This window comes from Zychaea mexicana (assembly GCF_025766255.1).
Source record: "Zychaea mexicana strain RSA 1403 chromosome Unknown BDB00scaffold_14, whole genome shotgun sequence".
NCBI lineage: Eukaryota > Fungi > Mucoromycota > Mucoromycetes > Mucorales > Lichtheimiaceae > Zychaea > Zychaea mexicana.
This window is the reverse complement of record NW_026516677.1, coordinates 74,904-592,221: the sequence shown is the minus strand read 5'-3', so window position 1 is coordinate 592,221 and position 517,318 is coordinate 74,904. Positions and strand designations below refer to the sequence as shown.

The 517,318-nt window shown below is 42.7% G+C and overlaps 175 protein-coding genes across 175 annotated transcripts in view; 86 read left to right on the top strand and 89 right to left on the bottom strand.

Moving 5' to 3' along the window:
- BDB00DRAFT_124698 (tubulin binding cofactor A) overlaps positions 1-972 on the top strand; it is a 1,025-nt gene extending 53 nt beyond the window's left edge. Inside the window, exons 1-5 of the mRNA XM_053116161.1 lie at positions 1-104; positions 198-303; positions 413-499; positions 586-836; positions 943-972. The exon at positions 1-104 is cut by the window's left edge and continues 53 nt beyond it. Coding sequence (XP_052982826.1) covers positions 61-104; positions 198-303; positions 413-499; positions 586-663 — 315 coding nt within the window. The 5' untranslated portion in view covers positions 1-60 and the 3' untranslated portion in view covers positions 664-836; positions 943-972. The remainder of the gene's footprint in view (positions 105-197; positions 304-412; positions 500-585; positions 837-942) is intronic.
- A 2,103-nt stretch (positions 973-3,075) lies between these two features.
- On the top strand, positions 3,076-5,573 carry BDB00DRAFT_926759 (uncharacterized protein; the record flags this gene model as incomplete). Its single annotated transcript, XM_053128853.1, has 5 exons — positions 3,076-3,488; positions 3,600-3,703; positions 3,780-4,062; positions 4,230-4,346; positions 4,448-5,573. The coding sequence occupies 5 exons, from the start codon at positions 3,076-3,078 to the stop codon at positions 5,487-5,489; spliced, it is 1,959 nt and encodes a 652-aa protein (XP_052982825.1). The 3' UTR covers positions 5,490-5,573.
- Positions 5,574-6,009: 436 nt separating this feature from the next.
- Positions 6,010-6,409, bottom strand: BDB00DRAFT_809374 (uncharacterized protein). The gene has a single exon (XM_053122478.1). It carries the CDS (start codon positions 6,181-6,183, stop codon positions 6,025-6,027), a length of 159 nt encoding a protein of 52 aa, XP_052982824.1. The 5' UTR covers positions 6,184-6,409; the 3' UTR covers positions 6,010-6,024.
- Positions 6,410-7,926: 1,517 nt separating this feature from the next.
- BDB00DRAFT_124335 (uncharacterized protein) lies at positions 7,927-11,532 on the bottom strand. The gene is made up of 7 exons (XM_053116159.1): positions 11,141-11,532; positions 10,708-11,019; positions 9,420-10,568; positions 9,096-9,333; positions 8,898-8,937; positions 8,571-8,814; positions 7,927-8,434 (listed from the first exon to the last, which is right to left on the bottom strand). Exons 1-7 carry the CDS (start codon positions 11,469-11,471, stop codon positions 8,088-8,090), a joined length of 2,661 nt encoding a protein of 886 aa, XP_052982823.1. The 5' UTR covers positions 11,472-11,532; the 3' UTR covers positions 7,927-8,087.
- Positions 11,533-12,223: 691 nt separating this feature from the next.
- BDB00DRAFT_758256 (kinase-like domain-containing protein) lies at positions 12,224-13,655 on the top strand (the record flags this gene model as incomplete). The annotated part of the gene is made up of 6 exons (XM_053119043.1): positions 12,224-12,268; positions 12,396-12,721; positions 12,878-13,011; positions 13,170-13,202; positions 13,329-13,466; positions 13,570-13,655. Coding segments are annotated over 6 exons (762 nt in total), but the record flags the coding sequence as incomplete, so codon positions are not given.
- A 2,457-nt stretch (positions 13,656-16,112) lies between these two features.
- BDB00DRAFT_124407 (uncharacterized protein) lies at positions 16,113-18,504 on the bottom strand. The gene is made up of 5 exons (XM_053116160.1): positions 18,093-18,504; positions 17,897-17,986; positions 17,598-17,801; positions 17,309-17,518; positions 16,113-17,231 (listed from the first exon to the last, which is right to left on the bottom strand). The coding sequence occupies exons 1-5, from the start codon at positions 18,429-18,431 to the stop codon at positions 16,416-16,418; spliced, it is 1,659 nt and encodes a 552-aa protein (XP_052982821.1). The 5' UTR covers positions 18,432-18,504; the 3' UTR covers positions 16,113-16,415.
- Positions 18,505-21,300: 2,796 nt separating this feature from the next.
- Positions 21,301-22,483, top strand: BDB00DRAFT_892593 (uncharacterized protein; the record flags this gene model as incomplete). The annotated part of the gene is made up of 1 exon (XM_053128491.1): positions 21,301-22,483. Exon 1 carries the CDS (start codon positions 21,398-21,400, stop codon positions 22,481-22,483), a length of 1,086 nt encoding a protein of 361 aa, XP_052982820.1. The 5' UTR covers positions 21,301-21,397.
- Positions 22,484-23,102: 619 nt separating this feature from the next.
- BDB00DRAFT_892591 (uncharacterized protein) lies at positions 23,103-25,784 on the top strand (the record flags this gene model as incomplete). The annotated part of the gene is made up of 4 exons (XM_053128490.1): positions 23,103-23,284; positions 23,364-23,836; positions 23,986-25,188; positions 25,366-25,784. The coding sequence occupies 4 exons, from the start codon at positions 23,103-23,105 to the stop codon at positions 25,782-25,784; spliced, it is 2,277 nt and encodes a 758-aa protein (XP_052982819.1).
- A 5,831-nt stretch (positions 25,785-31,615) lies between these two features.
- On the top strand, positions 31,616-31,898 carry BDB00DRAFT_809346 (uncharacterized protein). The gene has a single exon (XM_053122477.1). It carries the CDS (start codon positions 31,686-31,688, stop codon positions 31,857-31,859), a length of 174 nt encoding a protein of 57 aa, XP_052982818.1. The 5' UTR covers positions 31,616-31,685; the 3' UTR covers positions 31,860-31,898.
- A 2,620-nt stretch (positions 31,899-34,518) lies between these two features.
- Positions 34,519-35,509, bottom strand: BDB00DRAFT_937007 (uncharacterized protein; the record flags this gene model as incomplete). Its single annotated transcript, XM_053129240.1, has 3 exons — positions 34,519-34,801; positions 35,246-35,346; positions 35,416-35,509. The coding sequence occupies 3 exons, from the start codon at positions 35,507-35,509 to the stop codon at positions 34,649-34,651; spliced, it is 348 nt and encodes a 115-aa protein (XP_052982817.1). The 3' UTR covers positions 34,519-34,648.
- A 1,913-nt stretch (positions 35,510-37,422) lies between these two features.
- BDB00DRAFT_785622 (uncharacterized protein) lies at positions 37,423-39,740 on the bottom strand (the record flags this gene model as incomplete). The annotated part of the gene is made up of 6 exons (XM_053120550.1): positions 37,423-38,264; positions 38,327-38,378; positions 38,448-38,635; positions 38,713-39,133; positions 39,217-39,347; positions 39,419-39,740. The coding sequence occupies 6 exons, from the start codon at positions 39,738-39,740 to the stop codon at positions 37,423-37,425; spliced, it is 1,956 nt and encodes a 651-aa protein (XP_052982816.1).
- Positions 39,605-42,189, top strand: BDB00DRAFT_124087 (pre-mRNA processing factor 3-domain-containing protein). Its single transcript, XM_053116158.1, has 7 exons — positions 39,605-39,913; positions 39,993-40,310; positions 40,409-40,552; positions 40,644-40,919; positions 40,994-41,291; positions 41,387-41,600; positions 41,682-42,189. The coding sequence occupies exons 1-7, from the start codon at positions 39,830-39,832 to the stop codon at positions 42,118-42,120; spliced, it is 1,773 nt and encodes a 590-aa protein (XP_052982815.1). The 5' UTR covers positions 39,605-39,829; the 3' UTR covers positions 42,121-42,189.
- Positions 42,189-44,077, bottom strand: BDB00DRAFT_123948 (Alpha/Beta hydrolase protein). Its single transcript, XM_053116157.1, has 8 exons — positions 43,661-44,077; positions 43,573-43,580; positions 43,424-43,503; positions 43,182-43,347; positions 42,953-43,089; positions 42,734-42,868; positions 42,567-42,663; positions 42,189-42,478 (listed from the first exon to the last, which is right to left on the bottom strand). Exons 1-8 carry the CDS (start codon positions 43,786-43,788, stop codon positions 42,258-42,260), a joined length of 972 nt encoding a protein of 323 aa, XP_052982814.1. The 5' UTR covers positions 43,789-44,077; the 3' UTR covers positions 42,189-42,257.
- Positions 44,078-44,992: 915 nt separating this feature from the next.
- On the top strand, positions 44,993-46,098 carry BDB00DRAFT_809299 (uncharacterized protein). Its single transcript, XM_053122476.1, has one exon. It carries the CDS (start codon positions 45,364-45,366, stop codon positions 45,796-45,798), a length of 435 nt encoding a protein of 144 aa, XP_052982813.1. The 5' UTR covers positions 44,993-45,363; the 3' UTR covers positions 45,799-46,098.
- A 260-nt stretch (positions 46,099-46,358) lies between these two features.
- On the bottom strand, positions 46,359-49,662 carry BDB00DRAFT_758430 (uncharacterized protein; the record flags this gene model as incomplete). Its single annotated transcript, XM_053119056.1, has 6 exons — positions 46,359-47,086; positions 47,163-47,415; positions 47,480-48,465; positions 48,532-48,568; positions 48,639-48,960; positions 49,037-49,662. The coding sequence occupies 6 exons, from the start codon at positions 49,660-49,662 to the stop codon at positions 46,359-46,361; spliced, it is 2,952 nt and encodes a 983-aa protein (XP_052982812.1).
- A 240-nt stretch (positions 49,663-49,902) lies between these two features.
- Positions 49,903-51,322, bottom strand: BDB00DRAFT_809297 (ribosomal S3Ae family-domain-containing protein; the record flags this gene model as incomplete). Its single annotated transcript, XM_053122475.1, has 4 exons — positions 49,903-50,628; positions 50,720-50,823; positions 51,088-51,126; positions 51,264-51,322. 4 exons carry the CDS (start codon positions 51,320-51,322, stop codon positions 49,997-49,999), a joined length of 834 nt encoding a protein of 277 aa, XP_052982811.1. The 3' UTR covers positions 49,903-49,996.
- Positions 51,323-52,555: 1,233 nt separating this feature from the next.
- Positions 52,556-53,872, top strand: BDB00DRAFT_809295 (HSP20-like chaperone). The gene is made up of 3 exons (XM_053122474.1): positions 52,556-52,703; positions 52,908-53,018; positions 53,166-53,872. The coding sequence occupies exons 1-3, from the start codon at positions 52,626-52,628 to the stop codon at positions 53,433-53,435; spliced, it is 459 nt and encodes a 152-aa protein (XP_052982810.1). The 5' UTR covers positions 52,556-52,625; the 3' UTR covers positions 53,436-53,872.
- Positions 53,873-54,208: 336 nt separating this feature from the next.
- BDB00DRAFT_809287 (uncharacterized protein) lies at positions 54,209-56,749 on the top strand. Its single transcript, XM_053122473.1, has 6 exons — positions 54,209-54,433; positions 54,513-54,586; positions 54,666-54,792; positions 54,892-55,688; positions 55,816-56,010; positions 56,111-56,749. The coding sequence occupies exons 1-6, from the start codon at positions 54,295-54,297 to the stop codon at positions 56,387-56,389; spliced, it is 1,611 nt and encodes a 536-aa protein (XP_052982809.1). The 5' UTR covers positions 54,209-54,294; the 3' UTR covers positions 56,390-56,749.
- Positions 56,750-60,643: 3,894 nt separating this feature from the next.
- Positions 60,644-61,323, top strand: BDB00DRAFT_882064 (60S ribosomal protein L44; the record flags this gene model as incomplete). The annotated part of the gene is made up of 3 exons (XM_053128121.1): positions 60,644-60,646; positions 60,916-61,138; positions 61,229-61,323. The coding sequence occupies 3 exons, from the start codon at positions 60,644-60,646 to the stop codon at positions 61,321-61,323; spliced, it is 321 nt and encodes a 106-aa protein (XP_052982808.1).
- A 122-nt stretch (positions 61,324-61,445) lies between these two features.
- On the bottom strand, positions 61,446-63,505 carry BDB00DRAFT_869473 (carotene dioxygenase; the record flags this gene model as incomplete). Its single annotated transcript, XM_053126610.1, has 3 exons — positions 61,446-62,740; positions 62,830-63,264; positions 63,349-63,505. The coding sequence occupies 3 exons, from the start codon at positions 63,503-63,505 to the stop codon at positions 61,446-61,448; spliced, it is 1,887 nt and encodes a 628-aa protein (XP_052982807.1).
- A 146-nt stretch (positions 63,506-63,651) lies between these two features.
- BDB00DRAFT_809280 (ribonuclease H-like domain-containing protein) lies at positions 63,652-64,990 on the top strand. The gene is made up of 2 exons (XM_053122472.1): positions 63,652-63,719; positions 63,816-64,990. The coding sequence occupies exons 1-2, from the start codon at positions 63,670-63,672 to the stop codon at positions 64,645-64,647; spliced, it is 882 nt and encodes a 293-aa protein (XP_052982806.1). The 5' UTR covers positions 63,652-63,669; the 3' UTR covers positions 64,648-64,990.
- Positions 64,991-69,983: 4,993 nt separating this feature from the next.
- On the bottom strand, positions 69,984-71,759 carry BDB00DRAFT_785614 (eukaryotic translation initiation factor 2 subunit 3; the record flags this gene model as incomplete). Its single annotated transcript, XM_053120549.1, has 6 exons — positions 69,984-70,041; positions 70,116-70,455; positions 70,532-70,906; positions 70,989-71,430; positions 71,499-71,560; positions 71,660-71,759. The coding sequence occupies 6 exons, from the start codon at positions 71,757-71,759 to the stop codon at positions 69,984-69,986; spliced, it is 1,377 nt and encodes a 458-aa protein (XP_052982805.1).
- Positions 71,760-72,443: 684 nt separating this feature from the next.
- Positions 72,444-74,653, bottom strand: BDB00DRAFT_809266 (uncharacterized protein). Its single transcript, XM_053122471.1, has 2 exons — positions 73,819-74,653; positions 72,444-73,683 (listed from the first exon to the last, which is right to left on the bottom strand). The coding sequence occupies exons 1-2, from the start codon at positions 74,498-74,500 to the stop codon at positions 72,857-72,859; spliced, it is 1,509 nt and encodes a 502-aa protein (XP_052982804.1). The 5' UTR covers positions 74,501-74,653; the 3' UTR covers positions 72,444-72,856.
- Positions 74,654-75,477: 824 nt separating this feature from the next.
- On the top strand, positions 75,478-78,684 carry BDB00DRAFT_758226 (uncharacterized protein; the record flags this gene model as incomplete). The annotated part of the gene is made up of 9 exons (XM_053119041.1): positions 75,478-76,164; positions 76,280-76,372; positions 76,507-76,612; positions 76,693-76,755; positions 76,867-77,010; positions 77,052-77,638; positions 77,779-77,864; positions 77,982-78,294; positions 78,463-78,684. 9 exons carry the CDS (start codon positions 75,478-75,480, stop codon positions 78,682-78,684), a joined length of 2,301 nt encoding a protein of 766 aa, XP_052982803.1.
- A 1,029-nt stretch (positions 78,685-79,713) lies between these two features.
- Positions 79,714-83,469, top strand: BDB00DRAFT_758509 (chitin synthase-domain-containing protein; the record flags this gene model as incomplete). Its single annotated transcript, XM_053119061.1, has 5 exons — positions 79,714-80,293; positions 80,496-81,611; positions 81,703-81,935; positions 82,024-82,449; positions 82,540-83,469. 5 exons carry the CDS (start codon positions 79,714-79,716, stop codon positions 83,467-83,469), a joined length of 3,285 nt encoding a protein of 1,094 aa, XP_052982802.1.
- Positions 83,470-83,827: 358 nt separating this feature from the next.
- On the bottom strand, positions 83,828-85,448 carry BDB00DRAFT_953048 (uncharacterized protein; the record flags this gene model as incomplete). The annotated part of the gene is made up of 3 exons (XM_053129607.1): positions 84,746-85,448; positions 84,389-84,678; positions 83,828-84,312 (listed from the first exon to the last, which is right to left on the bottom strand). The coding sequence occupies exons 1-3, from the start codon at positions 85,365-85,367 to the stop codon at positions 83,830-83,832; spliced, it is 1,395 nt and encodes a 464-aa protein (XP_052982801.1). The 5' UTR covers positions 85,368-85,448.
- Positions 85,449-85,597: 149 nt separating this feature from the next.
- Positions 85,598-87,415, bottom strand: BDB00DRAFT_758380 (Alg9-like mannosyltransferase family-domain-containing protein; the record flags this gene model as incomplete). The annotated part of the gene is made up of 7 exons (XM_053119053.1): positions 85,598-85,790; positions 85,974-86,130; positions 86,392-86,497; positions 86,566-86,622; positions 86,704-86,843; positions 86,924-87,113; positions 87,182-87,415. The coding sequence occupies 7 exons, from the start codon at positions 87,413-87,415 to the stop codon at positions 85,598-85,600; spliced, it is 1,077 nt and encodes a 358-aa protein (XP_052982800.1).
- BDB00DRAFT_123241 (GPI mannosyltransferase) lies at positions 87,089-88,816 on the bottom strand. The gene is made up of 7 exons (XM_053116155.1): positions 88,557-88,816; positions 88,181-88,446; positions 88,027-88,100; positions 87,872-87,937; positions 87,625-87,797; positions 87,182-87,557; positions 87,089-87,113 (listed from the first exon to the last, which is right to left on the bottom strand). Exons 2-6 carry the CDS (start codon positions 88,372-88,374, stop codon positions 87,429-87,431), a joined length of 636 nt encoding a protein of 211 aa, XP_052982799.1. The 5' UTR covers positions 88,375-88,446; positions 88,557-88,816; the 3' UTR covers positions 87,089-87,113; positions 87,182-87,428.
- On the top strand, positions 88,451-89,954 carry BDB00DRAFT_809240 (ras family-domain-containing protein). Its single transcript, XM_053122470.1, has 4 exons — positions 88,451-88,615; positions 88,794-88,836; positions 88,925-89,101; positions 89,277-89,954. Exons 1-4 carry the CDS (start codon positions 88,577-88,579, stop codon positions 89,612-89,614), a joined length of 597 nt encoding a protein of 198 aa, XP_052982798.1. The 5' UTR covers positions 88,451-88,576; the 3' UTR covers positions 89,615-89,954.
- On the bottom strand, positions 89,783-91,788 carry BDB00DRAFT_123264 (major facilitator superfamily domain-containing protein). The gene is made up of 6 exons (XM_053116156.1): positions 91,455-91,788; positions 91,261-91,367; positions 90,859-91,149; positions 90,444-90,775; positions 90,231-90,314; positions 89,783-90,144 (listed from the first exon to the last, which is right to left on the bottom strand). The coding sequence occupies exons 1-6, from the start codon at positions 91,629-91,631 to the stop codon at positions 89,951-89,953; spliced, it is 1,185 nt and encodes a 394-aa protein (XP_052982797.1). The 5' UTR covers positions 91,632-91,788; the 3' UTR covers positions 89,783-89,950.
- A 1,444-nt stretch (positions 91,789-93,232) lies between these two features.
- Positions 93,233-96,316, bottom strand: BDB00DRAFT_809216 (nucleophile aminohydrolase). Its single transcript, XM_053122469.1, has 12 exons — positions 96,190-96,316; positions 96,055-96,112; positions 95,955-95,973; positions 95,819-95,839; positions 95,655-95,745; positions 95,189-95,389; positions 95,075-95,105; positions 94,874-94,989; positions 94,262-94,799; positions 94,146-94,169; positions 93,899-94,079; positions 93,233-93,812 (listed from the first exon to the last, which is right to left on the bottom strand). Exons 1-12 carry the CDS (start codon positions 96,267-96,269, stop codon positions 93,430-93,432), a joined length of 1,743 nt encoding a protein of 580 aa, XP_052982796.1. The 5' UTR covers positions 96,270-96,316; the 3' UTR covers positions 93,233-93,429.
- A 1,176-nt stretch (positions 96,317-97,492) lies between these two features.
- BDB00DRAFT_926734 (uncharacterized protein) lies at positions 97,493-99,090 on the bottom strand. The gene is made up of 2 exons (XM_053128852.1): positions 98,578-99,090; positions 97,493-98,496 (listed from the first exon to the last, which is right to left on the bottom strand). Exons 1-2 carry the CDS (start codon positions 98,938-98,940, stop codon positions 97,696-97,698), a joined length of 1,164 nt encoding a protein of 387 aa, XP_052982795.1. The 5' UTR covers positions 98,941-99,090; the 3' UTR covers positions 97,493-97,695.
- A 1,106-nt stretch (positions 99,091-100,196) lies between these two features.
- BDB00DRAFT_809207 (uncharacterized protein) lies at positions 100,197-101,606 on the top strand. The gene is made up of 3 exons (XM_053122468.1): positions 100,197-100,610; positions 100,709-100,790; positions 100,888-101,606. Exons 1-3 carry the CDS (start codon positions 100,296-100,298, stop codon positions 101,358-101,360), a joined length of 870 nt encoding a protein of 289 aa, XP_052982794.1. The 5' UTR covers positions 100,197-100,295; the 3' UTR covers positions 101,361-101,606.
- Positions 101,607-103,004: 1,398 nt separating this feature from the next.
- On the top strand, positions 103,005-104,280 carry BDB00DRAFT_758479 (uncharacterized protein; the record flags this gene model as incomplete). The annotated part of the gene is made up of 3 exons (XM_053119059.1): positions 103,005-103,125; positions 103,205-103,362; positions 103,480-104,280. 3 exons carry the CDS (start codon positions 103,005-103,007, stop codon positions 104,278-104,280), a joined length of 1,080 nt encoding a protein of 359 aa, XP_052982793.1.
- A 350-nt stretch (positions 104,281-104,630) lies between these two features.
- Positions 104,631-105,691, top strand: BDB00DRAFT_869459 (uncharacterized protein; the record flags this gene model as incomplete). The annotated part of the gene is made up of 5 exons (XM_053126609.1): positions 104,631-104,747; positions 104,838-104,868; positions 104,936-105,174; positions 105,260-105,325; positions 105,416-105,691. 5 exons carry the CDS (start codon positions 104,631-104,633, stop codon positions 105,689-105,691), a joined length of 729 nt encoding a protein of 242 aa, XP_052982792.1.
- A 59-nt stretch (positions 105,692-105,750) lies between these two features.
- On the bottom strand, positions 105,751-106,804 carry BDB00DRAFT_785602 (uncharacterized protein; the record flags this gene model as incomplete). Its single annotated transcript, XM_053120548.1, has 2 exons — positions 105,751-106,449; positions 106,544-106,804. 2 exons carry the CDS (start codon positions 106,802-106,804, stop codon positions 105,751-105,753), a joined length of 960 nt encoding a protein of 319 aa, XP_052982791.1.
- Positions 106,805-110,555: 3,751 nt separating this feature from the next.
- Positions 110,556-110,934, bottom strand: BDB00DRAFT_727376 (HSF-type DNA-binding-domain-containing protein; the record flags this gene model as incomplete). Its single annotated transcript, XM_053118262.1, has 2 exons — positions 110,556-110,700; positions 110,783-110,934. Coding segments are annotated over 2 exons (297 nt in total), but the record flags the coding sequence as incomplete, so codon positions are not given.
- A 919-nt stretch (positions 110,935-111,853) lies between these two features.
- BDB00DRAFT_809201 (uncharacterized protein) lies at positions 111,854-114,624 on the top strand. Its single transcript, XM_053122467.1, has 10 exons — positions 111,854-112,241; positions 112,353-112,430; positions 112,541-112,799; positions 112,909-113,030; positions 113,096-113,159; positions 113,268-113,433; positions 113,513-113,615; positions 113,717-114,144; positions 114,224-114,284; positions 114,361-114,624. Exons 1-10 carry the CDS (start codon positions 111,977-111,979, stop codon positions 114,525-114,527), a joined length of 1,713 nt encoding a protein of 570 aa, XP_052982789.1. The 5' UTR covers positions 111,854-111,976; the 3' UTR covers positions 114,528-114,624.
- Positions 114,625-115,894, bottom strand: BDB00DRAFT_971624 (uncharacterized protein). Its single transcript, XM_053129861.1, has 4 exons — positions 115,722-115,894; positions 115,495-115,647; positions 115,175-115,390; positions 114,625-115,087 (listed from the first exon to the last, which is right to left on the bottom strand). Exons 1-4 carry the CDS (start codon positions 115,834-115,836, stop codon positions 114,669-114,671), a joined length of 903 nt encoding a protein of 300 aa, XP_052982788.1. The 5' UTR covers positions 115,837-115,894; the 3' UTR covers positions 114,625-114,668.
- A 439-nt stretch (positions 115,895-116,333) lies between these two features.
- On the top strand, positions 116,334-117,362 carry BDB00DRAFT_785598 (HAD-like domain-containing protein; the record flags this gene model as incomplete). Its single annotated transcript, XM_053120547.1, has 4 exons — positions 116,334-116,366; positions 116,499-117,026; positions 117,104-117,205; positions 117,276-117,362. The coding sequence occupies 4 exons, from the start codon at positions 116,334-116,336 to the stop codon at positions 117,360-117,362; spliced, it is 750 nt and encodes a 249-aa protein (XP_052982787.1).
- On the bottom strand, positions 117,262-119,859 carry BDB00DRAFT_122813 (dihydrolipoyl dehydrogenase). The gene is made up of 6 exons (XM_053116154.1): positions 119,547-119,859; positions 119,348-119,435; positions 119,147-119,229; positions 118,947-119,082; positions 118,290-118,855; positions 117,262-118,210 (listed from the first exon to the last, which is right to left on the bottom strand). The coding sequence occupies exons 1-6, from the start codon at positions 119,583-119,585 to the stop codon at positions 117,590-117,592; spliced, it is 1,533 nt and encodes a 510-aa protein (XP_052982786.1). The 5' UTR covers positions 119,586-119,859; the 3' UTR covers positions 117,262-117,589.
- Positions 119,860-119,872: 13 nt separating this feature from the next.
- BDB00DRAFT_122514 (pyridoxamine 5'-phosphate oxidase-domain-containing protein) lies at positions 119,873-121,719 on the bottom strand. Its single transcript, XM_053116151.1, has 7 exons — positions 121,602-121,719; positions 120,929-121,424; positions 120,780-120,824; positions 120,607-120,695; positions 120,384-120,542; positions 120,252-120,299; positions 119,873-120,172 (listed from the first exon to the last, which is right to left on the bottom strand). The coding sequence occupies exons 2-7, from the start codon at positions 121,278-121,280 to the stop codon at positions 120,161-120,163; spliced, it is 705 nt and encodes a 234-aa protein (XP_052982785.1). The 5' UTR covers positions 121,281-121,424; positions 121,602-121,719; the 3' UTR covers positions 119,873-120,160.
- Positions 121,156-123,087, bottom strand: BDB00DRAFT_122650 (vesicle coat protein). Its single transcript, XM_053116153.1, has 4 exons — positions 122,260-123,087; positions 122,007-122,195; positions 121,547-121,850; positions 121,156-121,429 (listed from the first exon to the last, which is right to left on the bottom strand). The coding sequence occupies exons 1-4, from the start codon at positions 122,955-122,957 to the stop codon at positions 121,280-121,282; spliced, it is 1,341 nt and encodes a 446-aa protein (XP_052982784.1). The 5' UTR covers positions 122,958-123,087; the 3' UTR covers positions 121,156-121,279.
- Positions 123,088-127,644: 4,557 nt separating this feature from the next.
- On the top strand, positions 127,645-129,433 carry BDB00DRAFT_809176 (uncharacterized protein). The gene is made up of 5 exons (XM_053122466.1): positions 127,645-127,919; positions 127,989-128,138; positions 128,254-128,639; positions 128,767-129,109; positions 129,207-129,433. The coding sequence occupies exons 1-5, from the start codon at positions 127,712-127,714 to the stop codon at positions 129,260-129,262; spliced, it is 1,143 nt and encodes a 380-aa protein (XP_052982783.1). The 5' UTR covers positions 127,645-127,711; the 3' UTR covers positions 129,263-129,433.
- A 954-nt stretch (positions 129,434-130,387) lies between these two features.
- Positions 130,388-130,941, top strand: BDB00DRAFT_869449 (uncharacterized protein; the record flags this gene model as incomplete). The annotated part of the gene is made up of 3 exons (XM_053126608.1): positions 130,388-130,583; positions 130,666-130,786; positions 130,875-130,941. The coding sequence occupies 3 exons, from the start codon at positions 130,388-130,390 to the stop codon at positions 130,939-130,941; spliced, it is 384 nt and encodes a 127-aa protein (XP_052982782.1).
- Positions 130,942-132,247: 1,306 nt separating this feature from the next.
- On the bottom strand, positions 132,248-134,275 carry BDB00DRAFT_122383 (P-loop containing nucleoside triphosphate hydrolase protein). Its single transcript, XM_053116149.1, has 4 exons — positions 133,659-134,275; positions 133,374-133,572; positions 132,670-133,269; positions 132,248-132,542 (listed from the first exon to the last, which is right to left on the bottom strand). Exons 1-4 carry the CDS (start codon positions 134,101-134,103, stop codon positions 132,461-132,463), a joined length of 1,326 nt encoding a protein of 441 aa, XP_052982781.1. The 5' UTR covers positions 134,104-134,275; the 3' UTR covers positions 132,248-132,460.
- Positions 133,998-135,407, bottom strand: BDB00DRAFT_122409 (uncharacterized protein). Its single transcript, XM_053116150.1, has 7 exons — positions 135,286-135,407; positions 135,103-135,202; positions 134,908-135,009; positions 134,703-134,797; positions 134,473-134,605; positions 134,243-134,378; positions 133,998-134,045 (listed from the first exon to the last, which is right to left on the bottom strand). The coding sequence occupies exons 1-6, from the start codon at positions 135,320-135,322 to the stop codon at positions 134,345-134,347; spliced, it is 501 nt and encodes a 166-aa protein (XP_052982780.1). The 5' UTR covers positions 135,323-135,407; the 3' UTR covers positions 133,998-134,045; positions 134,243-134,344.
- Positions 135,408-135,415: 8 nt separating this feature from the next.
- On the bottom strand, positions 135,416-136,249 carry BDB00DRAFT_809164 (uncharacterized protein). The gene is made up of 2 exons (XM_053122465.1): positions 136,080-136,249; positions 135,416-135,973 (listed from the first exon to the last, which is right to left on the bottom strand). Exons 1-2 carry the CDS (start codon positions 136,213-136,215, stop codon positions 135,717-135,719), a joined length of 393 nt encoding a protein of 130 aa, XP_052982779.1. The 5' UTR covers positions 136,216-136,249; the 3' UTR covers positions 135,416-135,716.
- BDB00DRAFT_971612 (Ribophorin I) lies at positions 136,250-138,598 on the bottom strand. The gene is made up of 7 exons (XM_053129860.1): positions 138,154-138,598; positions 137,870-138,073; positions 137,544-137,786; positions 137,096-137,473; positions 136,832-136,970; positions 136,636-136,761; positions 136,250-136,554 (listed from the first exon to the last, which is right to left on the bottom strand). Exons 1-7 carry the CDS (start codon positions 138,507-138,509, stop codon positions 136,531-136,533), a joined length of 1,470 nt encoding a protein of 489 aa, XP_052982778.1. The 5' UTR covers positions 138,510-138,598; the 3' UTR covers positions 136,250-136,530.
- Positions 138,599-141,782: 3,184 nt separating this feature from the next.
- BDB00DRAFT_785592 (uncharacterized protein) lies at positions 141,783-143,046 on the bottom strand (the record flags this gene model as incomplete). The annotated part of the gene is made up of 4 exons (XM_053120546.1): positions 141,783-142,272; positions 142,339-142,481; positions 142,560-142,709; positions 142,978-143,046. 4 exons carry the CDS (start codon positions 143,044-143,046, stop codon positions 141,783-141,785), a joined length of 852 nt encoding a protein of 283 aa, XP_052982777.1.
- Positions 143,047-144,185: 1,139 nt separating this feature from the next.
- On the bottom strand, positions 144,186-145,986 carry BDB00DRAFT_122173 (uncharacterized protein). Its single transcript, XM_053116148.1, has 6 exons — positions 145,814-145,986; positions 145,613-145,722; positions 145,433-145,530; positions 145,254-145,340; positions 144,980-145,168; positions 144,186-144,899 (listed from the first exon to the last, which is right to left on the bottom strand). The coding sequence occupies exons 1-6, from the start codon at positions 145,904-145,906 to the stop codon at positions 144,373-144,375; spliced, it is 1,104 nt and encodes a 367-aa protein (XP_052982776.1). The 5' UTR covers positions 145,907-145,986; the 3' UTR covers positions 144,186-144,372.
- On the bottom strand, positions 145,987-146,783 carry BDB00DRAFT_122172 (uncharacterized protein). Its single transcript, XM_053116147.1, has 2 exons — positions 146,417-146,783; positions 145,987-146,304 (listed from the first exon to the last, which is right to left on the bottom strand). The coding sequence occupies exons 1-2, from the start codon at positions 146,609-146,611 to the stop codon at positions 146,068-146,070; spliced, it is 432 nt and encodes a 143-aa protein (XP_052982775.1). The 5' UTR covers positions 146,612-146,783; the 3' UTR covers positions 145,987-146,067.
- Positions 146,784-146,846: 63 nt separating this feature from the next.
- Positions 146,847-147,461, top strand: BDB00DRAFT_122046 (uncharacterized protein). Its single transcript, XM_053116146.1, has 4 exons — positions 146,847-146,934; positions 147,027-147,189; positions 147,254-147,353; positions 147,437-147,461. Exons 1-3 carry the CDS (start codon positions 146,879-146,881, stop codon positions 147,257-147,259), a joined length of 225 nt encoding a protein of 74 aa, XP_052982774.1. The 5' UTR covers positions 146,847-146,878; the 3' UTR covers positions 147,260-147,353; positions 147,437-147,461.
- Positions 147,462-150,842: 3,381 nt separating this feature from the next.
- On the top strand, positions 150,843-151,910 carry BDB00DRAFT_892523 (uncharacterized protein; the record flags this gene model as incomplete). The annotated part of the gene is made up of 2 exons (XM_053128489.1): positions 150,843-151,350; positions 151,462-151,910. 2 exons carry the CDS (start codon positions 150,843-150,845, stop codon positions 151,908-151,910), a joined length of 957 nt encoding a protein of 318 aa, XP_052982773.1.
- A 78-nt stretch (positions 151,911-151,988) lies between these two features.
- BDB00DRAFT_809120 (Endonuclease/exonuclease/phosphatase) lies at positions 151,989-153,586 on the bottom strand. Its single transcript, XM_053122464.1, has 4 exons — positions 153,104-153,586; positions 152,758-153,001; positions 152,598-152,654; positions 151,989-152,479 (listed from the first exon to the last, which is right to left on the bottom strand). Exons 1-4 carry the CDS (start codon positions 153,537-153,539, stop codon positions 152,098-152,100), a joined length of 1,119 nt encoding a protein of 372 aa, XP_052982772.1. The 5' UTR covers positions 153,540-153,586; the 3' UTR covers positions 151,989-152,097.
- On the top strand, positions 153,251-155,627 carry BDB00DRAFT_121938 (splicing factor, Prp19-binding domain-containing protein). The gene is made up of 6 exons (XM_053116145.1): positions 153,251-154,134; positions 154,217-154,296; positions 154,389-154,534; positions 154,619-154,748; positions 154,818-154,974; positions 155,097-155,627. The coding sequence occupies exons 1-6, from the start codon at positions 153,613-153,615 to the stop codon at positions 155,310-155,312; spliced, it is 1,251 nt and encodes a 416-aa protein (XP_052982771.1). The 5' UTR covers positions 153,251-153,612; the 3' UTR covers positions 155,313-155,627.
- A 7-nt stretch (positions 155,628-155,634) lies between these two features.
- Positions 155,635-159,511, bottom strand: BDB00DRAFT_809115 (UV radiation resistance protein and autophagy-related subunit 14-domain-containing protein). Its single transcript, XM_053122463.1, has 11 exons — positions 159,375-159,511; positions 158,320-159,252; positions 158,137-158,220; positions 157,934-158,029; positions 157,805-157,839; positions 157,619-157,724; positions 157,452-157,533; positions 157,173-157,390; positions 156,844-157,067; positions 156,694-156,772; positions 155,635-156,563 (listed from the first exon to the last, which is right to left on the bottom strand). The coding sequence occupies exons 1-11, from the start codon at positions 159,408-159,410 to the stop codon at positions 155,889-155,891; spliced, it is 2,568 nt and encodes an 855-aa protein (XP_052982770.1). The 5' UTR covers positions 159,411-159,511; the 3' UTR covers positions 155,635-155,888.
- Positions 159,512-161,608: 2,097 nt separating this feature from the next.
- BDB00DRAFT_809111 (armadillo-type protein) lies at positions 161,609-167,063 on the top strand. Its single transcript, XM_053122462.1, has 19 exons — positions 161,609-162,145; positions 162,249-162,403; positions 162,513-162,624; positions 162,751-162,846; positions 162,937-163,052; positions 163,131-163,226; positions 163,326-163,604; positions 163,695-163,814; positions 163,888-163,954; positions 164,051-164,178; positions 164,270-164,395; positions 164,477-164,671; positions 164,744-164,817; positions 164,884-164,964; positions 165,061-165,654; positions 165,732-165,891; positions 165,991-166,491; positions 166,570-166,638; positions 166,756-167,063. The coding sequence occupies exons 1-19, from the start codon at positions 161,794-161,796 to the stop codon at positions 166,996-166,998; spliced, it is 3,564 nt and encodes a 1,187-aa protein (XP_052982769.1). The 5' UTR covers positions 161,609-161,793; the 3' UTR covers positions 166,999-167,063.
- A 1,570-nt stretch (positions 167,064-168,633) lies between these two features.
- BDB00DRAFT_758404 (uncharacterized protein) lies at positions 168,634-171,651 on the bottom strand (the record flags this gene model as incomplete). Its single annotated transcript, XM_053119054.1, has 6 exons — positions 168,634-168,876; positions 169,046-169,786; positions 170,193-170,372; positions 170,440-170,589; positions 170,675-170,807; positions 171,461-171,651. Coding segments are annotated over 6 exons (1,638 nt in total), but the record flags the coding sequence as incomplete, so codon positions are not given.
- Positions 171,652-175,184: 3,533 nt separating this feature from the next.
- BDB00DRAFT_971599 (eukaryotic integral membrane protein-domain-containing protein) lies at positions 175,185-177,565 on the top strand. Its single transcript, XM_053129859.1, has 7 exons — positions 175,185-175,433; positions 175,530-175,590; positions 175,684-175,850; positions 175,928-176,048; positions 176,216-176,409; positions 176,492-176,659; positions 176,870-177,565. The coding sequence occupies exons 1-7, from the start codon at positions 175,246-175,248 to the stop codon at positions 177,180-177,182; spliced, it is 1,212 nt and encodes a 403-aa protein (XP_052982767.1). The 5' UTR covers positions 175,185-175,245; the 3' UTR covers positions 177,183-177,565.
- Positions 177,566-177,880: 315 nt separating this feature from the next.
- On the bottom strand, positions 177,881-179,761 carry BDB00DRAFT_869438 (glycoside hydrolase superfamily; the record flags this gene model as incomplete). Its single annotated transcript, XM_053126607.1, has 3 exons — positions 177,881-178,222; positions 178,307-178,477; positions 178,562-179,761. 3 exons carry the CDS (start codon positions 179,759-179,761, stop codon positions 177,881-177,883), a joined length of 1,713 nt encoding a protein of 570 aa, XP_052982766.1.
- A 2,107-nt stretch (positions 179,762-181,868) lies between these two features.
- On the bottom strand, positions 181,869-182,982 carry BDB00DRAFT_809100 (thaumatin). Its single transcript, XM_053122461.1, has one exon. The coding sequence runs from the start codon at positions 182,659-182,661 to the stop codon at positions 181,966-181,968; it is 696 nt and encodes a 231-aa protein (XP_052982765.1). The 5' UTR covers positions 182,662-182,982; the 3' UTR covers positions 181,869-181,965.
- Positions 182,983-183,909: 927 nt separating this feature from the next.
- On the bottom strand, positions 183,910-185,655 carry BDB00DRAFT_809098 (phytanoyl-CoA dioxygenase family protein-like protein). Its single transcript, XM_053122460.1, has 6 exons — positions 185,186-185,655; positions 184,984-185,102; positions 184,813-184,834; positions 184,577-184,702; positions 184,240-184,480; positions 183,910-184,121 (listed from the first exon to the last, which is right to left on the bottom strand). Exons 1-6 carry the CDS (start codon positions 185,370-185,372, stop codon positions 184,082-184,084), a joined length of 735 nt encoding a protein of 244 aa, XP_052982764.1. The 5' UTR covers positions 185,373-185,655; the 3' UTR covers positions 183,910-184,081.
- Positions 185,656-186,484: 829 nt separating this feature from the next.
- Positions 186,485-186,634, bottom strand: BDB00DRAFT_725740 (uncharacterized protein; the record flags this gene model as incomplete). The annotated part of the gene is made up of 1 exon (XM_053118237.1): positions 186,485-186,634. A coding segment is annotated over one exon (150 nt), but the record flags the coding sequence as incomplete, so codon positions are not given.
- Positions 186,635-190,158: 3,524 nt separating this feature from the next.
- On the top strand, positions 190,159-190,645 carry BDB00DRAFT_869434 (uncharacterized protein; the record flags this gene model as incomplete). Its single annotated transcript, XM_053126606.1, has 2 exons — positions 190,159-190,300; positions 190,389-190,645. 2 exons carry the CDS (start codon positions 190,159-190,161, stop codon positions 190,643-190,645), a joined length of 399 nt encoding a protein of 132 aa, XP_052982762.1.
- Positions 190,646-191,869: 1,224 nt separating this feature from the next.
- BDB00DRAFT_809093 (uncharacterized protein) lies at positions 191,870-193,176 on the top strand. The gene is made up of 3 exons (XM_053122459.1): positions 191,870-192,095; positions 192,190-192,513; positions 192,588-193,176. Exons 1-3 carry the CDS (start codon positions 191,906-191,908, stop codon positions 193,013-193,015), a joined length of 942 nt encoding a protein of 313 aa, XP_052982761.1. The 5' UTR covers positions 191,870-191,905; the 3' UTR covers positions 193,016-193,176.
- A 747-nt stretch (positions 193,177-193,923) lies between these two features.
- Positions 193,924-198,286, top strand: BDB00DRAFT_758417 (exocyst complex component Sec3-domain-containing protein; the record flags this gene model as incomplete). The annotated part of the gene is made up of 14 exons (XM_053119055.1): positions 193,924-194,080; positions 194,156-194,265; positions 194,794-194,989; positions 195,138-195,215; positions 195,301-195,458; positions 195,531-195,656; positions 195,723-195,824; positions 195,914-196,166; positions 196,243-196,694; positions 196,771-196,970; positions 197,048-197,342; positions 197,448-197,634; positions 197,727-197,992; positions 198,056-198,286. 14 exons carry the CDS (start codon positions 193,924-193,926, stop codon positions 198,284-198,286), a joined length of 2,811 nt encoding a protein of 936 aa, XP_052982760.1.
- A 1,355-nt stretch (positions 198,287-199,641) lies between these two features.
- On the bottom strand, positions 199,642-201,718 carry BDB00DRAFT_809089 (Alpha/Beta hydrolase protein). The gene is made up of 4 exons (XM_053122458.1): positions 201,200-201,718; positions 200,994-201,118; positions 200,457-200,920; positions 199,642-200,160 (listed from the first exon to the last, which is right to left on the bottom strand). Exons 1-4 carry the CDS (start codon positions 201,365-201,367, stop codon positions 200,090-200,092), a joined length of 828 nt encoding a protein of 275 aa, XP_052982759.1. The 5' UTR covers positions 201,368-201,718; the 3' UTR covers positions 199,642-200,089.
- Positions 201,550-202,330, bottom strand: BDB00DRAFT_121550 (uncharacterized protein). The gene has a single exon (XM_053116144.1). It carries the CDS (start codon positions 202,227-202,229, stop codon positions 201,732-201,734), a length of 498 nt encoding a protein of 165 aa, XP_052982758.1. The 5' UTR covers positions 202,230-202,330; the 3' UTR covers positions 201,550-201,731.
- A 2,850-nt stretch (positions 202,331-205,180) lies between these two features.
- Positions 205,181-207,324, bottom strand: BDB00DRAFT_121530 (Lycopene beta-cyclase). The gene is made up of 2 exons (XM_053116143.1): positions 206,770-207,324; positions 205,181-206,652 (listed from the first exon to the last, which is right to left on the bottom strand). The coding sequence occupies exons 1-2, from the start codon at positions 207,166-207,168 to the stop codon at positions 205,270-205,272; spliced, it is 1,782 nt and encodes a 593-aa protein (XP_052982757.1). The 5' UTR covers positions 207,169-207,324; the 3' UTR covers positions 205,181-205,269.
- Positions 207,325-207,686: 362 nt separating this feature from the next.
- Positions 207,687-209,520, top strand: BDB00DRAFT_882037 (phytoene dehydrogenase; the record flags this gene model as incomplete). Its single annotated transcript, XM_053128120.1, has 2 exons — positions 207,687-208,285; positions 208,392-209,520. 2 exons carry the CDS (start codon positions 207,687-207,689, stop codon positions 209,518-209,520), a joined length of 1,728 nt encoding a protein of 575 aa, XP_052982756.1.
- Positions 209,521-209,702: 182 nt separating this feature from the next.
- On the top strand, positions 209,703-210,202 carry BDB00DRAFT_926705 (uncharacterized protein; the record flags this gene model as incomplete). Its single annotated transcript, XM_053128851.1, has 1 exon — positions 209,703-210,202. One exon carries the CDS (start codon positions 209,703-209,705, stop codon positions 210,162-210,164), a length of 462 nt encoding a protein of 153 aa, XP_052982755.1. The 3' UTR covers positions 210,165-210,202.
- Positions 210,203-210,919: 717 nt separating this feature from the next.
- BDB00DRAFT_121524 (uncharacterized protein) lies at positions 210,920-212,559 on the top strand (the record flags this gene model as incomplete). The annotated part of the gene is made up of 4 exons (XM_053116142.1): positions 210,920-211,152; positions 211,233-211,319; positions 211,422-211,980; positions 212,073-212,559. Coding segments are annotated over 4 exons (1,127 nt in total), but the record flags the coding sequence as incomplete, so codon positions are not given.
- Positions 212,560-213,563: 1,004 nt separating this feature from the next.
- BDB00DRAFT_809075 (nucleoside phosphorylase domain-containing protein) lies at positions 213,564-214,913 on the bottom strand. Its single transcript, XM_053122457.1, has 2 exons — positions 214,682-214,913; positions 213,564-214,559 (listed from the first exon to the last, which is right to left on the bottom strand). The coding sequence occupies exons 1-2, from the start codon at positions 214,778-214,780 to the stop codon at positions 213,762-213,764; spliced, it is 897 nt and encodes a 298-aa protein (XP_052982753.1). The 5' UTR covers positions 214,781-214,913; the 3' UTR covers positions 213,564-213,761.
- A 1,135-nt stretch (positions 214,914-216,048) lies between these two features.
- Positions 216,049-217,841, bottom strand: BDB00DRAFT_809072 (seryl-tRNA synthetase). The gene is made up of 3 exons (XM_053122456.1): positions 216,712-217,841; positions 216,542-216,635; positions 216,049-216,464 (listed from the first exon to the last, which is right to left on the bottom strand). Exons 1-3 carry the CDS (start codon positions 217,809-217,811, stop codon positions 216,183-216,185), a joined length of 1,476 nt encoding a protein of 491 aa, XP_052982752.1. The 5' UTR covers positions 217,812-217,841; the 3' UTR covers positions 216,049-216,182.
- A 2,604-nt stretch (positions 217,842-220,445) lies between these two features.
- Positions 220,446-222,445, top strand: BDB00DRAFT_945093 (uncharacterized protein). The gene is made up of 6 exons (XM_053129501.1): positions 220,446-220,630; positions 220,745-221,003; positions 221,141-221,355; positions 221,483-221,642; positions 221,718-221,996; positions 222,074-222,445. The coding sequence occupies exons 1-6, from the start codon at positions 220,605-220,607 to the stop codon at positions 222,293-222,295; spliced, it is 1,161 nt and encodes a 386-aa protein (XP_052982751.1). The 5' UTR covers positions 220,446-220,604; the 3' UTR covers positions 222,296-222,445.
- Positions 222,446-222,849: 404 nt separating this feature from the next.
- BDB00DRAFT_882033 (TB2/DP1, HVA22 family-domain-containing protein) lies at positions 222,850-223,835 on the bottom strand (the record flags this gene model as incomplete). The annotated part of the gene is made up of 3 exons (XM_053128119.1): positions 222,850-222,981; positions 223,145-223,332; positions 223,601-223,835. 3 exons carry the CDS (start codon positions 223,833-223,835, stop codon positions 222,850-222,852), a joined length of 555 nt encoding a protein of 184 aa, XP_052982750.1.
- An 833-nt stretch (positions 223,836-224,668) lies between these two features.
- BDB00DRAFT_758295 (kinase-like domain-containing protein) lies at positions 224,669-225,697 on the bottom strand (the record flags this gene model as incomplete). The annotated part of the gene is made up of 4 exons (XM_053119048.1): positions 224,669-225,137; positions 225,217-225,308; positions 225,402-225,524; positions 225,611-225,697. The coding sequence occupies 4 exons, from the start codon at positions 225,695-225,697 to the stop codon at positions 224,669-224,671; spliced, it is 771 nt and encodes a 256-aa protein (XP_052982749.1).
- Positions 225,698-227,600: 1,903 nt separating this feature from the next.
- Positions 227,601-230,198, bottom strand: BDB00DRAFT_971559 (KRI1-like family C-terminal-domain-containing protein). The gene is made up of 8 exons (XM_053129858.1): positions 230,085-230,198; positions 229,978-229,998; positions 229,311-229,852; positions 229,132-229,223; positions 228,917-229,060; positions 228,633-228,844; positions 228,047-228,551; positions 227,601-227,967 (listed from the first exon to the last, which is right to left on the bottom strand). The coding sequence occupies exons 1-8, from the start codon at positions 230,161-230,163 to the stop codon at positions 227,742-227,744; spliced, it is 1,821 nt and encodes a 606-aa protein (XP_052982748.1). The 5' UTR covers positions 230,164-230,198; the 3' UTR covers positions 227,601-227,741.
- A 1,505-nt stretch (positions 230,199-231,703) lies between these two features.
- On the top strand, positions 231,704-233,619 carry BDB00DRAFT_758514 (CTP synthase; the record flags this gene model as incomplete). Its single annotated transcript, XM_053119062.1, has 3 exons — positions 231,704-231,752; positions 231,880-231,999; positions 232,103-233,619. The coding sequence occupies 3 exons, from the start codon at positions 231,704-231,706 to the stop codon at positions 233,617-233,619; spliced, it is 1,686 nt and encodes a 561-aa protein (XP_052982747.1).
- A 1,026-nt stretch (positions 233,620-234,645) lies between these two features.
- BDB00DRAFT_945089 (ZIP zinc transporter-domain-containing protein) lies at positions 234,646-237,136 on the top strand (the record flags this gene model as incomplete). The annotated part of the gene is made up of 6 exons (XM_053129500.1): positions 234,646-234,679; positions 234,854-235,120; positions 235,410-235,463; positions 235,616-236,347; positions 236,428-236,726; positions 236,863-237,136. The coding sequence occupies 6 exons, from the start codon at positions 234,646-234,648 to the stop codon at positions 236,971-236,973; spliced, it is 1,497 nt and encodes a 498-aa protein (XP_052982746.1). The 3' UTR covers positions 236,974-237,136.
- A 98-nt stretch (positions 237,137-237,234) lies between these two features.
- On the top strand, positions 237,235-241,766 carry BDB00DRAFT_809035 (uncharacterized protein). Its single transcript, XM_053122455.1, has 12 exons — positions 237,235-237,678; positions 237,778-238,105; positions 238,293-238,412; positions 238,544-238,577; positions 238,729-238,947; positions 239,093-239,316; positions 239,392-239,985; positions 240,073-240,700; positions 240,780-240,851; positions 240,963-241,044; positions 241,148-241,327; positions 241,421-241,766. The coding sequence occupies exons 1-12, from the start codon at positions 237,510-237,512 to the stop codon at positions 241,525-241,527; spliced, it is 2,757 nt and encodes a 918-aa protein (XP_052982745.1). The 5' UTR covers positions 237,235-237,509; the 3' UTR covers positions 241,528-241,766.
- Positions 241,767-242,787: 1,021 nt separating this feature from the next.
- Positions 242,788-244,899, top strand: BDB00DRAFT_758201 (uncharacterized protein; the record flags this gene model as incomplete). The annotated part of the gene is made up of 5 exons (XM_053119038.1): positions 242,788-243,088; positions 243,280-243,592; positions 243,732-244,404; positions 244,477-244,583; positions 244,746-244,899. The coding sequence occupies 5 exons, from the start codon at positions 242,788-242,790 to the stop codon at positions 244,897-244,899; spliced, it is 1,548 nt and encodes a 515-aa protein (XP_052982744.1).
- BDB00DRAFT_809027 (Polyadenylate-binding protein/Hyperplastic disc protein) lies at positions 244,707-245,241 on the top strand. Its single transcript, XM_053122454.1, has one exon. It carries the CDS (start codon positions 244,961-244,963, stop codon positions 245,159-245,161), a length of 201 nt encoding a protein of 66 aa, XP_052982743.1. The 5' UTR covers positions 244,707-244,960; the 3' UTR covers positions 245,162-245,241.
- Positions 245,242-245,700: 459 nt separating this feature from the next.
- On the bottom strand, positions 245,701-246,496 carry BDB00DRAFT_809025 (uncharacterized protein). The gene has a single exon (XM_053122453.1). It carries the CDS (start codon positions 246,237-246,239, stop codon positions 245,895-245,897), a length of 345 nt encoding a protein of 114 aa, XP_052982742.1. The 5' UTR covers positions 246,240-246,496; the 3' UTR covers positions 245,701-245,894.
- On the bottom strand, positions 246,456-246,903 carry BDB00DRAFT_758269 (ribosomal protein L22e; the record flags this gene model as incomplete). The annotated part of the gene is made up of 2 exons (XM_053119045.1): positions 246,456-246,722; positions 246,805-246,903. 2 exons carry the CDS (start codon positions 246,901-246,903, stop codon positions 246,456-246,458), a joined length of 366 nt encoding a protein of 121 aa, XP_052982741.1.
- Positions 246,904-248,226: 1,323 nt separating this feature from the next.
- On the top strand, positions 248,227-250,084 carry BDB00DRAFT_869415 (Metallo-dependent phosphatase-like protein; the record flags this gene model as incomplete). The annotated part of the gene is made up of 3 exons (XM_053126605.1): positions 248,227-248,484; positions 248,580-248,836; positions 248,938-250,084. 3 exons carry the CDS (start codon positions 248,227-248,229, stop codon positions 250,082-250,084), a joined length of 1,662 nt encoding a protein of 553 aa, XP_052982740.1.
- A 317-nt stretch (positions 250,085-250,401) lies between these two features.
- Positions 250,402-252,503, bottom strand: BDB00DRAFT_809020 (uncharacterized protein). Its single transcript, XM_053122452.1, has 2 exons — positions 251,902-252,503; positions 250,402-251,782 (listed from the first exon to the last, which is right to left on the bottom strand). Exons 1-2 carry the CDS (start codon positions 252,178-252,180, stop codon positions 250,760-250,762), a joined length of 1,302 nt encoding a protein of 433 aa, XP_052982739.1. The 5' UTR covers positions 252,181-252,503; the 3' UTR covers positions 250,402-250,759.
- A 1,011-nt stretch (positions 252,504-253,514) lies between these two features.
- On the top strand, positions 253,515-254,556 carry BDB00DRAFT_869413 (uncharacterized protein; the record flags this gene model as incomplete). The annotated part of the gene is made up of 3 exons (XM_053126604.1): positions 253,515-253,665; positions 253,755-253,958; positions 254,399-254,556. The coding sequence occupies 3 exons, from the start codon at positions 253,515-253,517 to the stop codon at positions 254,554-254,556; spliced, it is 513 nt and encodes a 170-aa protein (XP_052982738.1).
- A 327-nt stretch (positions 254,557-254,883) lies between these two features.
- On the top strand, positions 254,884-256,583 carry BDB00DRAFT_758499 (ZPR1 zinc-finger domain-containing protein; the record flags this gene model as incomplete). The annotated part of the gene is made up of 5 exons (XM_053119060.1): positions 254,884-254,982; positions 255,073-255,113; positions 255,198-255,318; positions 255,399-256,061; positions 256,134-256,583. The coding sequence occupies 5 exons, from the start codon at positions 254,884-254,886 to the stop codon at positions 256,581-256,583; spliced, it is 1,374 nt and encodes a 457-aa protein (XP_052982737.1).
- On the bottom strand, positions 256,483-258,078 carry BDB00DRAFT_120823 (uncharacterized protein). Its single transcript, XM_053116140.1, has 4 exons — positions 257,380-258,078; positions 257,257-257,306; positions 257,131-257,182; positions 256,483-257,024 (listed from the first exon to the last, which is right to left on the bottom strand). The coding sequence occupies exons 1-4, from the start codon at positions 257,814-257,816 to the stop codon at positions 256,772-256,774; spliced, it is 792 nt and encodes a 263-aa protein (XP_052982736.1). The 5' UTR covers positions 257,817-258,078; the 3' UTR covers positions 256,483-256,771.
- A 432-nt stretch (positions 258,079-258,510) lies between these two features.
- Positions 258,511-259,020, bottom strand: BDB00DRAFT_751050 (uncharacterized protein; the record flags this gene model as incomplete). Its single annotated transcript, XM_053118617.1, has 3 exons — positions 258,511-258,659; positions 258,721-258,844; positions 258,910-259,020. Coding segments are annotated over 3 exons (384 nt in total), but the record flags the coding sequence as incomplete, so codon positions are not given.
- BDB00DRAFT_120933 (uncharacterized protein) lies at positions 258,786-261,080 on the bottom strand. The gene is made up of 4 exons (XM_053116141.1): positions 260,656-261,080; positions 259,920-260,576; positions 259,034-259,837; positions 258,786-258,844 (listed from the first exon to the last, which is right to left on the bottom strand). Exons 1-3 carry the CDS (start codon positions 260,827-260,829, stop codon positions 259,073-259,075), a joined length of 1,596 nt encoding a protein of 531 aa, XP_052982734.1. The 5' UTR covers positions 260,830-261,080; the 3' UTR covers positions 258,786-258,844; positions 259,034-259,072.
- A 6,873-nt stretch (positions 261,081-267,953) lies between these two features.
- Positions 267,954-268,491, bottom strand: BDB00DRAFT_869409 (uncharacterized protein; the record flags this gene model as incomplete). The annotated part of the gene is made up of 3 exons (XM_053126603.1): positions 267,954-268,040; positions 268,138-268,280; positions 268,359-268,491. The coding sequence occupies 3 exons, from the start codon at positions 268,489-268,491 to the stop codon at positions 267,954-267,956; spliced, it is 363 nt and encodes a 120-aa protein (XP_052982733.1).
- A 1,270-nt stretch (positions 268,492-269,761) lies between these two features.
- BDB00DRAFT_971534 (P-loop containing nucleoside triphosphate hydrolase protein) lies at positions 269,762-270,831 on the top strand. The gene is made up of 2 exons (XM_053129857.1): positions 269,762-269,909; positions 269,998-270,831. The coding sequence occupies exons 1-2, from the start codon at positions 269,833-269,835 to the stop codon at positions 270,788-270,790; spliced, it is 870 nt and encodes a 289-aa protein (XP_052982732.1). The 5' UTR covers positions 269,762-269,832; the 3' UTR covers positions 270,791-270,831.
- A 76-nt stretch (positions 270,832-270,907) lies between these two features.
- Positions 270,908-273,363, top strand: BDB00DRAFT_808981 (quinon protein alcohol dehydrogenase-like superfamily). The gene is made up of 9 exons (XM_053122451.1): positions 270,908-271,260; positions 271,366-271,470; positions 271,558-271,652; positions 271,725-271,782; positions 271,889-272,181; positions 272,272-272,418; positions 272,492-272,564; positions 272,682-272,817; positions 272,913-273,363. The coding sequence occupies exons 1-9, from the start codon at positions 271,126-271,128 to the stop codon at positions 273,224-273,226; spliced, it is 1,356 nt and encodes a 451-aa protein (XP_052982731.1). The 5' UTR covers positions 270,908-271,125; the 3' UTR covers positions 273,227-273,363.
- A 109-nt stretch (positions 273,364-273,472) lies between these two features.
- BDB00DRAFT_869406 (chromosome segregation protein Spc25-domain-containing protein) lies at positions 273,473-274,659 on the top strand (the record flags this gene model as incomplete). The annotated part of the gene is made up of 6 exons (XM_053126602.1): positions 273,473-273,632; positions 273,726-273,791; positions 273,880-273,993; positions 274,095-274,193; positions 274,286-274,384; positions 274,502-274,659. 6 exons carry the CDS (start codon positions 273,473-273,475, stop codon positions 274,657-274,659), a joined length of 696 nt encoding a protein of 231 aa, XP_052982730.1.
- A 59-nt stretch (positions 274,660-274,718) lies between these two features.
- Positions 274,719-275,914, bottom strand: BDB00DRAFT_869405 (Mob1/phocein; the record flags this gene model as incomplete). Its single annotated transcript, XM_053126601.1, has 6 exons — positions 274,719-274,928; positions 275,002-275,113; positions 275,206-275,285; positions 275,354-275,480; positions 275,602-275,765; positions 275,843-275,914. The coding sequence occupies 6 exons, from the start codon at positions 275,912-275,914 to the stop codon at positions 274,719-274,721; spliced, it is 765 nt and encodes a 254-aa protein (XP_052982729.1).
- Positions 275,915-277,453: 1,539 nt separating this feature from the next.
- BDB00DRAFT_869404 (60S ribosomal protein L18-B) lies at positions 277,454-278,266 on the top strand (the record flags this gene model as incomplete). Its single annotated transcript, XM_053126600.1, has 3 exons — positions 277,454-277,531; positions 277,600-277,686; positions 277,811-278,266. The coding sequence occupies 3 exons, from the start codon at positions 277,454-277,456 to the stop codon at positions 278,264-278,266; spliced, it is 621 nt and encodes a 206-aa protein (XP_052982728.1).
- A 309-nt stretch (positions 278,267-278,575) lies between these two features.
- BDB00DRAFT_758242 (uncharacterized protein) lies at positions 278,576-279,768 on the bottom strand (the record flags this gene model as incomplete). The annotated part of the gene is made up of 6 exons (XM_053119042.1): positions 278,576-278,741; positions 278,826-278,852; positions 278,934-279,031; positions 279,214-279,258; positions 279,364-279,483; positions 279,610-279,768. 6 exons carry the CDS (start codon positions 279,766-279,768, stop codon positions 278,576-278,578), a joined length of 615 nt encoding a protein of 204 aa, XP_052982727.1.
- Positions 279,769-279,965: 197 nt separating this feature from the next.
- On the bottom strand, positions 279,966-282,590 carry BDB00DRAFT_869402 (uncharacterized protein; the record flags this gene model as incomplete). The annotated part of the gene is made up of 11 exons (XM_053126599.1): positions 279,966-280,029; positions 280,114-280,282; positions 280,369-280,740; positions 280,842-280,849; positions 280,934-281,012; positions 281,085-281,381; positions 281,456-281,519; positions 281,666-281,775; positions 281,860-282,142; positions 282,241-282,299; positions 282,386-282,590. 11 exons carry the CDS (start codon positions 282,588-282,590, stop codon positions 279,966-279,968), a joined length of 1,710 nt encoding a protein of 569 aa, XP_052982726.1.
- A 116-nt stretch (positions 282,591-282,706) lies between these two features.
- BDB00DRAFT_808945 (vacuolar protein sorting 55-domain-containing protein) lies at positions 282,707-283,942 on the top strand. The gene is made up of 6 exons (XM_053122450.1): positions 282,707-282,916; positions 283,008-283,076; positions 283,143-283,165; positions 283,251-283,391; positions 283,518-283,549; positions 283,634-283,942. Exons 1-6 carry the CDS (start codon positions 282,900-282,902, stop codon positions 283,829-283,831), a joined length of 480 nt encoding a protein of 159 aa, XP_052982725.1. The 5' UTR covers positions 282,707-282,899; the 3' UTR covers positions 283,832-283,942.
- BDB00DRAFT_808944 (uncharacterized protein) lies at positions 283,943-285,517 on the bottom strand. Its single transcript, XM_053122449.1, has one exon. It carries the CDS (start codon positions 285,078-285,080, stop codon positions 284,115-284,117), a length of 966 nt encoding a protein of 321 aa, XP_052982724.1. The 5' UTR covers positions 285,081-285,517; the 3' UTR covers positions 283,943-284,114.
- Positions 285,518-286,252: 735 nt separating this feature from the next.
- Positions 286,253-289,883, bottom strand: BDB00DRAFT_926679 (cytochrome P450). The gene is made up of 6 exons (XM_053128850.1): positions 289,274-289,883; positions 287,586-288,094; positions 287,216-287,483; positions 287,088-287,140; positions 286,647-287,001; positions 286,253-286,587 (listed from the first exon to the last, which is right to left on the bottom strand). Exons 1-6 carry the CDS (start codon positions 289,414-289,416, stop codon positions 286,341-286,343), a joined length of 1,575 nt encoding a protein of 524 aa, XP_052982723.1. The 5' UTR covers positions 289,417-289,883; the 3' UTR covers positions 286,253-286,340.
- Positions 289,884-292,747: 2,864 nt separating this feature from the next.
- On the top strand, positions 292,748-295,270 carry BDB00DRAFT_808934 (uncharacterized protein). The gene is made up of 7 exons (XM_053122448.1): positions 292,748-293,095; positions 293,238-293,561; positions 293,702-293,869; positions 293,966-294,035; positions 294,130-294,203; positions 294,276-294,449; positions 294,528-295,270. Exons 1-7 carry the CDS (start codon positions 292,810-292,812, stop codon positions 295,070-295,072), a joined length of 1,641 nt encoding a protein of 546 aa, XP_052982722.1. The 5' UTR covers positions 292,748-292,809; the 3' UTR covers positions 295,073-295,270.
- An 899-nt stretch (positions 295,271-296,169) lies between these two features.
- Positions 296,170-298,613, top strand: BDB00DRAFT_119737 (mitochondrial carrier domain-containing protein). Its single transcript, XM_053116137.1, has 3 exons — positions 296,170-297,462; positions 297,551-297,685; positions 297,756-298,613. Exons 1-3 carry the CDS (start codon positions 296,263-296,265, stop codon positions 298,476-298,478), a joined length of 2,058 nt encoding a protein of 685 aa, XP_052982721.1. The 5' UTR covers positions 296,170-296,262; the 3' UTR covers positions 298,479-298,613.
- A 120-nt stretch (positions 298,614-298,733) lies between these two features.
- On the bottom strand, positions 298,734-301,058 carry BDB00DRAFT_808930 (phosphatidylinositol-glycan biosynthesis class S protein). Its single transcript, XM_053122447.1, has 9 exons — positions 300,889-301,058; positions 300,615-300,783; positions 300,340-300,498; positions 300,175-300,278; positions 299,958-300,078; positions 299,712-299,897; positions 299,562-299,648; positions 299,273-299,466; positions 298,734-299,204 (listed from the first exon to the last, which is right to left on the bottom strand). The coding sequence occupies exons 1-9, from the start codon at positions 301,021-301,023 to the stop codon at positions 298,749-298,751; spliced, it is 1,611 nt and encodes a 536-aa protein (XP_052982720.1). The 5' UTR covers positions 301,024-301,058; the 3' UTR covers positions 298,734-298,748.
- A 1,036-nt stretch (positions 301,059-302,094) lies between these two features.
- On the top strand, positions 302,095-303,114 carry BDB00DRAFT_758214 (uncharacterized protein; the record flags this gene model as incomplete). Its single annotated transcript, XM_053119040.1, has 5 exons — positions 302,095-302,215; positions 302,412-302,584; positions 302,651-302,693; positions 302,758-302,877; positions 302,957-303,114. 5 exons carry the CDS (start codon positions 302,095-302,097, stop codon positions 303,112-303,114), a joined length of 615 nt encoding a protein of 204 aa, XP_052982719.1.
- A 31-nt stretch (positions 303,115-303,145) lies between these two features.
- BDB00DRAFT_119644 (epoxide hydrolase) lies at positions 303,146-304,561 on the bottom strand. The gene is made up of 8 exons (XM_053116136.1): positions 304,484-304,561; positions 304,324-304,411; positions 304,207-304,237; positions 304,010-304,124; positions 303,789-303,905; positions 303,605-303,731; positions 303,344-303,471; positions 303,146-303,268 (listed from the first exon to the last, which is right to left on the bottom strand). Exons 1-8 carry the CDS (start codon positions 304,512-304,514, stop codon positions 303,177-303,179), a joined length of 729 nt encoding a protein of 242 aa, XP_052982718.1. The 5' UTR covers positions 304,515-304,561; the 3' UTR covers positions 303,146-303,176.
- A 457-nt stretch (positions 304,562-305,018) lies between these two features.
- Positions 305,019-307,269, top strand: BDB00DRAFT_808916 (kinase-like domain-containing protein). Its single transcript, XM_053122446.1, has 8 exons — positions 305,019-305,296; positions 305,401-305,503; positions 305,603-305,707; positions 305,800-305,941; positions 306,039-306,353; positions 306,432-306,492; positions 306,574-306,732; positions 306,830-307,269. The coding sequence occupies exons 1-8, from the start codon at positions 305,172-305,174 to the stop codon at positions 306,975-306,977; spliced, it is 1,158 nt and encodes a 385-aa protein (XP_052982717.1). The 5' UTR covers positions 305,019-305,171; the 3' UTR covers positions 306,978-307,269.
- An 834-nt stretch (positions 307,270-308,103) lies between these two features.
- BDB00DRAFT_808915 (uncharacterized protein) lies at positions 308,104-309,744 on the top strand. Its single transcript, XM_053122445.1, has one exon. It carries the CDS (start codon positions 308,209-308,211, stop codon positions 309,433-309,435), a length of 1,227 nt encoding a protein of 408 aa, XP_052982716.1. The 5' UTR covers positions 308,104-308,208; the 3' UTR covers positions 309,436-309,744.
- A 123-nt stretch (positions 309,745-309,867) lies between these two features.
- On the top strand, positions 309,868-312,393 carry BDB00DRAFT_119578 (threonine aspartase 1-like protein). Its single transcript, XM_053116135.1, has 10 exons — positions 309,868-310,101; positions 310,190-310,238; positions 310,302-310,383; positions 310,576-311,055; positions 311,149-311,224; positions 311,333-311,578; positions 311,681-311,718; positions 311,817-311,855; positions 311,956-312,231; positions 312,282-312,393. Exons 1-9 carry the CDS (start codon positions 310,068-310,070, stop codon positions 312,016-312,018), a joined length of 1,107 nt encoding a protein of 368 aa, XP_052982715.1. The 5' UTR covers positions 309,868-310,067; the 3' UTR covers positions 312,019-312,231; positions 312,282-312,393.
- A 1,673-nt stretch (positions 312,394-314,066) lies between these two features.
- On the bottom strand, positions 314,067-314,678 carry BDB00DRAFT_869390 (uncharacterized protein; the record flags this gene model as incomplete). The annotated part of the gene is made up of 1 exon (XM_053126598.1): positions 314,067-314,678. One exon carries the CDS (start codon positions 314,676-314,678, stop codon positions 314,067-314,069), a length of 612 nt encoding a protein of 203 aa, XP_052982714.1.
- Positions 314,679-317,460: 2,782 nt separating this feature from the next.
- BDB00DRAFT_758310 (sulfate transporter family-domain-containing protein) lies at positions 317,461-320,530 on the bottom strand (the record flags this gene model as incomplete). Its single annotated transcript, XM_053119049.1, has 8 exons — positions 317,461-317,674; positions 317,840-317,972; positions 318,164-318,284; positions 318,456-318,806; positions 318,998-319,769; positions 319,883-319,899; positions 320,052-320,308; positions 320,434-320,530. The coding sequence occupies 8 exons, from the start codon at positions 320,528-320,530 to the stop codon at positions 317,461-317,463; spliced, it is 1,962 nt and encodes a 653-aa protein (XP_052982713.1).
- A 760-nt stretch (positions 320,531-321,290) lies between these two features.
- Positions 321,291-324,197, top strand: BDB00DRAFT_119554 (WD40-repeat-containing domain protein). The gene is made up of 4 exons (XM_053116134.1): positions 321,291-321,562; positions 321,680-322,811; positions 322,974-323,575; positions 323,656-324,197. The coding sequence occupies exons 2-4, from the start codon at positions 321,685-321,687 to the stop codon at positions 323,844-323,846; spliced, it is 1,920 nt and encodes a 639-aa protein (XP_052982712.1). The 5' UTR covers positions 321,291-321,562; positions 321,680-321,684; the 3' UTR covers positions 323,847-324,197.
- Positions 324,198-324,402: 205 nt separating this feature from the next.
- BDB00DRAFT_119510 (uncharacterized protein) lies at positions 324,403-325,075 on the bottom strand. The gene is made up of 4 exons (XM_053116133.1): positions 324,989-325,075; positions 324,773-324,877; positions 324,617-324,700; positions 324,403-324,505 (listed from the first exon to the last, which is right to left on the bottom strand). The coding sequence occupies exons 1-4, from the start codon at positions 324,989-324,991 to the stop codon at positions 324,464-324,466; spliced, it is 234 nt and encodes a 77-aa protein (XP_052982711.1). The 5' UTR covers positions 324,992-325,075; the 3' UTR covers positions 324,403-324,463.
- Positions 325,076-325,096: 21 nt separating this feature from the next.
- BDB00DRAFT_119488 (acetylserotonin O-methyltransferase-like protein) lies at positions 325,097-326,535 on the top strand. Its single transcript, XM_053116132.1, has 5 exons — positions 325,097-325,280; positions 325,441-325,569; positions 325,696-325,978; positions 326,064-326,164; positions 326,253-326,535. Exons 1-5 carry the CDS (start codon positions 325,188-325,190, stop codon positions 326,328-326,330), a joined length of 684 nt encoding a protein of 227 aa, XP_052982710.1. The 5' UTR covers positions 325,097-325,187; the 3' UTR covers positions 326,331-326,535.
- Positions 326,536-326,891: 356 nt separating this feature from the next.
- On the top strand, positions 326,892-327,790 carry BDB00DRAFT_882009 (S-adenosyl-L-methionine-dependent methyltransferase; the record flags this gene model as incomplete). The annotated part of the gene is made up of 2 exons (XM_053128118.1): positions 326,892-327,104; positions 327,218-327,790. 2 exons carry the CDS (start codon positions 326,892-326,894, stop codon positions 327,788-327,790), a joined length of 786 nt encoding a protein of 261 aa, XP_052982709.1.
- Positions 327,791-328,048: 258 nt separating this feature from the next.
- On the top strand, positions 328,049-329,942 carry BDB00DRAFT_808903 (ATP-dependent RNA helicase eIF4A). The gene is made up of 5 exons (XM_053122444.1): positions 328,049-328,097; positions 328,322-328,361; positions 328,469-328,548; positions 328,656-329,540; positions 329,621-329,942. Exons 1-5 carry the CDS (start codon positions 328,093-328,095, stop codon positions 329,802-329,804), a joined length of 1,194 nt encoding a protein of 397 aa, XP_052982708.1. The 5' UTR covers positions 328,049-328,092; the 3' UTR covers positions 329,805-329,942.
- Positions 329,943-331,607, bottom strand: BDB00DRAFT_808900 (histone-fold-containing protein). Its single transcript, XM_053122443.1, has 8 exons — positions 331,243-331,607; positions 331,134-331,148; positions 331,002-331,063; positions 330,782-330,902; positions 330,586-330,666; positions 330,464-330,505; positions 330,263-330,398; positions 329,943-330,189 (listed from the first exon to the last, which is right to left on the bottom strand). The coding sequence occupies exons 1-8, from the start codon at positions 331,435-331,437 to the stop codon at positions 330,128-330,130; spliced, it is 714 nt and encodes a 237-aa protein (XP_052982707.1). The 5' UTR covers positions 331,438-331,607; the 3' UTR covers positions 329,943-330,127.
- Positions 331,608-332,248: 641 nt separating this feature from the next.
- Positions 332,249-333,661, top strand: BDB00DRAFT_119482 (methyltransferase domain-containing protein). Its single transcript, XM_053116131.1, has 3 exons — positions 332,249-332,376; positions 332,441-333,100; positions 333,186-333,661. Exons 1-3 carry the CDS (start codon positions 332,341-332,343, stop codon positions 333,618-333,620), a joined length of 1,131 nt encoding a protein of 376 aa, XP_052982706.1. The 5' UTR covers positions 332,249-332,340; the 3' UTR covers positions 333,621-333,661.
- A 1,317-nt stretch (positions 333,662-334,978) lies between these two features.
- BDB00DRAFT_808894 (P-loop containing nucleoside triphosphate hydrolase protein) lies at positions 334,979-337,794 on the bottom strand. Its single transcript, XM_053122442.1, has 12 exons — positions 337,501-337,794; positions 337,352-337,405; positions 337,077-337,280; positions 336,871-336,996; positions 336,604-336,815; positions 336,303-336,521; positions 335,983-336,169; positions 335,814-335,879; positions 335,653-335,741; positions 335,472-335,571; positions 335,311-335,381; positions 334,979-335,236 (listed from the first exon to the last, which is right to left on the bottom strand). The coding sequence occupies exons 1-12, from the start codon at positions 337,715-337,717 to the stop codon at positions 335,180-335,182; spliced, it is 1,602 nt and encodes a 533-aa protein (XP_052982705.1). The 5' UTR covers positions 337,718-337,794; the 3' UTR covers positions 334,979-335,179.
- Positions 337,795-338,532: 738 nt separating this feature from the next.
- BDB00DRAFT_119338 (uncharacterized protein) lies at positions 338,533-339,832 on the bottom strand. Its single transcript, XM_053116130.1, has 3 exons — positions 339,645-339,832; positions 338,924-339,571; positions 338,533-338,833 (listed from the first exon to the last, which is right to left on the bottom strand). Exons 2-3 carry the CDS (start codon positions 339,500-339,502, stop codon positions 338,582-338,584), a joined length of 831 nt encoding a protein of 276 aa, XP_052982704.1. The 5' UTR covers positions 339,503-339,571; positions 339,645-339,832; the 3' UTR covers positions 338,533-338,581.
- A 1,167-nt stretch (positions 339,833-340,999) lies between these two features.
- BDB00DRAFT_808888 (ribosome biogenesis protein Nop16) lies at positions 341,000-342,094 on the bottom strand. Its single transcript, XM_053122441.1, has 3 exons — positions 341,923-342,094; positions 341,765-341,817; positions 341,000-341,695 (listed from the first exon to the last, which is right to left on the bottom strand). The coding sequence occupies exons 1-3, from the start codon at positions 342,010-342,012 to the stop codon at positions 341,170-341,172; spliced, it is 669 nt and encodes a 222-aa protein (XP_052982703.1). The 5' UTR covers positions 342,013-342,094; the 3' UTR covers positions 341,000-341,169.
- A 337-nt stretch (positions 342,095-342,431) lies between these two features.
- Positions 342,432-343,209, top strand: BDB00DRAFT_808885 (uncharacterized protein). Its single transcript, XM_053122440.1, has 3 exons — positions 342,432-342,613; positions 342,699-343,043; positions 343,111-343,209. Exons 2-3 carry the CDS (start codon positions 342,907-342,909, stop codon positions 343,127-343,129), a joined length of 156 nt encoding a protein of 51 aa, XP_052982702.1. The 5' UTR covers positions 342,432-342,613; positions 342,699-342,906; the 3' UTR covers positions 343,130-343,209.
- Positions 343,210-345,355, bottom strand: BDB00DRAFT_808883 (Bystin-domain-containing protein). Its single transcript, XM_053122439.1, has 5 exons — positions 345,176-345,355; positions 344,787-345,079; positions 344,302-344,675; positions 343,616-344,218; positions 343,210-343,540 (listed from the first exon to the last, which is right to left on the bottom strand). The coding sequence occupies exons 2-5, from the start codon at positions 344,931-344,933 to the stop codon at positions 343,378-343,380; spliced, it is 1,287 nt and encodes a 428-aa protein (XP_052982701.1). The 5' UTR covers positions 344,934-345,079; positions 345,176-345,355; the 3' UTR covers positions 343,210-343,377.
- An 11,425-nt stretch (positions 345,356-356,780) lies between these two features.
- BDB00DRAFT_750654 (uncharacterized protein) lies at positions 356,781-357,803 on the top strand (the record flags this gene model as incomplete). The annotated part of the gene is made up of 1 exon (XM_053118609.1): positions 356,781-357,803. A coding segment is annotated over one exon (1,023 nt), but the record flags the coding sequence as incomplete, so codon positions are not given.
- Positions 357,804-359,106: 1,303 nt separating this feature from the next.
- BDB00DRAFT_869374 (uncharacterized protein) lies at positions 359,107-363,198 on the top strand (the record flags this gene model as incomplete). The annotated part of the gene is made up of 12 exons (XM_053126597.1): positions 359,107-359,406; positions 359,471-359,538; positions 359,621-359,712; positions 359,791-359,847; positions 359,936-360,024; positions 360,121-360,208; positions 360,285-360,498; positions 360,649-361,412; positions 361,497-361,585; positions 361,660-361,848; positions 361,913-362,309; positions 362,396-363,198. 12 exons carry the CDS (start codon positions 359,107-359,109, stop codon positions 363,196-363,198), a joined length of 3,150 nt encoding a protein of 1,049 aa, XP_052982699.1.
- Positions 363,199-367,108: 3,910 nt separating this feature from the next.
- BDB00DRAFT_869372 (uncharacterized protein) lies at positions 367,109-367,606 on the top strand (the record flags this gene model as incomplete). Its single annotated transcript, XM_053126596.1, has 1 exon — positions 367,109-367,606. The coding sequence occupies one exon, from the start codon at positions 367,109-367,111 to the stop codon at positions 367,604-367,606; it is 498 nt and encodes a 165-aa protein (XP_052982698.1).
- A 1,237-nt stretch (positions 367,607-368,843) lies between these two features.
- Positions 368,844-370,036, top strand: BDB00DRAFT_869371 (uncharacterized protein; the record flags this gene model as incomplete). The annotated part of the gene is made up of 6 exons (XM_053126595.1): positions 368,844-369,032; positions 369,110-369,241; positions 369,354-369,404; positions 369,498-369,587; positions 369,734-369,837; positions 369,898-370,036. 6 exons carry the CDS (start codon positions 368,844-368,846, stop codon positions 370,034-370,036), a joined length of 705 nt encoding a protein of 234 aa, XP_052982697.1.
- A 1,749-nt stretch (positions 370,037-371,785) lies between these two features.
- Positions 371,786-372,698, top strand: BDB00DRAFT_892354 (uncharacterized protein; the record flags this gene model as incomplete). Its single annotated transcript, XM_053128488.1, has 4 exons — positions 371,786-371,899; positions 371,976-372,095; positions 372,169-372,404; positions 372,466-372,698. Exons 1-4 carry the CDS (start codon positions 371,811-371,813, stop codon positions 372,696-372,698), a joined length of 678 nt encoding a protein of 225 aa, XP_052982696.1. The 5' UTR covers positions 371,786-371,810.
- A 2,751-nt stretch (positions 372,699-375,449) lies between these two features.
- BDB00DRAFT_758438 (uncharacterized protein) lies at positions 375,450-375,764 on the bottom strand (the record flags this gene model as incomplete). Its single annotated transcript, XM_053119057.1, has 1 exon — positions 375,450-375,764. A coding segment is annotated over one exon (315 nt), but the record flags the coding sequence as incomplete, so codon positions are not given.
- A 4,915-nt stretch (positions 375,765-380,679) lies between these two features.
- Positions 380,680-381,944, top strand: BDB00DRAFT_808857 (uncharacterized protein). Its single transcript, XM_053122438.1, has one exon. It carries the CDS (start codon positions 380,805-380,807, stop codon positions 381,573-381,575), a length of 771 nt encoding a protein of 256 aa, XP_052982694.1. The 5' UTR covers positions 380,680-380,804; the 3' UTR covers positions 381,576-381,944.
- Positions 381,627-382,608, bottom strand: BDB00DRAFT_869368 (uncharacterized protein; the record flags this gene model as incomplete). The annotated part of the gene is made up of 4 exons (XM_053126594.1): positions 381,627-381,787; positions 381,923-382,352; positions 382,445-382,489; positions 382,582-382,608. The coding sequence occupies 4 exons, from the start codon at positions 382,606-382,608 to the stop codon at positions 381,627-381,629; spliced, it is 663 nt and encodes a 220-aa protein (XP_052982693.1).
- Positions 382,609-388,505: 5,897 nt separating this feature from the next.
- BDB00DRAFT_808849 (uncharacterized protein) lies at positions 388,506-389,202 on the top strand. The gene is made up of 2 exons (XM_053122437.1): positions 388,506-388,866; positions 388,956-389,202. Exons 1-2 carry the CDS (start codon positions 388,617-388,619, stop codon positions 388,964-388,966), a joined length of 261 nt encoding a protein of 86 aa, XP_052982692.1. The 5' UTR covers positions 388,506-388,616; the 3' UTR covers positions 388,967-389,202.
- Positions 389,203-389,264: 62 nt separating this feature from the next.
- Positions 389,265-395,060, bottom strand: BDB00DRAFT_118551 (uncharacterized protein). The gene is made up of 12 exons (XM_053116129.1): positions 394,514-395,060; positions 394,362-394,417; positions 394,099-394,278; positions 393,719-393,983; positions 393,323-393,637; positions 393,112-393,258; positions 392,913-393,032; positions 392,145-392,847; positions 391,691-391,972; positions 391,468-391,614; positions 391,198-391,379; positions 389,265-391,089 (listed from the first exon to the last, which is right to left on the bottom strand). Exons 1-12 carry the CDS (start codon positions 394,622-394,624, stop codon positions 389,656-389,658), a joined length of 3,942 nt encoding a protein of 1,313 aa, XP_052982691.1. The 5' UTR covers positions 394,625-395,060; the 3' UTR covers positions 389,265-389,655.
- A 1,052-nt stretch (positions 395,061-396,112) lies between these two features.
- On the bottom strand, positions 396,113-399,542 carry BDB00DRAFT_118512 (uncharacterized protein). Its single transcript, XM_053116128.1, has 6 exons — positions 399,144-399,542; positions 398,957-399,034; positions 398,217-398,865; positions 398,075-398,129; positions 396,671-397,938; positions 396,113-396,556 (listed from the first exon to the last, which is right to left on the bottom strand). The coding sequence occupies exons 1-6, from the start codon at positions 399,409-399,411 to the stop codon at positions 396,226-396,228; spliced, it is 2,649 nt and encodes an 882-aa protein (XP_052982690.1). The 5' UTR covers positions 399,412-399,542; the 3' UTR covers positions 396,113-396,225.
- Positions 399,543-401,587: 2,045 nt separating this feature from the next.
- BDB00DRAFT_758270 (Tetraspanin family-domain-containing protein) lies at positions 401,588-402,346 on the top strand (the record flags this gene model as incomplete). Its single annotated transcript, XM_053119046.1, has 2 exons — positions 401,588-401,824; positions 401,921-402,346. Coding segments are annotated over 2 exons (663 nt in total), but the record flags the coding sequence as incomplete, so codon positions are not given.
- Positions 402,347-407,091: 4,745 nt separating this feature from the next.
- Positions 407,092-410,387, top strand: BDB00DRAFT_808837 (uncharacterized protein). The gene is made up of 8 exons (XM_053122436.1): positions 407,092-407,886; positions 407,954-408,057; positions 408,157-408,252; positions 408,324-408,543; positions 408,646-409,035; positions 409,114-409,206; positions 409,275-409,490; positions 409,573-410,387. The coding sequence occupies exons 1-8, from the start codon at positions 407,196-407,198 to the stop codon at positions 410,328-410,330; spliced, it is 2,568 nt and encodes an 855-aa protein (XP_052982688.1). The 5' UTR covers positions 407,092-407,195; the 3' UTR covers positions 410,331-410,387.
- Positions 410,388-410,396: 9 nt separating this feature from the next.
- Positions 410,397-411,744, top strand: BDB00DRAFT_971465 (uncharacterized protein). The gene is made up of 3 exons (XM_053129856.1): positions 410,397-410,631; positions 410,708-411,184; positions 411,254-411,744. Exons 1-3 carry the CDS (start codon positions 410,422-410,424, stop codon positions 411,374-411,376), a joined length of 810 nt encoding a protein of 269 aa, XP_052982687.1. The 5' UTR covers positions 410,397-410,421; the 3' UTR covers positions 411,377-411,744.
- A 181-nt stretch (positions 411,745-411,925) lies between these two features.
- BDB00DRAFT_945062 (glycerol-3-phosphate dehydrogenase [NAD+]) lies at positions 411,926-413,814 on the top strand (the record flags this gene model as incomplete). Its single annotated transcript, XM_053129499.1, has 11 exons — positions 411,926-411,972; positions 412,061-412,207; positions 412,293-412,395; positions 412,459-412,530; positions 412,603-412,782; positions 412,882-412,997; positions 413,080-413,183; positions 413,265-413,310; positions 413,392-413,431; positions 413,535-413,641; positions 413,728-413,814. 11 exons carry the CDS (start codon positions 411,926-411,928, stop codon positions 413,807-413,809), a joined length of 1,044 nt encoding a protein of 347 aa, XP_052982686.1. The 3' UTR covers positions 413,810-413,814.
- An 824-nt stretch (positions 413,815-414,638) lies between these two features.
- On the top strand, positions 414,639-417,151 carry BDB00DRAFT_118136 (uncharacterized protein). Its single transcript, XM_053116126.1, has 6 exons — positions 414,639-414,950; positions 415,056-415,488; positions 415,585-415,777; positions 415,881-416,112; positions 416,179-416,244; positions 416,307-417,151. Exons 1-6 carry the CDS (start codon positions 414,819-414,821, stop codon positions 416,895-416,897), a joined length of 1,647 nt encoding a protein of 548 aa, XP_052982685.1. The 5' UTR covers positions 414,639-414,818; the 3' UTR covers positions 416,898-417,151.
- A 640-nt stretch (positions 417,152-417,791) lies between these two features.
- BDB00DRAFT_808832 (VTC domain-containing protein) lies at positions 417,792-420,536 on the top strand. The gene is made up of 2 exons (XM_053122435.1): positions 417,792-418,088; positions 418,331-420,536. Exons 1-2 carry the CDS (start codon positions 417,921-417,923, stop codon positions 420,428-420,430), a joined length of 2,268 nt encoding a protein of 755 aa, XP_052982684.1. The 5' UTR covers positions 417,792-417,920; the 3' UTR covers positions 420,431-420,536.
- Positions 420,537-420,666: 130 nt separating this feature from the next.
- Positions 420,667-421,851, bottom strand: BDB00DRAFT_785509 (uncharacterized protein; the record flags this gene model as incomplete). Its single annotated transcript, XM_053120545.1, has 2 exons — positions 420,667-421,048; positions 421,112-421,851. The coding sequence occupies 2 exons, from the start codon at positions 421,849-421,851 to the stop codon at positions 420,667-420,669; spliced, it is 1,122 nt and encodes a 373-aa protein (XP_052982683.1).
- Positions 421,852-422,262: 411 nt separating this feature from the next.
- On the bottom strand, positions 422,263-424,145 carry BDB00DRAFT_869356 (BRO1 domain-containing protein; the record flags this gene model as incomplete). The annotated part of the gene is made up of 8 exons (XM_053126593.1): positions 422,263-422,427; positions 422,510-422,684; positions 422,809-422,822; positions 422,893-423,097; positions 423,175-423,305; positions 423,391-423,587; positions 423,685-423,766; positions 423,963-424,145. The coding sequence occupies 8 exons, from the start codon at positions 424,143-424,145 to the stop codon at positions 422,263-422,265; spliced, it is 1,152 nt and encodes a 383-aa protein (XP_052982682.1).
- A 452-nt stretch (positions 424,146-424,597) lies between these two features.
- BDB00DRAFT_118395 (magnesium transporter NIPA-domain-containing protein) lies at positions 424,598-427,440 on the bottom strand. Its single transcript, XM_053116127.1, has 7 exons — positions 427,168-427,440; positions 427,014-427,079; positions 426,843-426,908; positions 426,680-426,770; positions 426,439-426,602; positions 425,405-426,343; positions 424,598-425,334 (listed from the first exon to the last, which is right to left on the bottom strand). The coding sequence occupies exons 1-7, from the start codon at positions 427,280-427,282 to the stop codon at positions 425,051-425,053; spliced, it is 1,725 nt and encodes a 574-aa protein (XP_052982681.1). The 5' UTR covers positions 427,283-427,440; the 3' UTR covers positions 424,598-425,050.
- Positions 427,441-427,503: 63 nt separating this feature from the next.
- BDB00DRAFT_808776 (uncharacterized protein) lies at positions 427,504-428,854 on the top strand. Its single transcript, XM_053122434.1, has 2 exons — positions 427,504-427,981; positions 428,076-428,854. Exons 1-2 carry the CDS (start codon positions 427,697-427,699, stop codon positions 428,787-428,789), a joined length of 999 nt encoding a protein of 332 aa, XP_052982680.1. The 5' UTR covers positions 427,504-427,696; the 3' UTR covers positions 428,790-428,854.
- BDB00DRAFT_808773 (uncharacterized protein) lies at positions 428,836-432,694 on the top strand. The gene is made up of 11 exons (XM_053122433.1): positions 428,836-429,016; positions 429,112-429,761; positions 429,841-430,119; positions 430,207-430,435; positions 430,521-430,649; positions 430,755-431,009; positions 431,111-431,210; positions 431,293-431,498; positions 431,619-431,815; positions 431,903-431,998; positions 432,073-432,694. The coding sequence occupies exons 1-11, from the start codon at positions 428,878-428,880 to the stop codon at positions 432,616-432,618; spliced, it is 2,826 nt and encodes a 941-aa protein (XP_052982679.1). The 5' UTR covers positions 428,836-428,877; the 3' UTR covers positions 432,619-432,694.
- A 2,755-nt stretch (positions 432,695-435,449) lies between these two features.
- Positions 435,450-439,828, bottom strand: BDB00DRAFT_758325 (P-loop containing nucleoside triphosphate hydrolase protein; the record flags this gene model as incomplete). The annotated part of the gene is made up of 20 exons (XM_053119050.1): positions 435,450-435,587; positions 435,678-435,892; positions 436,195-436,387; positions 436,505-436,596; positions 436,664-436,756; positions 436,869-436,993; positions 437,102-437,182; positions 437,321-437,492; positions 437,596-437,664; positions 437,754-437,822; positions 437,921-437,964; positions 438,094-438,176; positions 438,275-438,323; positions 438,404-438,512; positions 438,635-438,719; positions 438,807-438,875; positions 438,974-439,058; positions 439,154-439,217; positions 439,304-439,504; positions 439,765-439,828. Coding segments are annotated over 20 exons (2,100 nt in total), but the record flags the coding sequence as incomplete, so codon positions are not given.
- Positions 439,829-442,286: 2,458 nt separating this feature from the next.
- BDB00DRAFT_952854 (acyl-CoA N-acyltransferase) lies at positions 442,287-443,071 on the top strand. The gene is made up of 2 exons (XM_053129606.1): positions 442,287-442,451; positions 442,566-443,071. The coding sequence occupies exons 1-2, from the start codon at positions 442,315-442,317 to the stop codon at positions 442,909-442,911; spliced, it is 483 nt and encodes a 160-aa protein (XP_052982677.1). The 5' UTR covers positions 442,287-442,314; the 3' UTR covers positions 442,912-443,071.
- Positions 443,072-443,339: 268 nt separating this feature from the next.
- Positions 443,340-445,893, top strand: BDB00DRAFT_808771 (uncharacterized protein). Its single transcript, XM_053122432.1, has one exon. The coding sequence runs from the start codon at positions 443,650-443,652 to the stop codon at positions 445,738-445,740; it is 2,091 nt and encodes a 696-aa protein (XP_052982676.1). The 5' UTR covers positions 443,340-443,649; the 3' UTR covers positions 445,741-445,893.
- A 2,692-nt stretch (positions 445,894-448,585) lies between these two features.
- On the top strand, positions 448,586-449,574 carry BDB00DRAFT_869349 (uncharacterized protein; the record flags this gene model as incomplete). Its single annotated transcript, XM_053126592.1, has 3 exons — positions 448,586-448,649; positions 448,735-449,086; positions 449,178-449,574. The coding sequence occupies 3 exons, from the start codon at positions 448,586-448,588 to the stop codon at positions 449,572-449,574; spliced, it is 813 nt and encodes a 270-aa protein (XP_052982675.1).
- A 1,535-nt stretch (positions 449,575-451,109) lies between these two features.
- Positions 451,110-451,776, top strand: BDB00DRAFT_731213 (GrpE nucleotide exchange factor; the record flags this gene model as incomplete). The annotated part of the gene is made up of 2 exons (XM_053118317.1): positions 451,110-451,151; positions 451,318-451,776. Coding segments are annotated over 2 exons (501 nt in total), but the record flags the coding sequence as incomplete, so codon positions are not given.
- Positions 451,777-452,185: 409 nt separating this feature from the next.
- BDB00DRAFT_869347 (Metallo-peptidase family M12-domain-containing protein) lies at positions 452,186-455,654 on the bottom strand (the record flags this gene model as incomplete). Its single annotated transcript, XM_053126591.1, has 11 exons — positions 452,186-452,637; positions 452,702-453,093; positions 453,186-453,327; positions 453,405-453,605; positions 453,676-453,723; positions 453,839-453,954; positions 454,037-454,334; positions 454,415-454,432; positions 454,519-454,946; positions 455,053-455,491; positions 455,576-455,654. The coding sequence occupies 11 exons, from the start codon at positions 455,652-455,654 to the stop codon at positions 452,186-452,188; spliced, it is 2,613 nt and encodes an 870-aa protein (XP_052982673.1).
- Positions 455,655-456,751: 1,097 nt separating this feature from the next.
- On the bottom strand, positions 456,752-458,638 carry BDB00DRAFT_808762 (uncharacterized protein). Its single transcript, XM_053122431.1, has 7 exons — positions 458,426-458,638; positions 458,256-458,350; positions 458,109-458,147; positions 457,882-457,981; positions 457,744-457,797; positions 457,363-457,648; positions 456,752-457,242 (listed from the first exon to the last, which is right to left on the bottom strand). Exons 1-7 carry the CDS (start codon positions 458,582-458,584, stop codon positions 456,959-456,961), a joined length of 1,017 nt encoding a protein of 338 aa, XP_052982672.1. The 5' UTR covers positions 458,585-458,638; the 3' UTR covers positions 456,752-456,958.
- A 586-nt stretch (positions 458,639-459,224) lies between these two features.
- BDB00DRAFT_117772 (uncharacterized protein) lies at positions 459,225-459,920 on the bottom strand. Its single transcript, XM_053116125.1, has 3 exons — positions 459,791-459,920; positions 459,567-459,711; positions 459,225-459,499 (listed from the first exon to the last, which is right to left on the bottom strand). Exons 1-3 carry the CDS (start codon positions 459,828-459,830, stop codon positions 459,313-459,315), a joined length of 372 nt encoding a protein of 123 aa, XP_052982671.1. The 5' UTR covers positions 459,831-459,920; the 3' UTR covers positions 459,225-459,312.
- Positions 459,921-460,733: 813 nt separating this feature from the next.
- BDB00DRAFT_892270 (kinase-like domain-containing protein) lies at positions 460,734-461,918 on the bottom strand. The gene is made up of 4 exons (XM_053128487.1): positions 461,867-461,918; positions 461,716-461,792; positions 461,482-461,631; positions 460,734-461,409 (listed from the first exon to the last, which is right to left on the bottom strand). Exons 1-4 carry the CDS (start codon positions 461,880-461,882, stop codon positions 460,921-460,923), a joined length of 732 nt encoding a protein of 243 aa, XP_052982670.1. The 5' UTR covers positions 461,883-461,918; the 3' UTR covers positions 460,734-460,920.
- An 892-nt stretch (positions 461,919-462,810) lies between these two features.
- BDB00DRAFT_808745 (uncharacterized protein) lies at positions 462,811-463,095 on the top strand (the record flags this gene model as incomplete). The annotated part of the gene is made up of 2 exons (XM_053122430.1): positions 462,811-462,842; positions 462,863-463,095. Coding segments are annotated over 2 exons (265 nt in total), but the record flags the coding sequence as incomplete, so codon positions are not given.
- Positions 463,096-467,967: 4,872 nt separating this feature from the next.
- BDB00DRAFT_945056 (transmembrane amino acid transporter protein-domain-containing protein) lies at positions 467,968-470,297 on the bottom strand (the record flags this gene model as incomplete). Its single annotated transcript, XM_053129498.1, has 4 exons — positions 467,968-468,854; positions 468,979-469,177; positions 469,264-469,472; positions 470,285-470,297. The coding sequence occupies 4 exons, from the start codon at positions 470,295-470,297 to the stop codon at positions 467,968-467,970; spliced, it is 1,308 nt and encodes a 435-aa protein (XP_052982668.1).
- A 956-nt stretch (positions 470,298-471,253) lies between these two features.
- Positions 471,254-472,558, top strand: BDB00DRAFT_785494 (uncharacterized protein; the record flags this gene model as incomplete). The annotated part of the gene is made up of 5 exons (XM_053120544.1): positions 471,254-471,292; positions 471,403-471,550; positions 471,640-471,933; positions 472,148-472,286; positions 472,537-472,558. 5 exons carry the CDS (start codon positions 471,254-471,256, stop codon positions 472,556-472,558), a joined length of 642 nt encoding a protein of 213 aa, XP_052982667.1.
- A 149-nt stretch (positions 472,559-472,707) lies between these two features.
- Positions 472,708-473,256, bottom strand: BDB00DRAFT_869343 (uncharacterized protein; the record flags this gene model as incomplete). The annotated part of the gene is made up of 3 exons (XM_053126590.1): positions 472,708-472,883; positions 472,989-473,068; positions 473,156-473,256. The coding sequence occupies 3 exons, from the start codon at positions 473,254-473,256 to the stop codon at positions 472,708-472,710; spliced, it is 357 nt and encodes a 118-aa protein (XP_052982666.1).
- A 691-nt stretch (positions 473,257-473,947) lies between these two features.
- Positions 473,948-477,586, top strand: BDB00DRAFT_117680 (uncharacterized protein). Its single transcript, XM_053116124.1, has 10 exons — positions 473,948-474,120; positions 474,191-474,298; positions 474,389-474,586; positions 474,674-474,760; positions 474,862-475,209; positions 475,286-475,334; positions 475,422-476,180; positions 476,260-476,741; positions 476,844-477,038; positions 477,116-477,586. Exons 1-10 carry the CDS (start codon positions 474,118-474,120, stop codon positions 477,476-477,478), a joined length of 2,592 nt encoding a protein of 863 aa, XP_052982665.1. The 5' UTR covers positions 473,948-474,117; the 3' UTR covers positions 477,479-477,586.
- A 4,028-nt stretch (positions 477,587-481,614) lies between these two features.
- On the bottom strand, positions 481,615-481,933 carry BDB00DRAFT_808713 (uncharacterized protein; the record flags this gene model as incomplete). Its single annotated transcript, XM_053122429.1, has 1 exon — positions 481,615-481,933. The coding sequence occupies one exon, from the start codon at positions 481,928-481,930 to the stop codon at positions 481,730-481,732; it is 201 nt and encodes a 66-aa protein (XP_052982664.1). The 3' UTR covers positions 481,615-481,729.
- Positions 481,934-482,328: 395 nt separating this feature from the next.
- On the top strand, positions 482,329-483,145 carry BDB00DRAFT_808706 (uncharacterized protein; the record flags this gene model as incomplete). The annotated part of the gene is made up of 3 exons (XM_053122428.1): positions 482,329-482,483; positions 482,560-482,902; positions 482,979-483,145. Coding segments are annotated over exons 1-2 (228 nt in total), but the record flags the coding sequence as incomplete, so codon positions are not given.
- A 2,718-nt stretch (positions 483,146-485,863) lies between these two features.
- Positions 485,864-487,929, top strand: BDB00DRAFT_936890 (NADP-dependent oxidoreductase domain-containing protein; the record flags this gene model as incomplete). The annotated part of the gene is made up of 7 exons (XM_053129239.1): positions 485,864-486,113; positions 486,326-486,360; positions 486,928-487,004; positions 487,109-487,342; positions 487,541-487,640; positions 487,666-487,806; positions 487,918-487,929. The coding sequence occupies 7 exons, from the start codon at positions 485,864-485,866 to the stop codon at positions 487,927-487,929; spliced, it is 849 nt and encodes a 282-aa protein (XP_052982662.1).
- Positions 487,930-488,920: 991 nt separating this feature from the next.
- On the bottom strand, positions 488,921-490,509 carry BDB00DRAFT_808702 (aldo/keto reductase). The gene is made up of 4 exons (XM_053122427.1): positions 490,424-490,509; positions 489,935-490,264; positions 489,598-489,831; positions 488,921-489,499 (listed from the first exon to the last, which is right to left on the bottom strand). The coding sequence occupies exons 1-4, from the start codon at positions 490,492-490,494 to the stop codon at positions 489,118-489,120; spliced, it is 1,017 nt and encodes a 338-aa protein (XP_052982661.1). The 5' UTR covers positions 490,495-490,509; the 3' UTR covers positions 488,921-489,117.
- Positions 490,510-492,264: 1,755 nt separating this feature from the next.
- On the bottom strand, positions 492,265-495,159 carry BDB00DRAFT_808693 (major facilitator superfamily domain-containing protein). The gene is made up of 9 exons (XM_053122426.1): positions 494,667-495,159; positions 494,557-494,581; positions 494,361-494,424; positions 494,252-494,283; positions 494,015-494,173; positions 493,819-493,925; positions 493,406-493,702; positions 492,969-493,300; positions 492,265-492,858 (listed from the first exon to the last, which is right to left on the bottom strand). The coding sequence occupies exons 1-9, from the start codon at positions 494,990-494,992 to the stop codon at positions 492,581-492,583; spliced, it is 1,620 nt and encodes a 539-aa protein (XP_052982660.1). The 5' UTR covers positions 494,993-495,159; the 3' UTR covers positions 492,265-492,580.
- A 76-nt stretch (positions 495,160-495,235) lies between these two features.
- On the bottom strand, positions 495,236-496,237 carry BDB00DRAFT_869337 (uncharacterized protein; the record flags this gene model as incomplete). The annotated part of the gene is made up of 3 exons (XM_053126589.1): positions 495,236-495,301; positions 495,396-495,488; positions 495,572-496,237. 3 exons carry the CDS (start codon positions 496,235-496,237, stop codon positions 495,236-495,238), a joined length of 825 nt encoding a protein of 274 aa, XP_052982659.1.
- A 986-nt stretch (positions 496,238-497,223) lies between these two features.
- Positions 497,224-499,403, top strand: BDB00DRAFT_892196 (ankyrin repeat-containing domain protein). Its single transcript, XM_053128486.1, has 3 exons — positions 497,224-497,443; positions 497,518-497,602; positions 497,856-499,403. Exons 1-3 carry the CDS (start codon positions 497,378-497,380, stop codon positions 499,286-499,288), a joined length of 1,584 nt encoding a protein of 527 aa, XP_052982658.1. The 5' UTR covers positions 497,224-497,377; the 3' UTR covers positions 499,289-499,403.
- A 115-nt stretch (positions 499,404-499,518) lies between these two features.
- Positions 499,519-500,124, top strand: BDB00DRAFT_869335 (uncharacterized protein; the record flags this gene model as incomplete). Its single annotated transcript, XM_053126588.1, has 1 exon — positions 499,519-500,124. One exon carries the CDS (start codon positions 499,519-499,521, stop codon positions 500,122-500,124), a length of 606 nt encoding a protein of 201 aa, XP_052982657.1.
- Positions 500,125-501,094: 970 nt separating this feature from the next.
- On the top strand, positions 501,095-504,869 carry BDB00DRAFT_808678 (Sec1-like protein). The gene is made up of 13 exons (XM_053122425.1): positions 501,095-501,328; positions 501,406-501,486; positions 501,569-501,680; positions 501,781-501,995; positions 502,089-502,193; positions 502,273-502,489; positions 502,583-502,839; positions 502,912-503,002; positions 503,087-503,161; positions 503,251-503,417; positions 503,517-504,075; positions 504,161-504,262; positions 504,339-504,869. The coding sequence occupies exons 1-13, from the start codon at positions 501,227-501,229 to the stop codon at positions 504,485-504,487; spliced, it is 2,232 nt and encodes a 743-aa protein (XP_052982656.1). The 5' UTR covers positions 501,095-501,226; the 3' UTR covers positions 504,488-504,869.
- A 4,082-nt stretch (positions 504,870-508,951) lies between these two features.
- Positions 508,952-510,269, bottom strand: BDB00DRAFT_881992 (uncharacterized protein; the record flags this gene model as incomplete). The annotated part of the gene is given in 5 exon segments (XM_053128117.1): positions 508,952-509,149; positions 509,224-509,326; positions 509,345-509,369; positions 509,445-509,684; positions 510,263-510,269. 5 exon segments carry the CDS (start codon positions 510,267-510,269, stop codon positions 508,952-508,954), a joined length of 573 nt encoding a protein of 190 aa, XP_052982655.1.
- Positions 510,270-514,781: 4,512 nt separating this feature from the next.
- Positions 514,782-514,937, bottom strand: BDB00DRAFT_758468 (uncharacterized protein; the record flags this gene model as incomplete). The annotated part of the gene is made up of 1 exon (XM_053119058.1): positions 514,782-514,937. A coding segment is annotated over one exon (156 nt), but the record flags the coding sequence as incomplete, so codon positions are not given.
- A 75-nt stretch (positions 514,938-515,012) lies between these two features.
- BDB00DRAFT_758338 (uncharacterized protein) lies at positions 515,013-515,330 on the bottom strand (the record flags this gene model as incomplete). The annotated part of the gene is made up of 1 exon (XM_053119052.1): positions 515,013-515,330. A coding segment is annotated over one exon (318 nt), but the record flags the coding sequence as incomplete, so codon positions are not given.
- A 698-nt stretch (positions 515,331-516,028) lies between these two features.
- Positions 516,029-516,885, bottom strand: BDB00DRAFT_117337 (uncharacterized protein). The gene is made up of 4 exons (XM_053116123.1): positions 516,768-516,885; positions 516,493-516,686; positions 516,331-516,420; positions 516,029-516,264 (listed from the first exon to the last, which is right to left on the bottom strand). The coding sequence occupies exons 1-4, from the start codon at positions 516,838-516,840 to the stop codon at positions 516,157-516,159; spliced, it is 465 nt and encodes a 154-aa protein (XP_052982652.1). The 5' UTR covers positions 516,841-516,885; the 3' UTR covers positions 516,029-516,156.
- Positions 516,886-517,318: the final 433 nt, after the last annotated feature.

The following is a 517,318-nucleotide window of genomic DNA, read 5'->3' as shown; positions in this document are numbered from 1 at the left end:
CTTCTGTGCGCGTAATATTTCCCAGCCCGAGTTCTGCTTTATTGCGCGAAATTTCCAAACATGACACTCAAAGAATTGAAAATTAAGACCAACGTTGTCAAACGGTAGAGTTCACCGCTTTTAATTCCATTTCTCTCGAGTTCAAGTGCTATGCAATTTACTCGGGCGAAAAATTAATTACTGTTGGGTAAAAACAGCATTTACAAAGAACATCTCGCGTACGGCAAGGAAGCCCAAGACCAGCAAAAGAGAATTGACAAGCTCATTGAGGAGAATGCGGATGAAGCCGATGTGCGAAAGCAGGTCAGAATCAACATCATATACACATGAACGCTGTTTAAGTCTCTTTTTTGAGAGTGCGTATAGTGCTAAAATCGAAAGGCGGGGAACGCGCGTTTTTGTATACTCTTAGAAAGAAGTACTCGAAGAAACTTTTCAAATGATACCCGACGTCAAGCAGCGTTTTGCAAAAGCATACAAGGATCTTGAAGACAAAGTGGTATGTGCCTCTTTATAAATTGTAAAGGAGGGTGGTAGCAGAAGGTGAAAAGCAAGTGTGTGTGCCTAACATATTGTGTTATGTAGGAGGATCCTCAATATGAAGGAAGTGACGAGTTGCAAGAAGCCCGCACTGTGCTTGCTGAATATACCATCGAGGAATAAAAAGGAACGACACACCAAGTGTTGTTTTGTTGCTTTCTAGGAAAACACTGAGGATCTTCCATTTGCATATGCTGCTTATATTTGAATGCTGGTTTGATGTCCACTCATGTTGTAGCATACATGCAGGGGTAGAGAGATAGAGTGTTGATGCCTCAAAACAAATCTAAAACAAGGTATGAGTTGTCTTGATATGTGAAACATCATTTAATTATTGACCGCTATTCCTGTGCCTTTTGCCTCTGTGATTCCGTGATACTGATGTATGAAGCGACTTTTTAGCCATTGGATGAAATCCGGTTCATGTCCAACGGTAGACGGAAACATTCCTTAATTCACGAACCTTACTACGATGGGAAGAGCTATCGATCCTACGTATGCTAACTGAATCAAATTCATCATTGTCTTGGAATAAGTAAACATAGTGAATATGTTTAAAGTCATCTAGCAGTACATGCTATATACGATATATCGTAATATGATAGTAATGATCACATTTTGCTGCTTGGCGTTTCTACACCTGAAATTTTCTACTAAGTATAGAGTGAGAGATGTTCTGATTCAAAGACATTCTGTGGTCACGTGTCTTCCCCGAAATTATTTTTAAAGCATTCTTTGAAAAGACAAAAAAATGGAACTAAACAAGTATAAGCGAAGCACTGTTGGTTCCGAAGTGATGTACATAGCACTTTGTTTCTGAATGAGCGCCAAGTACACATTAAACCAGTTTCAATATTTCGGTATTCCGCAATAAGCGTGCTCCAAAAGAATACTATATGTATGCAAGATTCAAAAGGCAGTAGATAGCATCTAATAAGTTGTACCGATAGTAGCAATCAACCGCATTAAATTTCTTAAAATGACACGTACACAATCAGGTTTTTTTCCTACGATTGTATGGCCTCTCATCGTTGTTCTGGGTACAGAGCAACAATATTTGTTTTGTTTGGCGATCAGACTCTCTTGCGCTAGCGAGCACATGCATTTCATTTTCCACTATGCATCACTTTTGAGAGACAGCGAAAAGAAACAATACAAACTAAGGCTAAACATATCGTACATGCAGCCTCTTATATATCACGCGCCGTACACAACTTCATCTTCAGATCGGCTAACTATACTATCTTGAGATTCCGTGCTTGTTGTGAAATGTTAGTCCACATACACAGTAAGTATAGTAGAATGCAATGTTCTAGACACACCGGTCACTCTCGGAAGGACTGTATGTGACACTCAAACACTTGAGGGATTGTGGCTAAAAAAGAACAACAACGAGATGGGTGTACATTTTATGTACCGCATTTACAGAAAAGAGAGTGAGCAGAAGCAGTACCACAAGAGAACCAATGAGGGATGATGACAATTTTCCATTTTCTATGGAGGAGTAGTGGATAAAAGTAGGATAGCAAAAGCGTACTATATGTGATACGCGTTAGCAATGATTCCAAAGAAGAAAACACAAAGTGAGATTAAGTTTAAAAGCATATCATAAATCCAGTATATATAAAAAATAATATCTCCTATTATGTGCTTTATACCCTTTCCCGAGCCGAGAATAAAGAGAGAGAGAGATTACTTTCAGGGCCAAAGGGAAGAAGAAAAAAAAAATTGTATGCAGATTACCTACTACTAGCTCGTCGCACGCGCCATCCGTTGCTTCTTTAGGAAGCTTACCTACCTATTTGTCTCATAACGTTCCCCGTTCCCCCGGAAAGAAATAACCCCTCGCGCAAGGAAAAAAAAACTTAACGCCTCCCTAATTTTCTTGCAAATGTGATCATCAACAAAGCTATAGATGAGGCTCAAGTTTCTTTGTGAATAGCAGTGAACGGCTGTCTTCTACTTACAACAGCAACTGCAATAAGTAGAACTATCAAGTAAAACGTAACTAGTCCATCACTCACGGAGAGACGAAAGTTATGGATAGTCTATACAAGAACTGAAATCATAGCAGATATTAGTGGCTGCAATTCATTAATGCGTTAGCTAATGTTTCGTTAGAGAAAGTAAACCTGCATTTCTATATACCTCAAAACAAAACCGATGGTGCTTTTTTAACTATTCCAGTATATCCTCAGAGTTTTTTCCCCGTGTATTATCAGACGCGCGTGGTGCGTTGGGTATCTATTGCGAGCTTTCTCTCAATGCTCGCCTCCTCTTGCTTCTCCTCGCTTTAGCTTGGTGATCTGGAAGAGCCTATTGGATTATTGTTAGTGAAAAAGACATAGAGAGAAATCTCATTGCTATTATTATAATCATAGATCTTCTTTTTCTTCTCTGTTTCTCTCTTTCTGTCCCTTCTTCCCTTTTCTACTTCTACAACACACATCGTTTCCATATTCACTTAATAGCTGTCGTCGATCCTCCCACAGCAGCAGTAAACGATAATAACAATATCTATCTACAAAAGAAAACATGGCTACGCTATCCAGTAACGCAGCGATGCCGGATGGAGTGCCAGACCTACGCTTTTCAGAGCCTGGGCAAAAGGACACACTACAACAGATCAACATTATTGCAAACAGCATATCAATCGCTTCAGCATCCACTGTTCTCATTATACTACTTGCGATGCGAATTTACGACTACCGCCTTGTCGACCGTGTCTCGTTACGTTTGACAGCCGCTACATCATTAACTGATCTGATTTCATCTGTGTCGTTGCTACTCTACTGTTATACAGACAGCAATGGATCAGCATGTCACATAGCAGCCTTCCTCATCATCTGGTTGACCAACCAATACATGTTCTTGACCACCGCCATCGCATTCAATCTTCAATGGCTGTTTTTGCAAAGCCGATATTATAATCCAGTATTTGAGAAATGGTTAGCCCTTATCAATAATATAAACAATAATTTACTGTTTATAGTACATTAAGATGTGGCAGATGCTAAAAAAAGATGTTCTCTTTTATTTCATTTCTTGCTCGCATATAGGTATTACATTGTTTCGGTTGCACTATCTCTTCTCACTGCCGTCTTGCCGCTTTCGAGTAATGTTCTGGGCTTCGATGTAGCTCAAGGTGTCTGTTGGTATACGGGTAAGTTGTACATAATAATACCCTTTGCCCTAATTTACTTCCTAGTGAATAATACGAACGTATTGAATCACAATAGATTCATATACTTTGCCTTCTCAGATCTGGGAATACGGCACATACATTGGTCCACAAATCGTATGTCTTACCTATTGTACGACCGTCGTGGTCTTGGTCGTTGTCAAGTTATTGCGCGATGCTAAAAGTGATCTCGTCGATGATGACGAAGTAAACGCGATGCCATCAACGTCGCAAACGGTCGTCAGTCGTGTAGTTCGCCGAATTCTCCTTTATCCAACAACCCCACTTTTAACGCAACTCGGCTTTATTGTCTCTGAGATTTACATGTTTAGTACCCTCCGGTATGTGTCTTTAAGGGTGACAAAAAAATGCAGAAGCATGAACATGTTCTTTTTTTGCGGGTCTCAGGGATTTTTTAGGCATGCAGTGATTATAAGGAACAAAGTAATGGTTCTCTTAAAAACTAACAAACCACATGTGGCCTTTTCCTTTTCGTTGTTCTTGTTAGGGTGAGCTATGAGCTTAATGTATGGGGAGTCCTTACCAAAGCGCTTCCGGGATTCTTTAATTTGGTAGGGTTCCTCATGGATCCTGCGTTTATGGGTGCGCTCAGGCTTTTGAAACGGTAAATACTTATTTGTAATTTTACGATGCAACGACAATCGCCCTTGACAACAAAAGACAAAAGTAAATTAACCAAAATGCTGTATAATATAAAACTTATAGCGACCTGATCCGTCGGTACGGTGATACTCAAACAGATCTGCATCGATCAAGCTCACATCGAAGTATTGATAAGCGCTCTTACAAAATCTATGCAGATCACGGTGCACTTGACTTTGTCATGCCCCGTGATACGACCTGCGCATCCCTTGCGCCCTTGGCCAAAGAACAACCACAAAAGACATCCAATAACCGATGCATGCGATGGCTCGTGAAGCGCTTCTGCAAACCTGCTGCTGGTCCTGATGCTGATGCTGGTGCTTCCGGTGCTGGCTGCTCTTCTTTGCCTACCTGCGTTACTATCACTGAAATACACACGGAAAAGACGCCTTCCTCTGAGAACCTCCCGACATTTCTAAACTCCCCAACCGCCTATCTAATAGGGGAAGATATCAGACGAGACTTTATCGGAAATCCTACTGCTGCTGCTGCTGCTGCCACGCCTAGCAGTAGCACTGCTTTGAGCTCCACAACTACTGTTAATGCAGCTGGATCGCCGCCGCGCCGACAACGAGAGCAACAAGAAAATAACAGTACCACTGGATGCTTTTCTGTGCCAGTGTTTCTGGAAGATCAGCTCGATGAAGCCGTACCATGGCGAGTTTTGGAAGCGACAGATGAACAATACTACAGTCAGCATGATCAACAGCAGCAGCAACAACAACAGCAATATCAGCAACAACAGCAACCTCGAGGGAGCTGTAGTAACGGAACATACAGCGATCGAGAGGTTGACAGCTGGCTCGAGCTCAGCGAACCCATCTCTCCTTCACGCATGTCCCAATGGCTAAACAAACGTGGCGATTCGTTTGAGCTTGTACGAGAACGAGTAGCCCGAAGCTCAAAAAGTATACGCCGATGGTGTCGCCAACAGCAACAACTCCATCAAGACGATCAACTTGACAAAGTAGAAGAGCCTGATCTTCTTGACACATCACGTTGGTCACGAACTCTATCTGGATCCTATTTTGATCATACGTTGCTGCAATCTGTCCCCGAATCACATTTGGAATCTGTTGAAGAGGCATCACGCAGACACTACTGATGATCATGGTGTGTGTATACTGTGTACATACATCATCGATTGATACATACATGATCGATACGTCATATACATACATTTTTAAAGGACCAATAGTAGTACTAGTAGTAGTAGTAGTAGTCGTCGATAGCAGATGTGCTGAAGTTGTAAATAATCATGTACAAATAAATAAATACGAAAAGGAACGCATCTTCTCTATCATTCTTCCAATCAATGCACATCCTCTTTCCCTGCAGACGTCTTCTCATTATCATGTGAAACATGACAAGACAAGTCCCCCAGCACCCGCCTGTAGTTATAGTAGATACGTCACGTTGTATACAGAAAGCACTGAGATGACAAAATATACATTATTACCATTTTTACTGTTTTTATAAATTGACGCGCAACACAAGAAAGGAAAACAAAAGTAATAAACAACAAAAAAAATAATAAAAATAATAATAAAAATGCATAAATATGCATTAAAATGAGTTGCGCCGGTTCCGTCGCATACAGGTAGGTGATGTTGTTGACAACGACGGTGAGTGTGATGCTGTTATCGCTGTCTGCGGTGCATAATAATGATAGCTGCTGCTGCTGCTGCTGCTGCTGTTGTTGTTGTAGCCAGGCTGGGTCCTTGATCGAGTGATAGCAAGTGCAGCATGATGGTCCAAGCTGCCTTGGGCACCACTACTACTTGAACGCATTGCATCATGCAAGAGCGGAGCAGGTCTCTGTTGGATCTTCCTGTATATTGATGCCCGGCGAGGAAGGATGATGCGTCGGCTGCTCCGTCGTTGGAAGCAAAAATTCGGTTGCTGTTGTTGCTCGCGTACTGGAAATGCAGAGGATGTAGAGGAGGAGGAGGAGGAGGAGGAGGTGTCGTCGCTGTTGTTATACGCACCAGGCACAGATAATCGGCGTGTCAGCCATTGGACCGGTTTGGTAGTCGTTGTTGAGACTACAACCTTGTCAACCATGACATTTGCAAATGCAAAAAAGAACGCCCATGCAATCATGCCGGTCACGTTATGCGGTTCGGCCGTTGACAGGGAATCAAATACCATCGAGATAAGCGTATGGGGTATATGTAAAAGTGGTAGCACCAGCAAAGCAGACAGTCGTGGATCTACCATCGACGCTGACGACGACGACAATCCATTCAGTAGTCGTTGTTGTTGTTGTTGTTGTTGTTGTTGCTGACTTTTGCCAATAGTACTACGCTGATGTATCAGAGCACTACTGCCACTACTGTCACTACCACTGCCACCACCAGCAGCAGTGAATCCTTCTTCCTGATCCGTAAAGGCAAGGTCACGCGACAGGGACTCGACAAGTGCCATCGACGAGTCTAGTCTTTTGTATGATTCAATCAGTGGATCACGTAGCAGTATCTGGGCCGAAGAAGCGCGTCGACTGCTGGGCCGAGGTGTTGCAGATCGTCGTATGGTCAGCACAGGACAGGAGAGAGGACGTGGGGCCGACCGCCGACATGCCTTTCTGGCGATCACTGCAGGCGATGGCTGCTTGGGAGACAGGGGTGATGATGGGCCTATGGATGCTGTAGGTGAAGTTGCAGTAGAAGACGGCGAAACCGGTGAGAACAGTTGTTGGTGGCTATGGGTACTATCGATGGTGGTGGTGGTCGTTGACGAAGACGAAGTCGTCGACGATGAGGAGGACGACGATGACAATGATGACGATATGCTCAGGTCACGGATATGACGACGGCCCAGTGAAGTTGATGATAGCCGTGGTAATCTCGAAGGCGGTGTTTGTTTCGTGTGCGGAGACGGAGGAAGAGGTGGTGGCGGCTGTTGCTGCATTTCGTTGTTATCTTGCTGCTCTATAGTTCGGTGATGATTTCTTTTTACAGCATCGTTCGCCTCCTGTAAAAGGTTGTTTAGGATGCCGGATATCCGATCGAACGTCTCTTCGTTGCCACTTTCGTGATCGCTGTTTCCATTGTAGCTGTCGTCACCTTCCCCGTCGTTGTCATCGTCGAAATCAGACAGCAGCGCCAGGGCAGAGTCTGGACGTGTGATGGTATGACGACGCCTGGTGCTAGGATGCTGGGGTGGCACGGTATAGGATGGTGTTGACACGGACGGAAAGGGTTCCGGCTTTTGCAACAGTTCTTCTGGCGGAGGAGTGTCCTGCAAGGGAAAACATAAAAGTGGTCGGGTGGAAGAAGATCAGCCAGACAGACCAACGACGTTGGGTGGACGCACACGGTTTTATGTCTTTGAATGCCTTTAGGTGGGAGGGCGATTCTTTATGTTTTAATATATTACCATGATTGATTATTGAACGATGTATGTAGGGGTGTATATGTACGATGAAACGGATGTGAGGATACGGGAGACAGTCAAAAAAAAAAAACCGAAGAAGAAGAGGAAACAGGAAAGACGAAAGGAGGTATGAAAGATCGAACAAAGAAAAGAAAGAAGGAAAAATCTAAGAGGGGGAGGAGGGTCTAAAAAATATATGAAAGAACGCGTTCCGTTCCCCCCGTGCCCCACTCTGCTCTGCGAACTGCACATGACTGTTGGACTTGGGATTGGAGCAAGAAGAAGAAGAAGGACTACGTCGTCGTCGTCGTCGTCGTCATCTACTACACTAGTGCGAGAATCCAATCGACTGTTGCTTGCGCTTGGTGCCTCCATCGCCGTACTGGGACGCCCATTTCCGGATTTCTTTGATCGAATCCATCTCTTCACTCGAGCTCGGCCGCACCAGTTTCAGCGCTTCGTCGAAATGTGCCTGCCCCAGTGTTTGCTTCTTTTGCGTCGCTGCTTCCTTTTGTGCTGCCTTCAGCGCAGCTGTCACACAGAGGTTTTTCAGGTCCGAACCAGAGTAGTGTTCCGTGGCCCGCGCCAGCTCCGCCACAGACACCAGATGTCCCTCCTCGTCACGAAGAAGCATGTTCAGGATCTCTGCACGGTCTTCCTCTTTCGGCAAGTCCACTATAGCAATTCAAGTCAAGGTTTGGATCCCATTTAGCTGTCTAACGTCACCGATGTATCGTGGTGCAAACGAAAGGGGTCCTCTCTCTCTCTCTCTCTCTCTCTCTCTCTCTCTTTTCGTGTTTGTTATTGTTACCTAAGATCCGTCTGGGCATTCTTCTCAGGATAGCATCGTCAAGATCCGCAGGTCTGTTCGTAGCTGCCATCACAATCACTCCCTGGTTGTCGCTCGCTAGGCCTTCCCATTCGACCATGAACTGGTTGATGATTTCTCGGTGTGCGTTCGTCGTCGAGTCAGATCGGCGTCGGCTCATGATGCTGTCTACTTCGTCAATAAAGATAACTGCAGGGCTTATTTTCCGGGCCAGCGAAAACAGAGCCTGATGGTGTTTAAATTATTGAGGGAGTCAGTACGTGCACGTCGTTTATTCCCCTTTGCGGAATTCCGGTAAACAATAGTTACCTTGACATTCTTTTCACCTTCTCCGAGATACATTTCGTAACTAAATAGCAACGAGTCGATTAAATGGCAAGAAAACGAGTCAATGTTTGTTGTCATTTCCACTCTCGCACACACACCCGTAAACACACACACACACACACACAGCGCATTGATTAGCACACTACTCTCTCGAACTCATGATCTAAGCCCCGTGCTTACATGTCACTCGCTTGCACTTCCAGCATCCGACTGCCACCTGCTTTGCATACAGCCTTGGCAAGCATCGTTTTGCCCGTGCCTGGAGGACCAAACAATAATACGCCTGGAATAAAGTTGTTTTTCAAAATGCCCCGTCGAAACAGATCCGGCCGAACCAGCGGCAGGGTTATCAACGTTTGCAACGTCTCGATTGTGGCTGACGGGGCTCTAATTTCTGCAAAGGAGACCTGCACCTTGGCTTTTTTGTGCATAAATGCAACAATTCATCGCCTGATTAGAGTGGCACAAAACAGAGAAAAGTACATTACGCAACACACAACTCACATGGATCAACGATACGACTTAGGAACCGCTGCTCGTATTCATCGCAATGTTTCTTGAGCTCCGCCATATCTAGATCAGCACCACCGTCATTACTGCCAGAGCTTCCTGCTGCAACTAGCCGCACCCTTTGTAACTCCAGTGTTTTATCCAGCTGCCGCCGTGCCGATACACTCTTTCGTACAACACTGTTCGCAGCAACCATGTCTTCCAAATCCACCGCTGACTTTTTATGTCTGAGCGCATGTCCAATCGCGAATGTAACGTGCCGTTCAATTTCGATGCCAGTCCAAACCGACTCTTGGATGCCTTCCAATTTCGACAGTTCTGTCACTAATGCAGCTGTGTTGTTGTTGTTGTTGTTGTTGCTGTTGCCCTGCAGCATGTTCTTTATCCCCGTCACATTCTTTTGTTGAAGAATAGCGAGGATCTGTTTGGCATTGATTTCACCCATCCTTCGTGCCGTATCCATCCTCATTTGAGATTCCCACGCGTCTAGCAAGACCCTGTCATTGAGTGGCGGTGGAATGCTGATGCATTTCATGCTTGACAGGAGGGGTATTTCGTGTTCTTCGAGTGCTAGCTTGTAGTTGACATGCGTCGATGCGAGTGTTGGCGAGTATCCGGCAAGAACGACGAGTCGATGGCCCTTTTGCTTCAAGTGCTCGATGGCCATCATGAGTGCTTTGAGCATCAACGAAGAAGGCAAGTCATGCATATCGCCATAATCGCGCAAGTAGATCAGTTTAGGTGTTTGGCTAGGTGTTGTTGCTGTTGCTGCTGCAGATGCCGTCGAGGAACTGCTGCCTTTTTCTTTGCCCGTCTGTAACATACGTTCAAATGCCGCGCTGTATCGAGCAGTCATTTCAGCCATAGCTTTGGGTGCAATTGCTTGTGGATCGGATGATGTCTTATTATCGTCCGACTTTTCCTCTTCCGAAGTTCTGTTACCGAATCGTTCGAGGATGCCTATGAGAGCATCCTGCTCCGAGTCGTACTCGAACATTGCCGGCTGCTCTTCTGCTTTGCTAGAATCCGCGGTGGCAGCAGCAGCAGCGCTGTTGGAGTTGGATGCCGTATTGTTGGGTCGAATTGCAAGTACCGCAGATGCTCCTGTATCTGAACTAGACATCGATGGCAGTAATGTCATTACTAATTTTACACAAATTATACATCCAACAAGTCAGTTCAACAATATCATCGAAAAAAAATCCAAATTCACCCCTCCCCCTTCCCCCACCCCCTCGGGAGCCACACCACTTGTGCTAATACATGTGTGCTTTTTTTTTACCGTTGCTATCCCCGCTTTGTGCCAAAGCGATGAAATCCTGTGCATCAAACACCACGAGATCTGCACCCACATCCACCGCTAATTGCTTAGCGATTGCGTCTTGCAAATAAGTGGCTCCTCGACCAGGCACATTCAGCACAATGTGATCCGAATGGTTGAATGCAGCCAATGTGCCTTTGGGTGCAAGACCTGCCTCCACCACAAGTCGGAGCTCCTCCCACAGATAGTCCGGAATCGGCTCTGAATAACTCGAAGGGATCGTTGGTGTTCGAAGCGTTTGATGGCGCAGGTAATTGGAGTCAAGAAACGATTCTATGTTGTTATAAGTTTTTTGAATTAAAAAAGGAAGGGTTCGTAAGTATTTTTGGTAAGATCAACGTGAATGGGCGAAAACATTTACAAAATACGCCAATCAAATAAAATGGAATCGTACTTGGAATAACGTGTTGCGATCGTCTGCTTTTTCGTGTGATCTTGCGGCCTTTGGTCGGATTTCCAGCAGTGCTCGAATCAGTTGGATTGTCAATCGATCCTCCTTTTGCAGGTATTTCGGGATCGTCGGATCCACGGTTCGATGCCGGTAACGGAGCAGCAGCAGCAGCTGCTGCTGCACTGCTGCTGTTGTTATTGTTGCCTAATGCTGGAGCCGCTGCCGCCGTTGACGCTTTAGCTGAAGACAATAAATAGGAGGTGGTTGCAATCCAACGCGGCCGGGACTGTTGCAATGTCACTTTCGCCAGACGGGAAATCAAGGCAGTTGACATTGGAGGACGACAACAAATAATAATAATAAAACAGAGCTTTTTTGACACACTCAAAAAAAATGAAAGAGCATGGTTGCTGCTGCTGGGCCTTAATTCCGCCCTTATTTAGTTTGAAGATCCTTTTTCCATGTCAACCTTTTCATTCTTTCTTTCTTCTTTCCTCTCTCCTCTCTTTCCACCTTCAATGCACTCGTTCTACAATAAATGACGCGATTGTAAACTTCCCTCCAACATACCGACCTCACATTCATTCATTCATTCACTCACTCACTCACTCTTTACAACACCCACACTGTATTACGCAAACAACAACATCATAAATACCATCCTCTTTTTTATTGTCCCCACTCGGTTCCGCACTTTTTTCCCGTTCCGTTCCTTCTCGACACCACAGCATACCCACCAACACCTTAGAACCTTGTCAACAGTTCTCGAACAACTTGTTTTCAAACCAACGATTATTTTCAAGTACAATATACCCAGAACATGTCTCCTTCAGTTACGCGTAACCAAAAGGCCAAGGTACAAACAACGACGACAACAGCTATTCTTAATATGCATGTCTGTTGCTGCGGGGGTGGGTGGTGTTATGGAGAAGAGGAGGGGAGGAAGGTGGATGGGCTTCATTATTTTATTGTAATTGCCATTATTCATGAACTCACATAACAGGTGCCCTTGTTCTATTTTTTTTGGATCTGGTTTAGCTTGCGGCTGATTTTAATGACCTGCTTAAGGAGCTGTCCTCTCGTGAAATGACGTCCATTGGGCTCTACTCGATAGGAGAGACGATTGGCAAAGTAAGTAAGCTTATTAGCGTGAGGAATTTGATAGAGAAATGCTCAGGCTTTTTCCCTTATCTTTCTTGTTATGTGGGAGGAGGATGCAGTGTTGATTATATTCCATTCTTTGCTCCGGGCATTATAGGGATCCTATGGTAAAGTTAAATTAGGGACGCACAAACTGACAGGAAAACAAGTAGCCATCAAAGAGATCAGCAAAGAACATGCACCCATGGTTGCTCGAGAGATTCATCTCCATCGTCAGCTTAAACACCCCAATATTGTCATGCTATACGAAGTCATCATCACCGAATCTTCCATCCATGTCATATCCGAATACTGTCCTCACGGGGAACTGTTTGACGCACTGACCGAGCGTGGCTACTGCTATTCTGAGCGAGATGCTGTCAGATGGTTCGTCCAATTGGTCGATGCGCTCAAGTATTGCCACTCGCAAGACATTGTTCATAGGTAAATCCTTGTTAAAACAGGAGATTGTGTGTATTCTTGTGCTGCAGCTACATTTGCAGCAGGGCCACGCATGCAAGAATCACCAGATCCTTTTTTTCGGCACTCTAAACTTAGATGATATATAAATATATATTATATATATACACTCCTTTATAGAGATCTGAAGCTGGAGAACATCCTGCTCGATGACAATGACAATGCAAAGCTATGCGACTTTGGATTTGCCCGACATGCTGAAAGCAGACAAATGCTCCAAACGTTTTGCGGCAGTTTAGCATATTCGGCGCCAGGTAATAAAGGGAATGCCTCCCTCCCCTCCTCCTCCTCCCTCCCCATTAAGAGCTAGCATACCACGAGGATACACATTGACATTGGCACTAAAACCTTCTCAACTCCCACAACATTTTCCATTACCACAATAATATCAACACTATTGAAACGCATGTAGAGGTGATCCTGCGCCAGAAATACACTGGACCTGGTAAGCCTCTTTTGATTGAATGCACAATGATTTTGTTTTGTTTTTTTTGACATGCGTCACATTTGTGTTACTCAACCTTAATTCTCTTTTGTATCATTGCCACTCACCTACTCTAAACTATTATAGAAACCGACATTTGGTCGTTAGGAGTCATTTTGTACACCCTGTTGGCAGGCGGATTGCCGTTTGATGATGATTCAGAGGTGGTTACACAACGAAAAATTGTCAAGGGAGACTATGATATTCCATCACACTTTTCGCCAGGTATGCTTGAGTGTGTGTGTGTGTGTGTGCGGGGTCTGGAGTCAACAAAGCTGTGCATTAATCACCCAACATGCTGCTTCTTCTATACTTCCAAAATCAACAGAGGTTTCCGATCTGATCACGCGGATGCTCAAGTTGAATCCCTCCGAACGTGTAACAATAGACCAAATTGCCGGACACCCATGGATACGCATGGCAGCGGCAGCTCATAGTAATGACGACGAGGATGACGCTGATTGTATTAACCATTGTATCAGCAGCAACAACAGCACGCCCTCGACACGAAACTCTAGCCATTCGGACTTGGACTCAATTTTTTCGACAAAACCTTTCACACCTGATATGATGGAGGATGATGTGGGTCCGGAAAAGTCGAGCTATGTTGGTTTTAGCAGCATGCCCGACCCAAACAATGTGGTGTCCAAATCCGACCGACGACTAAGCCCGACAGACACTGCAAAGTTCTCGCCTCAGGTGCGCTACAGACTTGGCATGATCAGCCAAGAGGAAATGCGTCGCCATCACCCTACCACTATCACTACTAGTCCTGTTCCACAACCGCGCACATCTCGCTTCTCTGCACCCTCAGTCAGTAATAGAAGCATGATGTTCCCATCATCACCGCCTCCTTCAGCAACATCAACAGCAACATCACCTTATAGATCATCGTTGCCGAGCATGCTGCCGTCACATGTCAACCCATTCCGTGATAATGGCAGCAGCATTCGACACCACCAAGTCCCAATGACGGCCAATGAGCAACAGTTAGCAACAGCTCTCGCGGCTGCAGGGCTGGATGAAAACATCATTAGAAACATGCGCATGGGCATGTGTGATTCGCTTAACGGTCTTTGGAACATCCTACTCGAACAAAGCCATAGTAGCAATAGCCACAACTGTGGTTCTCCTGACATGAACAAACGTGTCACTAAAGGATTTATATCGGCAATGCACCAACAACAGCAAATTAGAACAGCTCGAATGCCGATTCAACTTCCAGCAAAATATGCCACTGCCAAGCCGACGACCCCAGGAGATACAAAAGAAACTGCTACTGCTACACAGCACCGCCATGCCTCCGCCGCCGCCGCCGTCACCGTCAGCGTCGATGTAGCAACTCAAACATCGATGTCATCTGCAATGCCAACTCAAACAAAAGCAATGTCCAGTACAAGTTCTTCCTCATCTTTTGCTGCACTTGGTTCTCCATTAGCAGCAACAGCAGGAGAGAAGCAAGCAGGATGGCTTAATTCCATGAAGACCTGGTTTGGTTCTTCTTCAAAAACTGGACCAGATACAGCACAACATGTGAGACGAAGTGCACGACGTACATCGCAATCCTATCGTAACGTAGATGCACCCTTGCAACAACGTGGCGACGGACCACGACGCTATTGGGACAATAACGTAGAGGAATCTGCTACTACTACTACTGCAGCACCAGCTGTATCCCAGCAAGCCATGTATCGATCGTCATCCAATCAGAAACAACGACGACGCGTACTGCAACTCTCTGATCCACCTGTCAACGAGCTGGATCAACTTGATTATAGATCGACGACAGCTATTGCTCGTTATCAAAATACCCGTTGGCAAGAACATCAAATGCCCGGCTGCCGTGCTGGAAAATCTTCATTGGAAGCTGCTCAACAACCCATGGCGAATCTGCTCGTTACACCTCCCACAGCAGCAGCATCCACGCCACGAGGATCAACGACGCACACACTGTCCATTGTGACTGCAGACACGATCCCTAGTCAGACCAAAGAAGTGGATATCTGTGAAAAGCGTTACTCAATGATGATCATGGCGTCGCCTCCTCCTCAGTGCTCTTCATTATCTACTGTAGTTCAGCAACAGCAACACCCCAAGCCCTCGTCTGACACGCTTGTCAGTATACCGCCAGTGGCAGCTTCTGCATCAGTGACACAACAACAGCATACATCATGTACTCTCTCATCATCACGACAGCAAAAACAACAACAACGTCATTGCGACAAACAAAAAACAAGTAGCATCGCATCAGCATCAGCATCTCCAACATTACCATTAAAGTCATCATCATCATCTCCAACATCAACTACATCGCATCCTATCATAATTAGTGCAACTACTACTACTACTACCACGCCAACACCATCGTCCCCGGTCTTTTCACATTCAACTCCTGCTTCCTCCTCAGACGAATCTTCATCCAGTAGTAGTGATGATGACGAAGAGGAAGAAGATCCAACATCGCCTGCCTTATCTCTCCCGACTCCCCGACTGGACACAATGAAGCAAGCAGTGCCTCGTTCACAAAGCCTCGACGTGCGACCTTCCCCATCCTCTGTAAGTATATAAAATTGCTGTTTGTGATCAGAGGAGTAAATGTACTAACTCTATTCTGATTCGGCTATCTTGAAGAAAATGACAGGCCGCACTGACTTTGTGCCGCGATCCCGACTAAGTGTCTATGGGATGAATTCCAATCCCAGCAACCATCGGTTTGCTCCCAAGGCTATCATAGAAGAAGAGGAAGAAGAGGAGGAATAGGCCGAGCTTTGCCTTTTACTCTTTACCTCCTCCTATTGACACTCCTATATCTCTATCCCTAACCCTCCTTTCTTCCTCTCGATACGTCCATACTTGCATACCCCTCACCTCCGCCCCCCGCCCCGTATTTCATGATTCTATTTTATCATATTACATTTCACGGACAAACTTATTTCTTCTTTTTCCCTTATTCTATATCCATCCCGTAACCCCTACTTCTTCATACTGTGTTTGTTCTCTTATATCATTATTCATATCTTTACTTTAGTATCAGAATAGTATCAGTATATACATTCTATATTCATTCCTTCATTGGAAACAGCAAAGGAAATGACCCTCATATTTTCTACAAGTCACAATCATTGTCGTTATATCGTTACTACTAGTGTTGCTTTCCGTAAGGAAACAGAGATATCAGAGCCACCACGATCGACGGACAAGAGTGTATAAATCGCTATTCACAATGTCTTGAATTCCTATTGCCCGGGATTCGGGACGGACAGTCTGGTCCTGCTGGTGTCGACCCGTTCGGGAAGTAGGTTCGTTAGAGTCGTTGTTGGTGGTGCCTTGATTATAAAGAGCTGCAGGAGCCTCAACAGCTGCTGCTGTAGATTGGCTGCTATCGTCAGCATTATTATTATAAGATGGGTGCTCACTACCATGCGGTGCCCACAATTGTTGCACTGCCGTGTAGAACGCAGACCGACGTTTTTGTAGTTTTTGCTGCTGCTGTTGATGTTGTTGTCGTTGTCGTCGCTGACCCGCAGGACTTCTAGTGTCGTCGTCATCATCCCTTTTTTCTTCGTGAGGAAAATACAACGAGATGAAATTATCGAGTGCCACATTTACAGCACAATCCTTCAGGGTGAAAGGTGAACGACACAAAGGGCAACTGTGATGTTTGGGGAGTGGGATGCTACTACTTTCGTCGTTGTAGCATTGACATGCTGGTAGCTTTTGCCTCTTCTTGCTGCTTGAGGTGGACGGATGTTTATAGCGGTGTTGTTGTTGGCGTCGTTGTCGTCGTTGCGAAAGCGACTTTTGGCGACGTGTAGCTCGATGACAAGGACTGGAGCAGGACGCTAGTGTACATGTGCAGTAGATTTGTTGGATGCATGATCTGCAAAATGTATGAAGACAGGTGCCGATAGTGACAGGCTCGGAAAGGACAGCTAAGCAAATGGCACAGGTGAAATCATCGCGAGATGGAGAGCTTTGTTCCAGCAAAGTCTAATAGATCGGTTGTTGTTAACCCAATTGATTTAATCTTCTTGGTCTTCCTTTTTCTCCCCTTTTAATTCACTAACTTTCATTCTGTCTTCGAGCGCCTGTGATGTGCTCATACACTGATTATATCGCCGATCCCATCTTGTCTGTAATAAGTACTGCGCCGCTTCATAGGAGTGACTAGCATCTTTGAGAATCGTCATTTGACTTTCAAAGTACTGTTTGTAAAGGAATAGGTCGTGCTCCCACTGACATATTCGCTGGATACACTGAGAAAGCCCTGTATCTTCCTGCATTTCCATACGCACAACAACAATGAGTGTTAATTCTTCGTATCATACGTTTTTGTTTGCTTGCTTGTCATCATACCGTTGCCAAGACCTTGGAATGTAAACTCTCAAAATAGGCATCAAAGGATGTTTTCATCAGCTCGGACAGCTCCTTCGTGGAAGCAGCGTCATGTCGTAGCTGCTCCTGCTGCTGTAGATGGTCCTGCCATTCTTTAAGATAACTTGAAATGAATTGACGTGCATGGTGAACAGATTGACAATCCGTATTTTGAAGTGGGGACGCCTATCAATAATGCAAACAACAAAGCAAATAAATGTGTTAAATTCATTATTACGGAGCGTAGTACGCATACATGCATGCATGGGACGATACTGTACAATGGTGCAGATCTCGTGGGATAGTTCGTCGATTGTGCATGTCAAAGAATCAAGCGCCCAGCGACATTTCTCAAAGATCCGTTCAAGCTCCTATTCAATGTGTATTTCGCATAAGAAAATCCCAAAAATATGTCAGAGCTTATTTGCATCCCAGAACCCCCTCCCTCTCTCCCTCCTCCCCCCTTTAATTATGTACCTCATTCCATGTCCAAAAAAACGTCTCCATTTTAGCACTCTGTGCAAAGTGAAGAGCTTCCACCTTGACCAAGTCTTCCCTATAGACTTCAGACTCGGTCAGACATGACGACGAGGAGTAGCTTAGCGAGGGGACTGCATCCTCAGCATTGCCACTGCTGCTACAAAGGGGCGCCTGTTGTTGCCTGGTTGCACCAATGACGATGGTAGTACCATCACCGGCAACAGCATGACTTTTGCTGTTGTCAGTAGTAGCATCGTTAAGCTTCTTATAATTCTGATGCTGATCAATATGGTGGTGACGAAACGGATGAAGTACTCGCGACCAAAAACGAGGCATAACTGGAATACGAGACAGAAATGAAAAAAAAAGAAGAAAAAAGAGTGGAAAGAGACCCCCAGTATAACACACTTCAAGATGCACCTTTTATAACAGAAAATTCATGCATATACGCAATTAAACTCGGCTCATGCAAAAACACAACCGCTCTTTTTTTTTGTTTTCTTCACGGAAGGACGCGATTACGATTTAACTAATAAATCTCTACATTGCCAGTTCAAATCTTGGCCATGGCATTTAAATCGTTACGGTTGCCACGACGACAAAGATTCCAGTTTGCTTGTGTCTTAACTTTCGCTCTTGCCCTCCTCGAAAGTACAAGCTTGTAAATAGAGGTGCAACGATGGTAGTCAGTGGATAGTTGCTTGACCCCAATAAGGATACCTTTGCATTCGATGCAGAAAAGCATAGATTTGTATGTGGAAAGACAAAGAAAAGGGTGGTGTGAAAACAACACATACGCACCCAATTCCACTAGTTTTAATCCAAGGGTTCAAAACAGTCAGGGCCAGTTAACAGGCTCTATATATCAGAACTGTGGGGAAGAAACAGACTGTCACCACCACCAGCAGAAGCATTGGGAAAGTCGGCATATTCAGTGCCAGTCGTGGTGACACCGTGTTTTTGTGAGCTGTCCCTTCTAGACACACACACACACACACACACACACACAAATCAACTGGATCTATGTAACACGTACTTGGACAGATATGGCATCGATAAATTCCCGGCACTGACAACCTGAATACATGTGGCTTTACTGTATCGGTTGTTTCATTATTGTCAGCACCAGTGTTTGGGGGAGTCATGGGAGAGGGGTAGCAACTTTTTACAAAAAAAGCAAGAAGAAGATGTATCTGTAGGTGTTGAACTGACACCGCCAAGACCTTCATATCCATTTCTTTGTTCTTGTGATAAATGCTCTTGGCTAACCTTTGCTGATGGTCAAAAGTATTGCCAAACTTCGCATACTAGCCGTTTGTAGACTCTGGTCCAATCGTTGTAGTCTTCGATTTTAACATACCTACTAAAAATCTCCCGGCCGACTCCATTAAACATCAATCCTAACAAAATAACACTAGTCAGCATCAATGTACAGTGTAGTCATACAAGAACCCCCTTTCCAAGTAAAGTATGTCTTTGATTGAACGACTTGGGTTTCGTTCCGTCTTTTCCAATACGACACTCTTGAAAGGATTGTGATGATGATTGTTATTAAAGAAGGGGGTGGGGGATTGGTTTCAATTGCAAAAGTTCCGACTTTCGCTTTGTACCGTTTGATGCTGTTGTTTGCACCTGAAACGGACCTCCAAGACTCTGTAAGATACCAAGAGGCCCAAAAAAAAAAGGTGTAATATGAGATTCAGGAGGGCACCCACATCAACGTTAATCATTAGAAATTAGGGTGATGAAAAAGTGATAAGCTGTTTTCTTATACTTAAACAGGTTGAGTGCTGCTGCGCTTGCCAAACGCCATTATATTTGCAAATAGGTTGATTGAGTTGGGATCAACGACGAACAAGAGAGCTGTGGTCCAGTCTTTGCTCTTTTTGGCCCTGATTTAACTGTCACCTGTGTAGCAGGCTTGTAATCTGGTAATGTTATGCTTGAGGCACAAATGTAGAAAGTACTAGAAAGAGGAGGAGGCAGTCTATAAGGTGTGGGTGTCAGCTAAGGAAAAATGAGGTTGGATCACAGATAGTACCGAGTGTCAAAGTAAAGAAGATGTGAGTTATTGTCAAATGTAGTTCATAAGCTGATCCCATTTTACTGCTGCATTACCAAAGACGTGAATGTGTGTAACCTTTACGTTTATAAGCACCAAAATACTGCAAATATACAGTATGCTGAAGAGATGATGATGGTAGCATCCTCGGCATTTACCCCCTCTCGCTCGCCTGATAGATGGGGCCTTAGTATGGTATCGCGGGTCCTTTTCAATTACGATGATCGTGCTTCTCATGTGAGCTATACAAAGCTTAATACTTGGCCATGTGGTGTGCTGTCGATTATAAAGACGATGATGATGACCTTGAGCTACACTCTCACTTGTTTCGCTTTTTCTTCCCGGTCCAATATTACCCGATACTGTTATTTACTGACCGCTACACACACGCACACACACACACACACTCTCTCTTTACTAGCCTACTCCAAGAATAAATAAAAGAGAGCACTACAATAACTTCGATATATTCCCATAAGTTTTTTTTATTGCGGCTCAAATCTACTTAACACCGCGCGTTTTTGTTTCTCTTCTTTTCCGTGTTAAGTTGGAAACGAGATCGTCCCCCATCCCACCCGGCCAAGGGTCATTTATCATACTAGAAAAGAAATTATCCTGTTTACTTTTATAGATTTTCCTATCGTCCATATCATCGGTGCAACAACAACAAATGATAAAAAAAACTTTTGAAGGCTGCAAACGGCGGGTCGATGCTGTTAGAGCTGGTTACACAACCAGATGTGGCAAGAATTATCATCAAGGAAAGCAATAACATGCGATTTATATGTATCATATATCGGTAGTTTGTCGGATTAGAGCGATGCTATTGTCCTTTTACTAGTTCCATTTGATAGCTGGGTGGATGCAATGAAGCTACCTTGTTGAAATAAGTAAATGGGTGTGGGCTTGTTGTAGATGGAAATGATCCTAAAGACGACGATAATGGCGATGGCAGTAGGAAAAGGCTATAAGCCTTTGCGTTACGAAATGTCCCTTCATCGACCTATTGGTTGGGAAAATTCGTTGGCGGGGGAAAAGCTGCATTTTTCACTTTGTGTAGCCATTAAACTAAACGTGTGGGGAAAGGAACCCAGTCACTCATATTGGAACCTATTTTTTCATCTTTGTCCCTTTTACCCCGCACTTTTTCGGTTTTGTTTGTCTTTTCATTGTGCGTTCTAGACAACAAAGGGAGAGAAGAACACAAAACCTCACTGGTTAAGCCCAACGCTGTTAAAAGATGACGATCGCGTCGTCTCCATCTCCTCATGATGATGCTACTGTTTCTTCCATCATCCATACTCAGCATCATCATCATCCTCCCCATCACCCTCAACAATTAAGACAACGCCACCAGCAACTGCAACAGCAGCAATCGACCTCATCTCCATTCACTGCACCGCCAGCAAACTATCCTGCCAGGCACGATGACAATCTACTGTCCTCTGCTTTCCAAATCCCTTGGTCTCCTACGATGATGAGCCCAAATGAATCATCGTTCTTGTCAACAACTTCGTCTTCCGATCCAAAAACTACCAATGATCAAGCCCGCCCGCAAAAGGTAATGGCGCCGGCTGAATCTTTGTCGACTAAGTCTTCGATACTCCAGCAAGAGTTCTCACGCCAGCCGCACGTCCTTCTATCTCAGCGTGAAACTGTACAACGGCACAATAGTTCTCCTTCTCATTCGCAACACCAGCAACAGCAACAACAACAACAGCAACAGCAGCAACACACAGAAATGCTGAATATGCTACCGTTATCCTCAAATGCTTCTGATGTGGGGAGTCGTAGCAGTACGATTAATGATCGGCGGCAGCAGCATCGACAGGATTACAATAATATCGACGTTATGAATTATCCTAATTCCTCTTCTGTTGCCTCATGGGAACAGCAGCAGCAGCAGGCTACTCCTCCTCCTCTTCCAAATACTACTACTTCTACTTCCACTCACACTTCATCTATTAATACAAACAACGACACTCATTACCGTTATGATCAAACCAATCACCAAAACAGCAAAGCGCCAATGGAGCAGCAGTCATCGCAGCACAACAATAATGAATCGTCAAATCATATCACACCTAATTCATCCATGTTTGCCAGTTTCGGAAATGGCGGACAACCATATAGCAGTCAAATGGAAACGTCTGCCACAACAACAGCTGCGCCTTGGGCAACAGCGACAACCTTGTGGTCCGGTGGTGGCACAACTGACTCTCCTTATTCTTCTTCTTCCTCTTCACATCAAACACTGCCACCATCACAGCAGCAGCAGGTTCGTCATTACTACCCACTTATCCAACAAGAGCAATACCTATATTAGAAAACGATTGATACTAATTTATATCTACAGCAACATTCTAGTACGCGACAGTCAAATCATAATACCAGCACCATGAATCAAATCACTGACGATGGCTTCTCACTTGATTTTCTTGCACCGCCACCACCTCTTGATCCACTACAACAGACAAGAAAGCATTCACATTCATCGACAATACTGGTGAGTCAATCATCAGATTTTGCAAATTAACTGTGGAAAATTCTCGCGCTTTTCACATGAACCAACATGATGGCATTAATTATAGAACAGCAGCTACAGCAGCAACTCCTCTCCTACAACAGCATCTGCCAGCACAACGACGACCGAGCACAGAAACGTACCGACTGTGTCGTCTAGCAACCATGTGAATACGTCGTCATCGTTTGAGATTTTTGATTCATCATTCCTCAACACTGGTAGCAACAACAGCAACAACAGCATTCATGCTGACGATCACAACGACAACAGCAACAACAGTAGCAGTAACGGCAGTATCAACAGTGGGAACAGAAAAAGTCACAATTATCATCAGATCAATAGCAGAGGTAACGGCAGCCAATTTAGCGACAACAACAGCAACAACGTCAGCGACCTACTACAACCTGTTCGAGCGATTCCAATGTCGAATATGAAAGCTGGTGTCCGCACCGCTCGCATGTTGGTAGACGCAGCCATGTCGACCAAGACTCGCCCTCATATCCAAAGCTACCTTTTGGCCACAGATCCCGTGGCCATGGGAGAACGCACAGTTGTCATTTTGACGGGCAAAGTAGCACAAAAGAGCTATGGAACTGAAAAAAGGTAAAAAAAGCGGATTAGCTTTGCTAATAAACAATTGTCCCGTTATACTAAATACACACGCCTCCCTCCTTTCCCCCAGATTCTTGTGTCCCCCACCCACGGTAATTTTAGATGGCGCATCCTGGTGGACTAAAAAGCATGATGATCCATCCAACGCGGCAGCACCAGCAGCTGCTGCTGCTGCTGCTACCGCACCGCCTCAGTTGATGGTGTCCATGTCAGGCGAGACGTCTGAGACGCAAGAAGGCCAGGTCGATTGGTTTTCCATGTCTGGTACAACCGTGGGACAAACAGGATACGGGAGCGGCAACATCAACTCGAGCAACAGCAGCGGACGTATACGAAACAGTTTTGACAGAGGCAGTAGTAGTGATCGTGATTGGTATCGTATTCAGCCTCGAGACCCTTTGGCAGGTGGCAAATGCGTTCTACGTCAGTTGTATATCAACGATGCGGACGATAAGCGAAAACGTGTTGAGTGTGTTGCTCGTTTACAATTGGCGGATGGCACGCCTATCGGGACATTGGGTAGCAAACCCGTCAAGGTTATTAGTAAGCCAAGCAAAAAGCGTCTCAGCGTTAAAAACATGGACTGTACGATATATACTTCATTTTTCTCTTTTTTGCTTGGCTCCGTTACTATCAATATCTCTTACTGAACTGTCGTGTGGTACATACCACCCTTTATCTATCTTGTTTAGCCTGCATCCATCATGGTACAACCGTTTCGCTATTCAACCGTATTCGTTCACAGACCGTGTCAACAAAGTATCTGGGCGTATCAGCATCTGCTGGAGCGACATCGTCGACACAGCCGTTTATGTACCCAGGTCAGTCCAAAGCCAACCACAATCTCGACGGTCCTGCATCGACCAGCAGCCCAGACGGTACATGCTTTATCGCACGGACAGGAAGCTGGGATCCCTTTATTATTTGGCTTGTGGATACCACGTGGGTGCCCCACCATCACGAGCGAGAAAGTACCAGTCCAGACGAGTATATTGGCACTGGTGCCTCAACTCTACGTAACGATATACCCTATCCACCACCACCTGCCATTGCTGCCAAAAACAAAACCGGTCAGCCACTCGCTGTCCATTATAACCAGCACATTGTACTCCAGTGTCTCACAACTGGTCTGGTGAGCCCTGTTATGATTGTACGCAAGATAGACCGCGCATCGACGGTTGTAGGCGGCGCAAATAGTAAACACTACTCGCACTATAATAGAGGTGCAGAAATGTCGACTCCATCGGGAACAAGCGGCGGCGAGTACGGAGACGAAATCCTGGGTGATCCAGTTTCGCAGCTCCACAAAGTGGCGCTTCAAATCGTACAAGATCCTTCAGCACGTCTGCAAGAAAACGACATCCCGCTTCAGAACGAAACGTTACCACGCATTAATCGTCCAGTAACTTATTTGGCCTGTCTTAATGACATGGTCGGTATGCATCGATCTGCACATGATCGTAAACCAATACGTCCTGATCCACCTGCTGCTTCTGCGGTAACAACAGCAACGACAACGACGACGACGGCAAATCCTTCGCTTGACATGGATGCCGCTGCTTCGAATAGAGCCGCCGCGCGGCGCAGAATTGCTTCCACTGGCAATGTAGCCGACTATTACTATGGAATCAACACGCAGCCACAACACCCGCTCCATCACCATGCTGCACCACATCAGCAAAGTATGTATTCAACGATCAATTTTCAAGGAGCTACGGAAGAGTATCATCAGCAGCATCCACAGCAGCAAATTGCGGGCAAACGCAGCCGGTCTGTATCCGCCATTGATCAAACAAGTGACGATATGAATGCCATGACTGCGTCATGGGCTGAACTAGGTGCATTTTGGTCTGAAGATGTTTCAGATTCAGCAGTTTGGACTATTGTAGGCACAGGTAAGAAGAGGGGAAAATATACTGCTATTACTATCATTGTTCATCCGATCCAACCAAGGAGATCTATATTCTCAGCGCGCAAAAGGCTAACCAAATCTTCAATTTCATCCGAATTGCCACCGTTTCCCATATCAAACGTCACAATCAACACCTGTATACTATTACTATTACTACTAGATTGTGCAAAATATACATTTTGGGAGATACCACCGATTCCACAAGACGACGAGTTCGTGGACGAACGATTCTTGGACATGTCACTAAAGTTTAATCAGCCACGTACGGTCACAATTGCTCCGGTACCAACGCTTTCACGGTTCTCACGATCCAAGGGCGACGGTGATGGACTGTTTTTAAGCATGCACGGTGAAAGTTTCACGCGCGACCTGGAAGTATGGTTTGGTGATTGCCGTTCTCCGCGCACGGAATATCGTGGCAGGGAACATCTGGTATGTGAAGTGCCTATCGCGTCTGAACTGGCGCATTCGGTAGGCGCAGAGTGGAAAAATGGCGGTTCATGCAGTGTACCTCTTTTGCTGGTCAGAAGGAATGGCTATGCCGTGTACAAGACGAATAAGTACTACACATTTTGTTAATGTAATATCTTCACTTTTCTTTATTGTTTCTCCTTACCCTCCCTACCTAACCCCTCATTTTCCCCAAAAAGTCTCGTCGCCCCAGCCTCTGTATCTTCATTTATATACATTTAATTTTCAGTGCTATAATTCCTCTTGATGAGAAGGTTATATTTTTGAACTATGTATTCGGAGCCACATTGAAGACAAACTTTTTGGGTTAAAAATATATTATGCTTTTCTTTGTTTCTACGTATTAACATGCCCACCGAATCAACAGCTGTCTCTTCATTGTGCTACTACTAAACTTTGTTCATATGTGTTTTTAACCGGCATGTAATTGACCATTCTTTTGCAACGCTATTTTCATGTTATGATCTAGCAATTATGTACGTTTGTGAGCATCATGTGACAAAAAAAAGTACAGGGAATACATGGATCACCGATGAATGAAACCAAACACAAATGGATACCTTGTAGTTCCTTTTTATTTACTTTTGTGTCTATGTCACACAAGACTTTTCAAATGGCGGCAATTGTGTCGCTACTATCTTCTTAATACCCACGCTTGTACAAAATCCTAGATTCCCATATGACAGCGAAATGCAAAGAGAGAAAGGGAAAGAGAGGAGAAACATGACATTGAAACACAATCTCTCTCTTGGGTTACAAACAGACTAAACTTGATTTCTTTTCAATCGGTCATCGTTGCGGAATATATTACTTTAGTGACAGTAATACATCATGTACCTTCTAGTAAACAAAGCCAAAACTTAATTGGGTAAATTTTCTGGAATTATGTAATCTGGTTAATGGGGAGAACGTAATCATCTTCTCACTCTCTTTTCGCGCGAACGCGCTTAAAACGTCTAACTGAGTGGAGTTGGTGAGGAACTATGACGGGAAAAGGACTAAGTAGAAGGTTTAAGAGATGAATAAAAATCAATGAAGCGGAGACCTTCACCGTTATCTCTGCAGCACTCTATATTTGACGTACATAGTCAACTTGACTTACTATACTACTGTATGACTAACTTTCGTTGCTCTCCATTAATACTGGTAAGACATATCAGTTATAAACTGTGTGTCGAAAGCACTATTAATTTTTATCTGTACCACAACACGTTGGTTTCGTTTATTACTATACTCTACATGTGAGCGAGGGGAAAAGAAAAGGAAAAGAAGAGAAGCAGACTAGATAAAAGAATAGCGTTTAATAAACGAGCCTGGAAGGAATAGAAAGCGTAGGCAGCGTGCATGCCAGTCCACCGCCTTTACATGCAGAGACTCCTTGCATATTACGTGTATTTAATACTTTTGGAGAAATTTCTTTCGTTACAGCAGCAACAGCAACCTATCAAACAATATGTACACTTGTACAGTCCAATTGTCAACTCTACACCTCGCACATTCAGTGTTGTAAGATCGCCTTTACTGTTTTTCATGGGGGTTGCCTGTCCAAAACAAAGAGGTATCCACCACCGTGCTTCTTTGTTGAATAGTAAGGAAAACCGAGACCAAAGAAGGAATGGCTTTATTTATGATACATAATACTTGGCAGCAGTTGATGCACACTCACAGCCACATGACCTTTCTCTCTTAGCTAAACAAGGTTTCTCTTTATTATATGTTGCATGCACGATCGATCAAATTCTTTTTTATTTTTCTTCATTGCATCATCTGCACGTTTTTACATCAGCATTGTCGTCCACAATTGTCGTTTTTACGATCTTGTATACATCCACTGCCAACAACAATTAGACAAGTCTTGATTATATATACCAAGTGACACACATACAAAGCGCATCCAAGCTATACACAAAAGGCAATCCTTGTTTTTGTTGGCGTCAAATACGCGCAGCAGAGTTGATGCGTTTTTCTCTCTTGACTTGATCACCACTATGTTCCATACAATATCAACAACCAAAGTGGGAGGTATATAGTGTACACGAACCAACAAGAATATCGATCAAAAGGGGTGGTTCGATAATCCGCATCAACTAGATGATGACATAAATACAGGGGAACTGTAGAAGCAGCAATCAAAGAATTAAACCACTTGTATAACAATATAAAAGAACAACAACAATAATACACAAATCCGTAACCTGCAATCCTGAAACGCGGATCAGCATCAGCTTCGGGTGAATAAAACTGGCAATCAAGCTTGAGCTGCACTGGTCTGCTTGCTGTTGAAAAAACGGAGGGCATACAAGGGATTTAATAACAACCTTATGTCGTGTAATGTATAGAGCTTCATATTCGTTGGGTTCAAATGATAAAAGCCAGCAGAGCCAAGTTCACTTTTTCCGCCATAGGATATGTTAACGACCTGGAGAGCCGCGGCCGAAGCAAGACTGCTACTAACTACGGAATGATATACAAAAAAGAGCAAAAGAGCTTTTTAAACTAGCTGACATGGACAGTACGATATTGAGCATGATTTACTGTGCAGCTGCTACATTAGGGCTATGATCAGTGTATATAGACATCTAAGGAATGTTTTCTCTACAAGGAAAAGATAAAATAAGACGGTATATACAGGTCATCTATTCACTAATTCAGCAATAGGTTCGCATTTTATATTTGATAACAATACACAAAGTTGTGATTAAATAAAAGCAGATACATATGTGTGGGAATTATCTTAGGGGATGTGATGTTGAGCGTGTATTTGATATTTGCTTCTAGCTACTACTACTACTACTACTACTACTATCACATGCAAGGAATTCAGCAGAATGTTAAAGCCTTGCTATATACATATAGTATTATCACATCATATTTGCAAAAATAGCAAAGCATAATTGATACACCTCGTCATCATATCTATTAAGACATGTATATGCAGTGTGTATGTAGATCTTCAATCGTAGCAAACCATTTATATGCACTGTTAATAATTCAGCTGCTCTTATTGAAGCGATCATCCGAATATGTACATATTCTTAATGATGCGTTTGTAGGTTAGATTGATGATCATCTGTACGATAAAGGCAACACTTATCTGATTTTGAGTCACTGTGATATCAAATAAACTTAAAGAGATAGAATACGTCAACGAGACCCGGAAGGAATTACAAACTTGTTCATTATGATAACATTAGTTCTCACTACTGAATAAATAGATTATGGTGTATTTCATCTATAACCGCCAATGTTTCAATTTTGAGATTTCAAATGCCGCTTCTTTATTTGGTAATATTCAAATAATAGTAGGGAAATCGTCACGACGGTGTGAGCTGTAAGTTCGGGAAGTATATCTTTCCACAAGAGTGATAGCTTCGGGAGTTGGTAGTTCTTGGGAATAAGCGTCTATAAAACGCCACACCCTTCCATAAAATCGTCTAATTAGTGTAGGTACTTCGTCTGGGGGCGAAACAGTATCCAGGAACTTTGGTAAGTTTTCTTTCAAAGCTTTAAAACTGTAATCACAATTGATTCGTGCATGGTACTTTGCTTGGCCCCAATATCGTTCGATCCAATTGCACTCGCAATGGAATTTTGGATATAGCTCAAAAATGTGACCCGCGTTCTCCACAGCTTCACAAAGGGCTGTCTTTTGATCTCGAAAGTCGGGCTGAGCACCAAGAAAATGTCTAGCACAACACTTGCTATCGTCCACTTCTTCTTTTTTGCAATCCATTCGCCAAACTTTTCCAGGTCTATACGGGTCTTCATCAAACCAAAGTCCACGCTCATTCAAAATGATTTTTATCCCCTTGAAATGGCATACTTGCTGTTTGTCGGCCGTGACTATCGTGACACCTCGCTTGCATTTCTTAATGTTTTCTTCGATATTCATGTACATCCTTTGTGTTTTCTTTTCTTTGGTTGCTTCATCGATAAAGTAGCTGTCCCGATACACGTGCATGCTGCAGTCATGCTCTGCGTTATCCACTCCACACCGCTTTGGATCCTTGCACATAGTTCTCGCCAGTAATGCATCACTTGGGTAAGCGTTATGATTACTACTTTGATCGAATATAAATAATGCTTGACAACCAGGGTGCAAAAGGTCAAATAGTGGGATCGCATCTTCTTCTAACTGCTTAACCATGTCTTTGCTGGTCCAATACTGTTCTCAGTTAGCCCCTGCATAGAAGTATGTACGCGAGGTCCATATTCCAGATCGCATTGTGCCATGACACGCGCATTGGAACTCGGATATCATAATGGATTGTCCAGGGCTTTTGTTGTGTAGGATACTCTCGCCGTCTGCCAGCCATAGCTTTTGTTTACCGTCGTTTGCATAGAAGGTTGACTCATCATAGGTAACCATAACAAGTTTCTTTTGATCAGGCGCTAAAGATGGCTCAATGATGATTTCTGCACGTTGTCCTTCGTACGAGTCCATCCGCTTCTTGTACTCCACCATTCGTTTAGCCCATTTTAATCGGTATGCTACCACGTCATCTCGTTCGTGCCCGTCGTAATATATATCCTTGCTGTTTTTGCGGTATCGATAACCCCACTCAGACATATATCGCCATAATGTCGTCTGTGATACTGAGCCTGGAACACCAAGTATCTCAGGGATGATACTTTTATTGATAACTTTAACAAAAGCAGGGAGGTTACGCAGCTCGAATTTTTGACCGCCTATCAATAGACGGATTCGTTCTTCCACGGACTCGTCACTGAGGAGTGATTCTCTTTTTACATGCTTCCCTTGTTGATGTGTTGAGATGGACCCAGAATCACGGAATTCGCGCGCCCAGTAGCGAATGGCCTTTGCCCTGTACTCTTTTGATGGGGTGGTCCAGATATCGACAGCAGCTCTTTGAGAACTATCAATACTTTTCAATCCCTGTGACCGATAGTGATAGTACCGGTATACAGCTTGTGTTTTTGCCATTTGAAAAGCACCCATAGTATTGAGCGTGCTTCCTTTGTTCGCTACCGGCTTTATAAGTGCTTTTAAAGATGCTAAAAGCTGTGAGAGTTGCTCCTCACCATCAATATTGGCGACGCTGTAGTTTTTGTGGAGAGCTTTAGAAGAGTTCTCTGAATGTATACACGGCGTTTGCGTCACCTTCGTGAAATAATCATCGACCTTTTTGCAACCTTCTGCAGCAGCTCTTGCTTCTGTTCGTCTTCGCCAGTTGGTCGTACGGGAGTCTTTGTTATATACTACACGCATGGATTTATCTGCATCGTCTTTCCAAGCCAGCGATAGTTTTGCAGCCTGTTGTAATATATTGTGCGTCAGGTCAAGGAGTTCCCAATCGTTGATATTATCGTCGTCGTTGTTGTCACTTAGTTCAGATCCTGCATCGACATATGTAATAGTCGCTGGACTTTCCGAAGCTATGAATCTTCCATATTCAACTATTGTTTTCTCTTTGCGTTCTCTCTAGCGCTCTTCTGGCGCTTCCTAAGTGGTGGCATCTGGTAGAAGGAACAGGGTGTGGCCACATCTCAGCTCTTGCGAATAATAGTGTAAGGCATTAGATACTAACCAAATTAGGAAATTTCACGTGAGTATTATTTACCCGAATATGCATGAGTGCGTTTCAATTTTCCCCTTCGCCTGCAAAATTTTCCTAAACCAGCAGACTTTGACGACTATCCTCTCCTTCCCAAAACATTTTTTTAAGACGTTAGCCAAATAGAAATAGACTAAAGATGCTTAAGAAACAATTGATTTGGTTGCTTTTGTGGTAAACTTGTTTTTGGGGGTGCTGATAGCTTTCAATTTTGGGGAAAATTTTAGCGGTTATAGATGGAATACACCATATATATTCCACGAGAATGGCTATATGTACATTCCCTTGTCTTGAGCAATTTCCTCTAGCAAAAGTAAGCGTTATTCTGAGCTGATAAGAAAGATATGTTTATTCTACCAAATGTTAGTAAGTTTACGTCCGTGGTAATGATAGCCCCTTATTCTTTTGCTTCTAGTCTAAGTTTCTGCTTTTAATGCCAAGGCTGTGCTGCAGTTGCTGTTACACTGACTCGTTGTACTTTATGATTATCCGTGATCGTTTTTTTTGGCTTTTGCACAACGGTATTGTTGTTGTATCACTCATCAGCTACATCCGTTGTATGATGATCTCGTCACCTCTTCTTGTGGGTCACGGACGTTGTTTTTGAATAGAGATCTGGATAGAGTTGTTTGCGATTACAAAACTCGAGAATCTTGATTTCGTTACTGTTGTTTGGAATATTGAAAACATAACATGGATTTTGTGACGTTAGCTATCGATAAAATTGATGGCAAAATATTAGCATGTGTTTTGTACTTACAGTTAAAACTACTTTTCCATAATTGGTCCACTTGTATAGGTAATGCCTATCGTTGTTTTGATGTTTGTCTTGAATGCAATTGTTTGTCTTCAGCCCGGAATTGATACAAGTGCATTCGTATCTTAAGAAACGTATTGCCCTTGTACCATAATTTTCCATAAGCTTGCTCTAAGTGCTGCTTTTTGTCGTGCCTCGAGTTGTCTTTTCTTGCACCATTTGCCTTGTATCTTGTGTCTTGTATATAACTTTTTTTTCTTTTTTTTTTTTTCTTTTTCTTTTTCTTTTTTCTTTTTTCTTTTCTTTCTTTTCTTTTTTCTTTTTTCTTTTCCTTATTTACGGGGTCTATCATTACCTGGACATTAACTTACCAAACATCTGTAGTGGGAATATATTCGTGAGAGATATCGTTGACTGGTATATAGGAACATGCAGGGCTCTACGACAAAGCAATGTGAGCACAATTGCGTAACATTACAAGGTGGATCAATTGCTTTTTGTTACTAATTCTTACCGTTATGCTTTTCTAAATGCCTATTGCCCCTGGTATATCTTGCTGTCTGTAGCTGATTTTCTTGAAGCATGTGTCTGCATCTCTTGAGGATGCATTAAATAGCAATATCGTTCGGCCGCCACTTTTGCTAATGGATGTTTTGAAGTTTTGATGAATATATGTGGTATGCTCCAATGACGTTTGTTGTAATCCTTTTAGAGCACTGCACAATTACCCTTTTTCGTTTTTCTCCACAAATGATCTTATTGTCGTCGCATAGTAATTGAGCGAGCAATATGGATGCTCGGTGGACAATCACGTGCGTTTCATTGATGTGCCTTGAGTGTGTATGTGCACATGTGTCTTCCATCTTGACTTTGAAAAATGTATTGACTGCTTCCGCTTGCCACCGATCAGGTTTGTAGGATCGTCTCTATCACCAATGTATCGTAGACTGTATACTGGTAGTAGGCTCTTCTTGATTTCCGCTTTGTTGGTATACAGTGCCGTCGTGTGGATCTGAATATGATGGCCACTTGATGATGACGCCTTCAAAGCCAATGTCGTGTTTGATGCGCCTTATGAGCGAGACCTTGTATTGTTTGAAATAGCTGTGTCCTGTGTTTGATTTGCGGTTACTACAGCTGCGTTTTCATTCACCACGCGTTAACTGCCTCACAACCATAGCAAGAATGAAACCGCCACATATGATGTGATGCTAGTTTGTTCACTTACTTGTTCGCATTGGTGTCCTTGACCTTTCCTGTCGTCCAAACCCGTGATGCTTAGTTGTATGGAGGTCATCGCCAAGGTTTTGAATCGCCTTTACGATTCCTAAGAAGAGATAATAGATATGAGCATACCATTGTTTTTGACTTGATATCGGTGTCATCAGATAATCATGCGCACTTACTTTCAATTCATAAAGTAGCAAGTAAAATGACTAATTGTGCTGCCTACGTCGTTTCTTGTCGCTCTTGTTGCCTCTGATGTGTGGTTGTCATTACGCTGCATACTATAGTATCGCCAGATTATGTAGGTTTGACAAAAAAGCGTTCCCATGGCTTCTTGTTCTCTTCAACGATAAACGATCAGAACGGACGAAACTTGTCATGTAATTGAAATGTTGTTGACCGCTTGACTGTTCGATAAGTGCCAGATTCCAGGGTTTAGTTGCCACCTTCCTGCCTTGGTTGATGTTGTCGTCCGGAGCTCTTGATCTGCTGTTGTGCCATGATGAAGATCCGCTCGAAAGCTTGTTCTGTTCCCGCTGTTGTCAATTGTTACCGGAAATGCTGTTTGCCTGAGTTGTTGCCACCAAGTTGGATGTCATCAACGCCGATGACGACTATTTTGTTGCGTCGATGTTGTCGCATGAATAAATCTTGCTGTTTGTTGTCATAAGCAGAGGTGACTCATCATCTCGATTCGAACTGTAGCAATTGTCATTTGCAATGTTGTCAATTCTTCTTGCTCTTGTGCTTTTTGGTTTGATGTCTACAACGTGCCATACCGCTCTTTTTGATGTGTTGTTCCGACAGTTCCTTTCCGTCTTAACGTAACTTGTTGGAATATTCGAGTTGAACCGTCAGCCATGCTGATGTCTCTTCGTTGCTACAACCTCTTGCTTGTTATCCGTACCACTGAGTTGCGCTACTTCTTGATGTGATGATAAAATTGCTGCGCTGAAACATGTGATTCACTGTTGCACGCTTTTTCGTGATGGGGCATGCATTTTGACAAGAGAAAATCAAGCCAAAGACGGGATTCTCCGAATCCTCGATTCGACACAAGGGTGCTTTTGTACTCGGCTAGTCTGAAATTTGGCGCCACCCCACCATGACGGCATGTGAGGCACATGCATACTAACCACACGCAACGACGACGTAATCAAGCCAAAGACGGGATTCTGCTAATCCGCGATCAGCGCCAAGTTTTTTTACTCGGCTAGCCTGGAGTGCTGGCGCTCTCCCAACATGGCAGCGTACTACCACCGCACCGCTCTCGCCAGGACAACCCCAGCCCGGACACCCCAGCTTCAGGCACCCGAAGCAGAGGGTAAGGGTTATGAGACAGAAGGATACTCACTTCCATAGCAGAGGGACAGCTAACTGCTACCCAGGCCCCCTGAGGGATCAGACGCGGTTTAGGCGTAAACACATTCCAGAGGACGACCGAGAACCGTGCTGTGGGGTCGGTGAGGTGGTAATGCTTGTGGAACAATGCTTTGTGGTATTGTCGACGCAGGAGTACCACGGGGTGTCTTTTGAGCCAGTGTGAACCAATGGAGCAACCACGACTAAATAAATGCCACAATGCAAAGACGGCTTTAGGTCCTACATGGAGCTGCTCCCCTCCCTTGTATTAGCAATCATCAAAACGATTGACTGCTACAAGAAAGGGGGATGGACGACTAGCAAAAATACTTCAAATTAGTTAGTACATCATGCTCACTTTGTTTTCCTTTATTACGTGAAAGTAAAGATGATCAATACGTGCCTGCAAACAGAGCCATGGTCTACCGGGCCGCTCCATTGTACATTCCTGCTATGCAAGGTGTCACCCTCGTCCTCCAAAACCGACAAACGACAATGCAATGTTCCTAGCATCACCATACAGCACACCGGTGGTGCCACAGCCATCTAGTCCAAAGTCATCGTGAAACATGCGCAGAGGCCCCCTATATCTCCCTATACAGGCGATAGCACAGTGCCTTGCCACAGCCTTCCATCTCAGCCCTTACCTTACTCCGGGTACCCTCCACTGCACCCCATCGCCTGACGTAGGCGGAAGCCGCCAGACCAAACACCAGAAGCATCGCAGCCGAAACGACCACGCAAAGACCTAAAGAACATGGATCCAATCAGTAAATATATGCCTTCAATCTGAGACAGCCTTCTTTGAGCTACATACCAAAACAGCCCACGCAAAAGAGCCGACCAAAGACGGCCCAAACGAACCACCCCAGAAGCCATGCGGAGAAGGCACCACCGAGGAACCGACACATCACCACGACGCCGACGCGCCAACAAACCAACGCCAACAAGCGGGAAGAAGAGGATAAAGCAGGAGCCGGTAAAAAAGAACGGAAGCAGGAAAAGGAGGGCCTATTAAATCGACCAGCCAGCAATGTTAGTTTTCATCTTTATCAGGCAGCAATGTGTTTGAAGCAGGCTTAGTAAAACGAGAGTTGACTTTGTTACCAATAGCTATACGGAATACGGAATACTGAATACTGAATACTGAATACTGAATACTGAATACTGAATACTGAATACTGAATACTGAATGTTTTTTGGAGGGTTTTGACTTTTGAATTGTTTTTTGGGTGCTATTAGAATTTGTACGAAAAAGAAGAAGCCGGTATCAATGAGCGCGTTTATGATAAGAAAGAAGCAGAAGCACACGACAGCAGAAACATTATACTTACCTTTTGTGGTGTTTTTTGCTTTTTTTGTTGGGATCTATCATAACAGAAAGAATAGACGTGTCCAAGTCAGTGAACGTGCTCAATAAAAAGGTCAATGTAGAGTAGCTTACTTTATGGATGTTTTTAGTACCACCAGGGGTACGAAGGAGGAACCCAGTCTACGTGCATCAGATTGCTCTGATCGTCGTCAATATCCATGTCGTCGCTGTCAATGTCCATCATATCACCAGCATATGGGATCTCTTCATCCTCTTCTGGCACTGGCGCCTCTTCAGCCTCTTCGTCATCGGCAACCTCAACCATCGGAGGAGCGAGAGCGGGGAAGAGGACAGGGAAAGCGGGAGCAGGCGCCTCCTCAGCCTCTTCGTCATCGGCAACCTCAACCATCGGAGGAGCGAGAGCGAGGAAGAGGACAGGGGAAGCGGGAGCAGAATGGTGAGGAAGAGGGGACGGCGGCAAGACGGGAGAATGCAAAGGACTGAACTGCGGTGATGGCGGTGGGGACGAACCCGCACGCGACAGAGCACTGGACGCATCATCATTGTTGCCGAGGTCAATGATGAGGGAGGAGTCGGAAGAGAAGACGGTGACGAAGGAGTGGTGTGAGGCCGTGCTGGCGTTGTCGAAGCTGAAGGTGGGTGTAAGGACGGGCGAGAATTGGGGTGGCGCGGAGGAGATGGTGGAACGGGAATGGTATGAAAGCTGTGATGCCGCGTCAGGGTCGTAGGGGATGGTGGACGCATCGTCGTGGTCAAAGTTGTAGTAGCCTGTGGCTTGGTCGTAGGTGTTTTCAGCGTGAGTGCTCATCGTAAAAGTACGGAAGAATAGAAAAACTGGTAAAGAAGGAAAAAAAAAGGAAAACGCGTTTTTTTGTATCCTGCTTCCTTATCTATACTTGCTCTGATCTGATTTGATTTGATATGCACAAATAATTTCCTTTTTTGGGTTGCCTTGCCGAATGATCTCTTACCACTCACATTAAAGATCCTTCTTTATGACTTATGGGACCTTTGAAGCAGACAACTGGAAGCTTGTTTTCGAAGAGCTATACAGCAGAAAAAGACTTTTTTGTTGCCATGGCATTCAGGGGTTGTGACATTTCCTGTTCCTGAAAGCTGCTTGTTGCCATGTCAAGCATGTCAAAAATTTATTTTATTGTATTCGTCGCGTCACGCATTTTGGCCAATTCCGAGCGGAATGGCGGCTGTTCTCGCGAAGAGTTTATATCATACATAATTCTATTGTTTTAGTGTAGCAAAAACGGCACCCAATCGAGCTTTAGCTCCCAAGCCTTCAAGCCGCTTTTGATCTGTGGCCGTCCATGGTGGTATAGGATCATCATTTGGTGGATCTTCCAAACCTTGGCACATTCGGTATCTTTTGTATAGCCTGCAACAAAAAAAACAAATAGTCATTTGAGTTCACAGTTATCTAATCAGCTTCCGTTATATCTTTGTTCCGACATCGAAATCACAAAGCGAGAGCGAAGCTTACTCATGATAGCGAGGCTCATTGCCCAAACCGCCCAGTACTAGGACCAATGTTCCGGATGGGAAACCTTTATACATTTGCTGAAAGTAGCTGTCGAACCGTGTCATTCTTGCCGCTTCATCGTAGTTGCCACTAGCTATCTCTGTGGAAATCACAGTGGGTGCTGCTTCTGGCATATCAGCTGGGCCTTGCTTCTTCTTGTTTTTTGGACGCAGCGTATCGAATTGAGAAAACACAAAATCATGGGTACTTGCAGCCTTGATTGTGCTTTCAATCAAATTATCTTCAGAGTCGTAGTGCTTGTAATTCAAAGAAGTGCTGGAAGCAAAGACGCCATTGGGCGTTTCAGATGCTTCAAGCAGCGCGCTTGATTTGGGTGGCGTGTGCTTGTGTAATCGATCAGAGATGAGCTCAGAGCCATTACCGAATCGGCCAAAGTCAGGCCCGCGTTTCACTTTGAGCTTGAATAGGTCGAGTGCGGCACGCGCATCTTCGGCTGAATCGTGACCCACTTTGGATTGGTGCTGGATAACACGTTTAAGGAGATTACGTGACAAGTGACGCAAGGCTGGTTTGAAGGGTTTGCCTTTGAAACTATCGTAAAGAATCGATGTATCGGCACAGTAAGGGTGTGACAGCTTGAGTGCATGTAAATCGTTTTCTAAGCCGTGGCCGATCAAGATTACGTTGTGATCAACGTATTTGCGCACGTGTTTCTGTGCTCGACGCAGTGAGCATGTCGTCTTTTTCATGATCTCCGGTGTGATACCACTGTATTGCGTCAAATAATCCAAAATGGGTTCGCTAGGTTTGACGTATTCGTCTAGTAATGTATTTCCATCTAACAGAGCATGAACACTTATTAGCAGTCAGCCGCTTGCTTTCGATAAGAAAAGTCTTTACCTTCGTTAACCAAGGTGACACGAGCTAATGCCTTGCCTTCTGCGGTCTCAACCTGTGTATGATGAATAATTATATTGTTATTATCAGGTTCAAAACAGAGATAAGTACTGAGCCGTCTTACCATCTCACAATCAATGGCAATCAGTTTTTTCTTGGGAATAGGTTCTTTTACGGCCCGTGTTTCCTTCCAGTCATCGTCAATCGCTGCTTGTGGATCCAGGAACGTTGGGATAGGGTATCCTGATGCCTTCATATCATCGAGTGTCAGTATATAGTATTCGTTCAAATTATCTTCGTATTTCTTCAAACCTATAAATAGCAGACAAAACAAACTCAATAAATTTGTGTTTTAAAATATTATCTTGAGGAAAGAGAACAATAATTACGTTCGTTCGACGCCTTCTTTTGACGTTCATGCTCATTGTTTCCGACTGGGCATTGGAGCAATTCAGAGACGGGCGAGAACACCTTTCCACTTCCACCGGTCAGCTTACTGACAAACATATGCGAAAAGCAGCTGGTAAAAAAGGGCATCGCAGCCCTGCCGGTTGACGATGCCGTATCCAAAGCGCTAGTATCAATGGAATGGGGAACGTTGTTACGATGGGTAGGTGCGCCAAATGATATGATGTCCAAACCGTGAACAAAAATAACGACAGTGTGCTTGATGGATGCCCTGTGTGTAATAGTGGCCCATGAAGGAGGGTTCGCCTGGGTAACGCTGTACAAGATGAGATCACGTATACTCGACAGTGATATCTTTTGCTTCACAGAGTCAGGCTTCAGACGAAGAGTGGGTACGTCAACCTATTATTATATTTTTTTGGTACTCGCAAGTCAGCAGGGTGTGAATTGGACGATTTTCCCCCTATAAGAGTCTTTGAGTTTACCTTGACGCCATCGACAACTTTCTTAGCAAGTTGACGTTGTCGCTTCTTTTCACGAATCTTTCTCACTTTCTCCTTGACTTCTTCTTCAGTAAGCTTCTTTTTTTCACTGCCTCGATACTTTGCTTTTGCATCTGCGTAAAACAAACAGTGACCTCCACTTAGTATCGATCTTCCAAGTGGCTTCTTTGGCAGTATTACTTACCTTTTTTTGTTTTGCCGTTCTGCGTCTTTTTGGCATCTTGACCGGGTATCTGGATGGCTGTTGATCCATTTTTCGCTTTCTTAGAAGACGGGAACGAAGAGCTCTTTCCTGCTTTTCGTTTCTTGTTGCTGTCGTCTTTGTTACTGTTATCTTTACTGTCGATCTCGGCTTGATCGGAAGATCGTTTCTTGGTGGCCACCTGAATGACAGTTGTTGGGACACTGACTGCTACGTTCGAATCGCCGTCAAATTTCACGTGGACTTTGGCATTTGTATCGAACAACTTCGGCCTTTTTGGATCGATCGACGGTGTAAACTTCATTTTTTCTGTTGATCGATCAGTTCGTCGTTAAAGCACAGAAAAAAGAGACAAGCTGTAAATTTCGGATACAGTCGTGCGAGTCACGGATAATGTTCGTCGCGCTCGAAAGGACACCACCACTGCTGCGACTTCGTCTCTCACCCTCTTTTTTTTGCACAATGTCCGATCAACAGGTGTGTACATTTGTTATTTTTATACTCAAATGCATTGTCTCTCTAATCTTATATTTGCTTCGAATGTGTGTGTATATAGACTGCCGCAATTATTGCAGCACGACAAGCTGAAATACGAGCCAAGTTGGCTAAATTCCAACAGCAACAGAAAGGTGCACCTCCACCGTCAGCCGCACCACCACCGAGTCGACCACCATCACAAGCTCCTTCATCGTCTACATTTTCTGCATCACCGCTTACAAACAGACGTCCTGAGAGTAGTAGCGCCAGCCCCAGTTCATTACCGAGCCGTGGGAGTCCCGCCGGAGGTAGTGGTGGTTCTGCAGACCTCGATCTGATTCAACGGAAAATCGCAGAAGCCAAAGCACGATTAGCGGGAAACAATACCTTGGTAGCGGTAAGAAGAAGAGCAGAACCTCCCTTTTTGATGATTAAATAATAATAATTTAAACGACGGGTGCAAGTTATGCTGATCCCACATGTATGATCGGTTAGCCTCGAGCAACAGCGAAAGGTATCTATGTGCCCGATGATAAAGGAAGAGTTGGAACGCCTCAAGTTGGCCTAGACGCGACCGGAAGCATTGATCTTCAAGCAATGCTGAGCAGTATACCCAAGCGAGAAGTTGCTACAGCAAAGGTAAAACGTGTATTTTATAAATATGAGCTAGTCGAAACGTACTTTGAAAGTTTGATATTCACACAACATGTCTGTTTCCTTATTATGACAGGCTAATCAGCGCTCTGCACAAAAGAAGGAAGGGCCGGGTATAGGCATTGGAAGCAAAGCTAAAAACCCGTACCTGGAATATCCGACCGAAGCCACCACAATACCTACCAAACGCAAAGCGAGACCGCTCAAGTTTGTTCAGCCGGGAAAGTACATTGAGAAGGCGGATAAAGAACGAAAGCATGCACAACTCGAAAGATTGAAGCAGGAGATTGCGCAAAATGTCAAAAAAGCGGGCATGGAAGTCGAATTGGACATTTCTGATAAAGCATTAAAGGTAAGAAGGCGGTGCTTCTACATTTACGTATGTGAAATTTTAAATGATTAAGTAACTGTATTGTTCACTTGTAGAAAGAGCCCGGACCACCTGCCGAATGGTGGGATGCACCTTTTCTTCCTAATAAAGCATACACAGACATGGATGAAACACCTGTCAAACCGGAAGAACTTGACCAGCTCGTGACGCTGTATGTCCATCATCCGATCCCTATCAAACCACCAAGCGAACAAAACAGCACACCTGTGGTGCGATCACTGATGCTTACTAAAAAGGAACGCAAGAAACTTCGACGACAACGACGACAAGAAACACAAAAAGAAAAACAGGACAAGATTCGTCTTGGCTTGCTACCACCCGACCCACCCAAAGGTAAAGATGCTTGGTGAAATCTTTCAGAAGATCTTATTAGACTTATCTTAATAATGTGGTGACAAATATTTGTCTTTTCATCTGTTTGTATACAGTCAAAATTAGCAATTTGATGCAAGTTCTAGGACAGGAAGCTATCCAAGATCCTACAAAGATTGAAGCTCGTGTCCGAAAAGAAATGGCGCAACGACAGCAACAGCATGAATTAACCAACGAGCAACGTAAACTGACTCCAGAAGAACGAAGGGCAAAGATTATGAACAAGCTTGCCGAAGACAAGAAACAGAGCAATGAAGTGGCAGTTTTCAAGTAAGTGTAACCTTTGAACTACTTAAAGTTATAAATGTATATTTCGATACTGAATTTTTCCTCCTTGACAACTTTAAATAGAATAAAAAATTGTGCACACCCCAAACATCGATACAAGATCGAAAAGAATGCACAGCAATATCAGTTAACTGGAATAGTGGTTGTTCATCCAAAGTGCCATTTGGTTATTGTTGAAGGAGGACCAAAAGGTATTAAGGCGTACAGAAAGCTAATGCTCCGACGTATCGATTGGAACGACATGCCTCCTCCCAAGAATACTGATGGATCGTCGGACATGATGGATATCGATCGATTCAACACAGAAGGCGAGGATAACAAGTGCTATTTGGTATGGGAAGGTCAAGTGAAGAACAAGGCATTCCGTAAATTTACGTGGAGATCATTTGAGAGTGAAAAGATGGCTAGAGAAGAGTTATCCAAATGGAACGTAGAACACTACTGGGATGCGGCTGTCATGGCATCGGATGAAGACCTTGCTGCACGGCAACCAGAATTGTAGTCAGCGTAATAACAAGAAGAAACAGCACGATAAAAAATATTATAAAAAGACGATTATACGTTAAACCATAAATCAGAACAAATCGTGTTTAGTTTGAAGAAAGAGGAAGGATACAAAATACAGAGGAAGTTTTTGTTTTAGAGCTTTTGGGCAGGATAAATCTTGGAGAGCCATTGCTTCAGGTATGAGTTGCATTCCTCCGGTTGCTCCCACAACACCCAGTGACCAGCGTTCTTGACATTGAAGACTTCAACGTTAGGAACGGATTTTTCCATTCCTTTGGCCATAGAGGGTGGCAAAGCAACGTCGCCGTCAGCCGTCACCATCATGGCAGGCTTGTGAATGATAGGTTCCAAATCTGAAAGAAAGGTGATACGTTTGTTAAATTAAACACTAGAAAGGTAGATAATTACAGATCAAGTTGGGCTTTGAGGACGACTACTAACCTTTGCATTCTTCAAAGTTGACCTTGCGACGCTTGTAATAGTTGAGACAACCAGCAGCACCACGCTTTTGGTACTTCTCAACGTAGTAATCGAGCACCTAGAAAGACATTCGATTAAAGCCTGCCACAAATGCACTGCACTGCATTAAATTGCTGCTGTTGTGTTACCTTTTGAGGGAGTTTGTCGCTCTTTGGAACGGGTGGTCGGCCAGCAATAAGTGTTTTAGTTTGCTCATCAATAATGCCGCCACCGCCTACTTGCTCGGAAATAGGTCTGAACATCCGCTTGAAAAAGGCTTCGGTCTAAACAGCAAATGATAGCCAGGTCAATTTCTTTGCTTTTATAGTTTTTAATAAGGGAGGCACAACAGCGAATTTCATACTGACATTTTCATCTATTTCGGCTGCAGCTGAGGGTGTTGTCAGGTACAATTGATAGGTAAAGTTAGGCACCAGTTTGACAAGCTCTTCGAGAGGAAGGTATTGCTGCTCTGGACGCGAGTAGGGCGTACAGAAACTGGCGACTAGAGGAGCATATGATAGATTAATGGAACGTAAGTGTAATATTTAGCTTGCGCAGTAGCTACGTGAACAATATGTAGACGAATTTACATACCTGCCACTACACGATTGGGATAGAACTGAGTGAAGCGCCAGGCGCAGACACCTCCCCAGTCGTGACCGACGACGACAACGGTTGGGATTTGGAGGTAGTCAAGCAAACCAGCAAAGTCGTTTGACAACGTTTGCTCACCGTACTGTACATGGTCTGCAGGGGCATCCTATTACACGTGAATAAATTAGCTTCGTATTTTAATTTCGCCTACACGCTCATCTTTGATGAAAATTTATGCGTACACTTTCACCAAAGCCGCGCAAAGTAGGTACAACGACACGATAGCCTAGCTTGACCAGGAAGGGAATCTGCTCGCGCCAACCTATATTGTATCATGTTTATATAAACTTGCTCGAGTTGTTTCTGGCTGTACCTATTACAAATCACATACCACACCAACTAATGGAGGGTTTTTTGTGTTACTTTAATTAGGCATGACCAAGCAAGAAAATTTCCAGAGAGCGAAAAGGAAGACATACAGGTCGGGCCAGCCGTGAATAAGCAAAAGAGCCTTCTTAGACGACTGGTTCTCGTCAATATAGTGCATGCGAATGCCATTAACATTGCAATACTGGTGGTTAAACGTGGTGGGATCGCTTGGGTCCATGCTTTTTAAACGATGTCTGTGGATATACAAAAAAGAAAAAGAATAGAAGGAAGAAAGAAAGCAACCATTTTCCCTCCCAGAATATGCTATTTTAACGATTTTCAAAAGCCGAAAACGTGTTTTGTCACTGCCTCGTTGCTTTTGCAAGGATAGTTAAGTGTGTTCACCCAATGACAGCGTCGAGCACCCGTCCAGCAGAGCTTCCAAGAGAAAAGCTTTTCTGAAAATGTCCAATATATGCCGAGACGTGTCCTAGTTATCAGTCTTACAGATGCCGCCACCATTTGCAAGTCGATTGTTCCTGTTTCTTTTCATCAAACATTGATAAGCAGATTAGTCTCCGGTACCATCGAAACATATTGACAAAAACTAAAGGGCAGTGTTGCCGTATCATTTAGGATGAAGAAGGAACATGGGGTTGGTGGAATCACATTTAAGCAAGCCACCATGCTGAATTACTCAGCAATCCAGCATATTTTGGAAGGTGTTATATGTCTATGATGCTTGTATCAAGTTCAGAGAGCGTCGCTCGTTGCGCACGCATGAGCATATGAAAGAAGATATCGTCAATCACAACTATGAGCACAGAGCACTACACAGTGACAACAGCAGGGAAACTTTTGAGCGGGCGCTGGTTTACCCGTGTGCATAAACGTGCAACTTTGTGCGTTCTGTACGTTCTATTGAGACATAATAAAAAAAATGGGATTACGACATTACCTGAAGGTACTGGGCGAAAGAAAAAAGAAACGAGGAACACAGAGAATGTGGCTTCAATAGTCATTTTAAGAATCTTACAGAAAACAAAATGCATGCTTTGCCATTGGAGACACCAGTCCACGCCGTAGTAAAAGGCTTGCAGGTAATAGCTCCTTTTTTTTGGGACAGATAGTAAGTCCCATGCCCTAGAGGTAATCCTCTCCCGTTCAATACGCCGTTCACTATCGCGACGAACGCGGAGGGCCCTTTTTGCTAGCGCTACTAAGTAATCAGTAAGGGGTGACACTTGAAAGACTCTAGTAATGCTGTTAACTCAGCTAAACTCCCTGGAGGTCTGTCCTTGGGGAATCACACCCTTCATACCTCTACTATAAGGCTTTGACTACGCGGTGCTGGAGTCTAATTCACCCTTCATTTCAAGAGAACTTACCTGGTTGCACCAGAGATAGTTCAGGCGGATGGGCTTCTTCTACGGCCGATGGAGCTTCTGGTTCCTTTTAGTTCCCTCTCCAGAATTCAACTATAACGATAACAATAGCAAGAGCCTATAGTAGCAGACTTTGATACCCGTGAATATAACGCTGAGCATCACCATAGTCAAACGCCAGAAGCAGTGAGAGTAGGCGAAGACATGAAGGATGACAAATCGAAAGATCGCGTCATTATCCATCAAACAACAAATACTCGTGGATCGAATTGATAAGGCGGCACAAATAGCTCGCTACCAAGAGACACGCGCCATTGACAGAATCGATTCTCTTATACTTAAAACGTATCTCCAGCGCAAAACGCAACAGTTGGCAAAACAATTACAGCATTGCAAGAACGCGGTTGAACGAGCACGTCAGAAGCAAAATGGCGACATGGCGCATATTGAAGCAGGGCCTTTTTTTTCAGATAAATTGGTGCACAACGATTTTCCATAAATATATCAGCAAAAGACGGCTAACATCTTGTTTTCTTTTCCTTCTGGTCAGGGTGAATACTGGACTCGCAGACACAAAGGGGTCCTACAAGCCCGTTTTTGTCGTCTACGTCCAGTCTGTCAATATTGAGTGTGAGTTGGTCTCCGGGGAGGTAAAACCTTCAAACGTTAGCGTCGACCAAGCAGAGTCCGACCTAGTGATGACAGGGAAAGAGATGAATCAGTTGTACAATCGTCTCTTCATGCTTGGTGTACAAAAACCTTCCGTCTGTGGTGTGCTTGTTGAAGGTTATACGATGAAAACCTCTAAGATCGACGTTCTTGCACCAAATATTTACGATCAACAATACTCACCGAAACAGTAATTTTTAAAACACGGAAGCAATTTACCAGTATCCCGAACCTTATCGCTGCTTTCGTGCAAGTCAAGGTTATTAGAGACCTCTATACAAACATGCATGTGTATTGCGCGCAGTGAGAAGTGTGCTCTGAAGATATTTCAAATTAAGTGTTTGTGAAGTAAGAATAATACTGAACAAGTGTTAAAATATGGTATCGCTGTTATTACAGTGACTTGCTGCATGCCTCTGCCACCCAACGTACAGCAGAGTTGTATATAGGTGCTCCAAGCGCCACTGGATATCTAGTTACCAAGCAGAAAGCACTGTTCTTATTCTTTAGTATATGTATTATGCTAGTGCCATAGGTAACTTTCCTATCAGTCTTATATAATAAATGTAAAATTTAGCCTAATCACAAAACCGACACCCTCGCATCGCAATCCATCCCGCTATCCTTTTTCGCCCTTTCACTGTATACATGAACATCCATCATCATAGCTATATCTTAAAAGAAAATTAAAGCACTTTGTATATAATTTACACATAGATGATGACCTTTTACTTTATTGGTTTGAATATTCTGGTTATGCTACAATTTGCATACCAGCTTGCTTGGAATGGAACACAAGGGGTCGGCTATGCAGTTCCAATGGATTGCCCGACCATACAGCAAACTCATCGATAGCCTCCACAGTCTTGACACCTTCCTCTCGTTTAGAAAGTCCAAAGATTTCTTGCAAATTTGTCGTAACAAAGCGAATCGCTTCAGCTTCTGTAATCGTGCCTTCGACAGTAGGTGAAGTAGCAGAAAGCCATCCAGCATCCCAAGCAAGGTTTCGTGCCAATCCATCATCTGAAACGCCCAATCCAATCTTGACACCGTGCTGGTGAAGAACATGTGCTGCAGTACCGTTGGTCAAAGGTGCACCGGATAAGCAATGGAGAGAATCAAATCGCTCTGGTGTACATAGGGTCGGTCGAAGGATAACAGGAATATTTGCTTCTGCCAAATGGCGAGCAACCAAATGTGATTCAGCACCACCCATGACAACAAAGCGGGCTGTGGGGAACGACTTTTTCTTCAACATAATTATAGATGCAATCTCGTCCTTGTTGTGCACGGAAATAATGGTGGAAATTTCACCCCGAGCTGCTTGTCCATAGTAGTTAGGCTTGTCCAGGTTCTCGGATAGGATTTGACGAATAAACGAAATTTGTGACGAGACCGTAGGAAAACTGTCTGATTTTGCGCTGTCACCAATTTGCAGATGGAGAGCAACATACGGTGCCACTACTGCACCGTCTGAGAGAACTATTGTAATCATGTTAAGTCTTATATCGCATGTGTCATAATTTATAGATCATAATGATAATGGAGTTTCTTTTACTTGAGTCAGCTCCTGTCTTGAATGCAGCACTGATACCAACAACGACATTTTTTGACACAGGGGAGCTGATGGCCGTGAGAACACCTCCCTTATAAGCTTCCTCAAGATGGCGCGTGCTCAATTTAATACCATCGATAGCGCTTACGATATCCTTGGGGTTGTGCGATGATGAAGGCTTCACAATTCCATCACCGGTCGAGCTTTCTGATGGAATTTCTGTTAAACCCAACTTGGATCCTACCGCGACCAATCCCTAGTATTGGCAGTTCTATTTAAGCGAAAGCATGCTTCGATTTATCATGGAACAGCAAACTTACAGGGATAACGTAGCCGCCCTTAACGTCAACATGAGCCAAGGGTTCGTCATTAACGTTGTTTATCATAGCAATAGTACCGGAACAATCTTGAGCAGCACAGGCAACTTTGCCATCATGAACAAGAATTTGAACAGGGCCTTCCATGTCGATGTCATCACCGAGAATAGCACGACCAACGCTTGTAAACATTACCGACTTTCTTGAACCGATACTGGTGATATCGATTGTGTTGGTCTTTCGATCTGTAGCGGTTACGTCTGTGGAAGCCTGTTTAGCTGCAGGCGGGATAGTGCGCTCTTCAAACAATGGCATGCCATCGATAAATACTTGCAAAGGCGTAGCACCAAGTGCCAGCGGTTCGCGATCCCAAATGACAACGTCCGCATCATAACCAACCTTGAGAGATCCAATTCGGTGGTTTAAACCAATAGCTTTAGCTGGGTTAGACGTAACGGCTTTGAAAGCTTCCTGAGGTGGCAGACCGTAATGGCTGGATTTTGCTGCCTCGAAAACCAAATGTTGGGAATTCAATACGGGATGATCGCTCTTTAGTGCAACCGGTATCCCCGCCTCGTACAAAATCTTGGGGCTAAATGGTGAAGCCTGGAAAGCTTCCTTTTTATAACCCCAGTGATCAGCAAACGTAGCAATCGTGATGTTGTTTCGTGCACGCTTGATGATATCAGGCACAAGATATGCGTCGAGAGCATGATGAAAAGCGCTAATGGTAAAGTTGAATTCGATAGAGTGGCGGATCATGGCTTCAATATCATGCGTCTCGTAGCAATGAACGTTCAATAATACATCTCCACGGAGCAAGGCCACCAGCGATTCGAGGCTCAAGTCTTCAGGGAAACGTGATTCAAGTCGAGATTCTGGCTGGTTGATGTCAATGTCCTGAGCTGCGATGCACCAGTCATTTTGAGCATGCAATAATGTCCGTGCGTCGTCCAAACGTTGGCGGAATAGATAAGCTTCACCCATTCCTATGCAAATATCTTAGTAACAGCAGTTTCTATGCTTACATACATCAGCAATTAGTTGTTCCTTACTTGTTTTAGGCATACGACCGTTTTTACCATAGAAATTCTGCGAAATCCCTCATCACAATAAGTAAAGGCGTAGTGTGTTACATTGTTTAAACAATGGAATATCATACCTTTGGATTCTCGCCGCATGCCATTTTCATCCATCGCCATTTAGCGTCGATGCTTTCATCGATACCAGATTGAACCAACATATCCTCATTACTAGTTGTAGGTACTGGACGTAGCTTAAACACAAATGCTTCACCACCCATCAGGTTTGCTGATCCGGGTAAAACGAGAGCCGTTGTAACACCACCAGACGCAACAATTCGGATTGCTTTGTCAGATGGACTGAAAGCGTCGAGTGACCGAACGAACGGAGTAAGCGCTGACGTTGCTTCGTTGATATCCATCGCACCGTCAACATTTGGCCAGTTATACAGACCCAAATGACTAAATATGGTGATTTATCACACAAATGGTTCATTTTACTCGAGCTTCGGCACTAACTTTCTTTTCCAGTGCTTACCTGTGCATATCCACGATACCTGGACTAACAACATGTCCTGCAACATCAATCACTTTGATGTTTTCTGCTAGTGTCGTTGCGCTGATATCACGCTCAACCTTAGCAATGACGCCATCCTGCAGTAAAATGTCGACGTCTTTGAGTATGTGGCCTTCGCCATCCCATACCACCGCGTTCTTCAGTAAAACGGGTTGAGCATTTGCAGGGGCGCGAGGGTTTTTGCGAGCAATATTTGGTCGATTAATCGGTTTCGTCCGTTGGTAAGCTTCACACTTTGCCAAACCTTCTTGCAAAGCGCTTTCCGGGATGCCCGCCTTTATCGGTGCTTTGATATGGTTTCTGTTCGGAAGCGGAAGTTGGTCGCTGTAGTCATCGGGGAGGAGCAGTGCAACAAGAAAGCCAATTACAAGAGCTAGAATGACAAGGAAGCAGAGAATGTAGCCGAGATGCGCCTTGAAGAAACGCTTGTATTCAAAGTTCTTGATCTTGTCCCAACGTGTAGTTGCGTCGCCGTTCTGGCCCTGGTGACGTAACAGGTTGCTAGAGCTACTGGTTGCTTGCGCGGAATGCTCGTTGTCGTCGTCATTGACCGGAATCGCATCGTAGCCTTGCTTCCTTGCTGGCATGATGCTGGTGCACTGATATGGAAGAGCAACGGCGCGATAAAAAGAAACAAAAAGAGCAAAGAATTGGTGTCAAAGAAGCAGGAGCCGCGTCGTTTCATGTTCCGCCACACAACGTTACATGAACTCTCAGAGTACAGCATAAACTTTCGATGGCAACAACGACAGTAACATCAGCACACACATACATTCACCCCCACACAAAAAACGCATGACAATATTCAAGAAAGCAAGCATACGATATTACATTCATAACAACATCTCAAATGTTTATTATTACAGCACCTCTTGTTTAGAAAGGCAATTTTGCAAGATGAAGCAAAGGATGGAAAAAAATTTAGACGGATTCAAGGACAGGAGGCTCCTTGAAGTCCTTGACCTTAGCGCCGGAGTCTTCGGCGGCAGCAGAACCACCGTGAAGAGCCAACAAGGCCGAGACATCGAACTTGGGGGCCTTCAAGATCTTGACCTTGCGGATATAGGTGTTCTGGAGGGGATAGATGCTCTGACAGGCCTTCTCGATGCGGACAGCAATGGCATCCTGAGCAGAGGCAGAAGCCGAAGAGGTGACCTTGGCGACCAACTCCTTCAAGTCGCAGGCAACAGCTTCCTCAGACATGATGTCGAACATCTTCTTGCGGATCTGACGGACCTGGGCAGACTGGGCGTAGGTGGTCTTCTTGAGCTGGTTACGGCGACGAGCAGTGAACGAGATGGCGAAGAGACGAACGAGGTAACCGTCGGTGGTCTTGACATCAACGAAGGCCTCGATCAAAGTCTGCCACTTCTTGACCATAGAACGGAGCTTGTCCGAGGTCATGTCCATACCATAGAAGTTGGTGAGGCAGTTCTTGCCCTGGATTTCATCAACCTTGAGCTGAATCTTGCGGAAGGCACGGGCTTCGTCCTTGTTGAGGTCACCAAGGGAAGCTTCGACAACACGGCCATTCAACGAGTCGTTGGCGTTGCCTGTATGAATCCATCATCACAGCAGATTTATATACTTTAGCAAAATTTCTCCTCAAAACCGCCAAAAAAAATAAGGGTTCCTATCACTTACGCAAACCCTGGGTACGGTTGACCAAGGTCTTGCCGACCTGGCGAACCTCGAACATGGAGGGAGCCTTGATGTCGTACCAGTCTTTGCGGGTGAAGGGATCGACACTAATAACGATTGACGTATAGGTGAGCGTTATTGTTCTATGCGTGATTGCGATGTGCGTATTTCTTTTTTGCTTTTGTCGACAATAGTTGACTGGCCGAGTTCAAATCGTGTTGTGCGTGCGAATGCAGGTAATGTGTATTTTTCGGTCAGGTTGGGACAAAAAATGTTGACTGCCGGATCCCTTTTAATGCGCAATTGATTGACGTAGCAAAAAAAGAACTGCACAACAATGAATTTCCAGAAGCAAAAAAATGACTACTTACACCTTCTTCTTAAGACCCTTCTTTCCTTTGCTAAGGCGTCTATACAAGTTGAAGAAAAATAAGGGTTAGCAATTATCATAATTTTCTTTGCATGACTGCCATGCTGATCATTCTTAGAGACGGTAGGGCTCGTGTGTGAAAATGACCGATTCTTACTTATTCTTGCCAACAGCTACAAAAATTCACGAATGGATGGATTTAGCAATAGATTCATGGGTGTGATGGATGGATGCATGGTGATCGTGGATTGTTCAGTCGTTCTTCATGTACATACCCATTGTGGATGGAGTTCTGAAAAGGAAGTTCTATGAGGCCACGGCTCTCGAGTCTACTTGACCCGGCCAACAAATTTTCCAACACCGATGAATGTGTTCTCTCCGCTTTCGCTAGTCCAAGTTGCGACACACTAGGCAACGCGTAGCTCAACTTAAGCTATTATCCCTCACTAATCTGTCGAAAATTACCTTTGTTCATCTTATATTGAGTTTGCGTACAGCACAGCACTCTGCGCTGATACTATTACACCATTTTTATTCATGCAGGCAACATTGTATTTGTGGTACAGCTTTATTAGACCTGGCAGACTCTTTTGCTGTACTTCTTTGACATTTTATCCATATTTCTGAAGATGAAGCATAACTTCTCACTGAGAAGAATAACGAATTACTTCGTCAGACATAAATTATATCCTGATCCTACTTGACAAGCCTTCTAAATCATCGCCATACACGGTTTGTTTGACAAAAAAGGAGACAAATGAAGTATTCACTTTGCGAAGGACTTTGTAAGGTAAGATTTTATAATGTGTTGCCATTCAATGAAGTTGTTTAGCTGCTCTTTTTGTTTGCTACCTATTCCACTATGGTGATACAACAGACGCTCACCTTTAAGCGATGACTTCTTGTTGCGCTCAAAAGTTGCTCGCGACCACCTTCTTTATACTTGAGGCCTGAAAGAATTTGCAGGACGACCGGATCAGGAATTGACTAGAAAGGGAGTACATACTGTAGCGCTTCATCGTATGAACAATGAGAACTCAATAGATTGATTGATACCTTTCGTTGCTATTAATTCTAGTCAGACTAGATGCATAGTTTTGCCTGGAGATAGAATTGCAATGCTGCTTTTTGAACACTAGTTATCGCTACTACGTTTGGATGTGCTATAGTAGCTAAGGTATCATTTTGATTTTATCATCAAACCTAATCAATGTTCTATACTTAGACGCCAGTCAAAAGAGCTGCCACTTGATTCACCATGAAGGATATATTGATATACAACTTGCGTAAATTATTACCATAGCCGCCACAAAGGTATAAACACGTTCACAAAGGCTACAGCCACAAAATATATGTGCTCTGTAGGGTAGCTACTTTGAAATACATTTTTTGTTGTAGGGCCACTTTGAAATACACCAAGGAAGCTACCAGAAAAAAAATAGTGGTAGTTTCATCTCCGAAATAAAAAAATGCCCACAGTAAAGCGAAACTGTTGGTGTTGCTGACGCAGACCATTGGTTCTTTTTCTACTAATTCGAAATGACTCTTCATCCTACCGTACTCTGGGCTCAGCGCAACGACCTTATTTATTTGACGGTCCAGCTTGTTGACATTACCGTAAGTTTACGCGACGTTTACTGAAAAGAACGCGCGAAAAGTGCTGACGCGGTACAAACCCCATTTATTCTGCTCCTCACGATCGCTATTCCCCTAGCTCCCCCACTCGCTCCTTCTTTCTTTTTCTTAACATATATACTACTGCTTTCAGCATAATTTGTAATGAAGAAGAAGTGAAGTCTTACGCTGCTTTACTTTGTTTAGAAACCTCAAATTGATGTAAAACCAGAGCGTTTCCATTTCAAGGGAAAAGGCGAGAAGGAACAGAATGAGTATGAAGCTGAAATCGAGTTCTATGGTCCTATCGATGTAGAGGTAAATCAACAAAGACTTATTTTCTGAAACTTCTTGCAACTTCGGGTGGCTTGTTGTTATTGTTGATTGTGGGTGTAAACGGTTACGTGGAAGAAGAAAATAAGCAATACTAACGAAAACATCGGGTCTACATGGAAACCAACCTAGAGATCCAAGCAACACTTGACTCCTCGCAACTTGACGATGCTTATTTATAAGAAGGATGAGGGCTACTGGCCGCGTCTGCAAAAGGGCTCCAAGCTCAACTATGTCAAGGTTGACTTCTCAAGATGGAGAGACGAGGATGAAGAAGAAGAGGAGGAAACACAACAAGACCCAATGGGTGGTATGGACTTCCAGAGCTTAATGTCTCAGGCTAGCGGTAACTTGCCTAACATGGAGGACTTGGTACGTAACGTCTTGGTCAATGTCGTGTAAAGAAGGGGGTAAAGGACTAGCCTTATTTTGATCTGATTGTTTTTTTTTTCTTGCGTTTCCTATACAAAATAGCCAGAGGATGATTCAAGCAGCGACGAAGAAGATGCAAAGGATAAGGCGCCCGAAAAGAAAGGTATTCTTTAGTTAATTTTTTTTTTAAAATCGATGATGTGTTCTTGTCTATCGGGCCTGAAGCTTACTTTCTTTTCTTTTGTTTGCAAAGATTAATCTTGACAATAAACACAAAATTGTGACAAACCGGTTAAACCGGCTAAAGAGTGCCATGTGTGTATTTGTATGTGTGTTGTGTTTGGGAGGACTGACTGTGATAAAAAAAATTGGGATACACTATGAGAGTCGTAGCATATTGTATACAAAGGGAATGTCAACTATGGTGCAATAAGTTTCAAGACAATCCTTTCTTGGCTCAATGAATGACGTATATGTTAATCTCCAGCTGACCACACTTTTGTCTTGTGCGTATGTATCTAGTCAGAGCTGCTATGATGTTTGCCCATCCATGGTCCATGGAACGTTAAAACCTTCTTTTAATCAGATCCAGCACAATGTTGGCACACATATACATAGTCAATCTTTACATTACTGACTTCAAACACAATAGCAAGCAAAAGCAGCTCCTTTAGAAACCGTTGTTATGATGTAATGAAGTTGTAGTTACTCGTTTCACTCCCTTCATTGTACTTCGCTTTCTCGTCATACATTTGGATACAGTATGTACCGCCAGATGTTTTACGCAAGGTTAAAAGACAGATGTAACACAATAACGCAAAATTGGCACTTGCATGTTAAGAAGAAAGGGTTCTTTCCTTTTTACTTGACTCTCGCTCTTTAAGAGAAAATGGAGAAGAGAAAAGAAGATCACACCTCGGTTCTCTTATTACCAGAAGCAAACTTACAATGCGACAAAAAAAAATTAGCAGCAACGAACGATTTCACCGGCACCAGTGATGAAAAGCAAAAACGTTCAAAGAAATCTCGTATGAAATATGCAGCATATGTAGAAAGATAACCCAAAAGCTGTCGTCGGTACTTACCTAGTGGCATCCGTATTTTTAGGTGTTTTTCGAATTATCATTGTTTGGGTTGTATGCTCCGTCCTGGGTTTGTTTAGCCTCAACAAAGCTCATCAGGTAGAAGACATGTGGTCGGTGATTTCGTAAACTGTCGTGTCCGCTTGTGTACTCAATGTAAGAAATGATTTTACTATAGCTATACGCGAACAAGTGTGTTGAAGATTGGGGTAAGGCTTTGGATTATCCCGATAGCTTTCCGAGACGAGATGAGCTCCTTGAGCTCGAAATGATGACTCAACGTCTTGCAATAAGGCATGGAAAAGGTGAGCGATCCTCAGTGATTGATTGATCCATTGGACGCAACAAGATTGTTAAAACCCATTGGAAACCACGTTGACCATTGACAATAATACAAAATGTAGAATTTCTGGGGAAATGCTATCAGACCATGATGCTTGTTCCGATTATCCGCAATTCAACTCTTCCGTTATGTGATGATGCAAACGCATCAGGTTCATATTCAGAAGCAGAAGCACCCTCTTCTGCCGAAGCTACAGTCTTTTCTGCACCCGCCGCTTACGATGATGGTCCTGTTCAACCCATTCCTACTAGCGCACCCAGCAGTGGCCACAGCAGTAATGCCCTTGATGATGCGTCAAAGAAGTCTATTGAATCTTTTTTACCCCCTGCAGCCCCTAGGAATAGCGCTCCTGTGACGCCATACGACCCTGAGGTTTATCATACAGTTTCAATTGAGAATGCCCAAGTTCTATCGCTAGCTAAACCACCTGTTATCCGCAACCTAAAAGTCTCGGTAGCCGATGGTATTGACGTATATGTGGACATTCTCACGGCGGCCCAAGCTGGCCAAAGTCCTACAGAGGCTGTAGACATTTATTTGAGACCTTGTTCCGATGATGGCGTCAACATCTTTCAACTAGTTGAGCTCCAGGCGCGCAGTTTCTTCGGCATAATATATGTGACTCTTGACCTAAAACCTGGTGTCCCTGCTGGCAGCACTGCTGTTAAATGTTTATTGCAGATTGTGATTCCGGATACTTTCAGCAGTAATGTAGGCAGCAGCTCCCTCTCGCAAAAATGCTTGCAGAACGGTTTACGACTTTTCGAACTTCGCGCTAAAGAAGGGCGTATCAAAGCTAGTCATATGGTTCTCAATTCCCTCAGCATCGAGCTTGGCCGCGGTGTCGTGGATATAGAAGTAAGTAGCCTGTTGGCGCGTTTTTACGCTAAATGTATTTGTTAATTATCATAACTACCATTGAAAGGAAGCATTACTCGTGTATATTAATTCAACGAAATTGGTACTCGATATATCGCTTCATTAGCACGTCGATATTGGCGATTTACGTGTAGCAGTTTTGGACGGAGATGTTTATCTGGGAGGAATCAGAACTAAAAGAAGCCTTGCTGCTGGTGTTTTACGAGGATCATCGACGGTTCTTGCCCAAATTCATCCGGAAGATAACACGTATGCTGTCATCAACATGTGTGCCGACGGATATACCTATACGAATGTCATGGTACGTTTGACTTGGCCTTTTTAAAGTCTCGATATAATATTAACGTAATTTAGTGTAAATCAATTACTAAAAGCAATCACCCTCTTTGTATATATATTAGACAACAGAAAAAGACCATGAAAAATTTGCAGCCAATCTACATATCTACAGAGAAACTGGAACACGTCTCCTAGAGCAACCCGCACCGGTAATGGCGCATCCCGGTCATGCGCATTTGGACACGAACAGCACAGACGTTCACAAGACTGGCTATATGGTCGCGCCAAACAGTGGTTCTGACATTCTTGTCTATGCTGGTGCAAAATCTGCAGCGAGTCGCATCACAAAGTCTCGGTTTCTGTATGGCTACTACAATGAAGAGGCGTCTCTGCCAACATAACAGCAACTCGTATACTAGAGATATGCGAATTTTCCTATGCAGTAGTATAATCAACCCGCAAAAGCCAGCCGGATATTTAAGCTTCCAGAAAGAATACTGTACAAATGATTTTTTCTTTCAATGACAATAACTTTGTGAGATGACATATGAAGTTTCTTCGTATACGTGCCAGATTACTTATTAAGGTTTTTCAAGATAAAAAAAGGCTCTAGGTATACCATCATTATGATTATCTCTAGTCGCACAAAAATGCTGTTCGGTTACTATAAAGAATGATGTATCATATGTACAGTAAAATGGATTGTATCCGATACTTTAAGTACATTCAAAACCCTATGATAAAACCCAAGAAGAGAGCTGGAAGCAAAGCAAATATTGAAGGAGCATCATGCACTGTTGATGCGTATCAGCCGGCGAAATCGGAAATAGTCTGCCGTAGAAAAAGAATTCGTTCTGCTTCAGGAGTACCGCACTGAGATCTGTATTGGCTTTGGTAATAACGCAACACGTCGCGAGCAAAATGATACAGCTTATATCGACTACAGCTATTGTCATCGTCAGCTCGTTCCGCCATCATTGGTGATGACAGTGACGGATTTGATGACGGTGTTGCTGATGCAAAAGATGTCGTCGGTGCTTTATGATGATAGTTGTTATTCAACGACGGCGATAGTAGCACAGTTTCCTTTTCTTCATTTTTTGCTTGTTGCGGTATAATCTGACTATTGCGCAAACGGCGGCAAAGAAGACGACGCATCGAAGGCTGACTTGGATAGAAGTCCAAGTAAAGCTCCATTGAAGTTTGATGCCGTTTCCAAAGCATAACAAGATTGCCGTTGAGGGTCCTTTGAAGAACGTCACCAATAATTATGTCCTTCCTAGGGGGCCAACAGCGTACGGGTCGTTTTTTATTGTAATAGTTGCTGCTATTACAGGATAGTTCTGAAGCAAAATTCGGCTCTGCTGTTGGTGGTAGCAGAATTTCGTTTCTCACGAGGGTCGTCGGTTCGCTTGCAGAACATTTGTTACTGTTGTCATTACATAAAGATTTATCCTCTACATGCTGGCTCCTCAGTAGTGTAAGGGTGTGTTTGGCTGGAGAGGTTGACGCATTTGGTATTCGATGCTGGTGGACTACATGTGACGACGGATTTCCTGGAGAACTTTCGTACATCGATGATTCTTCTTGCTGATGTAGTACACTGGCGCTGTCACTAGTTGATATAAGTCGAGATTTATTCTGAGGTTTGTGTATCAATTGCTGCTGTTGGTGTTTGCGCTTTAACGCGAGTGTGGTGTTAACAGTGGGCACACGTTTTGACCGCCGAAAATAAAGGGTCGCTATCCGAATAGCCAGATAAATTGTCAGATAAGTGATAGATGGCAATAATACATTGAGCATAAACTGATTATCGGCAGCATCCAAGCAAAGAGACTCGGCACCCGAAAGAAGTTGATGTGTCTGTTGACAGCGGTGCTGTATGCTCACTAGTAGGTGTAGCTGTCTCATATCAGTAGTAGTATTGGGAAAGTAGAATGTGAAGAGAAAAAGAAAAAGGAAAGGCGACCTATGATATAAGTTTAGACAACAAATGAAATTAAAAAAGACCCTGCACTTTTGTTGCATATGCATGGGAGCACCGTGTGGTTAATCGTGTCGCCTCTGCTTCTTTTGTTGGTCAAATTTGAGATCCTATCTTCTGCATGTGCTGTCGTGCATACTGTACATATGTGACATCATGCATAGGAGCATTATTATCATACATTAGCACGACAAACTCTGCTGCTTACTTTCTTATACTTTAAAAGTTTCTTTTTTTCTCAAACGATTGAGACCAGTAAAGATAAATATTGCATAAAACCGTACATTGGTATATATCGCTCACATTGTATATACAAAGTCTGAGAGCTCTCATTAACCTACTTCGTCCTGGTGGACTTATGGTAGTGTATGATAGAAAGAATAAAACGCTGGGAAATTGCCATCATTTAATGTGCATCAGCCATGACTTCCTTTTTGTGCTTTTGCTTTACTTCACAGTGGCAAAGTGTAAACGTTGGCATGGATCATAAGTAATACTACCTTAAGTCCATCATGAGGTATGAGCTCTAAAACTATCCGTGGATGCACTCTCGCTATTCCCTTTGCTCCTACTACTAGTTTCTATGAGTTACTTACGGTGTCCCTCATTGCTTGTATCCCTATCCGTTTCTATCACGATATGGTAAGCTGTGGTGTGATGCAGCATCGTCGAATGATCACATTTTGCTCTTTTAAAGAAACACATCCGTCGCTCCACGATTATCAGCCTCTTCCCTCATTTTGCTCCCTCAAAACACTTCCTTCCTTCTGATGTACCTTTTATTGTGTGCTAATATTACTCTTGAGCTCCATCTCCTTTTTTTGGCCTTGGTTTTTCGAAAACATGTTCTTCTTTTTGGATCAAAATTATAAGCATCATTTTGGCGTCCATATTTACATCGCTGTGCGCGTAGGCAAAGTACACACTGGTTTTTCTGCGTATGTTACTCTCTTAGGCAAGAGAAAAAAGGCAGTTTGTCCGTAAATGGGAAGCTATTGTTAGTTTGAACGGCTAAATTAATGTATTTCAACTGATAGGATACTAACTCAGTACTTTTCTTATAAACCGCTAAAAGTAACATACCAGTGTTTCTTGATTATAATCCATCAATCCGCCGGCCGATGATTCTTTGAGGCGCCGGGATTCATCCTGCTGGTTGACGCACGTTTCTTGACTTTCATGCAACTTTTCAAGACACTTTTATAATTCGTATCTTAGATACCCAATTTCTCCATTGCTCTCCTCGAGCTGATCTGTATAATTTTCGGCCTGTAATCCGGCATGAACTAGTTCCCGTTCTGCTGAACCCGCTTGATCTGCGAGTTCCTGCAATAGCTCTCTAAACATCCGGAGCCCGACCATGGAATGGAGCTGCTATTACTTTGAATAATAAACCCACAACCATTATTGATACAGTAGACTAATTTCAATAGCATTCCATGGAATGTTCTATAGACTACATATTTCGAACAATAATTCGCACATCTTTTTTGGACTTCCTTGGCCTTACTATCTATACATGCTTAGTTTAACCAAAAACCCAACGGTGAAATTATCTTGCTCGCAACCTTCGATTTACCTTTCAGCAACACATTCTACGCATACTTTTAACGGATCATATTTTCTGAAGAAGATACAGCGTCATGCTAGTTAAATAATTGTTGCTAGCTAAGTCACTGATAGCTTTTAGCACAGAAGATGCGGCCATTTGGACAAGCCTTTGTCAGCAAAAAACTTGACAAAGCTCAAAAATGGATGCTGAATCCAGGAAGTTTCTTTGGTTTAAAGCTGTTGTACATTTCCATCAGTGTTGCAAATCAACAAATAAAATTGACTAAAAACGTTTAAAATTATCCAAGACGAGGCTCCGCTAGCTGCTGCTTTAACGCCATGTGCAGAACAACTATTGCGTATACAGTAGCAGCATCGGATAAGATAATGGACAGAGCTACAATAATAGCATCCGAGACGTTTACTGTCAAAATATCTCTTGCGCATCACTATAGATGCCCAGGAATATCAGCCAATTACTACGTCATTGAATTGTGGAAGAAGGAATCCCAAACACCTTCTTGATGGCGTCATAAACGTGGAACGCCAAATATCTCGTTATCGAAATTGGCATCTTGCCGGCGAAAAAACACTGTGATTTAGAACACCTATGCTAAATTGATAATACCGGTAGAACATAAGAAAATTATTGCTTACAGAAGGTGCACGTCTTACAGAAAATCTGAACTATTTACTTGAACTGAGAAGATACAATACACATAGTGCATATCTTCACCCATCCCGCTGCCATCAGGCTTTCCAAAGATACGCATCTTCATGCTGAACATCCACCTTAAAATGTTCACTGGAAAGCCTCATTTATATATTTGCTATTCGTTTGTATCAAGAGTGCGCATTATTGTATATCGCCACGTTCCCTGGCTTCCATTCGCACCTTCGCAGTACACTTGCTCGCTTATAAACCATACCAAATCAATCATTCGCACCAGTTCCTGTTGGAAGAATAGGTTTACATCATTGAAGAATCCATCTGAAATGCGATTGGCCTGTACTGTAGGTACGAAATCGAATTTTAGGCTCAGCCTGTGGTCTGCGGGTGTGTGTAAGTTCAGCTCTGCTCCAGTATTATAGGACTCCTTCTCTTTTCTGGGTAATCGCCATGGTAAGCATCCATCCATTCATCCATCCATCCCAGACGATATATCGATTTATATGCAGCCGCACCCATCCGATACGCAAATTACCGAAACGACTTGGAAGCTTCGTCAATAAAAAAGATTCAGCATTGACCGAACGAAACAAAGGATTTCAGCGACGATTCGACCGATTGATGGGAAATTATTGCGGCTGCAGGAATCGACCCTTTCGAATTTTACCTCTGCATCCAAGAATGTCTTGAAGATTTTAATCTTATTCTGCATTACGACGTAGGTTAACATTCCCAAGACCAGAAACACTTTCTGCAAGGGCGCCAAGTGCCGCAAGCACACTCCCCACAAGGTGACCCAGTACAAGACCGGCAAGGCTTCCTTGGCCGCTCAGGGTAAGCGTCGTTACGATCGTAAGCAGTCCGGTTATGGTGGTCAGACCAAGCCCGTCTTCCACAAGAAGGCCAAGACCACCAAGAAGATTGTTCTTCGTCTTGAGTGCACTGGTAAGCATCTATTTCGAGTTTGAGAAACGCGCTAAGTTAAAAGGCGAAACGAAGAATTGTATATAAAACTAAATATTATTGTATGAATAGCATGCAAGTACAAGATGCAGCTCCCCATCAAGCGTTGCAAGCACTTCGAATTGGGTGGTGACAAGAAGACCAAGGGTGCTGCCCTCGTTTTCTAAGCGCGCAGTTTTATGTCTTTTCTTTTTATTTTTTAAATGATAAGGGGAATAAAAACATGCCGGATATCAAAAAAAACAAATTTCAAGTGCACCCAGCTATCCGATACAGTGTTGTTGTTGCTTTAATTGATAGCAATACCTACGCCACGCGAGTCAACAAACGAACCATGGAGTGTGAGAGCATTGAAGGACCCAAGTGTAGAGCGGCCAATTTCTTTCATGGATTGCGCGTCGAGAATAAGCAGGAAAAAGGTTTGGATGCCTTGGTCCGTCTCTGCGTTCACCACTGAAAGCACGACGCCATCGTCTTCGTCCGTTCCGTCAGGATTGGGTACAAAAATAGGTTCAGAGCAAGAGCAACCAGGCATGTCCCAGATCTTGGATGTGCTTGCTTGATCAGTGTTGGATCCAAGATAAGGCTGGTCTAGATCCACCTTGATCAATCCATTTACGACAGCGCCAGATGCATATGAAGGTGCAAAGCGCGACTCACATACACCATAGAGATAGCGATACTTTTTGAGGTTATATTGCTGGTTGAAACGAGGTAGCTCCACGTCCTGGGCTAAAACTGAGTAAGATGCGACACGACGCTTGTTGTATTCTCGCATACCGCTGAATAGGTATCCGCCTGTCAGGTTGGATGGAGACCATGGATACTCGTTGTCGCTGCTGCGAGGCACTTGACCTAATCTGTATCGCCGAACCTGAGAAGGTGCAATCTTGCTGCCAGGTTTGCCTTGAGCCTTTTTCTTGACTACAAATCGTGCTGGCTGCACACGATCCAAGTCCACCTTGCCACTCGGCGCCTTGCCAAGTTCGAAGCTTGCGTCCACAATATCAGTGTTTTCGTACATGCAATAATCGAGGTAGATCACACGCTCTGTGCCGCCGCCTGGGAGTGTCACTTCTTCGTCCCATGCGTTTGCTGAGTGGAATCCGAAGCACGGTTCGGCCTCGTAGGTGGCAACATGTCGCTTTGTATGGCGGTCAATCACATGGAAAAGAGTTCGTCGGCTTCCATCCCAATGGAATGTTTGATAGGCGTTAGAGTAATAAATAGCGGCGACACCGCCAAATGCATAGTAATAAGGGAAATTGGGAACGATGATGTAGTTCTTGGTCATATTAAACGAGTGGATATACGCTGGCTTCAAGGTCTCCATAGTGTTCCAAGAGCCCAAGTGGCGCCAGATGGGTTCGTGCACAGTGGTTTCTGGTGGAGGCATGTCTCCTTTCACATCCGGCTGTGGAGCATACGGTCCGATTGCAAACGTCTGGAAACTAGGAAACGGACCGAGTCTGACCATGAAGTTCACATACTCGTTTGTTTCCGCGTCATATTGATGATGTGATGAACATAGCATTCCCCACAACTTCTTGTCTACATGCGAATAAGTAAACATTTTTAAAGGCTCTAAAATAACAGCATAAATGATAAACATGTGAGTGCATAGATAGTGATTAACTGAGCAGTCGGAACTGAAGATCGTAAGAATTACTTACTTAAGGTTTTCTTGTCCACGAGCTGCAAAGTATCGGCATCGCGTTTTACGACCACCGCTTCACCACGCTTGACACCCGTCTCTTGCTCGAGTCTTTTACCAATAGGGAAGTTGGGTGTGATCGTCACGTTTACCATATCATATTCAGGATCTTCTTCTTGTTTAGCCATAGTATGGTTGAACTCTGTAATGTGGTGATAGAAGGTTTGCATACGACCAAAGATGGTTTTGCATGGGTCAGGACCAAATGTGAGCAAGGTCTTGTCACCATCGCGTATCCGCTGCTCGAGACCATGCGATGTGTGCCGTGAGTTGTACTTGACAGTTTGCGTTTTGCCGGAAACTTCGAACCGATGAAGCATTGCTAGGCCGTCAAATGGATGTCCGATATGGTGGGTATCGCCATTATCCATAAGGATGTTGTATCGTCCAGATCCTTTTTGGAAGAAGATATAATATGTTAATCAAGAAGCAAATGATAGTGACGCTCTGAGAAAGTCAACACGTCATGACTTTTTACCTGAACGATAAAGTACGCCATTCACCCAAGAAGGAATTCCGCCCTGTATCTTGACAGTAATAGATTCTTCACAGGCAGGAGCGTTGTCGAACCCGACAGGCGATGGTGCTGGTTCGCCTCTGTTCTTGTTTGGATTCAATTCGGCTGGAGTTCTCATACTAAGCAGATAATGGTTATGGAGGAAAGAAATTGAAGAAGTATCAAACAGTGTCAAAAGTTGGCATTTATATATGCTCGCATGCAGGGGCTTCCACTTTCATTGTCTTTAAATCCAAGGAGCAAAAAGGCTATCTGTCGGTGCTTTAAGTACATGCGTCCCCAATGTTTTCCAGGGCATCATCGCACGTCGTCCAAGATGCTGTGACCTCCAGGTAAAAAAATATGGTTTACAGCCAAAAATGCCAAGTTACGCACATATGCAACTTGTAAAAAAGCAAATAAAGCTCATGAAAATTTATACAAAACAGCTTAGCCAAACTAAAAGTTAACGATCTCAAGACCATTGCTGGACGATGTGGCATCACTGCTAGTGGAAAAAAAGCCGACCTTTGTTCACGTTTAGATAGCCACTTCGAAAGTATTGTTATTAATGGCACAGCACCAACCAGTAGCGGCGACGCTAAATTCGATCCAGAAAGCTCCATTCCAAAATCCATACTTTCATTCGACGTAGGGTATAAGAACCTAGCGCACGTAAAACTGGATTGCAACAATACTATCACTGAGTGGTGTCGAACGGACCTCCAACTCGAAAACTTTCACCCATCGGCGAGTGCACCTATCATGCGCAGCTATGTTCACGAACTTATATTACCTGCGCTTAAGGATGGAAGCGTAAAAGCGATTGTGATGGAGCAACAACGGTATCGTGAAAACGGCGGGCACAATGTGTTTGAACATACGATACGAGTGAATACGATCGAGGCTATGCTGTGGTATGCTTTGTATGAAGCTATTGGTGGACGGCAGTTGTCATCACCGTATGTTGTGTTGGAAGCTGTGTCCCGCCCTGCCGTTGATCGCATGTGGCGTGCGGATTGGGAACAAGTGACTCCACCGCCTCCTCCAGACTCTACCAAGGCAAAAATGAATCGCTACAAGAAGCTCGCGTGTGTCAAACTGGTCAAGCATTGGTTGGAGGAAGATAAAATGGTGCGCGTCGACCGGCAGGAACTCTGGGATAATTTTATACAGGAAAAGAAGCAGGATGATATGGCTGATTGTCTCTTACAGGCCATGTCATGGTATCGATGGCGCCACTCAGCATTAGAATATATGCAACAGTGCTTGGAAAAGTAGAAAAGCCCTATAGCTGTTTCATAGCATCTATTGAATGTATATTTGTCTTCTCTTCAATTGAATCATCATCTAAAGCTAGTCAATGAAGATGCAACGACCGACCACCTTCTCGTTTTTTAAGCCGGTAACTCGAAACTTGGATCCCTTATCAAAGCTGTACATCATATTAAACCGAAATTCCAATGCAAAAAGCCAAGAATCTTTATTAACTAAATGTCGCCAAGATATATTGATCCACATGTCTTTTCATGTAGAAACAGCTCTTTTCTTTTTAAAAAAAAAAGCTACGTCGATGATGAACATTTAGGGACTGAGAAGCAATACTGTATTTTAGAATAAAGTATAGGAACACATCGAAAACACCAAGGCTTCTCGGTAATGCTTGCAAGTTGTCTCAGCGAGAGGCTTATTCACTAATTTATTCAAGAAGCTTCATGATGAAGCAAACTGAAATAATCCTCTGTTTCATCTGAATACTTTTTGTATCATATAGTAACAGGATCGCTTGCAGGATCATTTTTAATAACGTGTTATTACCGTGCCCACGCGATAACTTGTTACTTTACAGCTTGATGATTCGCAATGAATTTGATCAAGTTTTTGCATCACCAAATCGGTGATATTGCTGTTATTCTATTCACTCTAACTAGATTATACGACAACTTGACCTCATCAGGACCCCACGGAGATCTTCCATCATTTATCGCGTATGGGCACTATTATAAAAGCCTTCAATTAAACTTAAAGATATGTATAAATGTATATGTATAAAGGGACCAAGGCACACCATTTTGGTACTATGTTCAAATCGATCTTAAGAGATGATGGCTATTCAAATTGCCATAGGGATTTCCTGGAAATTTATAAACTTCCACTGCAAGTTCAAGAAGAAAAACCTTTCTATTAAGCAGCAAAAAGAAAAACTACATGCGACCGTTCGCGCATGCTCATAAAGTCGCCTACCTTCTGGAATATGCGTTTACAGAAAATATGATCTGTTTGTTCTCTAAATATGTGATGACAAGATTTTTGATATGGTAATAACCCCTATCAGTGTCGCCTACCCATTAGATATTACGGTGAGTTTCAAATATACAAACTAATACAACATTATGCCATGGAAACGTACGTAGTAAAAATTTTGATAGCCAGCAGAGGACATGGACAATGAGAAGGAAGTTCCGTCTCTTGAGGAGTGAGTGCCACTAAGCTTGTCGCGTCATGGTTGCATTTATCAAGTGCTTGTTGGGTAATGACTGCAGCATGTCCTCCATCGGTAGCATTTACTACGAATCGTTTCTGCGAGCCCGCAGAGTTTAGCATTTGTTGATGTTCGCTTTTTTGACGCGCGTTTCGGTGGCATAATCAAAGAGACAAAGACAAACTGTTGGGTGACATTACAGATAGATGCAACGCTCATTTATTTCCGACATACATAGCAAGAGACTACTACCTAGTGATCATACAATAAAGATATCATCATCTATTGTGAATTCTTCGTGTGTATGCATTATCGTGCATTTCCAACTGCTAAAAAGACTGCTGCTGTTCTGACAAATTCTCACCACCTGTGGCTATCACCGCTATTATCAGCATAAAACGCTGTCATTCACTGTCAGATTGATCTGCAAACAACGCTACCAAGTGAATCGATCGCAATGTTGAAGCAAGGATGCAGGAAATTTTTTACAATAGAGCTCTGTTTTGTGTGCGAAACCACACTATTCCTTTCAGGTTAATCCGTACAACGCGACTTACGCTGTTGTCTTCGTAACTACAGGTTTTTTGCGTTCAATCATTGTTATTTTGGCGCAGATGATATTTAATCGCGACTTACACGAAAATGCGCGTCTTTCTTCAAACCACTTCATGTGCGAATAAGCGTAAGGCCGTCGTGTCAGGCTCGACCGAGATGTTGTTGTATGTGATAGTATGGGTTAGATGAATCATCCATAAATGTACTGTAGAGACTAAGCGATAATACGAAAGAAAGGGGAGATGATGTTTTCATTATAAGGAGTGACGAAGGAGATCACTATAATAAATAGATCATTATTCTCGGGTAAACGCTAACGAAAAGGAGCGCAAACTCACACGCCAACGACATTGTCGAGCCCACTTATGAATGACGAAAGAGCAAGAGCAAATATTCAAAATCGTCATAAAACCAGAGAATAAGTAGAAGATCATATGTGTAGTGCAGCGCGATAAAATGAAAGGGAGTACTTTATAAATCCTTGAGTCTTAGCAGCAAGTTTACAACGCATTACCATATGCGTCTTCGAAACGTGCTTTACCGCCGCGATTTTGTAGCCGACAGGCATTTTGACCCGAGATCAAGTGCGTCTCAATCGCTGCTGCTGCTGGCCATTCCTTTCAAACGGTCAAGCACCACAGAAAATTAAAGCGAATGCAACCTCATTTCTTCCTTTTAAGAAAGATAGCAGGTACCATGCGTAGTGAGCACGGTGTCAAGTAGTTGCCACCACTTTATATAAAATTGAAAGAGATCATAAACCTCAATCAGTACATTCACAAACAAAGTACAAAAGTACTTCACAAGGTCGATCAGTAAGCGAGAGATCTTCCTTTGTGAATTGGGATGTCATTACCCAACGAAAGATCAACTTTCCGTTATAATAATAATCAAACATAGAAAGCTTCTCTTGTTGATTATTATCTTTATGTCATTTTCTTATTGTATTTTAAAGAGAAACCCTCTTTTCTAGGAAGTTCCAATAGAAAAAGAGGGGAAAAACTCCTGCTGTCTCTTTTTTCCAGGAAGACAGCAAAACCTGATCGAAGACGCAGGTAGTGAATGGTCGCTACGAAATGAGAGACCTTCGCCATTCACTAGTGGCGCCCGTGCCGTGTGTGCCCACAACGTCAACTAAGCACAAAGATGCCTCAAGGTTGTTGTACTACGTTGGTGCAGCCCTAGGGCATGCTTCCAACAACCTTGCTACCGTTGAAGCATCTTTCGGGTGAAAATATCCACCTCGACTCGGCGGATAGCTTTCCAAGTCAAGGATTCACACAACACTTTGCGCTTCATAAAGTTTGTGTAAATGGAACTGGAGAAGAAAAGAAAATGGGAGGGGTGGGGGGTTTTTCTGGTATTCTTATCCAGACAATTTTTGCCGTCACGCTCGGGTCTTCAATGAAATCCATCATTTTGATTGGCTCTCACTTTTAAGGCTCTGGTTGGCTCAATTTATGGACCGCTTATATCATATGACGCAACTTAGCACAAAAGCAAAGGGAAGGGGAAGGAGATGTGTAAGTGATAGTCGTCGTGAAGAAGTCAAATACGCTATAGCAGTGATCGACATGCTATGTATGTTTCACCATGCCGGTGTACCCTCCGATACTGTCGCCGCTTGTTTTGGAAAGAAGTGTCTGTGCACGCGCCAAGCCACGCGTCACAAATAGTTACAAGAAGTTTCGAATGTTAACAGGCTCTTTGAGTACGTGAACTGCTAAAGATCCTGAAAGTTTTTAGGATGCGAATGAACGGCGCGATTAGAAGTGATGAGAAAGAAAGACAGACTGCTGGCACTTTTAAGGAACAACCGAACGAGGGCGTGAGTGCGATTTTCGAAGGAGTAACATAGACAGCAGTGCGTTTTCTCAATTTGAAGCGAGCTGGCATCAGAGCTCAGTGCGAAGTTGCGACCAAGAAGTCAAAAGGATCCAACCAATATATGCCATTCAATCCCCGATTACTCTGTCCTCCCTAATGCGCTCGGTCCAGTCCACGCATGCCACACCACCCTTTTCACGGTAGCAATTCTCTGCTGAGCATTATCAGAATCTAAGCCGCTCTCGTTTGAGGAGGTGATTTTTTCGGTACGGTTTTCTCCCTCAGCTAGCGACGGGAACGGTTGTTGAGACACATGAACCGCTAAGTCGGGATCTGTGTTCTATTACGACAACGAGCCGCTAGTCAAGTTCAAAGCGATGCATTCGTCAGTCACTCATCAAATTTTCTCAGGCAATCTTCCAATTGCCTCCGTGCTCTTTCACAGATTGTTGTGCTAAGAACTATAGTTGACTAATGTTGCCACGGAGACGTAGCCTTCGTAGTGCGTCCACAGACAACGAAGCGATTTGAGCCGCAGTGTTGGGTGACTGTACAACATATCGCAATCTTTGAAATATCGCTTAAAGACGTACTGCTGTGAAAGCCAGGTTTGCTTTAGCATGGCCCGCCGATATGCGATATTCAAAGTATGCGATGAAACGTCCAGCCGAGAAACACCACAAAAATAGCTTTGAAAACCGATGGTTTGTCAGGAGCGCGAATCATGACTCTGGCTATTTCGACCCAATGAATGTCCCAGTTAATACATGTGAGGCTTTCAACCATATTCCTACTGTCTTGATGTGTTTAACATTCAATGTTGCATTTCTTTAGTTCGAAATTTTTAGAGTTCGTATACACACTACTATTGGCACACTGGGAGTGACCGTGCTATTAGCAATACATCTGTTTCCCCACATTCTCGTCAGGCGTCGTGAGTACCCTTTTGACAGCACAGAAAAGTACAACATTACTTCTTGTAACTTTCGCCACTTGGTCTCACCAAGCTCCTACTACACAATAATGGAGGCATGCTTTCGCAAAAGCCTGGAAACATACCACAGTCAAGTCGGAGCATGTTAACAGCAGCACTCGCTAAACCGATCACTTCGCTCAAGAGCAGCTTGGTAAGCAGTGAAAGGATATATTGATTAACCTACTATGGATTGCTTACTTATTCCACAGCTGACCGGTAGTCATATATGTATATATAACTCTACTAGGCTCAATCCGCAAATCGTTGAAGGGTCAGCCATCGTAACTTTGGGCAATGAATGAATAATCCTCTCCTTGATGGATCGAAATCAATTTCTGTTTCATTGATAATCGCTCTCTCCTACACCAGCATAAATATCAACTCAAGCGCAGTTTGATACGGTGGATATTCTGAGCTATTAGTGTCGAGGAGCAAGGAAAGCAAATTTGCAAGAGAGATCCGTGAAGTTGTCCACCAGCGAACGTAATGGTTTAGTTTCGCGTTCGTCTTGATTCGATACACGCATCATTTTCTACATATCAGCATGATTACATGCGAATTCCCATGATATTTTTAGAAGTTATTCCGGGCAAATATGTGTACTAACGCTGCATGCGACACTTAGAGTATCTTTATCTCAATAGTTATCCACCTTTTAGCCTGCCCATCAAGATACCACATTAATAGTGATGATAAACAACAAAAAGAAACAAAGAACATGTTGAGGATTTTTTAAAGATGCATACAATTTTTTTTTTTTTCAAACTGAAAAAAGGCTTAATTTGCTTCGGCCTCCAGCACAGTACCACGCTTAATCTTACCCCAACCAATGAGACTAATAAAACACCCGGTTTAGCATAAATAGTTGCATGATATCCAATCATCGTAATCGATAGAAGAAAAACTTACCGCCAATGTCTCTCAATCTTTCTGGATAACGCGACCTTGTCACCAACTTCAGTACATGTTGGGCCAGTCAAGACAATCTTGGCCAAATCGGCCTTGACACCAACAACACGACCACCAGTAGAAACAGAACCAATGTTGACCAACAACAGTTCGCCCTTTGTCAGCTTTGCAACCTTAGCCTGCTTCTTATCGTCGGTCTTGACACCCAATAATCGGCGCAGCAAAAAGTAGGATATTTCTAATTCGGTGTAGATGGAAGGCAGGGTGCCGGGGTAGCCGAGCACTTGACCGACAAGACGATCACCACGGCAAAGAGTAGGATCCATTTGGGTACCAACACCTGAATACGGCCACGGATTACATGTGTCAATGTATAACGTCTCTCTATCTTCCATATATAAACGAGATATCCTTACCAATCAAACCACCAGGAACAGCAAAGTCCAACTTGTTGGTTTCGGCAGCTAATGTGAGAATCTTCGAAAGAATAGGTCTTGCGCGGATCTTGCCTTCTTGATCCTTGATAATGACACCAGGACGGACTTCAATCTCGTCGCCGACCTTCAACACACCCTTCAAAATAGAGCCACCAGCAACACCACCCTGCAACTGGGTAACATCGGCACCGGGTTTGTTGATATCAAATGAACGAATGACAATGAGTCGTGGATCAGCAGTGAAATCACGGACAGGGACTGGAATCTTCTTTGTAATATATTCGTTGATAGCATCAATGTTGTATTTCAATTGGGCGGAAATGGGGATAACGGGTGCTCCATCGGCAACGGTACCTATAACATCAACACGTTTAGCACTCCAGCCCTCTTTTTTGTCTTTAGCAGCAGCCAATCAACTGAGTAATAGATGCATTACCCTTTACAAATGCCAAAATATCGTCGTGTTGTTCCTGTGCAGCCTTCTCCTTTACGAGATCGACCTTGTTTTGCAAGATAATGACATGTTTCAGTTTCATGATTTCGATAGCGGCCAAATGTTCGGAGGTCTGAGGCTGTGGACAGGATTCGTTACCGGCAATCAGGAGCAAAGCAGCATCCATGACTGCGGCACCGGATAACATGGTTGTCATCAAGATGTCGTGACCTGGGCAATCGACAAACGAGACGTGTCGGACCAACTGCATCTTTCCACCGCATCCAGGGCGCTCGCAAGGTGGGTGATCTTCCTTTGATGAGCCGTATGATCGGTAGCAGCCTGGACGAGGGCATTCGGCATTCTCGCACTTATAGATCTTTGCGTTGGCGTAACCCAACTTGATAGTAATGTTTCTTTCCATTTCATTTTTGAAACGGACAGTCTATAAAAAACATCCCTCGTAGGGTAAGTAATCCTACTACAATTTTCATGCTTCTAATGTGTATATACCTGGACACCAGAAATGGCCTTGACGACAGTCGATTTACCGTGAGCTACGTGACCGATCGTACCTAGAAATCAGAATTATGATGTAATGTAAGCCTGACATGCTTTGTTTCGAAATGAGGTAATTAAATCAGGATAAACAGTCGTCGTATAGGTATTTTTACCGATATTGATTGTAGCCTGCTTTGAGATAACTTCTGGTGATAAAGCAGTGAGCTTTGTTACGTCGATTTGGACGGGCACGGTTTCTTCAGAAACAGCCATTATTAATGATTACTTTTTTTTGGCCTAATAATAGTGGCAAAGTCAGTTTTTTTTTCCTGATTCTCGAAATTCTGCCAAAATGTCTAGCCTTGATAACGTTCTTTTACAGGCGAGTGTCACGAATGATGCTTACTTTTTTAAAGAAAGAAAAAGAGAGTGTGAATCCGCAAACTGGAATCGAAAGCAACAAAAAAAAAACTCGCTATGACAGTAGAGGCCGTCGCAGCAGAATTGGAGAAAAAAATAGTCGCGGGCTTTAGTAGTGACGTGTCTTTTTTTGACAATCGATGGACTGACTGACTGACTGACTGACTCACCCTCACAGCTTTGACTATATCATGTGAGCAATTTTTTTTTTCTGTTTGACCAAGATAAGAGCAATTACACATATTGACTGAGCTCTCTCTATAAGGCTGGTCCAAAGGGGGCTCTGACGGGTGGCACCATTTCATGTTGCTGCTGCTATGTTATCCATGCGTATACAGTATTGAGAGGTAATATATGTGGTAGCATAGATAGCAACCATTACATAGCAGGCAAGACGGACATCAAAGACAAGAGGGATGATGATGCTCGAAAAACAACAACAACAGCAGCAATGCATAGCTTGTTGTGCAACGACCTGTGGAGTGGATCACCATGTGGATAAAAAAGTACAAAAGTCGAGATTGAAAGTGTGGGAGAATGATTAGGAGTAAGTGAGATTTGCATGATCAATAATTTTTATTTTTCCTCAATGTAATGAAAGGGGGGAGATAATAAATAATGCTAAAATATGAAACCGTTTTTCTTCTGTTGCTGAAATGCTGCTGCTGTATGCGGTATGTACATTTGCGATACACACAAACGACCGGATGGTTGGGTAAAAGAAGAAGGGGGAAAGGAGAAAGAAAAGTGATATGTACGATATGTAAAGAGAAAGAAAAAAGGCGTTGGTTATAAGAAGATGTCTCAAAAAGGATATGTATACGCTACGGGAGGAAATATGGACACGGTAAATCACAAAAAAGAAAAAGAAAAAAGACGAATTTGCACCAGGCAAAGACAATGAAAGATGTGTGCGTGTGTGTACTATGTGTGAACGTTGCGATGCTTTATCACAAAAAATTGACCTCCATGGACGGAGCAAATGATTGATGATGATGATGATGCTGTTGTGATTGCTGCTGCTGTTGAAGCATGTGCCAAGAGTTGTCCCAGGGCTGCTGCTGATGCTGCTGATGCAGCCAAGCATTTTCATCAATCGACTTGGGGAGATACGAGGAGGTAGAAGAAGAACAAGGAGGAGGAGCAGCGGCAGCCTCCTGAAGCATCCAATTGGGTGCGACAGCGCTGTTGGTGGTGGCGGCGGCGGCGGAAGTATTTGCGACTGCAGCATAAGCAGCAACAGCTGCTGTTGTCATGGCTGGTTCAGGGGTAGCCGAGGGCGATAAGGTGAAATCGCGACACAAGTCGAGCGGTGGCACCTCGGGCATGGCCATCGTACACTTTGAGAACATGTCAGGCGATTGGCTGAACATCTGCAGGAGCGCTTGGCGAAGCATGTCATAGTTGCCCTGCAACACATGGACAGCCTGGTAGGTGGCCTGCTTGTTTTCGGAAAAGTCGCCGCAACGGATCCAGTCGTGGTCAATACCGGCTCGCCACATGGAGAAGGTCAAGTCGCCAGCATGGTCCAGATGAATCTGAAGCTGGTCGGCCATGGTCATGTCTTCCTGCACTTCAGACGTGAGCACCAGCTGGCGGATAGCGCTAAAGTCGATTTGAATGCGGAACTGGTGGCCGTCATCTTGGATATGCCAGATCAACTGGCGTTGGTGTGCGTAACACACGAGATCCCATTGCTGATCGCGCATGCCTGCAAATCTTGCCCAGCTGCCGACGCGCAAGGCTGCCACTGGAAAATTGATTTCAGCGTTCGGTCCTATCAGATTAAAATGGACATTCATTACATGTAATTAGTATAGGCTTTTGCTTCTGCAGCTTAATAGACAGTGCTATGTAAATAGGGGAGAGAAGAAGATTGTGCGGAGTTCTGGAAAAGGCCCTCCCTGTTTACCTTGTTTAGGTATTATCCGATCCGTGCCTTCCGACATGGCACGAGGAATCGCATCATTTTCTTCCTCTTGCAACAACTGCACACAGGCTGTTTCAGGCTTGGAGTACGAACGGGGACGTTTGCGTTGCTGTTGTTGCTGTTGCGGCCAAGACGCGTTGTTATTGTTGTCCTGTTGCTGGTGTTCTAGATGTTGCTGCTGCTGTTGTTGCTGTTGCTGTTGCTGTTGCTGTTGTTGCTGTTGTTGTTGTTGCATTTCTTCAAACCGTTCAGGAGTCATCATTGTACGAAATGTGGCTTGGTATCGTTGGGGCGTGTTGCTACGTTGAGGTGGCTCAATCCAGCCGGTTCTGACATTTGGCATGAGCGAGGGGATTTTACCAGAGCCGCCGGGGCAGTTACTGGAGATGGCATCCAATTTACGAGCTTTGGCACGGCGGTTTTGGAACCAGATTTGAATGGTGCGCTCGGTGACACCAAGTTCCCGGGCCAGCCGGCTGCGCATGGGGGCCTCCGGAAGTGGGTTGGTGACAAAGGACTCCTGGAGCACGGCGACTTGGCTTGGCTTCAGATGGGTGCGTTTTCGAGTGGGTGCTGTTGGTGGTGCCATGACAGCCGGAGGGAACATGGTCGGGCAGGAAGGGACTGCGCCGGAATTGGTTCGGTGTCTGTACTTGTTGAGCATTATTGCTAGTGGTTGTTTATGTAAAGGTAGAAAAGAGTGTGTGTGGTTTTGGGTTGGATTGGAAGAAGAAGAGAGAAAGTGTGAGCCGGCACAAGAAAAAGAGGAAAAGAAAGGAAGTGCGTGAGTTGCTAAAAGTGAAGAGAAGTGAAGTGAAGAGAGAGGAAAGGGCAACGAAAACAAGTTGGCGTTTTATATGCACTGTCAGTAGTCACTAACAAAGCCTTGTCTCTTTGGCAATGACACACACACACATTGCCATATTCTGTCAGGAGTCCCCCTCGGTGCTCACTCGCTACTCACCACGCTTGTACACACACTTTGCACAATGCCTTCTTTTTGACTCCCTGGTTACACCTGCAACCCAAAGATCACGCTACCCAGGGCACCCTAACACTGTCGAACCAAAATTTACGGTCCGCCCCCTTACTACTGATTGCTGATTGCTTCTGCTGCTTTGCTGCTGCCTAACCGACAGTTCGTTCTGGACCTCCTGGAAATTTTTTTTTTGGTTGCTGGGCTTGAGCGAATCATGATCATTCCTCTCTCTCTCTCTCTATGTTGGTCCCAGTGGCAACTGAAACATCCGTTCCCGCTCCCAATATAAAAGTTAGTTTTGCTGGGTAAGCCGCGCAGGGCCTCTTTTTTCTCCTCCCGTTATTTTTGTTTCCGTCATCATGGGCAAGAAGTCTGTGCGCATTCATCCGGACGAGTCAAAGAGTTTGATGACAGGTAATAGTAATAAGCAACAGCAGGGAAGCGTAAACAAAACTACTGGATGGGGGCAGTGTGTTTGTGTTCCACCATCCGTTCTGTTGTCCTGCCCTCCCCCCCCTTTCCTCTCCCCCATCTCGTGTACAGTGTGTGTATGGTTGGTGTACAGTGTGCATTCATGTATGTACGTGTGTGGAACTCTAAAAAAGAAAAAATAAACTGCAGACCCGGCCCCGATGCCTGCCATAGATGATCACATTGTTGACATGCACAAAGGCAACGAGGATGATGATTATGATGATGTCCGGCTTGCAGATGATTCGGAGCTACGACAAAAAAGTCCTTTCTTCCACCATCGTCATCGTCTGCAGGAAGACGATCCATTACAAAGTTCCGAGAAGCAGCAACTGGAAAATAACTACCACCACCTTGACGACATTGACAACAACCATCATGATTCCCATCCCCATAGCCACAAAAACTATGACAACAATAACCACGACAACAACGACGACAAAAATGATAGTAACCATGGAAACAACGACGATGACGACGACGAGTTTGACTGGAACGACGATCCAGACCAGCCACGGCCAAAGCGTCGCAAAACCACCAAACAGAGAATCCAGGATGCAATGCGCCGACCATGCTGCTGGAGCTACCTTTCTCCTTTTGCAAAACGGTTCATCTTGGCGCTGGTTGGTTCGTGCGTCTTCATCACTCCCGCCGTGTGTGTGAACCAGCTGCTCCCCGTGCCTACAGACGACGAAAGGGCCGATCCGGATTTCAAAAACGTGCGTAGCAACCTGCAGCTCTGGCTCTACTGGGCTGCTTCTCTTCATTGCGCCGCCTGGATCTGTGCTGTCATTGTCGAGTCCGTCCCTGCCGTTGTGTCCTTGTGGACCAAAGTGTTTAAAGGAAGACGTTCGGAGAAAGTAAAATCGTCCATGGAGGTAAGGAAAAATACAATATAATGGGAAGGAGGGTGGATACACAAGATCGTCGGTACGACACATACACACTCACATACTCAAACTCTGTTTTTTCTTCTTTTTTAATACGGGACAGTATTACATGAGCTTAAAACGATATTTGATGATTCTTATCTTGGCCTCATGGAACTGGGGCTCTTGGGCATTCTTACTGGATTATCCGTATAACGTAAGTCAGCCACCAACTTTCTATAATCGGCCTAAACCGCAACGCTGCATCGTATCTCCCCGCTCCCCCCCCCCACATACACTCTGGAAACCTCGCTCTACTGGTATTAACACAATGAAACGATCTATAAATAGTCTGTCAAAGACCAAAGCTACTCGGCCGTCATTACCAAAGTGTTTGCCTGCATTTTTGTCGCTAGCTGCTGGCTGTTTGCTCAGAAGGTCGTTGTACAGGTTATCGGTAATAAGAACCTACACTTTCTTGGTTTTTTTTCTTGTCTACGTTGCATTATACTAAGCAAGCGATATATCACTTAATAGCAACCCGATTTCATCGCGAAGCATTCAGCGACCGACTTCGAGAGAATAAGCATGCCCTTAAAAGTAAGAGTTTCACAAAAAAAAGTGTGATGATGGAATTTCTGTACGCACCAACCCACTACTGCCTGCTTGGCTGGCTGGAATGTTTCTGCTGATCAAAAAATGTTATACCAGTACTTGATACCTTGAGCAAATCCGAAGCCCGCAAATCGAGGCCCGAAGCCAATGGTCGTTTACGAAGCCGTCGTCCCAACAGCGGTTCATCGGAAAAAAGCAGCGACAGTGCTGCCGACCATACCACTACTGCCGCTTCTGATGGTAATACTGGGTACAGCACAAGCGTGGACGGAAGACCCGAGTACAAACGACACAACACTGGTGCGGAGATTCTTGGGCAGTTCAGAACATTGTCCTGACCGACCAACCTCAAGTGCGGAGCCGGATCGACCGCAACAAGGTGGACATCAACTCAAACGAGTATGCAAAAAAAGTGGCCAAGAAGCTTTTTTATTCGCTCGCTTTCCCCCATGCTAGCTTCGTAGCTCCTTTGACGAACGAAGAAGAGTCCAAGACGTCGCTGGACATGCATCACTTTGAGCCGTATTTTCACAACCGGGAGGAGGCAGAAAAGGCCTTTGCTGTGTTTGACAGAGATGGCAATGGTAATTTAACGCGGCGCGAGTTCCGTGACACTGTACTACGGATCTACAAGGAGCGCAAGGCGCTGGCCCAGTCGATGCGGGATACCAGCCAGGCCTTGGGCAAAATCGATACCATGCTACTGATTATCAGTGTCGCTTCCACCGTCTTTATATCCCTTGCCATTTTTAATGTTGATCTTTGGCAAGCCCTGGTACCCCTCGGCTCGTTCTTGCTGGCACTGACGTTCATCTTTGGCAATTCGTGCAAAAATACCTTTGAAAGTGTCATGTTCCTTTTTGTAACGGTAAGAAGGCCCTTTTCTGTTTTTATTTTATTAATTAACTAGGGTTCCACATGGTTTTCAACGCAGTACACACATAATAATACTCGTTTTCTCTCTCTTACTAACTCTTTCTTTTTTCTCTCTCTCACTTATTTTTGCAGCATCCCTATGATGCAGGTGACTACCTCCTTATTGATGACCAGTTCTTGCTTGTCCATGAGCTTGGCTTGATGGGAACCGTGTTTATGTAAGTTATTATTTTCCCCCTCCTTTCACCCTATTACCTTATAAGCCTATATTGAACATCGCTTCTAACCAATTTTACCTCGACGCATGATATGCATCATGTATCGCAATCAATCAGTCGAGGCGATGGTCAGCAAGTCTATGCACCTACCACAGTGCTAATGACCAAACTCATTGTCAACGTGCGCCGCTCTGGCGATATGGGCGAATCGATCGTGATCAACATCGATTTCCGAACCCCTACGGACCGGTTGATGCTGTTGAGCAAACGCCTTACCGATTGGGTGAATGGCGAATCGCGCGACTATGCGCCAGGGTTTGATATGCGTGTCACTGATATCATCGATGTCAACCAAATCATTTTGACTATGTGGCTGCCACACAAAGGCAATTGGCAGGATCTCGGTAAAAGATTTCAGCGACGAACGAAGGTGAGGAATATTTGATCTGGCTTAAAGGAGGACCGGGGGTGCCACAAAACAAACAAGAACAGCAACATATTAGAAGAAAGCGCGGGATATACAATGGGGCCACATGTTTCTTACTCTCTCTCTTTGTCTGCTGCTGTTGTTGTTGTTGTTTTAAATGGCTTTGTATAGTTCTTGATCGCAGTCAAGGATATCTTGACGGAGCTCGGTATCCGATACGAGTTGCCTGCTCAGCGCTTCACCCAATCTGCTGTTGAGCAACCGTTCCTTGGCAGTAGCACTACTAATAACCAGCAGGCTGGCAATAGTAATGGGAGCAGCAGTATTATGTCTGTGACACCACAGTCTTTTGCACAAGGATCACAAGCAGTTTCTGCAACAACTGGACGATAAAACCTGAACGTGTTCTTCCAAGTTTTTCTTTCTGGGCTCAGATGTAGATAGTAGTAGCAGTAGTAGATTCTATAAATATTTCGCATTATCATATCCAACCCTGTAAATCTTTCTTTTTCTTTTGTACAATATATACACCAACTCTCTCTATATATATAGTCCCAAGGACCCACTGAGATGATGATGATGAAGTTTGTGCGATATGTGGTATGTAGCACACGCAAATCCTTTAGTTTTTCATTGTGAGTTGATTAACAACATATTTTATTGGCAAATGTATGACATGATGGGGGTCTCGCCCAGCTGATGAGAGAGAGCGAGGGGGGAGTGGAAGAAAACCCGATGTTCCAGGTCAATCCAGTATGAGGGCCGCCCTAATGAACAACATCTCTTGTATTTTGCGGAGCTTACCAGATTAAAAAAGTACGATGCCACTTTTTTGTTGTTTTACTTGTGGCCTTTTTCGTTGGGACGCATCAAAGAATGAAAGTCGTTTCTAGAGAGGGCGGTGGCTTAGTTCTCTTTCATTCTTGTGCAAGTGATCAAGTAAGGTAAAGGATTTCTTTGTGGCAGTGGGGCAATAAAGGCTTAGTAGATCTAGATCACGCTATCAAGTGGCTTTCCCATAACAACTTTGTTGATGGCAGGTGGGTGTATTGGTGATTGGGGATGGTAACACACAGGATAGAGTGGAGTGTGAAGCGGGGCGCAGAAGAGCACAGTCCGGGTGCACTAAAGAGGAAAGCTCATTTGCCGTCCGCAAATGAACAGGTATTCGTGCATGAGTTCTCGCTGTCAGTTGTGGCTATTTTTATATATCGAACCTTTCCTTGCTCTCCTTCCCTCCTCTTTCCTTTCCAAATCTTTTATATTTGGTAGTCCCTCGTGGCGCCCCCAGCTGTCCTTTTATATATATTGTATATATCATCGTTCTACCAGTCTACAGTCCCTCTTTTCTTTTCTTTTTATTATAACTTCCTTTCCTTTCTCTTGACCACTACCACTACCACTTATATATTATCCATTTAAATGCCACCAGGAGTGCACTACGAGGCTGCCGGCGGAGGCGACGGTGGTCCTCCTCCTCCTCAAGGACCACCACCACCGGGCCATAATAACGACTACGCGTACGGCGTCTCGACCACGACAAACTTTAACAACGCAGGCGCCGCCAATGTTGGACTCGGTCGCAAACAAACCACACTCGGCCGTGCACCCACTCGACGCATCGTACCCGGCGGCGCAAACGGCATTGCCAATGCGGGCCAGAATATCCAGCGTGGCCGCACGCTGATCCGACCTGAGCGGTATCAGGAACCACCACCGTTATTAACGGGCAAGAGCGAAAAGTCCCGCAGTGCATTTGATCCGTGGGTCTTGTTCTCGAGAATCGTCACGTTCTGGGCCTTGCCTTCCATGCTCAAGGCATGCAAGATGCCCGACAAGAGCATGCAGCAAGCCTGGCGCGAGAAAATCGCCTTGTGTTTTATTATTGCGTGCATGGGTGGTATCGTCGCTTTCATCGTTGTCGGTCTTGCTCGAGTCTTGTGCCCCCCCGAATCATCCAACAACATGGGAAACTTTGCTGCGTATAACGATACCGCAAGCAGTGGTAAGAAGAAGGGAGCAAACAGTAGCAGCCAATAGTAGCATTGGAGTTTGAAGAGGAAGAAAAGAAATCACTTGGGATAACGCAAAAAAAAAGAAGGGGGGTTCAGGAGGACGAAGAGAAGAGAAAAATGTGCTGTAATAATCTATGCAAATGGATGATGGATGCTGACTGTTACATTTACTCTTTACTACAACAACAGCTAGCTTGCTGGGCATCAACGGATGGCAGTTTAACATATCGACTGCAGAAGCTACTGGCAGCGTCAACCTTTACGACTACGCCTCGGTACCTGGCACGGATATCACCAACTATTTCACCCATGGAGCCTCTATACCATCCTGTCTAGACACTGGCAACCCTACCACCAACGCCTTCACCGCTGTCACCTTTGACCCATGCACTGCAGCCAACGGCAACGGCGGCTGCTCACTGGGCACAATGGACCAAACCACCTTTGACACCTTGAGCATCACCAACACCTCGCGCAAAGTCGGCTACGACTGGAACTTTTTGGCCAGTTCGAACTTGACCAACTATTTCGTCTTGGACGGCAATGTGCTCAACATGGGCCCGTACATGGCAGCCAACCCAACTGCCCTTGCCGGCGACCCTCTCGATGAACTCATCCGCGATGTTCTCAATCAGTCGTATGCCGAAGGTGGTCGCGATGCCACCAAAATGTTCCAACACCGAAGCGAATACGAAGCAGCCATGGGCTGTATGAAAGAAAAGTACCGTGCTGGCTTTATTGACAAGGACACGCCCGGCTGTTTCGCCTCGCAACTTGTCTTGTTCTTCGCCCTGGGCTCTGTGCTTGCGGTCGTTCTTGTTCGATTCGGTATGGCGCTGATCTTCGCCTGGTTTATTTCCCGCCGCTTGTCCAAGACTCCGCCTCCCCTTCCCAGTTCCGCAGCTGTGGTGCATCCAAACAACACGATGGAAATGTCCAGTATCAAGAGCTCGCCCGGCGCCATTGGAGGACCTATCGCCGGTGCTGTGCGCAAGAACATTGAGGTGGGCAACGATCTGTATTCCGTTGTGCTGGTCACCTGCTATTCCGAAAACACAGAAGGTATTCGTGCCACCGTCGAGTCGTTGTCTGCAACAGACTATCCCGACGATCGCAAGCTCTTGTTTTTGATTGCCGACGGTATCATCACTGGCCACGGTGAAACGATGACCACGCCTGACATGTGCTTGAGCTTAATGACCTTTGACGACGAGTCCATGAAGAACCCCGAGCCCAAATCCTACATTGCTGTTGCCAACGGCGCAAAGATGCACAACATGGCCAAGGTCTATGCTGGCTATTATGGTATGGTGACACCGCCCAGAAAACCTTTTTTATCGTAGCTCAAAACCTTAATACTAATTAACCCGCTCCTCTAATTATTATAATGTTATAGTGTGCAAAGGCCACAAGGTGCCTATGATTCTCGTTGTCAAATGCGGTGGTCCAGAAGAACAGGGCAAACCCAAGCCTGGTAACCGTGGCAAGCGTGACTCGCAGCTTATCCTGATGAACTTCTTCAGCCGCGTCACCTACAATGACCGTATGACGCCTCTCGACTACGACTTGTTCCAGAAGATCACGTACTTGATGGGAGCCACACCCGATTATTTCGAGTTGTGTTTGATGGTAATTAAAGCGGGGCTTAGGACGCTAGCTTATTTCTGCTCTCTCCTATTGCGGTCAGGGGCTAACCCTTTCCTCTCTTCCTTTACAGGTGGATGCTGATACAAAGGTTTATGAGACGTCGATGCGGTTGCTGGTCAACTGTATGGTCAACGACAACTTGATCATGGGTCTCTGTGGCGAAACCAAGATCGCCAACAAGCGCGATTCATGGGTGACCGCAATCCAGGTGTACGAGTACTTCATTTCCCATCATCTGGCCAAAGGTTTCGAAGCCGTCTTTGGTGGTGTCACATGTTTGCCTGGCTGTTTCTGTATGTACCGATTGAAGGCTCGCAAGGGTGATGGCGACTGGGTGCCTATCATTACAAAGCCCGAGATTGTCCAGGAATACTCCTCCAACGTCATTGAAACGCTCCATCAGAAGAACTTGCTTCTTCTCGGTGAAGATCGTTTCCTTACCACGCTCATGCTTCGAAACTTCCCCTACCGCAAGATGGTCTTTACTCCTCAAGCTGTAAGTCAACATTGTGCTCTTCCTATCGGGTAAACCTGTACTCTTCGTGACACTCACACTCAAATGCATGAAAAATGGTGGTATTTTTAGATCTGTAAAACAATTGTCCCTGACGAATTCAAGGTGTTGCTCTCGCAGCGTCGTCGTTGGATCAACTCGACCATCCACAACCTGTTTGAGCTTGTCCTTGTCCGAAACCTCTGCGGCACCTTCTGTTTCTCTATGCAGTTTGTCGTCATGATGGATTTGATCGGTACACTGACCCTTCCTATTGCCATCTGTTTGACCGTGGTTATGATTGTTTCGATCGCCAGTACGCAAATCACCAGTTTCCAAAACGCCATCCCGCTTTGTCTGCTGCTCATTGTGCTGTTCTCGCCTGCCGTTCTGATCGTGTTGACCACGCACAAATGGGTCTACCTCGGCTGGATGTTCGTGTATCTGTTGGCTCTTCCTATTTGGAACTTTGTCTTGCCCGTCTACTCCTTCTGGCACTTTGACGATTTCTCGTGGGGTGAAACTCGTAAGGTTGAAGGCGAAGGCAAGGACGACCATGCCAACAAGGACGGTGTATTTGATCCATCCTCGGTGCCATTGAAGCGTTGGGAGGATTATGAAAGAAAGCGTGTCCGCGCACACAAGCGCCGCGAGCGTAAGGAACGTCAATTACGCGAAATGGGTCCTGTCCACTTTATGCATTCTGTGGTACCGCCCGATGAAGACGAAAGCAAGCGCGGATTGTTGGCCGACCCTCAGTTTGATGACGATGCTTACAGCAGCCGTTCCGATATTTCTGGCCAAGATGTACATTACTTTGATCCTTCCAAGGAAGCCCCCGCCAGAGCCGGTGCTGGAGGATACTACCCGTCATTCCGTCCTGACCAACCTGGTACCCCACCTGCTCCTCCAGGAAACTCTGCGCCTGGTCCATGGGGCAACCAGCCTTCTTCATCTCCCGGTCAGTACGTTGGTGCACGACCACCTCCACCAAGCAATCAAGGATCCTACCAAGGATTCTAAGCCTTTCCACACATTTCCAATAACAACGTACATAATCTTTCACCTTTTCTTTCGCATTTTTTCAAAAAATCATCCTACCGCACCCAAACTCACTCACACTCACAAAAAAAAGAGAGGATAGAACAAAAAACCTCACCTTCTCACGTATATTATATATAGCTGTTGTATTTCTCCTTTTTTTTCTGTATGCTAATGTGTAAAGTGGAGATCAAAGACACACTGTAATATTGCTTCATCATCATCTTAGTCTCTTCTTTTCATAACACGCACCATATCCAACTACAACAATAAAACTACATGTCAATCAAAAGAGTATGGGTTTATTAATGAGAAAAAGAAGCAGTGGATTATATTAAGGGTTTAAGCGAATACAACAAAAAGAATTATGGTAGATAGTAAGAGTGTAAAGTCTATGGCATGGAAAGAAGGTGCAGCAGATGTAGGGAGTTTTTGATGATGATCTTTGGATAACGTCTTGTTAGAGCCTATGGCAATCTTGTTGTGAGGTAGCGAGTTGCTATTATCCTGCTTCTCTTGCTGTTGTTGACTAGAATCGTCGTGCTTTTCCGCTTGAGCCACATGCTTATCTGCTGCTGCTGCTGACTGGTTCTCCGATAAATCCTCCCAATATGGACTCTCGTCACCAATGCATTGATGAATAGGGACAACGTTGAAGTGCTTCTTTAGTTCAGGCAACCATTTTTCGGTAAGCATGATGGTTTCGTTGCTTGACTCGTGCTGAAGAGGAATATGTCCGTGCTCGTTATCTTTGTCGGCTACTCGGAGTTCTACCCATTCATTGAAATATCCATTTACTGTAGCAGCACTGATGCTTTGAGCCGCCTATGTGTACACATAAATCATTACTATCAGTTCTCGCCTCACTCTTATATCTGTCATATGCTGCCAGATGGCTTACCAAGGCCCAGTCATTGGAATCTCTGTCCCATAAAATGGCACGCATGCCCATAAGCCAAGCAATGGCTCGTACGCGATCATCGATATCTCCGAACGGTGGTCTCCAGCACTTGGGCGTAATACCAACGACCTCCTTGATGGCCTTTTGAGTAAAATAAAGCTCAGACACGATTTGTTCGTTGCTCAGTGTCGTCATTAATGGATGTGACCAGGTATGCGAGCAGATGGTGTGTCCGTCACTGAAGGCGCGCTGAGCTGCCTCGGGGAATGTCATGACATTGGAACCGATAACTACCATTTTTTTTGTATAAGAAAAACCATGCACAAGAATACAACAAGCAACGAGAAAAATACATACAGAACAAGGTTGCCTTTTGCTTGTCTTGTTCGATCAAAAAGTTGTATAGTCGTGGCTCTTCATACTTTTTTTCATCTTCGTCCTCGCTCCAGACACGATAGGGCCCATCGTCATAATTGAGACCCCAATCACCGGCATGTGGACAGTAGCTCACGTCTTCAGGAATATAATCCAACTTAGGTTTTTTGCAGAGTGTGCTTGACCACCAGCAGTGAGGATCGCTTTCTGTATCATAAGTAGTAAAATTCAAGTCGCCGTTTTTTGCTCGCCGGACAGGTGCATCTGGAACTTTGGACCAGTCGAGCTGCTTGATGACTGCCTGCACTTCTGGGTCGTCGACCGGCGGTGCTTTCATGGGAGGCGGATAGTTGCCGAGATTTAGGTTACTGACCTTGTCGAGCGGTCGCACCTTTATGCTATCCTCGTCTAGTGTAAGTGATGATCGAGCATTGTCAAGCGGTCCTTTGAAATCAGCGAGCCATACAGGTGAAGAAACGGCCAGATAAGGTGATGTTTGAGATTGTTCTTGCTCTTGCGCTGTCACAGCCACTGTAACCGCGGAAACAGTAAGTAGAGCCACTACTGCTGTTTTTGTTGTCACTGACGGTAATGTGTAGTGCATGATCTATAAAAGAAACATCAAGTTCTTGAATAAAGAAAGAAAAAAGAAATTATATGTCAGGGAGGGGCAGTCAGTGCTGTCAACTTTTAATCTTTGTCAAGTTTGCTTCTAGTTGGATTTGCAAACCGAAGGTGGGGACCATATAAGAACACATTATAATCAAACAAAGCAAAAAAAATCTATCATTATTGTCATTTCATCCGACAGCGTCTCAAAGAAGAAAATAATTCTTAATTTTCTTCAGTCAGGACCATGTAAATATTCAGGCTCATCAGTGCTCTTGAAAATTTTCCTTGAATCAACAGATCCATCAGCACTGGTATGTCATCAAAGTTCACGTGAGGCGTGAAGCTGGCAAGAAGCAAATAGCGACCGTCATCTAGCTTGGGCAGCATTGCCATACTCGGAGCAACCACAAGTGTTCTATATATATTATTATAATGAATTAGGTCAGTGTTTAGTTAGAAAGAAGCCTTCGCTTTAAGCGATCTTCCTAGAATCAACAGATCCCATCCCTACTCTCGGAGTCCCTCTTTCCTCCATTACGAAGCATCATATTTCCTTTCTTGATATTCATCTTTTCATGTCTTGGAAACATAATATTACCGTTCGTATTCACCTGCCACTTGTTTCGATGGCGCAAAGTTCATATGTGGGCTATGTGGAACAAACGGGATTCCAGCTCGTTCTTGCAGTGCTTCGTAGAGCGAGTCGAATTGCCCTCCGAAATCTTGTACTTTGACATTTGGTCTATCCGGATTACCTAATCATATCGAAAAGTTCAGTTCCTCTCGGGACTATGTTCTCATCAAATCAGAAACCGTACTACATACTCTCCCACGAATTTGGATAGCCCAGCAAATGTCTCGGTGGCATGTATGTCTTGTAGAACATCAAGTGCGTTGTTACATCATGATGACTTGTGATTGAATTATCTGGACGCAACATAAACAAGATTAGCTGAGCTTCTTTTGTAGTTTGGATCTAATGGGTGTAATAATATATTTTGATTTTAACAACGTACCGATTTCACCAAACGCACAGCCTAAACCACTGTTTTCCAACACATGACAGCCTTCCATGCCTAGCGACTGCTGCTGTAAGAATATCATTGCTGGAACCAAGCCTCCCTTTATAACATGTACATTAATACTTGCGATGAAAAAGACATTCTATAGATTCTTTCACAGTCATTTACCTGATGAAGGACGCCGAAAATAAACGTAGTAGCAACATTGGAAGCTAGCCAAAGAAACTGAACAAGAGATCGGAATAAGTTTGCTGTACTACCAACAGATCAATCTTCTGTTTTACGTTGTTGGTGCTATCAGCTTACCCAAAACACTCTGTTGATCTTGACGCGATTCCATGTGTATACCAACACAAGCGGGACCATCATAGGCGTTAAGAACCGGGCTTCTTGATGTGGCATGATGGATAAGCCTGTCATTGCCAAGATAATCACGCTGACGAGAACTGAGGTACACAAAATTATAACATTTTAAGCGTGGTTGCTATATACATGTTCATGCCGTTCCCGTGGAGACAACAATTACCATAGTAGAGCAATGGGCTTGTTCTTGGTCTCCATAGTAATGACACCAAGGCGCTTGTACTCAGTGGGCCATACAACAATGGGAAGTTAACCAGCAGATGCAAGTAGCGCGGATGCAGACCATGATCTTTAAGGTTCTCGACTTTGGCATTATACAGTATATTGTTTAATGGCGTCAGGACAACTGTACCCTAGAAGTATGTATGTCAGTGAAATCGCCACCACCTGCATAAAAAAAGCGGTACAACAGTTAGCTTACCGATATACGAACCCGCGACCACTTTCCTGGATCGCTGATGACATCCATTACATCCACAAAGGTTTCGATCGATTTTTCGGCCAATGTAATATGCAACGTTTGATAGAATAACGAATCGGCAAGGATGCATCCTGCAGCGACAATGGTTCCTCCGAGTAGGAATGGAAACACTGCGCCTACGAAGCGACGGCCACTAGATAAAATATCTGAATAACTGCTTATTAGAACGAGCATCCCCATCCTGTCTTTACCTTTTTTTATACGCATTCAAGAGGAAACCAAGACCAACAGGAAATCCATAAAGAATGAATGTAATCCGTGTAAAAATTCCCAGGCTTAATACGCTGCCTAGTGCAAATGATCGTATGGAAGTGATCTGTGCGCGCGCAAGCTAATTAGCAAACTTAATCCCCTGATTTTCCAAGTGATTTTCTATCACTTACCTTCTGTAGTGTTGTTGCGTAAATGGAAAAGGCCAAACAGAGTGCCACTGATTCAACTGAATTTGAAAAGGGACGCATGTAGTAGACAAGCATGACTTGGCTGGTAGAAACCAACAGGAACGGTAGTACTGGATCCTTTCCAATTTGCTTGCACATGCGATAGACGGCATAATCTAATTAATTGCATGCATTAATATTAAGCCCGCTCACTATTTTTTCCATTGTTCTTCTTTTGCAAACAACAAACCAATGATAAGAGAATAGAGAAAGCTTGATACGCGTTCTGCAAAGTACATGTCGATCGCGCGTGGCACTATTAGGTGTGACATTTTTGCACTAAATTGAGTGTAACGTTCTGAACATACAAAGTAGACACGACGACGTAAAAAAAGGTTTCTTTGCCTTGCTGCATCGTTCCTTCCGCCAGCTCCGCAACACGACGAACAATCCATAACGGCAAGCCTGTCGTTAAGAATCTAATAAAAAATGGCGATTAACGCGTTGATTCCTTGCTTCTTTCTACACCTCGTTTTTCATTGAATACATGTACACGTACGGGACTAGCACAGATCGAGCTGCGTGCTCTGGTTGATATTCCCATGGTGTGAAAGTCTTAATGTCGAAAACGGAGGCTGCTGTAACTTCGGGCGATTGGAAGTACTCATCAGGATGAATGTAACCAGGTAAACTTGAAATGGTCCAACGGACCCATAACAGCACGGTGTAGGAAATGACGCGCCGGTTTAACATTGCGCGCCCACGTATATTTTTTACACCCACAAGCGAAGGAATAATAAAAAAGAAGGCTCACGTAGGACAGACCTGCAAGAAAAAAAAAAGAATAAAGGGTTTGGTATGGCTGGTGGTCACACCAACTCTCTCTCTCTCTCTCTCTCTCTCTCTCTATCCTCCCGCTTGCCTTTTATTTTTACTTTATTGCTGCAATAAACACATGCATAAGGATATCCTGAAGGTTGTCATAGTGGTGACGGTGGCACAGGGAAGGTAACAGATCACAAAAAGGTTGATTTGTTTAATCGTCATAAGAAGCTCTAACCTGGATAATAATGAAAAAGACTAGTTTACGGAATCAGGTAAAATAGCCTTTTAGCGATTAGCGTTCATTCTTTTCTTGCTCAACCCGTTTTTTGTGTAAATCAAAAAATAAGTTTATCCACAAGCGGTTCACCAATGCCTACAAAGCGACAATTGGTATATATACACATTACTACGTTTATGCCAAAGGGGCATTTAAAAAAGTGGAACCTAGTTGGAGCTGATGTTTTACAAATTGGTTCAGGCGCGGATTTCATTACCAAGGAAGTTCGAACGGACGATGGCAAAAAGGTCATGTTGCAGATATGGGACACAGCAGGCCAAGAACGGTTCCAATCTCTTGGAGTAGCATACTATCGTGGTGCGGATGCTTGCATACTTGTGTATGATGTGAATAACTTTTTATCGTTTCAACATTTGGGTACAGAATTTGGGATCAAGGCATTTTGGAGCGGGGGCGGGTGGATGGATGGATGTGATCGGTGCGAGCGATAAGAGAAAAGAAAATAAGAGAGAGGATATGTTGACTATCGGAAAGAGTGGACGTGTCTATTCACGCTCGGTTTGTGTGTGTACATACGTACTTGTTTCGTTAGAGCGCTGGCGCGAAGACTTTCTAAAGCAATCCTCTTTACCAGCTGAAGAAGCACAACATTTTCCAATGTTGATTATCGGTAACAAAATCGATATCGACGATCGAGTGGTTTCTCGCCGACAGGCCCGGGCTTGGGCAGAGCAACGTTCCAGTGAGCGGATGAAGATACCGTGCTTTGAAACGAGTGCCAAGGACGGTACCAACGTTGAAGAAGCTTTCACGCATATCACCAAGATTGCCAAGGTCCCTCAGCTTGAATTGGATCTAAATGGAGCTGGCGATACCGTGACACTCTCCTCTGACACAAAGTCAACAAAACATGCTCGACCTTGTTGCTGAAGCAAATCCTTTTTTTTTCTTCCTACTCCTTCCGCACACTTATCCACATCCTACAACCATCCTATAAACCTCTAAAATACCTTCTTTCATCATTCATACCGAACGGTAGATTGCGTATAAACACTCTACTGCTTTTGTTTTGCGTAACTTCTTTATTCTTTAACTTAGATAGTGTATATGATACAAACATTTGACGCTTTTTTTTTATGTACAGTACGATTTGTCAATACACTCGCTACCATCCAATCCTTATTCTTTTGTGCCTTGCAAATCATTTAATTCTGACCACATAAAAGAATGGCGAAAACGTGGTGTATTTATTTGCATAGCGTAGCCCTATCCGTTAATTGACTCTCGTGCCCTTTTCCATTTTTCGCTATTACGCCGGATATAAGTGACAAATGGACTTGTCACAAGAAGAATGCTCCCGAGGATAGTATAAAGGACTCCACAACCGAGGACATCCTGCAAGTCAGTTCCCCACAGTATCCCAAGAGTCATCAGAATGCACTTGACAGTTTGGATGCATGCTATATTATATACATACGTGTGGATCATGAAAATTATCGTATCCGTTGAGCTGAAAGAAATACCGGATTGATCAATCATTGCTTACCTTGAGCAGAAGAACTGTGTTTAGGGAATGATTGTACAGCATATACGTTTAGGATACAGTTTACAAGTGTGACTCCAAACATCGCTGGTAAAACGTACAAGATTTGATGAGCAAATATTCGTTTATAATGTACACTTATACAAGCGTTTTAGGAACTCGAACGTGAAGTATTAGGATGTTGTGGTGGCTCTTGCACGAGCAGTCTATACATACCGAACGCTTGAAATACTATTCCTGCCGAGAAATGCACTAATTTCTGTATACACCATCCATATCCAGCAAACGATACAGCCGTTATCAAGGCTCCAACAAACAGCACTGGTTGATCTAGTCGCATTTCCGGATAAACATCGGCCTTGCTCAAGTTCGCCCTTTCGACTCGGCGTATATAGATGCGATCGGAGAATAGCCCTCCCAGATACGCGCCCGATGTGTTTCCTACGATCCCGGTAAGATAGAATAATCCAACCATCGTTGACGAAAATTGATACTGAATGCTGTAAGCCCAGGTGAAAGAAACAGCTGCCGCATTGTTTGTGAAAGACCTACACATCGGTATTTTTCCGTCATTAAAATATGTATATATACATATCCATTGCAAAGAAGAAGCGGTGATGACAAAGCTTACAATATCCCAATGTATAGGCAGCATAGCACCATGTTTGGGAACTTGAGCAACTTCAACGATGCAAACGGATTAACCATCTTGAGCCCTCGCCATAAACTTTTTTCTGAGCTTACGCCAGGGCCTATGTTGTCCACATCGTCACTAGATAGCTTTTGATGATGTCTAGCGCATGAATTTGTTTCGGGAAGAAAAAAGACAATCGCGAACCAGAAAAGGCTGTAAGCTATCACAAAAAGCCAAAAAATACTTCTCCATCCAAGAAACTGTGTCATTACACCGCCTATCAACGGTCTTGAATATACCATGTGTGGATTATTACCGTTAGTATACCAGATTTACATGATTTATCTTGTAGCTAATATCACTAGATAGCGTAAATGATGAATATTCCCTTATACTTACGCGATGGCCGTACAATACAAAGTAACAGACGCATACCAGGACAGCGCCTTGCCTTTTTGATTATCTGTAAATATGTCATTGATCAATCCGGCCCCAAGTGCATTACTCTATGAATTCAATATGGTACGTAAGTTATGAGCGTTGCTATATATTTATCTTAAAAGTTTATGTACAATAGTTGGACAAATACTCGCAGCAGCGGCACCAACAGCGGCTATCAAGCGAAGTGCGATTAGCATCCCGATGTTAAGTGCTAATGCGCATCCGATATTCCCTATGATGAGGAAGGAATTGGAAGCAATGAACACCCGTCTACGTCCTATCCAGAACGTAAAACAAACTTTATTAGTTATTAATGATATCATATACATTTATTATGTATATAACACTACCATACCATAGTGATCGGCAAATGATCCCCATACTGCAGACTGTAAAGTTTTGAATACGTAATTTAGTGATGATGGTTTTTCATTTAACCCAATGCAGTCATCAGTACAGTAGATCGTAATTATAGTATAAAAGAGCGACATAAAGCAACGGTATACCAGTAAACCAATCATGAGAACATATACCGCAGCTATATACATATATTAAAAAGTTAGCTTTTAAATATGCTGTTTTGATGATAGCTTTAATACGAACATATCATAACGTACCCAGCGTATTTACAACAATGGTAGTCGTATTAAACTCGTTCTTTATGATGGGTAGTGCCGGGTGCTAGAAATGTGGAAAAAGCAGGGGTACTTTAATCTTACCAGTATCGATTGACACTTGGCCGGTAGCTTCCTTACCAAGCCATTTAGAGACGATTGATTCCTTGTTGCAAGTAAGATGAAATTAATGAGCTACTATAGTAAATATAATTGCCTTTCGTAAGCATTGTTCGTCGTCTTTACATACAGTATCTGAGAAAAAAATGCAGAGGCAAAAATGGCACGCTTCATTGCTTTCGATAAACCTTCATTTTCAAGTGATGGCGACGTGCTTGAATCGATATTCTTTTTCGAAATTGGTTGCTGGGTATGACTCATACTGGCATCGTCTACTACAATTTCCGAGTCTTCAATGCTTGAAACGCTCTTCTTCTTTTCTTTTGTTTAAATAACATTTTATCAGCCATGTCAGTCAGAAATGACTGCTGCAACTAACACAGAAAAATGGGAGTGCTACCTTTGATCATATTGCTATCATGTTTGTGTGGATTGTTCGGCATAAAAGACATGTCCGTGCTGTATTTGACCTTGTCATCCTCATTTTTATACATATTGTCACGCATTATGTTTTTCTTGCTCATTGATATAAAAGTCGTATCGCAGTAACTTAAAAAATACTTCGTTGAGAAAGCGTGAAGATTCATACACTACTTGGGAACATATAATGAGAGAAAGATGTAACAAAAGAAAAAGAGCAGTTGATGTAAAACGGCGTCTCTCCCCTTATTATATACGGCATGCATGACACATGCATATTCTGGTTGCCGAAGCGCACAAAAACAGTGTCTGTTGAAGGTAAAGTGATTGCTCGTATAGTCCAGACACTCGCCCTCCCCACCTTCCAGAATAATTAACACACGCGAAACGACCAAATGAATAAAGTGTCACTAGTCCACCGGATATATGAAAACTAAACAGTTGTATTTGAAAAATCATTTGGCTGAGAAAGCACACTATGCTAAATATGTCATATGGATAATCTCATTTCTGCCGACAGGTTCTTGCCAACGTATATGCATATGTAAAAACACCTTGGACTATAATTAAGGATAGATAGGTTATGTGATTTATGTGGTCCATATGATAGCGATTTCTTCCTAAGAATTGAAAAATTATGTATCATTGATTTTGATTAGCTAGACGGTATGAATATTGCATCCTAAGGGTTATATGATACTTGCTCGTGTCAAATCTGGAAAAGTTTGTGACTCTAAAACAACCGTCGGAAACAACTGCTGCTGAAGTCGGTACGAGTCTGCTGTATATGTGTATATGTTTGTTTAACGATTATGTAGTCTGACCTAGTACTCATTAACATTTACAATCCCTATTTTCATGTCGAAAATCTATGTGTTAAACTATATGGAATCCACTGTATAAGGCTTTATTACATTTTATACAATTTCTTGTCCATATTCTCCAATTAGAGTGGATCCATCAACGAGGGAAATTACAACCATCCCGTAGCTTGGCCGTCAGCGCGAGGATCACTACCGGCAGCAAGGACGCGTTTTCCAGTACGTGCATCTGTTTTCGCAACAACGATTTGACCACGGCCAAATGTCAAACGAGCAGTACCTTTGGAGGGATAACACGTGTGACCCATTGCTTCTAATTTTTTAACAACTTCAGGCGCGATACCATCCTCCACGTATACTACAGAGTCAATGACATCTGTAAATCGACGTAAACTAGGCATCACGTATCCATCGGATTTGGCTGGAGCAACGCAAATTCGTGGTAGATCAATCGCGTGTTGAGGACTTGCGAGATAGCGCATTAAGTTCATAATAACCTGAACATGGCCCTGAGGCTGCATAAACGCTCCTACCACTACAGTATGGATGATAATATAGCAGAGGTCGCATCTAGTAAGTTTCAAGTTATCACGAATTTTTCTTTGATTGTGCAGTGTTCACCTCCTAAAGAAGCTTCGAATTCATGGTCTCCAGAGGACGATTTTCGCGTGATTATCGCTGGGATGAGGGTGAGGTACGGACGCTTCCTGGGACCAATACAATTAGGGTGATCCTCGATGAGTGTAAAGCTGTATCCCCGATTATGAAGTGGGAAACCACATTTGTCAGGAACAATGCAACTCTGCCAAGTAAAGGTACGCTGGCTTCAGCTTCAAGTGTATACTTCTTATGTTAACGGTACACTTACACCAAAATATCCAAAATTCGAGTTCTTGTCAAATCAATTGTTAGCGAGAAACAGTTGTTAAAAAACAGAGAAAAAACAGGAGCTCGCGCTTATTAAGCATACAGCATACTTCTTACAATAAAACTGCAGGCATTGCCTTCCTCATCAACGACGGATAAATAAACGGTATCGCAGGTTTTATCAGGATAACCTTTTACAATTTCGCCGTTTCGTTTTTCCAAGTTCACCAATTTGGCACGCTCAGAAAGGTAGGCTTTGCTTAACAATTTATCGGTCGGCACAGGGAATACTTGTGGATCCGCTACGTAGTAGCGCGTATCAGCAAATGCCAGCCGAAGTACTTCGATAATGATATGCAGATACTCCGCAGAGTTATGTTCCAGTTTTGAGAGATCTAAGCCATGTTCTTCTTCCAAAGCACGGATGATGCCAAGGGCAATAAGAGCAGTAATCCCCTGACTGCTGGGCGGAAGTTCCCATATGGTCCAGTCGTGATAGTCAAGCGATATAGGCTCAATGATTTCGGATGTGTGTGACGCAAGATCTTCGTGTGTCAGAACGCCTCCACGCGACTTGACTGCCTCAATAATCGCATCAGCAACACGTCCTTTGTAAAACCCATCTTTTCCTTTGTCAGCGATAGCTCGAAGTGTCCTGTAGAAGGATATCAGAAAAGTAGAGTATACGTTAAAATAGCATTTACTGCATATCATATCTGCCAAACATACTCTGCTAAATCAGGAAGGTGCACTATTTCGCCTTCAACTGGGGCACGAATACCATCGATGAGCAGGTTATTCTCAGCACTGTTGTTTTCTTTCAACATTTTTTCAGCCCTCTTCCACTATATACATGTTTTAGTTGAAGCAAGTATGTACCATTACAGTATGTGATCATTTACTGCCTATTTACCGCACGGAAACACTTACACCCTGTTCAGGAACGTAGGAAAGTGGGAACCTTATTTGTAATGGTGCGTATTAGTTTTTCTTGCCATGGCTCCCTTGATAATTTTTATAGTCCTATAATAGAAACATGTTTACCCGTTTTCGGCCAGTTCGATGGCTGGCTGCAAAATAGTGGCCATATCAAGGTTCCCTGAGCCAAAATGCTCAATCGTATCTGTCCATGTTGCTACTGCGCCGGGAACAGTAATGGAATGTGCGCTATAAGGGGAAACGCATGCGTGGCCGTCAAATTCTCCCTGTTGGCGAAGAAGATCAACCGTCAATGCTGCAGGAGTCCTATAATACGGTACAGCGGAAAAGGCGTTATATATTTCACATTTGTTGAATTAATTATATTCCCCATTTTTCAACGGTGTATTTAGTCTCGTCTTCATTCTCAATCTGCAAATACAAATTATGATCTAGTCATATGAAACATGAACTCCACTCAAAAAAGACAAGAGTTCAAGTCCCTTTTGACTAAGAAAAATACACTTCACCGTTTTGAAATGAAAACTCTTGTACATCATCATATGTATATGTATATAATAAAAATATTTACCTTCCAGAACCATTCAAACCAATAACTTTACGTTTTTTTGCATCATAAAATAAGCAACATCCGTCACCACCCACACCAGTACATGGTAATTCTATATGATCGTTTTGTAAACGCAATAAGCAACAAGAAAAATAGCTTACAACTGCTTTACTTTGCAATATTACCGTTAACACTTAATACAGCGGCTGGTAGTTGCAGTTGTTATAATCGTGTGTGAAAAGGTCATCATCAGTAACATATTTTCAGATCTGCTTTTGAAATGTGTATATACAGTATATATACACAGAATAAACGTTATACCAACTGCTACTGCTGCATCCTAGATAAACAAATGCATTTTTAGTAAGTTGCAGCTAATTCGAGAACTATATCGTGCTCTTGGCAGGCTCTTAGAACTTACAGCTGCATTGCCTCCTTTCTTCAGAATTTCAATACCCACCTGTGTTGCGAACGGCTGCCTATAAATGTCATCACAGTTGCGACCGATTACGTTAATATTTCGATATAGCTGACAACAATAAAAAAAGTAACATACGAGCTGGCAACCATTCCTTTAGTGCCATAGACTGTAGGTCGACGTGAATTAAAGATGAAAGGGTTCTCTGGCACTGTCATATAATCAGTATGTAAGATTGAAAGGAAGAAAATGAAATTGGCGCTCGGTAGTATTCGGATGACCCTTTTTATATGCGGTAAGCTAGATATGATGTTCACATTAGTTTCGCCACATGAGTGGAGCAGCATAATTGTTTGTTTTTCAGCAGCAATACCCCTGGGTTGGGTCATTAACCTCAATCATGTTACGATCGGCAAAATAATTTACACATTTTTTAATGGAATGTCGAACAAAGTGCTTTATGTTGGATGATAGTTTGACTTCTATAATTTGTTTAATTAGACTGTTGTAACTCTTATTGAATTAAATCACTGACAACCTGAATGATCAAATATTTGAACAATACACACAGACTCTACATATGGCTGACTCCCTTTCTTCTTTCTTTCAAATATTACGCCAGCTTTGGCTGCTAGTAGATGTGCAAGTCGGTATAAATGTAATCTACCACTTGTTTTACTAGTGAATTCTTCATCGTACCTTTCCCTGATTCAAGACAACCAAAAAGGAACAAGAAAAAACAAAATGCTGATCATTACGCCATTCCAGCGGCCTCTTCCGCCTTCTATAGCGTGTACGTCACACAATGTTGCTTTCAGATGATAAAACCAATTCTTTTGAAGGTGTATTGCTCCTAAAGATTGTGATATGTGTTACTCTCTAAATATAAGTTGCTGTTTGGGGAACGCTACTTTGGTCAAACGTGATTGCCGAAATGATGAGTTTCTACTCAAATTCAATATATTAGACTAGTGGAGTAGCAGAAGAGAGGGTTTTTTATAGAACTGTGTTGCCTCAACCTTGCCTTCGATATAAGTTGTTCCTGCTCTTACCCCAGGTAGCCCAAAACGGCGGGTGAATGTCGCTATCACTTCCTACTGTAGACAACAAAGAAGCAAAAGCAAAAAGATAAAATTGTTCGCTACTAGTTAATTTGCAGCAAAAAAAAATTGAGAGTAACTTCCCTGATCGCGAGGTTGTTAGATAAAAATGGGATAATTTGCTGCAGTTCACAAAGCTTTTTTTTCATAGGATGTATGCGCGTATGTTTAAATAGAGAAGGAAGTATGTATACAGCATATATGAGTAGAGGCATGCGGATCTTTCAACAACTAGAGGAATAGCGATGATATGTCGTATCATTATCTCGACATGAATACCTCCTCAACAGTGACTCTAAGCACATTATCCATAGACAAATCGAGCAAAAAAAAAAGAAGGGGGGTAATCAAGAGCATCGTGGACTTATACTTTGTTCAATTTCAAATATAGTACATGTGGTAGTTGAGGGTAATGAGGCTATACTAATTACGTGGTGTAAGAAACAGCTGCTAGTTTTGGGAGAAGCAGGTTGTATTCATAATGATGGTAAACGTTGAGCGGACGGCGACGCCAACAAAAATAGAAGCGTACTTGTTACAAATACTAGGATCGAGAATCATCATAATCAGTAAAGCTGAGCATGTCATAAGAAATGCTGCTTTCACCGCTAACCGAACTAGGACGTCCAACACTATTGCTGCTGCCGACACCACCATGATTTGAGGAGTGCATACTGAGCTGACTGAATTCATCTGACAAGTCGCTTTCAGCTCGAGATCGGTTACCAGAAACGGATGCAACGTCTGACCAATCGGCATCAGCAGATGTCAAATTGGTGGGTGCTTGGATAGTGTCAATGCGTGGGCCGAGTTGTGCTGTCGATGCGTCAAGACCGCCAGTCGATTGATACATGGATGGATGGGAGGACGAAGACGAGGAGGAAACTACACTGTTGTTGCTGCTAGATGATGCTGAGGAGCGGTGGTCATGATAGTCGTACACGACGCTACGTTCAGTATGCTGTTGCGAAGCAGTAGAAGCAGCAGAAGCAGGTCTTGGAGGTAACGGTAGTGGTGAGGCTACTTCCGTTAGCTGGGAAGGAGCAAAGAAGAAAGATGGAGGCATGCTCTCATCAAAGTTCGGACGTGGATGGTCTAGTTCCTGAACGACAGGCGGACGAAAAAATGGGTTGTTGTCATTACTGTTGGCCGATGTAGTGCTATTACTAACCATCGTAGTGTCCAAGCCGTTGACGCTGTTTACACGACTTGCCAAGAGTTCTCGGCGACGCTGCAGGTCACGCTCCGCTTCGTCAAGCATTGCTTGTTCCATTTGAAGCCGCTGTCGTCTGTCCAAAATACTCTTTTCCATTTCCGTCAACTCGTACGCAGAATGGTACAAATTCTACAACATATAAAATTTGGGCTCCGTCAGCATGATGATAATCAAAAGAGCTCCAAGTATCATTCCACCAAGTTAACTTACTCCTTCTTCGTGGTCTCCATGGTCATAGAACGATCGTCTGGTGCTGCTTTTAATACTGGACTTAGATGACGAGCCTGCTCGTCGCGCTCGCCTTTGTCGCAGGTTTTCGTATCCTCGATGCCACATGTTGAGCTTTTTAGTGTCACTATCGTTGTTGTCGTCATCGCTTAAAGTACTGGAGGCGTCATCGTCATCATCACCAGATATATTGCGTTTCTCAAAGTCTCGTTGGTATCTTCGGACATACTCACTGTATTGCCTGCGTTCTTCATGGTCTTCTAACAGTCGACGACCTACTTCGTATCCGCCCCAAAGGACAAATACGCCTCCAACCACGATAACCGCAACTACAGCAGGGTGCATTTTTTATATGTTGCTCTGCTGATGTTGAGGGGTGTTTAACAGAAAGAGTGCGAGGGGTGTGGAGAGAAAGAGGGAAAATAAACTGGAAAAGAAAGGAAGTGAAGATAAAAACTCCTCTGATTGTTTTGTTTGGCAGTGGGACATCATGACTGGTTGAATGAGTGTGAGATCATGTGCTATGCCGTGCTGCTGCTGTTGTTAATCATAGTTGCTTTCACCAAGGGATGCAAATATGAACCTATTTGGGGAAGAGGGGCCCAAATCATTTCTTTTTGTGCGACCAACCAGATTTATGCAGTTATTTTTCCATTGTCGCGGCCATACCTGTTGATAACACGTCTTCTGATTTACAGTTTCTAGGAAACGAGTCTATATAGAAATCTGGTAGCGATGAGAAGGGGGAGAACATCATGATCTGTTTTGCGGCGTATCACTACAGATCTAGCTAAGAACATACACCAATAATCGAAATTATAGTTTATGTGAGTACATGATTCTGAGTTTCACCATAACATTCGTTGTACTTGTTGCAAGATGTATGTATGCAAGTGTAGGGGCTCCTTTTGTTTAAACATGTTGATCAGTTGTATATACCGAGTACACTTTGGATTGGGCACGGCTTATCCATAGGGCTTGTACTAAAGTATTAGCACGGTTAACAAACAAAGGTCGTGCGTTGCAAACGACTGCCTTTTCTCTTCCACGCGTTTCTCAATGTGATGTCCTTATATGTCGCATGGTGCGTCTCTTTCCAAATAAGCAAAATCTTTTCAGGTCGCAACTGCAGGACTCGATAACACACCTATCATCAAAAGTACTTCGTACTATGCTGTAGTGCAGTTTTGTTTTGTTCGTTACATAGTATAAGATTTTTGTAAATTACCCTTCAAGCGTCAAAATCATTGCAACAATCTACTAGCACCATATAGCTAGGTCTCACTCATTTGCTTTCGTTTCTGCTGACGATTCCCAAGCGTATTCTACAATAGTATGTAGGTGACATTCAACTTTTGTAGCACGCTTACAGTAGAAACCATTGCCTTCATACAAATGCAGCAGGGAGAGCTGAATGGTTGAATGCATTACATACTCTTTTTCTGCATATGTATACTCAGGAAGAAGGCGTTCTTTGATGCTATACTATTTATTTAACACGGTATGCTCTGTGTGCGACAGAAAGTGTGTCGGAGCTCCGGATTGCTTATATAAAGAAGAGAGGGTAAAACTTTACTCTTGTTGTTTGTCTTTTCTGACCCTCTCAACCCAAATTGTTGCGTCTGCCTGTAACCTTGCGATATAAGTGAAGACAATCAACTCTTTGATGAAACGATTTCTGCTCGTACTTTTTTTTAATTATGATCACTATCAAAAGACAACCTTCTTCGAGTTACGTATCGTACCAACGCGGTGACATACCCCTCGTCCTCACGGTCCCACACGGCGGGTATACCGGTGGCAAGGAAATACCCGATCGTCCAGAAAAGGGCGGCAACGTATTAGTCAACGACGGATACACGGTTGACACGGCTCGATTACTTTCTGAATATATTACCGATTATTATGGTAGTCGGCCGTATATGGTGATATGTAATGTCCGTCGACGTAAAGTGGATGTCAATAGACCTTTGGATTTGTCGACGGAGTCTGCTGAAGGGCAAGCAGTATGGAAGGTACAATTCCGGCGCAGTCATCATTCGTCTCCCACAGCTAGTATACGACATAAAGCAAGTACATAGGTTGAGCAGTCACTCTTCTGTTATTAAAAAAGGAATATCATCAAACTGTGCAACGTGCAGTGAACGAAATCCGCGCTCGCCATAAACAACAAGGTCTACTACTGGACATCCATGGTATTAATCAATATGACACAGAGTAAAAGTAGTAAGAACATTAGCTATCAAGAAGGGGCATTTTATCTTACGTAATATGTAATTACCATTGTAACAGGACATTCGCGACACGATCTGGTTATGCTTGGTTATCTTTTGCACAAGAATGAGCTTATCCAGTTGCAAGACGATAGAAACCGCACGGATCAAGCTGTGCTCAAGAAATCATCCATCCAAACACTCGCAGCACGTATTTCTATACCAGAACATCCCAGTGAACTCTTACGAGGTGACGGCTCTTTTGGTGAGCTAATGGAATATTCAGAAGAAACTGTGAAGGCTGTTCCTTCTTCGAGTCACCCGGCGCCTTTGCAGGACGAATTTTACTACTCGGGCGGCTATACAACGCACGCATATCATAAAAATGATTCTAACCGTAATGGATTGGATGTTATCCAGATTGAATTGCCTCGGTATTTACGTTTAACGCCAGATCAGCGACAGGTTGCGGCAAGAGCTATCACAGGAGCTGTTACATACTGGCTCGATCAATACTATCAACCGGTCATACTTGACAAAGCCAAACTTTAAAAATGAAGTGGGAAGGGCTCTCGTAGACATATTATGTACTATACAAGGGAACATGAAAGATGTGCCTATTCTTACTGCTATTGCTCAGTTGATATATAAAATTATAATCTACACCACTAGCACTCATGGTGTATTATAAATGTGGGCTGTAGTAGTAGATCATACTAAGTTCAACCAGGAGGTAGAATGAGTCGGTGAAATGTTAATGTACATACCCCGCTAGTACTCGTTAAATCTTTTAAGCACGGAACAATGAGTAAGCTACCAAATAGTAAATGGATTCCTCCCCCAACGACAAAAATCACATGCAGATGCCAACCTGTTCATACATCATTGACTGGAAATACGGGCTCAAACTATACCACCGCTAACTTAGTAACAATGACATCCTCGTATTGATAAAATGAAAGGACTGTCTGTGTCTACATAATAATGCGATGCATATTCTTTGAAGCTAGGTTGAAAGTAAGTATAATCAGCTTGTGGCATATGTGCGCACAAGATGTCACGCTAGCCATTTCCGTTTCGCGCTATGCTAATAATAACATCGCCGATGTAGATGGAAGACAAAACCAGTAAGGCGCCGACGTAAAATAGCGTCGCTTCATCAATGCCCAATTACAGTAGTCGCTTGATTTTACGGTATTACTCTCGTGCCGTGGAAAAACGTTGTGCTCAATTAACTTCCCTTTTTTACTCGGGGTGAAAAAAATGATCGTCAAATGCTACACAGTAACATTTATTGTGCAACAGCGCTAAGCTTACCACCGTTTGTTTCAGACCGTCTATTACCAACTGCCTGTGGCAGGAGGTGTGGGGATCACAAGGTCTGCTGACAACGACACCTTGAAAACGTCATGTAGATATGCCTTTTGTCATTGTCTGAGCGCCATCGCCTCCATTAGCCCCTTTAGAAGAACCCTATTCATGAAAACTCCTGAAACGAAGATACGAAATTCATGGGCCATCATTAATGGTATGGCGGGCAACACAAGTTGTATTAATACAAAGAGGGAAGAAGTACAGTATATAGTTGTTCTCATGGTAAACGAGGGTTGTGATAAGAAGACAAATAAGGACAAGTCTTCTAAGCACACGAATCCCAGAGAAGCGCATCAGCTCACGCTATTCCTTTTTGCCTTTCCTATGTTCTTGGAGGCATTAATGAACGGACACGGTTTCTTCTTGGAAGAGTTCTTTTTTAAAGAGACTGAGTTTTTTTTTGTTACACCAACCTTCTCTTTTATTTCCCTTTGTGACGAAAGAATCCCTCTCTTTCATATATATATACTTCTCCCTTCCTTAATACTTTCCTTATTCTTCTTCTCCCCTCCCTTGCCTTGTAAAAACCCACCACTCATCGCAGAAACTATGCCAAGACTGCCCTACAAGAACTCATCTGGGCCTGAGATTGTCGAGCAGCTAAAGGTGTCTAGTGCCGACAGTTGGTTTATTCGCCGTGATCAAGATCAATGTGCCAAAGATCAACGGTCATCGAATGGTGTCGCTCGATTGAACCAGCGATCTTCACCGGGAGTACGGACGAAAGCAGATAAGCGAAATACCAGACGATATACGTTTCATTCGAGCAACCACCTGCGGTCAGAACGGACAGCGGGGCTAGTTCGGCGACTGTCGACGGATATGGACCCTTCAAAACGCCAAAAATATGTGCTGGTCACGGGTGGCGCTGGATATATTGGAAGCCATACTGTGGTGGAACTTTTGTCAGCTGGCTATGCAATTGTTGTAATGGATAATATGTGTAATTCGCACTTGGGCAAGTAGCATGGGTTAATGCGCTGGTGGTGATAGGAACTACGCAAAACGTTTTGAATTAACAGATCTGAACGACATAAATATAGAGGCTTTACGGCGGGTGGAGCGATTATCAGGACGACCTGTACAATTCTTTAAAGGCGATGTCACCTGTGTATCTGATCTGCAGCGAGTGTTCTCATTGTACAACTTTTGGGCTGTTATCCACTTTGCTGCCATCAAGGTAGGGTATATTCTTCAGTGGTTTTGTTTGGGGTGCACGATTAGGCAGGCGTTACATCGAGGTCCGAAGCTTAAAAGAAGAAGAACCTAACCAACCCAAATCTTCGCCTTATCCCAGGCAGTCGGACAGTCGACACGCATACCCTTGGATTACTACTACAACAACGTGACCGGCTCGCTGCTGTTACTGAGAGTGATGAAGGAATTTAATGTCAAGAACATAGTGTTTTCATCAAGCGCAACTGTATACGGCGAGCCGGACAAGTGTCCTGTCGATGAGACGGCACGCGTGGGCCCAGTGACGAACCCGTACGGACGGACCAAACTATTTGTGGAAGAGATGTTGCGCGATTTGTGTGCCTCTGACCCCGACTGGAACGCGTGTTTGTTACGATATTTTAATCCTGTGGGAGCTCATCCGTCGGGCCTGATAGGTGAGCATCCGCAGGGCATTCCGAACAACCTGATGCCGTATGTCATTCGTGTGCTGCAAGGCCGCTCTCCATATGTGCATATATATGGCAGTGACTACGATACGGTGGATGGCACGGGCGTGCGAGACTACATCCACGTGTGTGATTTGGCAACCGGCCACGTTGCTGCATTGAAAAAGCTGGATACCAAGCCTGGATGCGTCGCTTACAACTTGGGGACAGGCGTTGGCTTATCCGTCATGGAAATTGTCAAGACCATGGAAAAGGCCACACAGAAAAAGATACCCTACAAGATCGAAGACCGGCGGCCTGGCGACATTGCAACTTGTACTGCAGACGCATCCTTAGCAAACCGTGAGCTGGGCTGGTATCCAACGCGTGGCGTTGAAGAAATGTGCGAGGATATGTGGCGCTGGACACGCAAGAATCCTATGGGCTATGACGGCGAGATCCTTGTGTCGGATGAAGATGATGATAGTAGCTAGTGATGGCTGACGACGATGCTGACCCTGTACTCCTTGCCTTTTCTTTCGTTTGTGATCTGTTTTCCTTGTCCTCCTGCGCCGTTTCTCCATCCCGCATACATGTATATCCTCTCTCTCTTTCCTTCTCCTTCAAACAACCTCCTTAAACTCCTTTCGATTATCTCATTCTCTATTAATTATTGGCCTCCGTTTAGTACATCCTAATACTTTGCATAAAAATTACACGACTGCATTTTCTGTTTTTACCTTTCCAAATCAGTCTTTGAGCATAAATGATTGCGGAGTAAATCACACTTGCTGTGGTCCATGTAGTTGCGCTTATACTTCTCCTTAATACCATCGTGAAAAGCATGACAGACACAGATGCTCTTAAACGGTTTTGGGAATTAGCCAATGAATTGACAACTCGACACGATGCAAATAACGAGCTTACGGCAGACATTTTTAAACAGATTGCTGATCTAAAAGTATAGCCACTCGACAAAAGAAAAATAAGAAACCCGTGTTCCTGATCTGCTTTAATCTTATTTTGGTTGTTCGACTATACTGCTTCTTAGCAACGAACAGAAGGCAAATCTCAGGATCAAGGTAACTCAACTGTTATACTTAGAATTAGGTGGCAATTGGCTAAATATATGTCTGTACAACAAAAAAGAGCAGGGATTCCTGTCAGCGATCGATTCTTCTACTACGGATGCACAACCTTTGAACCAATTTGAAGTAGACAATGCGACTGCGACGCTCGGCTCTCAATACAACACTTTACTTCAAAAATATCAGCGAACTATCAGTCGAAACCAGCAGTTGGAAAAGGATTGTGGTGAGCTACAGGCGCTGGTGCAAGAATATGAGAGCAACTTGTCAAAAGTAGCAGAGAAATTACGGACGCATACGGTATGTTGAATCATTACCCAGCAAGGAGGATTATAAGGAGATATAGAGATAAACTTACACGCTCAATCATGTGTACAATCAAAAGGTGTCTACGACAGAAGGGTATATTCGTTTACGGAAAGAATACGAGGCACTGTTGGATGCCGAAAAGGTAAATTGTGACCTAGAAAATTAGATATGGTTATTACCTAGCGATGAAGGGAAAATTGATAGAGGTTCTCACTATGACGGAAAAATAAAGGGAACGACAGCAGAACTGATGATAGAAAACATGACACTACGCCAACATCTTCACCAAATTGCATCCATGTTAAGGACAGCCTATGACTCGCCCGAAGGAGACGAACATGCAGCACAGTTCGCACAGCTCACCATAGAGAACCAAGGCTTGCGGGAAATGTTACAAATCTCACAAGTATCAAAGACAGGGGACAGTACAGCATCAACAGATCCAGCAGCGCCTGTTTCGATCAAACAAGAACAGCATGCAGATGACTATAGGACTTACTTTTATTAATAATCCTTAATTCTTATCCTTATTCTTACTGTTACTACCTACTACCACTACTACCACTACTATTCTTCCCATCTGAACTTTTCTCCTTCCTTGGCATGACATTCCCACCACCGAACGGCGCTCATCACACGCATCTTCCAATTCGCACTCCCGCTCACGATATCCTTGCCATTCAAACATTCCCTGATGGTATCCTCGGGCGCTTCTTCGCCTGCGTCATATTCGCTCTTGTATTTCGGCAATAAACCCTCTTTGACTTTGGTCAACTCGACGATTTCTTCATTTGTCATGGATTGTTCAAACATGCCAAACACCGTCCATATACGGCCTTTTTTCAGTAGCCATGGTTGCATCACGAATCTGTAGGGCCGGCCCACAAATAAAAGTCGTGCTTCGATGGATGGTAAACGATTGCCCAGACCCAGCCCGACGCGACACGATGAGTACACCTTGCGTTCGACTTTTTGTCGTTTAGTCGGGGATGGTTTCTTCTCTAGGTAAAATAGGCTTTTATCAGACCAGCATTGTCCAGACCATGGTGCTTTTGTGAGGCTTTTCAGATCCTTATGCTTGCAGACGCGAAGAATTTCGTCGACGAGTAAGCTCGGACCTTCTATCACGGAGCCAGTCGATTGATTGAGTACAGCTCGAATCAGCATCCCGCCGGCACTGTCATGGTCAGGGTTCCCAACCGTGATATCCACACCTTTGCGCGATCCTCCTCGAAACGAGTCAGACATGCCTGCCATATGAAAAAACTTTACAATTTTTTTGTGCAATATTTTTGTGTCAATAACAATAAGCAATTAACTAAGGAAGGGGATGAATTTATGCCCACGACAACATACATACCCAATAGCCAGCTCGTTTTTGGCGTGGATGACCGTGACAATAAGGGTCTGCGTGTCCATGGTTTGGTGCGGTCAAGTAAGCTTCGACTTCAAGCATTGTGTAGCGTTTACCGCCCATGACAAGATCGTAATCTTCCAACATTGATCGCGCTATTCGGCCCAAGTGGCCTTCATAATGAGTTCGTGTCACTTCTGCTGATGTGCTGTCACTAAGTGGAAGATCAAATAGTGTCGCAATCGGATTGCCTTCTTGCTTTACCATTAGGCACAGAGAGATGGAGTGGGATAACAAAAATGACAAGAAAAAAGAGAAGAGAAGTGAATAATGACAGTTATGGCGGTTGGTGGTATACCCATGTCTTCTTTTGATGTGCTGCGGTGGATAGAAGATCACTTTCAACCGCTGCGCCTCATTCTGTGAATTTTCTGTTTCGATATACTCTTACTATTGACATCTGCGATCCTAGCATTTTTTGACCAATAACTGCATATTTGTATCGTTTTCCTGTGTTATGCTCTAAAAAATACCTACTACAGCCTGCAAAAGGATGTGTCTGTGATCTCCTCGTTGATCATGCAACAACTAGTATTTGCTTGTCTATGACATGTTTATAGTTCTCTATACCGCAGACTCTTTTTTTATGACAAGCATCTGGTTTTAGTATAATTGCCTTTGTGCTAAAATGAGACAATATCAGGAAGCTCTTTTTCATTTTTAAAGAAGCAGGTCTACAACAACTATGAACGAACCCTGTGTAACAAAGCGTTAAAGCGGCGATGAAACGCCCAGTGCATGACCAGTGACCAAAGCTTTGACGGCAAACAGATATTTGACGTTCCACCACTGCCAATATGTAAAGGACGAAGCGATTTGTAATATAGTATAGTAGCGAAGAATGATGAAATGGTTTCATGGTTTCCTTGAAGTTTAGGCTATTGTCAGAACTCTGCTTAACCCGGTGTTATCAGCTCAGAACAATTAGTAATAGAATAAACACCTCTGTCAAATATTTTACCTGAAGTCATCTCGTTTACCATCGCTTGAGTTGGGCAGCCATCATGATTCGTATATGTAGTATAGCACAGCAGGTCAGTCATTATTGCTAACGTTATTAGAGCAAATTTAAAAAATGTGTAGTTTTATAACAAAGAGGTGTATAAATTACCATGATGAGCGGAAACAGTATGACGACAGTAAGTAATAAAAATATCACAACGGCAGTTAATGTAGCACGGTTATTCATCTTAATAAGCTCCCTTGCCATCATAGGATCGATAACCTATTACATGGTAGCCAAAAAACAGAAAGGCGACATAAACAATCCTAGCAGCACTCTTAAACAAATGCTGTTCGTGCAGTGTCTGATGGCAACAATGATCTCCAGTCGCCAATCAAGCAAGGAACTGAATTAGTTCAAGTAGATACACACACATGGATCCTTCTTTCTAAAAGACGGCTACAGAGACATAAATAACAGAAAATCGAGAAGACTTTCGCTACATAGGTCTTTTTAATACCATGGAATCGCAATTTCAAGTAGAACCAGCAAGCATATCTTTGAATGACATTGAGCAATGTGTTCTTGGCGATCCGTAACGAAATACCAGATCACGGTACATTCAAGCTGATACGTATTCCCGCCATATCCATTCAAGTATATAAATCACTAGCATCAAGTATCTTTGTAGGTGCTCTTACTTATGCCCAGTTTATTTTCAGGATACAGCTTAGCCGAAAGCCCAATGCTAATCACGCTTCTTCAATATTTGCAGGGCCCCTGCACAACTGAAATAACACTGGATGGCAAGCAACTATTTACAGTGAACATTAATTTCGTAGAGCCACAAGGAGACTTACTTGATCTATATGGTATGGCGGTTATACTAGAGTCACTGCTTCATCATCAAACAAAACTAGTCATCTGCCGTACTTTGGTTCTCTTGGCAACCTATGAGGTCTTCCTAAGTCTGATACCTCTTCGGTAAGCTATATCTCTACAGCCCTCATTAACCAGCTTCATGACATAAGGGAATATCTAAAACGGGTCTCCATACGTTGGCAGACACACAGGTAGCTACAACTTCAGTGGTCAGAAGGACAAACTCGATTACTATCTCGGCTCGCAGACCCTGCTTCAATTCTCAAAGCAGAACTACTCAAAGCGGCAGATAGTTAATAGTGTAATAATTACACTTTTTCAAGATACTTACAGCTTACTTTACCGTAGTGATCAATTCAGAAGAAACGAAAACTATCGTTGGCAATGGGACAGTAAAGTCCTTAGTCAATTCTGGTCATCCTGTGCCACCGTTCGTTATACGTACAGGGCGGCATCTGCAGGCACGTACAAATAAAAGTATCAGCCCTACATACGGATCTTTGGCGATCCGATTGTCGATCAAGACTGGAACAGCTGGACAGCACCCGAAGTTGCCACTCAGTAAGCTGTTTAAGGCATTATAGATTTTACGCTTTCCTGTTTAGATTTGTATCTACTTGAAATACATCCGGACATAATAAATTGTTTTAGCTATCAATCTTAGAATATTTATTACACGGACAGAGATTCACTCATCGTTTCGTTCCCTTTCACCTTTTTGGACAAGACAGCAAAAAACTTAGCTTTAGTCATGCCGTTATAGCCCACAAAGTCGGCAACATACACTGGGTTACTGAGCTAGACATTTAGAAGAAGTATACACGGTGCTGCAATTAAATTGGAAAGCAGGCTTACTAAAGCCGGACAACAAAATCCGAAATAAAAAAAGTTTTCGGATATATTACCCGTGTACAGGCCACACGGAAGAGATACCCGAAGACGCGGTTTTAGGCAAAACCAAGATCATGCCCAAAAAAAGCGGTTACAAAATGCATTAAGCTTCATTACCCCAGAAAGCGATCCATCAAATCAAAGGAAAAAACTCGGATCCACTTTCCAATTAAACACAAGCCAGACGGGCTGCTCTCAAGCCGTCCGTACATTCATTCTGACAGTCTAGATTACTTTTTAAATTGGGAAGATGGTGACTGAATGTGTTGTCACCTTTTTTCTCTACAGTAATTTACTTCTTCCATCTCTTCTCATAAAAAATCATGCAACAAATTCAAGCTTAACTTTCGGATACAACCATCTCTTCTTCCGAAAAAAAAAATTACATAGAAATGAATGCCCACTACAAGAATACGAGAATCCTTTCTTTATAATAAGAGGAATGTGTATTCGCATGGTAGTTTTGACAAACCTAAACTAAATAGCGAGAGAGTAACAAAGAGAGAGAGTGTGTATATGTGAAGGGTAGATGTGAGGTATAATTGTGCTGTCCAAGCACGATGTACATGATACGTGCTCTTTATTTGGCCGGATTGATTTTTCCGTAACGCCCGCTTGGTTTTGTGATGGATGTGATGGATGTGTATGCCGAGATAGGTGTTTTTTGATTTGACAGCTCGGAATATGCGGGATGCCAAATGTGCACCATGGTGAGCGACAATACTCGTAAAAGTAATTTTGGGATTGCTACTATGATACTACTACTACTTGCTAAGTTTCCCTGGATCAATAAATTCTGCCTCTTGCATTGGACTAGGCGGCAACGGTGACCTGAGTGCCTCTTCAATAAACTGTTTACTGTCTTCAGTAGGTCCAGGTGTAAGCGGGAACGGTGTAGCAAATGCATTGATGCTTTGCTGCTGTAGTTGCTGCTGCTGTTGTTGATAATGCTATGTATATAACCATGCATCTGCTGGTAAGTGCTGGAACTACCATTATTATTCTTGGTCATGAAAAAAAGACAACTGCCGCCAAAAACGGTACATCTACCTTATTCTGAACGTCTGTCAGTTTGTGGATTCCTTCTTGGAGCTCTTGCTGATTCTTTTTCAGGTCTTCATAACCTTGCCACAAGCTTGAAAAGTTGTCTTGTAGCACATGAAACTGGTCAAGCAGCTTTTGTTGATCCGCTTGTATTTTTTGGACGGAAACATGAATGTTACCCGTGTCCCGTCTGAGCATTTCCGAGTTGGCAGCTTTCCGTTTAATCTCGGATAATTTGCCCTGTCGATCGCGTAGAAATTGCGGATGCATGAACTCCCATATTTCGCTCTGGTCTGTTCCGTGTTTACCCCGGGATGCCTTGTTTATTTTCCGGAATCCGTACCTATTACATATCATTACGCGTGATACATATATCAGTACATGATAACACTTGTATATGATGTGTGATTTGTTTTTCTGCATACATATTTAGCTGACGGACAAAACTCGAAAAGTTCCCGTGCTTAAAATACTCGGGCAAAACTTGTTTTGAAAAGTTCTTGGAGCTGTAGATGAAGAAAGATTCACCAGTGGGGCTCCAGGATATCAAATCTTGGTGTGATTGATCATTGACCATACTATCATATGTTTATATGTGAATACATCTAAAGAAGACGCTTTCTTTTCCAAGTCCATGGCAAAAAGAAATATTTGTGTTTACCTATACAACTTTTTGATGAATGTACTGACGCCATTTTTCTTTGATTTTGTTCCTGACTTTGATTCTTGTGGCTGCGAAGTCATGTCACCAAACAAGGGTGGTGGCGTATCTGCCATGGTCGTGTCTTTCGGTGAAATCGAAATAAGTGCGGGTGTGATGGGCGAAGAGAGCGTTGGAGACAGTGGCGTTGAGGATTCAGCAGATGACCAGTTGTCGCCATAACAAGGCGGGTCGGCGATTGGAAACGGTTTACTGTTGTCACTGCTACTACCATGCGCGTCCATGATAGTAGGACCAGTTGCTGCTGATGGTGTTGTGGTATTTTGCATCCCGTATCAGACGTACAGATAACTTTTTGTGTGAGAAGGAAGGAAGAGACGATAAAAAGGTTCATCTGAAATTTTTCATGGCATCGTTTACATGGGGGTTGTTGTTATCGTCGGTTAGGTGATGTGGTCTGTGCAAAGGCATTGGCCCGATTTCGTGACCAACCACCCTAGTAAATCAGCGGGACAATGCATTAACACAGCTTTGAACAGCCTCCCATGATAGCAGTTCATAGAAATAAAGTAAAAAGGACCGTATTCACAGTTCAATGACGGTGAATAATTCATGCAACGAACCAAACCATAGTCTTCTCCGTCGTTGGAGGCAGTAGAACGGCTTATCCGTTCAATTGAGACGCTATGCGTTTTCATGCCGGTACTTCTACCACGGAATGTCAACGCTACGTAAGAAAGAGAGACTAAGCCCTGTCCATGTAGTGTAAAGCATGGTACCCCCACCCCCACAAATCTTATTCTTATCCTTTTGATCCAATCACCCAACATATGCAGATCATTTTTCGCTGCCAAGTTCAATTCCAGTTCCGCATACTTCGTTCTCGATAATTAATACAGCAGTTTGCCACCCAATATATACTTCTCTCTTATTTATCAACACCATAACACCTTGTAAGATGCAATGGCGCCCTATCACGCTACTATTATGCGGCACTGGTATCATTTATTTAGCCAGCCTAATTCAGGACAGTCCATACCCACACCCAGTCAAAACATACACAACCGATGCAACTCGATGGCGAGGGAAAGAAGCGCCCGATGACGTCGTACTTTCGACCATTGGTGATCATCTTTACCTCACTGCTCTTCGTTTTGAGATCGCACATTCAGGGCAGGAAGGTCTAACTCATGGGACTGGTGCTTTGAAAACAGGCATCATTGGTAAATAATAGGTTTTGGTCAGCCAAAGTTGGCATTAGACTCTCTAGTCAGAAGTATTCTGTTCCGCTACACGTTTATGCTGATTTTATTTTCGCGACGTAAATGTTTCAGGAAGTATCACTCAGTTACGAAGGCCACTTCGAGTATTCATGCAGGATCATGTAAACAAGTCAAAAGGGTCAGAAGATGGTATGTAGAACGTAAGGAAAGGAAAATTCGTGTATGTGCAAGAGAGAGGACTGTGTGTGTGTGTGTCAAAATAAAATAAAAAGAGCAAAACTGATACCGTTTATAATTAGGATGGGTACGGATGTTTGAACATAGACTACCCGGTGCAATATCCAAAGTGTCAATAGCGACACCAAGTGAGAGTGGACCTGATGACATACAGTTTGGTATCTTATATCATGTGATTGAGGATGAAACCAGCAAACACTATGTGCGGATATACTATGCAACGGATGACAACCCGGCATTTCAATACAAGGATATCTTAATGCCTGGTACAACCTGGATCAGTGCATTTAGTTTAGAGAGAAACGAGATTTTATATTCTCGGTAAGAAGTCATTTGGATGAAAAGGAAAGGAATCAAAGGGTGAACAGCGATACTAACATTTCTTGCCGTCTCGTCGTCATGCATGAATTTCGCTTTTCCCTTTTTTCAGCGACCCAGATACTTATAGATTCCGCACTGTTACATTACCACCAGATCTGACATCGCCACCTCATTCAAATGATGCACAAAAGATCGTAGTAACTGAAAGTATACCGGGCGATCCTATTCGAGGTAAGTATGATAAATTAGGGAAATTGAAAATTAAATAGCTATATCACTAATGCACCAAAACACAGAATTTCATCAGCCACGAAACACCGAAGATCATGAATTAGCACTATCTAGGATATATTCATCTTCGTAAGTCCTTTTTTTGATATTGTAAAGGAGGATAAGGATGGGTAAGGATAGAAGTTCGAGAAGATGGATATAAAAGTATTCTGAATGCTAACCGGGAAAAACACTTAGACCGGATACGTATCGCGTCGTAACAGTGGACATCCACAGAACAGATTATGCATTTCACTGCAATTTCACTTTGGTCGATAACGTAACTACTATTACACAATTATCTGAATTGCGTGGAGAACGTTCAGAACCTGAATGGACTATTTGGCAGCATCAGGGTTTTGAGGTAACTGGAATACGATGTGTATCAAACATTTATATTGTATATTAAAGGGAAGACTTAATGCGCATTATTTATTTGATAGCAACAAGTTTATGCCGAAGAACAAGTTGACTACATAGGATTTGCTGACATTTCCCAAATTCAGCAAGAGCGGACGCGACTCAGTATGCCACACCCTATGTTTGGTAATAACTCATGAAAGACACCCCCACCAACCTGTCGTTCAGGAAGTTTTTAAGAAATATGCACAAAGCAGAATCTTCTTACTGACAGCTGATTAATTTAGCACGATCCAACGATGGTAAAGCTATTGTTTTCCCATTTGTCCAAACGCGATTTCTGACACTCGATTTCCTCGATCAACGAGTTCATAACGAGAACGGCGAGTTTCCAGAACTCTATGACTGGCTACACAACGATGTGCAAGGCCCATACGATGCTACGATTGAGGGAATCCATATAAACGAAAAGGGAAATATGTTGGCTGTGTGGACCGATTATAAAACAATCTATATTTATAAACGCGGGTCAGCCAACACGCATCAAACGCCACGGAAAAAGCCGTCGCTGGTTGATAGGATTGATATCTGGCTGGATGTGGGGATTCCTGAAAGCGAGGATGAAATAAACCATGAACGTCATGATAAGGCATCGGCAATACCTTGGAAATTACGGATGGCAATCACACCTCAAGAGGGTGAAATTCATTCACGGGTATGAGGATATTTTCTTGTCGTGTTTTCCGTTGTAGGTGAAATTATAGAGGGCAGCTAACGTGTTTGTTTGTTTATAGCCGATAAGTAGCGTGAAATTTTGGAACGTAACAAGTAATGGCCGGCAGAACAACTATCTATGTACGTTGTTAGAGTATTGTAATGGCAGTAGCTTGGCATTGAAACTAACGACGTGTGCCATTCGTACTGTTACTAGTGGTGGCATTGAAAGGCGGTGGGGTGAACTCGTATCTGGTAGACGAAGCAGAAGAGTATCAAGAAGGCGACTTTGTGTCATATGTAAAAACAAGCTGGAACATGGTCACGGCCATGGTTATGATTATTGGAGCATTTGTACTTAATGAATATCGCAACCACGCATAGCAACATAGTATATACACTTTTTCTATACATTTTCCATACACACACACCACACGCACATAATAATACCATCCTTTCTATATACATTGCATCATCCATCCATCAAAGATCACGCATGTGTAATTTTATTGCATATTATCTTCTTTATAATCCACCACGTTTCTTTTGGTCTTCAGCCATCTTTCTGAACATCTCCATAGTGGCATTCTCTTTAGCCTTGTGTTGAGCCATTCGTTCTTGTATCGGACCATATCTTTCTTCTTGTCGTTGTTGACGGCGCTGCTGTCGTGCTTCTTCTCGACGCTTCTCGGCTGCCAACTTTGCTTTAAATTCATCACGACCACCTCCATATAAGTCAGAATCGTCCAGCTCTACATCTAAATCCCGTTCCCGTTTGTGATAGGCGTTCTGGGCACGCCTTTTAGCAAGTTGAGCTTCTCGACCCGTCTCCTTTGGCGCCACTTCATCGAGATGTTCTTCTCGTCTACTTTTTACGCGTTTGACTTCTGATTTTCTTTCAGCTCTGCGTTCATTGCGTTCTCGTTCGTGTCTTTCCTCGAAATCTAACGATAAAACAGTCTTTTCTAAGCGTCGCGTCTTCCTTCTTTTTTTCTTGAAAAAGGACGTGGTGATTTTTAATCATCACTTACCGACTTGGTCAAATCGTCGTGTCGAGGAAGAAGACGAGGATGGCATTGCAGGACCCACATTTCTCCGCTTTCCTTTTCCAGAATTGGTCAGTGTATCCACGTTGTCACGGATCCTATCTATTTCATGCTGATCCAGTTGTTTCGCGAAAGACCAACGATAACCAGTTGTCTCGCTTGATGATAATTGAGCAGAGTTGATTCCTTTATAATATTTTTCTATAGATAAATGTATTGGAAGAGATAAAGCACATGTGCATTATATGAGTCACTGTACAATTAAAAATGTAAGATACATAGTGCTACAACCACACTGTTTTTACCATCGAGATCGTGTCGATTCCAAGCCTTGACGAACTTTTTAAAATAATGACGCGCATCGTCTGCATCGAGATCACCAAAGTACCGATCCTTTTCTTCGCGTAGCCATAGACGGAATTCAGTAGCTTTTTCAAAATAATCGTCGCTTGAAATGGCTGTGGCAGAAAAATGAGTTTTGCTTGCAGTTGCATACAATGTAGGTTCTAGATTCATATATCTTTCTTCTTACGTTCAATCGTGTCTTTAATTGCGTCGCTCAAGTCATTGTTCTTCTGTTTTGACTTTTTGTGTTTACGTTTGGAATCATCGTCAGAATCTCTGCGGGAATGTTTTCTTGAGCTCATAGCTGGAAGATTGTTATATTTGTAAAGTTAAAGAGCGAAGCAGCGAGTCCCCCGATACCAAGAAAGATCATCTTTTATGCATAGCGAACACACTCAAAGAGATGCCCTTGATATTTTTTTTCAACAGATTGTTGTCCTTTCCCTTCCTTCTCGTGCATAGCTACACAATTTGTTGTGCTATGTGTGTTATATTTTCAATGCATTCATACAGGTTCTTCAGAAGTTCACTACTGGCACTATACTAGGAGTGAGAAAACTCAGTATACAATAAGAAGCAACATCATCTTTTCTACAGACAAGCATGTTTAAAAAACACTCGATATTGTTATAGACGGTAGAGTAACAGCCAGACTGATTGTTTATAGTCTTTCCGTTCGGATATGTTTTAACGCTACGTAAGCTTATTCCAAATCCCAAGTGTCACCCCAAACACAACCGAATTAAAAGGAACTGGAAAATTTTAAACAAGTTGACCGTTCTCTTTTCCCTATTACAGTATGCCTAAAATCACGCACTGCATTTTCGATATGGTACTGTTCTCTTCCATATAAATTCATATAAAATTGATACCAAAGAAAAAGAAAAAAAGGGAGTGGAGTAACTCGCCCTTTCTACCTTCGTATTCAAACCTTACGCGTTCTTTATGTAAAAAAAATATAAAGGACGGGCTCTTACTAGACACGGAACGTGTCTATACCGAAGTGACCCAAGAACTTCTCGACAAGTACGCCGACGGTGTCAAATTCACATGGGATGTGAAAAGCAAGCTCATGGGCCGTACAGGCACGGAATCCGCCAGCATGGTTGTCGATCACTACAAATTACCAATGTCTGTGCAGGAATACATGGACAAAAGCTCGGTCATGCACGAGGAACGGTTCCCGCTTGTGAAACCTTTGCCCGGTGTTGAACGATTAATTCGCCATTTGCACGCCAAGGGTGTTCCCATGGCCGTCGCCACATCGTCTACTCGTTCGAAATTCGAATTGAAAACGTCGCTTAATGATGAACTGTTTTCATTGTTTGATTATATCGTGTGTGGTGACGATGCAGGCATTGAACGTGGTAAACCAGCTCCTGATATCTTTTTGGCCGCACAGCAGCGACTTGGTAACCCGCCTGCAGAAAATTGTCTGGTGTTTGAGGATGCTACAAACGGTGTTCAGGCTGCCCTGAATGCTAAAATGCATGTATGTTTTTCTTTTATGATAACCTAGCATCCCCCAAGTAACTGATGGAACGATATACGCATATTCTACGCTGATAGGTTGTTTGGATCCCTGATGCCAACTTGTTGAAGATCTCGGGCGATCCAGATTCTCACGGCGCAGCTGCTGTGCTCGAGTCCATGACTGATTTTGAGCCCGAGGTAACCATGGGAACATTTGGATACGAGTAACAATAAGCTCACAACATCATGCTTAACACTATACTACTAGGCGTTTGAATTGCCTGTATTTGACACGACCGGACATCAAGAGACGATCAAGGACAAGGATATTACTGCACCACAAGATAGATACTAGGGGCACTTTTTATTTTTTAATGACTAGTCATATATTTATCTTTTTTTAAATCAAAAAGAGCGAAATAGGAAGAGAGGGTGAGAGAGAGAGATAGAGAGCATGATGAGGGAGAGAAAAGAGACAATAACAAAGTGGATGGAAAGAAATAAAGGCGTATGTGTGCGAGTCAGTGTGTTTCTGTTGAGTGTGTGGTTGTTGGTTGATTTGATTGCGGTTTAATAAATCGTCTAGAAGTTGATGGCAGTGCCGAAGCTGGCAAGCATACATGCCTCCTTGAAGGCTTCACTCAAGGTAGGATGGGCGTGGCAGGTACGGCCAACATCCTCACCAGAAGCACCATATTCCAGAGCGAGGCCAGCCTCAGCAATCATTTCACCAGCGTTGGGGCCAATGATGTGGACACCCAACATGCGGTCAGTCTCAGCATCGACAAGAACCTTGACCATACCATCGGTATCATCGTTGGTGCGTGCACGCGAGTTGGCGACGAAGGGGTAGCTGCCGACCTTGTACTTGATGCCAGCCTCCTTCAATTCCTGCTCGTTCTTGCCAACCCAGGCGACTTCAGGGTGGGTGTAGATGACGGAGGGAATGACATCGTAGTTGACGTGGCCGTGGCCGGTGGCGATCATTTCAGAGACGGCGAAACCTTCGTCTTCGGCCTTGTGGGCCAACATAGGGCCAAAGGTGGCATCACCAATGCAGCGGACGTTGGGGACGTTGGTCTTGAACTCGTTATCGATGACAACGCGGCCACGGTTGTCCAATTCGACGCCAATGTTCTCCAAGCCAAGGCCGGTGGTGTATGGGCGACGGCCGATGGAGACAAGAACGACATCGGCATCAAGCTATTTAATTTATAGATGAGTACAAAAAATATCTTAAAGGATGATATATTTTCCCACGGGTATTTTTGGAAATACTTACAGTCTCTTCCTTGCCACCCTTGGCAGCGTCAATCTCAACCTTGACGCCATCACCTTCAACGCGAGCACCGTTGACCTTGGTGCCCATCTTGAACTTAAGACCCTGCTTAGAAAGCAACTTGTGGAAGGTCTTGGCCAACTCAGCGTCCATACCGGCACCGATGGCGTTCAGGTATTCGACCACGGTGACCTCAGTACCAAGACGCGACCAGACCGAGCCCAACTCGAGACCAATGACACCAGCACCAATGACAACCATCTTCTTGGGAACCTGGGGAAGCTCAAGAGCACCGGTCGAAGAGACAATCTTCTTTTCGTCAAACTCAATGCCGGGGATGGGGGTGGCTTCCGAACCGGTGGCAATGATGACGTTCTTGGCCTTGACGGTCGACTGGTTGCCGTCCAAGCCGGCAACTTCAATTTCGTTGGCAGTCAAGAACTTGCCAGTGCCCTTGACGTAGTCGACACCATACTTCTTGAACAAGAACTCGACACCACGGGTAAGACCAGTGACGGCCTTAACACGGGCCTTGTGCATGCCGTCGATGTTAAGCTTGACATCGCCAACTAATCATACACACCGTTGCTTCGTCAGTAACCCTTCCTTCTTCCCCGCCTATGTCTTTACTTTTCTCTTTCTATATCATAGATGCGGTACCTTCGATACCACGGCTCTTAAGACCGTGCTTGGTTTCGTGGTAGATGTGCGAGTTGTTCAACATGGCCTTGGAGGGGATACAGCCAACATTCAAGCAGGTACCACCAAGCGAGCCACGCTTTTCGATACAGGCAACCTAATAAATCATAATTTAGTTATTAATTATGCGTCCTTCCCTTTCTATGCGCGCTTGATTTTACCTTGAGACCCTGCTGAGCAGCCTTGATGGCGGCAGGATAACCACCAGGACCACCACCAATGACAACGACATCATACTCGGTGTCTGAAGATTCATTTTGTTTCATTCGTAAGCTTTCGAAGAATAAAACCCCAACATTCCGTGCAGCATGCTATCCTCTATTCCTTTCGAGTAACACATATGAAACCAAAGCGCCCGTAACTCTTACCTGCGGGGGTGCTGTACATGCGGAAGAAGCTGGTTGCGACGGGAGCGCGAACAGTCTTGACAGCGGCATTGCGGACAGCAATCTATATATACACACAATTGCACGGTATACAGCATTTAAATATACATGATGTACAGGACGCGTCTTTTTTCTCAGACATATCAGAAACAAAGTATAGGGAGAGGTAATTTACGTTTGCCAATGGAGCCTTGGTAGTGACCAATCGGAACATGGTGGTTTATGAAGGTGGAAGGGGAGAAAGTGAAGTAAGAAGTGGAAGAAGAAAAAACAACCAACCGGGAAATCTTGGGAGAAGGCAGGCCGGAAACAAGGGTCAGTCAGACGGGCAATCTTTCCTCAACAAACGTCACACGGGGTATCTCCGCCACTGTCACCCCCAACCCTCATATATATTTCGACCCGGTTCGTTCCTTTTGGTAATGGTTTCGGATCATAGAAAAAAACGTTTTTTCAAAGAGCTTATAGCATATACTTCTTCACACACACACACACACGCGGATTTTCTGACGATGATAGGGCTATAAGCCCGCTCATTCCCGTTCATAACTATCTCCTGTTTATTGTCAATCATGGTGCTTCCCAACAACAATATGCGGATGTGTTCGGGTGACTCCGAATATCGTTTTCATTTATTCAACAAGTTGGCGATAAAAGTCAGGGCGACCTGCTTGCACTGTTGGTGTTGCTTGACGGTACTCTTCTATAGGGAGCCATCCGATATAATTCAAACCGCCAAAGCCGTTCACGGTATACACAGCTTTCACTCGCAATACATAGAAATTGAAATCATGGAAGCCCCTATCGTTCATGCGTTAGTTTTTATAAAGTCACTTGCACATACAACCCGACTTGGAGAAAATAACACGTACGACCATGCCTTTGTGTCTGGATGCTTGTCATAATAGCAGGTCATGGCATTTTGATGCTATCCATGTTTCATTTTCTCGTTAGGAAATCTATGCATTGTTATAGCGTGGTAATAGATTCTGCGAGAAAAGAATAAACTCACTTTGCGCCTCGGCAGCGGCTCGATAGAACCGAACAACGTGAGCCGAGGTAGCTCCACAAGCGACGAGCCATTTCCCATTTTCGGATTGTCGTACACTTTTAGTGAGCGTACAGTAAATGCGACGTGATCAGGATCATGGCGCATATTACGCACACTCATCTATTATGCAGATGAATATGAGCAATCACGCTTTTTTGTCCACTCTTGTTATTTACACACTTGCCTGCAGATCTGACATGTAAAGCAACAAGTCACCAGGTTGGTCGGTGCAGTCGCCACTATAGTATTCCATGATGCCGAAAGGATATCCCTCTTGTACACAAGATAGCATGAGCAACCATGTGCCCCAAGAAAGCGGTGTTCTTTTGGTTAGGTGTATCTACTACTAAGCACTACCTTCGAACATGGGTTCCTGCATTTTAGTGAGGAAGGTACCGACACCTATGATATAACAAACGAAGATACATGTCTTTATCTAGCACCATCCAATCACCCCTTTCTGTGCGTTCTTTGAAGCATAAAGAGATATGGAGGAGAGGCCGTACCGGCATCGCTTACGACTTGACGTGCAAAGCGAGCTGCTTCGCTTACAGTCTGGGATGCCATGGCAACAGGCGTCATTGTTGCTGCCAAGGAAACGAGCAGTAGCAGTAACATGGTGATTCGTGTCATGGTGACGAAAGATTTTTGCAAGCACACAGAAAAAAGGAGTGAAAGGGAAGAAAGAAAGAAAATGTGCGAAAGAAAGAAGCAAAGAAATAAGCGGGTGTAACGCGGCGGTGTGTGATTGTTATCAGATTTCTGCATTAAAATAATAATTGTGGGTTGGGTATCTAGAACATGGAGCGCAAGAGAGAGTGTGTGTATGGATTGTTGATGTTCGTCATTATACATCATCAAGTGTATTGCGATATCGGCGTTGGTAAAGCCGCTGCCTGCATAGTTCTTGCAGTAGCGGCAGTGGTTGTCGTCGTCACAGAAGCGTCCTTCTCCTCCTCTCTCGGCGCTGCTTTTCTATTGTTTCGTCGAAGCTGATATTCGTCACGCTAAGTTGTTTTTTTTTAAGTTCGGGTACGCATGTTAGTAAAGACAGTTCTACTGAACATCGGAAAACCCAATCCGATCCCTCTAATAAACAATCACCCAAAGAACGGCGGTATTACCATTTTGAGATAGGCCGCACTGGCACTCCTCCCAGGCGTGATCTTCTCCATCCGCCTCCGTGCCGACAACTTGAGGATGTAACTAAATTGAGCATGGATTTGAGGGTAAATGTTCTTGACCCCCAGCAGTTCGACGAGTGATCGCAATGCAGTGTTGCTTCGCCGTCGAAAAAATTGCTCTTGCGACATAGCCCCGACGCGTCGGCTGGTAGCGAACGGATGAAACTGGGGTCGGGTTTCCTTTTCGCGTTGAAACACAATGTCGGCGCGTTCCTGCAAGTTGATCGCCATGGATCGAAACGAACTAGTTCACCCACACCCCAAACCGCCAACCACGCGATAGAATGTTACGTTACCAATAGTTAAACAAAGAAGAGTTGTTTGTTTTTCCTTTGAGAGAGACGTTCTGGAACCTAGAGGAGAGAAAGAGAGAGAGGGTGGGGGGGGGGCTGCTGCTCACCTGACTAGAAAAGGCCAGCATGATATCAAAAAGACCCGGTCGGTCATGAGCATCATGAGCGAATAGAAGCGAGCCTCGCCCCTTGCTTGTGCATCGCGTAGCTTGAACATGTAGCTCATCACATAGCCGTTTTCATCGTCGCCAAACAACACTGGTCCTTCTCGGCCGGGACAAAATTCGGTCGTCAAACTGGGGAAACGTATTTCCATGTATTTTTAGATAGTCGTTTTTTGAAACAAGAGAGAATGCTTACCTGCGGACACATGCCAAACGAACTGCCTTGTACAAAGCAAGTTGCTGTGGTGCTCTGGTGCCAATGTATTCTACGGACGGATCTTCCTCGTCAATGGTCACCATACGTTTTGCTTCGACGACACCTCCTTCATCCTTGACAACAAAAGGCATTTGCGCAAGACAGGCGGGACAAGAGCTGGGCTGTGTAGTCGACGATGTTGATGCTGTATTGGATTGGTAGGATTTAGATATCGGAATAGTAGTAGTAGTAGGAGGAGGAGGAGGAGGAGGCGCGCATTTTCGTAATGACGCGCGCGGGGATGTTGTTGTCGTTGTTGCTGTCATGCTGGGATTATTACTAGCAGCGTTATTGTTGAAGGCACTATTATTGCTCGTTGGGGGTGGGGTCGGAGGATCTGCTGCAGAAGACGACGTGGAAAAAACCGAATCCGCTTTTTGTGCTGCTGCTGCTGCTGCTGGTACTGCTGGTACTGCTGGTGCCGTCTTTTCCGACGTGGACGGCGACACAATGTTCGTTGACTTGTAATCGTCGGTTGTTGTTGCACTACTGCCGTTACTGCCAACACCGCCGTTGCTACCGTTAGCGCTTATAACCGACGACGACGACGAATTTTTTTGGTGAATGGCCTGCGTACAGAACACGACACGGGGCCCATGAATCTCGCAAAAGTGTAAGAGCGCAATGAGGGCATTCATGAGGGGTTGTTGGGATTGAACTGTCTTTTGATAGGGCTGCGAGGAGGAAGAGGGTAGCAAACGAGATAAGTACAGGAAGAAGGGGAGAAAAGGTACGGAAGAAAAGAAAAAGTGAAGGGTCGCTTTTTGGGCTGGCACAGAGGAGCCTGCTTGAAAAAAAAGCGAAGCACTTTTCTTTTCCTTGCTCTTTGGCGTACCTAGCGTCAAGGCAAGAAAAAAAGAAAAGAAGTCAAAAAGAGAGAGCAGAAGGGTTTCGTGCGTTAAAAAGAGGGAGAATAAGGATATGCGATCACGCGCTTCCCAAAAAAGCCCGCTCCGTCAAACGTCGACTGTTGTTCCGTTGCATCAGTACTTCTTTGACGACCTATCCTCGGTATTTATTAGATATGCGTGGTGGGGTGCTGCTACGTCAAGCTGCATCAGCAGGGCGAGTGTTGTTTGACAAGCAGGTAATGCCCAGTATAATACTACCACTACGGTATAGCAGTGGACTGCGTTGTATGTATAGTAGCGACAGCTGCTCTGCTCTGGATGAAACGATGGTGATACTGCTGTTGTTAATGATGACGATGATGTGTGGTTTAGCACACGTTTGGGCAAAAAGGCAAAAGTAAGAAAACAAAATTGCTGAAAAAGGAACAGCGGTTCATCGTTCATTGGTTACTGTGTTTATATAGCATTCATCTTCGCGCATCGCACCCACAGCACGTAACAATATGCATATTGCTGTTTTTGTTACTTTTGTGCTGATCACCATCCTTGTTTGACAGTTGTTTGTAACAGTCAGTCAGAGAAGGGCCGCCCGGGGGGGAGTGTTGTGTCCTATTCAATACTGATACAATGCTGTCATTCTCATTTCAGGGCGAAACGACATGTGCTGTGTGTCAAACCCGGGTGACACTGTAGAACCAATCAATGGGCCGCACCCACCTGTCTCCATAAGCCATTGCTGTTGGTGTGTGTACACAGCCTTGGAAATAGAATTCCCCGCTTTGCGTATTCTTTTTCTACTATCTAAACATCCTCTACAACTGCTATGTACTGCTACTGTACTGATACTGTACATGTTAGCTCTGTAGTCGTATAAAAAGCAGTGACACAGCATCAACTGGAAAAAAAAAGTGGGCGAGACGCATCAACAAGAACGAGCACTCCTCTGCCAAACTGTTGGTAATACACAGTATCACCCAAACCTTATCGCGTGGAAGCAAATTAAAATTATCGTTACCTATTTCTGGACCCTCGAAAAAGACTTGGCACTCAAGATGTGCAGTAGTAGCTTAAACTCATAAAGCAGTAGCATGCTCAATAATGATTAGCAGTAATCCAATGGTGCTGTATAACACACCACGTAAAGAAACTATAGGATTGTCCTAGTTCTTGCTACGCCAAAAATATAATGTATAAAACATGTACGTCTACCTCATATGTGTTGTGCTGTAATACAATTACTCTTTTTTATAATGACGTAGTCTGAAAAAAGAACTCAATGCGCTTTAAAACCGCGTAGCGCATGATTTTTGGCTTCTGTGCTCAGAACGGCGAATACAAAAGTTTGTACCTGGGTGACATGATTCACGAGGCACAATTTGGTGCGAAGCAGTGCTAAATCAACATGTTTCTTTCTCCATGACGTGATTCAAAACGTCTTGCAGAGTAAGCAAGTAGCTTAGTAGTTATATCAGTAAAAGGTGCTGTTGGAAGTTCATATTTCTCAACTTTACGATTGTATGGACTATGTGGTATAGTAAGAAGATTGAGTTTCGCCTTCCGAGCATCCGCATTGTGGACGACTGGAGCTACGTTGCTGTCAAATCTTGAAAGCTACACAACATATGCAACGACCGTTTTGCTACATCCCCGAAACGAAAAATGTGTTCTGCTGTCTTTTAACAATCTTTGTCATCTTCTGATGACTTCTGACGTTTTAATGGACATTTTTACAGCTGCCTTTAAATAAGACATGTCTATCCAAATCGATATGGATAACGACCCAAAACCCTAGAACATGCGTTAGTTCCACATTTGGTTTGGATAACCCAAGAAAATTGGATCGGATACCACTATCAATGATTCATCCCAAGCATATTCTGCGAAACGAGGGAACTAGGATCGATCAAGTCCCAGTTGACATAATGTACGTGGAACGCATAATATCTCGTTATGGACTTGGATAATTTGTCAGCAAACAAATTCAAATAATTTTAAAGGAGAATCGAAGAACAAGATTTTCATCTTATTTCTGATATCCCATCATCTCTATTACTGTATATTGTATACAATATGATCATTAGCAGTGAATGTTTAGCCTGCTAACTGTCCTATTCAGTACAAATCGGTAATTTTCTGGTTATAATTTTTACAAAGTTGGAAATAGCAAATTCACCACCCAGATTGGCCAGTAATAACTCTTATAAAAGAGTCGTCGAATTCCACCATTCTTTGCTAATTGCTCACCAGAAGTAGCATATAACAGCCCATATTGTTGACAGCGTCATGTATAACTGATGAATATCTCCTCATGTAGATTCAATCTTACTCATATGTAAATTCGAAACTGACCCTGATCACTACTACATCTTTATCAGGGCATGTTACAGTAGCTCACAATGCTATATTCTACGAATGGCCAAAAATTACGGTCGTCAACACAAGGACAGACTTTGTGGTGCTGTAAGACGACCAGTTGCTGCTCTTTATACTCACATCAGCTATATCCGCGCTTGCAAAGGTATTGTTACTACTACTTGTATCATTGTGTTTCTGACACTTCCATGGAAACTCGGATGTATTTTAATAGTTTCATTATCATACAACAAACATCCCTGCTGTTCATAGTAATTATTGATAGCTTTGACACTTACATTACTGAAAAGGCCCACTACCTCCGGCTATATCATCACTAGGAGCAATCGTTTGAGCCACTGCCTATCCACAGCAACAGCGACCAAAGCAAACCTATTCGGCTATAAAAAAAACTTCAGCACTATTGCAAAGCTCGAGGAAAAACCTGTGCAGTTGTGGAACACCGCCTTGCGGCATCCAAAACTAAGCGCTAGAACATTGCAGAATGAGCTGATTGAGGAGGAGGAAATAATATGTTTGTCGATTATAGATTTGGACAAAAAGTAAGCACGGTGCAATAATAGCAACTGCAGTATCCAGATACTAATGGAAAAAAGGAACCAGGGGAGGACCACACTAGCCCAGGGGGCACGACTGAAAGATCTGCGGATCACAGTTGGAAATCTGTACCACGTAGCATACGGCAAGTATAGCAGTGGTACGAAGCATAGTGGTAAAGCTGCTATCTAGCGTATGGAGTATAGCTCACACGATCGAAAGTGTATACTATGTATATAAGCCAATCTTATCCAAGAAACAGACTGCGATGCATCCCTTCCCTGTGTAGCTCACGCATTTTTTACAGTACCCCAAGAAGATTATTTGTTTTGATTGATCTGACGAGAAAGCCGCTGGCTACTCGTATTTTGCTTGTTTTGGGATCGTTTCTCGTCTTGTATATGTCTTTCTCTGTATATTGCTAACATCACCTACCGCTAGCGAACATGTATTTGCTTTCCTTCTGTCTTCTACTTCAACGTGTCCTTCTCCCAATTCCGAAAACAGTATTCATGTTGTATTTTCTTTCTGTGGTGAACCACATTAATACACTGCTTAAGATATCAACAATATGATATTCGGTTAAACATTATAGCACACACGTATGAACACTACGGCATTTCGGCTAAACACTATTGAATAAAATCTCTCACTCAGATGATCCACCTTACGTGAACAGGACAATGAACCTATCAACAGGTACCTCGGCCATTACATCAGCTAACGCCGGTTTCAAAGATGTGCCCGATTAACATAGCGACTTCAATACATAGAAGCTCTGATACGTCCTTGATCCATCCTCTATCACATAGTTTATCCATTAGTCGGGTGAATTGATATCGCCGTCTTAATAGCTAGAATATAAAAGAGCTTTATCTTTTGTTGGAATAAAACATCATCTCAAAGATACTTAATCTTGTCCCTTATTATCTTTATTAAAGCTCTATCATCACACTTTCACTTATAAAGGCTGATGTAAAGACGGTCATAGAGCATATAGCATTTTTGTTTTATCAAGTTATGGCTTGAGCTATACCATCATATGACAAAAAAAACTTTTTAAGAGTTCATTATCTTATGATAGCATCTACAGATCGCTTAAAAAATGACTGCTGCCGCGATCCGTCCTCGATTCCTGTCTCCTCCCTACATCCCATACAGTAACAAAAACCTCTCCTTCAAAACTAGGATTGGCCTTCTTTCAGTATCAGGATCTCCATCTCCTCTAGATATATAATGAGATCCTCTTCCAGGCAACAACTGTACTTTTGACGTGATGTACACCAGCTGCCGCCGCTCGGACCGAATACAAAGGAGCGTTGCTAAGCGCGTTTTGTATATCTACTACCTACTGTCAGGAGCATTAGCCACATTCTGATACATTGTAAAGCACTCAACATGCTGTACTGAGCATCCAATAACATAAATATGTACATGCGAAGAAAAGAACAGAAAAAAAAGGGTGCATTATTAAGCTATACAGCATTCCGAAACCAAAATGAGCAGCTGCTCGTGAAAATCCGTCCAATAAGTGTGAGACAAGTTCACTACTCTGCATATGGAGCGTGCCTTGACCGTGTTCCCCTTTGCCACTTTAAAAGAAAAATAAACCACTTCTTTTTTATTGAACAATGCGCCAAATTGCCATTTGGCTTTTGCTCCTCGTTATATTACTGGTTGTAGAAGCTGGCAAAGATTACTATAACATTCTCGATGTGCCACGCGACGCGCCAAAAAACCAGATCAAAAAGCATTACAAAAAGTTGTCGCGAGTATATCATCCAGACAAGAATCCCGGAAACAAGGATGCAGAGGCTAAATTCATGGAGCTGTCTTCAGGTATTGTCATATATGAAAGAGGCATATAATGTACATCGCAGTCCAGATTAGCTTATACGTCAAAATTAGCTTATGAGGTCTTGATGGACGATGAGAAACGAGGCATCTACGATCGGTACGGCGAAGAAGGCCTTGAACAACACAAGAATGGTGGTGGTGGTGGCGGTTTTCATAATCCATTTGATATGTTTGCTCAATTCTTTGGTGGCGGTGGATTCGGTAGGAAAAATTCTACTCTACATATCTTTCTATGTCTTTCACTTTTGGATTACTTACCTAATTCATTTATGAAAATGACACATGACATACTTGTGACATATGAAATTATGATTAGGCGGAGGACGAGCTCAGGCACAAGAGCGAAGAGGACCAGATTTGCAGGTTGAACTGGAGGTATCTTTGGAGGATCTTTACAATGGCGCAACGATCGAAGTAGATATTTCCAAACAAACAGTATGCGATCATTGTCATGGTAGCGGCGCTCGTCGATCCGAGGATATTCAAACATGTCCTGCCTGTCAGGGACGGGGAGTGACCGTCACCCGAGTACAGCTGGGTCCTGGTATGGTACAACAATTCCAGCAGACATGTCATCAATGCGGTGGTAAGGGCAAAACGATCCGCGCTGTCTGCCCTGCTTGTAGCGGTCGTAAAGTACTGCGAGGCAACGAACAATACACGTTAACGATAGAAAAAGGCATGCGGGATGGTCAGACGACTGTAAGTGGTTTTTGTATATGTAATGTACACGTGGCGATATAAGAGCATCCACCGGATCGCAACCAGGATGTAGTGTGTTTTTCTAATCAAAACAACGACACCGGCAATTTATGTATCATAAACGTAGGTGTTGGAACAAGAGGCCGATGAATATCCAGATGCTATCCCAGGCGACGTCATCTTCACTATTTCGACAGTGCCACATCCAACTTTTGATCGACAGGGCAACAATTTATACACTACGCAACAAATAACGCTTATCGAGGCTCTTGTTGGATTTGAAAAGACGTTAAAGCAATTGGATGAGTCGGTGATCACGTTGAAGCGGGAAGGAATAACACAATATGGATTCGTGCAGACGGTCAAGGGTGCTGGAATGCCGCATTTCGACAACCCGAAACAGCATGGAGATCTCTTCGTAGAATACAAGGTTGTATTCCCGACTAGCATTGACAAGCAAACAGTAGAACGTAAGTGTGCATAGTCAAACCTGGAGGAGAGAGGTAGTGGAAAGATGAATTTAGCCTTCGGCCGCAGTTATTAACTTTCTATCCAAACAATACTTAGTACTGAAACAAGGTGCGCATTTTCCAGCTACCGGAGTGGTTCATGAAGAGTTGTAGATTGTGATGATTACATAGACATTTTTTACTTTTCGTTATTACATATACTCCTTTTTTTCATTGTTAGTCTTTGAGGGACAGCAATTGCATTCTGTACAATGACCTGAATAAAATAAAAAAAACCAAACGAAAACTCGGGCTGGCTGGATGGTTGCATACAAGGGGTGTTCATCTCCATGCTATGTGGCGGCTATAGCGTAATGATGTTTATGTCGGGATCGGTCACATTACTCTCTAGGCTTTTTTTGCATGACACGTGTGAGCTACTGCTGCTGTTGATGAATGCAAGAGGGCGGACAGAAAAAAGTGCCATTTGTGTATTAGGAAACTGATTTGTTTGGAAACTGAAATGGATATTGCCACCCTAGTGAATTTCCAACCTGAATAGCAATATTTTTATCACTTTTTTTCTGGATATGATATCGCACATGTCTCATAATATAAACACACTCAAATTAGATCAAACAGAAATGGTCCCTTTCCTGGAAAAAAAATGGCAGAAGGCAGTTCAGAGGTGGGTTGAAACTAGTGGCGTCGTCGTGTGGACGTGGTTGTCGGGAGCAATCCCGTCAGTCAGCAGTGTGCTTACACGCAGCAGCACAAATGTCATAGGAGCAACTGTTGCTTTTTCAATGTAACAATCAAGGTAACAACCTAAGTTCACACGTCTTTATTTACATACATGCTATCAGCAAGTGAAGACAGCGTCAGTTATTGGGCTTCATCATGTGGGTATCTCTTATATCTGAGCAATACTCTTATTGTACAAAAGCAGCCCTTGCTAGTGTAAGACGGGTGCCACTCGCATCATTGTCATCGTCACCAACCACGAGCCATAGTTACACACTCATCATCATGACAAATACTTAAAAGTCATTTACCTTTTTGAAAAAGCAGAGAGCACTTTTCCTCTTTGCGCGCGCGTGTGGTGCGTGCTTCAACTGCTATAAGGCTTAGTGTTAGATTGTAACAAGCTTCTAACCCCTCTCTAGTGATCGTCTGTTTTCTTTTTCCTCTTTTTACTTCTCTTATCGTCCCCGCTGTACTGCACTACTACATAAACGCATACACACTCAAACTAAAAACACTCATACAATAGGAGAAAGAGCAAAAAACTTTATAAAAATGGCATTCTATCAACCGGCGAATGTGTTTTCTACACCAGCGCCTATGTCAATGCTTCCTCCTCCGGCCGCAGTACAGCCATATACACCCACTCCACCCATGGGCATATCGGCATTTGCTCCCTCTTCTGTTGATCCATTAATGATGCAACAACCTGGTGGTTTTCCGCCACCACCACCACTCCCCCCACCAGGAGGTACCATCGAAAATCAGTCAACGAAAAGGAAAATGTTTCTTCTTGCCATATTGTGCTTTGTTTCTTACCGTCATTTTATCAGGCACGCCAATGGACATGATGATGGCACCACAGCCGCCACCACTGTACCCTTTACAACCACCACATTTTGTACCAGGCTTTATAGGGCAGCAACTAAGCTGTTGGCGGGAATGTGTCGGCTGGTAAGCCCTTAATAACTTCAGCACATATTCAAGTATTGTCTGGAGACAAAAAAGACAGTTGTAGCTAACAATACACGTTGTTTTCTAGCCTAGCAATAGCACTATGTTGGTGCTTTCTGTGTGACGATTACGAGCCTGAACAGGTGTACCAATAGCATGATGCAAATAGCGTACTTTTCATTGTATTATTATTTTGTTTAAATATCATTAGGTGTAGATTTAGTAGATCATAAGGTTTCCATATGTAAAAAGATTGTATACATAAACACATTTCATCATATCACACTCACATTAGGACGGGTATATTATGGGTGATGAAGAAATGTGGAAATACCCCGTGATCTGCAGCCGGGTAAATTTATTTACAAAATATGCATGATAAACAGGAGATCGACGTGCAGGTAGGAAAATGCCCGATGAAACGGTAGTAACAAGCAGGATGCCGATGACATCTGACATCTTTGATGTATTTTAATAAGTACGAGCTTTTCGTGCTCCATAATGTTCTTCTGAAATTCACTCTTCCAGTATGTAGCATTGCATAAATCAAAAGTTGAAGAAGACAGGAGAACTATACATCAACACTGCCAGATACACACCATCGATCAGAATTAAAGATTCGTTACTTTAAAAATGTTATTGTATATATTTTCCACTACTGCTATTCTTTGTATCGTCACAACTACTGCAGCTAATGCTCAAAAAAAATTGTACTGCCGCCCAATATTCAAGCAGTGTTACATACATACATCGTTATTATTTGTCTGTGGTTGATATGATTTGCTCTTACACGAATGGTGTGTAGAAATCAGGTACAATTTGTAGCCGTTGTTACGTCGTTGAAAAAAAAGCGGGAGCCATCGGGAACGACCATCGTTGTGTTCTTCCGAGTAATATAAAGAGAGGAGGGGAGCGTGCGCTGCTGTTACACTACAAACAAGAGCAATCGCATATTGGCATTAAATATACTAGTAATTCGAGTGTGGTGGCACAAGAGGAAACTTTAAGGATCTAGCACATTTTTTGCCAAACACGCTTCGGTCACTTTGTAAAGCTCTGCCACGCAATGAACAGCAGCTTTAGCAACGAGTAAGGGTAGTACTGTCGCCGACAACAGATGGTTAGTCACGTTGCTCTATTGCATCTGAAAGCATTGAATACTCAGCTTACACTAGTGGAAGGCATTTAGCCAACAGAGTTGCATCCGGTGAAGAGCTCAGGCCAAGGTAGGCTGCGTCATTATCAAAAACGAGCAGTTGGCACTGAATACATAGCTATATAAATATACAGCTGCATATTGCAAAATAAATGACGATGACATTATGTTTTGGTTGCTATTTATGTCCAACCCATTTGTGGTCATCAGCATATGTTATTATTAATATAATGATGCAAGTAACTAAAAGATTTGGGTATGAAGCAAAGAAGATTATGCTATGTAGTAACAATTCAACAGGAAGTGAATTTTGGTAATCAATGAATATGCACAAGTCTCTTTAAATGTTTTACAGATTATCGTGCTGATTACATTTTTTATTAAAGCATAACAAAATTCTGCTTGTGAATAGCGATTGACAAAACAAAAGTATTATACATAAAAATAGTTTCCGTTTTCTGGCGATATACTCATCCTTGTCGTTGAGCCAAAATGGAAAGAGATAGTGAGAATAACCGTTAGAACCAGCTCGTCTTACTCTGGTGCTTGCTTTGATAACCACCGCCGGCACTAGAAGAAGCATAGAATGAAGGTCCATAGCTACATACATAAATATCATTTGTTATGGGTAGACAGGCAGCGAAAAGCATGTGCACATCAGTATTTTTAATGTAAAAGGTTAGGCAGTATTATAAAAGTAAGCAAAAGAACAGTCAGCAATGCATACTCGTGATATTCATGTCGATTACGACCTTGTTGATAATAGTCATTGTTGTTTTTATATCGCCTGTAATCTCGAGACGCGCCACCACTACGCACACCACCGCGATTGCCATGACGACCATAGTTATTTGCTTCTCGCAGCATGCTTTCCAGCCATTGTGGAACTTCTTGCTTGGCTTCTTTGAGCAATTCCACAAGTTCTCGCGCAATGTTCTTGTTTCCTCGGTTGAAAAAAGCTGTTGCCAGGCCGACATTGCCTACACGACCCGTACGGCCAATCCGATGCACGTAGTCGTCAATATCTGTTGGCAGATCGAACGAAATGACATGTGTCACGTTTGGAATGTCAAGGCCTCGAGCCGCTACTGCAGTTGCTACCATGATCGGTGCTCGCCCTGTTCGAAAAGCGTTCAATGCCATTTCTCGCTCTCGTTGAGTACGATCGCCATGGATAGATGTAGTTGGAAAGTTGCTTCGTAACAAATAATCAGATAACGTATCTGCCATACGTTTCGTTTCAACGAAGATCAGTGTCAATCCGCGTGTGGAATCAGCAGTCAAAATATCGAGCAAAACTGATCGCTTCTCGTCGTCTTCGACGTATCTTTTTTGTATTTTTTTTTAGTTATAATATATAACAAAACATAGCAATTAACAACTAATAACATTCAAAAATTAAGCAAATATCTCTATATCAATAACACCTACTCAATGCGCTGGGTAATGTTTTCAGATGTTGCGCCAACTCGGCCGACCGATAGGAATATATAGTCATTCAGAAAATCTCGAGCAAGCATTTGGATATCGCGTGGGAACGTAGCAGAGAACATTAGTGTCTGGCGGTTTCCAGCTTCAGGCATGTCTTCTCCCTGAACTATTCTTCTGATCTGTGGTTCAAAGCCCATGTCTAACATTTTGGATGAATACGGTACACATTAGTGGGTACGCGAGAGCATTCGACTACTACCTTCAAAAGGATAATCAAATACGAACCTAGCATCCGATCAGCTTCATCCAAAACTAAAAAACGAATGTTCGCTAATGAGACACGTCCGCGTTCGATAAGATCAACAAGTCGACCAGGTGTTGCCACTAGCACATCACAACCACGATCAATCTCCCTGAGTTGATGCCCGATATCTGTGCCTCCATACACCACGCATGGCCGTACATAAGATCGATAGGTGAACTTGCGAGCCTCCGAATATATTTGTGATGTCAGCTCACGCGTTGGTGCAAGAATCAATGCTTCTGGATATGCTTTTGAAGCGCGATATCCTCCACGGAAGCTAGCTTGTGGAGGTAATGGTGGTAGAGACGGCCCATTACTAAATAGGTCTGATAAAATTGGGAGCAAAAACCCGGCCGTTTTACCAGATCCTACAGTATCATAAACATCCAATAAAACATCATCCCGTACATGTACAGAATACATCATACCATTTAATCAAAAGCCAAAGTTTTCTACTCGTAGTAGATACACATACACGTATATTCACAAGCTCTTTTCATGCCGCCCCTTCCCAGCTAAATCACGACTTTTCCCCCTCTGTTTTCCACAGCTATTATGATAATACCTGTCTGTGCGCAAGCCATCAAGTCACGGTGTGCCATTACGATGGGTATCGAGTACTTTTGTACTGGCGTTGGCGATGTGTAGCGCGCGAGTTCCACGTTGGTCACGAGATGGCTGTCAAGTGGCGGACTAGTAAACTACCAGTCCAATGTTCGTTCCAAATTAGTGTGATCTCTCTCGTACACATATACTATAGAGTCACCAAATTCTGGGTATAAACCAGTAGTGTACCTTTTCAATAAAGTCAGGCACGTCGTCACCGGACGCTTCGACAGGAATATTATCATATTTGTTGAAATTGATGCCTGTGTGTGCTTGGTCCATATCATCTGGCAAGCCGAATAGCTCTCTCTCCAACCGGATACTGCGTTGGCCAATATGATGTGTGTTATTTCTCCAATGTCCTCTTCCTTCTTCATATCGTCCACCACCACCCGCCCCTCTTCGTTTGTAGTATCCACCATATGACCCACGATCATCGAATGGTGATGCAGAGCGAAAATAGCTGTTGCTACGGCCCGAGCCACCAAAATCTGAGGACCCGTGCTCCTTCCACCTATACCATATACGCACATAGATATACAGTAGCAAATAAGTGAGTGCTATACGAAAAAAGGAAAATAAATCTGGTCATTTTTTCTCTGTTTCTCTCTGATATACTAGAACCTTGGTCTATAGGGTGGCTGTTGCTGTTGCTGGTCAAAATCATTATAGTTGCTTCTTCTTGTGGAGTTCCAGCCGTCGTTGTTCGTCGCAAACCCACCATCACTGTTTCTTGACGGTGTTGAGTTGGGTACTGCTAGACCACCAGCAGAGGTTGCTGTGGCTGCCGCCGTTGCACGCTGGTGTGGTGGAACATACCGTGCACTAGGCCGGAACTCTCTTGCTGTGTCTCGCCTATTGCTGCTGCTACTGTTGTTATTGCTGCTGTTGCCGCTTCTTTCTGCAAAGCTCATCCTGCCTAACATAAGTAGGGGTGACATATGTTTTTATGTATGTGAGTCTAACGATAGCGTTCCACCTCTTCACTCGCATATAACAAACTTTGGTAAGTTTTTGAATCGTTTCCGTCATTGCTCATTTCAAAGTGTAGTCAACTGTCACTATACAGGCTCGCGAGAAAGAGAAAATATAGAGGAGGGAAAGGAAAGAAAGACTACTGTGTCTCACGACTGGCATAATGGGAAAAAAAGACTTCTACTGCTGGTCTAGCTTATTCACTTGGTCATTTGACTCAGTAGTTCCATATGCATGAAATTTCTACGATGATAATCCGGACATCGGGCAAGTGTATGGCACCATGCTTTAAATAGTGCTTTCAAACATACACACACTCCAACATTCCAAGATGCGCCTATCGCCAATTAACTCGATTAAATGAGTAATAATATGGTAGTATAGTGATAGATTGGTTGTATTGCATTATATGTACATAGTGGTTGTTTACATGTCTTTGTACTTCATAAGAAAACAGGTTATTTTGGCATCCCATTTTCGGTACTTGCGATGAGTTGTGCCAGTTTTTCTCGTGATCCACTTATCGAGCTTAATGCCTCGTCGGCTCGTTCCAACAGGTCCGGAATATGTTTCGTTTCCGCCAGAAATGCGCGTATGCAACTGAGAGCCTTTTCCATATGTTCCTTTGATTCGACATTCGCACTGTTGTTTTTAAATATGGTCTTAAGCTCTTCCAGTTCAACTTTTTGGGATAACGGGGCAGCTGTCCATGACTCTAAGACGTTTGGAAAAAGAGAAGTGGAGAGTTTTACTTATTATTCTTTTCTGCCATTACCATGGATAAGTCACTCAGTGAAAATGCAAAAAGGTAAAATCGTTACCACGAATGTCGGGTGAGAGTTGAATGTTTTGTGAATTAATAAAGTCGTCTACATCAGGAAAGCTACTTTGTGTATCGTCATCTCGAATGCTTTTTGCAAGATCGCCGAAACCGAGTGCTGCATCATTTGCTGTCATGATATAAAGTATGAAGGAAAAAGAAAGAGTGCATGGCTCTTGCAGAATATCCGATCATTTGCCACAATGTATTTGAATGCCGCGATATCTCTGCCACTTTCTATTCATTATATAAGAAATTTGAGGGTACTGATTCATGGGAACATACAGTACACTAGTGGGAGATTTGTAAGATATAGATTGCATTTCTTCATTCTCTGTGCCTGTTTGCGATATATTTTTTCTTCAAAAGCAATTGTAAATATGGTACATTTTGGAGTGGAAAAGAAAAGGTTGGGCCATCAAACTACTATTTAGGTTGAACTGCCTTCGTTATTATTCTAACTTTTTGGAAGCGTCCTATATGCAATAAGCAACGAAAATCAGTACTCAACATTATTTGCTATGTTTTTCTCGTGGAGATATGGATGATATACATACCGATTTAGGTCCAATGGTAAAGCTCATCTTTGAAAAGATCATGCTTGTCAAAAACAGGACAAAAACAGCAGCCGTTGCAACCAAAGGTTTTTGGAATAAGCGCACAGTTGAATATTGGTATGTGATCTATATTGTTCCACTATATCAGCAACAGAGAAGATATAACGATGTTCAGCTCACATGGTAAAGTACAAACCTGGATGGGCTGCTCGTGTTCGCGAACGACATTGTGCTTTTCAAGAATGACAAGGTATCGGCCCGTTGAATCGAAGTTAGTGTAGTAAGTCTTGTGCTCAATCGAGTCGACATTAAAGGGTGTATGAACTTGAACATTACTGAACAAATTCAAAGAGTTTGTATTAGCACATATACACTTTCATCTTCATTGCTCATTCTCTCGATTTCCATAATAATTTGCTATCCATAACTATTTCAAAATGCAGAAAAAGTAACACTTTACGTTGCGCCTTCAGGTAATACAATGCGAACAACAGCCTTGTCAATGGACATGTCATAGACGTTATCAACGAAATTGACATTGAGGATATATTCATCCTTTTCCTGTGAATAGCGATCAAAGTTGGCGAGATCTACGTTGTATCCATGGAACCAGGTGTAGTTCCAGCCACCAAACAAGGGATATCGTGGCGTGATTTGCAGGACTGAAGACTCGATTTCGTTACGGAAGTGAGAGGTCGACACATTACCAATATCATCACGATAATAAACGTCGCGTGCTTGAGCAGGGAGACGGAAGGTCAGGTCTTTCAAAACATTGGTTTGACCATGGACCATTCGAGTAAGTTGATAGGTAGCACGGCTGAACTGAGCATCAAGCCTACAGAAAAATTTAAGTTTACTTGGCATAAACATGTAATTACAAGAAGAGATTCCCTAAAAACACTTACTCTGCTCCAGAATGATGCAGCTTGTAATTCTCTTCAACAGCCAAATTTCCTCCCCAGTGAGAGACTTGTAAATCACGTACAAGCTCAGTAACGGTCAAAAGAGGTTTGGTGTACTCATAATGAACGCGCAAGCGATCGTAGGTTTCGGGCATTACCGAGTGGAAAGGACCGTATACAATCTTGTTTCCGTTATGCTGAACGTGGTCGCCGCCTGTGTACGACTGTACCACTTGGGTGGGCAATCTACATGATCATCGTTTAAGGCTCGGTGTTCTTTCCCTTTCCACTTCATCTTTTTGACACTCTCGAACTGAAATAGAACATACTGTAAAGTGGTCTTGATTTCATCGCTGAAGTAAGGCGAGTACAGGTAAATATTGTCTTTGTAAACGACGAATTGACGAGCGACTTGTGGAATTTTAGCAGGCAAGGGAGTCAAAGCGTGGCTATACGCGATCTTGACGCCAAAGCGAACCTCAGCGTCTGGCTTAACAGGATCATCAAACGTAATCTTGTACAATTGCACTTCTCTATAGAAACGTGGATGAGTATTAAATCGCAATGCTGAAGCGACAAGCCAAACTCATCATAACATGTGTGTAGTACGTACTTTTCCGAGTCGAAGCCGGCTTGTTCAATGGTCAAGGCTGTCTTTGGCTCCTGACGCAAGAATGCCGTGATGCTAGCTACATGTTCTTCAGTCTGCCGAGGAACAGTGAAAATATATTCGCTTTTAGGTGTAGTATCAATGTTCTTGGCGCGAATGCCAATATCTTCTTGAACAACATTGGCACGAAGGTCGACGACACGAATAACTCGCGTGTTCCTGAATTCAGGTGCGATCGGAATCGCGGTTTTGGAAATTGTCTCGGTTTCTCTTGCACCAGTACCCCAAGCTACACTAACGCAGCTGATAATGATGGTGAGCAATGCGCATAAAGAGTTGATGCGCATTGACGTTTTCATGGTACGTGTGTGGTGCCACTCTTGTAATAAGTAAAGAAGAGAGCTTCAATGCAAAAATTGAGCTAATGTGGAAATATCGAAAAGCCGCCAATGAAAAATCACCAAGTCTAGAAGGGAGCGCTTGTGGAGCATGCCGAGCGGAACAAGAAATGCCATACACTGCTGTTAACTGAACGTAACACCCAGTGAATATTTTACTGCTTAGTTTACCGTCAAAACAATAGTAAATCTGCATAATATGCTGTCCATAAAGAGGGTATGGGGATCTGTACGAAAGTTATGTGAAGGATCCTCAATGTATTTTTCATATATAGGCAGAGCTCTGTTACATCAAGTGATATACCAGCTTAGCGTTTTGGATAAAAGACTCAAGAGTTATCAGATGAAGTTATAAGTGCGATATACGCGTTTTATTTTTTATTAAGGTATAAAAGGTGTCAGACATTTGCCACATATGATATCAATCTTTTGACATAAACTTTTCTTGTTTAGCTGTCGTTAATTGTCATTTGCCTTGAGAGTTTTCCAATATTAAAAGAATCCTCTCAAACAGCTATCTTTCCAACCCAAAATCATATGCTCTCATACAAAAACACGTATCACCACATCATTCTGATTAGAAGTCTTACTTGGCTTGACCTTTTTAAAGAGATAAAGTTACAGTATGCGGAAGAGCCTGAACAGAAAAGCGAAATTTAGGATAATCTTCGAAATTCATCGGACGCCGGCTAATGGAAAGGCGAACACTCAAATACTCTGACATAGTAATCATCGCAATCGGTTTTTGAAGAGTGCTAAAAACAAAATTCAATGTATTCGACAAGATGTTTACTTAACTATATCATGACTCATGTAATATTCGCTCACATTGATTTTATATCAGTAAACGCCGTTAAAATAATTATCACGGACCCTTTAAATATAATCATATTATAGAAACTGTTATACTTGCCATTTTTGCATGAACAAGATCGAATATTGTTTTGTTATTATTTTTATTTGCAACTAATAGCCGTCGTAGTCAGCATTGCTGCTATCGCTCTCGCTCTCCAGCTCCGAGTCGTTCGTGTCACTTTCTTCCTCGTCTTCCTCTTTATCATCATCCGTCAGTGCGTCGGAGCACGGCGACACGGCATCATCTTCATGGCGAACCCAATTCACCCTGCCAGATCACTTCGCACCACGTAAAATTGGAACGTTGGTTCCTAAAGCGAGCTTGTTTACTTTGTTGATTGCTGATTTGCAATCGTAAAACAAGGCTTGTTGTTCTGTTGCGGGCAACGCCACATAATCTCTGACAGCTGCACTCTCGAGTTTCAAGTCGTTGAGAGACATGTAGCTGCCTTGTCCAACGTCGATTTTAACTCGTGCTGCGTTGAAAAGGACAACAAAGAAACCAAACTTCCAAGCGCTCTTCTAAAGCTGGTCGAACTTATTGACCGCATGTTCTGGTTGGCGGCTAATCGTTTGATGGATGACCTTGATTGCCTTTCGGACTTGCACTTCAACGGCCTTACCATCCATTTTGAAGGCGTTTCGCCACTCCTTCGCCTTCTTAACCCAGTGGTTATGCTTCTTCCTGTTGTTTCTGTCGTCTTTTATTGGCATAGTAGTTGTCTCTTGCACGCATACGACGTTCTTCTTTTTCCTCCTCTTTTTCTTCCTCTGATTTTTCAGACTTGCGGCCCACCGTTAAACACAAGCAACAACTTTAAGTATGGTAGGAAGGGAATGTGAGGATGAGCTGGAGAGAAGTTGAGTGTCTGTTGGAGATGCTGATGTCATGACGTGTCAAAAGTAGCTGCATATTTAGAACAGCCTGCTCATGATCTTTCTTCTTTTCTTTCTACTTCAGGTTCCGCTTTATGCATCGTGTCCGGCGGGCAAGTAACAGATAGTAAGGATAAGCAAAAGGGGACTTGAACATTGGTAGGTGGGTAGGATGGCCTGGGTGCTTGGGATGACGTGCCAAGGGTGTGCAGTGTGCGCAGCAGCGTGACGGGAAAGGGTTCCTGACCATGACGTGTGCATTATGGCAGTCTCTTCTTTCTCTCCTCCTCTTTCTTCTCTTATTCTTCAGAATTGGTCGTGCCCTTCTTGCTTTTCCTCTCTCTAACTCAGGGCTCTCTTCCTCCAACTCAAGGATGTCATGATAGTAAGTATAGCTGGAAAGGATTTTGTGCTTGTGTTTGTCTTTGCGTGTTTGAAGAACCAGGAAGATGTCTGCCGTGACATGTCAAAAAGTGTATGCAGCTGCTCATAGATGTTTTCTTTTTTCTAATAGAGGATGGCTCTGCGGTGATGTGTTTGGACTTGGTATGGCTTAGACCCCATCTCTCCCTGTCTATAACTTTGCTGTAAAACGACAAAACAAATGTAAGTATAGCTGGATCCAGCTTGGGATGGAGGAGGATGATAGTGACGTGTCAAAAAATAAAGATAGCACAGTGTGTGCAACCCTCTATTGATCTTTTCTTTTTCCAGCTAGAAGAAGTGTTTCTGTCTTGGCTGCGATTCTCTGCTCTGCTCTGGCCGTGTGTTCGGTTCTCCTGTGTCTCATCGTAGAAGTATGGGTAAGTATAGCACGATAGAATTTTGTGTGTGTGTGTGGTTTAACAGTTTCCCATTAACTATTCGTCTCTTTTATTTCTTGGAATGGCGATAGTGCACAGACACATCCACGCTAGTCAAGATTGATGCTCTACTGCCATCTCGCTCCTAGAATCCAACCTGTCAAGTAGTCCATCGGCTGTGGTCAAGATCTATCCATTCATCTGGACGGTGGCGTGTGCGTTTTGCTTTGACTTGGACCTGAGGAAGTCTTTAAAAGCCTCATATTCTTATTGCTTCTTTGTATAATTTATCCCCCTACTCTCCCCTCCCCCTTTGCTTTTCTCTCGCAGTTCCTAGTAGCCTCTGTCTCGACCCATCTTCGGATGTTGCATCGTTTCACGCGAACGGCTGTTTTTTTTTGCTCAGGCTGCCTCCGGGCGTAAGTCCTGCTTCATTTTTAATCTCCCAGAGCCCACGGGTAAAAAGTGCGGCCGAGGTCCCCCATGAGTTTGGGGAATGCTTTGCGTAAGTATTTACTTTCTCTCTCTCACTCTCCGTGCGTAGGTGGAATTATATGAAAAGAGCGCAGGTTCCTTTTTTAGATTTTTCAGCTACCCTTTAAAAATTAGATATCTGACCAGTCAATTCCCTATTTCCATAATAAAAGTTGTTGGGAAATGATAGTGAGCGATGATATTATAAAAGAGGTTGTTATAGTGATTATCCATACATTAAGATCATTAACTTCGACTTCTGTTTCTCTAGCAGCGATGAATCAGCTAAGCTATACAATATGGTACCAATATTGGCTGTTCTTTGCTGAGTGTAAAAGTCAAGAGCAATAGTCAAGGTGAGTCTTCTGTTGAGAGACGACATGTAGCGTGTCATGGCAACAAATCCGTTGAGGAAAGACCAGAGCCGTTCAAGATGCTCACCATCCTGTATTCCCCACCCTTCCTTCAAGCGAGGACGGTAGTGGATCTGGTACCGTGGGGCATGTCCGGTGATGTGGAAAATACCGACAGCAATAGGGACATCCTTTATACAATCCAACGATTCCTGATAACGAGACATGAATATCTCAGCATTTGATCTAATACTAAAGTGATTTATTCGAATTTTGCAGCCGACGTCGTACATGATGCGAATGTTCGATCCGTATAATGGCATCTCAGTTACTTTTTTCAAGCAACTGAGGACGTAGGTGAATCTGACAATTAATAGATTAGAGAGCTGCACTCTGAATAATGTCGCCATAACATTAAGATTGACTTACTGTTCACCAGGCGTTGTAATGTCTGTAATGGCCAGAGGAAGGCCATGGCCACAAGTGCATGCAAATGCACCATTTTGATCTAGATGATCGGTACGCCCGCGTCCCTTTTCGAGAGCTTGCCACGTGCTACAGCCATCAGTTGCCTAAACACAGATAACAATACACTTTAAGCTGGAACTGAAAGAATGATGCTTCTTGTCATCTGATAAGTAAAAACTTACTGCGTTACGATTTTGGACGACTTGGTTATCTTTGACCCAATACCAATCCACTTCTTCTTCATCAGTAAATGCGACGTCTTTTGGGTCCTTCGTTTTCGCAAAGCGTCGTAGTTGCATGTTGCCGTCTGCAGCGACAATTTTGGGACCAGACTAGTAGAATGTATATGATTGCCAGCTCAATATATTGACACGACAGTACTACAGCTTCAACACAATACAAATTTACCATATACATGCATGCCGGACATGCTCTTTGTAGGTCAGATCCGTCTCTAAGGTCCTTTTCTAAGCTGAGCATTAGTCTCCCATACATTGGGAGTGCTTCACTAAGTCGCTGCTTAAAAGTGGCAGGTATCGGTAGCTTGATGGAAAACAGAATAAGTTTAAGTTGATTAATGTATCTTTCGTCTAAATATACCTTGTAGCGATACTCTGCGCGGGCCCAGTTGGCAATCGCATGAGCAGAAGCGCGACAAAGATAGTGCATGTTGTGCATACTACGCATTTGCTCGACATGTATGGCGTGATTCGGCTCAGATGGTGTCAGAGGGAAGGGGTAGCGACGCATCAAAACCACGGGCAATGAGTGGTCTAGGCACTCGCTGCAGTATTGGATTCTGGCAACTCGAATACCTGGATCAGATCACGTCTTTTAGCACATAATTCTGTTATCGTCATAGTTTATTCGTTGTATACCCACCACATTTGTAAATGCAAGTGAAAGCCTTCTCTTTTTTCTTTGTCTCAGGGCAAGGGCAAAGAAGAAGATCCTCGATAGGACCCAAAGCCTGAGGCTTCTTGGGTTCCTCGATGCCATAACTCTGCTTATATGCTGCAAGAAGGGAAGGGAGAATGGCTGCCCAGTTACGGTAGCGGTTGCCTGCTCTTCTTCTTTTATTAGCAGCAATAGTTTCCTGATCGCGCAAGATTAAACGTTTTGATGATGGCTGTCGAAGCGGTGGTGGGACATTCGGCGTGCCTCCAGGATTCAAGGCTGCGCCATTCTAACAGTTCTTTTCGCGCCAGTTCTGCTGTAGCTGGAAAAAGATACTTTTGGCTTGCTGCCGAAATCTGGTGCTCGTTTGGGTGGCATGTTTATTCGTAATTATGAGAATGGAGAAGAGGAGTGAAGACACGTTTTTACTGGAGCTACTGTTATGCGACTGCTACAATGGAAAGCAGGTCATGTATTTTTATGCTCCGAGGTTTTGCGGTTTTGCGGTTTTGCGGTTCGACTAAAAAAGACTGTCAACCGCAATCTATAGGGCGACTTTAAGCTCTGCTGAATCGGTATTACTAGGATGGTTCCTTGCCCCTTATTATGCAGATTCGCCCTCTGACATGTTGATCTGCCAGTTTACGTGCTACGTCTTGCCCTTTGCATCATTGGAGATACGTACAAGTGGAGAACGTGATGGTCCTGATGCAATGCATACCAATGAATACAATGAGCCACTTTGGAGCAGCCAAATAGTAGAAGGGGAGCCATCTAAATTTGAAAACGACAAAGTAAAAAAGAATACATGATAATTAATAAACTTCAGCATTTCAAAAGGCCCAGAAACGGCAAGCATCAACGTTCTCAGATTCAAGGATCTATCTTTTAATATCTATGCAAAACAGTAAGTAGCGCAACTATGCACATCCCAGTGCTAGGTGGAGCTTGCATAAGCCATAAGCAGAATTTATTGAATACAAGAAAAATGCAAAATGGAGAAAAAAACAAAAAGGGCGATAATTAAGAGTAGATGCTATATGTTGTACTATGTAAAAAAAAGAGGAGAAGAACAGAAGAAACGGATGAAAGTTGATGTTAGACTCGTTCGATCGGATTTGATAATGTGGGAGGAGGTCTTTCTGGAATATTTTTACAGTTGTCCATCGAGATGTTGTTGTTTGGTTTAGATATGGTTTCGTCGGTTTCAGATGCTGTTACTGATGGTAGAGGCGCTTCTTTCTTCAGGGCACCTGGAAGCCATCGTGGATTGGGCGTATGGGCGTTCTTTCGCATTCTGCGGATATAGAAAACAAGCGCACCAGCACACAAAAGGAACCCAGCAACTCCTAAACTGGCTCCAAGGGCAACGGCTGTCGTATTATCGTCAGACTGATTAGGATTGGAAATCACGGTAGGATCATATGGAAGCCCGCTGTTGTCACCTCCGCCACCATTATTGCCACCATCACCATCCGGCATATGTGGCATCGTAAATTTACAATTGGGTTGCTGTGCGTTGGCAAATTGCTGGATAACCGGTAAACTATCGATCCATTGCCATTTTGACATGTCCAAAACCCCGATATCGTCAGCAAACTCGCCTGTATGTTCGTCTTTATAACCTATTTATACACGACTCAGAGTCAGTTCTCTCTTTTGATACTATCCTTGTCATGTTTTCTTCTTTGTTATTGTTGTTTACCCATTAGAATAACCATATATTTATCGTAGGTTACAGCTTGATGACCGGACCGTGCTGAAGGCGGAACACCGGAAACGTCAGGATGGGACCACTGCAAAGTACATGTGTCTAGTAAAAAGACGTCTTGAGTGCTCTGACCCGTGAGCGCATCCTGTCCACCGAACACTATAATAGAGTGTCCATCTGGTGCTATTATCCTCGAGATATACGTGAGTTCATCATATACAGCTGGATGTGTATAAATTAACAAATCCAAAAGTCCGTATAGTAGTACCTAATGCAGCCGAGAATCCCACTCTTCCATCAGGTGTATCACCAATGGTGGCCATAGTAACTGCCTTTCGTTCATCCGTGTCGAAAACTAATAGCCATAGAAATTACATGTTAACAAAGTTCGGTTGCGAACACCTTGTCTCAATTGCCATAGCTTATTTTCTTCTTTTTTCACTTTACCAAGCACACTCTGAAAGTCAGCTGGATTGGTGACCCAGGTATCACCTGAAGCATTGACCACCGCCGTTTTCCCGCCGAGGATAAATAACTGGTTTTCGCTATTTGATACACATGCCGTTTAGTAAGATAATCTTAATATTTATACTTTTATAACAAGAGGGAAAAAAATCACTGCCTTACACTAAGCTCGAAGTATGACCGTAACGTGCGGGTCGTTGTCCCCAAGCATATCGTACCGGAGGCCAGTCCCATGTTTGCGTTCGTGCATCGTAACTGTAAAAATCATTGTACTAGAGATATGCACCCACGCACCCAGTGCAAACCCACATCAGTAAAGCTTGCATCATGAGGGACGTTGCTTCCCTATTTCCCATCACTCACATAAGCATGTTCTCCGGTCTCTTCCTTTGCTTTAGTGGCACGACCACCATAGAACCAAGCAATCCCAGACGTGGGGTCCACCGTAGCTGACATTTGTGCTCGGGATTCAGGAAGCGGCCCTGAAATATTTACAGCTATTGTTTTCAAACCATACAGTGTTTCATATCAATATACATGTCAGAGAGGGTGCGGAGAAGGAGGAAAACAGATGCTTGTTTTGGATATCACAACAAACACATTCATTGTGTTTACGCTTACGTACGGGCGTTGCTCCAGGTATTGGATGAAGTATTGTAAAATACCATGTTGTCCATATCCGCTGTGCCTCCATCACCAGCTTGGACATATATTTGGCCTTCAAGGCCAGCAAATGCTATTCCGTCAGCATACGGTTCGGTAGCAACCTCTGAGCTTGTCTCTTGTGGGTCCCAGGCCGGACATTGGATGTCCAAGCCCTGGGATAAATCCAGAGTCCATATAGTGGATTCATCCTGCAATATAAAAGATAATATGGTAAACGGAAACAAGCTCTCTCGTCGTTTTTGTTGCGGTCGATCTTTTATGGTGTATGTCTAGTGCGTTTACGTAGTATACGTTTCGTACCATATTGCCTCCCGTCAAGTATATTCGCTGTTGAATGAGGATTGCGGAGAAGTCAGAATAGTTGTTGGGAATGGACTCGGCTGGTGGATTGCATTGTTGCACATTACTGTCCTGAGCTCGACCGGGAGTTGCAATAATGAGGAATAAGAAACATAGCCATGCTAGATGACTCTGCCATGCATTGGGCAGGAGCATTAAGTCCCTTTGTTGTTGCAATGCTGCCAAAAAGAAACGGAAAAGCCGTATGTGTAGTTTTTTGTGCCTGCGTTATGTACTACTGTATGATATTTATAGGTTGGAAAATAAGGAGCTCGTTTTAGGCCAACAGTGGCTATTCAATGCCTTTAAAAGGATCGGAGGTTCCGGCATCCCGTTTTCCGTTGTGCCGTCTTCATCGGGTTGTTTGTTTCTCTCTCCCACAAAGATTACTGTTTGTTCACTGTACACCCTTTATACGTAACAATGTTCTCATCGCCCTTTGTGTCCTCTCATGTCTGTCTCTTTTTTCTCACACACATGTAACGTACGAATCACGACTTTCGACGTCACAAAAGCTAGGAATGAAGTTCGGGTTCTGTTTTCATAAATGTCTAATGCTGTTGTTGCGTAGATATAAAAATAGTGAATGCGACTTTTGCTATCCTCTGCTAAATCTTTTGTGTCTCTGGATAGTGTACCCCACAATTAACCGATATACAAAACTTGATAAAGAAAGACTAATGCTGTCCGCTGGAGCAAGACTGGCTGCACCACTGGAATGGACGGTATTAAAAGTATGCACTTTTCCTATTGAATTTACATTTGTGTAACACGCTCCGTCTTTACTATATTGTTTAGCCGTAATGGGAAAAGCTCATAGTTGCGTGTTTTGCATTAACCACCTGTGGCGAAAGTTTGTCACTTGTAATGTATTGTGTACAAGGCTTATGTTAGTATGGTAATTGTATGCTTTCATTCTCTTCCATACTATCTGTATGTTCAGCCTCTGTGCACGTTCTAATGACATATCCTGCTGAGCAGCAGATGGTGTATGATAACAACAAAAGTCAGTAGTCTCTTTGTGATTTTTTCTGCTCTTGTAAAGCACGTTTTGGTCGTCCAATGACTTTTTACCATAATGAGGCTCCGGTTATGGGGTTTTGTACACATTGGGCTGCTTTCTGCGCGACTTGGCCTCTTGCAATAGATCCTAAATGTCTTGCATCCGACAAGAAAGCCGTTCATCCTAAGTAAACCGGAATATATTATTCATATGAGCTTAGTTACGTCGCTTAGTGATATTATGGGCTTTGTTTTACACCTGGCTTGAATAGGGTCGTGGTAGTATATCATAATTGATTGTTTGGTTTATAATGTATGCAGTTGCTACTTACAAGATATCAAATGAGATGATTTATCACATAAAGCATCTCTCGTAGTAATCTGCAAATCTACAAGGCGACTTTTCAACTGCATCTTTGACTATTTATTACAGGAAGTAACAAAGATACTTAATGAGTAACGATCTCTGTCTGTAAGTATGATAGTGGTGAATTCTTGGTCGCCTCGGATAGCTTGCCATATGCAATTTGAATGTTCACTTGGGCATGCTTTCTGTATTGCGAGAATTTCTGACGTTTGTTATGCTTCTCCTTTTTTTCTTCTTCTAAAGCTTTTGTAAGCTCCTGGACCTCGGTATCTTGTATTTATCGATGTTGGTACAGTATTACTGTATTCTCTTGAGTTTCAGCATGGTCAGCCTGAACCACGTAAAGCAAAAAGAAGATTAACGCACTTTGATTTGACAACTGATTCTAAGGTACAATACAATGACCCCGTTTTCTATACCATATGGCTATGATAGAGTTAATCTAGTGACGATATACCTTAACGTTGGCCTTTTGTTGCTGCTGCTTCTGCTTAATCATCGGCGGTGTTCTGCTGCTGAATGTCAGGCGTTGCTGCCTGTTTATAATTATTTCTGCGTGTAACTTGTGGTTTCCATCTCCACACGCGTCGACCTCACTTTTCTTCGATATACAATATCTTTAGCTGCTGTTCCGTTTCTGTTTTTTCCATTCTTTCCTTTTCCAGCTCCTCTTCCAGCACATCGACGCGATTTCTGAAAGTAGAACTGTTGTCCATTTCCTTCGTAAAAAGATTGCTCGTCCTCGCCAATAACGCCTTGGCTCCCGCCAGTTGCTGCTTGCTATTGAGCGATTTCTGGGACGCCCCTTCACACTCCTGATATGCGCGTATTCAGACGAAGTGTTAGCTCTTGCTCGTCTAGTCCATTAGGTGACAAACCAATCGTTTGAGCAATAAGCGCTTTACAAATTACTGTTATCGCTGATGTTGTGTTCGGTAAACTTTTCTCTTTTTGCGTTTCTAATGTTGGCGGTTTTATTTTCGTCACTGACCAAAGTCGACGTTTCTGCCACAATATATTTTGGTTGTCTTGGATTAGTTTCGCGATCTCCTGTCGTGCGGTGTCAAGTTGCGTGGCCCTCAGCGAAATGGCGCTGTAACGTTTGGAGCTGTGAAATCACTATGCAGCTGCACTCTTTGAAGGATCTGTGCAGTATCACTTGACACCAAAAGTGGTGGCTATTGTTGTTGTTGGAGCCTGTCGTCACATTGTACGTTTTGCGTTGGATTTATGCTGTACTTATGCGTACTTGAGCCTATATGCATGAGTGTGTATAAAGAGAGAAAATAGGAGTGATGTGCAAAAAGGAAAGAGAGGAACACCTGGTCCGATCAGTAGTTTGACAGGTGCGCCGATAGAAAACGAAAAATACGACTGTGTACTGTGCATTTTCCCTCCCATTTATTTACCCAAGAAAAACTGTTCCTTCCCTTTTTCTAACCAACTTGAAGTGTAAAGAAGTGGGCTTCGTATAATCACATTTCTGGTACTTGTGGTTTATGTACATATCTTATTCTTGTCAAGAAGTACTGTTATTGTATGCCACACACGAGCAGGTTCAGCTAGGAAAGATTGATTCTCATTATTATATATAATGTTTACTTCCCTCTTTAACTACAAATGAATATGTAATGAAGTATAATAGTACACTGCAGGCTTTGGTGCTGCTGATGCTGATGCTGCTTGCGAGATAGCATGAATTACAGGAAATATAGCGTACTTTAGTTTTCAGAAAGCATACTGATTTAGAACTAGACTGTACGTTACATTGCATAGCCTAATGTACGGCTATCATATAAGCAACATAAAGTTTGTTAATTGCAACGAGTAAAGATTCGCAGAATGTCACTGGGCTGAGCGGAGCTTTGCCAGAATAAGCACGCTCGATAGCATTAGACAGTGGTTCGTTTAAAGCTAATCACGAATAAAGCTAACTATAACACAGGAGTGCTTTCGATCAATCCAGCTTTTGGTATGGCCTCAGAAAGATTTGATCTTTCTCAAAGTTCGCCCTTTACAATAATAGTACATAGGCTGCGCTATCACTAGTTGAGCGAATAAAGCGCATACAAACTAATCAAGACAAAAGAAGCATGATATTCCATGTCTAAATATGTGTCTCAAAAACGGAATTCATGTAGTGGTAAAGACATTTTTCTACTTGTGTTCTATCAACGTATACATGATAAAGAAATTGAAAATCTTCAGGTCGTTGTATGATACTTGAGGATCAAATATCAAAGTTTATAGCTTCTGAGAAGAGTTGCACATATGTGTCACGATCGCATTTTCCAGATCGCAGTCAATGTTGTATGATAGTAAATACATTGGTAAAAAGCATGCAGCGTGTCAATTTATTATTCTGACGTTGGTTGCTACTATATTAATAAATAATAGATAAAATAAGGAACACAAGGTCACCTCATATTTACCCTGCTTGTATCTCTCGGAAAGATCAAGGGTAAAAAGATGGAGGTATACGATCAATTGCCCTGAAAATGGCAAAGCTTCATATGATACGCCCACCTGGCAATATGAAACATACAGAAATTTGTATTAAAATTTTAGTGCATTAGCTCTTCTCTTCTTAAGTTTATGTAGTAGTAAGAGGATAAATGAAGCTCAATGAAGCACCACCATTCCATGTATTAGAAAAGTGAAATAAAAATGGTTAGAGCCATTTTTTTATCTCATATTTAATAACATAACAGAAATGATGTAGTGTGAAAAAAAGAAAAGGCAAACAATGGTGCCATCAGCATGTTGATATTGATGCAGCGAGGGCGATCTTCACCTTATATTGTGCTCTAGTAGTGAGGAGAAGGCGTTGATGAATGACTCTCGGCACCACACCAATAAAGTTGAGGCGGGTTGTTGTCCCCTTCTGGTCTGAAGAAAAGGGGTTGTAGATTACCATCCATCTTTTTCTTCTTTCTTTCTTTCTCTCCTTTCATCTATTTTTGCTTACGATTTTACTCTTTTCTTCTGTTTCAGGAGTGTAATTTAATAAATCAAGCTATGAAGTTATCGACCGTCTTACGCTATGCCATCACTATTTTCTTCATCCTACATTGTGTAGAAGCACAGTTATTAGGCATCGGTGGTGGAGGTAAAGAGCAGCACAGTAGCGATTCAGCATCACCTTCGCAACATCAACCGGCAACTTCATCGGCAGCTCCTGCACCTACTAATAGCGACAAGAATCCAGCACCCAGTATAAGCGCTACTCCTACCGCAAGTCAACAACCACATCAAAGCAATAAGCCAACGCCTCCCGCACAGCAAACAGACTCAGAATCATCACCTTCTGATGGAAGCACACCAACAAAGGGCAGTGGAAACGGAAGTGGTGATGGTACCGGAAGCAATGGACAGGCTGCAGAGGACACCAGTAATGGTACTACAGGGCCAAATTCATCATCATCATCATCTGGCCAAGAGCAACAGCAGCAATCTCCAGGAAGTGGAGATGGTAATAACATGAATAAAACTGCGGTTATTGCTGGATCCGTAGCAGGTGGCATCGGTAAGTGCTGGAATGTGTGAGTTGGTGAGTTGGCTGATCGGTGGGGTGATCTGATCATAACCCGCATATGTATTTCTACGCTAAATTCATTAATAAAATCTATGTATCAAGTTTGTATGGCTCTCTTGGCAGGGTGCATCGCCTGTATGTGTCGACGCGGAGGGTACACACGCCGAGAACGACGACGGAATAAGGATGAGTACACAGCACAGCCTGAAGACTTTTCAATGGACATGAGCGAAACTGGTGCTGGAGGAAGTGCTTATGCACGTCGGTTTGTACCTCCTACAGGTCCAACAAGTGGAGGTTACATGAATTTACAAGACCAATCACAACAACAGCAGCAACAACAACAACAACAGCAACACCACGATGTACAGTACTACCACGATCCACAGCAACACGATGTACAGTATTACCAAGACCCACAGCAGCAACAACAGCACCATCCTGGCGCACAATACTACCATGCCCAGCTCAGCCAACCGCCCCCTGCAACGGTCTGGACTTCAGGAGCAGCAAAACCAGATGCTGTCGAGTATAAACCTAACGAAGTTTAAAGAACTCCTTGTTCATTTTCTCATTCCGCCCGCTACCTATTTTTGTGTTTGCGTGTGCAATTTATTATTATATATACTCATATACTATTAGCAAACCAATCCCCCACTATTCATATTTACATAGCATCCATTTCATTTCTTTTGAATACGTGTCATCCATTGTCACCATCAATATTACTTTATTTCTCTACGTTGCATCGCTAGTTTCACTAGTATCATTGCTATCATTGTCTTCTTCTGGGCTGCTTGCATTCGCTGCATTACCCATATCTACATCCTTTAATACAAGTACGAGAGGGACATGATCACTAGCTCCATATGCTATTTGACGGATCTCACTTTCAACGACTTTGTCCATAAGATCAGGGGTCACCACAAAATAATCCAGTCGCCAACCGATCAACTTGCTGCGGCACTGGAATCGATACGAGTAATAAGTATAATGCCCTTCTGTTTCAGGATGAAAATGGCGCCAAGTGTCGATCAACCCGGGCAAATCGTTTCCGTCCGTAGATGTAGCAAGTACTCTGTCAAAGTCTGCACGCTCTTCCACTGTAAATCCTGCGGATCTACACACACGCACATGCACACCATGGATTTTGTATTGATCAATCATCGTCTTGTATTCACTTATCTTGAGAGACGGCAAAAGGAAAAAATAAGACCGGGTTACTACTGGATACTAACCTTGTATTGGTATCAGGCCGTGCAATATCTTTACGCGTATGTGCCACGTTCAAATCACTAATCGATGATCCATGAAAGTTGAGGTTATTCATTTGCACTTTCCATTTTTTAATATGATCAGCGTATGAGTGCGCATACCAACAATAGAAAAGAAGCTTACCCAGCCCAGATCACAGCACGCCCTTCTTTTTGAAGGGAGCGCAAGAATTTTTCCATGTGTTGATTAAATACTTTACGTCGCTCAAGATTTTTGAGTTTGTCACCAGAGTTAGGAACATAGCAAGCAACTAGCGTGAAAGCTGGGAAATACAAGGTAATAACGCGTCCACGCGAGCCTTCATCATAGTCTGGCAAGCCTCTTTCCACCTTTTCTGGCTTATACTTGGAGAACACAGCCACGCCAGCTATACGTGGAGATAAAGTGATATTTAGGAGGGAAGCGAAAAAAGAAGTCGAAAGAGATTAAACGCGTGTCTTACAAAGACCAAAAGAAACTATGGACTTACAATAACCCTTTTTATCATCAAAGGCCCAATAACGATACTTATAGACCTTGTCGTCGACAGCAGTTGACACAGGCTGATTCACCTTTGTTTCTTGTAAGAAGATAATATCCGCATTCTCGGCTGCAACGTAATTTTTAAAGCCTTTTTTGATACTGCTGTTCAAACCGCCGACATTGAACGATGCCAGCTTGATCGATCCTTCGGGTGCTTTTGGAAATGTCATGTCCTCAGGAAGCGTTACGTTTCTAGGAAGCGTGGGATCAAAAGGTTCCCAAGTTTTCTTCTTTTTTGCAGGCTTGACGGGTGCATTAGAATTCTTTCTCTTTGGTGGCATTGTGGTTATGGCAACGGTAGGAAGACGGAGAAAGTGTGGTTGTGATGGCTTTCGCACTAGGCGTGTCAAACTCCAATAAAGTAGCGGAGTCCTAGTGTACATCCTTTTTTATATTTTTTTGCCAGCAGAAAGAGAGAGGGAATTTACCTTTCCACTCTTTTGGCTTCCCTTAAATATGGCATCTCGTTCGAATCAGCACCGACCTACTGTACAAGCAAGACGTTATCGAGCTGGTCAAGTGCCAGAAAATTACGTCGATGACCTTTCAGACAGTGAAGAAGAGGAGGAACAACAACAACAGCTAGAACAAGAAAAGAAACGACAGCAAGAATTACAACGTGAATCCAAACGAAAGCACCAACAACAGCAACAACAATTACAGTTTGCACAAAAAGAAGTTGTTACTGGTCTCGAACAAGTTGAAATTTCAGAAAAAGATGCAGCATCCGATCGACGTTTACGACGATTACGGCAAGCACAGCAACAGGAATCGGTAGCAGTAGAACGAGACGATTCGGGTCGACGAAGGAGACGCTTTGTCCAAGAAGAAGAAACAGAAACACAGAAAGAAGAGGAAGAAGAGGTCGAGGAAGAAGAAAGAGCGAGAGAACGATTACGCATGAAGCAAAAGGCTTTACAGTTACAACAGCAACGAGAAGAGGAAGAGGAGGAGGAAGAAGAAGAAGAGGAAGAAGAGGTACCTCAATAATATATACGAAAGCTAACTCCTCTAGAATGTTAGATCGTCTAAACCTTTCAAATTTGAACGATTTTGTTAGAGCTCAAGCGAGTATGAAACAGATAGTGAAGAAAGCGAAGACGAAATCCAAAAAATGCCCAAACCTATGTTTATACCAAAGTATAAAGATTTTTTTCTCCCTTATTTAAATGTACTCTTTAGTATTCATTCGCAAGTGATTGACCTAGCGAATTTTCTTTCTAACTATCTAGAGCACATCGAGAAACAGTACTTCAGCAGGAACAGCGACAACGAGAAGAAGAAGAACGTGAACAAAAATACCAAGAAGAACTCGAAAAACGAAAATTACAGTCGCACAATATGCTTGCAGACGAATTAAAGCGCGAAAAGGAAGCAGGTAAGAGCCATTTGTCTCTCCCTTTTTTTAGTCATAATATCCTAAACACTCGACTCATTTTTTTGTCGTTTTTTATCATTGCAGCGTTGGAAAAGGACTTGTCTACTCAAGATGATACTGTGGATGATACGGATTATGGAGATCAGGCCGAATTCGATGCCTGGAAAGTCCGTGAACTCAAGCGTATCAAACGAGACCGAGAGAAGCGCATTGCGTATGTATTTTATACTGTGATCACATGTCTTAAAAAAAGCTCTTTATGCTAACAACCAACCTATTATAGTCGCGAACGTGAGCAGGAGGAGATTGAGCGTAGAAGAGAACTGCCAGAAGATGTACGGTTACAGATGGACATGGAGGAGGCCGAGAAGACACGACAGAAGGATCGTGGACAGCATACATACCTGCAAAAATATTATCATAAGGGTGCTTTCTATCAGGTATCGTATATTACTGAAAGATGAGAACGGGTGATCATCAGGGCATTATATACATATAACCCCCCCGCCCCCCAATAATGAACATGGATACTAAGCTTTTTTTTGGTTAATTTTTGTTATAGGATGAGGGAAGTGATGTCTTGAAACGCGATTATTCTGCACCTACAATAGATGAAGTACGAAACAAAGAAATATTACCCAAGGTTATGCAAGTCAAGAATTTTGGTTTGGCAGGTCGTACCAAATGGACCCATTTGACAGCCGAAGACACGTCTTCACGAGATGATCCTTGGAACAATCCAGGTGCATCAAAACGACGGAAACGAAACCATGAGTAAACTCGGAATAGTAGTAGCTCTTTTTTTTTTTGAAGAAAAAAAAAAGAATAAATAGTGTTGAGTGTGCGTGGGCTCGTGTAGCTCTGTTGAACACCAGTAGTTGTCGATTTGGGTGTGGCTGCCCATGTCATCTGTTGCGCACGCGGGTTCGTTTACTAACATTCATAGGAATACATGATTCATCTACATATTCTAGAACAGCATTTACCATTAAAAGCGTTATCCATCTATGCTATACTATTCTTTCAAGTGAAAAAAAGAGCTGTAACATACATCCAAAGAAACACTTTGTAAATCATACATTACAGTATACACCTAAAGTATACAAGTTATCAATCTTTGATTAAAGGCAAAATTGAGCTTAGTATGTGAGCTAAAATGTATGCAATTCATATATATTTTGCGGTGCTTCTTGTTTTGTGGCGTATACTATGTGCAGAAACTTCGTGTGTATGTGTGTGTGTGGTGGTAGGTAGGGAGAGGACCTTGTTGGATTTGGTATGTTGTATATAGATATATTTGTTTGGTGTGTGACGTATATATAGATAAAGTGAGTGTGGGAGATGGATAATATATCTACCAAAATGCTTGTTCTGCTGCGACCTCCTTCTGTTTACTAGTACTAGAATCATTATTGTTACTGTTGCAATTAGATATTGTCGTTACAGTATCCAATGTTGGCGGCGCTGCCATGGCTTGAGATGCCCCAACAAATGCAGCGGTGGGAGATGCACCATATTTTGGCGAATTGGATATATTTTTAGTAACAGAGGCGGTCGATGTGGATGGGGACGGAGCGACGGGTGGTGATGCGTTATTTACGATAGGTTGCAAAGTGAGATGGTTGCTTCCGTGTTGTTCATGTTCGTCGACTGAAACAGCAGCAGCAGCAGTGAGTGGACTTTTTATAGACCCATTGAGACTTGAAGTGCGTTGGTGGTTAGGACCCTTCGAATGATGACTCGTGGTTGAAGAAGTGGTACTAGCAGGAGCAGGCGCAGAAGACACAGTTTGTTGTTCAGGAGTGATACGGTGCCGTAATAGCCGCGATCTTCGTTTGCTCTTGTTGTTGCTGTTAGTCGCTTCTGTTGGATCGCCACCTGGTTGGTTTGCGTATGATGATATTGATAATACAGACATGGATGTTGGACCGGATGATATGGAGGTGGTAAGGATGGCTTGAATGAAATAGTGAATATTGGGAAGCGTGTAACGGAGATCAATGACAATTAAGCCGTAGGCATTCATTAACTAAAGATACATCAATTTGAAGGCCTACTTAGTATATTTTTCCTCCACACACATATATATATACACACACACACACACCAAAACATCTGTTACTATCAGTGCTAGCGCATTCAAGAACGACGGTTCTTACCTGTTCAATGTTCTTATTGAGTAAAAACACACCGAATTCGAATCGGTAGCGATCGACGCCTTTTGCATAAAGTGGAAACCTGGCGATCATTTTGTTGAGTAAGTATACACGCAAAACTGACAGATAATTGTGGATGATAGAGATACATACTCTGTGGGCCCGCTAATCGACGATACGGGATCCTTGATGGAAGCTCTGGAACCCATGGGCCGAATAGGATATCTCAAAGGAATATCAAGGTAAAATGCCAACATGGAAACAAGATGTGCCGTAAATCCTAATGCGGTTGCGATCGACTCGTCGTTACATCCGGTGTAAACGGAATTGGGTAGGTATATGTCCCGTATACAAAACTGATGCATATCATCGAACGACTTGTTTTTTTATATATAATCAACCAAGGAAATATATGCGATACCCAAAGAGGGAAATGGGAAATAGTAGCAGAATTCAAAAGAAAGGATTTGTTTTTTTCTTACCTGTTCAATGGGGTATATGGAAAATAAATCGGCTACAAGCTCCTTTTTGCGACGATTCAATTGATGGAAAAGGCGTTCGTGTGTTTGTATACTGCGTTCAAGTAATTGTTCATTATCCGCCAAGTCCTCTTTTTCGGCTTCAAGACACTCGTGGGACTTGCTTAGTTCAGATTTGCGCTTAGCTAGCAAATCTCGTAGATGGGCTATCCGTTGGCGTCCTAAAGATTATACGATAATTAACACCAAGAGGGTAATTTAGTATTGTTGTATTATATTTACCTTTGCGAATACCAATTTTTTCTTTGACAAGCTCAGCTTCTATCCCTTCCAATTTACATTGTCGTTGGTCACGTTCCCGTGCCTGTCATCAAGAATGAGTTAAGATCTGTTCACAAAGTAACGGATATATAATAGGACAATAGGGGTCCTTTCTATCAAGTTCTTACCAGACGAAACCGATTATCTTCTTTGATTAAAATATCACTTATATTTTGTCGTACTTGTTCGGCAGACTTTTGGGTATCGAATATACATTGTTTTAAGGTATTAACCCTAGAAGTTTGAAAAGTTAATGGCTTTTGTTATCATGCATCAGGTCTCCCTTTTACCCCGAGCATTCGATGAGAACATACTTGAGAAGGTTGTCTAGACTATACGATCGCTTAGACTAATAAAGAAATATATGTATCAATGAGATGTTCGACACACGTATCATATATACATAAGCCACTAATGTAAAAGAATTGCAGGAGGTCTTTTACTTTGTTGACCGAATGCTCAGTATCGATGCTTGCTTGATCATTCTCTCCGTATGGATCAATCAAACTCGATCTTTTGCTTTGTATAATTAGTTTTGACTAATGGGAAAAATAAAGAAGCAGTTTCAAGTCAGTGTAAGGCGAAACAAAAGAGACTGCATATACGTCTGCATCAAACATGCATAAGGAGAAAAAGACAACTTTACCACAATATCTGGCGCAGTGTAGAACCCATCCTCAAACTCGAGTAAAAGCGTGTTCTCCGTAAATGAAGAGGGTGGATCTTGCAGCTAGAACATTTTACAAGTTTATGCCAATTAACTTTACCTTTCCAGTAGAATAACAGCAGACGCAATAAATTTAAAAGAAATAAAAGATTTCATGTATACCGTCTTGCCAACAAATGCTAATGCATTTAAATCGACCTGCCACTCGAGCAAAAGCTGATACTCTTCAGTCGGTTGCGACGGTCGTCTCAGTTTCATCGCCGCCGTCGTTGAAGCTGAAGAAGTATGGTGATGATGATGATCTTCCGAAGCAGAAGGACGCACTGCTGTTGCTGATTCGGGAAACGAGTGGCGCGCCCACAAACGGATCACAATCTCTGTCTGTACGCCATCATACCACGACGACCATTGCGACGAGTCCAATGCCCGGAACGACGGGTTAACGGTATTGGGTATTGTCTCACTTTTGAAAAATGCAGCTTCGTCGGTACTCAAATGGAGCGTCAAGTTGACATCCAATAACCCACGCTCAACGTCCCGATCACGCGAATACTGGCGTTGTGGCTGCTTTAAAACGTGTTGTCGTGCTGCTGGTCGTTTTAAACGGGATGTTTTGTATGCACTTTTGGTGAGTGACGAATCTTCCACAGTCGTGCTGTTGGATGAGCGAAGTGATGACGCGCTTTCTGAGCGTCGCATATCCGCAGTGTGATGGTGGTGGTTGTGGTGCTGCTGCTGGTTTAAAAGTGTGCTGGAAACAGTCGTTACAGGATGCGGTGCTTCTAAACTAGGCGAGTGAGCTGCAGCCGGGTAATCTGTTGTAGGGGACGATCCCGTACGTCTGTGTAAAACAGTTGATTTAGACCGTTGTTGCTGAGGGGGGTGCTGATCCCATGGCTGCGATGGAGAAGGAGATGACGCTCGAGACGTTACTGCACTACTGCTTAAACTCGACCCTCGACTGTTGATATAAAAGCCCGAGAGACCCAGCATGTCGCCGTTTTCAGCCGTCGTTTTACTATTGACTTCATGGTCACCATTACCACACCATACGATGTTTCGGCCGACAATGGTCTGCATGTGTCGTATACGACGCTATCATTGGTATGATAGTAAGTAAACCCTTATGCTCTTTTTCAAATCGTTTTCCAAGTTATAGGAATCTTTTTTTTTTGCTACTTTATATTAAACTATATATATATCGTTCAATACGATACCTGTCTCGGACTAGCTATTGGCCTGCTTTCAGTCATTGGTATAACATGCGCCAGATCTTCTTTTAAATTTGTCAAAGGAAAAGTGTTAGAAAAAAAAAAGAAGGGCCAAGTGTCGATGCAGTAAAAGGAAAGGTTTCGGAACGCGAATACGGTCTGCGCTTTTCTTGTGTAATGTCAAGTATGAATTCGAGCATCGAGAAAGCAGCGGGGTGGGGTTTTGATTTTTTCATTTCACTGCTATGCAACTTGCTATTTTCATATACTGAAACGGTTGCCCTCCTCTTTGGGTTCTATGATAGGATTGAGGCGGTTGTATTACTTATTACTTATTGCAAGCAAGAAAGGGGCCACTGCTGATATCAATCATCATAGTACATAGTTATATTTGTTGCTAATAGTCACCAGCGGGACAACGACAAAAATCAGCGTGCTCTATGAAAGGTGCACATATCATAGGATACACTATACGAAAAAAAAGTAGCTTTGAAGGATATGTATGTGCGCTATCGTTGAAACCCGGGAGTTCAATTGTTTATGGAGAAGGAGACACGATAGGCGATGATACATTACTTGTAAGAAGACATCATGTTTCAGTTATTGTTGACAAGCAGTTGTTTATTGAACTTCACATTCTGTATATATCGCTTGTGATATAAATGGCAATCTCATTATATGCTTGAGACATAGGGGTACACTGATTAAACCATACACTAGCTCAAACTGCTATCCTACTCTGTATACAGTTAATGCCATAGGAAAAGAAAGACATGCAGTGATATATATTGGAGCTGTGTCATGCAGTCACATGCTTCTTGTATAGCTGTATCACTTTTACAAGTGCCTCAATGAACCTAGCAGAATGTCCGTGTATGTGCACTATTAGGAAATAAAGTGGAAATGCAAAAAAGATGTGCCCCAGACGAGTTTCACGATACAGAGTCGTACAGAAGAAGCACATGTCGTGGCTGCTGTTGCCACACAGTTTCTCGGATTTACCAGGTCAGGGAAACAGCGATTTTAGTGAAAGCTTTATACATACTTACATAAACCAGCAGTTACATATATATTACCAGAACGAAAGTTCCCGTTCTCATCTCCTCCTATAATAGATAAAGTAACTTCCTATCAAAGTTGCAGATCCTCTCTATAAACAGAATACATATGCAAAGATGTGGAGTGTATTGTAGCTTTGAATGAGAATGTGTGCATTTGTGTCATAGCACACGCATCGAACCCTTCCGTTGTGTTGTTATGCACTGTACAGCAGCAAAAAGAGCTAGAATTGCACCCAACAGAAAAAAGGATACTGTAGCAAATAGGAGGAGGAACGATAGAAAGAAATAAGGTTTAAATCGAGTCGACGTGAACATAGTATCCTCATTTTGATCAATGACCCGAGCCGTATTCCGCGCACACCCTTCATGCTGACGACCGAAGCGTTGTTAACGAATGCCTGGGGACGATAATGCGCACTAAGAACAACAACGATGTCCCGACGCCCACGGGTACATGTAAGAAAGCCTTGTTGATCCGGGTCCCTTTTGTTGCCTGTGAGTTTGTACGATGACTCGCGTGCGCAGAAAACGGCACCAATCCTATTTTCTTATTAGAGGTGCGTGATGTGGTTGTACCATGTCAAGTGGATCGTTCGATTAAAACAAAATCATTATAACTGAATGTACTACTACCAAGTTGCTGATAGATAGAAACAACATCTCCATCACCAAGAGCACGATAAGCTCGATTGTAGCTACTATTTCCTTAGCCATGAGCGTTGTATGGCGGTAATGGGAGGCAGGGAGAGGAAAGGGATGAGATAGCAGTGATACCTCTTCTGGAGATTTCTCGCACCATTCCGGGTTGTATGCAATGGCCTAATAGCGTAAGCGTGCTTGATCTGTTACCCAAAAAATGCCTTTTTGAGAGGACGCTACCGTGTACACGCGTAGTACGACCCAAAGAAAGAGAAAGAGCATGAAAACGCGATAAAATACCTGAGAAAGACAAATGAACGTAAAATAGCAAAATTGATATACGTGTTGACCCCGGATGCTGCACCATACACACACACACACACACACACAAAACAGACGTGCATGCTGTACGGCAGCAATTGACAAGCGACTGGCTTGACCGAAAGCCGAGAACAGAAAAGCGAGAGGGAGTGCGTGTGTGTGCAAATAAAAAAAGAAAAAGAAAAGGGCGGGTGATTGAAAATAATCGACACGCGCTCTCTCCAATCTGACCACTTTCTTTCGCTCTACCTCTCTCTCTCTCTCTCTCTGTGTGTGTGTCTATCGTACACTACGCACACTAAACCCACCCTTTTTATCTCTCTCGCTCACTCTCTCAGCCTTCTTTACCCCCTCAACAACAAGAAAAAGAAATCTCATTATACAACACACTCCAGCAAACAACAATGGCGCAAGACGAGAGGATCGCCTACTACGCAACGCTTTGTGAACAGCTTTACAACCCAAAGTCATCTGCTGAGCGTGACCAGGTCCAAAAGATGCTCGAATACAGCTTCCCCACATTTGCCGGCGAAGCAGGAAGTGGCATTGCTGCACCACAGCAACAGCCGCCTCCACCGGGCTTGGAGAACGCTCCCACGTTTGCCATTGTCACGCCTACCGACACGGCATCCGCCCTACGTGTCCTTTTAGAAAATTCACCCAATCCTCTTGTCCAGACATTCTGTCTTTCTCGTCTCAAGCAGCTCATCCTTGCTCAGTTTACCATATTCGAAAGCGGCACAAAACTCCAGCTTCGTAAGCTCTTTTTCTTCATTCTCTTTCATATAAAGACAAACCTTCCCAAAAAAAAAAAAAAAAACTTTGTTGTTTCGGGTTTGTATTACTAACTGAATGTCAGGTACGTTTCTATTGGAGTATTGCTTTATGCATCCCGATCTCCAACCATTTGTGATTGCGCAGCTGGCTGGCGTGTTGGCTTCACTGACGCGGTTAGGGTGGGCGGACATGGTGGAGTATCGCAACATCCACAAGGATATCCAACAATTCTTGCAGGTAAATGTTGGAACAAACATAACGGGTATCTTATTCCCAGGGTGTGAGGTGTGCTGTAATATGAGCTGACGTGGCAACAACAACTCTGTTTTCTTTTTCACCCATCCAGGCAACCATGGATCATCGGATTGTCGGCCTACAAATGCTTGCTGTTCTTATCCAGGATATTCAAACCTCGGGCACAAACACGCCAGTCAGATCAGCACAGTTCAGAAAGGCTGGTAAAGGATTTCCCCAATTTGCCTTTTCTTTTTTATTGTATAACTTGCTGTATACTCATCATTAGAAATATCTTTTTTATTTTTCGCGCGGGGGTTGTGGCCCGGTGGGGGATTGACGACTTGCAGCTGCGGCGTTTCGCGATTCGCAACTCTTTGACATCTTTGAAACATCCTTTGAGACGCTCTCTGGATTATTACAGCGAAATATACCATTCGATAAACGTCAGTTGAGCTCTTTTCTTCACTTATTATCCACATGGAATGTGTATACATATTTATTGACAATATCTCCATGCGAATTAACAATTATAGCTGGACAAGAAGAGCGACTAAAGGATGCAGTGATTGGTGTGCTTCTCAAATGTCTATCCTATGACTTTGCCGGTACAAATCTGGACGATGCTGGCGAAGACTTTGGCGTAGTGCAGGTAATAAGGATAACAATAGTAGTTGCAATGACTGTGTAAGTAAGAGCATGTTCTCTCATCATCCCTTTCTCTTTCCAGATTCCTGCTTCTTGGCGCTCAGTATTTGAAGATGAGAATTTTGTACCCACTCTGTTCAATGCGTATCGAGAATTACAGCCACCGCTATCATCAAAGGTAACATTACAAATTTGGGAGGGGAGATACCCAACACTTGTTTTCAAAGTAAAGAGATAAACGCTGGACTGACCGGAACTGCGTTGTAAACACAAAAAGGTGATGGAATGCTTAGTGTTGGTAGCATCCGTTCGAAAAGCATTATTCAGTGGTGACGCGGAACGATCCAAGTTTGTGCTGAGCATCATGCAGGGTGTGCGCGACATTATCTTTACGGGCCAGGGGATGAATGATACTAGCAATTACAACGAGTTCTGTCGTCTGTTGTACAGATTCCGAGCAACAGCACCATTGAATGAGATGGCTGAAAAACCAGGCTATGTCGACTGGATCTCTCTTATAGCCGACTTTTCGATCAAAGCAGTACAATCATGGAAGGTAAAGAAGAGAGAGAAAGGACGGAAATAGGTATTTGTAGTAGTGGTTGGTGGTAATAGTAACTTGCAATGCATTGTTTAAACGTTCTAGTGGGCTCCGGAAACAACACATTATTTACTCGCATTCTGGTCTCGAATCCTCCAAAGCATGACGCATTACCAGCAGCTCAATGACGTGCTGGTCCAAAAGATCAAAAGCATCACTGTAGAGGTATTCTATGGCTCTGTTAACCAAAGACAAACTATACTATAGATACTCACATCAACTTTTATGGATGAATTAGCTGTCACGTACTTATATTACCACAAATGTTGAGTCGGTACCAACACGGATGGAAGAGATGCTGGATGGTAAAGATCGACAAGGGAGTGGGAAAAAACAAAAGCTGCAGCGCAAGCTGTATAGAGTGGATTCAAGCGATTGACTTGAGCATTTATTCAATCTAGATCCGTTGGAGAGCGAAGAGGCACTGGTAGAAACATTGGTGATGCTCGGTCAGATTGCCCGTTGCAAGTATGAAGAATCAAGTACGGCGCTGGTTGCGATCTTTGATCCCATTGCAGTGCAATATCAGGTAAAAGATAGGGACCACTCATTGCTTTACGCGCTTTCTGTGCATGTAAGTTTTTTGCTAATATGTAACCTACTCTCAATTGGCGTCTTAGGAACTTATTACACAAGCAAGATCAGGCATGGCAGGCGGGGATTCGTTTAAAGAAGCACTCGAAGTGATTGAGACCAAGTTTGCGTGGCTAGTATACATATCTGCTGCTTTTATCGGCACTCGTCCGGTAAGAAAAATTAAGTGTGTGCGAAAGAGATACGTATCATGGTAGAGAGTATCTCTCCTTTGCTGATGACCGTCATTTTAGGCTTTCCTAAGCTCAGAAGAACTGGATGCGATCGACGGACAACTGACTACAAAGGTGCTTCAACTCATGGATGTAAACCAAGCCTTACAGAATCAGCATGGAAGTGCTTTCTTGAACCAAAAACTGGATATGGCCTTTGTTTACTTTTTCATGCAGTTCCGAAAAGCGTACATTGGCGAGACGAACGGCAAATCGGTAAGCTCCTTTTCTCTGGGGTTTGTTGTTACACTGCATCGTTCGAGTATGTATTAATGCTGATGTGCATAGGTATATACCAAACTAGCGGAACTGTTTGGAATCAGCGATCAAATCTTGATGCTTGATGTCATCATGCGAAAAATGTAAGGTGTCAAAAGTATCAGCTCTGCATACATTGGATAACCAAGTTGTTCATTGCTTTTATAAAGTGTAAGCAACCTGCAATGCTGGGGACATAGCGAGGTTGTAATAAGGAGAACATTAGAGCTGTTTAATGAGCTTGCAACCGGGTAAGAGTCATGAAAAAAGAAGGGGGGCACCACTAGAAGAAGCCATGTACTGTATACATGTCTATGCTCATTGATTACCAAAAAAAAAAAACCCAGGTACAGTGCAGTAAAGAACCTGCGCAAAATTGAAACCACGCGGCTGATTATGCAGAACCACATGTCGAGCGAATTTGCATTTTTCGAAAGTTCCAAGCACCAGCAGAACCGGATGCTGTACTACCAAGTGCTCTGCAAGGTGCTGTTCAGCGAAGACAACAACGAGCGGGAGTTCCATGCGTTCATGAAACCATTTGAGCTGCGACTGCAGCCGATCGAGACGTTGGACAGTGTGGAGGCGTTCCGGCAAGAGCCGGTCCGGCGGGCGCTTTCAGACATATTCCGTGATCTGCGCGGCTTCATCCAGCCTATCCAGAACCGCCGACACTATCTCATGTTCTTTGACTGGTTCTATCCTGACTACATGCCGATCCTGCTGCGCGCCCTCGAGGCTTGGTCGCCTGACCCGTCAGCCAACACGCTGCTCAAGTTCTTTGCCGACTTTTGCTTCAACCGCAGTCAGCGCCTCAACTTTCCGATCTCGTCGCCCAACAGCATCCTTGTCTTCCGCGACACAAGCCGAGTGATTTCCACGTATGGTAGACATATTTCTGAGCGGCAGGTGACGAATGAAAGTGACAAATACCCATTCAAGTAAGTCTTCATATCCGTGTGTCGAACTAGTGGTAGCAAAGGAGGGGGGCAGTTGCTAAGGTTGCACTCTTTTCCAGATACAAGGGCATATCCATCTGCTTCAACATCCTGTCGCGATGTCTCGGCGGGCGATACATCAACTTTGGCGTGTTTTGGCTATATCAAGATAAAGCGATCGACGAAGCGTTCCACATGATGTTCCAGCTGATGCTGAGCATCCCACTGAATGACCTCATGGTAATTGATCATAACAGTAACAGATTGTGGATGACTCCCCACCCCCACCCACACACCCAAAGCACACTCCCTCCGTATTCAACAGTGAGATTGCTCTAGGGATTCCCAAAATTGGCACGCGCCTTTGTCACCTTGCTGGACGACTTTACCCAAGAACAGCTTACAGCACTTCCTACGCTTGAGCCGAGCACGTTCCTATACCTCATGCAAGCATGTGAGCTTGCGGTCGAGTCCACCGAAAGCTTTATCCTGTCGCATGCCAGTGCGGCAATCAACAACATCTGTACATTTGTAGCTCAGGAGACGGAGAAAAACGAAATACGCAAATCGATCAACAGCGTCGTGGGCAGCGGTGGTGAAGAGTCACCCTCTGCTACTGCTGCTGCTGCTGCTGCCGGTGCCTCTTCTGAACGCCGACGCTCGTCCAACAGTTCAAAGCAAGCACCTGCAACACATTGGCTGATGACGTATTTGGCGCAATTCCCTAACATTCTTCCGTCGCTGCTCGTCACGATCCTCAACCTCGTGTTGTTTGATGATACGCAGGACCAATGGACGTTATCACGGCCTCTCTATGTGCTGATGCTATTACAAAAGGAGGTAAACAAAGAATCTTTGCTGAGTGTTCTGGAAGGTTGCTAAAGAATCAAGGTGTGTGTGTGTGTGTGTATTTGTTAGTATGCGGTTGAATACACGAGCCAGGTTATCAGTCAGCAATTACCGGAACGTCGGGAATTTGTTGCCAAGGTCAGAACTGTTTTGTGTGACGGAAGCAAGGGTGAATCCCAAAAAGAGAGAGGTGATTCCAATGGGTTGTTGTTGAAAGAGGGAGACAAACTTAAAAAAAGGTTTTTACAAATATAGGCACTGAATACCATGACCGAGGGCATCGATTGGACCCTTGCAGTCAAAGATCGTGAGCGATTTTCACAAAACGTCTCTGCATTCCGTCGGGAGTTGAACATGAGCAACGTTGTGCTGGTGCCAGTTCCCCTGAATCGATCCATGATCACGAGTCCAACAGCAGCACAAGTGGCAGCAGCAGCACAAGCAGCAGCAATGGCAGCAGGGAGTTCTGTTAATGCGCCTGTGATTGCCTCCTACTGAAAATATATAAGCGTGGGGAGTCTAAACCAAAAAGAATAAAAATCCAAAAACAAAAAAAAAAAAAAAGCACAATAAAGCTGCGTAACTACATTGAGTCGGAAGCAGTGTTCCGCTTATGTGGTTGTGTAACGTTACTTTTTTTTTTTTTTTTTGGCTTGGTTGCTAAGGGGGAGGGAGTTACATGCATATGTTCCCGAGTAACCAGTACCCTCCCCCCCCCCAAAGAAATTCTTTTCGTGCTAAGGTTTGTTTTTCCAAAGCAAAAACACACACTAGACTATTTTTGGTGATCACCGATAATTTGTGCTACTACGCATCCTTCAAGTAGGTGTACACTGATTACCACAACAGCAAAACATTAAAGTTACTACAAAATGATTATATATGTGCATGTTTATACAGAAAAAAATTAATTCTCTCTTCTCTCTCTCTTTCTTTTGGGGAAGAGCGTCATGTACAATTTAATAAAAAAAAAGGAGGGTAGAAGGGGTAGAAGGGGTGGTGGGGGGGGAGAGAAAGCAAACGGTTTTCTTCTTTTTGTTAAGCAGCTGATGGCGAGGATGTCTGCTGTTTGTGATCCACATCGTCAACAATGGGAGGAGGCCCACTGACTGCTTTGGGTGAATACGAGTCACGATGGATCGGCGATTTCTTGCCCACCGAATCGCTGCCACTGCTGCTACTACTGCTACTACTGCTACTGCTGCTGACACCGTTGGCTGCTGCTGCTGTTGCTGCTCCTCGTTGTGGGTCTTCGTTCGTTCCGCTACTGTGATGGTGATGGTGGTGTGCTGCTTGTGGATGGTGCTGATGGTGCTGATGATGATGTTGGTGAGGAAGAGGGGCAGCATGGTGCTGCTGCTGCTGCTGATGATGATGATGATGATGATGGTGATTTGAAAGAGGAGGAGGCGGAGGAGGTCCCCCACCAGCCTGTGGTGGAGGCGGAGGAAGCGTAGCAGCACCAGAAGATGGCGTCAGTGGTCCTTGTTGATGATGATGTTGATGATGATGTTGTTGTTGTGGTGGTGGTGGCAGTGATTGTTGATGATGATGATGATGTTGTTGTTGTTGTTGTTGTTGAGAAGTAGACGGGTGATGGTGATGGTGCGGATGAGGCGGTGATCGAGGTTCACTGGGTGATTGAGACGACTCATAATCCACAATCATTTGGGTGGACATCATGTTGGGCGAAGGCTGCTGACGACGCGGTCTTTTATCGGCTTCATGCGGATGCTGAAGATCCATGCTTGCCGACGCAGGACGCTTCTCTGGCACCTTTTGCGCAAGACTGATCAACGTACCTGCAGCATTCTCATCGCTTCTTCGGGCTGCTGGGTTTTCTGGAAAAGAAGGACGTCGCATAGGGTCACGCGGTGACGATGCTCTTAATGGTGGTGAATGTGTTGCTGCTGCTGCTGCTGCATGAGAAGGAGGAGGCGGCAACGTATGACCATTGCTACTAGGTCCAGGGGCAGCAGGATGGTTGTTGTTGTTGTTGTTGTTGTTGTTGTTATGCAACGGCTTTTTGTCTTCGGGATAGCCATAGTACGAAGACGAAGCATTGCTGCTACGCGACGGCGGGCGCATGGGTCTTGGCGATGGATGTGGCACTGGGGACCGAGCCATGGCAGGAGAAGCATCGTGTGGTGCTGCTGGTGGTTTCGATGGGCGCGAGGCATAGGGCGGTGGCGGGAGTGCAGGTCGATCTAAAATCGGCGGGTTCATTTGCACTCGCTCACCAGGCGTTGGTGCCCGTCCCAGTCCCCCAATGTCGGGAATCCGTACTTCTTCACCGCGTCCGTGTGATCCATGCGGCACAGGCGATCGTGCACGCTCGTTTGGCATTGGTAGATCCCGTGGAGGAGGCCATTGATCCTGGATAAAACATTGTTAGTAAAAAAGGAGTTTGTCCAGACTATGTAATTCCTCTAGTCATTACCACAGTGCTTCGTCGGTGCTGCTGCTCATAGGGTCTTGGCGTGCTTCCGGGATATCCAGTCGAAGGTGGAGGAGGAGGAGGACCGCCTTGGAGTGGAGCACCGACCAAAGGTGGCGGTGGAGGGTATTGGGCAGATTGGGATGGAGACGGAGGAGGAGGAGGATGATGGTGCGGGCCATTTTGGGAATATTGGTAAGGGTTGTTCACATCCTGAGGCACAGGGGTTGTAACAGATGCTCCATTGGCATTGCCGTTGCCTGCTGCTGCTGCTGCTGCTTGTGCTGAGCCTCCGTTGCCATTGCTAGTGCCGTTCGAGCTTGGTAGACCATGTGTCTTGCGCAACAGCTCCAGTCGCTGACGAATATGAGGGTTGTTTGGATCCAGCTCACTGGCACGCTGATACGCGTCCAATGCATCCTGGATCTGGTTGTTGCAGGACTCGTAGAGAGTGCCGAGATCGTACCACACTTCGCTGATGTAAGGGTTCAGACGGATGGCGCGGCTGTACGCATCCAATGCGTCGCGGTACTGGTTGATTTGGTAGTACAGGACACCGATCGAGCACCAGAAGGTCGGGTTGCGTGCATCGCGATAGACCGCCTGCTGATACGCTTCGTAGGCCTTGTTGTAGTTTTGTTCGGCCATGTAGCAGCGACCTAGCAGGTACCAGGACTGGGCGTCGTTGCTGTCGGCCTTGAGCGAGCGCGTCAGGTAGTTGACGGCCATGCTTTGGTTGGAGAAGGACGTGTTCTGTTGGTGGTACAGCCAGCCCAGTTGCTGCAGTACTTTGGCATGGTCGGGATTTTCACTCAGGACACGTTCATAGGCTTCCTTTGCGTTTTCGTACTAATGTGTTGAATACATCATTAGACATTCTATTTGTTGTTTGCAGTAAGCACTGCTACTACTACTACTACTACTACTAGTAGTACATCCTCCTCCCCCAAAAACCTCCTTTTTCCCCATGCATGTGCACTGGCCTGGACCTCTCGTTTTATCTTTTGAATTCAAAAAGAAGCTATTCTCTCTCTCTAGACAGTACATGCAATGCTTACCTCCTTTTGCTGCTCATACACATGGCCGGTTTGGAACCAAATGTCAATTTCGGTCAAAGGTCGAGGAGGATTTTGCAAAATGTACCGGAAACACTGCCACACAGAGCCCACCACAAGAATAATGAAAAAAAAAGAGTTTAGTATACATGTTCACGTTCAGTGATGAAGAAGAAGGACGATGATGACACTGTACACACCTGCAAACTGAGATCGTATTTCTGCTGCTGCTTGTAAATGATGCCCAAACGGAAATAGATTTCGTTTGCCTTTTCAAAATGCGGGTCCATTTTCATCACTGCCGAGAACGCCTCTTCTGCATGTTCAATGGAGCCATAGCGATCATACAGAATGCCGATGCCGTACCAAAGTTTTGGATCCTAGACATGCATGCTATTGTATGAGTAACCAACTATTGTGTGACGAAACCTACAAAACGACACCTACCTTTGGATTGGGCAGATGATAAAGCGCCTGCTGATATGCATGATATGCATCTTGTAAATTGTCCATCATCAGATAACAATGGCCCAATGCACTCCACGTTTCGCCATTATTTTCCTGAATCGCCAGTATGCGCTTAAAGTAATCTACAGCCTTAATAAAGACACAACACAGACAGACAGAGGGAGAAATCAGCACTGTTGCTCTTTGTCATTGTGACCACACGCATCAGAATTACCTTGCCAAACTGTTCACGGCCTCTGCAAAGAGATGCAATGTGGGAAAGGGCATTGATGGAGTAGGGATTGTGTCGCAGAGCATATTCGTAACAGCCCATGGCACGCTCCCAGTCTGACATCAACTCCGCCAAGCTGCCTATTAGACATAAGAAAAAAAAGAAATAAGTGTGGCGTCCCTTACACAAAGCAGCAGCACAAAGAGAGACTAAGCCAAATGCAGATTTTGGACACAAGATTAAAGTGTAATCCGGTCGTTACACATGCACTAACAACAGCAGCACCAGCAGCAGCAGCAGCAGCAACAACAGAAACAGTCCAAACAAAATAAAAGTGTTTGTGTGCTATGCCTTGGCTTGTCGTTGCTGCTGCTGCTGCTGCTGCTGTTGTTGTTAGCACATAGTAAGTAGTCAAATAGCAGTACTGCTAACTGGCTACTGACCACTTTCTTCTTCCTCCCCACCACCACCATCCCCCCCAAAAAAAAAACTTTTTTTTTTTCCTTCTCCTCCTCCCCCTTTCCCAGCCTTCGCCCTTGATCCTTCCAGCATACATAGTAGATGTGTATATACGCACATTGAGGGGGGGGAACATATCCTTTTTTCTACGCTATTTACAAGTCTAATCCCCACCCCCCCAACAAGCAGCAGACACACGCCCCCTTCTCTCTCTCTCTCTCTCTCTCTTCATCTCCCCCACCCCCCCCCCAATCTGAAAGGATAACGAAAATGATGATGACACGCCTCTCTTCTTCTGCTACAAGTTCTTATACGATCAGAATACAATACGCACCCAATGTAAGCCATGCCTGCTCGTTGACAGCCGTTAGCTTCTGGACAACTACGGGCTGCTGCTGCTGTTGCTGCTGATGTAGTTGTTGGGGTGTCGGTGGTTGTTGTTGTTGTTGTTGTTGTTGTTGCTGTTGTTGTTGTTGCGGTGTAGGTTGCGTGGTGGATGGAGGTGCTGGCGCTGCAGACATGTTGATTGCGACAGATGAATGAGATTCGAGATGACCCACTTGTTATACCTTTTGCTGAAGAGTGGAGGTGGTGGTGGTTATGGTAGCAGTAGAGTTGGAGAGAGACGAAGAAGAAGAAGAAGAAGAAGTGGTAGAAAGAGAGAAAGGCAAGCGGTGATGAAGTGAGAAAAAAAAAAAGTGGAAAAAGGAGAGAGAGAGAGAAAGAAGCAAAGAGAACGGGGAGAAAAGGGAAAAAAAAGAAAAAGAAACTGTTGAGTGAGTTCTTCTGTGTGTGTGTGTGATGTGGTCTTTGTTCGCCGCGCATTGGGGGTACACACACACACACACACACTGTGATTCTATGATGGTGGTGGTGATGATGAGTACGCTTATTATCACAGTCTCCATCCACAGGTATATAGTCTTTTTTTTCTTTTTCGGCTCAGTAACACTTGTGTAACCCGTCTTGGCTTGTTTTTTATTTTATTTTATGCAGGCTATTGTAAAAAAAAAAAATGATCAATCGTCATTGGAACACGTGAGATGCAAAGGGTAAACTAAAATACATACTTCGTTGGGTACATATTATTACATGAGCGCGGATTTCCGCTCTCCTCGTTTACTACTTTTTTACTTTGTGTGGCAGCACCATTCATTCCTTTTCCCGTTCTTCTTCTTCTTCTTCTTCAAAGCCGTCAATGATTCTTCATAAGAGCGAAAGAGAGAGAGAGAGAGAAGGAGAGGGGCCAGGTCCACGGCTTAGATGAGGAATGGGTGGGGGGAGCCTCGTTTTGAAAAAAAAAAAAAAAAAAAAACGCTATCTTCAACCGATCGCCGCAAAACAATATGTCATTTGGGAAGAAGGAAGAAAGAGAGAGCCCTTGTAATGATCTCTACAAACCCCTCTCCCCCCCCCATCATACTGCGTCTGTGGTTCTCCCTCCCCCCCCCGGGACATTCTCTCCCCCCAACAAAACTAGTTTTTTTTTTTTTTTTTGCGGACCATGCGTTCGCTCGCGGATATTGCCTAGTTTGGTTACACCGAGCCAAAAAAAAAAAAAAAGAAGGGGAGAGAAAAGGGGGGGACAGTTACACGCTGCAATCGGGGTGGGACGATCTTACGCAAGACTCACATCCAAACTGTTTTTTCTCACACACACACATACACACACACTTTTTGCTTGAGCCATGTCACTAGACCCCACGGTACAGACTTTTCTTCTTCTTGTTCTTCTTCCCTTCCCTTCCCTGGGCCCCCCCCGTCCCCCAAGCCCTCCAAAGTTGGGTTATCCCTATTTTAGTTTGGCTTTTGTGGCATTCAACTTCTCTTATCATCTATCCCCATTCAAAGAAACTTTTTAAATGCCAGTGCACGTTGTTGTTGTTTTCTTCTTCTTTTTGGTTGGTTTGTTTCGGAGCCGCTTCCGGATCACAAAAAAAAAAGAGCGATCAGGTGGGCAGATAGAGACAGGAAGAGGGGGGGAAAGGGGGAGTGAGCTAAATAAGCAACTCTTCCTCTCGAGTTGCTTAGCAACACATTTTGTTGTGTCTATGACAACAATTTATTTTTTTATTCTGTTCCTACGCTACTCGTATCGGCTTGTCAAAGAAAGAGGAAAAGGTTTACCCACCTTTGCGCTAATAACTGCCACATGAAAAAGAAGGTCTATATAACACTCAGAAACATCAGATCTCCCCAACTGGAAGCCCGCCCATTTTTTCTTTTTTTTTTTCAAGCGGCATATGATGATCCAACATGCAGCAGCAGCAGCAGCAGCACAGGTGTTTTTGCTTTCCATCCCCCCTCCCACCAATTGAATTCAGAACCTCTGTATAATATAACGTCGTATGTACAACAGTCAACCTACGTTTGTTTCCATGTAATCTATTGCGACCGAACCGTTGGATGGTACGCACTATGTACAATGTGCAACCAGAGAACATGAAAAGAAAGGGGGCCATCCTATTTATTAATAAAGGACAGTGTCAATGTTTGTGTAACAAGGGTCAGGTACGACATTCATCCACAATGAGAAAAGTAGTTTTTTTACAAGGGGAGAAAAGGGAGGACTTTTTATAATATGTGCGAGTATGCATGAACCTATTGCACCAACAACACGCACGAAAAGAAAAGGAACTGTAAATCATGTACCATCATCCAAGAAGATAATCTGGCTTTTTGTTATTACAATCATCATTACTCCCCATAGATGTCGTGGTTCTCTCCCTCTCCTAAGCACCCCATTCCTCCCCGCATAAATACATCAAACAACTTTCCCTCGACCCCTAGTAGTAGTAAAAAGAATAGGAACTCGGCGATTGTTTTTTTTTTTGAGTGAGTGCAGGCTGCCATGCACCTGAATACACTGTGCATGTAAAAAAAATTATATGCCTCCGTGCAGTGATGTTACACTGGGGGAGATCCAACCGTCAAAGTGAAAAAAAAGGGCCATTTTTTATGGGGTTAGGGGGGATAAAGTTGGTAATGAAAGGCGCAGGGTGGGGAGAGAGAGAGAGAGAGAGTATAATGGTTTAAACAGGGGATTCCTGTCTAACACTAATACAGAAAACAGCAAAGGCCGATCCTCCCTTATTTCTATTCAAGATTACATTTAATAATATGCCTATTATACATTTACTGTAGTACTTGTCTAAGAATAACGTTTAGATATAGTCAATCCACTACAATGATTCGACAAGCAGATAACGTTTTTGTAGAGATTAAGGTAACTTTTACCATCCTGCTACATCTATCAAGTTTACATTCCACCTGCTTGGGATCGCCCACATCACTGAGATAGATATCCTGAATTAAAAAGAGACTACATATCAGCAGTTCATCAACTAGGTGATTTTTTATATGCACAAAGACCAGTTGACGTTGTTTTTTTCGCTCTGGAAAAATGCTCAGGCACATACAACAAGGGGAAACAATAGGGACAGCATTGGAGAAAAGGAAATAACCAGTATCTATTAGGATCCAGGAACACACACAAAGGATTACATCATCACTATTTTTTAGTTTCTTCTTGTCGTGCAGCTCACATACAATGGTGTTGATGATGATGACGATGGTGAATTCATGCCAAGTCGTGAAAGTAACTGCAGGATGATGATGTAGACAAGAATAGAAAAAAAGTATCTTTACTATTGCTCATGCTTTAAAAGAGCGAGGACACGAACACTATTATAGTCAGCATCCTACTGCGTATGTGTCCACTCTTTTTTGTAAAAACGAACTGTACATACATCCATTTACTGTATACACAAAAGAGGATGATGGGTTATTCAATAGAGTATCTACTATGAAGCGTCGTCTCACTCCTGCTGCTGTATGTAGCACTGGTAAAAGCATATGCAATACCATCATACAGTCCTGACAGTTAGTCTTACTAATAACATATTGGCGATCTATCAACTCATCTTTCTTCCTTTCCAGCCAAACCCATTTTCGGATTCATCAAATTTAGCATATTCATAATCATATGGAGTTTGTTGTAGCCCAGCGATTTTAAATTGTCCCAAAATAAGACGTAAATGATTGCGGACCTTTTATTTCCTGGGTGCTGGGCTTCTGTTTTTAATAAACAAGTTGTATAGTTGGTTTTCAAAAGGATGGCCAGTTCAGCAACGATTAAATCGGCCTTTTCCAACATTCCACCTTTGACAAAGGCTTTGGTTACCACGCTTATTGTACTATCGTGTGTTAGTTACATTTACACGTATCGATTGCGACTTGATGCAGATGACCCTGACACCGTACCGTTCCTGGGATGTCCATTCATTGGCATTCTTCCTGGTTTGTAAGCATCAGAAATCACATGTTCTCTCTCTCTCTCTATTTCATAAAGTTTTCTTAAAGAGAAGAATCAACTTATTCTGTTTCAAACATTTTATAGAGCATTATACACACCTTGGACGTTTCTATCAGGCGCTTTTTATGAAGATAACGTCTTTTCGGTAAGAAAAAGGAATCTCTCAAGTAGCTCGCCCATACACACATGTTACAACTGAAACCATGACTAAACTACATTATATATTTTTATATACCAGCTTTTAGGAAGCTCAGCCGTATTATTATTCTGTGGAAAATATTTGGAACGCGCATGGGGTAGTCGTGAACTGTTCAAATATGTCCTTCTTACCGCCACTGTATCCAACATTGTCACATGGATTGGCATTATTGCGACGTTTTACATGTCTGGTGACAGCGACTTTCTGTAAGTTTTTCTTTCAAAGGAGGAGAACACATTTCGCACTATAATAATGATCTGATGCGGTGCAATAAATTGTACAGGTATCATATCCAGATCAATGGCATGGCTGGTGTATTTTCCGCATTTCTTGTTGCATTCAAGCACCTTATCCCAGAACACAGAGTTTCGCTTCTCGGCAATGTCGTGACGATTCGCGTCAAGGTATGGAAAAAGATCGGAGGGATTCCTGTAGCTGGATTAGTAGTAGTAGTAGTAGTAGTAGTAGTGGTAGTAGTGGTGGTGGTGGTGGTGGTGGTGGTGCATGAGACTGGATAGATGTAAAGCGAATGATAGGAGGTAGAGTCTAATACTATTGATCGGTATCGTAGAACTTGATTGGTGTAGCAACAGCAGCAAGTATAGCTTCCCTGGTCTTGTTCCAAGCTATTGTGTTTTACAATTTGGTGAACATCGGCTGGGTCATTGGATGGATCTACATACGATTCTTCAAGTATCAGGATGGTATCAAGGGTGATCACAGCGAGGCATTTGCACTGGTGACGTTTTTCCCCGAGTTTCTACAGTAAGTGATGCCCAACGTGTCGCTCCCTGCTAGGGATGAAGAAATACCCATGCTCATTCACAACTCTCTCTCTCTCTACTAGTCCTGTTATTGGATTTGTTGCCAACAATGTGTATGCCATCTTTGTCAAATTGGGTGTCTGCACACCAGCACCGCGCAACTATTCGTATGACCTTGAAAGCCAGACTGGCGTTCGATCCATGCCTTCGCCTTTACCAGGCAGTGCTCGTGCTGAAGCAGAAAGACGAAGGTACCTAATAGACATGAAAGAACTGTTGGAGGCAGATAAGAGAGAGAGAGAGAGAGAGAGAGAGACTTGCGCCGGCTCTCACTGTAATATGGGGCGGATGATCCGGTGTCTATGCAAGGACGGGAAAAGGAAGGGAAAAAGAGAGAATAGGAGTGTAGGTTTGTTTGTTTGCATGCAAGGTCTTGTAACGCTGTACAATCTATCAAACAGGGCACTTGCATTGAAGGCATTGGATATGCGACTCTCTACGAAGGCAGCTGCAGCTGCAACACCCTCGTCAAGCTCCTCCTCCTCCTCCTCCTCCCCTGCCAATATTAACAGCCCTGTCATTTCTACTGATAATGCAGCATCCAGTTCCACTGCAGCTCCACGAGCATCCGATAATACCACCGTTCTGTTTGAGGCCGAAGAAATGGCAACAGTTGCTGCTGCACCATCCACCACCTCACCTGCAGCTGCCGCTCCTTCTTCTTCGTCGTTGGCGGATGACAAGCTTCCAGCCGAAGAAGCAAAACGTGATTAAGTGTTTGGGGTTTAGTAAAACTTTGTAGATAATAAAAGGATATTTTCTGTCTTGCTGTACACACACACACACACACGCACATTCACTCACTCACACTCACTCACTCACTCACACTCACAGAGCCGACTAGACGAAAGACATGTGTTATTCTCTTCTTCTTTTTGTGCTCCCTGCACACCTCAGTTTCCTCCCTTCTTTTATGTCTTTGCCATCTCTCCAATTCTCAACCAACCTCCCCCCACAGCAAAAATGACGCGCAAGTTTTTTGGGCAACGTACAGAATCGAAAGTTTAAAGGCTGTTCATTAACCCCTCCTTATACCCGGGTCAACAAACCATATAATGTTTTAATACAACATTGAACTCTAAAAGAAAGGTTTCTCCAGTCTGCAGGAGGGAAAGGGCGAACGCCAATCGTCGTTTCTCCCCAAAATATTCCACCCCCACGCCCACCCCCCCACAAAAGGTAAGAGTCTCTCCAACAAAGGAAATGCCGATGTCTGTGCTACGGAAATACCAACTGCTCAGCAGGTCAAAAGTTTATTTTCTCTGTTTATGTCACAAAGAGCAAAGATACACACGCGTATATAAACAAATCAGAGTTACAAAAAAAGCGTGTTAAGAGAGAGAGAGAGAAAGAGAAAGAGGTACTGATGATAATTATAGTAGTAGTAGGGCTGTCAAGTAGTTTCAAAATTATCAATCCGACTCTGCAGGATCATTGAGGTCGCAGCGTTCTGGATGCTTCACGCACCACAGGGGCTGGAGAGGCTGAGCGTCAATACCACGAGCCACAAGACGATAGTTCCAATCCATGATACGAGGCTGCAAGTCACGAACGCTTCGACGATTGCCATCCTGATTGTAGCTGCCAGACCACCACACCTCAGCAGCGGCACTACTGCGAGGCCACAGCTTGCTGTCGAGCACAGTAGGACCGCCTTGTTCATTCCACATGGCAACCTCACCACCAATAATCTTGCCAGGAGAGTCGTCAGGGATACCGTAGGTCATATCAAACGAGTACATGCGTTGCCATGTCTATTGAAAAATTCAGGGAGTTGTCAATATGCCTTTTGCCCTTTGTCATGTCTCTGGGCGATAAATGAGAGAGACAAAACTTACGTGGTAAGGAGCACACCACGATCCACCAGTACCACCGTAGTTGAAAGTATCGTCAGGAGTTGCTTGCTGCGTGGGGCTAATGTAGCGAGGATCATTACCGACCCAGCCGCCATTGCCACAGTCCAAGTAAAAGTAATCCGAGTTGGAGACGATGACGTCGTGACCGATGCTCTATATTGTATAGGTTATGACGACTTTATATAAAAACGGCTGTTGTTCTTCTTGTTGTTTTTTTTACCCCATTCCTTGACTTACAGTATAGTTTTGCGGGGGTGCTGTCCAGACTTGAACGACCACATTCTCAGGCAGGCTGCCACCGTCACGAATCGGGTCTTCCCATACCACAGGTCGCTTACCGAGATCCTTGGCAACATAGTCCACCAGCTTATTTGTCCACTCAAACCAAAGTTCAAAGGTTGTCATGTTGTGTTCCTTGGTATAGTTGACAATATCCTCACTCAGCTCATAGCAAGCAGTGCTGATCTCATCACCGCCGGTGTGGTAAAATGAATCCGGGAATGCTTCGGTGCCTTCCTTGACCAAGTCCTTGACCAAGTTCCATGCATCCTCGTTGATCAGATCGATCTGGCCTGCTGGCGGTTGGGCGGCATACTTTGCCCAAAACTCTTCATAGCCAATAATGTAGTCCGGGTAAGTCTCAGCAATCACACCCGTGTGGGCAGGCATATCGATCTCCAGCACGACGCGAATACCGAGTGACTCGGCATGGTCAAGGACTCGTTGGACATCCCTGGGACCATAAATTTCAGAAGCACTGTAGGCGCCGTTCTTGGAGAGCTCCGGGTGTGACTTTGACACAAGAGGCCAGGATTGTGCGTCGGTGGCGTGCCAGTGGAACGCATTCATTTTGTTGTACGACATGGCATCCAAAAGACGCAACAGATCGTCCACTGGGAAATAATTGCGCGATGTGTCGAACGAAACACCACGGTGAGGGTATGAAGGAGCATCCGTGATTGACACCGTGTGTGCCACCAACTTATCGTCGTCCCCAGCTATCACCAGCTGTGAAAAGGTTTCAAGGCCACGTAGAGCACCTACCCAGGTTTCGGCCGTCAAGGTTGCCTTACCACCGCTTGCAGGCACGTCCAGGGAATAGGACTCATCCACGCCATAGTCCAGCTTGACCGAATTGTCCTTGACGGAAATGTCCAGACTCGTCAATGGGTTGTCCGACGATGCCAGCGTCTCCTCTTCATAGGGGACTTGGACAGGCACCCAGCGCTCCTTGAAAATCAGATCGGCATAGCGTCTGGCGGCGCTGCGCACATGCTTGTTGTCACCGCCAGCGCGGATGGTGAAGCGTTTGCTCAGGGGAGCAGCATGGCCGGTCCATTCTACAGACTGAGGAATAGGTAGAAGCCATGTCTTGGCCTGTGCAGTGGTGGCAGCCAGAAGCAAAGATGAAGCGGCAGCGAGTGAAGTGAACTTCATAATAGAGAGTAAGAAAGAAGAGAGAAAAGGGGGGAGGGTGTTTAGAGGAGTGGGCGAAGAAGATTCAAGTGAAGAAGAAGGGTTTATAAAGGCGAGGCGGAGTCGGTTATTGCGAACTTTTGTTAAAGGAAAATTTGGGCTTATATTTATACACGTACAAACACATACACTCACTCACTCACTCACTCACTCACTCACTCACAGGATACCCCACTCACGTAGAGTGAGAAAAAGGGTCGTCTTTGATAAGCAGCTGGCAAAAACCCTGAAAGGGTGCATCGCACTTTTTTTTTCCCTGGTGTTACATGGGTCTTGATGGTTGTACAAGGCCGGGCGCGCGCACTCTCACAAATACTGTTGTAGTCGATGCCTTTAGTTATTGCGCATTGTATTCGGGGCCGAATGGGCTTCTTGCTTGTTCCATTGTAGAACATTGCTATCTATTGCGCACTCGGATCAGTCAGTTCCCCGGACCACGCTTAAGTAACATTGATGATAAAGGGTCAAGAAGAGAAGATGGATCCCCGACTTGGGGACCCTTTTTTCCCTTGAGCAAAAGTATCTTATGTGAACCCTGATTTTTTCACACACACACACACACATACACACTCGAACCTTTTTGAAACCTTGTACTCTTCATTCCTACCTATCACTGATATATAATTATACTATCATTGTCTTTGGAAAACAGCAAAAAGGAAAGACGAGAAACGAAAAAGAGTGGTCATGCGGATTGTTTGTACGTATCACCTATGGGAAATTCGAACCCTGGAATAAGACCCTTTTCCCATCGCTCTATATCACACATGTAAATTTGCTACTCACATTCCTGTTTTTTTTTATTGATACATACTCCTCCGCTTATCCGGATAACCACATCAGGATCTTGTTACAGTGGTACATGAGGATATATGGTTTACTCGCCGCTGCCCCTGTGTTTACTCTTGTAAATCATAGGTTGTGTAATTTTACTGGTTCGTTTTCTTTCGATCATGTTGATTATGCGTGTAATAGAAATAATATGTGGCTGTAAAGCTCGAAAATGCCAAGATTGGGAGGAATGGGTGACAAGAAGAACGAGTTTTTTCTCTTTCTTGTTTTTCCACCTGTAGAACTGACATAATCAGCAATCAAAAGTGATCTCGGTGTATAACACATCGTTTTAAATTTACAACTAATTATCATTGTCACTTATTTTCCCACTTGAGGTTTGTGTATTATATTTTGGAAAGAACCCTGCTTAAAAACAACTATTCAACAAGCTTAATAATATCGCTGCCTGAATTATGATCCATTGCACATGTAAGAAGATGCTATCATCCTCAATACCGTCAAAAACCGTTAACTAAAACGCTTTTTTACTTGGCAGACAGCCCGAATTTGGGAGGGAATAAGTCAGCTGGAACTCTTACTGTTGTTTCTGCTTCTTTACCGGCACGCATTCGATCTATATGATCACAGCATACACGTAGTACCTCATCGATTCTGGTAATTATTCGCTCCGGTTGAGCACCTATCACAACACCAATGTGACACAACTTTGTGAAGGGTCAGATTTTCGGATTTGTCATCGTTTAGAGAACCCTTCTTTTTTATTGTCGATTCCCTATGCGGTATATACACACTAGTTCTTAATTCTTAGAGATCCTTTACCCACTAAACCCAAACGGGCCCACCACGTCATATCGTAGGTGTGAAATGCCTCACAGGGACGATTCATCACAGTAAAACACGATCCCTACAAACACCCCTTATTGCATGCCACTACCCGGGGGTGGGTCTGCTGCCGCTCATTGGCTAACTGTTGTGGTGGGACGCAGTAAAAAGCGGCTGATAAGAAGAAATCATGGAAACGATCATGATATACTCGAATGAAAATGGCATATTGTACTACCTGCATATGTTGAGCCGTCGCTTGCCGTCGTGTATATGTGTCCTAAGTGCCGCGGTTTTCCAGGTTCGGCTTGCCCTTTCGAATTTGCATCATTGCCAGTTTCTTTCATACATTGTAGCCAAGTCTACCATTTTTTCCCTTTGCGCTTGTCAACATCTCCAATAGAAGTAAAACAAGCTGAAATATGTAAATGGAATTAAAAAAAGACAAACGGTTTTAATGACGGTACGATTATAAAAGCAAACTAATTACATTAATATGAGAGTTATAGAGTGTATGTGCAGTATACAAGATTATCCATAAAAAATATTTAAGGGCAGAAGACAAGTTCGTAGGTATCGGCCTTGCACATGTAGGTCGAAGTAGTGTCATCGTAAGCATACGAGTAAGCATCGGGACAAGCGTCCTTGACAGCCTTGGAATATTGGTTAGGGCTGCAAGTGCTTGGCAGATTGTGTGCGCCAGCGCAGCAGAATTCATCGGTACCGTAAGCAGAGCATGCAGACTTGCAGCCAACGACCTGACCATCGCTACCGTAGACCTTCATTTCATCCTCGGGGCACGAAGGAACGGTACCACAGGCAGGAGCACCGCAACGGTATTGATCATCGCTGTCCTTGTTACCATTGACAGGGTAGAACTTGATGGGCAAGTTGAAGCCGTCGACAAAGGACAGATCGTAGTAGTCATAGCCAGCATGACCCTTGAAAGTAATCTCGGCCAAAGAAGCAGGAGCGGCAGCACCAGCAATAGCAGAGCAGGCATCACCATCACAGTCGGAACGAGCCCAGAAACGACCTTGCCAGTCACTGGGAAGATCGTAGTTCTTTTGAGTACCTTGGCTGATGACCTGGACGTTGGCTTGGCTTTCACCGTTGGTGAGTTGGCCAACGTGGAGATCGGAACCACATTGGTTCTTGACAGTGACTTGAGCACCACCGGAGGGAGCAGCTGCGGCAAGACCAGCAAGAGCAGCGAGAGAAAGAGCCTTGATAGAAGTGTACATGATGATGGCGTTGAATAAAGGAAAACGGAGGAAAGAGTTTTCTGTAAAGATCGTCAAAGAGATTGTTTACAGAATTCCCTATTTATACAGTTTTCATGGATGTGCCTGGATTTTTGTTTTGTGGGCCTTTCGTCGCATCCTCCGCTGGGCTTACGACAGAGTGTCGGTTGTTTCAATTTCATCATGTTTCATTGCTTTGTTTCATTTTCATACGTCTGTTATCAATAATTCAACAAAAATTCAAGGCACCAGGAACAAACGTAAAAGGAGCACTTGCATTTTCGTTCTTTCTTTAAGCTTTTTTTTTTCCAAGATCTGCAGAACTATGCTACATTGACGCTATTTTTGTTATGCCGACATGCATCAAAGTTCATGCTTTTTTGTTCTCTCTCATTGTTTGAATCACCACATTTAGCACCATTTTTTTGATATTCCGAAATGCCTGGGATCCTAAGTTACCCGATCAACGGATTCTCAAGTTGTGTTTGAAGCAAGAAGCAGCGCATCGTCTTACGCCAAGCTGTTGTTCTTCTCCGTAACCGGGGAGTTCGGAGCAAACAGTTCCTATACAAAGGCTTGTTTTTTCGTCAGTAGTAAGCTCCATATCAAACCAGTGTAGCTCGTATTACTTTTCATGAAACAATGTACATACCAGGTGCGTAATGTAATAGAAAAAAAATTAGTGGTATTAGACAATGATATTTTTGTTTTCGTTTACCACCCACGTTTTCAGGAGATCTACGTCATTTGTCTTGTATTGAAAAAATGAGCTGTCAAAAAGTCAGGTACACTAAATTTGTTTGACTGAGTAACAAAACTTTATTAACCCAAATATGGTGGTTTTGGTTTACGATGGCCGCTGGTTTTCCCCCATTACTAGAGCTCGCGGATGAGGGACTTTTATGAAAACGGCAGAATATGTACACCGATTGCCAAAGGTCTAGATTACAAAGTCGTTTTTAAGCAGCAGCAGTAGTAGTAGTAAAAAAGTGCAGATAAGCTTTTTTTGGGTTATACCTTTGAGTACAAGAGACTACAGCTTGATCAGAATTGGATGCAAAATAACCACAGTTTCAGCGCGGGACAACCTTCTGCCTAGGCCCTTGAATGAGGCAACCATGCAGTTGTGGCTCCTATAAATGTATTGCTGTGGCAACAATTGATTGACTGGTAGCAAAAGGCCATTATGCGTAGCAAAACGTGTATTGCTAAGCAGTAGAGAATAAAAAGAAAGGCTATGTCAAAAGCAGCATACTTTCGGCAATTAACTTATCCGTTAATCAGGTTTCCTTTTATTATGTTTTGTAAACCGTCTACGGTGTACAAGGCATAGTTTACACCCAAAGAATTAGGATGGAGAAGTATTAACCGATGCAACAGTAACAAAAGGCATGCTAAAGGAAAACAGCATCATTTGAATTCAAATAGCGGTGAAAGGCTTCCCTGGCGTAGGTTGCAACCTATAAGAATATTACAATAAAAGACGATAAGCAATCTATACAAAGTTTCGCATCCGATAAACCCTAGCCGGTACTTTTGTCATTCAAATTATCATGATTCAGTATATATGATACATACCAGTTATCTTTAGGGTAGTTTGCGGTGCCTTCGATCACGTGGTAAGTGTAAATGTAACGAGATTTCTCGGAAAAGTTGGGTGCTGACTTGTGCACCACGCTGCCATGGATCAAAACAAGTGTGCCAGCCTTGACTTCCTTTAAGACATACTTGGACTCATCGACGTTGAGTGTTTCATCACCAATGAAGGTTGTTCCCGTTCCTTTGGAATTGCGCACAAATCGACGAGTAATGGGTGTATCTAAGTATTTCCACACATATGACCAATAGCGTCATCATCATTTTAGGTTGGCAAGTATATTGTAATTAAGCTTCTCTTGGACTATTGCAGCCCTACCTTTGTGCGACCCCGGGATGAACCACAGACAACCGTTCTTCTCTGTGCAATCTTCCAAAGCAAACCAAAACCCAACAGCCGACAATGGCTCAGTGTACAGAAAGCTGGAGTCCTGATGGGAAGGAACTAAAATTTGTGTTGTGGGAAAGTGTGGAGGATAAAAACAAAATTGAGTTTCTGAGTATGTTTACAGAAGAAGAGAGATTTCCCACTTGGCATGGCTTATTCCTGTTTACCTGGACCACCAATATAAGGTTGCTGGAAAAGAAGAGGCAAGAAAACGATTTTTAGTACAATGCGACATTGATAGCGGCTTTGTGACATGTCTGTATCTTTCTTCCTTTGTAAAGATTGTCCTCTTAAATTATCTCCCGCCCGAGATATACAATAGAAGTAACGATGCTTGCCTTGAAAATTAACATGGATTGTAATACCCGCGGGTCCTTGAACTTTAAATCTCGTGTCATGCCCGACATCTTATCATTCAATGATATGGACCGGAAGCTTGGATCCAATTCGTGTAGTCCTAGCACGTAATAGTAGGGAATACACAACACGTTGAGCAGGTGGGTTCCATTAGAACGTATTATCATCGTCTATGCTGTATACCGTGGCCAATTTTGTTGATGGCGCGTTCCTTGGGAATCTTGAGGTTCCCTTCCGCATCAAAAGCGCCCTCCTCAAAGAAGTATCGAATTTTATCACCAGACGTGAGAAAGTAGTCGTCCCCGACATGCTCCTTGTCTTGACCTGTTCCCGTCGAGAAACGCGTAAGCGGGTGTCCTTCCAAAGACATTTCTTCTAACAGCGTCTCTGCCCGTGACTTGAGCTCGTCTGCCTTTTCCTTGGAAAAATAGTCCTCAATCACAAGGAATCTACATTTGACAAAGTGAAAGAGCGTTGGGAAAGAAGACAGTTACTGAATTCAACTTGCACACACGGAACCCGAAATGAGCTTACCCATCGCGATCAAACTATTAGAAACAGCAAGATTTAAAGTTCATAAGTTCTTCTGTGGTCTACTTGCTTTGAGCTACTGCCTTGATATTAACTTACTTGTTCGAGCTGCTCTGCGGTTAATACAGCCATAATAAATTTTATGCAAATAAGGGAAACTCTGCCTTTTCTCGTGCACACACACTTTTTTGAACAGTGGAAGCGAATGCAGACAAGGTTCAAACCCCGACAATGCTATCTCTTCCCGGCCTGCGGTGCACGGCTATTAACCAAGATAAAGCCCTGAGCTCAAGAAAAAAATTTTATGCAGTATATTCTTCTTTCTTGGTCGCACAAATTTCCCCGTGATCCATCATGAGCGAAAGCAACGAGTAACTATCATAGCTACACAATCAACAACAAACTCCGCATTTAATAACATCAAACCTGGTTTATGTATATTATACTCATAAAGAAGAAGAAACGTATCATAATCGTCATATTAACAAACGTGAGAGTTGAAGCGGTTGACAGAATAGGTACATATTAGCGCAAAAGAAACATCTAGAAGTGAGGCATACAATTGGAAAATAAAACATTATGTATATGACGTGTGAAAAAAGGGGTGATTACATGGAAAACATTTGTCTGCAAAATATGGAAGTATGTGAGTGTATGTATTGTGTGAGTGCGTGAGTTAATGTACTTAGTGAGAGGTGCAAAGGGGGGAGCGTAGAGAAAGGGAAAGCGAATCGAATGTAAGAACGAAAAAACACTATGTACAAAAGTGAACATGCTAACGGTGGTGGTGGTGGTGGCACAAGCAGGTTCGCCGATCACCCAAATCCCGAAAACTCCCGCCTCCATAGCCCCTCTTAGTCGTCATAGTCTGCGGTGATGCTTCTGATTCAAACTACTGACCTAGCGACGAGACTTGCGGCGTCTTGAAGACTTGATAACTGAGTGGCCACCCCTGTTACGCTTCTTGATCACATCTGTCTTGAGGCTCAGTGGACGCACAATGCCATGGAGTTTCAGGAACAGCCCACATGCATTGCAGAGAGGCTGGCCCTCTGGATTACGCCTCCACAATGGAGTGTTCGTGGTTTCGCAATTCGTGCATCGGACATCGCTATTATTGGTCAAGTCTGGCGTGCTTTGTGGTGAAAGTGACTTTTGCGACGCATGATTGGCTGAGCTTTTGCGTGCTGTCTTTTTGGTAGTTACAGTAGTAGACCTAGAGGACGATGATGGTTTGCTGATTTTACGCACGTGCCGCCGTGAAAGATGTTGTTGTGGTTGTTTGCCGAGCGACCAATCAGAATCGCTGTCGTTGTCATCCTCTTCCTCGTCTTCTTCCTCGCCCAAAATATCGTCTTTTTCGTCGTCATCGTCTACTTCATCATCATCGTCGTTGTCGTCGTCAAAGAGTGTTGTAGTGGTAATGGCAGTGTTATGCCGGTGTTGCTTTGGTATTTCAACGAGTTCGTGCTCTTCAAAGCTGCTATTAAGCGGGGTGGTGGGCTTGTTGTCGTCGATACTACTGGTAACAGACTCGGGTGGGGAAGACCATGATGGTGACATGGATGCGTCCATACTGTTGTGATGACTGCTGATAGGTAACATTTCGTGTGGCGCGATGGATGTCGGCTCTTCCATGAAAAATGTCGAGCTGGGCGTAGTAGTGCATGTAGTCATCAATGCATCGCATGCCAGGGGAGAAAGGGTCTGGAGCGGGTGGATGTGTGAGAAGTGGACTGCCTCTCGTTGGTGCTGGTGCTGGTGCTGATGCTGGTGCTGATGCTGCTCTTGGTGATGCTGATGTTGATGAAGTGGTTGTGGCTGTGGTTGTTGCTCTGGGTACAAGGGTGGAGAGTTTGAAAATAACGGTGGTGGTGACTGGTTGCTTGGCATCATCCAATCTTGTTCCTTTTGTAAACTCCAGCTATAAAGGGTGGCATCCAGCTGATAGTCCGGGGTGGTAGGAAAAGAAGTGCCATCAAAAGGACCCATCGTTGACAAATCCGCTGTACTCGTTGTCATCATGTCCAAAAGGGCCTGGTCGAACGATCCGTCGAGACAAAAGTCGAATGGAGAGACAGGAGCAGCAGCACCCGCCATTGCGATGGCAGTCTGTTGTAGTGGTTGGTTAGGCGCGCTACTAGGTGGGGCCATGAAAGGCTGGTGAGGATGTCGTTGGTATGAATACATTGTGCGTGCTGTACGTATGCGAGCTAGAATAGCAGACAGAAGCGGTTGGTTGAGAAGGATAGAGAGAGAGAGAGAGAGAGAGAAAGAAACGCGCAAGGGGGACAAGGGACCAGCCGGCTTTTAATCCTCTGCATCAACTGACGAGCGGATCATTGACAATCGTTACGAGAGGAAGGCTCTGTGTCACCTACAAGTCTTTTTTCTCTTTTTTTCCGGATGGGAGACGAGAAAACACCATTATAGCCAGTCTCTCCCTAGCCCATACTGCTTCTCATTTGAATCATGTCTATGGCGCCATCGCCACTAAGACTCTCGATTCTCAGTTTATGGGCTCATCTGTTACTGTGGCTACTGGTAAGAGAAACAAGGTGCAAAGGAAGCTAGGGGCTGGCGGCAGGAGGAATCATATGCTTTGGTACCGAGGGTAGTGATAATAGTACTTTTTTTTTATATTGTGGACTGCTTAGAGTACTGTTGAGGAGTGCAAGATAAGAAATGCACAACACATAATTTGTTGAATTGTATAACAACTTGTATCAGCGCCAGAAAAGCGTTTTGGTGGCTCGATAAGGCAATCGCTTATGATAGCAGCTTTTCCCTCACTTCATGCTCTTTTCTCCCGAGGACCGAAAGAGATACCCTTATCACTGGAAAAGTCATGCGCTGGTATCCAAAATAGTCACAGTAAAATAAACCTATTAGTATTGTGAGATACGACGATGCAGCCCTTTTCTCACTTGTTTGGCCTAGTACTCGCTCATAGCACGCGTAACGTCGGTCGATCATTTTCCTGTTAGTAGCATGTTGAAAAAGACAACAGCAACGATCCCCAATTCATAACTAAGCCGTTTTTGCCCCACGTGCGATCATAAGAATGATGTAACAACACCTTTGCCACAGGGTCCCCACGCTGTGGTTGAGTTGTATTCCATCCTTGTTGGATGATGAAGAAGAAGAAGATAGTCACGACTTCTTTACCTACCCAACCCTCACATGGCTCATACCCGCTCTTTTTTTTTACCACGACTGTCAAAGCGGATTGGTGTTTGTGTTTCGGGGCTGAAGCAACGTAGATTGGGCGGGCTAAAATTTGCAAGGTTTAAGAGAGATAGAAAATCCTAAAATGGAAAATCATTCGCCAATAAAGCCCTTTGATTGGCTAACATCGGGCTCCTCCGGGTTACAGTGAAGAAGAGATATGCGTGTGCTTAAGAACGACGTTGATCCGCTTTTTCGGGTTAATGCATGCTGGACGGCGATCTCTTTCTCTTTTTACTATAGTCTCTTTTATACTAATATAAAAAATATTACCACGGGTGATACGCAGGCGAATATTAAGAGTTTTACATAATCATCAACAACAATAGATTACAACCCGCTCATTTCTACAAAAGTTTGTCTATCGCTAATGACCATATCTAGGAGCACCAACCCTATTCATCAAGGGCGTCACAGTCGACACCTCTTTCGCACTTTTCATACTTTGCGAAGACTCTTTTTTCCTATTTCGCTTACAATATTGCCGCCGAATATGATGCGCTGTAGCCATCAACCAAGTGAATACCAGGGTAAGCACGTCATATGCTTTATTGATTTGCTCTTTTAGAGCTATTATATAAACAGAGGCAAAAAAAAAACAAACGAAAACGTACCTCATCTTCTTCTTCAGTATTGTTCGGTAAAGAGCTATACACGGATGCTTGATGCTGTATAGTAATGCGGGGTCATGCTCGTCAATACACGGATTACAACTATGCCTTCGATACCATAACAACGACCTCATATTTGCGCAGGAAGATAACGTCATTTCGGTTCCTGCTAGGCTGATGACGATGTCGATGATGATCAGCTATTGTTCCTGAGCTTCATTCTCTTGCGGTTATTGAATCGGAGAACGCTGGTGTTGCAAGTGAAGTGCTGCGCGAGCACACGCGTGAGTTTCGACAACAGCTTCCCGAGGCACATCATATTTCATAATGCTATGCTTAACTTGATTCAAAGACCAAGAAATGCTGTTATTCTCTGCTAATCGAAATTATCAATTAAGCAAAGCTATTCAAGCCTGAAATACAGTCTTCTTTTCCTGTTTTTCCGTACGCAGCTAGTGTTTTTTAAAGTAAATGGTTGTGTTTTGTGCAACCTCGTTCTTACAATTTCATGTTACATACGTAGATGCTGAGCAGTGCTCTGTGTGTGTAGTAGCGCTCTTGTATATGTATCTGTCACAAGCAAGGTTGTTTCCGATGTCACCTTCATTTCCTGGTTTTCTTCTTGCGTAGGGACTATAACAATGCTCAGCAGCAGTAATACAATACTATGTACGCGGATGTAGTACAAAGCGCACTGTCCGAAAGTTTAAAAGAAGCCCATGTCGCTTTTTTCTTTTTTAGTCATAGCCTCTTTCCACACACACGTATCCCCGAAAATTAAAGAAGATGGACCCAATCACTATTGCCGTGATCGTATTGATCGTATTTGCTTCCATAATCTTTGGGATCCTGAGACAACGTTCAAAGAATGCGGAAAAGAATCGAGAAAGGGAGCTACGGGAATCACAAGAACGCATAAGAAGAAATGGTAAGCAGATGTACTAATGTCTTTTGCATATACGTAAAGTGATTGTCCTTATGCTTAAGATTGATATTAATATATGCAAATCAAATAGCAAGCCAAAGACACAGAAATCATGAAGTGTCATCAACGTATCAATCCAATAGCGGGAATACCAATGGCAACCAAATAACAATAACAACAACAACAGGTCCAGAACATACAATTGTCCAAATTGAGGCACCACCGCCGGCATACGGTAGCAAAATTATTGGCCCTTCTCCACCCAATTATCCTCCTCCACCAACTTACCAAGACGGTTGGAGAGAGCCATCAACAACAGCAACATCATCAATGGCACCACAGCCTTAGTTCTCGTCACTACGATCTAGAGACAAGGCTCCTATAGACAATCAAGAAGCTGATGTACATAAATACCCATCTTACATATATTTTGATAGTATGACCCCTTACCCTCCAATATACAATTGTACATTATTAGCAGTAAACACAATTTAACACATGCACGAACGTCAAATTTATACTTTCTACGTTCTTCAGGAGCAGCAGACAAGTTTGTTTTTCTACATAGCAGCCATGATTTATTAGCACATCCCCTCTTATTAAAATGACTTGATTTCAATCACAATCATACCTTTCCATTTAAGAACGGCATAAAAGGGTAATTCATCCATGCCGGCCGACTTTGCAAAACGTTCGTTGCAATCAAAATCATTAGGTTTGGTCATTATCCAGTAGAAGCATTTTGGTATCACAAATTTGGTGCATAGAACAGTGTCCCAAAGTAGCAAAAGTGCCATTCCTTTTACACATTTTTTGGTGAAAAAAAAAAGAAGAACACTGCTCACAATAATTAATTTCCAAGTTCTAAACTGAATTCTGAACATCATGAAAGGTTGCCTTGCTTTTCTTAAAAAAAGGCCCAAATCAATGCAGAGTTGTGTAGGGTGGATCATACTACTTGCATTCCTTCTTCTCGGCTATTGATATCATGCATGTTCGCAAAGGTGATGATACACGGTACAAATGATATAGCACGGTGATTACCACAATTTTACTACTCATCGTCTACTTGCTTATCAGCAACAGCTGTAACACGTATTATGGCTTCATAAACAATCCTATAAACTACGCAATGGTACACACTTTATTAAAACAAGTTAAGTACAGTATAAAAAAAGCAAAAGTGGACAAATTTGGAATAATCTAGTTGAAAGCTTGCTGATTAGCTGTGGAATTATCGACAGACGTTTCGTAGAGAAAGGCTTTAGCTTTTCTTCAAATGTCAATTACCCTTTGTAGGACTCCTGCTGTGACTCTACACGAAGAAGGTCAGTTGGCTCATAAACACATAATGTAGTATCGAGTATTGTCCATGTGTGTGTTTAGATATGCTTATAGGGAACAAAATGCTCCAAGCGGAGACAGCGTGGATTAGGCAATCGAAACAAGCATAGTGTTTGTTGCACTAAATCACCTAACAGAATTACACATTCAACGGGGTCACGCGCACCATGCATGACATGCAAAAGCACAGAAAAAGGCGTACCTGACATCACAATTCTTCTTCTCTCTCTTTCCTTTTCATACTTTATCCTTCACCCACTTGCAATGACTTCACGAATGTCATCGCAAAGCCCTCTGCGGCTCTTATCCATAGGCTTTCTTATCGGTGTCCTTTGCACATTTCTCATGTCTTGTGCACTAACAGGCACCGATCACTCTGGCGCACATGCTCATTGGGGCTCCTTAGTCCGTCGTCAAGCTGCAGATACTGGCATTCTCAAGCTTGGCAATCCAGGTAAAAGCATATACAGTATGGGCGGATGCAAAATTGAATTCTGTACTCTTTGTTTAATGCGGTAAAACGGGGGGCGGATAAACTGGATTTGTAGGACCAGTTGTGGACTTGTTACAGCGTGAGGAGTATGTTGCTTCATACGATCGTCGCAATCGTCTTCCTCATTGGGTTGGTGAACATCTCACGGCGCAATCGCTTCAAGCGGGCGAGAACGTCGATCGCGACAGGTCCAATTTTAAGGAGGACAAGGATATTCCGGCCATTTTCCGAGCTCGCCTGAGCGACTATACTCGCAGCGGTTATGATCGTGGTCATATGGCGCCTGCAGCCGACGCTGTTTACTCTCAGGACGCCATGGACCAAACGTTTTTCTTAACTAACATGTCCCCTCAAGTCGGCATCGGGTTCAACCGCCATTGTAAGTGCTCTGTTGTCCTTTACTTTTGAAATATCACGTTTTGGTTCAATGACATTGACAAGAAAAAAACATAGACTGGGCGTACCTCGAAGGCTTTGTTCGCGATTTAACAAATAATTATACCGACGTTTATGTCTACACTGGACCTTTGTTCCTCCCTCGTAATAATGACACGGGCTATATTGACATTGATCAAGAAACCGCGCCCACCAACGCCAATAATCCAGGCTACTTCATGGAATACCCGCTTCTCGGCAAGATACCTAATGTAGCAGTTCCTACCCATTTCTTCAAGATCGTGCTTGTGTCTTCTGGTAGCGATTCCGACTATTTGTTGGGCGTGTTTGTATTGCCAAACCAATCCATCAATAGCAAGACCCCGTTGACCGACTTCCAAGTACAACTGAGCTCAGTCGAACGAGTATCTGGGCTACAGTTTTTCAGCGAAATGGATCGCAACTCTTTTGGAGAACTTTGTTCAAGTTACACTTGCGAGTTATAGATTTTTGCTGCTGTTTTTTTTTTGTCTATACCTTACTTTTTGCTTACCAAGCTAAACCCTTTTTTGAATTGACCTGGGCCCAGAATTAATAACATGATGGTGGTGGTTGCTGGAGTCTTCAACATTTTACGCCACTCCTGAATATAAATATTTATCACAGACATTTATGTTTAAAAAGACAATGCGTCATTCTACAGCAATTGTGCAGGTATGATGCCTCTCTCCTATTCTATGAGATCTTATAGAGAGCTGCAGCTTGTTTATTCCTTGGATTAAGAAAAAGTTGTGTTACTGTTCTAGTGTTTCTGAATAATCAACAATCCAACGGTACTTTCGGCGATTGTTATAGTTGATTTCTGCATGGACAGCCTGTTGGTAACTCGGTGCACATATATACATTATAACATAAGAAACAATAGCTTACATCCTGCTAAGTTTACTCACTGCTGCAATGGCTTTAACAACGGCAGTTTTGACATCTTATCAAACAAGATAATAGGGAACCGTACACTAATTGGGCTCATTGTGCATTCCAAAATCATTACCGCATATTCATTGAAGCCTTATTAGATATCATCAAGGACAAGCATCTAGTTGTAGTAACAACATAAAGCAAGTTTATCGTTACCATGGAATATGAATTACTTGTGATCGGTCCTTGTACTGAAGCGCATTAGCGATACAGGACAACTTGTGGAAACTCCGCAAAAAAATGAATTAAAGCTGGTTGGGTGCTATGTGTGCGCGGCGAAAAAGCACGTTCTTTACAACACCCCATTAAGGTTATGGCATCGGAGGCAGTTAGACAGGCCATCATTGACAGTTTGTTCTCGCCGGATTCCGGGGGTATGTGACCATATTGTCCGCAAGAACTCGAATAGTGTATGAGCGATTGCGCTGTTAACTGAATGCATACCTACACATATATTATTAAAGGCGCCGCTGAAAAGCTGCTCATCCATCTCAAAGTCTTTGAAGATGTAAAGCAAACCGACCCGAGTGCAAAAAACAACGGTGCCAAAGGACCTCAGATTGTCGGCAAACCTAGATATCTCTGCTTAACTCGTACGTTTTTGTCAGTTACTATATGTACCAAATTTGTAGTTGATATATGCTTCCTAACAATATGTTAATTAATAGAAAAACGTAACAAGATTCGCTTATACAAAACAAAGCGAAACCAGAACGGTGCTTTTACAATTGGCAAGTCATGGTCTCTTGATGATATCAAGCAGATCGAAGCAATTGATGTAAGAAGGGGAGGAAATGGCGGTTTAACCACAGATAATTTTATGCTCATATCTTTTAAACATGCAAACAGGCCAATCAATTTTCGATGATGCTGAACAAGACATACGTCTGGGCTGTTGAAAGACCACGAGACAAGCTTGTATTCATGGCTCACATTGTGGATGTATGTTAGTTTTCAAGTATGGATAGCTGAGAAGGTATATTCGAGCTAAATTAGGGGTAATTCAGGCCTGTCAACGCTTTCTCGGAAAATCACCCCGTCTTATTAACGTGGATGAAAGTTACTTACTACGATGTAAGAAATGCAATTTGCTTTTATGTTTTGCTCTCATCTTTCTGTCTACTGACACACTTGAAATCTATTTGATCATGGAAAAGATCTCGCCAACCCTATCGCAGTATCGCCCTCCACTAACTCACCACAATCAGCCGTCCCGCCATCACCTTCTACTGCAACACCGACCATGTCGACGACCTCCTCACCTCCCCTGCCACCATCCGCTACTTTATCACAAACTTTAACGCAGCCTGAAAGTGATCCTCGCTCTTATCCTTCTCCTCCACCCAACATGTCCCCTGAGCGACCCAAGCACTCGCCCCTGTCACAACCAGCACCAACTTTGCCTGTTGCAAGTCGCCCGGCACCATCGCCACCTGCAGCACCCGCACCAAGGACTCCTCAACGCGCCGTCGAAATATCCCCTTCAACGAACATACAACCTGGTACATACACCATCAAACTTATTACCATAACTTTGCACGCCACCCTATTAACTCGGGGTTCTTTTTCATTCAATGTACGTAGAGCAACACGTTCAGCCAATACAGCGCTACCCTCCACCCACTGATCCTAAAGAGAAAGAGCGAGAAGAACGCCGTGAGCGTGAGCGTGCCCGAGAAATAAAACGTGAACGGGAGAAAAGAGAAAAGCAAGCTCAACAAGAAAAGGGTAAAGACACGATTTCCTGCTAGCAAAGTCGATGATACAGATTGCCTTCTTACACTAAATTTGCTTCTATTGTATACGATATTAGAGAAAATGCGCAAAGTGGCAGAGATGCAGGAAAAAATGGCGGAAAAGGCTTCGTTGATGAATGTCGAAGAATTATTGGCCGATTTCAATTGGAAAACGAGTGGAAACGCAGCAGCACTCGAAAAAAGATTATTGGGCGAACTGCATGCTTTGGAAGCTGTAAGTTATTATATACCTCCAAAGGAAAAAGAGACTATGATTTAATAATTTTCGATTTCCTTTGCTGCATAGGCCAATGTGCATGCCATAATCCAGTCCGACGAACGCGTGCGCTCAGTTATTGATCAGATCGATGCTGCATTGCATGAACTTGATAGCATGGATAGCTGGTTACTGCTTTATAGCGCAGAACTTAATGTAAGCTAGTGCTTTCTATAGTTGCTGTTAAAAGGGTATCTAACCGCTTATGTGTGTTGTCAACAGAGTATGGGTGATGATATCCGAGAAATCGAATCACAGAACCGTGGCCTGCAGATTCTAGCACAGAACCAACATAGCCTTGTTCGTGAGCTCGATGATCTATTGGTAAGTTATCCTTTTTCTATAACGAAATAATTCCATGTTGAGTAATTTGCCAGTAGGAAAAAAAAAGCTAATATCTTGCCACTTTATAGAACGCTATTACAATACCCCGGTCATGCCTCGACAGTCTCAAATTCGATCCAATGGACACCGCAGAAAACGTCGAGCAGATCCAATCCTCCGCCGAAAAAGTACAGCAGGTCCTGAAAATCAAGCTGGGCGATGGAATGCAGAATATGAAAGCCGTTCAAGAGCGAATGGCAGTGTATAATTCGCATAGCAACAATTTTAGTGCGCGCATTTTTGATTTCATGAAAAGCCAGTTTGACAAGCAGGTAAAAAAGAGTCTTGATATGTCACGTATATCCCATAACCTACCATACTGAAAAAGAAGCATATCTTCTCATGGGTTATTAGGCAGAGAATCAGAAAGCTGTCAGTTCCCGCACACCATCAAACCCACGCAAGCCCCAACAGACATTGGTCGCAATGCCCCATACCGTTATTGAGAACAATCTTATCAAGTATCAAGGGTTTTCGCTATGGGAGAAGGAAATGGAGCCACGTATGTACAGCGAATTGCAACGATATTATGCTCAAACCATGGCGCCATTGTACGAGCAGGATACTCGCGAACTGATCGAGAGTGTGCGACCGCATTATACTACGCTGCGTAACCGTGGTCTGGACGAGCTAGAATATATTTTCAAGCCTGAAGAATCTCGACCCGTGCGAGCGTTAGCGTATGGTGCTAATTTACGGAGCGAAGACTCACGAACGAACCGATATCGTCAAATGCTGCGTGGATCAGTCGAAGGCGTTATTGGCGGCGGTGCCGCTAGTATCGATGGCGATGAACGTGCCGCAGATGATGTATGTTTGAAAAAAAATGTGGATCAAAATGTTTGAGACTGGGACTGTCCTAACGCTTTTATTCCTTGATTGACAGGCTTTCGCACAGTTGATGGCCCAAGGTACAATGCTAGTGACTCGGGAACAGAATTTTATGTGCGATCTATTCCAGTACTCTCAGGGCGCACCGAAATCATTTTTGGAACGAGGCCACGTTTATGCACAAGTGCCTAACACCAACGAATTATGCGGTCGTCGAGAAAAACCACGCGACATTAAAATGTCAAAGAAGATCATGTAAGCCACACACCTTACATCTCTCTGACTCTCTGTTTACGAAACGTAAAAAAAATAACCAATGTATTGCTCTATAGTGACTGGATGGAAATAATCTTTGAAACGCTCGAACCAAGTATTGTCAGTTTATTGGAATATGGTGTAAAGAGTGATCCTACACAAACGGCTAGTATGCTGGCATCGGTCGAGTTCCAAAACGACAAATGGTTGGGTTCCGATCAAGACTTTTTGTTACGATTATGCAGCTCGCTGATGCAGCGGCTGACTCGTATGTTTGAGCGGTTCGTATCTGATCAGCTCAAAATCATTGAAGATACCAAAGTGAGCACAAAGAAGCGTCGAGGCATTCTGCCCTTTTTCCGAACATTTCCGGTAAGCACTTTGCAAAAAGAACTTCTGATGGATGGGATGAGTAAGGGAGAAAAAGATAGAACGAGGTGCTAACGTACGCATGTCAAAACATGAAACAAAAATCAGTTATTTGCCTTGCGACTCGAAGTGGCCGCAGCCAATGTCGAACCTGACTCGCAGACTCGGCAAACGGTGAATGATGCTTATGAAAAGATCATTAACGCTATGATGTCCAGTTTGGACTCAATTGCTCGCGAAACGGATCAGACAGGTGACGATAAAGAGCAACTGAATGCGAATATTATGTATATCGGTAAGATTCATCATCCTTCCTTTTATCTCTGGCACGAGCTATCGCCTTTTCACTTTATAAAGATTAAACTAATCAGCAATAATGGTGCCTAGAAAATATGCATCACTTCCACCACGAACTTCGATCCAACAAACTTCATGTCCTGGAGAAATGGATCAAATACGCCAAAAGCCACTATGATACCAGTCTCAATGCATATATTAAGGTTGTAATCCGTCGCCCCTTAGGCAAGCTTCTAGAGTTCTTTGAGGGCGTAGATAACCTGATGCACACGAGTACACCCGAAGAAGTCCAGTTCCACATGAACTACAACAAGACTCAGCTGCGTAAAGTGATTGCCATGTATCCAGCCAAAGAGGTAATATACTGTACACTTTGCGATGCAACCCTTGTTTACTAACAGCAACAATTGTGTGTATAGATTAAGAAATCATTAGAGCAACTGTACAAGCGTGTCGACAAACACTTTTCTGAAGAAGAAGGCTTGCTGCAAGTCGTATGGCGTGGCATCCAGGAAGAATTCATACAGCAGCACGAAAAGATGGAGAACCTCATTCAAAAATGCTATCCAGACACTCGGCTCCATCTTGAATTCTCCATTGATGATCTTCTTTCGATGATGAGCGAGTTAGCTCGCAAGGTGCACTTGTAAAGAACAGAGAAGACGAGAACTATATCCCATATATAACAATAATAGTAGCATAAAAAATAGCGTTGATAACGTTTGGTTCATCAAGAAATCATTTGCAATACGCGGGACGAAGCAAACCATCCCACACAGTAGGATCCGCCTCCAGCAGTACCCTCTCATGCCCTTTTTTTTAACTTTGCTATATAGACTTATGAGGAATATTTTATCAACCGCAGCCCTCTTCATTGTGAACAGTAATTATTTACGTTACTGGTTTTATGTGACCGTGAGAATAATGCGTACACATGCCTCTGCGCCCGCTGACACACTATTTAGGTGTAGGCTTTATATATCATTTCGTTCAAAGCATACTGATAGCAAGTTTTATAAAAACAATGTTGAACCCGTATCTGTCCCTGTGCCTTACACTGCCGAGCACCAGGTCTACCGGAGTCCATTTTAATCTCGGTTTCCATTAGAAAAGAAAAATCCATCTCGGCTGGCAAAACATTAGCTCATCAACTTTTAGCATAATATCTTTGGCCGGGAAACCATCGGCAAAATCCAAACATAGGGAAGAAGAGAAAAAGAGTAGAAAATATAAAGAACGGTTTTCAACAATGATTGCAGAGAACCTGGTGTCTTGATAAACTCGCTCTCCTCAATCTCCCTTTTTTTGGAGATTGCCAAAAGTGAAGTAAAGAATCTTTGCCACTAGCGAAAAAAAACAACACTTAAAGGAAAAACGAGGCACCGCTCCAGACTGTTTTTGCCTTTTTGGGGAATTACCGAATTGCCGCAACTGAGTCGAAAGTAATATGTTTCACAAGGAACAAAAACGAATGTGGGAAGATGAAGATTAAAGAGAACCTTGATTTCCTAAAACCCCACCACCGCATGTTTGGAACTGTCAGAAACAAACGCTCGTTCCATCTTTCAGAATGTGAGCGTTACTTTCCTCATTGATCCGGCAATTCGGCCTGGCACGGTCGTTCGATTTTATTATTGATATCATCTTTCAGATGAAACAACGCGACTGTATCGATCATCAAAACGATAAGTCACGCATCCTGATCATTGACTGCATTCGAGGTTCTTTTTTGTATGCATAAACAGCTTTATGTTACATGCTCTAATTTTATCTTTAACAGAGCGAAAAAGGCAACACAAATGGGAGGAAAACATCAGAGTGCTTGTATGTACTATAACAATTATCGTTTACCGCGGACGCTTCATTCTGTTGTTGCTGCCGGCAGTTCAACGCAGCCGTGACACATGTGTCAATATAGTAATGTATTTTAGAGAAAGATATACAGACATGGATTACAGGATGAATAGGTAATAACTTGAACTTCTTTTTGATGAGTGACCTATGGAGTCATTTCACTTATTAAGAGATATAGCGTTATATACTTTGGCGATTACGCTCGAGGTATTCTTTCGCTCTTAATCGTCATTCATGTATTCAAGCGAGCGTAATTTTCGCTTTCGTTGCTGCTGATGTTATGCTGGTGGTGATAGCATAGCTGGCACTTCATGAGACTTTGCTTGTTCCTGTTGACGTTCTACGTGTGGATTTATGTTCAATTGGAGGCGTCACAAGTTCGTTCATAGCACAAGATGACGATGATGATGACAGCGCACGGGTGTAGGTTGATATGACATGGTAGCTGACTCCTTCTGTCTTGTTTGACTCGTAGTTGATCAAAGGATTGTGTGTATGTATTAAGTATTCGCTAATATTAGGCAAAATCAGAAAGCATAAAACATCATCAAGGTATTTTAACAGTACAGTTCGGATATGCGGCGGTAAAACTTTCCGCTTTAATGCGAACCAGATGGCATAAATGTCTTGATCATTAGCTTGACAAAAGCTTCAGGTTGATCGGCATGCACTATATAATTAATATACAGGTTAGAAAACATAGTGTCATAACGATCAGTTACATAATTTTTGGGCTCTCTGAGATCTTTATGTGCTGTTACTTGTTGAGAGAAATGGCCATTATTAATTAAATTGTCGGTGTGCTGTGAGGGCGGGAAAAGGAAGCGATAGATTGATTTCTTCTTCTCCCAATTCCATACACCTTATTAATATAGCCACTTTAAACTCAAAAATATAATTACGAACATGCACATACACACGCACACTCACATCGTTCCCAGTACGCAGAAATGAAAGAAAACTTACCCCAGTGACCGGCACCTTCGATTGTTTCCAATGTCGAATTAGGAAACATGGCACGAATGGTATCACGGTACACCAAAAATTTCTGTCGGTATGGACTGTCGCCACCTGCTATGAAAAGCGTGGGCTTTGCAAATGTGCCCTGTGTATCGAAGGCTGCAATATCATCCAATGACTTTCCAAGCGTTTCATAGTTGGCCTTGATGGAATAAGAGCCGGTCGCCTCGTTGCGTCGAAGATTCGTTAGCAAAAAAGATCGAACGCCTTGGTTTGGCTCATATTGCTCAAGGATTTTGCTGGCAGTAGCTAGTCGATCTGGACGTCGCTCTTTAATTGCTCTAAATGCTTCCACGTACTTGCCGAATCGCAAAACGTAAGAGAGAGGTACAGGAGGCATATCGATTACCACCAAATGAGAAATTGCTGTAGGTGACTGTAAGGCGCATGCCATAGAAGCTTTTCCACCCCTGAATTTAATTTGGTTACTACTTCTACAAGAGCCCTTTTCATTTTATGCAACCCTGTTATTCTTATATTTACATGGAATGGCCGACAAGAACAGGTTGTTCAAGACCTTGATCGGCAATGAACTGAGTTAAATCATTGGCCATGCTGTCAAAAGTGTGTACGTCGCTACGGCAACTGTCACCATGGTTACGCAGATCCTTTTACATTCCACACCAAAACCGGATTAGAAACGAGAAGATTGCAGTAACTCATAATCAACTGTAATCCAGTAAACTTACAACTGTGTAAACATCTCGGGACAGTCGCGTGCTGAATACTTTCGCTAGCGTCCTCCAGTTTTGCTTCGATCCAAACAGCCCATGCGAAATGATTAGTGGAGGGCCCGCGTGGGATTTAGCGGCAGTAGCATACTTCTCAAATGCAAGCGAGACAATTCTTTTGCTCATGATACAATCAAACAGAAACTTTATGTATAATATATATATATATATATATAGGGCAGAACGGAAAACGAAACGAAAACAAACTCATAATTTACAATGCGTGTTGCAGAGCGCGAGTGGGAGTGGGAGGAGATGGAAAAAATGACATATTGTGAAGGACGAGGGGGCGAAAAGAAAGAAACATATGTATATATAAAAGGTAATACTACTACAACACATGAAGGAAAAACGGCATATACAGACTGTTGCGACAACAATAACAACCAACCAACCAGCAACAAGAAGATGAGAACGTGAGAAGAAGAAGAGAGATAAGAGAAATGCGTGCAAACAAGATCGGAAAACAGGAAAAAGGGTATCCAGAACATTAAGCTTTTGGTTTCTTGACTACTTTCTTTGACGGTGATCGGGTGGATGGCAGTTCTTTCCACACAAAGCATGAGTTGCCAGCAAGCTGAGTTTTGGGTTTGCGGCCACGCTTCTTACGGGGCATCTGCAAGACGGTGTCCATGTTGGAGCTCGAAAAGGCCGCCATCATTTCATGCTGATCCGTCTTTGCTTCAGGCACTTGGTTTTGCTCGGGTGGTTGCTGAACAGTCCATGTGACCGGTGCTAAGAAGGTAAAGCCGCCATCGTTGACAGGCTCACGGTTGGTTGGGGGACGACCTCGACGGCGTTTTAATATGGGTTGGCCTGTCGTTGGCGAGATGAGGATCTGAGCAGTTGGCTGTTGCTGTTGCTGTTGCTGCTGCTGTTGCTGCTGCTGTTGCTGCTGCTGCTGCTCGGGCTGCTGTCGTTGTTGTTCGGCTGGTTGTTGATTTCGTTGCGACGGTAAAGGGTGTGGCTGTGGTCGATGTGGAGGCATTTGGTAAAATTGTGGTCGTTGTAGTTGTGGAGGAGATGGCTTTGGATACGCGTGAGACGGAGGTGGAGAGGGAATGGATGATGATGATGATCCGGGAGGAGACGGTGGCGTTGTCACATTGTTGTTGTCTGTGCTCCATGGCGCTACAATGGGTGTTCCCGACAATTTGCGCACGGGAGGATCAAATCCTTGGAGCGGCGGAAGCTCGTCCAAGCGTGGTGAAAGTGAGACACATGAGTTGGTTGGAGACAGTGCCGGCGTACAAGCGCTGGTGGGTGGAGAAGGCGGCGAAAACTGAAAAGAAGGTGGGCGCTGCGATGAGTGAAGCGTGTCGTCGTTGAGCAGATTCGAGATAGAAGGAAGCGTAGTCATAAGAAGTTGCTTGCTGCTGTATGATTGTGAGGAAAAGTAGAATGGGAAAAAGAAAGTTAAAAAAAGAAGCGAGCCAAGGGGAGGCAAAGGCCTATAAATTTATACCAAATATGACGAAAAATGCGTTTTCCAGGAAAGCGCTACGAAAGAACGTTAAGAAACAAATGAATTTCAGAACCCGTTTCTAACTTTTCCTGTGCTTCCTGAGTCCGGCTTTGGACATTCGAAGATCTGTAAGGAAAGAGTGGAAGTGGAGAGGGCACGTGTCCTGCGAAACCGATTTTGTTAATCAGCCATACCAGCAGATAGAGCTCCGCTGGCTAACCGGCCTTTATTGGAGCACAAATCGAACACTGCACAGGTTTCTAAATCCAATATGAGGCTCTATTGCGCGATCTCGCATTCTAATCCGAAACAAGCAAAAAAATACGGCCCGAACGGCTGCAACTTTCCGGTTTTTATTGATTTTTAGTTCTTTTTTAGACATCCGTTTTGCCTAAATCATCCATTATACTAAGCGCGCACACACGCACACACACGCACACACACCACACACTTGAAGCGTCCTATTGTTCTTTTTTACTTTGCATTGCATTATTGCGTAACGTATACCGCCAACACTTGTTATGCTACTTGGAGTCCGCGCTTCTGACTAAAATTATAGCATATGTCATAAAACAGTTCTTGAAGCGCTCGGTGGGACTTTGAATTCTACTTGATCCGTATCAGGAGCCAGTGATCAAGTATGCGATCCACACCGACGACCAGCTTATCTAATTACAGAGCCAAATACCAAGTGCCTTAGTGCTTATAGCCACCGTATCTAAAAGATAATAAAAAATCATGTGTATAAACGAGTGGCATCTTGCGATTATTGTACCACATATTAACATACGATATTTGAAAAAGTTTAGGTTAAAATAGCATCAAGTTTTATAGGTTTCTTTTAAGCATTAGTGACATATTATTTGGATTATCTACACATTTTTGATACTTTCAAAGAAAACTTCAAAGTGTTATTATTTTTACATCTATCGAAAGTAATAAGAAAGTAAAAGACGTCCATTCAAGAATCTTTAACGTTCGTAGCAATAGGAAAACCCAACAAACTGTTAGTGAAATGGTAACGATTTTGTGACCGGAGAATAGGGAGAGAACTTTATCAACATTGAGGAAAGGTGCTACTACCGAAAATCTGAAAGGGGTTGAGTTCTAGAATGTTGACTGGTCCTCTTCCGCCTCAATCGTTGAAATCAATGAAACGCGATGTTATATAACAAATCACTATACATAAGTTTTCAAAAAACTGAAAAAGCTTACAATATGGAATACTTCAAAACCTATGAGATGGAGTCAAAACCTATGAGATGGAGAACCACAGCACTAGAAAAAAGACCAAGTTCTTACAATGACAATTCACTTTGTTTTTGAACTCGACGTCTTAAATAAAATGGCATATCAACTCACTTGATGAGTTGCCCTCGAGACAACTATATGGATTTCCTAGAAGATTCATATGGTTTATGATGAGTCGTCATAGGTCGAACAATCTGGCGCGATGTTTGCAATAATGTCGCCGCAAGTGCAACAACAGCAAAGCTTTTTAGACGTTGCTCAAACGTACCAAGCGCATCTGTAATAAAAGTTGCTTTACAAAGCATTCAGCGTTTACATAACAATATGAACATTTTATATTCTAGTAAGAAATTGGAAAAAATTGATATACTATATGTCGAGAAAAGACAAGTCTGGCATCAGCTCACGACAATACAGCCTGTAACTCGCGGCGATGCTTCTGATCCTCTCTGGTGCTCGTCTCGATTTGCTTATGCCATATCTGCCGCGATGTGTGCCATTGAATGGAAACATCCTAGATGGAAGCTACATAGACTACTGCGAGCGTATTAAGTAAAGAATGAAAGTGCAGTTGCTTAACAATAGAGCATTCGCATGACATGCGAAGCGTGATGTCGCTGACGATGTATTGGAAACATGCAATAATTGAGCTAATCATACGCTTGCACGGCGTTCCATACAATCGGATAACGGACTTCTGGACCTTCCGGTCTAATTACTATCCTTTGCACAATCGCGAGGCTTTGTGATGTCGGACAGAAGTAATTGGACGGTTGGCTGAAGAAGCAACCGACACGTTTGAATAAATGGATGACCAAGAGCTCATATCGACTATAAACAACCATAGATTACTTCAATGCACAAATGACAATGTAGTTGATTATTCGGAAATTCGCGCAAGCTCTACATCTTCACGATTAGTCCCAAAATAACAATTACTGGTAGCAGCAACTTGCTTGCTTGGTTGTAAGCACTTTCCATTTATTCGCTTCTGTACTAAGCACAGCATCTTTTTCCATCCATCTATATACCATAAACGGGCACTAAACTCTTTCTTCACATTGCTTTTGTCAATTCTAAGAAGAGGAGGCAACGCTTTAGTTCTTCAATCAATCATATAGTTTCTTTCTTAAAAATCTGGATCTAAGTAGCAACAGACTGTGTGCTTATTTGACATTTAAACAATTAAAAAAAGTTTTTTATTTTGAAAGATTTGAAACAAAGCCAATCAAAAATATAACGCATATTGGAAAAAATTGCAACGCAAAGTAAAGAGCAATAGTGAAATCGTATGGACCGGAATATGTAACAATCACAGAAGAGAAAATGCACGCTGCTTTCCTTTTCGGGCTACCATGATCTCGCTACTGCCTTGCCACTGGTAAACATTCTTAAGCACGATCCACGCCCGTTTCGCTGTTGATACATGGGCCCGTCGAGGATATCCTTGTGCATTTATCAGTTCGTTGCCAATAGCAATATACACAGCACACGCCGCCCGCACACCGCCTTGACAGTCGAATGGTAAGCGATCGATGCCTCGTCGTGCTCGACCTGCCAACACCTCCGCGCGACGAATCAGTCTCAAAGCCAATGAACGCAATTTGGTTTGACCCAATGTGTCAGCACGCCCGGTCGTCATTGCCTTGCTTTCTGCTTCCGATAACCAATCGCGGGGCAAGTAGCATCGACGGAGCTGCTGGCTGTCCGTAACGATATCGCGTGCGATATTGATGTATTGCAACACCAGCCCCATGTCTCGAGCCCGCTCGATAGTCCATTGTTCCGGATATTCCAGCATGACTCGTGTGCACATTTCACCCACGCTGCTTGCGACACAGGCCGAGTAGTATTCCAAATCCGCAGCGTTTTTGACAGTTGCCCGATCCAGATCAAAAGCATAACCATCGAGCAATTCGTTGACAGCGTCGACTTGAAGCTTGGGTCGCAGTCTTGCAAATGCACGGAGCGAGGCAATACATGAGGCAGGCAAGTCATAGAGGGACCAGTCCATCGTGGGAGTCTTGGTAGCAAACATGTCATGTATGCAGCGGCGCACCGTAGCAAGCTGGGTCTTGCGCTGTTCGACGGAGGACACCTCGTCATCAGCGAGATCATCCGTGGCACGGCAAAAACCGTAGAGGACGCCAAGATCTTGACGAATATGTGTGGGAAATACGGCCGACGCAGTGTAGAATGAAAATGAAGCCTGCTTCAAGATGCGCCAAGTCGTATGCAAATCGCGGAAGGTTTCTGCATGTAGTGCCTGATCCGGCAGGCAAAAGGCGCGAGTCAAATTCAAGAGCAGCGTCAGATTTGAGGAGAAACCAGTTGCCATGCCACTGTCACTGTTGCTGTGGAGATGGAGAACGGCTTGTGCACGGTCGATAGCGCAGGTTGCAAATACAAGTACCACATTAATTATAAGAAAGAACATAAATTCCTCAACAGGGAGGCTCGGAACGACCATGACGCCGGTACTTGTTCGAAGAGAAATGTGCCATGTGCCAGCAGCGATGGCAACCTTATCAACCCAGCAAAGATAGATTGTGGGTACAGCGATGGAAAAGAGAACAGCCTTGTAGCGACGGCAGATGTATTCACCTCCACCGAACCACAAAAGTGCAAGAACAGGACATGCGTACCACAAGATGCAGGAACCATAGAACAGGCGAGTGTCCGGCACAGCCGTATTCTATATCGAACAAAGAAAAATGATGATCCCAATTAATACACGTTGTAAGATTATAAGTGAATTGGTGAGGCGGAAGGGGGGGAGTACAACTATAACAAAGTCGAGGGGCTGTCTTACCCATGCACGCAAACCAACTGACAAAAACGCAGCGACCGGCAAGTATCGGATACACATGGACTTGTAAACAGAGGCATCAGGCTTGATGAAGGTGCTTGGAAGGTGCCACCGCATAACCAGGTTGGTGAAGGCAACGGTCATCAAAGACATGATCAAAAAGAACATATATTCCTCCAAAGGAACATAGCCGATGACAGCAGTGACACAGGATGGGCAGTACCACCAGGCACGATGGTAGACAATGTAGTTATCCCAAAGCGATGCGGTTGTCAACGCCATGATGCAGAGAAAAGAATACTTGAAAGTGTCTTGCGGGGAGTGGAATGGGCGGAGAAGAGCAAACAGTATACCGAGAACCGGGAGTGTGTAGTAGAGATGAACTTCCATATAAGTGAGCATGATGGGCAATAACAGAAAATTTATAAATTAGAAAACTTTTAAGAACGAGGAATATAAGTGAGGTGAGAGAGTGGTTGTGCTTTGATGATGTCTTTTTTTTCTTTCATTGTATGGACCCGTTTTATATCTTTTTCGCATCTTCTGTGCTATCTCTTATTCTCGCTTCATCGTCAAGAAGCTCGTTTCGCACACTCTGTCTGTTATGCCCGACAACACTCTCCAAAGAAGGAGAAAGTGTGATCGTCCTTTTGCCTAAAATGGGTCAAAACCGAGCTAAGCGTAAAGGAGTACCCGTCGGCTGCATAATTCATAATGAATTTTGTTTTGTATCGTGCTTCATCACGCTGCACTGTGAGATACCCCTTACAGCTGCAAGAAGACGAACGGACGCGTCGACAACAGCACCTCTACGAAATATTTTTAAGGTCAGGATGTGTTCCGGGCGGTGGATGCTCTGGGTATATATTGACAACGTCCAAGCGAAATCAAAAAAACACTCCCCTTAAACTTCTTCCCACATGTCCCATCAAGAGAAGCAAAAACACATCATCGTTATCGGCGCTGGCGCAGGCGGTACTGCTGCTGCGGCTCGTCTGGCTCGCGAAGGCTTCAAGGTGACCGTGGTGGAAAAGAACGACTTTAATGGCGGTCGATGCTCGCTTATTCATCATGAAGGCTACCGCTTCGATCAAGGACCGTCGCTATATCTGATGCCCAAGCTATTCAAGGATACATTTGCCGACTTGGACGAGCGCATTCAAGACCATCTGAACTTATTGCGGTGCGAAAATAACTACAAGGTCCATTTTGACGATGGTGACAAGATCCACTTGAGCTCTGACTTGACACGGATGAAGCCCGAAATGGAGCGTATTGAAGGTGTCGACGGTTTTGGCCGGTTTCTTGACTTTTTGGGTGAGACGCACGAGCATTATGAACGCGGTACACTCATTGCCATCAAGCGCAACTTTGAGTCTATCTGGGATATGATCCGTATCAAGTATGCACCTGAAATCTTTAAGCTCCATCTATTTGACCGCATCTATGCACGCGCATCCAAGTATTTCAAAACCAAGAAAATGCGCATGGCCTTTACTTTCCAAACGATGTATATGGGGTAAGCTTACATCATGCATACTTTCATTGTTCTTGAAAATTTCCTCTCTTTATGGTTTTTCACTTGCTTACTAGCCAATGACGTTTGATCCCCCCCCCTTAAATAGAATGTCACCATATCACGCCCCTGCTGTATACAGTTTGCTCCAGTACACTGAGTTTGCGGAAGGCATATGGTATCCAGAAGGCGGTTTCAACATGGTCGTCCAAAAGTTGGAGAAGATTGCCAGAGACAAGTATGGCGCCACGTTCCGCTACGACTCCCCAGTGGCCAAGATCAACACCGAAAGCAATCAAGCAACGGGTGTTACCTTGGAATCCGGAGAAGTGATCCAAGCTGACGCAGTAGTATGTAATGCAGATCTGGTCTATGCGTACCACAAGCTCCTCCCGCCCTGTCGCTGGACACAAAACACTTTGGCTAGCAAGAAGCTCACATCGTCATCGATTTCGTTCTATTGGTCCATGGATCGCAAGGTTTCTGAGCTCGACGTGCACAATATCTTTTTAGCCGAAGCCTATCGTGAGAGCTTTGACGAGATCTTTGACGATCACACCTTGCCATCCGAGCCGTCGTTCTATGTCAATGTTCCCTCGCGCATTGATCCCAGTGCTGCACCAGAGGGCAAAGATTCTATTATTGTCCTGGTGCCTATCGGCCACATGCGCGGTATAAACCCAACGGAAGACTATGAAGCACTTGTTGACCGCGCGAGAACCATGGTGCTCGATGTGCTTCGCCGGCGACTTGGCCTTGACCACTTGCAAGACTGGATTGTCAACGAGATTGTCAACGACCCTGCAGTATGGCAGAAAAAGTTCAACTTGTGGCGCGGTTCCATCTTGGGCTTATCACACGATGTCCTCCAAGTGCTGTGGTTCCGTCCTTCTACAAAGGACTCGACTGGCCGGTTCAACAATTTGTTCTTTGTGGGTGCTTCGACGCATCCAGGCACAGGTGTTCCGATCGTACTTGCCGGCAGTAAATTGACATCGGACCAAGTATGCAAGCATTTCAACAAGACACCCAAGCCCTCGCAATTGAAGGAAGTGGCGCACGTGTATGAGCCTGAGCGTGTCGCTGCTGCATCGTACTGGTACTCTTTGCTCTCATTGTTCATTCTGGTGTTTGCGTTTTTCGTCAGCTTCCCGTCTGAGCAACTGGGGCACCCCACTGCGGCTGCGTTCATAAATTCATGCTTGCCGGTCCAATTCCGTGTAGCCGTCTACGAATAAACACCCGCCATGATCGTTTTGAAAACAACAAACTAATTTAGGATCACACAAAAACAATCGCGATCTAGCTATCTATTATTAAACAAAATAAAAGTCATCTTTATTTCTATTGCTTAAACTTTTCTCTTCTCGATTGTCTTTTTCTATTGTATCTACTGGAATATCTAAATTTGGCTTATAAAATGAACACTACTACTACTACTACTGCCGCCACCGCCACCCACAACACCTATTACATGTTGGATGATGATGAAACCTTGCTGATTCCAAGGACACCTCCTCCCCCGTATTCAAAGCGCGCGGCTACATTGCATGCAAAACCCACATTCTGGAGTCCTCGCACGCCCCCACAACAAGACGGCTGGCTGACAATGAGGGGTACCCGACTTGTAAAATCCATTGCAAGACAAGCCGCCTCCCGCCATACAACGAGTAGCACGACTGAATACAATGCTACGAGAACTACTGCACCCATGGATACGGAGCATATTGCGGGGACCATTACTATGGCTACGCGAACGACTACCACTACGGCACCCTCCTCGCAACAGCGACGAAGAGATTTTAGCATACTTACACCGCGGCTAGGCCATGTTACGCATCATCATCATCATCGCGATAATAGCAAGTGTACGATCATGTAATATTAGTAGTAAATGATATTATGTGTTGTTAATAAACGCTATGTACTTTCCATTAATTAAGTCCTGACATCGTCCGCTGTGTGTATAAACATGCGCGTGGTCGCTATTGCGTATGAGTATTATATGTGGTGTATGTATGTAGTATGCTCCATCCAAACACGGTGGACCCGAGGGTCTATGTATGGGCAGATAAAAAACGCAGAGTGCATGGGGCAAAATTTCCCATTCCTAAGAAGAAAAGGGGTGCCTATATCCTCCAATAATGGTTAATATCACCCAAATTTGACAGAGTTTGCTTCCCCCATTTTTTTATCCTAACGGTCCAATCCATAATGCGCGGGCTTGTACGCAAGCACGTATAAGCGCATATCAATATAAAACATAATCTATGTATTTTTTCTTCTTTTTCCCTTCTTTTCATTCACTAGTTAAAACCACCAACATACCTGTTTTCTTTTTCTTGTTTAAATCATGGATCCTATATACGAGCCAGGTAAGAAGACTTTAAAGAAGTTAATCTAATTAGGTTCATGTCTTGTACGGTGCTTCTCTTACACAAGTCATTCTTATAGCATTGACAGATTACATCCGCACTGCCGTTATTGGTGACGGCGAAGAACGCTTGTTTATAAACAGCCAGCCATCATCGCATAACAGCACAACTCCAGGAACACCCACAAGTGCCACATTTTTTAGCAACAGTCCAAACACCTGCAGACCTCAGCAGCTACAACAATCGCAAATAGCTCGCCCAATGATGACCCCGCCACTTGTTCAATATTCGCTTTTCCCAGCACCTTCTTCATGGGATTGCTTTGGTCCCCGTAAGTCGGTATCAAGCAGCGAAGCATCTTGGCGTCGTCGCTGTGCGTACTGCTCATCCAGCACGGACCACCTGCAGCCGTGCGGCCACGCAGTTTGCCAGATTTGTATCGCCTCCCTTCCTTTTGCACTACGATCCGCATGCTCCATGTGTACAGACCAGCAGGTATCGTAATGATGAAAGAAAGCTCAACATTTGTGCGTTATTGTAATATGTGATCAGCTGATCCTAACTGATATTCTTAGCCACACACTCCAACCATTCCAGAGGCACCACCAGCCCGCCATCTCCTGGCACCTCCTCCATATTATCCATGCGCCAAATTGACTAATGTAAATACAAACATAGCAAAAGATCATCTATAAAACACGTGCACACGCACACGTAGATGACTCACATTACAGCAAAACCGTTTTCGCTATCGTTTCGGTTAGATCCCTTGGGACGTATCTCAAAACGACGTACGAAATTTTTTCGGTCACTGTAGACTCCCTTCGTTGTCTGTACAAGCGCAATCGATTCATATCATGATGGATCGCACGACAGGCAAGACGCTATCTGACGCCTACGTTGAATTCGCAACACAATTAGATCTCATCCGTGCTATTGAAACACGTCATCAAAAGCCTCTCAAGGGCCGTGTCGTAACAGTTACCGAATGTACGCAAGAAGAACTACTCACTGTCGTGTTTCCTAAATGGCGCGGCCAATTCTGTGGTGTATCGGCGATCCCACCTCCTTCCCAGGTTGTCAAATCTATGTCGACCGCTGCCGGCGGCGGTGGCACCCAATGCCCTCCTTTTGTCACCCGCGAAGAAATTAACGCGCTACTTGTCGTGTGCAAAAACTATAAGCTTCACTTTTCTCGAAAATGCGCAGAGCGCCCGTTCGAGAATATTGTCAGCGTAATCACAAAGTATCCATGGCATCAAGTACATTTGATTTCCACAATGCACCGCGATCATATCTATGAAATGCTCAAGTTATCTATTGGTGAGAAACAAAAAAAAAAAAAATAGAAAGAAAGGCTTATAGTCGGATGAGCGTTATCTATTCACTAACAGTTTTGTGGCACTGTTTTACAGAATCCTTAAAAGCACACCTTTCAAAGGACTATGTTCAAATCGATTCTTCGCTGTTGGAACGTGTAACACGTGCAGGAATCATGTGTCCAGCATTCACTGAACGGCAGAAAATGACGTTGCTACAGACCGCCAGAATTGAATGCACACCAGATCTTTTCCAATATCTTTTGCCAGTTGGTCCACCATCTCCTGCAGGACCTGTTCCTGAGCCATACTATCAAAAGGAGAGCTTCTTACAAAAAGTATAAACGCAACGCTATTGCCTCTTACAGCTCTAATTGATAGAGAACATGCTTAACACATCCAACAACACCTACAACTACAGCAATACAGCACACGCATGCACTCAAATGAATACTGTATACACACCAACTAGCATTTGTCCAATTTCCTTCATACTCTTATAATTTCTTTCATTTATTGTTTATGACAGTTTATAATATCATTTACAACGAAATCATTGTTATTTAATTAATTTTATTCTTTCCTGTCACTAACGAATAAAGTAATAACAAATCGAGTAGTAGTGTGCTTTACATATAAACACTAAACTACAAGAAGAAAAACCTGCATAACAGAAGCGTACTACAGCACATCAATCATAAAGATCACCCTTTTTCACACAACGTATAAGCGCTCCTCATTGTAGACCATAACTTTATAAGTAGAGACGCATGTTATACTTGAAGTTGAATTCCTAGTACGAAGTATTACTGAATAACCTTTCTATTGTTATATAATTGTCGTCGTCTACTGCGGTTCTCGTTTGGCAATACTAGAGCTTGTAAACTACTATGCTGTAATAGTAAGTCTAGTACAGTCCGCAAAGGTCGCATTCCAGGTTTGATATTGACTAGCATTTTTCGTAGTAGTTTCATCACGAAGTTAGAGCTAAATACTACGATTGTCTACAAAATAATAGTTAATAGCTGGAATTGGTGATTTTTGTGCAACATATGCAGCAGCTATACACAGCTTCTCTTGTAGATAACATGATATATAGCAATTAAGATCCTCTTCTGTCAGGTACTATTCTTAATCTTGGAGGGGGGAGGGGTGTGTGGACAAGACTTTTTAACACTACAACTATAGCATTAAGTTTTTGCATTTTTAATACCGATCATTGATCGCTATGGGGTGATAATCAATGAAACAGGGGGAACAGTAAACAGCGCGAAATGAGATTCCGTGGGCAGACAACGATGTTACGGGCTTCTATTAGTTTGAAATGATTGAGCGTCAAGTATTTTTCGGTGCCCTATGCTTTCACCTGGATTCAGGAGAAGGAGATCGTAAATGTCCCTGAAATTCCAAAGTTAACGGTCCAATAAGTCCTATTTTGGAAACCGATGCTACTGGCCATCGCCGATACCCCGTCCTTATCAACTATTGCACACAATGGCGCATACAATTAGAGTATAAGGAAGTAGTAAAGTAAGGATGATCCGTGCTTAAATACCACAGTTCACAACGCCATTGTTACAGAAATGGCTTTAAGTGTCTGTGTAGGTATATATAAGAGGGGTTTGGGGTAAGCCAAAGATAGAGAAAAGAAGTGAAAACTGTGGGTCAAACACACAGACTCCGTCAAAATATATATTGTTCATCACAACTTGTCCTATATTTTTCGTCCATATAATACAAAGTAAATTTGAAGCACAAAGAAACAGTCTATTGCTGGAGATTAACTTAGAAGTAACCGGGCAAGATATAATCGAGCTTTTTGACGGTTTCGGGGTTCTTCTTCTCCTGTGCAGTCATGCCCGAGAATTTCATCGAGCCCTTTAAATCGGGCTTCAAGGTATTGGAACGAACAGAGTTGTCCAACTCAGGAAGAACAGCCATTAACAATGTCTTTGCATTCGTCGAGTTGTTGACCATGTTCTGCATCACCGTTTCCACGTTGACAGCCTCTTCTTCTACACGCCAGCAGTCATAATCCGTCGCCATGCACACCATCTGGTAAGCCATCTCGCACTCACGAGCCAACTTGGCTTCTGGCAGCGCTGACATGTTGATAATGTCACCGCCCCAGCTACGATACATATGTGATTCAGCACGCGTCGAGAATGCGGGACCTTCCATGCAAACAGCCGTCTTGTTGCGGTGAATCTTGGCGCCAAATTCAAGCACGTGGCTCTGCTTGTGCACCAAATCGGCAATGCCTTCGTGAAAGGGGTCGGCAAACATGGCATGTGCAACAACACCATCACCAAAATATGTCGAGGGACGGAGGCCGCGCGTACGATCAATCAACTGGTCGGGCAAGACAAAGTCGCAGGGCGGAATCTCTTCGCGGAGCGAACCGACAGCCGAAAAGGCAAGAATGGCTTCAACACCAAGATGCTTCAGTGCAGCCATATTGGCGCGCTGTGGGACTTCAGTGGGCGTAAGATAATGACCACGACCATGGCGAGCAAGGAAAGCAATCTTGGTACCGCTGGGAAGCTTGGCAATAATAATCTTGTCGCTTGGGAAGCCCCATGGCTACAATGTGAAGTAAGAAATTTGTCGTTAAGCTTTCTCTTTTTTTTTTCTTCCTTTCAATGCATGTGCGTGTCGTTTTGTCGTGTGTGAATTCTAGACGAAGCTCGAGTGGAATACTTTACAGTTTCGGGATTAACCTCTTCGACGATTTCGAGGTTATCCAAATTGTATAAGCCAGAGCCGCCGATCACGGCAATTTTGACATCGTGAGTGGTTGACATGACGCTAGGAGAGTAAGAACAGAGGACTTTAACAAGAAGACCAGTATCAAAACTTTTTATTTGCGGTGCGTACGCACTGCTGAGTTTCGCTATCAATTGGAGGTACGCGGACCAAAAGCGTACCGAAAGTGATGCGATTTGCAAGCGAAGAGTATGCCATATCAACAATGATCATGTGGTAATCCAAAGAAATGGGACTGGCAATAACTTATGTGGTTTACTTTCAGACGGAACCGTATCGTCGCTTGAGTTGATCAAAATTAGTGTGAGAATACCTCGTCTCAATAAGAAGAGAAAGGCTGGGCGAGGATCTGGAATTTTAAGCACTGGAACTGTTACAGGACACTCATTAGCTTTTTGAAGGAAATATTGAATGGAATGGATCAATATTCACTTATGAAAGGACATTATCCAATAAGTAATAACGCGCCTATACACACATCAACTGTATTGCAAGATATATTTAATATCGTGGATATCAACGTGCATATCTTCATATTCTCCTGAGCTCAATCCAATAGAACAATTTTGGTCTGTTGCAAAGAGCAAGGTTAAACGTTACAACAAGAGACCTTGCTACAAGAATTCGTGAGATGCAATAATGTAAAACTAACAGGTTTCATTGGATTCGTTTCTCATTCACATAAATGCTTAGATAAGTGTCGTAAGAAGACAACTTATAAAACTCATATGCAATGATCCGATGACGGCTGTTATTATAATATATACAATAGGTAAGAAATTAATTGTCAGTATAAAGATAAGTAAAGTCTCTTTTTTTCTTTTATATTTATAGTTAACCATCATAATTTTACTCAAAATGGTTTTTATTAAACAGCTTTATTCAACACTCGTGATGTTGCTACTAAAAACAAGGGACATCTATATCAAAAATACGACATTTACTATAAATAATACGACTTCAAGTTTCAAAATGTGCGACAATATTTTCAGAAAATGCGACATTTATTTTGCTTTCCAAGCTACTTTGATTCATAACAACATATAACATTAATTCTTTTCGGTTGCGACATGTCCTTATGTTTGGAAGCTCGAGCACGAACCTGTACAGAGAATCTGCACCTGTATCGGGTAATGAATGGGCAGATAAACTTTATCTTGTATTAATTCGTAACTTTATCCTGTTGAAATGCAGGTATATGTCTGCAAGTTTAAATACTGCGCTTGTGCGTTAAATTAGGAGTAATCTTAGGATACACGATAGCATATCTTTACTTGGATCAAAGTGTTCTAAATAAGTAGTCGATTGAATGAGAAGCTGGGTATCCCAAGATTTTATATTTTTTTGCTTATTCTTTTTGTGTTGCCTTACTAAGGTACTAATTACAAGTATGCTTTTATTAAAGTGGGGTTGGCCTGTTATTTTTGAGTTTGACATTTTCTATGATAATACTTTTGGTTGTCCAGGAATCCATTTACGTAGAACCTCCGGTATCTCCACCGTTCCATCCGGGCGTTGGAAAGTTTCCAAGAGTGCAATGATTACTCGCGGTACTGCAATCGCAGTGCCATTGAGTGTATGGCAGAAATTCACCCATTTCTCCTTGATATGCCAGGGTACACGTACGTCCTTTGGTCCAACTTGTTCCTTGAATTGTGATGAAAGATACCGGATGTCCAGTCGTCGCGTCTGATAATCCGTGCAATTGGATGTGGATGATATCTATAAGTTATAGTGCAAATGCAATCATTAATTGACTTAGTCGATTACTATCTTAAATGGCACAGAAGAGTAGTTACCTCGCCCCAGCTCCGTCGACCTGGCATCCATGCTTCTATATCATATTTACGGTAAGCACTTGCACCTAGCTCTTCAGTTGGCATGTCAAGGACCCTAATCAAAAGACGACATGAGCACTAGTATCGAGTAAAACACAAATGATCCCAGAGATAGACCACCACACACTAACCGGAAGCATAACCCGAGCTCAGTAAAGATATCCTCTTGCAACTTCCGTAGCTCCTCGAGTAAACCGTCACTTTGAGCCGGTGTAGTAACGGCAAAAAGTTCGACCTTGGAAAATTGATGTACGCGATACAATCCTCGCTCTTCTGCCGACCCATGGCCTGCTTCAGCACGGAACGCACGACCAAAACCAACAACCCGCTGCGGTAAAGACTCTTCTTTGAGCATTTTTTCAGCAAACATACCAGCAAGTGGGATTTCAGCGGTGCCTGTTAAACACAATTTGGGTGCCGAGGTATTGACCATACTGGCCGTAGTGACATCGTAAATCTGCGATGCTTCAGTCTTGCGTGGCTGAAAACCACATCCATATGCGATCGATGCGCGCACAACGTCCGGTGTAATTACTGCACCAAAGCCATGTTCCGTAGCCTTTTGCATGGCATACTGAATAAGCGCCATTTCAAGCCATGCACCGTTATTTTTCAGGTAGTAAAACTTGGATCCGCTCACTTTGGCTGCCTGGCCAAAGTCCACGAGATCAAGCTTTTCTGCCAAGGTAAGGTGATCCACAAGGCCATCCTCAAGGCGCTGTTTGCCTACAATCTTTAATACGTGTGCGTTTTCTTCTGGCCCTATTGGCGCGTCCGGATGGGTGTCGTTGGGAATCAATAGCGCGTGTGCAGACATGTCGGATTCAACATTCGAGAGTTCCTCTTCTAACGTACGGAGCTGTTCTTTGTACTGTCGTCCACGATCGATGAATTGTTGTCGTTCGTCTTTATTTTTTGCACTTCGAATTAGCTTGTTTGTTTCGTCGCGTTCCTGGGTCAATCGTTGCTTCTTGTCCAAGATCGTTTCGCGCACGCTATATAGTTGCTTCACTTTGTGAACAATGTCACTTTCGTACTTTCGCAACTGCATATTTTTTTCAATGGTCGCAGCATTGTCAACTAGGTGCCCGTAATTCAGTTGTGGTGGGATTTGGTGTGGTGCATCGTCTTCAATGTGGCCTGCTGTTTGAATCCATCGCACAGTCGTTGCTTTTTTAAGCGACTTTCTAATGGTAACAGGGGGTCGATACGATAAACAACGTCGAAGCATGGTTGAGATAGATAAAAAAGAGCAGCAATGACCGCCAGAAATAATGACAGTTTCTATCAGTCACCTCACTTTTCAAATTTTATTTTATGCCGCCTTCATGATCGACAGCAATTTTATATCAAGGCCGAAACAAGAACCTATTTTGGCTGCTTGAATATAAGTCTATGAAGAAATAGTAGTACATCGTATTTGAGAAAAAAAACTTAGTACACAGGTATATAGTTGCCTCTTGTCTGTCTGGAAAAATCTCCATCGTGCACAATGACCAAGTTGAACAAAACTTATTCGAGACCGAGCCAAAAAAGCAAAATTCTGCGTTGGTTGCCGAATAAAGTGTAGGATGAGAGTGAAAGGAGCGTAAAATAAGCGATTCAGATTCGGGATCATTTGAATAAAGTAATGGAAGTTACAGTGGATGATAACATACTAGAACTCCAACCTTGGGCAATTAGGTCACGCGGTGCTCGTCTGTTTTACCCGTAACTGATAACAATCGCGTATCATACAGAAGCAAGATCGCATTTACTGGAGGCTCAGCGAGCAGAAAAGCTCAAGATGACTACTTTTCAATAAAGGAAAAATCAAGATGTTGTACGCCACAAATGCTTTTGATCAAGGTGTCGAACGGTGATTTCAAAGAAGACAAGAGTGGTCATCGATGGCTGTTCGATAAAAGTACAGTACATGACTGATATCGGAACCTTTGGCAAGTAAGAGCCTTTTGAGTTAATATTCTGTCGTTGCTGTTGTTACTGATTGCTGTTAGCGTTGCTATTATTATTCGCTAGGTCGTCTTGCAGCCTGCATACATCATTAACAGTCATTTAAACAACAAACTGGCACTTCACATTATTCTTAAACTTTCGTGTCATAATTATATGTACAATACAGAAATATATTACGCAGAACACACCAACTTATATCCGCTCCGAGCTTCCTCGCGTACTAAGTAGAGTAAGTTTCCATGTTAATTCTTTACTAAAGGAGAAAATTTGATACTATCATTAAAGTTGGTGTAGCCGTTGTTGAATTATGCTTAGTAGATGGAGTAGTGTCTTGGGCATCATCTGATTCATGTAAGGCAACGGTCGACTGAAGATTTTCGTACAGCTTTGCACACTTTGCCATTTTGCCTATTTGCTTAAAGCATTAGCATCTCGCATGATTGCGACATACTGAAAATTTCGCCTCGTGCCATTTTTGGCTGTAACATCCGAAAGTACAGTACATACTACAACACTGCTACTCGTATTATCGTCGTCTGCGGCATTTTCCGCATCTTTATCACCCTTTTTGCCTGGAATGCACTTGGGGAGATACCTTCAAATGCGCCAGGCGCAATCTAGCAAAGAGCAGGTGCTGTTGCGTGGAATTAGCGTAAAGACTTCGTCAATGAGTCTTTAAATACTTGTTGATGAGGGCAGGTCGTTACATCGTGGACCACTTAGGGAAGCAATGGCTTCTTCATGGTCTCGTAGATAACTGAATCCATAAAAACACACTATAGCAGAAGGACACTAGTGCCTCGAGTGATCCGACCTATCAAAATACTTACGTCAAGCGAACAACATCACTGTTCGAAACGTTTGCCTTTTCTGCGCATACGTGTAAAAGACGCGACATGGGAAATCGCGAAGCTTTGAACTCGAGAGAATGTGACGATAAAGCGTAGAACATTAAGAGACTGCGACAACTGCATATATATACAAACTCTTTTGCTATGATATTGATATAACCAGTAGTGCCCCCGCTTTTTTCACTTATATAACATTTCCAACTAACAATAAAAATATGTATTTTTTATTCTTGAAACTTTTCAAATTGATGTGTATCATAGCAAGATAACCAGCAGTAGTGCACTTGAAATAGTTGAAATCTTATCATCTTTGTTATGATAAATATACATCTTATGCTTCTATGAAACAGCAAAGCAAGCACTTTTTTATCGACGGATGAGATACTGGTCAAATATAAGCGATAGGCAATAAATATCAACGGTCGCAAAAGTGTTCGTTTAAATTTTTCCATAATTATTTGACGTGAATGGCTTGTGTATGTATAGCAAAGTAGAAGAGAGTAAGTATACCAATAAACAATTCAGCGTGAAGAGGAAGCATAAGTACATCGGATGATGTTGTGGATGCCATTATTGCAGGTCTGCTATAACATTTTATTGTGTATACATTTTTAGTATCGTTCAACGACAACTACGAAAAATAGCAGTTGGCTGTTTTGAGCATTATTCATTATATCTGAATTTTGTTCTGGTTTTGCAACAGCTATATAGAAAAAAGTAATAAATTCCCTCATTCGCAGAGTATCGTTACGTGGTGGTTGCGCTTTATGTCGAAAGCTAGCACTTGCTTAGCATCACACATCTAATACCCAACACAACGCTTCATAGTCCTTCAAAGATGTGGTATGACAAAAACAACTATAAAAACCTGTAGAAAGATATAGTAGAAAGGTCGATTTTGCTGCTTGATTCTTGCTTATGCAGTTCAGTAAGTTTTTTTTTTTTTTGTAGGTGACCGTGGGTCAAGTGCAGTTCAGTAAGGCTATGTATAACGTCGAAAAAACATTGGGTGCCAGCTCCAGCATACACGGGAGGCGAGCCGCTTTAACCCCGCCAGACCTATGACGTACGCTCAGCGATTCGTAATTGAGCGAGAAATAGAGAGAGCGCGCGTCGCTTTGTTCAGCAAACCTCTATTGCGATCAGTTTGTCCTTTCCAACAAAACCTCAATCTCTTATACTTTTTTTCAGTTTTATAAACATAAAATCCGCTCAACATGTCACTGGAAGCGTCAATGATTGTGTAAGCTTCTTCTCAAATCACCATACAAAAACCAAAAGAAAAAGAAGGCCAGATATAAGCTTTCCTTCTCTCTTCCTTTCCTCAGTTTAACGTAACTCCACATTAAATTTATAGGATTGACAACTCAGAGTGGATGCGGAACGGCGATTATACGCCCAATCGACTCGCAGCGCAAAACGAAGCTGTCAATCTCATCTTTTCGTCAAAGACACAGGCCAACCGAGAAAGCACGGTCGGCTTGATGACCATGGCTGGCAAGAGCCCTGAAGTGTTGGTCACATTAACTTCGGATGTCGGTAAAATTCTGTCCGCACTACACGGCGTGAAAATCAGTAACAAGGCTGATTTCATGACGGGTATACAAATTGCACAGGTAATACTAATATTTTGTCGATGGTTTTGTCAGTTGCTTGGCTGGTAGAAACATATGTATTGATATGTCAAATTTATATAATGACCTCTAATTTGTACGCGTAATCTGCTTGATATTATGTTGTTGTATATGTGTAGCTTGCATTAAAACACAGACAAAACCGAAATCAACGTCAACGCATTGTGGTGTTTGTCGGTAGTCCAGTCGAGGCAGACGAAAGAACGCTTGTTAAATTGGCTAAGAAGATGAAGAAGAATAACGTTGCTGTAGACATTGTCAATTTCGGAGAGGAGGCAGAGAACACGGCCAAGTTGGAGGCATTTATTAACAATGTTAATAATAGTGATAACAGGTACTGCAAAGGCTATGGGTTGGGTTGGGTTGGGTGGAAAAAATAAGAAGGGAGGAGAATTTGTCACCGAAAGAAAGTAGTAGAATAGCTGAACCTTTCTTTCCATATTGCTTGACTTTCTGTTTAGTCACCTTGTCAGCATTCCTCCAGGACCTCATATTTTAAGCGACATGCTTATATCGACCCCGATTATAGCTGGTGAGGAAGGCGCACCCAGCGGATTTGGTGGTGGAGGCGGTGATTTCGAGTTTGGCGTTGATCCCAATTTGGACCCTGAACTTGCTTTGGTAAGGACATTTTAGAGAAAGCAAAGAAGTAGCCGGTTAACTAGTATGCTAAAAATCTCTTGTAATAAAATTTAGGCACTCCGTATTTCATTGGAAGAAGAAAAGGCCCGTCAAGAAGCCGAGGCAGCAAAGCAGGGTGGAGGCAGTAGTGGCAGTGGCGACAAATCAATGGGCGAATCTTCGTCATCACAAGCAGCACAAGTTAGCGGCGAAAGTATGGCCATTGACTCGAAAGCACCAGCAAGCGGAGAGCAGCAGAAGCATGAGGATATGAGCGCCGAGGATGCTGAATTGCAAGCTGCTCTTGCCATGTCGATGGGTGATAATAATAATGCCCAGGGTGGCGCTGTACCGGTATGTAGATGACCAGTCTCGTCAAATTTGTTCTAGTTATTATGTGATCTAATATGTATATTGCTCTTGACCTCTAGGACGAAGATGTAAACATGGACGATCTCAGTGAACAAGACCAGCTCCAGCGAGCATTGGAAATGTCAATGAACAATGATAGCGCTGAGGCAAACAACGAGATGCTGTCTGCAGTACTGAGCTCGTTACCCGGTGTGGACCAGAACGACGAGCGGATCCAGAAGGCATTGGAGGATCTTCAGGATAAGAAGGACAAGGAAGGCAAAAAGGATGACGATAAATAAAAGGAGAAATCTCATATCCATTTCCTTCTACCCTTTTCTTTATATACGACATGCGCATACTATATTACCCTCTACCTTCTTCACCTTCCAATCTCACGATCTAAATAAATAAAAAAAAAGAGAAAAAACGACATAGCAACTACTACTCTAAATAATTGTAATTTATCCTCTATATCGCAGTTTTTGCTTCGGGTAATTACGAGTCATACGGGCGGCAAAGGAAAATACTTGTAATACGGCAACAAAAACAAAAAAGCACGTGAATAGGATAACATCGCAGTGCCGCTGTGTTGCTTATATCGTTCAAAAGAATGCATACGAACCCCACGACTTATTGAAGCATGTACCAGCAACACTATGTGTACGACAGTCACCACATATACCACTTTTCCCAACAAAGATATCCAAGTCCAAGCACACAACAGCCAGTGTACCAAGCGCGCATTACGCGTCTAGTTTGTACAATATGAAAAAGGCGGGAATAATTTTTATTTTGGGTTTTTGGAAATAGTTTACTCGACAAACAAAAGAGAGCAGAACAGAGAGCAAATAATTTAATCCTTCTTGGAGAACTCGGAAGCGACGTCGCTGACCTTTTGGCGCAAGTCATCGGCCTTCTTGTCAATATCGCCTTGGGCCTTGAGCAAGTAAGGACGCAAGAAACGGGAGTACAAGACTTCGGCACCCTAATAATAACGACCAAAAAGTCAGACATAGCGTATAAACAAGGTTGTCGTGCATATGTGCAATGCGACCCCTCACGCAGCAGCAGTGCACATACGTTCAGTGCTGCTCGCTCACACGCACACACATATTGTGGTCAACATAAAAAAAGCACTGGGTACTTACTCGGAACTGAGGCAGTGCGAGCCAGAGGATGAAGACAGTCTTGAAGAGATAGTAGAAGGGGAACCAGTACAAGAGGACATCAGAGAAGAATTCAACGATCTGGACAAAGCCGATAACGGTCCAATAGGTCAACCATTGCTTGTCGTCGGCAACAGAGGCGGTTTCGATGGCCTTGAACGACGCGTAAGCTAGCCCACATGAAGGAGATTTTATCAGTTAAGTCTTATTTAATAAATGGCTCCTGAGACTGACTAGAGATACCATTTGATGTGCACCCCTTATCCTATTTCTTGCTTTAAAACGTAATACACGCAAAAGTCTCCCTTCTCTTGACCAACACGCACACAAAACGCCAAGTACAAAAAAAAAGATAATAAAAGGGGCAAAAGAGAACGAGAAACAAGAGCAGTAGAGAAGCAATGACGCGCCCTTATAAGAATAAGAAGACTACTGTACCTGGGTAAACCCACGAAATGGTGTTGGTCAAAAGCTGACCAGCCAAGTTGAAAAAGATCATGATGAAGACAAGAGCACCACCACCAAGAGCAACGTAGCTCTTGGGGACACCAGTTCGGCGTTCAATCTCGTTGGCGTACTTGTACTGACTAAGCTCGCCATCAAGACAAGCAAGACCGTCTCTGAACTTGGCTTGAATGCCTTCGACACTGTACAGATTGTTGGTGGTGGTCATTTTTCTGTCGTAGTAGAAAAAGTAAGGGAATAGGAGGAAGAAAAGAAAAGAAAAGAAAAAACAGGCTGTGTAGTGCGCACCGTAATCAACGCGGGAATAGTAGGTTGCACAGCACAAGTTTTAGTATTAAAAGTGCGTTCTATATACGCAGGCAGGTTGGTTTGTATTTTGGTAACGTCACCTTGAGTACTCTCCCTGATTTCCGCAAACGCGTAATTTTTCACTTGCTAGTGCATTTTAGGGTTACTTGTACCTTTTCTTTTACACACAGCACCGAGTGAATAAAACTTACTCAAGAATTATCACCGGCGACTTTACAGATGCCTTATCTGATAACGCAATAGCGGTCGTTTTGTCTCCAAGTTACCATCAATATCATGCACGTATGTTACTATCTCGGAGAGCGTGTCTTACTATTACTATTGCTGTTGTGGCTGGACGTGTCACTGTGTAACCGGAAAGAAGAAGAGTGCCGTGATAAAAGTCCCGCCGAGACAACAGGGTCTTTTTGTCACTCCAAAGCAATGCCATCACCACCCGCTTTAAACATTTGCATAGTTACTATGTATGACTTGTGCACATAGTAGATTAGCTGTGTTCATAAACAACGGCATGAAAAGAGAGGAAGATGAATCGGGGTTTCCGAAATAATGATTGAATATGTTTATAATTGTGTGAGCAAGCAAAGAGTATGGGAGATAAGTATTTACAGAAAGTTTACGAAGATGATGGCGTACGAAATGCAGATGGTCTTTTACTGTGAGGATGAGAGTGTGTGAAGGGGTAAGTGGTATATAGACAAAGCAAGGAAGAAACGGCGAATGCTCAAGGAATTAATGCAATAATGCGTTTTCGTCATCATCCAGCTCCCCGTCGTCGTCGTCGTCGTCGTCATCGTCGTCATCGTTTTCTGCAGCACCACCAAGCGCGTTATCGATTTTTGCTAGCGCTGCTAGCACGGGGGATGATGGAGATGATGCTGGAGATCTTGCTTGTTCAATTGACTTCACTTGTTGCACGTATTCAAAAAGAATACCCTTGTTGTTACTGCCCCTAATATCATCATCTTCTTCCTTTGCCACTCTGGATGCCAGCTCCGGGTGGGCTAATACTTGATCAATGGTAGGCCGCTCACGTGAGTTGATTTGCATTAGCCATTCAATAAAATCGCGCATTTTACGTGATGTTTTGGCCAATGCTTCTTCACAGCCCGAGAAATCTGCTAAGCGGAGCTCTTCCCAAGGTTCGCCAGTGTCGGGTAACACAATTCCAGTAGCCATCTCAAGTACAATCAGGCCAAGACTAATTTTACAACATGTTAGATATATCAATAATATTCCTTTCCTTTGTGTCATTTTGGCCGGACTCATTGCACATTTACCTGAATATATCAGCTGGTTTATGAAACTGATCTCGAAGTAAGTCCGGTGCCATGTATCGCCGATCGCCCTCACCCTTGACCCAATCGAGGTCCTAAAAATACGTTTTCATAGAACGGATTAGCTTATCAGCTACACGTATACATTATCTTACTAGACCTTAAACGAGAAAATGGCGAATGCTTACCACTGGTTCTCGCACAGATACGCCAAAGTCACCAATCTTAATTGATCCTGAGTCGCCAATCAATATATTAGATGGTTTGAGGTCCAAGTGTATAATGTTTGCATCGTGAATAGCTTTGACTCCCTAATATATAAGGTATCTTAAATACACGCTTGATCTTCCATAAAACTTCACCATACGAGAAGCAAAAAAAACTGTTCTTTTTTTACCTGCGCAATTTCACTCAAGATTGACCATACATCCAACTCGGGTATATGTCGATTGTTAAAGTCAATGTAATCTCCCAAACTAGACATATATTTCGATATTCTAGCTTTAATCAATTGAAAACTCCAAGCTTATCTCATATCTCATGATCAAAACTCGAAATTAACCTTACCTTCCATTTTCACAGAGCTCCATCTGTATGTAAAGGTTGCCTTCCTGCTCCCATGCATCCGTGAGTTCCACACAGTGTTTGCTACCGCTGACTGCTCGCATATGATCCACCTCGATAATCTGCTGCCATCTGATAGACGGATCAAACGGCAGTTGTTAGTGACACCATACAGTTTACTCGGCCGTTAAAAGAATATTAAACGCTACCTGTCATCATAACTACAGAACGCCAGCTTTGTCTTTTTAATAGCCCAGAGACGACCTGTGTCCATATGTTGTACTTTGAACACCTCCGCATATTCGCCCGATCCCATAATTTCCAATACAGTATATTTTGCTTCAAAGTAGGGCGTAATGGTCGTTTCATCGTCATACAACTCTTCCTCTTCTTCCTGCATGCAACTCGTCGCATTGTGCTCCTCGAAATACTCGCTTGTCAAGAACCGAGGTTGTGTGGTGAGATAAGCTGGCTTAATGCGCTGCCAACTGGATGGAGCATAGGTTCTGCGCAGCGACGAGGTAGGTAATGGCTCGGTTGTTTCATTATCTTCAACATTGCTGGTGGTAAAGAATTCGGTACATTCATCATCATATTGTTGTAATCGAGAAGGTGCATGATTCTTGTTCCTGAGAGGCGTGGCTGCTGCTGGTGGTTGTACTATCAATGCTTCTCCTACTGCTGCTGCTGCTTCTTCTAGCACTGGCGTTGCTTCCTCATCTCCCCATACGGCATCAAGCAAGCTTTTGCTGAACTGGAGCCGTTCCTCTTCATCAACTTCTGGCTCTTCAAACTGAGGAGCAATTTCACTGCTTTTAAGTTCGCTCAAAAGAGATCGTCGTGCATGCGTAAATACTTCTTCTTCGTCGTCATACCCGGGATAATCATTGTCATCATCGATACCATCGTCTAGCAAAAAGTTGTTCATGTTTCCTTCTACGAAGCCAGGATCATTATAGCCAGCGAGTGGAAAATCGTCCGAGTAGTCGTCAAGATTTTGCTCTTGCTCTTGCTGTTGTTGTTGTTTTTGTTTATGTCGTTGCTGCTGTGGCGATAGTAAAGATAACTGTTGATTATATAAATGGTGTCGTTGGGAAGGTGACGTTTTGTCGCGATCAACAACTTTGTAGTTGCGAGCACCTAAATGCCCACCACTTCCACTTCCAAGGGCAGGAGCCGGACTGCTGCTAAACACAAGGTCGCTGCTGTTACCAACGAAACTGCCAGTGCTTTTTATTCGTTCTTGCGTCATAATGTCGGGTTGGTCAAATAAGTTTGACGTTTCCAGCATGGCTGATCGTGAAGGTGTCAGCATTCTGCGCAGTAAATGAGGTGACGAAGGTGAAGCATTGTCGATGCGAGTTCGTTTGGCAGTAGAGCAATTATTGCTATCATGGTCATCGTCTATATCCTCCTGGCTTTGTAACGATCGCCTTGATGAAGTAGGTGTCATTGCAGCAGCAGAAGAAGAAAGTAGTTCGAACCGTAATGGTGATGATACATTGGTCATAGAGGACGTTGCCTTGTCGGCTTTCACCTGCGACATATTTTTGGGGGTTTTTCGTGTAATGAAGGTGAAGAGAGAGAAAGTGGAAGAAGGTTGGAAAAGCGTTACAACAAAGTTGACAGAGGCACAGGATAAACCTACCGGCATTTAAATCTCTTTGGACAGTTGAATCACCACCACCCAGTTGCCGCAGTAAGAACAGTAGTGTCAGTTCTCCACTTCCATCTTTCAATAATTTGAGTCTTAGAGTCTAGACTATGCTTATACGAAGCAATAAAAAATTATTGTGAAAGTAAAAGAGCCCACCATTATATAAAGGCGCTTAATGGTTAAAAAAAAAGATGCGTTTGTTTATAAAGTAAAAAGAAATTGTACATAAATAATGCAAATGTTACAGATTGCGTGCGAGTGTATATGCGTGTATATTGTTGTTGTGGTTTATCTGCTACCGATACGATTATGCTTCATCAGCTGTTTGTTTCTTCTTCTTGCCTCTTCGCTTTCGCAACTTTTTCACTTCTCCGTCGTTAGAATTCTTGTGATACTTCTTGGACGATGACGATGCCTCCGGGTCTACTTCCTGCAACTTGGCCTGTATGTGTTTGCTGAAATCCTTGTATTTCATATTTCGGTTTTTATTAAATATCCACCTCTCGTGCTGCAGTTTGCGTTCGTTGCGGTATCTACAATTTAGGTTCGATAAGACGTTAAGATACTCTTCTCGAAAATCCCCTACAGTCAGATATAACAGAGATCACTTACGGTGCCAGCATCTTCATGCCTACGTATTTGTTCAGCTCAACATCGTCAGCAAGCAAAATTTCCTCTGCAGACAAGCCAAAGTTCTCTGGTTCAGCTTTTCTGTATTTATAACGCGTGGGCAAATCACCACCAATGACATCTTCAAAATTAAGCGAGTAATATTCGTCCAGAAGCTCCTTGGTCTTTTGCTTCTTCTGTGCCTGTTCAACTTGGACATCGACACCGCGTTTCCGCTTGCTTCTGGTTGCTTCATATTCGTCACCACCAGGGAGGTAATCGGCATCCATCATGACGTCTTCATCCGACTGATGATCTTGAGCCTCATAAAATTGATCCCCTTCTTCATCTTCGTACATGGTCGTATCAATATCGTCGTTCCACGTTGGTTTGGCATCGTCTGCTAGTCCATTTTCATAGTAGTCTTCACCAAACATCTTTTCCATCTGCTCGTCGTATTTGGTCGGATCAAAGTCTCCTTCCAGATCCAAGTTATCCAGGCCCATGGCTATTTACACAGCATATAATATCATTTCGTAGTCAATAAAACAGCTACCTCAAACCATTTCCGGTAAATAGAAAAACATACCGTCGTTGCCAGTGATATCTCGAATTTCCTTCAATCGATCGTGGATTTCCTTCATCTTTTGATTACGAGCACGGCCAAGTTCTTCGTTCTTTTCACGGATCATGGTTTCTCTTTTGAGTTTCTTGCGCTCACGTTCTTTTTGACGCTTGTTCAGCTTCCTTCGTACAGATTCCTCAACGTTACGAGAGTGGGATACCAGTGATGCGCCTCCCCTAATGTGACAACAGTAAGCAAACATATCTTTCTTCCTAGTCCTTCCTGCTCTAGACAAAAGAGATATTTACTCTTCCTCAAAGCGAAAGTTATATTTGCTTTCGAAACGATCCACTTCATCGAGATGCTCTTCATCAACATCCTTGTCGAGACCGCCCTGTGTTCCTTGCTTTTTGTCACTCGGCTTTTCTACCCAACCACGGTTCAAAACATAGCTTTAAAGCCGAATTTAAGTTTAACATTAGGCAATCCATCTTTCTTTCTCGCAGCAAACTGTATCACTTACTCAATCAGAAATGCATCGTCTTTGCTGACGTTGGGGTTTTCCTTATAATTATCGTTCCAATCTTTGAAGGCTTTGGCAGTAGCTTCATCAGACTATAGTATAATAAGCGTGAGCCAACCATTTCGTGGTATAAAATCCACTCCCTTCGATACACCGCAACGTTTGGAAAAAAAACTTACCGCAATGTTCTGAAGCATGAAATTACGATACTTGGCATCTTCTTCCTCTTCTTCTTCTTTGGTCTTGATCCGCTTCTCTAACAAGCCGCCACCCAATCCTTCATCGTCATCATCAGACTCTTCTGAATCTACGGCCTTGACAGCGTTCAAGAACTCGTTCTTGATATCCCTCTGTTCTTGATAATGTGATCGAGGTCCATTATCTACTTGTTCTTCTTCTTCATTGACATAGCCACCATGTTCAAGCAATACTTCGCGCTCATAATCCTTGAGCGTATAGCTTTTCTTGTTGTCTCCTGCCTCCATTAGTTTTTTTTTTTTCAAGAAATTCTGTTTCGCAGTGGCCAAATCTTGTTCATTGAAAAACTTGTTGTTGGCATCGTACACACGGGGATCTTTGGTTTGAATAGCTGCAATTGTGCGTAGAATTTGAGAGTCGACGGCGGGTGTGAGCATAGCAGCGTTTTCGTCCTCCTCCTCGTCTTCACTTTCTTCTTCCTCTTCTTCGGATTCGGATTCGTCTCCGGATCCTTGGTCAGAACCTTATGGAATCAATAAAAAACCAAAGCGAACATTAGCAATTCTTCGGGACGTAGCATTTTATAATCTCGACTAGAGTTTTTTTGTCGTATATAAGAGAGTTTTTGTCTAGAATGTGATGTTGTACCTTCATGCTCACTCTCCTGCACTAAATTTATGTAAACAATAGTGATGAGTTAAACTGGCAAATCGTTGAGATACATGCTCTTTGTAAACAAGAGCTAAGCAACTTACGAATGGCAGGACGCTCATAGTCTGCGTCTTCGTCGGTTCTTTCGCGGATTTGCACCTGAATCTCTTCAGTATTCGACATGGTGTGTGCAGAAACTTTAAGTAAAAAAATCTTTTTTTAATGCACTTTTCCTTTCGGCCACGGCGTGGTGACTGTAGTACAGAAGATAAGGGCGCTAATCTATTGGCTACATGCAATATTTGTATTTCCGACGAGCACAGTGGTGATTTCCATCATTCCGGCCTCGGGCCTGAAGGCCTATGCCATTTGTCGATATGGCATTACTTATTTCTTTGGATCCAGTACATCAGGTTCAGCAGTAAGCGGTTAGCTTGCTCTATACATAATTTTTTTTTATATCTCCTTAACATCCGCCTTTTCCCCTCCCGCTTTCACACATCCGACGATAGAGCCACAATGCCAACAACCAGCAGCAACATTCTTGTTGTTTCATTGGTACCTGACTTATCAAAGCTTGTTTCCTGTTGCTTCAGCGACTTGTTTCCTTTCGCTAGAAACGGTATACTGATCAGCATCATTTGCTAGCCCATCTTCTCTACATGATGCAGCACCTGAGCTTGGACCTTGCAGGCGTCAATATATAACCTTGTTATTGATACCCACGACTTTTCAAATGCCTAAATAAGTGCGATTTCGCCGTCATTTTTTGTGGTAAAGAACACGCCAGTAGTGTCGCTTAATAAAGAAATAAAAGAAAAAATGATACATACTTGTTAAGCAAGGATATGCGCACTTAAATATCCATACAATGTTGCTACTGACTGTTAACCCCAAAGTCCTCCCATGGATATATGCTCCAACGTGTTGCCACATAGCGCACCAAATTTGTCGTCGGCACATCGTGAATCCTTCTCGAATACAGTAGTGTTTGCCTTGATAGCTTATGTTGACATTAATGACAACCGGCATCTGTCACAATTTTCATGGCAAGTACGTCAACTATCATCAACTTAGATCTACAGATTTGATAGCCCTAGACTAGATAGCTACCTTTTAAGCTCTACGGTCATTGAACATATACATGGCTAATCATGATAAGTCAGATAATTAAACCATAACGCCCCACCAATAAGTCTCCAACATCCTTTATCAAGCTTTATAGACATGACACTACTGCATTAAAAACCAATCTCAATAATCAGTCTTTTTTTTCTTTGCAACGATAAGCACGTTCATGCCGTCATATTTGTTTGTAAATATTAGAATTTCAGCATTGCGACGATGAGTTGTAGTAACAGAGAAGTTTCCACGCATCCTCATATTTACTCTTAGAAAACGGTGCCAGTGACATAACAATTGCAAATAAAACTATACCATAAAGAACATAGCAGATGCATATAATGCATGAGCGGACCAACCACATTCGAAGCCGAGAGCTAATTTGTTCCGAGGAACCAAAAGCGGGTGGGACTGTCGGACTCAGGGTCGAAACCAATGGACGACCTCCAAGCCTCCAAATCCTTCTTGACAAGTCACAACTGCCGAACTTTTTTTCTGAACTTTCGGCAGCCAGCAGTAGTATTCTTTCCTTGCTTCCACCAAGGCACCTTGTATTCCCCCTTTTCTATTATCTTGTATTAAAGAACCCTATTTTCTTATCATGACCAAGTACATTGTTGTTTCTGGGGGCGTAATCAGTGGTATTGGCAGTATGTATTATCTTTATCATTCTTTTGTATTTAGCTTGACTCCTTTTCAGTCTGTGTGTGTGTGTTATGAAAAGTGCAGTCTTTTGTTGTCAAGTTCTGTATTTAATTCCGGAATTACTTTAAACAGAGGGTGTCATTGCCTCGAGCACCGGTACCTTGCTTAAGAGCTTGGGTCTGCGTGTCACTGCCATCAAGATTGATCCCTACTTGAACATTGACGCCGGTCTTATGAGTCCTCTTGATCACGGTAAATTTTCTACCACCTTTTGTTTGTTGAGAACAATAGTTTCCATGACGATGTATTGTGTGTGTGTGTGTGTGTCTCATACATAAACTGTGATATCATCCAGGTGAGGTGTTCGTCTTGAACGATGGTGGTGAGGTCGATTTGGATTTGGGCAACTATGAACGTTTCTTGGACGTTGAGTTGAGCCGCATCAACAACATTACCACTGGCAAGATCTACAGCGAAGTGATTGAAAAGGAACGTCGTGGTGATTATTTGGGCAAGACCGTTCAAGTGGTTCCCCACGTGACCGATGCCATTCAAAACTGGGTTGAGCGCGTTGCTGCCATGCCCATCGATGACTCTGGCGAGCAGCCCGATGTGTGTATCATTGAATTGGGCGGTACTGTGGGTGACATTGAATCCGCTCCTTTCGTTGAGGCCATGCGTCAGTTCCAGTTCCGTGTCGGCCACGACAACTTTTGCTTGATTCACGTCTCGTTGGTGCCTGTCGTTGGCTCTGTCGGCGAACAGAAGACTAAGCCTACCCAGATGAGCGTCCGTGATCTTCGTGGCGCTGGTTTGTCGCCTGACTTGATTGCTTGCCGTTCCTCGACCCCGCTCGATGAAAGCGTTCGAGGCAAGATTTCCATGTTCTGTCATGTCGCTCCCGAGCAAGTCTTGGCCGTCCGCGATGTCTCATCTGTCTACCACGTCCCCGTGTTGCTCCGCGAGAACGGCGTCGTTGACTTTTTCCGCAAGCGTTTGAACTTGGACTCTATCAAGGTCTCTGACGACCGTCGTGCTGCTGGTGGAGAGCTCTGGAAGAAGTGGACCAACCTGACCGACAGCTACGAGCGTCTGTTCGATACCGTCAAGATTGCATTGGTAGGCAAGTATACCAACCTCCACGACTCGTACATTTCCGTGTACAAGGCTTTGGAGCACGCCAGTTTGTCATGCAACCGCAAGTTGGAGATCAAGTGGATTGAAGCCAGCGACTTGGAGGGAGAAACGCTAAAGACGAACCCTATCAAATACCACGAATCGTGGCAGAACTTGTGCTCTGCTGACGGCTTGATCGTTCCAGGTGGCTTCGGAAACCGCGGCATTGAAGGTATGGTGACAGCAGCCAAGTGGGCCCGTGAAAACAAGATCCCTTACTTGGGCATCTGCTTGGGCATGCAAATTTCCGTCATTGAATTTGCCAGACACGTGTGTGGCATGCATGAAGCCAACTCTGCCGAATTGGACCCCGACACCAAGACGCCCGTTGTCGTGTACATGCCTGAAATCTCCAAGACTCACATGGGCGGCACCATGCGTCTGGGCATTCGCCCCACCGTCTTCCAGCCCAACACTGAATCGTCCAAGGTTCGCAAGCTCTACAACGACCAACCTGCTGTCGACGAACGTCACCGTCACCGCTACGAAGTCAACCCTGAACACGTCTCCACTTTTGAATCGGCTGGTCTCAAGTTTATCGGTCGCGATGAGTCTGGTGAGCGTATGGAGATTGTCGAGTTGGATGACCATCCCTTCTTTGTTGGCTGCCAGTACCATCCCGAGTACTTGACCCGCCCTCTCAACCCCCATCCTCTTTTCCGTGGTCTTATTTCTGCTGCCATCGGTCAATTGTAAATACATATTATAATCAGGTTCTCTCTTCCCTAAAAGCGGTATTTCAGTACTAGTAGTAGGTTTTTTAATCATAGAAAAAGCATATTCTCTCTTTATCTTTTCATTTCCCTGCATTTCCTTTCCATCACACTCCCATTCTTCTCTTTGTTCATTTCTCTCCCACAGACAACAATCTCACAAAAGCTCTCTCTCTAATTCCAACACATTCTTAATAATGACTGCCTTATTAAAACAGAAAATATAATCATGCAAAGTCAACAGTGGAATGATAAGAGAGATACAGATATCGCTGCTGATGGGATGGTATCGATGAGGGTGCGTGTGTCTTATTTAATAAATGATCTGTCAAGGCTATTATTTCACAACGACTAAATGGATCCATGAAACCTAAATATCTACATAGAGTCTTATAGCACACATTGTTGAGCTTTAGCAATATCCAATACCCTCTGATTCACTTGGCCTTACGTTTGATTGCTTTTTAGTAGTGCGGGGTATAATTTAGGGCAACTGAATCTGAAAGACGAGGACACAGCCAAGTGAGGAGACAGCTGGACTTTTCTTGACAAGTCAACTCCAAAATAAATATGTGAGTACTTTTTTGAAACAAAGGATCGCACATTCAACTCTTTTTGTTGCCTTGCTCACATTGTTTAATTTACTAGGTCTGATTTCTGGGTCTCACAACAGCGACACTGGTGCAAATATTGTAAAAAGTTTATTGCGAACAACAAACCGGTAAAGAATCATTGATCCATTCACTGCACAAAAAGGTAGTTGCCGGTTTCTTACTAATGGTTCATGTTTTGGTTAGTCAATCGAAATCCACAATGGTGGTCGACAACACAAAGATGCAGTAGAGCGCTTCCTTCGAGACGTGTATAAGGATGGAAAGCAAAGGAAGGAAGACGAAGAGAAGAAGCTAAAGGAGCTCCAACGCATAGAAAAGGTCAGTTGTATGCTAATTAAGTTGCTGCTCAAAAGAAGTAACAACTTTGTAACGTCCTGAATGCATTATAGGCTGCTATGAGTTCTATGCAATCGCAAGGATTACCAAGCGGTAGCTATCAAGGATCAGACTTGTCAGCATCATCATCATCATCACAATATTCTGCAACACGCTACAAATCATCGCTATCACCATCCAAACCTTCCACGACATTCGTACCGCCACCGCCACCAGAATTAAAAGTGGATGAATCAAAACCTCCACCCAATCCGCATAATCTCCAAGGACGAGAAGAGTGGGCCATACCCAGTAACATTGCTACGCCCGGGCAATGGCAGACAGTGGCGCCAATAGAAGGGGAAAGAAAGAATGGATCCTTGGCAGACAAGGGCAACAGAGCAAACACGAAGAAGGCGACGATGACAACGCACGACAATGCACCTGAGTTCCAGGATGACGATGGCGCAGAGGACGATGAGGACTTGCGAAACTTTAAGATTCAAGAAAAGCAACTGCCGGTGGACGATGATGATGGTGGGGACAAAGAAACGAGCAACAAGAATGACGGTGGATCGCTGTTTAAAAAGCGTAAAGTGGGCGGCGGAGGACAAGGTGGTGGTAACAAAGCAAAGAGGAGAATCCGAACAAGGGAATGAAAATAGGAAAAGTGGCCGCGCTCTATTTTAGGTAGGCGATGAGGACCCGACTGGTTATCGTGCATTTGCTCTCCCTATTTTTTTTTTTTTTTTTGGTTTCCTTCTATTATCCACTGCGACCACCTACTTTTTTAATATCCCTTTTTCTTTTCTGTTCAAAACGACAATGGCCATCAGCAATGAAGATCTGCAAGGCTGGTTTCTAGTCATTGTTTCTTCTTTTGCTTGCATTTTGGGAGGTACTTCTGAGTTTAAGGAGCAACGCGATTAGGAGGAAAGAGAGAGAGAGAGAGAGAGAAAGAAAAAGAGATGGTGCTTCCAAAACGTAAATGACAGATTGAGTCCCATTGCAGGAAAAGTGAGTTTACTGAAAAACAAACAAAAACAACAGCTTCAGTTGTGTTTATAGACAAGTGCTGGTCGGCCACGGGACACCAATCTCCAATCCTTCAGAGCCGTGCGTTCCTATCGGCATCCATGGCTCTGGCGTCTGGCGTCTTGCTTTTTTCATCCCTTGCTGTGCTCCTGCCAGCATCACGCCAACGGCTAGGTTCTTCGTCATCGTATCTGGTGTATTTGTGTTTCTTTGGTGGAGCTCTTTTTACGTTGGCGTTAACAAAGTTGATACATGCTTTGACGCCCGATGCGATCCACGCATGCGGCGGGCCCCCGTCACCTGCTGCACCTGATGATGACGGCGAAAATGCGCACCTGCACCACGATTTGGAGCATGGTGACGATGGCGATAGCAATCAGCATGATATTGATCAGACAAGAAGGACTGCTTCCGGTTCCGCTGAAGAACACCATCGTCGTCATCCTGATGAAAATCAGCCTATCAAGTGCAATCTTCATCAGAACCAACACTATGGAACTACAACTACAGCCAATAATCATGGACATCGTCACCACGACCCTAATCAACACCACAGCGACACTCTTTTTAGAGAAGCACATTTTCGATTACATCCTCACCGTCATCAACAACAACATCACAATCACCACCACCACCACCACGATCAATACCATGAACATGATGACCAAACTAGTCGGGAAGACTACCAACATTTCTTACGCATGGGGATCCAGACTGCAGTTGCTATAGGCGTCCACAAGTTTCCAGGTAACAAGAAAATCAAGTAGTAATACCATTAGTAGTACTGTTGATATGATTGTTAAAATCCCGCGTTTCTCTCTATAAAGAGGGGTTGATCATGTTTGTATCCAACAGAGCATCGGCCAAGCTTGGATGGAGCATTACAGCGGCCATGTCGATCCATAACTTGACAGAAGGTTTCATGATTGCGTTACCTTTATACTTTGCACTTCGGTCACGCATGGCCGCATTCGGTTGGGCAGCGCTGCTAGGTGGACTGTCCCAGCCCATCGGTGCGGTGCTTGGACTTGTCCTAATGCGCAACATTGACCAGTCGCAAGAAGATGTTATGTTTGGCACCACGTTTGCGTTGGTCAGTGGCATGATGACACTCATTACTATACAGGTAATGATTTGCTTATATTTCTTTGTGATGATATCATGTATAATATATATATGTACATATAAAGTTGAGGGGGAGAGAGAGAGAGAGGCCCCCCTTTGAGAAAGTAGTGATAAAGTGCTCACCAGCGAAATGATAGAGCATGCTCCCTCAAGCCATCAAGGCGGATACCGATCATCGATATGTTCTTCCATTTTTCTTTCTTGGGATATTTTTTGTCGGTCTGACGGCCATCCTAAAGTCACTATAAACGAAGGCAGAACCACAATAAATCATTATGTATAAGAAATAAATGTAAGACCCGGTGCGTCGATGTGATGTTACCAGGAATGATAAGTGACCACACCACCACAGTTAGCGTACAATGGAATTTCTAGCTTCGGGTAACCGACAGCTGAGTGTGCATGTGACGCCACTGCTGGCTTGGCTAGGGTGTTTACTGGCACTGTGTACATTATGGCTGGTGGGTCTGTTTTGTTGCTATCGTCTGTCCAGTCTGTTCGCAGCCCCACCACGGATCGAGCGAAACTAAAAAAAAAATTGCTTGATTTCAATCCATTCAGTCTGTTTAATTGTTCCTTTTCTTAAGCCTTTTTCCTTTCCAATTTTATTTTCGTTTTGGCGTTTCTTTCCTCGGGTCAAACGCTCCTGTGCTCCCTTTTTTTTTTTACTATACATGCTTCAGTAAATTTTTACTTTACTTTTTTTCCCTCTCTTTCTCCCCGAAAACAAAAGAAGCCTGCACGCAGCAAGAACGAACGACGAACAGATACCACTACGTCCGCTATGCCACCTTTGATGGCTTATTTCACACGCAGGCAGCCTACTGCAAGCAGTAGTAGTAGTGGTAGTAGTAGGCAGCCGATGCCGCATACTAAACAACAACGACAACGACGACGACAACAGCAAGTGGGAGACTATGTGTTAATTCGGACGATCGGTCGCGGATCCTCTGGTACAGTACGCAATTGAAACCCAAACAACAGTAGTATACTACTCAACTACTCATAGCGCTGTCTCTATTACTGATAACCGCTGTATGACTGTCTTTTAGGACAAGTAAAACTTGCAAGACATATCATCACAGGCGAATACGTCGCCATCAAGATGATTGCACGCCGTCACCTGCTTTCATCGGTAGCCATTGCTCGAACTGTCGAACGCGAACTCGCCATCTTGCAGCTGATCCAACACCCGAACCTCATCATACTAAAGCACGTACTTCAGGATCCAACGTACGTCTACTTTATTACCGAATACGTGGATGGTGGAGAGCTGTATCATGTTCTCGCCGAACAAGGACGACTTGCCGAGACCGAGGCCCGAGGCCTCTTTATCCAGTTAGCAACGGCTGTCGCATGGTGTCACACTCACCACATCTGGTAATAAACGCAGCTTTACTAGTGGCAGTAGCCGTACCCCCAAAAGAAAATAACGTTCTTCCTTTCTCCTTCCACACACACACACTGCATAGTCACAGCCTTTCCTCACCCCTCCAGACCTCCACCTCCCTCCTTATTTTTTTATGAAGATACAAAGAACGAGCCGCTAATAGCGACTATTATGTAGCCATCGCGACCTGAAGCCTGAGAACATTCTGATTGATCGAGATAAAAAGAAGTTGAAGGTTGCTGATTTCGGCATGGCTACCATTCAACCCTCCGAGTGTTTACTCAAAACAAGCTGCGGGTATGTAGTGGCTTGTCCATGCTGCCATCACTATTCTTTGGGGGGGAGGGGAGGGGGAGGATGGGATGAGAGAAGAGAACTGAAGAGAACGAGAGACGTTATTGATTTCAATATGACCTTTTCATGCCTAGATCTCCGCACTACGCTAGTCCAGAGATAGTGACAGTACGTTTTTGTTGATGATCTCTCTCTCTCTCTCTCTGTTTTTAATTCAATCTCTACAAGCGTTTGTGTTTGTGCGTGTGTGTTTATGTTTGTGCGCCCCGTACTATGGTTTCTTTTTTGTTTAAACGAGTTGGCAAAATTTCCTTCTTAGGGCAAACCGTACTACGGACCACCGGTCGATGTCTGGTCGTGCGGCGTGATTCTGTACGTTCTGTTGACAGGCCGCTTTCCATTTGACGATGGCCATGTTCCTCGCTTACTTGCCAAGATTAAAGCCGGACGTCACCGAAAGCTGCCCGATTACTTGTCATCTTCTGTTAAAGACCTTATTCGATCCATGCTGACCGTTGATCCGAACAAACGAGTCACCGTAAGTGTTGCTTGTTTTTAAGGTGTTGTTGCCAGTAAACAGCACTTGATATGAAGAGACGATTAGGAGGAGCTCATGGATTCTAAATTGTCTTGCACATGAAATTACAATATCCCGCCCTGTTTATAAATGCTTTGCAATGTAGATGAACGATGTACTATGCCATCCATGGGTAACAACCTTAAGCAATGATAACGTCATACTACGGTGTCGTTACGATAGTGCTGCTCCTGCTGTCATGTTTCATCAACTAGAGAATCCGGTGATCACAAGCCCTGACAACCTTTACGGCACCGTTTGGGAAACACTCAAAGTGCTTTGGAGAAACATGCCGCGTGAAAATATTATTGCTGCACTCTTGTCTGACAAGTATGGATTACGTATATGCATGAAACAACGACCCGCATTTTGTGTGCTTATTATTTTTCCCTTGATGTACAATAGACCAAATGTTCAGAAGCTTACATTCTGGCTCCTGCAGAAACGTACAGAACGTTTGGCATGTGGCGAAGAATCGCAAGAGCAAGAACGACAGATTGTCGATCGGAACCATCAACAAATGCCGCGCGACAGCAACAGCAGCAGCAACAACAACAATATTACATTAGAGACAAACAAGGAGCTATTGAATCATCATTCCCTCCCTATACCTTTTCCGTCTTATCGCCGTATACCCTTATCGCTCTATGATAAGGTTAAATTGTGCTGCACGAATGATTACGATGGTTATGATGTCCTTTTCTTATGCCATTGCTTATCCAACTCGAGCACCATGTCATCATCGAATTACACCAGTGAAAAGAGCCAGAAGCAACACCAAAAACAGCAACAACAGAATCTAGTTCGCAGGTCAATGAATTTTTCTGCTTCCTATCATGATGAGGTCGAACTATCTCCTAGTACTGCGGTCGATTATCCACCGGATTTTGTAATGTTTGATGGTCAATCAACCAGGACAATGACAACAGACTCATCTTCCGTGTCGACACCTAGCGGCAATCACTGTTGCGACGAACTTGCTTCTGCTGTGTGTGGGTGGTTAGTAAACATGTTTCTGATATCGTGTCATGTAAAAGTTGAATCTCCTATCGCTTAATTAATGCATTTTGTATGTTCATTAAACAGTGACATTGATTCATATCAACAGCTACAGCAAAAAGAAGAACGATCAATTGCCAATGCCGCTCCTATCGGGAGCCATCATCTTCCCAGCAGCGCTATACGACAAAAGAGAGCATCAAGCATCATCAATAACACATTCTATGGCTCCAATATGTTCACCAATCACAGCACACGTCCCTCGCATCTCAAATCAACCACGGCAGAAGCGATTGTTTCGCATGTTATACCCGTTGCAGAACACCGTATGGCTATTACTAGCTTTCAATTGAAGAGTACACACCAGCAGCAGAAGCGGCAGCATAATAATACCGGACTATTCAAGCGACCTTTTCGACTAATTTGCAACTTGCATCAGGAATTGTTCCAGCCCTCATCACCATCATCATCATTTGAAAAAACGGTCGCCGCCGCTACTGCCACCACCATAGACGACCTCAAAACAACAGCAGCAACAATTAAATCCAAAAACATCTGCGCGCCACAAAGAGCGGAAAACAGATATTTGACGATGGTTAACAAGAAGCTTCATCGATGGCTTTTCTATACTCTAATGTGGTTAGATGAAAAAGTTCTATATGGGTGGGAAGTGTCGCAACAGAATCAGCAAAGCAACGAATATGATGTACACAAGGTATAGTATGATAAGCAATTCAAGAAGAAGCACACTTGCAGTAGTTGTCTTACTAATGATAAATACAATATTTCTCTAGATATACACCATAGACTGTGCTGCTGACCATGAAGGAGAAGCTGCGGGCAAGCTTCAGCAGTTGTTGAGCCAGGTATAAAAAATGACATATATAGTTACTACTCGGAAATGTCACACGCACATGCATACGCACAAAGAAGTGGTTGAATAAGTCAAAACTGATAAAGAATACACACACACACAGTATCTTGGTGGTGATTTAAACGGGCATCTATATCCTAGTGGACAAATAATATGGTCCGGATCTATGCTTGCCGCAAATCCAAGTAAGGACTATATAGTTTCTATTACTACCTTGTACACCAGTATATTAAGAAGCTTTCATTGTTAATCATACCCGGCTAACCACTTCATCATCGCCATCTGTAGCAGACTTTTTAACAAAGCAAGACCGACAACTTGAATTTCTCTGCAACATTACTATTCTAAAGAACACGTTTAATGACGACACTATTGCCACGACGGAAAGCAGCAGCCGCAGCACCAGCAACAACATGTACAGCTCCACTTTAAAAACCCTGGCACGGTTTCATTTCATTTTAATACAAGGTGTGTAGTCATTATGTGTCCTACACTCCTGAATCAACGGTGCAATTGGAAATAATCATTCATACCTCTTTTTTGGCGTTGTCTCACACATAGGAGAACCATACTTTATGAGATCTACTGTAAATACGCTTAACCAACTGTTTGAAAGCCACGAAACCCAAGCAAAACTCGTCTCTGAAGCAAATGGATGGCTGCTTTAAATTTCTTACATATAATATTCGTTTTTTCTTTCTATATTTCTGCTTCCTATCTCCACTTCATTTTCATTATCTGCTAACATATACTTACACAGCACTGGGGCGTACACATTATATATTCTACTTCCTTCTTATTTTCACATTTGTTAGCATATATACATATAGCATTCTCTTTAACTTCATCCATAATTCTCTGTCATAACTAATATAATAAGAAAACCCAGCAGAATATCACATACTGCAATTTCTGTCTTTCTTTTCATGCGTCGATAAATAACTGACTACATGTTGAATATTGCAAAGTATTGATCACATCAAGGCGTCGTGGAGGTATGTAATAAGGTTATCGCTTAGGCACTGTACTGCTTAAAATATATGTGCTCACAAGCAAGACCCACTGTCCGAAGTAATTGAATGGGCTGCAAAAAGCACATTCTGTAATAATGATGGCCGTATCTCAATATGCTTGCATGTGATACATAATTTGTTAGTCAAAGGTTTAGAGAATAACCTTGTATTATCTATCGTTATAAAGTATCCTTACAAGCAGACATCGCATATATAGTGAGTATTGGCTTTCTCTTTCTTCTTCATTTGGTCATGATCATCTTTAAATAGGGGCAGTCATACAAAAAAGCCACATGTGTGTATAATACGAACCATATTTGATATACTGTATGCAAAGTTGCATGAGAAAAACCACGACAGGAACATTGGCTTCTGTGTTCTGTATATCTACGACGGATAGAAAACCCAGTTTCTTGGTATATTTTGTGAAAGCCGTTGGCATCGTTGATAACTCAAATATTCGTATGAGGTGTGAGGAAGAACTATACGAAAAATAAGCAAAGCTCAAAATGACGATAACACGATAAGCCGTAGGTATTTAGTATATTATAGCAATTATATGCACACGACAATCATGCAGTTTCTCAATCCATCGCTACAAACCGCCGAGAATACCAGCACTGGCATGCATAGCGCGTAGTCCAACAGACAGACTCGTTGGCGTAAAACAGGAGTCATCCAAAACGATCAAGCTTCAATTTTTTGCATGACAGCTTTTTAGTCCAGCTTTCCAAGCCTATATCGGCATGACGTGTGTTTCCATTTTCAATCGCGGTAAACCAAAAGAGAAAAGTTTTTTTTTTGTTCTTCGATACATAATTTTTGTCTCTCTATCTTTTCAAATAGGGTCCTTTCCTCCTCTTTTCTCTCGCTTTTCTTTATTTTTGCTTTTTCTTCCACTCACTATAATACGAAATGGCCTCTCCTGCTGCTTCCCCCACTACATCTGCACCAAATAAGGATAATGGAGCACCCGTAGATACTCAGAATCCCGAACAGCAGCAGCAGCAGCAAGGAGGACAGTCTTCAACAACGACGCCACCCGTTCCCACCGGCTCGCTCTATGTTGGCGAATTAGATCCAACTGTAACAGAAGCCATGTTATTCGAAGTTTTCAACATGATTGGTCCCGTCGCTAGCATTCGAGTATGTCGCGACGCGATCACACGACGAAGCCTTGGCTATGCATATGTCAACTTTCACAGCAGCGACGATGGTAAACAAAGGGAGAAAAGTGATATGTTTGTTGTTTTCTGAAAGAAAAAGGTTCTTGCGCTTTTACGTGAAAGAGAGAAAGAGAAATGAGAGAACAAATTAAAGGACGGTCCATTGATAAAACGAATTTCGCTGTATCCTCCTCTCCCACTCCTTATATTTATGTACGAACGAACACGTCGAATCACGCAGCCGAACGTGCCATCGACTCGCTCAATTACAGCTTGATCAAGGGCCGACCTTGCCGTATCATGTGGTCCCAACGCGATCCTGCACTCCGTAAGACCGGCAATGGCAATATCTTTATCAAGAACCTCGATCCTACCATCGATAACAAGGCCCTTCACGATACTTTCTCGGCTTTCGGTCACATTTTGTCCTGCAAGATTGCTTTGGACGAGACCGGTCAGTCCAAGGGCTACGGCTTTGTACATTACGAAACAGAGGAAGCAGCTGATATGGCTATTCAAAAGGTCAACGGTATGCTTTTGAACGACAGAAAAGTGTAAGTGCTGGATGTGTGCTCGAGAGAGAGAATGTCTATTACGTGTAGGAAGGAAAAAAAAGTGGGTGCGGGGCGCCTGTGGCGCGTGCTAAAATGGGGATGGTTGGTAGTCTAACACTAACGTTTACATGAACACCAGTTTCGTTGGACACCACGTCTCTCGCAAGGAACGTCAAGCAAAGATGGACGAGATGAGAGCCAACTTCACCAACGTGTACGTCAAGAACATTGATGGTCTTGTCTCTGACGAAGAACTCGGTAGCCTTTTCCGCAAATACGGCACAGTTACCTCGGTTGCTATTGCCAAGGATGACCAAGGCGTGTCCCGCGGATTCGGTTTTGTCAACTTTGAGAACCACGAGGATGCCAGAAAGGCTGTGGAAGAACTGAACGATACCGACTTTAACGGCCGAACCCTGTATGTTTCGCGTGCCCAAAAGAAGAACGAGCGTGAGCAAGAGCTGCGACGACAGTACGAGCAAGCACGTATGGAGAAGCTCAGCAAATACCAAGGTGTTAACTTATACGTCAAGAACCTCGATGACGACATTGATGATGAGCGTCTCCGCCAAGAATTCGCCGTGTATGGTGTTATCACCAGCGCCAAGGTGATGCGTGACGACACCACCGGTGTCAGCCGTGGATTTGGCTTTGTATGCTTCTCGGAAGCTGATGAAGCAACCCGCGCTATTACTGAAGCAAACGGACGGATGTTGGGATCGAAGCCTATCTACGTGGCGCTCGCTCAGCGAAAGGATGTCCGTCGCGCACAGTTGGAGGCTCAAATGACCCACCGTAGCAACATGCGCATGGTAAGAATATTAATTTAGGCACCCGTCTATGTCTTGATGACTCACTCGCGCCAATCTCAAATAATACGTTAGGGTGTTCCTCCCGGCCCACCTCCAGCTGGTTATATGCAGCCTGGTATGTTCTATCCTCCTGGTCCTGGCGGCTTTGTCCCCGGTCCTGGCCAGGGCGGCCCACCCATGTTCCCTCAAGGCGGCATGATGCCTCCTCGTCCCCGCTGGCAGCAAGGACAGCCACCCATGCATCACCAAGGTGGTCGACCACAACACCAGCGTCCCCCACGCCAGCCCCGCAAGCACCACCACAACAACAATAATAACAACAACAACAACAGCAGCAGCAGCAATGTCAACAACAATAACAACACCAGTGCTCCTGCTGCCGCTGCTGCCGCACCCGAACAACAACCTGACGCCTTGACTGCCGAGACAATGGCTGCTGTCCCAGCCGAACAACAGAAACAGATGTTGGGAGAGCGCTTATACCCGCTCATGTAAGTTTTTGCTAACTGACCTAATTATTTACTACATGCATCGCCCAGAGGGAAAGAAATGATTAATGTGGGGTTTCTTTATCCATGATAGTCACCAAGCACAGCCCGAATACGCTGGCAAGATAACGGGTATGCTCCTGGAAATGGAAAATAATGAGCTTTTGCGTTTGTTGAACAACAAGGAAGCGTTGGATGAAAAAATCAGCGAAGCCATGGAGGTCCTCAAGCAGCACTTTGATAGTGCTCAAGAAGCCAGCGCTGCCTAGTGTATTAGCGCATCAATAAAACAAAAAGTATCCGATTTTAGCTGTAGTACCTGACGTATAAAGTTATGATTGCTGCTCTTTGTGTTCTCTTTATATTCGAGTTGGCTGCGTTATGTGCTGTCTCAAAAATGGCAAGAAAGGGTTGCTTCTGGAGACTATCATGGGTACATATGCTTACTACCTAGCGTTTGGTTTTTGTAACAGGTAATCTTAGGAGAAGAGTGATGTCGTGTTTTCTCAAGGACACTGATTTAGTTCGGTGTAGAGGAAGAGGTATATTAAAATCGTCATCTGTGATTATTCGTACCATTATTTGGTAGCGATGATTGGTGGCTGCGAAAAAAGGACAAACTACAGCAACAGCAACAACAGCGATAGTGATATTGATTCACCACAAACATATGACGGGGAAGAGCCTAGACAACGACGATGAAACGTAGGCGTAATCACTAGGCACGTGTTGGTGCCGTGGTGATGCACACATGTTGGCTTATTGTCCGATTTGAGGCGTGCATGATCTTATGTATTATCGCAGTAGAGTGGATATGTACGGCTAATAGTAAGAATGGAGATACAGTGACTGTCGGCCAACTGTTTGCGACTCATCGATCAAGTTTTACACGAATACTCCATTTAAAAGTTTTATCGATAGTAAGAAAAATTCTTGCTTAGCAACTTGCTTGGTGATCAAGTGCCCACAGTGCATTTGCTAAACACTAGAGGTACTTTTATCTTACGTGATGCTACGTAGTTTGACACTGATAGAAACACGTAGGCATGGAAGCTCATACCCTGACACAGCATTGTTGCGGAAGGATTGTATGTCGCTGATACTCAAGTTAACTTGTGACAAGGATGAAGGTTTTAAAAAAGGCGTACTCCAGCACTCATTCGATATAGGGTCCGCTAACTGTGTATTTGGTATTTTGAAGCATGTGATGGTAACTCTTGCTTTCACAACACGGTATGCGTTTGCTTGGACATGCATCAGGAAGAAAGGTCCAAGAAAAACGAGCAGAACGAAAAGCCGGCTCACGTAAATGTTCCTACTAGAATATACAACACACCTTGTTGCCATTTTAAACTTTCTTTCGTCACCTCGCGTCTGGGACCGTGGGATCAAAGCCACAGCAATCGGCAATAATGATGTATATACATAGTCCACAGAGATTGTGATTTGCGAGCATTCAAAAAAAAAGTCTTTTTTGTTTTTTTTTTGCCCGGCGGGTTCGTTCTCGTCTCACCCTTTTACTGGCCATTCTTTTTTATTTTTTTTTCTTTCCAGAGCAAAAGTTTACTCTTCATCATCTTCGGCTTCATCATTGGCAATGTTGAAGTAACGAAGCTCGAAGGTCTGCTTGTCAGTGGCAATGACGCGCAACCAGTCACGGATCTGGTTCTTCTTCAAGAACTTCTTGGTGAGGTACTTGAGGTAACGCTTGGAGAAAGCAATATTGGCCACAACGGTAATCTTGTTATCGGCGCTACGCGAGATCACGACGGATTCACCGAGGTTGTTGGTACGGCCCTCGACCTTGATGCGGTCATGGAGGAACTTTTCCTATTAAAGTGCACATACTTGTATTAGTTGCTCTGTGTTGCTTTCAACAAGGCAAATGTGATATTGAATTTCATGGACTTACAAAGGCAGCAGCATCAAAGATCTTGTCATTGGCGGGAGCCGAGCAGTCGATAACAAACTTGGACTTCTTTGTGACGGGAGTAGCCTTGACGGGAGCCATTTCGAATACACAACAAATATGGGGAGAGAGAGAGAGGGGGTGAGAAAAATTTTGTGGACGAGAAATTTTTTGTATCATTCATGACTGCTTTTCCCGGCTTTGGTGATGGCGACTTGCAGCAACCAATGAATGAAAAGGTGCTCTTCCAACAAGCTTGGACTATGTACACATCATCCAGCGTTCCTCACAGCAATTGACATATGCATTTTAGCGATAACCCGATGACTCCATTGACTATATCCACCAACTCCTTAAAGCTTATTACTGCTTGTGCAATAAGCACGAAACATGTCACTAAGCCAGAGCACGGAGGCGTCACTAATTTTTTCTGGACTCTAAATCTACGAAAAAGCTTAAAATCCTTGTACGATGCAACGTACCCGGAAGTACATTTGGAATAAGGAAAAAAAAAAAGGCAGGAACAGCAGCCACTCTTGCCTTGTGACGATCATTTCCTCCTCCACGGGATCTGACGGCTAGGCCACATGGATACGGAATGCACATACAACCATGCTGGATCTTTGGTAGTCTAGCAGCATCAGTATGACAAGTGAAATAGGACGACATGGTGTTTATTTGTATATGTTCTGGGACAACAGAAGATCTGTAAGCTAACGTCTACAGTAACGTGCATCAAAAGTCAAGTTATGCATTTGTGTGATCCGCTCAACCCAGCGAATGATAGAAAGGAGAGACACCCACGCGACCTTCTGCAGCAAGTAAGGATCCAGAAGGACGTTACACACGTAAAACAAATAATATAAAACTGACGGAACCCTATTCCTTTTGTAACAAAAAGGCTGCAGGCGTGCGGATCTGGTCATGGGGTGTGTATGTGATGGTGGGCACTCGTAGTATACACAGATCACCACGGCGTTCGCCTCCTTTTAGAGACCTTGCGCTGTCGAGCCTAAATAAGGTGGAGAACAAAAAGAGGGTTCATGCACTGACGGACTGACCGAATGACTGAAGGAAAGAAGGAAAGCATGACGTTTTCCCAATAAGACGGCAAGAAGCTCTGCACGCGCTTGTACGACTGGATGTATCGAAGCCAGGAATTAAAAGCTCGCATGCAAAAACGGACGTTCAAAAAGCCACTTTACTACTGTACTTGACTTGATAGCAACAGCAGTGATTATATAAAGGCAGCGAGGAGGGGGAACAGACAAACGACAACATCCCGGGTCATCAATTTCTCAGTTTTTTTTTTCTCCTCTTTCTTTCGTTTCGTTTCGCTTCGCTTCGCTACTTTTCTTCCTCGTTTTCAGCTTTCTCTACTGTATTTCTGTTTTTTTGGGATAAACAACAAACACAACGACAAGGATGGCTGGAAAAATCCATTGCTTGATCATTACTGGCATTCTGTTGCTGACCATGTGGTGCGTATTCCACAACGGTGCGGACTTGAGCGGCTGTAGTACGACAAGTACGGTTCAACGGATGCAGCAGCAACCGTCGCATGCTTGGCAAGGATGCTTGCGACTCGACAAACCACCTCTGAAACACGGCAATAAGGACAACGAGCACCCAGACAAAGAAGGAGAACAGTATCGCTACTTCTTGCACATCACTGATATGCACGTACGTTGTTGCTCTTCTTCACATATTTGTCACTTTTCCATTGGGAAGAAGAACCCAGCTGACATGTGTGTGTTAACATGCGCATATTCCCTTAGGTGGATCTGGGCTACACACCTGGAACTACGGTGAAGTCCGCATGTCATCGAAAGCGAGGCGAAACATTCCAACAGGAACAGCTACAAGAAACCCTTACAACAACAAGGCCAAGAAAACACCATCGCGTTGGACGGCTTGGCGCCCCATTCGAACACTGCGATGCGCCTCTTGAACTGGCACAGCAGACGATCGACTGGGTTGCACGACATTGGAAAGACAAGCTTGATTTCGTCATTTGGACAGGTGACAACTCGAGGTATGTTCAATAGCCTTTTATATCTAAGCTAGCATGGGACTACACGCACAACAGAGTGAGAGGCGTAATGTAACGTCATTTCACATTAAACTTATTCACAGACACGATTGGGATCGGAAAGAAAGCCGACGGCGGAACCAAATCCTCCAACTCAACCAGAAAGTGACCAGCCTCATAGCCGAGAGCTTGCCAAACACCCCCATCATTCCATGTCTGGGCAACAACGACGTCTATCCACACAACCGTATCGTTGATTACGACGAGATCCTGCCGTTCTTTGAAAACTTGTGGCGATCTTGGATCCCCAAATCGGAACGCAACAAATTCCTGCAAGGCGGTTATTTCATCACCGACATCGGAAAAAACATCCGCGTGGTCTCGCTCAACACCATGTTTTTCATCAAAAAGAACAAGTCAGTCAAGAGTTGTCGCAAGAACAATGGTCCTGCCAAAGACCACATACATTGGCTCGAACAAACGCTTGCCCAAGCTGAAAAGGATCACAAGCGCGTATTGATCATGGGCCATGTACCTCCCTCGCCTCGCGACTACCGGAATTCTTGTTTTACCGAGTACTTGCGTATCTCTGCCGACTACGGTCATGTCATTGCCGGTCATTTCTACGGCCATTTGAACATGGATCATTTCTTGCTCTATGACAGTCAACAGTTCATCGGCAACAGCAAGAAATCATCTCCAGCAACCACATTACTAGAAGCTGACGATGACGATGGCCAGTTGATCCATGTCACAAGGAACATTGAGCGATACGTCGACTGGCTCCGAGGCATGTATCAGTCCATTGAAGCCCCCAAAGACACTGAAGAAGAAGAAGATGAAGACACAACGCCGTCTCCAGGAGATAGTGACAACAACCTTGTGGCAATCCAGGTGTCGCCGTCTGTGCTACCGGTCTACTATCCAACTGTGCGCATTTATCGTTACACCGATTCATTTCAAAGTGGCAACTTGCTTGGTTATAGTCAATATTATGCAAACATCACCCGGTGGGAGCTTGAACATCCGCCCGAGGATCCTTTGGAATATGAACTCGAGTACACGACCGAAAATGATTACGACTTGGACAACTTGTCTCCTAAAAGCTTGTTCAAGTTTGCAAAATACATGATTGAAGGTGATAGCGATAATATGTGGAATGCTTACACCCGCAACATGTTCGTTCGAACGCAAAACGAAACGTTCCCAATCGACGACGACGACGACGACGATGACGATGATGACTACTAATGGACTGAGAAGATGTTTACACATGATTCATTTAACAAAAGTCTTCATATACCAGTACCACCAGCTTTGCTGTAAACTTATCAACACGCATTACTAAACGCTCAACAGACTTTTGCATACCCCACCTCACCCAACATCCATTTGTCCATTTTTACTCACATGCTTGTATATTACTTAGTGTATCTTATATTCTTTCCCTATCATCTACTAGAATCAGCCACCGCACCCAATATTATACACACTCTCGCTCACTGGCTAAACTAACTGCATGTACATGAATCTAGCAGCCACATCCCGAATACATATCATAATACAGATGCTATATTATAATCTTTTGTTCTTTTAAAGAGATGAATGAGATGTATAGGTGCGTGTATGTTGTGTGTCAAAGTGCAATGGTAATGAAGGGGAACTAGGCTTTGTGTGTGTTGTCAGGAATAAGGTTTAAGGTTATTTTTTTTTCTGCTGTCATGCCTTTTGCAGAACAAAGTTTAAAAGAGGCATGATCACGGAGGTAAGGGAAGAAGATGGTTGTCATTAGGGTGGGGACGAAATGTGGGGAAATAAGGGGGAAGTGGCTGGGGGTTAGGAAGGGAAGAGTCAAAGTGAGAGATCTTTAAAGCTCTGTATTCTGTAAAGCCGATATGAAATGTTTTTAAAAAAGATTGTAGTGAATTAGATATGTGTCTTCTCTAATTGTGAAACCAGCTCTTGTTCGGCCTTAGAATCGTCACCACGGGCCACTGGTTCCTTCTTTTCATTTGCCTCGGCCTTCTTGACCAGCTCGTCCTTGTCCTCTTCCTCATCCGACGACGTTTCATCCTCTTCATCCTCTTCCTCCTCGCTATCGACCTCCTCCATATCATCCAGATCGTCCAACGCATCCCCATGGGACCAAACGGCCAAAGCATCTATTAACGACTGAGCCTCGCGCATTTCAGGATCAAACTGGTTACCGTTCAGCTCCAAATGCTCCAAATCCTTCAAATGCGTTCGCACAGCTTCGGCCAATACCAAGATAGCATCGCCACGAATCTCATTGTACTGCAAGTTCAAACGCGTCAAGTTCTTGACGTGGCCATTGTTCAACGCACCGGCCAACGTAAGACCGCCTCTGTGCGACAATAAACAGTCGCCCACATTGAGCACCTGGAGCTTGGGCCAGCTGGAAATCGATTGTGACAAAGCCTTGGCTCCTTTGGCAGTGAATGTATTGTCTTGCAGATCGAGATGTTCCAAATGTTCACATGCGCGCAGTCCCGTAACGAGACGTTTGATACCCGTAGGACGGATGCCGTTCTGTGGCATGCGAACGACGCGTAGCGTTCCGTGTGCAGCAAATGCTGCGCCGAGCGAGGGTGCGCTGCCGTCTTCCAAACGGTTGCGGCCGCAAATAACTGTATGCAACGTCGATATACGGTTCTCGGCTTTGCACTTGTCAGCCCAAGCCTGCAATGCCTTGGCAATCATGGTACCACCACCAATACCAAGTCCATTGTTGTTCAGTCGTAAATGTTGAAGCGTTTTGGTGTTGGATAAAAAGTCAATCAATGGCTCGGCACCAGCAGGTCCAAAGGCATTGTCGCTCAGATCGAGTTCAATCAGTTGGGTTTCTTCAAAGGCATCGCATAGTGCCTTCAACGCCAAGGGAATCTCGGACAACAATCGACCCGTGAAAATGTCGGACAACAAAGCACGCTATACGTTATTTATTTTGGAGGAGATCAGTTTACGATTTTCTTGCTTTTTGCAACAACACAACAACATAAACACGCCAAGAAAGAAAATGAACAATTGTAAACGGATTAACTCAATACCTTGAGAGTGGGCCTGGTCTTGAGCGCAGCTGCCAACGATTGGGCAGCTTCAACACCGATCGTGTTACCGCTCAAGCAAATGACTTCGAGGGCGTCCATCTGGAGAATGGTGTCGACAAATTCTTGGACATCGTCCGAGGTGTTGAGCTTCAAACCTTTGCCAAAGATGGAGAACACAGTGTTGTTCTCGAAGGTGTATAGATTGATTGATTCGGCCATTGGCAAGGTGGGGAAAGAGATAAAACAAAAGTGGTGTGCGGGCGCTGTGTGCGTTAACATTCTGGGTTTCGATTTCCTGTACGCGTTAAACTAAAGCCTGACGAAGCCACACAAAAATTCATGTATAATTGACTTGGCAATAACTCGAAGGCCCCCGAGCACTGCTCTCTCTAGATGTAAAAAATCGTTCGTATGGCTCTATTACTATTCAAGAGTGAGGCAAAAAAAAGTAGGTGGGTATGACTCATAGCTACTAGGCGAATATGGATGTATATGGGCAATGCAAAAAATGTTGCTGTTGTTTTGTTGTCGTACACTTTTCATATACGAGGACGTAATGTATGTATAACTCAATACAAAAACAGCAGCAGCATATCGGTTACAGTAAAGATGATGTCTGGGCGCCGAGCCTTTACTGACTCAAACCTTCAAATCTCTCTTCTGCAATACATAAATGTCGCTTTCATGTCCTCCCTGATAATATCAGCATAAACCACTCGATCGATTGCCGGCTATTATTGGCATATATACAGGCAACAATCGACACGGATACGGATCATGTTTGGGCTTTGCCAAGGAGGCCCGATGATTTTCCTTATGCATCATGCTTTTAATTTCCAGCCTTCGGCTGTGGCGTAAGCTATATTATAATGCCGTTTTCTACCGAGCCTCCTACATGAGCTACTCATGTGTCGCACACGGCGTAATCAGTGGGAATACGCGTTGTATAAAAGGCTAAAATTCTCGCTTTAATACGTTTTGCTTCTTTCTTTTCCTCATCACACTTTCTCCGGCAATAATTCGACAGCGATACTACTACCATAAAACGGGAGAACGGCAAATACAACGAGTAATCTAAATAAGCAGGCCATCATAGCACAACATCGCACTATACTTCTTCTTCTCGAATCCCTGGACAAGCGCCAGCGGATCTTACAAAGCATACTGTATCTTGATCGACAAAAATCACAGCGAGCATGGTGTATTTTCTTCAACAACAAAGGCTTCCACAAGTAAGAAAAGAACCTCTGACGACAACCTGAAATGGTTACTGTTAGGGAGCTTTGATGAAATTGGATTATTGTCATACACATACAGTTTCCTGCATGGAGCTAATGCATGCAGGTGTAACGAATCAACTAGATAAATGCATTAACGACACCACTGTGTATACTCACTTAACCCATCATTATCTGACAGCCTATGCCTTGGGTGCCAGCGCAACACGGTTAAAAGAGATCTATGACATACATGCCTCATACGTGCGACCTTTACTTGCTCCCATCGACACAACAACGTTAACCCGAGAAACTTTTCAGCACGAGCTCGGTAATCTGAACGCCTACAAAACTATGTGATTAAACTTTTTCAAGGACGACATTGCAAACACTGGCATGATCGATACGATGCGGTATTGGGTGTTTGAGGACGAAATGTTATCAAGGACGGTTGGCGGTGCTTATCATCCATTGATCCATTTGGCCTATGAGGTCGAGTTTAATTTGCCTAACGTCGCTGCCGAACAAGCATTGGCAATGGCAGCTTGTACAGAAAACTTGCTTACACCATCGCTGACAGTAGCTCAGCAAGCTAAACAAGACGCGCCAGTGTCGCCATCGATATATCATCATCAGCCGCCACCATAGAGAAGAATAACAACAACGGGTCGAAGTGTATCGATGAAATTATTAACGCTATCCGTACAAACTTTTACTTTGACGATGCAATCGAATCTCCTGGCAAGAGAGATACAAACGAGGTATTTCGACGCAAAGTATTAGCAAACCCAGAGACTGTGACCAAACTACGAGAATATGCAACCCAGTGGCATTTTAAGGGTACTTGATCAACCAATGATCTGACAAATATGTGATATTTAACAAGACTTATAAACAACATATATAATAGGCGTTGAATCGAGTTAATAAGAACTGTATATCGCTTGCGTACTACTCCAGTCTGCCACGGGTGCTCGAAAACAAGACATCAAACTCGACTTTTTCGTGGCGCATGCGCTGACGTTTGCCCATGCAGCCTATACCATTATACCATACCTAAGCTCTAGCCAAGCAGAATCATAACTACAGGCACACTTTGCCGCAAGTCTGATGTACTATGTTGTACGCGGCCGTCCGGGTTTCCACAAGTTACAATCACAAGCAGTTACACCTGTTGCAGTAGCTAAATAATCCATAGCTTAATGTATTCAAACTTGCCCTTGCTGCTGATGTGGCGCACTGCATTAAGGTTGTTCGTGCAATTGCTTTGGCGCAAATAGTGTATGGAAGCCCACCATCATCATTGTCGCCGTTGGACGATGGTAGTTTGTTCCTCAAAGCAGCGCAGGTCACGGTGGATGTCACCGGTAAAAACCCAGTTGCTGCCTCGGCTTGGAACTTTCCGGGCGTTGGATTTGAAGAAACATGGGTCGATTAATAGAGTAATTACAGTGCTTACGCTTGTTACATAGCGAATTGAAGAAGTTACTGTATCTCTTTTTCTACACAAGGAGTTGCTTGTTGTAGTAGTTACAGAAACTTTTTTGGAGAAATTGATGTGGATATGACAAATCAATTAATCACCCAGTAGCCTATGGAAGATTCGAGAATTTGATTGGTAGACATGTAGAAGAAGCAAGCCTCGGGATTGGATCGGATGACTCGGCCGTGACGGCTAGCTCCTGTGGGTGGCGGGGCGAGGAAAGTTGCATTGACAAGTGATTTTATTTTTTTCCCTCCTAACACATACCACATCCCAACAACCATGACTGATCAAGCTGCTCCTGAACCTATCTTTGTCGATCTTCATGATAACTCCAAACCAGCCGAAATTGAGAGCTTATGCATGAAGTGCCATGAAATGGTAAGAGAGATTCTCTCTTCGCAATAACAGTTAAAGGAATGAAAACAAGTTCTTATATGTTTATAACGATTCGACGTACATACTATATAGGGCACAACACGCATGCTCTTTACCAAGATTCCCCATTTCAAGTAAGATAGTGTTGTCTTTCTTTTCAGTTGCACACTCCATGTCAAAACTTGACGTGAAACTAATCAAGAAAGTATTTTTAACAGGGAAATCATTATCATGGCATTCGAGTGTTCTCACTGTGGATTCCGTAACAATGAATTGCAAAGTGCAGGTGCATTCAACGAAAAGGGTCAGACAGTCAGCTGCCGTGTTGCTGGCAAAGAAGTAAGTTATAACTACCATTTCCCTTTTAAAAGAAAGAGGCGAGAAAGAAACTGACGAACTTGTGTAATTTGAAATATAAGGACTTGGACCGCCAACTTGTCAAATCCGACTTTGCATCTGTCAAGTTTGAAGAACTTGATCTCGAAATCCCACCTAGCCGACGACGCGGTCTATTGACGACGATCGAAGGTCTTATTGGCAATGCCATTGAAGATTTAGCCGCGGGCCAGCCCGTACGACAACACACGGATTCAGACGTTTACAACAAGATCGAAGCCATCATCCAGCAGTTGACAGCGTATCAAGAAGGCAAACAAGACTTTACATTGACCATTGATGATGCCTCGGGCAACTCGTATGTTGAAAACAAATGTCTTCCAGCACAAGATCCCAAACTCAACATTCGTTGGTACGCCCGAACGCCCGAACAAAACGAGTTTTTGGGTCTGTCTTCTGAACAACAACAACAACCAGAAGCTTCTGCTGCTGCTACAGGCGATGACGAAACACCCGAAGTGTTGTCATTTCCTGCTAATTGCTCCCACTGCAACGCTCCTAGTGAAACCAACATGCACGTCATGGATATTCCGCACTTTAAGGAGGTCGTCATTATGGCTACCAGCTGTCAACAATGTGGTTACAAGAGCAATGAAGTCAAGGCGGGTGGTCCTATCTCGGAACAGGGCAAGCGCATCACTCTTAAAATCACTGACTCTGAAGACTTGTCGCGTGATATCTTGAAGGTAAAAAAAAAAGCTGATTTTATCCCTCTGGAAATTGTGGGAAGAGTATTTTGTTAACTTTTCTGTTGATAGTCTGAAACCTGCGGTTTATCGATTCCTGAAATTGACTTGGAACTGACGCCAGGTACACTCGGTGGCCGATTTACCACAGTGGAAGGTCTGTTGAGACAAGTGCACGATGAATTACAAGAACGTGTTCCATTCATGCAAGGTGACTCGACTACGGACGAAAGCCGACGACGATGGAACGAATTCTTGGAGAAGTTGAGCGAGGTGGCAGATGGCAAGCGTATTCCGGTGACGTTGATTCTCAATGATCCCTTGTCCAACTCGTACCTCCAAAACTTGTACGCACCCGATGATGATCCGGAAATGACGATTGAAAGTTATGACCGTGATTGGGAGACCAATGAAGCCCTTGGCTTGAACGATATCAAGTTGGAGAATTATCAACAGCAAGAAGGAGAAGATCGTCAGCCGCATCAGGACGAGCAGGAGAGCAAAAAGAGAAGAGTTGATTAGTTGGATTGGTGGATTTTGTAATTAAAGAAAAAGTATTATTTAGAGTTTTTGCTAAACGTCACGAGCATAGGGTGTACACACTATAACATACACATGCTATTACTATACAACAGTAGCCAATACATATACATTCATTCATTTATTCTTTTTCTTGGCTTGTTTTAGAATTGCAATTGTTATTACTATCGTCATTGAAATACCATATCATTGTTGCTGCTGTCCCTGATACCATCATCATTGTCATAGTCGCTACCATCATCCATTATAAGCTGTTGCGCGAACGAAACACGTTGTTGAGGAGTGGCACGATGTCCGGCAATGCTCGCTGCATAAATGCGCATGTCTTGCCATGTTTGTTCCAACTGACTGCCACGCGCGGCCGTCGACTCGCGATATCCCTTCAAGCCATCAATCATGGATCGTGTGACGCCCTCTGCTTGGCTGTGTAATTTCGATATGGAAATTGATCGACGCAATGTTATTAACCCGATGCATGCAACCTGGAATATTTTCATGCGTGTGCAAACGTCAATGTGAAATACTATACCAAAGATCTTCAGTTGACTGCTGCATTGCATCTACAAGTGCTTGAACCAACTCTGTGATATCGATGCCATAATGAGAACTTTGAGGCCAAACGTTTGAATGATTTTCTTTTTCAAAGTGAACAAACCATTGACTTTGGTATTGATGGCTGGAACATCCATTGAAGATGGGTCGTCACTACAATTGATGATAGTAAACGAGCAACAGTTTTAATATAAACATTCATGTGTGGAGGCGTGGAGATCTTTACTCTTCAGGTGATGACGATGATCGGTCTTGATGAATGTGATCATCAACGTTGTTTGCGTCGCTGCCTTCTCCGTTCATGCAGTCAGTGTTGTTACTTTGATCTTGTACCACAGCTTTTATTGTATGCTGCTGCTGGAATAGACCAACAACGGTATTAGAAGTAGCAGTAGTTTTAATCGATGCCGACGATGAAGGCTGCGGTGGTGATGGTGGCATTGGTCTAAAAGAATCTGGGGAAGGTGATGACGATGACACTACTCCACCTACAACAGCAGCAGCAAGAATGGTATCTTCTTGGTCTTCAAGCATCTGCCATGCACGATCATCGTCCAGGACAAGTTGGTCATCACTGTCATCATGTGGTTGTTGTTGTTGTTGTTGCGCATTTTCTTCCTCAAAACAAGTGGTGGGCAATAACAAGGGTGGCGTCTTGGGCATGTTTTCTTTTGTATGTGCGGAAGGAAGAAGAGAAAAGCGGACAATTCGCTTCTTCTTTTTTTGTCTTCAAGTAATGACGACTGTACATTTCTCTGTAGTTTTTTAATGAAAAATATATATATAAAAGATTGAAGGGGTTAGAAACAAAAGGAAGGGGTATCTTTTTTTACTGCTATCTTGGATGGTGCTGTTTTCTTTTGTGTGTGATGTGTGCGTGTGTGTGGTATACAGAACAAAGGGAGGGATAAAGTATATATATGTGTGTAGATAGGATATATAAGAGAAGAAGAGAAGAGAGAGATATGTGCTATGTGATATATGATATATGATATACGATATATGGAAATGATATGAAATAGAAGGGGGACATGTTTGCTTAGTCTTGCTTTGCTTTGCTTTGCTTTGCTTTGCTTTGCTTGCTTGCATGTGTGTTTGTTTGCTTGCTTGTCTGTTTGCTGGTTTGTGTGTTTGTTGGGGCGTGGGTGGCTATAAAATGTTGGTGTTGTGTATAAGAAAGACTCTAGAATGATGTTGAGGAGGTGCCGCACCAGTCCAGTAGCGCCGTGTCACCCGACGGTGGCACAAAGTTGGTCGCAACAGGGTTGTTCGAGGCATGCGCTACACTTGTACCACCACTCTCTTGTTGCATGCTGCCGTCTTGTTGCTGTCCGAGGTCGTTGTTGTCGTAGCGGACTTCATGTGTACGCTCGTGCTTCCGCAGAGACCGCAGATGGTAGTATGCTTTGCCGCAGTTCTCGAAACCGCACAGGTAAGGTCGTACATTCGAATGGATCTTGCTATGTGTTGTAAGAGAGTCTGGCCGTGAAAATCGTTTGCCACAATCTTGTAAACGTCGTTAGATGATGATCGCAAATTGTGACACAGTGGAAGCTGATGAACTTACCAGGCTCTTTGCATTCAAAGGGCCGTTCTCCCGTATGTGTACGAAGATGATTATGCATCTTGTGTCGTTTGGTGAATGGCTTCTGGTTACGAGGACAGTTTTCCCAACCACAGTAATACAAGGCCTGAACGCACATACATGCATGGTTGTTAGTTTGGCTTGATGATATAGCAGCACACTATGTTTTACCTTGCCACTTCCAATGTGCTTATCCTTCACATGCACGATAAGTTCTTCCAGATTTCCCATCTCCAAATAACAGCTTTCCCATTTGCATTGATGGGTCTCTTCTTTTTCGTCTTGAGCTGCTCACATTTTAGTTTGTTGTTTAAGAATGACAGGACGCATTTCGTTAATTTAACAGTGAAAAAGAAAAGGCTAGGAAGTCATACTTACAGGTAGTAGCAGCAGTAGCGGAAGGAGGTTCATCAGCGCCAGGCTGCTGGTTCAATTTTTCCAAAAGAAGCATTTGTTGTTCTTGTTGGTGATGGTGGTGGTACTGGTGCTCAAGGAATACGACATCGCTATTGCTACCAGCAGATAGTATAGGACTGCACATGGACGACGAGGATGATATAGTGGTTGTCGTCGTTTCGGGCGAGCGCCATTTGCTTGTATCCAACACTGGACTTGCCGTCGATGAAGATGAGGGTGGTGTCATCTCGAGCTTACCCAACGATCGATGGCGTTTTGCTTTCAATAGTTTACGCACTTTGGCTTGCTCTTCGCTTGATTCTCGGCTACTACCGCCCATACTGCTTTTACCACCATTACCGCCGAAATTACTTGGTCTGCCACCAGATACAGTGTGTCGACGTGGCATGGTTCGGCGCGAAGGAGTGCTTGACTTTTTCGTAGCAGTGCTATTGCTAGTTTCTCGATGGCTATTGGGCTGGATTTCAGGGCTGCTCTTTGCAGTTATTGTGCTTCGTCGCCGAGAAACTGTTTTTATGTTGCTGCTGTGTTCTACAGCAGAAGTTGTTGCTGTTAAACAAGGAACGGCAACACCAGAGGTGGTGTGAAGGATCCCACTGTTGCTGTTATTGCTCTCGGCCATCATCAGCATGTCCATCATCGATTGTTGGTGTGACGCCGACTGTGGTGACACCATCGGCACCTGCTTTTATGTCAATGCCGAGAAAAAAAAAAGACCATGGTGAGTAGTCCAGTCAAACAAAAAATAAGAGAGGTAGCTATACCTTTGCGTTGGACGGCACGATAGGCGTATACGATGCAATCGTCCCTTGCGGTAACGCTGGTGCCTGTTGGTACATGGTATGCTGTTGTTGATGATGGTGGTACATGACTGGGATCATATTCGACCCGTCTTGTTGCTGGTGGTGGCTGTGAGGAGTCATTTGGAAACCTGGGTAATCCAACATCATGGGTGATGACAATGCCTCGGGCTGCTGCTGCTGCTGCTGTTGTTGTTGTTGTTGATGCAACATTGCAAATTGATCTCCAGCAGCAGTGGTGTTGGAGTACTGGAGCATAGAATAGTCCATAGGCGAGTTGGGTGAAGTGGCGGTTGTCGTTGTTTCACTCGGCGTGGTCGGGTTATACACGAAACCTTGCGTAAGTGGCGGAGCCACGCTTGTGGTAGAGGGCGTGGTCGTTGCTGTCGATGTAGAAGACATGAAAAACCCGCAGCTGTTATTGTTGGCTACTGTCGTTGCTGGATGGGCTTGGCTTTTAACAACAGGCGCAGGAGTGATATGCTCTGTCATATACCCGGAGGATGGCTGCTGCTGTTGCTTTAATGCGTTGTTGTGCAGAAAATGAGACGCGACACCTGCGTCCATGCCATGCGACGGCATGACGACTGGAGGAGGAGGAGGCTGTTGATGTTGTTGATGCTATGGTTGTTACATAGTAAAAGCATTAATATATTTCTCCCCTCTCCTTATTTCTTCTATGCAGTTATTACGGTTTTACCATGTGCGGATAATGATGATATTGTTGATGGAGTTGGTTGGTGGGAACGGGTGCTACGGACGATGCCATCATTTGATCGTGTTGCATTGGAAACGAGGCACTCGCATTGCTGCTGTCATCGCCAAGAGCATACATCATGGGCTCGTTCATCATGTCGCTGAAGCTGGTAGCCATGACAACTCTGATGTTACTATCGAGATAAACTTGTTGTTGGTGACGATGATGATGACCTTGTTGTTTCGGAGTCTCGGATCTATCGGAAGACGGAGAGGGAAGAGTTGAAGCCAAGGAAAGAGAGAGAGAGAGAGAGAGAGAGAGAGAAGAAAGAAAGAAAGAAAAAAGAAGGTTGTAAAAAAGAAAGAAAGGGGGTGGGGAGTACAAGCACGCGGAGTAAAAGAGAGAGATTCGAGGAAAAGAAAAAAGATAGCTCGAGTTATATGTCAACAAGGATCCGGAATTGACGCAAACTGAATGAGAGATTCGCAAATAAGTGAAGATCCGCCAAAAAAGAAAAGAGGGAGCGCGAGTGGATGTATGAGGAAAAAGAGACGAAGAGGACAGGGCAAGTAGTACGCGTTATTCTCGGCGTAAAAGTAAACAAAGAAAAAGAGAAGGAAAAGAGGAAAAGAGAAAAAGGCTTATTACAGTTGTGCGCAATTCACTGTTAGTAGCAGTATCAGCAAGCAAGCAGCCCCCAACTGTATGAATTGGATTCAATTATACAAGCAAGACACGCAGCAGTCCTTTTGTGTCGCTCCATTGCTCCATCGAGAACAAATTGCCTTTCCATTTTTGATGACAAAAGCAACCTACCCTCTCTCTCTCTCTCCCCCCCCCCTCTTCCGCCAGTTCGACTCTGTGATGTAATTATTGGTCACTTGTGCTGTCGTATGGCATATACGCCACCGTGTATTCCATCATCTTTAACACGTTTTTCTCCTTTTCTTATCAATGCCTTACTACATACACCCATCAAGCTTGTCGTTTTTCATACTGTACTTTCTCTTTTTCATGCCGATCCTTTTTTACAGCCACATCATGGTACTATTAGTGTTCCTCAACAGCCTCACTTTCAACAGCTACAGCTACAGCTACCCTTGATAGTGTCGGTGTATGTGTGTGTCACCCACACAAACACAAGTCCAGTTTGACAAATGCGGCAATTCGACTATTAACCATGATCAGAGAGGTAATTGTTTCTTCTTCCCCATCCCCCAAAATAAGAGGCCTGTGGCACTGTATCAAGTCCGCTTTTCTTCAGTTCACTCACTGTTGTTGCTGCATGTAGTACATACACAACATAAAGGGCACTGTAAAGTGGCATATATCATCATAAAATTAGATTAACTTTGATTATTTACAGTTGATTAAGTGATGCTCTATATAAGACCCTTCTTTCTCTTTTATCATCATCTCCTTCCAAAAATGCTCCTTTTCTTGCACAAGAATAGTTCTCCGGAGAAAATAATCACCATAATTAATCATAATTACTCAATAGTCCATGAATGAGCTAATTCCGTATCCACCCGTGCCTTCGCCGAACAACGTTTCACACAAACAGATCCCACATTGGGGAGGAATAACAAAAAAAATCGGTTGAAAATAATTCTAGAAGACCATGATCCTTATCATCTTTATGACTTGTGTCTTTCGTCCTCCCTCGTCGTTTTCGCTTGTTGCTTCCGAGGTTTAACAGATACCATGATCAATAGCTTTGATGGCGGTATGCGCTCATGATGACTTAATAAAGAGCCAACCATCATCATCTAAGTAATTTAATGGCTTTGGAACTACTATTAACAACGATAGCATCCTACTATTGCTCGCTACTGTATACTACATAAAATCCGTCAACGCAGCAGCAGATGCTGTAGCAATTATTCAGCCTATAGTCGACAGCCAGTGACTTATAATCTTTGTATCTTCTGCTGCGAGGAACAATGAGTTATTAATTTATCATTCATCTGTAAATGTGATATAGCATCTCGTCGTAACATGCAAAATAAGCTCAGCTCTTTCTCTACTAGTGCGGCTGATCTAACCTCCCTCACCTTTAATCCCATTATAATATTCACAATGAAAGTCTTTGTTCCTGCAGCGACCACTTACTTATAAGAGACTAGCAGTATTTCATGCGTAGTTATCATCATTACTGCTACCAACTTTCCTTTTCATGGATATAATGGAAGCACAAAATGTAAAGTTTTCTCCGAGTTTGGTAGATAAATGGTGGTTCAAGAAAAGGTTTGTTTTGTAGTAGTAGTAGTTCCTCTTATTTTTAGCTGCTTATTTTAGAACACAACAAGTATCGATATTTATACACATCTTCTCAGGGTATGATATACAATGATAGTGTGATGGCTTTTATAATGTTGATTTGTACATGTACATGTATATACAGTACCAGATTTTGTTTAAGAATAGATCTTTTAACCATGTAGTTTCACTTTTTAATTGGGTTTGCGATAATAGCTGTGTCCTGCAATCTTCTTTTCTCATGTTGCTTATTTTGAGTCGTGGATATCTGGTAACTGCTGGTACGCACCAGTAACACAAGATGAATATTCCATTAATATAGCATATACAAGGCAGCAGTCATCAACATTATCCAGACAAAAGCCGTCGTCAGCAATGCACTAAGCAATATCATACTCAATGGGATACTTAAAAAATGCATACTTTTTAGAGCAGTCCATGGATAGTAGTATAAATATTAACCCGACGAGAATGCGTTCGATCCGAAAGTTTTTAACCTGAAGGCCCTGATTATGATGCTTCATTGTGTAAGTACCTATAAACATGCCACATATGAGGACCCGCCGTCTACTTAAATGACGAATAACAGCAACATGAATCGTTCGTTCTGAAAAATATCTCATATACAGTAGTAGCATAGTAATCTTGCTAATTTATTACATTATTTGCCCGAAATTCATACTTGTTGACTTCACTCGTTTTAAGAATGTGAGCATGAAAGAATAAAGATACTTGAGGTATACAATAACAATTTACTAAAAGTACTTTTATTTGCTGGAAGACTTGGACTCGCAGATTCCAGTTTCAAAGACTTCCGGATAAAAGTTGCGCTATTCGTTTTCACAGCGATCTTGGTTTTGGTCGCAGATATTGCCCGAATGTTGACATGGCATAGCAGTCAGCAAACGTCTCGCATTGTATGCGAGACTCCTTGTCACTTGCACAGCCAACCCTTTTGACTCACTCGATCCATTCGCCTTGGACGGAAACGGCAATTGTGCCAAAATTGGACAAAGCAAAAAATGTCTACGGAGAAAGCTGAACCATGGCTATACTATGATAGCTGTACAAGCCAACAAAAAAATGCTATGACAATTTCAACTGACATCTGATGAATGCAAGCTAAATTAGAGAAAGGGTACTACCCTTTGGATCATTTTTTATATCTAACTAAAAACGTATTTCTTTGGAAGTCAAAACCGGGTATACTCTATAGCAGTAATACTTGAAGCGCAGAGAAAGCATAAATAAAGCTATAGGCATACGGAAAAAAGGGTTAAAAGAATGTGCCTATTTACCTTATAGCAATACTGTTTAATACTATATAAAGGAGAATGGCCGCTGTCACTACCGTTGTCGTCGTGCTGTAACGACATGTGTAACTCGAATGCAAAGCCCCCTCTGCCAGTGCGGCCGGATGTTGTTTGCTCCTTGCGCGAATATTATTAGGTGTGATCGATGATGAGGGGCTTGGGCTAATAAAGAGTTTGAAGTAGTGCTTATTACCATCCTTCCACTGGTAGTATGTCCGCGTCCAACATCTTATCAAAAGATTAACCACAACTTCATTACAACGCGACTCTGCTAGTGTTTCTTGAGCGAAAAAAAAGTGGCATGCTATTGAATGGAGAACGAAGAACTAAAATACTTTCATCCCTTTTGATGTGACATATACATACTGACAGTTATCAAATGGACTGAGTACTCCTATACACGCAAAGATTATACTACGACAATAATTCTGTATACATTTTGTGCTATGGATTTCTGTTCGTTCGTGATGTTTCCCCATAATATGTACTTCCAAGTTCTGTGAACACACGGCAGCGGACAATCTTTTTAAAGAGATACACTAAGCCTTGTCGGAAAAGACAAAACCAAGAACTCGTCATGTAAAGGTCTATACATATAAATCAATCTAGGTTTCTTTGTGAGCTCTACTGACCTTTAGAATTGATGTTGTTTGTATACACACAGAATGTGCTCATTATGTCATCAATGATATTAAATGCTATCAGTTACAATACTGTACCTCATCCATCGACTTTATACTACGTAAATTTATCTTTTCGCATATACTACTTATTAGCAGGGCCAAAAATAAAACAATTCATTTGCCCGTTTGGGGGAGAGGGGAGAATAATTTCTTTCCTTCAAGTCAAGCAGTAGTAATGTGATGATACATAACGATGACTGTATTGCGCCACATTATGCACATGCTTCCACAATGCTGACTGTGCTACGGGAATCTGATCGCAGTTTTACAACAAGCCTTATGTTTTAGTTGTGTCGTCACCTTTTTGGCGACGGGTTGGGACCTAATTTTATTAGGACCATTTTTCTAGACACAGGAACTTGATGTCACCTCTTCATCCAGATATAACTGATTAGAGTTGACTGTTGCACGACGGTACTAAACGATATACACACATGTGGATTTCTAGATTGTAATGTGTCGGCGCAGCATATTACTACCGTTATAATTATCATGCACAAAAAAAACCTTCGCGTGGACATACACCTGCTCTGTCACCAACTGACCATAAACGCTGCTATTGTTATTTTTATGCAAATCATGCAAATCGTTTGAGTCGCGTACATTTATGATAGAAGCAAAACCGCATCAATTATCTCGATGATCTTGCTGACTTTCTCTTCGTTTCTACGTTGTCACACTTTATAGAAGTGTTTTACACTTAATTTCTTTCCCTCTTCCACCCCACCACTCAAATCATCAATTGTCCGCAGTGGACGAGGCATACGACGGACTACATGTTTTATCTAGTGGGCCATCGTTGGGAGGAGAACAATATGAGCTCACATCTCGGTCAAATTTAATGGAACTGATCACCTTCTTACCCGCACAAAATATTGTCGTGATGAAGCGCAGCGGCAAAGTGTTCGCCGATGCTATATTATGTATTCTACTTGGGAAATAGAACTAGCGATGTCATTGTTATCACAAGAACAATTCAGTTGTATAACAAATCATTTGAAATTACTCCGGCACTTCTTCATCATGACTCCTTTTCTGTAGCGGGTTAAAATTGATACATAACACTGGTTGTTGGGTTGTATGTCTGTCGCAGACTGTATAATTTTCAAAAGTTAACAAGTCTTGCACACTACAAAGAAAGGTGAACGTACTGTATTTGAAATCTTCAAGCTTCATAGTCGCAGTGCCATTATCCAGAGATGACGCTTTGTTGGTGTGATGGCTCGCCATGCCTCCTATGTAATGCATATCCCATCAATATTCACTTTGATTCGCTGTGTTCGCGCGTCAACATGCATCTACATGTCTTTAAGGGGTTTGTCAACGGCAAACTGAGAAGCATACCGGAACAACGTGATGCATATGGCACGCTCAACATATGGCGTTTTTATCCGCTTTTACCGATCTTCAGCAAGTTGAATAAAAGATCTACAGTAAGGCAATAAATTTCATTGAAATTGAGTGTCAGACTGATTACTTTATAAACCGGACACTATGGTATAAAAGGCGCCAAAAAATATTATCTGCTTTTTTAGATAGACAAAAGCAAAGATCTGAACGTTCGAAAAACATTCCTCCATCTCAAAGTGTGCATCTTATTTTTGCATCATAATAGAAATGGCTGTGCAATTTACAAAAGAGGACAAGGAGTGGATGTATGATAAGGCTTTGGACATCATGCAAAAAAGCGATGGGTTTAATAGATCACCAGACAATAGATGATGATAATAGCTAAGAAAGATACACGACTATCAACGTTATTATTATACAAGGTGTTACTTGGTTTCTTTATCTGCTTTTTAAACTAGTACGTCAATGCTTCGTCTCGAGATCAAGTTCGGTTCTCTTCTTCATGCACATCGAAAAACAACGTCAGAAATCCAAGACTGTAATTAATTTAGTGCCTTCTGAAGCCTTTGAGAGCTTCTAAAGCAATAAATTACAAGCATGAATTTCTGATTAATAGTGTACTACTGAGTACTATGCGTTTCCCGCTTGATATTACACTTACATGTCAAAAGAAGCCGGTACATGATGAGGATAAGTTTGGGTAACTGTGAATACACCGCCACTGCGTAAACCCAACAGCTAATATAGCTTTTCTGAAAGATACGCATCTCATTGTATATTTAAGATCATATTTTGCGATAATGTTTCTTTTCTTTAACGCGTCAAAGATACTATAAATGCCCTGAATGCTATTAAAAGTTTTGTTCCAGCCGAATCTGCGCATCTTGTCAAGACAGCCATCACCCGCCCAACTACGTACCGACCAGATATCTATCAATATTTTAAAGCAAAAAGATAAAAAGTGATAAATATAGAAAGCACATAATATCGCCATTTGTTACTGTTACAAAAGCATGCTGCTGCTACATATTGATAGAATGCATAATACATAAGCATAACAACAAGGGCTCAATTAGTATAATCAAATGCTCCACGGATTCAGATTATGCTTTTCAGCAATCCAGTTCCAACTCTCCTTGTTCTGCTCCATGTAATCCTTCAATAGAAAAGTTCGTCTACAAACATCATCCCGGCTTCCCCACTCTTTTGCAACTAACAACAATTCAGTCATCAGAAAATACATCAAGGCCAAACTATTCATTAGCATATCATATGCAGTATGAACGTTAGTAAAAAAAATATTATGTGTGTATTGTACACATAAAAACATTTTTTTGTCTTGTCTCAATCACGCATACTCTGCCCTCTTGTGCCATAAGTCGCGTGTAAAAGTTTTGGAATTATCGGCCATGCTGAATCTCGAAATCGACTTTATTTGTTGCTGTATATCGTCCCGTGCGTTCCAGTGCTCTTTGCAGCCAGGAAACTCGAGATTCCTTCCCAACGCTCTATGTAGAGATCCATGTATTGCCAGCGTAACAGCAAAGTTCATGAAGCTGCCTATAGTAATGCCTGAGATAAAAAAAAAGGTTTATAACACTTTCTTGCTCGCTGCTAGGTACATACTTTTGCTGACGCCCATGATCATATTTGGACGTGAAATATCCCAACGCCAATTAGTATGCTCTAGACAAAACTATTTTGTCAGGTCTTCTTGTGGAAAGTGAGAGTTTGAGTCTTTATCCAAACGAGGCGCGTCGTCACCATGCTCAACAAATAGTGCCTAACCAAGAGACGAGGTCCATTCGCAGTACCATAGTACGTGTATCTGATTCTGTAGGACGAATGCTTGTAATGCAGGATAATGCAGGAGGGCTGACTGCAGCCACAGCTTCCAACGTTTTGGATAAAAGCTCCAAATTTACTTTCAGGAGTTTTTGTTCTGCAGGCTTGTCAAGATAGGTGTAATAGAACGCGTGGTACGCTTCTTTAACATCATGATCGATCACAATTTTGGCAAATTCTGTGACAGATCATTGAAGAGATAGATAGGTGAAAAGAAGACACGTGGGTCACTGAATTCTTTTGAGGTGAAGAGTACGGCGCGAGATGGCAATAATCTGACTCCATTCGCTTGTGCTGGTTTGAACAAATTGGGTTACCGAAGCAGTGCCGCTAATACCATTGGCACCAAACGCAAGTGCTGTTTCACCTCCTGTAGAAGTAGCTGACATATTTCTTGAAAGCATTATATTCTAATGTGATGTTTACATATACAAGTGACAAAGAAAGGAAGAAAAGAGTGTGCCATTCTTCCCAATACTGTATTGCTTACGAAAGGTTTTAAGGTTGCTGACATCAATAAATATGTATGTTAAAAGGAAATCAGCAATGCATTTTCCGCCCTACAATGATACTCTTCTCTATGTATGTAGGCTACTAATACCAAAGTATGATAAACCATAAGCAGGAGCGCAGCACTAATTCTGCATAAATCCGATTGCTTTTCCGAAAAGCATATGCCTTCATTTTTTCTTATGACATATCGCAGTTCATTTTCTGCCTTTTCATGCACCAGTAGCTGTTTTTAAGTCTAGTTATCCAGTTTGTTTAGTAACAGTAGTGCCGGTGGGTTTAGCTTTTGTATGTCACCGTTGTACCTTTTGGGGATTGAAATATGATAACATAAAAAAACCTCAGATCATCGTTTGGGTATTTTGAGACAATTACAGGGACTTGGGGAGGTCGTTTTAGGTGTCCAAGAGGCAACAAACGGCAATTTGTATCTTTCGGATGAACGATGTTTTAGGCAGCGACTGCTATGGTTGGAGAAGTAACAGAATTAATCAAGCGAAATTAAAGTGAGAGTGTGTGTAGCGTGTGCATAATACTCGCAAAAAAAAGAAGAGCAATATATTCACGCTGCATATAGTCTACAGTGGTGCAAAGAGTCGTCTAACGTTCAACAGCATCATAATTCATATTAGCATTCTGCTTCTTCGAGATAAAACTACAGATTAAGAAAATACGTAGATACAGAATGAAGCTCGCCGGCATTGATCGAGTCCCTCGGCTTAATATGCTTCTTCTGATTCTAATAGCCTTTCCAGAAGCTCATTTCAGAATTTAGTATTAAATTGAAGCGTATAACTTTTGTACCGTCTGAAAAACGTTTTAGGAAGACATGTTATTTCAAGAATAGACCTGCATTTTTTTAGAAAGATTCAGCCATTGCCTACTGCATGCATCACACATGAATACTCGTCCTTTTTCTTTAAAGCTTTTAGTCAGTGATCGCTCACAAGGAGTAACCTTATGTACTTTTGTCGTGGAAAATCGACACTTTTTCGCCGCCTCGTAATAGATCATTTTCTTCTGCACTGCGTAAAACTCTAATGCGTCATGCAAGGCGTAGAATGGAGTGGTACCGATACTGCACAATTATTGTGACCAAACTCAGCTATGGGTGCGAGGCGTTATATTTTTGTCCTTTTCATCCGCGAAATTTATTCTAGCGTGTCCTTCTTTTGCTTTACAATATCGCTTAAATCCACTCAAATTTTTTCACTACAACAATGCCACTCGAAGTGATTGGCGCTGGCTGTAGCCGAACCGGAACATATAGTCTATATTTGGCACTTGAAATACTGGGGTGAGTTGTATTTGGTAGTGTTAAAGTGAATTGAGACAAAAAATAACATCTTCCTTGAGTTTCTGCTTCATCCCTCTTCAACAACTAGATACAAAACACATCATGGATTTTCCTTGCTCACAGATCCATCCCAGGACCCAAATATATGGCTTGACGCTCACATGAACTCCACATCTCAAAACTGCTACAACAATAGCAATAAGGATGGCGATGACGAGGACAAATGGGAGAAAGTATATGGAAACTATACAGCTGCTTCAGATTGGCCGACAAGCTCGTTTTACAAACAACTGCTCAAGCAATACCCGGCAGCCAAAGTCATACTGACTGTACGACCAGCCGAAAGTTGGTATACATCCATTGAAAACACAGTGTTGAAATTGGTCCGTTGGAGGTTTATGCGCTATGTTTTGCCGCACCACCTGTGGCTCGTACAAGATTTATGGTGCAGAACATTTCTTAACGGTGCAGTAGCAGATTCAGAAGATAGTTCACCATTATTCGACCGTGACAATATGATTCGATGCTACAATCAACATATCGAAGAGGTGAAACAGACGATACCAGAGGATCAACTATTGATCATGTCTTTCGACGACGGTTGGGAGCCTCTTTGTAAATTCTTAGGGAAGGAGGTACCACCTAGCAATGTACCTTACCCCAATTCAAACGCGCGTCTCAATTTTTATGAGTTCTTTTGGCGTCCCATGCAAAAGGAATGGGGTAATACGCTTGGGATGCGCTGTTGGTGGGGACTGTGGCGCCTCTGCGAATACAAGAAGAGCAGGTTATCGTCGTCCTCACCCATCATTGTGTGTATTGTAGTAATTGTTGTATATGTTATCTCTCTGTTTTTGTATCATCAATTTTCAAGTCTCTAGGCTAAATTGCTACGGTTGCTACAGAGAGCATTAATTAAATTACATAGTAGATATTGTTAATATCATAACAGTAAAAACATAAATAACATCTTGTTAAGTGTATTAGATATTTCTCAAGTCGATTTGATGTAAATTAAATAGAGCAGACTTTGAATATGGCCCACCACGAATCAGCATCTCATGGACCCCTTGCACCAGTGTAATTTTATGCTTTGATTTGTGTTGCGGTTCGATTGGCGCTGAAGTTGTTATTCCCAAGCAGTAAAGTTTATACGCGTATCACACATCGACGCACCTTATTTTCCTCTTCTCGACTTTTACTTCTTGCTCTTCCAATGACACCACCTACTTGCTCGACATTCGCTGTACCCGTTGGCATACCCGTATATGGCGTTACGTTCACCCCAACTAACCAACTTCTTATTGGAGGCGGTGGTGGTCCAGGTCGCTCAGGTGTTCAGAACAAACTTGTAAGGATTCCTACTTGAGACCGAGAGAGAGAGAAAATAGTTTATTTGCTGTGGTCAAGTTACCTATTTCTCTTGCTTTACTAAATTTCGGTTAAATTAAATTAGGTGTCATATAAAGTTGAGCCACGCAGAAAAGATCTCGAAGAAGAAGCAGTGTACGATCTTTCTAACGATGAAGATGCGCCCATGTGTCTCGATGCTCATCCTACTGTAAGTTCATTATGTGTGTGTAATGAAAAAATTGCGCGTGTGTTTTGTCGTCTAAAAGGAACGCTCATGGTCATCATATTGTGACAGGAGAATGTGGTAGTGGCAGGCATCAATAGCACCGAGCAAAATATCAAGAAAGGCGAAAATAAAAACTGCCGAGTGTTTAAAGTTCTCGAGTCACAGTAAGTCAGTGATGAAGTAGCATTGTATGTATATTGTGCTTACCCAAGGATTATTATTATTATCGATATTAGGTTCGAATTGACGAAATCATTAGCTTCAATAACAAGCAAAAGTGCCGAGGACTATCAGGTAATAAAGGATCAGCTAATTACTAAATGATTTGAAAGTTGCTTTATGGGGAATCGGTAAGAAGGAAGTTTGCCTTCTACCAACATAGACTGACTGTATATGTTAGAAAGTAATCCGCTTCAATTCGGACGGCACCTTGTTTGCTACTGGCTCGTCCAATGGTCAAGTGCGTGTATACAGCTATCCAAGTTTGGAACCTGCTTGCGACGCAATCGAATCCTCGGGTGATGATGAGGTGATGGATGTGGATATTTCATTGGAAAAGGACAAGTTGACTTTTCTGTTGCGGGATGCTATCAAACTTGTCAATTTGCGCGGCCGCCATGCCGGCAAAGTCAAGCAAACGATCTCACCAGCAACGATTGACAACAAACAAAAATTCCAATTCCGTAGTTTCCGGTATAAAGAACTAATTAGGATTACATATTATGAATGCCATATTACTATGCATCAAATGTTGACATCCTTTTTTGCTTTTCGTTTTTTTAGATATGGTCGATTATACTGTAAAGATTTTGCCTATCTAGTGGCAAACAGTCCGAAGGGAGGATATGTTGTCAAGCTTGATGCATATACTCTGGAGCGTGTCCAGATGGTTAGAATCAGCAAAAAGCCAATCACAGCGTTCTGCATCAGGTAAGAAGAGGATGAGCCGATTAGTAGCATCCCCGAATAAATGAGTGATAATAATGGATTGCTGGAACAATAGTCAGGACGGTGGTGTCATTGCTGCAGCTTCATCCGATTACACTATTAGTTTATACGAGTCAAACTCTCTGCGCGTAAGGGACTTCAATGCATACATGAAATCTATGTCTTGTTCTTTATATTCCATCTGGCTCTTTAAAACAACGATGCAGTTCTATATTGATGATATCTTGTAATTGTTACCTGTATAGTTACTTTATCAGCTTAAGGAAGCCCATGGATTCGCGATAACCAGTATTGCCATCAGTCCTGATCGCCGTTTATTGGCAAGTGGCTCGGCCGACAACAGCTGTCGTATTATAACTTTACCAGAGCAGTTTTCAAACGGTAAGTCGATCTTTAAATAAGAGCAAATATGACATGTACAAGATGCCGCTTTTCTTCCCACTGATTCAAGTTATAACTTTTGATTACCTGTTTAGCTGTCGCAGCCATCAATCCCCTCAAGACTGTGTTATTAGCCGTTGTCACTGCTTTCTTGATTCTGCTCATCATACACTTCATCAGTTCTGGCACAAGCGAACAGACACTGTTGGATTCTATAAAGGGATCTCCGGCTATAACTACTACAACGGATATCCAAGCAACATCGACGATTTTGACTACTACTGCTGCTGCTAACATTGAGACAGGCACTATTACTGCAAGTGCAAATGATAACGACAATGGTGATAGCATCAATATGGATTCAACCACCCTTATTTACTCTGTTACTCATACAAAAGACGAACTTTAATAATCTCCCCCACTCACCTCAGCACGTTGTCCATTCTTTCCATCCCTCTTTTACCTAAAAGCAAGCAGCAGCCTACAATAGACGCTTTCTAATATTATTATTACTTTTGTCTAAAATAAAAAAAAGTTTACATCAAATAATGTATGATTGGAAGTCTTTACTATGCGCTGTGTGCATGTGTGTGGTACAAAAAGAAAATTCGCATGCATACAAACACCTCTTCTTTTCCTTTAAAATCAGACAACAATGAACAACACTCCCGCGGACACAGTGGAAGTACTAGACGACGAAAATCGATCAAAACTAGCGACACTAAAATCCATTGTGCAACAACAACAAACACTCATTCACGACAAGAAAGCAGCAGCACTACGCGACGCTGAAGTCAGTGTACGACAACGCGCAGGTACACACACACATCCTTTGATCCCTTAAAAATATCTGACCAAGCGATCGCATCTATAAAGTTTCTTATTTCAATTTTCCATCTGACGAAAAGATAATCAAAGAGCATTACGCGAGGAAATTGCGAAATATGAAAGTTACATTCACAAACATCAACAAAGTAAGAGAATAAGATCAAGCAGATCAACAGTTGGGACCATAACAAGATTCTTTCCAGAAACAAACCCTAACGTTGACTTGCTGAATAGAACAACCTAAAACGCGAGAACAAGTAAGACAACTCGAGCAGCAAGTTGAAGAATATCGAACCCAATACCAAAACAGTCAAGCAAAGAAAAGATCGATACAACAAACACGCGATCGTTTAGCAGCCACTGTTGAGCGGAAAAAAGCAGGCAAGCTCTTATTTTTGTAGATATGCATAAAAAGCATACACTAACTGTTTGATGGAACTCTGTAACAGATAAAGAAGCCCAGACAATAAAGGCGCGAAAACAGCTCGAGAAAGCTGAACTCCTAGCAAATACAGAAGCTCTACAGCTCAAAATTACTGGATTAGGTGGTAAGCTATTGTTGTTTTTCACCAATTGCTTTTTCTGGACCATTGCAACGTATCGAGCATTTTTACAAATAATGTTATGATCAACAATGTAGATTTTAAGAACAAGTTCGAGTTTAGATGTATCGATGAAAATCACCCAGAGAAAGAATATTCGTTTGTTCTCAGACTATCTGAGGATGGGATCTATTCAGGTAAAAAAAAAAAATTACGGTGTGACGAAAGGAAGGCAAGACGATTTCCCGGGGGGGGGGCGGGGGAAGGGGTGAAAGACGACTTGTGAAAAGATACTGATATATCCATCCGTAAAGTTACTGCTTGTGATCCACCAATCCGTAACCTCGACGAATTGGAGGCCCAGCTACGACAAGAAGGGGACCCATACTTGTTTCTGAAACGCATGCGGAATGCATTTAGTGAACATGCAGCGAGTAACGGTGATGCTGATACTATGAAGCTTTTATTATAATAGTAACGAGAGGAAAACAGTAGTATTAAAAGCAGTAGTAGTAGTTTTTATATATTAACTTAATCTCCATTGGCTGACACAACAGTTTCAGTATCATCGCTATTCAATTGCTGTTGTGGTTGGTCGCGACTATATTCATTGCACTCATCATCCTCATCCATATCGTCGTTGTTGCTACTGCTTTCATTTGGGATAGTGACAAGTTTTGGTGGGATCAGATTGTATGTTTGTGAAAGTAAGAGAAATCGAGCGTACAACGATGTTTCATTCTATAAGCATAAGAACCACCTCAATATCAGATAAGTGAACACGCAAACTTCTGTGGATCGAATACGAACTTACTTCAAACGATTGGTATATTTCGCGATGATGAAAATAAGCATGTGCAAATACTCGATAAAGACGTCGGGCGATAGATTGGAAATGTTTCAATGATGGTTCAGGGATCGATATCCTGACATGGCGAGGATGAGTATGAGTCCAGAAAAAAGAGACTTTCATAATATCGATTACTTTTAGCGACCAAAGTACTTAACTATTGCTCACCTGCTTGGAAAATATTTTGAGTTATTCAACAGCATAGCAGCGCCATCGAGAGTGTGTATAATATAATCAATCGCAGGGCACTAGAACAAGAAGCAAGTATGTTACATGCTACGCTCTTGCCAATCACCATTTAAATTTTAGTTGTTACCGATTGTGTGGATGGATGCGCGGCACAAAGATAGACCCAACCTTCAGCTTTCATTTCAGGGCAATTTTCCATAGTGCATTCGGGTTCCAAAGCAACCACTAAAAGTGACAGTTCTAAACACACTTGTCTAAACAACCAGTTTAGGAAGTTTCTAATGAGTAACAGTTCTACTAAATAAAACTTTGCATTCAAATCTGCTCTTCTAAGGCAGCGCTAATAAAAGGAATGAGAGACTATGGTTACAATACCTTAAATGTTCAAACTGCCAAACCTGGCTGTCAACAGTTTCAGGAAGGTCCACTATACGCTCGACATTACTTTTGTCTAATCGTATTGTCTGTTGAATATATTCGACAACGCCAAACGATGAGTCGAGTCCATCCAAGGATTCAACTGGCCATGCAAATGTAGACTAAAAATAAAAGTCCAAGTTACTTATATAGATCAATTGACAAGGGTGCTATAAAACGAGAGCAATCACTAACTTACTTCTAGACGAGTGCCTGGATACAGTCGGCGTAGGCTATTGTCCTGGGGAGCAGCTTGTAGTGTGTCACTCATATGATACGTGTATAAGGAAAAGAAAACCAAAAAGAAGGCGAAAGCAGTATAGGTAGTGGTTCGTCGTTGCACACAACGTAAACCTCCTTTCATGCAGTTCCGCCCCCCCTCCCAAGTTCGTCGTGACTCGTCGTGTCGCTTGATGTTTGGAGTTTATAATGATAAACCACCTCCTTTATTTACACTGATACGTAATGGATATTAAGTGCGACTTTCGTTTCTTAGGATACAGTATACAACGTATAGATCCATGAAAGTAACGATTGTGCTAACCTTTGACAGCAATAACTTCAGTGGTGTCTCTTCCGGAGGATAGCATGCTCCGAAGGGCTTGCTGAGACAAAAGAACGTTTTACATCTACGTTGCTCCGAAGTTGACGAATGCACGTAACCGTGATTTAATCGGACACTTCTCTGACCTGAACGCATCATTCTACAATATCTAAGCGCGATTAAACATAGAGGCTTGTCTTGCTATTTCTGCGGTTTAAGATCTCACGAACACCTACTACAATATCAAGTACATAATCCTCATAGATTTCACTACGAAATCTTCAATACATAAAGGCTTACATATAAGCACTATCAAACATCTACCGGGTTTAAACTATGTCTAGCTTTCCCTGGAGCCAGAGAAAAACAACCCTCATTTCATGGTAGAGCATATCATATAGCTTCCCTACTACTCATACACAAGTAGTGACTGTATATTAACCCGCTGAGATGTGGCATGGCTTCCATGTGGTCAACGATATCCACTATATCAATGTTTACCTTTATTTTCTAACGCGATTTCTAAGAATCTAAAGTTTATTGGAGTCATTCCTTTTTATCCGTTAATGCAACACCTTCAGTGAGATACAGCCATCATACTGCGCATCAAGTGCTCAACAAATGCAGCCTCATATCAGTAAGTTTTTTATTCTTGTCATCAATGCATAACTTAGCACCACAAATTTCATCAGATATGACGAGAAGAAAGAAGCAGTGATGACAATGAGGCAAAGTTTTTTATACATGTACGATCAATTACTAGAAATCTGATTTGTCTCTCTATAACAACTATTGCTCCGTAGTATAAGAGAGCCAGATAAAAAAAACATCATTCTTTTTAATCGATCATTGATACAGTAACGGGACAGGTTATATAAAAAGCAAGATACTAGGCTTATGTGAGGATGGCCTACCCACCTGCTGATTTTTTAAAGGTTACACAATTTCAACCTCCGGGCTGATGGCAGGCAGCACTTCAATCAATTTCGTCCCTGCCGCCTTTGGACCTTCCTTTCCGCCTCCAAAAAATGGTATGTGTCTATCATATCGTAGCTGAAGTTTGCAGGAAAGATATGGGGGTGGGAGCAATAAACGGTATCGAAACAACGACGACGAAAATACTGTACGATCAATGATTACGATATACGAATGGATGGATGGGATTGATGGATGGATGGATGCAAAAAAAAAAAACGATGTCGTCGACAAACCGGCCCGACCTTATTTTTTGCGACATTTCAGCCATTGCAGAAAATTGGCTTTTTCATGACACATCAACTCAACCTTCCACCTCAATTGAGCGAAGTTGCCGCCTTTCGTACCGTTCTTGCTCCTTCCTTGGCTGTTTTTCTCGGCACACTACTTTCGAGAAATTAGCGACCAAATGGCTAATATAAGTTATGACATTGTAGGGTATTGATCTTAAGCATCACCACGTCAAGAACACCAACCGGACGGCACCCAAGTCGGACAACGTCTACCAGCTTTTGTTGGTTAAGGTAATGAAGGAGAACAGCTGGATTGCGCATTTCCCTTGTTTTATAAGAGAATGTGTGCTCTACGGAGGAGGAAAGGCAAAAGAAGAATAAGAACTAAACGAAAGAATTGCCATGCTATCTTCAGTTGTACCGCTTCTTGGCTCGCCGTACCGATGCCAACTTCAACAAGGTTGTGTTGAAGCGTCTCTTTATGTCGCGTATGAACCGTCCTTCCGTCACTGTGTCGCGTTTGGTCAAGACTGCCCAGGAAGGCAAGACCACCGTTGTTGTCGGTACTGTCACTGACGACTCGCGTCTTCTTGAGGTCCCCAAGCTTTCGGTTGCTGCTCTCAAGTTCTCCAAGACTGCCAAGGCCCGCATCTTGAAGGCTGGTGGTGAAGTCTTGACTTTGGATCAGTTGGCTCTTCGTGCCCCTACTGGCTCCAACACCGTCTTGATCCGTGGTGCCAAGAACAGCCGTGAGTCTGTCAAGCACTTTGGTATGGGCCCCCACAAGAACAAGAAGCCCTTCGTCCGCTCCAAGGGTCGCAAGTTCGAGCGTGCTCGTGGCAAGCGTCAGAGCCGTGGTTTCAAGGTTTAAGCTTTCCCTTTTTCAACAAGCCCTTGTTTGGAAATCTCTTTCTTTACTGCCAATAAAAGAAAATGGGAAGACTCGACAAAAAAACTTTCGAATTGTGAATATCATTGTGTGCATGAGAGCAATGGGGATGTTTGACTTGATTATATAATTTATATTATAACATATACTTTGAGACTTTGTACACATCAACAGAAAGCAGCTACATGCTACTGCTAACAATCAATGATTCAATCAATCAATTAGAACAGAACAGAAGAAAAGTATGTTCAATAATCTATTTCTTGGACTTCTTCTTGGTGGGCTCGTCATCTAGTCTCCAGGAAAAGGAAGAGAATGATTCATTATCAGCATTTTATGAATGCCAAACAAAGACAGAAAGGACAACAACTTACCTTCTTCTTCTTCATCATCCTCAGAACCCAAGTCGATCTCGTCGGCATCCTCATCGTCTTCATCATCTTCACCTTGAAAGTATCTAAAATAAAATGAAAACGAGGGATCGCCCATTAGAATTCCCGAATTATCTCGTCATGTTGCACAAGAAGTAATGGTAGCTTACTCAAGAGCGCCAGGGAAAATGTCATCGCTGTAAAATGTACGCCACACAAGGAGAAAACAGTTTAGTTAGTAAGCCAAAAGCACACTATGCACCTCGATTTTTACTCACGCCAAAATACCGCCGATGGTGTTGTCGTTGCTGCCAAAGAACTCCAAGAACGACAAGTTGCTTTCATCATCCTCATCGGCCTTTCTCTTCTTGCTAGGCTCCTTGCCGGGATGGTATTCGATGGCGCTCTTGTTGATGACTTCATCCTCATCCTCATCATTGATCACGAATTCCTAAATATCACCCCGATTCTTCCGTGTTAATCATACTGTAAAAAAAAGCCATCTAGTCTTCCCAAAAACCCCATGTACAAGAAAAATTATGCCAGCATTGTTGTTACCTTGGTAAGGGTTTCGTTTTTGAAAACATCGTTCTTCTTGAAAGTCTATACCCATATAAAGAAAATTAAGCGTGTCAGAACCCAAATGTGATGTCCTCCTGCATAGTATTCGTTATTGGTAAAAAAGCAATAGTCAGGAAAACCACTTACAGCGACAACCTTGCGGTAGTCGGGACGAGCTTCATCGTATTCGACGTGGAAATCAGTCAAGTTCTCCACAGCTTCAATATCATTTTCGCTGGGGCTGAGGAACAGAGGGGTATTGCCAATCTGATATTTACAAAGGAAGAGAGATCGAGAAAGAGTTTGAGTGAGATTACGCGCTCTTTTATGGTTTCCTTTCAAAGATCCATTCGCGTTAATGAATAAAAAAGAGCGAGAGAGAGAAAAACTTACAGCCTGGGTCCAGAAGCCGGGGATCTTCTTAATAGTGTCGCGGCGCTTTTCCCAGATGGGGACCATAAGCTTACGAGTGTAAAGTTCGACTTGTCTGGCGGCCTTTTGGGCCTCCTCTTGAATGTTGGCAAATTCCTGGTTTATGACTTCTTCAGACATGATTTGAGAAAGGGTTTGTATGAGAAAGAGAGAAAAAACAATAAAGCTGGGTTCTTGAAGTAGCCGCGTTTTTATAACTTTCTTTTGTCGCGATTAAAAGCCTTCGTGACCGCGTAAAATGCATGATGGCGGGCTATTCTTTCGTGTACCCTTCTTTTTATTTCAGCTCCAACTTAATTATCTACTCTAAATTTCCATTAATGTCCTCCTCTCATTTTTGACAGGCTAGCTGCTGCTTGCTGTGGATAATCTTGCGCAAATCTAAAATTTTGTCTACACCATCAGTAATTTCCATCGACGCATCCTTCTGCTCGTAAAGCAAGTAAAGATGGAGCGTGGCTTTACCTGATTTGTGCTTTGGTTGCTTCAACGTAGGAAATAGCGTGCTCAATTTCAGTTTCCGTGCGCGCTAAATCGATCGCTGTTTCATAGTACTTTAATGCCTCTTCTGGTTTCCCTTGTTCCAGTAGGATTTGTGCCAAAGAAGCCACTGCAGCATCGCATGCAGGATCCACTAACAAAATAAAAAAAATTCTAAATATCGAGTATCATATCATCATCCATCATCAGATAACAACACAAAGTTATATCAATACCAACCTTGTAATGCGATTTTGCATAACCGAATAGCCTCATCTGGCTCACGCATGACTTGATATGTCAACATTGCCTTGTTGATATACGGTAAAGGACTGCTCTGATCCAGCGCAATTGCCTTTGTAAACATTTCCAATGCTTGTGGCAAGTTTTGCTGTTCTATCAAGAGTTCACCAAAGTAATTATGGACCTCGGACGATTGAGGAAATAGTTTTAATGCATCGTCTTGAAACGTGGACATGGCTGCTGCGATCCGTCCGAGCTTATATTGCGCTACACCAAGTTGGATATGTGCGTATACAAAGGAATCATCGAGGCTGATGCTTTTGCTGTAATCCTTGGCTGCATTCTCGTAGTTGCCGCTGATATAGTTGACTGATCATGTATAAGAAAAAAAAGTGTTGTGCCATGTTCACATCAAGCTCTCTGTATATTGCAATGGGAAACAGCAGTAGCTCTTGTGCTTATTCTATTACCTTGACCTCTAATATAATTGTACATGCGTAGAAACGGAACTCGGATTAATAAGGATGTAGGCATGATGTCTCTAATTACTGAAATTGCATACCGGTGATAGTAAATATCAGGATCAGTTGGATTAATAGCCAGAGCGTCTTCGAATTGCTTTATAGCAGCAGCCAGGTTACCTTAACCACATACATTAAAAAGATATTTATACGTACATATCGTTTTAAATAAATTGAAACCATTCGTTTTACCTTGCTCAATGTATATACTAGATCGTTTAATATAGCTCTGGATGTATTTGGGATCGATTTCGATTGATTTGTCAAAACATGCAAGTGCTTCTTTTGCATTGCCCATCAAAAACTTGAACGTGCCCTTGATATTCAATGCATGTGCTTGATAGGCAGGTGATAGACCAAGCTCAATAGCTTGATCACACGCTTTGTATGCTTTCTCATAGTTTCTGGATTTGATTGCTTCGCATGCCTCTACAAAACGGCTATCCCCTATGTTTTCACTAGACGCAACCGGTTCGGCTCGTGAAAGATCTAATGGAAAATATGGCCAGCATATACATTAATATAGCATAAAGCTATTGAATTGATGAATAACGAAAAAGTACCAGATCTATATGAGTCAAAATAAGCGCTGACAAAAGTGGATGATGGTAGCCGTGGTTGTTTGGTCTACGATCCAACATTTATACATTTGAGCATCTTTCTACAGTTATCCGACAAGTCATACTGCCTTTCTCTTTTCCCTGCCCTCTACAGCATTTTCTATTTATCCTGCCATAATACGTGGTGAATTGCTGCTCAAGTATATGTAGTACCTTCATTATTTCTGCAGCTTTCCTTTCAGAAACCTTTTTCATTAATCTTTCCATGGATCGTGCTGCTACCTCGTTGTTGAAGTTTTCCAGAATACAGACGCAAGTATAATCTAAACAACGGACAGCTCTTGAACACGATTTGCTGTGGATGTATTGTATGTTTGAACAAGGTGTAATCTGTGAGAAATATTTACCATAAAGAGCTGTTTCTAAATCCCCCCGCAGCTCCAGCGCATGTGCACGTCGATTCAATGCTTTAATATAGACCGGATTCAGTTGTAAGGCGCTATTACAGTCATCGAAAACCCGACCATTATCGCCAAGGTTTGCATAGCAAGCAGCTCGGTTTGAATAATAGATCGGGTCTGCTTTGAATTCGATGGCTTTGGTATAGAGCTGAGCTGCTTCTGTCCACTTCTTTTTGCCAAACATGCTATTCCCTCTGGACTTTAATGATTGTGCTGCTTCAGATCGTTGCTAGTAGTAAAAATCTTGGATTTAGTTTTTTTGTTGTGATGCATTGATATGATATTTCCACACCTACCGCTGCAACCCGCGTTTATTCAGACACTTACTGTGGGCGACAGTTTTGCAATGGTCTCGGCTGGCATATTCTCAAAATTACCCAGTACAGCTTAATGAGATAAAAGGCAACAACGTCTGTTAGAAAAAACTTACTACCACGATCTTGATTTCCATTGTCTTTTTCTTTTATTTTACCGGATTGGTTAATATCACTGCTTGTACCACGACCGCGTCTTCCGGAGGACTCCTCTTTGTCTGGTGTCTTTGGCGCCGAAGACGACGACGAAAGGTAATAAACGCCCGCGCCCGCAACAATTACGCTGGCACCAAGGACACAAAATAATTTCCAATCCTTGCTCTCAATGAAGCGCTTCACACGATCGCCTGCTGTTTCTCTCATATGCAAATAAAGAGCTCGCACGTTATGCAAAAAAAAAGAAGAGTAAGCTGGGTCTCTAACTCTTTTCCGGAGTTTTTGAGAATGGTACTTTGGTGCCGCCAAGAGAGAGCTTATAAAGAAAAAGGACCATTCTCTTTCTATTTAAAATTTCAAAACCACAAATGGCCGGTTTAAGAAGTAAGCGACTCGTTTTTCTGGATAAACAACAATTGCGAAGCTCGTTTATATGAGATTATTGCGAACTGCACTATCTTTCTTTTAAGCATAAAAGAGATAAACCTGGGATTAATGTCGTAATCTGTCTTTTACATGCTTTTTCTTACAGCGTAGGTTGTCACTTTCTTTGACTTTGATAAAGGACGAATTGGCTTCAGGAACTCACGGTTAATTATTATTGCTGTTATGGAAAAAACAAAGGATCATTGCCTTGGCATTTGTCTTGGCTATCGGCTTTTTGCTTGTGATATTATCCTGTGCTTTATACTAGTAAGTTTCTCAATAATAATAAACATGACTTTTCCCGAAATACTAAGATGCTTTCTCTTTTTCTAGCAATTGGTGGCCACTACTCGTAGGTAAGATATCTCTATAGCAAACGATACTCTATGTATAAAGAGAGATAGAGAGAGGATACGTTATTGATTTTGCGGGGAATGATAGTTGCGACCTACGTGCTTGCACCTTTACCAAACGCGCTATGCAGCCGGTGTGCTGGTCAAGACGATCTGATGTCCGAATATAACAGTGGCGTTATCGACGCTGGGCATTTTATTACCGGAATGTTTATAGTGACTGGATTCTGTAAGTTTGAATGGAAAGATAATAGAGACTGTGTACCTTGGGGTGGGTTTGGGAGGATTGTTCGGATCAAGTATGACACCCGAGGAAAAGAATCTCCTTTTTGATATTTAACGACATGCAATATAGGTCTTCCGTTCGTGCTTGCACATGCCGAAGTGGTAAAGTGCTCAATACTTGAGTTACATGCTTGGAGTATAAATCCAATACTAAACGATAATGTCGTATCCACGTAACTATATTAGATCACGATTCCAGCCATGGTGATGAGTATTTGTGGAGGTATCCTTGTATACGGCACAAGTAAGTTTTTTTCGTATAAAGAGCCTTATGTGTCTAGAGAAGGAAGTGGTGCACTAAGTCTACATGTGCAACCCTCTATTTTGTCTATAACAGTCATCACATACACCCACTTCTTTGCCGATCAAAGCGACGACTATTAAGATATCCAATCGATTTTTTGTACATAAAAGCTACTGTGTGCACCTCTCTCCTTCTTTTCTTGGCCGCACTTTTTCTTCACTAAATAGGTTACAAGTTAAGAGAAACGATTCTTTGGTTGTATGTGAGGATTATACCACACAGTTACTTTTTTATTGCTCTAGTAAAAACAACTATGAAGGAAGAGAACGGACATGATATTAAACTGATAAAAGTAAAGATAAAGAAACAGAGGAAAGATAATAGAGAGAGAGAGAGAAAGAACAGAAGGAACTGATTCAAGCGCTACTGTCGAGAACCAATACCAGCCAAAGATTGATGGGCCTGAGCCAATTGTGCTTCCAAGGCCTTGATACGATGCTCGTAGGATGCTTCTTTAGTGAGCAAGGTCGACTTTTCCGATTCCAGCACAGCCGCACGCAAGAGCAAGGTCGTGTTTGTCTTTTCCAGGTCGGCCACACGCTTCTCGAGTCCTTCCATTTTCATTGCCTTTCGCATCCGCGATCGTCGAGCTGCATCGGTGTTCTTCTGTCGTTTGACAGCAGCTTCATCCAAAGGAGACGACGATGACGAGTTAGCACTAAAATCCGAAGCCATATCAGCCGACTTGCGCTTGCGGGCAGAGAAGGTGGGCATGACAGAGATGACGGGGCTCGTTTGCTGCTGCTGCTGCTGCGGCGGCGAAGGGATGACTACAGGCTGTTGGTGTGCGAGAGCAGGTGCCTGGGTCACTGTCGCCAAGGCGGCCAGGGCAGTGTGCAGGTCGTCACCAGATGCAGTGGCTTCGGGCGCAGCAGTCATTGGGGCGGCAGTGTCTTGAGGCTGTTGCTGCTGCTGCTGATGCTGTTGCTGTTGAGGCACCTCAAACAAAGGAAAATTCAAGATGGCAGAGACATCCAAGTCGGCAAACCCGGTCTTCTCCAAGGCAACGTGTTCGGTGGTAGGCGAGGTCAAGAACATGTCTTGAGGTGTGGCGATTTCTGGGGTCGAGTGGACACTTTGCTGTCCGGTACCCATGGCAGCAGAGAACCATTCGGGAGAAGTAGCAAACCACTCTTGCTGTTGCTGCTGTTCTTGCTCCGTCATGGCTGTGGTCGGCTCAGCGCTGGTGAGCGACTGGAAAAATTGTTGGAAAAGCTGGTCGTTCATCTTTTGTTGTTCTGATTTTTGTTCTTGTTCTTGGGGGAGTAATACTGGTGACTTGGTAGTAGAAGTAGTAGTAGTAAAAGTAGAGATAACGGCTGTGGTCATGCTAGGATGATGCTTCTTGAGATCAACAAGGTTGCTGTTTTGGTTTTCGAGACTTATAAGTCTTTTTGGGAAGTTGACGAGTCGAGAGTTGACATTTCGGTAAACTGGAAAAGTAGGCCATGATGGGGGCAACTACACTAATGTGTTGGTGGGGGTAACGGATTGCTGGATAAATTGGTGGAAAACTATTGTTAAAATAATCGTACAGTTGTACGGTTGGCGCTTAAGCGGTGAAGGAGACCATGGTGGGATAATGGGGGAGAATACAGATATCACAACAGGGGTTCAGAAAAGAATAATATAGTAATAATAATAGAAGAGGTAGCGCGTATTTGGTTAATACAAATAGTTAATAGCGAGCAGGGTAATAGTTAATAGAATAGAGCAGGGAAGGTTTCCACCAAAAGAGTTAAGCAAAGAGAGAAAGAGAACAAAAATTTTTTTTTCGTGGGGTTCGATGCGAAATAACAAAGCGGCGACGGTACACAGAGATGACTCACTGACGGGGTATTACATCCAATCACATTGCAGGACGCGTTTTCCTCGCACACACACACACACACACACACACACACACACACATACGCATCTCCTTTTTCCCTTTCAGAAGAGGACTAACTCGTCAAACCTACATCGATGTCGTACTTGATCTTATCTTCTTCACATCCTCTCTTTTGCACCGGCAAATGTAACTTATGCACAGTCATCGCTGCTCAAGTGTGTTCCTGTGGATGTGCTGCTGCAGTGGAGTCTGGCTTAGTAAGTGGCTCAGAATGAAGTGGCGGCGACGGAACCGCTGAAGAGCACGTAACATCTCAGTCTGTAACAAGTACCGCGTTTTCGGCGTAACGCTATTTGGATGTTTTCAGGAACACAAAATACGATTACACAGGAAAGCGATCATCGATAACCCTTGCTTATCTTTGGTTCTTACATGCTCACTAGGCGTGCATTCGCTGCTACAGTAGTATCGATAAGGGCAAACGCTAACCCAAACTCACTGCTACGTCGAAGCTGATGTAATGATGGCCTTTGTTCTCGCCGCCGTGGAGTTTTGCCTGTAAGATTTCACACATTTCACAGCCTGTAAAACGATGGAGCCTATAGCCGCTGGTCTGTGCTACAACCGATCAACGCTGTCTGGCTTTTCTCTTTGATCATTATAATGTATTCTTGGCAGTATACGCATAATGGAAAACGATTTATTGTGGACTACATGCCAGCTAGAACAATAGGAGTGGTCGTGACAACAAGCCAAGATTAAATACGCTCGAAAATAAGAGGCTCTTTAGGGAAAAGTTTAAGTGAGCCCAACACACTGCGATCTTTGCCCCGGTCATAACCTGATTGTGTCGAGATGTTGTAACGCATCACAAGCTCTGCAATAAAAAGCTTGAATTCCATGATGACAAACTGGCGACCCCGGCAAGGATGCATAGCCCAGCCAAAGGAAAAATAGCCCTTCTGGGTGATCGTTTGGCTCGTCCATTGCTCGTTATTCTCATTGCTGCCCGCATAACGATACGGATCGTATTCGTCCAACAAGGAAGAAGAGGAAGGGAAGACAGTGTTTCCGGAGCAATAGAAGGATCCTTGTGGCCTTCTTCTTGAGCTACCGCGATCAAACTTCCTTTGGGAACGACCTTGCCGTTCGAAAACAGAACGTCTTGCACCACTCGATGGAAATTCATCAACGGATTACTGTGGTACCGGAGCGTTTCTCTTGCAAATGAGTCCAACAGACTAATTGAGCCAATGGTATCCGGAGTAATGTTATCCTCGCCCAACTTGAGTATTTCTTGGCGTAGTTCTTCGACAAGCCGAGGCCTGCATGCAAGCTCATGTAATGCAAAGCCGTTAAATTGTTTGCGAGCCAAGGACCCGCCAGTAAAAAGCTTGATAAACCGGAGCGCACAATCCACTGTGGACCGTTGTGAGCCGTCCGAATTGAGTTGATGCAAAAGTAGATTGAAATAGTTTCCTTCATTTGTTCTTCTTCTTGATTACTGCCGGACGAAAAACGTGTCTTGTCGATCTGAGGAACTATCATTGCCAATGCACTATATAGATCCGCTTCGGCTGATACAAAACGGCGAACTATTGAGTCAGCGATTCAGAACGGAAACGTGCGATACACTGCTGCCGCTCGCACAATCGTATTGTGTATATTCGAGAGAATCGGGCCGAGTTTCTTGTTATCGATGGATTGACTACCCACAAAGGCTGCACAGAAAGTACGGGCTTGCATCTTGCTGAGGAAGCTTTTAATGTCGACCTCTTTTCTAGCTCCACGTTCTTGCAACTGTAGTTCCTCATCCAAACATTGCTTGATCTCCTCTTTCACCCGAAGACTGAACTTCGTAACGCCTTTTTCGCAGTAGTTCTTTTGTGCAATCGTGTTGACTATACCCCCCGAAGAAAGCACGCTGTCAGTCCTTTCTGGCACGATATTAAAAGAGGGAGTAGGCTGTAAGATGAAAAGCATAGATCAATCTTGATACTTACAGGGAATCCGGTGGTGGCTAAGCTCGTCTGTTTTGCCATTATTATAATGGGACACGATGATACGTTGCATCGGAAACACATATTCCACCTCTTGATGAAGGCTGACGACATTCTCCGGCATCCGGAGAAGCTCAATAATCAGTTTACCGGTAACCACATAGATCTCTTGATTCACAGGCTGGCGAACGCGAAACAGGAGCCCATATTTGGCTTTGCATTGCCGTATGAAATGCAAAGAGTTTGACGCCATTTGCAAAGAATGCCCCAATAGTGGAAGTGCGCCGGGTACAACTGGCACAGTATCTTCTCGTTGCTCAGTAACAAAAACTGCTGCTCTTTTCCTCTTGCAGTCCTTGCTTTCATCACTCTCCATATCAGGAACCAAGCCAAGACTAGGATGCCAGACGATTGTAAAGCTAGTGCTGTATGGCTTGATAAAGCATTGGAATTGAACCCAAGAGGAGTAACCATGGTATCGGTCGTAGCATAATGTAGTGGCCGTTGAATTACTGAATTAATGAAGTCGATCATAATGTTTAGCGTCAGCAAGTACGACAGAAATAAGGAGAAAAGAAAAGATTACCAATTGATGTCAGCCTTAAAGACAGTATAAATAGCAAAACGGAGCAAAATCCTGCTCCTGGCATATATTTCGTTGAGAAAGGAGATACAGAAAAGCCAACTATTTGATGCATGATATGTGATGTGGAAGGTTACGTTTGATCGTACCGTATATCACATGCAGTTGCCCAATCTTCTGCATGAAAAATACTATCGCTCACCGGTACCAGAGTGTACAGAACAGCATTGCTGCATTTTGCCTTTTAGACACGATGTACGTAGTAAATAAGAATAGCGAAGTAGCAGGGCAAATACGAATAGGTACAGTCAGATGCTGCAATTATCTAGTTGATTTTGGATATAGTGGGATATATAGGTAGGGTCTTGCTGCATACCCGTCGTCCTGTTCTTGCGACCTGCATCATTAGATACTGTGATAGCTAGCTCTGCAAGAGTCGCTCAGCTAATCGGTAGCCATACTTCTGGTCGTTATTTTACAGTATTTCAATCCTTCATTCATCATTACTAATCCTCAGAAGCTACTCTACTATGTTCATGCCGGCGTCACAAAGTAGAAGGCAAGAAAATCATGTGTGCTCTTAAAAAGGTATCTTTCATGCACATGGCTTCGCCGCCTTTCAACATATAATATACAACGAATAGCCTTCTGCTTGCGTTCTGTCATAAGGAGGCGTCAAGTCTCACTAACTTATAATACAAAACACACATTATGTATATACCTTGAGTCAACAAGAGATATTCTATATAGCCGAGAATGGATGTGGAATTAATACTATATGTTTGATTGTGCCCCATCCAAACACGCTTGTAGATTACAACCTACTTTTGGATGAGCTTTTGGAGTGTTTGATTTTGTCATTCGCTACAAGAAAGTAGTAAGTTATTCTGCTTCAAAAATCTACTGGCCATGGTCAAAAAGTTGTGTTGCACATAAACGATTATATGTTCTCACGTTAATGATTTTTTGTGCGATTTTGTAAAGTCAGTGGGCTCAAGTCCATGTTTATGTGTTTTGCTAAAACAAGTGAAGGAAGCTGTCCCCAAGAAAAGAGCCAAAGCCCCGCTGTTGGACCAAATAAACCAGTCGCCACCTCAATATTAGATACACTGAACTGATGGGCGTCTTTGTGCGAGCGCCGAGCATCAGTGCTTTAACCAGCGAGCGTGCGTTGGGTTGAGCAATGGTGGATGCGACGCAGACGAGTGGCAGACTTAAACAGTGCAAACGCTTATTATCAATGTTTTCCATGGAAGTTTCAATGATAATTGAGTAGGTAAGCGCGGTGAATTAGGTCAACGTATGGCAACAGTAATCAGATAGCGAGTTTCATGCCATTGCTCACAACAGTGATGTATTAGAATGCCGTCAAAAGATACTGTTACAGCTTTGAACGAGCTCCCCTCTCCCACAACAAAGTGGGTCTGCGGGGAGACGAAGCTCCGTGGGGTTTGACACGCAGCGAAGCAGGGGTTCAAAAGACTGAAGGCGTGCAGGCGACAAAGGCGCAAAACTTTCGGAATCTCTCCTTGATGTGTAATCATATTACCATTTACTAGTTGAAGTGATAAGCTTACTACCGTTATAAAAAGTTATCAATGTATAAGTATCTCTTGAATTCAGGAGTAATACATATGCATTGCAAGATCATATCATGCATGCTGCTGCATTTCTGCTGTAGGATTGACTTACTGTAGTTACTGCTGAATATATTTATTTGGAGGGATGATGCAATATCTAAGTAGCACTGTCACAGAACTTCAATCCAATATGCAAAATGCGAACAGAGCACCAGGCGCATAATTTGTATCACCAACGGCGAATGCATCGAAGAAAAGCATAAATGCCGTTGATCATCAGGGTACATTTATAGCCACTTCCTTAATATACATACCTCCGTGACTGAGTCAGCCAGCCGCTTTAAAAAGTCGGCTTAATAAAATTTTGGAGATCGTCCCGAAGGAACATAGTGGCGTTCTGGACTTTGATGTCGTTGGTCGTTGGATGACTTTTTAAATAAACGCTCTAGACAGCTCCATGCATAATACAAATAAAACGTATACGTTTTTTACACCCTTTCTCTTTTAAATCGTTGTTTCTTTTCTGATTACAACGGACAAAAGCTTAAAACATAGTCATCAAGGCTGCACGAAAATTCACAACAGTGACAGAAGGAAAGATCGATCCTTTGATACTACTGCTAGTAAGCCATATGATCAGCTGATCTTGAAGCAGCTGGCGCGTAAAAAGGTCCATTACCTCGTTTTTTTCAGATGTCAAGGTATGAGTCCTTTTTACTGTTGACTTTCTCTTCTAAAAAAAGACCTCTTGTGATCGGGTGGGAAAAGATCAAAGAGGTGAAGACAATGATAAGCATGTGTTACATATAAGGAACGAAAAGGGTACGTAACATTCAAAAATGCATCAAATTTGCTTATAATTATACAGGTCCCGGAAATCGAAGAGTTCGAACATCATGGTCCCGGTCATCGAGCTGATCCCAAAAAGCGTTACTCTACAATAATGCCGAAAAGGTCGTTGAGCTGACACCACATATGGAAACTGAAGTGCATAAAGCCAATTACCTAAACTTACGAATCAGCAAAAGGACGGTTTGGCTCTTTTGATTACAGAACGTGGAGTGGTGTATTTTTTCTAAAGCAAGGTATCAATGTCTCCCAATTGATTGAGCTTGGAAAGCACCAGGGCAAGCAGCAGTACGCAACTTACAAGAGGGATACAAAACCGTCTATCACATACCTACTACTGCTGTTTCTACTTGTGACAAAACGAGTCTCTACATCATATTTTATAAAAAGTGTGCTCATAAAGTTGACGATCTATTGTTTCTATAAGCCCGTTGTAAGTAATATCACCGTGTAAATCACCCTACTTCAAGTGCTTTATATAGATTTTGACATTCTCATTATTTTGCTAAAAATTACAGTAACATCAAATGCTAATGTTTTTGTGTGTAAGCACATCAAGCTAACACAGGGTCTTCCTGAGGGTCTTCCTGAAGGTAACGAAAAATAATAATAATGTGCTCATTGTGATAGGGCATTGATTAATATTTGCCTTTTATAAATTCCAACGTACTTTAACCTTTGATAAGGCGCGTAAAAAAAGGGAGGGGGGATTGTCATGGCTATATACTTCTTGTCTTAATAGTAGTACTCACACGCAGCTTTAATATGTATCAAAATCAGCGCTTTACGAGACTTAGTCAACTTATTCTATGGTATGTTGTTGAGTATTATACAACATTTAATACTATAATAATAAACATGATCAGAAGCTACTAATGTTTGAAAGAAACTGCCCGCTAATTTAAAATAATTATTCATTCATCTGCTAATATACTACCCTTCCGCACTCGTATATGTACTATGAACAAGACTTTTGGCAGCATTCAGGGCATATATATTGTCTTTGACGCGTTGAAGGAAATGGCAATTTTCCCCAGAACATTAGTATAGTGAGACGTGTATTTTGCAGAAAAGCTACTTGACTGTAGTGTTTACGCAGTGGCGGTGCTCTCTAATACTCAAACGTATATCAATACTGTACCGGCTTCTTTGACATGCAAGTGTAATAGCAAATGAGTAATACATACTAGAAGTATACTGTTATTTTTTTAAGCGTGTTTGAAGAACGTCAACTCAATGGAATTTCTTGCTGCAGGGTCTTGGCTCCATTAAACCCAACTTACCCGTCGGAAATTGACGTTTGTATCTCAATGCTTTTTGAAACCTTCAAATGCTCTGGAATGCTCATAAACGCTTCCGAAGGCTTCCAAAGGCTTAAAAAGCATCAAGTCACATTATCAGATTTCCGATGCCCAAGCCATAATTAGTGAGTGGAGCAAGTTATTTGCACCAATTTACGCCATCGTCCTTCATCTGAATGCGATGGAGCATATGTCTTTTTTTTTATCCGGCTCAATATAGTTTATGGTCCTGTATAAAAATTCACCGAACACTTGATGCCTTCACCGGTGGGTCAAAAAACCCGCAACACGCGCTCCTTTACATCTATTTTGATAATACCTAGTAGACGACTGTAAATATACAACAAGTAGTGGGTAGCCTAGCTAGCTCTTTTACTACACACTAGAACAAAGCAAAAAGGCAACATAACGCGCTCGCTCATTTATACGGTGGTCTTTAACCGACGGTAAAAGATAACCCGAAATACGGATCGGAATGCAACCGCTGTCAAAAAGTTAAACACCGTCGTCGGCTTTGAACCAAAAGAAATAGATACCTAATACATATATCCCGGAGTAAACACCACAAAAGCAATGGACTATATGTGTTGCCGGGAGCGAAACAGATAGGCTATCATGGGGTATCTGTGAGTATAAAAAGTCTGTATAGTATGATGCGAACTGCTTAGTGCTCGCATGATTTATACATTCACCAAGAGGAAGCAGGACCCTTAAAGAGAAAGTATTACTATTCGCGGCAGGTGGGACAAAGCACTGTTCCCGTCCCTTTTCTCCAGCAGCTGGGAACAAACTGTTGACTGGTGCTAAATTATACAATCACCACTGGCAGTGTCGTTAAATATGACATACACCCTCTTTTTCTACCTTTTTCTTTCTATCTTTCCGTCTGTTCCCTGATTCATAGGAAAAACAAAATGGAATTGCCTCAGCTTAACATTTACACACAAAACGATCCCAAGCAGTTTCTTGCTTCAGAGGACTTGAAAGGCCAATATGACGGCACAATCGTCTTTTTCTCTGACAAGAAGGCTTTGACCACTGTCATTCCTGCCGCCCAAGTCTATGCTGATATGGACGAGCACTTTGGTGAATCCATTCAGCTCATTGTCGTTTCTGACAATCAAGGACCAAGCAAACGCGTTGTTGTTGCTCCTGTCGGTTCCATCAATAATGATTTCGACGATGTGCGTCGATTCAAAGGTATATATCCACATTCATGACTTTATGAAAAAAAAAAATATTGCATTTTTCTTTTGGGGGTTTGGTTCAGGAAATATACATACTAACATATACGTGTGTAAAACTTACGCTCGATGCCGTATGTGATTATACACGCGTTAAGATGCTGCTTTTGCTGCGGGTAAACGAGCATTGAAGGCTGGTGTGACAGCACCTATTGTTGTGTTTGCCGATACTCCTAAGGATTCGTCCAACTTGGGCTGGACGTTTGATGGCGAGGATGATTTCAAACATTATTTGGAAGTCACCATTCTTGGCTTGTTCGAGTCTGCATATGAACCCATCGATGTACGAGAACATGCTGAGCGTTCCAAGAAGCCCCTGCAGGTGTTCAAGCAGCTTGGATTCAGCACCCGTGACCAGGTCCAAGTGGAAAGCTTGATCCAAAAGGTTTCAGCCATCGAAATGGGACGTCGTGTCAGCAAAGGTGAGTTTGGGAACAGCCAAACCTATAATTAGGGCGTGATACTATGGGTTCACGCCGGTGTCTCTGTGTGATATTAGTGCGTGAGAAAGCAATGTTTAACGTGATCGACCTGACCTCTTGAATATGAATAAATTCTTCAGATATTGGCTCGCCGGATCCCGAACGCATGTCGCCTATTCAGGTTGTCAAGTATTTGCAGGACACCTTTGGCAAGGATCCCCGTATCAAGATGACCGTGATCGACGACATCGAAACAATCAAGAAAGAGTATCCTTTGGCTCATGCGGTCACCCGTGCTAGTTTGGCAGGTGCGTGGGAAAAATTATAGAGAAAATTTGCTGCTTATTGTATTTTATAATTCCCGCACTCACGCGTGCTGACTTGTATTAACTTCTCGGATACAGTATCGCGCCACCATCCGCGATTTGTCCTCTTTGAATATCAATCGCCCGATCAGAGCAAGGTCAAGGAAAAGTATGTTTGTGAATGAGAGTGGATGGCTCCTATGTCTTCCTGCTGCTGCTGCTGTTATGGTTTGTTGGTTTTAACATTTATTTTGTGTACATAGTCTTTACTTTGTTGGCAAGGGTGTGACCTATGATACGGGCGGTGCCGATATCAAGTGCAGTGGCCACATGCGAGGTAAACCATCGCGATAAGCGAACAAATTAAAGGAGGTGGCTAGATATAGAAATTGACTCCACGGAATGATAGGAATGTCGCGTGACAAGTGCGGTGCAGCAGCCGTGGCTGGATATTTCAAGACGATCAGCATGTTGCAGCCCGACAGAGTGAATGTCCGTGCTGGATTAGCCTTGGTTCGCAACTCTGTAGGATCCGATTCATATGTCAGTGATGAGGTTATCTATTCGCGTAATGGCACACGAGGTAAAGATATTACTAGATGCTTCTTAATCATTATGCCGCTGCCAAGCAAGTCATTCTTAAAATATTGCATATATCTAGTGCTGGTTGGAAACACAGACGCAGAAGGTCGCATGGTAATGACGGATTTGCTGTGCCAATTCAAGGAAGAAGCAGTAGCATCATCATCTAGCGCCCCTAACTTCCTGTTCACAGTGGCCACCTTGACGGGTCATGCGCTTCGTGCATACAACGGCTATGGTATTGCATTGGACAATGGGTTTGCACGACGACACAAGATGAGCCAGCGTATCTATGATGCGGGCCATGTGCTGGCGGATCCGTTTGAAATCTCAACCTTCCGTCGTGAAGATGTGGAGGTGGTCCAGCCAGGTCGGTCAAGCGAGGATGTGGTGCAGGCCAACGACCAACCAAGCACCATGACAAACCGTGGTCACCAGTACCCTGCTGGATTCATGTTGATTGCCTCGGGACTTGATAAGCATGGTCTCAAGGACAAGAAGCCGATCGGCTTTACGCATCTCGATGTTGCTGGCTCAGCTGAGGAAATGTCAGCAGTAGGATGGAGCATACCACGCGTTACAGGTTCGCCAGTGGCAGCTTTGACAGGTGCTTTTCTGCTCTAAGTGATTTATGATTTCTCTTTCTACCCCACACACATACGTACATAGTAGTAGTAGTAATTTCCATGTTTAAACGACACACAACAAAGCACGCTGGCTACTGTATGTCTATTGTCCGTTAGTCATGTATCAAACTTCCATCTGACATTGCTGGATATTCAGGGCTGACTAAAAACTCTCACGCTTTGTGGTTGGCATGTGCAACCTTTATTGTTGTTGGCTGTCACTTGGCAGTGCTATGGAGTTAAATTCTGTACTCTTCTACTTCTGTACGCAGTGCAGGGGAGTGGGGGGGAAAGAGAAAAGGGACTCTTCTTGTTATACACTAACGCGGTGTGCCCTTGATGAATAATCGTCGTCGCGGTCGTCGCGTGACTATCTGCCGTCTTGGATGACAATTGGGCCAGCCGGTAAGAAAGAAGCATTTATAAGAGCAACAAAAAAAAAAAGTTTTTATGGTAAAAACCCCGCAAAGCATACGACTCACAGTTAGCAAGGGCAGCTGTGATTGGCGGTGGTGGTGTCCATTCACATGAAACACGTGAAGGGGATCCCGGATATTTGCCTGTTTTGGCAAGTTTCAGGATTTGCCAGGCCGGCAGCTATTAGGTTTGCAGGAACAGGGAGCGAATAACTAACTGATCATCAAATCACTTGGGAGATGCCGCAACACTATCAGCTACAACAAGAGCCTTCTGCTACTAGGTGTACACGTTCACTGCCCTTGTTCCTGCCTCTTCTTCCTTGTCTTCCTCTTCTTCTTCTTCTTCTTCTTCTTCTAGATGGCGTCTCAACAACAGCTCGCATTGTTGCTGTTGGATTCTAAACTTTTTTATCTCTTCTTTTTCTACCCCCACCCCTGAACAGAGCCCTTTCTCCTCATATCCACACTCTAACCAGCCCTTCTTCTTGTCTCGTAGCAATCGGCTGTTTTTCAGCGAGGAGAGGATAAAAAATAAAGGCAAAGATAAAGTTGATGAACACCCGAGGTTGCGGAACTCGACCATTGGACAGTTCTCTCGGTCTCCGACACACTTCCGCCCATCTTTTACGCGACAACAAACCTCCACTTCTGTTTCCCCACCTGGCTTCTCTTTTTTCTTCTTTTTCTTTCTCCACTTTTTTCTTTCTTTCTCCTCTCCTCACCCTTTCCCTCGAACGAAAGCGCGTGCCATAGAAAATACAACTACGCCATGGCAACCAAAGAAGCACCCGCCTTGTCGGAACACTACCGCCAACTCTTTTACAAACATGCCTCGGTCGAAAAGGACAACGAACGTTACATGACACAGGACGACTTTCTCGCCGCCATTGCACCGGGCGAAGACTTTAAAAAGATCCAGAGGGAGCAGTATGGCTTGCTGTACAAGGTTGCAGACAAGTCCAACAAGGGCCTGGTCTCGTTCCAGGATTTCGTCATCTTTGAGAATCTCCTGTCCAAGCCCGATGCCGAGTACGAGATTGCGTTCCGACTGTTTGACGTGGATGGCACGGGCAAGATTACGTTTGATCAGTTCAAGGACGGGCTTTCGAGCAACATGCCCAAGGATGCGGTGGCGTTCGATTTCGACTGCGACTGGCTCAAGTTGTATATTGGAAAAAAGGAGGGGCATCATGAACTGAGCTACGAGGAGTTTTCCCAGTTGCTCAAGGGCTTGCAGGGAGAACGGCTGCGTCAAGAGTTCAAGCACTACGACACGCAGCAGTCCGGATACATTGAGCCAGAGCAGTTCCAGCGCATCATTCTGGACATCGCCAAGCACAAGCTGTCGGACCATGTCATTGACCATCTCCCCACACTCTGCAACCTGTATGCGGGAAGCGGCAACAAGATTACCTTTTCCAACGTCGTGGCGTTCCACAACGTCATCCGCAACATTGATATGGTTGAGGCCGTCATCAAGCGCGCTATCGACGAAAGCCCCACCAAGAAAATCACAAAGGCTGACTTTTTGAACCATGCCGCCCAGGCTTCGCGCTACACCGTCTTCACCCCCATGGAGGCTGACGTGATTTTCCATTTTGCGGGTGTGGATGGTGCCTCAGGCACATTGGGTCTTGAAGATTTCGGGAAAATCTTGGATCCCCGCTGGACGCATCCGGAACCCGAGCCTGCTGTTCCGGTCGCTGTCGCTGGTGCCTCCTCTAAAAAGAAGTCGAGTCTCATGTTTGAAATCATGGAGAACGCCTATGCGTTCGTCTTGGGCTCAATTGCCGGTGCTGTCGGTGCCACTGCTGTCTACCCCATCGATCTTGTCAAGACCCGCATGCAGAACCAGCGGTCCAAGGTCGTCGGTGAGTTGCTCTACAAGAACAGCTTCGATTGTTTCAAAAAAGTCATCAAGAACGAAGGCTTTGCCGGCTTGTATCGTGGTTTGGGTCCGCAGCTTGTGGTAAGTGCCCTGTCTTGTTGTTGGCGGTTCATGAAAGAAGCGATGACTATGTGGTAGACTAACTAGTAAGCTGATTGTATGCGTGTAGGGTGTCGCTCCCGAAAAAGCCATCAAGCTCACGGTCAATGACTTTGTGCGCAACAAACTGACGAACAAGGAAACGGGTGAAATCAAGTTCTATCACGAAATGATTGCTGGTGGTGCTGCTGGTGGTTCTCAAGTGGTAACGTATACAGGGGTGATACTCGCAGCCAACAAGAACTGGGTCAGCTGATGATGCTGGTTCTCTTTAGGTCTTTACCAATCCACTTGAAATCGTCAAGATCCGTCTCCAGATACAAGGCGAACAAGCCAAGAACAGCGGTGTCCCTCGCCGCTCTGCCATCTGGATCGTCAAGCACCTGGGCATTGTGGGTCTGTACAAGGGCGCCAGTGCATGTTTGCTTCGTGACGTCCCCTTTTCCGCCATCTATTTCCCTGCCTATGCTCACCTGAAGCGCGACATGTTCCACGAGGGCCCCAACCACAAACTGACCATTTCCGAACTACTGATGGCCGGTGCTATCGCCGGTATGCCTGCCGCCTACTTCACCACACCCGCCGATGTCATCAAGACGCGTTTGCAGGTCGAAGCACGGTCGGGTCAGACAACGTACACGGGTATTGCGGATGCTGCTAGCAAAATCTTCAAGGAAGAAGGCTTCAAGGCTTTCTTCAAGGGTGGCCCAGCCAGAATCTTCCGATCATCACCCCAGTTTGGTGTCACATTGACTGTATATGAAATCTTGCATCAGGCATTCCCTCTACCCGGTAGCCATGCCTCCACTACAACCACCACAGCTAGCAGCAGCAGCAGCAGCGGACCGGTGCCCGACCAGGAGAAGGGCTTTGGACCTCTTCGATCAAGAAACGCACTCAAGATGCTCTTAGACCTCGACTATAGATTTGGTGTGTACAAGGCTCCTCAACAGCAACAGCAACAACAACAACAACAACAACCTGCAAGCAAGGCGTAGATTACAATATATATTAGATATACCTGTTCATTCTTTTTTCTCTATTCTCTTTAACACTTTCATCCTCTCTTTTCTCCTCATTTTGGGTCTCGTTTCTCTTCTCCTTCTTCCTTTGCTATGTTGTAACTATTTCCTCTCTCTCTCTCTCCTGGATCTCCCTCTCTAACACTCAACCGTGCATGTATGCGTTTTTTTTTAAATTCAAAGCTTGTCAGATCTCTCGCGAAAACAACAACATCAATAATAGATTTTACACACAACACTTCTATTTTATTCAGTCTTTGCTTTTTCAGTCTTTTTGAATCCTTTCAATCCCTTGATCACTGCCATCAGCAACGGCACAGCAATGGGCACAAACAACGGCATGTATATGGCGTACTTGTGTTCGTCCGGGAAATAGAGCATCGACACCATGGTTGGGTTAAAGAAGGCCTCTTCTGCCAATTCAATCGCATGGATCGAATGCTGCAAGGCTGCATCATAGCCACCTGTCTGCAGCGCATGACAGCCAAGGTCAAGTGCATGCAGCGACTGCTGTACCTGCAGTGCGATATGATCCAGTACTACCATGTTGGGGATCTCGGATACGAGCTGTGCTAACGAACTCAATGTCGACGCGGCATTCACAATGTTTTCCACAGTCCGTCGGCGGATCACTGTATCTTTCTCCAACAATGTAATGCCCGTATGTGGCGAGGGCATAAATGTAACATTGAATTCTTGCGTCTACGAATATACGTTAGTAAGTTAGTTGCTCCACGCACATCCACCAAAAAAGTTAAATTAACACTTACTGTGGCAGAACTAAAGTCCTGGATGCCCAACAGCGTTCGTAGCTGTGAGACAAATATCCGCATCACAGGTTGCAGTCGTTTCTTATCCATCACATAATGGTGATCTTCTCCAAGGGTGTGTGGCGGTGGCGGATTCTTGATAACTACCCCACCCCAACCAGGGATCGAAAATGCATTACCTGGCAACGGTTGTCCTGCAGCAGAACCAAACCATAAGTTTTAGAGGAATTGCAGCTTGATAAAAGTAATACGATAAACGGACGAATAATGATAACCACACGGAACCAACCTTGTTTGTCATGGATCCATAAACGTTCGTCAGGAGACGGTACATACAAGATAAAGTTGATCGTCGCATGTGATGAGATAGTGGATGCTACAAATTTTCGAATTTTTAGCTTAACAATAATTCATATAACCTCTGTTCACATATACTTACCTAGATTCCAATCCGCTGAATTAATGAAATGTGGAAGGTTTTCAGGATTTAGATAATAGTAGCCTGCTTTGCCATCACGTTCCCGGAACTGCGGTTTCATGGATAGGGACGCGTAGTTCTGTACTTGGGAGTCAACCGTGAAGTTGGAAACCATTGAAAGCTCCCGAAGCAATGGATACACGTAACCTGGCGGATATTGTTAATACAAGGTATCCATAGCCGATTTACGAAAAGATCATCATTTACCTTTTACTGCTTCTTGAATATCCCAGTCCACAATTAACCGTGTTGGATCGTTATTCATCATGCTGAACGTTACTTGGTATCGAGGCGAATACTTTAGGGCACGCATGCTACTCATATCATTCTTTACATTGTACAGCGTTGATAAATACATAAGAGCATATACGTCTATTTCTACTTTTTACCATATAGGTTCTCTTTTATGATAATGTTTACTCACTCTGTCCCGAGTTTGATCTGCCCGACAAGCAATCCGATCCAACGTTTGATACTCGTCTCCAAATACCATCTTTGTCAATGTATATACAGCCTTTTCTACGTTGCCTATATAATTTCCTACATTTAGAACACCCCTATCAAATTAAAAGCAAAATATATACTTTACCAACTGACATATCTTCCATTTCAATCACACTGGTACGTGCATTGCCAACAGTAATATTGTAAGGGATGGATTGTTTTGTGGAGCTCATGGGTTGGTCAATAAAGATATGATAATGTCCAACAGGCGCGTCTCGGTCCTGTCTTGTCACCTCATTTTCTTCTGTTCCAGGAAATATATACGATTCTACGGTCAATATATGTATTCTTCTTCGTATATACTTCTTTATCTAATTGCCGGTACAAAGTATGGATCGTGTAGGTGCTGATGATATCTACCTTTATGCCACGACTGATATCGTACCTCAACAGGGAATTCTGCACATGACGATTGTTTGTTGAATTCTGTTGATAATCGACGCTGTAAGGCTTTGTTTGCTTTGTCGTTGTATTGTAAGGAATGGGGTATATGAAGTATAAATGTCGTAGGAAACACAAAACTGCAGCTCTAAATAAAGATGTACATGAGAATCAAATGTCAATTAGAATTTGTTTGCTTGTCATCCAGAAATCGTATTGATATATAGAATCAGCTTTTTTATTATTCGCGTACTTGACCTGTCCTCCAGGACTCAATATCAGCGAATGGAAGATTAGCTCTGTAAACCTCTGTTGTCTTCCACCAAAATGGTAGACCAATTAGAAAAAAGGCCCAGAATGATGCCACCACCAGACGCGTGTTGCTCATAAAACTGGCTTGCTGTCGTTTTATTTTAATTTGGCTGTAATAAAAGTAATTGGACAATGCGGTTTGCGATTAATTGGTTAGTCTCGGTCCGTCGGCCAATGAATTTTTGAAAAAAATAAAAGCAGCGCATGATGTAAGCTTAAAAGTGTGGGCTGCTATGTTACAGTTGCTAAAGATCATGAAAAGGCAGTGCCGGTAGCAGATGTTGTATTTGCAGGCGCTATGCATATATCAGAAGCAATTTAAAGCATTTGCCAGCAACATGGCTTACGAGAATGTATCAACTGAACAAGGTAATTCTGTAACGGTTGGTATTCCTACGGAAGGCGATTACAAGTTCGGTCCCGTACAATTAAATCACGTTCTCAGGCATCATCATTCAGGGCGGCAGAAGCTACTGCAGTTTGATGCTTGAGTTTGCTGCTCGGCACCAGATTCGACTTTGAACCGAAGAGTTTCCAATGGCATGTGAAAAATGAAATCTTTACGTCGTATCACCAATGCGTGAGAGAGAGAGACAAATAAAGCCTGCCATGCATTTTCAGTAAAAGCGTATTATGTCCTACGCTGCGAAACATTTGGAACAAGGGAAAGCGAGATATCCCGCCGTTTTAATTGCACCAGAAGACGGGAGGTTTTGAACGAAAGGGAAACTGATGATATGTGTATGCGCAAACCTTCTTGCCTCTTCCTTAAGCTATCTATAGTATATCTAGTATACTCCTGCCAAGTAGTTAACTGCGGTACAGTACTATAACTTTTACGATATCGAGTTTACGTGTCGATATATACTCTGTGGGAGGATGAGTTAGTTAACAGCGAGCTACTACTGTGGTTTACCCAGCATATCGAGCATTGTAGGCAGGTAATGTACTTTCGAGCAAAAAGAGAATCACCTATGCAATGCATAACATAAGCATCAATTGACGGGATTGTTTCAGAAAGCTGAGCAACAACCAGATCCTGAGTTTATCAGCATGACTCAATATTGCGTCAAAAAGTCGATTACTGCCACCTGTGGGGGGCTCCGACGAAAGTGCAGCAGTTTCCATTTTTCTAGAACGCTTTGCAATGAATTCGACATTACCTGCATTAGACAAGCCTGTTGCTCGAACCAAAGAAATTGATAGCGTTTGTGTGTTTTGCGGATCTGGCCCGGGCGGTAATCCCGAATACGTTGAACAAGCATCAAGTAATTCGCAGATTCAATCATTTTCTGTTCGTTTGCGTTTCTTGAACTCACAGTATGATAATATAGAACTTGGCAAGGCATTTGCAGAAAACAAATACACACTTGTTTATGGTAAACAGATTGAGCTGCTTTTTGTATTGCTTTCCTGAGCAAGCTACTAATACTAATTATATGGATATGGCATGGTAATTTGCAGGAGGTGGATCTGTCGGTGTAATGGGTGCTGTTGCTCGAGGAGTGATCGACAACGGTGGTAATGTGAAGGGTATCGTTCCCGAGCCGCTTTTTCGTCATGGAAGCAAGCAGATTGCCAGTGAAACGATCGTTGTTGCTGATATGCATACCCGCAAAAAGACGATGGGTGACCTTGTAAGTTTTATGACTATAATGGCTTTCTAACGATTGTTCATCAGACTTGCTCTAATTCGTCTTTAGAGTGATGCATTTGTAGTCCTTCCTGGGGGCTTCGGCACTGCTGGTGAGTATCAAACATCTGAAGCGAATGGATGAAACAGAAGCGCGCTAAAACTGATAATTATTAGAGGAAATGCTCGAAATGATTACATGGTCGCAACTAAACATCCATTCCAAGCCCATCTTGTTGTTAAACACCAATGGATTCTATGACTTGTTTGTAAAATGGATCGAGCATGCTGTTCAAGGTGAGTTTGCTACTGCTGTTAACGATTCATGCAATCATCGATAGCGGACCGACTGACGTTGCTTTTTGTTTCCTTTTAGAAAAATTCATCCACAGCAACAATGCACGCATTTTTGTCCTTTGCAACACGATTGAAGAACTTTTAGACGCATTGAAGAAATATGAGGCACCAACTGGTCGTTATGGTTTGGACTGGATAAAATCCAGCGATGGAGTCAGTGGACGCGACGTGACCTAGAAGAATCTCCTAGCCTTTCTTGCACTTTATTTATCATCTCATAGTAATAGAGTAATGTACTTTTACAGTTTGCTGGGAACACCCGTATGTAAATCCAAATTCACGAGACCCTCCAACTTTTTGATGGCTTCTTCGGAGCGACCCATTTGAACCTCTTTAAAAAACAGTTATTACATACACCCTCTGTCTTTTTCACCCTTGCCATTCAAAACCAGAACTTTAAACTTACGAATGGTTTCCATGCCCAACTTTTTGGCAGAACGAAGGTTCATGCCAATGTCATCGAGAAAGATGGCTTCGTGAGGTTCAACACCAATGATTTTGCAAGCATGCAAAAAGAAGTTGGGATCCGGTTTCCTAGTTGACACGATAAAAAAAAGAACAATTAACAACACTGTTTAAGACAAGGAAACGAGACACAACCGTACAAAAAATGGTTCGCCATGCAGTTGTTTCAGTCACCATCGACTTCAATTGACATAAAGCTTACCGCAGACCAACCACCTTTGACTCGACAAAGTAATCAAACGTTTCTCGCAAAGAATCCGAGGTCTTGTTCTGATCAGCTGCAGTCTCGCTGTTGTTGGTCAAGGCAGCCACCTTGAACTGACCGCTTTCTAGACACGTATGTAAGTATATGCGTTTTGGGGCTCTCTCTTTCCCCATACGCCTACCTTTGAGTTTGTTAATGGCATGGAACACCTTGACATCGACGTTATTGGTCTCATCCATCATGGTCGTCCACAGCGCCTTTCCGTCAACAGAAACATTGGGTATATTTTCAGGAACGGCTAGAAGGACCAAACAAACAAAGCGAGGATTTCGGATATATGATAAAAACAAAATTCAGCCATCCATCATCGACAAAGAAAAAAATGCGTCGACCGATACTAACGTCTGCCTGACTTTTGGAGGTATTCCTTGTAGTTTTGCTTATGACGAGGATCCGAGAGCTGCTCGCCGAATTGTTTGTAGAAATCATTGAGTCGAATCTCACCGCGCTCTAATTTCTATTTACAATAGTCATCAGTCAGTAGAGGAGCTTATATCCATGAGAATAACGATGAATTTCTATGTGTAAGCATCTATTACCTGGAAAGCACCGTCTTCACCTTGCTTGACACTGGAAGTGATGGTTGGCATACTTTATCCAACGATAGTATAATGGTATATACTATAGGCATGCAAACAGAGAGAAATAAAACTTACATTGCAACGTTGATGTAGTTTCTTGGTAATCCGTGTTCTTTTTCGTATCTATGGATTCCAGCCATAGGCGAGCCTACGCACACACCACCTTTCTTAAAGTTTTGAGCACTATTTTCTCTATGTGTTCTGTCCTTAGACCTCAAGTTCTTTGAACTCTCACCAATATCGAAGATCACGGCCTTGAAAGTCATAGTGATTCAGGAGAAGAAGAAGAGAAGAGAGACCCGCTGCAGCGATTGTCTCACACTGCATTTTTTGGTGACAAAGCCTAATATGCCTGACAAAGCAAAGTCGGTAATTGGAGCGGTTTTTGAAAGCCTCTTCTATAATCTCTGTCTTTTATTTAATCACTCTCTCACTGTTAGAATAAAAGGCCACCACTTTCCAGCATATGCATACCATTCTACGTAGATATCTTCTTGTAGTAACACATTACCATGTCGACATACAACAACTAAAGCTCAAGTGTCAAAAAAACACCTTTAGTAGCATATAGGAAATGGGAAAAGAAGATCCCGAGTAAAGCAATATCTGTCTTATATGAAAAGAGAAAAGCTCATGGCCTGTCATAGAAGTTCCAGTATGAACTTTGTTGCTGATATTATGTAGTTCCAGCAGAACTCTGAATGCGTGTGTGTATCATAGAGAGTGTGTGCCTGGATTGATTTGCATTTGGAGGCATCTTTTTTATAACTCAACATTGGTTTTTTCTAGAAAAGGCAATCTCTTCGAATCACTGCCAAAAAAACCCCCCAACACTTCACTCTACATTATCTGAATGAACGTATAAGAGTTGTATACACATAATCCCATTTTAAACCATTACAAACGCATATTACGACAACAAAATGATGGCCGATTACAAACTACGTCGTGATGCCTGTCGACCACGAGTTTTAGACAAGTATGAAATTATTGGCTTCATTAGCTCTGGCACCTATGGCAGAGTTTACAAGGCTAGATTTCGAAATAAGTAAGGCTTTTTGCTTTGTTTGGAATAAACAATTGTGATCGAGAGAGTTAAGGCGACAACAGCGAAAGCATAACTCAACTAATCTTGTATATATAATATATAAGGGAGGATCCACGCGAATTTGCCATTAAGAAATTCAAACCCGATCGTGAAGGCGATACTCATCACTATGTGGGCATTTCGCAATCAGCTTGTAGAGAAATAGCTGTAAGTTTGTTTATTCTCGCGTTTTCTCCTCTCTTGTAAAGCCGCTGTTGTCTTGATTATACTGAAGTATATACGCGGTTGTTTTTGTGAACTCTATAGCTATGCAGAGAGCTCAAACACATTAACATTGTCGGTCTGGAAGAAGTATTACTTGAGGATAAAGCAATCTTTATGGTATTCGAATTCGCTGAGCATGACTTTTTAGTAAGTATATCTGCAAAAGTGCTCGTGATATTGCTTCTCAACAGGGTCAATGCGGTTTGACTTGAACAACCCCCTCCATCTCATGTTATTAGCAAATCATCCATTATCATCTACACACCGAGAGAAAATCAATGCCAGAAGTCATTGTCAAATCGTTGCTGTGGCAGCTTATCAACAGTGTTGCATATCTCCATGCAAACTGGGTGCTTCATCGAGATCTAAAGCCTGCAAATGGTAAGTACTGTATATCACTCACGAGTGTTGTTGAGAGATGGTCATTATCCCACAAGAAATGGTTTGCGTTTCTAATGCTTCTCAAACAAATTAACAGTGCTCCTGACAAGTGAAGGAGTGGTCAAAACAGGAGATCTTGGTTTGGCACGTTTATTTAACCGGCCATTACAACCATTATTTAACGGTGACAAGGTTGTGGTGACGATCTGGTACAGAGCCCCCGAACTATTATTTGGATCACGGCATTATACAAAGGCAGTGGATATGTGGGCTGTGGGCTGTATCTTTGGGGAGTTACTTGCACTCAAACCGATATTCAAGGGAGAAGAGGCCAAGATGGACAGCAAAAAAAACGTGCCATTCCAACGAAGTCAGCTCACAAAGATATTTGAAGTGCTCGGAACGCCTACAAGTAAAATTATATCGCAGTTTTATCGAGTGGGATAGGGAATAAAAGGAAAGAAGCTCATATATTTCTTTTTGTCATTAGAGGAACGATGGCCAACTATAGATCAATTGCCAGATTACTCATACCTCAGCTCATTCCCTATGTAAGTGTTTTTTTCTGGTACTGCACTAGAGAATTGTTATATCCTCATATTAACTCTTTTTCTTTGTCGCGTATAAATAAGGTGTCAAAACAACCTCAAACACCTACATGGCTTACCAAAGAGTGAAGCCGGTTTCAATTTACTTGCATCGTTACTAGAATATGATCCTGCAAAACGAATTACAGCTGAGAAGGCATTAAATCATCCGTATTTTCAAGAAGAGCCTAGACCTGTGATGAAGTAAGGTTAATGTGTCTTGTCAGCATGGAAATTAAGGGGGGAAAAGGTTGAACATTAAGCTAACGCCATTTCTGTGATAATCTATCTATCATATTAGCGTTTTAGCACAACAAGGCACCGAGTATCCTCATCGACGAATTACACAAGATGATAATGATATTAAATCGAACAAAGCCGCTGTTCCTCAAGCAATGGCAAGGGATGATCATTCGTCTCGAATGGCAAAGAAAGCACGGCATGGATAATTGAGAGTCAAGATACTAATAGTAGTTTTTCCGTGCTCTGTTTTATAGTTGTTTAAAATCATGTACATCTCTTTTCTGCTTTATACCCCGCCTTCTTCTCTACTCCTCTTTTCTTTCCTTCAATCATGTAATGAAACAAAAAATGCATAATACTGTTCAAACAAATCAATGCTTACCGAGGGTAACTTATATGCGTGCGTATGTATACGATGACAGGCACGATTAAGCTTCACGCTGTCAAGCAGACTATTTAGAATGATGCGATCATCGATCAGCATGCAGGGAAAGAACAGAGCTATTATCATGTCAATCTAGTTTTTTTTGGCCTTGTAGATTTTAGACTAAAGGATTATGCCATGATTGATTATCCCTTTACTGCTGGTGCTATACATACTATCCTTGATTACACGTGTGTACAAATATTGCGTATATTAAGCATCTCAAAGAAAAGTGGGACCTAATCAACGTAAAGTAAGTGCTACGCGATGATGGTCTTGCATTTCCACTTGTGTAACATATTGTCGTCTCCAGAGCAATTCTGTCCATAGTCACCTATTTCATGATTGCCCCTCGTAATCTTACCTTTCTGTTTTGACGTTCTGGACGTTCGTGTTGGTTCTCGTTTTCCTTTCCAAAATGAATCATAGCAGATATACGAGCAAAGATAATGTTTTCGAAGCCCGTCACCGTTATGCTTTCTTTTAGCCATTGTCACCAGCTATGCCGTCACTGACAATCACACTCTGAGGATTGTTATCATGCAAACACCACGCACACGTGTCATCACGCATAGCAATAGCATTGTCCAATTGGAAAGAGCTACGATTTTCCATGTCAACAAAATAAACATTTCAAGTGGCCCCAGCAACGCAGACCCAACAAAAAGACATGCACACAATGCTGTTGATAGTAACCAGCTCATCCACACACAAACACACACACATCTGCGCAGTGACGACGGTGCTGAGCGAAAAAGCCGTGTGAAACCACATCTCTGTGCTCTCTTCCGTGTGAGAAGTCCGACAACTGCTTGTCTCTAACCATTTCGGCTCTAGTGACGAAGTTGCGAGATCGACACAGAAACACAAGGACCCACAATCTTGGCTTGGGTACTTATTCACTCTTTCTTTCCTCACACACACACACACACTCTCTCTCTCTTCCCCCCCTCCCCCCACACACACTCAACACTCACGCATAGCCCCCTTTTCTGACCTTCATCCCACAAGAAATGCAAAGATTACGAGATTTACTACGCATACCCATATCTTCACAAAACCAGCAACAACAATACACACGATTGCACGGCACAACGCCCACATTCGTACGCCACAAACTGTGGCGACCTTCGGCCATTATTAAATGGGCAATTATTTTGGCAGCCTCTGGCGTAATTACTTTTTTCGTCTTTTTCAATCTGCAACTCAACATTCGAGTGTATTTGCGCAACTGGATCACACATGCCGATGATGCCTATGCCACACCACTCCATGGTTGTTTTGACTCGATTCCAGACGATAGCCCATACAAAGGCGGTCCAGCCGAGTATGTGTACGACATTTCGCCTGGCGTGGCATTGCTCGACGGTTACGATTGCTACGACTATGCAGCGACTATCCAACCCCTATCGGAAGAAAAGCAACAACAACAGAATGTTGATGGGAAAAAGGTTGTTTACCATGCCTATTGGCGAGCCGATCTGGCACCTGTGGGACCCAAACAACTTGCAGTGATCCGTTCGTTCTTTGCCACGCAAAACGCAAACAGCACTGTTCTGTACTTGTGGTCCAACGGCGACTTGTCCACATCACCTATTATCCAAGATGTTAAGGCCCGTGTCGGAGACCGGTTACAGACTTTGATATACAATCCCAAGGAACTATCCAAAGGGACGCCAATGGAAAGCTCACCTCATCTCGACTTTAATGACGAACATGGGTACCTCGATGGCGACCTTATCCGCTTGCTAGTGATATATCGGTTTGGTGGAATGTGGTTTGATATGGATGCTTTATTGATCCGCGACATGTCGCCTCTGTTTGAACATGAATGGTTGTCCCACTGGGATTGTTTCCAGCCCAACTTGTTCCCGTTCAATGGCGCATTTATGCACTTCAAACAGCAGAGTCCGTACCTCTGCGAAATGCTGTCCGAAATGGCAAATGGACCTTTACCAAGACCAGGCACGATTGACTGGGGAGGCTACATGTATTATCGAGTGTATAGGCGGTTGTTGTATAACGGAATAAGACCTTGGTCAATCATCCCTTGGTGCTTTGCGGATTCCATGGAATGCAAGCCGAGCAACTCAATGCCTAACGCGTTTGAAGAGGTCGAGTTTCCAAAGGAGCGGCTGTCTCAAGTGTTTGCATATCATTGGCATAATCAGTGGAAAAAGACGCCCGGATCGTTGTTCAGATATCTAGAAGACCACCACAAGGATGTTACGGGATGGTAGATAGAAAAATGTGTGTGTGTGTGTCTAGAGAAAAAGAAACGTAGGCTTAAAAGACGAGATTATAGCTCCTCTTACTATTACTTTACTACTACTTCTACCATTACTGTTCTTACTACCCCTTATACCAACTCACTACCTCCACCCACCGCACCCATCCGTACTCGTACTCGAACTCCATCTTGACCGTTTGTTCTCTTTTGTTTGTAGATAGATTCTATACATCTTACTTGTTTAGCATACCTTAAAAGCACCATCCTTTTCTTGTGAAATAATAAATATTCTTTTTTGTTATTATTGCTTCATACCAACAAACTATATGCAAAGATCAGCTGTGCCTGTGTGTTACCCAGAACGGGCGCGGAATTGATTCCGAAAGGAAAGTTTCTGCAGCTTTCTGTTTTATGTGTACCACATGATCCCTTTTGATGGCATCATCATCAGCATCATTGTTGTTGCCACCACAACGTTCCCATAGTAACGTCTTGTACACCTGGCTATATATCACTGCTTAAAAGTGCTGCTAATTTTATAATTGACAATACTTTGATTTTTAGAGGCAGAGAGAACGAGTCTGAGATTTTTATTTCAACATACAACGCTTTTAGCCTCTCTTTTTGTCGCGTTATTTCGTTATGACCGTATTCATTGCAGTTCACGTAGGAGCAGGTTCGTCTTGCGTGTGGGGATTGAAAATAATAACAGCACAATTTACCCTAAAGGTCCACTTATGCAACAAATAATTACATGCGCGCAGGTCATTTATCGCGTTCAAAAGAATCAAAATATCGATCGGCTTGTGCGAGGTAAAATCAGCGAGATTTTTTATTGAGGAGTTAATCGGTGTTGTTATTGATTGATCGATCCAGAGCATGCGAAGAAGCAATAAGACAATTGAAGCAAGGCAAAAGTTCTTTGGAAGTTGTATCAAATGCGATTGCGATCCTGGAGGTAGTTCTTATTCTGTTTGGTTGTAAAGATTATTAATGATAGTAATAATAAAACTATGCCATACGTCATCACATCAATACTATGTATATGTGATTAAGGTCAGGAAGGAATGAGGGAAATGAAATTACACTGTGAAAAGAACAGTAAAATGTAATATAAGAAAACAAATTGTTTTTCCTTTGTGCAAACTAGAATGACCCTATCACCAATGCAGGCTATGGCTCGAATCTTACTCTAAATTGCACTGTTGAGTGTGATGCAAGTATCATGGATGGACGTAACGGTAGCTTTGGCGCCGTCGGTGCAGTGAGCGGGATTAAGAATCCTATCATGGCAGCGCAAAAGATGGCCGAGCAAACAACACTGTTACCCCTAGGTCGGATCCCACCTATGCTGCTTGTTGGTCCAGGTGCGAAAGCATGGGCAGACGAACAAGGGTTGACGTTAGTTGAAGATGATGCATTGCTTTCACAAAATGCCCTGCATACCTTTGGCAAACATATACGATTACTACATAACAGCAATGTCGATGATGGTGTCGATGACGACAAAGAAGATCGAGAAAAAATGGATGATACTGTGGGCGCCATCGCTATCGATACATGTGGAAACGTGGCTGCAGGTGTCAGTAGTGGTGGCATATCACTGAAATATCCCGGTAGAGTTGGCGAGGCAAGTTTGGACAATCACTATTAGCACCCACATACATGTTAACGACAAAAATAAGATTCTATTTAACTAATTTTTATTGCTGCTCTAATAAAGGCTGCCATGCATGGATGCGGATGCTGGGCGCAAAATGCCACTGATCGTGATCCAGCCATAGCATGTAGCACATCAGGTACCTTGATATATAAGCAGCATCAAAGGCAGTATTTCTTATTGAGCTTGGGCTTCTCATTACAGATTTAGTATAAACTAAATTACTCTCATGCGATCATTTCTTCAGGAACGGGCGAACAAATTATGCGAACAAAAATAACAACACGTTGTGCCGAACAACTTGTGAAAGAGGACGATATACCTTCCACTATGGCTAGTGTGCTACGTGAAAATTTCATAGAATCGCCATATCTACAAATGTATCATGAAAAATCTGTTGGTATGATCATATTGCGGGCAGTGAGATCGTCACAAGATAACAACAGCGTTGGCAGTGGTAGAGACGATGCTACCAAAAACAAAAGCAACCATCGTAAAGTATCTCCCACCATAAAAACAAACTGGTCTACTCTCTGACTTTTTGTGTGTATCATGAAGAACATACTTATTGAAATTACATTATAATATGTACTAGATGTCGAATTTTGTTATGCACATGTTACAGATAGTATGGTAACTTATTAATCTGTCTTTGTGGCGTAAAACGGTGTATTCTGTAAGTTGTAAAAAAGCATGTGCTTCCCTAACATCGGTCTTCCTTTCCACGTCAGGGTATCGGATGCATGTCAGACACTTGCCAAAAACCTAAAGTAAGCGCGAAATTCCCTCTATCTCTGTCTAGTTTTCTTCTTCTACATATGTTCTAGCTTAACAAGCCGACAAACTCATGTGTGACATTTTTTACAAAAGACATTTGTTTCACGCAAAGCAGCACACGAAAAAATGCGATGTTCTGGTTGGCTTGTACGATAAACATAGTTAGTCTCATTGATTGGTATTTATTATGCACAATTCTCATCGTAGCGAAAGAACAAAAAGTATCCAGTTGATTATATGTTTGTACGGCCCCTCTACACCTCTTTTCAAATGTAAAAGTTACACATATGAATTTTCTTTTGCTTGTATCATGTTGAGCACCATATTTGTCCACAATCTAGTAAACGCCAAGTATTACCCCGTGTTAAGGTACTGTAGGAAACAAAAACAAGGCCCAGGCACTTTGTTAAGAAGGACAGAACCCGTTTTTTTGTGTTTATGTACCTGTGCTTCTGTTGAATGGCTATACAATACTATCACAACATTATATTTCACCACATACGCGCACAACGGAAGTAAACATTTTCAGATCCATATACCACCTTCTGCAAATATACATTGCAAGGTAAACGTAACGTTATTATTGCTGTGATTAAGGAAAACCAAAAACGAAGAGTTGTTGAGATGGTGACGATGATTGAAGAAGTGGGGGCTCGTTAGTGAGTATTATTCTCATATACTCCAATTCTTTCATGATGTCGATGCTTAAAAAAGAATCTCGGGCAGGCCCGAAAGAAAAAAAAAGTCTGGGTGGTTAACAATCGCATATCCTTTTTTTAGCAGTTTAAGATGATGAAAGGCACGACAATAAGCTTTAATGGCAATCAAAGGTGGAGGTGAAAATACATAATTAGCAATTATAACTAATATACTCTGCTTTTCTGGTTGTTGTTGGTGGGAAGGAGCAACGCTAAGCAAAACTAGTATATCATAAAAGGTAGGTTATATTGTCCATGTTGAGGATTTCATGTTTGCTGTCCTCATTTGCGCTCTGTCAGCCCCGTGAGGTGATGACCCAGTTCCCGGATTTTTTGTCTTAACAATGACAAAGCTACTACTGCAAATGCAGGGACCTTATTTATAGTGCAGCAATGGCAATGATGATGATTATTGTAAAACCTTTCGCATTAGGAATTGATCTGCAAATGTCAAAAAGCTTATATGTGTTATAAAGCACATACGAGCAAGGTGGAGAGAGGTCAAAGCGCAAAAAGGAATTCATGTCGATCTTGCCTCGTTTCGTACGTGATGCCCTTTTTTCCCTTCTTCTTAGGTTGCTCGGGCCTCTTTCCATTCACCCCCTCCTTTCTCTCTCACCTTTTTCTACAGTACGTTAGCTTCTTTTGATTCTCCTCTCACCCCAAAAAGTATAAGTCGCCATACAGGAAAATCGGCATTCGCAAAAGGAAATAAAAATGACGCGTATTATTTGTTACTTCATCATATACATTCTCTGCGAACACTGTAATCAGCGGTTTGAATATTCAAGAGAATCCGAGCCGAGTAGTGTGCATCTGTGCGATGTTGCTTTATCAAGCATCATCAACCCTGAAGCTGTTCCGGACTTGAACTTCCAAAAGGTAAAAAAAAGTTGTTACCACAGCGGGTGTAGTACACGCGCAAGAGAGAAAAATTCCGTGTGGGTTCCACAAGTACCTGTGCTCTCGATGCCTGTGCACGCACACCCACGATTTGGAAACCTTTTTTTTGTACAACGTAAATATTCTTGCTCACACCAGGCTCTGATGCACAGCATCATACGATTCAAAAAGAAAAGAAATCTGTATAAAGGATGGTAACGAGAACGATATATGGAAAACGAAAAAAAGAGTATCGCATATACAAAAATTGGGGAGGAGGAGGAACAGGGTGAAACAGGGTACAAGGTCACAAATTTAGGATGAAAATAAGAGAGGGAACACGCAATAATATAAAGAAAAACATACATACAAAAAAAAAGAGATAGCAAAGAATGAAAATGAGGGCATAGGGAGCAAAAAAAAAGAAAAAGGGAAGTTGTGGTAGCTACACCATGTTAGCATATAAGATTTGTAGTGATGATGGGAAACCAAAACAGAAAGAGGCTCCTAGTTGCTTTTGACATGTTACACGATGCACGAACCGTAGGTTGCAAGTAGTACCGTGCACACAAAAGAGAAAAAGAAAAAAGAAGGAAAGAACAATATTTTTAACTATGCTGCTAGCTAATGCTGTTGATGCTGATGAGGCTCTTGCTGTTGCCGTTGATGATGATGGGTTGAAGTTCCTGTAGAAGAAGGAATACAAAACAGCAATCGCCGAAATTGTGACTTCAATGTGATGAAAAAAGCGAGAGGGGCTTTTCTTCTTGTTCGTCTTGATTGTGTTGGTGATGATGATAGTGAAGAAGACGGTGACGAAAGTAAGTTGGGGTCATTCGTGGTAAGATCCCTAGTTTCCGCCAAGATGACAGTTGTCCTCCCTATGGCACCGGGATCATCGTCTCCTGGAGTAGCAGCATGGTATTGGTCGCCGGTATCGTTATCGTGGTCGTTGCTATGGTAGCGCATGCTGTTACCGTGGTCACTGTTGCTATGACCACTACTATTACTGTTGCTGTTGCCATAGTTACCGCCATCATTGCCATGGTTATCACTATTGCCGGTATTCTCCTCGTCGCTACTATTATCGGGAATCGTGGTAGGCGATGGACTGGGTGGTGTTGGCCCTGGCGGTCGTGGGTTGTTTGGTCTCGGCTTTTTATAATCATACGGCTGCAAGCCGCCGCCGCCGCCGCCGCCGCCAGAAGGTGGGCGATTGTAGGCACCCTTAACCATGACGATGAATTCTGCTGCAAAGGGGCTGTCTAGGTGATCGAGCAGATCGCTGACGTGCTCTTTACTGATAGATTAAGCACCATGTTATTTAAAGACGACGCGTAAAATCAGTTAAAATTAAACAATAGAGCTTTATATAGCAATGACATGCCGAAAGTGAGCAAAATACGGGCTTACGTTAAACCAACAGTTAAGGAAATGTAATGCTCTTTTGTTGATTTCGGCAAAAGTAATTTGTCGTAATTGTCGTGGTGGTAGTGGTAACAGCGGCACCAATGGCTAGAAGTATAAGCAGTAGTAGTGAAGATGGGTGCTAATAATGGCGGCGGAATGTCGAAAATGGTGACAAAGTGTACAATGGTAATACTATTAATGTTAACAACAGCTGCTGCTGCCGGTGCTGTAGGCTATTAGTAGGATGATGATGCTGTCGTTCGCTGTTGCTGTTACGATGATATGCTGAGCTATTAATTGGCAGATGGTGATGTTGATGATGACACTATGAGCAAACGCACGCGCCTCGTATTAGCAGCGTGTTGTTGATCGGCAGTGCGCTTGCTTGAAATGTATACAATATTTTTGGTAAAATTTCTTGACGATCACTTTTGGGCTCTCCTCTATATATATAGAGCGAGAGAGAAAGACAGAGAGAGGGACTAAAAGAAATAAGAAAAGAAATTTGTGCAAATAGGGAAGTGAGCGAGACTGAGTAGAGAGGAACAAGAAGAAAAGAACAAAATAAGGTGTATTACAAGATTCTTCTCATTTGCAACTACCATACGCATCGGCATCCATCATCCCCAGAACCCACTTTGCATTTCTTTCTCTCTCTTTCTCACTCTTTGTCTCCCACGTACTAAAGCCTTCTTGCCTACCTCGTTCACTCAAAATACGCTTTGCTCTGTAGCTGTACCCGTGTAGGCAAGAGCAAGGGTGTGCCTCTGTGTGTGTGTAGCGGATACATCCATCACTCGCGAACACGCACACGCTCAAGAAATCACTCCCGGGTTCTAATTTTCGGCTTTGTAAAAGAGTTTCGCTCCGCAATTCTCTCTCTGCCCCCGCAACCTCCTCATCGTTCTTGTTCTTGTCCTTCTCACAGCCGCTCTTCTTTTTCTTTTGCGAATGTAAACTTTAAAGTTGTATTAGCAGCGTGTGCAAAAGAGGCAGCAAGAAAATGAAGCTGAATACTGTATTGAGAAACACGGGCATATGAGCCCAGTATGCCTTCCCGAATCAGCTGTGTATGTCTCATATGCGCCGTAAAAGATCAAAGTTTAAGGGGTGCAGATTTTGGTATCATTTATGATATGTGCGCGACCAAAAAAAAACTTTTTTTTCTATTGTTTCACGGATGCCCAAAATCAAGAAATAACGTTATCGACGACCCTAAACGCGTGTGTATGGTGTCTCATTCCCAAATAGGCAATACGCTATAACCCAAAATGAAAGAATAATAGAGTGGGCGTGAGCTGTACATTCTCGTAAATGACACTTTGCTCACTTTCTGTAGAAGTCATCATTATTAATCCACTCCATGTATCGTCGCGTGTTCTATATTATGCGTGTCATAGCACGCGGTCCTTAGTCCATAGTATAACAAGAAGCAATTATTGTACCATTGGGATATAATATGAAAAAGTCAAAGTGGTTGATGACGAGCAAGGAGCTAGGAGCTCATTTCTCTTTGGGGGTCGTGATCGAGATGCAAGTGTTAGGTAAGTTGGGGACGGATGTTAAAGAGATGCATTTCATCTGCTGAACATGGGTGCTTGCTGTTTGTACTGGTTTTGTTAGAATCAGTGATTAGGTACAACCAATGTGTAAAATAACAACGAGCTTTGAGGAGGCCAGGATACGAGAAATGAGAGAGGAGCAAAGAGAGGGGAATGAAGAATATACCTGAACGGGAAAAAGACCAACTGCACCATGTTCCATAAAGGTGCGAGAACAAGCATATGTACAAGAAAAAATAATGCTATTATCGCTAATCTCTATATGTATAATAGCTGGGAAGTATGTAGGTTTCATGTATCGTTATCGAATCAAGCGTTTTCCTGTCTTTTCTCTCGTTCTCTCTTTCACCTGTATTAATCTTATATACACTGCATGCATGCATACATCCTCCCTCTCTCTACTAGCTCCTCGAGTCATAAAACTTTATTTGCAGCCAATAGCAAAACAATACTGACATGTTTTCGCCCAAGGGGGTACGTCGCGTCCCTTATGTATGGCAATACTACATCGGCCTGAAAAGACCGAGATGATAAAGGGAAGAGTCATGAGAGGCGTTACTTAATATGGCTTATGTCCGAAATTTGCTTGATGCAGGGACTCTTTCGTTTTTACTTTTGCTGTGAATTATGTCATGTGTGTATGTTCCTAAAAATCCAAGAACCGTTCCTGAAATTACATATACGTTTCAACGGCAAGGGGCAATAAAACGAGAGAGAAATAAAGGGAAATGAGGGGTGCAAATGATATTTTTGACTCACACGTCTAAAATAAAGCGATGGAGTGTAAAAAAGATATAAGTGCATCTAGCATATTTTTAAACCATGGTGTAGCACGGGGACCTCTTGATCATTTTTGCTACAACATACAAATGAGGTATATTTTATACAGGCAGCGAATATATATGAACTAAGGAATGACCGTAATACTGTGTTTATACATAAGAGAGAAGGCGCGCATCAAATATGTGTCGTATGCGGTGAAAGATCATATAGAGTGGGGTAGTAGTACAAAGTGAACGGGTCGCGTATTATTTTCATTTCTCCTTTCATTGCGTGATCTCGATACCTCGTTTGGCCATGTCCTTCTCAATTACTTCGATAGCATGAGAAACTTTATAGAACACCCGGTCTTGGCCTATCATATCGAGCAATCCTGAACGTCTAAACATATCCATAGGCCGATCTCGAAGACGCACAAAGTAAACAGCAGCCTGTTGTGCGTGATAGGTTTCAACTATCTCGTACATAATTTGTACAGCACTATATGTCATATACATTATAGTAGTAGTTAGTTAGTATGTAGAAACTGTCTTTTCGGTCTTCTTAATATAGTTATAACAATAATAATAGTAGTAGCAGAAGCAGTAAATGCTTTCTTCTTCCCCTTCTAACCCTAACTCCTTCTCATTTTTCATTTAGATTTACCTGGCGTCAATATCCGGCATATTATCAACATCGAATATAATATATGAAGATGCATTTCGCCGTGGGCGTTCGGATGGATGCGTTGACATGTCTCCATAATGCTCAAGTCGGCGTAAGCGATCCTTGAGTTTTCCTAAAAATATTATCATAGTGTTAATATGTGGTTGGTAAGGAAAAAGAAGTTCAGGGAGGAAGAAAGAGCCAACTTTTCGGTTTTCTTTAGTAAGTTTGGAGTGAAGCATTCCAGTTGAGAGGTCATGCTTTGCAGGCTACCAGCACTTATTGTTTTGCTGCTACTATAAAGCATAATCTATTTTTTTTTACCTGTGTTGGCGAAAAAGAGGGGCTCCTCAATGCGCACGATTAGGACGTCTTCTAGGTGCTCGATCTCATCGGGATCATCGTGGATTGCTCTAAACTTGTTGTGTGTCCCTTTAACACGACCCTGCATAATGAGCACAACAGCAACAGCAGCAGCGATGATTAACAGTAGCCAATGTAAGCGCCCAATTAATAGCAAGCATTAGGATTATAATATTAACTTGCTTATCGAAACACGCACACACAGACACACACGCTTTTAGCATTCGTTATCCTACTTTTCTCTTCCTCTTACCATAATTGAAATACGGGGGTAGCTTGTCTCTTTGATAGTTAGGAGAAGAGACAATGTGATGGCTACAAGCGTACCAAATTCTAGCGAAATCACGACGGTGCCTAAAAAGGTAATCAAAAGCAAGACCAGATCTCGCCAAGCGCCAATCCTGAAAATGAAATGCATGTCTTCAGGTAGCTCGCCTAGCAATGACAAAACAGCTACGAAAATGATGGCTGATAAGACCGTCTTGGGTAGATAATAAAAGTATGGCAATAAAAAGAAAATAGCAACGAGTGCCAAAACTCCGGTGATCATGCACGCCATTTGTGTTCTTGCACCTGCACGATCGTTGATCTTGCTTCGAGCAACCTTATTTTATTTTGACAGATATTATTTATATTAGCTTGCAGTCTTTTTTAAGCGTTCACAAAGAACTCAAGAGCACCCCATCCGCTCTGTTATAACCATTCTCTTTTCGGGACCACTTTACTAGTAGTAGCATCACCCCTGTTTCAATGCTTCCGCTCTCCTATTTATGCTTAAAAAAATTTCCATCTTACCGAGCCAAATGCTGGGATCCCTTGAAAAAGTCCACTGACAGTATTGGCAACGCCTAGCGCGACCAGTTCACGATTAGCGCTAACTGAATAATTATGTCGACTCGAAAACGTTTTTGCAATGACAACAGATTCCACAAATCCAATGACTGAAATCAGTGCGGAAGTCACCAATAAGTCTTTGAGGTGCGTGTTATCGGGAAATGCAGGGATAGACGGTAGAGGAATGCCCGTGCTTTCGATTTCGCCCAAGATTTCAATTTGCCAATCATATTTCCACGTCAAGACAGTTGCTAGCACAACCACCAACAAGACTTCGGGGAAAAGTGCCAACCAGCGATATTTTGCTAGTTTGGATTTGAGCATACGGAAACCGAGCAAAACAGCAATGGATACAGCTGAGACAATCGTAGACAGTCTGTGTGCTTGATGGATATGATTGAACAGAAACGTAACGCGTGCAATGCTTGAAGACGCTTCTGTGATTCCGGCTTCTTCGCTAATGCCGACGAGGCCGAGCAAAATGATGCTTTGTTGTAGCATAACTACAACGGCAACGCCAGTGATGAAACCGCGCAAAAGTGCACGGCTCATTAAGCTGTCCAAGAACCCGAGGCGGACAATACCGAGCAAAAAGGTGAAAATGCCGACGAACAGTGTCATGAGACAGGCCCACGCTAATCGATCCAAGTGATCGTCGTCATATTGTTCTTGTTGCGCTATGGATGACCCCACGAGGAGCGACAAGGTGGCTTCAGGGCCCACACTCATTTGTCTAAGTACATACATTACGTTTGTTTGTTTGTTTGGTACCACAACATACGATAAATTAATATCGGACTTGACCATGCAACGATATAGATGTCAGAAATGCTCACTGAGCAATACCTTGACATGCCAAAGATCTATTTTTGTGATAAACATTTTGCAGATTGATTTGTTACTTCAACGCTTCATCATTGCGGCCCTTCTTTGTTGCGAACGTTTCAGTGTGGTAGTAGGCTACTACTACTATTACTACTACTACATGATGCTATACCACTCATAGAATACCTACCGCATAGGTAATAGCCGGGAAAGCAATGGCATACAAACCATGGATGGCTTCGAGTTTACAGAGAGCAGTTGCATAGGACAGAGCCTGCGGAACAAGCAGACATGCCAATGTGAGACCGGCAATTAGATCACCGAGAAACAGGTTGGCATTGTAGTGCGGCAACCATTGCAAAACAGGAAGGTAGTACCTTGACCGGACTTTGATTAGGCTCCAAGTATCCTTGGGTGCGTGATCAAGGATTATACGCGCCGAAGGAACTACAGATCAAATATACACAAGTCCAGCTCTTTTAACAGGTTTTTCTGTGGAATCCATTGTTGTGGGTAAATTGGAGGCTTTCAAGCAGCAGAGGGAGAGTAAAAGAAATGCTTTTTTTTTTTACTTGGAGAAGCAGTCATGTAGCGTGGGATATGTTCGTCACTCGGTAAAAGTAAGCGTGTTTCATCTGCAGCAGCTGAAGAAGAGTTTGGAGGAATCATCAACGTCCTGCGCACAAGCATGTCGGCACTATCTTCACTGCTAGTGCTGCCGCTGTGGTTACTCCTGATACTGCTGTCGGTTCCGTCAACAACATAGTCCGTCAACGATGCATGACCTGAATGAAACGTGCATATACACGTCAATAACAAATCAACACGAAAAAAAGGTATTGCAAGTGATACTGTGGGTGGCCGATGGAAGGAAAAAAAAAGCATGGATGCTTAACTGTTACTGTTGGATACGCCGGAAGATTGTTGCTGGCGATGGTGACGATGTTCTGCCATGTTATTGTTCGACTTGCTGAGCAGCCAGGGACGGTGGTAGTGGTACTTTTTGATGGAAACGCTCCAACGGAAAGAAAAAGGGGTGCTGGGGGAGAACAACGGATAGGAGAATATATAAGCTGTCCTCTGTGATATCTGTAATATGGGGAAGGCTGTTGGCTATATATGGAAAAGGTCGGAGCACACAAAACAGGCATAGACCGATCATCATGCCCTTCCTTGCTCTGTGCTATGCTTATGCTCTGCGTACAGTATGATATGTATGTAGCTTTTATACCCAGGATGAGTAAGTGGCATGTACTCATCATTTCTCCTGCCCAAGATAACCGTCTCGTGCACACATAATCATTGCCTCTGTTTAAGTCGATTTCATACTCATTCTCATCACTACAATGCATTGCAGCGTACTATTACAAAGTAGTACTTGATTTAATTTGTATGCACTGGTAAATAATTGACGGCCCTTCCTCTCTCTCTCTCTCTCTCTCTTTTCCCCTGTTAGGAAGCACCCCTGCACCAGGACGCATTCTGTTGCGTGGACGGTGTAAATGTAGAGTAGAGAGAGAGTGTGTGTGCCTCTTTTTCTTTTTAAATTGCTTTTGTTTCTATTTCCTCTCTTGCCTCTTTGTTTACATACCAGACTTACAAACATACACAACACAAACATACGGTAAAAGGAACAAAAACACTTCCACAACAAGGAAAAGTTTACTGGCCTAAGAAAAAAAGATTGGCCAGTTTAAGGAGGTGCACACCCACAAAAAGAGAGAAAAATTCGACTTTGACCTGCTCTTCCCTATTTTCTAAAGCTATTGCTCATACGCAAACCTTCTTTTTTTTTTTTTGCTTTTCTAACCGTTACAGATATCATGCACTCATTATACCCACACGATGATTTATCGCCACCTGCTACACCACCCAGCAGCAGTAGCAGTACCACCACCACCAGCAGCAGCAGCAGCAGTAGCAGCAATAGTAGCGGCAATAGTAGCAGTGACAGTAGTAGTACCAGCACCGGTACCACTGGCAACAAAACTAAAACTAGGAGCAGTTCTAACTGTTCTAACGACGACAACGAAGGCGAAAAGAGTAGCAACAACAAGCGACCTTTACAACGACTCCGCTCATCCTATGTCGACTTGAGCATGGGCGACAATCCCGCTCAGCTTTCATCTACATTGGCCAAAAGCCGACTGGATTACATTAGTCAGGTCAAGACCACATTTCAACAACTTTCAAATCGACAAAAACATGCGTTTCTGTCGGAATTGCTCAACTGTTGCGACAACCAACTCCTTGCGTTCGCGCATACACTTATTGCACCTCGGCTCAAGATTGACTTTCTGAAACAACTGCCTATTGAGCTAGCGCTGCACGTCTTGTCATTTATTGACGATCCCCAGACACTGGCTCGTGCATCACGAGTATCTCAGTTTTGGAATGACCTATCAAAAGATGAATCCACATGGAAGGCACTGTGTCTAAAACATTATCGCTTGGTGCGCCCGTTCCCTCTTGTTTCTTCTTCTGCGATAACAACAACAAAGATGACGACACAGCAGCAGCAACAACAGTTATTAGCATCAATACTATCCAGCAGTGGTAGTAGTAGTAGTAGTACGACGACAACGGTTTGCGGAGGCGTTAATGGTCAACAACAGCAACAACAACAACAACAACAGCAGCAGCAGCAGATCGTCTCTTACAAAGAATATTTCAGGCGCAAATACAATATTGCGCATGCATGGAAACAAGGAGGGAAAAAGACAACGTGTGTAAATAATATCGGCTCGGCCCTAGTCACAAGCTTACAGGTCCAAGACCCATATGTTGTCGTTGGCTGTGACAATCACAATATCGAGGTATTCGATAGCACAACAGGCAAGCATCTGCGTACACTATCTGGCCATGAAGGCGGCGTGTGGGCATTGCAGTTTGTAAAGGAAAGCAACGGTGATAACGACGAATACGTTTTGGTGTCAGGTGGTTGTGATCGGTAAGTACTGATAGTTTATTAATTTACTACTACTACTACTACTACTACTACTAGCATTACAATCTTCCCAACCATTGTTCATGTCTCTACATAGCAATAAACATTTCTTTCGGTTTCTAAGCATTATCTATATATATATATATATATTATTTTTACATATAGTGAAGCTCGTGTTTGGGATCTAAAGACGGGAGAGCAACGCCATGTGCTTCGAGGGCATTCATCTACCATCCGATGCCTCAAGATGCGTGACACTAAGCTTGCTGTGACGGGATCACGCGATGCTACGATGCGAGTCTACGACATTGAACGAGGCGTGCTACTCCATGTGTTGCTAGGACATCAAGCCAGTGTACGATGCTTAGATATCCATGGTAATAAGGTAGCATCCGGATCGTACGATTCTACAGCACGCCTATGGGATCTAGAGACGGGGCGATGTCTCCATGTGCTTGTGGGTCATCACTCACAAATCTATGCTATTGCATTTGACGGCCGACGAGTGATTACCGGATCTTTGGATTCCAACATACGCGTGTTTTGTCCAAACACAGGACAGTGTCTAGCCACATTGTATGGCCATACTTCGCTCGTAGGCCAACTTCAACTCCTGCCTTCGGATCCATCAATCCTTGTCAGCGGTGGAAGCGACGGCTGTTTGAGGGTTTGGGATCTGGAGCAATATGAGTGTCGACATAGAATCTCTGCACATGATAACTCGGTCACATGTTTGCAATTTGACGATCGACGGATTATTTCTGGAGGTAGGTATTATCAAATCGTTTTACACTATATAACTGGCTAAACAAGGGTTTTGGTGGATGGTCTTTTTTTTTTCGTTTAGGTGCTGACGGCAAGGTGAAGTTGTGGGATTTGGAAACTGGACGCCTTATCCGACTATTTTCGAACCCGGCTCGAACTATTTGGAAATTAACGTTTAATGAAACCAAGGCAATCGTCGTTATGCAGCGTCAAGAAGAACCAAGTCTTGTACAAACCACCATCGAGCTTCATGATTTTGACCTATCGCCGTGAAATCTCTTTCTCTCTCTCTCTCTCCACCAGTCAAATCCATCACTACAAACCTTCTTCCTCTCCCCGACATACTATCCCAAACCTCATTTTGTAGAAAACAACTGAAAAGTAGAAAATCCTTGTTTCCTAATCACCTCAATAACCATACCAAAACAATCCATACCATCATACTCACACACACATACACATACCACTATGTCGTCTTGTCTTGAACAAAATTAATTTTCTATTGATTGCCTTTTTTTGATATCATTGTTTCTTTCACTCTTCCCATTTGCACAGACGTCCATTTTCTTTACACGCGCACCCTTTTTTGCACATATTTCACTCTTCCTTTCTGTTTCTTTTGTCTTTTTGTTGGATTTTGTCTAAAAAAATTAAACATAAAAGTGTATTCAAGAGCAAAAGAATCGACTCTCTGATGTTGAGTTTTTTTTTTTGAAATGATGGTGTATTATGATTCGATGTTGCTTTTTTCTTGACGCTGCTATTCGACTAATTCTAAGTGTGTCTTGGGGCATCCGCGTACCATACACTATTTTAAAAATGATAAGTTTAGATAGATAAGCACATTAATAGCTAGCAAGCAACCCTGATAGTAGTAAAAAAATATCTTTTTACCTGTTGGTAGCAAATGCAGCAGGTGCAACAGGCTCTGTCTATATGTTCATACAATATACAAATAATAGATAATAATATAGTTAGTATATATTCACTCGTCCATTCTCGGTATATGAAGGATCATGATAATTAGATCTCGTCATATTTACCGATTGTCCACGGAGCGAGCCAGTAAGACGTCTATCGCGCTCCATCATGGCTTTATCAAAGACATCGACATTGAAGCGAGCGGGCTAAAAGTATTAAAATTAATGGAATCAGTAATGCTCGCTTGATAATTGAATTGGTGCGATTAGCTGACTCACCTTGTGGCCGTTCGCGAAGTATCTAACGGTACCCAAACCGGTACCAGTGACGGTGAACATAGCGGCAATAATGCCGAAAGGAATAAATGCTTCAAATGGGACAGGCTACACGAATAGATTTTAAACAGAGAGAAAGTTAAATGACATGTATTGCGTAAGATTTCAAAGCCGCGTTCCCGTTTATAGCGTTGCTTTTGTTAATGTCATTATAATTACCATTATTATTTATAGAGTGGGGAGGGGAGGGCACGCTGGAGGTTTAAAAGAGGACCAAAACAAGAAAACTTGCTGGGTTAAAATGAGAATGACGTGCCCAAGCGCCGAAGCTTCCTTCCTCTTTGCTGAGATATATCAGTCGCAGGTACCACCACTTCTACTTTTTTATATTACGAAAACAAAAAAGCTACGTAAAACAATGCCTGCAATGTCTTGGTTGCCTTGGATTTCGAAACAGAAAATTGTTCTGGCTTCAGCTTCGCCTCGCAGACACGAGATTTTGACAGACATGGTATATAAACACTGTGAACAGTTGCAACTGAGCGAGATCTTCGAAAAGAGTCGCGAACACGCTCTTTATCCCGGTCGAAACTTTCAGTTCGAAATGATAACTCACTATTTTGAACATATTATCTCTATTTGAATATACGCTACCGCGAAAAAAAATGCAGGGAGTTGATTTCCAAGTGGTTACTACGCTAAAAGACGACGCCAATGATCCTACTGCTTTCGAACTTAAAGAGGATTATGTCGAGTATACGGCGCGCATGAAAGCGGTTGAGGTGTTTGAACGATGCAGGGTAAACTCGCGTTATTATATGAAGCGCCATAGTGGATGAGTAGTTGCTTTTTATATCAAGAAAGAAGATGACGCTAGGATGAAGATGAGAGAAACAATCCTAAAGATACATGTATGATCACAACAGGACGATCCATCGTTGCCCGATGCTGATATTGTGATTGGCGCCGATACGGTCGTTGTGCTTGACGATAATTCAACGGTCTTGGAAAAACCACGCGATGCCGATGATGCAAAGCGCATGTTACGTACAATGAGTGGGAAACAGCATACAGCCATGACGGGCGTCGTCATTTTACGTAAATCATCAGCAGCAGGTGATGGTGGCGGCAAGCCATATCATGAAATTTCATTTGTTTCAAAGACGGATGTCGAGTTTTCTGATATCGATGATGGCCTTCTTGAAGCATGTGAGTACTTTTAAATTTTCAGACAGAAGGGTGAATTCACAATCGCTATTGATTGACTTGGATCTTTCCCGTGCATCTGTAAAAGACGTGGCTTCAGGTCAGGCATTTGGAAAGTCAGGTGCTTATGGACTCCAAGGCACTGCATCTCTATTTGTAAAAGGCATTCATGGTGATTATTGGAATGTGGTAAGCCATACTTTTTAATAATTGGATTTCATTTTCTTAATATTTGGAACACTATATGATTTGACATTTCTTTCTTATGCGGTATTAGGTTGGACTACCTAAAAATCGTCTGTATCAGGAGTTATTGACGTTGGAACGGTTGATGGAAAGAAAGGACATAATGTAGTAGCACCTTTGCTACCTTCAAATATTTTCGATAGAGGCACTCACACTACTTGTAAATTTATAACCGGAAGAATTCCAAGATGGTGCAATTATTTATTTTAGAGCTAGTACCGGTGTTATGTAGAGACCCTCTTATTATTAACTACTTTTTGCTAAATCGTTTGACATACAGATGGGTTAATACCTGCTGTAATATTGATTGTCGGTCAATGTGTCAGATTCTTCTTTACTGTTTGATGCTGGTAGTCATGCATACTATATAGACTGAATAAGGAAATCGAGTGTCAAAAAATAATAGCCCAGCAGCTTGATAACTGAGAACGGGGTCAGGGGGCGGTCTTATTGTCACTTTTACACACACAACGACAAACATACCATGGCGAAGAAAAAGTCCACGCCAAACTTTCGACCACGCGCCGCTCCATTAAAATACACCAAACTACCACCTAGTGCAAACCCTAATGTTGGCGCTGGTGGCAGTGCTAGTGGTCGACCCTCACCAAGACTGACACCCATTCTCATTGGTGGTGGCTTGCTCTATATCACCGCGACTTGTGTGAGCATGCTCGTATTTAAAAGCAAAAGTGACACCTCCAAAGACTGTACAGCAAACGATCAGGCAACTTTTCCGGAAGGTGCCGGCAGCAGTAGCAGAAACTTTGACACGTCTCCCGTCTGGGAGAAGATCGCCAAGAGTTACGACAAGGAGATTGATTGGGACGAACTGATCATGGGTATTGGTGTAATGCGACGATTTCTTGTTGGTCAAGCAAAGGTAGCGTACTTTCCATAGAATAAGAGGGCGTCATGAATGTGTCGAGCAAAGGCGGCTCAGACCAATTGTTTTAACGCTTTTATGCATAAATGGTGGTGATGATGATATTCTAGGGTGATGTATTAGAAGTATCGACGGGCACGGGACGAAACTTTGACTACTACAAAGCAGATCAAATGGATTCCGCAAGGTTTACGGACCGGAATGCAGGCATGCTGGCCGAAGCCGAAAGCAAATTTGACAAGTTCAAAGACCAGTTCCGGAAGACGTTTGTTGAATTTAGACAGGCCAATGTAAATGAGCAACCGGCGGGCCGGTTTGACACGGTGGTGGATACATTTGGATTGTGTTCCTGTGGTGATCCGGAAGAGGCTCTGATATCTTTGGCTGATGCATGTAAGCCTTCAGAAGACTCGCGGATCTTGCTCTTGGAACACGGCCGGTCTCATTATGACTGGCTGAATCGATTGCTCGACAGCAACGTGGACAAACATGTGATGAAGTGGGGCTGTTGGTGGAACCGCGACTTGATGGGATTGTTTGAGCAGGAAAAGGTCAAGGAAAAGCTCGAGATTGTCAAGGTGCATCGATTTCATCTTGGCACAACGTGCTATATCGTTGCAAAGCCAAAGTTACAAACAGTACCGTCACCAGAAGATGGCACTGTCCATAACAATAAAGAATAAAAGTTGTCGTTACGAAAATAAAAACAGAATGATGTGGTTGCCGCAGGCACACCTGGAAGAATATCGCCTGCTGCGTAACAGTAAAGGTCCATCACACAAACTAACATATTGGGAGCCACCCCAACTCGGTTTCGTTATTCCTCAGAGAAGTTTTCGACCGTGCTAGTGTAATCTAATAATTGGGCTTCGTGTGACTTGCTAGTAGCTTCCGCTACCGCGACCCAAAATTTTTTTACTTTGGCCAAAAGTGGCAGAAAAGTTTCTCTTTCCTTTCTACTAAAGTCTTATTCAGACCCATAATCATGAGGTATGTAATCTCTCTTAGTTCACTATCTTGCAATGCGTTTAGTTTGTACGAGTATGCGTGCTACATAAAGTGAATGCAATTCATTGCACGTTGCATTGTTGAGAAAGCCAAAAAAACAAAAAAAGTTGGGATTGGAAACGAAACGGAAGAACTGGCTTTCCCTGGGAATGCCATGTGTGTGCGAATAAAGACAGAGACTCACACTATTTCCATCTTGCAATTAGCAACGAACCTTTGCAAGAATTGAACGATCACGAGATCGAGGTGAGTAAAATTTAAATACCCTTTCTTGATTTACATGTGTTGTTGCATAGTTTGCTTTTTTATCACAGTAAAAACTGACATGGTCTTGATAATCTTTTTTTTTGTAGTCCAACTGGGAGGAAGTTGTCGACAACTTTGACAACATGAACCTCACGACTGAGCTTCTCCGTGGTGTCTACGCCTATGGGTAAGCAGTCAGGGAGAGTCAGGAGAAGGGTTCTTGCGTAGTATTGTAAGGGCAGTTTGTAAAGGGATGGGTTACTGATACGATTACTGCTGTCTTCTCTATCACAGTTTCGAACGTCCTTCGGCCATTCAACAGCGTGCCATCATGCCTGTTATCAAGGGTCACGACGTGATTGCCCAGGCCCAGTCCGGTACCGGTAAGACTGCCACCTTCTCAATCTCTATCTTGCAGTCGATCGACGTCAACATCAAGGAGACTCAGGCCTTGATCCTTGCCCCCACCCGTGAATTGGCCTTGCAGATTCAAAAGGTCGTGCTCGCTCTTGGTGACTTCATGGGCATTGAGTGCCACGCCTGCATTGGTGGTACCAACGTCCGTGAAGACATTGCCAAGCTCCAGTCCGGCTGCCACGTTGTTGTCGGTACCCCCGGTCGTGTCTTTGACATGATCAACAACCGTCGTGCCTTCAAGACCGACTCTGTCAAGATGTTCGTTCTTGATGAAGCCGATGAAATGTTGTCCCGTGGTTTCAAGGAACAGATCTATGACGTCTTCCAGTTGTTGCCCGGCAGCACCCAGGTCGTCCTCTTGTCCGCCACCATGCCCTCGGATGTCTTGGAAGTCACCACCAAGTTCATGCGCGAACCCGTTCGCATCTTGGTCAAGCGTGATGAATTGACCTTGGAAGGTATTAAGCAGTTCTACATTGCTGTCGACAAGGAAGAGTGGAAGCTCGATACCCTCTGTGATTTGTACGAAACCGTCACCATCACCCAGGCTGTCATTTTCTGTAACACCCGCAGAAAGGTCGACTGGCTCACCGATAAGCTCCACGCCCGTGAATTCACTGTCTCCGCCATGCACGGTGACATGGACCAGGCCCAGCGTGATGTTATCATGAAGGAGTTCCGTTCCGGCTCTTCGCGTGTCTTGATCACCACCGATTTGTTGGCCCGTGGTATCGATGTCCAGCAAGTCTCCTTGGTCATCAAGTAAGTTTTTATCGATTATTTATTGCACACGCTTCCACTAAACGGTTTGGTCATGTACTTACTCTATCCTCTTTCTTTAGCTATGATCTTCCCTCCAACCGTGAAAACTACATCCACAGAATCGGTCGTGGTGGTCGTTTCGGTCGTAAGGGTGTTGCCATCAACTTCGTTACCGGTGAAGACGTCCGCATGATGAGAGACATTGAACAGTTCTACAACACCCAGATCGAAGAGATGCCCATGAACGTTGCCGACCTTATCTAGATATGTAATAATGAAAAGCCCCCACCCACCTTTCCACAGTTGAAACCGTCATCCTTTCTCCCCGGTGGCTGTCTTGTGTAAAAAACATTAAGAAAAAAGTTTTAGTAAAGATTTAAAAAAGTTTTGAGTGCTCGTTGCTCATAAGTGATTTTTTTTAATAATGCACAATGGTTTTTTTGCTTTTTTTTTCGTTTGGTTTTGGGTTGAATATGTAAAGTAATTCTAGACAAGTCCAAAGTTCAGAGAGGAAGAGAGACAAGGTTTTATGATTCTTATAAGAACAGTAATAACAATGATAATAATAATAATAGTGACAGAAGAATCTAATGCTGCTGTTGTTGCTGTTGATTCGATTCTGATTTTACACCGTCTGAATTCGGTTGACCTACAGAGTGTAAATACAAGTACAAGGGTTAGTATCTTTCTAACGTGTCATTGCATTAAACATGATTGCTTACCTGGCGCAGGCTGTCCGCCAGTGGATGGCCCTGCTGCCCCTTGTCGTGCCATTTGCTGGGCTTGTTGAGCATACGGATGTTGAGTGGCAAATTGCTGCAACTGAAGCTGGTACTGTTGCATTTGCTCAGGTGTCAGCTACAAACAAATCCATCGGGTTAGCAGCTGTTGTTATGACGCCAAGATGCCCTATAATAACTTACCTGTGACAATTGTGTTTGGTAGTACGCAGATGGATCGATCTGCTAATTATATCCACGATCCAATGTCGTCAGTAAACAATTGCTGCAGTTTAATCGCTCCTCTCGTTTCTATTAAATAGTACCTGTGTTGAAGCATATTGTGGCACATTGGTGGGCTGATAGTAGTTTGTGTATGCGTGCTGATCGTACACTGCCGTGTTTGACTAAGGTAGATGAATGCAAATGCGCGTGAGAGCGTTCAAAGTATCACAGTGAGATCATTATTAGTGCATCTGATTTACCTGATCCCAAAGTATAATCTAGCCCACCGACACTAACCTTTGCAGCTTCTTCACGAGGTACAATATCAATCAAAAAGTCGCACATGTCAGTTTTTGAAATAGCGGTAGCAATATCTGAACGTTGCAATGTGCGACGCTTATTTTCTTCGGCGTGGACCCTTAGAGAGGAGAAAAAGGGAGATGCCCAATCAACTGTCTTGCATGATATAATATAGATGGTATCCATTCAACCTTCCCCATCCAAAATCCAACCTTACCACGCGCGTTTCGTCAATTCAGTGATGAATATCTCACATCCTTTTGCAAACAGAATAGGTGCCTATAACCGATCCGATGTTCATTAGGCCATTGTTTAGAAATAATAAGATTTTCTTAATATATGTAAATACCTCTGCACTGATCATCTATAATTAGAAACGTATATAGGATTTAGAATCAAACACCTTTTCTTATCTTAAATATCCACAAGTACATATAGCAAAAGGAAGAAAAGCTTACTTTAACATCTTGATCGGTCTTCATGACCTTTTTGATTCGTGCAAGCGGCAATGGGTGGTTTTTGAAATCGGATTCAAATGCTTCTGCCACACTTAACTGTTCTTGCCAGAATTTACCCAAGTCGAAAACAGGATGAGCACCGGGAGCAGTGCCTGTAGCTGCTGCTGCTGCTGCCGCGGCTGCAGCAGCCGCCATAGCAGCCGCCGATGTTTGTTGCTGGTGTTGTTGTGGTTGTTGCTGCTGCTGTTGTTGTTGTGGGTGGTGTTGTTGAATCAAGCCCGATGAATCACCAGCAGGTGGACCAGCCGCGTATTTTGATGGATCTCCGTGTGGATTCGTAGGTTGCTGTGGTTGTTGGTGAGACATTTGATTATAATTGTGCGAGAAAGCAGAATTGGAAAAAGGTAAAAAGTAGAGAGAAAGAGTGCGTGAGTGGGGGGGGCGCGCTGAGCCTGTTTGATGCTCATTTTCGCGACATGTGTATTTACCCAAATAATAAAAAATTCCGCTTCGAAAATTACACAGACATCTTCCATCGAAAAGTTTATACATATATTTTATGCTACTATTGCCTGAAAAAGAGATCAATCTACCTCCTGGATACAGTGATCCCATAGAGTATTTGACCGTGCTTGTCAATTTCGCAAAACAATATCGCTGGCTTCACGACCTCCATATTGTTGACTTTTTCACTCATGACCAATGGAGCTTACTTGATTCAGAATGGCAAAATGCTCTTCACCAACAAAAAGACGACGTCGACGACGACGAATGGTTCGACAATGTCGTCCAGCTCCCGTCTTTCAATCCTACCGTTGTAAGTAGTGGTAATACAAAGACTGACTATGTTTATGCATACACACTGTCAAACTAACAATATTTTGTCTTTGAGAGAACGCCTCGTGGCCCGATTCATTAAAGCATTATATCCAAGAGACGCATCAATTAGCTCTTTTAAGAACTCGTCCCAGTACGTCAATGTAGTGATTCTATATAAGCTGGTGTCCGTTGCTGAACTCGATCAAAAGAAGCGAAAAGAGACCTAATTTATGTGTCTACTATATAGACAAAGGAAAACACTCCGAATTCAAGAAACATATGTTGTTTGGCATGACAGGCAAAAAAATACATGAGGTAAAATCAAAAGTAAAAGCTGAAATGGTAAGAATCGAAATATATTTACAAGTACAGTACATAGGTTGAACGGATGAGCGATCTGATACATCGAGTGGCCGAGAACCATGGTATTTCATCTGTACTGGATCTTGGTTCAGGCCAAGGCTATCTTTCTCGGGCACTGGCATTCCATCACGACATGCGCGTGTTGGCTGTCGACATGTCTGAAATACAAACCAAAGGGGCCGAAAGGTTCGACCGTCGCGTGAAATTTCATGAAGAAAAGGCCACCGAGAGAAAGCAAGATGCTCGACTAACTCATATTACAGAGCTGATAACATCAGAAAACATTTCGAGCGTATTGACACGATGGGGAGGAGGAGTAGAAGGAAGCAATGATGATAATGATGGTGATAGGCAATGGTTAATTTGTGGTTTGCACGCGTGCGGCGACTTGTCCACATTGATCATGCGACTATTTGCAGAAAGCGACAAAGTCTCGTGCCTTGTTAATGTTGGATGCTGTTACCATTATTTGTCTGAAAAGCAAAGCGGAACATTTGCCGCTACTACTGGGTTCCCTCCTGCTGGGTTCCCAATGAGTGATGCACTTGCCAAAATGGACTACACCATGGGAACAACAGCTCGGGTGCTAGCGTGTCACTCACCCTGGCAATGGCCACATCAAAAGCAGACCAGCAAAAAATCATTCGAGCAACATTTTTTCCGTGCTCTATTACAGGTAAAACCGTACAAGAAAAGATAAACTATCTTCTATAAACACGAAGGTATTAAATCTCAGGTTGCTTATTATCATACTATTATAGAAAATCATGGTGGATAAAGGCTTGGCATCAGCTTCCAAAGCACCTGCTCTGGCACATCGGATTAACAAAAAGAACGGCTTTGCTGGCTATGTGCAGGCGGCACTGAAGAAATTCGGGAAACCAGTGGATGCTATTACACCTGAAGAAGCAGAACGATATCATCAAGAATACAAGTACGCCGAAAAACAGATTACAATACTATGGACGCTACGATCTTTGTTGGCACCAGTTTTGGAAAGTATTGTACTGCTAGATCGATGGCTCTATTTAAAACAAACGGTCCAACAACAACGAGACGATGGAGATCAAGCTGATAGCAATAATGTCACCGTCGTTGATCCATCAAACAGGGAGCGAAGCAAGGGTGTATGGATGTGGCCATTATTCGATCCGATGGAGTCACCTAGAAACATGGTTTTTGTAGCTTCCAAATAGATAGAACAAATGTAACATCACTTTTGTAACTCGTATATATATTCCCTGTAAAAATTGTAATAGACTTCCTCGTGCAGCAATTTTAGCTCCTTCTTGATAGTGTCAGTGTGTGTATTCGACGTACGGAATGTGGTTCTTTCAAAAAGAGTAGAACTTTTTTTTGTGTCTGCAGCACAAAGCTATTACATGATTCGAGAAGGAGAGCATGTAAATATAGTTTTTATATATGTGATTTGATACTGTATTGCATTTTTCGCTATGTAGTTATCCTTGACCTCCTTTAGCTTTTCAATCTGCAAAGAGCACATTTATATTCACCGTAATCGAGCTGCAGCCTGACCCTGCCAACATAGTCCAAAATCCGTCAGTATAAGCATGCTCGATAATCGCACTGTTGACATATAAATGTTTTGAGTGCTTCGCGAGGCATAACATACAGGTCTGTCGGTAAGTATGTTCATTTCAATACGTTTAGGATATGGGTTTCCGCCCATTGTTAGAATGAATTTGTGAGTATTTTAGAAATTTGAGCTGGACAAGCTGGCAAAAGCGGCATCTCTCAATTTCTCGTCGCTAATGTACGGAGGACAAGGCCAAAGTCTTCACACGAGCCTCGGAGCGGAATATTCGATAGGCATCGCTGAAGCAGATGTCGAGAGGTGTGCGTAGTATATGTTTAGAGACTGAAATAGAACAGTCAAGCTATTATAGATCGCTGATGTGTGTGTGTGGAGGTTGTGCGCAAATGATCCATAGTCTATGCTTTAAAGTGGTGTCATGTGCAGGATAGTATAAGCGCCGCGGTTTTCCACTCCATCAAGAAGGTTATTGCGACTGAGCCTGCTACAATATAGATGTGGCTGATCAAAGCGAGTAGGTGATCCTGAGCGCGACATGTACATGAATCACGCGAGTCCTTTGACAGCTTGAACCTTTTAAGACGAAGACAACGTTCTTAGGGTTTCGTCTATAGATTGCTTTAGTGGTGGGAGGAGATTCATAGGAGCCGTGTGGACTAAATAATGGCAAGGGTATATATGAATATGCAGCTTGTAATTTGGCTTTAGCTTAGTGCTACATATATAGTATGAGTCACCCAAACAGGATTCAATCTGGCTAATAATGATTGTTGTTTGTTGGATGCAATTGATATGTAGGATAGTGATTCTGCATGTACAAGGTTTGTCGCTATGGCAACGAATCGGTATTGCAAAAGTGCACACTGATATGTACAAAATGATGTTAAAGTTGAGTAGATCGAGCATAAAATACGTTCTGCTATGTAAAACATAGCTTACAGTATATGAATCATAGAAGACACCATACATATAGGATTTGCAAACGAAAGGTAAAAGGGATATTACCATAGAGCATGCAAAAGAGACAAGCTTACATAGTGTGCGGTACAACAACAATATAATAGACCATAGACAATTTAGCAGATAATTCTAATCCATTAATAATAAACAGTTTATGAACGATAGCTGTGGTGGCTTTAACGTCCACGCATACAGAGGTAGCTCGATAGTGTTCGGTTGATTAAAAAGGGATTGTTAACTTTATGAAACCAGGCTTTGTACAGAATCCCGTGCTTTCTGTATATGTGCTGATGTAATCTGTGATAAAATTGTTAATGTAAACAATTGAAACCCATGTTTTTAAATGTGGTACGTAGGACGGCAAAACTGACCTGGCTACTTTGAACACTTTCACGCAAACTAACCATGGCAGCTTCCCGAAACAAATTATCCAAAGAGGCACCTTTAATTTTGAAAAGAGTATCAGAGTACTAGTTAATTGAATATGTCTCTTTTGTACAACAATGATAAACTTTGCAAATCCAACTTTTACCTGTCCATCGATCTGTTTCCGTGGCTAAATGAATTCGTTCCTCCTCGGTTAAAACAGTTGGCATTTTCGCACAGAGACCTTCGATAATGGCTAGTCGTTGCTTTTTGGTGTGATAGTAAACAAGACATTAGTTGCTTGGTGCAAAAGAACTATTAAACTGTATCTTCCTGCTGCAAGTCACCTTTTGGTTTGGTCGTTGGACGTGTATATGTTCATCGAAACGACCAGGGCGCAGGACAGCTGGATCAATTGCCTCAATCCGATTCGTAGCTATCAAAGGTAGTCGAGTGTAAGTGTATGAACGTTCCTAGTTCAGCACTCAGAAGCTATTCTGTAAATTACCTCCAACCACGAGTACATCGATTTGTACATTGTTCGTGTTACTTTTGGTCAATAATCCATCCATTGCTACAATAAAATAATGTACAAACTCGTTATAACAAACTATGGCGAAAAACAAGAGACCTTTCATCGTCAAACCTCGAGGTAGTAGTTTTGTTCCCTTTCTCACCTGTCAAAAAGGATGTAACAATACGATCGCTTGTGTTTTCTGAACTGGAACTTGTTCCTCGCTTTGGCAACAACATGTCGATTTGGTCAATAAATAGAATACACGGTGCATTGGCTCTTGCATGCGCAAACAGTTTGGCGAGATTGCTCTCAGATTCACCTACGACTTTGGATCGTACTTGAGAGCTCTATACATACCATGTAGTTTGTCCAAATTAGAGAAATCAGTACGTTGAACGCTTTTCATTTCTTGGCCTGCCCGTCCCTTCTCTCTCCCTGTGCCATGTGCAATAGTGTCGATTATAAGAACACGAACAATACCTCGACAAACATGAAATTGACACCTGTCTCTGACGCTAGAGCGCAACACAACATGGTTTTGCCACACCCTGGAGGGCCATAGACCATGATGCCTCGCGGTGGTGCAATGCCCAAGGCAGTGTATTTGTCTGGATTATGGAACGGGTAAATCACTGATGTTTTTATTTCTTGAATGATCGATTCGACGCCAAATAAGTCGGCAAAGCGAACGCGGGGTATCTAGTAGTAGCAGGGTGTCAGAAAAAAAACATAAGCCTTTTTGTATTGGGTGCATATGAAAAAAGACATCCTCTATGTATACCTTGGAAGCATATTCGCTCATATTTGAGGGTCGTACAACCCTGAGAGCATTTTCAAAATGCTCCGAGGAAGCAACATTGACTTTTTGATGAATCAGTTGTAACACGACCTGCGTGCACAGGCTTTGCAGATCGCTCGGGACAAATCCATGTGTTACTTGAGCAACTTGTCCGAGCACTAGGCTCCGATCCGTGTCCGATGCAAACGGTATTCCTGCATACTGTTTGTAAATATGAAGTCATTCTTTGATCCGTGATTCTATTCTTACGTTGTGCCATGATTTCCAGAATTTCACGTCGTGCCTGGGACGTTTTAATGACCACCTCGTGGACGTCATCAAGCCGGCCAGCGCGAAGAAAACTGCCATCCATCGCATGTAATCGACTAGTCAACCCTGTAATGATAAAACACCATGTTCAGTTTGCTTTGTCGACCCGCCCTCCCTTGGCCTCTCTTTTTGTTTGTATTTTTTACCAATAATGTAAATAAAAGGACAAAGTGGATGCTGATTCAGCCGATCCAGAATGGATAACAAAGTAGACGCTATCCGAACATCCAAGTCGCCCTTTTTGCCTTTCAATGATCCAGCCAGCAAGTCGATCTCATCCACAATAACAATACTGTTCTGTCTTATGTCATTGAATACGCGCAATAATTTGGATTCACTTGCGCCCTGTTCTAGTTATACAAAGTAAGATTAGTGTCAAGTTCACACTCTTTGCGAATGATTTGAAAAAGTATGCCCTTACCACTCATAAAGATGTCAGGTCCGTTCACCACGTGGTATGGTATTTTAGAGTATTCTGCACACACACATACACATAAAGATATACATAAAGCAGTTTCAGTGTGTTTGTACTCTGCTCAAGAAAAGGAGCATATCAAAAGTCTTATTTACTTGCAATGGCCATTGCCATGGCAGTTTTACCCGTGCCGGGTTTGCCATGCAACAAAATGCCTTTCGATCGTGGCAATAAGGATAAGGTGGTGGAATCGAGTGTTGTTGTTGTTGTTGATCGACTTTGTAAGAGTGTATGCCATTGCGTAGTAATGTGTTCAATAAGGTCACGACAACCGCCAATCTCGGCGATTACTGCATTGATCCACCAATCCATAACGCGATGATTCTGATCTACGACCTGGGCTGTTATTATGAATACACAGTATACACAGTAGAGCCTGCATAGCTTACTCGGATACGGTTTTCTATAACTCCGACGCGGGGGAAAATGGACGATCTGTCAAAAAAAATGCTATTAACCAGATATGGTGTCGCAAAGTCACTACTCACCTGAGATAGACAAGATAAAATGATAGATGCTACTATGCAAATAGTATGTCTGAGGACAGTCGCTTCATAACAAATGAATGTGTCGAACCTGCACACGTCCTGATTCGGCCAGCTGGGTTGCCACCAAGAACTGAAGTGATCATCTTCTAGAGTGGAAACACTGGCATCCGGTTGGTAGTAGGGTTGTATGTGATGCATGGGATATATAAGCAAGTACAGTACGTCGCAACAGATGGGCAGAAAGAAGGGCAGTAAGAGCAGAGCCACTCTCTAGCTATCTAGCTATCTTGTGTACCATATGGCATGTACTGTAATGATTTGGGATGTCAAATGTTTCGGAATAACAAAGCACAGGGAAATGACGTTTGGATGATGCCATAATTGTGATGATACTTTTTTTTTATTATTAGAATGGTTATTGATTTATGTAATGAAAATATATACAAGAGCGATTTATGTGCAGTAAAATGTTGTACAATCATACGTATAAAGAGAATTAATACATGTTGTGATGAAAGAGAACAGAGGATTAAAGCAAAGGAAGGATCAGTAGTGCATGAATACATAATGTGCTCTGGGAGTATGCGGTAGTTAAAGAGAAAGACTTTCTTTCTGCTGCTTTTTGGTTGTTGTTGTTGTTGTTGTTGGTAATAGTAATAAGTAGCAATGATCTTACACAGAAGTAAATCTAACTTCTCTTGGCACGACGTCTGCGCAAGGTTCCATTAGCGACTTTTTCCTGTCGCGTCACCCGTCGCGAGCGCATGTTCACATGGCGATTTCGATACGAGTCAACGGCACGCTGGATCAATCCACGGCGGCCACAGAGTTGATCTTGATTCAACCAGCAGAGTTTCCAGCCAAGCTGGTTACAACTGGTTTCGTATTCCCATCGATTGCCATCGTAATCGTCCTTGTCAACGTTGGCTCGAGGATAGATCTACGTAAGCAGTGTAACGTGTCAGTCTCATTCATTCTAGATGACTAGAATAGGCAAAGTAGCGGCGAATGGCATCATTATTTCACATACCGCATTCAATACTCGGAACTCCATAGGAATGTCATCCAGCGCACAGTTATCGACATCTGTTCGCACGGTATATTCTTTGACCAGACGATCGTGCGAATACAGAAATGTAATGTGCTCGACACCTTCGATAAAGTGGGCCACTGGCTCATGCGCTGAAAGTGAAACCACCGATGCCACCGATGGGTGAGACGAGTTTCGCCGACGATAGGGTCGAGTCGAAGGCGATGAACGTCGACGGCCACGGCCCGATTTGGCAGGACCACCAGCGTGTGTGTTGGGTTGTTGTTGCGGCTGAGGCGTCTGCTGCTGCTGTTGCTGTTGTTGCTGTTGTAGTGATAGCATTTGTTGTTGCTGCATTTGCTGCGGCGGATAACACATGGTTGGCATGCCAAAATCCAGGCTAGAGGAAGGTGGAGGCGAGGGTTCGGGAGGCATGCCACCAGATGCAGCGGCGGCGGCAGCAGCAGCCATGGCAGCAGCAGAAGATGTGTTCAACTGGAAACCAAACCACGATGGCAGTTGACCGGTTTGCATTGCTTGTGCGGGTGATTCCACAGGTGGCGTTGGTGGCAAAAACATGGAGGAAGAATCCTGTTGCTGTGGTGGTTGTTGAGTCGTATAGTCCAAAGGATGTTGCGGTTGCTGCTGCTGCTGCTGCTGTTGTTGTTGTTGTTGTTGAAATAAGATGTTGGAAGTGTACTGCTGCCATTGTTGTTGTTGCTGTTGCTGTTGCTTGTCAAACATCGGCGAGGTTGAGGCAGACGAAGTGGTCGTCGATGTGGGATGCATCAAATTCAAACACGAGGATGGGTCGAGAGGATCCAAGAGTTCAGCTGTTTGTGGCGGCGGTGTCTGGCCGAGATGGAACAGCGGCTGTTGCATCAGATCGATGGGCAAGTCTTGCGACGACGCTGTTGATGATGTGGTCGTGGTCGTGGTTGGTGTGGCAGAGGCAGCGACAGCAGCAGCTGCAGAGGACATGAACTCGGACCAAGCGTCTTTGACGGGTTCGGTTATCAATGCAGCAGTAGCGGTGGTAGCAGTGTGGTTGTGGTGGTGGCGATCGGTGGAGGTGGCAGTGGATGTTTGATGACCCATAGCCTGCGCAACGGCTACAGCGACGTCAAGAGGATCAGAGCTCGAATTGGGATCCATTTGGGGCAGAAATGAGTTTTTCTAGTGGGTGGCAAAAAGAGAGGAAGGAAAGAGCAAAAAACAAACAAACGAATGTTTGGAGAGGATGTTTGTTAGTCGATGAGAAACCTGGAACATCCGCTACTGCTTTAAGACAGTTCTGTCTTGTGAAACATTGCAGCACATAGCTGGACTGACACAGCTTGCTGTTGCTGTTGCTTTCGTTCGTTGCATGATTTTTCAGTCGCAGCTTCTTGTGGTGGGAAAACGATGGTTTTTACATGACGAAACAATTACTTCTGCTCGTTGCTGCTGCTCCTATTTCTGGGAAGAGACGTTGTTGGTAGGTGACAGCTGTGCTGCTAGTCTTGGTGTGGACTGCGACAGAGAGGATGGGCTCGGATGATTTTTACATTTTTGGCAGAGAGCGACTCGTCGGTCAAACACCGTCGGGTGTTCAGTGCACTCTGATCGGGGAGACATGCTCTGGTAACCGGGCGACAGGCTATGACGGCGACGATTTAGCCAAGGTGCACTATCATAGTAGCAGCAGTACCAGAGAAAATCGGCGAAGTTGCTAGAAAGAAGTGACGTATGCATCTCATGTTTATCACTTACGCAGTGATGATATCGACAACTGGTCAGTGCGAGCGTTAGCGTGTTTGTGCTTGTGATCACTGCCACATTCTTTGCACGTGCGTTCTTCAGTGCCGATCAATGATAGTGACGTTGCAACTCTCTATCTCTCATATTGCGGCAAAACTATACACCCGACGTCATCACACACTGATCGCTTGATGAGTGTAATATACGCCAAGTTTCACTTGATGACATGCTGCCTACAGCTCATGCATTAAAAAATAGGTCATGCTACACGTAGAAAAAAAAATTATTTCTTCGGAAACCCGACGTGCCGAGCTGATCCGATTCCATCATAGCATAGTCGTAACCAGACAACAGTTCTATTGTTGATAGCTGACAGTTACAGCGCAGCGGATCTTTGGATTCGGTTGACAAAGGCAACCTCCCTCGTACCACATCACCCGCTTACTCATTAAATAGAAGCAACAATTTGCATGCTTGCATGAAAGTATACTATTTTTTTTTATTCTTTACTGCTCGAGTCGTTCAAAACCTGGATTCTGCTTCAAGAATTGTGAGCACTTCTTCTTGAGCTGATTTTCCGTCAACTGATTCTGATTCAAATCCTCATCCCGAAACATGGCTCTGTAATCGTCACCATACTTGGTGATTAACCGTGCGACCCAATGTTGCTGGTACATGGATTGATATTTAACGTTTTTATGCGCATTCCGTGCCTGCTCTTCCAACTGTCGGACAACATCCGTCTTGGCCTCCACTGGCTCTGGCTCTTCTTCCAAAATCTCGTCGTGTGTCTTTTGTCGTCCCACAATGACCCGAATCACATTGCCCTCGTCGTCACGTTGGATGATACCTTCGCCTGGCTTTAGTGATTTTTCGAGTCTGGCGACATCTTCTTCGGTCAACTCTTTTTCCTCTTGTTCTTCTCCTTCCTCTTGGTCTTCGCTAGGATGTTCGGGCTTTGCGTCAGGATACAGTTTTTCGACACCTCCGGCTTTGCCGTTTAAGGACGTCATTAAGCCCAATCGTTTATAACTGTCATCCAAGTTTGTTTCTGTTAGTCACTCTCCCCTCTCAAGCAATAACTCAAAGTGGTCGGCTTACTTTTGGATCAAAGTTTGTTTCTTGTCCCAGTTATGTTTAATGATTGCATTGCCCTGTTATTGTTGTTTGTTACAAAGATTTAGATCTAAAGTTACGATCGATCGCATAGCGAAGATTTGCCGTTAAAAAGTTTTTTTTTCGGCAAGGAAGCGACCTACCTGAATATTGTATTTTTTACGTTTATCTGCTGTCCGTCGAGTGTTTTTGCTCCCGCTTTTTTGAGCCTTTCGTTTCTGTGGAGTGGCCATGACGGTTTATATATTAAATAAGTGTGTAGTCAATAAATAGAAAAAAAGAGAAAGGTCAAAGTAAGAAAAAAAAAAAGTTGATAGTGGGTGGCTTCGGAATTTTAAAGTCGTAGCTGCTCAACTTGCTGTCGTCGTTTCTTGTGTGCTGCTTGTATATATCCTTGCCAAATGCCCCGTTCACGATCGCCTCACCGTCGTGATAGCCGTGACCGAAGTTCGCTTCGCTATCGCGATCTCGACAATCCACGCTCTCGCTCACGCTCACCCTATCCATCTCGTTCACCACCTCGCCATCGAAGAAGACGTTCGCCATCACCTTCATCGTATCGCAGCAGCCGCCGTCGTTCTAGAAGCCGCGATCGAGACAGACGGAGAGCACGTAGTCCAAGAGGTATGCTCTTAAGATTCATTCCTTTTACCTTTAGAGTTCATTTTATTCTTTTTTTCTCTTCATTCATGCTCTTTCTCTTTTCCATCTAAAGGAAAACGCAAGGTACTGAAACATTTTCTTCTTTAATGTGCACCTAGATTATGACAGAGATCGGGAACGCTCAAGACATTATCGCTCACGAAGCCCGTCACCTTCACGTTCCTCTCGACGGTAAATATACGTCCATTGACCTTGCATATACGTCAAGTAAACGAAAAAGAAAGGCTAACAGTAAATATGGATCTATTTTCAAAAGCCGTCGTCGCGATGACTATGATGACCTGGAGAATGTGGATAGAAGACCACGTCGTTCGTCGCGGTCTCGTTCGCGGTCTCCATCTTCTTCACGACGACGTCGTAGACGCGACGACCAAGACAGCGAAAGAGAAGAAGGAGAGGATAATGATGACGGAAAGCGGGACCCAAGTGTAGAAATCAATGAAGACGACGACGACGAGACGAGAATGATGAAATTGATGGGATTCTCTGGATTCGAAACGACAAAGAACCAACATGTGCCAGGAACTGATGTATCCGGTGCAAGCGTCAAGAAGGCACTCAAGTATCGTCAATACATGAACCGTCGCGGTGGTTTCAACAGGTACTTATTTTCTTTTAATATCACAGAAGTGTCTTTTTTTCCCAATCATGCTCATTCTTTACCATAGACCATTGGATAATGTGTAAGGTCTTTCTCTTCTTTTTTCATTCTTCTTTGTGGCGAGAGAAAACAGATGAAAGATATAAGAATAATTATAAAAAAAAGAAGACATGTTGTTGATATATATAAAATGTTTTTGTACATGAAGAGGGGGAGAGAGACGACAGAATGTATATGCGTGTGATCAGAAGGAGGACAAGGAGAAAAGAAGAAAATGCCAGATTACAGTAAGAATTTAGTAAGAAAAGGGATGCTACAACTATCGAAAAGAGATTTAATCCATCATCACGTCAGAGTCGTAATCGTGCTGAATGTCGTCGCGAGGTGCTGAATGTACAATCTCACGTCGGATTTCTGGAGTGATTTCGGCATGGAACTTGTGCTTGACAACATCCAAAATGATTTCTTTCTGCTCAGGGATCATATCCTGCTTGTATCTATGAGACACACAACAGGTTACAGTAAGTTACCACGCTTGCAGGCCATGCCCTTCGTTTTGTATACTATACTACCTCTGTGTAAACACCAACAAGGACTGATGCCATAAGACGGGCATTTCTCGGGAATCGTTGCGGAACCGCTGGAAATGTTCGACGAGGCCATCAATCACCTTGTAGGGCAGGGCATACTTTTTGTCGAGCAAGATACGAATAAACAGACTGTTGGGACCCGTGTAGTCCATCTGAACCAACCGCAACAAAGCAGCCGACGAGTGCAAGACAGCAATCGACACCTTGGACAAGACACTGCCGACAATGGCGGCCTCCTTCAGCGTACATGTGCCAGTCTCGCAGAGCGGGAACAAGAAGCCCTTGAAGAATGGTGCAGGCTTGTAAAGGGCCTTTTTCATGGCCATGTACAAGTGATAGTTGAGCTTTTTGTTTTCCTGGATATCATCACGAACGCGATCGAGCAACACCAAGCTCAAGAATCGTTGCACCTGCTCCTGCTTCAAGTTGGAAACAAACATGCGCGTGGCTTCGTATGTGGCGTGTGGGCTCCAGCTTTCAGGTCGTGTCAGATACAATATTTCTTCCCAGTTGCCGAGCGATGGGATGATCTTGAACGCCTTGGGCAATTTGCCAGACTTGTATCGACTCAACAGTTGACCCACCCTGACATGATCGAAAACACACGTTCCCATTTAGCATACTCTTCTTCCCTCGTCATTTCCATCCTTCTTCATCTCTAATCTTACTTTGTATAAACCTCGACCACCTTGGGATTCATTTCAGGCATAGCCTCCTCACCACCTTCACAACCTTCTCCTTGAGCATCCATGGCATTCTTTTCATTGATCTTCTCCATAATCAAATCCGCCAACGTTTTCTTTTGAAGTGGTGCTGTGGGTAAAAATTGCTGCAACACATCTGCATCCTCTTCCTCGATCTCTAGTTCCTCGTATTCGCCATATTTGTCGACATCATCCAAATCTTCGTCGTCGCTTGGATCAAATCCAAGTGGAAATTGTGGTGCTGCAGTAGTAGCTGAGGAAGGTTTGCCTTCAATTTGTTCTTGTTGCTCTCGTGCCATCTTTAAAACTCTTTTTGACATTTTCGAATCCAAGTATTCCTGTTTTTTTTGAGCAAATTCTCGTTAGATTCACAAGCCTGTAATGAAAGTATATTGGAATGTCGAATGTTGAAAAGCTATAATTTGCTCTTTTAACTGTGAATTATATACCTCTTCGACTTCTTCTTGTCCGTTCCTGTCAACAAACTTTTGCCGAACGGCTTTACGGCGAATTCCCTGATCGGGTGTGTCGACCAATTCAGCATGAAGAGGGTCATGTCGCTGTGCTCGTCCGGAAGAACGCTTATCTTTGCCCATGGTTAATGTAAGAGAGAAGGTGAGGGGCGGGAATCGAGTGTTCGACCAACAAACCTAAGCCACGATAATCGAGCAAGTCGGTCGGCTTCAAAAAAAAAAGTTGGGAACGGAAATCCTTGCATTTTTTTTCCACTGCTTAGAACATGCTAGGGAAGGCGTTTCAAAAATTTCACGGATGAGTTTCACTGTCCGACATACGCATGCCGAGTATTTTCGTATGAAAAAGAAGGAAAAGAACTTACACGTTTTTAAGCAACGGGGCTCGCCCTCTCCGAAAAGAAGGCTTCCCGAAACCTGCGCCGGCATGCCGACGGTGCGTCCCACAACATATGAGAAAGACTCTGCCGAAACATCGTCAATCCCATACTCGTTGCACGAATTCAGCCGAAGCTTCATCGAACGTGCGATATAACACTGGAAAGCAAGCAACATAAATGCCCTTTGCTCGGGCGTTGTGCTCCCAGTAGTAGCCTGACAAAAACAAAGGAGCGAGCCTAAAAGGCCCGCCCCTTTGGGCAACAGAAAGGAAAGAAATTAAGGCAGTTAGCAGTCTTGCTAGACAGACAACGTACATTAAGACGAGACACACACACCAAATTAACTGATGAAATGATGTACTGTACTTACAGTAATAAAGCAGCGATCACACTGTGCAACCATCCTTGTTCTTTCATCCTTCATTGGGCCATGCCTTCAACTTGACAGCACGAGAAGCAACAAGAAGCGAGATGGACTTGTTGACCACGAGAAACAGCAGCTTGAGCAACAGGATGACGGCAACTAGCTTGTCCCTAGACACAGGAGAAGGCCTGGCTTGCTTGAGAACAAAGATGGAGTGATTTCAACCACTGTCTGTGATGGATGGATGGATGGATGGTGGATACATCTTGAGCATAGTAGGTAAACTTCTTTGACAAGTTTCTCAGGCCGGGAGTAGCACAGTGGTGGAAACTAGTGACAGCCAAGAGACTCAGTAGCAGCAGCAGCAGAGGCAGTGGTGTGAGGTGTCTTGATTATTACACGAGTGATGACATGATAGGTCTGAACGGTGGACACAGCAGAGACGAATGGCAACACGAAATCAACGGATGGCTCTTTTCCTAACCTTGTACGCCTTGTCCTTGCTGCCATAAGTTTCAATATACAAGTCAAAAAAGAAAAGAGAAAGGTGTAAGCGGCTAGCATATATACCTCAGCAATCATCATGCCCACATCCAGTATACCCCATCATCCCAAAGAAAATAGAATGCCGTACATTTTTTAATACTCACACTACTAACCGAGTAAGAGAAATATCGTAATGTGTGCCCTATGAAACATCCGTGGTGACGATGAGTATCAATCATCCTATGGCGCAGTCCCCAGCATTTGTCCTATCCATTTGCATCTTTCTTCATCTGTCCGAGCAACCCTTTGACTGTAATAATACTTACGTTGACCTTGTTACACTGACAGCACGCGGAAGGAGATAATGATACTTGTTCAGAGGGAGATATATGAAAAATGCTAATTTTACACAAATGCCAACTGTGATTAGCCACTCTTTTTAAAACCATTTACACACGGTCATTTCACAATTACCTAGCCCATTGCCCAATTGCCAAACATAAAACTTACGATCCTTCTCTTCTGAGATCTTGGAGAACCAGCTTGCATATTGCGACGAGGATCCTTCTTGTGTAGCACAAAGCGGAGATGGTCATCTATCACAAGGATGTCGTAAAAGGTTAATAGAGGGAATTGAAGGCGACGATGATTGTGGAAACAACGTATGTACACCATTTGTTGTATAGAAGAAACAACATCACATACCATTCATAATAAAAACAGAACCTTGGCGCAGCCGCAGCAGGAGGAAAGCATGGCCGTGCTTCTTGGATGAACAATCGCACGGGTATGCCTATTGAGTGGCAATACTGTATTGATGGAAGACAATAAAGAAAAAGAGAGAAAATTTTCAGAGAAAAAAATACGCAGTGTCGTATATATACGTCTACGTTCGAATGACCCAAAAGAAGGGGCGATAATCGCTTGACAGTTTTCACGAGCAAGATGCGTAGGAATTGCCAAAAGAGCCGTCAAGTTCTTTGCTCTTTCATTATGGATATTCCCCATCTAAGCTGTGGCGATATTGGTACCATTTTCTAGCCACGGTCTTGTAGTTCACTGTTGTATGTTTTATTTCAGATAAGAGGCCTTGTCGTGTTTGCAAAGTAGAGTAAAAGCAAACAAGTGCCATGGTCTGATCGGAACAAGTCACTTCATAGTGTGTTGCTTTTCATGCAGTCTGGATCGGTTTCAGCTAGCCAAATAAGGAGATGCTGACAACAGTGATCATGTACGTATCTGCCTAAGGCGTTTATGAGAATTCACGCAGACCAAAACCGGATAATTATGTAGCCGAATCAAAAAACGTAACATTTAAGTCGAGATCTCGGTTAATTAGTTTGCCGAGAAGAATATGAGCAGTCATTTGTTACATAATTACGCAAGGCACAAAGCACTTACCAATAGATCGCTCACTCAATTATATTATGCACAAAATAAAAACAACTTCAAAATAAATTTGTATATAAACCAAGCAGAACAATATAATTTAGAACAGAATTGATAAAAAGAAAGAAGAAGGTACAGATAAGAAGAAAGAAGAAGTATATAAAAGAGAGGAAGAAAGAAAAACAGGAAAGAAAGCTAAACATGTCGCACATCTTCGTTTGCTGGGCCACGGCGGTTGCTGTGTTGTACGCGGTGAGTGCGCTCTGTCAAAGTATTGTCTAAATATCTATCAATATCGTGTTGTTGAGCTTCATAGCGCGCCAACTGAAGTGGCCGAAGACTTTCCCTGTATTCTTCGTCTAACTGCAGCAGATTCTCTTCCCGTAGACGGATCTGTGCGCGTAGTTCGCGGATGGCTGTCTCATCCTCACGGTTGAGCCGTCGAAGCAAACGCATGCGGTTTTCCATACGGATTTGCGCTGCTTCGTTATCAATGATGACATGGCGGGGTGGTGAGATAGATGGCGGTGGTGACGAGAAAGTACGATTACCGGTTGCTTGCTGCTCTTCATCGTCGTCGTCGTCAATCAGAAACGGACCGGTAACCATACCAGCAGGTGTAGGTGTTGATGAGGTCATTGGTGTGGGCAAAGAAGTGGCAGTGGCCGTGGTGGTGCTTAGGTCGAGGGAAGAATGACGAGGGAGTAACATACCACGGAAGGGGTTTTCTTGAGGCTGTTCAATAAATAGAAGAGAAAGAAATAAGCTTACCCTGACCAAGATTTGCGCTCCTAAAGACTATCTACAATCTATGTATTTGATGTTTACCGGTAGTATTCTGATGAAAGGAGGTCTACATGTTCTGGCAACGTATTTTTCGCGTTGGGCAATTTGCCGATTATGAAAAGCACGCACAATGTGTTTACATACCAAGTATGATGTACTTTTAACAAACGACGGACAACTGTATGTCCAGCGTTGCACCGATGTATACCATGTGCCTTGAACCAGGTTTGGGCTTATGTAGTTTGCACGAAGAAATGCCGCGTTCCATTCTTGGATAAATCCTTTCTCCCAGCGTGTCAGGTTTTGACGAAGCACGATCTCGGTATTGAAATGGTCAATTAGCTTTGGTATATAGCTATGTATAATGACGAATACCAAGAGATCCAATCTAGCACGGTTGTACGTATACATATGATTACGCTTAAGCACTTTCCAGTGTGCTTCGACAAGCATGGTTATTCTTGACAGTGGGATGCGATCAGGGACAGAGCTAGCTGCCCATGTTATCCACTTGTCAAGCTGGTAATATCGGCGAAACATATAAGCCCATGCATGATGCAGATTATGCATAACACAGTAGTCGTACATCTCCTGGGCGCATTGTTGCCATATATCGTTAGGATTAGCAAATACTGTCCCTATTATATATAAAACCAAGCAAAAGAATGACAGAAACAGGTGTATAAGTATATCAATGAGTGTTTATACATCTACCTAATATCTCTGCACCACGTGTTATGAATACCTTCAGCCGTCATCGGATGACGGCTGTAGTGCCTGCCCACCATCTTCAGCATCTCCTCTCTTCTTGGTTTATCACACATAATGCGATTCAAATCAGTGGTGGCGGACGGTGTGAATTGACGCGAGACAAACGGGAATTGGACCATCGCTTCTTGGACGTCATAGTAAGTGGATGTGGCATTTCTTCTAGAGGAAAGTTTCCTTTCCATAGAATGCTCTATATGCCAAAGACATTGACGTAGACAACGACGACTATCCCATGTCGCCTGGATCGCACTAAGTTGCGCAGCATCACCATCACTAAACATGAACTCTGGTTCTAGTCCCCTTTCTTTGAGCTCTCCCAAAAACCGCTCCAAGGTTTGTGTTTTTGGATGCTCGATTGTGGCGTCTGCATTGCTTGTGTCACAAAGCATATATGCAACAGGGAATCCAGCACCATTCACATTGGCAATGACACCATATAGCTCCATACCAGCACGATTTGTCTTAAAAGTGGAGTCGATATGGTACTCTTCCACATGAACACAACCAGCCAAAGGGGCAAAAAAAGGAGTGACGAAACCCACAGCAACAATACCATCAGCAGTGTCAGAATAAATCTATTTTTTATTCATACAATAAGGCAAAAACACTACGTTTTTCTAATAATCTACTAGAGCAAAAACAGGTCTACAGAAGGTGAGTTCTGTTTTCTGTATTAATCTACTTACCTCCGTATATCCTTGATTTGTATACTGCTGTATCAAGAGCTGGGCGGAAACAAACTGGTCATCGTCTAGCATATACCGCGTACGGAACGTCTAGCCCCACCAGTAGTACACTTGTGCCGCCGTTGCTGCATGATAGCCCCATTCATCGATGATATCATTATGAATATCTGGCGCTGAACGAGTCATTGCACGTGCTGCAATGAAGTCAAGCACCTCACGCGACACACCTTCCGGGCGTAAAGCTGGAGCGGCTGCATGTTGCGATGGATGGCGAACAGTAAGCTCGATCGCTCCTAGATCCCGATCGATCACACCGTGCACAAATCCTTGACAAATGAATGTTTCCATCCGTTGGATGACACGCTGGCGCTCTCGAACAGGGATCTAACATATAAAATTAATCCGATTTCAACGAAACTGCACGCAAACACTTTGCCTATCTGTTCCTTTTTATCGAATGCCTTTTTTGACCGGTTGATTAGCTTACCTGATTTTGTATAGCTACAGATTAAACGCATCTTGCGGTGAATGGCTTCACGAAGTGCTGGGTCGCCAGTGTTCATCACATAATATCTGTAGTTGTCACAGAGCTGCACTGCTTCCAACACACGTGTAATTATACGCTGATCTGACCATGTGCGCATTTCATCCTCGTAAACGATGTAGCCCGAAAAAGAGAAGACCTCAGTAACGACATCACCAACTGAATTACGGACAGCAAAGGGATAAAAGTTTCCCAACTCGTCAATGAAGATCATTGAGTCGAGTGAAACTGGCATTCTCGGTGTCTGTCTGTCACGACAGACAATACACGTCCTGTACGGTCTTGTTCTACCGGCAAAAAGGGCAAACGGTTTCGTTTTTCTGCAACCCGTGCAGTAGAGGTCGGGATCACCAAGCAATTGCACAGCTTCAGTAATGGGACCGGCAGCATTGGTAGGGTTGTTTAAAGACATGGCAAAAATTATAGACGCGATGCAAAAAGGGGGGAAAAGGAAGAGGGGGACCCTTGTAAACAAACACCACAGTAAAAGATTAAGAACCACCGAAAAAAACCATGACTGCTCATAACTTTTCTCGGCAAACTAATTAACCGAGATCCCGACTTTATTGTTACGTTTTTTGCTTGGGATAAGTAATTATCCGGTTTTGGTCTGCGTGAATTTTCGTAAACGCCTATAACAGCGGATAGGGCACGCTAATTCCGCTTTGGGGTTTTTCAAAGCACACACACATATAATGGCAAGTCAGTATGTAATGAATAAAGTATGTCATCATCTCATCTTTACGGCTTGATTACTGATGGTCATATACAGACTACATGAAATCCTGTAGTCAACTCTTAAATTGTCCAATGAAAACACGATCATGGCTGTACAGTGTACCTGTATCAGCTGCTATTAGCCTACACATTATTAAAAAAATGTAGAAGAATCAGCGTCATCAAAAAGTCAGCATAAAAGAGACGGATCAAAACACCGGAGAACAATACTTTTCACAAATTGTTAATTAGCTCGACAACAGTTTCCACGGCAAAGAATAAGCATAGGATAGCCAAGTGTGGTTTGATATTAAATACAAGATGAAGGCATTGCATGAAGCTTTAGAGCAAAGCGATCTCATCAATAGGTGATTTCACTTTGTACGAATTTCGAGATTTCTAAGAGTTGAGCGATTATGCTTTATTTTTATGGAAGACTAGTTGACCTGCTCCATGAGCATGCGGTCGCTTCCCTGCGGTACTGGTTGTTCAATGGTACAAAAACGTTGAATGTGGTGCCATCACTGAAAACCCCACAGTGGGATAAACGTGTGGCTAGAGAAGAGAAGCGGTTGTGTATATAACAAATAAAAGGTAGGTATAGAGAGGAAGGGTAAGATATTATATGATGAGGTAATCGATACAAACACAACGCATCGAGAAGCTCTGTTGATAGTGGGTTAAGAAGCGGGCAGTTGCTGTAGCGCTCGCGCTTCACATGTTGCGTGCCACAACGACATTCTTTGAGGTGATACGATGGGAGTCAATGCATGCACCATTCGAACAGCCGGTGTCTGTCGCGAGAGAAGGCGGCGAGATGGAGGGAGTTTATTAATAGAAACGAAAGAGAAAAACCTGCTAAGCTTCCATGTATTATGTTCGCTTCCGTGGATACACCGTCCTTGTCCAATGTTACGACGATCTAGATTCGCTTTCAGCCCGTTCAACCATGATTCTCCGAAGTTTTATGACCTAGTGCCTGGGTGCCCCGTGCTAGGTGTAGCTTTTTCACGGATTAATTAATTAAATGATGCTGGGTTCCTTTTTAATAAACCAAATGGACGAGAACAAACGATAACAACGGCAACCAAAAACGCCCTCCAACACCGCATTATCGCCGATATGTGTACCATACTTACCAGCTTTAAACTTAACTTTATATATTTTAAGCATGTGCTACCAATGACATAAAACGCATGACAGCTAATAATAATACTACAATGCCATTGAGATACTGTACCCGTGAAGCGCCTCCAATGTTTCTATAAAAGTATATATGCCGATACAATTGTCGGTCCATTATCAATCGACGAGGTGTGTGTGGCCGCACAGCCATGATGACTCCTATAAGTACACGCACATGCTGATCATCGTACCCTCGTCGTTACAGTTTTTGTCTGTCGGACCAGAATATGCATATTATATACACACCTGGGAGAGAGTCGTTTTGCTGCGATCTAGAACAACTCCCTTTTTTTCACACGTTTATTATCCTGCTCGTACTTCCGTACACAAATCCTTCTTACATATGCTCTACAAGGTCACAACACACGGTGACGACACGCAAGTATAAACTGTATAACAAGAAAATGACAGAAATGAAATGTGGGGTTATCAGTGGAGGGAATAGCATTTAGCCAAACACATGGTAACTGTTGTATACAAACACACATGCGAAAGATAAAATTGCATGGTGCTCCACAAGTTACTGTACAAAAGAGAAGCGAACAAAAGGCCATGTGGCAAACAAGACCTCGCGTTATGCAGGTTGCTAATCCTTACTGAAAATGGATTATGAGCCAAAGAAACAACTGAGGCTTTTTGTTAGTTGATTCTCTCTCTGTTTCTGTTTATATTATAGCGCAACCCCCTTTTCAACTGTTTTTACTTTTCTTGTGCGTACGGGGCATGGATACAATAGGTATGGCTACTGCAGCTACGTGTACTGTCAATAAACACCGCATTATAGCAATGCATTTAAAGTTACCATAGCGGAAAAAAGAGAACAATACCAAAGTATAAGGGAATTTAAAAATCAAGGGGGTTTTTTTTTCTCTTGCGACACAACGGAGGGGGAGCCAAAAAGAACACCCAGTCGAGCATCAGGAAATACTCGCCGTTCCATAAACGTTGGAAACGGCTAATAAATGGTATTTCATTACTAAATTATCGTTATTACTAATGATGATGTTGCTGTTGTTTATCAACAATTAACCGAGCCTCGTATATCAGCCAAAAAATTGTCTAAACCCGATCCTCGCGAAAGAGTTCATTGTATCTTGTCTGCTTTTCTGAATAGTATGCTTCTAATTGCTTGGCACTAGTTAGTAGTCCGTAACAGCAATAGCAAGACTAGCTATGTACTCCGCAAACGTATCGTAGTAAGAACAATAGTCGTAAAAAGGCGCTTTGACACGCATGCATATCGCTCCAGATAGCTGAATTTGGTTTCACCAGGAAACCAACAAGAAATTTTAAGGAGGCGGTAATGATGATGATGATTATTTTAAGCAAACGGGATTTTTATTTGGGAAGGAGGGGGGGGGGAAGGAAGGGAAGGGAAAGGTGGGAGATCGAATATAAAAGGGAAAGATTCTTCGTGTACAAAATCCGGCCCCAGTATTCCCTTTTGCTCTCTTTTCTTCGTAAACAACACACACGCACACAGAACCACCCAAAATCACATCGCAAACCACCACTCTCGTTACTACCCACAAACAGGAACTACACCAACATAAACAACAGCAACTTTCACTACCTTTTTAAACAAGAATGAAGCTGTCATCCGGATACCGCACCAAGACCACCATCGCCATTGTTGCCTTTATTAGCACCATACTTTTCGCGACGACGAGCGCAGCGCCTACGCCCGAGCCTATCCAGAAGGCCACTTGCATCGTTGAATCCGCAGGACGTCGCACACCTTATTGCGGTGGTCGCTGAAAACGGGCACACTTTTAGCAATTGATGCACTGACGACAAGTCTGTCTCTGCTTCTTCTTTATTATTATCACATTCTTTTGTGTTGTACTTCTTTAAACGTTCTTTTCTTCTTTTCTGTTTCCTCTTAATACAACTTGGGGTGTGCCCTTAGCCCATACAGAGTCACGTCTATGTTTTCTCTTTTTCAAGACGACAGCGACGACGGTCGTCGTCTCATTGGCCTTGTACTTTCTTTTTTTGTATTCATAAATCGTTCACACAACTCTAAACGGTCGCGTCGCTTCGTCGATACATAGCTGTTCTTCTGTTCAATAAATTTAACATAGTCACTTGCAGTATATCATTGATAAGTTGTATTTAGGTCGCATGTAGAAAAGGAAAGAGAATCTTGTATTTAAAAGTGTTCATACTCTTAGGTTCTTTAACGATGCGAGTGAAATTGTCCAAGACGCCCCTGGAACTGAACATGCTGGACTTCCAGTCCAAAAACTTCCTATGACATCTTATATGGAAAAAGAGAATAGGCAAAACTAAGAAACGGTTGCTTGTTCTTTGACCATAACACGCTATCACAGCTTTCCACTCCATTCATTATTTAGCTTTTTTTAAGCTACACCTATAATACCTAGATTTCGCTTGTTTTTGTTCCACTCCTGTTTAACGTACATCTTTCAGTAACTGGCTGGTAAGCATGCGGAGCAAAGAATTTATTTGTGAAGAAGAGTATAGTACTGGTTTACCATTAGGTGGTTATGCTTAAAAATCACCTAAAACGAGGGTGACACTTTCGCTAGTTACATTACATTATCTATTCAAGAAGCTTGAGGCGGTTAAATCAGGGTGACGGTATGTTGTATATTATACCAATGATCATTACGCTGGGACAGCATTATCGTCGTAAGAGATGAAACCTTTACATATATGCTTTAAATGGAATATATGGTTTAGACAAGAAAAGCGTACAACACAATATGGCTCCTCCCTATTTTTTTTATCATAATAGTAGTTAGTGCAATCAGAATGAAAGTTTATATCATAGCTCTTCCAACAAATATCATATTGATTCGACTGGCATTGTTGATGCGGTACGCTATCGTCTTACTTTTTTGAGAAGATTCTACTTCAAATCATATGATGAGAAATGAAAGTATGTAAGATATTATTATGATATGACAAGACAAGTTTTTACGGCATCGAGGGTTGGGTTACGCGATCTTCTACAAGTTTCCAACTTGTTGCTGCACGACTTGACTTCTTTTTGATTGTTACCATTGTCGCACAGATGATTAGCGTGTGCTTCTTCCAATCTATTCATTAGAAAGCACTTTGTTGCTAAGGCACGTACATGTACCAATTTTATGTGAGAAAAGTTAACGAGTGATTGTACACTTTAGTAGCACCTTCACTTTATACATTTTAGGGAACACGGCGTTATCATCAACAACCTCATGTGACGATATCATAATATTTTTTTGAGCGGGTGTATGTACGGAATAATCAAGTTGACTGGAAAAGCCGGATTCTTTCGTCGTTCTACTGCTAGCATCCTGTATATGATATTATCAATGTAGATCCCAGAACAGACTTCTCCTTGCTGCAACTTTTTTATTACGTTGTACTAAAATGGTTATGATATGCCATCTTGCTACTTCTTTCTACTCACAGCATTATTCTAAGTCTCGTTAAAGTAAGGTAACAATGTTCCAGAGCTTCAAACCGACTCGCATATGCCGTTATTGCTGCATTGCTTCATCGAGAAGAAGCAGAGGAGAGGAAAGGGGGATAAAAGGGTCCGATACGCCTGGAGATTCAGAACAAAGCGAGCACGCAGATGCATCAACCGTCCCTGTCTTTTCACTCCTGTCCCCACGCTAGGGTTATTGAAGCGAAGACGGACGAACCCTGCGTCCAGGATTAAAGGAAACCTATAGCAATAGTTCCCCTCTGAACCATGTATTGGGGAGGTTTGGGTCACAGTACATGCTCGCACGCGCAAAGAGTTCATCAACGGTTGTCCTTCAAATAGAGTTCACAATAGATGTCGCACATCAAGCATACTTGACTATGAAACAATTAGAGAAAATCGGCATGGCTATCCGCTCTGGCGTATCCAGCTAAGCGTGCATCAGTTGCTGGGTATCTATGTACTTTCAAGTTCGTATACTGTAAGCAGCATATAGAGTTGGATCAAATCACATAAAAGCGAAGTGATCTATCATGACTTTGGTTGTGCTACCAAGTTGCACCATGAACCAGATAGAGTATGAACGATCTTTTGTGGTGAGTATGATATTACGTAGACACGACAGATGACTCGATGATGTCTTTTCTGCTGGAGGCGAGTGTCTATAAACAGCATCGTTGGCTGTTTCTACATTAGCATAAATTTAGCGACGGGAGGAGAGTCAAAAAATCTCTAACTTTCCTTTGATAATCTCTGGGCAAAGTGAAAGGCAAAAGACAAATGCAAGTATGGTGCCCCGGCTAAGCCGATCGACATGCCTTTTGGATATACCAGACATACCGTCAAAGTGTTTCATAATGACGAGCAAATTTAGGAATTTTCCTTATACCGCTTTTGTGGTTACTAAATACTAAAAGTCCTTGTATCTTCCGGCCATAAAGTGCTGTATATGTTTTCTTTGAGATTATGTTCCATTCCTCATAAGCAAATCATTCTTCACGTTTATTTTTGCAATGCTATTTCGATCTGATCTTGTCCACGCAATGTGAATATCGTATATCTAACCCCATATTACATAGGATTCTAAAAGCATATATTGGAATGCCAGAAGCAGCCATGTGCAGTATCTCCGATCCTACTTGTCTGTTTTGTTTCCCAATCCGGATACATATACTTAAATGACCACTCCACCACCTCATTTACATTCACAAGCTGCTGCTGTGTCTTGGCATGATGAATTTACACAATTTTTCGATGGAATAGGCTTGACGGAAACCAGCAAATGTTTCAATGCTGAACTCATTGTGCTGTCACGGAACCACCTTGAACGATTACCGCTGGAACTTGAAAAACTTGTTGAACGATTACTCCAATCACTTGAACAACATGTCAATGTCAAAGAAAAAGAAGAAGAAGAATCAAATTTAGCAAAAAACGATAATAAAACTGAACCAGCGCAACATTCTGATGAGCAAGAATCGAAGCTCTTATTCTCCAAGAAGCGGAAACGACAAGACGACGACGGCAGTGGCACAGACGAAAGAGACGAACAAGATCGTATTCAACAACATATGGACAGTGACCAAATCCAAATTCGTGCAACGAACGATGAAATACAACAGCGGATACAGACGTTTATTCAAGCCAAACAAGCCGAAGTGGATGCTAGCAACCGCACAGAATTCCTAAACCGTGTGGATCCAACCAGCGCGGATGTAACATGTGCACGTGCGGACGCGCGAGAAATCAACCGCAATATCCAGATGAAGTTTGACATTGTCAACAACGAAGACGGACCATTGGCACGATCGCTCATGTCGTCGCACGAGCACGTCCAAGTATCGACAGCAGCAGCAGCAGCAGCAGGGGATCAGACAGCAGCGAGTGACGAGCGGATACGCAACATTGAACAACATCTGAACGTAACATTCGACGACCATGCCATACCTCCTTTCTCTCTGCACGAGCGGATCAAGATTTTGGAAAATACGTTGATGGATATCGAGAGAGAGCATCCGAAATGGGCGGCAGTGCATTTCCAGCAACCCAATCGCAAGTTTCCGCCACCGCCGGCAGCGACCTATATCATGCGTCCAGATGAAAGCAAGGGTCAGTATGTAGCAACACAACAGCCGCCGCAACCTCCACCGACGATTCCCGGATATCCTTCAATGAAGACCACCGGTAGAGCCAACTCATCCTTAACCCGTGCAGTACTAGAGCAGCTGAATCGGCAACGGCAGCAGCAATCATTATCCTCATCAACAGCCATATCACCAGCATCACCAGCATCACCAGCATCATTAGCATCATTAGCATCCGCGTCGACATCAGCGCCACCAGCACAAGCATCATCCTCTTCGTAGCTGTTGACCCATGAGAAAAAAAATAGATTCGCTGCTCTTTTGGGGAGGGAAGAAAAGATGCTAGACCAAATAAAGAATGCTCATGTGGTGCAAGAAGGCGGAACTCTGGGATTATGTAAGCAAGCGCATTTTTGCTTTTGGGAGGGTTTACCTCTTCACCCTTTTTTTTACATTATACGTCGTTCAAAACCTTGTTTGGCCGGAAAAAGTTTCCTTTGAGAAAAACCAGTGGGCGCGGAAGCATACACTTTGGTGCATTCACACATGGAAATACCACGGAAGATTCCTGCTTCAGGGATGGAAGTAAGGATTGGCGTTTGCGAGAGAGGGAGGCATTACTGTCGGCCTGTGTGGGTGTAATCTACGCCACAAACACTCAAACAAAACAGGCCTTTGTTTTCACATACACACTCTATTGTTCAACAACCCCACTTTCCTGAGCTCTCCTTGCACTGAGCGACTGTAGTCTATCGTCTCTCTTGTACCACCCCATTTTGAATGCAGGCTCTGTTGTAAATATGATAAGAGGGACGACGGGAACTAAGAAGCATTTAGCAAGTCAGAATGGGAAGCTAGCGGAACCCGAGGCTGGCCCCAACCACGGCACTAAGCTTTTCGCTTAGGTAATGAAAGCAAGGAGCGCTCTAGGTTGTTTTTAAGGGCTGGCCCTTTTTCCGCGGAGGTTTGTATATCCACCAGCGTCCCTCCTTGTACTGTATACTTACCGGATACTCGCTGGTATCATCGTCAGCACAAGGACCATAGCATGCAACCCCACAGCATAAGAAAGAAAGAAATAAAGGGTTATTCGTTTTTGTTGCTGCGTTTCAAAAATGGAGATTACTTAGAAAGAGGGTAAATACAGTGGAGAACCCACCCCCCCTCCCCTCCCCCCACACACACAACCACAACACACAACACACACACGCACGCCGCTTTTTTGCACACCACTCCCATATTGGACACTGCCTTTCTTTCCTTCTTCTTCTTTCCTGTTTTTCTCTTTTTTACACACCGTCTCTTTCTTCTTTTATCTCTACTTTGACCGACTAGTGATACTCTTCCATTCACAGTATCAGACAGCAACAACAGCCAGAGCACCCGCTTTAGTTTTCGCTCTTACTTTTCCATTCATTATTCTCATTATTACTTTGTCACCGCACCACACGCCTCACCACAAATGTCGCAACCGCCCGACAATCCTGGAGAACAGCCACAACCTAGGATTACGCCACAGGAAGGCGCAACAACCGATTCCTCTCCACCCGTGACAACAACTGCCACGACGACTCTCCTCGAGCCAACAACAGCAACAGCAGCTACAACCTCTCCTTCTACTTTGCCTTCCAATCGTGAAGCTACCACCGCCAGCGCCACAACTAATGACCATTCATCATCAAAAGATATTCGCGCCAACAGCAATGAAGAGCCGGAAGGCGGCACTGAGAGTGACGAATATGCTTACCAGTTTGAAGCTGAAGTAAAGTGAAGATAGCACACTTTTTGATATTGGACACGCCCTTGCTGACATAAGGATCATCTAGTTTAATAGTCATAGCCAGAGCGTCAAAGAGGGCAACACCGAGAAAGCGATACAGAGTTTCATTATGTTGTAAGTGCTATTGGAGGCTGTGGGGGAAAAAGAGCTTCGAGAGAGTCATGGAACTCACACGAGCAATTGGTTAATGGGTTAGGCAAACAAACAGTGGGCAAAACGATATTTTTCAAAAGTATCTAGTAGAGCTTGCAGATCATATTGATCCGGGGAGAGACTCCGATATGAGCAGTAAGTCGTTGCTTCATCCTACTTTTAAGGTACCCTATGTCATTGTGCAAAAACCTTATTTTTTCATATATACGTTAGAGTTTTTTGCATCGTTGCCCGCTTTGATTCAGTCGACGATCGTGGAAAATGCAACTGGTAAGGATACAAGGGATAGAGAGAACAGGACCAAGGCTAAAAAACTATTGTTAAGGGCGAGTTTTGGCTGACTAAACCATTCTCATAGCGTACCTGGAAGAAAGCGATAGTCTTCAGGCATTCCAAGTGCTGTTCGACTATATTCAAGCTTATCCACGACATGCATACAAGTACCTTGTGAGTTTAAGGGGGACACCAAATCAAGGAAGGTTGGAATATACGGATAAAGCTGTTTGAAGCTCACAGGGTCTGTCGATGCGATCGTTTTTGTAGATTCGGGCAATTGATCTATTGACACATTACGCACAGTCCATGGAAACAATCCAAAAGCAACATAGCGAAAAATGCATCAAAGTGTTAGGTAAATAGTTTAGTGGGTTACTGCTCCAAAGAGAAAGATGAAGAAATTAATGACCATACGTTATGGTATATCGTAGTTACCGAGCTTTTACAACGACTTTGGAAACAGCGCATTCTGCTTACACGCCGGGACAGGCCGCCAACTGTGAAGTCCACTGACAGCAAACACTACATTGTCATCTCATACAATAAGTTTGAACAGTATATGATGACTGGCCAGCGATACTATATTCAGCAACACAACTGGGGAGAGCTGGTAAAGTTCACATGCGCCATGCTGGATTGTTGCGGGTAAGGGTTATTTCGGGAGAGGGATTTTTCTTGGACAAGCTAGACGGGTGACGGAAAGAAAGACTTAAAATGCTGAACCCATCCGTGAATTTCCACTCACAACCTCCCACACACACACACCGACAACACTATTCTTGTGTACCTGTACAGTTACACCGGTTTAGGACGACTTGACTTTTTGTCGCACACGAATCGATTCCAATACATGAAGGAACAACGTGGCAACGTACGTCTTGATCTAGATGATCAAGCCAAAGATGGGCCGGATAGTAGCGAACAACCGGAGGATTTGCATGTGCTGGTAGCCTTCATGTGCGAATTCATGGCAGCATCAGCACAATTTGTTCAATTTGGGTACGAATATTATCGAGCTGTTTGTGCTGCCGAGGACCCTCATCAAGAAAAATCCTGTCTGATTCCAATTTGCGCCATCCGACCGAGTTTTCCAAACAACAGCACAGATAATAATACCCGCCCATCGTCGTCGTCGTCGTCTTCATCGGCTTCAAACCGTGACAAACAAGAGGCGACTTTGACAACAAATGTATCGACATCGGCATCATCGCATGAACAGCTACAACAGCAACAAGGATCATCATCATCATCATCACGAAAACGAAGCGCACCCGAAAATGAGGATACCACGAACGGCGACAACAACAGCAATAGCACCTCGATGAACTTGACGCGTCTTGTTGAGCCACCGCAACGACATACCAAAAAACTCAAGCTGGATAATATACCTGATCGTGGTGAAGGATTGAATGCGTATTGTATGCGAGGGGTTGATGATGCACTGCAAATCCTAAGCAAGGCTGCAGATTGCATGCGGCATCTTGTGGATCTTTGGCAGTGGGGGTCCATGACTTCACCGAAAACTAATTGGAACACGGTATTTGGTGGTTGGGAAGAAGGTATAAAATATTTTCCCGTTCAAGTCTGAGCAGGCTCCCTGTTTTTTGTGTTTCTAACCCAAGAAATATCTTTTTCTGGCATAGAATTGTGCCGAGTGATCGATGCTTACAATCTGCCATTTGATGTTTGTAACGCTGTTCTGCTAGTACGGAGTGATTTAGCTTTGTCTTCGGTAAATGTTGTTCATGTCGGTGTTGTTCAAAAGTAGACCAAACATATCACTAAGTGACAGGTTTGACGTTATAGCCCTCAGTACCTGGTAATTTGGCCAAAGCACTCAAACTGTCACAGAGCATTTGTGATCGTATCGAAGTGCAGCGACGACAAGAAAAGGGAGAAGGAAGCAAAGCACCCGAATTCGATATCCCATTCATGTTTGCTTTTCGTGTATTATACAACATTGGTGTAATTTACTTACTTGTTGGAAGCATTCAGGTAATTCAAAGGAATTTTCATTTATTGTTGAGAACAGGGGAGACTAACAAAGAATATCATATAGCAATCCACGCTTGAAATTGCCATTATTCTTTCAGTGTTTCCTATACCAGCAGCCCTGAACGAAAAAGATTTTATTGCGGACGAGATTGATTGTCGTACCGTAGCAACAGTGTTCAACGGACACGAGTTCGGCATGATGCGGGTGACGCAGGAAGGGCTTGTTGTTCGCTGCATTAAACACCTGATTGTAAGTCTCGACAGCGAATCGGAACAACGAGGAGGAATGGCATCTATCGATTCGGCGATGCGATGGGACGAGAAAGCTGGCAACATAATTGTCCTCATGCAGTATGGATGGCCCTACTGGAGCGCACGGACAAACTTTTGGCACAAGATCATCCAGCGCATGCAGGAAAGACGAATATTCAAAAACAGAGACTTTTTGGAATATGTTTATGGTAAATTTTAAGCTTCTCTCTTTTCTCGCGTTACCTCTTGTTTATGTAAAGCTAATCACGTCTGTTGTTGTCTGCTTTTGAAATAGTCCCGGAGATTCTTCAAACAATCCAATCCTTGCATGAATCGGACACGGTGACACTGGATATCATTCCACCCGAGTTTGCTTTGCGGAGCAGCTATCGACACATGTCCATTCCAGGTGGATCTCAAGCGGGATCCGTGCCTTCCTCGCCTCAGCTAGGCGCCGTTTCTTCACCACACGCGCACCCAAGCATTAGCACATCTGGTATGACTACTCAGACGTCAGCAGCAGCAGCAACAGCTACAGCAGCACCAGCCGATAGCCACCATCACAGACAGTCGTCCGTGGGAGCTGACAGTGAATCTGTGCGTAGTCTTCCCTCCTTCAGCTCATTACCGCTTGGTGCTGCTTCCAGCAGAAATCCAATCCCTCCACCGCCTCCACCAATATACCAGCCCTCGTTTACAAATACCATTCTTCCAAGCATGTCCATGTCACCAACGTGGTACTCTGCCTCGGCTCAAAAGAATGCACATGCGAATTGGATGTCTCCGTCGTTCTACTATAGTCGTCCAGCGACCTCTGTGATGCTTCCCAAACGCGAGCCACCCCGTGGGTTTCCTGGCAGCAGCGCAAGTACTGCGACTCGGCGTCGACAGGGCAGTGAAAGCAGTAGTAGCATTCATGAGAATGACATTATGACTACAGAACAAATGCAACGATCGTTTGTGCCCAAGGACATTGTTACACGATGCTTAGAATATCGTGTCCGACGATACTCGCCGAAAATGACTCCTCAACGTATGCGCCATGTTTTGCAAAAGTTTTTGAAAAATATGGTATTGAGAGGGAGCGAAGAGGTCTAAACTTGACTTATATATTTTTATTACTACCATTGCTATTTTCTTTATTACAACTATGTTCTCTCTCTCTCTCTGTTTATCCTCCCCCATTTTTTATTCTTTTCGTACACATTTCCTCTTTCGTCTCTAGTTTGTCCTATCAACATTGTACATACCAATCCACTCATAAAGCCACTTTTTCATTAACGTTTAAAATTATCAACGAGATGATGTTGTTTGTTACATCGTAGGGTTCCGCACGAGACGATTCCCACCGGTTCTTTGAGGGAATCGAAGAATCGAATCGGGTATATCATATGAAAGAGAAAAAAAATCCGTATCTTCGATGATACTCAATATGTAGCTAAATATAATAATAAATATGAACGCTATTTGGAAAGAAAGAAGATTTCAATGCTTGGTACAAATAGCAAGCTCAAAAAAATAATATATAATCTACTCTCACATAGCTGTAACATTCCACTGTTAAAGAATCAAACTGCATTTCATAGTAAAAGGATGGATAGTATTTAAAGTAAGATCGTTTTTTAAGTGTAGGAAAAAATACTACAACCCGCGTTATGTATGGGTGCATATTATGTCTGATAGAAGGCAAGGGAGGAAGCGGATGACAGAAAAGCACCATGCTCGAATTGTACCAACTTAATTGATGGGTCAATTAGGAACCACAAGATAAATCTCATAGTAGTAGGTCATGAATGAGCTGTGTTACGATTGGCAAGGCATAGTACGTTATGAAAAAAAGTGCTGTGAGCGGTGACGAACCATAAAGCAATGATATCATATTATATTGTAGGAATTGAACCACAACTGGTAGTACACACAGCTACTGTGTCTCTACGCGTGTATAGTGTCTCATGAAAGACAAAGGGTGAATGAGTAAGATACTTCTCTTAACGGCCCTAGGATGCACAATCTCAGTTGGAATGCACAAACTTGACCCAACTGATAGAGAAGCCATGCTAAATCTAGTAAAGTAGTATGGTGCATTTCGTCTGTAATCGCCAAAACTTTTATTTTGTTTCAATTTTCAATTTTAAAATTCCGCTTCTTTATTTGGTAATACATGTAATAGTGCTAAATCATTCTGACCCACGCGACGATGGGAAGTTAATATTCTGGAAGAGTATCTTGTAACATTTTCTAATGCTTCTTGTGTTAGTTTCTCTTGAGAGTAAGCATCGATAAAACGCCAAGCTCTGTTATAAAACCGGCGAATGAGAACAGGCTCTTGATTAGCTGGAGATATGATAATCCATCGAGGATTGTTGGTAGATTTGCCTTCAGGCCTTTAAAAGTGTAGTCGCACTTTATTCTCGCTTCCCTTTTGGCAGCACCCCAGTATCGTTCAATCCAGTTACATTCGCAGTAAAATTTTGGATAGAGTTCGAAGATATGACCTGCTTCTTCTACTGCTTCATGAAATGCTGTCTTTTGCTGCTGAAAATCAGGTTGCACTGCGAGGAAGTGTCTAGCGCAACATCTTCTATCCATCTCGGGCTCCATTTTGCCAAGATTTTTCGGGTCGGTATGGATCCTCATCGCACCAAAGTCCACGCTCCTTCAATATCTTTTCCACGCCTTTAAACTAACAGACCCATTGCTTGGTAGCAATTTTATTTTCTACTCCTCGTTTTCGCTTGATGACATTTTCTTGGAACTTTTCGTACATATCCTGCTCAACTTGTTTACTAAGTTTCTTGCAAATGTATGCGCCAGAACGAAATTCGTGATTTGCCGGATCGTGTTTGTCATCAATTACACCGCAGCGTTTAGGAGTTTTACACATGTTTTGAGCAAGCAATGCATTGCGAGGATACGCATTATGATTGCTGCTTTGATCAAAATTAAAAACAGCTTGAGCGTCTGGATGTATCAGCTCAAATAAAGAGATAGCATCCTCTGTAAGCTGTTTGATCATATCCTTGCTTGTCCAATAGCCCTCTCTGTTGCTTCCAGCATAGAAATAGGTTTGAGATGTCCAAGCTGCGGATCGCATCGTTCCATGGCATGCACATTGGAATTAAGACACCATGATAGACTGTCCCGGGGTTTTGTTGCGCAAGATCGTTTCTCCTTTCCCCAGCCAAAGAGTCTGCTTTCCGTCGTTAGCATAAAACGTTGTCTCATCATGCGTTACAAGAGCAAGTTTCTTTTGGCCAGACTCCAACGTAGGTGGGATCACGTTCTCAACAGTGTCGACTTGATAGGTATCCATGCGCTTTTGATATTCCATCATTCTCTTAGCCCATTCTAGACGATATTTGACTACATCATCTCGTTCGTGTCCGTCATAATAAACATCCTTGTTGTTCTTGCGATACACATAGCCCCATTCACGCATAAATCGCCATAAAGTGGTATGGGACACCGACCCAGGAACACCGAGCACGTCAGGTAGTACTACTTCATTGACAAACTTCAATAGGTCTGGGAGGTTACGCTGCTCGACCTTTTCTTTGCTGATCCATGTACGGATTCGCTCCTTGATCGTCTCATCGCTCAAAATCGATTCGCGCTTTGAATTTTTTCCTTGCTGATGTTTGGAAATAAAACCGAAATCGAGGTACTCGTTTGCCCAGCATCGAATTGCTTTTGGCCTGTAGTCTTTCGATGCATCGGTCCAGATGTCAGTAGCAGCAAGCTCAGAGCTCTTGATCTTCTTGTTTCCCTTTAGCTGATAGTAGAAATATCGGTGCACAGCCTTTAGCTTGCATATATGAAACGCGCCAGCTTCATTAAAAGCATTTTGAGCATTAGCATTGGGTGTAACGAGTGTAGTTAGGCTCTTATGAGCTTCGAGTATAGCTTCATGTTTCTTTTGCTGGGCTGCTTCTTTGTTTGCTTCTTCTTCTGCCCGAGACAAAGCCTGCTGATCAGTGCTTTTATCAGTTGTAAAGCCGTGGTCAGTCAACTTGGATGACATTTTAACAGCAGCGTCGGATTCTTTCCCTTTCCTCCACTTTGTCGTTGGCGAGTCCTTCGTATAAACGCCTCTCAGACCGCTTCCCGCGTTTTGGGTCCAAACGAGGGGTAGCTGGGTAGCAGCGCGCCCAACCATTCCGCTACTTAATTCCAAGAGCTATCAATCAGCAGGAACAGCTTCAGAATCTGGTGTTTTCTCAGCTAAAACAGAGACTTCTTCGCTTCTCTCAAATGCCTCAACGGTAATACGTCCAAATTCGTGACGTTGTCTCGCTCGTGCCGCTTTCTGGCGCTTGCTTATGTAGGGCATAATACAGTGTTTCCGGAATTACTTGTCGCACATTTCGCAACCTGTGTCGCACCTCAAAAAAACAGATGTCGGGCTTTCAGAAAAAGGTTGTCGGCATTTTTTTGATCACCCTGTCGCCTTTTTGGTTTTGACTTGTCGCCAAATGAGTTGTTGGGGTATCCTAATATTCAATGTAGTATAAAGACAATATAAAAAGACAGTAAAGATACAAAAAAAGTTTATTGAAGGAACCAAATCAAATCATCTAAATTGGGTTTCCATTGTGAGTTGGCCAGGGGATAGGTGGGTAACTGATAGGGTGGGGATTGGGCTGAGGATCGTCGTTTCCGGCTTCTTGTCGTCTCCACCACGCGCACTGATGAGAGCGCACCTTGTTCCAGAGTTCATGAATAGCTTGAGAATATTGTCAACAGCGTTCGGTTTTAAGAGGAGGATAGATGACATGGCACTATAATAATAATAAAATAGGGAATTGTTTATTTCCACCCCCCGGGCAAAAATTAGGGTAATTTCATATGTTCTTCAGCAAGGCGTCCTGTCGCGCTTTTTGATCTTTGTAATGAATCCCAACGAATTGCCAATTTTCGTGAACGACGATCCCCGCGAAGGACCGTTTCCTGATTATGCAGAGCTCTTTGATTATGCAAAGGATTTCGCGCAGATACAAGGCTTCGCATAATGACCCGCCGCTCCAGGAAAGGCAAGGATAGACAGTTGAAGAACGTGTTGCTTCACTATGACCGAGCCGATGAATGCAGAAACCGCCTCGGCTTGACAGAGGACAACAGGAAGAGAAATGCCGGGACGAGGAAGATAGACTGTCCCTTTGAACGATTTGCAAGCAAGTGCCAGGGGCAATGGTTTTTGAATGCTCGCATCAACGAGCACAACCATGATTTGGACGTCGACGACTTGTCTGGTCATCCCTCTGCCTGTGCACTTACAAACGACCAACACATAATGGAGCAGATCAACGCTAGATATGTAGAATTGGCTCCGCATCAACAGGTGGCAGTCCGGAGGAACTTGCTGGAGTTGTTGTACTGCCCATCAGAGCTTATACAGAGTCCTCTACGACAAGAGAGAACTCGAGGAAGACCTGCCGGTGCAGTCAACCGACGAACCAACGATTCCTCATCAACGAGAAGGGAGCCATCTGGCTTTGAGCTAATTTAAAGTGGCAGTGGCGGCAGGCGCTGTGGAGTTTGTCGGCAATCGGGGCATAATAGCCGTACATGCCCAAATGTAAACACGCCCTCGTCCCGAATAAACATGACTGACCACCTCAAAAAAGTCCTACGAAATTACCCTGATTTTTGCCCGGGGTGGAAATAGTAAAAGTGGGGGGTGGAAATAACAATTCCCATAAAATAATGACAAGATTAGTAACTATTGCTTACTTTCCTATCATGGACAAATATACATGTATATTGTATCTTACAACAAGTGGTGGACATGGGTTTCTACACAAAGGAGCTGCCTGTTCAATCATGTCCTTGATATGTTGTTGGAATTGGTGATGGTGGTTCTTGCCCCTTTCGATCATCATTTTGTTGCTGTTGTTGTTGTAGACTGCCAAACAAACAAATATCACCTCGAAGCACTTAAAAACAAACAGTAGGATCAGTCTTTCATTTTGATCAAGGAAGTTTTTTTCTTGATACATTTTACCTTATAAAGTCCCCCTTTGTCCAAAGATCACAGCAAAGAATCAAATGCCTTTTAGTCCAATCAGAACAAGATGAGAACAATGAACCCAGCCCTTGGTTAAATATGCAAAGCATAAGTTGAGAAGGTCTGCTATCACGTTATCAGGGTAAGCTATGCAAGCGCTGAATAGATAGTGTCCATTGTAACCCATCCAGTTGACCAAACCCGAAGAATTCAATATCAAACACTACACATGCCACAACTCTGGGTAATCTATGCAAAAAGCATAAAGCGCAGAAACGAATCGTATAGAGTTGAGCGTCAACATCAAATCAGAAGGACGGAATTCTCGGTTTATCCAGACATCAAATCCAAAAGTAGTGACCAAGAGATAAAGAGGTGTTCTCTATAGTAAGATAGCTTGAGTCGTCTTAATCCAACATAACAGCAATGGACAACCTAAAAACAAACAGTAGGATCAGTCTTTCATTTTGATAACGGAATTTTTTTTCTTGATACATTTTACCTTATAAAGAGTCCCCCTTTGTCCAAAGATCACAGCAAAGAAACAAGACTGTCAAATTGCTTGTATGATGGACGAAGGTAAAAACCCATTGTGCAAGGTAAAAAGGGAGAGGGGAAAAAACATCAACACCACCAATAACCTGCGGAGCAGTCAGTCACATACAGTGATTGGCCGGAAATTGCGGTGGTGGAAATAACAATTTCCCTTGTTTATCACCTCTTCGTATTCGAAAAACCAATGTCTTACTTTGCTCGCGTAAGATTTAACGATTGGAAAGTGGAAGACGCTATCAAATACCATAAAGAAAAAAATCCTGATGCTGACAAGTTACCGCTACAATTGGTTTTGGATGATCTTAGCCATCTAGCGAAAGGTGATCACAATGGAAAAGGAGAAGCTGCTTGGAAGTTCTTAAGTACTATGGAGGTAAGTTATGAAGAATAGGATATGGCATGATAAATAAACAAAAACTCACTCACTCTTTTTTGAATATATAAATATAGAATATTCTGAAAGCTCAATCATGTCAAGTAACTGGTGGCAACATCTCAGTCGGCAATATCTCTAGTTCAGTTACGCAAATTGGCAACACCGTGCAAGTACCAGAAGGCAGCAACATTAACGTTAACGTGAAGGTAAGGCACCACATTGACAGCGTATACAGTATACCCCCATTAACGTCAACCCCGATAACGTCAACCCCCGATAGCGTCAAACGATTCGCTGGTACCCTTTCAAATTTAATAGTTAAAGATTTTGCCTATTCTCTACCCCCGGTGGTCGTCAACCATCGATATGGTCAACACTTTTACTGGTACCCTGAGGGTTGACGTTAACGGGGGTCGACTGTATATTATTGTTTTTTTTATTTAACCTCTTTAAATCTTATAGGACGTCGAAGAACCCTTCCCTTGTGATTTGTCGCCAATCATCTCCAACATTTACTCCCCCAAGGAACCTGAAGGCTTGGACGACTCTTTTGTTAGTGACACTTACCACCCCAGCTGCACCAATTTACATTTATACGACTTAATTGAACCCTGGCCCAGCTGTAACGACAAATGTAAGTTTAGATTTACCTTTTGTCCTGAATGGGAATGGTGACTCACTTATTTTACCCTATATAGTGGATGATTGGTGACTTTGATGTGGTTTCTGAATTAAAGACGTTTTGGGAAGTATCATCACATTTAGCTATGACACAAGGAAACATCAGTGATACTCGTATCTTGTAAGTTAGAGAGCGTGTTTTTTCTCATTATATGAAAACTCATACTAACTGCTTTTTTAGGGCCCTACACCGTATTTTCCCGTTTCTCATCAATCAAAAAGACTCCATCACTATGTATATTGACCATCATGATGAAATTTTCAATGAACTCAAGATGCTTACTTTTGGATGTCCGTCGTTGGAGGACATCCTGACATAATCTAAACATTAATATTTCAAATAAATTTTGAAATTTAACTGTTTCTAAATACTTATCTATTATTAATGTTTCATTAAAGCTTTCTTGCCACACCCATTCATTGTATGTTTCATCATAGTTTTTCCATTTTACCAGAAATTTCATCCTCTTTTTGAATTTTCTATGACTTAGTATTCTTTCTACTTCAAAATTTTCTTCATCATTTTCACTTTCCAGATCCATGTTTAATTCATTTGATCTTTGCATATTGTTATATTCAAAATAATTATATAAGTAATCTGATTGTCTATTATTCATTTCCGCTAGTTTTACCAAGTCAAACTTGTATATAATATTATCTACTTCTTTATTTGGATTAGGATAATTAAAGTTTTCATTAGACCATAAAATATGGTTTGGTTTTATAGGTATATTATAAATATTAACAAACTTTTGTATATTTAATAATAAAAGTACTAATTTCAATTGTATATTATATATTTTTATATCTGTTATTTTACAATTTCTTCCATTATTATTAAATCTTTTAAATTTATTACCAAGTAAACCAAAATAACTTTCAATTTTACTTCTGAAGCTACTAAATGTCTCATTATATAATATTTCATCATCAGTGAACTCGTCATTTTTATTTTTTCTAATTAGAAGCATAAAATTACTTGTATTTATATTATCGTTTCCTTTTTTATCACAATTTTCTATAAATTTCTCAAAGTAATAATAATATCCACCATCAAATGTAAGACAATCATTTTCATTTAATTTATTTTCTAATTTCATTTCTAAAAACATTTGACCATCATTATAATTTCTACATGGTTTGCTTTCAGAAACATATATTGCAAATTCATTAACATCACAAACTACTTGTGTCCTTAAGCCACTTTTTTTGAACTTATAAGAATAAAATTTTCTTTTCTTTATATCCTTTTTTAAATAGTCAATTCTACTATCATAACCATCTATGAAAAGAGTTTGATTTTTAAATCCTATTGGATTAATTTTTTTAGCATTAATTATTCTCAAAGCAGTAGATGAAAACATATTTTCCAATAACTCTGTAAATAATCTATTCAATTCATTTTTATTATCATCCCAAATTTGTTTATATATTTCATGAAATGAAGAAGATGGTATAAAATCTTCCATATCTCTGATGGAATTTCCTGTAACTAAATGATATAAAATCAATAATCCTTTTTCCATAAATACATATGGTCCTTTATAATCATATTTATTAAATATTTTTACCAAAAAAAAAGAACACAGGAATATACCCTATTTTACTAATAAGTTCTTCTTTTACTTTTTCTATGTTATCAATACTTTTAATCTCTTCTCTATGCTTATAATTAGATATTTTTATTTGATAATTCATATTCAAGAAGTACCAATATTTACTATTTATATTTTGTGATTTATTTGTTAATATTTCTTGTTCCATTTTTATATTAAGAATTAATTCAATTTTTCAATTAATGACATAAAGTTTATTTTTCAACTTTTCCAGGTCATGTGATATATTAGAAGTCTTGGCATTTAAAAAAAATAAAAATGAAAATGTTAAAAAAAATAGATCATAAATTATGTTATATATAAAATAATGTATAAATAAATATTTTTAAAAAATCTAATGTAGCTAAATGTCCTCCATTCTCTTCTGATCTAATTCTTTGGTGTCATTCACTTACGGTAAGAAAAAAATAAAACAAATTAAACCTTACATTCTTCTTACTCATTCTCTTTTTAGACTACTACTGACAAATGGGCGACGATGAAGAAAAAGTGCCTTGACGTCATGAATCTGGCTTATGAAAAGGGTAACGATACGGATATCTTGGCGACCAATATACTCTTCAACATGTAAGTTATGAATAAGGGGTGGAGGTCATTGACATTACTAACACTCTATACTTTGAATTTGATTGCATACTAATAGAGTACCTCGGATAGCAAGAAAACGTGACACATATATGATTGAAGACACCTTTGTTTACTTATATCTTGATTCATTGTTGGATGACTTGTTTTCTACCGAAGAAGTCTTTTATCAATCATGGTAAGACGTAGGCTTATACAGTATGTATGGTTTAGAACTTAATTTCTTTTGTTTTATTTATCTTTTTATATAGGGCGAACTCTTCTCTGGAATCATCAACACAAATGAAACCTGACTGGCTCAATTATATCAGACCCTGGCACATGAAGATTGACATCACCGCCTGTGAAGTGAAGCCCCCATCAAAGCAAAGAAATGGTGAACATTCTGACTTTGTGAAGCTTGGGCTGGAAATGCGTGGGATGTTAAACAAGATGCTGGATATCATTGAAGTCGAAGACGCAATGGTATTTGGAATTCTGGTTGAAGGTAATTTGATTAAAAGCATAAACCACGATAGCAATCTCATTTATTTCGATCTCTTTACTAGGCTATCATATAACGACATATGCAATGGATTTGAAGGCTCAAGTATACCACATGATTCAACTTGGAAGCTGCAATCTCATGTCCCATCAATCTGATCTTGGTGCGTTCCCTGCCCTCTTTCATTGTCTCTTACAAGTCAAAACTCTTGCTGTCATTGTTGCCAACAGAATCAAAGTTGCTCAAATTGAAAGGGCAAAAGGAAAAAGGAGAAACTCTGCTGGGCCTACTTGGTGATCAAATGACGTGATGCAGACAACAAAGAAAAAGCGACCATCTCAAGAACTTCCCAACTAACTTTTACCTTTGTATATCTGTTCTCTCTCTCTCTCTCCCCTTGTATATTGTCCTCCCCCCCCTCCCCTCCTCCCCTTGTATAATGTTACTCACTCTCATCAATAAAAGCCATTCCATCGACACTTCATTTTTCCATCTCTAGTCTAGTGCTTATCTCTCATTATCTGTGTTTGTGCCTCTCATTGTTTTACTGTTTTACTGAAGGTACTGTGGCCATATGCGCAGGCAATTCCAGGACAAATCCTCAGCCCAATCCCCACCCATCAGCTACTCATCTATCCCCTGGCCAACTCACATTGGAAACCTGATTTAGTGTACTGCAGTTTAGTTTACTTTTGTCTCTTGATTTGATTCCTTCAATAAACATTTTTTGTCTTTTATATTGTCTTTATACTACATTGAATATTAGGATACCCCAACAACTCATTTGGCGACAAGTCAAAACCAAAAAGGCGACAGGGTGATCAAAAAAATGCCGACAACCTTTTTCTGAAAGCCCGACATCTGTTTTTTTGAGGTGCGACACAGGTTGCGAAATGTGCGACAAGTAATTCTGGAAACACTGTATCAAGGTAAAAGAGGCAAAGTAGATCTGATTCGCTATTTCCTTTGCACGTGAACTCCGATGGCTCTTGTGCTACCATTTCAATTTTCACCCTCCACCTGCTAAAATCCTTGAAATTTGCCCTTGACCGACCAACTTTGACAGGCTTCAACTTTCTTTTCAAAAGGTTTTTCAAACTTCTACACTTTAATAATTACTTATAATAGGTCAAAAAAGCATTCTTAAAGTATAGTTTTGTAATATCTTGAGATGGTGAGTCCCTGAAGCTTTTCAAAGTTCGTCTAAATTATCGGCGATTACAGACGAAATGCACCATACGTCATGGAGAAAAATGCATTGTGAGTAGCATTGTAGAGGAAGAAGTAATGATGCGCGTCACGGTTACTTCAACGCCATCTGATCCCTGCTTCTCTCAGACCCGCCTCTTGCTCCCCCATACCCATAATCTATTGAGGCCAGAGTCAAATCAAAGGCTAATGCTTCTGCATTTGTGGCTCTCTTTTGATTTCGGTGTTTAGAATAGCATTTCGTCTCTTCCTTTCCTCTCTTCCCCTATTATCCTTTTTCTTTTTGCATCGTTTTCTCTATGTTTCTCGTCCCCTTCCTTTCATATATTATTTGATGTAGATAAAAACACAACTTAATTTTGGAGATCACCTATAAAGAAAGGAGCTAGTTTTTAGCTATATTTTGGTGATATATAAATGATTGTTCTACATTCTACAAATTACTGAAATCATAGAATATAGAAAAGGACTGTCTCTTCGAATCTATGCAACCAAAGCCAAGACGATTCCAAGACAATTCTTAGTCGGAAATCGTCTTGGGCTTTGACAATCTGAACCAATTCGATTCCGATGTGGATCCCTAGTTATATGAAAATGATATTATTTTTATTTTTTTCAAGAAAGAGAAGCAGGGCTTTGGTTTTGATTACAAATATACTCTTACAATGAGAGAATATAAAACACATAAATTTGATAAGTATACATTAATATGTTGAAACACTGGCATGAGTATTATGGGGATAAGTAGATGAACATTGATATGATGGGTGTATATATATGCATGGGTCGAGTGATTGTTGGTGAGGCAGAATTGATATACGTGGATGAGAAAGGTTTAGGTTATGATATAGGTGAATGTGCATAGACGAGGATTACGATGAGGATGTATGGCTACTTTTGGCTTTCTTTGAGGTAGCAGAGGATGAAGTGATGAGCAATGAAGTAGGGACAAATGTAGTTTGATGGTTAATCTTTATTTGTATATTAAACTTTCAATTGATATATTTCATTTAAAGAGCTATATTTTAATGAAGAAAAGGGGGATTTTATTTCTTTTAATTATATATCTTTAATATATTATTTAATATATTTAATAAAAAATAATGTTTTATCTTTTTATTAGATAATAATTTTAGGAAAAAAAATTATTTATCAATTTGGGATGAAAGAATTTAAGATTTAAATTTTATTTTCCAAAATGAAAACAAAGATAATAAATGAAAATGATAAAACATTTAGATATTATTTTATTAAGATGATAATTCTTTAATGGATAAACTTTTATAAAATAAAAACTTAAAGAATAAACAATGCTCTGGAATAGTAATGAGGATATTAAGTTACAGTATTAACTTGCTCTACCTAGTAAAGTTATAAGTCTAGGACTTTTAATGCGACTCTTTTTGTGGTTCTTTTTCTCTAGAGAATAAGGTTCTTGAAATTCAATAAAAATCTTTGATTTTGTCTTCATAATTTCAATATACTTATCTTATCATAGATAATTCCTTTGAATTTAATTCTTTTAATGATTTGCCAATAGTGTTTATTCTTCTTAATGGCATCCAAGCATCGATGGCCAGCATGCTTTGCAAACGTGTAGCTTTAGGCTTCGTCAATTCTTTTGCTGTTTTATCCATTATCATAAAAGCAGCTAGCACGAGCTCCATTAAAATTACGATTTTTTACACATAATCCTTGTTGCCAGATGGGTAATGGCAGGGCTGCAAGCACCGAATCCTTGTGATATAACCACCGGGCGAGTCCATGTCAAGCATTGTGATTTTGCTTCCTATAATTTCAAGTTATGAAAATAATATTCTTATTTGAATTCGTAGGTAATCATGTATAATATATACCAACGATTACAAAGCCTACAATGTGTATCTTTTGGAGCAGCTCTTCTGTGCACGCTAGCTGCAGGAGCATGTCTTGCATCACCACTGGCATTTTCACAAATACATCCTTGATTTCTTTTGTCTGGTCATCTTTTTGCCTGATCTCAAGGCATCCCATTTCATTGCAGCCTGCGCAGTATATGACGTCCATCTTTCTGCCCATTCGATGGTTTGACGCTGGCATCACTGCTGAAATGCACCTTTTGTTGTTGGTTGCATCAGCATTTGCCTTACTTGATGCTTCTTTGCTAATGATTGATAGAAGTTGTAAATAGAGTTAGTAGCGTCATTACAAATTAAGCACCCTGCCTAATTTTGTAGAAAGTATATACCCCTCTGCAGGAGGTTAAACCGTAGGTATTGGTTTTATATAAACAAAGACTTAAGAATTAGTTAAAGTTGGAGATTTACTCTAATAAGAAACATTCCGATTTTTACTTTATTAAATAAATGTTATATTTTCTTATACTGTAATATTATCATGACGATTCTAGGTTCAACCTAAAATGTGTATCCATAAAAAATCATTAGACTTATTTCTACCCTCAGAGTCTGCTCAACCGTTGGTCAGAGCAATCTGGTAGATACGGACCCATAGCTTGCGCACAGGTGGGTAATTATTCGACAAAGATGCTCGGAGACAGTAGAAAAGGCAGTTCATGAAGGTTAAGTGTCTGATCCGGCAGACTTTTTTGTTTGCTATTGTTGGCTAGGAAAGTGATGGTTTGACCATGTATCGACGCTGCCTTGGCACAGATACTTTCGAAGGAGACAATCACCAGAAAGTCATTCGCACAATTGGCTGTTTTGAGGCAACATCTTACTTGCAGATTACCACCTCAACCATAACAGCGATGTAAGTATGTACTGTAAATGATGCAATAATTATTATTCATGCTTGTGCGGCTGCTGATAATATATTATCTTAGAGAAGTGCTACAGGTACGAGTTTTTTTTCTTACGCGTACGAGTTTTTCTAAGCGGGTTTTTAAGGTGGTTGCGTTGTGAAACCTCATATGGCCAATCCGATTGCCGTCTTACACGTACGAGTTTTTTGCTAAAGGAACTGAACAGCATATGCGTACGAGTTTTTGTCTACCCATCAGTCTTCCCTTTTTTTAGATGGCCTTGTCAAAATAACTAGCTATTGTCATACTTCTTGATGTAAAACTGCTCATTTAATCGGCGCAATGGATTTAATTACGCTGTTCTTTTCGAAATCTTACAGGATTCTGTTCTGCCACTATACAGTGATGGCATATATAAGTTTTGCATTCCTTCTTTTCTTTAAGTTCTTGGCCTTTTCCCAATATTAGATGGAACACTAAGCTCGATATCAGGATCCTAATCAATCAAGCAATTCATTTGTTTGTGTGGAGGTAGTTTTCTACCGAGTCCACATAGGTAACAATCACTTATAAAAGAACTCTGAGCAGCGCTCTTTTACGCATACGAGTTTTTTTTTTAACTGTTTCCACGTAAATCATAAGTAGCGGGGACAGATTTTGACAATTGTCTGCTTACGCGTACGAGTTTTTTCTATCCTGGTTCTACGTAAATCATGACTAGCTGGGGCAAATTTTGACAGCTATCTGCTAACGCGTACGAGTTTTTTTAACCTGGTTCCACGTGGATCATAACTAGCTGGGACAAATTTTGACAGCTATCTGCTTACGGGTACGACTTTTCTTAAGCCTGGTTACAGTGTGTTATTTGTTAATCTGAAGACCGTCAAACAGCTCTATAGGAAGTTGGAGGTTCATAGGAGACTTGCTCACTGTACTTTCGAGTACCATATGCTTTTCAAATGTAGAAAGACTATGATCTGATATATTAAGTAGAAATAATAGTGAGGGTAAGTACTGGCTTCCTACTTCATAATAAGACCAAGACTCTAACATCGAAACATTGCGCCTTACATACATGACTTACATTCAAATGATCCTTGCACCCGAAACAGCCATTTTATCTATAGCTGACGATCTGGAAGAAGGTACTGTAGAAGGAGCAAAAATCTAAATGAATGGGGATCTAATGCAGATAGAAGGTGTTGAAGATCTCACGTCTTATGCACGAGCTCGCATGTGGAAAAGTGCATATTTCGTTCCATTGTTTCTAGAAACGTATAAATAGTATTGACAATTTTCATTACCTTTTTCCCGATAATATCTTGTTGTAACAACCCATTTGTTAATCTCTCCTCCATTTCATTTCTATTTTTCTCTTTCAGAAACAATTACCGTTATTCACCTTATACTTACTCTCACATGAATTAGCGTCTCAAATCTCTTATGTCTTCTTTTGCCTTTTACCTTTTTACAATAAACACCGATTCCCTACTGCAACAGCTTATGCTCAGGGAATGTTTTACACGTGGAACCAGATTAAAAAACTCGTACGCGTAAAAGAGCGCTGCCCAGAGTTCTTTTATAAGTGATTGTTACCTATGTGGACTCGGTAGAAAACTACCTCCACACAAACAAATGAATTGCTTGATTGATTAGGATCCTGATATCGAGCTTAGTGTTCCATCTAATATTGGGAAAAGGCCAAGAACTTAAAGAAAAGAAGGAATGCAAAACTTGTATATGCCATCACTGTATAGTGGCAGAACAGAATCCTGTAAGATTTCGAAAAGAACAGCGTAATTAAATTCATTGCGCCGATTAAATGAGCAGTTTTACATCAAGAAGTATGACAATAGCTAGTTATTTTGACAAGGCCATCTAAAAAAAGGGAAGACTGATGGGTAGACAAAAACTCGTACGCATATGCTGTTCAGTTCCTTTAGCAAAAAACTCGTACGTGTAAGACGGCAATCGGATTGGCCATATGAGGTTTCACAACACAACCACCTTAAAAACCCGCTTAGAAAAACTCGTACCTGTAGCACTTCTCTTATCTTATTATGTTGTAACGTCTTAGTTTGTGTAAGAGTTACGAGTCCCGTTTAATAGGATGGTTAGTATAAGAAAAGCTGTTAAATCTGGATGAAATGCTAAGTATTAAGCAAAAGAGATGAAATAGAAGTATGGGAGTTCAACAACCAGGAATTATTACGTCTAGAGCCACAAAAGACAATCCTTTTGATAGGAAAGGTTAAAGCTAAAGTTAAGAGAAAGAGAAGCTAAAGAACTGAACTGTTTATTATTCAATACAAAATATTGGTCTATTTATACTAATTCTAATACACTATCTATGACTAATCTAATTGGTCCTTGATCCAATGGATACCGCAGTAGTGCGAAATGGTCTTGCACCTTGTGTGAGTTGTTTTTGCACTCGCAGTAAGCATATTGTTGCGGGTGTGAGATAAATTTGCACTCATGGTTACACCAAGTCTGTGATAAAAATGATAGAGAGTAAACTGACAGATAGTGATGCAAGTTAATTACAAAGCCAATATTAAGGGGAGGAGCCCGTTTATTGATCCGAATGTATTGGGGACAACAAGGTAGGTTACAATGTGTACTGTAACAGATAAGGCAGAGTTCAAAAAGGGCATCATGAACCTTGGCTTTATCAATGCATAAAGGACCTGCGAGCATCATTCGAGCTTCATTTTACGTACGTTGCACCCGGAACTATCAACATAAGACACGTCTATATGGCTCAAGTGAAGAGTTCGGCATAACCACCATGCTGGTGACACCTTCGTAAAATTATGGCATCAAAGTACGAAACGCCATCAATGAAAATTTTGAGCCAACAGTATCACCAGAAGAATTAGGTATTGTTGGTTATCTTAAACAGAGATAGAAGCGATCAAGAAGCGATTAATGATATGGTATAGTAAGGCTGCTTATTATTTTTTTGCGATCAGGCATACTTCCCCGAGGCAGAATAGACATCTTGAAATTTTATACACGTGTCCTATACATTCAGCAAAATGTTAGCATTGACAGCCAACCCCCGCTTTTTTGAGGTGCCCACATTTTTGAAAAAACCTGAAAAAACTGAGGGTATGAAAAATACGGGAGAGCCTTCGAAGCGGTAACGAGAATAGCCGTATAGTAAACAATGTCCGACTCAGTACATATATCCCAGATATCCTAGGCCTACTCAGTACATGTATCCCAAATATCCTAGGCTGCAAAATCTGGACCAGGCCCCTTTTTCCGCCTAAGAACCTGAAAAACCTGAGGGTATGAAAAAAGTGGGGTATGAAAAAAGCGGGGGGTTGACGGTAAGTGTGAATTGTTGTTGTTACTATTGTTGACAATGTATGTTTTCTCTCGGTCTACTTAAGCGTATACTTTAGCGTATACTGTAGATGTGTTTCTGTCGCTATCATATCACCTTTGTTTACACCCACTACAGTATATACATATAGTCAGACATATAAAGTAATTATATGTCAGTCTTCTTTCGATAAAAGCCAAAAATGGATGTGTTTCCACCAGGGAAAAGCAACAAAGAAGCGCTCTGTGTCGATCTTGTTTGCTGATACATTGAAATGCAACATTTCACATGTGAGAAAATGCTTGGACCCAGATAAGGAAACTGGTAGAAATCGCCACGCCTGGCTCTCTGCTGGGTGCAGCAGCAGTAGAGAGAGCATATGTAATACAATGAGTGACACCAAATTTAACATATTGAAAGATCGATGATCTCTCTTTTCGCAACAGTATATCATAACTTCTTTTTCCTTCTCTCTTTTTATTCTTCTCTTTTCCATCAATATTACAGCACCGGTCATGGTCGACGGTGGTAGCGGCAGCAATTATAATATGAATAAAAAATCATCTACCCTTCAACGACTGGCACGTTGGCAAACCTCGGCAGCACACTACGACAAGAAACACAGCACAAAGCCAAAAAGTTTGGCGTCATTAGATTCGGTTCATCACGACGATTTGTTGCAAGGGTCATTGTACATTGTCAAGATCAATCGTGTCTCGGTGACATTGTTTGAAGGTTTGTTTTTGTTTATTGTACCCGACAGTGATACACTTGGACATACTAGCGCGTCTCTGAAATCTATGATTATCCTTTGTGCTATGTGAGAAAATTTTTGATTTGCCTATAACACTCCAACTATAGGATGGGATGACGAAATGTGTTGCTTCTCGATTCTTAGTAAGTAGCATACACGTATATACAGTGCTTATGTAATTTACTAAAAGCCGACAACAAGAAACTAAAAATGTGTTCACTTCTGTATTGTATTATAGGATCTGAAGCAACGCCATTACGATGGTCGGAAGCAAGGTAAAATTGATTACCTAAGGATACATATGCTATTTACAGACTAAATGTACAAGGTCACACTTTCTAAATCATATCATAACAATGCTGTATGTCTAGATTCCTTCCCGGGGACTTTGAAGCATTTGACGCATTTGATGAAGCCGGCAATCCCCCAGTACACCTATGGACACGGTATTTGCAAGTCGAGGTGCCGACCAATTGGTTCGCATTATTCGAAGAAGCACGACGGAAGCAACGGGAATGGAAAGGCGGCATTGAGGAACAACAGCACCGCCCATCACAGTTACTATCACCCCATTCACCACCATCCACGAATATCCTGACGGATGATCATCAGCGTATCATCAGCGATTATGCACTCCAATCTTCATCTATTCCAGTGTCCAGCAGTGCTGCAGCTTCAACCAACATTGTCGATCCAACAGCAGATTCCTTGTTGTCGTCCGTCTCAAGCTTGCCCATGGATTCTCGGCCGTTGGGTTTATTCTCGGATTACCGTAGCATTGGTGATACCGTTACGTCTGCTTCAACACCGGCAGCACCCGACTTTCCTCGACCACCATCAACAGTACCAGGCTTACTAGACCGAGACGAATTACGCAAACACTTGCAGGATGATCTGGACAAGTTCCAACACGAGCCAGGTGCTAATAACAGTTGCGATACAGGAGGTCGCCGGCCGTCTTCTACGTCGTTGTCATCGCCTCCGCGATCAGAAAAGAATTACAGCAGCAATAACGTACTTCGGCACCATGCATCGTTTACCAATATTGCCAGTACATCACCCAACAGCAACAATAACAGCAAACGCCAATCCATTCATAGCTTCTTTTCGAAACACAGCCAGAAACAACAATAAGAACAGCACACTTGACAATAATAATAAAAATAGTTGTTACTATAACTATTACTATCGCTGCCATCTTTTCAATGCTTCTTCCAATGCTGGACAATGCCGTCGCGTGGCGATCAGAATGGGTTCCATATACTGTTTCAGATGTTGTTTTTGTTCCTGGTTACATTGTTGGTCGCATTGTTCGATAACCATCGTCATCTTGGTTTCGTCGTAGCCTACCATATCATTACACATAAACATGCAACACACATAAGTAACCGATACATTTCGTTCAATTATATGTTCTTTGAGCTTCACATCTACATGGATCCGGCGTGTGTTGTTTGTTTATCTGATAGACGATGACTTACTTGGCAGACTACATCGTAGCTGTTGTATCATGATACGCTTTAATCCCCATAGTGTCATCAAAGAAGGTATTACGGCAGACGCGCACAGTTGTTGTTGTTGTTGGTTTTGTGGCTGTATCGTGGGTTTGAGCGATAATTCTGTTGCTGAGCTGCTGTCGACGCGTCGACGCTTGCCAAATGAAGACTGTTGTGGGGTTTCTGGTTCACTTAATTGACGTTTCGTGGGTGAAGCTGATGTGGGTATCATTTCAATATCATTATTAATATTATAGCTGCTTGTTGTAGGTGTAGTATATTTTGTTGTTGTTGTTGCTGTTGTGCCTACAGCAACAATCGGTGTATCCGTCCAGAATGCCTGCCGTAATCGTTCGTATGTTTCGAAAAGTTCAGATCGCGGCACATCAAAAATGTTCTCACATAGTGGTTTTGACTTTTAACATTGAAAAAGAGATATGAGTTATTCTTCACTTTTGTCGAAGAATGGGGTAGTACCCACAGGAGATCATCACGTTGCTCGCTTACTTCTTTGATGTTCTTGGCAGAGCTTGGATCGATTGCGAAGCTTAGCTATATGATTTTAAAGTCTTTTTCAGATAAAGCATGGGTAGAACTATGTTTGCTTTGAAAGAGAGAAAAAAAGGTTATAACTTGCTACTCACCTCGGCAAAAGAGAGAGATTGCGCCATTTTTTTGTAATCAAGTGTACACAACAGGAAGAAAAAAAGAGAGAGACGCTGAATGTCGTGTATATAACAGGATCTGCCGGGCACCGTAACAGTTATTTGTCCGTTGAATTTCAACCGCCGCAATGGTGTTGTGATATTATGTCATGCACAGCTAGCTATCTTTAAAAACTGAACCTGTATGCATCATAACGGTTGTTTTTATTAGAGAAGCTGCATTGGACATAGGTTGTATTGTTAACAGCTTGCAGATGAGCGCTAAAGATTAATATATAATTAGACGACTTGAGTGCATCGATTAATTACTTGCTCAGTGCTAAAACAAGATAGAGAGTATCGTATAGCAGTGGAGCATTACATACAGTATATGATCGCGATAGAATGAAAATACTGTAAATATGTACTGTCTTGACATGCCCGCTCCTATATTATCAAAGCAAGATGAAATTCTCTGTCTCCATAAGAAGCAATAGCTAATGAAGCGGATAAATGCCTTCATCTTCGAGAAGTGAAATGTACTACACACTGTAAATGTGCATATGCACTTTATTAATAGGCGACCATACCACCTATCGCTTTTTTTAACAAAAAAAAAAGCTCCATACTAAGTGAAGAGTACAGTATCAATCCTGTAGAAATAAATCACTCGATGATTATGTAAATGCTGGGTTACTTCCTTAAACCTTTTCTGACATAAACATGTACTACTATACTACCATGAGCTTCTTTCTTCGTTTGTGTGTATCCGGCAGTACATACTACAGTATCGGCCGCTCTTCACATAATATATCACATGCTATTTTAAAATAACTACAAAGCAAGTAAGCTAAGTAAGTATTGACATGAAGCAAAGAAGCCGGAAAAAGAATTAAACATAAGCCGCAGGCCGTAAATTATGTAGGAGTAGGCATAACAATGTTTATTTTAAAAAAAGCATTTGTTTTTAAACTTATCTTGCTCGAAGGCAGAGCGCGCCACCCTATGCAGAGAAAAAGAGGAACGCTGCTCGCGCGCGGAAAGTTAGCTTCTCTCGTCACTAACATTGTTTTTTTTTTCGTTATTTACTCATCTAATGCACACACGCAGTGCGAAAAACTGACACTATTTTTGTTGGGTCTACATTTATTTTGGGACAATTCATAATGCTTTTCCCTTACATCTAAAACGATTTGGCGAACATATTCAAGCTCGAAACGGAAAGGAGACCGTGACTGAAATTGAGGCCACACGCATCCACCGAAGAAAAGAAAAGGTTTATTTGTTCTTTGAGCCTCTACTGCTCACTATCTGAAGAATGACTACTGTAGTGTGGTTGTTAGAAACAACTGCCATCACCCAAGAAAAACTGCTAATAGTGAGTTATTCGTACAGTGGCCGCTCGCTAGAGTGCTATTTGATATAGTAATATCTCGATATATATAGTGATGGGTTTTTGGGATCCAAATCAAATCAAGCTGGAAATCATCACTATGTTATACTACGCCATTGCGCTATGCGATATATGCCAATAGATATAATATTAAATCGAGCGTACCAACAGGTAATATCATATATATTGAAAAAAAGGGAAAAAAATAGACTAGTTGTTTGCACTGTTTAACATTTTCAGCATCTAGCTTATACGCTTCTTTTTTGAGTTTAGATCGTCTTTAGTGTTTAAGATTTCGCTCATATAGTATGATAGCTGCTTCTGCTCTCCCTTTTATTGTGTGGTAGCTTGATGTGCTTCCTTGTTCTCATAGAGGACTTCTCTAGGTCTCTCCTATTGTTCATTGGCACCCACCTATAATCCGTATCATCGGAAACAAGCCTTTAAATTTTATATACACAATAACATTATCAGCCCCCCCTATAAACGTACCTGAATTGATTACCAGAGTGCTTACACAATTGGTAGTTTTTGCTGCTTCATGGATGTAGATTGTCGCTTTTGAGTATTATTTTTAAAAGTGGCATTCCATCCATGAAGCGCTTAGAGCCAATACTGTAGTGTAATCCTACCTTCAGCTGTAATAAGGCGGGATGACATGTCGAAAAGATAAAGTGGAAGATAGTAGTATACTTTTTGGGAGTTCATTTATCATCAATACACACAACTCCAGAGGTTCTCCCAATTACAATTCGATATAGTAATAATTCGATATAGGGATAGAATTAAAGTCTCATATTGCTTTTATATCACTACAGCGAGCGGCCACTGTTACTTTACGATCCGAAAATTAGTCTGTGGTCGATCACAACAAATTCAACCTCGTAATTATTGACCGCCATGAGTTGTATTGATTTCAATCTTTGGTTTTGGTATAATAGGTGACCAAAAAAAAAACAAGAAACGCATCAATTGTACAAGTAAAGAGAGAACCATCCACAAAAGCATGCGGTGTGGTACTAGGGTCGAATCCTGCGTTGTCGTCTAAAAGAATATTTTTTGCCCTTGCTTTTCTATAACCAGCGCTCTTTGCAAAGAACTTGGGTGATGTACACACCTAATGGATGGCTCCAAGACATTATTTCTTGAAAAGGGCCCGTTCACGGTTTCTATACCAGGAATATAATATCTCTTCAGTGTATTGGTATGCCGGGGCACAACGGACAGAAGAATGAATTTTGACAGTGAGATTACATCGCGCAATTACAGGCGGCATCCCAAAATGTCGTGGTTTATTATTGTATGGGAAACGCGCGCAATGATGCTCCCTTGCGGTTCCTGAATGATTTTGACAGATCGTATATGAAAATTTGGGGTAGGTGACACAAGCGGAAAAAAATTAAAGTCGTACAAGAGGAAAAAGTAGAGGTAGTGGCAAATAACAGCGCTTGAGTGTTGTTGAGAAGGGCATGGAATGATACATGCAGATTATAATAGTTCATCCACGGCGGAGGGAGGTGTTGTGGAATTGAAAAGTGCTGAGTCGGATATGACTGTACTGTACGTAAGTTTCTGTGGCGGATATTTAGCAGGGCAACTCAACAAAAAGTCAAAAGACTCCGTACATAGAGCGCCAGCAAGGAAAACGTGCTGTCAATAAGACCTACTGTCTTAGTCCGTAGTAACTATGCATTGCATTGGGATTGTATGCACTGTTGGAATAGCGAAGCTGAGCCCGGTAACTAAACTTTACCATGCAACTAAAATGTACTACATACAACAAGAACAGATCCTCCGCTCGCTCTGGGAGGGGGGGGGGCTCAGTTGCTTTCATCTATCAACATGGTAGAGCTCATACCGTTCACTCGGTCAGAGTGTCGTTTGTCCGTCTGGTCCATAATCATTCCAAATAGTAATACAAAAGAAAACTGTGTTTTCAAATTTTAATGATAAATTGGTTGGAATCGACAAGTCCGACAAAAAAAAGACAATAAAAGGAAAACAAGTCTCTTTTCTTTGACTTATTTGGGGAGGTGGGCGATATGAAAATGTTACTTCTGCGGGGGGGGGAGAGCTCTCTGGTTAACATATAACTTTACTAAAATACAATTCAGATGTATGGACATATGATCTTTCTTGACCCTGACCACTGTTTACGCCATCCGACCTAACGTGTGAATCACAGGTTAAAAGAATGGGAGTGTCAACGTCCGACCCTATTTACCGCATCGGGCCTTGAGTCCCCGTCCAACTCTCAATGGGTGGATGGATGGATGGTGTGGGCCTTAGCCACCACCCCCTCCTCCTCCCACGGATATCCCACCACAGTTTGTATATATTAGCATGATCATAGGGTGATCTTTGTGGTTTATCTTTCCCGCCATCATTGCTATATTTCGCTTGAAGAGAGCGTATATTATAATAATTAATTGAGCAGCTTGTTGTTGTTGATAATGATGCAAGGCACGTCTTCTTGCAAGTGACAGAACACTGGGCATGTATGGTACATCTAAAAATACAATGAGTTTATACCATGTACTATCATAAGAATGCGGAGGATATGTACATGGGTCGAATATGTATCTTCTATTCTTGGCTTTCTTAGTTTCATGCATTGCAGCGAGTTTCTTTGGGACAAAAGGTGCGGATACGATACAAACTCCTTACAATCGAACAGCTAAAAAGAAAGAAAGAAAGAAAGAAACCTATTTTTGGTGTGTGGATAATAGAGTTTTTGTACTGCTGTGTGATGCACCGACAGCTCGTTGATCTTCTTTGTGGAAACCTTTTGACCACGAGAAGAAGAGGAAGAAGAAAGCTGCTGCTGCTGCTGCTGCTGCTGCTGCTGCATGTACCTAATAAAGTCCTGGATTGCCTCATGAAAATTATTCGTAACAGAAGCCGATGCTGCATGGAAAAAAAGAAACGCTAAGCTCATATTACGTGTAGTATACATATGTAGAAAAAAAAAAGTGTCAGCCCTCCTCTCCTCCTCCTCCCCCCCCCCGCACTTTACCAAACAATCCGCTAGCGCTGCTGTTTTCTACGTTGATCGTGCATATCTCTCTTCTTTGCAAATGTTTGTCGCATATATATGAGTTATCGCTCTGCAGCGACTCCATTGAAACCGACTTGATAAATGGGATCTTTTGTTGTTTCAAAAGCCAAAATAAAGAAAATGATGTGCCAGCACACCTAACGGCACAATGAATAGTTCTCGGGAAGCCCGATCGTGATTGTCGTGGTGGTGCTAAGTGTTAGCGTTAGCGTTATTAGCAGCAACAGTAGCAGCATGAGTCTTTTCTTTCGTGAGTGTGTGCTGTGGCGAGTTATTGCTAGGGTGCACACACACACACACAGACGATGCTATATTAGCAACACCACCTGCCCATGAGATTTGTTATTATTATTATTATTATTATTATTATTATTAAAAAGCGGGATCTACGGAGTGGGTGGGGAGGACTGTCTTTGTGTAACACCTACCTCCTTATTCTACTTTTTAAGGAATTTTCGGACGGAAATGTTCTGTTGATTGTTTGTTATGGAACCATCGATTGTGTGTTTCACGATACCGTCGTCCAAGTTCTTTTTTTTTTTCGCCATCTTGTTGTATTTGGCGTTTCACGACGAAATCTCTCTCTCTTCTTGAAGAAGAAGAAGGGGATGGAAGGGAGCGGGAGGTGGAGGTGGGGCGCGGGGGGTAAAAGGAGGACCAGGCGCAGGAGACGTAGGAAATTCCGAGGCGTTGTTCATAAGAAATAACAAGCCAAGTTGCATCAAAGGAAAAGGAGTGCGATAGAGAGAGAGAGAGAGACAAGAGAAAGACAAATAAGCTTCTCTCTTCTTGTCCACAGCAGCCGCATTATCCCAACAGCAACAACAACAACGCCTCCCTCTCCTTCTTTCTCGCTTTATGTACGATGCTATTGTTGCAAGGTAGCGTTAGAGCGACAAGTAGTAGGTAGTAAGCAGTGAGAAGGTGTCATCGGGGCTAACACGTGCGGAAGCGAAGAATCCTACAGTTCGATTATACAACAGCGAGACTCTCTCTCTCTCTCTCTCCAAGACGAATTCTAGCGCAAACGTACGTACTTGCAAAGAAAAAAGAATGCTTAGAAGTTTCGATAGTCCCTGACGATTTTCTTCTCTTATGCGCATTCTGCATCTTCTATAATTTCTCCGTGGATGATCGCGCGCGCGCCATTTATCTCTCTCTCTCTCTCTCTCTCTGGCTCTAACTCTCCCTCCCCCCCCATATCAAGCAAGCCCAAGTTAGCATTGATTTCTCTCTCTCTCTCTCTAGAACAGCGTAGCACTGGATCGTTTCTTCTTTTTTCCTTTTCCACGTAGCCATCTTGCCCGTCACACCCCCAACTTCCCCCATCATTCGACATGGAAAGATTTACATAGCCATTGCGGATGGGATGGGTTGGACGGGTTGGGATAATATATAAAGGGGCACGGCTTTGCTGCAATCCTTTTTCTTTTCTTCAGTTGTCCTATCGTATACTTTTCTCTCTCTCTCTCTCTCTCTTTCTACACACACACACATACACTCTACGCTTCAGCACACGCTTTAATTCTTACCTTAATAACTACTACTAGCTACTACTACTACTACTACATCATCATCATCATCATGTCTCTCGCTGTCATCAACGTTCACCAAGACGAACTCGCCAACGAGCACGCCACACCCTCCGCAAACATCCTTGCCAACCGCCAGCGACGTCTGGTCATCAAAAAGAAGGTCATTGCCATTGGCAAATTATCACGACAGCTTTCGGTCTTGCGCGAAAACCCCGAGGTGGTCAAGGAAATCAAGCGCATGAATGGCAGCAAGCTCCCGCTCGGCACCTTGGCACAGGGCGAACAAGGCCTTCGACAAGGTATGTGAAAGGGTCCTCCTTTTCTTATTATTATTATTACTACAACAAAGAAGGCGTATTGTGTTCCCCGTTTATTAAAGTTCACCAAGTGTCAATTTAAATTCTTTTTTTTCTTTCTTTCTTTTCGCACACGACATTACTATTACTACATCACACTACGTATATGATCGACGTATACGCTATAGCCCTCGCAATGTTGGAAGCAAAGGAACAACCAAACGATGCTGCCGCCGTGTAAAAATTTCCATCCCGCACAACAACAACAACAACAACAAACACAACCGCCCCCCTTCCATTAAAGTTCTCCTATTATTGTTACAGATACAGCTTTCTCTCTCTTATTGAATTCGTTGTTTAGCCATTTGATTTCCTCTTGTTAAATACACTTTTTTGTTTTGTTTTGATTCTCATCCCTTGTTTTGATGTGGCGCAAAGGTGGGACGTGTCATCCTCTACATGTGCTTTAGCGTGGAAAAAGGGTTTTAAACTTTCGGTTGGTTCATTGTGTCTTTTTTCCACAGAACGATCATGTGTTTGATTGGATAGTACAGTTTAACATGAATGTTGCATTTGATATAGTTTGTAAGAAGAAGCAATTCGGTTAGGAGATAGTAATATAGTACTAGTTACAAGGAAAAGAAGCGCTCGAAAAAGAAAAAAGAGAGAGAGAATAATAATTATGAAACAAAGAAGGTTTAGAGACAAAGACAAGAACCGGGGGCACGGGGGTCTGGGGCGGGTTGGTGAAAAAGGTGGATCAAAACAAAAAAATTAAGACGGGAAGGGTGTTCATACATGCGGTGGTCCATGTGGACTTCGCTGGATCATCGGTGACCCTTGTGGTGGTGCTGGTGGTTGTTGCAATTGTGGTTGTCGAGGACTACTTTGCTGCTGCTGCTGTTGTTGCTGTTGCTGCTGGATTAGTTGAAGGTATTGTTGCTGCTGAGGAGTGAGTTGTGTGACAGGAGAACCCTGATGCTGTTGTTGTTGTTGTTGTTGTTGTTGCTGTTGCTGCAACTGCTGCTGTTGCATTTGTAAGGCTTGTTGCAATTGGGCAGCTTGGAATCTTTGCTGGAGAGCTTGGTGGTGATGTTGCTGTTGTTGTGCCGCTAACAGAGCAGCAGGAAGTCCGCTTTGGTTACCTCCATTCGAAGCCGCGGCGGCTGCGGCGGCAGCTGCTGCTGCTGCTGCTGCAAGTTGCTGTGGTGACTGGCCCATTGCTGGGCTTGCGGTCATTTGTGGGAACTGGGAGATGGCAGGAGAAGCTGAAGTCCCATTCATACCGTTCGAAGCACCAGCCGCCGCGGCAGCTGCTGCTGCTGCTGCTGCGGCTGCTTGTTGTGCCTGTTGGTGGTGTTGGTGTTGATGTTGCTGTGCTTGAGCATGTGCTTGTGCTTGCGCTTGAGCCTGGGTAGCAGCAGCAGCAGCAGCAGCATTGCGCATCTGCATCTGCTGCGCAAGATAGCGTTGTAACTGGAGCTGTTGGTTCGGGGCTAGCTGATGGATAGGATACCCCATCTGAACTAATTGTGCGGCGACAGCTAGTGTATTCGCAGGTGACGATGCGTGCATAGTACCCGGCTGTTGTTGCTGCTGCGGTAGCTGCTGCGTAGGCACGCTGCCTGGTGGTGGTTGCGGTTGTTGTTGTTGTTGAGGCTGAGATTGGGGTGGATGTTGCTGTGGTTGTGACTGGGGTGGTAAAGGATGTGGTTGTTGTGGCATACCAGGTGAAGCAGACATGGGATGCACCTGTTGCTGCTGTTGCTGCTGTACTGGGATTCCATCCGTCGTCGAGCTTGCCACAGGTGAATGCGACACGGGCTGAGGCTGCGAACCAGGCATTATAGTACCGAACCGTTGAATAGGCGCCGACACAGGGGGTCGACCTGCTTGTTGGGCTGCCGCTGCTGCTGCTGCTTGAGCCAGAGCTATTTGACGCTGTCGCAAAAGATGCAATTGCGCAGCTGGGTATCTGCTCTGTGGGGTTCCCGGCGCCGCACTCTGAGTGGTTGGTATCGTTGGAGGTCGCGCAACGTTTGCTGCTGCTGCTGCTGCTGCCGAGGCAGGTATGGGTGGCCTACTCATCCCACCCATACCTACGACTCCCCCTGCTACTGCACCGTTCGATGGAATCGATGTGCTTGGAACAGCTGTCATCGGTGGTCGAGGCTGTCCTCCCATTGGTGAATGGCCAGGTTGGTGAACTGGCCGTACTTGGTTGATCTACCGACACACACACACACACACATGTTAAACCGAGTATAACCTTTTTTTTTTTTTGGTTTGCTGTAATGATAAAGGCAGGAAACAATCTTCAGGTTCTAAACTTACATTTGCTGGTTGGCCGTTTAGACTATATCCTGCAGACAGTTGTCGCTGTTCCATCAACGTTTGTTGTATCTGTCGGTCGCGTTGCGTCTTGTGTAGACTCAACTCCATCGCCGTCGGTAAGCGCTGGCCATTGAAGCCCATTCCATGTGTCTCGATCGTGGGGCGAGGCCCTGACGAGGTTGCTATTATGCAAGATACGGAGTTAATTTTTCTTCAATGCAGTGACCATAAAAATAGGAAATCCAGTGGTGCATGAGCAAATGGGCTTACATGGAGGCTTCTGTAATTCTTCGCGTTTCTTTTGCGTCTTCTTGATCGATTCAAGAATATTGTACTGTCTCTGCCTCTTTGTCACCGAGTCGAACTTGATCAGCGATGGTCGCTTGGTCGCTTCTTTCTTGAGTTTTGAAGCATAGGCTAAAATGCGAGGTATACATTAGCATGCATATGTATATATTCGCTAAGCGGGTCCACTCTTTTTTTTTTTTTTTACCTGGGCTCACTTGACCTGACAAGGACGTCAAGTTATTCTGCTTCCAACGCTCATGGCACTGCCATGGCGTCCGCACTTCACCGGTCTTGGGAAGACGGATGGCATTGAACGCATCGGTGATGAGGTTCCAGTTGAACGAGTACTGCAGGATCATCTGGATCAGGCAGAGATCATCGTCCTCAGTCCAGGTGCTGTTGTTGGTAGGTGGGGGCGTAGTGGGTGCTTTTGGTGTTGGGGGTTGTGCAGCCGGGATGTCTCTATGCTTCTTTGGCGCAAACAGTTCTGCAAAGCAAAAGGTCAAAATTAGAAAAAATGTCACCAAAGACAAAACGAATCATGTAACGCACACACAACCCCCGCCCCCCACCAGCATCAGCAGCATATGTATATGTAAGCAATGAAGCATGTATACACAGAGAGAGCACCAAGACAAGAGTATATAGAATCAACTTACGTGACATTAATGGCGTGCTGTCATAGCGCTCGTTTCGAGGCAACACCTTAACCTCAATCTCGTCCTCCTCATGGCCATCATGCACTGCAAGTTGGTCGCCATCCGCATTGCGCTTACGACTCAGTCGCTGTTTCCGCTTGAGGATCACCTTCTTTGTTACCAGTTTGGTAAGTGCGACAATACGTCCATACTCGGCCTCGTCAAAGTATGGGTCATTGTAGTCGGGGTTGGGTGGCTCGTAACACAGTAAATCGGGAAACACGGCATGAATGTCAAAGTCTCCGAAATCGTCTACTGGAAGCGTAATCACAGTCTTGTTTGGATCGAAATTACGGACAATCGTTCGGTATTCTTGCATCACTTGCTGTGATAGTGCTACTGGTGGAGCTTGAGGTTCTGTAACTACCTTTGGTGCTGCTGCTGCTGCTACCGACGATGACGATGATGATGATTCTGCTTCTGGCGGCTGTAAAGAGGAGGAGGATGTGTTATCTAGTGCAGGAGCTATAGTGTTCGCGGTTGTCGAAATCGCAGAATCTGTATTGCCGCCGTTGACAAGTACCGTTTCACTGTTTCCATTCATCTTTGGCTCATCTATGGCGTCCATGCTTGTCGCAAATGGCTCAGTTTCCCGCTGATCCTCAGTGATCACATCCTCTATTTTTTCCTCCTTTTCAGCAGCAGTGACTCGACGCGGGCGGATCTAGCAGTTAGTTGCTCATTAGTAAAAAATCTTTCCAACCTTCTGGTTTCCAGCTTCTTTATTACCTTTATGCAAACAGACGATTTATCGGCTGTCGCATGCCAATCCATCACTGCATGAGCTAAAGAATAGGCCGTTGCAATTTTCCATTTGCGTTCTTCCCTAAAATCTGTACGCATCCATTTCTACAGAAATCGCACTCACGTCAGTAACCAGGTCAACAACGCACACTGCAGTCTGATCTATTCCAAGCGAATAAAGTACCATTTCATCCAACATGAAATCCCAATGCGTCTTTGTTCTCGGCACAGCTTTTTGTCGTTTCAGCTGTCGTAAACTCCAAAGACTCTGTTTCTTTAGGTTTTCAATCGATTGGATCGTCTTTACTGATTTCAGTTCGTCTCGCGCAAGCTATTATGGGTTTTTTGAAGGGGTGAGTTTGCCTTTCTTTTTCGAAAAAAGATTAGATTCTTACCGCCCAATCACTTGTCATGACCACTTTTCTTGCAGTTTGTAAGGATTTAGACAGCGGTTGCGCATTGACACGCAACTGCCACGCATACAAATCAAGTCCCTCGGTCTTGTCGCTACGATAATCTGGGAAAATCAATCCATTGTATGTTTGTGGCGGGTAATAATTGGCATCGGGTCTCCGTTGCGTTGGTATCTCTGTGCGTCGCGGCGCCATCTTTATTGAACGGCGTGGCTGTGGCTGCTGTTGAGGCGTTGTTGCTGTGATTGCAGACTCTTCTGTTTTTATCACTGGTTCTGCATTTTCAGCAGCAGTTTTCTATAAAATATTAATAACGTTAGCAAAAACTGGGTGGGGAGTTCTGTTTACAAAAAGTCGGGACAAGCACATCTACGATACCTTGCTGGGTTCCTCTGAATGTGCCTTCGGACTGGTAGTAGACTGAAGTGTGGCTTCGTGTTCCTGTTCCTGTTCCTGCGATTGTTGCAGCTGTGGCTCGGTTTGCGGAAGCTGTCGTTCTTGAGGAAGCTGTGGCTGCTCCTGTTGTTGCGGTGATGGCGCACGCTCAAGCTGCTGGTGTGGCGGCTCCTGCTGCGGTGGGACTAGGGGGCCTGTGTCTTCTTCCATCGTTTCCTCTTTGATGATTGTAAAAGAGTCCGGTGTTCTATTTTAAACGAGTTGTTGATGTTGTTGTTATTGATCTAGAGCGATACCTTTTGCCAGCGTAAAACACACGGAGGCAGCGTCAAGCAGGTAAAGTACCAGCCCCATTCATATACCTGAGCTTATTTTCTTCCAAGAACGAGTTCCATTGCGAGGGGTCCCTTTTATCCTCCATGAACTCCATGAACTGAGTCTCTCTTCCAGCGTCTTGGCTATTCTCCTCTACTCTTTGCTGTCCTCGGCCCATCAATAAAAACAATTCTTTGAGCAAAGCTTCGTTGTGTTTGCTTATCGTGCTACATGATTGTCCCACATGAATAACTAAGTTAGCGCTGTGCGTAATAAGCGCACGATTCCATAACCCATTTCTTTCTTTTACCTTAGTTTATTCCTTCGTTCTTGCAAGGCTTGAGAGCGCAATGCATCAATATTATTCTAGGTTGGAGGAAACCCAAAAAGAAAAAGGTTAACTCTAAGCGGAATCAAAAAAGCAAAGAAAAAGGACATAATTCATGCAAAGAAAAAACTCACTAATGGTGGTGTTGATGATATGAATGACGGTCCTGACTCACTCGATCCGTTGTTGGCAACTGGACATTCCTGTCCAGGGATTATAGTATCCGATGGCACATCTGTAGCCATAATCCTATAACGTTGTTGTAATAGCCACTACGTTCGCAACCTCTTGCTGTTTGCGTAATGATGTTTTCGATAGTTATAGCACCCAGCCCTCGCCTCTGATCGTTCCGTTCGTTTTGTGATGAACCTTTTGGCGTGGGAGGGGGGGAAAGGTCGTTGCTGTGAGCAATATATAAGTAGGGCAAAGACGGGAAAATATTCGTAGTTGTTGTTACTGTCGTTGTCGTCGTCGTGGAGAAGGCGCCTCAAGGAATTCGATATGAGCGTTTTCGGCTCGACGTGTTGATAATTATATCAGATAGAACAGACGTTTACGGCGAGTAGCGAGTATGGAAAGACAGCTAAAAAAAATGAAGCGGGTCGGGCGCACACACCACACAGACACACGAGGACTAGAGAACACGGAGAGATAAACCAAGATGGAGAGGGGGAGTTCTGTATATATACAGTATATAAGCTAACGTCATGCTACTCATCAGGTTGTAGAAAGTGGCCAATCGTAAACTTTGAAATTTACCTAATGTCGTTTGTTGAACGAGTGTGAGATCTCTTGGTAAATATATATATTTTTTTTCGTGATGGGCTGGTGGAGGTGTGGAGGCGTGGGGAGGAAGAGAGAAGAGAAAATAAGGCAAACGGGGTCTCTCTTTATATTTTCCAGATGATCGTTGTCAGTTCGATGCTGCTGCTACCAAGACAAAAAAAAAGAACTATGGGTTACCATGTACATCTCAAGCGATCAGTAGACTGTGGCTTTTTTTTATTTTTACATACAGGATAGACTCCTTGGAGTAACTCGTTGTTATAAGCTTTACCTAGTAGGCCCGTTATATTATATTATGCTACTTTGTTCTTATTCCTCAGACCAAGTGGGTCGGCCCAAGTGGGAAATCGCCTCGCGAACTCTCACTCTCCAATGACGTCACTCCTTTTCTCGCGAAAATAAAATATACGCATAGAACATGCTCGCTACTATTATCCTGGGACCATACTGTGATAAATCAATCCCTCTATGCTGCTCGATAAGCACAACATTATAATTTCAGTTCGATAGTCTATCAGCCCTTCAATCCTTTTGTATTCAACCGTGGCAACAATTAGCCTGTTGCCAATAGTTCCCCAAAACATCACCATAGATTTCTGCTGTTGCTAAACAACCGCCAGGATGCAGCAAAAGAATGTTGAGATATGTGTTATGGATTACATATAATAGTACAAAAAAAAGCATTCTCTTTTGGGGGTTTTTTTTAGAGACGAAAAAAAAAAAGAAGAGGGGAAAGAAGAAGAATCTATGGAAGTTGAAAGACAAAAGAAACGTATGTAGACTTTTTTTAGAAAGAAAAAAGGAAGAAAAAAAAGAAAAGAAATACTACAAGTGAATTTTTTTTGTGGTGTTTTTTTTATGTTACGAGATGAGGGTTTCGATAAGGGAGGTTTCGGTTTGAAAGAAAAGGACAGTTAGTAAATGTGGTTTTGATATGTGGTTTGGTCTTTTTTTAAGCTGCATGCGAAGCTGCGCCAGATGGGCCGCTCACGCTACCACGCTGTTGCTTCTAGAGAAAAAAAAAACCACGTTAATACCTCATATTACTGCTAGATCACCTTTATGAATTCCTCAGAGACAAAGAAGCACTTACGCCATGGTGAGGAACTTTGTACGATTCATCACCGTCCTTTTGTGGTACCTCGGCACCTCTAAAGTCCTTGACCGACTTGTACTTGGAAAGAAGACCGTTCAGACGTTCGTTGACCTTGATTTCTCTCTTGGACTTGTCCTTGCGGTAGTAGGTGTAAGCCCAGAACTTCTCCAAACCGTACAGGTGACCGTTGTCATAGTCAGAAAGCGTCAATTCCTGGAAGTCAGCAAAGATCTCCTTGCGGTAACGCTTCTCCAAACCGTAAGAGTAGAAGCGGAACAAGCATTCCAAACCATATCTGTTATTATTATTTTTGCAAAAGTCAGTTATCCATCACATATTCCTGAGCCTGTCTCTTCTATCCCCGCCTCCCCTTTAGAATCATATACAGCACCAAAGAGGGAAAACTTACCGGTAGTTTTGATTAGCATCCTCGACAGCAAACTTCTTGAACTCGTTGTACATGCGTTTGTTGAAGTGGTCGCGCAAAAAGTGAGACCAGAAGCGGAAGAGTGTGTTCATTTCTTGCGAAAGGCCAACACCCAATCGCTTACGCTCTCTAAGTGCCTTGGCGTGGTATTTGTAGTATTTGTGCTGGACGAAGCCATTCTCGCGCAACAACTCGTGACTGGGATGCTCAAAGTGAGGGAATGAGTGAGCCATATCGATCGAAGTGGACAGTTCGTTCATGGCAGGCGACTTTCCATAGCTGGTGGACAGCAAGTCGTTGGGGTTGTAGTGGTATGCCTCTTCGCTAAGGACCCAACCAACGTGACCATGATCCTGATCATGCTTCTTTCCGCTACCAGCATTTGCTGTCGTTGTTGCTGTTGGCGTGGAGCCATAGAATGCGCTGCTTGGAAGCGACTCGGGTCGGACGGGGTAGAATCGAGGAGCCTTCTTGTTGGTCTTGATAGGCTTGGCCGACTTTGTGACCAAGTCGCCAAGGTTGATTTCGCGCTGTTTGGCACTGGCACTCAGTTGGGCAAAGTGCTCGGGATCCAAAGTGCCAACCTTACGGTTGCTGTTGGCATTGTCAGTCGAACCCAAACCGCTCTCGTATTGATACAAACCCTCGTTGATCATGTCCAAGATATCGTCATTCATTTTAGCACGATCGAACGAGGTGTGCGACTTGTCGTTACGCTTGCGCTGGGTGACAATCATGATGCGGGCAATAGTGTCATCGTCCACCAAGTCATCGTCGTCTTCAAATTCAGAATCATCGTCAGAGAGATAGTACTTTTGGACAGTGTTTGGTCGGCTGCCATCAACCCAATCGTCGTCATCGAATTCAAAAAGATCCTCATCGTCTTCCTTTGGTTGCTGCTGCTGCTGCACTGACTTGCGACGTTCACCATTGAGTGCTACGGCAGGCGACTTGACGGTTGGAGGTGCAGCGGGACGTGCCAACGACGCAAGAGTGGGGTGTTGTGGTGCGTTGGCGGGGATGTTTTGCTTGACGGCATCGGCGGCCGTCTTGGTAGCAGCAGCATTGTTCGCAGTAGCAGGGAGAATCCATGTTTGCCATCCCTCGCGTCTGCGGACTTTGTCGTTCTTGACCTCGAGCAACTGGCTGTGGACCAAAGCCTCATTGATCAGGCTGATGTCGGCAGCAAGTGCCTTGACACGGTTAAAGTTGGCGAGTAACTGGATGTCCACATAACCTTCCGCATCCATCTAATAATATGGCCCACATGATATATTAGTCCCTTTCCTATAATATATCCCGATTATCTTTTTTCTCTCGGTCCAGATCGTCCCCACCCCCCAATCAACAGCACCATCCCCCGAAAGATCCAGCTTATGTATGTACCTGGCTGCGCAAGAAAACGTCCTTGCAAAGATTGTCGACGCTAAAGTAGTACTCACTAATTTCCACATCCATCAACTGTTAGTATCACACACTATGCTTCTCGTTCAATTTTTTTTCTCATTCAAACATAAGAATTAATTACATTTGCTGCAAAATGTACAACTTGAGCGTCTCGGCGTCGACGTTGATGTAATAAGGTCGTAACCGGCTGGCGTTCATGTAATCGTAACGGCGGCTACCATGGAAGCCACCACGACCGCGTCCACGGCCTCGTCCACGGAAACCACCGCCGCGGCCGTGATGAAATGATGAAGACGAGCCATTCGTTGCTGGTGCCCGCGAAGAAGAAGAAGGTGCCTCTGTTGCAGTCGCTGATGATGACAACGATCGCTGTTCGGTGGTGGTGGTAGTAGTGGTAGTAGTAGTAGTGGCGGAGGATGTAGTAGAGGTGTTGTTGGTGGATGTGGTAGTGGATGGCTTGGTGGCGGCAGTGTCAGCAGAGACGGCGGCAGTGGTAGTAGTGGTGGATGAAGCACCGTTTTCGGCTGGGGCGGAAGTAGCAGCAGATGCCTTTTCGTCACTTGCATTTTCCTCAGTGGGCTGCTTCTCACTATTGCTGCTGCTCTTTGCATATTGACGCGATGGATAGCTACCTCGTCGAGGTTTGCGGACGTCTCTACGGTCACCGTGTGCACGGCCACCACGCGTGCTGCGTGCGCGACCATTGGGCGTGGGAGTAGAGTGTGTAATGGTCGGGGTATAAGGCTTCCATTGACCTCTTCCTTTGCCTACTTTTTTTAAATTTGAATATTTTTTTTCCATACATGCACATGCCAGCTTCGTTTGAATAGCACACACTCGAAATGCTCTCTTGAGTATTACCTTTTGGTGCAGCAAATTTGCTCTTAGGCTCCTCTTCAGCAGCAGGCTTATCCAAGGCTTCCTTTGGTGCAGGCCAGGCTTCTATGACGAGAGGATAGAGAGGTAGTCGACGGATATAATGTTAGTCGGGGTCGATGATGTTTATGAGATGTATGGATGTATGCGTGTGTGTGTGTGTTATTTTTACCGGAACTGGGGGCAGCCTTTTGTTCAGTGGTTGCTTCGGCACCATTGCTGGCAGCAGATTTCCGTACCTGCCATACATTTACGGCAGGTGCGGGTGCAGCAACGGTTTGCTTTTCAGCAGCCGTTTCGGCTTTGTTGTCATTGGTGTCATTAGCAGCAGCGCTGTTCCCGGTCGACTGTGGTTGTTGTTGTTCCGAGGTTTGTGTCTGTTGTTGCTGCTGTTCCTTTTCAGCGTTTTCGGCTGCGGCAACGTTGGTGGCGTTCACCATTATGTATAATTGTTGTTGGTTGCTGTGTACTTTTTGGTGAAAAGTCGGGACTGTTTAAACGTTGGGTTCTCGCTTTATTTCGAGGGGGAGGGAAGAGAGAGAGTGTGAGGGCGGTGGTGGTGGTGCTCTTGTTGTTGTTGTTTTTGAAAAGTAGACGTTAAAACACTGAAAAAAATTCTTTCTGGTGTTCTATTCTTTTCGAGTGTCGTTATACTGTAGCTTCCTCTTTCTGCAATTGCTTCGAAGGGAAACCAGTTACAAATTACAAAAAAGAAAACGTTCCGGGGAAAACGATTGCCGTATATAAAACGTCTTCTCCGAGTTGGCAGGGAAAAAACTTGTCGGTGGTGGCTGAGGTTTGAAAAAGTGTAATAAAAAATCAAGCCTGGCAAATAAATGTGGAGGGTGGCTTACTCGGAAATGCGGCAGCTCAAAATATAAGCTTTTTCTCGTAAGCTGCATGCACTTCTAAAATCCATGTTCTGGAATCTTCAATAACGCACTTTAATAAACTGATTCTACCCTCGGAACACATGGGCACCATTCGCTAGCATGAGCTATATAGCGGTGTAGCTCTATAAACGATTGTCAAGCAGTTAATCTGCTTAGCAGCATCTGTATTACGGATCATGCGTGTAGCATTTGCTTAACAACAGACATATCGCATATTCATCGATGCTATAGATAGCAGCAAAGCGAAACGATGAATTCTTTACTGTAGTCATGGCAACTATTATGATTATGGCCGCACATATATTGTTGTCATGACTCCACACTCGTAGTATGTAACGTAGCAACGAACATTCGTGATGCACATCCCGGGTGCTGCGTCTTAATACGTGATACAGCCCCAGATACATGATAGTACTACTAGTCTGCAATTGGGCCCGCATGAACAACAGTGCAGCATCTGTCGAGCTATAAATGAGATGCACTGACCACCTTTATGTAGTAGCTAAGGTTGTTATAAGATACTAATCCATATCAGTCGAGTAGAAAGACGAAAAATGAGTTTTTTCAAACAGGAAACTACATATTGCACGACTTGCAGTGTAATCATACGCCCTAATCTTCCATTTAGAGATTAAGAAAATGTAACATGTGTTGCTGACAGGCTTGATAGGACATTGTGTACGACTCGTACTACGACAAAGTTGATCCTACTAACGTGTCAAACACCAGAAAATTAAATGGCACAAGAAAGGAAACCTGTTTCTTCTTTGTCTTTCCCGGCAAATTAGATAACCATGAAGACAGTGATGTACATTAGCAAACGACGAGCTTTAAATATTGCATATCTAAAATTGTATACTTCAATTTTAGCAAGGAGACAAGAACAAAAAGACCGGTACTATAAATGATCAGTAATTTTGTTAGTGCATCAAGGTTAAATTTGGCATCACTCCCTAATGAACGAGTTGTCCTCTCCTTTCCCCCCCCTTAAAGCATACTGCGTGAATATGAATGAGTATACAGCAAGAAGATACATAGACAGCCTGGGTTCACACCATATACACCCACATAACGAGTAGTGGAGAGAGATCAGAACGGATTTCTAAGAATCCTTTTTTCAACATCATTCTAGTAAATCAAGTGCCCCTTCTTTTCTTTTGCTCTTCTTTTTCTTCCTTTTCTGTTTCTCTTTTGCTGCTCACGTACATATTCTCCCCCGGAAAGCAGCTACATCATTTACACAACCTAGAGAACTTCTTTACAGGACAAGCAGAAAAAAAACAAAGTTGACGACGCACATAATATTCGAGAAAGTAGAAACATGGCATGTTGTCAGAGGTACGAGACTATGCACATCAATTCAAATAGAATCTGTTTACGATTCGACATACACTGGGCTTGTTCGTATGGTACATAATAGCTAAATCTCTTACACTCTGTTGCTGCGATCCGATTTATAGACTAAGCAAATGCTATTTGGTGGTGACGAATCTTCTTTTTGCTTGCTTTGGTGGGGCACTGATAGCGTACGGAATGATGAGCACCCAACACAAGTTGCAAACGTCCATCCTGTTTCCGATTAATATCTTAAAGAGTACGTTTCCTTTATTTCCATCATTTCAAATACACACACACCCCTGTTTGCAAAAGACATACGCACAACGAAAATCCAGCGAGAAAGAAAGAAAATCCTCAACTGACTTACAGCTTTTCTTTTTAAAAAGTGATCAATATACTCGGATTGATCATTTGTTTTACAGCTACGATCGGGATGGTTGGTGCATTCTGCCAAGACCGACAAGCAATTCACATCCTTTACACTACGATTGTCATTATCGCTTTAATATACCAAATTTCCGTTGCAGTGGTAGTCTATGACCAGGCTGCCCATACAACAACATGGCTCAGCGAGACATGGTCTGAGGCAACGCAGGAATACAGAGAATATGCGGAAAATAAGGTAATAAGCCATTCGATCTGAATTCAGTTTTAACGAGAATGCAAGAATAGATATTAATGACGACCCTTTATCTTTTGTCTCATATGATACACACAGTTCACATGTTGTGGATTCTCTCATGCTTACGACCATCCTGTCCCGACCACAACTTGCCAGCCCGACGATATCGTCAACTCTGCACCCCCATGCTATCATCCACTGACACGGTTCATGCAACACAACCTTCAAATCATTTACATCATTCTATTCGCCGCAATCAGTATCGAGATTCTCGCCCTGTGCAATGCTGTCACCTTACTCTGTGCACGCTATGTCGGACCCACCTCCGTTGCGGACGAATCTGCTGCATCCAGAACGCCACCCCGACGCCGATGGATGACAAAGCCCGCCGAAGTTAATCCTGCAGAGATCATCCCGATGGGTTCTATGGACGACCACGATAAAGACAAGTACCAACAAAAGAAAATGATTGATTCTGTGCTTTCAGTCAACACAGATGAAAGACAGTATAGGCAATACTAGTTTTTGGTATTGTCGGCTTCCCTTTATTCTACACAGCCAGTACACATAATACTATATTACACTTTGCCCCCGACATTCTCCTTAGAGAAAGAAAAGGGTGGAGACGGTATATATATTCAGCCTATTTTCTCTTTCTTCCTATCCTAAGCTTTGCTAACGATATACAGCAAAGGTATTTTTCCCTATCTTCTCTTTCCTTCTTGCATACACCAGAGATAGTATCGACACATTTATTTTCCTTTACTCTAGTTTTCACTCTTCAGCAACTTTGGGCTGGTTATCCAAAGCATAACTATGGTGCTATGTCAACTCAGACACACTTACAACACGCACTTTCACACTGGGCTTCTTTTTTTATTGTAATAGTAATCATTCTGTTCAGTACAGACTGCTGGTACACCTAATGTACTTTTCAAATAATTCTTAAACATTTGTCTCCCTCATCATGTTTTCTTTGATTTTCTCTTCGAACGTTGTTATTACTGAAGTTTGAGTTTTTTTAGTAATGATATACTCGTAAACTCATTAGCTACATTGCCAAATTATCTACCTAAAACCACGAGCGCGATAGAATGAGCAAATAAGGGTCGCTACTATATAGTATGCACTATATAGGTGTTATTTTTCTTGCAGAAGAATGATGCTTTAATCATATTAAGCACGTGAGAGAGAATTAACCAAGGCGCGCCCTTGTCGCGGACGTGTTGCCTAAGAAGTGCTCATAGTCGATAAAAGAAAACCACCACTATACAGTATCTCTTTCGCTGTAAAATTTTAATGCTGGTGACGAACACCGCTGATCTTATCAGGTAGGTAGCACCAGAAGCGATGCTATTCAACTTTTTGTCGCAATAAAACAGTCTTTGATTTATATATATGTATATATATAGCGAGCACGACGTGCCTTTATTGACTACTACATACGGAGCCCCTCCGTTTCGTTTCTTCGTATCAAACTTTACGATATCCCAGCTATAGCAGCTTGTTCTATAGCATACAAAAGCAACTGAAGTTGGTAACGTCTGCTTTTGTCTTCCCCATGTCGAGACCTATTGTCAACTGCTCCTCATTCGTATTAGAGGCAAGTATGAAATGCTCTCATCCATCTCACTAAATCATTTTACACTCTCCCTCTAACCATCCTTACTTTTTCTATTGACTTTATTATATGATTAGTGCAAAAATAGTAGGAAGTGATCCGCTAAACATTGATAATGAAGCAGGCTGGATACGAGATAGCAGTTTTGAGAAACTTTTCAATCATCGATAAGGTTTTACCGCCTTCTTACTGTAACTTTTGAAGCTTTTTGCTTCGCTTCTGATATTACAACTTACTGAGCTTTGTCTCGACGGCTCGTGTTCCGTTACCAATCTCTTTCTATTACGTGAAAATTTGAAACTCCTGTATTAGCACATTTCGGCACTCCTTCCTTGGTATTGTCGGCACCTTGCCCGATGTGCTCACAAAACAAAATTCTCTTCGTCAACCGAAAGCATCTATTACCGTATAAGCCTGACACTTTAAACTTGTTTGGCAATTATAACTCTTTAACTTGAGAATACGCTACAACAAGCTACGATTACACATCCATGGAATCATCATCGTCTCCTTTCTTCCTTGCATAGCTGATCGTTCAGTCAGCGACAAAATAGAATCAGCCAGGAGTGCTTGCAGTACTTTAGATAATGTACCCACATGAAATTAACAAAAGTTTGCTGAGCAGAACATGTCAAATTTGTGCAACATAAAAGGACACTTATTATGTATCCTAATTTGTATTTCATCACTATGTATAGCTGTATACACAATGATATACATAGTAATACATATTGTTGCCCGGGGGTTGTTCCCTTTACCAACTCGCAATTCCACAAGTATAGACCCGATGCTTGCAACGTATTCTAAATTAACGTTTCTTTGTTTTCTACATCACGGCGAATCTTTTTATATATGTGTCTAACGATTTAGTTATACTTAGCATACAATAAATCAGTAGTTATAAATAGAATCAGATCACTTAAATGAACACTTTTATATTATCACATTTTGATAGAAGAGATTGTTAGTAATTAGTCCTCCATCATTGTTGTCGACGAAACAGTTTGCTAAACTATGTTTTGTTTCTTGTAATTCATCATTTATAACAGATTAGTGTTATGTGTACATATGGAAGGTGAATATACAAATGAACACAAAAATGTTGCTCGCATCATTTCTACATGCTTAGATTGATAGCAGATCACTAATTAGTCGAAGAGCTTATGATACGTACTTTTCTGTATAGCTCACATATCGTTCGACCTAAGAGGTTTCGTTTCAATTGCTCTGACGACGGAGCCACGGGCTCTTCGTATTTTACTGTATTGTACATTCATCCATTTTGTAGGACCTTTCCATTCTACTTGGTCCCATTTTTAATGTAATCCTGTATTCTTCATTACTCTGCACGATCACGTATCTCGTCAAATCATCAATTGTATTCATTTACCAAGAAGCCTAGTTCCATCCTTCGAAACGGTTAGCGAGACACCAGCATCAAACTCTTGAAGGTAAAGAAAAAGGGAACTGAATCAAAAGCGTTCCGTGTTTGACGCGGGTATTATCGAGTATGGAGTGAGCTCACGAATCATGCATGGTGTCAATTCTTATGGCATTCAATTCTCCGTCTCGTTGGTATACCGCTTTATAATGTTGGCGAGTATCTATACGAGCAAGCATGACAGGAGCACAAGGACCGCCAATATCAATAAGCACAACATTGCCAACGCTGACCAAAGTACAGACGTCCGAGGATTGCTCATCTTTTTTCAGGTCAAAAAAGCTAATCTGTCTAACAACCATATCACAGTGGCATTTTCACATCCGTCAAACATAAATAACGTTCAAAAAAGGCGAATGCTAATCGCTAAATCGGTGATACTCGATGTCGAGCCAAATATTTCAGAAAGACAAGAAAGTTCTGATGGACGATTAAATGCATGAGAGCAAAGCGACGAAGAGAAGACTTATTGTTTAGCCGAAAAGTTATCCCGCATGGTAAAAGATGCATGAACAAAAAGGCTTACATACCAAAGCCTTTGGAAGTTGGCAAGCGTGACTTACAAACGCTGATACACTTATGCGCTGCTTGATTGCTAAGAGAGCAGATTTTTATCGTTTGTTCAAATAACAAGACAACGAGACGCGACCGCAAACAAACCAGCGTTGAAGACACGTCGTTCCCGTCGTGAGATGATAACAGCCATCGTTGCGGCCGTGTACGAAAGCCTTTTGCCCAGCAAAGCTCCCTAAGAAGATGACAGGGTACGAGTCAGAGTTTCCTTTTGTCATGCGCATACAAATGGGTGATTTAAGGATTTAACGTTTTTCAAGAACAAAGGATTGTCCGTGCTGAAGAAGACATAATCAGTGTTGACATGACGCCTAAATTGAATCAATATCTCGCAATCGCTCCACTCGTAAAAGCAAATACATAACGCCGACATATGCAGGATCTACAAGCTGCTTCAAATGTGCTCAAGTAAAACGGGAGCAGCATTACATTGCTTTTCTGTCGTTCTGCGGAGGTTACGGTCAAAAGAGGCCTGATCGGTTAGCCATATCGCTTAGTGAAGTACCCATTCATTGGCGAAGTCTCTGATGAGCCTAAAATGTTATGTACGCCTTGATCAAGAGCTTATTATGCAATTATACTTGGTGTTTAAACATCAATTTTACTGAAAAAATATAGCTTTAAATCTTTGCATGCTCCTCTTCATTGGATTTATGTCAATGAGAAACGATCGAACAGCAAGTGGTATGTGACTCATATCACATTCATGCAACCTACAATAATGATATCAAGCTGTAGAATCTGGTTGTCATAATGAACAGACCACAGTGTACTCGATCCGCCTGAGTGCTGTCAAATTGCCATCGTTACACATCCATCATTCGACTGTCCTTTTTTCTTTAGTTTGGGATATGTCGCTCGAATCGTCAAAAAGAAAGTTAAAATGCGATTTGCTAGGATTCACGTCTTATGCTGAAGTTGAAAGACGCATCGTAACATGCTGGTGATTTTAGTGCAAGAGAAACTTGCTGGACCGTGAGTGTACAGGATGGTTGTAGCAGGTATGAATGCATGATCTGGTCGTGGGTAGTAGTATCTATATTCGAAGTACTAATTGCTATGGATTCTATGTATGATGTACACGATAGGATACCATTGTGATGCTATTGTTAAACATTCGTACATCTTTGAATCGGTCGATATGGTTGAGATGCAGCTTCCAGACTCCGTGGCAACCATCACAAATATCAACTTGATAGTCAAAACCTTGAGCCAAATCAAAGTGTAAGTAATTTGAATATTTGTCATATGTCTGACTTTTGTCATGTATCATCACATAGTGCTATTGACGTAGAGTCTCGTTCAAACCGCCGCCACGTGTCACTTATCTGTTCAAGGCAGAGTGATCGCCAATCGCCCTTCTGAAAACAGAAATAGTCCTCTGATGTACCCATTGACATCAAATCAACATTGAAAAGATAGCATAATTTCTCGGTTTGGTGAACGAAGAAACAAACGAATGGGAAAAGAAGGTAAAACAAAAATAGCCCAGCTTTTGCATGGTGACACGGCTGCACATGGCACCTGTGAGCGGAGCGTTTGGTGTGGTTTTTTTTGGGGGAATTCTAAGCGAAGCAATAATCGGCATTAGGGCGGTGCGCCAAAATAACAGAGGAAGAAAGGAAAAGCACACACTTTCTCTCACACAGTGCTTTAACCTGGTTTTTTCTTTTTGGGTTCCACGATCCCCCCATATCACTTTCCTGTATAAAAAAGACATCCCGCGCTTTTTATAGATGAGCTTGCTAACTCCTCACCAACAAAAGCTAAAACAGAGACGTCCTCACTCCAACACTGTTTCCGGAGCTGATCGACCGCCTGCTATCGACACAATCATCACTTCTGGAATCTCACATCGTCGAAACAGTGAAGGTTCTCCACGAGCACTCGAACCGCCACCCATTAACGTTTCTGCACCTTCCCCTACTGCTCCTACTCACCAACAGCAACACCTTGATTCGCCAAAGACTCTTTCATTACAGCGCCATTTCCCTGACACCGTCATGCCATCTTCTTCCGATGATGATAACAACAACAACCACACCAACAACAGCTCTCGCGCTGCTACACCGCCAGTAGCAACCGTCCCGGAGACTAAGCCTGGTACAATGTCGCGCCTCTTTGCTGGCCACAAAAAATCTCGCTCTCGCGGATCAAGCCTTTCGACGCAATCAATAAACGATCTACCAGACACGCATGCAGAAAAACAACAGGCCCTCGGGAACAGTAAATTGCGCAGTGAAACGATGGCCCAGCAACAGCAACCACAACAGCCACATCGTGGCTCGGATGATGCCTCGTCCGAAATGTCATTTGCTGCTGGAAGTATCGCAGCTGCATGCAACGTCGAGCCTGCCAACGCTAAACGCAACCAAGACTTTCATGCTTTATTTCGAAGCGTGCCAGAGGACGACCCTCTAATCGAAGGTTTGTAGCGCCGTTCTTATTTGTCGTACAACAGAATGATATATATGCTGAAACGTTGTATACACAGACTTTGGATGTGCTCTTCAGAAGGAGATCTTGCTTCAGGGGAGAATATATATTTCCGAGAGCCACTTGTGCTTCAACGCCAACATCTTTGGATGGGTCACGAATGTACGGTTTCTTTACACGGTTTGACTGACTTGAAACATCAGCCAGCCAACGCTTTAGTTCAATTTAGAGCAGCTCATTAATTTGATTTTATATTTATAGCTGGTGATTGCATTCTCAGATATAGTCGATATTGAAAAGCGAACAACCGCTTTGTTTATTCCCAATGCTATCCAAGTATCTACATTGCATGCAAAGGTAAACGGCAGAAAGATCTTGCCCCTGTGATAATCTTCGTTCTAAAGGTCTCTCTCTCTCGATCGGGTTAGCATTTTTTCGCATCCTTCCTGTCACGAGACCAGGCCTATGACTTAATCGTTGACGTATGGCGTATGTCAAGACCATCGGCAAAACAAAATATAATCGACGATGATGAAAATAAGCATGTGGACGAGAACGATGATGATGAGGAGATTACGTCCTCTGATGACTCTTCTTATACCTACGGAAGCGACGACGAGTCTTCAATATCTGAGCCTGAAGATGAAGGTAATCATGCTCAGCTTCTTTAGCATCATTTTTTTTCCCGTAAACTTGTAACCTGGTTTTTAACTTCTGTGTCGGCCTATCTTTCTACTCATGCACCCGCAGCGCAAGATCGGCAGGGTTCGCTTGCATCATTACCACTTCCGGAAACGAACAAGGACGAAGAAGCTGCACGACGACGAGCTATTTCGGAAGCAGGACCACGACCCAACGTTAAATCATTGGCAACACAGCAGCAGCAGCAGTCACCATTACCCGGATCAAATGACACCCAAGATAGCAACAACACCAACAACAACGCCAATGGCAATGGCAATAATGCGAACAAGCCCGTACAGAAACAAGAAAAGACAGAATGTAACTGTCTCAAGTGCGGTGAACATTATCCGAAAGTCGTGCAGGATCAGACTTTCAACTGTACTATTGAAACCATGTACAATCTACTGTATAATAGCGATTTCATCAAGAAATTTTTGACAGATCAAAAATGCACAGGTATAATTCGGGAAAAAGTGTGGTATTTAAGGACGTCGATCATAAACCAAGTCTTTTTTTATTAAAATCTTCATACAGACTTGACTATCAACTCTTGGCATGATTCTGATGCCGAGAACATCATATCCAGTCGTGAAATGTCGTATATAAAGCCACTGAATGGATCAATAGGTAAAATACCCCTTTACAAGAAACGACGTGGGTGAAAACTATCACTAACAAGCTATGGATAATTACAGGTCCCAAATCGACAAAATGTCTCTTGACAGAAGACATCTTGCATCGTGATCTGGAGGACTTTGTTACACAAGTGACAACAACACAAACACCGGATGTACCTTCCGGTGGATCATTTAGCGTCAAAACGCGGACATGTCTCATGTGGGCTGGAAAAGGCCAAGTACGGATGCTGGTCACCGTGCTGGTAGACTTTACCAAATCGTCATGGCTGAAATGTAAGTCTTGTGCATACTGAAGTCCTTCCAGCATATCCAAAGCAAAATTCTAATCCCCATCCCCTGCAAAATTTTTTAATAGCTACAATTGAGAGTGCTTCAATCAGCGGTCAAGAAGGCTATTACAAAGAGTTGGATGCAGCGATCCGGCACCATCTGGGAAAACCAGCAGCAGCAGCAGCAGCAGCGACTTCAGGATCGCATGGAAAGAAAACGGATAAACGCAAGAAGAAGGTCAAGCGGAAGCACAAGAATAAGGAAGGCCAGAAGAGCGGTGGTGATAACAAGCCAACAGGTCAGAACGACGACCAGAGTCCATGGCAACGGTTGCTGTCAAGTTCTATTGACTGGATTGTTTCCAACGCCACGCTTCCGACCGCGTCCCAAATATCTGTTCTCTGCATGTTTATGCTGGTCCTCATCAACCTTTATATTGCAAACAAAATGGCTCAAATGGATCGACAACTGGAAGCAATTCACCTGGGCGCAGGCACTAGTAGTGGAAGGAAGGAATCCCCAGTAGTAGCGTCACCACAGGCCGATCACCATCATGAAATCGAGAACGAGCTGTGGGACTGGTTAGGCCAACTGGATCCTGAGCACAAGGTCAAGACGGCTACAGTGCAAGACCCATCCGCCGCTTGGGAGAGCATGACAACGGAGGATGATAACGCGTCGTGGGACGCTCGGCTACGCGAGTCGCAGCTGAGCAAGGATAAGTTGGATCAACATATGGCCGACCTCGAAAAGATGATCCAACGAGCGAGCAACAACATGCAAGAGGTTACCAAGGTTGTAGAGCGACAGCGATCAAGGATTGTGGAGAATTGGGCTTCATAATGACTTTTTTTTTTTGAAAAATAAATAATGGGTACATTGTGTCGGGCTTCTCTATTTTTTTTGTTTCTCTTCTTTACTTGTATATACTGCTATGGGTTATGCAACCTTAGACGCCGCACTTGCTTTTCCAAACAATGTGCCACCTACCAAATCGCACATTGTTATAACCGACACACTTAAATCGAACGGAAACTTTTTGATTCATCACTTCGTGGGCAACCACCTCAAAGCAGATCGACACGTTATCCTGATCGGCCTGTCTCAAATCTTTAACCATTACTTTCTCATTGGCAGGAAACTGGTACAATTAATCCAAGTTTTTTTCGATTGTTTCGTCGTATTAAATATATTTCAATATATTTCATGGATTTTTGCAGGGTATCAACCTACAAGCGTACAAACAGTCGGGCCACTTTAGCTTTGTCGACGGCTTAACACATATCAATCCATACACACAAGGGTCACCCTACCCACCCAAGGGCACGCCTAGCACACCGACGGATACGCTTGATGGATCTTCACAGCCAAGCAACACCAACGTCCTCTTGTCGTTCTACCAAGTTATTCGTCGCCATATTTTACAAAGCAAGACACATCCACTATTAATTCTGGACGATGCGAGCGTGTTGCTGATAACGGGCTATGGACTTGATTCGGTATGCCAATTTTTGCACAAACTCAAGGTTTTAATGGCCAGTGTCGGTGGCACCTTGATTACAGTAGTCCATGCAGACGAAGAAGGAGCCGATGATACAGAGCAGGACGCGTTTGTAAAGTCTGTCGTTGCGAATAGTGAACTTATTCTACAGGCAGAGGCTTTGGGAAGTGGTTTAGCTCGGGATATCCATGGACAGGTAACGGATTACACTTGTTGTTATTGATCATTTTTATGGAGGGTTTAATGCTTAACGAATTCAACATAGCTATCCATCTTGCATGGCCCACAATATGTACCCAAATCGACAGTTACAGCGGCTCAGGAACTGCATTACAAGATTCTGGATAACAATGCAGAATTTTTTGCAAAGGGCATATCACAAGTGTAGAATAAAAGCTGATAGTTCATCCACAAGAGCAGGACATATTTCTGCATCTATGGTTTACGCTGTTTATCCTTCAGCCAAGTCAACCTCTTGTGTATTCTTTCAAATTAAAAAGAAACCAGGACCGTATCCTACATGCGCATATCTGTAATGTACAAACTAGCCTTGACAAGCTGTTGGCGCGCAACATTCCTACATATCACATTTTGATTTTCCACAATGACTTCAGACTTTTCCATACCCATTGGATGGCCAAAGCCTCTCATGGAGCTCATGGTGCAATTGTGGATTGTTCTCTCTACTTTAAAATCAATTAAATGTTCATTTTTACCTCATAACGAAAATGCTCAATAAATTCCCCAAACCAGTGATTAAATGTTTCATCACGAAGCCTCGTTGAGACGCGGTGTGCTCCGACCCGGCTCCAACCTCCCTTGGAATCTAACACTTATAACATGGGTCTTTCAATTCTTGCAACGAAAGAGGCACACATACATATTTTTTTTTCGTTAATCCTTTCTCTTCTTGTTATTTTTTTTTTGGCTATACGGCATGGGTATACAGAAGCAAAAAGTATCAGTTATTGGTTCTGGCAATTGGTACGTTATAGAGAACGCCATCCATCATCTTTTTGAACACAAGTCAGTACATGGGTAACATAAAAATGCTACTGTGGCCGCCTATTAGGGGATCCGCAATTGCCCGGCTTATCGGACAGAACGTCAAGAAGCATTCCGACATGTTTGAGGAAACCGTTCGAGTTTGGGTGTTTGAAGAAGAAGTCAATGGCAGAAAACTGACAGAAATCATCAATCATGATCACGAGAATGTCAAGTAAGCAAATTGGCTTTTTCCTCTCTTGAAAGAAAACAGTCAGGCTCGAACTACGCGAGTGCTGATTATATGATTTTTTGCGTAGATATCTGCCAGGGATCCAACTCCCAGACAATGTGGTTGCATTATCCGATGTACGAGAAGCAGCACGCGATGCAAATATCCTAGTATTTGTACTGCCACATCAGGTAAAACTAGGGTGCATTTCGAGAAAGTGATAATTATATAACCTTTGCTTATGATCCTTCTAGTTTGTTTATCGAACCTGCGAGAGTTTACGAGGGGTAGCTGACAGCAATTGTCGAGCCATATCGTTGATCAAGGTTAAGATAATATGATGTATAGTGTCGAATAACCAAGGCAGTGACTAATATGTCCGAGCTTTATCGCTACAGGGCCTAGATTTCCGAGATGACGAAATTCTACTATTCTCTGACGAAATATCTAGAATTCTTGGTGTTGAATGTTCTGCATTAAGCGGTGCTAATCTTGCTTCAGAAGTAGCCGAAGAAAAGTATGGTGAATCAACCATTGGTACAAAAAATTTAGATATCGACGGCAAAATTTTGCACAAGGTTAATGAAATGACTTTATATATATGATTAACGGCAAATACTCTACTTTTTTAAATGTACTAAGTAACGTATTGATTATGTGATATTTTTCCCTTACAGCTATTCCATACCGATTACTTCAACATCTCTGTGATTGGAGACTATACGGGACTTCAAATCTGTGGTGCGCTGAAAAATGTAGTGGCTATTGCTGCCGGTATTAGCGATGGATTAAAGTAAGAGCATGGCATCGAAGAGATAGTCTTAAGACAACGGGGTCAGTGAAACCATGCTCTATTAACGAAATGGTACAATTAGATATGGTAACAACACGAAATCGGCTTTTATTCGACGTGGTTTGTTGGAAATGCGGAAGTTCGGCAAGACATTCTTTGGAGGTGTTCACACTGAGACATTCTTTGGTAAGTTGAAAGATGGGCTGGAATATTTTTTATTGTCGGAGACAACAGAGTGCATAGCTAACTATTTATTGCCTATAAAAGAATCTTGCGGCGTTGCGGATCTGATTACTACTTGCGCTGGTGGAAGGTTAGACACCTGTTTATGTTGTGCTCCGGGCAGTAAATGTTTTATTATGTAAAACTAAGCGAAGTTTATTTTTTAATCTAGGAATCGTAAAGTAGCTGAAGCATTTATTGGTTCGAACAAGGTAAAGTTTTACCAACGATCAAACTCCTAGACTCGATATATATATATATATATCACTAACGAATTACAATATATTTTGCTGGTTTTACATCTTTTACCATTAGACTATCGAAGAAGTAGAAAAAGAGCTACTCAATGGCCAGAAAAGTCAAGGCACCACTACCGCCCTTGAAGTACATCGATTTTTGGAGGCCAAAAAGATGACAAATGAGTATGATATATAATCACAAAGACATACAACTATAATGAGTAAAATCGGGTTACTAATTATTTTACGAAACTCTTTTCTTTGTTAAGGTTTCCCTTGTTGACATCTGTCTATAAAGTTATCTATGAGCGAGCACCAGCTGAATCTATCATAGATGCGCTTCAGCACTGAAATATAGAATAAAAAATTTAAAATGAGTATATATGGTATTATGACCATAGTACATTGAGTAAACAGTGATCGGTTTAATCAAATAATAGTTATACCATTGAGCCCACTCTCCAAATGAGACCAATCGCTATCCACTCATGTAATGCCTTTCCTCCATCTTTCGACAACGAATAATGTGCGTCTGTCTCTATAGTGACAGCCTAGTCAATAACACTTTTTTTAATTCGAAAAAACGCTAACACGGGAGTAACGCCAACATACAGCAACAGCTACAAGAACATACATTAGAGGCTGTTTAAGGCTGTCATGGAACGATGTGTGCTAGATATGGTAGTTGGTGAAACAGAAAAGGTGAATCTTTAATATTAAATGTCGTCAATGCAACGTTGCATGACGTTCCACCAGCTTACATTCGCAATATCTAGACACGGGTCTATTACTATGTCTTGGAGCACACTGCATTTGGCTGCCTTACCACAGGCGTTACTAAGAGCAGCATCCCGCCATGATAATCACCACTTTACTAAAAAGCGACCTAGTATCATCATAGCACCCCAGAATGCTACAGGAGCCATTTTGGCATCATAATAGACCTTGGCGCTGCTTTGTCATCGTTCAAACCATGATCACGCCAGTAAACCAACTATAACTACTCACTTAAGATCTCTTTTAAATTTACATTGAAGTGATAAGCTAGCATCCTATTTACTTTTGTCACCGTTAAATATTGTTGTAAGGGAGAAAAAATTCCTTGTTTGCTTTAGGAAACATTAAGCAAGCATCTTTCCTCGATGTAGCTGCAATCATTGACATGCTTAACACAAAACCATCGCAACCACTTTATAAATAATGAGCCTTGTAATAATTTCAACAAGTGTAGTAATGATTATCAAGGCCCTTTTATATCGTATCAAATATCGAAGCAATGTCAGCTGACCTGAACAGAAATGTCGGGATTCTTTCATGCCTACAGGATTATTCTAATTCTGTATTCTCGTTGACTTGAACAATGGCCACGAAGAACGATGTTTCAGCCGAACGAGTAAAAGCACTCAAACAGAAACGAAGAGCAAAAAAGAAGGCGAGAAAGCATCGCAAAGATTCTGCCGTCATCGCTACTCAAGGAAATGAACAACCTAATGTTTGTACCAACGTTGGATCGATCGACTCTTTTCTTTTTCTTTATACTGCGTTCCTTTGTCTTTCTATACCCGAATGCTCATTTGACTTTTCAAAATGTACGTAGCAACAAGACAATGACGACAGTATCGATAATGAACCGCTAGAAATCGATACAACGATCTTGCAACATTTCTCACGCGTTCTTGATCACTTTAATCTTCCTGCGCCTAACAATACAACAACACCGGCCCAAGGCGTCAACGCTAACTATAATCTTGATGACGTCGAGCACACTACTCACCAAAACGAAGAGCACAATGAGGAACCGCGTGTCTCGAAAAAGCGGATAAGAAAACTGACACAATTGAAGGTTGATGAACTGAAGCAGTTGTCCGATACGCCCGATGTCGTCGAGCCGTGGGACGTGACAGCCATGGATCCCAAGCTCTTGGTTTCTTTAAAAGCCTACCGAAACACCATCCCGGTGCCAAACCACTGGTGGCAGCGCAAACCTTACTTGCAACGTCGTAAAGAAAGGAAACGATGGGAACTGCCAGGTAAAGAAAGAAGATTGCCGGTTTTTTATGCTGTTTACCCATCAGTCGCAAAGAAGGAATAAGGACTCAATCTGTTTTATTAATCTAAAATGACAGAGTTCCTCAAGCAAACGGGAATTGCAGAAATCCGTGACAGTATCAAAGAAAAAGAGGCAGCAGCCAGGAGTGGTGCAAGACGACGAGCACGTCTCAATCCAAAGCTGGGCAAGATGGATCTGGATTATCAAAAGTTGCATGATGCATTTTATCGATTCCAGACCACACCTAGACTAACGAGACATGGCGATTTGTAAGTATTGCTCGCTCACACGTACTCACAAGTACTACTCTAAGGCTATAACCATTAAATTCCTTCTACGCAAAACAGCTGATGCTAAAAGTTTAAACTCTAGGTATTATGAAGGGAAGGAGAACGTAAACCAGTTTAAACCGGGTAAATTATCGGCGTCATTAAAAGAGGCATTGGATCAAACTGATCCACCGCCGTGGTTATTTGGTATGCAACGCTATGGGCCACCGCCGAGCTATCCACATCTTGTGATACCCGGTGTCAATTCACCGATCCCAATAGGAGGTCAATGGGGCTATCAAAAAGGGCAATGGGGTCGTCCTCCGGTTGACTCGGTATGCATAACTTTTAACTCTGTATAATTTAGTCATTTTCTGACATCATTGCACTATGTTTCCTAGTTAAATCGTCCACTCTATGGTGATGTATTCGCAGTGTCATCATGTTCTCAAGAAGATCAGAGTGAGGTAAGCGAATGGATTAGCAGGCCGCATGCGATGGGGATATGGAAAACTCACTATGATTTTAGATATCAAGGGTGGATCGCACCTTGTGGGGTGAACTCGAACCTGAGGAAGGGGATCAGATTACATTGGCTAGTGACGAAGAGAGTGACGACGAAGCTACAGGTACACAGGACAATTCAATGGCTGATGAAGACGAATATCTGAGTGAAATTACAGTGCCTGATGCCATTGAGCTACGGAAAGTACCATCAACCATCACCAAAAAGGACAGCGACGGCATCGACGATAGCAATGGCAACCTACTATACCGACTGCTTCCCCAGATCCCCAGTACCTCTTCGTCCGACTTTATACCATCACAGCATACATATCAAATACCATCACAAACACCAGCAACAGAAACAACAGTGTTGCCATTATCATCATCGTTAAAGCGATCTACTATTGCGGGACAAGATGTAGACGTTAGTATCGAGGATCCGAGCCAGCTGGAACAAAAGGCGACGCTACACATGAAATATGATCAAGCACAGCAAGAGCGACAGACTCAGTACGAAGATCTGTCCGACATGTATTTAGAGCACGCGAGCAAACAAGCCAAAAGACAAGAAAAGCGTGAAAGAGACAAAGTGGCCAAGCGGAAGGATATCTAGCTTTTGAAGATATCTGCCATTTTTTATTACGTGTAGTAAGCTGCACTCATCCTCCCACATTTATTGCATTGTTTATATTTTACTAACCATTTGGAAGAAGCTTTCGCAGTTTCTGACTTGTATACAGTTTTTACTTGTAAATAAATATTATTGCTGCGTGTAATAGGTAACGCCGTGTCATCAGCTACGACTAGATAAGTGCGTCTTATTACTCGGAAGGACTTTCCTGGCTATGTTGCTGCTTCGTAAACAAGGAGAAAACTCTGGGGTGACAGATACACAATGCGCTACTGATCTATCAACCCTTATTCTTTGTGAAACCTACGAAAAGAAGGCATGGCTAACGTTTGTGTGCAGCCTATGCGATAGTGCCATACAAGATAAATATTTCATCTCCTCACACAGACACGGAAACTAGTGTTTTACAAGGGACTCAGTATAGTCCAGCACGTGTATCATATGTACTTGCCAAGGCGGTCGGGACATTTAAGAAGCCAACGATAAAGTATGATACCTGAATTAAAAGGAGCCATAAAAAAAGTGACAAGTAATGTCGCGTTCCAAGGTTCCTGTGACCTTTTGAGATGCATTGTGAGCCAACGGATAGGTCACGAGGGAAAAACAAATGGATGCGACTGGCTTAAAGCAAGGGCCTGTGTAACCCAGCACAAAACACTGAAATTGTTTACATGCTTTGAAGGGACCCTTTGTTTGTGGATGCTTAAGCTGGTAGTAGTCTTCTCGAGAGCCAGTTTGCAAGAGGAAAATCAAACGGATTGTGTATGGAAAGGTTGGTGAGATGACATCATTTACGGTTACTGTCGCTTGCTGCCCTTTTTGTTTCTAAACGGTCAAAACAGCTGCCAGCAGCAATACAGATCAGAAAGAAGAGCACCGCATACATAAAGCTCCGCTTTGGCACTGCATACCTTTCTTTTTCTCTCTCTCTCTTTTATCTTTTATTTTTTTTCTTTGCTGGTTTTTCCCTTTTCCCTCCATTAACCTCGGGGATCCCACAACGTCATGAAGTTCGGATCACAACTAAAAGACGCCATTTACCCGGAATGGCGTGAATACTACATTGATTACGACGGACTGAAAAGGAAGCTTCGAAAAGCCGAGAAAGACCGACCGTTTACTGAAAAAGATGAAACCGAGTTTGTTGAAGTTCTAGACAGCAACCTGGAAAAAGTAAGTGGCAGTCTTGCTGATGGGCTCAAGGGAAGGGCTGATATGGCAATTGCTCAGCGGTGTGCTTGTTGGAAGTGATGTGTATCGTGTTTCTGTCTTGCTTGTATGATGTCTTGTGCTGTGTTAGCGTGAGGGCGTTTCCATTGGAGGGCGAGGGTGTGTCGCGCGAGTGTTTGGATGGATTCTATTTACCCAGCGCGACCCATAACAATAACACAAAAAAAACTATTGTGTCGTTTCAGATTTATGCGTTCCATCAACAGAAATTGGAAGAAATCACCAGCCGTATCGACTCTTGGGACCAGGTCATCGCCTCTCAGCCTGAGCCATCCGAAATGACCCGCGTCCAGGAAAACATCAACGAGATTGCTGACGACGTCAACCGCCTGGCACGCTTCTCTCGCCTCAACTACACCGGCTTTCTGAAGATCGTAAAGAAGCACGACCGCCACACCAACTACATTTTGCGCCCGATGTTCATGGTCCGACTGAACCAATGCCCTTTCTGGAAGCAGGACGACGACGCATTGCTTATCAAGCTCTCGGAATTGTTCAGCAAAGCACGCCAGGGTGGAAAGGAGATGTCGTTTAAAAAGCCTCTCACCGTCAAGTCGCAAGAAAGCAGCTCAACAGTAGCAGCAGCAACAGCAGCAGCAATAGATCGCCGGCGCAACACAGTGATGAAACGGTTTTTCGTCCACACAGATAACATCCTGGAACTCAAGACATTCGTACTCCGGCATTTGCCCGTCCTCGTCTATCGCGACAACAGCCTCAAGCAAGACAACATTGACCCGCCCATCTCGTCGCTCTATCTCGACAATGCCGCCCTTGACACATACAACTCCCGCATCGAATCAGCCGAGGGCTCCCAGGTGATCCGTCTGCGATGGTACGGCAGTGCCAAGAACAACACGACCATTGCTGTCGAGCGGCGAACGCTGGCTGACGAGGAGCACAGGGAGTTGACCGATCGCTTTGTGATCAAGGATAAGTACGTGGATGGGTTCTTGCGTGGCGAGCAGACGTTTATCGAGAAATCCGTCGCAAAGATGCGCAACAAAATGGGCAAATCCGAACAGGACGTTGCACGCTTCGAGCAGCTTGCTAAAGATGTCCAACGCATGGTGATGGAGAACCACATGCATCCAGTACTGCGCACCTACTACCGACGCACAGCCTTCCAGATCCCCGGCGACACCCGCGTTCGTATGGCACTCGACACGGATTTGTGCTTTATCCGCGAAGACTCGGGTCTGTTTGCTGATGACAAGACAGTCCGTCGCCCAGAGGGTCAGTGGCATCGCACCGATGCCGACATTGAGTATCCTTTCCCGAAACTCGCCTCGAGCGAAGTCAATCGCTATCCTTACGCTACCTTTGAAATCAAACTCGACCTGCCGCCGGGTACGCCAGAGCCTGAATGGATCGTGGACTTGGAGGAAAGTGGTATTCTTGAGGAAGCGCATCATTTCAGTAAATTTGTGCATGGCATTGCACTCATATTCGATGCCCGTGTGGCACTGCTTCCATACTGGCTTGCTCAAATTGACGAAGACGTGGTCGACCAGCTGCCTGTGCTACCATCGCAAACACCGTCTGTCACAAACAAATCGTCCAAGGGCAAGGATAAGGCCTCGCCTCCTTTGACCTTGGTCGCAGGTGACGAACAAGAGGACGAACGGTATACTCTGCCTCAACGTTCCTCGATTACTACCACACCACCCTCTGCAGCTGCTACGGAACGCACTTTGTTGCTAGGACACCGTGGCTCCAGTGGAATTACTCGTTCGTACATGGGCATCAACAATGCACCAGCTGACGGTGCTTCGACATCGGCTGCTGCTGTCGCCGCGCAAGACGAAGCATCAGAACCAGTAGCACAAAAGTTCGGCCAAATGTGGAAGCAATGGATCGGCAAGGACGACAACAGTGAGCCATCCCGTGAGCCCGTAGTGTTGCCACCTGGTGTCAGAGTGCCCAAAAAGGTGGTGACGCCACTGCGCGTGGAGCCCAAGGTGTTCTTCGCCAACGAGCGCACGTACTTTTCGTGGATGTCGCTCGGAACACTCCTCTCTACATTCTCGCTCGCTCTGTTCAATGCTGGCGACGCCGTCGGCAAGGTCAGCGGCGTCATCTATACCCTCGTCTCGCTGTCCACCTTGATCTATGGCGTAGGTCTCTACTATCGTCGTCGCGAGCTGATTCGCTCTCGGTCGCCAGGTCCATATGATGAGATCGCGGGACCCACTGTCATTTGCTTTGCGTTGATGTTTGCGGTTGGACTGAATGCCTACCTCAAGTTCACCGTGCACTCGCCATCTCTGTTCTATTTTTACTAATAATCTGCATCATGTATAAACCATCTTCTATCATTTGCTTTTTGCTTTCCTCTATGCTGTATGTACAATTATATCATTTGTTCCCTTACTCTTTCTCTCTCTCCCTCTCTCTCTCTCTCTGCTTTCGTTCGTCACACCTCTCGCATCCAATCGCTCGCAAAAGAAAAGCAGAATCATCTTAATAAAAAGGCTCAAAAAGTGTATATCTAACTCTATTCAATAACGTTCAATAATGGCTATTGCTGCCGATCGGCACGGAGTCGCTTCAAAGATTGATCAGCTTCCTGCACTACATCGATACTCTTGTGTTCCTGTCCATGCTTCTTCGCCTTGGCATAAAACACCATTGCTCCTGCCTTATCGTCTAGCTGTTCGTGGATCATGCCCAAGTTGTATAATAACACTCCACATGTGTCGTCGCATACTTCGCCATCCTTATTGGCCTTGCGCGTGTTTGGATTCTGCGCTAATTCGACGCCTCGCTCGGCCCAGTTCTTTGCTTCCTCCATTCTACCCATGGCGGCAAATCCTTCGCTCAAGTTGTTCATGATTACCGTTGCGTGACAACTGTCTACACCTGCCAACGTCAGTGCTTGAAGATACAGTGGCATAGCATAGCTTTTGGTTCATATTAGCCAATCTGTAAGGACTTTAAACACTCCAACAACCACTTTTCCTTACGTGTATTTGTTACGATCTGCATAAAACCGACCCAGCGTCTCCAACGAAGAACCCAGCTCCGTATGTGTCAACCATGTAGGCATGTGCTCCTTGTCGAATATTCTCTTGTCTCCGTCATCACCATACTCGGATGTGGGCTTTGACGAGATGCGCAATAAATGTTCAACCGACCAAGTGTACCAGCGTTCAGCCTCCTCGTCCCGTCGCATTACAGCATGGATATCACCCAACTTTTGCGCAATACCGACAACCTTCTTTTGTACAACAGGATCCAGTGCGCTTATATCCACGTCAAACATGGCTGCATCCGGCTTCTTTTCTCCTCCTCCTTCTGCGTTGCTGTTCTCCAGCCCAAGCAAGTGGCGCATGGCCAGTGTCAGGGTCTGTTTGGCTTCAGGATGTCGACCCAGGGACTCAAGCAACGTGCCCAATTGAATCATAATGCCTGTCAGTGGTGCACCGTCGGTCTCCAATTCTGGCGACTCGACACCCAACTGCAGTGCTTCGCGGAAGTATTTGAGTGCCAAGGGAATATCTTTTTTGTTTTGGTAGTAGAGTGCTCGTCGTAGGGCGTGTCGCACAGGGGGTGGATATTTTTGCAGGTCGGATAAAAAGTATTCGTACAATCCGACACCGAGACAAAGCAATGCTGTCAGTGTTAAAAGAGCTGGGATCGGGTGGAACGGAATTGTTCGTACGCGTGGTGTGTTAGCCGAAGGTCGTCGTCCACTGCTACTCATGGTGCGACGAAAGGCCATTGGCACTGTCGCAGGGATCGGGCGCATGCGTATTACTGGAGGAGCTGCTCGCACAGTAGGCAGTGAGATTCGCGATCCTCGTGTCAATAAACGAAATGTCATGGAAGTAGAGTACTGGTTGTATGTGTATTGAATCTGGAAGAGTTAGAGCAGGGCAGCCTGAATTTAGAGTTAGTCTATGCGGGCTCACAAATTCCAAAGTACTCATTTGTCTTTTTTGGTCAATTTTTGCTATCTACATAAATTCATCGTTTCATCCAACAAGGCTCCTTCCCTGGTATCCTCGTACATATTTGTGGATATACACGAGCCAAGCATTCATACACTTTCGCATGTTGTTATGAACGAGCAAAGCGGAAGAAAGGGCATATCTACACTTTATTTTGTTGTTGGTTAATAGTAAGCACCAGACCGTGCATAGTTTGCGCTATGTTCTTCTTCTTGAGTGGGACCGAATCGAGGAGACGGAAGTTGGTATCGTTTCATTTGCAAAACACCTCGACCATTGGGAATAATCCGCAGCAAGTCCTGGCGTGAGGGTATATTTTGATATGTCACCTATTTCTCCCCATGGAAAATAATGGATGAGACTACTATTTTGTGGTTCCAAACCAAGACGCATCCCTCTTTTTAGACGTACCGTATCATTGATCATTGTGAATTTTTGTAATAACTCAGAAACCGCCTCCTCCTCTTTAAATGCGCGTGAAGCTACTGCAGACTTGCGCAAATGCGGTTTAGACAAACTCGAGTGCTGTATCGATCTTAAATCCGCTTTACATTCACGGAGGAATCCGACTGCTTCACCCATTTTCCTAGAAAAAGCAGTAATCCACTTTGGCATGAGTCCACACATACTACCCTTCTTTCTTTGTCAATCCATTAATATCTTTCCAAGAATATACTTGCTGGTTATCATTCGCATCCAGAGCAAGGTACTTTTTTCCCATTGCCTAAAGAAATTAATGGTTTGAGTTTTCCCCACCGATATACGCCCATCCTATTCCAGAAATTGATTTCTACCTTGTAAAACTGCGCTCCATCGAAAATGTATTTCTTGAGATCTGTTGATACTTCTTGCGTTCCACTGATGGATGAAACAAGTCCATAAGCCATCTCATATTGTCCCGCCACGCCGATATAGAGCTTCGCAACGAGCGATTTCGATACATTTCCCGTTAATAAGGCCTTATTGATCGCAATGTATTGAGCATCCGCAAGTGCCATCCTAGTATGACAGTAAACAGATAAGTTCATTCTGGCCATGTCCACCACAAGAGCAAAACAGATGATGCTTATTACTACTTTGATAGTGCGACCGGCAGTTCCTTGATGGTTTCCACAGGTCGACTCTCAGGTGCTTGTTTCCATTTGGGAATCACCTCATATGCAACGTAATTGAACACACTAGCTGCCGTATTTAGAGAGTCGGCTGCCTGAAGAAGAAGAAGTTGACATAAGTAAAGACACGGGATAAATTCCTCACACAAAGATCAGCATAAATTACCATGTTCGTCATACCTTATTATACTGCGCCGATGCTGTACTAGACCCTTCTTGTATCGTTTTGAAGATGTCATTGCTTTGCATAGAACATGCATAACCATAGGTCATCAGGACAAACAAAAGTTCATAGTAGATGTCTTGACACGCTATCCGCGGAGCATTACTACCAGTGTGAATAATATGGTCGCTGAGAGTAGATCGCCAAGAAGTCTCTGGAACGGAAAAAAAAGCTTAAAACATTAGGAATATTCTTCTGCTTTACTGGCGCACGCCCCACAATCACGTGTCTCAACGGCATTTCCTAGTTACCAATACTCTTTTTCAGCTTGAGTTCTCCGGATTCAAGGCAGTTGATAACGCTAATTAGGTATGGTAAATAGTCTTCAATCGTCTAATAAACAGCGTACACATGGTGATAAGCATATGACTTTCTTTTTGGTCTAGGGTTTTTCCACTATGTATGCAACTCAACCGATTTTTGTAGTCAGCCATACTATGGACTTCCTTCTCCCTTCCCCTTCTCTCTCTCTCCCCTGCTCTTTGTGATATGACCAAACACACATATCATATTCAATGTAGATACTCACATTCACAATATGACGATAGTCGCGTTCTTCCTGAGCTTCTTTCTTCAATTCTTTTAGTACTGTCCTAATCCTGCCTCGTTGAGCGGTTGCATCAGAAATTTCGGACGAGTACGATCCAACGTCTTTGAGGAACTCGACAAATGACATTGCGCCTGTCGTCGGTAGCGAATATGTATAACTCATTTTTGACTTTCCCTCTCGACTGACGACAACTCCCCTTTGTAAATGGTATGTTCAGGTGCAAGTTCGGGTCGCTGCTGCCAAGCTTTGTGTAAACCGAGGATATATGTAGTAAAAAAAAGGGCGCGGATACACAAAAAGCCGGAACGGAGTTTCAGGAACATTTAGGCAGGAGGGAGGACCAGGATAAGAGTACAAGGTATGAATGCATCTTGTTTATTGTTATTTACTAGGCAATCAATGTCATCTTTTAAACGGCGTAGGATGCTTTGAGGTGATTATAGGGTTAAATGACCATTACAATCTTTGATGATTACGAGAAACATTTCGTAACAAAAAAAGGAGTTATAAGAAATATTAGCGTTAAGTGATACGCTTCTTTATCTTCTCAATGTGTATGATGATATCATCCTAAAGTTGTTTGATGAGCATTTACTTATTCGCTTCCTCACTTTATGACATTCCAAGCAGTTAATTAGGTAAAACTTAGATACGTATTAAACATGGCGAACGTGCACGTCGGTTTGTACGCTTTTTGAGAAACCACTAAGCAGCAATAGGCGAAAAGCATTGACGTTCCATTTTTCAATGTATGTCTGTTCACGCTACACCGATATTTTGTTCATTTATGCACTATCACTGACCTTAAGCTTTTGGAAGCTTCATCGATTCTGTCGTACAAAAACCCTATTTTTGGAAATCTATTTGTTACATTTTACGCGTAACAACCGACCAGAAGTGATCAACTGAATTGTGGCCTGGCGAGCATAAAAAGATTAATAGCACAGTGCTAGCCTCGAGATGCTTTATAATTGGATAAGCGCTGTTATTATTTGTGTAATTAAAGATGACTATAACAGCTCTGCTGCTATAATAAATGGATATTGTATACTAATCAAAAAAACTTTCTAATACAAGGATGAATTTCCTGATGGTTGTACCACTAAATTGCTATAATCCTCTGACGAGGAGTTATGCAGGCCTAAACTATATGCTCTAAACTTGTTGAGACGATCTTGCGCTCGGCGGGATCTGGATCGAAATGGTACACCTTGCAAAAATTTGTTGCGAATAGGTCTATCTGAAAAGGACGAACTAGTCGATGCAGGCTGCTGTTGTGGTTGTTGGCGTGTAGCACTAGTAGCGATGTCTGTGACAACGGGAATGACAGGCTCTTGTACCGTGATAGAGACTATTTTACAGTAAAGATTTAACAGTTAGTTCAATGCCTTAGGGCTAAAATGATAGCAGATTACACTTACTTTGCCGTGCAGCAGCTTCTATTTTTCTGTGGCGATGATCTATCAATGGTTCGTATCGAGCGATCGGGGGTTGTGGTATATGATCTTTCCATCGTGTTTCACGAGTGTAACCATCTTCACCTGGATTCGTGTTGCCGATACCGATGGTGTTATTTACCGCAACAGGTAATTCTCTGGTGCTGTTGTTGTTGTCACCGTCATCAATCACTATTACAGGCAAGTTGCTTGAGGTAGTAGCACCCGCAATTGTCGTTGCTCGTTTTTTACGGGGGTTCAGGTAACTTTTTTCAGAAATTGTCGATCTGATAGAAAGTGATGATGAGCGCGGTTGTCGTCGTGTAGTGCTAGCAAAACGAGTAATCCCAGCAAATGGGAAAAGCTCAGCTGGACCAGGTTCCATAATATTTGCTGTTTCACCATGAGCCATCCTCGTTGTTCCCGACGATGACAACACGTCCTTATCTTGTTCCTTAGCGGTGCCTTGTTTCCGTTGACTAAGTTGGAGTAAAGCCACGCCTGAGCAGATGCAGAAGAAACCTTGGACAACTGTAACAATCTCCACGGGTGTCGCATCGAATCGTCGATACAGGACGATTGAGCTCACGATCGTCAGTGTCGTAAAGAGCACATAGTAGGTTGGCGTTACGAGGGACGTGTTGAATAAATTTAATGCCTTGTTCAGATATACAATTTCGATCACCAGCGTCACAATCACAATGATGAGCACGATATATATAAAATAGTTGTTGAATTGGTTTGAGACAGTGACCGAGTGCACAATAGCCATGCCCAAGCCTTGCGTAAATACGACAGATATTGCGCCTATGACAGAGCAAATGGTGATGTATACAAGCATATTCTTTTTGCCCCACCGCGGTGCGGCAAAAAAAATAAGACCCAACGCGACTAGAATCAAGAGGGATGCATAAACCAAAAAGCCTATTAAAAATATAGTTGGTGAATAGCTTGTCAGCGGCAAAGAATTCATTGTGCATGGAAAATTGTATGCCAGAATATGAAGCACGAGACGTTACCCACAGAAAGAACGAGCTCTTTAAAAGTCTCGATAGATGTGTCCTCAGCAGCCTCCTCGGGAGCGTGTAGCACAATAACAATCGACCCGACAATACATATAAAGCAACCGATTTTCCCTGTCAGAGACAGTCTTTCTTTCAGAAAGATGGAGGACAGTATAGCACTTGTGATATAGAAAGGCCGATCAGTTCTTAGTTTGTATAATTGATGCTGCTGCTACGTGTAATAATTATTATGTACCTGACAACAACGCTCAATGCACCAAGAGGAGTAACTAGCATTGCCTGTGTGAAAGCGTATGCGACAAAATTGCAAAGCTCCCCAATTACCACTATGGAGCAAATATGTCAATAAGGAAGAGACTGGCAAACCGAGAAGGCCGGGCTCACTGTATGATACTTACTTAGCACCATTCCTGCCCACCACATAGCAGAGGTCAAATATGCGTAACCATCTCCGGCAACTCCTCCTAAAATAAAAACCAAAAGTACGTGACAGTGTCGTTAATAGAGACAAAAACGTTGATTAATCATATTACGGCTGTATATGAGCTGTGAATGGCGAATTCACATACCTGAGCGTTCTATCGATTGAACAAGTCCCTTTTTCTTGAAAACAAAACTAGTGCCGATGAATATACCTATGCAAACAGTTATATACATGTGTCAAGTTGCTGTATCGTCCTGAATCATGCATAACTTCATGTAAAAGAGAGAAACATTATATACCGCTGGCAATGGCCAAGGAAACACCCACTCCTTTATATAGGCCGCTGTTATTCATAGGATATGTCAATGACGCGTCGTCTGCTGATGCTGCTGCTGCTGCTGATAGATCACTCATGTTATAGTAGTAGATATAGTTATAAAACTCACAACACACACCCCTGCAGACAGCTTGAATGTAGGTAAAGATCGATGTTGTTGGGTGGGAGAGAGAGAAAAGAGAATGATGTTTAAAAAAACAATCGAAGCAAAAAAGGGCGCCATGTGCTTATTTTTCTATGTGTAGCAGTATCCATTTTAGGACAGATGTTTTTTCTTTTTAAGATCACAGCAGCCGGCGCACCGTGTGTTCCACCGAGAACACAACATGGCTAATCACTTTTATTATTTTATCACTGAATCGATCTTTTTAGCGTCAAGGGCGGCCGGAATATCTTTATACGATTCTCCATTGCCTTCATCTTTTTAAAATGCGTCTTTTGTGCACACCTGTTTGAAACATTGTGTGTGCATCCTTTGGTTCAAACCTTGAATGTTCACGCTTGTATGGCATTGTGGAAATGCCACCTATATCTGCTGTCAAGTACATAGGAAGCATTCATTCATTATCCGACCTACTATGCACTGGAATGTGTTTGCTGGTTGGATCAATTTCGTATCTGAAACCACGGCGTTATTCAATTCATATCGATCCAACGGCGATATTTGGGGAAAACTAACCTTCTACTTCACTCAAATTCCTACTCCCGCGAACATGGATAGCAATTCTTTGACAGAACAACCTGCTGAACAAAAACCTGATAAGGATATGAATCAGGTATGATTAAAAGCAGAATAGGGAAAGAGGCGTTGATTACTCTCGCTCTGATATAAGTATCACTACAACATATTATAACGACCACAATCAAAAGCTAGCCCAGCAATTAAGAGCACGACTTCAGTACGCACGATTCAAAGTACAAACAGGGATGGCTAATCAAAGCCTGGAACAGATGGAAAATACGGTCGAACGTCGATTATCCAATCTTGAATCGATTAACAGTAACACGAGCGGCAATAAACAAGGTATTGATCCAATGGATCAAGACGGATTCCCGCCTACTCCTCCACGAACGCAACCTCGAAGTAGCCGCAGTGAACGAGAGGAAGAGGAACGAGCAGCTCGTAATCTTATGATGATTTCCTCTTCCCCCGGACGAGCGCCCTCACCACCGCCGTCTAAAAGTGATACAAAACGGCAACGAGGACGTAAAAAGCAAAGTCAGAAACAACAGCAACAACAAGACATAGCTACTACTCCTTCTTCCGCAAGCAGACAACAGCAACAATTGACCAACGCCTATTACAATAGTCCTACGCTTCCGTCTTTCCAAGACGTCGTTGCACGTGTTCCGGACTATGATCGAAAATCTCGTCAGTTTGCTGAATCGATGCATTCGCCTCCAGTCGGAGCTCTACCTGTAGATCCTGGTAGCATATCTACTAGATTCCCTTATTTTCCACCTGTCAATTGGACTGGTGCATTGTCGCCAGTCGATAACTCGACTCATCGTAGCAGGACCCCACCGTCGCCTGGTTACCGTTATGCAAAGAGTAGGCAACGACAGCAAGAACAGCGGCATTAAAAGAGTACAAAATTTATTGTGTTACAAAAAAGCGGGAATAAAGTTTTTTTTGGATTGCCTTTGACACACACAAAATAAAATTATTATTATGGATCGTCAGCATCAACGCGGTAGTAGAGGTGGTCGAGGAGGATCCCGAGGTGGTTTCAATAATCGGAAGCCAAGACACGATCCAAGTATTGGATCTCGACTTCCACAGAAAATTCAGGAAGAATTAGAAGAGCAAGGTATATAAAACTGGTTTTTTTCGTTGTTGATCTCTAGTGTAGTTCAATCGATCTATTCACTAACGTGATCGCTTTGATTCTGCATGTTATTTCAGAAACCGATAAACGTCAATTTACAAAGAACTTTATCAACAAAGTCGGTAATCGCAAAGAATTACGGAAACAGAAACGTGTAGATAAAGGAAAACGAAAGGCAGCACACCAAGCTGGCGTTACTCATGCTGCTCCTGCAGCCAAACGTCAAAAAGCAAACAACAATACCAGCAATGCAAACAATAATCATAATACCACCGCAATTACTAAAAAACAAGTTGACAAAAGACCTGCCGCTGAAGCCCCCACTGTCACTGCTGCCGAATCGAATGGAGCACAAAAGAAAAAAGCAGCCACCACCAAGACAGCAAACATCGATGCTAGTGCACTCAAACGGCTGTCAAAATCAAATCCACACTTATATTCGCTTTTGGAATCCGATAACTTGCTCAATAGTACGAACGATCCAAGTTTTGCTGAGGATGATCGAGAAATTGCCTATTGGGAAAAGAAACTTGGTGTGAGCAAAAAGAAAAGCGGCAGCGGTCTAAAAAAGGCGCTTCAGGACGACGGCTTATTGGAACTTTTCGGTGGCATGGGTGAAGGCGACGAGGAAGATGATGATGATGAAGACATCGATTATCAGGAGTACTTGAAGCAGAAGAGACAGAAGAAGAAGATGCAGCAGGATATTGAAGCACAGGGCGAGGAGGTAATTACCATTTGCTGCTTTTTTGTTGATATAGCAAACGCGCGAGGATCTACTTACTTATCGATTGTGCCGTTACTAGGCTGTGGATGACCTATTTGCTGGACTGGATGGAAGTGAGGAGGAAGAGGACGATGGGGACTTATCGGGAGACGACAGAGAAGAATTGCTCGAAGATGGAGATGCCATGTCTGAAGACGAAGAAGACGACGATGAAAGTGATTCTGATGGGGACCAAGTTGAAGAGTTGGAGGATGAAGAGATGGTCGAAGGTAGCGAAGAGGACGAAGGAGAACTTTCAGAAGAATACGAAAATATGACGGATCCAGAAGAAGAAGAAGGAAGTGAAAACGATGAAAAGGTATACCAAGATAGAACGAAGGCAAAAAGCATCATTTAGTAAGAGCGATGTTTTTGAACTGACACTAATCTGAATGGACGTTTAAAGGAAATTGAATCCAAGGAGCCAGAAACGCCAACGCCAGCAAAACCAGCTGCTGTCAGTGCAGCTACGAAATACGTTCCTCCCCATCTTCGAAAAGCCCCTGCGACCAAGTCAGAACAGCAGATCAAACTCCATCGACTTTTACAAGGTCAACTTAACAGATTGAGTGAAAGCAATATAGAAGCTATTCTGTTACAGATTGAAGAATGTTACGAAAGTTATCCTCGTCATGGTACGTATTTTCCCTTTTGCTGTGGGTTCTGTTGTATTGTAATTTGTTGGAATATTGTTGTAACCCTACTTCTTTTTTACGATAGACGTAACGTCGACTATCACAAACATTATTCTGGACTCTATCGCACAAAAGTCCAACCTGCTAGATTCCTTTGTTGTATCGTATGCATCTATTGCAAGCGGCATCTACAGACTTAAAGGTGTCGATTGTGGTAAGTTTTAATGGTTGCATAGTGCTTGGGACCAGTATATATCGGGTATATGAGTGGTGAAGAGTTAGATGCTAAGATAGATTCCATTTTTTCTGCGGTAAATAGCTGCATTTTTCGTTCAGAGCTTGGTCGAGGCATTTGAAAAAGAATACAAAAAATGCCAGGAAGCAGCAGCGCGCGGTGAGAGTTTGAACGACGAAGTGACCCCTGGTGCTCGAGAAGCCAAGAATTTGTTGACGCTTTTGCTCGAACTATACAACTTTCAAGTGGTTGCTTGTGTCTTGGTATACGACATTGTCCGCGTTCTGATTGGCCATCTTGACGAATACAGTGTGGAATTGCTTCTTAAAATTGTAAAAAGTAAGAGCAGAAAATGAAGGGGAAGGGGACTTACGAATCTGAACGCTGCGTTTCTCTTACGGAAATGTTACTGACATGTAAATGATGATAATGACAAATAGCTGCGGGTGCCCAGTTACGTGCAGATGATCCAGCAGCTTTGAAAGATATCATTGATGAAATTCAAAAAGAAACGGCCAAGCGTGATCCAAAGACTATTTCGTAAGTCCTTCTTTTTGTTGAATGCGCACTAGATCGCACTCGTTTTAACAAATGGCCAATATCTAACGCAATGGTCAAATAGGACTCGTCACAAATTTATGCTGGAGACACTCGCTAACATCAAAAACAACAAGATAAAGAGTGGGCCTACTGCCTCAGGACAGGCCGATAAAGAGCTCGTGAACAAAATGAAGCGATTCTTGAACAGTCTCGGCAAGAAGCGTAGTGTGCAGATTGCTGAACCTCTGCGTGTCAGTTTGGAAGATATCCACCAAATCGAGACAAAGGGTAAGTATGGATTACATGATGTTGAGTTGTTATCCCAAGCATGAAGGGTATAAGAAAACGAAACATATCTTATGAAGGCTTCGAACTTTGGTTGCTAATCCAGGAACTCTTGTGTTATAGGTAAATGGTGGTTGGTTGGCGCATCCTGGAAAGATAACTTGGTCGGTACCGAAAGCAAACGCAAGGAACCAGCCAAAATGGCCAAGGATTTGAAGAAGGATCAGTCCATGCAAGCAGCATTGCTTAAATTGGCAAGAAAGCAAGGGATGAACACTGATATTCGACGAAGTATATTCATTACAACCATGAGTGCAGAGGTGAATTATACGCTTTTTTTCTTTTGAGATCATAGTCTTTTCTATATTTTCTGAGTGTAATAACCTTATTTGATCTGCTTGTTCTAGGATTATCTGGATGCATTTGAAAGACTAATGAAACTCGGTCTAAGTGAAGTGCAACAGCGCGAGATTGCGCGTGTGTTATTACAGTGTACTGGCAATGTAAGGCTTTACTTCTTTGCTTTTGCCCCCTTAAGTAAAACTGCTGTAGCTGAACTCGTTGCAATAATTGTTAGGAAAAAACATTTAATCCATACTACATGCTCGTCGCCAAACGTCTGTGCGAGTATAACCACTCATTCAAGGTCACCTTCCAGTACTGCTTATGGGATTTCCTGCGCGAGTGCGGTGAACGAGAAGTTGGCGGTTTAGAACGAACTATGATTGAAAGCGCGGATACGAACAACGATGGATTAAACGTTCGATCCAGTCGCATTGTCAATGTTGCCAAATTCTATGCTGCATTAATAGCACACGAGTGCATGTCTCTCGCGGTGCTAAGAAGTGTCAACTTTATGACGTTGGGGCAAAAGGGTCGATTATGGCTGCAAATACTGTTTATCAACGTCTTCTTGCAGCTCAAGAATGAAGCAGACTACACGCGGGCCGTGGCCACCGTCTTTACCAAAATCATCGAGTTACGGACGCTTGCTCAGGGTATCCTCTTTTTCCTCCAAGAGTCGGTGGTACACAAATGTGCAGGCATTCTGGGTAGCAAAACGGACGTGGAAGTTGTACAAAAAGGTTGCAAGGCTGCAAAGGATACTATAAGCCGGAAATAAATGTTAGCCTAGATGTGTATTCTTTTAAATATTTAATAATCTAATCACTAATGATACAAGGATAACCAAGTTTAGCATTATCTATAATTTGCATCGGTTTGTGCACTACTCCCCCACCTATCGTTACAATTGCGACTATTCTCTTGTCCGTATATCACTCAGAAAAAGTTAGAGCGAAGCTAGCGGATGAAATCGCATGGACAGACAATATATTGAATGTTGAAGCAGAGGATATGTATATATATGTAGCCTGAATAACTCTAAGACAATATATTTATTATCGCATCAGACTAGGAGATTTTTGCGCAAAACGCAAAGAGTTTTATTTTGATGGAGTAGACAGCTTAGTATCAATCCGGAGGTACGAGGCACCACTAAGCGAGACGCCACAACCACCACAACAAGCAGCGCAATCCAAAGCCACAATCGAGATAGGCAAAAGGAGGGTGAAGGATGAGCACGACGTTAAAATAACAAACCGAATGTTTACTTTCGCAAAGCGTAAGGATGAAGAGGAGGAATTTCTGAAAAAGGAACAAGAGAAAAACACAGTTGCAGATGATGAAAGAATTGAATAAATTACTACACACATTATTTTTTGTAAATATACACATTCAAATTCATACATGCACTAAAGTGTACAATTACTACAGCTTGATTGAAGCTACTAATATATGCCCTATTTTTATACAGTTACTATCTTGGCAATTTTGTTGCTGCAGTAGTCCTTCTTACTCCTCCTTTCCATTGTCATTCTCATCACCGTTGGTCGCGGGATCTTCAGAAGCAACGACGACATGGGTATCCAACCAACGTCGGAAGCTAGATGTTTTGCTATCATTACCCGCTTTTTGTTTATCATCTTTGTCTGCTGACGGTGGCGGTAGCGATGATGATGAAGATAACCGTTCCTTGTTGCTATTGTTGAACGAATTGCTGAAAGCTTTATACGCAAAGTTACCAATTTCATCCCACATATTGTCACAAGGATCTTTTAGTATTTCCTCTTCTTCCTTTTCTTTCAGAGCGCTGCGATAAGTGCTGGCAGTAGTCGCAATGGGAAGAGTAGACGAGGGTCCCGGTTTGTTTCGTTCAGTAGCAGTAACAGAGGGCGAGTAGATCATGGTACTTTCTGCCTCGTCAACGGCTTGTACTGCCAGCTGAGCCCAGTCATCGTCGTCACTATCGTCCCAATCATAGTCGCCTGTGCTTGACATGAGATCCTTTGTAGTGGGGATGATGTTGTTGATGCGAGCATTGTCATTTTTGTCACGAAGGTTCTTAGATGAGGATGTCTGTAGGCGAGAAATTGATATAGGCATTGGTGGCAGCGGGGGTATTTGTTGATCGTCAGCGTGGGTTTTTGCTGTGGCTGTAAGATCAACCGGCTCTCCTTTATCTTCATTGTTATCATCGCCGTATGTATCAATATCGTCGACAAGATGATGCTGCGTGTTATTATCATTGAATAGCTCGATGAGACTATCGTTCCAGCTGGAGTCTTCCGGAAGATTGGACATTGATGTCTCTTGGGGTTGATCGTCATCTTGCTGGCTGCTAAGGTTTACCTTGCAACACGCATGCTTGCAGCTATATTGAGAACATGATTAGACGGTCAAGGTCACGTAAACCACTCATATACATCGATAGACTTTTTTTAATACCTATCCTTATTACGGCATGTGTGTTTACACCTATTATAGATACATTACAGGATTATGAATGATCAAGATAACATCAAGCTTATTAGTATAGCGTATATCAAAGACTTACTCTGTGGTGCGCTGCTTCTTTTTACGAGACGATGATGGACCTTGTTGTTCATCGCGGCCTAAAGAATCGACACATGATAAATAGTTAATTATAGTTCTAATAGAAAAACTTTTCTATATTGTCCGGTTTGTGTCTCTTTGATACTTACTTGCTTGTTGCAGCCGTTTACGCTTGATTTCTACCTCGTTGACTTTGCTGGACGACGGCGAGGATAACACCTGCCCCTGATTTGTTGTGGACTTATTTCTATCGTTGTCGTCGCGGACATCGTTGTTTACAAGCTCTTCGCCTGTTGGTCTAACAGTAGTGTTATCCTTGTTGTTCTGTTGCCGCTGAGCAGCCGCACTTGTACCATCTTCTGCTTCTAGAGATAATAAGGCTGATGTGGTATCGTGTGTTGACGGAAGAAAGGCGGCTGGGTTTAGGTTAACCTGAACCGACTTGGATATATCAACACCAACTTTGAAAAGTTATTTAATATATAGTGTCAATGACAAACATAGCAGGGATAATGCATATAATACCATTATAAGCATACAATAACTTACCGTAATCCTCGCTTTGCACATAGCAGGTCACCTTTGTGGAGGGACCAGGTAAAGTAGCACGAATCGAGAATTGCTGGCGTTTGGACTGCAATTTTTGAATCCTGAGTATTTGTAAACATGTGCACATATACTATGTGAGCATTTCTTGGTTTATCTTTTCAAGATATATATTAAAAGATAAGTATAATATTATTTACGAGACTCGGCGGAAATCCAACAGATCTTCGCCGGCTTCTGTCCACACTTGAGCGTAGTATCCCTTTCCGTATCGTTTTCGGGGAATGGCTTTGGTATTAGAAACACTAACGCATATTTTGAGAGTTATTCCTGTTGGGCGCTTGGCGCTGGTAAACTGTAAAGAAATAATTCAGAAATAATGCAATTGAGTAATAGATCTGCTGACGATGATGAATAAATCTTTTGCTGCCATGGTTTTAGACCAATGCGGTACCTGCTGGACGTTCACGTTGAATTGCGGGATTATATCCACGGCATTTTTGATCTAGTGTATTAGACATAAAGGGGAGCGGGTACATGTAACGAAATGAGAAAAAAGAGAATTGTTAATGCAACAACAATTTTCGTCAATTTAAGCATAAAATAACAATACAGTACCTGGTTTCCAAACGGAGGGTTGCGGCGAAGGATCTAACAGTAATAATTTTTATTGTTCGACAAAAATTTCAAAAACACGCAATACGAGCACCATGACATAGGATATCAATTTTCGATTCATACCACTTCGATTCGAGCTGCATCGACTCCACGCAACTGGTCAAATGTCGAGATTCCGGCTTGTGCCAACATTTTAGCCTTCTGGGGTCCAATGCGTTCAATTTGGCGGAGCGGATATGATGATGTAGTCCACATTTTTGCCTGCATGCTGCGGTAAAGCTCCAGGGTATGCTTCAACCGGATAGCATCGCGATCATGCACGCTGCAGTCGATAATACCTGAGAGGGTAAAAGCGGGATACAGATAATAAGTTATGGGTTGTCTGTTTTAGTAAACACATGCGTGTATCCAGGAAGAGCGGAAGAGAAAAACGACAGTAAACGTTAATGATCGTATAATACTTACATTTCGCAATTCTTGAAGCATATTGCAGCATTTGAAAACTTGACAAAGCGAGTGAACTTCCCATAGATCCTCCATGTAAAGATATATCACCAAGGACACACTATGGAGATATTGGTAAAAATCGACATTCAGTAAGGCTGTATGTGAAATATAATTTTGTATATGATGTAAAGACACGGAAAGAAAGTAGAAAAGGCGCAAAAGAATATTACCTGAATTACAAGGAAGACTTTGTCAGCAATGGTTGCCACTTTACCAGAAATAGGGAAACGGATGTTTGCATTCTTTTGCAATGAATTTAGAAATGGTTTCTCGCCCGCGGCAAAGCGCATCGTTTCAAATTCTTCTGCTTCTGCTACCAGGCCCAACTATCACACGCGTGTACCGGAAACGAAAAATTGAAAAAGTCTGTCAATAAACTATACTAGTACCTGCCAATGATGGCCAAGCGCATTATAAGTAGTTCTATCAGTGGTTGTACTGACCACGTCTTTTATTGACGAACAACGCTCTGCTTTCAGAATGGTAATCATGGTATCGAGCTTGATACAATAGCGATCCATAGCTGTACCGTACGCTAATGAAACACCAGAATGTGTTATCATCAATCATTTTCCCCTCTCAATTTCAATAACTGGACTAACCTGTCGCCTGAAGTCTTTTTGCTCCGTAATTGGTGGTCACGTTCGTTGCTAAATCGTTCTCGACGAGCGTCTTTATGCTCCTTGTACAAATATCTATCATTGCCATGTCAAAAGAGCGATTCAGTCAGTCACAACATGTAAATATATGGGGGTTGTGAAAAAGAGCAGAGAAGTGATTATGAGAAGATACACTGTATCCCTTTACCTCGAAGAACTTGCTCTGGTTGCGGATTTCGCGATTTATCATCAGATGCTTCCTCATCCAGGTGATCAATCATATACCGTGAAGGGTTTTTCTTGATCCGAACGTATAGGAACGTTGACTGAAGCCTTTATTATTGTTCCGAGGTATAGCCAATATATAGATCTTAGCCCATCTGTCACGTAATGTGGATATGTTACCTATTGAATAAATAGTAAAGGAAGAAGAAAACTTACCACTTTATGCATGTTTCTGTGTCTGTCACTGTGCCCAAGCATATTTCAGTCATCATGTGCTCCACCAAGTTTGCATGTAAGCTAAACATGGAATAGTAAGACGTACTCAACGACTTTGTTTAATTTTTGAAAAAAAAAAAACGTACAGTTGAGAGAGATAATGGCATGGTGCCAAATGCTGTTACTTTGTAATATTGAAAGAAAATAAAATTCACTAACCAGCTTTCAATGTGGCTGGAGCCACACACAATCGTCTTGTACCGTTGCTCCATATCTGGTGTTGTCAGAATAACGGCACACCCAGAATCTTCAAGACCTGGTCTTCCTGCTCTGCCGATCATTTGTAACAGCTCAATATCTGAACAATCTACCAATGATCCGTTTTGATAGGCTAAACCAGAGAACAACATAAAAATAGGAGTTATTAGCTAAAGGATGTGATTGACATCCTAACAATAGTGGTGAGAAGCAGATGAGTAGATATGTCAACTTACTTTTGGTCGATTTAATAATAACCAAGTGAGCTGGCAGATTAACACCAAGTGCTAATGTGGAGGTGGTAGCTATTTGGTATAGTATGTCAGTTAGAAAATGTTGATTGCCTTGTCGCTTTTTACATCGTCTACGGGCAAACCTTTTGAGAGTTACTTACAAACGACACGTATTGTACGTTGTATAAAAAGTTGCTCGACAAGCTGACGATCGCTACTTTCTAGACCGGCTATATATTTATTGTGTTATAAGAAAAGCGTCAGACCAAAACTTAATGATGTGGTAGTGGATGTCACACCCTGGCACTGAATGCATAGCGACACATACCATGGTGGAACCCTATGCCTCTTTCGAGAAACTCGGCAAGTTTTCTGTTTTTGACATTGGCCGTATCGATTGTCATACCGGCGCTACTGTTGTATTGTAACAATTTAGCATGATCCTGCTTATAATGTACACCTTATCCTTTTGTAAAAAAAAATGCTAGACGATTTCTTTACCCCAAGGTACTGATATTCCTTTGTGCCATCAGTTTGAGTAGAACCTCGCACGATGATTGGGCTGACTTTCGAGTAGAGCAAAACTAAAAAAAAAAATGTGATTATATGGGTATTCCACCATGAACCAACCGAAGAAAAAGACAGCATTGGGAGGAGCAGTTAAACTTTCAGAATTTCGTACAATCAATGTCGGCTTTCCCATGCTGTGCTTGTCAATCATGTCGAGTAATCTTAGCAGAGCGGAAAAAGCGTATAAGTATTTATAGAGAAAGAATTATCGACCGGCTCCTCTATACTCTTTTTTACTTACTTCCAATCCATCTTGTTCTCGAAACTGAACATGTTATCGCCATTAAATGTCATTCCATAGACAACTCGCTCCAAGCGAACGGGTCGAAATTCTTCGGAAAATGAGATGGCTAACAGTAGATATTTAAAGACACCACGGTCAGTATATAGATACTTTCTGTAACTAAAGGTACAGAGTACTGGATGTTGCTATGTAATACTTTGATGGTAGTAATCATAGTAATTAACGTACCAATAGCACCAAGCCAGTCAGCAATATCCTGTAAGTTGGGTACAGTTGCAGACACAGCAACGTATCTAACAGTTTGTTCCATTGTCTATATGTGAGCAAGGAAACAAGATTAATTATAGCAATCTGAAAAAGAAACTCCTCTTCCTAACTATGGTCTTTAAATGAAGTTTACCTTTATCCGACTAACGCATGCTTCAAGAACAGCACCACGTCTTTCGTTAAGTATATGTACTTCATCCATCTAAGTAGTAAGAAGTATACTTTTCAGCATTAGTATCAGCTTATTGAGGACAAAAAAGATCATGTCATCGTCTCTCCAAGGCTCACTAAACTTCTTACCACGAACAAGGTGATCAACTGCATCAAGCTCTTGTAATCAGTCCATCGACGCGTCATTGAATCCCACTTCTCTGGTGTTGTCACACTACGCCGCCACGTTTTTCCAACATGTTAGACACTTCTTTTCTCTTGAAATAATTAAGCATCACCTCGATTGTCGTTAAAGCCATGACCACTTACATAATATTGCTGGTTTTGATCGCATTAAAAGAGGTATAGTCAGTATCACCAGTGAACTCCTTGCCTATTTATAACCAATTGAAGAGGATTAATACAAAACAATATCTGTGCAAAAGAAAAACAAAAACTTGACGAGTCGCCAAGACTTACATGCGATACCCAGCGGTTCAAATTTCTTTTCCCAGTCTTTCGTCCGTTCTGAGCAGAGACTCTTGGTTGGTGCCATGTAAATAACCTTGGCATCGCCGCTGCCATTCATTAAAGCACGTAAAATCGCTAATTCGAGCACAGCCGTTTTTCCAGCACCGGTGGGAGCTACGGTATATATGAGGCAACAGGAAAGGTGACCACCTTTCTGTTGTAAGTAATCCAAAAACTGTTGACAACAAGAAACATGCTGATGAAAAAATGACGCATCTACCTGAGATAACAAAGCTGGTTTCACTGTAAAATGCCTACAAGAAAAAGAAAAGGCAGCGCTGTTCAATCAAAACTTGCTGGACCAGCGGCTTAAAATAATAGAGATAAAGAATGAAAGGGTAGCAGTAGCAGTTGTTGTTGTATTGTTGATGTAGCAGCAAAGTTAAAGAACGGGTGAGATACATCGAAACGTACATGATCGATACACGCGGACTGCATCGCGTTAAACTTGTCGAACTTGAAGATGGATTGATAAGCCAAGGCTGTAATGTGTTGCAAAAATTTTTGGTCAGTTGCTGCGCTGTGCGACACGATGTTATAATGAAAGTTAGTGGTATACACACGACAACAATGAACTTACGTATTTCGCTAGTAGAACGGAGGGCGGCTGTCTTATCAAAGACGGGCTCGATAAACGACCCTGCTGCAGCAGGAACAGGAGTAGTTCGATGACACCGCTGCTCTTGTTGTGACGGTCGTACTAGACTTTTACCCGTATTCTCTTTCGAAGAGGTGGCGGATGGAAATGCTGACGGTCGTTGTTGTGTTCGCAGATGTGCAATATTCTGTGAAAAGGGATGAAAAGTGAGCAGCCTCTTTTATTTGACAGTGCAAAGGTGAGAAGGGAGATACCATACATCAATGCTTTGTAAAGCACCTCCACCACGGACTGTCGTCTGCATCCTCTTATTGCTGCTACTGCTAGTGCCAGTACTATGAGTGGCCAATGTGTTGATCGATAGAGGTGATCCTTCTAAAGGTTCCTCTGGAAATATCGTCGGCTTTTTTGTCTGCATCGACTCGTCTAGCAGCGCTTCTTCTTCATCAAGCCATCGGCTGATACGTGAATATTCTTCGTTATGGCTATTGTTGGAGCGGCTGCTGTTGTACTTTGGCATTGTACTAAGCTCATCTGATTCATTGTTAATGTAGGATCGTGCTATCTGTTGATGCCACGGTCTATAAACAAATATGCAAGTTACACCAAAATGGCGGGCGGTTTTTCAAGGCCTATATTCACCATTCAAAACTTTATATTTTTAGGAGATGAGGCTTACCCGTTATTTTCTGAATCTTGCCACATTTTTCTTAAAATAAAGGGGAAAAAAGGGAAGAAGAAAAAAGAGGAAGAAGAGAAGAAGTAAAAAATTAAAAATGGTGAACAGAGAAAAATAGAACGACGCGTCACACACGCGTTCACCCCAATTTCCTTTCTTTTTCTTGCATGGCAACAACATCTATGATACTATGCTACCAGAGTATTCTGGCACTGCCAGCTTATAGAGTATGATATCCTTGTTCGGCTAGTAACGTAGATAATGTAGAAGTGATGCATGGCACCACTTTTACTGGCACCACTTTGACGACTATGATCGTGGTCAAGTTACCAAAAGTATGGTTGTGTTATCGTTGCATATACCTGTTTCTGACGAGATTAAACACCCAGATAGCAGATAAGGATGACTGACGACAAAGCCACTCCTATCATATCATAGTACTTTCGACTGTAGCAACAATCTTGCTGAAGTATATTACCTGACAAAGAATGACAATGGAAACACATTTATCTTATATCAAAGCTCTTTTATCATTGTTTGTCGCTGCAAGATCTGACCAAATGCGCTGCTGCAGTCTATTGCGAAAGTTTTTTCATTAGATGATTAATATCAAAAGGAGCATACAATTTTCATTCATTATGTAACATAGATGGGTATTACTTCAACTTTAACCAGCATTGTATAGTTAGGACGATTAAGTTTGTACTTGAAAGAAATACATAGTTTGGAGAAAAAAAAGGCTAAAAACAAAAAACGATTATCATACATATGATATCCTGAAATTAATGTAGAATATGAGATAGAAGTTCTCAAAGAATGTAGAGAACTATTCATTGCTGCCACTGTCACTTTAGTCTGTAGGAAGAGTATCTACATACAGTCCCAGAATCTCTACTGCCTAGCATTTGTGATGCTTTAGCATACATAGTATACATACTTCAAGATCTTTGTGAATAAGACGCGCAACCACTTTGGGTACAAGGACCTGTTGCGCGAAATGAAAGCTATACAGTACTAAATTAAGCTTTTATTCCAGTTGCACAGCTTAGAAACGTGAGTTGAAAAAAAATACGGGAAGTGGGAGGCTATTGCTCGCATTTTCGAGTAGCTTGATCCTGGCAAGGTATGTGCAGGGTTTTGCTTCTTCTTTGTATGTACTGTACATATATCACTATTTGGATCAGTGATACTAATTTAGTAGCAATATCAGACGTGGAACAAGCTCTACGAGGCGTCGAAAAATATCATGCCTTTAACTTTATGCTTTTTGAAATCTTCAAAAAAGGTTTCAAAGGCTTTTTAACGTCTTTAAAAAGCATCCGACTACAATCTCAAGTTTTTTGATGAAATGGTTATATCACGTGGCAATACCAAATACTTCTCTAATAGAGCTTCTTTTTGTACGGTGCTCACATTTACGATATTCTTTATCGCAAGGTAAACCATGCAATGACATATCTAAGTGATGGATCCTCTAGGAACATTGCTGCGAAACCTGAGCGTAATTTACCTATACTATGTACCAATGCAAATCATAGTTTTTAACCCCAGTTGTGGTGCCTGGGCTACATATTGTTGGATCGATGACTCAAAGATGCTATGAATCATATATGACCAACCATATCAAGGAATTAGTTGCCAGCTCTTTCCCCTTTCTTTCTTCAGTAGCCCCTTTTTAGTCCAATGTCCAATAGCCCAAGCTGTCAGAACCCTCAAGTATATCTTGCAACAACTCCAGACGATAGAAAAAAATGTGCTGATGTGCGTGTCCAAGTTTTTGTGAATGAACTAGGTTGCGCTCCAGAACTTGAAAGTACTGAGTAAGACGGTTCTTTTTCTTCAAATTAACGGTTCTCCGAGCTACCGGGTCTAAGCATCATTGCGGGCAATTGCAGCCAGATCTTGCTAATTTTTACAGCGTTATAAATTATTAGTACTCTGGATACAACAGTTGCCACGTTATGGATAGCTGCATGCGAACATGTTGACAGCGATGGAACCGTAAAGACAATCCCTGTAGGGACAATTCGAATGCTGCCGTATGAAGAAGATGATACTGTGGGTGTGTTAAGTCGACTGGCGGCTCTTACAAAGGCGCGAGGAATGCGAGTAGGACAAAAACTTGTAGCTGCACTTGAAGATGGAGCAAAGAATCAAGGCAAGAAAGCAATCATGATACAAGGCGTGGCTGACAAGCGCGGATTTTGTGAAGCGCTAGGCTACATAGTTGAAGTGGATGAGATTTATATCAAAGATGGACTACCACACTATAAGTTTTGAAAAGAATACATTAAGATACATATCTGTGCTGTGTACATGCTGCTATAGTAGAAGCCCCTAAATAATTTGTTATTTTGTGAGCTATATGCACGCTTGGTTACTAAAAATATACTAGGTACAATACGGCAGAATAAAAACAATGAGGTCTTATTGCCGTTCCGTCCATGGTACATGCACAGGCGATCGGTGAAAACGGGATGTCTCGGCTGAATGCTTGAAGGAAGATTGAAATAATGTGGTCTATGTGATGGCAGGAGTAAGCTTGTATGTATGGGAAGCTGCATAAGAATACCAAGCTCTATAGTTTACACACTAGATATTTGCTATAAAAACTAATCCAAAACAGACGTGGTTCTTTTGTAATCATTCAGCATCGGTACGTTGTCCACTACGCACTGTATATTTGAAAAACGCAAGAGCTGCGTAGCATGAAATTATACAAAGAGTGGTTTTGAAACGTGAAGCAAAATGGCAGAGCGAGTCGTGATGTGTCTCGTAGGATGATGCTCGTTGATCTATTCACTAGAAAGAGTAACAATTTGAGAGACGCATTGTTATCTATTACAGTTTAGTCTTTCGCCTTCAAAAAAACCGATATTAATCATTATGGCTTAATAACATGGATGCTACGATATACGATAGAGCCAGTAAACTCAGAAAACCGCGCGCTGAGTACATAGCTTAAAACGCAATACACTTTGCTGCATAACAAGCTACTGCAACCAAAAAGAGGGTACCATGGCAGATGCCCCTTTCGAAATCTTGGAGCTCATTGCTTCATACTCAACAACACCCGCTGTTGCCACCAGCTGTCTTGTCTGCCAATCTTGGCTGAACCCCATGCGGAAACATCTCTACCGAACAATCCATATCGATTCTCGGAAACGGTTTCGACGATTCTTTCGGTCCATCCAGCAACTCGACATTGAAGGGATTCCATATGGTCAGCACGTCAAAAGTCTCGTTCTACGTGACAATGTCGGCATGACTTGGGTTGAGCTCGAGCAACTTGCAGTGTTATGTCCTGCACTAGAAGTACTATACTTCCACCAACGTATCTGGAACTACGTGCCACGACGCCAACAAATCTCACAAAGCTGGCAGCGCGGCAATCTAAAACGCTTGCCACCCATGAACTACCACGCCGCACTTAGACTTCTCCCCACCTATGGATCAAGACTGACCACGTTACATATTGTATTGTCCCAACCGGCATTCAGCTTATTTGCAAATACGCCTCATTTAAAGGAACTCGTTCTACTACCAAACGACGAGTACCACCACCAAGGCAACCATGTTAATATCGATGGCGGCGATGGTGTTATGAACTCACTCTTGCCGATACACGCCAATCATTTTCGCTCAATTATGGATCATTGTCCACATCTAACGGTACTCAAGGTGCTATGCAAGGTGGTCATGCGGTTCGAACTGGCCGAGGAACCAACAGTAGCAGCAGTTATCGATCAATTTCCGATAGAATCATCGTCACCATCATCCTATACTACTCACGACCAACTTCAGACACTTGAAATTGGGTTCGCTAAATCCTCCATCAGTTCTCAATATGCTTGTATCCGCTATATTACACAAGCATTTCCCAATATGGTTACACTCGACATCAATTTCATCACGATCAATACATTTGCGCTACGACAGCCATTCCGCCGAGCAGTAGCTACTACACCAGAAGAACAGATACAGACATTTATCGCGTTGGGACAGCAGTGCCGAAAGCTTGAAACGCTGCGATTGCGTGGGGTCGACGCACTCCTTGCGCCCAATCGAACTTTTTTTGAGACATTAGAAACTGCAGGTACACAATTAAAAGCATTGGAGATGGGCCGTGTACAAGAGCTATTGCTCCCTGGTGGTAGCGCGCATTATCTTCGGTACAACAAGGAAACATATGACGCAATGTTACAGGCGGTTGGATCATCATTGACAATGCTACATTTACATACGGCCTACTGGAGCTTGCCTCACGTTTCTAGACTCGTTGCAACCATCACACAATCTTGTCCATCATTGAACGACTTGAAGATATCAGCACTGGCCTTCGGCCGTCGTCTGCGCAGCCCTATCGATATTGGAATTCTTCTCAACAAGTTGTTAAATTTGGAGCGGTTGGAAATTAACAATGCCCACGTTGTGTGCAGCGACAGTGGCCATGTCGACAACAGCAATATGGGTGTTAATGCAACGACATCGACGCCTGCCTCTCAAAAAGTAACAACAGGAACAATAAATCGCGGTGGTGTTCTTTGTAAATTAAAGTCATTCCTTCTCAACCGTGTTCACTTTGCACCTGAGCTGTTCACAGTTCTGGAAAAACGGTGTCCGCGTCTATCTCAACTTTCTGTGATATGCAGCGTTCAACAACAACTCGGTGCCTCGACCGCCTTTACTTTACGAATGCCAGATCATGTATTTGACAAAATCAACGTGACAGAGATATATTTGGAGCTGGAGGCGTCACGAGTTGGGTATACGGTGGTATGCTCATTGAAACAAGTGGGCAAGCCGACATGGGCGAAGCGGGACAGTCATCATCACGGAAAAGTCCAGGCAACACGGTGGTACGTGAATCATAGGCGCCGACTTCGCGACAAGCATATAAAAAAAATCAAGCAGTTTGAGAAATTCAAGGAAGCGATAGCAGCAGCGGAAGCATGCGAAGATAAAGAGACATTAAAAAAGACATCAGTAGATCTGAAAATTTTGGACTCTTCGGGGAATTGGAAGGATTGGATGAAACATGGGCGAGTTGCTATAGAGTGTAAATCTGTCAGTAACTTTATCTTTAATGGTGGATCTATCATTCCTTGATGATAGACGATCCACCTCCTACGTACTTTAAATGCTTCATTTACTGTGATTATAAAGCAAACGATTACTCTATCATTTATATGCATGTAAATTATGTATTCTGTGATCTTTTTCTACAGATAACACATTAGCTAAAGAGTATAAAGCTCTATTGTATTGATATATATATCAATACTACTACTTAACTTTCTGTTTATCATATTATACTTTTAAAGTTCTATGACTGTTTGATATTAAATTACGTGGTTTGAAGTCGCTGTCAAAGTGCTTGACGGGATCTGGGTCAATATAATGCACCTTGTAAGAATATGTTCCGGATAGGTCTATCCAAAAGGATAAGCTATACGGCTGCTGTCGATAGCATGTACGCAATAGTAAGGGCGGTGGAGGTGACAGTAGTAGTCCTACTACTAGCAGAGATGAATAGTTTTTGCACAGTGATAAAAGCTACAAAATAAAATAAAAGAACACAATAAATGGTTAGCTTGTTATCATAAGAGCTATATAAAGTTAACAAAAATACACTTACTTTGCCTTCTAGTGACTTTGATTTCTGTGGCGATAATATTTCGATGGCTCGTGTCGGGCGACGGTGGTTATGGTATACAATGTTTCCATTGTAACAGGGGACGATGTACAGTACAACAAACGCATTAAATAGTAAAGACACTACAAAAGACATATTGTATGGCGAACATACACAGTAATTACATTTTTAACACCAGCAACAACAAGCAAGATTTACTGACGACCATATCCAATAAGGATCACTGACAGAGACCATATACGCCTGCTAGCAGTATGTAGTCATAACGACGCTCGTCTAAAGTAGCAAATCACAGATAACTGTTATATGTAATACAGTACTAAAACATATATCTGAATAATTGATATGTAAAACAACTCGATTCGTTAATGATCATTACTAATTTAAATATAGGATATGTGGCATCAAAAGGCCAAACCCTCTCGACTTTTGTCTTTACTAAGACTACAAAGCAGAATTCCACGACATATAGCAGAAGGACGAGTTTATTGTATTGAGAAGGGGGTTGTAAGCTTCAGTCACAGCATTACTAGTACAGAAGGGTAGTTCTGCCAAACGTTCTTCTTTGTTTCAAAATGTTGACGTTTTTACTACGTCCTTTTAGCTGTAGGTTTTTATTCAGTAACATGATCATTTTGCAGAAAGCTAGAAGCAGGGTACATACTTCTCAAATGCCACATAATATCAAATTGCGAAAAAGAGGTGAGGAAAAACAGAAAAGTGTGATGGGAGAAATTATCAAGGGGGAAACTACATGTATGACTAAATAAATCATAGGGTATATTTTGATAACTGCATTCACGGTGGCTCCATTGACAACAACGACAACAACAACTGCGACAACTAATTGTCAGCTAACGCCTTTCTCCTTTATCCATCGAGTACTTCACCTCTGCTGCAATGTTGCAACACGCACAGCAACCCAGCTATCAGATGCTATACGCGCCAAAGCCAATCACAATTTAAACAACATAACAACTCCTGTCAGCTATTCCAACCGACATACCTGTAGAACAGTAACAACGCATCGCTTGTCGGTGAAACTTCAGTCCCGGCTTGGATGGTCAGGTTTCCCTTTCTAAAACCTTTTATCATCACTATATGGCAAACGTAGCGTGTACCCTCTATAGCGACGAGTTGTCCGGCGTCTCCCCACCATCATGCCCCCTGGTAGCAAGTTTAACCGTCAACAAAGTTGACATCGGAAAACAATCTCATAGGGCCACTATTAGCTTCATTTTTAAAAAGACCTTGATTTCTCGAGTTCTTTAATTCTGATTAGATGCACGGGTTTTCATGTCTCCACGGAAGTAGTTTAGGCAGGAGAGGAAACCTTGTGAAAGGGTTTTAATGATTCCGTGGAATTCGATTCATGCGAAAAAGTCAGAAACTTTATTTTTTATCGCAGATTGTGGAGAACGTGAGAGGATTTCTGCATCGAAGTAGGCTTGTTAATAATACAAACCCATCCCACTTGATGATCAAGTTTAAAAACCTTCCTCTTGAAAAATGTATCATTTACACATATCACTCATGGTACAAGCATGTAATGACGATAGTTGGCCAATGTATTTCAGTGATTTATGACAAAGTAGCTAGTGTGATTATTTGCTCACCATCCGAGCATTCTCTATCACGCACCAACTCGTATGGTAGCGCGTCAATTTCAGCATGTACCAGTACTAGTACGGTAGTCGGAACCTGCAGAATCTTCTCTGAGTATGTATATAATAGTATTAACCTTCTGGGGCCAGATACCGGAAGTATAGTTAATCTTAATGCAATTATACGGAGATGATGATGGTCGAGACTGCGCTCACATATCGCTGAGTGCTCTCCTCACTTTAAAAAGTATCAATTACACTTTCTATGATACAACCTATGCAAACAGTATAAGTCCTTTTGCGCTTAATGCTGAAGAGAAGAGTAAAAGACAAAGATGGCAAAAATAGAAGATATCATATATATCTTTAATTTAGAAATTGTTGGTTTTTGCATTGTGAAAATGGTTGTAAGACAATTCACAAGACATGTACAGACTTTAAGAATGGTTTAATTGCTATACAGCATCGTGTACATAATGAAAGGATCGGAAAAGCTTTTTACTGTATTTCGTGCTTCGGGTACATGTTGTTATAGGTTGATCCGTTACTACAGTAGTACTATGCGCTACTGCTTAAAACCTGCAGCATTATAAATATTATAAATAGTATTGACCCTTTTGACTCTTTTCCTTCTCACTGTATAGTTTTTTCCCCCTTTCTTTTTTTATCACATCAACAAAATAACTTTATCACGATGACTGCCACAAAATCGCCCAATGTCTTTGACCTAATGTCTCTTAAAGGAAAGGTTGCAGTTGGTAAGTATTTGGCAGAATTAAGTGATGCCAAAATCGCGAACTGATTAATAAACAAACGCTCATCGTAAGTTAATGCTTTGTTTAGTGACCGGAGGTGCCCGCGGTCTTGGATACGAAATGATGCTCGCGTTGGCTGAAGCCGGTGCGGATGTAGCATGCATTGATATTCTTAGTGATATGGCAGTAAACTCTGCTGAAATCGTAGCAGCTGATTGCAAGGTCAAAGCAAGTGGTTGGGGATGCGATGTAGCCGATGAGGATCAGGTCGCGTCCGTGTTTCAAAAGATTGTCGAGCACCATGGCCAAATTGATGTACTGGTTACCGCCGCTGGCATCAATAAGAACGGTAAAGCATTCGAGTTTACGGGCAAGGATGTGCGCAAGATCTTCGATATCAATGTCACTGGTACATTCTTCTGTATGCAGCAAGCCGCCAAGTAAGAATTTGAGAGATTCGTATATAGTATCAGTGTCATAAATGTGAGAGAGCGCTAACGTGTATACAAATTTTGTTATGAAACCTGATAGACACATGATTGATGCTGGACGAGGTGGATCAATTGTCACGGTGGCATCAATGTCGGCTCATATCTTCAACACTCCGCAATTCCATGCACCATATAATGCGACTAAGGCGGCCGTACTGCAATTGTCAAGATGTTTGGCTTGCGAGTGGGGACCACACAACATTCGTGTAACCACCATCTCCCCTGGCTACTTTGCGACGGAAATGACAAACAAGCTGATCGCTGATTGTGGCACAGGCGGGGAGAATATGGTGAAAACCTGGAAAGCAAAATCTCCACTTGGTCGCGTCGGGACACCACACGAATTAAAAGGGACCGTTGTGTTTTTGGCATCGGAGGCGTCGTCCTTTTGCACGGGAACTGAGATTCTGGTTCATGGTGGCGCAACCGCTTGGTAGCAGTAGTAGTAATAGCACCTGATTAATCTATCATACATACATTACAAGCAATAAATACATACTTCACATTAATACGCAACATGTATTGCTTTTATAGTCATAAGAAAACAAAGACGTATGGACAGTTCCGTTTGCTAATGGCTATAGTTTTGTCTGCATTAACTTATTTGGCAAATTAGACGCTAAAATGAAAGTCGCAACCGGTGAAGTTGCGAAGGTTGCGGTCGTAACAAACGCGAGATTGCTTCAAGACCGACCCTGGTTTCAGAAGCTCGCCTTAGTTCTAAAATCACAAGAAGTGCTGAACATGGCATAAAAATTGGTGGGAAATGTCCAGTCACCAAGTTTCAGATATACGGCATATACTGTTTTGCTTACTCGATGGCTCTGATCGATTAGAATTTGTATGCATTACATACAAAAAGTATGTCATACCCTCAACCATACTGTACTCCGGTCTGAAAGATGATATTATCTTGCTAAAACTCCTCTGTAGTTTTTAGTTTGAATTGTAGGCTGAATTGTAGGCTGGATATAAAGAAAGGATAGACAGGGCGAAGAAGCTTACTTCAAAAGATTATTATTAAGTTGTAGGGAATTATCAATGTATTGGACGGGATGATGATGCGGCCAATTGTAGCGTACACCTTTCTACTGCTGCTTTACTTTTTATCCTCCATATTTTTTCATTCATATCAAAAGCCTTATTATTATGTGCGTTATCAGTCAAAAACTGGTTGTTTTAGTCAATGCTGTAGGATAACGCGCCCCATTACTACTATCAACATCAATTTCGGTGACCACACGATACGGATCACAAGAGATACTTTTGACAAAGCCGTCCAATTCTTCTATCTCGCATTCGTCATCCCATACATTAATTCCATTCAAAAGGCAGCGCTGGCTCAAGATTGCCTGGCCCTTGTTCCCGACTCAGTGCAAGCGTCATTTGTATATAGTGACACGGACAGAGTACATGTTTACCAAACTATGAATATAGAGAGCAATAGATAGTGGTCATTATATTGGTGTTTCGGAGCCAATTATAGATACATTAGCAATATTTTTTGTCACGGACTAATTCCAGTGGCGGTTCATCTTAGAAAATATATTAACGTCTCTTGTCCCTATACGCAAGGTATGGATGGAAGGAAAAGCTTACGGTTCAAAATTGTTTAAAACCAACTGTCAAGTAAAAAACGTCTGTCTGCGACTATGAAAAGCAGTTAGCGCCGAAAACGTGACGTTTGTTTCTGTTTTTCTCATCTTGCCGGGCTTGAAATTGCAGGTATAACAATTTTCCCTCTCCCCCTCTTCCACAACTTTAAATACATATAAACATGCTCTCCATTGTTCGTAATGCTGCTGTTGCTTCCGCACGGCAATCCGCTGCCGTCAACTTTTCTCGAGTAGCCACGCCTATTGCCCTTCGCCGTGCTTATGCTACCGAAAACAGCAACGATGAAGAAAAGAAGCAAGAGCAACAGCCAGCCGCCGAAAATGACAAGCCCGCAGCAGAAGAGAATGATGCTGCTAAGCAGTTGGCTGAGAAGGACAAGAAAATTGCTGAGCTTCAGGTAAATAGACTACTTGGTGATTAAAGTGCTTTAATGAGAGCAAATGTGTGGAAAACGCACGGAGAGAGAGAGGGGGGGATTATGTGCTTGTATATGTGTGCAACGGGTCCTTTATATAATTTTGACAACAACTGTGAAACTAACGAATAACCGATTGAACTCCCAGGACGCGTATATCCGCTGCTTAGCCGATCAAGAAAACCTTCGTGAACGCACCCGCAAAGAAATGGAAAGTGCTCGCGAGTTTGCCATTCAAAAGTTTGCCAAGGACTTGTTGGATACCGTCGATATTCTGGGCATGGCCTTGACTGCTGTTCCCGAAGACTTGCGCTCCAAACAGGCCACTCTCGAATCCGAGTTGGCCAAGGATACCGAGAAGCTGGCTGACCAATTGACCAACTTGTATACCGGTGTGTCGATGACCGAGACCGAGTTGGTCAAGGCATTGAAACGCCATGGTGTCGAGCAGGATAACCCCGAGGGCCAAGCTTTCGATCCTAACAAACACCAGGCTCTGTTCCAGACCCCCATGCCTGGCAAGGATGCTGGCACAGTCTTTGTCGTGCAAAAGATGGGCTACACCTTGAAGGGCCGTGTTTTGCGTCCTGCTCAGGTTGGTGTCGTGGCCGAATCGCAGTAAATACAATATAATTTGGGTATATCAACAGCAAAGACATACCACACAAACCGCACACTTTTGTACATAAAAAATCACTAGCTCAGAATTATTTCAAAATTTCCCCCCTACTCCTTTCACACACACACACACACAAAGATACTTCTTAATTTCGCTATATTCACTACTCTAACTTCAATTCCCACTCTTCCTTCTCAACTTCAACTCTTTCGGAAAAAATGTGTACCATATAGACGTAGAACTTGTTCCTTTTCTTCAGAATCTGCAAATAAAATAAGATAACAATCTCATGTATTTGTTGTCTCTGTTGTTGCAAAAAAAAGAAAGAGATGTGTTATAATACAAGATACAAGATGGTATTGTTTGTTTGGTTGTAAATTCACTTTCGCTTTCGGTTTTACCGAGGCGACATACGTTCTTCAAAACGACGCACACGTCCAGAAATGCCACCACTATCTTCTGGTGGTGGAGCTGGAGAAGGCGAGGTGCTGCCACCACGCGGGTTCATCTCATATGCCTCGCGGTTTGGACCAGGTGTATACGTGGGTGGCGGTGCAGAAGGTGGCACGCTGTATTGGCCATTGTACTGGGCAGGGCTGACCCAACCGCCGCCTTGCTGAGGAGGTGGAGGTCCATGTGCATAGTATGGCTGGTTGGTCGCATAAGGCGGTGGTGCTGCCGTACTAACATAGACGGCACCCTTGTTGTTAAGCGTTCGATATCCGCCGTAACCACAGCAACCGTAGCACAGGCATCGGAAAATGCAGAACAACACCAACAAGCCCACAACAATAATAACTGGAATTGCAATCTGCTTATTGTTCTCGATCCAGTTCTTGGCATTATCACCTATTATAAAGGGTTAGTCAGTTGTCTTTTTTCAAAACTGCTGATGTGTATGTAGTCAACATACCAAAGTTATCCAGACTGCATTGTTGGTTCTTGCAAGCACCGCCAACACCACATGGTGTACCGTCAATGAAATAGCCGTTAAATATCAAACACGAGAAACTACCGGGGTTATCACAGATCATTTGGCAGGATCCAGATGCTGATCCACAGGCTCTAGAGATATTCATGTCTGAGCCACGCTGTCGACATTGCTGGTCACGCGATGTACATTGGCCAGAGGCACATTGCAAATGGTCACCGCACGATTCACCGTCTGTTTTGTACTCATCCTTGGGACAATCACCAGAGTCACCCGGGCATTTTTCCTCTACATCACATTGAGACACTGCAGCTCGACATACAGTATCTTTAGGACGAGGCTGACAGTTTTCGCAACAGAGATCCGAGCTATCACTAATGATTGACAACCGTGGTGATAAATTAGCTTTGTTCCCAATATGATCTGACAAATATCTCCACACCCTTTTTTTCTTCTAAAAACTTACTCGCACTTGGCATTGTTGATAAATTTACAGGTAGAAGCATCACAGCAGGTACTGTTGTTTCCTCCTGGATCACAGTCCTCGCCGTCTTCTTTGATACCATTGCCACACATTTGCAAGGTTGCTATTGTACGGCTACCGGGATCTAATAGTTACACAGCATTATTAAAAGCTATCTAGTATGAACTTAACAAAAACCGACGCTATTTATATATCCATTACCTTCCAAGCAAGAACCGAGTTGAGGAAAAGCCTCACAGATCATGCTGGTTGTGCAGGGACTGAAATCGTCTGTAGATATGTTACTGGATGGGTTCATGATAAAAGTGCCTCCAGCGTCACATTCCGTTGAGCTCAGAGGGCAGCACTGACAAGATGACCCACTGCAAGGACAGGTATCTGGGGTACAATCATGGATCGATCCTATAGGCACGTATTCACAACTTTAATTTAGTCTATGGTCGCATTAGATAGATAAATAAAAATAACATACCAAAGTTGTGGCCAATTTCATGCGCAACCACAGCCCACTCGTCGCGAGCTAATAAAATTTATATTAAATGGAAAAAAAATCGCCAAGTTACGATTAAGAATAAGCAATAAGCAAGGTGTCCTATGACACAAAACAACGACAAAACAGGAAACGCTTAACTTACTGATGGATGAAACACCCGTTCCGGAGGTATAGACACGTTGACCTTGTTGAGTTGTGGCTACAGCATCGGTGGTGCACAATTGATTGAGCCATGCAACGCCTACTTCGATGCCAGACCTAGTTTGTCATCCGCAATATCAGCTATCTAATCACAATACAACAACCCACACAGAATACGGGAAGAAAAAAAAGCACGTACGCGCAGCTTGTCATAAGATGCCATAAACTAGCACCATCGTTACCAAGACCTCCACGCCACTGGCTGAAATCACTCAGTCGGTTTGTGATGGTGTACGCAGTTGAACAATCCCGGTTCCACCCTTCGCTGGAAGACGGAGTAGACGGACAGGCGTTGTCCTTGACGGTGATATTGATCAAACCGAGTTGGACATTAAAACTGCGTTCGTAGACACCCGAAGCAGTATTGAAATCGTTGATGATCTGCTCTCGAGCGCGGTCAGCAGATTGGTAATATTTCGCATAGGTACAGTCAGCCGCTGCATTACATTGAAATTGTTGCTTAGTGTGAGTAAAACATAAAACATGTACGCTGCAACATTTTTATCCCTTTCTTTACCTGCTCCAATATAGGCAACTGTCATAATAGATGATGTTTAAGGTGAAATTTCAGTAAAAGAATTAATTCCTGGGACCATCATATGTAATGGGAGAGACTCTTACTCTTCTTTGAGGTAGGACATCCTGCTGGTGGTGCTCTTTTGCGTAGCATCCCTCCATCAAAGCCCTGAAGAGCATTGAAACTCGATGGATCGGCAAATCCACCCAAAGCATTTTGCTGCTGAGGAGCGCTCATCATCATGTTCTTCGTCAGACCATGTTCGCTTCTTGGAGTACCACCATGAACAAGTGGATCAAATCCACATGCGGGCATGTACGTTGTTGTATCTTGGTTCTCTCGTCGATCCAGTAATGATGTCAAAACTGTATCCGAGTCGCGGTAAATAACCATATGAGCACCAAGGTGTTGCTCGCCGAGCTCGGCATCATCGGATCGCTTCGTCATCTGATAGTTGCTGGTTGCTTTGATATGGTACATGTCATTTCCGGTACGGAATGCCCCTTCGAATACTGGATACGGCAGGTCGTGTCTGATTGATTTTTATGTATGTATCGAATTTATTATTAGGGCAATTAGCACTTCAAATAACCTCTGCCTGCAACAACACAACAACAAAATCATGCATAGTTCTTTACTTGATATCTCTGCGAATCATGATGCGTGCCCAGCCAAGAACACCTGACTCATCCTCAGCCGCATAATCGTCTCGCCATATACCTGCTTGATCTTCTTGCCAACGAGTTGAAGAATAGGATTCTTCAACGACAAAGCCACGATATACGCGATATTCGTGGGGTCGTACTCGTTCCTCTTTATCAGCGACGGTGATAACTGCATTGGGATGGAACAACTCGTCGTTGGGATGCATATGCAAGTAAAATGTCTGGTTGAATGCCGACACGGACAGTCGTAAAATGTCGTCATGTTCAATAGCTCGAGGATGTGTCGGTTGATATGCGGGATTGGGGGTCAAGTCGCGTTTACGAAAGAAGTTTTCAGGACGTGTTGCAATATCCAACTGAATTGATTGCAATCCTTCAACTCTTGCAAGTTTCCGGTTATTAACGCTGTGAGCTAAAGTTACATAAAGAGTCGGTGCTTAGTGATACGCAGGAGCAGTAAAGGCATAGAGATAATAATAAGCACAGAATATATTACCATGAGCCCAAGGCAGCAATAGTAATGCGAGACACAGCAGGTACGTTGCTGACCTGAAATGTCGCCGACGCAAAGTCATTGATGTATGAAAGAGAAAAGGAAAGTTTTAATGAAAATACGGCGAAGGTTTTCTGGTGCCTTTACCTGGTAATACACAGAGCCGCAAAGCGGACGGTCGGAAGCCAACATACGTGAGCAGAAAGATATCTTTAGAAATCATCCCAGCCACACATGCACACTCCACACAAACACAGAAAAATAGTACGGTAAATCGGAGCAAAACCTGCTGTGTTCTCGATTGATTATTATACATGATACCGTTCTTCAGGCCTCCCCGGAAACGGTATGGAAGTTCGTTTGAATGCATGCTTCTCAGTTCTATACTGTTGTCATGCAGACACGTACATATTACCATTGTAACAACTGTAGAAAATTGAAAGGTTTGACTCCCTCCCCCACGCATAAAGCACGTTAGCTTAGCATTGTTACACTATTGTTTTTCTAAATAAAGAAATTTTGTCCCTGATTTCGGTATATGATCCGGAAACAGAAGAATGTATTATTAAGGTGGCAGTTGACTAGAGCAAAAGACATTTCTGATTAGTCCCTTATCACTTGGGAGCTGTAGAAAGGACAAGCTAGAAGACGTGGTGTGGATATTGGTGAGATCAACTGAGGAGCTATGGTTGTGCTTATCGTATTATTGCACCGTTCTTAAAAACACAGCGCATACTGTATATATGCCCGTCCGAGGCTTTTTTGTTAAGAAAGGTCTACTACATAACCATTTTCAAACCAGTTATGAAATCTGACAATGGCAGTGCATTTTAATAATGGTTTTTTCCACTTATTTCACTGTATGAAGACTGTCAGCAATGATAAGTCGAGAGATTCCAACAGAGCCCGTTTCGTTATCGGATAATGTCTCCTGTCTCTTGGGTCACCCATGAAGATGCATCGTGATGATGCTCAAACAACAGGATAAAACTACTAAAGTAAAGTTAGCGGATAAAGTAGATCTACATTCTTTTTAACGGAAAGATAGTGCCAAAACAGATAAATGTGCTGATAAAGAAAATAACACGAGGTCAGAAAGATAGAAAGAAGAGAGAAGTAACAGAGTAAACGAGATATTGGTGTGTCCTTGTGGGTAAGGGGATGGCGATGCCGTATCAACTGATTTTAAGCAGTGGTGCTTCTGTTGCCGATTCATCAATGCTGTACTCGGAATCTAGATGACTTGTCGATTTGAATAGCATTCTTATCCAAACGGATTTAAGTATAAGAGCATACGCGACCTTACAAGTCATTCCAAAGACAACCTTTTTTTATTTCGCAAATGACTGTACTACTAAGTTACTGCTACTACGACCAATGGCGCTTTCAATGGTCGTCTTTCTGTCTTTCGACAGACTTTCGATAGCGATATTCCAAGTAATCATCGGATGTCCGTGCAATAATATCATGTGGTACATCTTCATTAGCGGGTCGCAACTTTGGAATTACTGGGCTCGGCATATCCGTCAACTTTACGCCACTTTCAGGTTGCAAAAAGTACGCAATAGAATATCGATCCTTTTTCTCTTGCTCTGGTGTAAACACAACACGATGGAAAGGGGCATGGAATAGACCATGCGTCCAGTAGCTCAGCATGCCGGCAACATTGACTAGAAACAACAAAATGCCTTAGTACAAAAGTGTCTAATTTTCTTTTCTTCCCGTCCCAATATCTTCTGTTTACGATGTGCTTTCGTCACTGCAAAAAAAAGAAAAGTGATAATACGAACCTATCATAGCATTCCCGTTTAGAGGAGGCACAGAGATCCATTCACCATTTTCCTTCAACTTCACTTCCAAGCCAGGTACATCCGTATGTAAAAGCAAGGTGATTGTTCCAAAATCGGTGTGCTCGCCAGCCTGGAGCTCATCCTTGTGTTTCTCTGCATCGCCGCGTGGATATCGCTGGAGACGGAGCACACCCGGCGTTTTGGGCATGCTGTAGCGATGCCGCTGACTTAGCCAATCACTTGTACCTCCGTCATCTCTGGATGGCTGCTGTTGTTCAAAGGGGAGCTATTTTTTTGCACAAACCAGAATAAATATCAATCATTGGAAAAGAGAGATGCCGAAAGTACTTTTTATGTTGCATAGCGTAAAGTATAGGCTACCTTGAGTCCCATTGAAATTAACTCCAATACTTGCAAAGCCACGGCGTGCAGGTCCTGTGTGTTGTTTACAGCAGTGTGCATATGTGAGTGTGACAAGCAAACATGGTCTTTTTCTCAATAGTGCCAGTATCAGCACACCTTCGAGAACGCCTCAATGTCATTTTTATGCTCCAAGAACGTGATTGGCATCGGATGACTAGGGTTATTATCGTCTCTGAAAGGTATGAAGTCGTACGCTCTACAAAATAATTATGATATCATAGTGTGTTGTTGATAATCAGCCCCTTTGTTTATAGTACGTTTCTTTGCTCAAAACCCTCATGTTGATTGAAACGCGGTTTCCGCTTTTTTTCTATAGTACTCACTCCTTATGATCTGGCTGTGCTTTGTTTCCGTAATCCGACCTGAAGTGTACAAAGTACAATCAATCATCAGATGAATATCTTTGTTCAAGATGATTGTGTTGTACGCATTATAAAAATGCATGAATAGGACAAAGAATATGTTCATACCTCTGGTTGTAAAGACTGAGGTATCCTTCAAAGGACTCGCCCACTTTGGTATATTCAGCCTTCTTCTCAGCCGGCAACTCGAAGAATTCCATACTCTATAGTAACCAGTTATAATAGGGTGTCATCAACTTTAAAAGCTTAAGCGTTTAAAAATATCATATGTATCTTACCAGATCAAAAGCTTGTGCGACTTGGGACGAAGACAACGAGTGATTGATAATGTAAAAGAGGCCCGGCGTTTTGCACGCATTAAAGACTTGCTCTGCAATGACATTGCGTCTAGCATCAAAGTCAGAAAAATCAACCACTGGGATGCTTGGGACAGTCATTCTTAGGTAATGAAAGAGAGACACAAAAAGAGGAAGAAATGAAAGAAAGTGAAGAGGGAAAACAGATTATTATGCAATAACCCAATCGTGTGACATAAAAGAATTGTTTACATTGGTGATTACGCATCCCATGCACACAACTAAAAAAGGCATTGTCGATAATGAGGAAATAAGATGGCTTACACTCTGTACACTGTAAAGCCGATAATGTATGACTTGATCTTTATTATGCAGCATCGGGTTGATCACGTCGTGAAAAACCAGTGCTTAAACTTTTGTTTCGTTCCTGTTTTTGGGTCGGCGTACCATGGGCTTAGGAACTATCGGAGGAGGTATCATCATCATTGGATTCAAGGTAGCTTGTGATTGTCGCAGCGCTTGGAACAAATTTTTTTTTTGGCCCTTAGGCAAATTGAGTGTCCAGGAGGAGTGACTGACTATCGGTACCGATACACATATGTGAAAGTAGGGACAGAGGATGAACATAAAAGAAGCAAAAGACAAAGAGAAAATAAAGCTAAATATTTGTTCGTCGAAATATGACAGAGGCATGAGCTACCACTGCCTGTGGTGTGAATGGCTGTTCATCAAAGATGACAGCCCAGTGTGCGCACCATATGGCTTGGATGATGGCGATGCATAGGAGTGCGGTTAATTTCGAATTGTGTCTTGGGAAAGTGGCATTCTGAATAACTCGGCTGATTGTAACAAGGTCAGGGTCCGCGAAATTAATCGGTGCCCATGTTTGCCGCCAGACCAATTCTTTCTTTGGACAAAAAAACAAAAAGCGGTTGGTGTCCTCTATGCTGGCGTTGCAGATCCGGCAGCATGATGACGCAAAATGATGGCACGATATGATGAATTTTCGATGCTGTGGGTAAAGTCTTGTGGAACAACACTTTGAACAAGATTACACTACATAATAAAAAGTTGGGGTCAGTTTTATTACTCTGTCACTTGTGCCATGTATCATATAATCTACCTTAAGTTGCCATAATGCTTTGACCATTGGGGAACGTCCGATTTCGCTGTTGCTGGATCCACTGGCATCTGCAACTTTTTTTCTTGTTGGAATAAATAGATACCGCATTGCGGCATCTTTAAAGAGTAGATATACTCTTTATGTACTAAAAAAAGAAAGGCACTTAATAACTTTTTCTTTAGTTACATATCATCACATCAATATTAAATCTGTTATAATCATACCATATAAGTGCAAGCCATATATAGTCACGCGCTGCAGCATGTTACTGCAAGCTTTCTTCGATCACTGACAAAGTCGGTGTAGTCTTTTACTTGAAGTGGACCGGATACTTCAATGATGCATACCTTGATGCCAGTTGCAGATAAGGTCACTTTCCCATTAACATTGGCATTTTCAAAGCACCTACATACGGCTCTTTATCCTTATTTACCATAGAGCTCTATGCTAACTTCCCATACGGCTCTGAAGATCTTCTTTCTCCATCATGCGATACGTCGTAGTCAATTTGCTGCGTCGATCTCATTTTTGTTTCACCCCTAAAATGATGATTAGAAAAAGCGAGAAACCGAAACAGAGTGAAATGATCATACCACATCCAGTCTACTTCATGCGCATCATGCAGAAGTCGATCACATAAAGGTGCCAGGAGAAAAGCGACATAATTTTCTTCCTTTTGTGCTCCTTTCAAGAGGTTTCTTCCATTTTTTAATCGACGTCGACTATAATATTTCAAGTTAGACACCCAAACGATCCTCCAAAAACAATTTCATTTGACGCTTACTAAACATTATATATTTCTAAGACGGTCTTTCTTTCTTTCTTTTCGTTTGTTTATGCTGTTGCTGTTGTCATCACAGCTGTTTTTCTTGGCATATCGTATAGTTTTTTAAGTCGATCTTCAAAAGGTTCCACTTGATCCATCTTGCTTTATTTCAATTTTACCTACCAGCTTACACCTTTTGAGGTTGTGAAGGCATGACGAACTTGTAAGCCACTCGGCGTTCCCTCAGCACAGGATATTAAAGCATTGTAGAAAGTAGTGGCCTGTGCAATAGCCATGACCGTAGTATAAAGCAATTCTTTTGTCTTTACAGTCTATAGAGATCAGGCAATTAGTTTTAAGTTGGAAACATGACACTTATCACGTTTTGAAGGTTCCCTTACCAATCCCTTCACAACTTCAACTGCAGTTTTCTTAGCAGCAGATACACATGCTTGACTAACATGTATATCCGGAATTATAAATGAAAATAGTATCAAGATTGTTGTCAAGTACCGCCATTGCTCCTGTGACTAACTCTAGAATTCCAGAATTCAACACCCTATGCTTATTTGTTAACAAGAATGCATCTTAACACTTCATAAGAATGTTAATGAGTGGATTGTTACGTAAACGTTCGGCTCCAAATGTAGAACACAAGAACAAAATAAGACTGAAAGACGAGTTGAAACATACCAGCCATTCAAACTCGTGCTGTTGCTCATTTTTTTCGTCCTTGGATGCCATCTGTGCCACATACTGGGAAAGTTTTCTGTACACTGGCTTTGGGCCAAAGTCAAGCTCAAACAGATATGCAAAGTACTCAGCAAGGGCAGCAGGAGCACCTTTGCACATAGTGTCTACATCGTCCCCGAGTTGCTCCTTATTCTTCATCAACTTTTCTACAGACAAGCCATACCATGGCAGCATTCCTGTCATAAGATACAACAAGACATAGCCTAAAGCCTCTAGGTCACTGCGGACCGATTGTTCTATATCAACACAAGTGAGATTGTCAGTGGTGGAAACAAAATAGATAACAAATAACAGTAAAAAATCGTTGCTGCAACTTGACTTACCCTCTCCAGTGTCGGCGTCAACGCTTGAGAATAGTGGCGTGCCGACAAACTGAAGACCTTCCCTTCAGGCAACATGTTTTCCACCAACCATAAACCTTTTTGATAGCCCAAAATCAATAAGGTAAACCTTGTTCTCATCACCGTCCACCCCCATGACAATATTGTCGGGCTTAATGTCGCGATGCAGGATGCCCTTCGAATGAATGAACTTCAGCCGCCGCAACTAAATTTCCAATGTCAACATATTAGTCGTCTATTTCAATTGTGAACTACCCATATCAAACAAACATAATCTACAATACTTTACCAACTGCAAGCCCAAAATACTAACTGTTCGTAGGGAAAACGACTTGTCGCACATCTCAAAGAGACTTTCAAGAGAGGCTAGAAGCAGGGAGTTGTTGTTCAGCGTATGTCTTTTCTCTTTACAGTTTATGACGCTTATGTAGTGTACTTACGACCCATCAAATCCATAACTAGAGCGTTATATTTGCCTTGAGTACCAAAGTACAACGGCTTGGGTGCTTGGCAGGTCCCCCTCGCAACAAGATCTTCATAGCATCGATACTCGCGGTACAAGAGCGAGCTCTTCTCTTTAGCTTCCACTTTGGCAGCGACAAGCTTGGACTCTACGGTGTCCACAGCTTTAAGTACAAAATTAAGTGTGACTATTCAGAATTTTGATCATTCACGCATCCATTCGTTACTCACCGAGATGCACTTGGCCTAGGGATCCGCACGGTTCGGTTCGGTTCGGTTCTTAAAGGGAACCGAACCGAACCGTCTAAAGCAAGAACCGAACCGACTAGAACCGACGAAAACCGTAGAACCGAAGAATCGAACCGAAGAACCGAACCCATCATGTATATAAAAAAGGCAAGATTCGGTATCTTTAAATGAAAGCTGATGTGTGTGTTCAAATGTCGCGGTATACTTGAATACTGCAGTAAAAAAGAATAATTTATTATTGTACATTGAACAGCGATCTCAAAATGAATAAGAGAAACAGAATGTAAACATTCTCATACGATGTGGGTCATTGCATGGTTAAAAGATTGAAGCACAGTTTTTACAAAAAAAAGTGGAGCTTATAGTACTTACTTAGAGCGACTTAGTATTACTAGTACAATATGTTATCGTAACATTGGAGGAATTGAACCACAACCGGCAGTACATACAGCTGCTGTGTCTCTACGTGTGTATAGTGTATAGTGTCTCATAAAAGGCAAAGGGTGAATGGGTAAGATAATTCTGTTATGAGCCCCAGAATGCGCAATCTCAAACGGAATGCACAAACTTGATAAAACTGATCGAGAAGCCATGATAAATCTAGTTAAGTAGTACGTCATGGAGAAAAATGCATTGTGGGTAGCAAAGTAGAGGAACAAGTAATGATGTGCGTCATGGGCGGAGAAAGCAAGCTGCCGTCAGAAGAAGTGTTTTTTTTATTTTTTTCTCTTCTCTTCTTTACTATTTTTTACTCCCTTCTGCTTTTGCAGGTTTTGTTAAGTTTTTCAATAAAGTATGGCTTGCAAATACACTACTTCGTGGTCTTTTCGGAATAACATTGTTCGTAACTTCCATTATAGCCTACTTTATACTAATTACCAAAATCGCTGATTGCAATCTTCTGCCTCTCGGTTCTTCGGTTCTACTTATACAGAACCAGTTCGGTTCCGGTTCGGTTCTTGACAGGAACCGAACCGTATTTTCTCGGTTTCGGTTCGGTTCGGTTCCGGTTCTACGGTTCTGATACGGATCCCTAATTGACACCCAGTATGACGATATAATTGATGATTTAAATCTGGAGAAACCCCTCCGCGGTTATATCACTCTACGACGTGAAATCGCACACGGTTCCAGCATTTCAGGATACAATGGAATCCAGAAATATAATGGTAAGTTGTCCTTTTTTTGTTTTATCTTTTTACATGGTATTAATAACCCGAGGCATTGTTATAGAAGTATATTTTGAGCAAACGGGGTATCGATTGGGATTCTTTGACTGCGAATATTACGAGTAAGTGGTTAAAGAAGTTAGGCTTAGTTGCACAATGTTTAGCAGAAACAACAAAATATAAAATGATTTTAGGATCGAGAAATAAGAATTGAGACCGAACGTATTAAACGTCTTCTATATGTGGCTAGTGAGCGAACAAGTGTAAGTTTTTCTCTTTTTTAATGTTTGGCATAAATGAGAGTTTTCTATTTCGGTTATTGACGCGAACTTGACGCGAACTTTCTTGTTAAGAGCACCTGCAGCGGTCGCTGTTAAGAACCTGTTATGTTAAATTTAACCAGTTTATTTAACGCCCAAACCAATTGTCGCCAAAAAGGCTGGCGAGAACGAAATGATGGGTGAAGGCCAGCAGGTCCCATCGGTCAAAAGACCCATCGGTCAAAAGAAAGCCAAGGCCAACAAAAAAAACACGCTCAAGGCGACGAAGAAGGAGGAGATTCGATCGAGAGACACGTATAGCAACGACGTCGAAATTCTTTCCATGCCCGCCCTGCCCGTCATACTACTCCTTACTCTTGTATCAAAGGCTGCTATTGGTAGTTGGCGTACATCAAACCCATAGTCATTTGGGTAAGTTTTATGGTTGTTTGAAGTGTTAAGATGCATTCTTGTTAACAAATAAGCATAGGGTGAACTCCTTATTATATTGCAACGAAGTATTGAAAATAGTTGGTCCTGAGTCATTCTCAATTGTGATCCATGTTTGAGAGATTATCAATATGGTGCTAATTATGTAATATTTGATTCATCCATGTGTGTGGTGTTCTCTCTACTGCATTTTAATGGTTACGAAGAAGATGGCGGAGTGGGTTGAGTTATTTGGATCAAACTCAAAGTAGTGTAGTTTCACCACAATGAGTGAGTATATCGGCATAATCGGAATACCGAATCTGCACTCGACATTCGGACGACTCCTCCTTTTGCAAGCCCTTGTATGTGCATGAGCCTGCCTTCGTTTGATCGCTTGCACTCCATACACCTTCATATTTATCAGACATACTGGCGGCAGCACGACGAATTTCGTCTGGACGGGCTTCTTGCTGTGCAATACGGTCTCGCTCCTGAAAAATTTCAAAGAAAAAAGAGAATAATGAGGGCTGGGTTACTTCCAAGATGGTGATAATTGCTAATAGAGAAGAAAGGTCGTGGAGTAGAAGTAGCAATGACAGCAGGGATCGCAAATGATATGCATACTCTTTCAGTTTTTTTATACTCTGGATCTTCCCGCGCACGGCGTTGTCTTTGGCGATCTGCTGCGCGAAATGCATCACCCTCAGCGGCCCTTCTTCTTGCACGAGATTTTTGCTGACGTATATTCCTCGTTCGCAAAGTTGCTCAGGGCTACATCTAGGGTGCGCCAATTTACAGAACTTGCGAAAGAGAGACACGAAGAAAGTTGTCAAAAGGATGGCGATGCGTATTTTTTTGTTGTCTGAGTAGTGTCTGCTAATCTTCAGGGTCACATCTACTTCAGTAACTCTGTGCCTATAACCTAGACAAAGGCAGTTATATGAGACAGCTAAAGAGAATGCAAATGATACATATGTAGCACCACAAACAGGGATCTAGTGGATCCTTCTAATGTTTACGCATTCTCGAATGCTTCGTAAAAGCCATGGTTCTTACTGTTTCAGAAGGCGCTTTTCATACTTTACATGGAACGCCTAAAAGAGGGACTACTCTTCCCATCAGTTGCTTTCCATTCAAGGACCAAGACCGAAATATGACCCAGTGGATGCACAGCATTAGCAAAGATGTGGCTGTTGACGGTAGTCTCAGAATCGTACTTTGTGATGCTGGGGCAGTACAGACGTGGTTCATTAGCGGTAGATTTGAAAAATGTGCTGTGCGCTCTTTATGTATTCGCTCGGGCTGGTTCCATTATGCATGGGCTGACGAGGTAATGCGATGACATGGAAACTAGGATTATTCAGGATTGCTACGATACTGATTCCCATATCTCATTTAATTTCTCTCTCTGTTTTTTTAATAGTACACGACCTAAACTATGATCCAGCGGATGCACAGCATTAGCAAAGACGTGGCTATTGACGGTAGTCTCAGAAATGTGCTTTGTGATGCTGGGGCAGTATAGTCGTGGTTCATTAGCGGTAGCTTTGAAAGGTGTGTATTCGCTTTTGGGCTGGTTTTATTACTTTTGATGTTTGATTTGTATCTTTGCATCCTGAGTTAGGGTTAATCATTATTACATATTTGTGATTAGGTGATGTCAACTAATATGGTTATGCTTACGATAATTGATCCATCAAGTCATGATTCCATTGGCAGAATAGTTTTACGTAGTTAGTAGTTGGTCACGAACACTATCACTATACTTTTTTCTCTTGTCACTTGCTTACAACAATGAAAAAATATCGACAGTATCAAGACGAGAAACATGTTCACAAGTCATAGAATGATTTTCAAAAACAATCAATATATCTGATAACGATCCCACTATCTCCAACTATGCCATATCAGTGCATGATGGATCTTATAGAATAGTTTTTGTTCGGGTCAAATTTTTTAAAAGGATTTGAGTGGTTGTATTCGTGAAGCCTTTTCTTTGACACATTAACATTTTAAGTGCATATAAATATTGCTTATCCCGCTTGGAATTGTGATACCAATCAACAAATATGTACATACTGATCCATCGTGAGAAAGACCGAGATAGAAAGCTTGAAGTTGTGCATAACGTCAACTGCATTGCCTGTAAAATTGAAAACGGTGAGTCCAATGATGGAACGTGCGAGAGCAGCAGCTGTTCGATAACCCGCCTTTTGGTAAATGTATGATAGGAATGTAAATAAAAGTGTTTGGGTTGTGAATCATGGCGCGATTCATAGATACGTCAAATTGGATCGAGATAAAATACATTATGCAGTAGGTCACTATACTGTTATATTATCATAGTCAAAACTGATAATATAACTTTTTTATCGATATGGGTTGACTGATATGCTGTTCATATACACAAACTTTTTCCACTGCTAGTAATATGTCATTAGGTCCATCTCTAAATATATGTATACAGTTAGTTATTATGGTTTTCCAAATATTGTTTAGTATTATCATTTTCTTCCACCCTTGTTGTATTATTTTTTTCAAATATGTATCTTTGAAAATTTGTACAGTATACGACGCAGAGTTTAGAGAAGGCATTAGATTTCTTTTCCAAGAAATGCATCAACTGTCAGCACATTTAGAGTTATAGTATCTATATTCAACATTGTGTAATGAGCTGTCAAACTAACAGGTAGTATGTAGTGGTACTTTTTTCGTCAACTTTTTCTATATTAATGTATAGCCAGATGTGTTTAATTGATAATCCTTGTGTGGCGTAATAAGGAAGGGCTGAACTTGATTTAATGCATTTCTGTGTCTTAGGAAGTTGCAATGCACCATGCTCTACCGAAAGCGTTACAGTTCCTAGCCCCTTTTACATTGCAGAGGTAGATTTATAGTCAGTCTTTTAGTATAAAAGGTTCGCTTTTCTACAGAACGCCTTTGCTCTATATCAAATAAATTTGTGATCCTCACTCATTGTAAGTCGTCTTTTCATTGTTTCACTACTATGCACCTTCAAATCTATTCATTAATTATTAACATGTACACGCTTATAGTAAACAAGACGAACATGGTTCAAGTTTTCTCTCTCCAACGCCTTTCTCTTTCCGTGGTTTTGGCCTCGATGCTGGCTTCGGTGCTGGTTTCTGCTGATGACACTTGCTATGCTCGTGGTGAAGCTTGTTATATTGGTAGTCCAACTCCTTGCTGCTTCGATCATAAATGCCAAGGGAAAGGGAATGAAATTAAACAATGCATGTAACCGGAATCATGAATGTTTTGCGCGCTTAAATTTTGTTATGTACATTTTCATGAATAAAGTGGTGTTAAAGTGTCAAAATCAGCTTAAACATCTCATTACTTGCCAATTTTTCTTTGAACATGTTAACAATGAAGCGTATAGGACAACAGGTTTTGTCATGCAAACAACAATAAAGATTTTTCTCTTTAAAAAGCTAAGGCAATCACAGGCTCGCGACAATTTTCGCAGCGCCTGATATTGAGAAAGAACGTTTCTTTTCTTCAGAATGTGACAGTTAGCGCCTATTACTACATAGTATTGCCTCCATAAATTTATGTAAGGTACAGTATAATGGATCGAGTGCCTTTCTCCAACAGTCGTGAAAGAGCAATTAATCGATTGCTAGATTATATATTACAACATCAACACAGAAGGGAAGATTTTTCAAACCTGTTGGCTAAAACGATACTGACATACTAATTAAGTCTGATGTGCGTAGTGTTGTTGAAACCATCAGCTCTTTGGCGGGTCATAGGTGGATTGTATGTACAAATATGAAAGGCACGTCATTTTAATTTATGGAGCATCAAAGTATCATATTTTTGTGCGCGCTGCTGTGTATACATTGGTATAAACGCGGAAATGCTATTATACGCATTTAACCACACCAGTGACATTTACCAGTACTCTTCATTACAGAAAAGGCAGCTTTAACTGCTTATATTGTATTAAGATTTTGATGATTTCTGAAAAGCATGAACAAGATCTTCAACAGCAAACCAGCTGCCGAATGCAAGACCTACTGTGCCGAAGACTAGAATAAGAAAGTTCCAGGCAAGTACATATAAGGATTTGTTACCAAACCCTGTAAGGCGAAAATAGCATAGGACGGGGATTATAAAGATAGTAGTAGAACAGCCTACAGCACCAAACAGGGCCATCAAAAGATCGAAAAACGGAACCACACAGCCGATCGTTGCACAAGCGATCATCGTCAACAAACGGAAACCGATACGGAAGACAAGCTCTCGTCTGCGACCCCAACGTTCGACTGTAATGTTCATTCGTTCTTCGCATTCGAGCGTAAATGTAATCAAAAAAATCGGAGCGGACATGATCACACTAATCGTGATCAAAGCAATGCTTATTGTACGTGGGATACCATCGGGAAGGCTGTTGTACATTGGATTTTGTACTGATGCTCCATAAACGTAATAGCCTGGGACGGCAATTAGAATGTAAAGGAAGACACAGGTTGTCAAGCTAGTAGTAATGACACGGGTCCAATGCTGTGGTTTTTTCATCGCTGCTTCAATACTGGGAAACGCAACGTTACCACTGAAGCTGACGGAAATGTTGGATAAAGCCGCAGGATACCCTTGCCAAATGATGCTGTTGTGGATGACAGGTGGGCTATCACCAAGGCGGCTGTTTTCATCGATACCGGCCACGATCACACAGATGAGTGTTGTGATGATTATAGCTAGCGCGCCAAAAACGCTAGTCCAACCTGTGTCCTTCATGCTTTTGAAAAAGACATATGGGAAGGAGACCAATGCACAAAATATGATGGTCCATTGTACTTGTCCAATTTCTGCTGCAGTACCGCGGCAAACTATACATAAGGACGGCAAAGTATACCAAGAAGAAAAGAGGAGCAGCATCATGAGATTATTATATTTGTCCATAGACTTTTGGCTTCTTCATAAACACACACATAAAGGTGATTCCTGACTCACGTTGATTCATGTTAGCACCAGCAAGCACAAAATGCAGAATGGGTATACCAAGGACGATCCATGTTTGGAAAAAGAAAGCAAACCAGCCTCCGATTGGGCCAAAGGCGTCTTGGGCGACAGCAGGGATGGACGCAAGACGGACTGGATCTTGTTTGTTACGAGGATGGTATAGACATTGTATCAAAATAACAGAGCAATACTATCGATAAATTGAAAAAGAAAAAGGTTAAAGAAAGAAGCGCACTTCTTCTTCAGTGCCGAATAATGGCCAAGATGTTTACTTACAAGCGTCATCAACCAGGAAAGTATGATGAGCGCCAACGCACCCCAACCCCCTTTGCTCAGGGACTGAGATAAGCCCAACATACCAACACCGCAAACACAGCATACAATATTCCAATAAGCATGAAAGGAGCTGCCAGCCTGTGAGCGATCGCAGTCAATGAGTGTGGCAGCATGGTCAATACTGTGCGTACCTTTCTCGTCAGTAAAACCTGATAATGATGCTACATATTGAATGATAATCATGACCGTTGTGTGTTAGGCACTCTTATATTGTCACGAAATCAATACTTTACGGATATGATACCTGTATGCGTTGGTGCTGAAAATTCCGCCATGCAGGGGTGGTATTGGTAACTGGACTGGAAGCAAGAGACAAGATTTTTGTCTCTCTTTTTATACTTTTTTCTACGACAAGCTTTCACTTGATTTATCACCGATGGCAACAGCACAGTGCTATATGCGGTAAAAGAAGAAGGTACCTATACCGTATTGAACACGTATTATATGGATTTGCCTTTGAAATACAAATCAGCGCGGATGGTACATGTTGCTCGTATCTACAGTATTACCGAAACAGCACACACTAACGATCATCACATACAGAGCGCACCGTTTATATTATTTAAACCACCAAAGCACTGATGAGCTATGTAACAATATAGTTTGTCTGTAAACATGCTGTCGTCATTTTCTATATGCACTTCGTCAACATTTGTTTTCTACAAAAAATCACTTACATAAGCTGGCCCATAAGTTCCATCTTGAGACCTGTGGCGTGATCAAGTTTCAGGGGCGCCAGCAGATTTCATTCGCATATTGTATCTGGTACTGTGGGTATTGCAAGTCTATGGCTTGAGCCGCCCCATCAAGATCGACATGGTGGTATGTATTTTTACTTTTCAGTGCGGCCAAGTTTAATACGTGATTATGTTGTCATTGCTCAATGTTTTTCCTTTTGATATTACACGCTTCATACACATAAGAAATTCAATACGTTGTCGACAAACGCTTTTTTAAAGACATACATAGGACATGCATAAAGGGGGTGAAGTACAAGATCATTCGAAAACCGACACGCTCTTAGCCGTTGTTATGCGCCATCTTTTCCAAGGACCGCCACGAAGAGATGTTGTATTTATGTTCCCCCATACGTATTTGCGCGAAGCGTACGTAGTCGCTGTCCAGCCTTGTAGTTATTACACCGCGTTGCCGCATATACTCGAATGAATACTGGCTGCACGCACTCCTCACCTCTCGTCACGCTATCAGAAGATCAATGTAGCAAGAACCCGCTCATCGGGGTTGCTTCGATAATTACTGTAGCTATATCGCGATATGCAGTGAAGTGCAGGCGCCATATCTAGCGACCAACATCATATAAAAACGTAGACGGTATGCCAAAGAAACAAAAAGTTACTCAACAGGTAATGATCAGCGTGTCTAAAATACAACTCGTGCATCCTTGACTGACCGTTGCTTCAGATCCTCGCCGAGAAAAATGTTGTTGGCAGAATAGGTCAGATCCGCCACCCAGCTTGACAGTCGTTGATCATTCAGAACAACACATGCTCAAAATTAAGCAAGCCGAAGTATTTTGAAGAAGGAAAACAGATCTGATAGCTAGTAATCGTACTGGCAAGCTCGGATTCTTTTGAAAAGCAATATTTAAACGCAAGAAGGAACATAGCTGATGTTGCTTACAATTGCTGTGACTACGCAGTACTCGGACAAACGCAGTATTTCATGCAACCAAGTATCTGAGCATTGGAGACGGCAAGTGATGACTTTGAGTGCTGTACAATCATCACAGCCACTAGCTATTTCTCAAATTTAGCATGATATGGAAAATAGGGTCAAAATGTGAGGTGTCGCACAGCAACCAGGCTAACTGTTTCCGATCCGGGAACACAAAATAATTGAGCTGCGCGGTCGGACCCCTCTCTCTCTCTCTCTCACTCAATTTGCCCTTCAACCTTTTTGAACGTTGATAATGTTACTCCATTACCACGATGTCGTGATTCAGCAACAAGTAAAGAGAAAAGCCTGTTGTTTATACTATTTTGGCCACCTGATACATTGAATTGCGTATATAACATGTTGTGTGCATGTGTGTGTGTGTGTGTGGCGGATCATTGATAGGATTATGAAACTCTAGAAGAGAAGCAATGGCTGAATGACACCATTCTTGCGTTTCACCAAGAGTACCTTGAGCGCAGTGTGATTCCTGAAACTGCAAAAATATTGCTTTTACGTCCTGGAATGGTAGAACTCATTGCCCATATTCAAGGTACGGCCTTGTATGATTTTTTCTTATTGAGCCCTGACAACAAATGAAATTAAAATCATCTACGGACCCACCTCTGTATGTGATTTTAGATGCCACTTATCTTTCTTCGGCACTTCCGCCTAATATAAACCAGTATCATGCGGTATTTATCCCAGTCAACGATTCACGGCCGCACGTGGGCTACAGCGGATCGCATTGGTCGTTACTGGTGTTCTTGAGACGAGCGCACGCGTTCTATTACTACGACAGTATGGGGGAAACGAACGTGGCCGATGCACGCATGACGGCTCGAAAGATGACGTCTGTTCTTGGCTTTGACAGGAAACCGCCCAAACTCGTTCATATGAACACACCACGCCAAGCCAATGGAGCTGATTGTGGAGGTATGCTTTTCTTTATGGGATATTGAGGGGTGTGCGGAGCAGAGGGGGTTGGATGGAAAGTGAATGCACATAGTACGACCGAACATCGTGCACATAAATGGAGAGAGAGAAAGAGACCGTGCTTGAAAATCAAAGTTCTAATTACAGTGTGCTTACTCCTTTTTTATGCTATTGTTAAAAAAAACCACGATAGTGTATGTCATTGCTATTACAGATAACCTTGTTCAACGAATGATATCTCCGTCATCTTCGGGAGTGCCTCCGCCGGAAAAAGTGATGCATATTGAGAAATCGGATATCCGTGGAGTGAAACACGTTAGAAAAGAGCTGCGTAGACTGATCCAGCAATTAAGGTACGTATCACCACCGCCATTGAATAAAGAAGAAGAGACACGGGGCCAGAAAGATATACATCTATGATATGGTGTGGGATGAACCCAAAAAAAAAGGAACCTTTTTAATGGTGGTAATTCATGTGATGATGATTGATGAATATGCAATTTCTTTCTTTTTTGTTTTTGGTATATGATAAGAGCAAAGAAAAAGATATCGCGTATACTACAGATGTCGCCAGAAAAGGACAAAGCAAAATAATGTACACAGGTTTTTGAACTCGAAAAGATGAAATGGGAAAGCAAAGGACGAATAGATGGCTTGTGGATGGTTGGAAGAAGGGGTTGCCTATACATGTTATGCGTTGCTCGTGGGGTTGGGTGGAGGAGGATGATCATGACGATGTTGAAAGGACAAGGCAGGGATGGTCCATTAAAATCACTAGTTGCAGCGACTGTGCACAAAGGTCCGTGGGGTCTGATACATGTTGGATATGGAATCGGGAGCATTGTTCAGTAGACGCAAATGTTCCAACGGTGTGTTCGCATTGACTGCTCCTGTCTGATAAAGCAAAGCTGGAAATCTTTCCCGTGGTTGTAGCAGCAGCCCCCTAAGACCTATTTGTAATTGCAACATGAAACGTTGAGCATCCCAAATATGGCATAGTATCAACGAAACATATCTACTCAAGTGGACGTAGTACGCACAAACACAACACTTACTCATCCATGCTGCTACTGAGACCACCGAGCTCGCCATATAGTGTGATAATGTAGGTCCTGCAGATCGGCTGCTGCTATGTCTGTTTTTTTTTTTTTTTAGCCGTTTGTCAGCAATACGTCCACTGTTTTCTTATTACCAAAGAAAGCATAGAAACAAAGTTATTTACCCGAACAGACTGGTTGCCCCGATAGCGAGTCCGACGCATAGACCGACTGAACCTCCCACGCGAAAGAATTTAGAATGCTTGCTCTCGTGATGTGCGTTCATTAAGAAGAGTTTTCCAAAACCCGAGTTTATCGCAAAGTAAGTAAGAAAGAGAGAAAGAGAGAGAGAGACGGAGAGGGAAAAGAATGAGGTTAGAAAGGAAACTAAAGAGCTGCTTGTATTAAAGAGTCACGAATAAAGAGTGGTGGTTGCACACACACACACACACACAGAGGGCGGAGATCCACACTGCTAAAGGATGCGCACAAGCATTTCTCTCGTTTCTTGTTGCTGCTGCGACTACACTGATACGTAAAACACTCCTATACTGCTGGAAACCTGGAAACTCCCCCATCACCCCCCGCTATACACGCACACACACCGACCTTCCAGCAACCCCTTCCGTTTTAACTTATATAGTACATGCACCCGCGTCAAACAATGAGCAGACGATTTCAACACGTGAACAAGTACCGCAATGTCGTGGGCCGAGTAGAAAAGAAAGAGGTATGTTCCTTTTCTTTATTATACATACTCCCCTCTTTAGCTATTTCTTATATACTCGGGGAAATAACATCATTCGCTCTGTTTTAGCAATGGTATGCCGATGTTCCGGCAGCAACGACATCATCTTCCGACAAGGCCGGTCTGGTTCAAGCAAGTCGGACCTCACTGGCCGTGAAATGGTCTGGAAGTAAGTCCTTTTCTTTTGAGGACTTGTTGCACTGTACGAGTATCATTCTCCTCAAAAACCTTCGATTGCTATAATTAGACGGCGGATCGATCGGACTGTTGCCACTGGACAAGCCGGGGAAAACATGTGCAAGTGAAGCTCGCGTATTTCATGCGCATGGTGCCCCGCTAACTGACTGGGCTTTCTCACCGTTCAATGACGATCTGCTGGCTACTGGTGCAGAGGATGGCATGGTAACACATCAACGGACTCTGGGGATAATCTAGTACGAAAAAATTAATGATCGTTACATGTGTGGTATAGGTCAAACTGTGGAATGTTGAAGCATCAAAGGAACCATCATGTGTATCAACAGTGTCCATCCCTTCGCGTCGAGTCGATGTCGTCACTTTTCATCCTACAGCTGACCAGGTATATTTTGGGATCAACCCAATTAATTATCAGATCAGAAAAACCACAGAGAGTGAGCAAGCATAGACTGATTAAATTCGTACTATACAGATCGTCACGACTTTAGGAAATGAAGGCAAGAAAGTGTGTATTTGGGATGCACACAAGAGCGACAAAGCAGCATTGGAGATTGCTTCTCCAAGCGAGCCATTCCATTCGTTTTCTTGGAAGTCGGATGGTTCCTTGCTAAGCACGTCCGGTAAAGGTGTTGTTACAGTTTGGGATCCTAGAGCTGCTGAACAAATCTCGGTATGTTTGACTCATATACGGCGGGTGAAAACAGTATGTTAGTACAATTCGAATAACTAGTACTAAACTGAAGAAATTACGAGATAGACAGGTGCTGGCCACGAAGGCATCAAGGGCTCACGTGTAGTTTGGCTTGGAGAAACCAATTATCTGTTTACAGTGGGTCAGAGCAAGGTAATCACTCGGTGTAGTAATGACAAAGTGCTTTTGAAAAGAACAAAAAAAGTTGAGAGAGAAATATATTACCAAGTACATGCTCACCAATCGCATTTCAGTTCCGTAGCCGGGAATATGGATTATGGGACTCGCGTAACTTGGCATCGCCAGTCAAAAAGGCCTCGCTGGATCAATCGACTGGTATCATGTTACCGCTCTATGACGAAGACACAGAAACAGTCTATCTGATCGGCCGTGGCGATGCTTCGATCAGATCTATGCAGATGTCAGACCTGATCACACGACCCAGCATTGACGAGAACATGGCATGTGGCACGGTGGCGTCCGTGTATGGTGCAGCATTGGTGCCGAAACAATCCCTGCATGTCATGCAGGCTGAAATTGCTCGCGTATTGGCCGTGGTTGAAAATGCAATCATGCCTGTCTCTTTTGAAGTTCCCAGAAAGGTAATCCTAAATTCTACTATTCTCTAGTTAAGGTATGCTTATGCTTAATTGTACAACTTGCTGATGAAATTTTTAGCAATACTTGGACTTCCACGCTGACTTGTTCCCCGAAACCAAAGGCACTGGTATGGTACTATGTTTATGTCTGATCATCTTTCGGGCTGGTTATGGAGAAAAACGGAGGGCTAATTGAAATTACTGGTTGTATATAGTCCCTGGTTTGTCGGCGCCGGAATGGTTGGCTGGTGAAAACAAGCCCGTTGCAAAAGTTTCCTTGGACCCTGCAAAAGCAAAGAGCATCCCCACGACAGCCAACACAAACGGCAGTCAGCCAGCTGCTATCACCAAAGATGTTATGCAAAATTCACCTGCTGCTGCACCTGCTGCTGCTGCTGCTACTGCTATTTCGACTCCTCCCAGTAGTTCAACCAGCACTGCTTCAGAAAATCCGTCATCCGCTTCCGTCAAAGAACAAGAAAAATCGTCGCCATCTACAACTACTGAAGAAAAACAGTCAGCTGATGCTCAAGGAACGGAACCAAAGGAAGAGCAGGAAGCAACAGCGCCTAAGCCAAAGAAGAAGCTTCCTCAGTATGGATCGGCCCATGCTTCTGCATTCAAATACGTTTCCGGAAAGCTATATCACCCGAGCACACATTATGACGACTTGCGTGGTCTGTCCATCGACAAGAGCGGCAATTTCGACTTGATCCAAGCCAGCACGAAACTTATTGGTGTGCCGATTTCAGGTGCTGGTGGTCGTGTCGGCATAATCTCTATTAACAAGCCTGGTCGACTTCCTACGCAGATCCCATCCATATTATGTGGATCCACAGTAACCAACTTTAAATTTGATCCGTTCGATCCCCATGTTCTTGCTACTGCATCTGAGGACAACTGTATTCGACTTTGGAGAATCCCAGAGGACGGTCTGGAAGAAGATACCGGTGAACCATTCATGACATTGAAAGGTAATGCTATGATCGAGCTATATTTATGTTCTTGCATCAGCCTTCCTTTCTGCTAATACAGAAAGATTACCAAAATTAGATCCATCCATGGACAAGACAAGTCAAATTGAGTTCCATCCCATTACCAACAATGTCTTATTGAGCGTATCCAATGACCTCGGCAAGCCATCGATTCGTATATGGGACTTGGATACACAGGAAGTGAAATTCAAATATCCGGCTGGTTCCAACAATGGTGTTCTTTATTGTGCATGGAGCACCGATGGCAAAAAAGTCGCCATTCATGGCAAAGACAAGCAGTTACACGTACTGGACGCTCGATCAGGCGATGTGCTGGGTCAAACAAAGTCTCATGATGGTATCCGTCCTTCACGTATTGTTTGGCTCGATGCACATCGTGTTGCAAGTGTTGGATTTGGTCTTGGTTCGATGCGTGAAATCCTCGTTTTCGATATCGATAAATTGGAAAAGCCTGTTTTGAAAAAATCGATCGATGTCTCTCCCAGTGTCATGAGCGTGTACTATGATCCGGATTGTGATCTTCTCTATGTCGCAGGGCGGGTAAGAAAGGACAGCATTGTCTTTTGTTTATATTTATTTATTTTTTTGCTTTCTTGGATAAGGAATACTGACTTATCCCTCGTCTCCAAATAACACGTTTAGGGTGATCGTATCATTCATACATATGCCGCAAAGGAGCTCGAACCACTGGCAAAGATTGAAGGCACAACACTTCAACAAGGCTTAGTGTTTTTGCCAAAACGACTGTGTCACGTCAAGGAAACAGAAATTGCCCGATTCTACCGGTTGACGCCAACTTCGATCGAACCTTATGGCGTGCGTGTACCACGAGCAAGAGTGAGTATAATGCGATATGATTGTTTATGATTTTGTAAATTTACTCATTTTTAAATGACAACTGTAACTGTGTGTAGCCTGAATATTTCCAAGACGACATCTTTATTGACACGCCAGACTATGAGCATCCTGCGCAAGACGCAAAGAGTTGGTTTGATGGAGAAGACACGGAATTAAAGCGAGTTTCGCTGCAACCTGAAGGCATGACTCCGCTAAGCGAGGCGCCACCACCACCACAAGCGGCCCGATCCAAAGCCAAATTCGAGATGGGCAAAAAGATGGTCAGCGATGAGGAACGACGCCAGAATTTGATGAATCGCATGTTTTCTACTGCAAAACGCGTAGATGAAGAGGAGGAGGAACGGTTACAGAAGGAACAAGAACAAAACAAGGTTGCAGAAGAAGAGAAGGATGTCGCAGATGATGAATGGGATGATTAGATTACTACATGAGCCCTTTTTTCACTCACATTTTTTTGTAAATATACACATATATTTATTACACAATTACTACAACTTTGATGCAGCTATTGTATGCTGTCATGTATAGTTCTCTCTTTAAGCAATGGCCATCTTGGTCAATATTTAAATTGTTGCTGTCCTAGTGTTGGTGGCGCGATCGTTGAAAGTATTGGTGACGTAGGTATCGAGCCAACGTCGTAAGCTGGATGGTTTGCTGCTTTTATGATAATACGTATCCGTTTTGCCTGCTATTGGTGGCAGAAATGATGGTGATGAAGACGATCGCTCCTTGTTCGCTTTGCCGTGTGCGGTGACATAATTTGCGTGAAATTCAATATCATAGTTGACTGATGTTTTGTGAACTAAGCGTCCGATGGTACACTTCTCCTCTGCAGTATGCAATTTGTTCCTTTGAATTGTTAGAGGATTAACAATGGATAACCCGTGATTCAATAAAACATAAAGCATAGAGGCTCTCTTATTGTTTGAATGTGTGGCAAATTGACAGCGAGCCCATTTACAGATTTCATCTGGTTTCCAGTATAGAGTGTGAAAGAAAGATATTGGATCTTTGATATAATAGCCATCAGATTAACGAGTACAAACAAAAATGTGAGAGAAGACATTTATTTGATACAAAAGTGTAAGGGAGTATCATATGCTCTAAAGAAAAAATATTTAACCGGTCTCTGCAAAAAAGATATAAAAGAGAAAAAAATCCAAATTTTGTGTATCAAATTTCACTTCATTATCTTTGATTTCTTGGAGTCTACTCTATCTAAAATGCTTGATGTGTTGCAAGAATTATCATCGTAAGATACGAGCATATCCAAATGGGTTCACAACGAGCGCCTTTTCGTCAAACTGATGTATGCAAGTTATCTTATTGATTGCCAAGAGACCTAGGTTGCCATACTGAAGTACAGTAGATCCTCGTTAATTACATAGCGCGCATTCCTAAATTTTGTGTGAAATTAGTGAGGGTTGAAAGTAGGCGAAAACAGCTTGTACTAGTAATCCTTGCTATTGTTGTTTGTCTGATACCTCCAATAAACTCGACTGATGTAGTTCGGCGGTGGAGGCTGTGGATTGTTCATAATATACAGTATGGTAAGTGTATATAAAATCAATCCTAAAGACGGATGGGTGAAGCAAAAGTTGTTTTTCGATTTATGAATTAATCGCTATACTTTGTACAATATGATATCCGATTAATCTATATGCATACAGTACTAGATTACAAACAAGATACATACAGTGCATAATAAGAGCATAGAAGTCGAATACGGGCAACACGCCAGCAGTGTAATGAACTTTGGTTCAGAGGCTCCGTACATTTATGACACATACACCGAATTCAAAAACAGCAGGTTTGACAGCTGCCGTAACTCATTTTGGGTCGATTTGTCTTTGTATATCCAGTTTATCAAGGTTATCAAGTGATGGCAGTGTGCTGGTGTGCCTTTCTGATATGAAGAGTCTCCATGGTCCCTTGATGGCGCTGTTGTCGCTTATATACGTTGTATTTTAATGCTGCTACTGCTTCTACCCTTGCATAAAAGACTTGTCGCATACACAGATACCATTCAACTTAATATATTGACACTTCACATTCTAAAAAGCTCATTTATAATGCGTAATAATAGTAAAGAGAGCAAAACATATGCAGATTTATTGTTTTGAAATAAACCAAGGAGCGGCAAACATGACCAATGAACCTCTTAACTTGATGTTAATAGCTTTAAAAGCCTAGAGAAACAAAGATCGCCTGTCAGTTTTTGCATTTACATGTTCGTCTTAACCTCTTGTATTCGCAATCCTCACGTACCTTTTGTATGTACTGCATCTTGCTTTTGCGATTTGGGAAAATAGCATCCAGAATTGTAAATCACACTGTATATGTGTCGGTGATTACATCTGTTTATTGATTTTGGATCGTAAAGCCGCACTGTATATGCGTCGGCAGCTCCATCCTTTTTTTTTCATTTTGTCTGTTGCTTCCCCTACAAGATCGAAACAAACATAGCGTTAGATAATCGGTCAACCAAAACTTTAATGTCGTTCAGATAATTCAGAGAATAACTTACCATTGATGATGTATGTTGAAGGTATGTGCTAATGCGATGCTTATGTGATTGATGTCAAAGAGATCTTCTTAGTTCATGGTTGCTGCTCCTTTAATTATCCCAGTTGTATGGTATACATTAGTTTTATACTTTGCTCGTTGGTTTTTTAGTGTGTTCCTCTTGCTCCAATTGATCCAAGTGTTCAACCCAAGCCAGCGATGGGATCCGTGGTTGTGTTTTCAGTGAGTGGCACCACGAGATCACCGACCCAGACGATATAAACTCGCTGCCTTCACCAGAATAGCATATGCATGCTACACCGGCCTGTGGGCCCCCATACGCCCACCCATGGCCTGCAAGGCCATCATCGGCGCCCCAGCAGATGATACTCCAAGGCACATGGCAAAGTGTTGCGATGGTATAACATCGGCACTGACGTCCATGCTGCATGCATTCCAGCGTGTGTCATGTACTGTGTGGTAAGTGCATGAGAGTGAAGAAATTGGCGGTGTCATTTGTGCTGTGTCGTACAGGAAAACGTGACCGATTCTCTCGTCGAGTTGTGTTTATCGGTTGTGCGCTCAGTGCCTTTAACGTGAGTTCGTCACCATGAGTTTGAAAGCTGGATACGGATAGTGCCGCCTTTATTCCGCCTCAGAATGCCGTCGGGTCCCTCTGACAATCATGTGACCCTTGTTGATAGTGACTTTAGACGCAGTGTTTTGCTTGATGAGTCTTGGACAGGTGTGCTTCTCGTCCCTTCTTTTGTCCCCATTGCTGCTTCACCACTAAAACCGCCACAATAATGTGATACTGTTCCATCCAATAGCTGTGTCCCGTGTGCATCGCTGTCCTTGATATTCTTTGCCCGCCTATGCTGATGACTTTGCTTGTTATTTTCATGAGCAATTTTCAGATTGTTCGCCGCCTTTTCCCCCCTAAGAAGAATTTGAATGTAAGTATCATGTTTTGTCCGACTTGATATTGTTAGGATAGAACTTACTATATGCTTTGCATCCACCTAGCGGTTGAAATGTTGTCATTAAATATGTCTCCTCGTATCTTGTCGCCTAATCTTCCCGTGCTAAGCTTGGATTATGTCGCCAACATTATTTAGACGCTGTTCACCAGGGGCTGTCGCCATTATGATCCTTGTTCATCATGGACAGATGCATCAAGGTTACGGTGTGATATCTCTTGGTCCAGTGTCAAACACTCGTATGCGTGGCGCTCCATAGATGCTTTGTTGCCAGTATTGATTGACAGATGTGTTGCATTGCCATCGTGCTTCTTTGCCGCAACAGCCTCCTGTGCTTGGTTGCTACCGCACTCGAATTTGCTGCAATGATTCCTGGTTGATTATAATGTGTCGCCAAGAAGAGTTGCCACCTTGTGATTCTGATGGAGTCGAATAGTCGTGTGAATTGGTGCAGTTTTTGTCGCTGAAGTATCTTGCTTGATGGGGCCACCATAGCTAGCGACGGACACTGTTTGTCGATACGATGTTTGCCGCTGCTCCTTTTGTTGCCGCCTTCTCTTTGTGTTTTCACCACAAAAGTAGGGATGGTTAATGATGATGATGATCGTGCCGTTGATTTGGAACCATCCCACATATTTGCCCGCATGCAGTAACAGTGAAGATTTGTGGATTTGATCCGTCTACGGCCACACAGCTTGGAATTTTTGACCAGCTTGCATATTCCTCGTAAAGATGTATCATTAATGATTCATTGCTGCTGCGCCTGAGTATGACTCGCCCATAAATCATAGGTCGCCTTTTCCGCCTGTCACTTTTCGTCCGCTGAAGATAGTTGATGCCAAAGGCTGTTCCACCGCGACTTGCACTTGGTCCGCTTACGCACGTGTTAAATGCATGCAATTTTCCGCCGAGAATGAGAATTTGTCATATTGGATCACTTGAGAGAGCAGATATCCGCACCCACTTGAAGGGTCCTTGTCGCCATAGCATCGCCAATTCAATGCCACCTGGGAGGGGTTTGTAATGTTTGCTCGGCTAGCCTGGAAATCCGACGCCATCTGTAGCAGCATAACCCTCATGTTTTATCCACCAAGACCACACGAGACGACGTGATCAAGCCAAAGACGGGATTCTCACAACACCCCGAATTTTTACTCGGCTAGCCTGGAAAGCTGACGCTCTCCATCACGGCGTACCACCCACGCCGCTGGCCGGACACCCCAACCCGGACACCCCAGCTTCAAGGAATCCCGAGGCAAAGGTGAAGGCTGAGGCTGGACTAACATGGCTGTGGCACTGACTACAACCGGTGGAGGATCCAGGGTATGGAAAGGGCGAGGACAACTCCGGTTGAGCTTTCGGTGGCAGGGATTGGGTGAGCAACATTGCTCTAGTTGCAAGGACTTGTGCAGGAACACCATCCACATGAGATGGAACTGACTGGGATGACAACCTTGGGAAAGGAATAAATTCCTAATATTGGGCCCCTCTTCGCCTTCTTCACACCACATCCGTGTTGAATGCGATACGAAGAAGGGAAGAAGGAAAGGAAAAAGGATGTATCAGTTAGTAAGCCTCTTCTTATTAAAATGGCCGTAAGCATAGTACGTACCGTAATCATACACGCTTGGCGCCTTGGGTTGTCATTTGCTGTCAAGAACCGCCGCTGTACATGTGCCTCGATGGTGGATTCCTGCTGCCTACACAACCAGAGCGTTGCTCACCTCCCCACCACCGGCCCAACCATCATCGCTGTCCCCATATGCCCCCTCCAACCCCTTCACCCCCGGTGGCTGCAGCCAGTGCCGGCGCCAATGCCAGCCCCAGCCGCCTTTACCTCAAGAAACCATCCACTGAGATGTCCGGGCCGCACCCCATCGCCTGACGAAGGCGGAGACCGCCAGACACCCGCGAGCACCGTGGCCGTACCACGCATAACCTGTAATGCTACTCGGTTTCATCAGTATATCATTTTTGGCGTGATAGTAGTATAATATCATTCTTTAATCACTTACGGCAACCACAGCCCAGCCAAGCCGCCGTGCGCAACGAGCGCGCACCCAAATGCACCCAAGTACCGGCCCAGAGTGCAACACACCACAGAGGAACACGAGTTTGGCGAAAGAGAAGGAACCAGAGGAGGGCGGAACAGAAGGCAGACGCGGATTGAAGAGAACGAGACGAGCGGAAAGGAAGACAGGAGGAGGAAAGAGGAGAACCTATTTAAAATCGACAGCAATGTTAATAGCCTTGTATGTGTCCGCATAAAAGCAGCGTCCTCGGCTTACCAATAATCATAGAGCTTTCTTTTTTTTGTAGGTTTTTCAAGTACTTTTTTTCTGGTTTTTTTTTTGTGGGCTATAAGTTCGAATAGGAGAAACTCTGTCAATGATCGCGTGCAAGAAAAAACAAGTGGCGCATATGAGATACTTACTTTTCTAAGAGATTTTTAACTTTTTTTGGGTCTACATTAAAAGTTAAAGAAGTATGGTTAGCTTCTATTGGTTCTATGAGAGAGCGTGTCAAGCGTGAGCTGGCGGTGGTGCTTACTTTTCTGGTTTTTTTTTTCACTAGCACCACCAGGGGAACGCTGGCGCTGGCCCTACCCAGTCGACATACATCTCGTCGGAATCTTCTTCTTCGCACCACTCGTCGATGTCCATTGGCTCATCAGTATCCATGGCATCATCGTCGTCTTCTTCTTCTTCATTGCTAGGGACACCGAGGGGCGGAAAGAGAGGAGCTGGGGCGAAAAGAGGAGTGGTGGGGGCAGCTTGGTGTTGTGGCGGTGGTGATTGATGTTGCTGTTGCGGTGAGTGGTGATGCTGCTGCTGTGGAATTGGCGACAGGAGGGAAGAACGGGGTGACAGAGGAACGGGGGCGACAGAGGAACGGGGCGACCAGAGGAACGGGCGACCGGAAAGGGTTTGGCTGAGGTGATGGCGGTGGGGACGAACCCGCACGCGACAGAGCACCGAACGCATCATCATCATGACCGAGGTCAATGATGAGAGAGGACTCGGTGGAGAAGACGGGCTCAAAGGAGCGGTAGGAAGCGGTGGAGGGGTTGTCGAGGTTGCTGTTGGTGGATAGGACGGGCGAGATGTGCAGAGGCGAGTTGATGGTGTTGAAGGTGGAGTGCGAGTGGTAAGACAGTTGGGAAGCCGCGTCAGGGTCGTAAGGGGCAGTGGTGGCGTCGTCGTCACAAAGTCGTAATAGCCGGTGGCGTGGTTGTAGCTGTTGCTTAGAGAAGTCATCGTAGAAAAGTACGGAATAGAAAGCAGGTAAAGAAAAAGGAAAAGGAGGGGAAAGTAAAAAATGGGCTCTTTTTATATATCTTGGATGAATTTCCTTTTCCGGCTTATCAACCATTTGACCTTTCTTTTTGGAACCAATGATGGTGGATGACGCTCTAAGCAACGCGTTAGATACAGTAACTAGGAGATAAAGTGGCCAGAATACATAAGCTTGCTCATCGTTGCCATGAAAACACTGGCATCGACCTTGCTGCTATCTCAGGTGCGTGCCTCATGTAGAATAAATAAAAATCTATTCTTTTATTCGCGTCATCAGTGTCAATAGAGAAGCTGCTTCTCACCGTATTATGCAGTCAGTCAGTCTCGTAGCGTCACATACACGTTGGGTATCTGTCGTGCCGGAGGGTCTCCGAGCTCGGAAAATCACGACTTGATCGCTCCTCTCCACCCTCGACTTGAATGCCAAGATGGCTGAACCATAACACTTTGATATAGCCGTGTACAAAGACGAGACTAGTATGTACATGTAGCCTGGAAGGTGCACAATGCAAAGGGAAATGTCAGGCTGAATGCCATTGCTTTGGGAGATGAGCGACGCGTTGCTCTGTGTGTCCAGTGTGCTTGTGTAACCTGGCAAGAACTGGGTTGGCAGGTGATGCTGTCAACTTCTTTTGTCCCTTCCTTTTTTTTAGGAGGGGGGGGGGGTCAGCTGATCCACTATAGAATCACTGATAAGAAATAAACGCTCCTCTCCCATTATCTACTCTCTGCTCACTTTTTCAGTGTTGGGAATATAAAAGAAGCTACTACTACCTCGAGCGCACAAACTAACGAAGATACGTGTTGGCCCTGTAACAAAAGTGACAACGAACGACAAGCAAAGTGACAGACAGAGACGCGGTGGACAAGTCGAACAATAACAATAGATTGGCCGTTTCCTTGGGGGGTGCGTGTGTAACTTTGGACATGTGCATTTCTGTGTAACCCCAGAAAGACGGCTTTTCTACATAGACTTTCCTTCTCCCGTTTGGATGACGAGTCGTACTTGGGTGTGTGTTCATCAGATGAAAAGAAACTGTGTAGATAACGGAAAAGTAAGAAAGAAGGTTTCGGGTGTGTGTGTGTGTGTTGGTTCATCCTTTGAAGAAAAAAGAGCAGAGTAACCAATGCACGCTCCTGCGAAAAAAACCCTAAATCATCATGTTTTTACAGTACTGCACAAGCATCTGTCTTGTGTGCACGTATATATCAGTAAATCATGTTGCTCTTGTTTCCATGCAATGTGACACTCTAGATGTCGTATATACAATGGAAGTCATGCTCGTTTGTAAACGTCGTGTCTGTGTCCCCTTGAAAAGATCTATGATACGATATGCGATATTACGTAAGCTGATCCAGTCAGGGCCTACGTACCATATGAGGGATACATGCCACTGCATTGTTTGCATCGAAAAAGACCATGAGTAAAGAGCGTACTGACTAGCAAGCAGCAAAAGTCTAAAATCTGCTCGATAGACAATGACGTTGGCATCCATTTAAGAAGCGTACAGTAGTACCTCTCCGTGCTTATTTGTATCTAGGATATGAGCTATTATTGCTTCCCCTGTTCGTACCTATTATCATTGGGGTGGCAGGGTACAAACAGCCTGTGCAGGGACACCCTGATCCCCCAAAAAAAGAGAGTTGACAGTGTCAACTGCGAACGCAGGTCCTTCCATGTTACACGAGCACACTGGGCACGCCGAGCAACGCCCAAAGCAATGGCATTCAACCTGACGTTAGATCACTGCTCATCTGGATGACATTGCTTGCTTCATGCAACTATCTGTAAGGTTGTGTTGGTGCTCTCTTTGGCATCTTGTTCATCTTGAATTGCTGTACAAAACACTTCTATCTGAGCAGTTTATTATTTTCACAGCTCGAAACACCGTCTCTTGTTTTATAGAATTTAGGTTTGAGGCAATCAAGCCGAGAGCAGAGCATTTAAATCGGCCATCTCGGCATCCGAATTAAGTTTAGCGAGCCTCTCTCAAATATTGTCGAGCACGTCGTCCTTCTACACATGTGTTTAGAGTATGGTTGTCGAGCTAAAGGTGGACATCAAAACCACCACCATTTTCTTCTTATTCTTGCTGTTGCGGTTGCTGCTCTTCATCGTGTTTGTACTGTCGTTGCCCTTGCGGCTAGTGTTCTGGTGGTGTGGGTGCTTCGTGGTTCAAGATGCCACCTTTGTCCCGCTAGTCTTCTCCTCTGTTATGTTCTTGCTTTCCTTTACTTTAGAGACAGATTCCATGAGTACAGTGAGAAGGAAGGTAGAGTGGAAGAGTTGTGTTTGAAGTGGTAGCAAGAGAAGAAGGAATAAAGTGCGTTTGGTTACAGCCAACTGCTTTTATGTCTCCTTGAATAGATTCTTTTTGGAGTCACAGAGCTCACATTAATACATGAAATACCCGTTTGGCCACACACACTTTGAAAGTTTACATCGCGCCATGGCGAACAACAAAAACAGTGACTATCCGAACAGAAAGGACCATACATAGATACCACTACAACCTCAAAGTAAGCAGGCAACACCGTCATTACTGCATTGTAGGCCCCTCTTTCTCCCAGGACATATCAGTCTTACACACATCATCAAGTACATATCCAGACAAACGTTTGGAGTTTCATACTTAGCCTCTGTAGGATTATACTGTAGCAATAGCCATAGTCAGTGAGCACGGCACTAGGACTCCTTCAGTCGGGCCTTCCTAAAAGATACTGTTATTTATGCAATGTACATACTTCAGATATCTACGGATTAGGCGAAAACGAACGTATGCTTGGAAGATACTTTGCCTCGAGAAGAAACTATGACAGAGTGTTACTATGTACTAAGCTTGGGGCCGTCCGAGACTAATAGACTGGTCAGCTCCTGGGCCCGAGTGAAAACCCGAGTACAGTGGTCCCCCGCTTTTCGCAACAGTGGAAAGTCCCAGAAATTGTTGCAGAAATCGAAGATTTGCAAAGACCGGGGGAGCATTTGCGGGAAAATTAAGTTTCTAGTCCGGACTGATTGTTGCAGAAATCGCAGCATTTGCATAAGATAGGGTTGCAAAAAGCGGGGGACCACTGTATGTGCTTAAGGCTTGTGAAGCTAGTAGTGAACGTCTCGGCGTAGATACCATCGATTTGTGCTATCTGCATCGTCCAGAGCCCAACACGTAAGTCGTGATTTAATGGGATAACCGTGCTACTAGATGAATGTAGCAATGACAGTCGCCGGAGCTCACTTTGCTTACTATTTATGTCTTTGATAATAATCTAGTCCCATCGAAGAGACGATGGAGGTATTGGTAGAGTTGAGGAACGAAGGCAAAATCCGATACAACGGCCTATCGGAAGGTGTTGTCGATGAGCGTAGTGTGGAGAGAATGCATCGCGCCCACAAGGTCCATCCTATCGCCGCTTACCAAGTCGAATTTAAGCCTTGGACACTGGATATTGAGACAAATGATATGCTCAAAACTGCAAGAGAGCTTGAAATCTCCATTGTTACTTAGTAAGTCTAATCATGTTTGAAGAAAGTTATAATGTTCTTTTAAAATACAACGATTCCCTAACTCACTATGATATCATTACTATTTTATATTTCAAATCTTATTTCTATCTTATATGCATATATAACAAGCTCCCCTCTTGAACGTGAATTGTAAATTGGATCAATCAAATCGCTTGATGACTCGGAAGAAAATGACAGTCGTAGAAGATACCCTTGTTTCTCTCCTGAAAACTTTTCAAGAATGTTAAACTTGTTGAGAAAATTAGAGTCCTCGCCGACAAAAAAGGTGTCAGTACAGGTGAACTGACTCTTGCCTATCATAGGTACTGGCGCATAAAAATGATTTTATCGCTATCCCCGGAACGAAACGCATTAAGTACCTCGAGCAGAACGCCAATGGTGGCAAAATACAACTTTCTGAAGGCGAAGTGAAGGAAATCCACAGAGTAGTTGATGCTGCCACTGTAAGCGGCAGTCTTTATTCAAGATGCACAACCAACCTTCAATACTTGAATACAAGAGCTCTGGATAGTATTAGTACCGTGATGTGTGCATTGTTAAGATTATCAATATAGCCGCCAAAATAGAAGAATATGATTCAAGCTTACATTTTCAAATTTCGACCCTGTATGCAGCGTCGATTAATGTAGCTGCCACATACCAAAACGTCTGTTGCAGTTATAATCGTTGCATAAATTCTCGTCTTCTTTTATTGATCGATCGATCGATCACAAAATAACATCACTTTCAATTTCACGGCTTATTGCTTGTTTGCTATATGCCCAAAGCGACGAACAATTATTGCCATGAATTATTCGCGAACAGAAACTGCATCAAGTATCAAATAGTGTCATAAACTCTACAATATTGCTAAAAGCAATGAGCCTGAATTGCTGATGGAGTACAAACATACAGTCCCATATTTGATCAGCTTTTAAGATTTATTCCTGAATACGGATAGTGTCTGGGTTGTGCCAATGTATTCAATATATTTAAGCGAATTGATGAAATGCCATACGATACTGTATTCGAGCGACTACTTGCTTGTCCTTCGCTAGACGAGACCATTATTAATGGCAACATCTTAAAAGAAACAATCCTGTTTAAGTAGACCGTAGACCGTTGCTATGTCATAAGTCACATGTTTTGTGAAAGCACAGTAATATGTGGTCTTCCAACACAACATGAAGTTACATAATACACTCATAAACAAGGAATGCCATCTGGTGCTGTAATGGTTGGCGCATATGATACACATGCGGTAGAAAGAACGATACTCAGTAACAAGGAAAAAACAATGGCCTTTTCGTGAACGCAGGAGCATAGCTATTGCTATGATATCATTATAATTACGCATGAATTTCTATCATAAAAAGTAAAAAATGCAAGTACTGCTTTGAAGACGTCCAACATTATTGTTACAGTATGAGATTAAAAAGGTGTTTCCTCTTAGTGATAAGTAAGTCCACTACGGCGCATGTGCTATTACAAAATATTTTTATGTGGAATCTCTATTCGACAAGCAGGATGATGGCCGATATGGACGGGTGTGTTGCCTTTACATATTCAAGTCATCATGTTTTATTTGGCGTATTGTTAGTACAGTCAATGTTGACGCTAACGGGAATTAACGTTTGGCGGGAGTATATTCCATATAAGCCACAAAAAGAGGTGTACTATTAAGAAGGCTGAAGTTATTGGTAATCGACGTTAATGGACGGATTTTTAAGGAATGAAATTTTATGTGTATACAGCTTGAAAATAAACCAATTTAACTATTTAGGGGGATTTACAGCTTGAGCTGGTGCATAGCGAGCACCACTAATTATGGCGGTATCAATGATTTCGCGTAGTTCCTTCATCTCTGCATCTAAAAATTCCACCTCGCCAGCTTTAACGTTCTCTTCAAGGTACTTAATTCGCTTAGTTCCAGGAATAGTGATAAAGTCATTTCCTTGAGCCAACACCCACGCAAGGATTAGCTGCGATGGAAGAACACCTTTCTTTTCAGCAAAAGTTTGGATTTTCTTGACAAGTTCAAGGTTCTTGGGGAAGTTTTCAGGAGAATAACGGGGGCTTGTTTTACGATAGTCATCTGGTCCGAAATCATCGGGCGACTTGATAGCGCCGGTCAAAAATCCACGTCCAAGAGGACAGCTATATATGTGCAGTAGAAATGATCAGTCAATTACACTTCTTGTCATTGTTAACCTTGTCCGTTTTCCAAGTGTTGTTTCAAATGAAGTTCTGCTTACAAAGCAACAATGGAGATTCCGAGCTCTCTTGTAGTTTTGAGCATATCATTTGTTTCAATATCCAAAGTCCAAGGCGAGAATTCGACCTGGTAAGCGGCGATAGGATGGACCTTGTGGGCGCGACGCATTCTGTCTACACTATGCTCATCGACAGCACCTTCCGATAGGCCTATGTGCCGAATTTTCCCTTCATTTTTCAGCTCTACCAGAGCCTTCATAGTTTCTTCGATAGGGCTGAATCAAATAAGTTGAGAAAAAGTAAGCCACAAGAAGTCTTAATTCCTTTAGTGGTATACAGCAATGGATAGTACAGTAGCATATTCAAAGTTTAGCTTACGTGTTAGGATCCGGCCGATGTTGGTAGTATAAATCGATGGTGTCCACGCCAAGACGCTTTAGACTATCCTCGCAGCACTGGCGAACATATTCAGGTTTTCCATTGAAGCCCAAGAATTTTCCAGCCTCGTCTCTGACGATGCCAAACTTGGTGCACAAAAACACCTTGTCGCGATTTCCTCTCGCCGCAAAATAGCGTCCGAGCAACTCTTCGTTCTTTCCCAGCCCATAGACGTTGGCTGTGTCCCAAAAACTGCAACCGAGCTCCAATGCACGATCCAAAACAGCCATGTTTGTTTCTTCGTCTGAGGCACCATAAAACTCGCTCATGCTTAGGTAATCAATTATATTCAAGTCAGTCATCAGAGCTTATCCGGTGTCCTATGATTTTTTTTACATATTGAACGTTTCGTATCACCCACTAAGCATACCAGCCCAGCAACAGTAACAAAACAGCGCAATCTTGTCATGAAAGATTTCCTTGACCTACCCCATACAACCTAAGCCGAGCGGATTTACAAAAGCGGCAGATCCTTTTCCGAGTTCGCGAGTTTGAGCCATAATAGTAGTTACTATTGGAAAGATAATAAGGTCAGCAAAAATTTAAATAAAAAGGTTTTATATACCTGGAAGTGTTTTGTGCTGCGAAACAAACATTTCCAGTTTGCTCAAAAAATGACGCGTTCTGTTTACTTATTTGGTAAGGTTATGTTGGGAGGTACTGTACATGGAACGATCGGGTTCAAATAAAGTTGCAGAGCCTTGAGCGTTTTTACTATTCTTTCTATTCTAACCACAAATCTTTGAAGACGAGTTTATGCTACAAGAAAGCTTTTATATCACATATTATACGCTATAATCCTCAGAGCACTACACTACATCTACGATTTCATCAAATAAAGTGTCGAGCTACTGGTGAGTTTACGTCAATTTTAAACAGGCTGGTTTATGTCGACTTTTTTTGGGTGGAGATGATTTATTGAAATACCGTTGTTATCGGTATATATGAAGCCACGAAGATATTTACATAATTAGATAATGTCACTAGGATATACATGTGTTTTCTCTATGTATCTGTTGTAGCGCCAATGTGGTGCTGGCTGCCACACCATCTGGCCAAAAAGTCATTCCTTCAAATATATAATGCCAGTGGGTTAAATCGACCTTATGCAGGAGAAAACTTGATAATTAGTCTTGTGTCACCCAATAATGATATCCGGTGTAGCACTTGAATTGTATCGTCAAATTCGTTTGATTGTAAGGCTTCGGTTAACATCGAAAGGGAACATAAAATTGGCATGTTCAACATAGTACAGTATAATGCTTAAATCTTTGTTTATGGAGCGTTTTACGCGGGGTTCACGGCCTTCGTATGACGTTTCAAAGTATTACAAAATCAACAATTATCCTAGAACTCCCTTGCACACAACGCTCATCGTCTAAGACGTAGCATATTTAAATCCTGAGCAATCTATGAAAATATGATACGGTGGGATTGGACTTCATCGGCGGCCAGGTAGAAGCAATCTTATGGATAAACTTTTAGCAATTTACCGAAGCTTTCTGATTAAATCCATCATTTAAATCTGATATTAGTACGTTTATATACTTGCTTGTCAGTTTAAATGGTATTATTATTTCTTTTACATTAATTTAATAAGCTGGTTTTTTATATTGTTTGTAAGGGACTCACAGTCCAGATTTTACCTGCCAAATGTCTGATCGAAGGGATTTAGAGAAACTGTCGTCCGTAGCATTATGATACGCTTCCAATTGGCTCGGACTAACACTTCAGGTTTTTCCCGTCCATTCCAGATGTGAAGCTGTATAAATTCAATTTCTCTCTTCAATCCTTAGAAAAATGGGTTGAATGTTGTAAAGATACCATTTAAATAGGGAAATACATACGGTATGCGCTTCATTATTACTGTCTATCGTATTATCCATTTCAATCTATGTATACAGAAAATGCCAGCAAAAATTTCATAGACATCCATTGCAACAAACTAATACACTCGGCTTTTTATATCATTACCCAATTCCCCCAAATTACAAGACAAGATAACAAATGTTTAGCAATGAATGGCTCTGTTACTCACTGGGATCCAATAGCATTCGTTTTATCGATATTTAACTAATCAGAGAATAAAGTTCAGTGACAATAGGTTTTTGATTTGTCTGCACTTGTACATATAATTGTGTAATTCAACCTGTATTATGTACTATATTTAAAGCTTGAAAGTGGTGTAATGGTTGCTGGAAAGGCATCATTTCATAAAGATATATTTATTATGTACTACATATAATAGTATTTAAAAGGCTATCATACATGACAATTATTACCCTGACTACTACGAATCCCCAACACCTCGCTAGCTTTCACCCTTCGTAATTTCAACCTTTTTATTAAGGGGATACTCAGATAGAAATTAACGGGCAAACTCTGCATGTATGGCTTATGTGTTTAATGGAGTTATATTTGAAAAAGAAATTCAATTCTGCTTTGCAGTGGGTATAACTACAAACCGGCATTGTGTTTTACTAATATCATAGCAGCATTAGATTATATTATGTAAAATATACAGAAGTTGAAATACAAAATTACAAATGATGTGCTATTATTATACACATTTATAACGACGTTGCTTTATAGTCCACGGGCTTTACGCATCTGCGCCCACTTTTGAGGCTTCATCTTTACATAGAGTACCGGTAGACCAAGAAGCACAATTAGAACACCACAGCCGGTAAATAGAATGCCTGTTCCCATGGCACGCATCAAATCAGATGAAGTCAATGTGCCTACACCAGCAAATAGGTAGCGTGATAGGTTATTGCATGATGTGGCAGAAGCAGCATGGCTACGATGAGAATCTACGAGATACGTAGTCAAGGTGACGTGAGGTAGCATGATGGATCCCGAAACTATATAATTGAATTAAAAAAGGTCGACCATTAACTCTTGATATACATCCATACACGGGTCACATGTACATAACACATTTAATGAGATATGAAATGAAGCACTATATTACCAAAGAAAGAGAAAGCCATAGGAGCAGCATAATGAACATTCTGTTTGACAGTCCATCCATACCCTGTAAGCACGCCTAGAAGGAATAGTGCTACAACTCCTAAAAGCGGTATACTGAGTCGCATCTCAGGGTTTGTGGTTTGCTGGTTATCGGTAGCTTTCTTGACGTTATTGTTGTAGACAAAATCGGATAATCTTCCCCCAATGTTACCGCCGATCATTCCGCCAATAGCAGCAGGCAAGTAACATACACCAATTATGCCAGAGTCAAGTTTATATTGGTTTGCAAATACCCAAGCGAACGAGGTGTTCATCAAATAATACACACCGAACCTAGCATGTTGGGTTTGCATAATGTATATTTAGCTCACAATAGTAGAAGTGTATATCTGGTGTGATAAATATCGAACGTCAAACCGAAAGAACGAGTAAACTTACAGAATACCCAGGTAGAGGACCGAAAAGGAAACATTTGGGAAGAGCAAGAATCTCAATGGGCTCAAAGGATTTGCGAACCGAATCTTGTGCTTGCGTTTCTTTTCTGTCAACTCCTTACTTCTGTTGTCATTTTCTATGCCTTCTTCTTCTGCAATCGCTTGTACTTTCTCCTTGTGTCGGAATGTTTCCGGTAGAAAAAATAAAATTAAAAGGAAGATACCGAGCCCGAAGGATGCGGAAAACCAGAATGTGGCCCTCCATCCAAATGCTTCTGTAAGAAACCCACCGATGATAGGTCTATTAAAAGAGAACAGCATCAACACAATTGATTCGATGTATGTTAGACATTCCGTTCTCCCGAGTAAATGCTTGAAAAGTTGTTGCTTTGTACAAAGTAACAGTATGCAACTCACCCAATCGCTGGTCCCATGATAGGTCCAAGGACATACCATGCGTAAGCACGACCTCGTTCATGTGAATCATATATATCACTAAGAGTACCAGCCCCCATACTTTGAACCTTGATGATGGCAATGTATTTAATAAGACGATGAAGTATGTGTTCTATTTTCCCGAATCGTTCAGCATGTCATTGGCGTCTTTACTTACAGAGGATGCACCGACAGCACTGATACCACGAAAAACAATCAACATGGCAATGTTTACCGATACTGCACAAAGAACTGTTCCAACAACTGTAATTGCAAACGACAGCAGGTATATGTTTCGACGGCCTCCCCTATCGCTCCATGACGCCCACATCAACGGCTATAACAATAAGTTATGTATATGTAAATGAGTCGCACAGATGTTTCATAGAAAGGAGTACAAAATCCCATCACTTACACAAATTGCAGTAACGAATACAAATAACGACACTAAAAGAGAAAGCAAAAAGAACTAAGTGTTTAGTAGCATATTGTACGGTATGGTAAGATGGATGAGTAAGACCAACCTGACGCATTGACTGCTGTATCCGTTGTGTTGAAGGCTTCTTGCACATTTACTAGTGCTGGATACTATACATCGTTATCAATTTAAAAACGTCAGGTAAACTGCATGGTAACACGTTACTCGTTTTAAAGTAGTACATGTAACTTTCCCCCGGATCATCGTTTTCGCATGCCAACACAATAAAATTGTCTACATACATAGACTGTGGAAGAAATTGGCGCCCTGAAAGTAGAAAAACATGGTCTTCATTGATTTTTCTTCACTTCCGAGTGTAGCAGAAATACAGATTTTGATGTGTAGCTCTTACATTGTACCGGCAGATGCAATAATGAAAAGAATCATGTACTTTTTGGCTGTGGAAAACGTAAGCGGATCAACATCCGAAGGTTCAGTTTTCCAGAATTCCCACCATTTCTTAGTAAAAGCAGCTTTGGTTTGAGCATCATCGTCATCGTAGTCATCATTGTTATCGTGGACCGTAATCATAGTTTTTACTACTGCTGTCCCATTGTCGCTAGTAGTCGATGCATCAGGAATGACAAAAGAAGCAGGATGCTCGTCATCACCACCACTGCTGCTGCCGCCGTCTATTTGTATTTTTTCATGCGCAGATGGTATATTTTTTTCGTCCATAACGTGCTGTTGTATTTGTGCGTGGTTGCTGTGTATTCTTACAGTAGTAATGTCGAAATAAAAATATATCAAAAGAACATAATAGAATAGATCGAAGAAAGAGAGAGAGAGAGAGAGAAGCTGATCCAATCCTTTTCCGCTTATTCAAATCAGTTAAATGGAAAATACTTTTTCCCTCTGACAGTTTAAAGAGAGCAATGTGTAACCTTCGAAACAAAATACTTCTCAGGTCAAGGTCTATGACTAATGTGGTATAAACAACTGCTCTACGAGTGCGAACAATTTGGATCCAATCTCGGCAATCGGTTTCTAAGAGATTATCCGTCAGAATCAGGGATCAGAGGATCAGGATGAGAATGAAAATGAAAGAGGCAAAATATAACAAATCCGTAAAGAAGCTTACCTCATCATCTAGCATTTTTGCTAAATGAAATTGAATCGCCTTGATGTGTTCGTTGATAACTCGATCAGCAAATTGAGTTGATAATATAACAGCCTGAATCAATAGATAGCATTTGGTATACATGAGTCAGTTTAGCAGTATATTTATCAGAATAAGAATACGGTATTATACTATACCAATGCCATGTCAAGATCATCAGCGGTAGCATGCTTAATATCTCCAAGCGTCCATGACACAACTTTGAATGTCCCGAGACCAATGATGCGGCAATCCTCTTGTTCCTCGTTTTCCATTTTTTCATGCTCTTGTTCAGGCCCAGCATTTTCCCCATCCAATAAGACTTCGTCGACCGTGCGAAACAAGGATTCCAGGACACTGACGAGCATGGATACCTGGTCGATGGGAACGCTGGCTGGGTTTACATACGGCACAATCTCTTGGTGATCCGCATACTCGTTCTGAAGCGCTTTTCGTGAAAATATACATACTGATGGCAAAGGGAATGGCGAAGCCTTGTGTTTTAAAAGGGACGATAACCCACTGCGTACTGTTGTGTTTTCCTCTTGTGAAGGTAATGCTGTCTTTGTCCAGTTGTGATTGCTGGATCGATTGCTTTGAATGCTGCTGCCACTACTACTGCTGCTACTGTTACTGCTTCGATGGCTGCTGTCAGTTCGCGAACTGTGTGATTCAGTGTGATGATGGTAGTAATCGTTGTGGCCTTGTTGTTGCTGCACGTGGCTTAATGGTGGCGGCTGTGATTGAGTTGAGATGGACGAACTGGCAGAAAGTGCCGGGAGTGCTGTGCAGGACGCCGATTTTTTGTGTAAGCGTTGAAACATAAAAGTCTTGTGTATAATGGAGAAAGAGTGTGCGCTCTTCACTGTTGGTGAAGATTAACTTTCATGCCGCCTGCTGCCTCGCTTTTCCCAGTCTTGTCATATGCCGCAAATCAGAATTGCGGTAGAGCCCGGTACCATCCCCTCGTTGGCTTCATATTCAGTTTTTTCACGATCATCAAACAGATGAAACATTCTTCGCTTCAAACATGCTATAACGTATATATGATTCGACTAAATAATTGGCTGCTCGTGATTATCTCCTTTGTGCTATATAAAAGTTTTTATTAGAGGAGATACATCAAAGGAACATGTAACAGCAGCTATCCTTCCCACATGTGCTAATATATAAACATAAGGAGTTACATACAATGCTTTCAAAAGATTAAGCTCGCGTGGCATTAGTGTATGATCAGAATGATAGTTGGGCTCTTCTTTTATATAGAGCATATACTAGCTTGGTAGAAATCCAACGACGTATACCATACTAAAACCTGCATGCAGACGGTGACACAGCGAAGGTTCACTTTCCTCACTCGGCCTGATACCTGCAGTGACATTATTTTCCAAAGTCTTTTGAAAAAAAGCTACTCGTTTTTTGTCTCTCGATCAAAGGTATGTTTTGCCCTTGTTTAGAGGGTGTACCAGCAGAAGAAGGAAATATATTTCCAAGAAAGGAACGAAATGGAAAATCCTTAAGCCTATTAAGTATGCGTCTGTATATGGTCAGATACAAAAGAAGAGCATATATACCTTACTGTACGTAGAAAAATGAAATAAAAAAAACCATATTCTTTTTTTTCTCGTTTGAATTAATGCGGCATTACACGAACTTGTCACTATGAAGAATATGGGAAGGTCAAGGGGGGAAAGTGCTAGAAAAGAAGAAGACGACCCCGCGGAAAATTTGGCCAAAAACAGAGGTGAACAAAAGGGGTGAAAATGAAAGATGGATGGCGGTTAATTGAGCGCAATTAAGTTAGGATCTTCTCCTGCTAAGAAGCCTGATTCTTCAAGAATGCTAAAAAAATAAACAATTGACATAATATTTCGGTCCTTTTTGTTATTCCTATCATCTTCACCGCACAGCTTTTCCCTTTTTTCTCTCTTTTTTATATTTTGTTTTATACCTCGTCTAAACAAATGACTTCGACCATACAGTCCCCGTCTTCAGCTCAACGTTGCTCAGTTATAAATGCTCATCAAGAGGTATAGAATCAAAACATGCTACTGATAATGCGCAGTACACTTATTCATGCTGCTCTAACCATATCCCTTTCCAGAATGCAGCCCTTTCCAAGGTCAATCTGAACGACAAGTCCCGACATTCGTTTCGAGGCTCAGAGGATCTGCGAAAGTTCATATCATGTTAGTTAGGAACATTTTTCTTTTGTTATTTTGCTTTACTTGTTCATTCGGAAAAAATTGGCACTAACATTTAGATCGCTCATCTATCGCTTTCTCAAAATACCTGGCCTGCTTTACTTCTTTCATTCTTCTCGCCAAAAACACGTCGACGCATCTACTTCGATATTGTGTTTCATTAAATCAATGACAATATCACCACCACTCGATATCGAAATAACTGCTGCTCGGAAACGATCCTTTTCACTCGTATCAGCAGCCTCTGTTACAGATGGCGGTAGTCGTAATAGCACGAACAACATGGTGCGGTTAGTTGCCCAGGAGGGGGATGAGCAACAAGAAGCTGTAAAAGCCATGACACCCAGTCACCTCTTCAGCAATAGCAGCACCAGCATCCATATCGATGACCACGATGATCGTTTCGATGTCTCCCTCGAGCTCCCAATGCTCGACAGTTCTACGACACTCATATGGGACTCGGCCCGATCTGGTGACTTGTCAGCATTGCAATATGCCATTGAAAGCAGCAAAGGCAGCCGCGCGCAGCTGGTCAATGCACGCGACCCCGAAACTGAGTGCACCCTTCTTTACACTGTTGTATCCTCACCAAATGTCAAAGACCCAGTACCCATGATGGAGCTTTTACTTGACCACGGCGCAGATGCTACTTCCCAGAACGTGTACAATGTACAAGCGATCCATGCTGTGGCATTGCACTGCCCTGCACCGCGCGCCTCGATCGAATTATTACTCAAGCACGAAGTGGATCCTAATGCTCGTGATGGTGATGGCTGGACACCCATGCACTATGTGGCACGGTTCTGTAAAGACCCACAGGAAATCATTCAGCTTCTGGATCGCTATGGCGCCAACGTCAATGCAGTTGATGTCACACAAAAATCGCCATTGTTCCCGCTCCTAGCCAACGGAGATCACGCAAGCGCATTAGATTGGCTCATCCACTCAGCCAAGGCCGACGTTGGCATAAGAGGCGAATTCTTGGATCAACAAACACGACGCACCAACCCTGGTACCGTCCTTTTACAAGCAGCCAAATACGCTCGTCGCCAATGCTTGGCGGTACTCACCAACTCAGCCGTTGCCATGGAAACACTCAAGGTTGCCATAACACAAGAAGAGCTTAACCAGGCAACGCTATTGTTACGTCAACAACTGGACAAAGCCCAATCAGATGGTAGCAGTACGAACAACGGAAGCAGTAGGAGCAGCAGCAGCCACAATGAAAAATTAGAAGAAAATTTGGATGTTATGCTTACGATGCTGGAAGAGTTGAGGCGAACACTTGAAGAAGATAAGACTTCGACGCTGGCAGCTGAAATTCATATGGAGTGTACGGGACAACAATTGGCAGCACGTCGACAATCGCTTCTGGGCAGTCTTCGTCGCAAGTCGCGTCAGCAGCAGCAAATTATTCAACAGCAGATGTTCCAGTCACCACAAATACAGCGGCCACCTATAGCAAAGACGAGGACTCTGTCGCCGCGGCTGTTACAAGACTTTGCATCGTTCTCCACAGCATCATTAGGTTCACTATCTTCTCAAACAGACAAAGAAAATGACGAAGCATCGAACGTGAAGCGACGAACAAGTCTACTCAGGCGCGTTGGAAACATGTTGATGCGTCAGAAGGAAACGGCAGCAATATCACAGCAGCACCAAGTTGCGTAATAGAATAGCCCTTGAAAACCATTATGTATGCTATTACTTAGAACAGCTAAATGGTTCGAAAAAAAGAACAAAAAGGGAAAACCCATGCGATAATCAAAATTGACAAAATTACATTCGGTTATGTAATGATGAGATTAACTTCACTGCTAGTATAAGCTATTCCATTTTCATTGCACCACTCTTTTTTTTTGTTACCACATGCCTTTCACAGCTCTACTGTCACTCCTCTTATGAGTTCACCAAATTCAGCCGGGTTGGATTACACGCACCCTCCGCCACAACACCATCATCAACAAGCACAGCCACCGCTCAGTCCGAGATACAGCCACGAAGAACGAGACAGCGATGGCGCCACTGTCAATGTTTTTAAAGCAGAAAGCGAGGATCCACTGTCTTTGGCTCTAGAACGTAAAACAATGTCCATTACACCACCACTTGACGAGATCAACTCTCCACTGTCCATTTCCAAAGGCATCGATGCAAGCGAGCAGCCATTAGGCTACAGCTACCTGCTAAATCTGTTTACAGCACCAGATATGCGGTCGTATTTAGCTCAGGCCAACTTTACTGAAGATGTATATGCCATGCCGATCCATTTACAACGACTCATGAGCGAGGCCAAGGAAGAAAACGTGATTGCACGCACACAAGAAAAACAAGGCATCGAGCCGCAAGGCAGCTACAATGCTACGCGGAGATTGGAACGTTTACGGGAATATGTGTGGGCGCGGGCTGGTCATGACATTTCCACCTGCATGAGAATAGTATATGAGCTGATAGAGGATGAGGACGAGTTGATCAACATACTGAATACGGAAAGATCTGTTAATAAATAATGGGGCTTTGAATGTGGGATATCTCATAAGTATTACAAAAGCGTTCTATACAGTTTCTCGAAAACAAAGACAGCAATCAATTTCTATAATATAACAGCTGGCGCATATCGGGATTCGTCACTCCCTTCGCGATTTTTGGAGGTGATGAGATTAAATAGAGCCCATTGGATTGAAGAGAGAGTCTTCAGAGAACTGCTGACCGCTTTTGACATTACATCTTTAGCATTTGTGTGGGAGCTACAATAAGGCGGACTGTTTGACGATGAAGTTCCAAGCGTAAGTTGTCAAGGTTCATTGTGATATATATTGTTGTGCTTGTTACTGCTCGGATAGCATCCCATCAAAACAACTACTGTCGTTTAGAGACACGTTTGCTGAAATGCTACCAAATTTGATATCAATAGGCATCATTTAACTCGACTTGCTGTAGGTCATAATAGTGTATGTGTCGTTTATATGATACGCAAAAGCTTTCCGTCAATCAGGCATCTCATGATAGTAGGGATAGACGTGTCGCGCGAGCTATAGTTCTGATAATATTACATATAGTAAGAAAAACAGATGCCTACATATGTTTTGGACTATGTTCCTTGCTTGAATTGTTCTCCTAGCGACTTTATAAAAATAGGCAGATTCATCCTCATCGTCTTTCTGGTTAGTACTTCTCTACCTTTTTTTCTTGTCCGCTGACGACATGGCGGCTAGCTCAAACTTTTGATAGCTGGATAACTACATCTATTCAATCGTGTTTCTTAATATCTATACTAGGACATCCGACTTGGTTCACGTGATGCGATCCCTTCGTAAAGCACTTTCACGGATAAGTGGATTTAAACGTTGAGCAATCCACTAAAGAATCCTGTGCCTCTGCCCGTTATATTTCGTTGACTTTTTACAAAAGTAGCCGATGTAACAAAGTACGTAAATAATTTTTATTTTAGCGACAAGGCTTAGGTGTCCATTTTGCTTTACAACCTGCTGAGTTTTTATTTGGGGAAAGGGAGTTCTAAGTTGCCTGAAACGCGGGCCGTTTCCTCGTTTCCTTTGGGACTCGAAGAAACACATACACACGTAGCTGCATATAGCTGGAGGGGAAACGAGTATGAGCAACAAAGACAATGCATCTCATTTGGGCAACACGCCACTTCATCTCGAGAAGCTCAAAGAAGTAGCACGCAAAGAATTACCACGACTTCTCGATACAGTAAAGTAACAAAGACTCGAAAAAAAAAACCAAAGCCAATTCAATGGACGTTCTTACATGTATAATATACTCCGTAGGTTCGCGGAAAGAAAGGTCTCGTACTCGATCCACAATTGACAGGTCCTCTCAGTTTAATTGCTGAATTCACACTTTTAAAGGTTTGTTGTTGTATCTGTATTGATGGACATTACAAAAAAAAAGGAGGGAAAAACTAATGCCATTCGTGCCTCCACTATTTAGGACCATGGCGTTGAAAAGATATACCACTTGGATTCCGATACCCTCGAAACAGATTGCGCCAGTCTCATTTATCTATGTCGACCTAAAATGCAATATATGCGGTTCATTGCAAGTATGATACATACATACATATTCCGGTGGAGAGAGAGGTGGGGCTGGGTTAAGCGAAGCAAGACGAATTTTTGACGTGTCATCTGCATAAATATATATAGATCATATCAAACAGCTTTCACAAGGGAGCGATACAAAGACAGACTTTTCATTGTATTTTGTGCCGCAACGAACAAGAATCTGTGAACGTATTTTGGAAGAAGAAGGCGTGTTTGGTAGCATCACTGTTGGCGACTATGCAATGGATTGGATTCCGTTAGAGGACGACTTGATATCGATGGAGTTGGATCCTGGTACCTGGAAAGAGATCTACTTGGTATGTAGTAGTACGGGACACGTTTTCTTTTTTTTTAAAAGGAAGATGGCGGTAAAACGAGGATGAGTTTGGATTCTGACTCGATTGACTTAGGACGGTGATCATACTTCGATTTATTATGCAGCACAATCACTTATGAAACTACAATCCATCTACGGTCTATTCCCGCGTATTATTGGTAAAGGCGATGCTGCTCGCGTAAGTTATTGTTAAATAGACTTACATCCACTAACAACATAGCCATCTGATTAACGTCTGCGGTTATATATGGATTTAGCAATTGGCAGATATGTTAATACGTATGCGACGAGAACAAGCTGTTGTGGATGAAGTATCTGGCGCCACTGCCTCACAAACGCCTTCTTTACTTAATTCGGTGTCTAACCATATTGATCAATGCATCATCATCGACCGCAACGTTGACATTGCTACCCCATTGTGCACACAGCTGACATATGAAGGACTCATTGACGAAACAATGGGAATCAATCATTGTATGTGAGGAGGGCAGGCATCGTGAAGGAGACTGAAGAAAAGGGATTTATTTTGAATTGGGGAAACTCACTCCCTTGTTATGTATCTCAAAGGTTTTGTTGAATTGGATGCAAACCTGGTCAATCCAGCCCAACCAGCCCAAGGAGCATCCAAGGCAGGCGGATCAGCCAGCGTCCCGCCGCCACCGCCACCTCCTCCACCACCAGCTGCACCAAACCAGAGCGGGAAAAAAAAGAAATACGTACTCAATGCATCAGATAAGCTATTTAGTCAGCTACGAGATCAAAATTTTGCTGTTGTCGGTGGCATGTTGAACAAGATCGCTAAGCGCATCAATGAAAATTATGAGGTTTGTTCCGCTTTCTTTTTGAAAATTGCAGTTGGGGGGTAAAGCTTACTTTATATATGTAAACTACACTAGGAACGACATCATGCGAAAACGGTTGCACAAATTCGAGACTTTGTCGGAAGATTGGGAGAACTACAACAAGAACACCAATCGCTTCGAATTCGTATGCCTTTTTCATATATAATATATTGCTTTTATAGTGTTTTTGTTTCTTATTATCTTTAACTCTGTTTGAATTCTGTGACAGATACTGGTATTGCTGAACAGATCATGGAGTATACGATCACCGAAGAATTTAATCGAATTCTTGAGGTTCAACAAAGTAAGTTAGAGTTTTATTAGTTGATCACAGAATTTTTACTTTAAAATTCACGTGAAAATTCAATCAACTAATTGTCTTGATGGATCTAGACGTCGTCGCTGGAATTGATGGAACCAAGGAACCCGATTATATTGAGGAAATGATCAATAAGCAGAAATCGTTGATTCAAGTACTTCGACTACTATGTCTGATGTCACTCGCGCAAGGCGGATTGAAAGTCAAACTTTATGATTATTTTAGACGAGAGATTGTGCAGGTAATCTACACGAGAATTATCAAGACTACCTTTTTATGAACGAGTAGACTGCTCTCTGTGTGTGTGTATTCTCAATGTTTGCTTACCTAATGACTATAGACATACGGTTACGAGCATATTGAAACGTTGCACCGACTGGAGACTTTGGGACTTTACACTAAACGAACCACCGCCGCACCGTCACGCAGCCCCTTTTCACAAAGCCGACGATTATTGCGTCTGATTGTCGACGACGTTGATGAATTCCATCCTAACGATATATCCTACGTATACTCTGGCTATGCACCGTTGAGTGTGCGCATTGTGCAATGCGCCATGCAAAAACTGGGAGGAGGCAGTATACCCGCGAGTGGCCCTAGCGCAGCCAGTCTATTTTCTTATGTCGGAGGAGGTATGAATGGCAACAACAGCAACAACGCGACTTCAGGCAACGGCGGTGGTAGTACAAGCGGATTCAACCGAGATGAAAAAGCAAATGGATTATCAGGAGGAGCAGCGATAACCAATGGAAAGCTTAACCCAAATCCCGGTGTCACGATTAGCAACGGCTGGCGTGGCTATGAAGAAGTGCTCAAGCTTTTGCCTGGCAAATCATTCGAGGTCACACAAACCGTAGAATATGGGGCCGAGACGAACGCTGCCATGGCGCGAGCGAGACGTAAATGTTCTTAAAACCAACAGATTGGGTTTGTGTGTGTGGGGAAAAAAAGCTAACGTGGCCTTGTTATGTAAACTTCCTATAGGACATGGTATGCAGCATACCAAGACGACTGTCATCTTTTTCTTGGGAGGATGTACTTTTACAGAGGTATCGGCCATCCGATTCCTTGCACAACATGACGAGAGTATGTTTCTCATTACCGTTTGTGGATCTTGATAGAAGAGATGCTCATAGCATGATTCATTTAAACTGTCATCTAGGTCGTGACTATCTGGTTGCTACGACACAGATGATTAATGGTAACACATTCCTGGAGCCTATTGTGGAAAGTATACATAAAGGACCAGCACATGGCACTGGTGCAAGCAGTGGCAATGGTGTGGCTCAAGGCGCTGGACCCGAGATTTGAGGGAGAAAAGCACAGCTGCTCTCTCATGGAGTAGACAGCCAGCTCTATGTAAAGTTACAATGATAATATATACTTACTACCCACCCATCCGCCTCTTCTTTTTCCATCTACCATTTGCCGGAGCTATAAAACCAAAAAATCAAGCCCAATCGTAATCCCATAATAGAGTGCAGCTGCTCATCTGTTTCGCATTTCTCTGTAACGGCCACTCGTGAGGGTTGCCAGCCCATATAATAACATAAGCTCCTTGTATCGTGCGAATTCTTATCAAATCAAGAAGCACAGAGAAAGAGCACGTCGTTGAGATCGGCTAGATCTACTTTGTGAGAATTCGCTATGCACGTTTGAGGCGAATAAGCACATGTTTTAACAACCTTTTTCAGTGATTTAGCTTTGGCTTGCGAAACTAAATCTGATTTGTGCAATTCAATTTAGAGCCCAACGAGAGAGAGACTTTTCCCCAACTCTAAGTGACAGTGAAACTGACAGGGGCAAAGAGAAGGAAAAAGGCGGGGGGAGGGTGTGAGGCTGCTGAGTGGGTTGCCTTGGGTTTCACCCCCACAAAGTGCACGTGTGCGAAAACTTGAATTGTTCGCCCATAAACCTCAGTTTCCATTGGCTGCCGCTCATTCTTTCTCAGCGACCAATCAACCCCATTTAAATCTAATAAAATCTTGTGACGTAATTTCTTTTACCGATTGTTTTTTGGGCAGGTCTATTTGCACACCCCCTCATGCACACCCCCAGTCACACCCAGGTAGGATTTCCGCACCACTGGCGCACAGAATTCCCTGCTAAAAATTGCCTGCTAAATCCATTTATTTGCTAAAATTAGCAGTTTTCAAAACCAGAGTTAGTCACTAACGTTGCTAACTTTCAATTTAGCTGACTACCCCCTTTTGCCCAGAGGCCATTTTTCCGCCCCCATGAATTGATAGAAACACCTGCTTATTGTATGTCATCATATACAATGTGTAGTTGTTTTACTCAAATATTTTGCACAATTTTCAGTCAAAAGGGTGTGAGGGGTGTGCACGAAAGAAATGTCAGTGGGGTGTGTGTAACGGAAATCCTACCTAGGTGTGACTGGGGGTGTGCATGAGGGGGTGTGCAAATAGAACTGCCCCAAATAGACCTGCCCAGTAAGAGAGATACAAGAAGGGGTTCGGTGTAAATTTTTTAAAGGTCCATATAAGTTTGTATCGCATGTATGGCATCTGCGGCGTCCAGCTGGGTGCCACATATGAGACGTCCCTGGTCTTCACGGTATTAGTGAATACGGGTGAAGCAAGTATGTAATCGATCGTTGATAGAATTGAGTCGCTCCGACTGAAGGTAGGGAAAAGAACTTCTGGTGATGTTGGATTGAGGCAGTTGATGAAGTCCTCTTACAGAAGTGTGTGCCGTTCAATCGGTGCATTTTAACGGTAGTCGGGTCGTCTATAGCTATAATAACCATCCGTTGGCGATAAGGGTGTTGACTGCTGAGGAGTCGTGAATTATAAAATGTTGCAAAAAACCGTCGTCGTGCTGTATTGGTCGATGATGGTGCATAGATGGTTACAATATAAAAGGATGTAAAATCGTTTTGTTTATGTTCAACCCGGACAAGTAGATGGCGCGAGTCGTTGAGGATAGTAATACGTGTGAGCTGGATGTCGGGACAGAGAGAGACAATGCTGCAATCTTTGGTCCAGAATGATTGTGTGGCGCAAAACTGCTGATGTAGTTATTGTTCTACTTCGGCGTCTTGAGCATGCGTTTCTTGTAGGGTGATGATGTGAGGGTGTTGCTCACGGAGATAGTGAATAACTTGGGATTTGTTTTTTTTGGTGTTTCTGTTTTTTTTGTAGAGGTCCACGAGTGTTGATGGATAGGATTAATATATATCATTTTTGGTTAATATTGTATTAAAATATATCGGCTTACAGGATTTTTTCTAATGATTAGCGGGGGGTATTTTCCCATCATGGCGGTGCGAATTTTTGGCTTTGGCGTTGGCAGGTCTTTTGATTGGCGTTGCAATTGTATGTGATTGGCAGTAGTTAAAAATTACGCTGGCGGGTGTAATTTTCATAATTGTTGGATGTTAACATAACAGATCACAATTCCTTTTTACTTTTATGTTGTAAACTTCACGATTTATTTAAAAAAAAAACATATAGAAATATGAAAAAAAAACTACAACATTCTCTCTCCATCAAAACAATGAGGCACAAACGAAAGAGAGTGCCTAATTCAACCCTGATAGTCTTGAGCAATGATCTGGCCAGTAGAGGACATGATTCTTGGTAGCAAAGTATCACCCGATGTGAGTAAGTCGCGTTTGACACACGCCTTGAGTTTCGACAGTATGATTAAGGAAGATACAATATTTCAAAGCCTTGTTTTGCAACTGCCTTCTTCACTTCCGGTGTCTTGTGCATAATGGCGTTATCCATTATCAAAGGTTCTTTCACCAACGTCATTTTCTTTCAATACCCCCCACAAGCACCTCCAAGAATCATATAATATAATATACGCAAAGTTCACATAGAGTGCTCCTTCCAAACCTGTATATACAGTTGCTGTTATATAGCAAGGGGTGTTAGACAGCCTTTCTTAATGAAGTTCTTGCTTGCTATATGGTCCATATATATATTCTCCTTGGGCAAGACCGTGTTGTTGTTTCCTTTATGTGATAATTTGGCTCTGTTACTGACTGGTTTTCTCTTATTCAAATGACAGGGCTACGGCGATAATTTATATTTAATCTGGTTTTATTATTATTGGCACATAGCATATATGTCATACAAAGGAGAAAGAATAACAAAGATAGGGAATTTTGGGCTTTGCGTGTAAATCAAAATATATGTGTATTGTTGGGTATTATTATTATGATTTATAACATAAAGAGAGAGAAAAAGACACCATATATTGAAGCTACTGTCGTGTATCGATCATGCAGGTTTTAAAAAATATTCAATCCATTGGTTCATGGACCTCTATTGCTGAACATCATTATGGTCACGCCCTTGTGTATTTTTTATTCAGCCAGAATATTCCTTGTTCGTGACGCCATCACACAAAGTGTCTAATGATTCTACGCGTAGACAAAAGAAGAAAAGGTAGATGATATTAGACTTTGTATCTATATGTATGTTACTTGATTAGTGACAAGAGAGAAGAAGACCACTTCCCACATCTGGCGGGAACAGCAATTGCTATAAGGCCACCAGAAACTTTCTCCGGCGAAGGGCAGGGTTCAACTGGGTCTTCTTCCCCATGTTAACAAACTACAGCTCCCACATCCGGCGGGAACAGCAATTGCTGTAAGGCCACCAGAAACTTTCTCCGGCGAAGGGCAGGGTTCATGTGCAGTTTGCCAACCTGTTTTTCTTGTCACAACTTGCCAACATGCTTTTTTTTTGTCACGAAAAATAATACTTAGCTTTATAAATCAAGTATCCGATTCCGCTTCTACGCAACACATTTTTGTTTCTTCATGTCTCAGACCTATCTTAAAATTCTAATTAGATCAATATTCCTACGAATCGTGAAGAGCAAATGTGCTTACTTGCGCGTTTTTATATGATGGACCTTCAGATGGTTTTAAGAAAAAAAAATAAAAAAGGATTAAAAAGGTTGCTTGACAATAATAAAATGCTTAAACCTCACATCTTTTTTTTTTGTAGGGGACATGGTGATCTGGTTTTGAAATTTATTTGATATAAAAGGCTTTATTGATTGGGTCAATATAACATATACTACTTATTTGATATTTAATATTGTGGGATAAATATACATACTTATTCTTGAGGTTACAAAATAATAATTTGAAAAAAAAAAGGGTTCTCAACAGAGAGAATAAAATAAAATTATAAAATAATGAATTGATATCACATTGCCAATTTGTTTTATCCTCAGACTAACCAAATTTAAAGAAACAATTTTTTTTAGTACAACCACATCAATGGTCCAATTTTGTTCAACACTACGTCGGAGTTAATAAACTACGAAGGGTAATGATAAGAAAAGAAAGAAAACAGTATATGTGAGGGAACATAAAAGAGAGATAGAAAGGAAAACGGCCGGAAACGAGATCAAGCGTCGTGAACTTCAAAGTGTAGAAAGTGGTTTTTTTTGAAGGTTTTAATAAAAACGGAGAAGTGGAAGGTACTGGTATCAGGGTGGTTTAAAAGGAATTCGTTTTTGTCTTGCAATAGAATAGTAAATGTTGGAACAAATGTGGTCAATATTGGGAGGAACTTGGTCAAAGATGAATCGCCAGTGTGTAGACCAAATCCTATAAAGAATACAAGAAATAATTAGATGGCTGGAAACTGGAGAAGGATAGACTAACAATAATATCACAATACTCCATCAAATTCACCAGCCCACTATCAGCCCTTTATAAAAATGTTTATTTTTTTTTACATTTATGAAAATATAGATCATAAAACAAGAAATGTCATATTGAATTCACTAGTCATGATCGGGACTTCCTGGTACGCTCATGGGACCTTCATCAGCAACAATTGTCATGTGCTTTCCTTCGTTGAGTCTTACAATCACGGGATCAACAATACTTGTAAGAGATGTTGTTTTGCACTTTTTTCGTGAAGCTACAACATGCTCCGCCTTTAGTAATACCATGATATCTACAGTTTCTGCACAGCCAGCCTAAAGTTATGCAATAATAATTATATTGAGTGAGATTGATTACTTCTTCCATTTCTTCGTTTTATACTACTTACAGCAACAGTTGAATAAAATTCTATAAATGGAACCAAAAGCTCGTTTTTTTCGGAAAAGTTGACAGGTACTTCAACACATTGTTCTTTATGCATAACAAAAACACTCGGTGCCTAGACTGACATACTCCAATGACGAATTGCATAACCTAAATACAAAATAAAAAGTCAATATAAAAATTAATATGGAATATACGAAAAACGATAACAGTCGTTTTGCTTACCATGTCCATGTAAAAAATGCACCTTTAATTTTTGGAATGTGTTAAATGATGCCTTTGAATATTTTTGAGCTAATGTTCGTAACATAGCAAGCATTCCAAACATAGCCTTGTAATGATCAAAACTAGACTTTCCACTGTTGTTACTTCCATAACCGTTTGAGACTTCAGTTAAGAGAATTTCCATGTTTAAAAATTCATCAGCACGAAGCACTCCATCTGCGTTGTAATGATACCGGCCATCTTTCATTCCAGATTGTTGTAACTGTTTGGTGATCGCATTCAATTCAATTTCACTAGGTAAAAACGTAATTTTGTATCCAGTGCGACGAAGATACTTGGCAACGTTTTTAAGACAAGGATCAAATATGTAATATCTGTAAATTGTTTCGGATTTTTGCAACACTTCTACTCCCACGTTAACATACACTTCTTCGGCACTAAAATTTGTAGGAAACAATAATGATCCGTAAGCCTCTTATAGTTGCGTAAGAACTCGATAGTGTACACTTACAATGTTGAAAGTATGCTACTAATAAATTTCTGTTCTGAAACCAATTTAACATCGTCAAGTTCTAGGCGATTAAGCTTTTCTATGGTGTCTTCCATAACCTGGCGGGATGTCTAATAAAATATCAGTTATTATCTTTTTCATGTATTCTCCCTCTATTAATAGATACATACCACATCTGTCACGTCACTTACAAAATCAAGTAAGCGCAAGTCAACGCTTTCAAGTTTTATACTGCTTACTTCTTCGTTTGTTTTTTCATAAAGTTCTGCTGAATAGCAGCTTCGACGTCGTACCAACTTTCGGGGACCGGCCATAGTTATGATGATTTTAATGTGGTCTAGTAACCCTAGATGACTAATTAGCTAAGATATGTCAGGATAGCCAAACTAATTTTTATTGAAATAAATCATGCATGAATGTCTTGGCATGCATACATTTAAATTTTTTAAAAAAATAAAAATTGAATTTTTTTTTTTAATATAAAAATAATACCACAGAATATAAAGCAAAATATATTTGTTATATTTTTTATTTTTATTACTTCAACAATCGACATGAACCAACTCAACCTTCTCGCATTCTTAGCCATTATGGCTGAATTTGTTCCTATTTTAGGAGTTACATTGACACTCTTAATTGAAAGAGCAAAACACCTTGCTGAAAACCATCAGCATATTGAGTATGAACCTCTTGTCACATAACTGAGGTCAGAACTCGAAAAAGACCTTACACAGGCTAAAGTTGATAAAAAAACTAAAAATAATACACGCAATAAAATAGTTGGAAGAATTCGAGAATATGTGAGATTCCTCAAATCCTCAAATCCTCAATTTTCCGATGCAATGTTAGAGGGTAACACCTCTGGTGCAGATTCCTCGCAGGGCGGTAAAGAATTCCAATTCCAAAACACTAAAGGGCTGTTCACATATATTTGTAAGGACTTCCATTTAACAAAAGAGCAAATCATGGAATGGTTTATAAAACATGAACGTATTGGTTATCGAATTGAAAAGGCAATTGCATGTGATGAAATTGCACCAGAAACTGGTGAGAAACATGGTCATATATGGATACAAATGAATGAGCGGTTCGACACAAAAACAGCACGTAAATTCTTTACTATCGATGGTGTTACTCCAAATATTAAACCAGGTGGTAATCCACAAAAGTCCATTAGCTACTGTATGAAAGGAAAAGATTATATTTGTTATAATATGGATCCAAATTATGAAGTTAAGACCAGAAAAATGCACCAACAGTTACTTGGATATCAATTAATTACTAAGCAGCTTAATATGTGGAAGGCTACCAAAATATATCCAGAATTGCTATAGAAATATGATACTGTAAAATCAAATTTAAATTCTTACTTTCATGATGCAGATATGGAAAATAACCCTGGAAATAAATTACATATGTGGTCTATGTTTGGTATTGAAACAATGTTTGGTGGCAAAAATAAGATACCACAATACTGGATTGTAGGTCCATCAAATATAGGTAAGACATATAACATTGATGTATTAGAACAAGGTGGCCATCGAGCATATCTAATGAATAAAGAAAATGATTGGTCAGATTATAAGGATGATGATTATGATTTTATGTATAATGAAGAAACAGGTTCTGATTTCAAATTAACATTTTTAAACCAAATGTTAGAAGGAACACGGTTAAAACTTGATGGCAAATTCACAAAGTCAATAACTAAAAAGAAAAATATGCCAATAATACTGAATAGTAACTATATGCCGCACATGTTATACAAAAACAAATCAGTATATGAGTTAGAGCCAACGCTCAATCGTTTATATATTATCTATGTTGATAAGAACCGTAAAGGTCATATAATATGGAATCCATACACAATGAAGGTGAAGGATTATGAAAATAAATTCATATATTAGAAAACATAGATATGTATGAGGACTTATACAAAGGTGAATTCGAAAACGAATACCAAGATCAGCATACATTTATCCGTTATGCACATAATAGTGGTCAGGATGATATTAAAAAATATACACCGATGGATAAAACAGTAGAGGAACTACAAGAATTAGCTGACACAGAAGAATATGATGAAGGAACGAGAAGAAAAACATAATAGTAATAATACACAGAACAATAAACAACATAATCCGCCTCAACAAAATAATAGAGGATGGTCAACTGTAAAGGTACCATCATCAGTAGATTGTAGGCATTGGGAAGATGTGTTTAATGATATAAAATGTGATGATGTTGTAAATGATACTACTGATTGGGAAAACCCACCAGAAGATATAGAGAAACATAAATACATAGATGTAAGTACATCTGAATCAGAGAAAAGCAGTGACTGCAACATACCAAATAATATACCAAAACGTAAAAAGAAAAAAAGACACATTAAAAATAAACGGAGAAACAAGCAAATAGTAGAAGAAATACAGCCAAAAGAATATTTTGAAAAGCATAAGGATATAAAACAGGCTATAATAGATGATATAGATATAACAAAAGAAACTGACGTCAAAAATAAATCAACAGATACTAATATAAGTACAAGTATAACTAATGAATGCATAAAACATAAATATAATTGGGCAAGTAAACGAAAAGTTGATGCAGTCAGTTTCAATATGAAATTTTTTAATAAGCAAATAAGTAAGAAATTAATTTAGAGCTGAATACCATGTGTGGCCATATATTCATGTAGCATTTCCCGGGAATTAAACTTATCAACTGTTAACCAACTATTATCCTTTACACTATATCCAACCCACTTAACCTCAAATATGTACTTATTATCAGTATACACATGTCCTACAATCTTCTCAATTTCATATGAATTACTATGTTCTATATTTCTCTGTTCTCTTTGATTTTTTCTCTTGCGTTTAGATGTATTATTTTCAGTTTCGTCCTCACTATCTATAGCCATATCTATTGATTGATTAATGTTAAGCTGTAGAAATTTCTGCTGCATGTCAACCATTTCGTTATATTCAGTATTTACTTTTTGCTCATTTGAAAATACTAAGTCAAGTTTGTTTTTCTTACTTAGGAATTCAAAATTTTTTCCATACCATAATTTATGATATGGTTGTACCTCTATATTATACTTATTTACAAATCGCCATATATTAGTAAGAATACAAGCAACACGAAACTGAATATTATAATATCTTATATCGGTTATTTGCAATGCTGCACGATTATTATTAAATCGTTCAAATTTAGAGCCTAACATAGAGAACTGTGCTTCTATTGCTAAACGAAATGATCCAAACTTGTTATTAAAGTATGTCTCATTGATTGTTAACTTTTGTCCTGGTTCTTTTCTTATGGGATGTAAAAAAATTACGATCATAAAAACTATATCCGGCATCTGTCGCATTATCTTTAAACTTTTGTATAAATAAGTTATATCCACCATCCATTCCTAAACAATCTGCCTCACTTATTTTTTAATATAGTTTCATATTAATAAACATAGTACCATCATTTCCGATAGCACATTTTTCAGATACTGAAACATGTGTAATTATTTCATTCATATCCTGTATAACTTGTGTATGTACAGCTGGCCCTTTTAATTTATATGAATATAACTGTGAATGTGACTCATTTGGTTTATAATACTTTATTTTATTATCATGTCCATCAATAAATAGTGTAACATTCTTAAAACCATCTGGATTGTTTATTATTGCTGATAGAGTGCGAATACGTGGTGATGAGAACATACTGTCTAGATCTTGTTTTACCTTTTTATTCAATTCATTATAGTTAGTAATCCAGAACCGCTTATATAAATCATAAAATGTCGCATATGGCATAACAGTATGCATATCCTTTCCTGATACACCTGATACCATATGATATAATAATGCAAGTCCTTTTTCAATCTCGCGGTATAGCCCTGGATATTCAATATTTCCATATAAAACTGTAAGAAAATAAAATACAGGTATAAATCCAAATCTATTAAGTAATACATCCTTTATATCATTTATTGTATTATTCTTCATATCTTTAATAGCTGTTCTATGATTAAATCTATGTTGCATTTCAGGCCAAGATTTATCAAGAAAAGTCCATTCATTATCAATTAAATTTTTAATTTCAATATCGAGTTGTTCAGTGTGTTGTGTTGTGTTCATTTTTATTTGTTGTTATGTACTTTAAACAATCGCTCTTTTTTTTCTCATGAGGCTACTAATATAAATAAAAAAATTCAATTTTTATTATTTTTATTGTAAATTAATAATTAATTCGGCCACTGATGGTTATACCGGTCATAGCAATTTTATTATCTATATTACAGCTAGTAGATTATAATTGGTTAGACAACTAATAGTAGGACGCCTAAATGTTGGAACAAATGCAGTCAATATCGGGAGGAACTTGGTCAAAGATGAATCACCAGTGTACAGACTAAATCCTATAAAGAATACAAGAAATAATTAGATGGCTAGAAACTGGAGAAGGATAGACTAACAATAATATCACAATACTCCATCAAATTCACCAGCCCACTATCAGCCCTTTATAAAAATGTTTATTTTTTTTTACATTCATGAAAATATAGATCATAAAACAAGAAATGTCATATTGAATTCACTAGTCATGATCGGGACTTCCTGGTACGCTCATGGGACCTTCATCAGCAACAATTGTCATGTGCTTTCCTTCGTTGAGTCTTACAATCACGGGATCAACAATACTTGTAAGAGATGTTGTTTTGCACTTTTTTCGTGAAGCTGCAACATGCTCCGCCTTTAGTAATACCATGATATCTACAGTTTCTGCACAGCCAGCCTAAAGTTATGCAATAATAATTATATTGAGTGAGATTGATTACTTCTTCCATTTCTTCGTTTTATACTACTTACAGCAACAGTTGAATAAAATTCTATAAATGGAACCAAAAGCTCGTTTTTTTCGGAAAAGTTGACAGGTACTTCAACACATTGTTCTTTATGCATAACAAAAACACTCGGTGCCTAGACTGACATACTCCAATGACGAATTGCATAACCTAAATACAAAATGAAAAGTCAATATAAAAATTAATATGGAACATACGAAAAACGATAACAGTCGTTTTGCTTACCATGTCCATGTAAAAAATGCACCTTTAATTTTTGGAATGTGTTAAATGATGCCTTTGAATATTTTTGAGCTAATGTTCGTAACATAGCAAGCATTCCAAACATAGCCTTGTAATGATCAAAACTAGACTTTCCACTGTTGTTACTTCCATAACCGTTTGAGACTTCAGTTAAGAGAATTTCCATGTTTAAAAATTCATCAGCACGAAGCACTCCATCTGCGTTGTAATGATACCGGCCATCTTTCATTCCAGATTGTTGTAACTGTTTGGTGATCGCATTCAATTCAATTTCACCAGGTAAAAACGTAATTTTGTATCCAGTGCGACGAAGATACTTGGCAACGTTTTTAAGACAAGGATCAAATATGTAATATCTGTAAATTGTTTCGGATTTTTGCAACACTTCTACTCCCACGTTAACATACACTTCTTCGGCACTAAAATTTGTAGGAAACAATAATGATCCGTAAGCCTCTTATAGTTGCGTAAGAACTCGATAGTGTACACTTACAATGTTGAAAGTATGCTACTAATAAATTTCTGTTCTGAAACCAATTTAACATCGTCAAGTTCTAGGCGATTAAGCTTTTCTATGGTGTCTTCCATAACCTGGCGGGATGTCTAATAAAATATCAGTTATTATCTTTTTCATGTATTCTCCCTCTATTAATGGATACATACCGCATCTGTCACGTCACTTACAAAATCAAGTAAGCACAAGTCAACGCTTTCAAGTTTTATACTGCTTACTTCTTCGTTTGTTTTTTCATAAAGTTCTGCTGAATAGCAGCTTCGACGTCGTACCAACTTTCCACACCAGATTACATTATGCTTTTCCAGACTAGTTAATGGCATGATTCTCAATAAGTAAAACATGTTACATCAAGTTTATGAAATAAAACGAATATAACCTGGTGAGTTTTAATAGTGAAGTCACTATAAAGTGGGGAAAGTGAAATTGTTTCTGTTTACCTCAATTGAATTAAATGTGACGTATTATCTGGATTGCCCAGGAATTCTTTCCATTCAGTCCAAATGCATTTTTCTTTGTTGTCATCTTCTTCTCCTTCGATATTATTATTATCAATTCGTACTTTTTTTTACTCAATTTTACTACTATTGCCCGAGCTCTCTCCATAATTTCGTTTACGCATATTAATTTCTTCTTCATCAGCTATTACTTGCGACATTATGCTTCGTAACCGTGACTACAAATTTATGTTAGAACAAATTTTACCTCGATCTTGCCTGTAACTATTGAACAATAGGCATACTTTTTGTGTTTCAAAATTCATCGCCGCAATTCCTATTGGTGTAGTATGGTGTTTGAAGTATTCTTGAAATATTTTTTTACCTCGAGCGTTCTATAAAACAACTACGGTGAGCATACTGTATAATGCAAGCGAATTCTAATATTATCCTATAATTATACTTACAGTTGGGTAATTTACAATAGCTGTAACCATCGTTTCAGCCACAGTGCCAGCTACCACATGCTCTTGAATTATTTTAGCGTCATGACGGATGCGAATTGACGCATTTCGGTTGGAAACGGCTGGGTCAAGTTTTACCAGGCTTTCTAAATAGTGCGTGAGAGTCCAGTGACAGGGCTCTTCCAAAAGCCAAAAGTCTACAGAGGTAAAATAAATAAAACGATTGTATGTATGTTTTTCGAGTTGAAGTAATACACTTCTTACATGATTTGAGTTACCTCTTAAATGTAAATCGCGTACAACTTCTTCGGTAAAAGTAGTTTGGAAAAATTTTGTATTGATGGTTTCCATGCGAACAATAGATCTTGTAAATCACGAAAAAATAAGGTATATAAACTGGAAGAAGTTGTTGAAATTAGGTAAAGTTAAAGTCAAGTTTTTTTTTTTTAAGATTCAAAAGGAATGAATTTATGGGCAGGTCTATTTACACACCCCCTCATGCACACCCCCAGTCACACCCGGGTAGGATTTCCGCACCACTGGCGCACAGAATTCCCTGCTAAAAATTGCCCGCTAAATCCATTTATTTGCTAAAATTAGCAGTTTTCAAAACCAGAGTTAGTCACTAACGTTGCTAACTTTCAATTTAGCTGACTACCCCCTTTTGCCCAGAGGCCATTTTTCCACCCCCATGAATTGATAGAAACACCTGCTTATTGTATGTCATCATATACAATGTGTAGTTGTTTTACTCAAATATTTTGCACAATTTTCAGTCATAAGGGTGTGAGGGGGTGTGCACAGAAGAAATGTCAGTGGGGTGTGTGTA

What these genes read in the sequence shown, in the direction of transcription:
- BDB00DRAFT_809240 (XM_053122470.1), top strand. Translation starts at nt 88,577, where the DNA reads ATGCATAAGGATATCCTGAAGGTTGTCATAGTGGTGACG. An exon ending in TGCCTACAAAGCGACAATTG is followed by an intron (nt 88,837 to 88,924) that starts GTATATATACAC and finishes AAATTGGTTCAG; the next exon opens with GCGCGGATTTCATTACCAAG. An exon ending in TTTATCGTTTCAACATTTGG is followed by an intron (nt 89,102 to 89,276) that starts GTACAGAATTTG and finishes TTGTTTCGTTAG; the next exon opens with AGCGCTGGCGCGAAGACTTT.
- BDB00DRAFT_971465 (XM_053129856.1), top strand. Translation starts at nt 410,422, where the DNA reads ATGGGTTATGCAACCTTAGACGCCGCACTTGCTTTTCCAAACAATGTG. An exon ending in TTCTCATTGGCAGGAAACTG is followed by an intron (nt 410,632 to 410,707) that starts GTACAATTAATC and finishes GGATTTTTGCAG; the next exon opens with GGTATCAACCTACAAGCGTA. An exon ending in CTCGGGATATCCATGGACAG is followed by an intron (nt 411,185 to 411,253) that starts GTAACGGATTAC and finishes AATTCAACATAG; the next exon opens with CTATCCATCTTGCATGGCCC.
- BDB00DRAFT_809098 (XM_053122460.1), bottom strand. Translation starts at nt 185,372, where the DNA reads ATGTCTTTGGAAGGACACCCGCTTACGCGTTTCTCGACGGGAACAGGT. An exon ending in ACCTTATATTGGTGGTCCAG is followed by an intron (nt 184,703 to 184,812) that starts GTAAACAGGAAT and finishes CACAAATTTTAG; the next exon opens with TTCCTTCCCATCAGGACTCC. An exon ending in CATCCCGGGGTCGCACAAAG is followed by an intron (nt 184,481 to 184,576) that starts GTAGGGCTGCAA and finishes GGAAATACTTAG; the next exon opens with ATACACCCATTACTCGTCGA.
- BDB00DRAFT_809295 (XM_053122474.1), top strand. Translation starts at nt 52,626, where the DNA reads ATGACTCTTCATCCTACCGTACTCTGGGCTCAGCGCAACGACCTTATT. An exon ending in TCCAGCTTGTTGACATTACC is followed by an intron (nt 52,704 to 52,907) that starts GTAAGTTTACGC and finishes TACTTTGTTTAG; the next exon opens with AAACCTCAAATTGATGTAAA. An exon ending in ATGGTCCTATCGATGTAGAG is followed by an intron (nt 53,019 to 53,165) that starts GTAAATCAACAA and finishes AAACCAACCTAG; the next exon opens with AGATCCAAGCAACACTTGAC.
- BDB00DRAFT_124335 (XM_053116159.1), bottom strand. Translation starts at nt 11,471, where the DNA reads ATGTCAACTGCCTTGATTTCCCGTCTGGCGAAAGTGACATTGCAACAG. An exon ending in ACAAAGCGGGGATAGCAACG is followed by an intron (nt 10,569 to 10,707) that starts GTAAAAAAAAAG and finishes GTGTAAAATTAG; the next exon opens with TAATGACATTACTGCCATCG. An exon ending in AAGTCGTATCGTTGATCCAT is followed by an intron (nt 9,334 to 9,419) that starts GTGAGTTGTGTG and finishes TGCACAAAAAAG; the next exon opens with CCAAGGTGCAGGTCTCCTTT.
- BDB00DRAFT_121530 (XM_053116143.1), bottom strand. Translation starts at nt 207,168, where the DNA reads ATGCTCACTTATATGGAAGTTCATCTCTACTACACACTCCCGGTTCTC. An exon ending in CAGTTGGTTTGCGTGCATGG is followed by an intron (nt 206,653 to 206,769) that starts GTAAGACAGCCC and finishes TGTTCGATATAG; the next exon opens with AATACGGCTGTGCCGGACAC.
- BDB00DRAFT_809346 (XM_053122477.1), top strand. Translation starts at nt 31,686, where the DNA reads ATGCCAAGGCTGTGCTGCAGTTGCTGTTACACTGACTCGTTGTACTTT.
- BDB00DRAFT_119554 (XM_053116134.1), top strand. Translation starts at nt 321,685, where the DNA reads ATGCACTCATTATACCCACACGATGATTTATCGCCACCTGCTACACCA. An exon ending in GTGTCAGGTGGTTGTGATCG is followed by an intron (nt 322,812 to 322,973) that starts GTAAGTACTGAT and finishes TTTTACATATAG; the next exon opens with TGAAGCTCGTGTTTGGGATC. An exon ending in TCGACGGATTATTTCTGGAG is followed by an intron (nt 323,576 to 323,655) that starts GTAGGTATTATC and finishes TTTTTCGTTTAG; the next exon opens with GTGCTGACGGCAAGGTGAAG.
- BDB00DRAFT_808773 (XM_053122433.1), top strand. Translation starts at nt 428,878, where the DNA reads ATGGATCGTCAGCATCAACGCGGTAGTAGAGGTGGTCGAGGAGGATCC. An exon ending in GAAGTGAAAACGATGAAAAG is followed by an intron (nt 430,120 to 430,206) that starts GTATACCAAGAT and finishes GGACGTTTAAAG; the next exon opens with GAAATTGAATCCAAGGAGCC. An exon ending in ACTTAAAGGTGTCGATTGTG is followed by an intron (nt 430,650 to 430,754) that starts GTAAGTTTTAAT and finishes TGCGGTAAATAG; the next exon opens with CTGCATTTTTCGTTCAGAGC.
- BDB00DRAFT_971612 (XM_053129860.1), bottom strand. Translation starts at nt 138,509, where the DNA reads ATGAAAACGTCAATGCGCATCAACTCTTTATGCGCATTGCTCACCATC. An exon ending in GAAATCAAGACCACTTTACA is followed by an intron (nt 137,787 to 137,869) that starts GTATGTTCTATT and finishes ATGATCATGTAG; the next exon opens with ATTGCCCACCCAAGTGGTAC. An exon ending in CTGCATCATTCTGGAGCAGA is followed by an intron (nt 137,474 to 137,543) that starts GTAAGTGTTTTT and finishes ATTTTTCTGTAG; the next exon opens with GCTTGATGCTCAGTTCAGCC.
- BDB00DRAFT_809120 (XM_053122464.1), bottom strand. Translation starts at nt 153,539, where the DNA reads ATGTACACTAGGACTCCGCTACTTTATTGGAGTTTGACACGCCTAGTG. An exon ending in TGATGATAAAAAGGGTTATT is followed by an intron (nt 153,002 to 153,103) that starts GTAAGTCCATAG and finishes CTCCACGTATAG; the next exon opens with CTGGCGTGGCTGTGTTCTCC. An exon ending in CGGCCTGATACCAATACAAG is followed by an intron (nt 152,480 to 152,597) that starts GTTAGTATCCAG and finishes GCGTGTGTGTAG; the next exon opens with ATCCGCAGGATTTACAGTGG.
- BDB00DRAFT_124087 (XM_053116158.1), top strand. Translation starts at nt 39,830, where the DNA reads ATGTTCGTCGCGCTCGAAAGGACACCACCACTGCTGCGACTTCGTCTC. An exon ending in GCACAATGTCCGATCAACAG is followed by an intron (nt 39,914 to 39,992) that starts GTGTGTACATTT and finishes GTGTGTATATAG; the next exon opens with ACTGCCGCAATTATTGCAGC. An exon ending in GAGAAGTTGCTACAGCAAAG is followed by an intron (nt 40,553 to 40,643) that starts GTAAAACGTGTA and finishes TTATTATGACAG; the next exon opens with GCTAATCAGCGCTCTGCACA.
- BDB00DRAFT_122409 (XM_053116150.1), bottom strand. Translation starts at nt 135,322, where the DNA reads ATGAGCAATGACGGAAACGATTCAAAAACTTACCAAA. An exon ending in CGATTCAAAAACTTACCAAA is followed by an intron (nt 135,203 to 135,285) that starts GTTTGTTATATG and finishes TACTTATGTTAG; the next exon opens with GCAGGATGAGCTTTGCAGAA. An exon ending in GAGTTCCGGCCTAGTGCACG is followed by an intron (nt 135,010 to 135,102) that starts GTATGTTCCACC and finishes GTCAAGAAACAG; the next exon opens with TGATGGTGGGTTTGCGACGA.
- BDB00DRAFT_808944 (XM_053122449.1), bottom strand. Translation starts at nt 285,080, where the DNA reads ATGACCACAGCCGTTATCTCTACTTTTACTACTACTACTTCTACTACC.
- BDB00DRAFT_118512 (XM_053116128.1), bottom strand. Translation starts at nt 399,411, where the DNA reads ATGGTGAACGCCACCAACGTTGCCGCAGCCGAAAACGCTGAAAAGGAA. An exon ending in AAAGGCTGCCCCCAGTTCCG is followed by an intron (nt 399,035 to 399,143) that starts GTAAAAATAACA and finishes TCGTCATAGAAG; the next exon opens with CCTGGCCTGCACCAAAGGAA. An exon ending in ACGTTTTCTTGCGCAGCCAG is followed by an intron (nt 397,939 to 398,074) that starts GTACATACATAA and finishes CCATATTATTAG; the next exon opens with ATGGATGCGGAAGGTTATGT.
- BDB00DRAFT_971559 (XM_053129858.1), bottom strand. Translation starts at nt 230,163, where the DNA reads ATGTCGAATACTGAAGAGATTCAGGTGCAAATCCGCGAAAGAACCGAC. An exon ending in GCAGGAGAGTGAGCATGAAG is followed by an intron (nt 229,853 to 229,977) that starts GTACAACATCAC and finishes TGATTCCATAAG; the next exon opens with GTTCTGACCAAGGATCCGGA. An exon ending in GACGATGCATTTCTGATTGA is followed by an intron (nt 229,061 to 229,131) that starts GTAAGTGATACA and finishes TCGGCTTTAAAG; the next exon opens with CTATGTTTTGAACCGTGGTT.
- BDB00DRAFT_118136 (XM_053116126.1), top strand. Translation starts at nt 414,819, where the DNA reads ATGGCCACGAAGAACGATGTTTCAGCCGAACGAGTAAAAGCACTCAAA. An exon ending in AAGGAAATGAACAACCTAAT is followed by an intron (nt 414,951 to 415,055) that starts GTTTGTACCAAC and finishes AAATGTACGTAG; the next exon opens with CAACAAGACAATGACGACAG. An exon ending in GAAACGATGGGAACTGCCAG is followed by an intron (nt 415,489 to 415,584) that starts GTAAAGAAAGAA and finishes CTAAAATGACAG; the next exon opens with AGTTCCTCAAGCAAACGGGA.
- BDB00DRAFT_971534 (XM_053129857.1), top strand. Translation starts at nt 269,833, where the DNA reads ATGCCACTCGAAGTGATTGGCGCTGGCTGTAGCCGAACCGGAACATAT. An exon ending in TTGGCACTTGAAATACTGGG is followed by an intron (nt 269,910 to 269,997) that starts GTGAGTTGTATT and finishes TTCAACAACTAG; the next exon opens with ATACAAAACACATCATGGAT.
- BDB00DRAFT_808693 (XM_053122426.1), bottom strand. Translation starts at nt 494,992, where the DNA reads ATGGACGAAAAAAATATACCATCTGCGCATGAAAAAATACAAATAGAC. An exon ending in TACAGCAGTCAATGCGTCAG is followed by an intron (nt 494,284 to 494,360) that starts GTTGGTCTTACT and finishes TTTCTCTTTTAG; the next exon opens with TGTCGTTATTTGTATTCGTT. An exon ending in ATCATGGGACCAGCGATTGG is followed by an intron (nt 493,703 to 493,818) that starts GTGAGTTGCATA and finishes CTCTTTTAATAG; the next exon opens with ACCTATCATCGGTGGGTTTC.
- BDB00DRAFT_808849 (XM_053122437.1), top strand. Translation starts at nt 388,617, where the DNA reads ATGTCTCTCGCTGTCATCAACGTTCACCAAGACGAACTCGCCAACGAG.
- BDB00DRAFT_120933 (XM_053116141.1), bottom strand. Translation starts at nt 260,829, where the DNA reads ATGGCTACCAGCTTCAGCGACATGATGAACGAGCCCATGATGTATGCT. An exon ending in ATCATCATTATCCGCACATG is followed by an intron (nt 260,577 to 260,655) that starts GTAAAACCGTAA and finishes TAACAACCATAG; the next exon opens with CATCAACAACATCAACAGCC. An exon ending in TCGTGCCGTCCAACGCAAAG is followed by an intron (nt 259,838 to 259,919) that starts GTATAGCTACCT and finishes ACATAAAAGCAG; the next exon opens with GTGCCGATGGTGTCACCACA.
- BDB00DRAFT_117680 (XM_053116124.1), top strand. An exon ending in CTTTTGAAGTTCCCAGAAAG is followed by an intron (nt 475,210 to 475,285) that starts GTAATCCTAAAT and finishes TGAAATTTTTAG; the next exon opens with CAATACTTGGACTTCCACGC. An exon ending in CCCCGAAACCAAAGGCACTG is followed by an intron (nt 475,335 to 475,421) that starts GTATGGTACTAT and finishes GGTTGTATATAG; the next exon opens with TCCCTGGTTTGTCGGCGCCG.
- BDB00DRAFT_809111 (XM_053122462.1), top strand. Translation starts at nt 161,794, where the DNA reads ATGGCGCAAGACGAGAGGATCGCCTACTACGCAACGCTTTGTGAACAG. An exon ending in AAGCAGTACAATCATGGAAG is followed by an intron (nt 163,605 to 163,694) that starts GTAAAGAAGAGA and finishes TAAACGTTCTAG; the next exon opens with TGGGCTCCGGAAACAACACA. An exon ending in GTCGGGAATTTGTTGCCAAG is followed by an intron (nt 166,639 to 166,755) that starts GTCAGAACTGTT and finishes TTACAAATATAG; the next exon opens with GCACTGAATACCATGACCGA.
- BDB00DRAFT_119338 (XM_053116130.1), bottom strand. Translation starts at nt 339,502, where the DNA reads ATGTTTTTGCCACCAACGCCACCTGTGGAATCACCCGCACAAGCAATG. An exon ending in AGTTCCGAGTATTGAATGCG is followed by an intron (nt 338,834 to 338,923) that starts GTATGTGAAATA and finishes CTGCTTACGTAG; the next exon opens with ATCTATCCTCGAGCCAACGT.
- BDB00DRAFT_119488 (XM_053116132.1), top strand. Translation starts at nt 325,188, where the DNA reads ATGCCTGCAATGTCTTGGTTGCCTTGGATTTCGAAACAGAAAATTGTT. An exon ending in TGATGGCCTTCTTGAAGCAT is followed by an intron (nt 325,979 to 326,063) that starts GTGAGTACTTTT and finishes CATCTGTAAAAG; the next exon opens with ACGTGGCTTCAGGTCAGGCA. An exon ending in ATGGTGATTATTGGAATGTG is followed by an intron (nt 326,165 to 326,252) that starts GTAAGCCATACT and finishes ATGCGGTATTAG; the next exon opens with GTTGGACTACCTAAAAATCG.
- BDB00DRAFT_122650 (XM_053116153.1), bottom strand. Translation starts at nt 122,957, where the DNA reads ATGAATGCCCTCATTGCGCTCTTACACTTTTGCGAGATTCATGGGCCC. An exon ending in TGCTGGCCTTTTCTAGTCAG is followed by an intron (nt 121,851 to 122,006) that starts GTGAGCAGCAGC and finishes TGGGTGAACTAG; the next exon opens with TTCGTTTCGATCCATGGCGA. An exon ending in GTGCGGCCTATCTCAAAATG is followed by an intron (nt 121,430 to 121,546) that starts GTAATACCGCCG and finishes AAAACAACTTAG; the next exon opens with CGTGACGAATATCAGCTTCG.
- BDB00DRAFT_809176 (XM_053122466.1), top strand. Translation starts at nt 127,712, where the DNA reads ATGCGCCAAATTGCCATTTGGCTTTTGCTCCTCGTTATATTACTGGTT. An exon ending in CTTTGGTGGCGGTGGATTCG is followed by an intron (nt 128,139 to 128,253) that starts GTAGGAAAAATT and finishes AATTATGATTAG; the next exon opens with GCGGAGGACGAGCTCAGGCA. An exon ending in TGACAAGCAAACAGTAGAAC is followed by an intron (nt 129,110 to 129,206) that starts GTAAGTGTGCAT and finishes AACAATACTTAG; the next exon opens with TACTGAAACAAGGTGCGCAT.
- BDB00DRAFT_809164 (XM_053122465.1), bottom strand. Translation starts at nt 136,215, where the DNA reads ATGACAGCAAATGATGCAGCACTCGGTTTCGGCGATCTTGCAAAAAGC. An exon ending in ACTCTCACCCGACATTCGTG is followed by an intron (nt 135,974 to 136,079) that starts GTAACGATTTTA and finishes CAAACGTCTTAG; the next exon opens with AGTCATGGACAGCTGCCCCG.
- BDB00DRAFT_118395 (XM_053116127.1), bottom strand. Translation starts at nt 427,282, where the DNA reads ATGAGTGATCTATCAGCAGCAGCAGCAGCATCAGCAGACGACGCGTCA. An exon ending in TCAATCGATAGAACGCTCAG is followed by an intron (nt 426,909 to 427,013) that starts GTATGTGAATTC and finishes TTTTTATTTTAG; the next exon opens with GAGGAGTTGCCGGAGATGGT. An exon ending in AGAAGCTGCTGCACGGCAAA is followed by an intron (nt 425,335 to 425,404) that starts GTAAGTGTAATC and finishes ACTGTAAAATAG; the next exon opens with TCTCTATCACGGTACAAGAG.
- BDB00DRAFT_926679 (XM_053128850.1), bottom strand. Translation starts at nt 289,416, where the DNA reads ATGGAAAACATTGATAATAAGCGTTTGCACTGTTTAAGTCTGCCACTC. An exon ending in AAGACGCCCATCAGTTCAGT is followed by an intron (nt 288,095 to 289,273) that starts GTATCTAATATT and finishes TCATTAATTCAG; the next exon opens with TAATTCAACGGCCACTACAT. An exon ending in GACACGTTTTTCGTCCGGCA is followed by an intron (nt 287,002 to 287,087) that starts GTAATCAAGAAG and finishes AACGGTCCACAG; the next exon opens with TGGATTGTGCGCTCCGGTTT.
- BDB00DRAFT_117772 (XM_053116125.1), bottom strand. Translation starts at nt 459,830, where the DNA reads ATGCTGCAGCGCGTGACTATATATGGCTTGCACTTATATG. An exon ending in ATATGGCTTGCACTTATATG is followed by an intron (nt 459,712 to 459,790) that starts GTATGATTATAA and finishes TTCTTTTTTTAG; the next exon opens with TACATAAAGAGTATATCTAC. An exon ending in AAGCATTATGGCAACTTAAG is followed by an intron (nt 459,500 to 459,566) that starts GTAGATTATATG and finishes TTTATTATGTAG; the next exon opens with TGTAATCTTGTTCAAAGTGT.
- BDB00DRAFT_808916 (XM_053122446.1), top strand. Translation starts at nt 305,172, where the DNA reads ATGATGGCCGATTACAAACTACGTCGTGATGCCTGTCGACCACGAGTT. An exon ending in AGATCTAAAGCCTGCAAATG is followed by an intron (nt 305,942 to 306,038) that starts GTAAGTACTGTA and finishes ACAAATTAACAG; the next exon opens with TGCTCCTGACAAGTGAAGGA. An exon ending in TACCTCAGCTCATTCCCTAT is followed by an intron (nt 306,493 to 306,573) that starts GTAAGTGTTTTT and finishes CGTATAAATAAG; the next exon opens with GTGTCAAAACAACCTCAAAC.
- BDB00DRAFT_809089 (XM_053122458.1), bottom strand. Translation starts at nt 201,367, where the DNA reads ATGAGCAAAAGAATTGTCTCGCTTGCATTTGAGAAGTATGCTACTGCC. An exon ending in GTTCTTGTCGGCCATTCCAT is followed by an intron (nt 200,921 to 200,993) that starts GTAAATATAAGA and finishes AATTAAATTCAG; the next exon opens with GGGTGGAAAAGCTTCTATGG. An exon ending in CGAAGGTGCCGGTCACTGGG is followed by an intron (nt 200,161 to 200,456) that starts GTAAGTTTTCTT and finishes TTAATTATATAG; the next exon opens with TGCATGCCGATCAACCTGAA.
- BDB00DRAFT_809287 (XM_053122473.1), top strand. Translation starts at nt 54,295, where the DNA reads ATGGAGAAGAGAAAAGAAGATCACACCTCGGTTCTCTTATTACCAGAA. An exon ending in TGCAATAAGGCATGGAAAAG is followed by an intron (nt 54,793 to 54,891) that starts GTGAGCGATCCT and finishes TACAAAATGTAG; the next exon opens with AATTTCTGGGGAAATGCTAT. An exon ending in GCGGTGTCGTGGATATAGAA is followed by an intron (nt 55,689 to 55,815) that starts GTAAGTAGCCTG and finishes TCGCTTCATTAG; the next exon opens with CACGTCGATATTGGCGATTT.
- BDB00DRAFT_808832 (XM_053122435.1), top strand. Translation starts at nt 417,921, where the DNA reads ATGAAGTTCGGATCACAACTAAAAGACGCCATTTACCCGGAATGGCGT. An exon ending in TAGACAGCAACCTGGAAAAA is followed by an intron (nt 418,089 to 418,330) that starts GTAAGTGGCAGT and finishes GTGTCGTTTCAG; the next exon opens with ATTTATGCGTTCCATCAACA.
- BDB00DRAFT_808762 (XM_053122431.1), bottom strand. Translation starts at nt 458,584, where the DNA reads ATGACTGTCCCAAGCATCCCAGTGGTTGATTTTTCTGACTTTGATGCT. An exon ending in CTCAGTCTTTACAACCAGAG is followed by an intron (nt 458,148 to 458,255) that starts GTATGAACATAT and finishes TGTACACTTCAG; the next exon opens with GTCGGATTACGGAAACAAAG. An exon ending in GCACAGCCAGATCATAAGGA is followed by an intron (nt 457,982 to 458,108) that starts GTGAGTACTATA and finishes ATTATTTTGTAG; the next exon opens with AGCGTACGACTTCATACCTT.
- BDB00DRAFT_122172 (XM_053116147.1), bottom strand. Translation starts at nt 146,611, where the DNA reads ATGCTCCTGCCCAATGCATGGCAGAGTCATCTAGCATGGCTATGTTTC. An exon ending in ACTTGACGGGAGGCAATATG is followed by an intron (nt 146,305 to 146,416) that starts GTACGAAACGTA and finishes TTTATATTGCAG; the next exon opens with GATGAATCCACTATATGGAC.
- BDB00DRAFT_123264 (XM_053116156.1), bottom strand. Translation starts at nt 91,631, where the DNA reads ATGTATATGATATCATTAATAACTAATAAAGTTTGTTTTACGTTCTGG. An exon ending in TTGTATTGTACGGCCATCGC is followed by an intron (nt 91,150 to 91,260) that starts GTAAGTATAAGG and finishes GGTATATTCAAG; the next exon opens with ACCGTTGATAGGCGGTGTAA. An exon ending in AATAGTATTTCAAGCGTTCG is followed by an intron (nt 90,315 to 90,443) that starts GTATGTATAGAC and finishes ACGTTTTACCAG; the next exon opens with CGATGTTTGGAGTCACACTT.
- BDB00DRAFT_121550 (XM_053116144.1), bottom strand. Translation starts at nt 202,229, where the DNA reads ATGCCTCCACATCGACCACAGCCACACCCTTTACCGTCGCAACGAAAT.
- BDB00DRAFT_945093 (XM_053129501.1), top strand. Translation starts at nt 220,605, where the DNA reads ATGTCACTGGAAGCGTCAATGATTGT. An exon ending in CTGGAAGCGTCAATGATTGT is followed by an intron (nt 220,631 to 220,744) that starts GTAAGCTTCTTC and finishes TTAAATTTATAG; the next exon opens with GATTGACAACTCAGAGTGGA. An exon ending in GTTAATAATAGTGATAACAG is followed by an intron (nt 221,356 to 221,482) that starts GTACTGCAAAGG and finishes CTTTCTGTTTAG; the next exon opens with TCACCTTGTCAGCATTCCTC.
- BDB00DRAFT_808837 (XM_053122436.1), top strand. Translation starts at nt 407,196, where the DNA reads ATGAGCTTGCTAACTCCTCACCAACAAAAGCTAAAACAGAGACGTCCT. An exon ending in TCTTTGGATGGGTCACGAAT is followed by an intron (nt 408,058 to 408,156) that starts GTACGGTTTCTT and finishes TTATATTTATAG; the next exon opens with CTGGTGATTGCATTCTCAGA. An exon ending in ATCTGAGCCTGAAGATGAAG is followed by an intron (nt 408,544 to 408,645) that starts GTAATCATGCTC and finishes ATGCACCCGCAG; the next exon opens with CGCAAGATCGGCAGGGTTCG.
- BDB00DRAFT_123241 (XM_053116155.1), bottom strand. Translation starts at nt 88,374, where the DNA reads ATGTTAAACCGGCGCGTCATTTCCTACACCGTGCTGTTATGGGTCCGT. An exon ending in TCTCTATTCTCTTATCATTG is followed by an intron (nt 87,798 to 87,871) that starts GTTTGTTGTTTG and finishes GCAATTAATTAG; the next exon opens with ATTATGCCGTCTATCGCATG. An exon ending in ACGCAACAACACTACAGAAG is followed by an intron (nt 87,558 to 87,624) that starts GTAAGTGATAGA and finishes GCGCGCGCACAG; the next exon opens with ATCACTTCCATACGATCATT.
- BDB00DRAFT_808903 (XM_053122444.1), top strand. An exon ending in TGAACGATCACGAGATCGAG is followed by an intron (nt 328,362 to 328,468) that starts GTGAGTAAAATT and finishes TTTTTTTTGTAG; the next exon opens with TCCAACTGGGAGGAAGTTGT. An exon ending in CGTGGTGTCTACGCCTATGG is followed by an intron (nt 328,549 to 328,655) that starts GTAAGCAGTCAG and finishes TCTCTATCACAG; the next exon opens with TTTCGAACGTCCTTCGGCCA.
- BDB00DRAFT_808702 (XM_053122427.1), bottom strand. Translation starts at nt 490,494, where the DNA reads ATGGCTCAAACTCGCGAACTCGGAAAAGGATCTGCCGCTTTTGTAAAT. An exon ending in CTCGGCTTAGGTTGTATGGG is followed by an intron (nt 490,265 to 490,423) that starts GTAGGTCAAGGA and finishes TGATTACCTAAG; the next exon opens with CATGAGCGAGTTTTATGGTG. An exon ending in GGAATCTCCATTGTTGCTTT is followed by an intron (nt 489,500 to 489,597) that starts GTAAGCAGAACT and finishes GCACATATATAG; the next exon opens with CTGTCCTCTTGGACGTGGAT.
- BDB00DRAFT_808771 (XM_053122432.1), top strand. Translation starts at nt 443,650, where the DNA reads ATGGCAGATGCCCCTTTCGAAATCTTGGAGCTCATTGCTTCATACTCA.
- BDB00DRAFT_119510 (XM_053116133.1), bottom strand. An exon ending in ACTTCGCGAACGGCCACAAG is followed by an intron (nt 324,701 to 324,772) that starts GTGAGTCAGCTA and finishes TAATACTTTTAG; the next exon opens with CCCGCTCGCTTCAATGTCGA. An exon ending in GCTCGCTCCGTGGACAATCG is followed by an intron (nt 324,506 to 324,616) that starts GTAAATATGACG and finishes ATGAACATATAG; the next exon opens with ACAGAGCCTGTTGCACCTGC.
- BDB00DRAFT_809020 (XM_053122452.1), bottom strand. Translation starts at nt 252,180, where the DNA reads ATGTTAACGCACACAGCGCCCGCACACCACTTTTGTTTTATCTCTTTC. An exon ending in AGACCAGGCCCACTCTCAAG is followed by an intron (nt 251,783 to 251,901) that starts GTATTGAGTTAA and finishes AATAACGTATAG; the next exon opens with CGTGCTTTGTTGTCCGACAT.
- BDB00DRAFT_809075 (XM_053122457.1), bottom strand. Translation starts at nt 214,780, where the DNA reads ATGTCAACCACTCACGATGTCAAAATTGCCGTGATCGGCGGCTCTGGC. An exon ending in AAGAGGTTAATCCCGAAACT is followed by an intron (nt 214,560 to 214,681) that starts GTAAAGTATTCC and finishes TTCACATTGTAG; the next exon opens with CCATGGGGCTTCCCAAGCGA.
- BDB00DRAFT_119482 (XM_053116131.1), top strand. Translation starts at nt 332,341, where the DNA reads ATGTTGTTTGGCATGACAGGCAAAAAAATACATGAG. An exon ending in CAGGCAAAAAAATACATGAG is followed by an intron (nt 332,377 to 332,440) that starts GTAAAATCAAAA and finishes TACAGTACATAG; the next exon opens with GTTGAACGGATGAGCGATCT. An exon ending in TTTTCCGTGCTCTATTACAG is followed by an intron (nt 333,101 to 333,185) that starts GTAAAACCGTAC and finishes ATACTATTATAG; the next exon opens with AAAATCATGGTGGATAAAGG.
- BDB00DRAFT_808885 (XM_053122440.1), top strand. Translation starts at nt 342,907, where the DNA reads ATGATGAAATTGATGGGATTCTCTGGATTCGAAACGACAAAGAACCAA.
- BDB00DRAFT_808857 (XM_053122438.1), top strand. Translation starts at nt 380,805, where the DNA reads ATGTCTAGATTCCTTCCCGGGGACTTTGAAGCATTTGACGCATTTGAT.
- BDB00DRAFT_122813 (XM_053116154.1), bottom strand. Translation starts at nt 119,585, where the DNA reads ATGTTCCGATTGGTCACTACCAAGGCTCCATTGGCAAAC. An exon ending in CCAAGGCTCCATTGGCAAAC is followed by an intron (nt 119,436 to 119,546) that starts GTAAATTACCTC and finishes GTGTATATATAG; the next exon opens with ATTGCTGTCCGCAATGCCGC. An exon ending in CAGCACCCCCGCAGGTAAGA is followed by an intron (nt 119,230 to 119,347) that starts GTTACGGGCGCT and finishes ATGAATCTTCAG; the next exon opens with ACACCGAGTATGATGTCGTT.
- BDB00DRAFT_809100 (XM_053122461.1), bottom strand. Translation starts at nt 182,661, where the DNA reads ATGTACACTTCTATCAAGGCTCTTTCTCTCGCTGCTCTTGCTGGTCTT.
- BDB00DRAFT_809035 (XM_053122455.1), top strand. Translation starts at nt 237,510, where the DNA reads ATGCCACCTTTGATGGCTTATTTCACACGCAGGCAGCCTACTGCAAGC. An exon ending in GCTTCTGCTGTGTGTGGGTG is followed by an intron (nt 239,986 to 240,072) that starts GTTAGTAAACAT and finishes TTCATTAAACAG; the next exon opens with TGACATTGATTCATATCAAC. An exon ending in ACGAATATGATGTACACAAG is followed by an intron (nt 240,701 to 240,779) that starts GTATAGTATGAT and finishes ATATTTCTCTAG; the next exon opens with ATATACACCATAGACTGTGC.
- BDB00DRAFT_809299 (XM_053122476.1), top strand. Translation starts at nt 45,364, where the DNA reads ATGGCGACATGGCGCATATTGAAGCAGGGCCTTTTTTTTCAGATAAAT.
- BDB00DRAFT_808934 (XM_053122448.1), top strand. Translation starts at nt 292,810, where the DNA reads ATGGAATTGCCTCAGCTTAACATTTACACACAAAACGATCCCAAGCAG. An exon ending in GGGACGTCGTGTCAGCAAAG is followed by an intron (nt 293,562 to 293,701) that starts GTGAGTTTGGGA and finishes TAAATTCTTCAG; the next exon opens with ATATTGGCTCGCCGGATCCC. An exon ending in CACCCGTGCTAGTTTGGCAG is followed by an intron (nt 293,870 to 293,965) that starts GTGCGTGGGAAA and finishes TCTCGGATACAG; the next exon opens with TATCGCGCCACCATCCGCGA.
- BDB00DRAFT_118551 (XM_053116129.1), bottom strand. Translation starts at nt 394,624, where the DNA reads ATGGCTACAGATGTGCCATCGGATACTATAATCCCTGGACAGGAATGT. An exon ending in GTCAGGTCAAGTGAGCCCAG is followed by an intron (nt 391,615 to 391,690) that starts GTAAAAAAAAAA and finishes CTCGCATTTTAG; the next exon opens with CCTATGCTTCAAAACTCAAG. An exon ending in AGAATTACAGAAGCCTCCAT is followed by an intron (nt 391,380 to 391,467) that starts GTAAGCCCATTT and finishes CTTGCATAATAG; the next exon opens with CAACCTCGTCAGGGCCTCGC.
- BDB00DRAFT_122173 (XM_053116148.1), bottom strand. Translation starts at nt 145,906, where the DNA reads ATGTCAGCTACGGTGGACCCCACGTCTGGGATTGCTTGGTTCTATGGT. An exon ending in AGACCGGAGAACATGCTTAT is followed by an intron (nt 145,723 to 145,813) that starts GTGAGTGATGGG and finishes GCATATCTCTAG; the next exon opens with TACAATGATTTTTACAGTTA. An exon ending in ATATATGGTTATTCTAATGG is followed by an intron (nt 144,900 to 144,979) that starts GTAAACAACAAT and finishes GTGTATAAATAG; the next exon opens with GTTATAAAGACGAACATACA.
- BDB00DRAFT_123948 (XM_053116157.1), bottom strand. Translation starts at nt 43,788, where the DNA reads ATGGACCCAAGCGATCCCACCACGTTTAACCACCAGTATTGCAATGTT. An exon ending in TCCCAATCGTGTAGTGGCAG is followed by an intron (nt 43,090 to 43,181) that starts GTATGTAAATTC and finishes ATGCTCCTCTAG; the next exon opens with TCGCCAGTTTCTGTACGCCC. An exon ending in CAACTTTGAAGAATGCAAAG is followed by an intron (nt 42,479 to 42,566) that starts GTTAGTAGTCGT and finishes CCTTTCTTTCAG; the next exon opens with ATTTGGAACCTATCATTCAC.
- BDB00DRAFT_122046 (XM_053116146.1), top strand. Translation starts at nt 146,879, where the DNA reads ATGTTCTCATCGCCCTTTGTGTCCTCTCATGTCTGTCTCTTTTTTCTC. An exon ending in CTCTTTTTTCTCACACACAT is followed by an intron (nt 146,935 to 147,026) that starts GTAACGTACGAA and finishes GTTGTTGCGTAG; the next exon opens with ATATAAAAATAGTGAATGCG.
- BDB00DRAFT_808945 (XM_053122450.1), top strand. An exon ending in GTTTATAGTGACTGGATTCT is followed by an intron (nt 283,392 to 283,517) that starts GTAAGTTTGAAT and finishes CATGCAATATAG; the next exon opens with GTCTTCCGTTCGTGCTTGCA. An exon ending in TGCTTGCACATGCCGAAGTG is followed by an intron (nt 283,550 to 283,633) that starts GTAAAGTGCTCA and finishes TAACTATATTAG; the next exon opens with ATCACGATTCCAGCCATGGT.
- BDB00DRAFT_808678 (XM_053122425.1), top strand. Translation starts at nt 501,227, where the DNA reads ATGAGCAACAAAGACAATGCATCTCATTTGGGCAACACGCCACTTCAT. An exon ending in TACCACGACTTCTCGATACA is followed by an intron (nt 501,329 to 501,405) that starts GTAAAGTAACAA and finishes TATACTCCGTAG; the next exon opens with GTTCGCGGAAAGAAAGGTCT. An exon ending in ATATATGCGGTTCATTGCAA is followed by an intron (nt 501,681 to 501,780) that starts GTATGATACATA and finishes AAATATATATAG; the next exon opens with ATCATATCAAACAGCTTTCA.
- BDB00DRAFT_809027 (XM_053122454.1), top strand. Translation starts at nt 244,961, where the DNA reads ATGTGGGGTTTCTTTATCCATGATAGTCACCAAGCACAGCCCGAATAC.
- BDB00DRAFT_809280 (XM_053122472.1), top strand. Translation starts at nt 63,670, where the DNA reads ATGTTTTCCAGGGCATCATCGCACGTCGTCCAAGATGCTGTGACCTCC. An exon ending in CAAGATGCTGTGACCTCCAG is followed by an intron (nt 63,720 to 63,815) that starts GTAAAAAAATAT and finishes TATACAAAACAG; the next exon opens with CTTAGCCAAACTAAAAGTTA.
- BDB00DRAFT_119644 (XM_053116136.1), bottom strand. Translation starts at nt 304,514, where the DNA reads ATGACTTTCAAGGCCGTGATCTTCGATATTG. An exon ending in AACTACATCAACGTTGCAAT is followed by an intron (nt 304,238 to 304,323) that starts GTAAGTTTTATT and finishes CATCACTTCCAG; the next exon opens with TGTCAAGCAAGGTGAAGACG. An exon ending in TGCCATTAACAAACTCAAAG is followed by an intron (nt 303,732 to 303,788) that starts GTAGGCGTATGG and finishes ATACGTGTCTAG; the next exon opens with AAAGCGGTCAGTTCAAGGTG.
- BDB00DRAFT_809072 (XM_053122456.1), bottom strand. Translation starts at nt 217,811, where the DNA reads ATGCTTCGACGTTGTTTATCGTATCGACCCCCTGTTACCATTAGAAAG. An exon ending in GAGCTCGGGTTATGCTTCCG is followed by an intron (nt 216,636 to 216,711) that starts GTTAGTGTGTGG and finishes TCTTTTGATTAG; the next exon opens with GGTCCTTGACATGCCAACTG. An exon ending in GTCGACGGAGCTGGGGCGAG is followed by an intron (nt 216,465 to 216,541) that starts GTAACTACTCTT and finishes TATAACTTATAG; the next exon opens with ATATCATCCACATCCAATTG.
- BDB00DRAFT_808776 (XM_053122434.1), top strand. Translation starts at nt 427,697, where the DNA reads ATGTTCACGCTTGTATGGCATTGTGGAAATGCCACCTATATCTGCTGT. An exon ending in CTGATAAGGATATGAATCAG is followed by an intron (nt 427,982 to 428,075) that starts GTATGATTAAAA and finishes CACAATCAAAAG; the next exon opens with CTAGCCCAGCAATTAAGAGC.
- BDB00DRAFT_119578 (XM_053116135.1), top strand. Translation starts at nt 310,068, where the DNA reads ATGACCGTATTCATTGCAGTTCACGTAGGAGCAG. An exon ending in ATCCCGGTAGAGTTGGCGAG is followed by an intron (nt 311,056 to 311,148) that starts GCAAGTTTGGAC and finishes GCTCTAATAAAG; the next exon opens with GCTGCCATGCATGGATGCGG. An exon ending in ACACTTGCCAAAAACCTAAA is followed by an intron (nt 311,856 to 311,955) that starts GTAAGCGCGAAA and finishes TTTTTACAAAAG; the next exon opens with ACATTTGTTTCACGCAAAGC.
- BDB00DRAFT_809201 (XM_053122467.1), top strand. Translation starts at nt 111,977, where the DNA reads ATGCAATGGCGCCCTATCACGCTACTATTATGCGGCACTGGTATCATT. An exon ending in TTTGAAAACAGGCATCATTG is followed by an intron (nt 112,242 to 112,352) that starts GTAAATAATAGG and finishes TAAATGTTTCAG; the next exon opens with GAAGTATCACTCAGTTACGA. An exon ending in GGCAGCATCAGGGTTTTGAG is followed by an intron (nt 113,434 to 113,512) that starts GTAACTGGAATA and finishes TTTATTTGATAG; the next exon opens with CAACAAGTTTATGCCGAAGA.
- BDB00DRAFT_808888 (XM_053122441.1), bottom strand. Translation starts at nt 342,012, where the DNA reads ATGGCCACTCCACAGAAACGAAAGGCTCAAAAAAGCGGGAGCAAAAAC. An exon ending in GTAAAAAATACAATATTCAG is followed by an intron (nt 341,818 to 341,922) that starts GTAGGTCGCTTC and finishes CAACAATAACAG; the next exon opens with GGCAATGCAATCATTAAACA. An exon ending in AAACAAACTTTGATCCAAAA is followed by an intron (nt 341,696 to 341,764) that starts GTAAGCCGACCA and finishes CTTGGATGACAG; the next exon opens with TTATAAACGATTGGGCTTAA.
- BDB00DRAFT_809115 (XM_053122463.1), bottom strand. Translation starts at nt 159,410, where the DNA reads ATGACTGAAAGCAGGCCAATAGCTAGTCCGAGACAG. An exon ending in TAGCATTTGTTGGCAAGACG is followed by an intron (nt 158,221 to 158,319) that starts GTATACATGAAA and finishes AAAATGTTCTAG; the next exon opens with CTGCAAGATCCACCCTCTTC. An exon ending in AAAAATTGGTATTCGCAAAG is followed by an intron (nt 157,391 to 157,451) that starts GTAAATATAATA and finishes TATAATCTTTAG; the next exon opens with GACGCCAACGGATAGCCCAT.
- BDB00DRAFT_122514 (XM_053116151.1), bottom strand. Translation starts at nt 121,280, where the DNA reads ATGATGTATAATGACGAACATCAACAATCCATACACACACTCTCTCTT. An exon ending in GCAGGAACCCATGTTCGAAG is followed by an intron (nt 120,696 to 120,779) that starts GTAGTGCTTAGT and finishes CTTGTGTACAAG; the next exon opens with AGGGATATCCTTTCGGCATC. An exon ending in TTTACATGTCAGATCTGCAG is followed by an intron (nt 120,543 to 120,606) that starts GCAAGTGTGTAA and finishes TCTGCATAATAG; the next exon opens with ATGAGTGTGCGTAATATGCG.
- BDB00DRAFT_121938 (XM_053116145.1), top strand. Translation starts at nt 153,613, where the DNA reads ATGGCATCTCGTTCGAATCAGCACCGACCTACTGTACAAGCAAGACGT. An exon ending in AAAGCGCGAAAAGGAAGCAG is followed by an intron (nt 154,535 to 154,618) that starts GTAAGAGCCATT and finishes TTATCATTGCAG; the next exon opens with CGTTGGAAAAGGACTTGTCT. An exon ending in GACCGAGAGAAGCGCATTGC is followed by an intron (nt 154,749 to 154,817) that starts GTATGTATTTTA and finishes AACCTATTATAG; the next exon opens with TCGCGAACGTGAGCAGGAGG.
- BDB00DRAFT_124407 (XM_053116160.1), bottom strand. Translation starts at nt 18,431, where the DNA reads ATGCCTCGTTTTTGGTCGCGAGTACTTCATCCGTTTCGTCACCACCAT. An exon ending in CCCACGAGATCTGCACCATT is followed by an intron (nt 17,802 to 17,896) that starts GTACAGTATCGT and finishes CATTATTGATAG; the next exon opens with GCGTCCCCACTTCAAAATAC. An exon ending in CGCTCGAAGACAGAATGAAA is followed by an intron (nt 17,232 to 17,308) that starts GTTAGTGAATTA and finishes CCGATCTATTAG; the next exon opens with ACTTTGCTGGAACAAAGCTC.
- BDB00DRAFT_892270 (XM_053128487.1), bottom strand. An exon ending in GTATTTTGGGCTTGCAGTTG is followed by an intron (nt 461,632 to 461,715) that starts GTAAAGTATTGT and finishes TTGGAAATTTAG; the next exon opens with TTGCGGCGGCTGAAGTTCAT. An exon ending in TTATGGTTGGTGGAAAACAT is followed by an intron (nt 461,410 to 461,481) that starts GTTGCCTGAAGG and finishes GACACTGGAGAG; the next exon opens with GGTAAGTCAAGTTGCAGCAA.
- BDB00DRAFT_809207 (XM_053122468.1), top strand. Translation starts at nt 100,296, where the DNA reads ATGATCACTATCAAAAGACAACCTTCTTCGAGTTACGTATCGTACCAA. An exon ending in AAGGGCAAGCAGTATGGAAG is followed by an intron (nt 100,611 to 100,708) that starts GTACAATTCCGG and finishes TTATTAAAAAAG; the next exon opens with GAATATCATCAAACTGTGCA. An exon ending in TCTACTACTGGACATCCATG is followed by an intron (nt 100,791 to 100,887) that starts GTATTAATCAAT and finishes CCATTGTAACAG; the next exon opens with GACATTCGCGACACGATCTG.
- BDB00DRAFT_808981 (XM_053122451.1), top strand. Translation starts at nt 271,126, where the DNA reads ATGACACCACCTACTTGCTCGACATTCGCTGTACCCGTTGGCATACCC. An exon ending in TTTAAAGTTCTCGAGTCACA is followed by an intron (nt 271,653 to 271,724) that starts GTAAGTCAGTGA and finishes TATCGATATTAG; the next exon opens with GTTCGAATTGACGAAATCAT. An exon ending in ATCACAGCGTTCTGCATCAG is followed by an intron (nt 272,419 to 272,491) that starts GTAAGAAGAGGA and finishes CTGGAACAATAG; the next exon opens with TCAGGACGGTGGTGTCATTG.
- BDB00DRAFT_808883 (XM_053122439.1), bottom strand. Translation starts at nt 344,933, where the DNA reads ATGGGCAAAGATAAGCGTTCTTCCGGACGAGCACAGCGACATGACCCT. An exon ending in GACAAGAAGAAGTCGAAGAG is followed by an intron (nt 344,676 to 344,786) that starts GTATATAATTCA and finishes CAAAAAAAACAG; the next exon opens with GAATACTTGGATTCGAAAAT. An exon ending in TTGTTGGTGTTTACACAGAG is followed by an intron (nt 343,541 to 343,615) that starts GTAGTATAGTAT and finishes TGTGTCTCATAG; the next exon opens with ATACAAGCAGGATATGATCC.
- BDB00DRAFT_809093 (XM_053122459.1), top strand. Translation starts at nt 191,906, where the DNA reads ATGACTTCACGAATGTCATCGCAAAGCCCTCTGCGGCTCTTATCCATA. An exon ending in TCTCAAGCTTGGCAATCCAG is followed by an intron (nt 192,096 to 192,189) that starts GTAAAAGCATAT and finishes CTGGATTTGTAG; the next exon opens with GACCAGTTGTGGACTTGTTA. An exon ending in CATCGGGTTCAACCGCCATT is followed by an intron (nt 192,514 to 192,587) that starts GTAAGTGCTCTG and finishes AAAAAAACATAG; the next exon opens with ACTGGGCGTACCTCGAAGGC.
- BDB00DRAFT_808900 (XM_053122443.1), bottom strand. Translation starts at nt 331,437, where the DNA reads ATGGCGGCTGCTGCAGCCGCGGCAGCAGCAGCAGCAGCTACAGGCACT. An exon ending in GAATTGACGAAACGCGCGTG is followed by an intron (nt 330,903 to 331,001) that starts GTAAGGTTGGAT and finishes CTCCTCTCTAAG; the next exon opens with GGTCCACGCCGAAGAAAATA. An exon ending in TGGCGGACAGCCTGCGCCAG is followed by an intron (nt 330,190 to 330,262) that starts GTAAGCAATCAT and finishes TACACTCTGTAG; the next exon opens with GTCAACCGAATTCAGACGGT.
- BDB00DRAFT_808915 (XM_053122445.1), top strand. Translation starts at nt 308,209, where the DNA reads ATGCAAAGATTACGAGATTTACTACGCATACCCATATCTTCACAAAAC.
- BDB00DRAFT_926734 (XM_053128852.1), bottom strand. Translation starts at nt 98,940, where the DNA reads ATGCACCCTGCTGTAGTTGCGGTTATCGTGGTTGGAGGCGTATTTGTC. An exon ending in ATGGAGACCACGAAGAAGGA is followed by an intron (nt 98,497 to 98,577) that starts GTAAGTTAACTT and finishes TATATGTTGTAG; the next exon opens with AATTTGTACCATTCTGCGTA.
- BDB00DRAFT_809266 (XM_053122471.1), bottom strand. Translation starts at nt 74,500, where the DNA reads ATGCTCAACAAGTACAGACACCGAACCAATTCCGGCGCAGTCCCTTCC. An exon ending in TCGGATAATACCTAAACAAG is followed by an intron (nt 73,684 to 73,818) that starts GTAAACAGGGAG and finishes TTAATCTGATAG; the next exon opens with GACCGAACGCTGAAATCAAT.
- BDB00DRAFT_971599 (XM_053129859.1), top strand. Translation starts at nt 175,246, where the DNA reads ATGGCCAGTTCAGCAACGATTAAATCGGCCTTTTCCAACATTCCACCT. An exon ending in ATTGGCATTCTTCCTGGTTT is followed by an intron (nt 175,434 to 175,529) that starts GTAAGCATCAGA and finishes AACATTTTATAG; the next exon opens with AGCATTATACACACCTTGGA. An exon ending in TCGTGACGATTCGCGTCAAG is followed by an intron (nt 176,049 to 176,215) that starts GTATGGAAAAAG and finishes TCGGTATCGTAG; the next exon opens with AACTTGATTGGTGTAGCAAC.
- BDB00DRAFT_808930 (XM_053122447.1), bottom strand. Translation starts at nt 301,023, where the DNA reads ATGAGCAACACGCGTCTGGTGGTGGCATCATTCTGGGCCTTTTTTCTA. An exon ending in AATGGAAGATATGTCAGTTG is followed by an intron (nt 300,279 to 300,339) that starts GTAAAGTATATA and finishes GAAATTATATAG; the next exon opens with GCAACGTAGAAAAGGCTGTA. An exon ending in TATTCAAGAAGCAGTAAAAG is followed by an intron (nt 299,898 to 299,957) that starts GTAAATGATGAT and finishes AATATCCGCCAG; the next exon opens with GTTACGTGTATCCATTGCTT.
- BDB00DRAFT_971624 (XM_053129861.1), bottom strand. Translation starts at nt 115,836, where the DNA reads ATGAGCTCAAGAAAACATTCCCGCAGAGATTCTGACGATGATTCCAAA. An exon ending in AATTAAAGACACGATTGAAC is followed by an intron (nt 115,648 to 115,721) that starts GTAAGAAGAAAG and finishes TTTCTGCCACAG; the next exon opens with CCATTTCAAGCGACGATTAT. An exon ending in GAATCGACACGATCTCGATG is followed by an intron (nt 115,391 to 115,494) that starts GTAAAAACAGTG and finishes ATTTATCTATAG; the next exon opens with AAAAATATTATAAAGGAATC.
- BDB00DRAFT_809025 (XM_053122453.1), bottom strand. Translation starts at nt 246,239, where the DNA reads ATGGCAACAAGGTGTGTTGTATATTCTAGTAGGAACATTTACGTGAGC.
- BDB00DRAFT_809216 (XM_053122469.1), bottom strand. Translation starts at nt 96,269, where the DNA reads ATGACAGTGCCAGAGAACCCTTTCATCTTTAATTCACGTCGACCTACA. An exon ending in AAAGGAATGGTTGCCAGCTC is followed by an intron (nt 96,113 to 96,189) that starts GTATGTTACTTT and finishes TGACATTTATAG; the next exon opens with GCAGCCGTTCGCAACACAGG. An exon ending in GGTTTGAATGGTTCTGGAAG is followed by an intron (nt 95,390 to 95,654) that starts GTAAATATTTTT and finishes ACCGTATTATAG; the next exon opens with GACTCCTGCAGCATTGACGG.
- BDB00DRAFT_119737 (XM_053116137.1), top strand. Translation starts at nt 296,263, where the DNA reads ATGGCAACCAAAGAAGCACCCGCCTTGTCGGAACACTACCGCCAACTC. An exon ending in GTTTGGGTCCGCAGCTTGTG is followed by an intron (nt 297,463 to 297,550) that starts GTAAGTGCCCTG and finishes GTATGCGTGTAG; the next exon opens with GGTGTCGCTCCCGAAAAAGC. An exon ending in CTGCTGGTGGTTCTCAAGTG is followed by an intron (nt 297,686 to 297,755) that starts GTAACGTATACA and finishes GGTTCTCTTTAG; the next exon opens with GTCTTTACCAATCCACTTGA.
- BDB00DRAFT_120823 (XM_053116140.1), bottom strand. Translation starts at nt 257,816, where the DNA reads ATGCCCAAGACGCCACCCTTGTTATTGCCCACCACTTGTTTTGAGGAA. An exon ending in TCATCGTCATCACCTGAAGA is followed by an intron (nt 257,307 to 257,379) that starts GTAAAGATCTCC and finishes CATCAATTGTAG; the next exon opens with TGACGACCCATCTTCAATGG. An exon ending in CAGTCAACTGAAGATCTTTG is followed by an intron (nt 257,025 to 257,130) that starts GTATAGTATTTC and finishes GAAATTACACAG; the next exon opens with CCAAGCAGAGGGCGTCACAC.
- BDB00DRAFT_808894 (XM_053122442.1), bottom strand. Translation starts at nt 337,717, where the DNA reads ATGGATTGGTGGATCAATGCAGTAATCGCCGAGATTGGCGGTTGTCGT. An exon ending in TCTGGAAATCATGGCACAAC is followed by an intron (nt 336,816 to 336,870) that starts GTAAGAATAGAA and finishes AACAGTATGCAG; the next exon opens with GAATACCGTTTGCATCGGAC. An exon ending in TCAATTTCATGTTTGTCGAG is followed by an intron (nt 336,170 to 336,302) that starts GTATTGTTCGTG and finishes TGGTATGTATAG; the next exon opens with AGCTCTCAAGTACGATCCAA.
- BDB00DRAFT_122383 (XM_053116149.1), bottom strand. Translation starts at nt 134,103, where the DNA reads ATGATGTATTCTGTACATGTACGGGATGATGTTTTATTGGATGTTTAT. An exon ending in TGAAGCTGATCGGATGCTAG is followed by an intron (nt 133,573 to 133,658) that starts GTTCGTATTTGA and finishes CCAAAATGTTAG; the next exon opens with ACATGGGCTTTGAACCACAG. An exon ending in AACATTACCCAGCGCATTGA is followed by an intron (nt 133,270 to 133,373) that starts GTAGGTGTTATT and finishes AATACAAAAAAG; the next exon opens with ATACGTCGAAGACGACGAGA.
- BDB00DRAFT_809374 (XM_053122478.1), bottom strand. Translation starts at nt 6,183, where the DNA reads ATGATGCAATGCGTTCAAGTAGTAGTGGTGCCCAAGGCAGCTTGGACC.
- BDB00DRAFT_952854 (XM_053129606.1), top strand. Translation starts at nt 442,315, where the DNA reads ATGTCCAATAGCCCAAGCTGTCAGAACCCTCAAGTATATCTTGCAACA. An exon ending in CCAGAACTTGAAAGTACTGA is followed by an intron (nt 442,452 to 442,565) that starts GTAAGACGGTTC and finishes ATAAATTATTAG; the next exon opens with TACTCTGGATACAACAGTTG.
- BDB00DRAFT_117337 (XM_053116123.1), bottom strand. Translation starts at nt 516,840, where the DNA reads ATGGAAACCATCAATACAAAATTTTTCCAAACTACTTTTACCGAAGAA. An exon ending in ACGCGATTTACATTTAAGAG is followed by an intron (nt 516,687 to 516,767) that starts GTAACTCAAATC and finishes TTACCTCTGTAG; the next exon opens with ACTTTTGGCTTTTGGAAGAG. An exon ending in TGAATTTTGAAACACAAAAA is followed by an intron (nt 516,265 to 516,330) that starts GTATGCCTATTG and finishes ATAAATTTGTAG; the next exon opens with TCACGGTTACGAAGCATAAT.
- BDB00DRAFT_892196 (XM_053128486.1), top strand. Translation starts at nt 497,378, where the DNA reads ATGACTTCGACCATACAGTCCCCGTCTTCAGCTCAACGTTGCTCAGTT. An exon ending in TTATAAATGCTCATCAAGAG is followed by an intron (nt 497,444 to 497,517) that starts GTATAGAATCAA and finishes ATCCCTTTCCAG; the next exon opens with AATGCAGCCCTTTCCAAGGT. An exon ending in TCTGCGAAAGTTCATATCAT is followed by an intron (nt 497,603 to 497,855) that starts GTTAGTTAGGAA and finishes CACTCGTATCAG; the next exon opens with CAGCCTCTGTTACAGATGGC.